Here is a 481661-nt window from a genome sequence, read left to right on the forward strand (position 1 = left end):
CAACCTCTTTTTGTGCAGTGGTTCTTCAAGCTGCTGTTCCTGGAGTCATGAGACTGTGCTTTTGGGATTTTTTATATGGACACATCCTCATGACAGCAGATAAAAGATGGAGGAATTGAACCCTTAAAAATTTCAGAAATCAGAAAATGAACAGCACTGTTAGTATTTGAAAATGTCTTGTTATTTTAGTCCTTGACTTTTGGTGTATGAATGCTTAGCACAGGCTAGTGGCTATGGTTAGTCCCCCCATGCCTCCATTTCCTAACTTTAAAATGCAGAGAGTAAAATCTGCCTCCTTCATGGGGTATTGTCATTATAAATATTTTAAAGATTATGAGATGCTCAGATACTGAGAAATAGGCTCTATCCAACAATCTGACCTGGAGATATGCAAGATAAAGAGATTTCCAAGGGCTGGAATCTCTTCTTAAAGGGAAGGAAAACAAATCACCATCTGAGGAGTCTGTTAGAGCACTGGGAAAATGAGCAAAATGTGAGCGTGACCATTACAAAATAAGAATGTGGAGACATCAGAAGGAAGATTAAAAGGAGGCTTTAAACAGGACGTTTTCACAGATGTGGTTATGAGGGAACTCACATGGGAGTGGGAGAATTCTGCCCAGAGCTGGAAGACCCAGTCAAGTCTTTTCTGCTTTCAAATTCCAATGTCACCATTGACTGGCTGTGTGGCTCTGTGTAAGTCATACCATGCATACATTAGGCACCATCCTCTGGGTTGGTGACACAGGGGTAACCCGGGCCCTGACAGGGCAATGCGAGATTAGAGACACGGGGAGATTACATTAATTGTCGTCTGAAACACTGTAGGCTCTTTGTGGGGATATATTAGAGGAAGATCAAAAATACTACCATTTGTTAGTCGTAATGTTGACCAGAAAAAATTTGGAAAAGCATGGACTCTGTTGTTATTTTAAAAGTAGAATGGATGTTGTGATTGATGGAAGACAGAGAAGTGACACAGGGACAATAGTTCTGGTGCAGGGGTGTATCACCCATCTGATCCTTTCAGTGTTCCGTATCAGTGAGAGGTACCCCGTGTCCTTCTCCATAAAGCAGGGACAGAAACAATTGTCATCTCCAGTTGTGCCTCAGCCCAGCCCTGGAGCCACCTGAGGAGGAACAGTTTATTCAGCCTCAGACTGCTCCTTTGAGAGGAAGAAGTGCCAGGTGTGATGTGGCTTTCAGAAGGTGGGAAATGTGGGAACTACACTGAGAACAGATAGTGCATTTCTGCTGGTCAGCAGAGAGACATTGCCTGTGGTCTCTGCCCTCCTGGGCAGTGTTAGGACAGGCAATTCATGCTGGAAAGCACCGCGAGGAGATTGCAGAGCACCTGTACTGTCCAGAGTTACACCAGACTTTTTCCAGGTGGAGATGCGTTCTCCCCTCCTTACTTTGATTAACTTAAATATGCCTTCAGCTGATGTGTTTCATGAGTCAAATCATGGATATCTGGCCCCTGTATGAACCATCTGACTGAATTAGAAGAACCAGAGTGCATCGTAAAGACCTTTAAGCAAACCTGCTTGTTGTCAGATAGCTCAGAGGCTGCCCTGGTGGTAGCCAGCAGTTGTTGGTCTGCATTCCTAGCAACTTTCCCCTGTCTCTGACACCAGCGCTTCTTTTCCCCCTCTATTCCCATTGTAGCTGGGAAACTCTTCGTTTCTTGGGCAGGGCCCATTCTTTTCTTCAGTGTTTGCACACTGGCTAACACAGTGGGCTACTGGTCCATGACCAGGACTACTGGGTACTATGCTAATGATTATAATGGCAGTAATTAATAATGCTTTGTTCTTTGATCTCTGGGCTTGCCGAGGCAGTCAGCTGCTGCAATTGTTCTCTGCCCTAGGGCTCAGTGTGCAGTCAGGTTGCTTTTTTGGCTATCTGGCGGTTTGATCTTGGTGCCCTCTCCTGTGTGCTGACCCTACCTTCAGACCGGCAGACTGGAGTCGCCTAAAATGGTTTTGAGGGCGGTGAGCCAGGATCTGCTCCTTCCATTGGGAATAGCTTGTATTCCCTTGTATGTTCTGCTGCTAGTGATACCTTTCTCAGTGCTCACACCAGCTCCTAAATAAGGTGTTCAAATTTCTCTGCTGTGCTGCTGCCTTGTCATGATACAGCAGTGGTTTTTACACTGGTAAATATATGGATTATTCATACATATTACTTCCAAGTCCTTATATCCATACACAACTTCTGTTGGTTGACTGGGGATTTCAATGTTAGAAATCATAAGCAATAAATATCTCTGAATTACTACTCTGAACATCTCAGGTGATCTGAGGAGGAAATCTGAGAGAATAAAATGGTATGGATTTCTGTTTCATGTCACAAATCATACATGCTTGTGCATTTTTTTTGGGGGGGGGGGGATGCACTACCAGCAAAAGTTGTATGTGCAGTCCTGGAAATCTCAGTGGAGATTGCATGAGTCCCCTGTGCAGCCTTGAGGGACAGAGGGAGACTCCTTAGACCCTGAGCGAATGGCTTCTTCAAAGCAAATTGCTTTTTCACTTAGTGCTTAAATTCCCCTCATAACAGAAATGATGAAAATACTAACCACAGTGGGAATGGGCGGTTCATTTGCCTTTCCCTCCCCCTTTTTTCACCTTTTTAAAAATCATTCTAAGGCCATTACTGGCCCCTTAGCAATGGAAAAGGCTCCCACCTAACTATCCCGCTAGGTAGCTGAACTGTATCCTGCTGATGCCAGCCATGCTGCCAGGGTCCGAGCGGAGTCACTGGGACAAGCCAGCTAAAAATAATGTGGATATCTGAGGTCCTAAAGAGAGGCTAGAGATAGGTGTGGCCTCTTCTCTCCAGCAAGACCTCTCAACACTTTCTCCAGAAGTGGAGTGGTGCCATCAGCTTGGAAGGCTTCTGCAGCTGTGATACCATTTAAATCCCTGTGTACAGCATGCCACCGGGAGGCAGAGTGTGAGGAGGTAAGAGTCTGGAAAAATGGGAGCTGAAACCCTCTTGCCCTTATTCCAGCCTCTGTCAAAATAATTTCCAAGCCACGCAGAACAGCCTGAATACTGCACAGGTCTAACATCTAAAGAGGAAACTAAACTAGTGAGTCACTCCAGGAGTGTTGGATTAAGGCAGCAAAGCTGGAAACTTCATCCCTTCATCAAAGCCACAGGAGACCAGGGTATGGCTTTGACTAGCAGGATTAGAAATACAAGGGTGTTAGAGAACATGGCAAAAGACCTAATCCAACTTTTGGTGACCTGCCTGAACAAACAGCTATGACAGAGAGCTGAGAAATACAATACTTATGCTTGTGTGAGAACCAGCCCGGTGGAATGGTTATTATCGTCTGCTGAATTGGACAGAGCATGGTGGAAAGTTAGGATGAATCTCTTCTAGCTGGAGAATGTGACCTATCAAAAAGTGATTGATTGTTTCTCAGGACTTGCAAAGTTTTCCAAGTTATTTAACATCACTTCAGCGGCAGTAGTGGAGAGGACAAAAAGACTCTTGCAGTGAACCCATTTGTTGACTTTGGAGTTCTAGAGCAGGTCATATCTGACACAAAGCTTCAGTTTTCTTGTGAGGTCTTCTGAGGCATTTGCAAGCACCTTGTTACATCCAGGTCCCATTTTGCTTGGGGAAAATGTTTTCTGCAGTGAACACAATCAAAGATTTCCTTTCTGAATTCTCATACTCCCATCACCTCCTCTTGGCAAAGCAATCTATACCTCTAGCAATGGATTCAGCCTTGCAGATGAACTGTGGGAAGAGAGCTGAGGCCCAAACATCTCACCCTGCCAGATCCTTGCTGGCTGGACTCCTTAAGTCTACAAAAGAAGGAAGATCAACATAAAACAGCTGAAAAGCAGAACCTGGAACAGTCAGCTTTTTCTGAATACTAAACTCCCAAGAGTTTCTTTTCCGAACAAGATGGGGCAGTGCAGGGAAGAGCCAGAAACCTTCAGTTCCATTTTATTAGTGCGTTAGCAAGAATCACCCATTAGCTCATTCTCATATTGCTGCTTCACTTAATGGATTTCAGATACACTCTGATGTCTACCCTGAGACTAACGCTGACCCCTTCTGATCCCTAGCCTGTCTTCCAGATCCATTCCTTGCAGCTAGGAAAAGAGAGACATCTTCCTGCAATCTTGGAAGAATTGAAAGATCCAAGTGCATTTAAATGCTGGTAGGCAGATATTGTTAAAGGGCAGAATAAACCCTGATGCAGGGTTACACCATTGTGCATAGGGCTATTCATTCTTCTGCTGTACCGATGTTTCATTCCCATTATTTTTTTTTTTTTTTTGTTTAATGAAAGGTTCACAGTCCTTCCCTTTTCATAAAGGGACTGTGGTATTTATTATGAGCATTTAGACTCCCTGCTCAGGGGACAGTTAATGAGCAAGTAGTAAACAAGTAGGAGCCTGTGTAAACAAAAAAATAAAGATAATTCTTTATTCACCTCAACCACAGAGTCCTGAGCCTCTGAAATCTTGGCAACCCCCAAACTCAGAGTTCCTCCCTCCACCAGGATGAGACATTAGCTAGTGTATCAAGCAATTACTTGGGGTATTTTTTTCTGCAGAGCTGTGACATCATGCCTGGCAGCTCCCCAAGGCACCAGATCCAATTACCTGAGTCACCAGCAAAGGGAAATTGCCAAGGGGCTGTCACTGAATTCAGCTCTGGTGAATGCAAGAGCAGAAAAAGCCAAGTGAAATGGCTGACAGCAGACAGGGGGAGGGAGAGGGGAGGAAAGGAGCAGCAGCAGCAGTTCCTCATCAGAGAGATGGAAGGGGAAATGCATAAGGAAAGGATGAAAGAAATCCAGGGAGAAGCAGCTAAGAAAGAGCCACAGGGGAAACTCTGTAAGGGGAATTTCCAAGTATTCCCTCTGTCCCACATAAGAGATGAACAGAACCATGAGATTGGCACAGCCAAATGCTTTTGGAGGGAGTTTTTTTGGTATGTAATTTAAAAATTAATCTTCACTGTCAAAGGAACCGATGCCCTTTTTTTTTTGCGATCCCATCTGGAACCTCCTTTTCTAATTTACTGTGTTTTCCAGCTTTCTGTTAAAGCTGTTTCCAAGGACTGAGAAACGAACCTCCTCGTTGCTCACCATTCTCAGCCCTGGGTTATGTTCCCTTTGCAGCTGCAATATCTTCCTTGCCTGGAGGAGTTTGCAAGGCGTACAAGGTTCCTCTGAAGCTGGCACGTGGAGCCTTGTTTTTGTAACCAGGCCTCTGGAGGCTTCTGTTAATTACTTCACCAGAATTCTTATATATAGCAGCAAAATGAAATTCCCTCAACACTGGGAAGAAATATAGGCCTCCATTGCCTAAGGAGCCGGCACTGAAGTGGTGACTTTAACACGTACAAAAGTATACCGGCTGGTATCAAAACCCCAGCATAAATAGGTTCCATATACAGATCACGTTTGCAAAGCGGGAGGTACTCACAGGGTGAATTTCACCTGTGTGCAGCATAACCAGCTGCAGTCACAGAAGGGAGTTTTGTGTGCTGGGCACAGGCAGCACACACACTCAGAATTAGACAGAAATGCAAGCACATGCATATATACCAGGTAAGATGAAGAAAGAGAGTCCATAAACCACAGAAATACACACTGCTCACAAGCGCAGATTGAAGCACTGTGCATACACAAAAGCTATTAAGATGTAGATGCAGCCTCATTAATCTGGGCTGTTTTACAAACCTTATTCCCTAGCTTTCATAGGGGATTTAGGTGATAAATGAGGCCATTTTGAAATCTGGCAAAATGCCTCCTTCCTCAGAGCATACTACAGAATAAAATTCTTATATAATGTGTAAAGCATAAGGGGGAGGGGGCATCTCCAGGAAGGAACACATGTCGGGGCGTGTGTTTGCATGTAAACTATTAGCTTTATCTCCACTGCAGTGCGTTTGTGGAAGTATTCTGTGTGCCTGTGCTCTGTGTGGGGCCATGGATGTACTGCTGAGGCTTTATGAACTGATTTGTGCATCAGATAGGAAGAGAAGGGACCTTTGAACGTGGATGTCATACCTGCCCCCATCCCCAGGTCAGAAGACTTGGTCTGGCTGACCTTCAGGGTCTACTACAAAGGTTATGGGTTAAGCAGGAATAAGGGCCTTAATTTATCATGGGTGGGTTGGGGAGCTGTCTAGCAATAAAGATATCTTGTCAGCATCATGACCTTTACTTTGTGTTTGTGAACTTCCACTACTGGTACCCTAGGGGTTTAGGAGAAATGAAGGATATGAGCAGACATATGGGTATGGGTATGATATGACTATCTTGTTCATTAATTGTGGAATCATGTGCTAAAAATATTTGCATACATTTTTTCCCTTTCACCTCCTGCATTAATTTCAGGGTTATGGACACTCAGGAACTTAGAGATCAGTCTTTATCGAGATTGCCTCTGGTAGTGCAGACCCTCAAGCAGCTTTGAAGAGGTGCCACTGACAGAATCTTCTGTAAGCAAGTGATGCTCTGTCTCCTGTAGTCTTACATCCTTCTCCCTAAATTGTACAGTAGCCCATGCCATCTCTACATCTTTATGGCACCCCATTTGGGTAGGAAACTGCACATACACAAGGTCCTTATGTGCTGACTGGGCATCAGTACAGGCGGGCTGACTGGTCAGCTGGCTGCTACCAGACTGCACCACAGTTAGATTCTGCCCCGCTTCCGCTCTGTGGAAACACTAGTCTGGGTTGCTGTACTTTATCCAACCATTTATTTTCATGAAACTTATTGTATGAGATTTTTCCTGGGATTTAGTTGCCTGAGAATTCTGCAAATTGGACTGCAACTGATCACAGTGTTAAAAAGGTAACAAAGGAGAGAGGTGTGTAGGCAGCACACTCACGTAAGCTTGCTTTCCTTGGGAATGTAGTCTAAAGAAGATTTACTTCTATCACCAAGCAGAATTTACCTGGCCTAAGACTGAAGTTAGGCAAGATTCAGATCTGTAACACCAGCAGTCTTCAAGTCTGAAATCTCCCTGCAGGGTAAAAAAAAAATAAAAATAAAGACAGCTTTATCCTATTGGAAAGTTATCGCCAAGGAATTATGGTGCAGGAAAGAGTTGATTATTTTTTTTAGATTATCTCCCCCCACCTCACTTTCAGATAATAATTTCCATGTCTGAAATAACTGACCTATCTAATATCGTAGCCTGTCTTTCACCGGTCTTCTCTGGGCATACTCTTCTAACTGGATTTGTGGAGTGTATTTGCAGAACGCAGAGGCACACCTAAGCTAGCTTTCCTTGGGTTAATTCTGATTAACCCACTGCTGCTGAAGAAATGTGATCCATAGGTAGCTGCCTCAATAATTACCCCACTCCCAGGAATTCCTGCTGCCTCTGTAGCCATCCATCCTGCTGCGCTTCCCTTCTCTTCCTCTCCATGTGCACGAGGTTTAAATTATGCCCCTTTCATTTCTCTCTGGCAGAAACGTGTTTGCCTGCAAGTGCAGTTCCAGTTCTGCAGCTGCCAGGGCAGAAGGCAGAGCACTGCAGCAGGGCGAGCATGGCGGGCGTGCGGCGCACACTGGGGCCTGTGGTCCAGCCAGGCACACACCATCCTCCACGTGCACAGGGATGGCGCGGGGCAGTGGCGATGCTCAGGGCACACGCTCTCCATCTGTGTGTGCCTGGAGCGCCTTCCACCTGCCTATGGGTAAAGTGGCCGCTTGCTCAGGACTGCCTGGCATCAGGCACATTGTCAGAGCTGTGGTGGGAACAGGGGGCTGCCCCCAGACAAATAGCCTTGTTCCTCTCTTCTTACTTGTGCAAAATTTCTGGGTGAAAATATGTTGAGGAACCAAAGACAGTTCAAGTGCACACTGCGATGTGTTTATACGTGCTGTTTACAGGATGGATTTAGTCCCTGAGTATATCGACAGCCCGGTCCCAGGAGGGAACCTTCAGCAGAGATCCTACAGCCCCTCAAACAGCCCGGCTCGGGTGCTTGAGCAGTCTGGCTGCAGCAGCACCCAGCTCGACTCACAAGGATTCGCTGTGCTTGCTTTGTCATGTACAGGTTTGGTTTTGTTTTGAATCAGACTGTTCATCACATGTCTCTTCATTTGAATTCAGTGTCCCCAGTGTAATGGCATCTGGATCCTGAATAGGTCCTTGAGGTGTCGCTACTGCGACAATAATGCCAATAATGATAATAACAGCAAGGGAGGATCACAAGTGCAGCACAAAGTACTTGCTTCTAGCCTTCAGAAAGATCAATACTCTGACCTTCAAAGTCAAGGCATATTTATCTACTGAAGACCTTTTTAATACTTATTTGGAATTTTAATGTGTTTTTATACTGCCCCTCTGCAACTTCATCAATTCAGTTTGTTGGTACCAGGGTATCTTTGTGGCTTGGCAAGTAGAGGCATTCAAAGTACCCTTGGTAAAAGGTTTCAGAAAGCTTCACACTCATTCTAAAATGGCTGCTCTGTAGCACACGTATCTTAGAAGGAATAAATGGTGATAGGTGGTTAGAGATTTGTCTGCAGTGACCTGCATGATTCATTGACAACGGGAGTGTGTGAGCGGTGCAGAGAAAGCCGTGCAGCTCAGCCTGCCTGTGAGCCTGCCGCTGACCAGGGAGTTCTGCGCTGTCCCCCTGTACTCAAACCCCGTCGCCAAAAGCCCCAGAGCCTGGCTGTTCAAGCCTGCTTTATCCTCCCTGGCCCAGGTGTCAGCCAGCCTGGTGGGTGTCACATAGGCAGGACCTTATCTGGGATGCATCTTGTGCAGCTGGGCTGAGCTTCAGCTGGCTGTGACTGCATGTCGCGGTCTGTGTCCCCGGGGTGCCTGATCTGCAGAGGATGCTGGCCTCGCTCCTCTGTCTGCGACTTCAGCTCAGGCAGCTTTAGAGACTTGCACTTTACATTTTGGAGACAGGCACTGTAGTCCCAAGGGGGAGACAAAACGGCTGTCGTGGGTATTTGCATATATCCCTATTTATATGTGGCGTTTTAGGCACAGACAATGTACAGTGCAATGCAACCTGTACGTGCATAAATGGAGCCTGCTTTCAGCTTCAGCGCGCACAGCAGCATGCACTCAGCCTTTTCTTTACGGTGGTGCTGGTCCCCAGCTCTGGCCTGCGTGCAGCGCATTCCAGCGAGGAGTGAGATTTCACAGCTGAACCCCCCGAGGTGGCCCTATTCTCCTGCCTCCTGTTGCACAATAAGGGATGGGGTGTCTAACCGAGACTTCAGTTCTCATGTTGCTGGCAGGGGAGTGGAAACAGCAGCAGTGTGATTTCTAATGAAATGTACCCCATGACCTGTTCTGTCTAAAGCAGGAAGCCGTTCCTTAGGGCCCCCCTCCCGTCCCTGTGTCCCTGGGCTAGCAGGGGGGCTCTTTGTGGTAGGCTTGGGACCCCCAAAGCGGATGAATTCTCTGTGTTATGTACACAGCCTGCTTCCTCCTTTTAAAGGATGCAAAACATGTGCCAGGGGCTGGGTCTGCAGTGTTCCCAGGAAGACGGCATACATGGCTGCATGTGTGGTGGTGGGGTGGGGGGCGAGTTGATGGGGAGGGAGCAGAGGGTAGAGAAGATTCCCCTTTTGCCAAGTGAAATCTGTCCTACTTCCTCCTCTCTCCCTGTCCTCCCCCCTTCCTTCATATTTTGGTATCTCCACATCTGTGCAGAATTTCAGGCACTTGGGGCTCCCAGGAGATAGCGTCATTTTTGTGTTAAAGATGCTTATTGAATTTGACAAACGATGATTTATGACAGGGCAACCCGCATGGGGCGCGGTGAGGAGTCTCAGCGCCTCGTCACGGACCGGGAATCTGTTTCATTCCCATCTCAGCTCCTCGCCTGCCTCTCATTGGAGCTCGGAGCAGATCAGACCCGACAGATGCTGGGAATGTATTGCTTAGCAGAGACCATGACAGAAACAAAGAAAGCAGAGTGAGGAGCTGATCTCCCAGTGTCTCTCCCTTTAACCCATGACCACACCTCCAAGACCTTGTAGGACACTCAATAAATAAATTAGCTTTAACTGCCCTGGTAGCCCAGGTTTAAATCCAACTTCACTGAATGTTCTGTATGTCATGACAGTCTAAACTCAGTTTTCAGGCCCCGTTTCCTGTCCTCTGGGCCAGCTCAGGGCTGGATCTTCTGGATGCAGTTTACCCAGATCTGCAGCAGTCCCTCCTTGCTCTTGTCTGCTTTGGCCATTCCGCTTCCACTGCGCTCCTTTGTCCTCCAGCACCCTTGCTGTTCTGGTCCCAGAGCCCACACACAGCTCTGCCTCTGCACTTCAGTCCCCGCTGCAGATGCAGAGAAAGTTGAGGCAGGCCAGGTCCAGCAGGACTTGAAAACCCAGGCTTTGTGCTGCGCTGTGAGGCTATGGCTGTGCTGCTTCCAGAACTGATTCACATCTCTGAGTGGCTTTGCCGCTTCTGCAAAATGCAGAGCCCCACCTGATAAACCCGCCCCAGGCAGAACCAGCGGGGTTGTTTCAGGAGCATGCTGCTGGAACTGTGAGGGCTGGGAACTACGGTGCAGAGACACCTGAGAGTTTTCACACAAATCCTGCTGGATCCAGCAGGGCCTGTTAAGTCTGGCTTAGCACCAGCCTGGCCAGACCCCGGGCTCCCTTGGAGCCAAGCAAGTGTCTTTCCACTGTGCTCTGAGCATGGTGAAGCTCCCTTAGTTCAAGCACGATATAGATGCAGAAAGGCAGCTCATGTCTGGCATCATGCCCAAGCTAATAAACCCTCCCAAACCCAGAGTGCTGGGAAGCACAATGTGGAGACACTTGAGTGGTCCTGTTGGGAAGCAGCCCAGGTCCAGCAGGGTTGATGCTGAGCCAGAGCTAATAATCCCCGCTGGACTCAGACTGAGCTTGTGCAGAATGACTGGGTGTCCCTGCATCACATTTCCAGCACATCCTGTGGGCCCCACATTAATGGGGCTTTCCACTGTCTGAGGTATATCCCAGCCCCCTTATCTTGGGTCATGGAAACTTGACAGTAATGTCTTGGGGAGAGACGGCGCATGCACCAGTCCTCTCGGTGACAGCAGCAGCGTGTGAGAGGCAGGAGGGTGGGAAGGTCTGGAGGGAGACACTCCTCTGCTGGCAGCATGGTGAGGGGGAGGCTGGGCAGCACATGGCTGCTCCAGATGGAAACCATTAACCGGGAATGTCTGTGATGTGGTCTGGAGCAGTGTAAACAAGAGCCATGAATTATCCAGCACCTTGTAAGCAGGGCTGGAAAGGATCTGCTGCCATCCTCTCCTCCCCTCCCTCTTTTCCTATCTCCCTCCTTCCTTTCACCTCTTCTGCCTTGAATTCCCCATATTGCTGTAGACGTTTCTGTGTTTCCATGTGTGGTTAAGTAAAGGCTGTGCTTTCTTCAGTCCTCCTGCTTTTAACCCATGCCGCTGTTCTGGAGAGAAGGGGGAAAGCTAAAGGTGGAGAGGGGCCAAGGTCTCACATACTCCCTCTGAGCTAAATCAGCCCTCGGGTGGCTTGCTGTGTACACCCACCTCCCCAGACAGTCCTGCTAGCAGCGATGCCCTCCCAGTAGCCCTGCCAGTGGCTGGTGTCTGACTGGTTCCTTTGCTCTGTTATTGCCCGCTGGGCTGACTCCTGAGGAAGGAGAACATCATCAGCCTGCTGAAGGTGTAAACCAACTCAATGTTCTGTCACAGAGTCTAAAACACAGCTTACGACAGCACTAGTGAAGTATCCTGTCTTCTTCAGGCTACAGAATAGTGTCTGTCAGGCCACCTGAACAGAAAGATCAGTGGAAAGGGTTGAGGAGAGAGTGGCTGGGCAGAAATATCCTCTACCTGGCAGGTTCCAGTGGAGCGGCTAAGCTGACCATACTAGATGATCCTCCCTATTAACTGCTTTTTCTCCAGACAGCAAAACCAAAACATAGATGTTTATGCATCTCGGTGATCCCAGCTAGAAGCTCTAGAAACTATAAATACTAGGATCTTTTCGCTCACTATTAAAATGTAGCTATTTCTGGCAAGGAAGAAGGAGTTATTTAACAGAGCATAGCAACACTATGCAACATTTGAAGTAGCAGGATGCTGCATCCAGCCATCTATGATATGGAAAATTTAGGAAGCATAATGAAATCGGTCAAATTGGAATACCAATTAACACCACAGTTCTCCAGCAGAGCCATGCGTTATTTCAGGGACAGGAAAGAAATTACCGTTTTGAAAACAAGATGAGTCCTAGCTATACCATGTGCCCAACACAGCGCTGGTTTGTGGCATCACTCCTCACCACCTGCTGAATTCTCAGTGCCCCATCCTGTAGCACCTATTTACCTTGGACTCCTCTGAGAAAGTGTCATCCAGTTAGACACCTCTGTGTCTGAGCCCTGATGGGAACACTCTCCTGCATTAGGTAGCTTCAGAGGAAATGTCACGAGTGTCTGCGTTTCTAATTCTGCATCAGCAAATTACGACTTTGTTCCGTTTTAGCCAGCCAAATGCAGAGTATCTCCATGGGGGGGCAAGATCTACAATGTTTCTGAATAGAGGTGTTGTAACCCCCCCCCAGTCTTTGCTGTTGGGGTGGATGTCATCTCTCCAGGACAATGGATGGGGCATGGTGGGCCCCCTGCAGCCACCCATATCCCAGGAAGCTACTCAGCTTGGTGGCAAAATGGCTTTTGACGGAATCTAATATAGATGGCAGTACCTCAGAAAGCAGATGTCAGGAGGAATAAGCTCCGGCCAGCTGGACTGCTGCATGATTTAGACAGCAGCCTAATGTCTGTTCCTTACCACCTCCAGGAGGGTGTCTCTGCTAATAGGGCTTCGTCCTGTCAACAGCCATTCTCAGTTTCTTGAACAGTAATGAAGCAAAACTGCTTTGGGGAGAAAAATGTAGACAAGAGTGGGCAACACTCCAAACCTTTCCCAGAGTTCTTGTGAGCACATCCAGAAGGTCACATCTCATCACACAATTCCTCTAGCAATCCTATGGCTGGATCTTCATTAGTGGGGTTACCCTGTACACTTTCTGGATCCCTGTCCTACTGTCTACTGCAGAGCCTAAGAGTCAGAGTAATGTGACAGTTCGGCTGATTTCTGTGGGTTTGATTAGGATGCATCATTTTACACTGGGGATGAGAGTGGCCCACTTATTAGATCTGGGCTGTAAAATGGTCTGGATAATTTCAATCACTAGTAGTAGCTGCCTGGGAAAGGAGTGATACTCAAATACAGTAAATACAGTATACACTTAAAACGAATAGAAGTTTCAGGTTTTAGGGATCACTGCCCTGGTTCAAGGAAATGTCTTTTGCTGTATACAGCAATATACTCTCGGCCAGATGGATTACCTGCTATTCTCACTGTCCTCTGAGGCTTCATCAAGTGGACACTGTTAAGACTGGCCTTCATAAACAGATATTCCCAGTCGATCTGGTAACTCTGTGCTCATGTTTTCAGATACTTTAAGGACAGAACAGATGATCTACTCTGCCTTTTTACATAATGCAAGCCCTGATTTTAATTCAGCTGGGGCGCACCCTATTCATTTTCACTTTCAAAGATAATAAGGATAAAGTATGTCTTTGCACAGTCCTCGTATTTAGAGCTGGAGAAGCCCTAATTGGTCTCATTTCATGTGTCTCCTGGGAACCGACAGAAGATCATTTCCTTTACCAAGTGCAGATATAAGTTCTAAATGATTCAGAAGATGGAGTTTCCACTGCTTTCCTGGAAAAAACACCCTCCTTCTGCAAAAAGATCTTGCTTAGTTTCTCTACTGTTCCTAGTGCCATCCCTATAAATACAATAATTCAAACCTCTGAAAATGTTTTCATCTCAAAAGAGGCTACTGGCTTTCTTTGTGCACTGCCTCTCAGGGGTCTGCACAGCTTTTGCCTGCCTCCAAATTCACTTTAGTCTCATCTTGACATTTCTTTTCCGGCATAAAATCTCCAGATCTTTGGATCCACCACTTTCTAATTTTCTTGGCCACCTCGAGAAAGCCCTGCCTGTCATCCAAGCTGAACCCTCTGCTTTGGAGCATGCCCAGCAGTGAGTAGCTTGCAAAAGCACCAGGCCTTGGGCAGACGTCTCGGCAGCCAGGAAGCTGCTGCCGCCCACTAGGTACATCAGTGCCAGAGATACTGTCTCCATAGCAACGCAGGGCTTTTTGTTTTTCTGACGAACAGTTTCAAAGAATAGAAAAAGCACATCTGGAGCTGCCATATCAGCTGTCGTCTCCCCTTCCCCAGCCTGCCAGAGTCAACAAGAGACAATACCTTGGTCTTAGCAGGCTGAGGGCTGAACATCCCAGGAGACAGAATGAGAGTGAGGTGTACAAGAGAGAGGAGAGGTGTAGTAGGGTATATTATTGATTTAAGGGTGGGTTTGGGTTAATTACCTTACTACTTTCATATGAGGGGCTTTACGTGGGAATAGCTCAACCACACCAGCCGGCTGTGTATTCTCTACCTGCTACATGTGTTGCTGAACATTTGAGTAGCACTAATTTTTGTATCCCTCATTTGTAGAGCCAGAGTTTCTAAGTGCCCCTAGTTCAACTGCACATGTTTTAGAGGGCAGAAAATGATCATCTAATGTTTTTCAGTCACGGCCTAAAAAAGATTCTTTAGCTATGTCATTATTTTCGTTTTCTATGTCTAGTGCTAGCAGCAAGTACGTTGCTGCTGTTGACTGCTGTGTGGGAAAGCCTCTTTTTGCAGCACTTAACGTCTTATGGGGTATGAGACAGGAAAGCTGTTACTGCCATGGGACCGTACACAGCCCATTCTGGACTGTACGTGGTTTCTTTAACTTCTTTGACTCCTTACAGATCATCCTTCAGGTCTTTTTCTGCTCCGTTCTTAGAAGGGAGAGCAGATGATCCTGTTCCTTCCCAGCCTCACTCCAGTTTGTTGCATACAGCGGTTTTAGCAGACAATTCAAAAAAAGAGGTGATGCTGGCTGGCTGCGTCCGGCACAGGAAAAGGCAGAGGAGTCAGGCTCCCTGCCATCAACCTCTAACTTCAGCAGGCGGGATGTGGGAAAAAGCAAAGCCCAACCCCAGCCAAATAAAGCTGGCCTGCAAAAGACCTTCATTCCTGAGGAATTTTTGAATTAAATACTGGCTACAACCAGCCAGATTCCACTGCAAATGACTATGTCAACTGGTTTTAAATAACAGTCTTTCATGTATATGTTTTTTATGTTGCTTCCCATTGTCTGTTGATTTCCCTGTAGACACTGGGAAATAAAATCTTTTGCTCAACACACTTTTGTTCCTTCTTACTGGGCAAACATGGATTTTTGAGTCTGACTGGAAACAAGATGGCTCGCTATGCATCACTCGCCATCCGCTCCCCGAATGGCCGGTGGGAGGAGGTGGCGGCTGCCTTTGTGCAGCCGACAAAACCAGCACCTCCTTTGGGTTTTCTAGATGCCTCTTCCCTGTAGCAGTCCCTGTTAGCCTTCCTGGTATTTCAGTAGTGCTGCGAGAGTCCCACTGTATTGCGTATGGAACAAGCCAGTCCTGACTACACTAGGTTTCCTTTGTAAATAAGCAATTAATTTCTAAACCTCCTCCTAAGAGTGCCAGCTCCAGTGTGCAACAGTAGACAAAGACTGCAGGATTATTTTTGTAACTTACCTGCCTCCAGTGTTGGGCCAGGAAATGAGAATTAGTCCCTCCTGGGGACACAGTGCCCTTATTACGCTGTATTAGAAGAAATATAATTTCTTTGGAAAAAAAATGGAACAACTAAAGCCACCTGAATCCCTCTGTCTGGAAGAAAGTCTGACAGAGACTTGGAAAAGGCAGCTACAGTATTCCTTGAAATTACTGAAAGCAAATGCTAATGAGGAGCAGCTGGAAAGAATGAAACCTTCCGCATGGCTATATGTGCCATCCATATTGGCCCAGATTCTATGGCTATAGCCTGAAAATAAAGACAGATCCCTTACAAGCACCCTTGCATTCCATACCATTGCTATGGATTTATTTTTAATGGCACCCAGAGTGCCATGAGAAAGCTCGCAAGGCTGCCTCCCCACAGGACGAGTCTGTTGCTGTCGATGTTACTGCAGCACCTAAGAGTTGGTGGTTCTCCTGCTGCCAGAGTAGATGTCTTCTTCTCAGGGTCAGGAGCACGTGGCGCTGTTATTCAAATATTTCTGTAATACTGTAGGTCTTGAACATGGTTGGGTGTCTTCCATCTGTGTCACTGCTTTGATATATAACGATAGGTGAGCATAGTGTGCCTCTGGCTTTAGACTGGCAAAGATAAAACAAGATTCTACAGCCCAGCACTGTATGGAAAGACCTTCAGGGCAAACTGAAGCCTCCCCTTAGACCTCACCAGTATATCTTCTGGCTTGGCCTGGGCCTCCTTTGCCTGGAAAAAGTGCCTCAGTCATGATCTTGGATTTAAGTGAGCAGGTAAGGAGGAAGACAGGAGGTTGACTGCATGACCTCTAGCACCAAAATCTGGCAGAGGTGGGCTTTTCTAAAGGTTTCTAATCTCTGAACTTGGAAGGTTTTTCTCCAGAATGCTTGATTCCTAAAGTGTTCCCTAGGGTGTGGAGTAAAGTCATCCATAACTACCACATCACACTTGGAGAGAGACACAAACCTAGGAATGTAATTTATTTGAGGTTGTCTCACTTACTATGCCAACTATTTATAAATACATAGGAAGTAAAACAAAACTTAGTGGGTTCACTATCTTTAAATTATTAGAGTTGGTACCTTATTCACAGAGACACCACAGCAGAAGGTGAGCTGAGAAACAGTTTGAAGGAAGACAGGATCACAGTATCCTCTTCGTAGCAAGAAAGAACCATATTGATACTTGCCAGAAGGACACAAAGTGGGAAGCGAGAGGTATTCAGAAGAGTGAATAGACAACACAATAAAACCAGACCTTCCTCATGGGGTGAGGGGGTAGCTGGTCTTTTAAATTCAAAAGCAGTTTCTGTTTCTGCCAGGAATTAAGGGTATGCCTTATATTCAGTTATGCCTTTGAGAACATAGTCTGGGCTTAGAGGAGGAGGACGATGACCATAGTTATGATTGGTTTTGCTTTACAGTGTAGTAGGGGTGGCATTAGCTGGTCATTTTCAGAGTTTGTCCTTTCTTCTTAACATCTTGACCTGTAGGGAAGAGCCTGTAGGAAAGGCAGCAGCTACTGAGCATAGAGGAGCATGCTCAGAGAGCCCATATCCAGCCCCAGCCACTGGGCAACCCCAAACCAGTCTAAGTCTTTTATGCACCAGTTTTGTGTGACTTCATTGTCAATCCAGAAGGCTTCTTCTAAGTAAATTCCATCTGTAAATAAAATGTGGTCCTGGCACACTTCTGGTAGAGAGAGCCTGTGTAGCACCAAACGGTAGCATACAGAAGTGCTCAAAATTAGATAGGAGAGCTAATTTGGGTCCGGAGACAAATGTAGCTGTGTTAGGTGCATGCATTCCAAAGGGAGGGTAAGGGGCCCAGTGAGAGAAGAGTGTTAATGTGACTACATTGCTTTGGGTAGTAGCGTTGACTTGGACACCTCTTAACTGCGCTTTATGGTGGACACCCCTTAGAGGCTTCAGTTTTACATTTCTAGCTGTGTACAACCCTCGGGTGCTTTAAACCGCTTCTGATGCAGAAGAAATATTCCCTACTGAGTCACCCTTTTCACTTCCACAGTGCCACAGCTCTGGGCCTGTGTGGGATCAGCAGGGACTGACACAGACTCTTTAGCAGCAGCACCCCAATGAATCACTCCCATGGAAACAGTCAGAAATTCTGCGTGTGACATTTGCAGAATTTCCAAAGATGTAGCTCTAACTACATTCAGCCCAGGCCACGCACATATCCGTGAGGTTTCCACTGTCTTCTGCCTAGGGTGCCATGTGTGTGAAATTGTTCAGGCTCCTGTTTTGACTAGAGGAGTCCTAGCCAGTTGCAAACTAAGAATAGCTAAAATACAACTGTCAGCATTAAAAAAAATATATACGCACACATAAAAAAATTAACTGCTAGTAAAAGAATGTAAAAAATGGAGCGTGTCAGGAAAATATTTTGGCCTTTCATTGGTATAAATACCCAGACTCCCTAAGCACTTTCAATGCATAATCTAGATTTACTGCCTTTTCGAGATGGCTGAAGTGGTAGATTCTTTAAAGCTTGACATGACTGACCATAAGCATGAATTGTACAAATCCAGAGTTACAATTTTATGGCCTGTGTGAACACTTTTAACTGTGTGCTTTAGAGATTTATTGAGGTTCTCTATGTTTGAAGTGTTTTTGTGAAGAAAATTAGAATGTCAGTTAAAAATGTGAAAATGACCAATAAATTCTCTTCGGTTTTGGGAGGTCGAAGGAAAAAATCTGTTGGTTTGTATCTCAAATAAAAGCCCACCTGAAAGGAAAATAAATTTTTCCCCCTCATCTTCTCTCTTATTTTTTGAAGCTGATTCAACTTGATGAAGGTTACCAGGCCAAGAACTTTAGACCTGGAGGATGAAAAATGTCTAAGCTTCACACAGCCAGGAAAATACGAGTAGCGACAGGACAAGCTTCCTCTGTGTGCTGTTCTCCAGCCAGCGTGTTGGTGCTTTCATTCATGCTGTTCTCGGCTTCCTAGACTACTGCCTTCATGAGGTTAGCTAGTTATTGGATGGGAACCCTGTAACTCATTTCAAGAGAGCGTACAACAGCCATCACCTTTCAGCATCAAGAAGACCTGAACTGGTGACTTAAACAGAAGCCACATCTACATACATGCTTCTAGTGCAAGGAACTGTATTTCAGACTTGACTCAGCTCATCACCTCCCACCCTTATTGCCTCAGATTCCTGCTAAGACTGACTGCAGAATGATGAAAATAGCAAGACAAGGCATTTTGTGTTATATTTCTGATCTGTAAGGAAAAGCAAAGGATGGGAAATGTCAGGAGTAAAGCCAGCCTTAGGAGATATCCCCTTCCCAGACAAAAGAGGTTTGGAAACACAACCATCCTTATTTTAATGCCTTTCTGAATAAAACATCTGAATCTCTTGATGCATGGGCCACCACTAATGTGATCAAATTATACTCAGACTGTCTGTGGATTTCTAAAGCACCTATCACTGCCGCAGCTAGGTGACAGATTACAAAAATTAGAAGAGACATCACTGCAGTTCCATTTATACCATATTCTCTGTCCCCCCTAAGGCACTTTAAGATGGATTCTCTGGTCTCTGCTAAATTTGCTTTGCACTGGTTATGGAGCATAGAGAGAACTCAAACAGGCAGGAGATTCCCACAGGAAAATTCCCTTAATATAAGGGAGTATTGTGCCAGTTGTATAGCTGTCTCTTCTCTGCTGGCTGTCCCTCTGCTCTCAGCAGGAAAAGGATGAAACAAAGTGCTATATTATAACAGATCTTTCTCTGGTATAAGGTCCATTATCTTGTTTGTGATGGTGGCGTAAACTGGAGTGTGTGATTTATTGTTATAGCTTCCAGTTGGATAAGGCAGCTAAGATTTGGACATCTGCCTCTCCAGCATGCCTTAGTCAAGAGGGGTCAAGGTCTCTCTTATTCTGTTTTGCAGGATAGCCACAGGGAAAGACACTGACTGTCTGGTTGGCAGATGACTTCATAGAGAAGGATTACTGCATGCAGGAGCACCATGTATTGGTCTCAGCCTGAGGTCAGGCTGAGCTGTTACTCCACTGGAGAACATGACAAGATGTTCTCATAGCTGAAGGTTTTCTGGCTCGAGATCTTTGTGCCTCTGAGGATGGCAAAAAGACCCTGTGGGCTTCCCAATCTCAACCTGCTCACAGGAAAACCAATCATTATTTCCTTCCTCCTTTTCTCTTGCCTATGTTTTCACACAAATTATTCACAGACTCTTTTTACTAGCTGTTGTTGACAATCTCCTCCTGCCCCCCCAAACACCTCTAAACCAAGTCAGCCAGCCTAGTCATTGGAAGAGGGTTAGTTTCAGGTTCCAGTTTTACCTGCATTGGTAATCTGCTTGCTATGCAATTAAGGTGCAGTTGAAACTTCTCAGGTTTTATTAGTCTTCCAGATCTTTCCCACCTTGCTCCTACTGTAGCCAAAACTCATCCTGTACTTACTGCAGCCCAGAGAACCTCAGGACGTTCCTTCTGGCTTCTCAAGTCCAGCTCCTTCCTTTCACAGCCAGCCATTTCATACAATCAATCAGTTGAGTAAATGTGTCTAACTGCCTCTTAAAACCAGCCTTACTAAACCCATTGGGAGGCCTTCACAGGGCGTAGATGCCTTCAGCATTAGAAACCTGACAATCCCTAGCCTAAATGTATACATGGCTAGTTTATACCCATTTGTTCTTGTGCCAGCATTGTCCTTTATCTTTAAATAGCTCTTTCCTCCTCCCCATGTGTTCACCCCCTGAAGTATTTATTTATAGACTGCAATTATATCCCCCTTTGCTAGGCTAAACAAGCCAGGCTCCTTAGTTAATTAAGCTCTGGTGAATGATGCAAGGCCAAGCATCGTGGATTCCCAAAATCTGCCTCAGTCAGGGCTACATTAACAGATCATCAGGAGCCAAAAAGGACACACCTAATTTTTACCGGAGCTGATTCTAACTGCCCTCCTACTTAATGGGAAGCTTCTTAGTTTTCGATCAGGTCTTCAGTAGCCAGTCCTCTGTTTTGTCTTTAAGGTAACGCAGATGTGGGCTGCCTTTGAGGCACCCTGTTCCATCCCGCTTGACATACCCAGGCAGCTGGGTAATCCATACTACATTAGTCACGTTGGGGTTTATTTTTAAAGTAGACTTAAGGAGTGAAAAATACACGAACCTCAGTTGCTTGCTTGTTCAAAACATGTCCAGACAGAAACAGGAAACATGTGAGAGGCACCAGTCCTGCATCAGCTCTGGGAGATGGGCTGGAGGAGTTAACGGGGCTTTTCCATCTCTGGACAGCAGGACTGTTGTAATTCATCATTTCTATAGCACCATAAATTAGACGGCACTTCGCAAGCACAGAGGCAGTTCATGCTTTCCTGAAAGTCTATAGCAGGACTCTCAGGATGGGGTGCCTGGCTGAGGCACACTCTTCCCCAGAAAGGCTTCCACTGTGAGTACCGTGCCTACAGGACTATGTGACAATACTGCCCCATTGTCCCCTTTCGAGTGGGAGTAAAGAAGCTGGGGAAGGCAGAGGGCTTTTTTCCCAACTCCCCCGTATCACAGCTGGACTTCTCGTCTCTCCACGGCCTGTTTTAGCATTGCCCGGATGGAGAATAGGCTTCTTGGGGCTTTGCTTCAGCCTGGCTGTCCTCCAGCAATATCCACAGTACTCCCTCCCCTCCCATATGCTCTCCATTAACATCCTCCTGTCTGCTGAATAAGGAAAGAATAACTCTCCCAGCCCCAGCCAGAGCCCCTGAGCCAGGGGAGTTCATCAGTCAGACTGGTTTCTCCTGAACCCAGAATAGGCCTCGTTAATGGGCCAGGAGGGGATTTTATTTTGCCTTTCAGCTAGTGGCTGCCCTGAGCCAGGAGTAGAGTCAAGTTACTGTGTCCGGGAATCTCAGCTATTCCAAGAGTAGGAGCAAGTGAGCTGCTGACTCAGGAGGTTTCCTAGTATTTTCAAGCAGGGCTCGGTCCTGTCAGAGCAAACTGAACTGTTGGTCTTGCTTTCTTCTAGCCCCAGGACAGGGATTAACAAAAGTCACAGCCGACTGGAACAGGCTGGGGAATGGAACTGGAACAGGACTGTGGATCACACCCTTTCCTGGCATGGACACAGGTCCTTGCAAAGACTTATATTAGTCCTTTACCCTTTTTTACTCCTCTCCTTGGAGGGCTGTTTAGTATAGAACAGACATCCACGGGCTATGAGGCAGCTGAGCTTTATTTGCACCATTTTCTAAAAGGCAATACAAAACCAGAGGGAAAAACAGACTTATGAGGCAAAATGTTTCATTGCAAATCAGTGTCAAAGAGGAGATTGATGTTCAGGAATGCCTGCCTCCCTGCACCCTGCTGTCACCCAGAGACCACCTTGCTTCTGTTTTGTACAGGTATGCGGGAGGATCCCTCCTGTGTAGCTAAATCTTCCTTCGGGCTTCCCAGAGCCTGGAACGGAGTCCCAGCCTGTGTCTGGGACAAGCAGTTAGAAGTCATGCTGAGTTCAGGATTCTTGTTCTCATTTCAAGTCTGCCTACATGCTCTCATCTCTCCAAATGGAACCAGTTTCTAGGGGTTAGCGGAGAAGATGAGGCTACCAAAGCAGCCCCCCACATTCAACTGCCGTGAAGCAGCGCATAATCCTTTGCGCTGAGAGTGAAGCCATTGGAGAGCATATGTCTGCACACTTGCACCCCTCCATCTCCCAGCACCACCGTGACTCCAGCCAGCCTGTTAAAACACATCTCCTTTCAGCCCCTGCAAAAGTTCTGTCAGCAGAGAGAGCCTCAGCTCTCTTCTTCCATGTCAGTCCTTTCTTCTTTGCTGCCTCTCTCTGTGGGCCGTTTTCTCTTGCTGTCCTATTCCCTTCCTCAAACTCACTTCAGCAATGAATAACCAGCCCAGTATGTAAAGGGCAGTGGGGTACAAGCTGACATTTATAAAGCAGAAGGTTTCTATCTGCCTGCAGCTATTGGCATGCCTATCCCAGCCACATACCCTAGGACTAGGATCTGATATAGGGACAAAGTCAGGTAAGAACTTCTCTTACTTTCTTTCAGTCTAGAAGATTTGAAGGTCTCCAGTTTGAACAGCTAAGGAGCTCTTGGCTTCTGGCCCAAATGCCACCTGCGTCTGCAGTACAGGCCAGATGGGTAGGATGCCTCTCAGCTAGCATCTCACACGGATTTCCCTATGTAAGGAGAATTTTCAGCTACCTTTTATAAGGGCTTAATATCCCTTTAGAGGTGCCTAACATTACAACAGTGACAAGCTGCAGACTAAGGTTCTAGCCCACTTACCTTTGCCATGCTGCTTTTTTGAGATCATGAGCTCTGTAGATGTCTACAGATGGTGCCCGGGAGTTGTGATGGGTACAGAGAAGCAGCCAGGGAGGAAGACTGGGGTCCAGGACATTTTCTTTTCTGGAAAACTGACAAGTGTTGGTTTTTCTCCCTCATTTCTTAACACACCATTTGGATTAGGATGGAAGTCTCATCTACAGGGTTTGTTCATTGAACAATGACCTCAAGAAATCTAGGTGTCTTCCTCCAAACATCTTTGAGTCAGAGGGGACTGAACTGTTTCATTTCAGCTAACCAGAGCATAAATTAAGTATGTGAGACTGGAATAGAGTAAAAAAAAAAACCTGCAGAAAGCAAAGCCTGTAGGAATAGATTGCATTTGGCCTGCTTGCTACCTGTGAAATGGATTCCTGTAAAAAAGGCAGGACAAACCTGCTCTGATAAATATGACCAGGTGAAATAACTTATTACTCTGTCATCTAGTTCTGTGAGTCACATGTGGTATCTCTAGAGAGTTGGCAACTCCCCAGAAGTCACTAACTTAATACATGTTTAACTGAGGTCTTGCCTCATATTTAATAGCAACTCCAACTGAGCTTGCATGACAATCTAGAGAAGGGTGAGGAATACCAACATGACCTGAATTAGTGCTCTTACTAATAACCCTTTAGTATCCAAGATGCCTAAGAAAAAGTCAGCAGAGCATTTGTATTTGCAGCCAAGGCTTATTTGCAAAAAGCGATAGAAATGTGATAAATAAAACACTATGCTACATTTGTATCGGCTATAACGCAGGAATCCAGGCTGAAGGCAAAGGATGGACACAGAGAGATGGTGTGGATGCCCTGAACAGGATGGCTGCCATCTGAGGGAAACATTCAGAAGATGCTGTGAGCTCCAAAGGTCCAGCTTCAGAGACAAAGGCTCTCTTGAGGGTGCCTGGATAAACACAGCAAAGCTATCATCAGGATGCTTTATTTCCTCAGAGGGAGGGAGCCCAAATGCTGCAGCGTTGCAGGCAGCCAGAATTGCATGTGCTGTGTGACATGAAATGTTTAAGCACACATGGGCTCTGTGCCTTTTTCTGCCAATATGCAAGTATCAGTGTGGTGACTTGTAGTGCCAGGAGCTGGGTTAAAGAGAGGAGTTCCCCGGTGAGCATAACCTAGGTGCCATCCTACACAGGGCATGTGGCTGAAAGGCATGACTCGGCTGTAGGGAAACCCTACACACTGTCCCTTCCAAAAATATAAATAAATGTACCTGCCCCACCTCTGTATTTCAGAGAGTCCTGCGTCTCCTGCTTGTCTAGCAGCTATACACCTGAGGAAACAAATACTCTCCAAATTCCCCAACTTTCCCCAGCTGTGCAGAGCAGGGGCTGTGACAGGGGAGTACAGCATGTAAGGCCTATATCCTGTGCCCACAGACTGCCCTTCCCTCTGGATGACTTCTCCCCTATATGCAGAGGTGACTCCTGGTGAGGCAGTCATCCCCCTGCTTCAGGTGATGCACATGTGCCCACTTGACTCTCTCCTGGAAAACCTCATGCCTTCGTTAAGGGTTGCTCACACCCATCCCTATACATACACATGTAAACAGCATGGTACCACATTAACGCCGTTGAGACCTATGATAATGGCAATGAAACTTGAAAGCTTCTCGCCTCATCCTTGTTTTTCTGGTTTGAAAGAGCAGGGTGTGAGCCCCCGAGTGGATGGGAGAGGGGAAGGTGCTCCTGACAACTTAGCAGCCCTGCTCCAGCGCTGCCTGGCAAGGCAGCTGCACTGCAACTGCTTGTATGCAACTCAAGAGCTTCAGGTCACTTCTGACCCGAGGTGGCACTTAGTGTCGCTGCTAATTGTTACTTCCTTGCACAAAGCAAACAAAAATTCCTGCTGCACCAGCGCAGTCACCTGCTGTGGTTTGCCTGGGGGGAAAGCAGTGGGCAGTCGTGGCCTGGCTGATGCAAGAGAGGCTGCTCCGTGCTGCTGGTGCCTTTTGGGGAGATTAGGGGCATCCAAAATGTTTCAGAGTGCACATTCTCTCCTGTATGTGGCCACCCCACACTAAACACGGGAACTGTCTAGCTGACAGTCTTGTGGAAGGAGGTAAATTGGAGTGCTTATAGGTGTGTGTGACTGGAGTGGGACACGCAGACATCCCTTCCCTCCCAGGCCAACAGGGAGGGTGGGTGGAAGGGGCTGCCAGTGGGGAGGGGGAATTACCCACTGAAGATAATCGGGATCTGTAAGGGTGCAAACCAGCTTTTTGCAAATGGCTTCCTCCACTCCGAACACCAAGCGCCTGAGAAGTGAGAGGAGGTAAATGCCATTTGCAGAAGAGACAGGATTTTTTCGCCTTGTTGCAGGCAGGACCAGCTGCGTTCCAAACCGGTGACTGCAGCCGCCATGACCCCTCTGCAGGGAAATCTGAGCCCGCAAGCAGTTGTGCTGGGGAGGGTTGGCTCTCACGTTTCTCTGTTTTGTTTTGAAGTCTCTGATAAGTAGTGGGCTTGCTTTTTTCCTTCCTTTCCTTTCTTTCTCTCTGTCTCTCTTTTTTTCTGACCGTATTTCCACAGCCTCAAGGAAGGAATTAAAAAAAAAAAACGGGGGGGGGGGGGAAAGGGTTCTGGAATGGGAACAAGTATGTTTCAAATTACAGAAAGGATGTGAAAGGTTCAAGAATTTGAGCCCTGACTCCGCCTGTGTCTGTCTCCACCCCCCCAGAGAGCAGCTCGCATTGTGGCTTTTCCACGGCGCTGCACAATAACGTGGCAGCGGGGTCCGGGGGGCGGTGGGTGCCCTTCACCCGGCCGGGCGCCCCCGCCGCCCCCCAGCCGCCCCCTTGCCCGGCTGGGCTTGCGGGGCTTTCCACAAGCCTCAGCGCGCAGTTTGGTTTGAGCTTGGGGGGTTTCTTTCTTTTTTTTTTCTTTTTTTTTGTTTTCCTTTTTTTTTTGTGTCTTCTAGGGTGTGTATGTGTGCCTGTAAGTGTGTGTGTGCAAGACTTTTGCCTTCCAGTGGTTAAGCTCCATCCCAGGAATGTGCTGAGGACCCACTTCTGGGAGCGGAGCGCCCTCTGCTCGGTGGAGAGGGAGGAGAAGCAGGCGCAGGTGCTGCTGCGCTGGGGAAGCCAGTTCAGAGCCTTGCACACTGGGAGAAGCCCGTGCGTGGTGCGTGGCCACCCCAGTGCCCGCACGGCGGCTCGAGGGGAGGGCTGGTGGCTGTGCTGTGAGTTGTACAGCACGCCCTAAACCCAGTCTGGTTCTAAGTGTCCTGCTTGGACTTCCCAGCACACGTCCCCGCTGTAACTGGCTCCTGTACCAGCTCCACAGAGACTGGGTGGGGAGAAACCACTGAAAGAGGACTATTGAAACGGCTTGATCTTCCCTGACCAGGGAAGACCGTGATTGGGTCTAGTCTCAGCCCCTTATCCCGGAGACCACCTCCATCATATGACCACTTTATCTTATGACCCCAAATGCAAACAGAGACCATCAGGGAATGCACATACTCAGTTTCCTGGAAGGCGGATCCAGTGAACAACATTATATGCCAGGACACTATTTCCTTGTCCTCCTGTGACATGATCAGATACCCCCTCCCCTTGAGGCTGTGAAAACTGGTGTATTTGTCCCTTGACACAGCCGGCTTACTTGTCCCTTGAGAGAGGTACAACAAATAGCATGTCAATGGAGGAACTAAGGTCCTCATGAAGCGTCTGGAACAGAGAAGACACCAGAGCAATCTCCAGCCTGTGGCTTGTGTCTGGCTGCCATCTCAGCAGCCTGCAAGAAAGAGGGTGGCAAGGAATGAAGTATGGGTTGATTGCATTCTTCTGGTGGGCCAAATTCAGAACACAATCCTTTGGCTGGGCTCTCTGGATTAAGAAACTATGAAATAGTTTCAGTATTGTTAAGAGATAAGGAGTCAGCCATGTAAGAAGAAAAGAACTATAACATAAATTTTCAAGAACTGAGATGTCCATTATGATCTTGAGCAGTGTCTTGTAAAAACCATTAGCATCAGTTCATTGACCCAAATCTGCTGCCTCATGCTGAAAAAAAATTTTTATCTTTGCAAACTTTCACTCCGTCATCTCTTCAGATTCTATAACGTTGCTGTGACAGATCCAAGCGAGGTTTTACTCAGTGAATGAATGGACAGGGAACTTAAGCTTCTCAGTTGCACTGACCAGTATATCATGCATGGCATGCTCCCAGTCTCATGAAGCTTGATTTTCTGCATGGCTGCAGGATCCCCTTTGCATAAGGTGTATGCCCACTGATATACACTGAACACCTTTTGATATACTCATTGTATGGATGGGAGGCCACTGGAACAAAGAACTATTGATGCAAGTTTAAAAGATGAAGACTAGTATCAGTGTACCCACTTCAGCAGCCCATGAGATTTCTCCTTTGAAAGTAAAGCCAAAAACCTTTAGGCCAGTTTAGCTAGACAGATCAAAGATCTTCAACGTGAACAAGCTGAGATAGTTTGGCATATAATGTTAGTCTTTATACTTTGAGATTCTGACTAGTGATGTTTTTTTTAATGCAATGATATATTGTCCTAAGTGTTGCAGTGGCGCCTAGAAAATCGGTCTGAATCGGGTCTCATTCTGCTGGATGAGATCCACAACAAAAAGATGATTTTGCTTGCAAGAGATCCAAAGATTCATCTAAACTAGCTAACACATTAAATACTCTGCTATGCATGCTGTGTTTTCAAAACATGTTACTTAGTGTTATTTTCTTTCTAATATTGAAGAGATCTGACAATGTCACTTGGCTGTGTCACTCTCACAAGCCGTGGAAGATACAGAGATTATGTTTAGCGAGCTTTCTGCGCTGTCTAATTTTGTGCTGGCAGACTGAATTCCTGAGGTATGTTAGATGAGTCTCAGAGCTGCCTTAATTTATGCTGGCCAAACCATTTCCTTCTGCGCCATTTCACAGGTGCAGGATCAGCAGAGCAATTCATGTTCCACTCCCTGACTGCCCGGGCTCAGTATCTACCACAGTTTATCCCTGAATTCCCATCAAGGGGACAAATGCTGCCACCAAGCTTAAAAAAGCTTTAATGATCTGAGAGTGCTCAGAGACTCTGCAACAATACGCACAGCAACTACATCCCTCCACGCCGCTTGCATGTGAATTTTCACTAGCACACCCATTTTTTTGCTAGTATTTTAATTACATCAGGCCACATAGTAGGACTGAAGGTTGCATCTAGTTCATTCCCACAGATCCAATCTCTTTTGATTTTTTGCTTGGCAAAATAGGTAATTTGTATTTATCAAGCCCTTCTGGAATGAAAATTTGGGCTCAAAATTTTCAGCTGAAAGAAACCATCCAATCTCCCTGCAGGCTTTTCCTGGTGTAAAGGTACAATCTAGTTGCCACATCATTGTTGAGTCTCGAGTTTAAGGGAACACTCAAATAAATAAAAGCCACACCTGCCACGGACCAGTACCCATCTCTATTTGATTATGTTGTTTTCTTACAGAAGATTTTTGATGGCTGTAGCTAATCTAGAATCTTAAGGGTGATAATTGGACAAATCAGTTTAGTTGGGCAGCTGATTCTGTGCAAATCTAAGCGGAATAGGAATGCGTGACTAATACACAACAGCACTCTGCATGAGATAAAGATGCGTGTGTAACATATGCAACACAAACCCAAGACATTGTGGGAAGACAAGGATATCTGCCAGTGTACACATGCTACTCCTCCATTCCAAAATGTGCCCTTTTCTGCAGAACACAGTGCTTCAGGGACAGGGAAACATGACCTTTGCTCTCTGCCATGAGGTACCCCAAGATCCCATTGTTCTCTCTTCCATGTTTTCCAGTCTGGAAACTTCTCACCTCTGATCCAGCTTAACTGACCACAGAGCATCTGCCTGCTGATAAGCCAAGAGGCTCATTTTTGAGGAAAATCTGGAATGCTATAAATCTTGTTGTCTGTTAGTTAACAATAGTTGCTAGTCATGCCAAAAAAAAACCCACTCTTTTTTTTGTGTGCAAATATAAAAAGATTAGGTGTTCCCAGCCCCCTGGCCTTAATTCTTAGCCTGCTCGTGTTGGTATTTACATTGTATGCCTCTTAAGATGAAAAAAAAAAAACCTCAAAAAATGATTTCTTGGGGCTGTGGGGGAGAGAGAGACATAGATGCTTTACACTGGCATAGTCAGTGAATGATGAACACTTGGTTGACAGACTGGTTGGTGGCCACTGAAGAACATCCTAGAAGATGACCTGTTTTAAATAACAGTGCCTTCCAGAAATGATGAGTAACTACACTTGGGCCAGTGGGTCATGTGTAATTTCAGTGGATCCAAGAGGTACTAGAACTGTCCTGCAGCAGTGATACCTCTCTGTACACATCACAAATGTGGGGCAAACAAGCGATGTCAAGAGCTGCCACATGGATAGGGACCACTGTCTGGTATCTCCAGTCCCTGAACCTCTGATGCAGTGAGTTCAGCACAAAACGTGCCACATCCGCTGCTCACCAACCCACTGGTCCTGGAGCAGGATCGTGGAGGAATGTCTTAAGCAGTTAAAATGATGCTTCTGTTGGTAGCACTTTTCAGAAAGAAGGAACAAAGCAGTTTGTCAGAAGAAGAGCTTAAAGCAGGCTCCGGGCAAAGCCAGTGAGTCCCAGGGGGTTTAGGCCCTGTGGGGTGGGTGCTGGTGTGTCCCCCTGCCTCTCACTGCTACTCAGCAGCGCCCATGGGTGCTTGCCCAGCCTGGTACAGCAGTGCTCTTCCCTCTCACAGGAGTGCTGTGTTGGTAGATCTTTCTGAGGTGTAAGTGGGCTTGAATTGTAAAATGACAGGCACGGACTGCTCCCTCACCTTCCCTGAGGCTTAGTGTTCAGGAGTAAGATCTTGCAGGTTTGGTGTACACTTCTAGGAAGACATACCTCAGTGCTTAGGAACAGTCAGGAAAAGGTAAATTACATTTTAGGAATGATTAGGAAAAGAACAGAAAATCCCACAGTGTTATACTCTCACATGTGCAAACTACCAAACATCTCAAATACTTTCTGCTGCTCTGATTCTTCATCTCAAAACCCACATATTCCACAGGTGAAGGGGGCACTGACTGCAATCACAAGTAAATTCTGGAAGAGTCACAGGCATCACAGAACATGGACCTGCTGGGGTAATGAGTTAAAGCCTACTGAAGATGGCTACTGAACAGCCATACCAATGCCATCATGTCAACAGTCATCATGTTGACTTCTGGTGAGGCACTGGAGGCACCTGACCTCGAATTCAAAGTTTTTTTCCCCATGTGGGAATTCTGCTGGGAGAGACTTACTAGATGGTAACTAGCTGCTTCTTTTCCTTTCCACTGAAGGCTGGTCTTCCCAAAGTGGCCAACTTTTCCCAGTTCTCCAAGGTTCTTGGTGTATAGTCTATATTGACAGCTGCTCACGTGGCAAAATATACTTCCTGTGGATCTGCTCATCTGTACATGCTTACATTTTCTAAATTCTGTTTATTTGTAAATATTAATATATGCAAGGCTTTCATTCCTTCTTAAGAGTTGTTGAAATATTATTTTCTTTTAATGTTGGTTTTAAAAAAGAAGTTCAGTATCTAAGCTGTTTGAATTCTGTTATGGCTTCTATCCTTCTAGCATATTTTTTCCCATGGAGATATTATATAAAATTCCTTTTACCTATAACTTTTTAAGCAACATGAGCTGTAGTTTCTCATGAATTTAATTCTTCTCCTCCTGCAAAGATCTTTGTGTCAGAAATACTAAGTCTGATAGGGGGTGTCTGCAGGGCACTTGCTTCAGTCTTTGTCCATGTGCTCTCCCTCAAAAGGGAATAATAACAATATATGAGTGTCTTAGTTTACGAGTTCCCACTTTTTGTCTCCATCTTTGCAAAGAAGTTCAGTATTGTCGGCATACAGAGCAAGACAGATTTGGTAACCGGGTCTAAAGGAGCAATCTTTCCTTAACCAAAAGGGCCAGACTGTGTAGGACATGCTGTGTAGTGGCAAACCAACTTTATTTCTACATTCAATAACTTAGACTATCAGAGCTTCCCAGCGTTGGGCCTTCCCAAGCCCAGGGCCACTCTGAGCTGTCTGACCTGCCTCCTTGCTTCATTCTTACAGTTCTTCCTTCTCTTCCTCCTCAATTTCCCCTTCCACAGGCTTCTGTACTGGCTTCTGCTTTTTTAAGTGACTTAATGAAAAGAAGGAGGTGAACCAATATTAATCTAGTAAAGTGAAACTTCCCTGTCAGGTATCTTAAAGCTGCTGAGTGGGCCTTGAGGAAACAGCCCGAGATAGGAACAGTAAAGACAGCAAAAGTCATGACCCTTCTGACCCTTGTCTACAAGGTGAATATTACCACCACCACATATGCTACAGTGCTAAAATGCATTAAGAAGCTAGATAAGGAGTAGACATCTTTATTTTTCCCCACATTATCAACTCAGCCACATGAATGTCACCAAATGGAGTCTTTGCCAGCCACTGGGTTTCAACAGTTCCTAATCTGCTTACTACTTACCCACAGCTCCGCTTAAAGTACCTGGGGACCCCATGTAACCTCTGATTCAAGATTAACCAGGCTAAGGCCCACCTAGTGTCTGAGCGTGGATGCTTTTAGTGTGGCACCGATGTATGTGAAGGAATAACGACCTGACCTAACGAAGTAACTCGCTTCTCTTTGAAAACATTAGGAGACTAAGAGGGGAAGAGATTTGCAAAACTGACCCATTGCTTCTAGCCTTAAAACTAGACTACAGCATATATTTAAACCCATCAGTATGTGCTGAGGGATGGGAATATTTGGGCATGATTAATAGGTCTTTCAGCTGATGAGTCACATGTCAGAACTGACTGAAAATCTAGAGGGAATTTTGGGTCCAATGACAAGCGGTTTAGCCTGCAGCGACTGACAACCTCCAAGGAGTTTGCTGCTGACTGCTCAGGCTCTCAGAACTTGGACGTGATTGCTACAGGCACTACGGAAGAGGCACTTTCAAGAGAATGAAAAGTTCTGTAGTTTGAAGGCGGGTTTCCAGGGAAAACTAGGTCTCCTAAGAAGAAGGATCAGAGAGAAGGAAAAAAAACAAGAGTCCCTGAGGATGGAGGAAAAGGTCTGAAGGCACAGATACGCTATCTTTGCAAATCTTACCCTGGCTTCAGAGGGAGGACAGTGTTGAGCTGATGCTTTTCAGACAGGCTTATGAGAATGAATGAAAATGCCATTCAGCTTTGAGATCCCTGCACTCTCACAGCAAGTTTATCAAATAGAAAGATAAGTCTGATTTCTAGTTTGACCCAACAGAGCTTGTAAGCATAAAGGTGTTTTTTTCATCTACCTTTTACTCGGGTAGTTGACTGGCCGAAAACATATGTCCCTTCACCTCCTAAGGTGAAAAAGGTTATGTTTATTTGGTGTTGAGCCAAATCAAAAAGAGAAGGACAAGCCAGGAGTAAGCCCAGTGTGGAGTTGCTTGCCTATAGTCCGCAATCTCTCTCTGATTCCAGTCTAGCTTGTGCACTAGCTCCCCAATTTGGACTCAGTTCAGTGGGGTGCTTGGTTGCTAAAAGGAGAAGAGAAATGCTAGTAAACCCGGGTACCTTTAAGCAGAAAAATCCTCCATATCAAACTGAGGCCTGGCCACCTTTTAATAGGTGAGCAGTTGGCTTGGTGCATTGAGGAAGGGATGGAAAATATCCAGAGTGATGGTGGTGAGGTAATTCCACTCTTTCAGGATTAAAGGTATTTTTTTTTTCGCATTTTTGGTAAGAGAGCATCATGGCTGGCTGACCATTGCTACTGATCCCAAGCACCATGGTGGTTTTGGCAGGAAAAGAACTGGCAACTCAGTGTGTAAAGGCAAGGGTTTAAATGCCTTTTTTTTCCACTTTCCTGTAGCAATAAGATATAAGTATTGATAAAGATCCTGAATAACCTATACAAACAGCAGACCTCTGATATTCTAAATTTGATCCATTGTCACTGACAGCATCTGCAGTATTTATTGGATGCCATAGCATTTCTGTTGGTCTTATTCAGGGCTCAACTTTTGCAATGGGTGAATTTAGCCTTTTAGCCTGAACAATGTCACCTGCAAGGCTCACTGATGGCTGTGCTGCCCCAGAGAAGTTTCCCTAGAGCAGCACCCTGCCAGAAGAGTATCCTGGCCATGCTTTCAGAGGACCACCTGCATCACGGCTTTTCAGAAGGCTGCCACAGGGATCTTCATGTTCCCATCCTTGTCAATTATTCCTAAAAAAGTCCCAGAGTCATAGGTTGTGCTCTTTCAAATAGTTCTCAGAGAAGCAGAAATAAAACATGGGCATAACCATGAAACAGCCACTGAAACCTGTGTCCAGATCTCCCTTTATTCTTCCATCTGTCACCTTGCCTTTACTCAACCCATCACTGATATATGTGAGTCTTTTACTCCTTGTGCAGCCACCCTATTGTCAGAACAAAATCCTTTTGTTCAGGTCATTCCCATTCTTCTCAGTTATATCTCCTTCTCCCCCTACCTTGAAATGAGACTCAGTAGTAAAACTGTTTCTTCTGATAATTGCATATGGTTATTTGGCCCCCATCCCAGCAGCCACTGCTTGGCTAGGCTGTCTAATCCAGAGGCAGTCCTCTCCCCCAGATCTCTCACCACCTTAGTTGCTCTTCTCTGAATTCCTGTCTGTTTAAATGAGGACACATCTGAGTATCATAATGGCTGGTACAAACTGCAGAGCATGCCAGCGTGAGCATTGCTAGCTGTGAAGCACAGCAGCACTATTTGATGTGAACTAACAGGCCAAGCTTTTGCTTAAGTTCACCTGAATCCCTATCTACAGTAAAGTCTCACTCAATTAGCTGAAAATGTGCACAGCAGCTAAGAAACACAGTGAAGCTGTTAGTGCAGAAGGGTTATTTAACTCAGCAATGCTCAAGTGCTCGCTTTGCCTTCCAGCAAGGAGGACAGCACCATCTGCTGCTCTCCAGAAACATTGCAGACCTTGAAAAGCTAAATAGTTTCTTTGTGGAACAGTAGTTGCTCGTACTACCATATCCTACTTTTACGAAGCACATTAATTTCGATGCTAAAGCATAACCGGCAGTGAAGGGGTCTATGAAAGCTAGATATAGTTGTGGGCTTGGGATGAGGATGGACACTTGTTTGGATCACACCTGAAATCAATGTTTGTTTTACACAGTGAGCAAACATCTATTCAGATTCTATTCCCTCCCACCCCGTGCTCTCAGATCCCAAGGCATTAGCTTCTTCTGAAAATCAAAGGATTTGCTTAGTCAGTCTGCACGGACTGAGGTATGCAAACATTGTGACAGTCTTTGTGGATATACTTTCCTGAAGGAACTTGGCCGAATTTCCCTCTTGGAAGAAAGCTTACCCCTTTCCAACCTCCATCCTTCCAAGTGCTTGGACCAGATGTACTGTGTACAGGGCAGCTATGGACCCAAATTCAGTAGCTCACCTGAATTACTTTCACGGGATTTGGATGCTTCTTGGGGATCTTGGTGATATAGCTTTCAACCTTACTATAGATGACACCTAGTTCAGGACTCATTTAAAGCACCAAATCCAGCAACTTGATGAAAGTTTCATTCACCAACACATTCTGGTACATAGGAGGAAGGAAAGTGCAGTCAGCGTGGACACCCAAATAACAACAAAGACTTGTCTGTATTCACAAATCCACCTAAAGTCATTAATCATTCCCCCTGAAGGGTGATGCCTTCTATCTCGGCTCTTCACTTTCAGGAATCCTATGGAGGCCTGACCCTAAATAAGCTTCTTTCTCTTTTCCCATGTCTGAGACAGAAAAGGCTCTGTGAATTTATATAGAAATTAGCTTAATTCAAAGGAGGTGTTCATCAGGTAAATGTCTGCACCAAAGACCTCTTATATTAGGTGATTCAAGCGATCCATGCTCATCGCTGAGACAGTTCTAGATGGGTCTCCTCTCCATTTGGTTAAGATGCACACTGCAAGTTGAACAGTTAATGGCCAAAATGTGCCACAGAGTTCTGAAAAAAATGAAAAAAAAATAATACAAAAATCATCCAAGGCCTAAAAGGATTAGTATCTCCAGTAGTGTAGCTTTATAGCCCAGCAAAGAAAGATGCACCAATCTGGGATGGGTCTGGGTGTCTCCAGATAAAAAGAACTTTTGGAAAAGTTCTGTTCCATTGTGTAACCCTAATAGGAAGCTCCAGTCAGTGGTACAGGACTTGGCATTTGTTTTTTAAGAATTTCAAACCAGGTAGTGACAGAGCAGCATTTCAGAGCTCACACTCTGAATTTTCTGTGTTAGCATTTACAGAATGGGCACAAGCAGTGTCCTGATTTAGGGTTTGGGAACATTAGACAGCAAGCTATCAAGGCAAATAGTATTGATGTCATTGTAATTTGTTCTTCTAAATTATATTCCAAATATAAGTTCTAATAAAAGTATTCTAAAAAACTTCTAAATAAGTTATGACAAATTATGCCTGTGCCTTGACTGATCTCTTGAAAATATGATTATGATTTCATTCATAACCATGACAGGGGTATTGTTCATGTTTTATGTCAGTTATGTACTTAATTGTTGGAAGTTTCAAGACAGTTCCAGAAATTAATGAAAGCTGCTGTTTTCTGTCATTGTGGGAGGGTCCTGCGGCATCAAGCACCATATTTTTCCCCAAAGTTTGTTTACAAAGTCTCCCAATGCATTCTTAGAGCTTTTTTTTAGAAGCTAAAGATCCACTGCTCTTAAGATCCATCTAGAAGCTTATAGCCTACTGTGAAGTGAGCTCTTGACTGTTACTACTTGAAGACAGTCTTGAATGAGTCTGGATCTGGCTGAGTTTACCAGCTTTCATTCAGCACCAAGTTTTATGGCTGCAGAGTAAGTCTCTGAAGAAGTTATTCAGACATCCTTGCACTATGCACACTAGCAGAGTGTCCTAGCCCTGGGAACACGGCACAGGAGAGCTCTCCCCAAGGCTTGCCAGCCTGGGTTTGACCCCATGAGAAAGTCAGTGGACCACCAGTTGTGGCCTCAGAAGCAGCGTGGCCAAAGCCCTGTGTCTGGCCTAGGAAACCATGCTGGGGTCAGGCGGCACCTGGGGGGAGCCAGTTTGTGCCTTTCTGCGTGTTTGACACAGGCAGTCCACAGTCCAGAAAAACAACACACGGACAGCTGAAAAGCAACAGCGTTTTCTTTTGTGCTGTGATGGTGAAGATGGGCATGTGCCGGCTATTTTGGTTTATGCCTTCTATAAAGTGTTTTATAGTACCTGCAAGTTGAAACCCTATAAAGAGTAGATTATGAAAAGAATGTAGGGAAAGTCATGCTTAGAAATAGTTGTCAGAGGCAATAAATTGTTGTTAAAAGTGTGCCTTTCTATTGTTTTGCCTTTGCTAGTTCTGTCAAATCCATGCAAAGGTTTCTAGATATGATCCTTATTCCAAATTCCTCTTACAGACACACTAATTACTCATTCTTTCAAAGTCAAGATAAGCATTTGTCATTGGGAAAAGGGGAAGAAGAGGCTTTTGGTTTTGTCTTCCCTTAAGTTTCCTATAAAAGATTAAAACGTTCTCTGATTTCTTAAAGGTTTAAGAACAGCATAAGATCTTCGGAGCTGTGTATTTGCAAATACTCTTGATTTGAAATGCAAGACTCCCTACATCACAGGTGGAATGACGTCTGTCAGACAGATTAGATGTTTGCCTACAAGCATTTGATTGGGATACTGAAATGTCATTGTGAATTTATGCCATTGACCATTTATCTTGTGAAATGCCAGGTAATTTAGACTTTTTGAAGGCTGAGGTGAAGAAAGCATCTGTTAACGCTAAAAAGCAGAAATTCGTAGCAAGATTTGGGTTGAATTGAAGATTCTTAATATTAATTAACTCCTTGCCTCAAAATTTCTTGAGTGAGTGCTTCCTTTTAAATGAATGTGTTTCAATAATTTCTTTAATTGCTCCAAATTTAGCTAAAATACATTACTCTTTCCAAGTTTATGATTTGTTTAGGTTATTACTAATAAAACTAGCAGAACCATGTAATGAGGTCCTTTACCCCCACACAGCACATTTTAGTTTTCCTTTACAGAATGAGGCCTGACTCCTGGCAGACTTGGCAAATAATTCTCTTTGATCTTAATTTATGCAGGAAAAAATTGTCTGCCCTAGAGGAACGCCTGTTCTTCAGATGATCTCTGTTGAAAGCCCTAGGTTCTCTCAGGAAAGACCATAGATTCATATTATTTATTCTGCTTTGTTTTAGTTTCTTTAATATGATAACCAGAGGAAAAGAAACACATGCAGACATAACTTAGACACAACACACTACACAAGTCTCCAAAACTGCCCACAAACCTGTTTTTTAGCTTGTTTCAAATGTGAACATATCATTTATGTTCCAAGTCCCAAACCTAATCCTTGTACAAATGCTCTTTCCTTTAATCGTGGTACTCCCAAAGGTGGACGGAAGGCCCTGAGGCCCTTGACACGTTCTGGAACTGCTCCCATGAAGGACCAGTGCATGGATGGGAGGGCCAGGAGAGGACTTATGTGTGCCCACGTCTCTCCCTGGTATTGGTCTGCAATGCCACCCCTGCCCTCACTCAGGAGTTCAGAGGTATTTCTGGGTCTCCCATTTTAGAAGCAGCATATGAGGTTACAACAATACGTGTCGTGCTTCTGACTTGCTGCGGAGTAGCACACTAAGATTTGGCCTCTTTGATGTTATTTTTTTTTTTCCTTTCACAACCAGCCCTTTAATGTTTGGTTGTTGTTGGTTTTGGTTTTCATTTTTGTTTTTTAAATAAAATTGCTTTGCTTTCAATGCCTTGAAGCATCCATCTTCTTCTGTTCCTCATACATACTGACAGGGTATCAAAGCACTTCACAGTATCTAGCATCTTAGGCTACCCTGGAGGGACACAGCTCAAGGGATGAAAAGAATTCATCCTCCAGTGGGAATTCACTCCTTATTCTTGTTCTGCTATTGCGAAATGGAAAGGAGTGGAACATGGTGATACTACAAGCACCTCTTCCAGAGCCAGACCAAAGCCCTGTAATTTCCACATGGCTCCTAGAAGGGCTGTCAAATAGTAGCCTCTATTTATTAATAGCTGTGCATAAATGAAACAAACAGCAAGTCTCAAAACAGCTTTGGAAGGGGGCAGCTCTGTGATACAGCCGGCTCCTAAAAGTGTGAAGTGTATGGTCCTTTCTAGCACATGAGCTCTTACTGAGATGTTGATTTCCAGCATGGATTTGGGGTTCTTTCTGACAGGTGTGACTAGCGCAGTGGCACCTTCCATGGTCAGGGGATTACTGGCCATCTGTGGAAGAAGAGACATAGATCCAGAGATGGTGAGAGTGAGGATTTCATGCGTGACAGAAGGTATGCTGTAACCTCAGGGATGACCCTTTCTTCCTTCTTCAGCAGGGCTGTAAAATAACTGTGGTCCCTTTCGATCAGTTTGTCTGTTATCTCACCACGTCTCGTCTCTGTCCCACAAAACTCTGCAATGCAACTTCCCAGTGGAGTTGCCTTCTCAGCTTCTCTCTGTGTCCTTGTGTGAAATTCCATGTGTCAGGTCACGCAGGAGTATGTGATGTGGATTATGTTCAGCCATGTGATGGGGAGAGGCTGAGGCAATGGGCTGCATTTGAATGTGTTGAACGTGTGCTTGCTAGTAGGGTCCCTCTGGATGGTGGTACGCCCCTCCAGACTTTTCCCATACTCTTGGCTCCTCTTGGCAGCACAGCAGATCAGAGCTTAGGCTGACTGGCTGCCTCTGGCATACAAGGTCTAGCTACCTGCAGGGTTGGCGTTGCCATGTGCATCTTTTAGTGTGTGAACAATGCCTCTCCCCCACCTTGGACTTCATGTGCAGTTCCCACTCCCATTATCTGAAAGAAAACTTCCTTGGTTAACATTGGCCAGCAGAAGACATGTCATCCTTTAAGTCCTTTGTGTTATCAGCTCCTGAGACAATCTGTGCAGCTACACAGAAAGAGGAAAGCTTTGGTGTGAGCTAGTGACCATACCTCAAGCCAGGTTAAGAGCAAGGCAAACAGACACATTTATTTACACCACCTGAAACAGCAGTCCCAAAGACTGGTGTGGTTGCGGTGATTTCCAAGGACAGGCCTACATGGACATAAAGATGCCCCTCATCCACTATACTGCCATATGCAGGTTTTCAGGGTGGTGATGTCAGATCTAACTGAGAATGCAGCTCATAAGCAAGCTGACTTTCCTGAGCTGAATTCCTAGACAACGATCCTGGATTGAGAAGCCATGCTAGCTCTCAACCCTAACCTCTGAAGCCAGCTTGGCTGCTTGTTCAGTTTTGCCCTTTCCAGGATCCCTAGCTTACTAGAAGGCAGTTTTGGCTTTCTTTTTCCAGGACTTGATAATACTCCTCTTCTGTAGGTAGTGCTGTGGCATTGCCCTGACATGGCAATGAGTGTATTCTGAGTTTGAATAAATTTTTTAGCAAATCATTAACACGCTGAGAAAGGCACACTTGCCTACCTGCAAACTTCAGTGTGAACCTTTGCCTTAAGTTGAAATGTATGTTATGTGTACATATGTACCTTCACAACTACATTGTATGTGTATATGCAGACCTGTTGAATGCCTAGGTTCTCTGCTGGACGTGTTGAATGCCTAGGTTCTCACTTGACTGTGACTAGACATGACAGGAATCAATCCCTCTCGGGTGATAATGGGTGTGGGGTTACGTCAAGCCAGTTCCTGGGTGATTTTCTGAGGGAACACAGTGCAATTTAGTTGCCCTGAAGAAACCCACAGGATAGAATTTCCTTCTGCTCAGCTCACCATCAACCCAGAGCGATACTCATTCCCTTCAGTTCTAGCTGAGGCAGCTCACCTCTTGCCTTCTGTTCCTCCTGACACAGATCTTTCTGCTTGCTCTGTTTTATTCCTCCAGCCCTGCCTGTTTTGTTTTACCTTCAGGATTTTGAGTTTTCCATTGACTTCAAGGCCCCTGCAGAGCTTCTTGGCTCCCTTGTTGTTGATCTGGTTGTTGCTGATGTCCAGGTGAACCAGCACGTTATTGAGTTTGAGAGCTTCTCCTACAGCCAGTGCTCTCTTGTTGCCAATCCCATTCCAAGAAAGGTTGAGTATTTTCAGTGCACCATTGCCTGTCAGAGAGAAAAGAGGGATCTTAGCTACCGCATGCCCATCTTCTGTACCACTCTACCCTTTCTTGCCTGGCTGAGCCTGGAGCATCCCCCAAGTCACACCCAGGCAGCCCCAATGGATCCAACATCTCTGCAATGTCACCAGGGTCTCTCCATCCACGTAAGTCACCAGACCTGCTCACTGATTTAGTCTTTCTCCTGGCACTGACTGCCACTGTCAGTGGGATGAGCCTTGCTAGAGATACAGAATCCTGCTCAGACCTCAGGGATGTGAGTTCCCAACCAGTGTTTCAACCAACTCGTGGTAATAATCACTGTGAAGAGTATCACGAAACAGGCATGTTCCTACCCTGGGGCCTGTGCCCAGTGCCCTTCCTCCTCAGGTGGTTCCAGCTCAGGTCCAGAATCTCCAGTGTTGCTGGCTAGGACAGAGAAACTGGGATTTAGCTCCTGAAGAGTGGTCTGGACACAGCTGCTGACCCACTTAGGGACTAAGAGAAAGTTTGGTGGGGTTTTAGCTACAGCCTTCATTGATTGCAGTATGAGGAACGTGTACCTACAGTCTTTGCGGTCCACAGCACCCAAAGAACAGAGAATGAGCTGTTGATTGCAAGCAGAAAGGGAACACAGGTTTTTTTTTTCTGGCTTAATCAAAGAATACGTTGTGAAGGAGGAAAGTAGAGAGAGAGAGGATTTCTTATATTAATAGACACTGTTTTGCTCACTGTGAAAAATGGCTGGATTCTCCTTGCCACATCTAAAATATCGACTCACTCTGCGTATGTTTGATCAACAGAGGAGAGCAGAAGATTCAGCCTCATACAGTAGCTGTGCCCAGCTGTATATGTGCCAGTGCCAATTCACATGCATAGCACACCTCACAGTGTAAGTTCTACTTGGATCAGGGTATGTGTGAATTCATTTGTGTCTACTGCAACACTGGAAGGGGTGGGACTTGCTGCCAACACTTGCTTCTCATTCTCAGAGAGAATTTCTCATCCAGATTTTCCATGGATGGAAGGTTGGGTGGAGGCAGATGGCGAGTTTAGCTGACTTAAAAATATTCCTTTCAGAAACAAAACAGGAAAGTAACAGATTCTGCAGAAATCTCTACTGCTCCTGCCTCAAGTGAGCTGGAAGGAGAGAAGAGCTGTAAGACCTTTAATTTTGGAGAGGCATTTTTCTGGGCTAGGAGGGTCACAAGTTTTAGTACTGAACTCTGCATTGCCTGCAGGCTTGTCCAAGGAGGGGGCACAGTGTCTTGTCCTCAGTACACTTTTAATTGATCCATCTTTTAAAGACACAGACTGTGATTAGGGATACATATCAGTAGCAATACTGAACCAGGAGAAGGAAAGTCGTAATTAAACTTAAAGCATTGTGTTAACGAAGTGCTCAAGGAGCCCTGGATGCTCACAGCACACACTTGTGGCCGTTTTGGTAGCAGGTGTGTTGGACATACTGAGGGAAGAAGAGCCATCAGATATTCATGCACATCTTTCCCAGTGCACTAATAGTACCTGAGATTACTGAAAGACTAACTGTTTTGTTTGCTTTACCTCTCCAGGGCTACTAGCACACTGTGGATCTCACTTTGCCTGAAGAGATGAACTGGGCAGCCTAATTCTATTTCTTCCTAATCTGTTTGTCTTGCTGCTTGCCGTGCAATGACTCAAACCATTAGGGTTTGGGCTACTTAAGAAAAATTGATGTCACTCCTGAACTTCGTAATCAAAAGCTTAAAACAAACACCCGTTCTGATCCTATTAGATTTTAGTAAAGTGCAGTTTTCTGCTTTATACTCCCTGAGGGGCCTCTGTCAGCTCCCTTCTCTCTGACATAGACTGCTCTGTTAGTGTGGTTTCTCGTCCTCCGTTTGTTTCGGTACATTGGTCGCAGTTGCTAGAGTCACCTGTGAGGATGATGCTGAGCTTGTGGACCAGGCAGAAAGGTCTAAATCTGGGCACCATGTCTTTTGTATTACACACCTGGTCATGGGGTTTTTTTGCTGGAGAAGGAAATACGTGTTCACTGTGCTGACACCATCAAGTCCCCCGCTGCCTGTACGTCTGGCTTTGCAGGAAGTAATGTTACCGAGCCTCTGTCCCAGGAGCTGCCCTCCCTTCTCAGAGAACTCGTTGTGGCTGAGGTCCAGCTCCTTCACTTGGTAATTGCCCTGCAGAAGACAAATGTGCAGAGACAATGAGATCTTCCAGCCAGCTGCAACCAGATGCCACGCCAACGCCCCCACATGAGGATGAAACAGAGGGGTATCAGACCGAAATCTTCCGTATGTGGGAGGTCATCAGCATGGAAATCGCAGCACTGCATGTTCCAAAACAAAGCTTTGTCAGGCATGTAACATCACAGTGATAATCTTCCCAAAACAGCGAAAGCAATGAGACTTTGTGTTGTGCAAACTTCCCTCACGCAGCTCACGTCTGGCCTACAACACACCCTGCAATTCTGTTCCTGCCCCTGTTTCACTCCCACCATTGTACCCTGGCCAAGAGCACTTTCTGATATTAGGTCAAGGCCTTGCTTCAGGGCAGCTTCTGGTGGTGCCAACTGATGCAGAGGCTTTGAGACAGGAACTAACCAGAGAAGTCAAGTGTCTTTATTTTTACTGGACAGTGGCAAAATAATATGAAGTTGGATTACTTACACTTCTTAAAAATTGTTTGTCACCCAGATGTTGTTCTGTTACACAGTTCTGAAAGTTGCTTCTCAGCCAAACTCACAGAGCTGTCCTGAGAAAATGTTAATGTAGTTCATCCTGCTGTGTGTCCTCCCAGCCTTTCTCATTTCTGAAGTAAGCGAGAGGCACTTAGCAGAATTATGCCAGGAAATGTATGGGCATTGCCAAGTGAGATCATACCGAGTGAGTAGCAGCTTCAAGATGAGGAGAGTCTGTTACACAGCCAGGGCTGCAAATGACCTTGGATTTCAGGTAAAAGTCACCATTAATGCCTCAGCAAAATATGGTGTGATTTCTTCTCCAAATTTGTTTCCTGGGGAAGAAAAGTACGTTAACAGTGCTTTGATGTCTCCCTTGGTGCTGTGCTGGAGTCTGCAGGAAGCTGTGCTTTCAGGCAAACCCTCCAGTTAATCATGGCCCATATCTGGCAGTAAGTTGTGGTGGGTTGAACTCGGTTGGATGCCAGGTGCCCACCAAGCCAGTCTATCACTCCGCTCCTCAGCAGAATGCAGGGGGAGAACATAAGATAGAAAAAACACTTGTGGGTCAAGAAAAAAGCAGTTTAATAAAGCAAAAGCAAAGGCCACCCACAGAAGCAACGGAAAGCAAAGATTTATTCTCTGCTTCCCATCAGCAGGTGATGTCCAGCCACTTTCGGGAAGTGGGTTTTCAGGACCTGTAGTGCTTGCTCTGGAAGGCAAATGTCATAATAACAAATGCACCCCACCTCCTCCTTTCTTTTAGCTTTTATTGCTGAGCAGACGTCACATGGTATGGAATATCCCTTGGGTCACTTTGGGCCAGCTGTCCTGGCTGTGTCCCCTCCCAAGAGCTTGCCCACCCCCAGCCTGCTGGTGATGGGCAATGTCAGAGGGGCAGCCGCGGTGCTGCGCCAGCGCTGCTCAGCAGTAGCTGAAGCACTTTCTAGCTAGTGATACAAAGCACAGCGCTATGAGGGCTGCTGTGGGGAAAATTAACTCCCCCTCAGACCCAATACAGAAATAAGTCACTACTCCACTTTACCCCAGGATGTGGGACACACTCCAGCAATTATCTACATTTCTCATGAGGGACTTGTTTTCAGAGGTGCTGAAGGTTGAGCTGGCCAAATATTTAATCACATCACTATAAATCTAGATTTCCACTGTTACTCTGGGTTCCTGACAGAGACATAGCTGGGAGACTGATTTTGCCCATAGTCTGACTAATATTCTCAGGATGAGAGACTGGAATGAAGCACATGTTATTTCGCTTCCATTGCCATCACTGTTCGGGTGCACACAGCCCCCCTGAGAGCTGAAGAGTGTGAGATAGGACACGTTATCCAAAAGCAGCCTGGCAATGGCTTCAGCTCCTGCTGTGTCTAGCTGGTTACTGGAAATGTTCTGGAAGGAAAGAAGGGAAGATAAGAAGGACGTGTCCAAAAAATGAATCTGCTTTATTTTCTTCTTAATGCCCAAGATATCAAGGGAATGATGCAAGACAAGCAACATGAGAAATGTCAGCCAGACAGTAATTAACATATGAGTTATAGGTGTGTTTAATCCTGTATCCTTCCTAACAGGAACAAAGCCCTAGAGCCATCAGTTTCACATGGGTCTTTGTCTTCAGTGAACCAAGAGGCATTTGGCCAAGAGTCTTCTCTTTCAATATAACACAAATCCCATGGACTATCAAAATGCATTTTCTATACCCCAGTTTCAGATTGAAGGAACATTCCTACCAGTTCATATCTGAAAGTTTTGCATTATTCCCTTAAACTATTTAGAAAAGTTTCCCCATGACATATTGGAGAATGAAAGTTCATGAACAAAACATTTTTCTGTTGGCTAAGCATGAACTAGAAAGACTTAGTTATGGTAATTATTGTCACATCTGCTAATGAAAGGAACAGTTCCAGACTCACCAGACTTCCATCACATGCACACTTCTGCTTTTCAGAAGCTTGTACTTTTAAAAAGAAGAGCAGCATAAAGTATCATGACTTTCAGAATGTGAATGTTTTTACATGGGAACAAAGGTTATTTGGTTAAAAATGTAATGGAATGAATTGGTTTTCCTTCAGATGATTGAACTCAGTGAGCAATAATTTTGGCTACAAACTACGTCAGGTTGGGTACCAGTTCTTGAAGGGAGGAATTCTCTCATAGCATCTCTGCTATGCATTATGGCTCCTTCTGCCAGAATGCACTTGTCTTCCAACTCTAGATGGGTGACAGCTACATTGGACTGGGAAGACACAAAGGTAAACAAAGGCACACAAAATATTGCTGAAAAGTTAATGAAAGGGATAGTTTCCTCAGTTCACCAGACACTGGATAGTTCCTCCAAACCTCAGAACACATTGCAGCTTCTGAGCAGGGCAGTGATCAGGGGATGTGACAGAGCCATGGCAGTGGGAATTGGCATGCAAAAGAGATTTTTTGGGGGGAGGTTTTGAGTGGGTAGGACCTTCCATTGCTTTCTGCTAGCCTGGAGACCCAGGCTTGGATTCAAGCTCCAATTCAGGCATCTTGGGCCTGTCCATTTATGAGTGTAGCACATCTCTATGCAGAACCCAGAGAGGGGGATACCAATCCCTCCAGCCCTACCTCTGGCCCTGTAGGGGTCAGGAGCACTTTTGTCCCATTGAAGAGCAGTTTTCTCTTGAGAGTAACTCCAGCAAAGGCCACCAGTTGCCACACAAGACTTTCCTGTGCAGGGCATTAGAAACATGAGGGATGCTCAGAGCTCCCGTGGGGAAGATGCATGGCTTTTTCTCCCATACTGTGTACTCAGTGACAGCATCCAGGCCTGAGAGAGACCTAAAATGCCTTTTGTTCTTGAGAAGAGTGGCCCTGCTCTTACTGGCTACTCACCACCAGAGCAATAGCAATGGCTTTGACATGGTCCTAGACCGTGGTGGTTCAGGTTTAGATAAGGGTTGGCCAAGTTCTGAATAAAGTGTGTGACAGGCACCACCTCCACCGGCCTGCATGCTTCCAAGTACAGCTCTGTGCCCATCATGCCTGCAAAGGCCACCTCAGCATCTACAGAGAAAAAGTATATCAAGGAGTGCTGCATTCAGTGTCCTTCCTCTTCTTCCAAATAAATTCAGTAACTTAATAAAGCTAAATAACACTATGCAACAACAGCAGGGTTTTCCTCTTGAAGGATTATCATCCCCTTGTTCTCCCCTACCCTTTATCCTAGACCTCCAAGAGCTAATGTATCTCCTTGCTTTTCCATTTGGCATCCAGTGACTTGCTGCAGCTTCTCACCAGTCTGCAATGTGACTAAACCTTTCTTGGTGTAACTGAGAATTCTTGACATCAGGCGAAAACATTTTAATTTTTTTTTTAATCTTAATTGAAGCATGCAGGTGATACTGCCAGCAGAGCTAGGGCAGCTCAGAACATTTTGGCTTATAACCAGCAGAAAGAATCCCAGCATTCTCATCTTGGCCATTGGGTGTGTTGACACAGCTGCAGTGATACAAATCAGTGCAGCTGGTGGCTGTATGTCCACAAAAACCTGTCATTTGGAATTCCTTCATCAAACCCCATATTTAGAGCTCATATTTCTCCATGTTGTTATATGCATTCAATGGTCTGACCTCAAGAGAAATTCCCCTCTCATCAAAGCCATTTTCCAGTTCAATCTGAGGCCTCTAACAAAACAGTCTTTTGTTCTTGCATTTTTATGGTTTTTGATTTTCCTTCCATTTATAACTAGTCAAAAAGTTCTCATCCTAAATTATGGACAAGTCCTACTGTTACAAAAATGAGTGCAAGGCTTGTTTAGCCAGAGGAATGTTCATGAGGCAGAAGATAAGAGGAGAGCCACTAGAAAAGTCTAGGACAGCTGTGGCAAGCCTATGGTACACAGACCGCAACTGCTGTGCGGCGTTTCATCAGGAGCACACGAAGAGGCTTCAGTCCCATCCCTGGTTCCAGCTCGCTGCTGCTGCTGCCGGGGCAGTGTTCTGGGCTGGTGGTGTTCCGTTATTAAGGACTAAGGGAGAGAAGAAGGAACAAAGGAATAGCCATGGGGTATAGAAAGCAGTTGAAGGAAGGTGCTTGACATCAAAGCGAGAGTTCTTTGAGGGAAATTCATCTTTTCCCACCTTCATCAATTGCCAGAGTACATGTGGTTGTCAGCACCATGGCAGGGTTGTGTCTTTGGTCTCCATTCCGGATACATACCAGTCAGTAGGTACAGCTTTGACTGTAAGGGAAAGGCTGGTGAGGGCAGATGGTCGGAAAACATCCACTTTCAACCTCTAGGTCAGCGTCAGAGCCTTGCGTGGCCTTCTCTGCGGAGGTGCCAGCCACCGACAGATTCCTGAGACTCACTGATTTCACACATCTCTTCATTCTGGTCTGCCACGAAGCCAAACAAATTAATTTTGTCAATGCCAGCCCAGCAGAGATGTGACAGACTTCCCACTGTTCTCACTGAAGCCTGTGCCCCTCTTCACCATGCTGTGGCTGCGCTCCTTGCCCAGCCTCGCTCCGTGCCCACTGCTCCCTGTGCACTGCACCCATGCGGTGCTGGGCCTGGTGTGGGGGTGGGCTCATCCTGGGGCTGCAGGTCTGCAGACTGGCTGTAGCCCGGCAGCTTTTGGAAAGAGCAGCCCCCCCCAAATCCTGCAGCCCATGTGCGGGGACTCACAGTTCTCCTGCATTAGGTCTTTGTTCCCTCATGAGCTGCCTTTCTCCGCTTTTGCCATTTCTGAGGCCACCAGGCAAAGCAAATTTCCCCTCTTCACCCCATTTCCTCACATACCTACAAGCCAAACCCACCCATGCCAGTTCCTCCTAGCTCTCCTGAAGTGAGTCACACTTCCCCAGGCACAGGCAGGACACCGTTGGGTGACTCTGCCATCAAACCGGGAATGCTTTGTAATACTCTTTATGCGTGGCAGAAGAGAAAGCATTTGAATGCTATTGTATATTCAGACTGAGTGTAACTAGACCCACTGGAATTGATACAACTTCTCTTGCCTACGATTCATAATTTATTTTATAGTTAGAGGGAGAATTCGGAAAATTCCTTTTTAAGAGGAATAAATGCATAAAAAATAATGAAGAGTAATTTTGCCAAAATAATTCCTGGCTAATAACATAATATATAATTTTTCCCCAGTCTGAATCTTCCTTTTCATTCCCTGTCACTGCTTTTACTACCTTCTTCCCTTACTCCTTATTTCCTTTTAGAGCTCCAGGCTATCGACCTGTAATTTTGTACTCTTCTTGGGTGTCACTCCATTGATGCATGTCGTGGAGCTTGCAGTTTGGCTGTTCAATCAGATCTCTGTGAGGTAAAGACTGGCCAGCTGGCAGCCTCGTCACCACATTTCAACCAGCCCTGCAGCTGCAGTGCCTTCATTAAACCTTTTCCTTCTGCCAGACTTCTGTTCAAATGATGGGTTTACGTGCTTTAATTTAGTGCGAGAAAGACAAAAGAAAGGGTAAAAATAGGTCTAAATCCTGTGTAAAGAACTCACGAGACAAGTAGAACCAAAGATTTGGGACATTATGACAGTACCCACGGATGCTCTTTGCTTAATGGCCCTACAGTGCTGGACATCCTGATAAAAATAAACTTCCCACGCTGTGGAACAGGCTGTGCTATACAAAACCCATCCAGACTGTATTATCCCCTGATAACATGGCTGTCATGTGCCCAGTATGTCAGCCAGTCCTCCAGTGTGTGCACCCAGCCTTCTGAGGTGGATCCAGAAGTGGTCCCTGCATCCCTGCAGAGCTCTAGAGGTTGGCACTGATACAGATGATAATGCTGTCATTCAAGCAGAAATCTGAAAAGCAATGAATCATGATTTTTGGTGTTAAAACTGATGCAGTGGAAAGAAATGGATCTGGAGACTCCTTATCACCCTCTCCTTCCCCCAGGTGCTGGGGTTGCAGACCCAGTTTTCTGGGCAGCCTGCCTTACACACAGCTTGTACCAGTCACGCACCAGGAGCTAAGAGGGAGGTTCACTCCATGGTTTGACGTTCAACCTGTAAGGGACACATCCAGATAACTGCAAATCCCTTCTCTCATGCCAGGTTAACAATGCCTGTTTCCTGGTTACGTTGCTTTATGTGGTCCCCTCATTTGTGTTATACTGGTATTCAATAAATCAGACCAGCAATTTATGCGTTAATAGCTCTGTGGGGTAGAGAAAATGCTTATCTTTTGCCTAGCATTGCAACAAGGTCCTAGGTCATGCTGCTAAACTAATGAACTGGTGCCTCTTAGAATCACTAGTGATGGACATAAAGGTCAGATGAAGATTTTAATAAATTGTTCTCCTCCTCTGCCAGGATAAAATCTAATTGATATATACTCAGGAACTTCAGCTGTGAAAGGAAGCGACCAAGGTCGTCCTCTCTTCTTTCATTCTGAATGTCTGGCATAAGAAATACATCAGAATAACAGCTCAACTGGGGCAACTCATAAAATGGAACATAGCATTTTGCAGTATGCAGACAAAATGATACTAAAGCAAACGCTCAAATATAAGCATTTTTTTACGTTCCGTAAGGAATCAGTTAATCTAGTGATGTGTCAAACTATATGATTACACTAAGTTTTATGTATTAAGAGTTGAAGGAATCTAAGGAAATGGCTGTGAGACGTGACTTTGTGTCTAAGCAAAGTATTTAGGAACTAATATCCTAAATGCTTTCACCTACTGAAAAACTGAGAAATCAGGTTTATTGTGGTTTGGAAAAAACTGTGTGTGCCTTAGCTTGCTCATCTAGTCAAGGGTATCAGATCTTTATCTCCTATTTTAAGACATGCCACTGTGGATATCAAAAGACTTCTAGAGAAATTATAGAAACAATGTTAGATATTTGTGGAAAAAATAAATAAAATATTGATTTCCCCCCCCTCCATCCTAATATGAATAATTTAGATGGAGAAAAAAGCAAAACAACCAGTTGTTGGAGGCTGGTACTAGCAAGCCCTCTTCTGATGCATTTTGTTTTTTCCAAGCCGCTCCCGGATGGCAGCTCCCACCTCTGGGCACTGGCACCCTGGGTCCCCGCTTGCCACCTTTCTCCTTGCTGCCGCCTGGCCTGGGGAAGGGAAGCCTTCCCACCTGGCGATCAGCCTGCTGCTGCAGCTGTTCCTCTTGGGTGCTGGTGATTTTCCATTGGCCGTTTCTGACTAGTTTTGAAGTGAGTTCGCTAGGAACTAAACGCCGCACCTGTGTCCTTCTCAGACTCATTCTTTGTGTCACCACCAGTGAGCGGTGGGTTCATTTACTTTTTCTCTTCCGTAAATGAGGAGTTCACAGCCACCTCCTAAGCCCTGTAAGTTCCTCACACCTACACACAAAAAGCGCAGCCGCTTGGCTACGATTAAAACATTTCCAGTAGGAATGGTGCCACTTGTAAGATCTGTGTTCTTGGTTTACGCTGCCTACAAACAGGAGAATCCCATTTCCTGCTTGCAGGGACTGGCCAGGTGTCACGAGGAAAGCCCTGTGGAGCCTGCAGCTACCCCATCTGGCCACCCCCCTTCTGTGCCCTCACCTGCACCTTCCAACTCCAAGGGGGGGACATTCAGTGCTGGAAACCCTGTCACTCTGGGATCCCATCAACTTGCTCGTAACTGAGAAAAGAACAGCTGCGGGTTTGGCCATGAACCCCCCCAGATATATCAGAGTTGTGCCAGGCTGCTGTGAAGAGTTCTCCTCTCCTTTGAGTTTGTATTCCAGTTTGTACAATTTCATGAGAAAGCCACGCTGTGGCTGTTACGGTCTTAAAGGAGATGAGGCTAGAAGGAATGTATTTGCCTTATTAGCCCTGAACAGCTTCAGACTTCCCTACTGCCAAATTCCCGGCACGTTCGGTAATAAACTGTGGCTTGTAAACATGTCAGCACTTAATGGGGCCTCGAATCAAGTACTCATTCATCCCACCAGCTACTGTTGGTGCCAAAACTGGTTCAGTGCTTATTATTTTACATCATTTATACTGAGGACTTTGTGACCTTTCCTAAGGGGCTAAAACCAAAACTGTAACACAAGAGGCTTTCTGATAAAGGTTGACTAACACATACAATTAGAAATCTCTCCGTTATGGGTGATGCTCAGTGAACCTAATCTTTTGTACACACCTGGAAGTTTATGTAGCCTACATGGTGTAATATGGGCTGTATGGAGAGGAAGACAAAATCCATTTCCCCAAGGATAGGGTATTTTTGGTGGTTTGATTCCCCAAGTTTCTACATAGTTCTCATAGTTCTCAAGTAGTCCAGTCACTAGAGACCATGGTAGGGTTATATTCAGATACAGAACAAAATGCCACAGAAGCCAGTGGAAGGTTTGACCCTGAAGCAGAGTATCGTTGTCAGCTTTGATTTTATTGCCAAAGTTTGTAAATATTTTTTCTAGTGTAGGCCAAACAACTGTGGCTATCTGCATACTTGCTTGTTTGTGGCACCGGCTAACATTCTTCTCTGATTTCAGTCTGGTTATCTTAATGTGGGTTGGGTATGAAGACACTTTCTTAGACCTTTCCTTTTAAAGAATAGCCTTGTTTTAACTGCCTGAGTCATGGGCCCTTAACGTTGCAGATCCTTCCTCTGGAGAACACCCTCCATTTTCTGACTAGTAACCAACGACGGTTTCTAGAGATTTGCTTACTGCAGCAGGAGATGGGAGACCACAGCCCAGTTCTGTGCTTTGCCAGAGGCATCTGTGGGACATCCATGAGACTTGAGACAAGTCACTGTGTCTATGCTCTGCCGTGTTTTATAACTGGGGATTTGAAAACGAGACTGGTGGGGCTATTTATATACATTATAATATCAGCTCACATCCTACCTGTGGATGGCCATTTTGCTAATCACCGTACACAAATAGGGTAAGAAAGAGGCAGGTTGTCCCTCAAAAACTATTTGGTCTCAGTATAACCCGTGAGACAGCAGCTGGTCACCATCAAGGGAGCAGTTTGGCTGCACTCGTCAGCGCAAAAGGCAGGGTTGGCATGGGTGTTGACTTCGTTGCAAGTGCCCATCTTAGAGTTTGGAAGGTGGCCACCGAGATCCCACATTAGAAGAGCATGTTCGGTGTAAAAAGCTGTAGCCGCGTTCAGTGTGATCTGTTTGCCTTTGGGTGTTGTACACATTTGAACATGGGATGAAGCAAAACATTAACAACATGGACTTCAACCAGGACTTCTCGTTTCACATGAAACCATCCGCTTTCAGCACGCAACAGGTCTCGGCTTGCACAGGCCACAGCATGCTGACAGCGGGGTGTGAGGGGCTGGTTTTGCAGGGCTGCTACGACTGAGGGAGCCTGGCCCGCATCTCACCGTCACACCAGCACCCGGCTGCAGCACCTTGGCTGTTGTCACCCGTGTTTGCAAAACCTGTGTAATTATTAACTCATCCGGAGCAAATGGGCCTTTATTTGCTCCGTGGCTTTCCAGGGGGGAAAAAACTCCTGGAAATTTTCCTTTCTGTTTAGATTTCTGCAGGATGGCAGGTGCGCGTCTGAAAACGCATTTTTCAGGGTGGCAGGGCCAGACAGCTGCCGGCATCCCGCCCGGGGTCACGTCATCCCGCCCGGGGTCACAGCTCCCGAGCCCCGGCCGCGCCCCTGCCCCACAGCGGCCCAGGCCGCCCCACCCCGGCCGGGCCCGCAGCGAGGGGGCGGCCCCACAGCAGCGTCAGGCCGGGCCGTAGCCGCCCTCCAGGCCGCAGCCGCCCGCTAGGCCCCGGCCGTCCCCAGCGCGGCCCCAGCGCGGAGCCGGCCCGCCGCGGTGAGTGCGTGCGCAATGGCGGGGCCCGCACCGCGGCCGCGCCGTCAGGTCGTTGCTGAGGCGGGGCCGGCGCGTCGCGTCGCCTCGCTGGGGCCGGGCCGGGGGCGGCGGAGGCCGGGCAGCGCCGGGCGGTATGATCGGCACCGTGCTCTGCTACGTGCTGCTGCCGGCGGCGCGGCTCCTTCGGGCCCTCCGAGGTAACCCGGCCCCGGGCGGGTGGCGGCGGCGGCGGCGGGGGCCGGCAGGAGCGGGGGGCGGGTGCCCCTCAGCTCCCCGCGGCCCGGCCTGAGGCGTTACGGCCCGGCCTGGGCAGAGGCGCGGCGGGCGGGCCCGGGGCCGCTGCCCGCGGGCGGCGGTGCCGGGCCGGGGCCGCTGGGGCCGGGGCTGCTGGGGCCGGGCTGCGGGCAGCTGCCGGCTGCTGCGGCGCAGTGCAGGTGGCGGGGTGCGTGGGGCTGCAGCCTCCCGCCCGCACTTGCGCTGCAGGCCAGGGGGGATCTGTGGAGCTGCGCTGCGCGGAGGCCTGTGCCTCCACAAGGACCTGCGGGTGGCTCATGGGTGGGCTTTGTGCGCATCAGCGTTGCTCAGAGCTCCGAGACCCTGCTGCTTCTTCACAGCCCCTGGTGACTGCGGTGGGGCAAAGCCGCCCTTCTGCCCGAACCTGCCCCCGGGCCTGTGGCAGCTGCTGCGAGCTGCTTGAGTCCTCTCACATTCAGCTCTTGTTCTGCAGTAACAGGCTCTTGGCACAGCCTGGCTGGCGTTGTGTGAAAATAATTACCTTGGTGCATTGGTGTTTTTGATGTTCATCAGCTTAGTTACAAAACTACAGAGGGGACTGTGGTTTGTAAAGCTCCGTTTCTGACACCTACAGAAAGCTTTGGCGCGCAGTGTACAGTAAAAGCGCACAGGGATGTTGCTGACTCCTGTATGTTACTGCTGTGGCTGACTGGCACAGTGACAGCAGAGAAAAAGTGATTTGTAGAAACAGAAATTGCTAGTCAATGGTAGGGACTAGTGTCTGCACAGAATTCATAGCAAAATGTAAATGCCATCAACTCTTGTATAGATGCAAATAAAGAGTCCCAGTCTTTTTCTGCTTTACCCCACCAGTATTCATATATTGAAGCATGACATTAACAGCAGGGATTTTTTAATGTCTTACTTTGTCTTAGCAAGTCATTAACTTAGTAAGTTTACAGATGTCAGTCATCAGGTGATCCATAGTTCTTCTGTGCGTATATTCTCTCAAATAAGGCTCTTGACTGCACACATTGGTCACTCTGTGTCTATTTTATACGTCTTAATAACAGAACAGATTTTCTTCTCTGACGCATTTTGTGGTATGTTTTATCCTTTTAGCTGAGCACTACTTTCTTACTCAGTCTCTGGGAAGAAACTTGCTCCAAGTGGTGTTCTACAAGAGCTTGGCTTCTTAGCCCATACACTCCATCAGCTAACTTCTACAGACTGTGCCTTTACCTCTGTTGCTGAGTGCTGATAGTTTCCACAAGGCCTTTTAGCTTGGCTGATGAGCCGTGGCGCTGCGTAAGTTAGAACTGCATTCCCTAGAGCTGGTAAAGCCATTGCCATCCTGTATAGTTTCAGTGACTTTGAATAGTGTTACTAGAGTTGGACTGTGGCCTCACATTCAGGAGGAGGCAGGGTAAGTTATTCAGACTGTAACTGGTTTTCTTCAGAGAAGTCATTTATTTGGGTTGCCGTAATGAATGGTTGTATTGCACAGTGTTACGGCAAATCTATAGGAAAATTAGTGATTTAGAAAGGATTTCCATCTGTCTTATGTTGGTTTTGTTTGTTTTAATGGCAGATGCTTTCTTTACCTGTCGAAAGAATGTGCTTCTGGCGAAGAGCACGTCCACCCAGATAGAAGGTGTCTTTGCTGCGACCAGAGGAGGTTCAGTCCCAGAAGAACAAGAAGCTCTTCTCCAGCAGTGGCTGGAGGAAGGAGCAGGGAACTTACCAGACAGTGAGAGTGTTCCGGCAGTGGGGAAAGTATCAGTTACGCTCACTAGTGACTGGTTAGAAGGTTCAGAGCTATTGATGACTAGCCTCAGTGACCTGAGTTCAGCTCCAGAAGTCACGCAGTGCCCTGGTCAGCAGCTCACAGAGCTACACGGCTTGGCTTCTTCAGAACCGCAAGATGATGCAGTGACTGAACTGGCAAAATCACCAGCAGAGGAAGCAGTGGCTCTAACAGGCAGCGCCTCTTGGGCGACTGTGGTGCCACAGACGGATCACCAGATAGCTGGCTGTGCTGCTATCGGTGTAGAAGTGCAGAATGAAGACCCAGCTGTGCTGGCCTGGAGTTTAGCATGTGATGCAAAGCCAGTGCCAGTGGAGCCCCCAGCCTGGCCCGTTCAGGATACAGTACAATTTTGTGCTCTCCCGACAGAGGTACCCTACCATGGTCAGTAGTTTAACAGCTCTGAATCTAATGTTCAGTTTGGGATTTGTATTTGTAGTGAATGTGGTCAGTTTATTGTGTCTGTGCTTGCTTTCAGTAAGACATTGATTATATCTGTCCATGCAGAATTGACAGGATCTGCTAGTGAAAACTATAAAGTGAGTTTTTGCTGAGGGAGGGCTGGTCACAGCTAGTAGTCTCTGTGCTATTAGATTGTCTGGTGTGAACATCAATATATGTTCATTTCCCAGGAAGTGTTCTCAAGTGCTGGCTTTATAATGTTAAAAGCACCCCAAAACTGGTCAAGTGTTTCAGTATGCTTGACTCTGGACTCTGTTATGCCGTCCCCATTGACAACTATCCAAAGGCAAAAAGAGCACCTGAAAACCAGAGCAGGTGGGGGTTTGCTCAGAGGGTAGAACGCCCTGGCTTAGAGAATGAAAATGGCTATTTCCTGCATCCCAAGGAGAACAAAATTATCAGCAGGGTACCCAGCAGAGCTGTAACTTGGCTTTTTGTCTCTTGCGTATAGAGATTTTATGGAGAGACTGGGAAGATCTTTCTGTCCAGCCCTGTATGCTAGAGCAGGTCTCGAAAAACACTCCTCTCTTCGAATTTCGAGTCATGTCTTACAACATCCTTGCTCAGGACCTGGTGGAGCAGGGCTTTGAACTCTACTTACACTGTCATCCAGACATCCTGAACTGGAACTACCGCCTTCCAAATCTTTTGCAGGAGATCCAGCACTGGGATCCTGATGTGAGTATGACAGAGCCCTTCCCACATCAGTGTCACCAGAATTTGAATTCCTTGTTTGATCTAACAGTATTTAGGGGGAGGGAAAGATGGGGGGGAAGTTACTGCCTGCTTGGTAACTGAACACTGATTCCTCTGAGAGTACTTGAGGCCTTGTGTGTATGTTTTTTTGGTGTGTCTCTTGCTTTTACTGTGTTACTGTAGAAAATGGTCATACTTTGATGGCAGGGCTTAACTTCTTTAAGCAGCAGAAGTAGAGGAAGAAGAGATAATGTGTGTTTGGGGAGAAAAGAACCAGGTTTATAAGGCAGCACAGGAGGGGAAGCCTACATGGAAGAGGACTTCATGACTTTATTCTTTGAGTCCTCTTTGATGAAGGATCTCCTGCCTCATCACTGGAAAACTGAGTGGTAAATTAATGTGACCCAGAAAGTTACTGCTCTCAATCTGGGAATACAGGACAGAGTTGCAGCGATGACCTTCTTGGTTGCAGGGTTGACATGTGAGTGTCATGGTTACTAGCAAATAATGGTGGAGTGAGTGAGGTCTCTGCCTTCCTTCTAGGTTCTGTGTCTCCAGGAGGTGCAAGAGAACCATTACTGTGAGCAGCTGGAACCGACGTTCAAGGAGATGGGTATGTCCTGCTTTTGTGTGTCTGTACCTCCAGTTCGTGGAACTGGCCAAGCAGTGCTTCCTACTTAACGTCTTCAAAGCACTTGGTCTTGAGAGAGCTTACCGTCTTTGTCGGGTGACTGCTGGCCCTACTTTTGAACTGTCTGCCTAGACCATTACCCTTTGTTTTGTAACTGATCTTTCTCAGAATTGACAGATCAGAGTCCTGTAAGGACAAGAAGAGGGGAAAATGCCCTCAACGATAAATGGTAAACTGTGATTTGGGTATAATATAACTGAGAATTGGGTATAATGCTGTGCCCAAATGTAGTGAGAACCTCTTCTGCTACACAGACTTGCTGAACTCCCCAGCAGATGGGGGGAACCTGAAGTAATGACTGGATAATCCTTTTAATAGGTGATGGTTTCTTTTCAGGCTTTGCGTGCGTCTATAAACGGAGAACTGGGACGAAGACAGATGGCTGTGCAGTGTGCTATAAGCACAGCAGGTTCCAGCTGATCAGCCTCAGCCCCATAGAATACTTCCGCCCTGGCCTAGATGTCCTCAATCGGGATAACGTGGGCTTGGTGCTGCTGCTACAGCCTCTGCTTCCAGAGGGCCTAGATTTGAAGGCAGTCAGTCCTTTGTGTGTGGCCAACACTCACGTTTTGTTCAATCCCCGGCGGGGAGATATCAAACTGGCCCAGATGGCCTTGCTTCTAGCAGAGATTGACAAGGTTGCAAGAACTGCTGAAGGCAGCCACTATCCTGTCATCTTATGTGGAGACCTGAACTCTGTACCTGATTCTCCACTCTACAAATTCATCCGGAACGGTGAACTTTCCTACCATGGGATGCCAGCCTGGAAGGTAGGTACCAGCCAGAACTGAGATTGGGTAGTTCTTTATTGCGTGCTGCTAGAGAAATGCATGGCTGCGTTCTTTCTCTTGTAAGGAGGTAGTCCAGATACTGAATTCAGTTATTCAGCAGCCTTCCCCAATGCCTCGAGTGCTGCTGGGAAAGAAACGGACAAATGTGTGTGTGTTGTTTCCGCCACTGCTTTTTTGGTTTCTCTTGAGGCAGACTGGTTAAAAAGAGACCACTTAATTTCAGGTCCTTGTTTTCCCTTTCTGTGGGATTTTTGCTCTTGCGTGACTGGAAGTGTAGGGAAGCACAACTCCACCAAGACTTGGTGAAATTTTATGTGGATGTCTGATCTGAAAATGGTTTGAAATGAGCACCTATGTTAAGAGTTTCTTGTTGTTACCTGTTACTGTGTATCCATGATCAAATACAACATTAGCTTTCAAGCTAAATCATCAGTTCAGTAACAGATGCCTGCAAAGTATCTGGTCAGGTGACTTTTAGCTAATTGTATCTATCCCCCACAGCTGAAGGGTTATATCTGTGCCATACTCTGAATAGTTTAGGTCATGCCTTTCTACGAGGGCATTCTCCCGTCTTGCTCTTGGCAAGTGTATGTATGTATATTGTCTCTATCTTGCAAAAGTTCTGCTCGGTGTGCTGATATTTCCTCTCCCTGTTTCTGGCCTCCTTGCAGGTGTCTGGTCAGGAAGACTTTTCCCAACAGTGGCATTCACGGAAACTGCTGACTCCACTGTGGCCAAGCTCACTGGGTGTAACAGACAACTGCCAATATGTCACCCTGTGCCAGCCAAAGAAACCAGGTGAGCTCCAGGTGCGCTGAGAACATGAATTTGATGAAGATGGACAGTTTGTGGCCCTTGCTGTCTCTCTGGCTTGGGCGTGTGTTGCATGAGACAGCAAATATTCTCTTCTCCTATCCATTTCCTTGATTATAATTTTTTTGGAGTCTATTGCTGTAGCCCAGTTTCTGCCATTTTCTTTCTCTGGTCAGGAGCTGAATGTTTCCCTGTCTCTTTCATATTCCCAGACTTAGGCTTTTGTCCAATTGTAAACCATGTTCAGCAGCCACAGCTTTCAGCTGGACGTGTTTGTGGGAGCAGTTTTGGGCAGTATTTGCACACCGCTATTAGCAAATCATTCTTAAGGGCCTAGTTACTATCATGACTGTTCTCTGCTGTCCTTAGGATTAAATAAAAAAAAAAGCAGCCCACACTAAATAGCTTTTGTTGGAATCTTGATTGTAGAAGTTGTATTCAACATGATCTCTAGAGGTGTTTTTTCTTTTCTGGCAGACATTTCCTTGAGTTGCATACTAACTGGTCTGCTTCGAAGTCCCTTGTCTCAGAGGGGACATGATTTGTTTCATCAAGGTGCTGACCATGACTGTTGCGTTAGCTAAGGGGCTAACAATAACTGTGCTTTGTTCTACATTTACTCATCTCTTCTGTTCTACATTTAGGTTATTAAGTGATTCCCATTCTCATGGGGTCAGGGTGCTTGGGCACAAAAACCTCTCTTAAACTTAAGAGGTCTAAAGGACTAAAGAGTGTGCAGATGTTCCCTGTAGATGTGACTTTGCTGCAGTTATTTTCTTCTTTTAACATGTATTTTTCTCTGCAGGCAGACGTAAGTACAGCCGAGACTTCTTGCTCCAGTTTCGTTTCTGTGATGTTGCTTGTGAACGACCACCACAGCTGGACCTCTTGGAAGGTGTGACAGATGCTAAACCAGGTATTAATGGAATATTTTTCAGCTTGTGACTCTCCTAGCTTGGTTTTGATGAAAATGTGAGGTGGAGGCAATGCCTGGTGAGAAAAGGGGAAGGCAGAAGCGTGCCTTCTGTGAGTGTGTGGTTACTAATGGGTTCCATGAGAGCTCAGAGGAGTACAATCTTACCACCCTCTTACATGCTGTGTTCCTTGAGATGCACTGAGATTGAGCCTCTTTTGGAGGCTGTTTCTTATAAAGTGAAATATGTGTGTGTATATATATATATATATAAATATTTTGGTTTTTTTCTGCCTCAATATTTTTGGTGGGGTAGAATAAACCTGGAGACTGTAATGTCACAGTGGCCCCAACATAGATGTCTCTGGAGGCTGGTACTCAGTAGACACTGCCTTACCTCTGGGCCTTGTGGCATGGCGGGTTCTGCTCTTTCCATGCCTGTTCTGCCTTTCTAGACACCCTTAGAGTAAGCTGTAGGCTAAGGCAAATGAACTTCCTTTGAGAGCAAAGGTTGAAGTACCCTGAGCGCTGATAATATTAAATGCTTTAAGGACATGTCCTTAGCAGGATAGAATATGACTTCTCAGTTGTTTGCACTGATCTGCTCACAGGATGTTCCTGTTAGTCTTAGAGTTGGGGTTTCCTGTGAATATTTTTCTTTAAGGTGCCTGTGACTGGAAGCTATCTGCTCTTCTTGGGCAAAAAGATTCGTTGGTCTCAGGAGAAGCTTCTCAGACTTGGGATGAGCAGCCTGTTCCAGGATCTGTGTAGGTCTGGCTGGAATCTCTTTGCTCCTTTGCAGACCGCCCTGCAAACTGGCCCAAGCCTGCTGCCATGGTGAAAGACCCTGATCCCCAGCCGTTTGTCCCAAGGTAATTTGGTGCACCTTCAACGGCCCCACTCTTCAAACCCGTTCTTGCTTTCCTGAGCACTGAAAATCTGGCTGAAGTAAAGGCTGAAAGGAATGTGGGGGTGGAAGAGAGTAAGGAGAGCTGTCTGGAAGGGTCAGGTCCACCTAGGGTTGTCCCAGCAGCTGGGCACTGTTCTGTCAGCATTGTGCTGGTGAAGTCAAGAATGAAGGCCATAGACAGAACCGGGTATTGGAGACAAAGAAAGTTCATAGTCTGCTTTGGTTTTGGTGTAAGTGGAGTGAATGATTCTGAAGGACTGTTCATAAAGTAGAAACAGTTTGGTCAGTTGCATCAGCAAGGGAACATCCAAATTCAGCTGTGACTGCAGTACTGAACACTGCATCGTTCTCTTTCCTTCCTTGGTAAACAGTGGCTCTTCATGTGCAGGTCTTCAGGTGTTATCCAGCACGGCCTCAAGCTGACTTCTGTCTACAGCCACTTCCTGCCACAGAAGGGACGCCCAGAGGTCACCACGATGCCCATGGGGCTTGGAGCCACTGTTGATTATATCTTCTACTCAGCAGAGCCTGTGGAGAATGGGAACAGGGGAGGTGAGTGTGGCAGTGTGGGGCTTATCCCTGTGATGTTGGGAGAGGGCTGTGAGCCATGCCAGAATGCAGCTTGGTGGGGTGGATCTACACGGTGTGACATTGGCTGAAGTGATGCACTAAGTGGCAGCAGCATTTGCTCAAGTATCATGAGAAGACGCTGTTTATTTTTGCTGTGGAAAAACTGAAGCTGCTTAGCTTAGGTTCACGTAGACTTTTGAGGAAGCTAGAACAGGGTGAATTCTGTTCTTTTATATAAGTATCTTGTGCTCCTGGTAACAGGCGTTGCTGGCTTCTTAAGTTCAAGGCTTGGACTTCTGTCTGACTGAGACCACACACTGGCCTTAGAAGGTGGTGTCTCTGGGTTACCTTACCATGGCACCACCCCTCTGCTACCTGAAACAGGAGTTACGTTGGTGAAAGACTGCATGTAATTGCATCCAGGAACTGTCTCTTGGCTGATTTGGGTCATGTTGGAATCAGTTTTGGGGAGGAGGTTAGGAATGAAGAGATGGATTCCTCCTGAGGGGAGAATGTGAAGCTATCACTGGGACTTAGTACCATGAAAAGAACTTCCCATGTAAGCAACTGCCTGGTGAATTTAGTACATACTTGATTCCTGTGCCTGCAAGTATATGAAACCATGGAACAGCAGTGTTACAGGATGCTCACTGTTTTCACATCTAGACTCAAAGGTGCATGCAGCGTTTGTGCAGGCTGTCTTCGTTCATCAGGGAACAAATAGGAAAGTGTCGACGAGCATCCGTCTGTGAGTGTATAGAGTCAACCTACAGCACCATCTCTGGCTGATGCTTCTTTCTGTTGTTTTCTGTTTTCTTTGTCAGGTCGAAGGCTGTACAAGGATGGAGCCCTGAAGCTGCTTGGCCGCCTTTCCCTTCTCTCTGAAGATGTCCTGTTGCTGGCAAATGGCTTACCAAATCCTTTTTGCTCATCTGATCATCTCTGCCTGTTGGCTAGCTTTGGCTTGGAGATCTCCAGCCTCAGAGAGGGTTAGTTTTGGTTCCCTTTCCCTAAAGAAAAGCTGTTCTGAGTACAGCAGTTGAAGCTCTGGATTGCACAACCTGCTTGCAAGAAAACTTTTTTCCCTGTCATGCCGTAAAATTCCCTTTCTCCCCTCACACCTTCACAAAAATCAGGCATGGGGAAGTTGGAGTGCTTTTTGTGTTGGTGTTTTGTGGGTCTCTGCAAACCTGAGCTGTGTTCCCCGTGGGCTTCCAGTGTATTCAGGCTTTACCATCCCTTAAAGGGATCCTTGTTCCACTGCTTTGTTTAGCAGATGTTTTAGTGCTGCGGGAACCAACATAACTCCCATGTTTATTTGTCCCTGTGTGAGATCTTCAAGCAGCTGGGAAAGAGAGGGGCAGTGCTGCCTACTTCTGGTTAGGTAATTGCTACCAGGGAGTAGGGGATGTATATACACCTTCAGTCTTTCACACCAAAAAAATGGTTCTTTTAATTTCTCAGTGATGGTTTATGAAGTATGTTCCTTCCAGGACTAGTTGTTATGTTGCCTTTGAAAGTGTTGGCTCTGCTATCTGCTTGGAAACAGCTTTTACTTAATAATGTGTAAGGGCTGTCTTCCTGGAAGAAGGGTTTGTGTAGTTGAATGGTTTCTACAAGAAGCTGCCTGCTGTGACTGATGGACCAGGGAATGGGATTGCCAGGAATGAAGCCAGGGGTTCTACAGAGCTACCCGCAGGAGCTCTAGAACTGCAGCAAAAGTCTTGAGGAAGGCTCCCTTCCTTTCGAGCAGTCTTAGAACGGTGCCTAGTCTGGCACTTACAGGAAAAATATTTACAATCCTTCCAGTGAATATTGGTAGAAAAAATGATCCTGTAAGGCATGACAACCCAGGAGGCTATAGCTCTGGGAGGTTCCAAGAGAGAGATGAAAGTGGAAGGCATGTGAAAGGCAGCAGAGCAGTCAGATGGAAGAGCTGATACTTGTCCCTTGCCCTACTCTTTCTCTGTGCCCTCCCTATTCCCATTCAGCCTGCCAGGGGTCAGATAGCCAACCTGTGGCATCCTCCTGCACCAGACTGAAGTTCATGCTACTGCCTTCTTCTGGAGCCAGCCATGTTTAGGTAGGTAGAACCTGTACAACTGACTTTTGTCTTTTGACAGGTGTTGGGAGGGAGGGGAGGACTAACTTGGAGTCAGATTGTCAGTCGCTTGGATCCCAGTGTACCTTTTGCATTCTGTCAGTGTACTTTTGTCAGCAGAGGCTTGGCCAGTACAAAACCAATAGAACTGTACCTGTTCCTAGGGCAGGTTCCCCAGTTCAGCCTGACATTTGGTGCTCAGTTTTTTCTGTGAGAGATGGGAGCAATATTGACAGAAACATTATCAATCTTCTGTTCAAAAATGACGTAGGGAAGTCTGGTCCCACCTCTGGTTTTTGTAGGAAGGTATGAGGAGACTTGAAGTACTGTTCTCTCTTCCTGGGTTATACTGGGGGACTTTTATGTTTTAAGTGTACTTTCTTTATTGAAAAATATTTTTTTTCTGATCCAAGAGAAAACCACAAAGTAATCGCAGCACCTTGTGCTTCTGGCAGCTGAACCCTCTGAGGACTTGCCCAACATGGCTTTGCTGGTTGGTATGTGAAAGAGGAGAGGACAAATCAGCTACACAAGGTAGTAGTAAATGAGGGTTGAAGAGAGGGAAGAAGTGGGCCTAGCTGTTGTCTCCCAGCACATCCCAGAATCCCAGAGGAGTTTGCAAAGTGGTTTGCATTCAGGAACCCTTCCCCTTCTCCCAAAGAAAGCAAGTACTGCTGATCTTTGACATCTCACTTCTGTAAACTGTACAGAAACAAGGGGTGATGGGCAGGGGGATTATGTTCTGTGCCCATGTGATTATGCAAGGACTGCAGATTCCGTTCTTGCCCCTGCCAGGTGCTGTGGTATTTTCCTGTTGGTGTGTGGATGGCTTTTGCTACCCCAGTTGGGATAAAATGCAGGAGTCTGTATAAGTGAACAGCAGTCTGGGGGTGAGTAAGTTTGCAGCGTTGTTTGCCCTTAGTTTCACAGGTAACGGTTCTGGCGTGGCACTGGTGTGTGTACATGGGGAGGAATGCAGAGCTGTGTATTTCTATGGCTGTGTTTATCTGAAAGTTGCATTAATTTCTGCAAGTACCCTTATTCCGATTTTGTAAGTGGTTGTATTTGTAAAGGGAGTGAAGGAAAGGGAAATCAGTGAACTGAGAGTTTTATTTTCTGCCAGCATAACTCCCATGTTTATTTCTGCCTCTTTAAAAGAGGTTGACAGAAAGCAGCCTGATTGCAGATAACTGCCACCAGCTGCTAACATTGTAACAGGAGACTTGGAAGACACCACAGGTTTAAAAACAACCAACCAAAAGCAAAATAAAAACCACTGTGAGCCATAGCGTTGGCACTTACGGCTATCTGCTTCAGTTGTAATTGCTGGCTGTGTCTGACGGTCAGTTGATGAGGGGTGTGTGTGAAAGCAGCCCTCCTGCCTACCTGTTGAGACCCCTAGGGTGTGCACAGTATACCGTCAGGTGAACTGGTTGCCCCTGCGCTGGCCGAAGCACCCTGCCAATCTTGGGATGTAACTGAGGCAGAGGAGCTGTGCTTCAACATCACAAGTGCTTCTTCCATTTTGTTTAAACCAAAGACTTGACTTTTCTTTTGGCTAACTTGTGTTAAGGCATCTCTCAGGGAGGTTTTAAGGTTCCAGCTATATTTTGTTGAAAAAGCTACTGTTCCACAGGTCAAGTTAATGCTTTCTCTTTCAATACATGAAATGGTATGTATGAACTTGAAATGGTTCAGTAGCTGAACACTGGATATAGAGTCATGTGCTGAGAAACCTCAAGACAGTGCCTGCAAGTCCTCTTGATTCTTCTTTTTGAAGGTTAGAAAATGCCCAGGGGGACCTGTAGCTCCCAAAGCTGTGGCTCATATGCTTCCTTGGGCATTCATAGATGAAACTATTGCAGAAATGCAGGACCACTGCTAGTGACACACAAAGCCAGAGCTGTAGAGTTGATTGCTGTGGTGGTTTTGATCAGTGCCCTGAAGCTGCGGTATAGACCCTTACAGAGTTGGCCTGTTTCAGGAAAGAAAAAACAACTGTGTTCTAGAGCAGTTTGGAGTTGAACGTCAAATGGATCTGGAGACCTGTGAGTGCTTCTGGCTGTGGGGTACTATAGAAGTTTGGAGGCGGGCTGGGTGGAAAAGAGTCCCTACCTCTAAAATAGCAACTATTATATATTTATAGGGAGAAAATAATGTGTTCTGTGATGCTTTAAGAATAGCACAGAGTGATATAATAAGAGGCTGTGGTAATGAGTAACTCGTGGAAAGACACAGAACTGAGATTCCAGATGTCGCTCTTAACACTGTTTCCTGAGCTAAATGCATGACTAGCTGTCATTAGCACAGCTTTCTGATGAATTACAGAGGTCTGTAAACAGTTACGAAAGTGGAACAACAGGAATATCTGCTATACTCAGAAAGGAAAGGTATCCTAGAGGTAGGATCATCTACACCATCTTGATAGTGCTGTAGAGCTCAAGGAGACTGATACTTAGGGGAAGGGATGCCAGAGACTGCTGGCGGTGTGTACACATACCCTGTTACCAGTCTTATAAACTGCAGGAGTGTGCAAAGTATCTTTGACAAAGTATTTGACAAAGTATCTTTGCTGGACAACAGCTTAGACTGCACCACAGCTGCTAGGATGTTTTTAGTTATGCTATTTAGGTAGAAGTTGGACTTCCTTCGCTTTCTCAGAGTTTTAAGTTCATCACTTCAGGAGGGTGCCCTTTATAATCAGTTTTCCCAATTACATGGGAGATGGGAGGAGTGGTAAACAATATAATTGCTCCACTTTTTTTCTTTTTCTTAATAAACGAAACTTGGCTGCTGCTTGAGGTCATCTTTCTCCATGCCTTTTCCTTATGAGGTCTCTCTCCAGCAGCTGTTTTCCCATGACTGCCATCTCCAGTTATCTTTCTGAGTTAACTGATGTTTATTTCTTTCTGCAGCTGTATTTCTTTAGTTAAAAGCTGGGTTTCTTTAGGGCTAAGTCTTCTAAACTCAGCATTGAAATAGCATCAAGCCATAAAATAGTGGGTTCCCTCACACCTGAGGAGTTACGTGGGAGGGGTGAGAGGTCTGAAACCAACACTTACACAGGAACAACTCTTGTTTTATATAACAAAAAGTTTTAAGATTTATCGTTAGCGCTTTGTATGCCACCTGCTGTGAAGCACAGGATAACCCTGAAATATACTGGGCCTTAGTTCCTTTTCTCTGAGGCATCTCTTAGAGGCTCTCAGAACAGTTCAGCATCTCGGAGAGAATCTTTTTTTAAGAGTAGATAAAGGTACGTGTCCTGCTTCTAATAGTATTTGAGAGGTGTTGGCAAACAGTCTGCAAAGCAGGGTGTTGCTACAGAGCAATTTCTTTTCCCATTGCCACCACCTCAGTAATAAAAGCTTATTGGATGTACTGTTAAGAATTTGCAGGCATATCCGTGGTTCATCCAAATGCAGATGCAGCCTTTTGTGGGTCATTTAAAGGAGGAGAACACAAGCCTTAGTAGGATACCATCTGCTTTCAGTAGGCTTCCTGTTGTGCAAGTTAATTGAATTGCTGGCTGTGACCTGCTCCTTACCAGGCTGTAGCTGCTTGGCCTGTAGTGCTTTCCCTAGTACCATCACACTGAAATAGGCAAGCTGCATGATCACTGCCGTTGAACGTACTGCGTGTTTCAAAGTATGATGCTGAGTTTCTACAGAAAACTCACCTGCTATAATGATAACCAAGATGACTGATTTAACAGCTGGCATGCCTCAAGCTCCTTCCTCTTGGCAGCCATACAAATTTGGCTTCTGACGAGGCAAGTTGTCCATCAGCTTCCACTGAAAATGCCATTCTAGTCCTGAAGCTCTTTTAAATTTATTTTTGTATTTATTTATTTTATTTCGGATCTAGATTGCACATTCTTGTGCTCTAAGGGAATAGGAATGCTGTATAGTAGAGCTGGAAAATTTTTCCTAACTTTGGTTAGACAAACACAGCATTTTTCAAGGTGCTGAGGTGACAAATGGGAGGACTAGACTAGATGCTGGCATGTGCTACAACAAAAGATGCATTTGTTCCATCCAGTCTTTCCTTTTAAATACAAAAAAAGACTTGACTTCAAGCCTTAGCAATGTTATTTAGTTTTTTAGCCTTTTCTTTCTGGATGAGAAGCCTTCTACACCAGTCTTAAGTTTATTCAGTTATTGGCTGCTTCTGGGAGCTGGTCCTGAACAGGGGGGTAGATGCACACAGTAGTTATTCTAAAGATATTCTTCTCCCTTCCTCTCGCAGAATGAGGTGGGAGATGGGATGGTAGTCACTCTTTGCCAAAATAAAAATACAGACTGGGAAAGCCAACTCAGCTGAGTTAATTGATGTCTGTAATGGCCTGCTATCCACAGTGTGTCATACGCCTTTGCCTTCCATAATCCTGCAGTCTCTGCATGAATGGTGCTCTTAAGGCTCAGTCTCACTCTGAAATGAATGGATTTCTATGTGCTTTTAGGCACTTCTGCAGTCTTGGACTTCCCAGCATAGCAGCTGACTCGGTTTCTTTTTTTTTTTTTAATACTGCTTCACTGAGTTGTGTATCCTTTCTACAATAAAGGTTTTTCAATAAGGTACAAGTAGTGTAATCTCTGACTTCAAAGCCTAGAACTGCAGGAACTACCAGGAGCAGGGGGAAAGCCTGATCCAAGAGGGAGCAGAAAGTTATTTTTAATCTCAGCTGTGGCCAAGTGACTGTTTTGCTGTTCTCTGTTGTCTAGCAAACACCCTGACTTACGCATCTATAGGGGATTTAGGAGTTATCTGATTTTTAGCAAAATCTGTAAGACATGGGGCAGAAGGTATTTTCAAACAAGCACCTGAAGTAGAGGTTTACAGAAATTACAACATTCTAGTCTTTTTTTTTTTTGGCTAATATTATTAATTTTTAAGTATTTAATAGGGGAGCAAGAAGCCTTCAACTACTGCTGAAGTTTTATTTTCAACTCTTGGGCTTAAGCACAGGCCATGCAGGTTTATGAAGTGACTACTTTCTTCTTTTGTGTCTTCATACCATCTACTAGGTGCTGTGCAATTACTTCCCCTCAGGCATAAGTTGTTCATATAATTAACTTAGCTAAGAGGGACGATTGCATATGCCATTTGCTTTGGAGTAACAGGTTAGGGGATGTTTATTCCATTCCTCTACACACTGTACGCTTGCCTACATCCTGGCCCTGGTCCCAGCTATTACTCATTTCCCTAGAGAGAAGGGGTATGTTATGCCTGAAAGATGATAGCCTGAATAAAGTTGGATCCCCCTTGCTGGGGAAATGCACTGAATCTTGCAGCTGACTGTCCTTTATTAACCCAGCCTTTGTCTTGAGAAGTCCTGGTGAGGTCATTCGTCTGGAAGGCCACTGAACTACAGACCTTAAGCAGAATTGCTTTTCAGGCCAGGAAGGGATACTGGATTAAATGTTGAAGAGTAGAACAGTGCAAGCAGAGGCTTGTGTTAACCCTTACAGTATTAAGACTGAAATTTCTGTTGCTGCATCCGCTGATTTTTTTTTTTTCCATCCAGCCTGACTGATGGCAGTTCAAGAGGAAAATATGAGTTTTAGCCTTTGCTACACAGCCGTGTACATACTTCGTACTCTCTGGCAGCTGCCTCTGTGTGTGCAGACATACTCACCTGTTCAGATGATTGAAAGAGAATGAGGGTTCTTCCATGTCCATAGTGTGGCAGGTACAGGGCATCTGTATCTGTCTGATACCATCACTCAGGGCTGTGCCTTTGACTTCTCAGCTAACTGACAACGCGAAAGTTTAAATTGGAAAGAAAGACAGTACAGACATCTTGTTTTCTCTGCACAAGCTGAGAGCAGTACAGAGGGAATTTTATTGTCTAAGTGTCAAAGGAAGCAGGAAGAAGTATCACAATGAAAGCTATGGGAAGTGCAGTAAGAACTAAATCTAAATACAAGTTCTGTGTTGGCTACATAAGAACACAGAACCACACTGATTAATTACAAAAAGACAGACATGATATTGTTCTTAAAGAAAGAAACCTTCCATTTCTTAGTTCTGAGCTGTACGGGTGATAAAGATGTAAATGGCTTTGGAGCACCCTATCAGTGCTAGAGTAGAATACTGATGTGCATGGAAGGGGACCACTCTGGTCCCACTAGCACCATCTCAACCCTGACCTGGAGGGAAACTCTGCTCTGCAGAGATTATGGGGGATTCAGTAGCCTTCTGGGTCTAAGTTGAGTTGCTTTTGAGCAGATGGGGCCAGGGCACCACTGAAGTGGTTGTGATACAAGTAAACACCTGCTCAGGAAACAAACAAAAATATTCCCTAAGGAGTTCAGCTTGGCTGTAGAGGGATGATCTCCACCTTGCTCTGGCAGAGCAAACACCAAGCCAGAATAGCACTTGCTTTCTTAGATTAAGTTATAAATCCATAATGCAGGTCTTAATGTTGACAGGACAAGAGTGCAAGACCACTGGAATATGGGGGGTTATTTCAGCCAGACTTGCACACACAGTACGCATGGGACACAGGGCACCTCCTGCCTAGATGAAGTGCCTGATCATCAGGACCACTTGAAATGCTTCACTTAGCAGGAGCAAGTGGCTAAAGCAACCACCTGAAGTGACCAGCCAGAGCCACTGGAGCAAGATCGAACCCATCTAATCCGGACTCTTGCCCTTTGGCAACAGGAGCATTTTTCTGTTCATTATGGTTTCTTAAACTCTGCAGTTTTAAGGACAGTCATGTTTCAGTCTATACACCACCATGTGAGCCTACCTTAAGGGGCAGGCACCTGATTAAGGCTTTCACCTGAAATAGTTTTTTTAAAAAAAAATATTCTTCATGTTAAGCAGATCTGATAACAGCAATACAGCTACTGCGTGAACAGAAACTAAGTTTCAACCACAGTTCTGGAGTAATTTGTTTGGGTAGATCTAAGCATACTACTGACCCATACAGTGGCACACAGGTAAAATAGTCAACTGAAAAAAAGCACTCCACTCCCACCTAAAACACTTGCTTAACATACCTTAAGTTCCTAGAGACTCATTTTGCTTATCATATCAGAGTTAAAAAAAGGCTAGTGTGTCACAGACTGATGGACACCCAGCCCCGCTCTTTAGTATATGAAGTTTATATCAAGAGTGACACTAGCAGAAAGTTTTGCTTACTAATCCATTCATCCATTAAAAAAATTGCAGTTGGCCAGGTATCAAGGGACTTGGCTACACAAAAGTATAAAGAAGACCTCTTATTTCACGGTTTGCATTGCATTTAAAATAGTTTTGCTAGTAGTAGGCCAACGTTTGTTCAAGTCTTTCAAAGCTCACCTAGAATTGACATACAACATAGGCAGTGTCTATCCATTCCACTGGATATTCGATATGCACTGTGTGTGGACACAGTTCACTTTCACCGAGTTCAGAAGGACTTGTACTGCAGAACAGACATCAGATGAGACCTACTGAACAGTGGAATTTACACTCCAGAGCTACATGAGCAATCAAATTAATATTTAACATTAAGCGATTAATAGGACTCCTTAAGATCTTTTTTGTTCTGCAGGCACTAAGAAGTATGAGTTACAGTTCTAGTTCCTTCTTTTAATTCCTTCTCTTTAGCTTTAATGACCGCACAAGTAAAAAAAGACTCACCTCCAGACTTTTTCCTTATGGTTAAAGGCAGACAGACCAGAAGCCAGAACAGGTGGATGAGGGAAGAAAGAAGTAGAAGTGCAAAAGTTCATCTTTCATTGTACCCTCAGGTTTCTTATGGCATAAAACTGGATTGCGGGAATCCTCTGTCACAGGGGGATGTGGTCTTGTTAGCAAGGAAGCTAAGCTTTGTATTGAAGTGATTCATCTTGTTACAAAGATGGGGGGAGCAAAAGCAAGAAGGGGAGAATGTTTGGTTATTTTCCAGTTTCTTGCACCACCTGCGCCGTGGAGATGCAGAAACAGCATAAAGGGTGGGAATTCTACCACATGGAGAAACATAGTAGGCAGCTTGAAATAGTAACCTTAGTAGAAGGCTCATGTCTGCTCCTGTGTCCATCTTGAGGAGTGACTAACATTAGATACATAAGAAGAATTAAATGCCTCCTAATGTACATAATTGTGCAACTAAATCTTGAAAGAGGATATTCTTGTCTGGCTACAGCTGAGAATTAAGAGACCTCGAACTCTACCTGTCATTCATTCCCAAAACATCCACTTCCTTTGGTTTTCTAAGCTATTGGCCTCGGTTACATCCTGCAGGAAAATGCTTAATTACCAGGTCAAACAAAGCATTTTGTTTTAAGCCATTCTGCCCTGGTGATCTAACACTGCTGAGCATCCTTTTTGCCCTGCTCTCAAGAAAGCATCATTAGCTTGCAGGTGACCCCTCACTTGTCCCATCTGTTTTGAAGTCTTCCTCCCCCCAACACACTTCCCCTCCTTTCCATCTAAAAAGGCTCAAGTCTGTCCAGCTATTGAATGTGCTCTGTATGAAGCCACTAATTATACTCAAGAGCTTTCCAGTTACTCTGAATTAACTAATTAACCACCCAAAGTCACAGTGCAGATGCATCCTAGTTTTATCTAAGTAGCTTTTATAATTTCCCCCCCCCCCGGATTTCATCTACTTTTATAAAACCTGGCACTCAGTCTCCCTTGCTGACTGCTGCTTGTGTTTATCATATGATTCACAGTGGCACCTGAACGTTCAGCCCGCTGCATAGCAAACGTTATACAAAGGCAGTTTGTGGCTTCCAAGTGACCCATATTATTTACAGGTAACTGTGGTACCTTTACAGCTAACATCATTGTTAGCCTATTTAACATATTTAGACACTAAATACGTTAATTTACAGTCACACAAAATTGACCAGAAAACACATTGAAATGGGTGCTTGGCTTGCTACTGTGTCTAATTTCAAATTGTTGCATGTAGCTGGAGTCCTCCTGGTTGTACAGCACAGCAGAAAAATATAGACTACAGAGAGCTTGGAAAGACAGGCTGCAGTGGTGTGGATATAGTGCCTTGCAAGTTACATCACAGTTAAGGATGTACAATTAGGAACCTGTAAGGCCTGAGTTAAATCGCTTGTGGGTGGTGCTTCTAGGATTAACGCTACTTTAACTCTACAGAAGAGCTGATTTGTTTGGGGATAAGAACCCATTCTCTGCCACCAGAATAGCGCTGCTTATACGAGGGTGTGGCACAGCAATACTGCAACAAAACACCTGCTAGAGCTAAGCTCCATCGTGTTTCTAAAAGGTTGGCAGGAAAGAATAAGCCCAGTTCTAACAGAATTAAAGTCTAGCTGCTTGTCAGTGCCGTGATAAAACAAGACTCAGTTTCTCTCAAGATACCGCCACTCCTAAGCTCAGTGTTTGCATCCCGGTGATCACCTCAAGGCCATGCTGTTCTGACTTCTGGCAACCCCACTGTTTCTAGGCCCTAGGCCTCAAAGAGATGTCTGACAATACTCCAGATTTCTGACAAGCATTACGCTGTTTAATCAGTAGTACAACACTCCCCTGAAAAGAAGCGTAGGAAGAGTAAAGGCTGTAAGCGGGCAAAAAGGCCCGGCCCAGCCCTGTGGCGATGGCTAGCCTCAGTGGTGCTGTTAAATCCTGTAGCTATCCAAAGAGCTAGAAGACAAGCACAGCTGTGGGACTGGGGTGAGGAACTACTTTCAGGAGGCTCCAGGCTGAGCTGTCAGGAAAGCAGCTGCAACCTCCTCGAGCAGGACTTCCCACCAGCAGGTGTCTGTAACTCTAGCACTAATGCTACAGTGAGGAAGGGACAAAGGAAAAGAAAAATGCTTGTAAAACCCATTCACATCGTTAAATCCTTCTTTAACTGTTCACTCTTAAAACTCATACCTCAGTGACTGAAGTGCCCTCCACAAGCTTTCACAGTAGCAGTCACTAGAAGTTAATAGAGAGAAGGCTGATGAAGAGATTACACAGAGTTCAGGCTTCCCACTAGCCCCTGCCTGCCCCTGCCTCCACTGCTGGGACAATTGAGGTCTCTGTGCATGTTTTCATATGGCAATGGCATAGGCATATCCTGTCCCACTCAGCCACAAAAGGACTTACAGCAGTTCACCAGCATCACAGTGGGTAAAGAGAATCATCATCCCACTGTTTACCTCCTCAGAGACAATGAAATGCTTTGAAATAGGCAGGACTAAACACAGAAGATGTGGTTTCCCCAGATGAGAGGCCCTTGTACGATCAATAAATCAGGCTGAGCAAATTCAGCCCTGTCTCTCATAAAAGCAGTGATAAACAAAAGTGTTCATAATGACAGACCCAGGAGTTTTTGCACAAGATGCAGGGGCCATCCCATTCCAGCATCACTTCTTCCTCAGCCCTGCAGGCCTTGCATGGATTGAAGACTTCTGTGCAGACAGGGAAGAAATACTGTTGACAAGATTCTTCACCTACTTGCTGTCAACACAAAAAAATCGATAGCAAGTCTGCTGACCCCACTCACTTCATATCTTCCTGCAGCAAACTCCCACTAATATACAGATTTTTTTTTTTTAAATACTTGTTTCAGTGAATTAAGATAGACACCTCTCCCAGAAACAGGCAGGTGAATCCTCTGGGACCCATGGGATCCAGCTCTGGGACTGGCCCACTAGGAAGTACCTGGGAAGGTCAGCACTGTTCCATTCCAGCTCCCCTGTCCCCTTTGTCAGAATCACTGCAGGTGGATCCAGGTCCCAGTTGTGGCCAGCAAGAAGTCTGCGGAGCCAGGCACCCAAGGCACAGCTCTCTTCACACCCGGATCTGGTACCCATTGAGGTCTGGCATGGCTTTGGAATCGGCAGGCTTCTTCTCACCAGATGGCCTGTGAGCAAAGATGGTAAAGAACTATATAAAAACTGTTATTTCAGTCAGGAGGTGCTGACAGCACAGAAAAAGGTACAGGAAAGCTTCAGACTTATCCTACGCTATTGAGAGCAGGATTATTCTGCAACCTCCAGTGACTCTCCTAACAATCTCCACAGAAGAGAATGCAGGTTAGGAAGAGTAGAAAGTCCACTCTGGTGCCCCAGATCAGTTTCAGGAAAACAGTCTCACTGACAGCAGTGTAATTTTTGGAATCTCTTTGGGACACAATGTCTGTGAGACATCAGAGCTCAAACCCCTGCATAAGGTTAAATATCACCTAGCAAGGGCACTGTCTATTTGAGCTGCCTTCCTCCTCCCTGCCAAAACAAAAAAACCAAACAGCCACCCCCCACTCCCCAAGCAATGATAAATTCATAAAGGCACAGACTAGGGAAGAGTGCTACTGCATGTCAGAAAAGTATCCCCTGTTATAAAGAACCCCAGTAAAGACATCAGAAGGAGCTGAAACCAGACAACAAGGTGGAGTCTGTGAGTAAAACAGAGATGCTTTAGATAGGTCTCCTGCCCTCAGCCCCACTCACCGTCGGTCTCCGCGGCTGTTGCGCCGATGGGGGCTGGCCTGACCTCTCTGTGGGGAGGAGACATCTTTCTTTCTGTCCTTGGTGGGAGATGGTGGCCCAGTTCCTTTGCCAATCTGCCAGAAAAATTAAGAGCAATGAGCAGAAAACCAATACGAGTAGTAACCTGAAAACAGAAAGCCTAACAACAATTAATTATATGGGAATACAAGACAAAAAGGCAAGGCAAGTGCATCAAAAATGCAAAAGCCAGAAAAAACAAGCTACAGAGACAGCCACAATGGCTCCAAGGACTGTATACAGTCCAAGCTAATCGCAACTGCAGTACTGCACAAGCATCCATTAGGGGACTGGCCTGTACACAAAGGAAAAGAGCCCCCAGCCTCCAATTCACCTTCTACTCTACCACCATCTAGGCGAGCCTCCTGCCACTTCATTACCCCAGCATACCATCAGCCAGGCAAGACTGGGTGCAGCAGTGAACTACTTCTCCATCCCTGCTGCTTACCTTCAGCCGCATATCACGGGCATGTCTCTCAAGCTCTTTGCGGAAGTCCTCCCGGGTTAGCTTGTCTAGATCCAGGATGGAGTGCTTCCACTCGATCTGCTCCACACTGTGTGGGTCATGGGACACACAGTGGCCCAGCTTCACCTTTTTGAGAGTGTGCCAGCAGCGGCGATATGCCTCCTCAAAGTCAAAGATGAGTTCACTCAGTGTGCGGAAGACGGGTGCTTTGTACATGAGCTCCTCACGTCGGCTGATGCCCAGTGCCCCATAGCGGCCTCCAAAGTTCACCCCCAGCACAATGTGTCGGAAGTAGTTCCCTGAGAAGTGGGTTTTGAAGCTGATGGGGAAACGGTCCAGCGTGGTCATGTTGTTGGTGAGGTAACTGACAGCAGCCACTGTTCAGGAAACAACCAGTGATACCACTTTCTTGACAAGATCCTTCCTGCTCCAAACCCTCCTAGCCTGCTCAGCAGACTCGCCACCGATTCAGGCATCACATCGGCAGAATTTGTTCTCCAGATCAAGAGTCCAGCTAATTGCAAGCTGCCCTACTTTCAGCTGGGTCATGGGGAAACCAGACTTGGCCTCTTCATCAAGTCACTCAAAGGGAAGTTAATTTCAAGGCAGTTTTGTGATGCAGACGTTGCAATGCTAATACCTGAAACATGCTGCATTCCACAGTCCCCAAACTGCTAACGCTGCAGCATTATTCCTCAGTTTGTTTTAATCTCTTTTACTAGCTACTGTTCCACACACAAACTGAGGAACCTTCAGGACAAAATACTCCTCAGACTACCCTTTCGAACCATTCACTTGCCATCTCTGCTCCTCCAGGTAGCTTTGCCAGTATGCATCAAGAACCTAGAGCCTGAGCGACATAGACTAAACCTGGAAGATAGCTAGGAAAGATGTGTACTTAAAAGATCACACATGTCTAGAATGAATAAAGGTATTGCCTAAGCTGGCAGGCAGTGTTAGACATAATAGTAAAGTGACATACACCATAATTAGAAGTCAGGGAGGATCCCTAACTTACTTTAATGTAGAACACATACAGGCAACATTGCAGTAAGGGAACAATAGTGTCCACAAAGGTCTTCCTGGACTAACTAGCTAATGTTTTTGCCCCTCTTTAGATGTTCCTTAGATCCTTCCTTTATCTTTTACTCACATGTGGAGCTGTCCAGAGCAGCACCACCCTCCTTGGGGAAGGAGGAGCAACTCTGAAGAACAAGTTCTGACATTTCAGAGAATTGCTTGGATTTGGATTTTATTGGTGGGATTTTTTGGGAGATCTGGGGAGGGAAACCAGAGGGGTGTGGCTTGGTGACAATATTAGCAGTCTAAAAGCATTCTAAGAGAGCAAAGGAGAAAACACAAGGATGGGTAGACATGCACAATTCCAAGAGGAAAGGATACATTCCCAGGATCACAGCTTCCAGGCATTTAATTGGCAGGGCCTCTTTGGTCATTTCTTTGGCCAGATCCATCAGCCTGCAGAGTGGGATAAGGGAAAGACGATGAGACTTAAGAGGCTTTATGCTATGCAAGTATGGCCAGTTCAGCCCTTTTGCACTGTGTATGTAAATAGGTTTCCAGGAGAGAAGGTGGCCCACTGAGGACAGGGAACAGAAGAAAATATCTTCTTTATGAAGATATTAAATCCAAACCAGGTCTCTACCACATGCTGTCGCTGCTTACAAGGAACTCCCTTCAGTGAGTTACATCAAAGCTGCCTACTAGGGCAACCTCTGTTCTCGGGGAGACCACAGCACTTGGCTCATTGAGTTCTGGATGGACACCAATGTGACCACAAGCAGAAGCTTCAAAGGACCAAAAGCCAGCAATGTTTGCCTCACAAGGTTCAAGGACAGTGAAGCCCTCTTCTCTGGCATCAATCCTACTCTCTATTCAACAAATACTGTGGAGGAGACATTGCACTGATTACAGCACAAGACATTTGGGGTCACATAAGTCTATGGACTAGATCAATAGTAAGAAGCCAGTCTTGGAAGACTCCCAGTATGCTGGCCAAGAGAGGCAATGAACATCAGGTGCTTGTTGCCAGGAACTTACGGGGCACAGCGCCTCCCAAAATTTGCAGTCAGGAGAATCCCCCTTGTCCTTCAAAGTACGAGGCACCAAAAGCTTAGTGAGCCTAGATTCTGCAAAGGCACTCACAGGAACTATGAAGTTAGACCTGTAAAGATACCTGGCTTTTATGAAGCTTGTTCAGGGCAGGACCTAATTTCAGAATCCATCAGAAGTTCATACAGTTACATTCCAATTAGAAGCAGGCAGAATCTGCACATCTTTGAAAAGCATTTATGTTATTTTACTGGATTTACCAATTCACGACAACAAAACCTGCTTTTGTCCTTGAGAAAGGCCAGACGCAGCTCTGCCCAGCCATGCCCCAGGCAACAGACAATATGAAGTCACCTAAAGTAGGACGGAGCTGCAGTACTGAAAGCCCCAAGTGCCACCTAGACCTTGGTCAGGGGATGGAAGAAAAAGCAGTGAGTACAAGCAAGGCCCCTGCATCTTAAAGCAAAGATTAAATGCAGTAGGGGCTGCCAGCACTTACCCAGTCAGAGGTCTGCTCTTCTTAATCTCAAAGAATTGTGTCCCAGTGTGATTGTACCTGGAGGCAAGAAGTTAAGGGCTGGACAGCTTGGAAAGCAGAGTATGAAGATAAACCTGTCTGAAGAACTTTCATGTTACTTATTCTTACAGCAAAGTCATGATCCCACAAATATAACAGCAATGCAAGAAAGTCCCCACCTCCCTCCTGCATTTCTCCCATTTATAGTTACTTTTTACTTCCACTGTATTTCCTTCCTGTCAATTCTTCTCTTTCTCTTCCCCACACACAGGTTTCCACTCGATTTCCCAAAGGTCCATGCTGACAGTACATGCTGTGCTCAGCTTTGCAGTTACAAGGGCAGAACAAAGTTTGCTAGATCTCTGCCTGCTCCTGTCTCTACAAAATGCACGGAGCATTGAAATGTTCACGGTATCTTATTCTAAGACTGACTGGGACCCAGTCTAGAGCACCTTGGATGGTGAGAGATGCCAAAAGGTCTGCCTCCTTACCTTGTTTTAAGGCTGAAGCCAGAGCTGGCTGTGTATCTCACCAGTGAGATTAGACTGTGCTTGCATGGCACATACCTGCTGTCCAGCACAACAGGGATGGAGAGATCTCATTCCCAGGACAGAGTCACAGGGACAGCTCTGCATGTAAAGGGGCAGGATACTACAGATGTTCAAAAGCAGGGCAGCTGACCGTCCTTCAGACAGCTACAGAGAAGAGTATTCGAATGGGATGACCTGAGAGGCAGTTTTCTCAAAACCATAGCTCACCTGTGCCTCAACAGTGAGGTGACACAGTTTGTAGTCCATCTGAGGCCTGGCTGTCAGGGTCTCAGATACGCGTGTTTTTAACGAAATGGCACTGTAAAGCCACTGACCTAGAAGGGTGGGTAGTGGGGAAAGGCCCTTGACAACATGCCTATTTGTTACACGGAGTGAACAGGATCAGAAGGTAACTTGGGCAGAAAAGAAAAGAAACAGAGCAAGAAAACAAACCATCATCCCAAGTCCAGCTTCCTGTTTCCAGGGAGCAAATTTCAGTTCCTCTCCAGCTATGACCGAGCTTTTCTGTTTGCAGGGAAAGAAAGTCCCCTCACTCCCTCTTTCTGGGTTACCACACCAGTGACTAAGGTAACAGTAAAGGATACTGAAGCTCCCTGATGTAGCGCTGTACAGCTTCCAGGCGCTCAGGGATGGGGGTGGACGGCTGGAACGCAGGCACACTTGGTATGGCAATCTGAAATGGGGAGCAGAACATACATCATTGCTTCCAAACCTCTCCAACTTCTTGCTGAACTCAGTGGCACATAGCTACAGGGAGTGTGTTTCTCTGAAACCAGCCCCTTTTTGCTGTCTGAAGTGACTACACCAGGAACATTCCTCTGCTCCCACACGGATAACTGGGAAGGAATTCAGAATGAAGCACCACCACAGAGCTGCAAGAGAAACTGAGAGAAAGGCTCCTGCATTTAGGCAACATTACATTGGAACAATTGGATAAAATTAACTGACAAGGCAAGATGCGAGACAAGAAGGCTATCACCTGAAGGAGCTTGGTTGGACTCATTTGAATATGCAAACTGGAAGAATCACAGAATGGTCAGGGTTGGAAGGGACCTCTGGAGATCATCTAGTCCAACCCCCTGGTAAAGCAGGTTCACCTAGAGTAGGTTGCACAGCATCATGTCCAGGCAGGCTGGGTGGGTTTTGAGTGTTTCCAGAGAAGGAGACTCCACAAGCTCTCCGGACAGCCTGTCCCAGTGCCCTGTCACCCTCAAAAGCAAAGAAGTTTTTCCCTATATTCAGACGGAACCTCCTGTGCTGCACTTTGTGCCCATTGCCCCTTGTCGCTGGGCACTGCTGAAAAGAGCCTGGCCCCATCCTCTTGGCGCTCACCCTTAAAGATACTTGCCTTCAATGATAAGATCCCCTCTCAGTCTTCTCTTCTCCAGGCTAAACAGACCCAGCTCTCTCAGTCTTTCCTCAAAAGGGAGATATTTCAGTCCCCTCATCATCTTTGTAGCCCTCCACTGGACCCCCTCCCAGCAGTTCCCTGTGTCTCTTGAACTGGGGAGCCCAGCACTGGACACAGCACTCCAGATGCACCTCCCCAGGGCAGAGCAGAGGGGCAGGATCACCTCCCTTGACCCTGGTAGCCACACTCTCCTAGAGAAGGAGAGAGAGGCAAAAATGGAAAACGAGTTTCCCCAAAGCAACCAGAGCATGGAACGGTCCTGTAAGCAAGGGTATAAAGGTCCTTCAGTGCCTCCTGGTATCTCAGGTGAGTTGGCACTGACTAGGACACAGGCTTGTCAGCATCACAACTTCTGCCCTGAAGTGTCTGTTGTTTTGAATTACGTGGTCAGAGAATGACTTCTGAAAGTTCACCACTCGGACTGCTGTCCCATTCTGATGCCTCATGAGTCCGGTCAGATTTTCCTCACCATTTGCCCCACAGGGGATAACTGCAGCCTTGTTAACAGCTGAGAAAATGTGTCCACAGGACAAATAAAATGGAGAAGACACAAGTTTGGTGTGACTGACAGGCTTGGAGAAACAGCCCAGCATTTTCCCTCTGAAGGATAGCTCATGCCTTGCAGACAGCCCTCTGATACCAGACTGCAGCTTTTCACAGCACTTAGGTTTTTAGCATTTCAGTTCCTCCTCAGACTTCCCCCAGAGCTGGGCTATCCCCAGCTAAGAAAGAGTGAGTCAGAACTAGATCTTCCCTTGGGCCTTCCACTCTGCTGTGCACAACTGCCTCTGCAGGCCATGGTTTTGTAGCCAGCAGTGCTGCTTAGCCACTCCTCACCCTCCTTGTGTATTTCTGCGGCCACTCATTTCCATACCTCCAGCTGCTGCCCTGGGCTGGCATAAGCAACTGGTGAGCTGGGCCAGGCACCTGAACCAGCTGAAAGCCAAGCCAGCAAGCATGGGTAGTTTTCAGTCAGATCAGTTCCCTGTCCTGGTTTGCCACATGGCCGCACTTTGCTTATGCCTGCACGGCAGAGGGGCAGAGACTTAAGGTTAAGAGATGGGCGGTTGCTGCCTCTGGAAACTAATCTGTAACTGTTTTTCAGTCTAGCTCCAAACACCATCAGCAAGTAAACACTGAGCCAAACCCAGTCTCTTATCTATTTTCTCTCCCGTGTTTTGATTTATTTTTTTTTTTAAACTTAAGTAGCATCTTTTGGACACTCGTACCCATTTTTCTAGCATCTTTTGGAGCCAGTGCCTCATTTCTGTACCCTGTGTGGAGCAAGCAGAGGCACCAGCCGGCTCACTTGCAGGAGACAGCACAGGAACAGCAGGAGCAGATGTGAAACTGGGTTTGTTCAGCCACAGCAGGAGCAGGGAAGGCTCCAGAGAGCAGCACAGGGATGGAGCCACCTCTGGAACTACACGAGCTGAGTCAGTTTGGATGCTGTGAGCTGACACACTGACTCACAGGAAATCATTTCCAGGCAGAAACAATGAAAGAGGTACCAACCAGGACAGGCTGACTATTTAACTTTGTTTCATTTCTTCAGCATGGAGACTTTCATGCTTTTTGAGTGGAGACAGACACGTTAAGTGCATGTTGACAGCACAGACTAATGATTCTGGGTAGTTACTCTTCCCTTTACTAGTACAGACCCCCAGATCCCTTTTCCTCAAAGGACTGTGCAACAGGCAGCGTAATGGCAACCAGTTCAGCAGGGGACTAGTTAATGCAGAAAATCCTCCTGCACCTCAAGTAATTAAACTGATGAAAGTACAGCATGCTCGCTCTTTCTCTCTCAGATCTGGGCCTGCAGCCCAGACTGGGCTGCAGTTTCTTTTGCTTCAGGTCTATAGCATTTTAATGGGGCAGCAGAAGCAGGAGGAGAGGAATAAGGTCTCCATCCCTCAATCCCACACTGACAGGATGGGACATTCTAATGCTTTGTTCTGGCCCAGCATCATCCACTGCACATCTCAGAAGGGTTATAAATATTAGGCAGTCTTCACAGTCCTCCAGAAAGCACAGAAGAATTTATTTATAAAAGAAAAGACAGGAAATCAGATCTATTTGGCTTTCCTTTTAGTTATTCTGAAAGCTGGAGAGAGAGCTAGGAAGAGAGCCCAGATTTCCCAGAGTATGTATCTCTGCCAGGCTTAGCAGACTGACTGAACACATCCTTGGTCCTTCATCACTTGTGTGGAGGGGTGGCATCACCCCACTCCTAGATCCATGCACCCCAGCAGGCTGGCATGGGACTAGGGCTCTGCTTTTAGAAGGGAGATCCCAACAACAACAGATTTTTGTGTACTGGGAGGGCCACGCCGCACATGAGACAAGGCAGATGGCAGTGAGGCAGGGACAAAGCTCCACTCTCAGCCATACCACAGAGGTGCTTTTTTGGCCAGCCTAGTTCAGCAACAGTTTCTTTTACGGTGCTTATACATATCCAGGTGCCTCCCTAATACTTTTGCAAGCGACTTGGGAGCAGTATCAATCCCAGCTGTTAGCCTAACTGAAGAAACTGGATTTTTTCCCCTCTCTCTCTGTGAACCCATTAGATGCAACTCTTCCCGTCTTTGCCCTCATAACCACCGCATCTGAAAGCCATCATTTCTTAATGAGGCAAGCATGCATCGCTTTGTATTTCTAGCGTGTGCCCATTTAATGGTCCCAGCAGCTCCAAGCAAAGCAGTACTCCACCCTGTCGCTACAAAGGAAATGACCTGCAGGAGGCTGGCGCTCTCAAGCCCAGCATGCATGGCCGATAAACTTCAGTCCTGCCAGTGTGGCATGGCTCACTCGATACCCACTCACTCCAAATCTCCCTGAAGGAAATGGAGACCAGCAGAGATCTCTGAGCTCTCACACCCCAGTGAAAGACACAGCCCCTGCAGCTGACCTGTGGACATAAAAAGCCTGATCACAGCCTCCTGCAGTCATCATTTTACAGTATTAAGTTTATTTTATTGACAACTCTATTTTATGGACACCCAATGCTGGCTACAATTCAAAGCCAACAATTTCAGAGCAGGCAAACCACTGTCCAATTCCCAACACCTAAAAAGGCTTATTCGCCCTCCAGCACATGGAGAGTACTTGGCTTTTCAAAGGAGCTAGCCCTGCAGAGTACACTCATTTGCCCTAATCCTCATCTGTTGCATCAGCCACTCAAAGAAACTTGATGGCACAGAGACAGGTGGGGATACAAGCAGCCCTCAAATATAAAACACATCCCTAGAGGGCAAAAGGAGCTAGGAAAACAGAGCCCATCCATCCTTGCTACTTCCTGGATCCCAGCATCCTCTCAGCTGTATGCCTGGTGAGCTTGGGAATGGGATCCCAGATTGCAGAACACTGAGTAGTTTATAGGCCTGGTTCCCAGGGGTGCTAGCAGATGCCAAAAAAAAAAATGGATAGCCCAATTTCACCTGTCTTTGCAAGAGCTCATACCACTTGCATCCCCTAACTGTAACCCTTTGACACCAAGACTATCAAGTGAGAACAGTGGAAGTACTTCCCATTAAGACCAAAGCCAGAGACTGAACACTGCATTGCCCTCTGCTCATGCGCTGGACTCGTTTGTGAACTTCCTTCTTCCATTTCCCTCAGCTCTCCCAGCCAAATCGGCCCTTTTGGTCAGTAAGTAGTGGGTGTTCTGACTGATCTGAAATACTTGCAGCCTGCACCCAAGCTCAGGATGGAGTCTGAGGGAAGAAATCTGAAAAGGAAGGAAAAGTCTAGTGGGGTTAGAATGGGGGCTGTAATCAGGATTCAAGATTTGTTCTGGTTGCTGCCACAGATGCCTATAACTTCACAGCACAAAGGAGGTTACATCACATGCTTCTCCAGAGTTCCTCGCGGAAAGCAGTATGGATAGGCTGGGCTCTATGTAATAGTGTGTTCTTGCATACCTAAATTTACCTTCCCAAGGAGGTAAGTCCTTGCTAAAAAAAAAACTTTATCTCTTTGGATTTGAATTTCCGCTGTTAGTGTGATGGGAATACTCCCAACACCCACCAGCTGGGTGACACACCAAATGTTTGCAGTGTCTTTTGTTCACAGGATGCCAATGAAAGGGGGAGATTTTTCTGCGGTTGAGGTGCAACACCGATAGCAACAATCACAAGAACTCGCATGCAAATGTTTCAGCATGGCACAAGGTTAAGTGAAACCATCGCCAGTTCCTCTGGCTGCTCTTTGGGTAGAGTTTTCTGTAGCGAGGGCAAGAACATGCCTGGAAATACAACATCTGCTCCTACACCAGCAACAAGCTCTGCAAGCGCTCACCAACTCCTCTTAAAACTCTGGCATCAAGAGTCTCTGTTCCGACAGACACTGCTCCGTGCAGGAGTGCTTCTCGGTGTGGGACACTGTGCCCAAACCCAATTTCTTCAGATTCAGAGATTCCCCTCTGCCTGCCTCACTCACCCTCCCGCCTCAAGCATTCAGACTCCTCTGAACTGAACCCTCCTTGTCTTTTCATCATTTATCCAGTGTTCCCCTTCGGGGCAATCTGACCCCCCTCCCAGAGGCTTGCACATCAGCCATCTGAAGTCTCTTTTCCAGCAAGGCCTGGGAAGAAGACCCCTCTTCTTCACCCAGGCAGGAGCGCCCCGCAGCCGCCCCGCGCACTCCGAGCGTGGCTTTGCTTCCTGCAGAGCACCCCCGGGGGACCCTTCCCGAGGGATCGCTCCCGAGCCGGGGAGCCCGGCCTTCAAGGGGGGGGGGGGGGGGGGGATCCCAGCGGGATGTCGCCGTGTCCCCTCATCCCCCCGTGCGCCCCGCAGGGGACGGCCCGGCCCGGGCGCTGCCGCCGACACCTGGCTCGGCTCCGCACCGGCCGCGGGTCTCACCTTGGGCAGGTCGGCGGCGCCCCGGATCCTCTGCGCCACCCGGTCCCCCTCGGGGTGGATCCTGCCCACATGCCGCCACATCCGCTCCCAGGTGGGCTCGTCCACCGGCAGCCCGCCGCGGTTGACGAAGAAGGGGACGCCGCCGTCGCGGAGATCCTCCTCGCCCTCTTCCTCCTGCTGCTCCTCGTCCCGCGGTGCCGCCGCCTCGCCGGCCGGGGGGTGCCTGGCGGCGGCCGCGGCCCCGCCGCCCCCCGGCATCGGCATCGCCGCCGCCCGCGCTCAGCGCCCGTCGCCCGCCGCCGGGCCGCCGGGGGCCGCGTCCCGCATGGCCGGCGCGCCGGGCACGGGGCGTCACCGCCCCCGCCTCGCCCCCGGCGGCGTCGAGGCGGAGGGTTTTCGGGGAAAAGGGGGAGAAAACGCCGGGCGGGGCGGCGCCGGCCGCCGCATCAGGCCGCCGCGGCGGGGGAGGCGCCGGCGGCCCAACCGCCCGCGGCAGTGACGGCGGGCACCGCGCGGGGCGGGCCTGCGGCCGGGGCGCCCCTGCCGCGCCGCCTCCCGAGCGCTGCGCGGGGCGGGGGGCCGGGCGGGGACAGCCGCCGCCCCGGCGGGTGCTGCATGCGGGGTAACAAAGCCCCGCGCGGGGCGGCGCCGGGCCGGGCCGGGCTGGGGCTGGGCCGGGCACCGCTCCGCTCTGCTCCGCCCCGGGCCGGGCGGTGCGGGGTGCCGCAGGCCCCGGATCAGCGGCGGGCGCCCACCACCCTAGGCAGAGGCGCTGTCCGCGGGCGATAAGGCCGGGAGCCGGCTGCGGGCGGGCGATAAGGGGGGGGAGGGGCGGCGGGCGGGGAGGGAGGGCGCGAGCGGCGGAGGGCGGGGCCACGGAGCGGCCGTTTAACGGTCGGCGCGAGGGGCAGGTGGCGGTCTTCGCTGGGGCTGTAGGGCGGCTGAGGGAGCAGGGCTGGCGGGTCCCCACGCCGTGCCGCCCCACGCCGTGCCGCCCCACGCCGTGCCGCCCCACGCCGTGCCGCCCCACGCCGTGCCACGGTGGCTGTGAGGAGCTGAGGTAGAGCTACCAGGTGGAAGGAGGGGGGCGGCAGGGAAGGTAGCTGGGGTCCTCCTGTGCTGCCTGAGCCAGAGGCACAGAGTGACCGCGAAGGGTGGGCTGTCCCCAGGTGGCCGATGTGTGCCTGATCTCGGGGTGTGCCTCTCATGGGAGTGTCCAGCAGGGCTCTTCTGCCTGGAAAGAGACAAAAAGTACACTTTTGTCAACCACAAGTGAAAGACTGAGCGTTGTGCTCTGGCTGCTGGGCCTGGTTCTCTGTCTCAGCCCCCCCCCATAGCACTGAGTGTGCCACTGTGGTTGGAGGTTCTCCAGTGTGTTCCTGACCTAAGGCTTGTGTCCTCATCCATGAAGATGAGGCTATGTCTTGCCGTGGACAGGGCTGCTGTCTGTGTTTTTTCACCACTCTGATATTAATCCATTTCAAAAGCTCTAGTAGAAGAGAAGCGCTGCAAACAAATGGCTGTTGTTCAGCATCAGTGTGGGGAATGGAGGAAATGGATCCTGTGTCAGGTTACCATGGGATTTGATGAGTCCAGAGGACCGGGTGTAACCTTTATGGAGTCTGGCAGAGGGTTTCAGAGAGAAATGCCACTTTGGTAATGCTCTGTGGGCAGGTGTTCACATGAGATTGTTTCTGAGGGCAGAATTAAAGCCGCATCTCTGTTAAACTCAACTGAAGGTTCATTTTATTTTTTTCTTTCAAGAAAATTAAGCTAAACGCATATCCCTGCTTCTTCCTTCTGCCTTCCAAACAAATCACTGGCATTGCCTCATGCAACCTGCATTGATTTCTGGAATACTTAAGCATATGTTTCTTCACTGAACAAGGATTTTCTCTTGAATGGGGACCTTGAACAGTGTTGATTTATCACTTCAGTAAGGTTTTTAGTGGTTTTATGGTTGTCTTTGCCTTTGACCTGTGAGCAAGTGGTGGTTGGTAGAAGTTGACTCCTTATATCTAAAGAGGCAGTAAAGCCTGTGGCAGGAATCGCTCTGCAGCCCCTGAGTGGATGCATTTTTGTAAGAATAGTTCATACCCTCCCACGTCCTTGGCCCCTTCTTCTCCAGCGGTCCCCAATTCCTCTACAGACACAGGACTGGGAGCGTGCCAGTCATGCAATGCCAGTGCACAGGCATACTGGGGGGACATCATCTGCATTTTGGTTGAGTGCCAAGTATATTTCCAGTAACCGTGCTGGGAAAAGGACAGGGTGCAAAGGCTTTAAATGCTTCTTTTAGAGTTGTATTTCCTTCCCTGGCTGAAACCAAGCACAGCTGTCCGTAAAATCAAGGATGCTAGTTCGGAGTTTGAGCACCAGCACTAATTCATGGCTGGTAGTTCACATTGCCTTCTATACCTCAGCTTTTCTATCTGTAAGAGGGAAATGCTAATAACGCTGGCTTGTGGCCACAGATTTTTGTAAAGATTAGTTAACCTTTTTGACATGTTAAGAATTATTCTTTCCTAAAAATGAAAAATACTGTTTTATAGTAGAAGTGAAATGCAGTCCTTTTCTCTTTAGTGCCTTACAATACAGTCTCAAATCTCTGTTGGAGGAAATGTAGCTGTTAATCATCATCAGGCCTCAAAATAAGGCTTGTCAGGGGATTTTTGCATGAGTTTATATTAGTTAATTATTAGGCAGTGTCCCTCCCTTCTGGCTATCACTTCAAATAATTTGGCAGCAGTGGAGGATCAGTATTTTTAGGTAATAACATGGCAATACACTTTGTTTAGCTGGGAAAGAATAGAGCACAGCCATGCAGAGTGAGCCAGTCCCTGCAGTGGGGACTGAACGTAACTGAGGTGACAGTGGGGGACAAGGACTTTGCTACCTCTTCTGCACAGCTGGTGTTGCCTTGTCTGTGAATGTTGTTACCTGTGGTGCAGGCTGTGTAATAGACATTAAACACTGCCTCTGATTTCTAGCAGCAGATTATTGTGGCTAGGATGATGAGGGACCAGAATACCATTCAATTTTTGTTTAATAACAATATAAATCTTCCATTTACTTGTGCTCTGTAGAGGATGACTGTGCAGACACTCTGTGAATCACAACTGAGAATGTTTTGTTAAGACAGTTAAGATTTGCTGTTAGTGAAATAACAAATAATATTGATAAAAGTTTGAAATGAAGTCAGAGATTCTGTGAACAAAGAAGTTATTTCATAAGATATAAAATATTTGGTAAAAGTATTCAAGTGGTGTAGAAAGTATTTGAAAAATAAATTCTCTCCCCAGCTCTTATGGGTGAATTGGGAGTTTCCCCTCTGCTGGAGAAGATCCAAAATTTGTTTCTGTAAATGTAGATAGTGAGTGGTAGTGTTGACTTTGTGTCATAATGTCTTTTACATTTTGATTAATAGTTCATTTTTTTTTTTATTTCTGCCCATCATTTGTTAGTATGCTGTCTTTTTTTTTTAAAAAAAACAACTTCAAAAGCACCAGACTATTCTTTAAGCAGTGTCTTTGTGAACTTGCATAGGAGCAATTAAAACACCAGTAATTTCTCATTCCTGATGGCAATTTCAGGCCACTATTTCCATAGTTTGGTTAACATACATTTTCTTGGTGTGAACTGGAACCCATCATTTAAGATCTTGATGATCTTAAAGGTCTTTTCAAACCTTAATGCTCCTTAGATCATGAGCAGGGGTTGTGCTATCTTTTTATCCATCTTGGCCTAACTCTTTGTGATCTAAGCTTCTCTGTGCTGCTAACTTCCTTTTCTGTAACTGTTTCAGAGTGCGTTCCCCTTTCTGTATTCCTCAAAGAGCTCAGTGAAAAGCCTCATGTGACAAATCAGTGTCTTTGTGAACCTGTTTCTCAGTTTATTTAGCTCCAAAGCTATTATCGAAACCCACTGAATTTCCTTCAGTGTTTTTTACATATTATTCCTGTTTAATTCTGTGTGTGTTTGGAATGCTTCTTTCAAAAGCACCTGTAGTTTGTCTAAACTGATTTTCCGAACTGTGCAATTGTGCCTCTTTCACACTTGATAGCATGCAACATAGTTTGTAAGGGTTCTTCTCCCGAGAGCTGTGTTCTTATGGATCGCAGATTTCTGCACCTGCAGGCAATCTGTAGGAAACTTCCAGCAGATTCACCTATTTCCATCCAGGCTTGGCTCTGCTGGTGGCAGTAACGAGCGGAGGTGAGGAGCTGAAGCAGGAACTGAAGTTTGAAGCTGCCTGACTGTGTTTGGGCCCTGCAGTGTTCAGTTGAGCCCCGTTGCAGAAAGGAACGGGCTGGGAGGGATGTCATGGTGGAGTCCAGGATGGCTTTGGCTGTCAGGTTAGCAGAGCTGCTGTGCTCAGTTGTGGTGGTTTGACCCTGGTTTGGATGCCAGGTGCCCACCAAAGCTGCTTTATCGTTCCCGTCCTCAACTGGACAGGGGAGAGAAAATATAATGAAAAGCTCATGGACCGAGATAAGGACAGTGAGATCACTCAGCAATTACCGTCACAGGCAAAATTGACTCAGCTTGGGGAAATTACCTTAATATATTGCCATACAAATCAGAGTAGGATAATGAGAAATAAAATCAAAACTTAAAAACACTTTCCCCCCACCCTTCCCTTCTTCCTGGGCTTAACTTCACGTCCAATTTTCTTGGCCTTCTCCACCCTAGTAGCACAGAGGGATTGGGAACAGGGGTTGCAGTCAGTTCATCACGTTGCCTCTGCTGCTTCTTCCTCCTCGGGGAGGGCTCCTCACACTGTTCCCCTGCTCCAGCAGGGCATCCCTCTCATGGGAGACAGTCCTCCGTGAACTTCTCCAACATGAATCCTTCACATGAGGTGCAGTTCTTCACAAACTGCTCCAGTGTAAGTCCCTCCCATGGGGAGCTCTTCAGGAACAGCCTGCTCCAGCATGGGTCCCCTGTGGGGCCACAAGCCCTGCCAGCAACCCTGCTGCAGCTGGGGCTTCTGTCCCCATGGGGCCACAGGTCCTGCCAGGAGCAGGCTCCAGTGCAGGGTGCCCACAGGGTCACAGCCTCCTTCGGGCATCCCCCTGCTCCAGCGTGCCACACCATGGGCTTTACTCCAGGCTGCAGGGGAATCTGCTCCAGCACCTGGAGCACCTCCTGCCTCTCCTTCTGCACTGACCTGGGTGTTTGTGGAGTTGTTTCCCCTCACATATTCTCACTCCTCTTTCCATCTGCAAATTATTGTGCAGGGTTTTTTTCCCCCTTTTAGAATATGTTATCACAGAGGTGCTGCCACTGTTGCTGATGGGCTTGGTTGCAGATCTGTCTTGGAGCTGGCTGGCTTTGGCTCCATTGGACACAGGGCAAGCTTCTAGCAGATTCTTGCAGAAGCCACTCCTGTAGCCACGCAGCTACCAAACCCTTGACACGCAAGCCCAATACATCAGTGAAGGGATGGGGAGGAAACCTGTATAGCTTTTTAGTCACAAATTCTCTATACAAAACCATTACATGAGATATAGTGTTAATTTGGATTCACAGTACTTATGCTCTATGAACATATTTACATGAATCTTGCTTTATCTGTGGAATAAGTGGGGGAGCTGAATCTAGGGGAAGAGAAGCCTGAGAGGGTACAGTCTTTAGATATATAAAAGGTCCCTGAAAAAAGGTAGGTCTTACACTTCTGGGGCACATAGGACAGGAAGTATTAAGTGTTTAAAATGTAATGAGAAAGATTCAGGTTATATGTTAGAAAAAACTTCCCGTAAGGATAGTGAAACACTGGAAGAAATGGTCTCAGCAAAATACGGAGTGCACATCATTGAAAAGTTTCAAGCATTGTTCATCTGCCATCAGTCAGGAATTGTTACAGTTGGTCTTGATAATCTTAAGGGTCTATTCCAACCTAAATGATTCTATGACTTAATTAGAGTTGATCCTGATCTTGGGAGGAAGGGGAAGAACCTATATGACCTTAAGGTCCTTTCTTCTGTGCATGAAAATCAATAGCCTAAATGAGCACTGAAGGTGGGGAGAGTTTCTGCTGGTTTGAAGGGCTCTCTTGGTGGTGAAGTAAGCTCAACTCGTTTCCGTGAATGACTGTTGCTCATACAAACAGCCTCTTGGATTCCAGTTACTGTTCTTAAATGAGAGAAATATTGTGTATTTGTATGGAATCAGAGCAGTGTGGTTTACAAAGTGAACTTTAGAAAGTGGCTTTCTTATTACAAAGAAAGGTTTCTTTGTAATATCTTTATTACGCATTATGTGAACTACTTTTCAGTTAGAGATGGAGGGTTAAAACTCATGTGTTAAGTGGTGGTTTTTGTTTGTATGGTGTTTCATAGGATCACAGAATTGTTTGGGTTGGAGGGGACCTCAAAGGTCATCTAGCTCCAACCTCCCTGCCATGGGCAGGCACAGTTTCCACTAGTTCCAACCCCTTTGCTGTGGGCTTGGCAGTTTCCTTTATTTGTGTTTAGTTTTCTCCAGCTTGCAACTGCCTTTAGCCTGTTCATACAAATGTCTTTATGTGCGATGAAATTCTCTGCTGTGCAGAAAACCCTGATGAGATCAATATACTGCTGAGCAGCATGCATATGCTGCAGGAGATCTTTGCCCAGAGCAGGAATTCTACCTTTGCCCCTAATTCTGTTCTTGTTTTGCTTCTAATCAGGACTATCTCTGAAGATAACAGCAAAGCTTCTGTTATTTGATTGATAAGCTGATGTAACCTTTAGTCTGTCTGCGAGATTGATTGGCTTAGCAGTGCCAGAATAGCCCTGTTCTGTGGGCAGCAAAGAATGACGTCCTCAGAGACTGATAGAGTGACTCCGCACATTTTCCCATTTGGGTGCAGTCATACAGATTACTTTTCCTGCATAGGTCAGATCTAAGAGAGAGGAGACTTAGATCCAATCAAGTTATCAAATGTCAGCAAATATTTATGAAACTTCTGCATTTATCTTCCTTTATCGTTGACCTGTTGAGTTGTCACATAATCCAGCGCACTTTGGCATGGCATTCTCTGTCCTGTCACATGGTCGCTAGACCAGCCATGCATCATCCAACACGTGGAGATGCACACAAGGGGACTCAAGAAGGCTGAAAGTTTCAGACTTGCTGGAATGAGGAGAACAACTATAGATGGTGATCAGAACTTTGCAATTGGACTGTTTTATTTGGAGTTTCTAATCTGTTCTTACAAATAACTTTGCTTGATGAAAGAGACTTGGAAAGGGCTTGGGTGTGGAGTTTCAGGGCTGTGAAAGGAAGTAAACATCTTGCATGCTCTGTGCCACCCCAGCTTAGAGGCAGGGTGTGAGACCAAAAGCTAAGAGTTTTGGGTTGTGTGCAGAACTGGCATCTGAAGATTTATTCATCCAAATAGGGAACAGAAAAAGCATCGTGACACCTGGGCGACAAGTGAAAGAACTGTAAGTAGAAATGCTTTCTAAAGTTCAGCTGTCTCCTTCAGAGAAAGACCATAGACTGATACCGTTTCACATCAAACTTTAGTGAAATGAAGTTGAACAGCTAACAGGTATAAAGTATTCTGCATATAAAGTATTCTGCTTAGCTGGGGAAAAAAAGGGGGTTTTGTTTTCTGAAGAGTGGAAAACTCCAGTTTTAGAAGTCACAGAAGAGTTAACAGAGCTTTCTTCTATATGAGAGCTAAACAGACATGAAGTAACCTGAAGTTACACTAGAAAAAAATTGTAGAACATAAATTGAAGACGTGTACATGATTTTAAAGTTCATTATCTTCTTCAGTGAGCTTTAGCATAAAGCTAGACAGTTCTTCTATCATAAAATTCTTAATTTCCTTTCTATCTGATATTTTTTCTAGAGGTGGAGAGGAAACAGGCTCCTATCCCATAAAACCTTTTTCCTGTTTTACACTGGTACAGAACAGACACTTCTGAAACATTTAACTGGAACCAGAATAACGAATATACCAATCACCGGGTATTTATTTAGGTTTTTGGAAGAACTGCTTTCCAATCTCAGCAATGCTTTGTGTGAAATAGAAATTTAAACATGCATTTCTTGCATCCAAACAGGTGTGCTGACCTTGGGCTATAATGTGAGTCTCTCTTACATGGGTCAGAATGAGCATTCAATTATACATGCAAAAAACACTACTCTCACACTAGCCAGGTCAGGAACTTATGTGGAGCCTTAGGTTCAATTCCCTGTGCCAAGCCTCATGCATGTGATTTGAACTTAAGTCTTATCATTGACTCTGCAGATCATCAGTACATTCTGGAATTGGCATCTCTCCCTTTTGCTTTGATCAGAAAATTCTCCTTGAACCTGAGTAACCTTTCTTAGCAGAAATTTATATTTTTCAAGAAATTTCAATACACTGGCATTTCCCAAAAGCAAAGGTATTTCCTCAAGAAATTTTTGATTATTTTCTCAGTCACATTGGTCCTGAGCAGTTTTCTGTTGATGGTTTGGTCTTTTGTGTTTCCAGTTTTAACTTTGTCATTCAGCGGTAATAGATTTTTTTATCCCCTCCCCACCTGAAGCCTGGGGTCAAGCTATTCAGCAAAGAAACTTTCAAGTGCTGAATGGGTTTTGGAGATCTGTGTTGCATTCCCTCCTCTTTGGTACTCTGTTCTGTCCATGCTTCCCCAGTTTTCTTGTTTGTATGCCTGCAGCATCCTTGCAAAACACGAAAGTGCTACTCTTCCCATTCTGCAAATGAAGAAATGAGATAGAAAACCTAAGTACGTGCTCTTACTGTGGGTGAAAAGACACTTGAGCAGGCTGTGTGATCACTGACCTTGAGCAATACGCTCAGGGGAGTGAGCCAGGTAACTGGTTTAGAACCACGTCCATACAATGGTACCTGAATGTACCAGCGCTGACTTTGGTTCATGCTGCTACAGCAGTGCTGTGCCATCTGTGGTTCCTGGCTTGGGAAACCACAGCTTAGTGCTCTGCATCATGCTCTGCTCTGAGGTGTAAACTTGTCCTGAGTGACTTGTCCAAGATCACACAGGAAGACACTGGCAGAGCAGGGACTCAGTGTGAGTTTTCTCCTAAGCAACAACCCAACCTTCTTTAATTTTGTTGCTAGGCTACGTAAATTGTAAGTGAATAAAATTTCCGTGCATCTGGAAAGACTTCTTAAATATTTTTTGGAAAGTGGGTTAATTCCTATAACAAGATGGGTTTTGGGGACTGGAGAGCGTTGGCTGGAATGGGATTAGTTATGCTAAGGAAACAATTTGTTTTTCACTGTTGGAAATGCAAATATAATGTTGATGGACTGGACTTCCATCTTGCTTTTCTTCATTGAGGTTAGAGGAGGAATGCACTGATCTGCCCTATTATGTCATAGACTGAAAGGAGTTGTTATGCATTGAGGAATGTATTAGAAGAATATGAATGAAATGTTTCATTTAAAAAATGGGTTTATCTCTATTAAGAAATGGTACATCCTTTTTGTCAGTGTTAATCTCCTGGTTCTGATTCTGTCCTGTCCTGTCCACCCCCCACCTCATTAGTAATTCATAGTCCTGTTGTGCCCAACTTAATAACTAACAACGTGAAGATGATGTTATTTAGAAGGTGGTGTTATTTTTTTGGTGCTCTCTTCAATGTGGAAGCATTGTCTTGTTTGCACAATGCATTAGTCAGTAGTGTTCTATCCCATCTCTGAAAGCACGGGAAGTGTGAGGAAACGGGGGTGTTCATGGGTGCAGCTGCAGTGTGTTCCTGATGCCAAAGTCCCACCTTTTGCCTTAGGAGTTAACATCAACACTAAATGTAGAGAATGGCTGAAAACCTCTAAATGCAATCTTTTTAAATTGAGTTCCATTAAAATTTCTCATGAGAGGGGAGCAATTCTCTGACTGAAAAATGGAAAAGCTTATGGAACAAAACCTTTTGAAAAGTGTTGTAGGAGTCGGCAGCATTTCCTTCTCCAATCTGACCCTCTGCAAGCTCGAGTTACATGTTGCATAAGAAAAAGACCAGAGAGGCTGCTGCGTTCTCCAGCCTGTTTCCCAGAAATTAAAGTGTATAGGCCCTTAAGAAAAGAAAATGCACTCTCCAATATGAAAGTGGTCTTGAATACAGCTCTGCTTTTCTTTTACCAACGTCTCAGTCTTTCGTCTTTGCTCCCTTCCCATATATGTCTCCTTGCTTAGAGGAAAATTGGCACATTAGGATGCCAAGTAAGGACCAGAAAACAATGCACAGGAAGTATTCTGAAGAGAATCCCAGCCAAATTACAACAAATCCAGCCTTATCCTTAAAGAATTTTACAGTCAGTTCTTCACTTTTACCCTGGTTTGCTGAAACCTGCTCATCTCCTAGTAATGATACTTTTGCATTCACTAATGCATTACATTTTTTGTAGGTATCGTATTGAATGTGCTTGATGCCGCACAGTGCCATCTATTCGCGAAGAGGAGAGAACCTGTTACTGCAGATTTTGGAGGTAAGGTTGGGTTTACATAGAAGTTAGGGTGTAGTACAAAGAGCTGATTTTTTTTTTTTTAATTGGCTGTGGACTAAAAAGATAACTTTTCCCAAGGGAGTATCATACAAGGAATATATACTGCTGGGCTCGAGGCTCACACTCCATCAGTATAATGGACTCTGCAGAGGCTCGAGAGGTGTTGCTTTCCATCTGTGTTCATATTGTTAGTGTTTGAATCGGAAATTAATTGGACAGTTAATAAGTCTGTACCTATAACTATGAAGATTGTATTTTGCACCCTCTTCAACTGGAAATGCTGCTGAACCTAAGCCTCATCTCCAAAACACCTTGTCCTGTGAGTATTTGCAAGCTAGTTTTTTTTTGGTTTTTTGGTTTTTTTTTTTTTTTTTACTTAATCCTTAAGGAAAGGCTGTGTTTGTGAAAGCTTTGAGCCATATTTGATAATTCGTCTATTTCTCCATGGAGTGATTAGCTTTTTTCCCGGGTAAAAACGTTGCCGAGGTCGTAAACGTGAGAACAAAATGGGAGGAGCGACATCTAGTGGTTAGTAATGAAAATGTACATAGTTACTTTTTTTTTTTTCCTTCGGGACAATGAAAAGTAAAGCAATTCCTAATAAATGGCCTGAGATTCACTCAGAATTTATAAAACTTGAAATTTAGAGATCATTTCTGATCAGTGAAACTCCTTATGTGTTCTGACAGCCTTTGGTAAGCAGTAACTTTGTTGCTTGATGACTGATACCAAGGAGTGAGTTCAATGTCTGATGCTGAGGCCTGGTTACTCTCAACATGTTCTAATGTCATCCTGTTTCTGCTTTCCGTCTCATTGTTTGTTTGTTTTTAGGAATATTTTTATATAGCTATTCCTTTCCCACAACCAGAATGACTTTAGGATCATATGGGTTTATTATTTTTTTTATTATTTTTTTTTTTTAGGGGTTGGAGGGAGGTCATCTCATGAATAGCTCATTTGTGAGGAAAAAGTATTTGGAAAAAACTGATCTTGGAAAACATCAACTGCTTTCTTATGCTGAGAACCTAACTTTCTCATTTGTTGCTCTCAATGTTAGAAGAGTTGACAGTGTTCACTGTTGACTTCCACTGGCAAGGATCCTAGTCCTGGGCTGGACTTCCATCGTCCAGCTCAGGTCTCTGCTAGCTCAGGCAATCTTGTTGAATGGATTCACTCTAAGGGTACAGAATGGCTTAACTCTAAGGGTACAGAATGGCTTACACCTGTGTGATGCCTGGTAGAAGAAAATGGGTGGTTTTACTAGGTTCTTTCCTGTTGTAATTTCCAAGGACTCATTTTCTAGGCTACTGGGCCAGTGTAACAGTCTTGCTATCAAACACTTATGGACAAATTTTAGCTGTCTAGTTCCCATCAAAGCAGGAGCTAGATAAAATCTTTATTGCTCCAGGGTAGTGCTTGGCTTCTGGTGTTATACAACACTGTGATTTTAGGTTAAATTTGGAATGCTAAGAAATGACCTACTGTATGGTCATATTTTTTTAGATCTCAGTAATAAAAAATGTTTGCCTTCCCACTAGCCTGGCAGGCTGCAGAGAGAATGGGAATAGACATCTCCTCAGGCTTGAGGAAAGGTTTCTGGGATGTATTTTTTATTCCAGGAGGCTTTTGGGATGTGTAGTATATAAATACATATGTAGCTATGGAAAATTCTGGGAAAAGAGGTGGCGTTTAATACCTAGGAGTAGCAGTAGCTGTGTCCATTTGTGAGGTCTCATGAGTCTTTGCTTGTGCCTTGGATCCATCCAGATGACTCTGGCCAGCTTTGTTTCCTCTCGGTTCTTCAGGGGTGCAGAAATGGAGAGAGGAAGATAAAGGGATGTGTGGCACATGTGGTATGCATGTTAGTAACATATCCGTCACAGCTGCAGGGTCTAAAAGAAGGAAGGAAACAGGTGAAATCTGTTGTGCTCAGAGGAAGCCAGCATGTGTTTGAATGCTAGCAAATGAAAGATCTTTCCTTTAAAACTCTGTGCTTTCACACTATGAGAAAGGGACAGGCTTGTCATTGTTGAATACCTCCTTTATGAAGCTGTGAGGTGAGTTGCCTGGATGCAGAAGATCAAATAGAAGGTGCTCGAAAATATAGTTATGCTGTAATCGCTCTGACTGCTTTAATTGGGCAGCCAACTCTGCCTTGTGACAGACAGGTGGGAAATGCAACTTCAAAATGTATGTCTGTGGCATTATAACTTCTGTACATATTTCTCAAGTATGGTATGACAGCCATTCCAGGGGAAGCCACGCCAGTTCCTTTTCCTGCAGTGAGTCAGGGCTCTTAGGCCTCTGTTGCCAACAGCCTTTCTCCAGCCATGGCTTCATACACAAAAGTGTAAGAAATGCCTTATTGTGTCAGACCTGTGGCTCACCTGGACTAGTATTTCTGTCTTGGATAGTAACAGTAGACAATACTACATAGGGCTAGAACGCGATCCTGACCATTTCATGTTGTGCATTCCACTCGTTCTTTCCCAGCATCCAGTCATTGGATTAGGACCGTTAGGAGGTATACTTGTACCCATTCCCTTACCTGTTTTGGAAGTGCTGGCCATAAATCAATGCTTTTTGCATAGCCTGCTCTTTTTGTCTAGCCTGCTGATATTATTAGCCTCGTCAGTCCCACGTGAACAGAAATTCACTACTTGCTGTGTTTGTAGAAGAAAGTTATTGCTTTTGTCTGTTTTAAACCAATTTTGCACATAGTTTGAGTGAGTGCCCAATACTTCTAGTATTGCAAGGTTTGGTAAGTAACACTCCTGCTCTTACTTTTCTCTCACCTTCATGATTTTGCAATTTTCCGTTGTATCCCCTTCAGCCTGCATGTCTCCAAATTAAGGAGAGAAATCTCTCCTCATAATGCAGCTGCTCCATCCCCTAAATTCCTGTTGCACAATTTATGTGCTTGTGTGAAACACAAGTGCTTAACCGTGGATACAGATCAGTCCCTTGCTAGCTGCATTTCCCAGCTGTCTGTCACAAGGCAGAGCTGGCTGCCCCGTTAAAGCAGCCAGAGCTATCACAGCATAACTATTTTTTTGAGCACCTTCTATTTGACCTTTTTTAAAGCTGTAGCAAGCAGATTCCAAGAACACTTGTGGGCTGAACTGCAGCAGCTTTCTGTGTTTGTGGATGGAGAGTGGCCAATTCACAGCCATCCCTATGGATGTCTGTTTTTTTTTTTTCCTTGGCCTGAAACCAGCTGTTACAAAGGGCCAGATCCTTACTAGTTTGTGTGGAGTTTCTGGTCATTTGGGCTATGGTGCTGGCCAGTCACCCATTTGTAGTTTTTGTGGTGATTCTTGCCTGTCTCAGTGCTGAATCTGTAGAGTTGTTTTTTACTTGTTGCTAGTTAGAACCCTTGCTGTGTGTGACAGGATAGCCAAGTGAGAATGCGGCCACCTGCATGGTAGGTACAAGTAGTAGCCATACTTGGAGGCACATGCACTGCTTTTGGCCAGGACACTGATGCCATCCACCTTGAGAAGTGGATCTTTAGAGGAAGTTGATGCTGCAGGCAGCGTCTGTCAGCTCACTGGTCTCTAAAATGAGTGGAGGTTACCTTCAGGTGGTGTAGTTATGATAAAACTGGTTCTTATATGTTACTATTATTGACTTCTGGAAGCTTATTATAGATTAAATTTTCTTGTTTTTTTGAAAATAATTTGGATATGTTTTTTAATCATAAACTGAGTTATTTCACAGACGACTGAGTAGCTCTTCTTGGGACCCGTGCTGAGCAAAGATCCTTTTCTCAGGTTTAAGTGCTGTAACTGATCTGACTAGATAGTGAAGGAAAGGCTGAAATGTTTAATTTTATTATGTTGAAAGAATTAAAGGGTGTAGGAGAAAAGATAACCAAGAGTAACACTTGGTCTAACTAAATGTATATGACTATATAGTCTGATAAGCAGAAGACTGCAAACAGAAAACTTGCTGTATTTTATCTCTTTTAGAAAGGTAAAGATTTTAAAAATGTAATGAGAGTAAGTGTTGCTTTCAGATATTAATAAAAATAACGGAGTGTGTCCACCTACTCTCATCTTATTGCTGATTTCACCATACTCATGTGGGAATAGTGTGAGCTACAAGAGATTTGCGTTGCAGTGACCTCATTGTGTAAGGCATGGGGCACATTTTTCTCTTGCAGGTTTTGTACACACAGTGCTGTGAAACGTGCTGCACTTTTTCTGGGTATGTTCTGTATTGGAGTGTCTTCCTGTCTCTTAGTAAGAGTAATATTCCCCTGAGTTGATCTTCCACGTCTCTAGCTGCTGCATTCTCACTGCCAAGAATGTAACCTTGCTCATCCTTTGCACCAAATGGTGTTCTGGAAAATTCATATGTCAAACTAAGCAATGACCACGTACCAGAATAAACTCTCACAGACAACTAGTGAAGAACACACACATACACGGTTGGTTCACCCCTGATTTCTTATCCCTTGTTCTCAAAATACTTTCTATGGACAATCTTAGGAACTAGAATTGTTACCGTAAACCATAGGCTCAGTGGAGATACTGTTTTTATAGGGAATGATAATCTTCCCTCCCACAAACTCCCACTGTTTCACGCCAGCAATTATCTGTTTTTCTTTCACAGAAGCACACAAGGTTCCTCCTTCACAGGTACCAGGCTGCTTTTTCTCTTGGATGCTTTACCAATGCCTATCTTAAGTAAACACAGAGTTCTTGTTCGCAGTATGTACTCAGCTATACTCAGAAAGGATTGCTGTACTTGAAGGCTTTTTTTTCAGCTATCATGTTTGGTCTAATAGAAACTACTGTGCTGATCTACAAACTCATCTTAGAATAATTTGCAGCTACAGCAGTGCTAATGCTGGAAGGAAAAAAAGTGACTCAGGGCAACTGCTCCCTCTGCTGTGTAATCCTCCTGCCAGAAGCTCTGCACTTGCAATATTCATTCAGCTTTGGTTTTCCTGTGACACAGTTATATTCTTGGGTGTTGATTCCTTGTGTGTAGTAGAAATTCTGAGAAACCTTCAGTCCCTGGGCTTTTGACAATGAAACACTAATTTCTTAGTCGTACTGGTAAAAAAGAATCACATTTTTGTATTTATAAATATTAACATAAAGATCAAAATTTTGTAACAATAAACCAACTATAAAATATTTCAGTTTCCATGAGGTGCCACATTTATGCATCTTTTAAATATGGTCTCTCTAGAACTTTGGTTTTGTGAAGTGACACTACACATGGAGACTTTTGATTTAAATGAAAATGGAAACATCCATTGCTTTCAGCAGTTTTTCATGACAGTAAATACACTGCTACTTGAGCACTTTACATGTAGCATAAATAGCGTTAATAAAATTTCTCACTGGTATGTATCTATGTAGCATAGACAGAGCTAATAGACTAATAATTCCTTGGTGGTGTTGGTTTTGTTTTGTTTTGTTTTTTAAGCTTTTACTGGTTTTATTTTATTATCTTCCTTCTGGGAAAACTCGTTTTTTAAAGGATAGATAAGAGTGTCAGTATTGTTAATGTGATTCCTGTGGTAGACAAGGCATTTCAAAAGGGAAGCAACATTTCCTGGAAAGTCATGCAGCAGTCTCCTGATCTCTTGAAGCCTGTTTTCCAGGCAGATGCCCTAGGAAGAACACTGTGAACTCCTATTACAAGTTCCTTGTCCTGCTATCTGTAAACCAGATTGTCCTAGGGGAGTACAGCTTCAGAATGCATCGAAGATTTGCCTTCACTTTGATCACAAAGATTTGTCTTCATCTTCTGTCAAGATTCAGTCTTCACTGTAGTTGAGAATTGATCCACAAACCATTGTAGAGATACAATGGCCTTAAACAAACATTGAGCGCATCTACTGTATCGCTTTGTTTCTGAGCAGTAGTGTGCTTTTAAAGCAGATCTGGTTGCCCTTATTTACTGCATGCTGGTTCATCTTAAAGGGTAATTCTGGTGTGTGTGATCCACATTTGAAATCCTTTGGAAGAAACAGAACCAAAAGCTGTGGTTCCAGGTATGCACCAGATGCATCCAACCCACAAGGAACCACAAAAGTCTAAAGCAAAGATTGCTTCTCGCTACTGCAAAGACCCTCCAGTGTGTCCTGAACAATCCTGTACCATTAGAAGACTCTCAAACTGTGGAGAACATTTGCTACATAGAAACATTTGGTTTGGAAGGGACCTTTAAAGGTCATCTAGTCCAACCCTCCCTGCAGTGAGCCCCTGTGTCTTCAATGAGATAGGTTTCTCAGAGCCCCATTGAGCCTGACATTGACTGTTTCCAGGGGTGGGGCATCTACCACCTCTCTGGGCAACCTGTTCCAGTGTTTCAGCACCCTCATTGTAAAAAATTTCTAGTCTGAGTCTAACCTCTTTTAGTTTAAAACCATTACCCATTGTCCTTTGTAACAGTCCCTACTAAAAAGCCTGTCCTCATCTTTCCTACAAGTCCCCTTTAAGTATTGGAAGGCCGCAATAAGGTCTCCCTGGAGCCTTCTCTTCTCCAGGCTGAACAACCCCAGCTCTCTCAGCCTTTCCTCATAAGACAGGTGTTCCATCTCTCTCATAATTTTTGTGGCTCTCCTCTGGACCTGCTTCAACAGGTCTGTCTTTTCTGTACTGAGGACTCCAGAGCTGGGTGCAGTACTACAGGTGGGGTCTCACCAGAGCAAAGCAGAGGGGCAGAGTCACTTCCCCTGATGTGCTGCCCATGCTTTTTTGATGCAGCCCAGGATACAGTTGGTTTTCTGGGCTGTGAGCACACATTGTCAGCTCGTGTCCAGCTTTTCACCCACCAGTACCCCCAAGTCCTTCTCCACAGGGCTGCTCTCAATCCCTTCACCCCCCAGCCTGTATTGGTACTGGGGGTTGCCCAGACCCAGATGCAGGACCTTGCACTTGGCCCAGTTGAACCTCACCAGGTTCACATGGTCCCACTTCTTGAGCCTCTTCCAGGTCCCTCTGGATGGCATCCTGTCCATCAGGCATGTCAACGGCACCCCTTAGCTTGGTGTCACCTGCAAAGTTGCTGAAGGTGCATTTGATTCCAGTGTTTATGTCATTGATAAGACATAGAACAGTACTGGTCCCAGTACAGACCTGTGAGGGCCACTGCTTGTCACTGATCTCCATCTGGATATTCAGCTGTTGACCGCTACCCTCTGGATACGATCATCAATTCCTCATCTACCAAACAGCACATCCATCAAATCCATATTTCTCCAATTTAGAGAGAAGGATGTTGGGGGGGGACCACGTTAAAGGCTTTACAGAAGCCCGGAGAGATGACATCCATAGCTCTTCCCTTGTCCACTGGTATAGTCACTCCATCACAGAAGGCCACTAGGTTGGTCAGACAAGACTTGCCCTTGGTGAAGCCATGCTGGCTGTCTGAAATCACCTCCCGTCTTATGTGCCTTAGCACAGCTTCTAGGAAGATCTTCCCAAGGCACAGAGGTGAAGTGATTCTTCATACGCACTTTCGTATTTGCTCTTAGCTGTCATCCCTCATCTCTGTGTCTTTGCTGCTCCTTTGTCCATCCTTCTTCTGGCTTGAAATGTGTTAATTTCTTTAGCTGTCCTATTTCTGTTGCAATCTACCCTTGCTGAACACCTCCTGTCTTCTAGCAGCCTCTCTTAATTAAGCATTTGTCCTTTCTGCTGCAGTCTTTTGCAGTTGTGATAAACTCCTTCAGGCTCCCTGAAGATCCAGTCAGACATAACCTGGGACTCCGAAGAAACAGTGCTTGCCATTGACCTGTGTAGTGAGAAGTCTGAAGTTTTCTCTGGTGAAAAGATAACACCACAGCAAAATCAGGATTTCTATGCTTCATGGAAGCAGACCAACAAGTAGTGTTACATTATATTCAAGAAGATGAAGGCTCAATTCTTGAAAAACTGTGAGAATATTTTTTCATGGGGAGTTTCAGGGATATGAAGAGATCTTTATGTCAGAACACACCGCTGACTCTACCACTGACTTTGGGTCATGGGGTCACCTGGAGAAAAGTGTGGAGAAGAGCATGTTCTCCAGTGGGCTCTTGAGTGTTTGCCCCAGGAAGTTTCCAAGGTCTCTCTGATGGCAAGTTCAGCTTTACCTCTTGGGCTTGCTACACACCATGGCCTGGTGGGCCGCGTAGTTCAGAGCTTGTTTTTCACAAAAAGTAGGATAGATGGGTATCTGTCAGTTCTCCAGTTACCCTAGAGGGAGCTCGGAGAATTGTATCTACAGACATATGAGGCTGGCCAGCTTACAATTCCCTTCCCTGCAGAGTCCTGTGTTGGAGAGAGGAGGAGTGTTATGGCCATCGACCTCTCCCTGTCGAATAGAGGGGCTCTGTGGACCACCTTTTGTGGGAAGGAGATCCCACTTCAGGTGTGGTTCAACATTCTTTCTTCTCCTCATCTGGCTCCCCAGTCACTGCTCAAAAGTGCTCAAAAAAGGGGGCAGTGAGTGTTCTGCATAGCCATTCTGCAGGGATGATGTGGCCCTCCCAAAGTCAAGGTGCCATCCATCAGGGGAGAAGACCGTGCAACCAGTCTCTGACAACTTTATCCCATACCAACTATAGCTGCACAAATTTCCCAGGTTCATGCTTCTTACTGAGGCTCTGGGATATATTTGGGCTCACTGTGTTCATGTTGACAGCTTTATAGCGTCCACTGCAGGCTGTGAACTCCTCACAGGTGTATGAGCACCACACACTTATCATTGTGCTCTACTTGCCTTGTAATCATGGAGGCATCTAGAATGGAAGAGGATATTGCAGCTGTTGTTTGATCTACGTGAAATACATAAATTCCTGTCTTTCTTTGCACTGAATGCCTTTAAAGTCATGGTGTGGTCAGCCAGATCACAGGTAAGTGATTAACAGGAGGCCAGTCTGTTATTTAACTTGAGATTTAGACAAGAGAGCATTGGAAAAACAGAGGATGTTACAAACAGTTAACAAACATGGCCTTGGGAGAAGGGATAGACACCATAAATATGTCAAGCTAAGAAGTAACAAGATAAGCTCAAGGAGAAAAAAGTGGTTAATGAGACTAAACAGAAAATTACTTGAACTATGTGTGAACTACCCTAAATAGCATACTAAAAGATCCATGTCAAGCAAAGAAAGCTCCCTCCTAACAAAGCCCCTTCACCACAGAACATGTGCAGTGAAAAAAAAGAATGCTGTACCTTCAAATGGAGACAACTGATGAGAATTAAGTGTGACTAAACATTATTGTAAACAATTGTTCAAAGCGTATAAAACGTTTTACTATATGTTAAGAGATGAGCTGGTTTTTATGGATTACCACCTAGTTCCCTACTTTGCACAAACTAGAATAAAAAGAAATACCTAGCCTTGGTGTGTGAATTGGTGCTGTGCACTGGCTAACAGACCCGCTTATGGGACACTATTAGTATGTGTAACAGCCTTGCTGAAATATCTTCTTCCACAAACTACAGCTGGTTACTTTGAAAGTTGGACTAGGCTCCTCTCACATGCATGGGATGTAGCACTACCTTATTCTAATGCTTTTCGCTAGGTATCTCGCATTGGTCTCTGTAGCAGCGCAGGCTTCAAGATGAATTGTTTGCATGTCTCTGTTCAGGCTAACTGTTCAGACTTTAGTCTCTTCTGGGACTGCACATTTGGTGACTATTAGGCGGTTGTCAGGTTAGATTGACCTTTGGTCTGACCCAGTACGTTCTTGTATCTTCCATCTCTGCTCTCTTTGTTGGGTGAATTTTGCAGAATACCTTGTAGGTCAGCATATTTCTTCTGGTTTAGCCAAAGGAGGGAAATGTTTCAGTTGAAGACCCCTCTCAAAGAACCTTTTTCTTTGTAGTCACCAGACATTTGGCTTTTTTACTTCCACCAACATGGAGGTAGCCTTTCCATCTGGCTTTTCAAGCATGAAAGGTCTACGCACAGGGTAGATCATACCTGTGACGAGTAAAGATCCACTGTCTGTTTTTATTCACCTCCCCCATTGCATTGCTGGAGCTTTTAGATTCTATGGACTGGAAGAGGAACAAACACTGAATTGAGTCCACTGATAATAAAAAATGATCTCACAAAGGCAGGCACTGAGGAAATGTGTACTTGAATGTGTGGTTAGCAAAAAGACCAGTGATAGCAGCCCAAGGAGACACTTAACTTGTAAATGGTTTGAGTTTTCTGCATTTTGGCTTAGAATAGTGCTGTGTTTGCTGGAAATGGGAAAAGTGAAAATGAAGAAAAAGGAAGAGATCAGTTAGTGAAAATACTAAGCCGTGTCCCTGGAGAATGTTGTTTTCTTTTAGATTTACAGGGGTAAAATAACATGTCAAAGTAGCTAAAGGGTTATTACTACCCAATTTACAAAGTGCAGTCTGATTTAAAGGTTCCTTTATTGTTGTGTCTGCCTCTTTCTGTTTCTGAATAACCTCTGAGAGTGCAGTGAGTTCAGAACTGACATAAACAGCTAGATGTCCACATTATATGGATATTTTATGTTCTGCTACTCAGGGAGTACAAGGTTGTGATGGCTAAAAATGTTGAATCTGGGACACTGCTGAATACTTAAATGCATATAAAAATACATAGGGAGATATCAGCCAGAAGACACAAACATGCAAAAATATATAGCTATTGATTATACTTATGATGAAATAGTGTGTTCTAAGTAGTACCTCTTGTGTCTCCTCTTCTTAGCTCACATGGAGCTTACTACTTACAAAAAGCAATAGATCTTGAGGTAGGAGTCTAAAGCCAGTAATGATTCACAAGGTTGGAAGTGACCTCTGGAGATCATGTAGTCCAACCTCCTTACTTGGACCAGGGTCAACCTGAGCAGGTTGTTCAGGACCATGTCCAGTCATGTTTGTGAATTATATCCAAGGGTGGACACTCAATAACCACTCTAAACAACATGTTCCAGTGTTTGGCCACTGTCACACTGAACTTTTTTTCCTTATGTTTAAATGGAGTTTCCTGTATTTTGGTGTGTACCCATTGCCTCCTGTCCTGTCACTGGATACCACTGAGAAGAATCTGGTCTGTCTTTACTTCCTCCCATCAGGTATTTATACACATTAGCAAGATCCCCCCTGAGCCTTCCTTTTCTCTAGGGTAAACAATTCTACCTCCCTCAGCCTCTCCTCATATGATAGGTGCTTCAATCCCTTTATCATCTTTGTGGCCCTTTACTGAGCTTGCTCCACGATGTTCATGTCTCTTGTGCTGGGGAGTCCAGTGCTGAATGCAGCACTGCAGGTAGGATCTCACCAGTGCTGAGCAGAATGGAAGCATCACCTTCCTCAACCTGCTGGCAATGCTCTCCCTCATCCAGTCCTGGAGACTATTTCCTTTCTTTGCCATAGGGGCACATCTATAGCTCACATTCAGCCAAGATCCCTAGATCCCTTACTTCAGAGTGGCTTTCCTGTTAGTCGGCTCCCAGCCTGTACTGGTGTATGGGGTTATTCCACCCTAGGTGCAGGGTTTGGAATTTCACTTTGAAGAATTTAATGAAGTACTTACTGGTCCAGTTCTTCAGACTGTCAGGGTCCCTCTGACAGCAACACAACCATCTGGTGTGTCAATGACTCCTCCCAATTTTGTATCATCTGCAAAATTATTGAGGGTGCACTCTGTCCCATTGTCCAGCCCATTCATGAAGATGTTAAATAGTGTTGGCCCCAATATCAGCCACTGGCATACACCATTAGTGACAGGCCTCCAGCTGGACTTTGTGCCAGCTGAACTTAGTGCCATCGGTCACAACTCTTATAAGCCTGACAGTTCAGCACATTTTCAGTCCACCTCACAATCCATTTATCCAGCCCATGCTTCGTCAGATTCTGAGGAATTTCAAAGACTTAGTAAACAAATGCAAGTGTGAATAGGAAAGTGAATCCTCACTGTTGTAAGATCTATAATATGTTTATTGGATAGACTGTAACAAAGTGTTTCTGCTGAATTAGTTTTATTCTTAGCTTACAAAGAAGTTCACAACTCCTGCTTTGCAATTTCTGCGTGGATGAGGATAGTGTCAGGTTTATTTTGTTATGAAGAAAGAATTGGTCAATATTCCCTGCATAGCTGATTCAGTGAAAGTGTGAGTTCTACTGTCATATAAATTATTTGGGTTTTTTGTATTTCATGTAGCTAGGCCATCTCTAGAAAGCTGTGTAAAAAATATTAATAAAATCAATTACGTGAGGATTTTTTCCCCACTTTTAAAATACTTTGGTTTTGAACAATTTAATTGTCCTTTTTGCCAGGTCAGATGGTTCATGTGAGTGAACTCATAGTACTGTATCATCCTGAGGGCAGAGAGTTTTGCATGAGATCTCTGTGCAGAATGAACAGCAGAAACTGAATTAGTGCAAGAGCCTCAATCTTTCTGAAAGTGCTTGCTTGGTGTCCTAATCTTCTGTCTGGGGGGAATTAAGAGCTGTTTCTATGACCCCTCTAATTAAGCAACAGCTAGATCTCAAAGAGCCAGCTGCTCCAAAATATGTGGGGACTGTCCACATACTGATGCTTTCCAAGTGAATTTTTCACTGTCTCCCCTGGCCCAGCTGATGGGATTGTGCAGGTTGTTGCCAGAAGCACATCACTACTGCTAAGAGATTCTGAGGGTTAGATACACTGAACTGGGGCTTTCCATCACTTTCCCAGGACTAGGCAGGCGAAGTGTCTGCACTTGAGGAATCAGCACCTCAGACCCACTAAATCCTTCTGTGCACTCAGCAAAGTATTGGCCTTCCTTCTGTGAGTGGTGCCCAACAAAACAAATACCAGAACCAGGAAGAGTATCTTTCTGCCTGTCTTAATGTGCATTTCTTTGCCTCCAGGCCCTCCTGGCTCCTTTTTATGTAACTACCTTAGTTCTGAGCATCTGACAGCTCTCCAAGAGTTCCTGAGATGCCAAATTCCTCTCAGCACTAGAAAACTTCAGCACATTTCTCTTTGTTTTAATTAACCCATCTTTATCCTTCTGAAGGATCTCCTCAAGTAGGCTTTCTGTCATTCATTTCTCTTTGGGTTTTGTAGCCCTAGGACAGCAGGGAGGTTCATCAGAGGGAAACTGTGATTCTTCTCCTTCATCCAGAATTTATGTTTTTGTTGGAAGATAAAATAAGATAAAATACATGAGTGAAATTGTCTCAATATCAAAAGCAGAGGTAGAAAAGTAATTTCTCAGAGGAGATCTCTTACATAATCTAGGACCACTGTCCTGGTTTCAGCTGGGATAGAGTTAATTTTCTTCCTAGTAGCTGGTGCAGTGCTGTGTTTTGGATTTAGTAGGAGAATAATGTTGATAACACACTGATGTTTTAGTTGTTGCTAAACAGTGCTTACTTTGAATCAAGGGCTTTTCAGTTCCCCGTCATGCTCTGCCCGTGAGCAGGGGCACAAGAAGCAGGGAGGGAGCACGGCCAGGGCAGGTGACCCCAACTGGCCAAAGGGATGTTCCATACCATAGAGCGTCATGCTCGGTATAGAAACTGGGAGGAGCTGGCTGCTCAGGGACTGGCTGGGCACTGGCAAATGGGTGGTGAGCAACTGTATTGTGCACCACTTCCCCTCCCACCCCCCTCCCACCCCTTGGGTTTTATTCCTTTCTGTCTCTCCCCTTTTCATTACAATTGTTGTTGCTGTTGTTATTATTATTATTATTACTACTACTACTATTATTATTATTATATTTTAATTTATTTCTGTTATTAAGTTGTTCTTATCTAAGCCCACAGATTTTACCTTTTTTCAATTCTCCTCCCCATCCCACTGGGGTGGGGCAGGGGAGTCAGTGACCAGCTGTGTGGTACTTAGTTGCTGGCTGGGGTTAAACAGTGACAACCACTTTCTTGCAGATGCTGTTTTTATGGGGCTGGCATCTGCAAATTCCTTTGTGTGCCCATTTTAAACATACCCATTCAAACTTATATAAGGTGTTTTTAACCTTGACAGAGCTTTGTACAAATAAATTTGATCCATCATAACATTAATAATCATTGTGAGGGTATTTGTAACCAGCCTACAACAGGTCAACAGCAGAGACTTTCAGCACGAATACGACAAACTAGAGCACTTGAGCTCAGGTTAGCTGTTAAGTCCAGGCTTTTACATTTCCAGCTGTAGAACAGCAGTGGGAGTTAGAAGCATATAGAGAGTCTCTCAGAGCAACAGCAAGGCAAGAACTTATCTTGTATTTTACAATTTAAAGCTTTATGGACAAGTGAGTATTGTCTGTTGGTGATGTGGCTGGTTGTTGCCAACCCATGTCATTTTGCCTTGTCACAAAGACTGCTGCTTGCTATTTTAAAATGATACTTCTGGCTCTCAAACTTGGGGAGTGGGAAGCTGTTCATGTTTAGGTGTTGAATTATACAATTGAAACATTTTTGTCCCCAAATGGAAAAGAAAGGTAAAAAATCTTTCAGAATAATTCTTCCAGGAAGCCAATACAATGCAGCTGACTCTGAAACAAGCCTCCTGTTAAGACATCCTGCTTTTGGAAAAAGACTGTGTGCTTGAGTATTGCAACTCTGTCCCATCTTTGTTTTCAAGACCAACGTGGCTTCAGGCATTAGTCCATGTTAGACACGGTAAGAGAACATAATGGGTCTGATTTGTGAAATCCAGCAGTGAGCAGCTGTATCATGAGCTTCTGCAGCCAGGCTGAGGCAGTACTCAAAGCAGGAGGCATGCAGAAGCAGTGCTGCCATTCCAGCTGCCAGAAGGTGCTGCTCTGCAGGTAGCCTCTCTTGCTCTCCTCTTCCTGTCACCCAGGCTGGGGTAGAGGGACCAGCAATTAATGGGTAGTGCTTGCAGTATTCAAGGCTAGGCTTAGGCTTAGGCCAGGCTCCATGTGTCTTCTGAGTCAGCAGAAGAACTGTTCTCAGGGACATATCACGTATTGCCCACCAAGCAGAACTCAGACAGCTTTGTAACCCCATGTGCTTTCCCTTTATCAACGCACCAAGCACAATGTGTATGAATGCAATTACATCTCTCTAGCTGTAACCCTCGTACCAAACAGCTATTTACTGCTGACTTGAACAGCTCTGATCACCCTCCTGTAAGCACTGACCTGAGCACCTCTAGTATCCACTGGTTTAAGCACCTCTAACCAGCTTTCCTTCTACTATGTGTCTCAGCTTTCTCTGTAGATAAGCAGGGGCTGCCTATATACACAACCCTTGGTGCTAGTGGTGAAGACAATGAAAAAGTTATTTGAAGTGCTTGAATGGATGCTGACCTATTCCTGTGACTGTCTCACCCTGTAGCAGAAGCCTAAAGGAGAGTATATTGGCCACACATTGAAGTTTATAGGTTATTTGTAAGATCAGAACTTTTTTCTTTAGCATTCTCAACATATCAGATGGAGCTTGTCGTAACTTAACTATGAATAATGGCTGTTGACAAGCCAGGAGCTTACCTTCTGTGCGATGGGGAAGCCAGTCCCAAACAACAGTTCTGATGTGATATTAGTACACAGTTTTTAGGGCACACAGCCGTTTCCATTTCTCTTTGTTAACACCATTGTCAACTTTTCTGCTGCAGTTCAGGAAGCAAGAAATTCTCTGCTTATTGGAGAGCAGTGAGATGGAGCAGTGGGAATAGGCCTGTTGAGTCTCTAAAGTGGGGATACAGGCAAGGAGCCGGTGGAAGCTTTGCAGAGCTGGTTCAGGTAGAAAAACAAGGATGAAAATTTTGCTTGACAGACTTTTGCTGCTGAATCGGTTAATCTACTTCCCCATCCCAGAACAGAGCAGGACAGAAAACATTTTGAATTTAAGGGTAAGGTGTTCTTCCTGGCCACAAGTGCAGTTCAGTTGTGAGGGCAGAACATACTGTACAAAAAGCTAGGGAGAGCAGTGATTAACAGAACATTATAATATAAAAAGATCTGGGTGGCTAGTCTTGGCTTACTTAAAGGTTGTAAAGTTGTTTCATGTCTTTCTGATTCCATTAGAGTGAAATAAATGGTGGCCAGCTGGCAGAATATCAAGCTCATGCATTTAAGTGCACAGAATGTTAAAAAACATAGGATAGAGTCTGGAGTGCAGGAGTTATGAGATCTTTGGGTATTTGTAGACACTTTGTGTCTATATGCTGAATGTTTCATGGAAATAATTTTAAACACAAAATTTCTTCCTTAGCCTGCATCATATGTTGAATTAGTGTGTCCAGGCCAGCATAGGTGGACAGAAGGAAAGAACGGAGCTTTAGCACAGGAGGTTGTACCCCTGACCAAAGAACTGATTCAATGACAGGCCATGGGAGCCCCCCCAGCCTGTGAAATATAGCAGAAAGTGTGTTTTCTCCTTCCTGGGAGGCTGGGCTCCTGGCAAAGAAAGCATGAAGCACCTTTCTGTTGGCACTAGTCTCACTGTACGGCTAGTGAAGCAGATGACTGCACTCACTTTGTTACAGTCCTATTTTGGCATCACAGAGTATTTTTCAGATTAGATCCAGCTGATGGTGTTCCATAAATGTAGGCAAACGCTGAGAGTAGTTCAGGATTGTTCAGATAAAATCTGAAATGCACTTATCTCTTCAGTGTCCTTTTGTTGCTTTTGAAACTATGTTGCGAACAAGTGTATTGAAAGATCTTGTTGCAGATAGCGAGTTTAATGTGAAATGGTCCCCAAAAGTGAACCTGGAGCTTTTTGGCAAGAAATCTATTGCAAAATTACATTATTTTTGGCTGGAGAATGGAAGTAAGATTATATGCTGTCACGTCCTGCCAAGAAGGAGGGAGGAGTGACTCAGATTCACTGATTCCCTTGGTTGGAGTAGGGTATGCACAACAACTGAGATTTGTAGGTAAACAAGGACTTCTGTTCCATAGCTAGGCTTATCGGTAAATAAGTAGGTAGCAGAAATGCTTATCACTTGGCACGTGTATAAAATTTTATGCCTTGTGTTACTCATTAGAAAAAGGTAAAAGAAAAAAAGAAGAGAGGTCACAGGTCTGAGTTCCAGCATTGGTCCAGCCAATAGGAGTGCTCATCCAGAATTTTTTTCTTCTTTTATTATTCCCCTCAATGGTACATGCCTTTTTTATCCTTTAGTGTGGACCAGCTTGTATTTAAATGAGCTGTGCTTGCTATGTAAATTAGCATGCATTCTCCTTATAGGCGCGGGGGCAAGTCTTTTTGGTCTTGAATTGAGTTGCTGTCTGCTGACTCCGCTGCTTCTTGGGCCACCAGCCAGCCTTTGGCTGGATGGTCCCTCTGATGAGTCTTTTGAGTGCTTGAGACATCTCTCAGACAGGCTCAGGGGGTCTCCACTCCCTGTTCTCTCTTCAGGTTTCATCTCCTGCTTTGTCCAGCCCTCTCTGGGCAAACAGTCCTTTGTCCTAGGGGGTTTCCAGGCCTCAGGTTCCAGCTGGTCTCCTACAATATGTGTTGCAAAACACATGTAAGGAACTCATTGTACATAGGCTCCAGATGAAGACTATTCACATGAATTACTCAGTGGATTATTTTACTTAAATAATAAAGTTGATAACAATGGACGGGGTGGGAGAGTGAGCTATCAGACATTTGGAGACATTTCACTAAGATGAAATTTATCTTCATGTTTGCTTGACTTTGCTTAGTTTCTCCTCTGTGAGAAAATTTTAGTATAGTACTGTGAATAGGGGCCATGGGACTCTTATTAATTGACTTTTGTAAGTTTTTATTCCTTTATGAACTTCATTATAAAACCACTTTATTTTCAAAATTATTTTTATTACAGTTGTGACAGTTTTCATTATAGAAAGCAGGGGACTAAGTGAAAATTGTGAGATTATAAGTGACAGGTCTGAAGCCAGAAAGGAAACTTTTCATTGGAAAGATTAGTAACTGAAGGTTTTTATCACTTGTGACCAAGAATTGGTATGGGAAAAAGTGGTGGTGGTGGTGGGATAATGAAGCGAATAAGGGAATTTGAGAAGGATTAGTGGTTTTCTCGTCAAAGGAGAGCTGAAGCAATATGTGGCCCCAACTTTATAGTCCTCCATATTAAAAAAATAAATAAATAAAAGTTTTAAAATAGTTAGTATTTTTCCAGGAAGAATATAAGCAGATGTATCCTGATTCTGCCACCAAGATCATAAAATTTTGTGTTTCAATTTCTTCTCTGCAAAATAAGGATAAGGATATTGGGCAGTTTTTTAAGGTAGTTTGAGAGCTATAACTAAATGCAAGCTAGTATAGCAGTACTCTCATTTGATGCTGAATGCTCAGCGTGATGCAGGACTAAGAAGTTGCCGGCTAACCGATGGTGGGATTTAAAAGCATATGACATTCATAAATAATGACATTTCTGATTTCACACAGATTCATGTGATTTATTCTGTTTCCTTCCATGTTTTTTTCCCATGGGGGAAAATTAAGCAATTGCTTTTTCCAGTGTTGAGATATAAGCTACAAAGCTGATACTGTTCTGATGAAATTTAGCCGATGTTCTCTTGATGAATGAACAAAACAGATACCAAAATTCAGGTTATTTTCAAAGCTGTTTCTGTGTAATGATTATTAAATGCCTGACTTTGAGCTTGTTTATGAACAATTACTTAATATTTTAAATCCCCCACTTGATTGACTTTACCTTATAGTTCTTAATTGTTTTCCTAACAAAAGTTTCATATTCACTATAAGCAATTCAGTTTGTAGCTTTTACTCTGATTTTCACAGGTCTGTTGGCACGCCTGGTCCCCTTGAGCTACTGCACATAACAGTACAGTTCACATGGTACCACCTAATAGCTCTGCTTTTTCCCAGAACCATCAGATCTCCACTGTGTGTGTTGGAAAGGCCCCTTCTGTGTGAGCGTGAATGGATTCTGTAGGTGTTTATGGATGTGGAGCTAGAAATAGACACCAGCAGACAGAAAGTCACAGAGGGGAAAGCGCTGAGACAGCGCTGAGAGGTCATGTCTGAAAGGCTCCCCAAATCTGATAAAGTCCAGGGGTTAGTAAAGCTGTTGAATCCACAGACATGGATATATTAACATGAGAGTCAGCCAAATCTGTTGAAGGCCACCAGCAAACACCAGGGTCAACAATGGGATGCATGACTCACACCACATCTGAGACAGTGGCAGCTGCTATCTGCAGACAGGAACTACAGGTGTATCTATACACCAGCTGAAACAGGACCGCTTGAAGCACTTTCTGAACACCTGCCTGGAAGCCCTTGTTGTTTCGGTACAATCTTCTGCTTCTGATGAAATGGCTGGGGTTGGTCTCCCAGCTGTAGCTCCAATCTGGTAACTACAAGTTAGTGTCTTGGTGTGCATATGAGTGAGCTGTGTGAAGTGGATGTATTGTGTGTAGTCATCTGCTATTAAAATTAACAGCTTGATTTTATTATTAATAACAGCTTTGCTAAGAAAAAAGTGTTCTTGTAAATATGGGTTCTGATCTCATCTTCCTCCAACTTGATACTCTGTCAGGGAAAGGAAAATATTCACCATATGTACTGAGTAGTCCAGGCACACAGAGTTCCTCAATGGTTCCTGGCAGGTAATGAGGCCAGAACCAGCCTGGAGAACAAGTCAGCGAACTTCTGCTGCCACATACAGCGTCTATATGTCATAGATGGGGCCTGCCTCTAGTTCTGTTCATACACATTGATAAAATTAATTGTATAGGCTTATTTAGACTAGTCAGGTTATTTTAACGGGTGCCATATTTCTTAGGTGCTAAGATGTGGGGTTTTTTTGGATTTGGCAAGTTGGATTTCGGATAAAAATTATAATTTGTTTAAAATCTACAGTAAGTTATTTGAATTTTATTAGAGTACCTGAAATATGTTGGGCATAGGATTTACATTTTCCAACTTTAAAGAATTTTATTCAAATACAGGCATTTTATTAGTATTTGGAAATGTGATTATTGGATACCTAAATTGTGAAGAGCAGAAGGAAGAATGATGAAGTGGAGGACAGGAAGTTTTCTTTGAAAGGAGGAAAGATATCAACAGGTGACAATAGTGTTGAAATATATATGGGAATAGGCTGGAAGACCTAGGCCTAAGTTTGCTATGTTTTGGCAGTCGTAGATAGCATTCTCTTCTCTCCAGCTCTTACATGTGACTGGAAGGAGGAATAGTAGTTTCCTCCTTTCTTAGTTCCCAGGTGAGTTTCAACTGTCATTGAGTTGATGCATATGAAGAAAATAATCTCTGTTCACCTTCTAGCTAGCAATAGCAAAACTAATTAAGGCATTATTTTTTGCGCTACAAAAGCTGAAAATCCTGGCACAATGAAAACACAAGTTTTTGTTCTGTTGTGAAAACCGGAAATATGCTTGTCATGAATAATGATGTTTTATAGAAATGAAAGACTATTATGTAAATTTGTGTTTGTCAGAGCTGCAAAATGGAGACTACCAACTATGCTGGCAGTATTATGCAGACCTTTGATTATAAAAGGCTGAGTTTTGTAGAGCACGCCAGTGCACAAGAGACAGGCTGGTTGGAGAAAAAACTCAAGACTTTTATTAGCTGCAAAGGCAGTAAGGCAGTTCATTCAAAGATGTGTTCAGCCTGCTGGGAATATCTATTTTACCCTAGGCATGCTTTTACTGTGTGCTTCACATAGGGCATAGTTTTAGCAGTCCCCTGAAAATTTTAAATCTGCATGAAACATGGCACAAGCTTGCAATGACAGTAGGATGGCTTTCAGGAGATCATAGAGCAGCTTTTAATATTCAAGTGCTGTGACTGTGTATCTGTCAAAAAAAAAATCTGTGGTGAAATCATTAGCCCTAAATTTTAATGGAAAAAGTAAAACCTGTTAGTTCTCCAGACCTTTACAGCAAGATTTCCATTGACTTTGAGGCAAGGATTTTGCTCAGTAATAAAACTAGTAACTGAATCAGTCTTTACAGTTATTACTTGTTTGTGTTTTGCTGAAAGGTGATCTAGCAACATGGAACATGTCCCTCTACAGTTCTCAGTATGATGCTTATAAAAAGCCATTTATGAGTTACCCTCAAATTTCAGAAAAAAAAAAAAGCTACTTTGTTAGCTGAAGATTTGATTTTCTTTTTACTATTATGAGTGTAAATGCAAAACCTTACAATTAATTGAATTATTAATGATTTGTAAACCTGTGTAAGAGAGGAAAAGCTAATTTTCTTATTAGCTGTTTCTTGCTTATTCACTTCACCCTTGTGCGAATTAATCTAACACTAGACATGAAAGCATCAAATGTCATATTAACTGGTGGAGGATGTTATTTTCCTTATATTGTTCACCTATTGTAAACTTCAATGAAAAAAAACTAATAGAATTTAACTCTCGAGATAAAGCCTTTCACTGACAAAAAGTCAACATTTTTTCAGCATCTTCCCTGTGACTGACCCAAGCCACTGTAGGAAACTGAGCAGGGATAAAACTTGCTGCAGAGCTTACAGTGAGAAAACACGTCCCTGGGTGAAGTATTCCAGGGTTTATCAGCTCCAAGACATTTAATGTGTGGCAGAACTGTGAGGAAAGAGACAGTTACGTCTAAGAAAATCAGTTTAACCCTCTTCAAGGAGACAATGATGTGTTGCATTACCTTCTGTGACAGCTACAGCTGATCCTTCTCCTGGCCCTTACCTTATACACCTGCTCCTTGAATAAAAATCATCAAGTGCATATATTCATACATACATACATACATAAATGTTTGTGCTAAGTTGCTTTTATTACCTAATACAAAATCTTCATAACCTCTTTGAGACATAAAGGACTAAAATATTGTACTCATTAGAAGCAGAGAAGCCATGTTTTTCCAACATTTGTAACTGAATCCAAGTTCCTCATCTTCTACACTTGCAGTTTGAGTGTGCTCTTCCAAGAAATAAAAAATGAGCACAAGAGAGGAAGGAGCGAACTGTTGACATCAAAATCACGATTTGCTCACTCCCCTTTGTTCCGGGCCAGGCATCATGCTTAGAGAAATAATTTCTCCTTCAACTTCCTTTAGAAATCAAATTCATACACGAAGCATTCTTTGCTAATGCTCCCATCCTATCAGCTTCTCATCAGTAAGTTTGTGGTCCCCGAGACTGATTAAAATATCTGTGCTGTACATGTCCTTGTGAATCAAAAGACCTTCAGCTTTGTGGGGTTTAACCTGATTTTACTTAAGGGAGGCATTGCTGCAACCGTATCTCAGGTTTCTCCCGTGTTTTCCCCACATGATTGTGCTTTGAGACTGGAGACAAGTCCATGACAAACTATGGAGGGTGGGAATTTCATGACTGATGACTTTGAATTTCTTCTGGTGTTGTGGGGTCTGTAAAACGAGAAAATCTCAGCAGAGCATGCTGGTCAGTAGCAAGGTGAAGTTTGGATAGGGTGATAGGGCCCTTCCAAGTCTTGTGGTACCTGTCTGTCTGAGTTAAATGACACCTAACCTTGGTCAGGCCTGGAAGGACACTTTTTGTTCAAAAAAAGAAAAAAATGTACACGATGATAAGACCATTTCCTTTCTCACAGCGTCTCCTTTAATGTCAGGCCTGAAATATGAAGTCATTAGGGGATATTAAAACAGTGCTGACAAACTAATTAACAAAAGACATTACGCCGGATGGGCTCAATTTATCCTTTTTAATGGTTCTTATAAATGGGTGCCGCCAATTAAAATTAATAAAGATTTACCAGCGATTGCCCAGCATACACTGTTAAGGAGCTCCACTGAAGGTCGCCTTAAAGTCAGCCTTGTCAAAGCTGCAAGTTCAGCTCCCAATACCAAGCCATGCTGAGTTACTCTCAGTTGTGTTTTCCCAGGCAGTTTCTCTTTCTTCGTGTTTGGCTGAAGTTTACACACTTCTGTCTCCATCTCTCTAAAGCCTCATCTGTTTATCCCTTGACTCTGAAAAAATCTCCCCCCTCCCCCCCCCACCCCCCGCACTATCAGATTTGTCACAGTTTCACAAAGGAGAATATTGACGGTCAATATAGTGAGAACTTCATTCTTTCCAAATCTGTTAGGAAGAAAATCTTGACATACAGCTTTCTTTTTAAACGGCTCCTTATTCTCTTTGCTGTCAAATTAAGGTACAACAGTGTCCCTGCTTAGGGGCAGAGTATGGACAGCGAAGACCGCCCTGTGTGGCTGTAGCTTTGCTCAGCCCAGAAGAGACTGAATTCTGCCAGGCCATGCTCTTACGGTTACTGGTGTCCCACCATGTTTGTTGCTCATGTTATGTGAACAAGGAAGTTTAGGAATTCATCTTCATACTTGGACAACAATGAGAGCTCTAATATTGAAAGAGTTTCACCCAGCTACGTGGGAAATTAAAACACTAGCTTGTGCAGGTGATTAGGCATTAAAAATATGAATTAGGAATGCATCAAGGGAAAAGTCTGCTAATACCCTAGTGCCTAAAAATTGATGACAAACAGGAACTTCTTTGCAACCAGTTCACAAACAGGAAAATAGCTAGATAGACTAGCCATGCAGCCACTGGCCTGACCAGCTCACCTCCGAGGTTCTGCCCTCCGTTTCCATTTTATAAGGCAGGTAAACTGGCTGAATGCCATTCTTTTCTCCCTTACTTTTCTGGAAACAGAGCTGTCAGAAAGGCTGCTGTAAGTGGCTAGATGGAGATACAGCTGCAGCTTGTGCTCGGTTGTGTGGGCAGGTCTGTGCTGACCTCTGTGTCACGGCCATGTGTTGACTGGTGGGCAGGAGACAGGCTGTGGAAGAAGGTGGAAATGTCTGCTTAAGAATTGAACGATTTGGTGTGAACTTTTGGTGTTGCTGCTGTTAAGGATTCCACAGAAGGTAGGCAGCAAGGGACACCTGCTGTTGTCTTCTCGTGCATTTACAGCTGGATTGCCGATGTGAGAAGGCAGGAATGTGCTAACACTTTTGGACATTAGCAAACAGTTCTGGATTCATTACAGTGCCTGGTAAATGACTGCTCTATGCTGCAAAGAGGAGACCAGAAATGGTATCCTGTGTTCTGTTCTATCACTTTTTTGTAAAAATACTGAAGAAGCACAGTAAACTAACGGTTCAAAAAAGGCAAGAGACCCATGGCAACAATGGTAAAGGCAATGTTGCATGAGCTAGAGAAACGGCTCAACTGTTTTGGTGGGAAACCACCTCAGATAGCCACAACCAGGGCAAAGTGACCCTGCTGGGCCAGCTGATGAAACTCCAGGGAAATGAGAAAGATTAAACCTGTGAGAATTTCAAGAGCACTGAAGCTTCATGCTGTATAGCTGTAACTACTTCACTGGAGCTAGTTCTTTCTTTACTTTTGCTACCTCATCCCCCCACCCCCCCCACCCCCCTTTTGAGTATGCTAAGCACACAGAGGAGATCTATAAAGCATATTCCAGGAGTGAATGTATCCTCCTTATGAACCTTAAAGGACAGGATAACAGAGAAAAGATTTTCAGACTTTCTGGAGAGGAAGAGGGAGGGAGTAGGAAAGAAAGGAAGGAGAAAGAGAAGGAATAAAATCTAAGGAGGAATTGGAGAGAGAATGAAACTGGAACATTGTTATTGAGTCTTTCAAATTGCTGTTAACACTTATGCAAAATTTTACTAATTCTTCTAGATGAGCATTGATTATTTTTTTTCCTCGCTTACAAGCAGTATTCTTTGGCAAAATGGTACATTATTTTTTCCAATTACAAGTGTGATACATTGGGACTAAGGGGCAGACTCTGGATTTTGGAAGCAAGTTCTCCACTATTGAAACAAATCAACTGCAAGACTACAGGTTTAGAAATGTGATTCTATCCAGGGTATTCCTATCAGGAATGACTTGTGGGTTCACCTTGTCTGAATTTCCATATTTATTTCTATTCTGTTAGCTGTGTGAAAAGACATCAGACGTGGATCTGGAGCACAGGCAAAATACAGTCTGTGATGCCAGGTATTCTGAGAGGAGGAAGGCTAAATCTGTTACCAGGCTTTCTGTAGAGTAAAGCTCTCAGCTATGGCGACATCTGATCATTTCAAAATACATCTCTTTACAGAGCCCTCAGAATTCCTCTTGAGCTGTCTGAATGCCTAAAACCCTCAGTAACAGCAATGCCTACCAGAGCAGCTGTCCAAAGCAAATTTTCTGTTGGCTTGACTAGTGAGTTGATATTTAAGTTGATGACAAGAAGGTATTTGTATACCACTTCAGCATTGATTTTAGTAGTATGCAGAGTCTGTACTCTTCCTATTCTATTTGGTTAAAGTCTTGTTTTCTGTAGTGTTGCAAATATCCTTGAAATAAGTCTTTTGTTGAATCCAGTTGCTACCCTATTACACTTAATGTCACAGGACTATAAATTGTTTACTGCCCCATAGTAAAATTTTGGCACAGAGATTTATGGCAGGGGTCTTAAGCTTTGTAAATCTCCATAAATGTCTTCTCCAGCCTGTTAGGTGATAGAAAACATTTATGTTTATCATAATGTGAATGGCTTTGCACTGTTTAAGGGTATTGCTCTTTTGTGCACTTGTTAGTCTTGTTAAAATAATCACAGACATTTAGGCTTGTGTTGCCTAATAATGGTGCTTAGAACAAAGATTGTTTATCTTCAGATACTTAATTTTTCTTCTTCATTTTCTCTCCTCTCTGTATTTCTGATGCAAATGCAAGTAAGAACTTTGTGGTGTCCTTGTAGGGTGTTCCATGTTTGGTATTCAGTGTTCATGTGATTCTAGAGAAAGGAAACTGAAGAAAGGAAAATGCGTCTTCTAATTTACGAAATATTCAGCTAATGGCAAGGTATATGCATTTTGAATGTTAGACCTCTCTTACCTGATCCTCTTAACTGTACTGTGGCAAAACATCTGCTTAGCTGTGGCTTTGGATTTTTTTCTACCTTTGTACTACTCAGTCTCCTTAAATTCCCAGTTGCTTTGCAGGTTTGTTTGAGCTACATTCCCCACTAAAATAACCAGGTAGAATTGGCAGGAAAAACAACAGATGAGAACCAAAATTGAAAAGCAGCATAGTATCGTGGTTTCAAATGGTCTAAATAGCAGGAAAGAAAATACTCAGAATGTGAGACATTTCACTTTCTCATCAAGTTTCATTCATAAAACAGTATCTTTTGGAGAGGCTATTCTGGAGCTTTCTTGGCTTCAGCTCTTACAGCGTGCAGAGCTGGGGGGACATAGTGATTAACAGTGTCAGTTCTCTCTGTACTTCTCTGGATCTTTCCATCCTGATGGGCCGTATCACCTAAACTCCTTGGCATCCTGGAATCCCCTCATGCAATGAACTTATGAAAACCTTACTATTCAGGAACAGCCATATAAAACCTGCAGTTAGCTCTGGCTAGAAAGTGGCAGCTGTTCTGTAGCCCAAAGCAAGACCATGCAACATTTAGAAAATAAGATCTGCAAATTATTTCATGGTGTCCTGCAAAGCAGCAGGATGGTTTTTAAGAGAGAGTGTAGGTATGCACATAAAAGCAAGAGGTGTTTGGTGTTACTCTGTCTGTTGTCTTTTAAAAAGGGACACATGTCCCAGATTTTGGCTCATATCTTCCCAGGTGAACAGTACCATGCCTGATGGAGTGGGTGGGTCCTGCTTGTGAGCTGGGACATACCTTCAATGTCTCTACTGTTTTACTGCCTCCTTTTTTGCATGCCCCCAGATTTTTTTTTAAATACTGCTGCCAACTGCCCCTCTTAACGGAAGATGTTGGTAAGCTATTTGGTGCACCACTGAAGTTTATTTGTGTAAGTTTGGGTATGAGCTCTGATCCTCCCATATGTGGTGACTGCCAATCAGACTTATTCAGGATACATTAAAGGGGAATACTGGGGTGTATGTGTTGCAAGCTGGTTCCAGGCTAGTAAGCTTTGCAGTTTCCTCAAACAACCCTGCACTGAAAGATCACCAGCTTTTGCCTGCATTCTTGATGTACAGTGCATTAATCGTGCCCTCCCTAATTCCTGCTTCAAGATAAATCTCTTGCGCTCCCATTATTTGGCTAATTGCTGTGGATTATATGGCAGTCAGGTGCTCTTTGGCAGGGAAAGATTAATGGAGGACTTTTCCTTTGTTTTGATTTCATTTGCTAATTGCTGTGTGGAGAGGTGGTTATGTTAATTCATCCTCTCCCCCTGTTAGATAGCAGGGTTTTGTTTAGCATGTGCTAGGAAAGTAGGTTGCCAGGAATCCTAAATGTTTCTTTGTCTTGCTCTGTAGATTTGGGAGGGGGAAGGTCCTCATGCAGTAGGTCAGTTTTATCACTGGGTGGATGGAGTGCTCCTATGTCGTACATGTATGTGCTTTTGTATGTTTCCATGCACAGGAAGTACTAATTATAGGTGCACAAAATGAGAAAAAAAAAAATTCTGCATTTTTGCTGGAAGCTGAATCATCTGATTGTTGGTCAGTTTGTATCTCTGTCAGACCTGGGGTAGAAAGTCAGAACCCCGCTGAAAAAACCTGGGCCTTTTAACTGAGTGTGTACATCACTTTCTGGCCACTGGACAAGGTGCAAGAGCAAAGCCTGTGAGCAGCTAAGCACACTTGCTCTCCCACTGAACTTGATAGGAATTGAGTGCTGTTACTAGCTCTGTTTTTACTGGATAATTTTAAAAGCAACTGTCACCAAATGTGCAGTTCTCTCAACTTTAGATAGACACAGAAGTCTGAGGGGACTGGCCAGATAATTGAACCATTCACAGTTGTTAGCCAGAAAGCAGTCCAAGCCAGTCCAGTCACTGGTGACTGAAAATTGCTGCCATCTGTTGCCTGTTCTCTGGCTTTTGCAAAGTGCCTTGGATGTCAGTCTTTCCTGCTGAGACAGATGTTCCCATTGCACATCTGCAATCAGGGATTTGTACTAATTGCCCCTTTCCATTGACAGGTTCATCCACAGTCATGAAAAAATCCACCTTCACTGCAGCAGAGATGACTCAAAACAGAGATTTTATTGGAGTAACATCTGAAAAGCATAGTTGGGAGGAATCTGCCCAGTGCCTTCTATAATTTAATTGTTCTGTGAATAAATGAGACACCTCAGTCTCCAGAGTTATCAGCTTGACAGTTTCTACTAGAACAAAATTCTTTTGGTTCAGTGGCTGCAGCTATTAATTTAGGGATCCAGACATAAAGTCTTTATTATGGAAGACTGCCAGTCTTCCTACCAAGAAGGCCGTCAGCCAGTCCTCTTAGTTTGGGGAAAATGAACGATCTGTCCACCTTTAGGTCTGGTTGTTTCAAAGAACTTTAGATTAAGAACAATAAAATCAACTCTGGATAGTGATAGAAATAATTGTGCAAAGCTGTTTATGTTTCTGATATTTTGTACCATAATGGAGGGGCAGGGATTAGTTGTCTTTGGATTTATGAACCCTAAATTCCTGTGGAAGCCTTCCTGTTTTCACTTTATGAGAATATAGACAGGAACACACTTAACTGTTCTAGACTGTTCATTATTTTTATATTGCCATGAGAGCACCTTCTTGTCTCTTTGGTAAACTGCTCAGAAGGAAACATTTTTTGGCCTTTCACCATTTTGTTGCTCTGCTGATATTGCTATTGTTTCAAGGTAGGCTCCCTGACTAGGGCACCATCTGTTTCTTCTGTGCCTGCATATTTCCATTATTCTTTTTTCATCCTTTAAATTTTCTTCCCACTCCTGTGAGCTTAGCTATCAGATGAGCTTAGCCTACAGCAGATCTTCCTGGCTGACCAGTAAAATTCCACCTCCTATAATGTCCATTCTTTAAATTAAATAACCATGCAATGTCAAATCTGATCTTGGACATCACTGGATTATAAGGTAAGACTCTTCAGGCATTTCCTTAATCTTCTTTTAGAAAACCTGAGTTTAGTGTTCAGGGTGCACACTATATGTAAGCTGTCAAAGTTGCTTTATGTAGATCTTCAAACTGTATTTCACATCTCCCAGACAAGTGCAGATTTCGAGAGGCTGCCAGGAGGTTTTAGGATGCTGCCCTATTTCAGGTGTCCCAGAAGATGGCTGGGCAGGCTCAGCTCTGGTTTATTCTAAGTGGTTCCATTTGGAGCTTGTGGAACTCCTCTCATGTCAGGTTGGCAAACTTCAGCCTCAAGCAGGACTCCTGGTGTAAGGTAGTCACTGCCTGGAATGTGGAAAGTGGTTTTCAGAAATCTCTTCATAGCTACTCAGAGCTTTAGGAGCTACTTATGGTCTAGCAACAAAAACTGGTTTATTCTGCTGTATGTGTCACTGCTAGAATGTTTCTGTAGTTGTGGGTGAGGGTGGTGGAAACACACAACATTACAGGATGTTTCATGTTGGAAATTGTTTTGAGATAGCTTGTGACTAAGCGTGTTTTACAGTAGGTGTCTGAGAGAAAGCCTACTGTGAACTAAGTCATGTGGAAATGATTCCAAAACACTTAATGTATTTTGCAATTCATAGTACTTATTATCCAATGGCTTTCAAAGCACTTTCAAGAAAGGTTAATGTTGTGAGAAGTCTTTAATACAGGGGCTATTGTTTTGCATGGAATAAGCTCACAAAATCACCAAGTAGGATGTTGGTTTGGGCAAGGTGACTGGGAAATCCTAAGAGGAAAGTTGATTAGGAAAAGGATGAGTCTCAGATCCTCAGATGATTAAACAGCCTATAAATGCATGGCATACTTACTCCTCCAAGTAGGCTGTCTGAACTTTGCCTCAGGATTGCTAACTCTTAATTCATGTCTAAACCCTGGCTATTGCTCCCTGCTGTGATGCCATCAGCGAAACGATTGCAAGGCTAGGTAGAGGAGGCAGTGTTCAGTATGAGGGAGCAATAGCATCAGCAAACCAGGACCCCTGTGTTATAACAATCAGAGGCCCATGAAATCTCTTTTATGGCACTAAGAACTGACAACATTGCCATCCTGATACTGAAGCCATCGAATCTAAACATACAGTAGCTAATGCTACCTTGAAAAAGCAAAGAAAAAATGTGTCATGGGGTATCGTTACTGCCAAGCAGTGACCCAACACTTAGACAGAAGTGGTCTTTACTCTGTGTGTGTATGTATGTCTGAAGATTGAACTCAGATTATAAATTCTTTAGTGGCATGAAGGTTGTTACTGGAAACATGGGCTTGCATACACCAGTCATTTGGAAAGCAGTTCTTGATGAAACATTGTTAGCAGCTAATTCACTGGAAGAGTGGAAATGAATTTCATAGGCCATAGAACTAAAAACGATCATGCTAAATTATTGCGTAGTTTCTGATAAACTTGAAAGCTGTGTAAAGGGAAGGGGGCTAGGACATTTAGTCACATGTCTCTACTACTTTTCCAGCTGTTGTTAGTGCTAGTAATAACTGATTCCTCAGGGTGACTTTCCTGATCTCCTAATCTTTTAATTAGCAGGAACAGATAACAAGGAGGTGACCTCTGTAGACAGGGCAATGGAAATTATATTGAATCCCAAACAGAGAGGAGACTCTTACACTATTTTAAAGTTGGATACTATTATTTAACATTTTTTCTATACTGTAACATTGTTCAGAATGTGGCATAACCCATCTTAAAATAAATTAAACACAGGTGGAGGACACTAGAGTGTGCAGCCTTGAAACTCACCTAATGTATTATTAATGCACTTGCTACAGGAATAGAGAATGATAACCCCTGCATACCCACTCTACACAGCCACTTTATTTCTGCCTGAGCAGGAGAAATACTATCTGTAGTAATGGAGGGATGGAGTTGGCATGATCCATCAGGCTCTTGGCAATCTGCTAAATGCATTGGATGTTTGGACTTCCTCTGCCTTCCTGATTCTGTGCTAAAATCTGCCTATCCATTTCATGTAGAGATGACTATCAGTAGCTGTTGAGAAGCCACTTCACTGGCATTTAAGCTTATGCCTTTAACGAGGTTGATGCTGATTACCTAGAACTAAAAATCTGTCTCATCCATAATTCTCTAGACTGTCTTACTTTCTGAATCTGCTTGGAAATGACTTGTCTGATAGAAATGGAAGACTCATTCTCCTGTTGCTTGGCCCTTCTGATTTTCAGATAGTCAGAAGACGTCTACAGAATTTGCATGGTCTTGTTTTAATTTTGATATCTCTTGAGTGTTTGTCTTCTTTCCAAGTGTGCATTCACTGTGATAAACCTATATTAAATGGTCTGCTGTGCTGTTCCCCAGAGGTGTTAGTCTTCCCTGGACTGGGGGCTCCCTTCGTTCTGTGTGTGGCATGTAAGTCTGTACAGTTTCTTGTTGCATCCTCATCCTACTGACAGCACGGAGGCACTAAGCTTTCACAGCAACTGAACTGGACATCCCCCTTCCTAAGTGAGAGAGGCCAGAGGGATTAGTACCTGCTGTGTCTGATGTGCAGGTTGCATCCTTGCCGATCCTTGTAAACTAGCAACCTTGTAAAGCAGGCACCAGCTGACATTGCCTCAGTAAGGAAGGTAGTCCATAGCTTTCCAGCCAGCAGGAAATACTGCCATTTATCTATTTTGTCTGTAAGAGAAGATAACAGAGATCTATTTTTCATACTTCTCACTCATCAAAAATAAAAATAGAAATCTGGGCATGAAATTACAGACATATCAGGAAGTATTTCTAACTCTCAAGAACGTGATGGGTGTTTCAGGCAAAGTTCTCCTCACTAATGAGAAACCTAAGGGCAGATATGGGTCATGTGAAGTCATTCTACTTCCCTAGCAGTGCTGCTGTATCTTCAGCTTTGCCTTAACATGGCTGTATATGGCTGTTTTACAGCTGTTTAGTACACACCACATCTCACCAGCTGCTGTCATGGGGTGAGCTGATTCCTCAGGCTTAGTAATATCTGTATTACTGTATAATAAGGCCAGAAGCGGAGAATGTATGGAAATCTCCTCTATGTTGTGGTGCTATATGTTCCAAGGAGAGCTGGCGTTGAGCAGGCAGAAGGCAGGCAGGGAGCTTGGTGGTGGGTCTTTCATGGCAGCATGTGAAGGATGCTGGTTTGTCTTGGACTCCTGAACAGATCTGTGGAGCCTTTGCTTTGCTGCCATTCCTATCAACCTGTATTTTAAACAGTTTTTACAGCTGTGTTTCCTGCTTGTTTTTCGAAAAGGAAGCTAATTCCTCATCCTTCCTCCAGTTGGGTTATACACATCTAGTAAGGTGGAAACATACGTGTGTGTTAGTTATTCATTTGATATACTTCCTCATGCAGAGCAGGTGAAACCACGGGGATAAGCCATGACCACATGGGTCCAGTCACTGCAGAACCACAGAAGAAGCTGACCCTTACTCTGAAAGCTGTTATATCTATATGTATCTGAGTTGATTTCTATGAGAAAAGGATGATTTGTCACATAGTGTTCAAAGCACTTGAAGATCATTCCAGTTCTGTAAAAATATATGGAATTATCAATATGATGCCCAGCTGTGCAAAACCCTGGGTGATTAATAGGGACTGATTGTGAGAAATGATTTAGAACATGGTAGCTCAGTCTGAGATTCCCAAGGGAGAATAAGCCAAGCAGTCCCATAATTCCCCATAGTCTTAGAAGGAATGCCATTAAAAAATTAACTTTGTTGCAAAATTAAATTTAAAATGCAGAATGCAACCAAGCAGTGCCCTTATTAGAGGCCAGAAAGGTCATAACCATTGATTTGTATTTTTCTCCATGGGATATTGCCATCTGAGAATACTGTCATGTCCCAAGTTGAATTCTGAAATAGGGAGTTTGCAAGTGCATTTAATCAATCTGTAATTATTGATTTGGTTTCAGAGAGGAGAGTATGGTCAATGAAATGACAGGCTGGCTATACTTTCTGTTCTCCTCCCAGGACCTAAGGAAAGGCCTTGCTAGCCCAAGATCATTGCCTGAATCTGTCCCAGGAAGGCTTTTTGCAATGACTTCCCTATCTTTGATGATTCCTGCATTGTAATAAGGGACAAAAATGATTTCTTGTTGTCATACGCATTGTGTTCACTTGCTTGAACCCTCAGAGAGAAAATTCCTCCAATATAGCAGCTGGCAGGTGTCCAAAATGGATTATAGCCAAAACCACCACCCCAAGAGAGTGTCTTTTCTTTCTGGGAAACAGTGAATGTGCATCAATCAGAAGAGCGCACACAAAAGGCAGCCCATAAAACGTTAGTAGACCTGACCATAGCTGAAGCTTTCTGGCCTTTCAAAAAATCTAACTATATCATGCAAAATCAGTTCTTTCTTTACAGAAATCAAGATATGTGGACTGAAAAAAATTTCATGATGACACAGTGGGAGGAAGCACTAAGTTATCTGTGCATGAGTCAAAAGAATCCCACAGACCTGTCAAATTAAGACTGGATGGATCAGTCACCCCCTGAGAGAAGAGTGCACAAAGGAGCATGAAATGGCCAACAGAAATTTGCTCACAGGCTTTAAGCCTAAAATTAAGAAAGAGTTGTTGAAACTTAGTGAAAAGATGAGGCTTGTAAACATATGGAATTGGGGTAAAGAGCGGGAGGAAAATAAACGTTCTTATACTGTAAGAGGGTATAAAGGAAAGAAACAGTAGATTATTCAATAGATTAGAAGGATGATATTAGCTGAGGATATCACTACATCTAGTCAGTTTTGCAACTCACTTGGACAAAATATCAAAGAAAAATGTCGTAAAGACTTAACAACATGAGAGCAGTCTTCAGAAAAGACAGGGAAGACTTCCAGCAATCACGTTCTCAATACAATTGCTAATAAAATAGCACAAACAATTACATTTAGGCTTTTGTTAAGCATCAGCTTGTGTTTGCACATAGATAATATGGACAAAGGGGTCCCTAGGTGAAGAATCTGGGGTCTGCAGTAAAGGTAAATGGCTCCAATGAGAGATACTGAGTGTCTGGTTTTATAGAGCCGTCATCTCCAAACTGTTTTGATTGGGCATCCCTAGCAGTAAAAAATTTTGGAGCAAGCTCCTCCAAACCAGGGCCCTTGGAGTCAGTTCTTGAATCTGCTAGGCTCTGAAGAAGTTGCTTGATTTTCTGAGCTGATGTTCACCTCTTGTTTCAGCTGGGATGAAATCCAGGGGGGGCCAGTCTCCGCTGGAGACACCTTAAGCCCTGGCATGAACCAATGCAACTAGACACATCATTGTCATGAAGACATAGAACGACATAAAATCCAATAGGCCTGAAGTGTAGCTACTGTATGGAATTGATTCTCTAGTACATTGATGCTCTTGTCTTAGCACTACCTCAAGGAGAGCTTTCTGTTGTTTCTGCGGTTATGGCCTCGTGCTGACAGGCTGCTGGGCACTGCACAAGGCAGTGTTGTGTGCTCTGTCTTCAAGTGCATAGGCTGCAGGTCCTGAAGAAGGTAACGGGACTTCTGCTTGCTGATTTCAGCAGGTTCAAAACACTGCTTTTTCTCTAGAGCAGATACAGCACGCTAGGGAACGAGATGAGTAAACTAGTAAGGTGGATGCCTTCAGACAAAATCGAACTTTCTGTACTTAGATGCCCACTACTTGAATTGATTCTCCAAGTCCCCTGCCTTCATTAGGGCAGATGTTTACTGGGAAATGTTGTCACTGTTGTTGGAGTCTATGGAGAAATGAAAATGATTTCTGCTAACAGATAACAGTTTAGAGACAAAAACAACAATTCTTTGAAAGTATTATTTCCATCTGGTTGTAAATGAGGTATTGAACCTTTCATTAGAACACTATCTACGGATCTAAAAAACGAAATCCTGAGCTGCGCACAAACAGCAGCACTCAGCCTGTTGACTAGTACAGCCTCGAAAGTTTAGGGTTCAGAATCAAGAAGCTTTTGGAAGCTGAAGTTCTCTCAATCCTGTTCTAGTTTTAGAAGTGCATAATTTATACATTTTCAGTATGATTTGAAAAATGCAGTACCTCATGGATTCTTTGTTTGTTTAATCAAAATCATGTCTTTTTGAGTTGTATGATGGTATTCTTAATGTTAACAGTAACTTGATTTCTTTTTAAATGCCAGCTATCTTAAAAATAGATTTAACTGATTTCAAGGAATCCTTTTTAGCTGTAGCAGTCTGGGAGGATCAGCCTGTCAGGTAGCAGAAGCTTAATTTCCAATGTGTTTATGTGCATAGAGCTAAGGCCAAAAAGTATTTCCTTGTCTTTCCTATGTGCCAGGGGTCAGGAAGAATGTTGGTACATGGTAAGATTTCTCAGTTGTCTGGAGTAAAGAAAGGAAATGCCTCTGTATTTGCTTTTTCTGACTAAACTTCTGTTTTCCTGAGCAGAAGTTTGAAAATCCATGGCAAATCAAGAATTTTCTCACTGTTGAGCACCATGTAACTCCAGGAAGATTAATGTAATCCATCGGGTTCATTCTCTTGTTCTTTGGATTAACAAATTTAGCTAAAATCCAATTTCTTTGTCCAATTTTATTTCCACTTCAGATGTTCGCAAGGCTGTATGGATTCAGATCAAAGGCTTATACTAAGAAACAGGAAATGTGATCTTTAATCTAATTAATCTAATTTTATTTTGTCATACAATTTTACATTTTAGATTGTTAAGGAAATACTAATTGTATTTTGGTGTTCACCATTGCCCTCTTTTTTGGCAAATACATATGGACTGGTATGCTAAATGTGATATCATTCCTGACTGGGAAACTCTACTGGTACCAGTTTGAATCAAGCAATGGTGTAGTTTAATGTGCACACATTTAGGATCCTAATTTTTACATTTTATTATACTAGAAAATCATGGGTTCATTTTTATCAGAAGATTAATTTGTGTCAAGATCTAATTGGATTGAAATTGGAATTCAATTATAATGCACAAATAGCTTTAAATTTTTTTATTAGTTATCTATACAGACTGTTGAAGGTAGTTTTACTTAAAGCTTATGAAAATATTTTTTACTGAAATCTGAGTCTTAAAAATCCATCTGTGCTTAGGGAATTGAACAGATTGTTTCTGTTTGTTCATGTCTTTCAGTATTTTAAACTAGTTTAATTTATACTCTCACACTTTATTTTTTTAATGTTTCATAAAAGAAAAATGATCTTTCCTGGTTTTTCAGCTCCCAGTTGGTTTCTCAGCTTTCAGTGAACAAGTCTTTGAACTGAACTAGTTGAATAAACTAGAACATATTCCCGTACTAAGAAAAAAGGCTCCTGTTGCCAGAATAATGTTCTTATTTTAATAAGCCATGAATCTAGAAGTTTGGGCGATGGGTTATATGGATTTCATTGTTCGACTTAAGGTGCCAACCAAGAACCTGCACTCTTTTCAAGCTGAATTTTAAACAAGTTATTTAAAAAAACTCAAAAGGCAATATGCTTCTGCACTTCAGCTGGTCTAGTTTACAGTCCAACAAGTTCAAAGTGCTGACACTGGTAGCTTATTCTATACGTCCTGTGACAGCAGTAGTGACTGTTGGCTGATGAAAGGAGCAGGTACCGAGGGTACCAAGTAGGTTACATGTATACATATTACTCTGAAAACAGTAAAAATGTAATCTGCATCCTACTATTGCTAGGAAGGTAGGTGTTTGTAATTTCATTATATTCTTTCTGCCTGGAGCCAAGTGTGGTTTATTCTAAGCTAATTCTGCTTTTTTTTTTTTTTTTTTTTCCTCCCCTGCAGAGCATGATAATAGACTTAGGAAGCCCATTGTACATTAAAAGTCTTGGTTTGCCCAAAAATTAGATTAGAATTAGGACACGGGGATTCAGGTAATAAATAGTACAAATGCTGCAAACCCCTGGCTTATAAAACCAGCCCAGGACTGTTTTCTGCAATGTCTCTTCATCTTCAGCTGTTCATAAAGAGGATTAAACTGATTCATACCAAGGAAGAGAGCTTGCTCAGGTTTTCTTAATATGCAACCTTAATTCTCCTGTGCTTGGTGTCACCTGCCGGGTCATCCTCTTGCACTGTCATAATACAACCAGCTGAATTTAGCTTTTTTTTCTCTCTCTTCTTAAATCTGTGCTGCTAAACGGTTGATAGCAGGTCCCAGCAGTGAATATGCATGGGGTAATCCCAGCAGATGGATGGTTGTCCCTCTGCTTCCCACTAAAATATCTGTACCCCTGTGCAGGGGGTGCCTGCCCCCTCTTCCATCCCTCTGTGCCCTACTCTTTCTGCTTCCAGGCTGTGTACCCCCAGTGAGTACCTTTCACTGGTGTCTTTCCCCCCCCGCCCCCAGCTCCCTCTGAATTGTCTCATTTAATGCCTGGAGCTCCTTTCAGTCAGCTATTCAGTCAGCAAAATTGACGAATCCATACTGCTTTCCCTTAAAGTTTTTCCCCTAAGTGTGTTTAAAGAGGGGTTTGAAGGAAACCAGGCTGGTGGCTTTTGCTCGATTTATGATGAATAAATGCCCCCCCATCCACAAAAATACCTTCTTCCCTCCCTGCCCGCTGCCAGGGAACAAGCGCGCTGCCTTTGCTGTGTCTCCTACGGTAGGGCGCTTCGGAGGCACTGAGCGACAGGGAGCCTTCGCCGCCCTTCGTAAAAGCGGGAGCCGCTGAAGCGGTTCCTCCTGTATAACAAACACTCATCATTGCCGTTTGTACGCTCGCCTGTGCTTGGAGCAAGCTCAGAGCTCTGCGCTGCTCAGGAGAAACGGGAGGTCTCCCTTTCGGGAAAGCTCCTCCGACGGGGGGCAAAGCGCTGGGCCGAGCCCCGGCCGGGGAGGCCGCGTCCTGCTGTTCGGGCCTGCGGCCACGGGGCGGCACCAAAACCTCACGGTTGGGGCGGCGGCGGGGCCCGGAACGGCCCGGTGGGGCCCGGCTGCGCCGCTCGCCCCGCACGGCCGGCGGGCGCGGTCCCCCGTGGGCCCGGTCCCCGGCGGCCCGGCTGCTGCGCCTTCCCGGGGGAGCCGCGGGACTGGGGGGGTCCCCTCAGTGCCTGTGCCCGGGTGGAGCTGCCGGCAGCGGGCTGAGGGGCGGGTCAGAGGCAGGGCTGGTGGGAGGGAGCAGCCGGAGCGCTTGATGGCCCAGGCCCGGGGCCGGCGCCCGCTCATGGGACCCTGCCCTTGCGGCACCGCGGCGCGGCCGTCCAGCCCGGGGTGCGGGAGTGATGCAGGCTGCCTTACAGCTGTATTGGGTGACCTGGTGGCCGGGCGGAGAGAACCTGAACGAGGTAGCGTGTCTTCCTTGGGAACTTTCTCATGCCACCCCACGCAGTGCCCGGGTGCTGCCCTCTGTCGCCAGCATCCCTCAGGGTGCCACAGCCTTCTGCCAATTCCTTTGGCGCACACCTGTTTTGATGCTGCATTTACAAACTCCTCAGAAATCTGGAGGAGCCTTTCGAAGCCACATCTTCAAACAATCTGCCTTTTCTTTTGAGAATGGAAGACATTTAGTGAGAGCAGTCCAGGCTCTCAAAGGGGTGAAACGACGACACAGCTACTTCATGTCAATCACGGCATGGACTTACAGACATGTATGTGCCAGTTGCTGGTATGAGTCTGGCTCATGCTGCACCTGTAGCTCTATAGGAGGACAGCTGGGACAGCCTGATTCTGCACCATTTCTGATTTTAACAGAACATATGAATGTCGGCTCCTCTGGGGACCACTGTACACTGAAAGGTGCTGTGGAGACCTTTGATAATCAGTCTTGTGGTTTGCCTCCTTTAAAGGCCACCATTTGACTAATGGAGGGAAACCCTAGGCTGCCTACAGCAGCTAGCTCCACGGCAAGGCAGGATGAGCTACTGCTGGATGGTTATGTCAGGCAAGGTGGGAAGGGAATCCTTGAATACAGTTTGATCCTTTGTGTAGCTGAGGTAAGGAACTGGTTAGGCATTTGCTTTACACCAGAGGGAAGTTATATAGAACACAAGTTAGCATAAAATGTATCGAGAAAAGGTCTTTCTATTGCATAAAAAAATGATCACAACTGATGCTCTGTCTTCAGTGATGTTGATCATTGGGTGCAGCTCAGAACATGGACGTTCCCACTTGTGCTGGGCAAAGGACTAACCTCAGAGCTGACTTTAGCCCTGTGTACTCTTTGGCTTCTCAGATCTGAGTTGCTCTGTGGTTCATGAGGGAGTCTGGAGGCATCTGGGAAAAAAACACATCCCTGGATACTAGTGGAGAGTGTAAAAAATAGCTGGCATGTTAGTGATAAAGAGGCTTGGCAGTTGTTAATTTGTGCATTGAAGAGCATGTACTCATAGGTGCTTACAGAGAAGTTGCTGACTCAAGCAAGGTTGTGAATGACTTCCCGTAACTTGTTAAAGTAGCCCTGCTGGCTATATGTCTTGCCTTCTGCCTCAGCGGAAGGTTTTGTTGCTGCACCCTTGCTGTATAGCCATAGAGTAACATGGACATGAAAGTGCCGAGTATTTGGCTGCAGCGGAGTAGTCCTTTTTTGATAGACATCCTGAATTCCTTCATTTCTTGAGGAAACTGTCAAAAGCTGCAGAGACTACAGAACTGAGAAGTGGGAAGGGAAGGCTGTGGCTTCAGACTTCCTACAGCAGCCACCTGATGACACCAGTTTTCGTAGTTTTGAGGACCCCTGTAAACGAGGAAGTTGAGAAACATGGTGAGAGGTTGGAGTCCAGAGTATAGCTCTGTGTTCAGAGAATGAATCTGACAGCAAACTCATTGGCTCTCTGGTACCTGAACCCTGACATCCTGAAGTCCTGTGGTACCTTTCTCAGAGCACCCCAAAGTACTTGGCTGTTTTTAAAAGTCCCATTGTCCTATAAGCTGGTTTGGAGTCTTAAGTCCTGAATTGACTGATGGGGGCCCCAAGGCACAAAATTGGGTTACATGATTGTTGCAAGGTCATACTAGTTTATCAGCTCCCACTTGCTGGCTTAAAACTTTAAAGGTTTTACAAAGCTTCAGAACTGAAATCCCTTTTCAGTTCACTGGCTCTGTGATTTTTGCCTTTACTTTTTTTGATGTAAACCAATTAAATCTCTTATGGGCAGACTTCTCTGTTTGTAGAAGATCATATAATGTAACCTATGGTGGGAAGAGACTTCCAAAGCTGTACATGCTAGACAAAAATCCTGCCGAGTCTTGTGTAGTTTATTTAACCTCTGCAGAACCTGACACATGCAAAAATTATTTTTGCCCTATATCTGAAAAGGACAATGTGCTTGTGTATCACATGAGGATCCAGAGGCCTTTGCAGCCCATTAGTTACCACAAGGAAGTGTTAAGCAACATCCAAATGAGAAAACCCTTTTAAATGGGCAAGTCAAGGGTCTTAGGAAATCTCTGAATTAGTGATACTAGCTTTTGTTCCATTGGGAGGTTTCTTTGCTATTTCAAGGACTGTGAGATCACCTGGAGAAGATTCACCCTCGATTTGGAATGGAAACCAGCTAGGAGGGCTGTAATTTCCTATTAGTACTGTTTGGTGGTACCTTTGGGAGTGACTACATCACTGCACACCTCCTCTCCTGTGGTTCTTGCATTCCACATGCTGTGACTGCACCCTGCCCTGCCTTTGTATGCCAGAAGTCAAAAAAGAACAAGGGAGTAATGGAAAATCTGATATGGAAGTCAGTTGCTAAAGAATAGAGATATAATTAATGCCAGTTGACATAGCTTTATGGAAACCAGGTCTTGTCGAATGAACTTGATCTCAAGAATGTAATCTCAAAAAATGGATTGTTAAAGGCAATTGTGTAGATGTGATGTACTTTCATAAAGCATTTGACTTAGTACTACATGATAGTCTGGCTAAAATTTTAGTATTACATGATATCAGTAAAGTGCCTGTTAAATGGATTAAGAACTGGTTAGCTAAGAGGGCTCAAAGGCATCATTTGTGGGAAGTATCACTGAATGAGAGAGTGTCCAGGGAATTTTGCAAGAACTGTTATCAAGTTCAATTCTATTCAACAGGTTTGTCTATGATTTGAAGTAAGTATGAACCGTAGCTGAGTTTTAAGTTTTGCAATGTCACAAGATAGGGTAATAAATAATGAGGAAACTTCATATAAAGTGATTAGCATCATGAGGGAAGCTAATTCTAACAAAACATGTATTAGCAGTCATATACAAAGTAATACACTTGAGAGCAAGTACAGTATCTTGTAGTCCTCTATTCTGTAGCTGTATATTGGAAAAAGGGTTTCTATTGCATTCCTTAGAGTTGACCACAGGAGCAGGGAGTGATTTTTAACCTACACGTATGGCATTGACAGGCTGCTAGTAGAATATGGTATATAGCTCTAGTTTAGAGTTTTTGAAGTGTCATGGTTTAACTCCAGCTGGCAACTAAGTACCATGAAGGCACTCACTCACTCCCCCCTGCCTGCTCCTCGCAGTGGGATGAGGAGGAGAACTGGAAAAAAGTAAAACCTGTGGGTTGAGAAAAGAACAGTTTACTATTGAAATAAATTAAAATATATTAATTAATAATAACAATAATGATGATGATGATGAAAAAGGAGGTAACAGAAAAGAATAAAACCCAAGAGAAACAAGTGATGCTCAATACAGTTGCTCACCACCCATTTCCCAATGCTCAGCCAGTCCCTGAGCAGCATTCGGTGGCTCCTGGCCGTCTTCCCCCAGGTCATATACTGAGCATGATGCTCTATGGTATGGAACATCCCTTTGGCCAGTTGGGGTCACCTGTCCTGGCCGTGCTCCCTCCCTGCTTCTTCTGCACCTGCTCACTGGCAGACCATGGGCAACTGAAAAGTCCCCCTTTTTTTAAAAAAAAAAAAAAAACTTTTTAAAAGAGATTTAAAGTAAACACTACTTAGCAATAACTAAACCATCAGTGTGTTACCAACATTATTCTTCTACTAAATCCAAAACACAGCACTGCACCAGCTACTAGGAAGAAAATTAACTCTATCCCAGCTGAAACCAGGACATAAAGGAAGGTAGAAAAAACTAAGAGCTTAGCAGAGGAACCAAGATGACTTGGAATGAGCTCAGTTTAGTTTCAAAAACACTGAGAAGTGACCTACTGTAGAAGTACCTTCATGGAGGAAAAAATGCCAGGTGCACTTTTTTCCCTTTCATGATCAGAGGACCCTTTCACAACAAGAACAAGCATCTGGAAGCTAGAGAAGTTTATATTAAAACTACTAGTTAAGTTTATATTAAAAATAAGGTATATTTCTTTCAATAGAAGAATGATTGAATATTGGAAAGACTAGTAAGGATTTTTTTTTTGTTTTGCTTATCCTTCACATCTATTCAGTGCCTTAATGCAAGAGTCATTTTACTTACTACCATTGTGCTTGAAGTGTAATTGTGTGGCCTGAAATGTAAAGGAGGGCATCCACATGGTCTTTCTGCCCTTAAATATGGCTCTGTGAAGTGAATAACATGCTGAAGAGATTCCTGTTGAGTAAGCATGATCTTTGTCCTCGCATCATATTGAGGTCATATGCAACCCTGCTGTGTGTCTCCATGCCAGTATTCAAAAAGAACAGGATGACCAGATGATGTATTGTGTATAGTATACTCTCTCTTTATATATGTATATAACTTGCAAGGACCCATCGTTCTTCCATCTTGTGCTCCCAAGCCATGAGAAGAAGCCTTCAGTTAACAGCTTAGGCTGTATTTCCAACCTGCCACCTTCCGTCAGCTTATCGAGTCAGGCCAGCCTGCGGTATTTCACTCTCATTTTCTGGCCCCTCAGCCTACACCTAGAGCTCTTGACCGTTTTGAAGACTTACTTTGGTCTATACTGCTCTAGATCCCTCTTCCTCAATCTAGAATGCAGGTAGGCTATTTCTGGCCTTCTGTACTGGTAGGAGTCAGTATGGGAAGCTGTGGGAAATCAAAAAGGTGCTCAGGAAGTGTCAGTAGGTCCAAGCAGGAAAACACTCTGCTGTGTGCCTTTTCTTTGCACCCATGGGTTTGCAGATCCAAGGGAGGGGAAATATTGGAAATACTCAGAGGTATTTTATGAGATAAAGGGAGCAGAAAGAGTAGTATGAGGAGGTTGAGGGGAGGTCTTTATAGTAAGGTTTGCTAGTAGAAGATTCCAGGAGACTAAGCAAAACCGTTTGCAGCCAAAGCTGCTGTTTTGAAAACCCAGAGGCTTATGTGTTTTCTCCCTCAGGAAAGGACTGCAGCACCATCTTGTTTCTTTCTCATAATGGACATGGGCTTATGTCCTCTCCTTTTCTGTGCTTCCAATGGAGTTGGATTTGCTGAGCTGAGGCAACAGCCGATCCTATTGTAAATACTAGTGCTGCTTTCCTGGCGTTACCCCTGCATTCCCACAGCCGCTGTGGCCAGCGTCAGCAACCCTTGCAACCGCTTTGCGCCCTTTACCCTTGCCTTCTTTCTCTGTAATGGCACTGCTACTGATTTAATAGCATTAATGTTTAAGCCTTTCTCAGATCATTCTACTTCCACTGGCCCTCCTCTTTCATCTTAATTTGGCTAGAAGAAATGGCAGCTTTCTTGCTGTTTGCTAATGAACCTGCCTAGAGCAACTTTACAGTTGGCAAAGAAAGTGATGTGTCTGTGGCAGAAAGCAAAGCCTACCAGGCTCTCTGTGGACCAAGACTTTTTCTCAGTTATGTTTCATTTTCTCAAATCCAATGAATTATTTTGCAATTCTTTTTTTTTTTTTTTTTTTTCCTGTTCCATGTGTGATTAAGTCAGCACTCTGTGAAACTTTGTCAGAGGAAAAGAAAAAACTCTGGCTTGTAGGACACACAGTATCTAGGTGGCCAGGATTCTTATGCGGGATACTGCAAATATTTACTGGAGTGAATCTGAGCGTTTCCTCCACAGGCTAGTGCTGTAGCAGCTGTAGGACTGGGCCCCTGCCAAAGAAGCACTTATTAATTCACACAGAGTGAAAAAGTTCCAACAAGAGAGACTGTTCCCAGAAGAAGAAATTATACCAATCAAGGCATTTAGCTATGCTGGGGAAGGGCCAAGTTCAAGTCTCAGGTCCAAAAAAGTAGACCAGGAACTTGAGCCGAAATCTCTCCTATCTCACGTAGGTCTCCTCCTACATGCAGTCTTCTGTGTTGCCTAATGCAAGTGAGGGAGCCTTCTCTAGCAAGGTTTCCTCAGGACAGTGAGTTCCTGCAAAACACATAGATTTCAACAAATTGAGTGTTTCCCAACAAAGCTGGTCGTGCCAAAGGCAGACGGACCTCCCCCATGAGCAGTTCTATGGATTAGGTGCTGACGAGTAGGTAGAGAGGGAGATGTTAGAGAGATAATTAGATAGTTGCCCAAGCATGTACAGACTTGTGGCAGCTGCGTAAGCCATGCCTCTCTTGAGTTCTTGCAAGTGTCTTCCCTGCATGGGCTGCAGCATATGGCAGGTGAAGGAATTTTACTTGGAATCACAGGGAGGATTGGCAGGTTTGCATCATTCTCTACCGAATGCAGCACATACCTGCAAAATGCCACACACTCTTTCTTTTGCCCATTTCCTTTTTGTGTGGAGGAGGAATGGAGCTGTTGTTTAATATGCGGTGCTTCCGTGTACAGGTGCAAACTTTGGGATTTTGGCCTGTATGGAAGCAATTTGTGCCATCACATTTGCTGTACTTTTCCTGTTTTCAGTGTCACTGTTTTGAAGCAGCTCCTAGGGCTGTTTGTTTCGGTTACATGGCCACTTCCCCTCTCTGCTTGCTTGGACCAGGGCTGTTAATTGGTGCTATCAAAAGAGATCTGAGTAGATCCTTGATTCACCACCTTCTACTTCCTAGAATTATTGTTGTGCTTGCTTGTAACTGGAAGGCTTTGTTCCTTCCAGATGCTTGGTATTGCTTCATGTAAGAGCAAGGTCACTCCTACAGCACTGGTTTTCATCCAGCTCCACTGCTGCTTGGAAAGCATTCTTGAATAGCTGTTTGGCCTTTGGAATGAGTTTGTCCCAGTCTATTGCCAGTGGACATCGGGATCAGAATCACAGCTGGCATTGGCTGGCCCCCTTGACAGTAGTCTTGGCAAAGAAGCCAGGGCTTGAACCAACCATTAGATAATTATAAGCTACTGCAGTGACTTGCAATCAAAGAGCCTGCTGAAATGGATACAGAGGGTCCTCTTGCACTCCTAGAAGTAATAACTCCAGAGGAGTAAAACTGGCTCTGAAAATGTTTCCTTTTCTCTGAGAGACGCCCCTGGGTGTACTACAAGATTTTGCTGAGTTTTCTGACCAACTGCTTTGTACTCCTGGTGTGGCTTGCAAAGCCAGGAGGCCTACAGGAGTCAGATCTGGATCCTTCTGTGGCTTGTTTGCCATCCATATAATGGTTAAATCTTTCGACTGCACAGTCTTCTATTGCTAGTTGAGGAAAGAGAGGGAATGTAGCTGGACTCTCAGAGTCTAGACACTATGGCAGGACTGGCAGCTAGGGAAAGCTTATTTTTTCCAGATTGCTCTTCATTGCTTTTGGATAACAGGTCAGTCAATGCCAGCTGCATGGTGCAGTTTTTGCAAAGAAATGGCAGATTTTTTTGAAAATTTTTGAGCGTATCAGGAAGGGAAGTGTAATCCTACCTCCTGACTTCAGCTTCAGATCCTATAACTCTAAAGTTTAAGGTGAAATTTAAGATACCTCTGTTCTCCAGGTTGAGCACAAAAAGAGTGGAGGGTTTTGTGAGTCTGAAAATCTGACACTGAAATTGTTTTTCTAAGGAAGCAAAGGGAGTGGGAATTGATAACAGCATCTGTGATCAACCTTTTCAATTTTGCCAATTTTTTTTAGTGAGCAACAGCAACCTTTTCCATTTCCCCTCTTCTATATTGCTCTCCTGTGAAAGTGAACAAGATTCACAGCTGTGCCTATACACTTCCAGCATTTTGAAACTAACACTGTAAAGTGAAGCTGGATTTTCTTTAGTGAAGACATTCCTAAGCCAGAGGTGTTTGTGTCCTTTGCTTGCTGCTCATCTGATAACTCGGGATGAAAAATAGTCATTAGTCAGCAACAGCCTTTGTCTGAATGCCCCTGAATGAGGCTTTGGGGTGGAAAGTTTTGAGCCTTACTCTTCAGAATCAGAACACTGCTGCCTGTGCTGTGTTAGCACCATTTCACAGTCCAGAATCAGTTTGAACAAACTAAGCAGCTTATTACTGTTCGGTAACATGCAGAAATCCTAATCCAGAGGGAGACTTGACTAACAGTCCCAACATTTATTTGAAATCAAAGATCAGGACACTTGTGTGAATTATGAACTGATAAATGAATGATGAATGTTAAGAACAAGAGTCTTCCTGCTTCAGGGTGAGCAACAGGCACTTGCTAGGGGTGGTTCAGATGAGGCTGCCTGGTGACTGCTATCTGAGGAGATTCTTCTTCAAGCAGCAGGCTCTGACAGTGCAGGAAAGGACGGGGGACTGGGGGGAACACGGCTGTTCCCTCAGCCTGATAGTACACAGGCTGCCTGAGGACGAGTTGCTTGTCCCAAGTGCTTCCTCTGAGTGAGGAGGAAGGACTGGCTGTAGGATTCAATTCCTTGCTGGCTTGTGTACACAGAGGTAGAATTAAATCCCTCTTGCATCTGTATTTTAAAATGGTACTTTAAGAACTTGGTTGAACCCTACACCAAAGAGGCACAATAGCTCACTAGTACATTTTCAGCCCAGAGACAATAAAATTCATTTTATGCTTTTGTTTTAAAGAGAATTTTCATTCTTTTCCTCATGCTGTATCTGTCACCCAAAAGTAGGCATCAATAAATAAGCCTGGCCATCAGATGCCATCTACATTGTTTAGATCCTTCTGCCTAGAAGGTTGTCCTTGCCAGAAGACTATATTGTAACCTGCTTGTTTTTGACGAAAGAGAAATTTACTTAAAAATGTGAGAAGTAGTAATGCCCAAGTATGGCTCTAGGACACTGTTCAGAAAAGCAGGATGTGGCAACGAAAACCTTATTCTTCTGCTACGAATTAATGTGTCTGCAGTCTTTAGCTATGTGTCTGTTAAGCTAGGCATTGGCTATAGAAATGGAATAGCACTTTGTCACTATGGTTGTGCTACCTTTCAAGGGGATTGAGAAGAAGGTGGTAATTATCTGCTCATATAAGAGCATCAGATCAGTTCTGCGGAAATGGGTGTTTCAAAACTACTTATTTGTTCACTTCAACTATTGAAAAACACTTTGTGTTTGGCTGACACCAGTTGTACTATACACTCTGGTAGCTCCTGATCATTCCTCCATGAATTTCTGTGATAATATTTTTATTTCATCGTATTGCTTTTTAGCCCCTCAGCCTCCAAATACTTGTGCTTTTCCACATGGTGTGCTAGAACTGCTCTTTCCAAATTTCTTTACTAAGCTCCTTTGAATGTTTGTGATCACTCTCAACACTCATGTCTTCTTATGAAGCCATTAATGCAGGTTGTTGAAGTTCTAGAAGAAAATGGCAATAATGACTCAACTGCAGTTTATTAGTACTCTCTGAATCTTCTCTCTTTCCCCTTTTTTTTTCCATCGCATCATTTTGTAAGTGTTCATGACCTTATTATTTGCATATGGCTGACTTGAAAAATTGTGCTTCCTCCTGGAGAAAGGTTGAACCTCTGCCTGTTTCAGTGACAAAAGCAGAAAGCTAGGCAAAGCAAATAAAGAATAATGCCTAATATGACATTATAATTAATAATGAAGTTCCTTCTTAGCTGCTTCAGCACTCTTTTCCTTGGGTTTCCACAGCATCTTCTGACATGCCAAAGATTAGGCACCAGTGCTCACAAAACAATGCTGCCAGCTGTAATAACCACCTTCTTTTAAAATTCAGTCTAAAGCCAGCTAAGAAAGGGTGTTTTGGGGCTACAAATACAAAGTTCTTGTGCCACCTTCTGCTACTCTCATCCCCCCTGGCTAACCAGCTTTAAACAACTATCTCTGAGCTTATTCCTCCCTTGCTGAGCTCCTGCTGGATCTTCCTTTTTCTCCTGTTCTTATCCCGCTGTCATCGTGCTTCCACTTCAGTGCAGCGCCATGAAGAGAGAGGTTTCTTTTGCTATTTGGAGCACTTTGGGCCAGTTGCAGCCCTTTTAGGGCAGTTAAAGTGGCCTATAGATCACATATTGCGAGCCGCCTTCGTCAATTATATGTTTTGCCCCAGAGCCTCTAGCATTCTCTCAACTTTATTTAGTCACAAATGATAAATTGAAGATACAAAGGATATGGTTGGTCTTGAAATGTTCTGTCTACGTGGTTGTTTTCTCCCCATTTCTTTTTGGTTTTAGGGGTTCCTTGTGGCTGAAAAATATTTAACACCGTCACCTCCTCCTGTTTGAAGTCTAACTGTTTTGGCAGCAGTTTGCAGTGCAGTTTTCTGTCTGCATCAGTCCTGTGCTACATTTATTTCTTTTGCTGATAGTTTTGACTGAAATAGAAACTGCTAATGGATTTCTCCAAGGGGAATACTTCACACTCCACATAATCACCTCCCAAAATGAATATCACTTTTGTTGTTACAGTGACCTATGATAGGGACATTATTTTTACTTTAATTGGTGGTCTATAACAGATTTCAGGACTGTAGTTCAAGGAGGTATTTGAGTGGTGGAAATCCAATGAGAAACCCTGACTGCTGGTGAATTCTTGGGGAAAGGTCACTGTTGGCATAACTTCCCTTCAGCTCTCAAAGGACTGCAGTGACAATGCTCGCCAGATTTCAAGATTCTAGTTTAGAGAAAATATGGAATTACATTTAGGAATGGTGTATCTAAATCAGCCAAGCAAGACAGAGGACTTCATGGAGCTTGCCTGGGGTCACAAGGGAAGTCAGTATTGGAGATGGAGTATTGCCGCTGCCGACTTTTGTTCAGGCTGTGTGCTTCCAGTGTAGAAATGTATAACCTGTCCAATCTTGACTCCACGGGGCAGTGTTAATATGACTAGCAAATGCTTCAGAGTTCCCAGAAAACTGCTAGTGGGGACCTCTAACTGGGCAACATCTGTACCATCCAACCCTATGGAAGCTAACTGCAAGCTGAAAGATTTGATGATTGTATTATTATCTGTATTATATTCCACCATGAAAGAGATTAAAATATTATCTTAACACGCCTGATCCTCTGAAATGCTACCAGGCATTTGAACAGCATCGTTCTTCGTGCATGTAAAATATTTTCCTCACATGGATCTTGCTGATTTCCCCTCATTCTTGATTCTCTCTGCTGATTGTCACATATCATTTAAAGAGCTAAACCCGTCTCTGACTGCAGCTATTCGTTATCAGCCCCTTTGCCTTTACCACTTCCATTTGTAATTTAAACACCCTAATTTAATAGGTTTGTCTCATTATTTTGATTAATCATATTAACTCATATTAATTAAGAGATGGATTTAGGTAATGACAGAGGTTAATGGAGTCAGTTTTCACTTTCCCCAGGTTTTTCAGGGAAGAGGGGACACAGGGATAGGAGGGGAAAATAAAAAGAGAGACTAGAAAGAGTGAAAAAGAGAAACTGTTGGGGGGGAAATCTCAGCTAGCAATCAGAAATTCCCTGCTAATTGAATGTCTGATTTTATTAATGATGAAATTTATAAAGGTCCTTAAGAAAAGAAAAGAATTTAGCCAGTTCAGCAGTTAAGTGTGAATATTAACTAATTCCAAGATAAAAGTTAAAATATCCATTTTCTTTTCTTTTCTCTAGTTCTTTATACAAAAAGCTCTCTTTGACACTTCATTCCATTAGAGCTTTAGCTTCCTTTGCCATCCATTGCTAAATGGCTGGAGACTGTGCAAAGAATGTAATGTCCTGGATGGTTTAAGAAATGCTGACCTTTGAGGGCAGGCAGTGAATGCATGGATCATCATAGCGCTTATTTTTCTTGGTGCTTGCTCTCTGATGATGCTTTGGTAAGTGGAAGAAGGGTTCCGACTCTGCCCTACACTCTTTCTCTATCGCGCTTGTTTCCCTGAGGCTCAAGAAAAAACGAACCGCAAGCGGAGTGCCAGATTCAGGCTGAACTTTGTGTTGGTGCTGTGGGCTGCATTTCCATCGCAGCAAAGGCGTGGTGAATCCTTTGCTTATCGAGGTCCCTCCGTGACAGGGTCTCATGGTTGTTACTCCTGGGCATGTCCAGCAGCAGACTGATCCTTTTTTTTCTCTTTTTCTCAGTTTGTCTCTTTCTTTTTCCTTATTCATACCAATGCTGCATAGGCATAAAATCCCATTTGACGAGGGGAAATCTTTATAGCCCTACTGCCCTCATGCAAATGACAGCATGGGGGCAAATCAGTGGAAAGCTCTTTTGTCCTCTGCTCCGTGACACTTCAACTGACCTGCTTCAACAAACATTTGAAGAGAGCCATTTTGGAGCTGAAGCTTGTTGGTAGTGAATTGGGGGGTAACTGTGCAACACCCCAGGGTAAGCAGTTAACTTTTCCCCTTACCAGAAAAGATTTTTGTGACAACGGTGACATTCCAATAGTGACATTTTTGTGACAATGGTAACATGGTATACAAATTAAAGGGAAGAAACTGTACAGGAAGAACTGTCATTCAACCCCTAAATTAAAAAATATGAACAAATGCTTTGTGTAAATTGTCATAAATCAAATAAAAATGGATTAGAAAAAGAAAGTTGTTTTGCAAACAAACTGTTATAAAAATAACTTTTAATTGTGAGGAAACTTGATGTCTTTGTATACGCTCTTCTAGTAAATGTTGCTGTTGAAAAGTAGTACTCCCAGGGGACTCCTGAGAGGTACCCAGTCAGGTTTGTAAGACCATGTTCTAGTATGAAGTGCAGTGCACTATTGGTGCAAAGATTATTTGGCAATAAATTACAAAGAAAAGCACCAAGAATGTGGTGAGCCTTTCCTGTGAGGTATCTGGGGAAATGTTCTTCTAGTGTGTTCAACTGCCTTTATTGTTATTTATGTTAACTCACCAGAATATGTTGTCTGTGGGAAGACACACAGCACCTCTTGACTATCCAGATTTCGTGACTGCAGTACAGCCCCTTGCTCTCAGCTACTAAAGTCTGCAACACTGACAATCTCATGTGAGTTTCTAATTTCATTCAACTGGAGTCCTTATACCTAACTTGACTGCCACTCAGAAGAAAATTTAATATAAATTCAAGAAGTTGATTACTTTTCCAGTGATCTGTGATTAAAATAGCAGAAGTCTAAAGTGGAATTTTTCAATAATCAGTATTTCAGAGTGGATGAATGAAACAACTTTCAGTTCAAAAGGCACTAGAGCAGTTGAAATCTGATAAGACTGACTGACCTTTTTGTGACTTTGATGAGAACATCAAAAAACAATTTTGATTTTGCAATGATGCTTCATAACAGGTAAAAATACACCAATTTCAAGACTGTTGGCAACTTGAGAATGTTGACAGGCTCTTTCTATGATGCTAGAAACCACTATAAAATTAACATCTTTTTTTGTTGTTTTGTTTTATCTTTGCTTAATACAAGCATAAGTCAACTAGGGAATGATTTCTATGCAAAATGGCAGTAGAGCTGAACGATGGAGAACCAGTTGGTGTTCCCAGCCTACTATCTTTTGGCTTACATAGGGAAGTATAAGCATGTAGGACTTGCATTTGAAAAGTACAAGGCTCAGAAGAGAGAGAATTCTAGGCATGCAACATTAAGGGACTTCAGAAATAGATGACTGGAAGCGTCTAAATGCTTCCTGACATTATGAAATGACCCAACAAAATTTCATTAATTTGGGAATTAGAACAATATGACTGGTAGCGTGTTTTTGTTCAGAGAGCTAAGGTCTTGTTCAAGCAGGGAAAGCCTCTCAGGCAGACTTTGTCTCTGTGGAGTGTCCCTGTACGGTTACCAACCCATCACAGCTGCCTGTCTACCTGGGAGTATTCCTGAAACTCCAGCCTCTGAAATCCTGCTTTCCCTTGAAGAACTCTCGTTTTATTAAAAGCATGCAAAGCTTTTATCTCTACAGAAAAGCTTGAAACAGAATGTTAAAAGCCCACAAAATGTAAAAGCCTGATAGGAAAATCCAGTACATGTATATGCATATATATATATATATGTTTTTATATATACATACAAATGTATATATATAAAAGACAACATTATCTCATGATCTTTTAAGACAGTTTTGGGATTATTTTGGAACCTGACTAATTTTGCAAAACTGTCAATGATTTCAGTGAGGATTCAGGAGGACAGAGGGCACCAGATACAGCATTTTCATTGTGGGACCGGGAGGACTGCATTGCTCTTTTTTGAAGATTTTTAGTGGATACTGTTTGAATTAATAAGTGTCTAAAGGGCAAGTTTGAATAAAAGAGCTTGACTTTAATGTTTATGATTTTTTTTCATACTACTTCACTTAAGTTTGAGGTACAGATTTTTTTAATTAAGAGTAGACATACGACCAGAGATTTGCATACTGTGAGGAAGGACTAAACAGGCAAAAGCAGTTTGTAATACTAGTCTCCAACTAAAAGTAAATATTTAAAAAAATAACAGCACAGAAAAATGGAGTAGACACGATATTTTTCTCAGAAAAAGCCACAGCAGTTGAATTCTAATTTTGCTTCTGCTGAAATTACACCAGGCAAAAGTCAACGGAGCTGCTTCACAGTGTACAGTAGCATGAGGTTAGAACCGAGTCCTGTATCTTAAAATATTACATGTAAGTGTATAAACATTTTTGTGGGTGCACTGTATCTCTTCGTCTATGCATATTCAAGTGTATATATTTCACAGCTGCTGTCTGCATCATTCACTTCCAAACCCAGCATGCGTTCATTTTCATAACTTTTTGTTCTATTACAATATTAATGGAACTATCAATGGGAAAGGACAAGAGAAGCATTTTTAATGTTTATCTGACAGTTGCAAATTTCACTTGAGGTTGTTTACTGGGATCTCATTGTTGGCAAAGAGAAGCAGGAAAGGCAGAAGATGAATGGGATCACAGGAAGAAGAGAGTATTTATGGGTCTTCTTAGGACCATCTAAGAGTAATAAAGTCTTGTCTTACCCCTCCTTTACCAAGTCTTGAGTTTTAATTAGCAAAAAAAGAGGGACTGTTCTAATTAACTTCTACTTAATCTAGGTGGCCTGTTCAAAGTGAAACACATTGCACTGAGATACGTGAAAAACAGATTAAGATCTCCGTGTATATGTTTATTGTCATCCAACGTATTTTCCCTAGTGGGGAAAACACTTGGAAAAAAAAAGAGAGTTTGTGGACTTGTGGATGAACCTGCAATGTGAAGTGAAACTGCACCAAATTGCTGTTGGAGCTTGCCTTTTTTGACCTTCAGATCTAGGACTATCCTAAGCGAGATATATTTGCTATGGGGAAAGCCGAACCTTTTCCCAATTTTGCTCTGCAATTTTACAGACCCTAAGTTTTACAGATCTGAGCATTGCACCTCTATACATTTTCTGTGCTATAAACATCACCTCAGACAAAAAATAAAATCCAAACAAACCCAACAGTATTAGAATTTTGCTTGTCTTTTTAGCTCATGCTTTATCACCAGTATCAATTTTTCAACTAGAAATGCAGAGAGCCTAACCTTTCACCAGCCAATGTTTAAGAACAGAATAAAAAATGTGTAGACTATAGATAATACCAAATTGGTAGAACAATAGCCTTATAGTATTGTGTTCAGCTCTGGTTGCCTCTGTCACAGATTACTGCAAAAATAGAATTTCAAAGTTATTTAAGAGGCTGAGTTGTTTAGAAAAACAGACTTTCATCTAAAGGAAAAACTTTGGAGAAGAGCATGGAAATGTGAGGAGGTGGTTTAATTTTCCATGTAAAATGAAATCCGACATAACTGACTATGTAGATTTGAACTGCTAAATGCTTCTTTCTGGGATTTACAGCTCATGGGCTTCTTCTGTCTTTCTCACTAGACTGTTTTGGTGTATTATGCCTCCTTTACTGCACCTTGGCTGCCCCGCTAAGAAGCCTTAGTGAGGACATTGACCACCACTACAGAGCACTGTGGCAGATCATCTTTTTTATTTGAATGAAAAATACAAAGTTTCCACAGGAAGCAGAAACATTCCCCAAAATTGTAATTATGTCAAAGGTAATTAATTTGGGGGAAGGCTTGCAAGAACTTTCAGTTGTAAAATAATAATTTTCATAGTCCGTTAATTCTTATTGTGCTTTGAAATACCGGAGTGAGGAAACAATAGATTTGGAAAGGGGCAGATACCAAACCCTTGGAAAGGAAATCAAACAGCTATATCAAATGGGGTTCTCGGCTCTAACGGGTGGCTTCTACCATTTGCTGTCTATTGGCAAAGCAGTTCTCAGCCAGAGCTACATCGCTTTGTCTTGTGCTGATTAAATAGTGTGTTAGAAATGCATGTTTCACAGGTGGTGCACAGGAAAGACAGCTTGGGTGGGTGAAGAGGAAATCTGACAGTGAACCAGTCAACCAAACCAGTGACCTGTCCAAGATGCTTTTGTGAGCCTGCCTGGTCTGTGAGCATTTGGGCTGGATGGTTTTGGTAGAGGCTTTCTCTTCTGGCGTATGGTCCTGCCGTTTCTGGATCCATCTCTTCCTCTTTCTGTGGGCTGGGGAAAGCTGTGCAGGCAGACAGCATATAGTCATGCACGCAGTCCAGCGCTTTGGAAACTGTCTTGTGGAGCAAGGGAGGAGGTGAGAAAATGCTTCATTGCTGCTTGTGCTGGGGATCCCAGAGAGACACAGAGACATCGGTGGAGTCCACACATCACTGCCTGGTAACTCCATCACTGTTTATCAATTACCAGGACTAATTTTTATTCAGTGTTAGGTTTGGGTTAATTACAGTTAGGTTCCTTTCAGTAGTTAGGTTAATTACAGTTGGGTATTCCCTGTTCTCACTGCCTCCAAAAGAGGGATCTGATCCTGGCCCTGTTTCCTGCCTGCAAAATTCAAATTTGAACTGGGACTAAGGCAGTCTGGACTACCACTTTATTAAAAAGCCAACAGAGCAGCAACCATATTGCACGTGCCTTCATTGCAGAAGGCTTCCCCAGCACTTTCAAAGCAACATCAATTTGGTCTGTCCCTGCTCAGAGACACTCCTATGCGCTTGACACAACAGGCAGTACAGGCTTAGCTACTCCTCTCTGGGCTCCACATGCAGCTCTCACCTACAGTGCCACGGCTGGCTGGCTGCCTCAGGAGCTGGAGCCTCCTCATTTGGAAGGTCTCTGCAGGAAAAGAAGAGTCCCACCCTTTAATATAGTAGTGAAGCTGTTGGTGCAGTAGCCACACATCTATTAGCTGACTGCTGGGGCCAAAACCACTGTAATTTCCCCCATTGCTGCAAACTGGCCTTTGGATTCCAGTTCTTTGTAGCGCAGCAGCCTCAGCAAGCTACTGCTATAAAAACAGCATCAGCAGAGCCTGTATTTCTGGTATGCAACCATCTATATCCTCAGCCCTAATCCCTACATTTTTCTAAGCTAATTCCTCTGGAAAGGAGCTAGTGTGTCCTTTGGTCACGAACACAGCCACGTGCACAGAGGACAGCCTCATCTATTGGGCTATGCGTTAAACTGAAAGCCCAGGACCCGTATCTGCAGATACCCCTTTTAGTGCAGTCAACCTAACTTCACTATTCTAGCTTCTTCCTCTGGGGAAGGGAGTTCAGCCCTTTTGCAGGCAAGGGCTGATGAGTGCAGCTGGGAGACTGGCGGAGTGCAGAAGTGGAGGCAGCTTGTTTCTTCCTCCTGACTGCACCTGATTCTATTTAGGGCCCCTGTAGTAAAAAGTGCTGTTGGGGGAAGGGATCCCTCACAGCAAAGGTAGCAAATTTTTGGTAGGCTCTGGGAAAAAGCTCTGTGGAAGTGCTTTCAAAAATTGCCTTTGCAGGAGAAAATAATAGATAAGGCAAATGGAAAAGTGTTACTTGCTGAAGTGTGCTATACTAGAACAAGGCAGTGCTCCGCAGAGCTGACAAGAGGTTGGGCTAAAGCAAGTAAAGACCTTCTGTGCCTGGCTGCTGGAGGCTGTGGGACCTGAGAGCGCTAACATGTTCAAAGAGGGACTAAGCAAATTTGTGGAGAACAGGTTTATTCAATTGGTGCTAACAAGAATGTGAGGAGGTACTGCTGCATGCCATGGTTTGGAAGGAAGAGAGGTGCTGCTGGAGGAGGATTTTGGAGAGATGGTATGTTACTTTGCTTACCTTGCTTTGTTTTGGAGTGTTGTGTGTGACAGAAAACTGGTGGTGGTAGGACTAAATGTGAGGTGACCTGAGGAATTATCAGAAGTGCTTGCGATCCCAGTGGCCTGCACAGGTTTTAAGTGAAAGCAAATACTTCTGCTGGCTGTGAGGGGTAGGTAGCACCCAGTGAGTTGTTTCTCAAGGGTGATACTGTCTGACTTACTATTATTTATGTGCTGAAATTCTCCTTAGCATATCCCAGGTTGGCTGGTGGAGGAAGATGGACAGGCACCAATAGCATATGTTTATGGAAAAGTATCTTCAGTGACGCTATGCGTGCACCAAGCCTGGAGCTTGTTCTCTCAGGAGATGTGGGGCAGACTGTGCCTCTCCTGCTTTTTAAAAAGTCCCTTTAGCAGTGAGCACTGGTGTGCAATAGGCTCGGCTGAGCGTGCTGGCAGCAATGATTCCCAGCTGAGTGACGTGATCACAGATGGCACTTACTCATGCTTATCCTGGAAGTTTGTTTCACAGGATCATCCCAAGATGCTGAGAACAACTATGTTGTTACGTGCAGGAATATTATTATAGTGCCTTCAAAGATGTCTGATGCTGAAAGTCACATGCTGTCTGCTTGTGTGAAGCTGTGCTCTGAGTCTACTTGATTCCATCTCCAGGTCATTTGCTGAAGTGGTAAAGGTGTTTGCTGTATTTCTTCTCTCTGTCTAAGCTAATGTCTTTCAGTTGTACCCATCTCTTCTCAGAATGACCTTTGGTAGGACACAGTGTGGAAATTTGGGGAGTTATGTTTAATGTATTTATGGCTACTTTTATTCATGTTCATAAAATACTTTGCAGGCATTTATAGTGTAACTTTGGCTCATGTTCCAAAAGTAAGAAAATGCTGTATCTAGCTTGAAGGTAGAGGAGTAAAGGTAAAAGGAGGTTAAGGGATTTGCTCATGTCTGCAGATAGAGAGTCTCTGGGCACTGACACCTCAACTCTGGTGCCTGCCTTTGTGCCCTAAAATGTGACTACGTTGCTGATAGATTGGGAAATCACTGAATAATAACTTTGCTGTGCTGGGCAGTAATAGAAGAACTCTCGTCTGTACCTCTTGGGAGGACAGCGTTGGAGAGAGGTGTGTGTGTGATGGGAAATGGATGGTCAGCTGTGATTGAGACCTACAGAGTTGTACAAACTAGTGAATAAGTCTCTAGGTTTCATTGCGTGGGCGCTACATGAAGAGCAGAAGGTGGCAATACTCTCGGGTATCAAGCTGAATTTAGCAGTAGAATTTATTCTCAAGGGATAGGATGAGATTAGGCATTCAAGTCCATCGATGGCTAAAAATGGAATGGCTTGAATACAGCCTTTGGCTTTATGAACTCCCTAAAGGACCGGGTGCTAGAAGAGTATACTTGGAGAAAGTAGAATCTTCCCCAAGCATCTGGTGCTAGCTGTTGGTGGGACAGTATACTTGACGTAATGGACCTCTGGTCTGTCTGTTTTTTGTGAACTTGATAATGAACATTGTGGCAAGACAATCAATGTAAGCTCTAATCTTGGGAACAATGAATAGTAATGTTAAAAGCTATGCCATGATCCTACAGCAACTTTTCTGCTCCGGCCTTCCTTGCTCTGTCCTTGCAGCGCTCCAGGCAAAACTGTGGTTTCCTGGTTCTGACAAGTTCCCAAGTACCAGGGCCTACATGAGGAGCCCAGGTCCTGCTCTCAGGGCTGCTGGTAAGGGCTTGCTCATCCTGTGATTATGCGTCTGTTCTGAACTAATACCCTGCACTGATGTCTGACTATGCTGTCCTTGTGAGATTGTGGTGTTTCAGAGGCAGTTTTAGGCTGAGGTCCTTTCATGTTGATGCAAGAGCTGATGTTAACATCGTTGTTCTAGAATTTGACAAATGTGTTAATTATATTCTGTGTTCTGTAAGTGCTGTTACTGCAATACTGTTCACTTTCTGTCCTGACTGCTGCTGCTGGAGTTGTGAAGTAACCTGACATCTATCTGTTTTAGAGGTGACAGTGTTTTAAAGGGAGGTGAAATGATTCCTATATATGAATTCCAAGGTCTTTTTGAAATGAAACACTACATGTGCCTAGCAGTAGTGGATAATAAGTCTTCTTTCAAACTCCATTTGAGCAACAAAGCTGCTGCCATCTCCACATTTTGTATATATTTGTGAAGTAAACCAGCTGGTATTTAGAAAACACACATATCCTGTGTCAAAACTGTAAGATGGAAAATGAAGTAAATGGGGGCAGATCTTCCCCAGACCCCCTCCCTATTTTCAAAATCCTAAATAACTTTAAATTTGAAATTGGCGTTCCTTGGTGGGCTAGGCTGGTAGTATTCAGACTTGCTCCTGTGACTTACATGGCTAGGAAAGGAAGAAATTTTGGAGCAGAGTGAAGTTTTCCCAGAAATCGCGCACCTCCTTGCCTGTCTGCTTGGGAAGAATGTAAATGTGAGTGTGTTTCCCGGCGATTGTCCAGGTGATAGCCTCTTCGGCATTCCACTGAACGGCCACCTGTCTGCCTGTAATAAATGATGGCTATAAAGGGAAGTGATCGCAGCCACGATACAGCCAGAGGCATTTGTTTATATTCTTATAATATGTATCAGATTGAATAGAAATTATCACTTACAATTGACAAATGGAGAGTGGAGATGGTTGGTGGGTATGAGGAAGCTCAGCCAGAGCTGGGCCAGCTGCAAACTTTCTTCAGTGAAGGCTGTCTGCAGAATGCAGGTGTTGAGCCAGCCAGTGATTAATGGTGAAGCTGCAGGCTTGCTTGTGTTAATGATCCACATATCTTTGTAGAGCAGCATGCAGTCTGCTGTAAAGCCTCTTGTTGCCTCTCAGAAAGGCTCCTGATGGGTAGAGGCTGCCATTTTGGGGGTGGAGTGTGTAATTAAGTAGATGGGGGCCAAAGCAGAGGTGTATTCTTGGGGTATTTCTCCAGCAGAATAGTACTGACGCATAGTGTTGCCCTCCACAGTTTACATGGTGTGTAAGACCAGGATTGCTGAACCAAAGCAGAGCACACCTGGCTGGATGCAGAAGTGCTATTATGTGTTACTGCAACAATAATACTGTCGTGTGAACAAGGAAAAGGGGTATTCCTTGGATCTCTTTCAGGTATGACTGCTTTCCTGAATGGCTGCTGCCATTTCTCCCTCTTGCCTCTGTGTAGACACAGCCCTTCAGGATCATAAAGCTGAGTGTGTCCACATTAGAAGCCTAGGAGCTGATCAGGGGGCTGGAGAGAAAGCAAAGTGCATTCAATCTGCAAACAAGCTGAATGTTTTAAGCTCCCACTAGCATTTGATCCTTTTTGGCAAGCCTTGGGAGGGATACTGGAACGAAAGAAAAATCTTGGACCAAAGATAGAAAAACAGTTTCTCAAGACAAGTGATACCATCTCTGCTGCTTGGCATAAGTTTAAAACTAGACTGGACAAATCTCTAGAAAATACGCAGCTGGTGGAAGCGGTGAACTATGTGTCCTCTATGAACTGTTTGTCACGAGATCTTTTTGGATTCTACACGTGAAGGCCTGTTCCTGCAGATGTCTGTAGCTATCTGCCATGCTCTTGTTTGCTGGCTGAAGCTACACTTTGGAGGTGGGGATGTTGAAAGAAATGAAGCAGGAGGGGTTAAGGAAGAGTGCTGCAGTGCAGGTCAGTTCCATCCATTGTGCTTGCCTCCCGTTTTAGTATGAAGGAATGAAGATAGCATCATTATCTATAGATATGTTGTAAAAGAAAAAAATTACAGAATGTGTAACAAGCTCTGGTATAGAATTTAATGTCCTCTGACCCATCTGTTCCCTTCTGAATATGTTCCATAATGGCCCAGCCACCAAGGGTGTCTATCTGTGAGTCTGTGGGATACGGAGCTGACTTGAGTGAAAGCTCCCATATGAGAGAGGCCCCCATCACATAGCTACCGGCTGGAGTGGGAATGGACTTGCTTATAAGCTGCCTTTTGTGCTCTGTTTTCTGTTTACTGAAGTGCTGCCTTGTGCTTGGTAAGGGAGGCTACCCTCTAATTCTTGGAGTCTTGCCCTAAATCTGTCTTTTCAGTTTGGTAGAAAACATATGTCCCAAATGTCTGAGAACTCATTACTCCTGCTGGATGATAAGTTCAGGGAGTGCTGCCAGTCAACCCTGTACAAGGTCTTTCAACTTGGAATGCACGCGCTCTCTTAATTTTCTGTCCAGATACTGAATGCTACTAGGGAAAGAGTTATGCATGAGATGGGTAATTCAAAACAAAGTTACAAAAAAGTGAAATATCAGTTTCTTCCTGATATGTTAGCTCTACTCAGGGCTGTTACTTCTAGGTTTCCCCACTGGCAGAGGAAGCTATTGGATACAAACGAACTCTAATTTTTCCTACCCTGCTAAGAACTAAAAGACAAATGGTGCTTTGTCTGGCTTGCATGGGACAGCAAACTGGTCTGACTGCAGACCCACGGGCTTTGGCTCACTTCCCTGTCTTACATTTCATTTCACACCTCATGTTTGTGCAGTGCGAAGGCTTCTCTCCAGAGATCTAGCTTAGATAGAGTGTACTACTCACTGCTGCCCCATCTTGCTAGGACAGACAGTTCCTTGCCTAAGTTCATAAAGCACATAATGCATGGTGTGATCAATACCTCCCGTCCATATTGAAATTCCAATAATCAGCTTGCCCAAGCAAGTTTGAGACTAAACCTGGTAAATATACACCTCAAATTTTGTTATGTCTATCAACGTGTTGCTGTTAGGGATTTATGTCACATATGCTGGCACTGTAAATTCTCTGGAGCAGTAATTGTGATGTGTTTCTACTTGTGAAGCATCATTCAACAGTAGGACATTATTTTTATTCCTGTGCTCAGAATTACGTGCTTGTTTTAGCTTTAACGTCACAGCTGTGGTCTTGTATTCCTAGTTCTGTCACTGACTCCAGTGCCTTGGAGAACTCGCTATTGGTCTCTGTGCTGTACTTTTTGATGGGACAGCAATACTTTCTTCTGAAACCATTCCAAAGTCTTCAGGCAAGAAGAACCACCTAAGCAATGCTTTGTGAGTAAGAGTAAAACTGCTAGGCTGAATGATAACGGAGAAACTCAAAAATCCCTTTGCTGGTTTCTTAATATCTTTTTTGTTTGGAAAAATTAAACTGTCTTTCTTGTAAAGCTTACAACAGCAGAACTTTGACACTTGTTTTAAACCTGAAAGTCTTTACAGTAAGAAAAAAAAAAATGTTTATTGCCTTAGCTTTACTGCAATTTCTTTGTGTGTTACATTGACCAGTTCTTGTCCTCTTTTAATCCAGAGAAGCACAGAAGGATGTTTTGAGGGGGAATCTAAGGCAGTCTGAATTTATCCACTTGAGTCTGGTACTGAGGAGGGCATGAATAAAGTACTTATGAATTTGCTTAGATAAATGCCACTTTGTCATGGTATCATAAATAAAGTCTGTGCAGTTGTAACAATTAAATTAGGTACTGACAGCAATTAGGTATTATCTCCTAAATGTATTTGTTAGCAGGTGCTGACACATGCCTATATAATTGCGATGTGTGATGGGGTGGAAGAGATGTCTTAACCCCCCCCCCCCAACGAAAACATGTAACAAAACAACCGACCCCTCCTCCTCCTCGGTGATTCACTTTCTGATGTCTGATGGAACATTATTGATCTGCAGGGCAGTGCTGTTGCGTTCATCTGACTGGTATTTAAGTAGTAACTTAATTTGCTGCAGCTTCAGTATAGGCATGCTTACCTGCTTTGAAGTTTAACTGCATTATCTTGCATGTTCTTACTTTGTACTCTTCTTGTAACTGAAGTTGAAAGTGTCTAATGCCATGTTCATTTGGGAGCACTGACTTTCATTCAGAGATACATGTGAGCTATGGAAACGTTTAAAAGGAAATAGAAAGAAGTAGCAGACAGTGGGAGTGTATCTCAACAGTATATAGTGCTAAATTCGTTAGACACTATGAACTCATGTTAGTAAAGTTATGGGAGATAAAGGCGACCATGATATATATTGATTATGTAGCTGCAACCTGGATATTTTCATTGCTGCAAAGGCTTTCCCCCTAGCACAAACTGCTCTGTGTTGGGTGTGGGTTTTCCTTTTCCAACCAGGACTTCTGTGTATAGAATCCTGGCCTTTACTCAGGTCCGAAAATCCTCCCCTATTTCATCAGCAGATGTATGAAAAAAGCTGTGGAGAATGAGAATTGAAAAGGATCAGATTAGTGAGCAGAGGATACAGTCAGTGAAGATAAAAGTGTGAACTGATGAAAGCTGTTGCTGTGCTAGTAAGAAGCAAGGGGCTGAGCACAGTTCCTCAGCATGCTTCCTAGAGGAGAGCACCTTAACTTTGCTTTTGGTAGGGAACCTTTCTATCTCTGTCCTCTCTATCCTCACGGATGAAAATCTGGAGGAACTATGGCAGTATGAAGTGGCTGTAAAAGTTTGAACAAGAATTTATGTAGCCTGGTGCCCTGTTTGATAATGGCACCGTTGCATACTTCTGGGAAGAACAGCAGTGTTTGGTAATCCAGCAGTTTAGGGGCAAAAGTTTCATATTAATTACTGTGATGACGGGTCCTTACAAAGACCTTTGTAAGCCTAGGCTGAGCTACATTTAGCAAAGCAAGAGGGAGAGCAGTGTGAATGAGATCTTCTCGTGATCCCTGAGATGTGCACAGAAGTGTAACCAAAATACCTTCAGCCAGCTCCAGAGTAGCTTCTAGGACAGCAGTACCCCAGCTGTTTTGATCAACTCGGATTAAAAATGCAAAGCTCATCTTTACAATAGGTGGGACAGAGTTTAGTGAAATGCAGAGACCTGGAAGAAGGGAGGAACAGAAAATACTATATGGGGCATTGTTTCAGACAAGAAGAGTTATTTGTTTGGTATAGGATTTGAATCACAGGAGGAACTTGTTCTCGCTGCATACGTGAGTGGTTACTTGTCTTGTTATAGAGAGCAAATGTAGCCTTGTTAACATTGTTGCCAAGAGCCCTGCCATAATATTAATCTAAACTTTAGATTTAATTATACAATGGATCTTCCAAATTCTACAGCTTTCTCAGAGCCTGTGGCACTCCTAGTGCCTGTATGAAACAGACCTGATTGTAGCTACCTGCCTTCCTTGCTCAGCTCGGGGCTGTGAGGCTTGGAGTGCAAAGGGACACGTAGGTGTGAGTGACTGAGCTGAAGATGTACAGCAAAGGGGCAATGCCTTGGGTGCAGTACAGGAGCCTGCAGACTGTTCTTGGTTGTGCATCTTATAAACCCAAAGAGGAACAGGCTGTGCACAATCTAACCAACTCTCAACAGGCTCAGCCACAGATTCCTGGCAAGCTGATGCTGTTTATGAAGAAGACTGGCATTAGTTTGAAGAAAAAAAAAAATCAGAAAGCCAGTACTTGTTAGACAAAGTGATAAAAGCCCTAACGTAGCGCATGGGATTTCCTCTTTCTTACAGGTTTACTGCTTGCTCTCTCCCCCTACCTTTTAAGGAGAATCGGGGATTTGAGTTGGTTGGGGTTTGCCTGTGTGCTGTTGTCCTCTTCTTGCTTTTTTTCCCACCTGCTGGTTTCTTTTCCCCGTATCTAGGCCTTCAAGGCTGATGTGTGCCTGCAGCATGAATGTGAAGGTGTGTGGCTCTGGCTCAAGGCCACCCCCTTTCCCCTCTTTACCTCCACAGCATGTGCCAGATAAGAATCAATCAAGAGGACTGCTACAAAAATAATAGCGCTGGAATTCTCTGCTCCTCCTACTCCCCTAGGGCTCCCTGTGCAGCATTTAAGCATCGCTGTTAACAGAATGGTGATCCTATCTCCCCCTACGCTGCTTGCAGAAATGGTCCCACTAAGTGATGTTAGACTTTTATCTCCTTCTTGGGGTTCACACACACACACACGTACACCCACCCCCCACACCCCGTCTCAGCAGTGTACTTATTCTCAAGTTTCAGTCTAGAAGGTGACCTCTGCGTTTTGCTCTGTTGTGGTGGGTAGGGTGCAAGGGGACCCTGAAGGGCTGATGTTCTCTTTCCTTTCTTTCCCCAAAGATCTTGGATGCATGTGACTCTTCCCATACAGGACTGATGACAGTCCCTTCTAAAGCACGTCAGTGCTGCCCATACTCTGCTGGATAGGAGTGAGAGGTATAACATCTCTGGTCCTCCTTCTGTAACAGTTTTGCCCCATGTGAGGGCTGTGTCCCATGGCAGTAGATCTCAGCATACCCGTAGTGCTTAATTATGCTCTGGAGCTGACTTTTAACAGTGACAATTACCCTCCCTGGAGTTTTTCACTGAGGAACCGCCATGTGTTTTACATGGGTTAATGAATTAAGTACCCCATGTGACATCAGTCTCTCATTATGCTTGTTCCAGGGGGATAAAGGAAACTTAAGCATTATGATGGGAATTGACAACTTGTTGGAGCTACGTGCAGACCAGCCAGCTCTGTCCATTAAGCAAAAGTGTGCATTCGCTCTGAGCTGGAGAGCTTTTGGGTCCCGACTTGCAGCCAGTAGCTCATGACACTAGACAATGTCTCCTGTTCTCCTTGCCTCTTTCCTTTCCCTTCGGCTCTTCCTTCTGCCCACCTGAGCCAATGCCAAGAGGAGAGCACTAGTAACACAATAACTCAGGGTGGGAATCTTTCCACTGCACCCTCTCCCCACCCCCACTCCTGTCCATACAAGATTGATAATGAAACCGATACCTTTCACCGGCGTAATTTTCATATTTAATGAGCGTGACTCAGAAACTATTACATTAATTAGTCAAATCCCACAAACCGTTAATGGTGCACGCAGTAATTAATATTGTATTCAATTAAAAGCTGACCTGTTTCAGGTGCCTTCCCCTGGTTTGGGGGGCTCTTTGCAGACAGCGTATGTTCCAGTGCCTGAGGCCAAGCTTTTTATTTTGTTCCAGTGGTGGGCAAAGGAGCTTTTCTTTTTTTTCCTGTTTTGCTTTTATGGGTTTTTGTCCATGAACATATGCTGGTTTCTCACCCCCCCATCTCCAAACATGGCTGCTCTCACTCTACAGACAACCTGCTTGCTGTGATTTATGGGTTAGCACAGCGCGGGGCTCACAGACTGGAAAATTTCCAGTTTACACAAGAATTCCCTGAAAAATGAGCTTGGTTAATTTATTTCTTTCATTAACGAGTTTGAACTGTGAGATAATCTTTCTGAAACCCACTACCCTTGCCTTTGCAAAGCCTGAGAAGCAAAAAGGGCTCCTGTTCTACCTCCACAGGGCACAAATTCACATCCAAGCTAGCTGTGGACAAAAAACGTCTGGTCAAAATGTACTTCTGAGACTTCTTTGAAGAGGTGGGTTTTTTTTCTCACCTGAAGGTGAGAGGTGGAGATCCTAGATCCTAATGTTAATGTTTCAGACGTGCTGGTCTGAGTTAGCTGACTGCTGGATCCTGCTGAGGCCTGTGGCATTGCTGCTGGTTGGTTCTGTGGGAGCAGGGTGTAGCCTTGAAGCTAAGCCTCTGCCCAGCAGCCCCCTCCTATTCAGCTGTACTTCGCTGGTTGCCTAAGATCCACAGACCATATCCAGTAGTTTTCTGTGATGTTTCCTCCTGCTCAGTAGGAGGTGAGGAATTGCACGTAAGTCCAGCTGTGATGCTCCTGTCTGTTGATGTGATCTGAGGACCACTGGAGACAGTGACATCACAGTTGGGAGTTGTTGTTTCAGATCAGTTTAGGTCATTCCACCAGAATTATTAACAACAACTTTTTGTGGGGAGTTCCCCCACACACACATCTTTTTTTCCCCTGCTGCCCTAGTCACAGTTATGGTATGTTTCAAAATGCTCCACAATGCCTCTATTCCAGGCTGAAGGGCTTGGAATATGCTAGCTAATCCCTTCAACAGATTCAGAGACATTGTTTGGACTCTTTCTGATTTTTTCCGATGTTCTGACATGCAAGGGGGAACTGCTGAATACAGCCCTAAACCTTCTCGCTAAAGTTCAATAAAGAGGAGTTATTGTCACCCATCTGCTTCGCAGAATTTGTGCCTGTAGATAAATATTAAAACCGTATTTGTAGTAAAATCACCCTGCCTGCTTCTGAACAATTTGGTATCTGCTCAGACCAAAGGCTTTTCCACTGAATCGCTGCTCTCTAACCAAATCTCTTGGTTTCTGATGCCATACTACATTATTTTCCCCTGCAGATAAATATGTTGCTATTCATACTAAGTTTCTGCAGAACACAAGGGAAAAAAATATGCTAATCTTACAAATACACTACTGTTGCAAAGACTTTAAATAAGAAACACATGAAATATCACTGTGATTTCAGCCTAAATAAGTTTAGTCATCTTTTAAGAAAATAAGAAATGCTTTGAAACGAAATAATACAGATGATTTATAAACATTTATTATCCTTTAAATCAATAGAATTTACTGAGAAGGAGTTTCACTTATCATTGAAGACTTTCATGGCAAATCTAGTGATGGTGTCTGCATACTGATGCCTGTTCATTAATACATCTAAAATGTTTGGTTTTGTAGTATTTACCACACTTACAATGTCTTTCAGCTTTTTTTTTTTTTTTTTTTTTTAAGTTTGTGGATCTGTAAAACACTTTTCCATGGATGTGTGGGCTCCTGTATAGTGACACCGAGCCTCCTGACAATGGGATTGCCTCTTGTAGGTGCCTTTTGCAGTTGTTCTGCAAGTATTTTGAGGGATTCCAGTGGTCTGCAGACTGTAAACTCAAAACCGGTAGTGTGGATGGTGCAGGCATGCAGTATTTGACTTCAGTGTTGTATAGGGCAGGGAGAATGTTGCTTTTTATTCCTTGTCAGGAGTTATTATATACTGTATTAACTACTGCAAAAGTACCCTTTGAGTAAAGTATCGCTAATCCTTTTAACCTGCATGTGCTGCCTTTGGGAGGGTGGTTATCAAGTGGGGATGACCGTGAAAATGAATGGCTGACTGAAAGTGCTGACAGGAGTACTTGTGTACTCTGAGCCACCACCACGCAATTTTCGCTGTGGGTCTGGGAATTTTAATGAGGCCCACTCACCAAGAGGCAGTGGGCTGTCCACTCTTCTGCCCTGCTGGTGACACGCTGCATGTCACTGCTGTGGCTGGCACTTTAACAGCACAACACGGTGAGCGCCTTGGGGCTGGGTAAGTGCTGGAAATACGGGATGTCCCACAGGACCACAGTAAGCATCCTGTGATTTTGAAGTTGCATGAGTCAGTCTGCAAGTAAATGTTGCCTACTTCCCCCCCTGCCTTGTCATTCCTCTGAGTTATGCAAATAGAAGATGGACTGTTCAGAATGACTGAAGAGAAGCTGGTTTGGGAATTGTTGTCTAAGTTCCATAGGCCTCTGCACATTTCGGTCTAATGTTTGTGGAAAGCTGATGGGACTTGCCGGACTATTTAAAAAAAATATAGGCTATATTCTTGTACCATTGTTGACATGTACCTTGACAAGCGTATTGCCAGGTACAAATGCAAGCTGCCGGTTTAGGTGCTGCATGCAATCGTACAGCAGGCAAAGGAATAGCGTGCTTGTTAATTCCTGTATATTCCTTTGTTGTGGTTTAACCCCAGCCAGCAACTAAGCCCCACACAGCTGCTCCCTCCCTCCCTCCCAGTGGGGTGGGGGAGAGAATCGGAAGAGTAAAAGTGAGAAAACTTGTGGGTTGATGTAAAGACAGCTTAATAGGTAAAACAAAAAGCCATACATGCAAGCAAAGCAAAACAAGGAATTCCTTCACCACTTCCCATGAGCACACAGGTGTTCAGCCATCTCCAGGAAAGCAGGGCTCCATCATGTGTAACAGGTACTTGGGAAGACAAACGCCTTCACGTGGAATGTGCCCCCCTTCCTCCTTTTTCCCCCAGCTTTATATGCTGAGCATGTCATGTGGTGTGGGATATCCCTTTGGTCTGTTGGGGTCAGCTGTCCTGGCTGTGTCCCCTCCCAACTCCTTGTGTACCCCCAGCCTACCTGCTGGTGGGGTGGGGTGACAAGCAGAAAAGGCTTTGATGCTGTGTAAGCACTGCTCAGCAGTCACTACAACATCCCTAAATTATCAGCAGTGTTTTCAGCACAAATCCAAAACGGCCCCATACTAGCTACTGTGAAGAAAATTAAGTCTATACCAGCAAAACCCAGCACACGCTTAAATGTGATAAGGTATTTCTTGGACAGCTGACTAGGTTGCTAGCTGACAAGTTGAGCCCTCTGTATTCTTTTCCTTCCAGAACAGTTTGTTGGCAAAAGAAGTGAGACCTTCCTACATGTTTATATTCTGTAATATAGTGACTACCTTGTTCATACAATCTGCAATGCTTTGTCTTGAACAGAGAGCCAGATCTCTGACTTGGGAGGTTAGCTTACCTTGCTTCCTTACATTACTATGCTGGACCACGTGGTTAGAGGAACCCAAGTGAATTTTCTGTTATTTTTAGGAGCTGGAGTTTTGAGGAACTGGTGATGCTTGCTAAGAAAAGTCAGGGAGAGCAAAGTTGAGTGCACATTGAAGCTGAGCTCCTGTCTTTCCTCTAGAGACTGAAGTTAATGGGGTGGCATGTGGAATCCTCCTGGTGCACAGCGACACAGTCACTGAATATCTGGCAGTTGTTTTTCTCCCATCATTAGGAAGTTTATTGTGCCTAAATGAAGAAAAGTCTGATTTTTTGGGGGGAGGAACATGAAAGTGTACATTTTTCTTAACAGGAAAAAAAAGAGAATTCTCTAAGTGTTGGTCACTGTCCTTACTGTCCTTAAGTAGTCTCTAAGTGTAAGCTCTAAGACTGGTGGGCAAAAAAGCCTTTGATCACATTGTGCTGAATTGTAGACGGTAGGGCAGGTAAACTGAGAGGAGAAACCATGACGTGAGTATTGCTTGATAAACTTGGCATGAAAGAAGAGAAAGAGTCCTTTGCATATGGGCTTCTTATCCTTCTCATTTAGAAGGAAACAAAAATTTAAGTAGTAACGTGTTTCTTGCCTCTGATTCCTAGGACAGTCCCGCTCCTATAATGTAATTTGCAAATTCAAATAAAACTCATTGACAATCTCTAGGGAGAGTTGGAGAAATAAAATATGATTCAGCTCTTCTCCTGCATAAGAAAGACACTTCTAGATCAAATGACGTTAGGACAGTAGATGTCTGCTTTTTTTTTTTTCTTTGTAGAAACACCTTCATTTAGTTTGCAAAAATATTGCAGTGAAGAGCTGAGAATATTACTCTGAGTGACTGATTTGGAGGCTGGATTAAAACAAATAGTCTGGACAAATCTACATTTTATTTTTTAGAACTTGTATCAGTTAGTCAATCACAAGTGATAAGGGTGGATATAGTTATAAAAATGGGAAGGAGCAGAGAATGTCACTTTAAGGATATGGTACCACACTGAAGCAATTACCTGCTATATCTGTGCAAAAATGATGCTATTTTTTAGCAGCTCTATCGAAGATTCTTCTCAGAGGATCCTACTGGATAAGGCCCACGTACAGTTCCTAGCCTTCAGCACTCATCCTTTGGAAAGACAACAGGGTTTTAAAAATGATTCAGATCTGAGTTTTACCCTTCTCCTTAAATCTATTTGCCATGACATTTCTTTTCTCTTCATACCAATTGTCTCTTTTAAGTGGATGTTCTTGCTTCCACATCCATTAAGTTCTAGCTGGCCTGGGGCTGCTAATTTGTGCCCTTTTTCAGTCAACAAGTTCTTAGGAGACCTGTGTTACCTCACTGGTTCTGCCTGTAGGGAAAGGGGCATTTTTCTCTATCTATATCATATCTATGATATGCTGAGCCCATTGTAGCTGAGCTTCTGGACAGGTTTCATTGCCATAATCGGTTTTGTAAACCTGCCTATAGTGCATCTATACTGACAGGCACGTAAACATAGACATGATGGCTAAAATCTGGACATGCACAGCCAGAAGGACACTGTCTAAGATCATAATGTTTCAGTAGCGCAAATCTACGGTTAGAGAACATAATGCTAACAGTCCTTTGCCTTATCTTTTCTGTTCCAGCTCCATCCATTTGTTTCCTGGGTTCTTATAAAGCATAGTTCATTTCATCAGCGGCTTCTTCATTGCTTCTGTGGCTCACAGCCCTCTGCCTGGTGTCTGCTAAATCTTCTAGCCCTCAGCCCAGAGACTTCTTATTCACGCTCTTAATTGTTATTTTCCAGGGACTGAATGAGTAACTCCTTGGCTGATGCCTAATTTGTAGGCACCTGGAAGCCTCCTGGCTTGAGAGCACTTGCTTTATTACGTGTCTTTATTTATGTGTCTTTATTTCATATCTAATGTGGACAGGGGCATTGCCTTGGCTTTTACTAAGACTCCTGCAGGCCAGGTTCTGGCCTGATGGAAGATCCTTGAATGTGCCCTGCCTGTGAACATTCATGTACACCATCGTAATATGCTTCACTTATTAGGAAGGTCGCCCTTCCCTTCTGTTCCAGTTGAGGGTCCTCCCTCCTCATCATCTCTGTTGCTACATTTCCATCATGCCTTCTTGTTTCATTATGCACTCCTCTGGGACGTTGCCTATCCATCCTGCTTGGAATGGAAGTCACCAGACTATTCTCCCTGTTTGGAACTGAGCCACGCCTGTCAAAAAGAGAGTACTAGCTGTGGTCCAAAGCATGTGTGGTTCTCTTAGGTCAAAAAGAAAATGTCTGGGGAAGTACTATATTTTGATTTTATTTTTTCTTCCTTGCATACAAAGAAGGTACATAAAGTCTTGTTTCTTGAATGTAGTAAGGGCAAACAGAAAGCAGTGGGTTTTTTTGTCCTGATAGGACTGGCTAAATCCCAGCCGAGGTCAAAGCTGTCACCTTTCTCCTCGGGCCCTCTTCCTTTGCTTCCATGATTATCTTCAGCCGCTGCTAGATACATCTCCACCAATACAGGTTGTAACTACTACATTTCATTTCTCTTGGAGACCTAAGCAAGAAGTAACTCAGATTCAAAAGATTTTTCCCTTGTAGCCCACCATCTTGGATGGAACATGTAAAGGTGACAAATGTAGCATCATCCAGGGTTAGGCTTGGAAACTGATGGTTGCCAGCAGCCTCAAGTACAACATGGTGTATCATGATCTTAAACCTTCCCAAGAACTGTTTTGATACCCTAAAGATGAGAATCTTCACATTGCCCCTATTTAGTCAATGGTGGTTGGATTAAAGAGCACAAGATGTGGCTTGTTGGACATGGATACCTTTCAGAAAGCAGGAGACCTCTGCACTTTTCTGTTCACAATACCAGAACTGCTTGTGAGGATGGTAGTACCCATGCATAAGGAAAGCAGTTGTGAACTCTGCGCATCTGTGTCTCTGTGTATATATGTGTGTGTGTCTCCATTTCCAGCACAGGAGAGAATTCAACAATATTTCACCCAAATGAGAAATGTTATTCTGCAGATTAAAGCCACGCAGTGCCTGGTTTTGTCTTTATTTATGCTTTTCTATTTCCTTCTCTGCTGACATGGGTGCACATGCCGGGAAGCACTGAAGGACATAATTGGCGTTGTGAAAAATTATTGGGAAGCCAGGACGTTCCCTTGCAGTGATCCCCCCCTTCTCTTTCCCATCTGTCACCATCTAATGTGACAAAGTTTTTATCGGGCATTGAGGCAGAGGAGATTAAAAGTAAATACTGCAATCAGGAAGCAGCTGGGGGGAAAATGTAACACATTTCACACTAAGCTGAACAGCTCATCAACTTAGCCTTGTATATCTACAGCGGATGAGAGGGAGGGAGGGCTGAAGGGGGATGGTGTGGCTCAACATGCTCCTCCACACTGGGAGGCTGAAGAGGATCGTGTGTTTTCCTATACAAATAGGACTCGTGCTTTCTGGCGCTTGCTTTGGGAAAGAAAAACCCCCAGGAGTGCTGCAGTTTTGCACTTGTGTTTGTAACAAGCTTCTGTAAAATGCTGTTTTCATATATTTTTGGTCTCCCTTCCCAGTTTAGTGATGATCTAGGGTAGTGTCATGTCCTATTCAGCTAGGAGGGCTTTACCAGATGTGTAGCTCTGACTGCTGTGGGCTCCTGTCACACCTTCCCTGGGGAGCCGCAGGATGTAAAGTTTGTTGGCTAGATGGAAGGCACAGTCTACAGGCAGATACAGTCCTGTTTTAGGCTCAGGAAGCTTGACGCTGAGATTTTTGGTACGCACTGTGCTGTGCGCTCTTATATTCTGTCTAAATTGATTTGCCTGCAAAGGGCAGGAAACTTGAAAATTTTGTGCCGTGTTGCTTTATTCTTATTTGTGTGTAAAAACTAAGGTATTTGAGCACTACCAGTCATGTTCTCTTCTTGCAAAGCTTTTAAAAGTCTTTCTTTTCATTTCCAAAACTGCTGCTTGTGACATCTTTTTTTCCACAGTGCTGACACAGTGTAAGCTCAGTGCTGGTGAGCAAGAGTAGACTGATGCATGTGGAGGGCTGTCAGAATCTTCTCTTTATCCTTGGGAGAGATAAAGCTGTGGAAAGTGATGCAAGTTTCCCTGTCATGCCTGCCCCTGTGAATGTGTCTGCTTCTATGGAGGGACAGGATTCTCCTAGATCAGGAGAATCTGTCTTCAGCATTTGTTTGGTCCTTGGCTTTGCAGCTGAGTGCCAGTAAAAGTCCAATCAGTGTCATTTCTGCTGGCATTTTTTCTGAGGAAAGCTATTTTGCCAGGAAGTGGACTCTGACTCTGTTACTTTAATTAACTTGGTATGATTTCCTTAATTTACAATTACTTTCTGGCTTTCTTGTCACCTGTTCTTCAATTTGGATGACAAGTCCTGTATTGTTAGCAAGTTTGCTAAGGATAAAAAAATCATAAAGTCTTTCCAAGTATTTGCTGAACAGTTAGATCGAGCAGTGTGTCCTCACATGGGATGAACTCTTTTTCGTGTGCTTGGTAATCTTTCAGGGTTTCTGAAAGTACAGAGTTTGTTTCCATTCTAGTCTGACAGCCATGGTTCTGAGGTAAATTGTATTTTTTTTTTTTTTTTTGGTGGCCTTCAGTTTCCTAGCTGTTCTGGCACAGCTGTGGCAGGGAGCCGCTGGGGCTGGTGGTGTGTTGCTACGTGGTGCTCTGCGCTGGTGGTGCCAGCCTGAGGCCATCCAGTTAGAAGAACTTGGTCAGGCTGTGGAACACATTGCTAGGAGAAACTGCATCCCAATGTCAGACTGTCACTATGGGATGATTCTGTTGTTCCTCTAAAGAGTCCAACTGACAAATTGTAAGAATGTCTTAATGTCTTGCTATTCTACCAGCATGCCTGTTCCTCCTTACAAGTATTCATGTTGGCTTTGATCTCATGAGTTAGTCATTCTTAGTCAGTTATAAAATCCACCGAATAGGACAGTTATGGAAGTGCATACTTTGTAAACACTTGTTTGGTAACAAAAGTGGAAGCTGTAACATCCTAATTTATAAAAAAAATCCTGCCACTAGACTGCCAGGGATGTGTATTTTGTCTGCTTAACAGCATTTACATTATTGGCTAGAGACCTCTGATATATCTATAGCTAGCATGAAGGGAATGAGGTAAGGATTTAAAATAAGGCAAAGGATCATTATTATACTTTTTCCAGTATCCCTGCATTATGAAAAATTGCCGAGTTATTGGGATTTTTTTTTCTTTTTAGTAGCTCATACGAGTTCAGTAACTGCTTACTAGTGTTTGGCAGCTAAATTCTGATAACACTATCAGCAACAAGCAAGTACCTGCCCTCATTATGGAGCTACTCATTTGCTCTGCTCTTGATGCACTCACATGCTTTATCTTAGGTCTGTGGGCCTTGATCTGGTCTCCTGTATCATTGTTTCTCCAAACATCTGAAGGCCGCTGTCATCTTACAGACCAGGACTGGGCGTCTTGCTCTTATTCTCACTCCCCTGCTGTTGATGTAAAAGCCAGAAGGAGAGAAAGGAGCCATGCTGGCATGCAGACCGTAAGACACAAAAGGAATGAAAAAAATGAGGGAGGGGCTTGGGAAAAGTGCTAGATGGGCAGAGGAGTGTGTGTGCAGGAACGATCAGGCTGGACCTTGAAAACCTCTAAGGACAGAGATTCCACAGTGTCTCTGGGTCACATGTTCCTCTGCTTATTTATGGTGAAACATTTTTCCTTACATTCAGCCAGAACCTCCCTTCTTGCAATCAATCCCAGAGTGTCTCATTCTCCTGCCATGTGCCTTCATGAAGATCCCGGCTGTATCTTAATAACCTCCTTTTAGGTGTTGGAAGGTTGCTTAGGGTTCCTCTCTTGCTAAGCAGGCCATTTGTGTCAAAATGTTCTTAATTTTCTCATAAATACAAAGCACTTAACGTAAAGTTGAAGATTAAATTGAAGAATTTGAATTGAAGTAAAAATGAGTTGAAATTTAGCCATACAAAAGTTGTGAAAGCTAGGCTGATAAAAACCCCCACAACTTCATCACACTGTGGTGATCCCCTAAAATTAAAGAATATGTGATGTAAGCTTTAGGCTATATCCCTCATCTTGCAGTTCTTCAACACCACGACCTCCAATGAAGATATTTTGAAGATAAACTTCTGACATATCTAGGTATTAGAGGGAAGATGTCTAAGAAAAACTGATGCTCCATTTAAAACCCATGCTAAATGCAGCTATGCATTAGATATGACTGAAGTCCTCACTTAAAATATAGATGACATGGAAATACAGAAATGCTATCGTGTTCACTGAAGTGGGAGAGCAGTCTTCAGAGGAAGCAGTGTCTGGTTAGTGTGGTCTCATGCCCTGGGTGAGCAGCAGGGGCAGGTGTCCTGCATCTGACTGGCCTCAGTGTTTGCTGTTGGGCAATGCTTTTGTTGCGTTCTTCCTGCTGATACCACAGAAAATGTCTAAGGCTTCCTTGTGCTTCAGCATCCCATCTGTCATCACATTCACCATAACCACCTTCCACTGAGACCAAATGGGCAGGACGTTCACAGCAGGGAGAGAGAGTGGGACAGTCCTACCTACAGACTCCTTAAAACCTCACTCACTTGTCCAAAAGATTTTACTTGTATTGGACAAGCTGCTAGAGCTGACCAAAACAGAGGTGGGACATGCATGACTGAGGGATGACTGCGGCTATATCGGCCTGAACATATTATGAAAGTGCTGGATAAATTCTCCCATGTTTTCTGTGTGAATCCCCCTCCCCTTGGCCCAGGAACGCATGGTACATGGGGCCTTTCAGGCTGGTGCTGTCAATCCTGTTGCTATATTTATTTTTCAAAATATTCATGTCTTGAAGAAGAGATTTTTTTTTTCCTGTCTTAACATTTGTCATCTTCCTTTTTTGATCTGATGTTAATAAAGATTATGGCAAACAGTCCATAATGTACTAAAAGAGGAAAAGTTTTCTTCCCTTTTTATTTTTTTTTACTGTACTTACTGCTGTAATATGTCAGTATAGTAATTCTGATAGGCCAAGAAAGAAAAGACAGGGATCAAACCTGAAAGTTATATGTAGTTCTAGCACTACATTGATGCTTTTACCTTCAAATATCTATGAGCTATTTCTTTTTGGATTCCCAGAGAACGCATTTGGATTAAAATCACTTAGGAACTGGGTCTTTCACACAAGCATTGGATTACTTGACATGATTTTGTCTTTGATCAGATTAGAACCAGCACTGGTACTAGAGCCATTTCAGAAGTGATACAGTGGAGAAAAGGTACTTGGGAGCTTGTTCAGCTTACACCCATGGCGTGATAGGAGCCGATGTTGGCATCTCATTTTCAGAGGAAACGTCTTTATTTGAGAATTTCTGCATTTGTTTTTATGCACCTCACTTAACTCTTTGCTGAAGTCATGGAGGTAGAGATGCTTTTAGACTGAGTGGAGAACGTGGAAAAATACTTGAGTTGATTACCTTTTCTCTCAGTTCCCCACTTTACCCTGTAACCCTCATGCCTGGAAGATGTGAAGGCTAGATTCCAGATTTGGGACTCCCTTTTGCTAGTCACTGAGGTGGAGAACAACAGCAGTTGCTGAAGCCAGGCACACACTTGGTATATTTCCTTCCCCACTGAAGTTAAACAGAGGAGAAGGCAACTGAGTAGTTTGCTTCAAAACGTTAGTGCAGAGCATCATGCTGTGGCTAAATATTTGCTCAAAATTGCCAGGAGGGTTGCCAGAGCTTTCCTTCTGTTTCATTCTTCTGCAACCCAGAAGAAACCTGCGCAACCTATATTGATGCCTCTTGATGTTCAACTGCTAGTAGCTTTCTGTTTAATAATATTTTAAAAAAACAGAAGGACCTGATTGGTTTTAGCAGCTACTGCCTCGGGGTACGGTCATGTGAGCAGGCAGGCTCTGCTCCTGGTGGTGTCGTCTCCAAGGAATGCTTTGCTGCAGGAAGGCCTGTCAGTAGTGCCGAAAGTGGCACTTTCCTAGAGTTAGGTGGATGCTTTGCTGCTAAAGATTCTGCCTTTTGGATAAGACATAAAACTGAGGTTCAGAACACTTGCATATTTTTATAAGTGTTCCTTGACTCTCTCCTAGGTGTATTATAAGGAGTGCTTGTGCTTTGTTTGGGCAATACCAAGTACTGTGATGAAGTGCAAGTAACTCGATGGGATTTATACAAGCTTATGAAGCGGAGAATAAACCCCATAGTTTGCACAGTAAATCAATTTGTAAAGCGCTTTGGGATCTTTCTGGATGAAAGGCGCTATATAAATGTAAGCCATGACCATTCATCATTATTGAATATGAAATAGAGATATACACTCTATCAAGCTAGCAGCAATAGGCTTGGGCTCATGATTGCTCACAGGACCCAATCAATCATCAGATCACGACATAATGCAGCTAGAATAAAAAAAGAAAACCCACAGCAAATCATTCCAAGCAATGCAATTAATGGACATCCAGTATAAATAGTGATCTCAGTCAGGGAGACTGGGCTTTTCCTGAACAGAAGAGTTGATGCCAGAGCTATACAGTGTGAAAGAGAGAATTACTAATCTACTGTTAGTGGGGAAAGGAAAGATTCCTCACCAGCAGTACGCCATATAGACATCCACTACAGCCAGACTAAAAAGCCATTGCATCTATGCTTTTCAGAATTGGCTTTTCTTTCCCTGTTTGGGAAATGGAACAGAAAAATGTTAGCCTTTGTTCTACACTGAGTTACAGAGATGCTGTTAGTTTTCTGCACCAAGTTGTAGCCCAGGCACCTAACCCTGTCATCTAACCTTGGTTGTCGTCTGTAGCATATATGGCTCTTGCAATGCAATACGCACAAAAACATGGTCTTCATAGGATGCAGGGACTGGGACCAGATTGTGCCTTGCAGGCTAAGGTGTATGACCTGTTTCTGCTGCTCATCCTTGGAGACACTAACTGGCATAAGCATGCTCCATTTTATGCCTATTAAGTTGAAACGTAGGCTGCTGCAGTACTCTGCTTCAAGAGCCAAGCAAACTGAGGGCTTTCTTCACTTGTGCGAGAGCTCTTTCTGTCTATGTATTTGCCTTATGAGGGAAGGCAGTACCTAGTCTGGTACGAGTTTCCCCTCCTCCCCACTTCAGTTGTGCTGATACCTGTCTTCTTAAGCTGCTGTGATGCTATGGGATATAATATCCTGCTCTCATTTTCTGTTTGTTCACTATTACCTAAGAGAGATTGAAATTTAATAAAATATAAGGGAGGGGGGGTGAAAGTTGGAATAAGAAAGTGGCGGGAGGGGATCAGCTGTCCCGTTACATAAAACCTGTTTAGGAGGAATGAGAAACTCCCCTCAGCTCTTCTACTGCCATGATCACCAAGCAGTAGCCTGTAGATTATATATAGTCTGTAGTGCCCTATATTGTCCCTGCAGCTATCTTCATCTCCAGTACAGAGGTGTAGCCTGACATGTTCTGGAATGATTAGGTGGAGCAGATCTGGTGTCATAGACACCCCTTCTGTGCCAGAGGTGCTGCTGTTGTGATTCAATATCCCATCAGGAGTATCACTGTAGGATTGGGAGATGGAAGATCCTGAACTATCAGCCAGTAGTTCTGGTAAACCTTGTGCACAAGACCTTCTGACAGTCATTAGTGTGGCTGCTTTCACTCGTGCTTTCCTGTAGCTTTAGAATCATGTGTGTGCTAATAGCAGATGAAACTCAGCTACTGCTTGACCTTGTCAAACTGGGGCAAAAAAATCAGTAAATGGAAGGATCAGGTTGGGGAAGTTACAGAGCAGGACTGCAGCTAATTTCAGTAAGGTTTATAGCTTGGTAAGATGCTCAGGCAGTAAAACAGATAGTCTGGTTATAAGCAAGAGGTCAAGAGTAAGTGAATCTCTACCCGACCTGCCCTCAGTGGGAACTGCGTTCCTGCCCCTGGGCTCAGCCCTTCCACACCATGCTCCTCGGTGGAGATGGGCAGGGTGTCTGTGCATCTTCTCTTTTATCTGTATCTGGGTGCAGCTCTTGGTCTCCCCTGCCTCCAAAGGTTGTGTTACAAGCTAACAGGAAAGTTCTTGCAAAGATTTCTGAGACTGGATTGAGTCATGATCATAGAGGGAGCAGCGTGTATTGAGCAATCCATTAGCCTCTTCTCATCAGAGATTAATTGGTAAATGCCCATTTTAATTCTTATCTCAGTAGGTCTCTGAGAACCCATAAAGACAGCAGTTGATACCAAGGCTGATAAATAAAGTAGAAGTATGTTTTCTCTTAACATTTCCTAGCTTTTCTTCAGGAATGAGATTACTTGTGAGGCAGGATCTTGGCCATAGCTTGTTCTTTTGTGTTTGAAAGTGGTGCCATTTCAAACAACCCCTCACACTTACATCAACAATACATATTCCAGCTCTTTCCTGGTTTCCCATGCCACACACCTTTCAGGTACATCTTGGATCCATGCACATGAATCCTTGTAGTTGTTGTTTCCCAACTCTGAAATCCTTATCTTTGCAATGCTACATTGCAATTGCATTGTTATTTCTAGCAGCAATCAATATCCTTTCACTCAGGCTTTTAATAGCTTCTTGATTAATTAATTAGTTAATCTAGCTAATTTTATAGCTTCTTGATTAATCAAGTAGTGTTTTTTGCAGTACTTCTAAATGTAAAGTTGGTATAAGTAATAACCAATAGGATATTATTAATCACTGTTTTTGTTGTAATACTGTTCTAATTGGCCAAATCCTACCAAATAGTTTATTCAGACTGAATATTTTAATACTAGATCTGCCATGGAGTTCTTTCAGTTTGTGTGAGTGGATGTTAGTTATATAAGGTCAGAATAATGAAAACAGATACCATGAATTTATTTTGTTATTACTCGGAAATAATATGTACAAGACAGAGTAACCTGAAAAAAGAAACTGTTAAAATGATCAACTGTCCATTAAAACTCTGCCATGTTATAGGAACCTGCTGGAAGCATATGCTTCTATAGTTATTGTATTCACCTGTTGTTTAGACTGTGAATTCGCCTGGGCAAGGATATATCCTTCCAGAATGCTGGTCCCCTTACAAGATAGATTCTGGTGTATAAGACTGATATATTTAAATAAGTCACCTAGTGAATTTCTGTATTTGGTGGCACTTTCTTTCTTTGGTTAAGATTATACCTGGAAAGCTTTACTATATGCTGCGCCAGTGCTTAGCATGAATGCAACTAATACGGCAGCAGATGTGGACCTTTGTTGGCAGGGCTTGTACCAGCCTGGTCTTTTCCCACTCAGCACAGTTCCAAAGATATTACTGTTTGCGTAGCTACGTTTTGTAAATGTGTCTGCATTCATCACAAATTCCTATCTTACTTAAACTGTGTGGAAGGAAGGTGGAAAGGTACTACCTAACTCCAAAAACAAGGAAGAGAAGTTTTCTAGGCCAGTCAGATCACTAGAAGCCACAATGGACAATCGTGGTGTTATCTGAGTAAATAAAAATGGAAGAATCGCCGTGACAGGATTTCACAGTATTGAAAAAATGTGAAATCCTGCCCAGGGCAAAGGCAGGGCATGAGAGGAAATGACCCAAACTATGCTGTGGTTTTTATATTGCATCTGGAATGGGTTTTGGCTCACTGTGGCTAGCTCTCCAGAGCATCAGCTCAGTGCCCCAAGGACACAGTCATTCTGTTCCTACCCTGTCTTTAATTTAAGTAGCTGCTCTAGGCCATTGCCACAGGTAATGCCCCAACATTGATTGCACCCTTGACCGACATACCTACAGTGCTGGACAAAACGGATCTTGTCTTAGGAGATTATAGAGCTTGGGCACTGTGGAAAATAGAGCAGATAAAGGGGAGAAAGCAGCATACCTGCAGGGTGTTAATCATTTAAAATACAACTCAGTAGAACAGATACTTTATTTAAAGCCTAACAGCTGTGAAATCTGCTCTAAACCACCCACAGGAAAGAGAAATAACTGTGAGTTAAAACATAAATAGTGCCAGAAATCGAATGAGTCAGAGTATAAAATCTGATGATATATACATTGAGGAGGTAGGTATAAATGGGTATGGAACTAGGTTCAGGAGCAATGTTGTAGATCTGTTCCTGGGGAAGTGGTAACATGTTTAGGGCATTCTGGTGGAAAAGTGCAGTATGGTGAAAGTGTTATGGGCTCCTGAGCCACCTTTCTCTGCACTGCTCCCTTCTGTAGTCTCCTCTCCAGAGACCTGCACTATTTTCTGCTACTCTATTGACCAGGCATGTCCTCTTTCTCCTCCTCCTCACTCTGTTCATTCAAACTCAGAGTGACAAGATGAAGGGGGAGTGCTCAGCTCCTGGCCTTTTCTCCACTCCTCACTCCCTGGCCTCTGCTCTGAACCAGGATAGCCTGAACCAGAGAACTTTCTTTTGCCTACAGCTGAAGAGATTGTGGTGCAAGGATGTGTCCCATCTGCTTCCTTTGATTTTGGTAGCACGTATTTGCTCCTTGTTTGCTGTCCTCAGTGGACCACAGATGATCAGGCTGTCCTGCTACCTCTGGTGCATGAGGTCTCAGAGAAGGCAAAAGTTGTGGCATCTTACACAAACATGTAAGGCACGGATACTGCACTGGGACAAAAGGTAAAGTAGGAGGTGAGGGAATACAATTTGCAAATCATGCCTAAATACTCCCTAAATTTTCAGTTGCAAGCAAATCCAGCCACTCCCACAAACCATCTATTTTCTGTTCTGCTCATGAGGTGTATTTACGGCCTTTGAATTACAAATTGTATACTGATTTTGTGATGTTGCTAAGGTATGTTGGGAAGTGAATGTTGTTTTTGAAAGAAGTGTGGGCTAGAATCCGCGTGGCTAGAGCGCAGCTCTGCAGACAAGGACCTGGAGGTCCTGATACACAAGCTGAAGATCAATCAGCGGCATGACTTTGGGTTAGTGGAGGTTGAACACATACTACCTTGCATTAATAGGATTGCATACAGCAAGTCAAGGAGTGATTATTCCCCTCTATTCAGCGATTGCAGGGCTGTACATGGAGTCCTGTGTCCACTTTTGGGCTGCCCCATGTAGGGAAGATGGTGACAAACAAGATGTTGGCAAGTCCAGCCAATGCTGACAAAGATGGTTAGAGGACTGGAGCATGTGAGATAAAAGGAGAGGCTGAAAGACCAAAGTTTATTCAGCTGGGGAAGAAGATGCTAAGGGAGATCTAATTCTAGCTTTCAACTGCCTAATGAGTAGTTGGAGATGACAGAGACCGTTTCTGTTTGGAGGAGCACAGTAAAAGGATGAGGGGCAATGAATACAACCTGAAACAGGAGAGTTAAAACAGCTACAAGGAAAAAGTTCTCCATAATGGAAGTAGTTGCAGAGGGGCTGTTGTCTTCAGGGAGTCACAATTTGTCCTGAGCAGCCTGATCTAAGTTCAAAGCTGGACCTGCTTTGAACAGGGGTTTGGACCAGATGACCTCCAAGGGTCCTTTTCCATCCTAATCACCCTAATTCCGTGCTTCTAGGTGTGATTTGTAAGACAGCTACACTAAATTATGCAGTGAGTTAACTTGGACTGTGGCAGACCAGAATAAAACTAGTTCCTTGCTTTAGCAAGAGAAGTGGGCAGAGAGCCACGTGAAGTTCATGAGTTTTGGTGCTTCAGCTTTCTATCGACCTGAATCAGAAGCACCTCCTGAAGAAACGGCTCCTTCGCACAACAGACCCTTTGGTATTATACCATAGGTGTCTCCAGATAGATGGTTACACGTGTATGAGCTGCCCTCATACACCTAGCTAATGATGAGTCTCGGCGGCCTTCATTAGAACTAGAGGAGGAATGTGTCCCTCTGAGTTTATTTGCACTTGATAACTGCCTGGGAGAACCGAGCAGCATAAACAGAGACTGAAGCCCCTGCTCTGTGACCTGCCCTGCTGAACAGGGAATGCTGTGGGAGCTGGGCTGGCAGTCAGACGTTGTTTGATGCTGTCTTGGTTGTTTTCATGCAGCTTTATTCTGTTGGAGGGAGTATCAGAGTGCCATAATCTGTCTTGAGTTCTGCTGACTGAGAAGAGCTGTTGAAAACAGAAATCCTGAAGGAGTTCCTGTAGTTAGTGCCGAGTTTCAGGTAGCATGAGAAATGCATTTGTGTGCTGTTTTTGTGAGCCCGTTTCCAAATGTTTGCTTGTTTCTGCTCATTTTATGTTTACCATTCTTAGAGTAATCTAGGTAGGACTTGGTCTTCTGCCAGCTATGGCTGGCAGTGCATACTGTGTCTTGGGATATTCAAACTGGGAATAGGTAAAACTTCCCTTGGGGGCCTGTGCTGCAATGAAACACGTCGCCCATAGATACGGTGAGACTTCCATCCTTAGAAGTTTCCAAGACTCAGCTAGACTAAAGTTTCCAAGACCTAGCTAGACTAAGGTAGAGCTGACAAGTTCTCATGGCGGTAGTAGTCCCATTTCATGACTGCACTAGATATCCCCCAAAGGTTCCCTCCAAATGATTTCATGAGCTTGCTGCATCAGGACAGCTCCTCCTTTCTAAAGACCCCTGTTCTCACAGGAACAGCAGATCTACTCACAGGGTAGATGGGTGTCTTCCATCAAACACAAGCTGCAAGGACCTCTTGAGCTGAGACAGGTGCATTGTACTACATCTTGGGGCTGGCCTGGGTTTCCTGGAGAAGGTGTGATGTGAAGGGGCTTTAGATGCTGAATATGCGTTCTGCTGTGCAGCTGCTGCCTTGTGCGTCTCCATGTTAGCTTTGCCTCCAGCTTCTCAGCTGTGTGTCAGCTGTATGGAGCCAGCAGCAGGCTTGGGCATGGCTAGATAAGTCAGTGTGTATATCTTGTGAACTTGCACAGCTCAGCCCTTTCTTCCACCTCACACTGGAGAGTTTTGCCTCCAGCTTAGAACCATCCTCTGAAGATCGAACTGTAGTGGGGAGCAACAATCTATTCCCTGCTGGCAAACAAGAATAATATGAAGAAACTATGGTTCATCCAACCTAACAAAGAATTAATGACACTTGCAGAACTCTAGGTCTAGCCCTGCTGCACTGAAGATACAATATCTGATGGGAATACCCCTAGGGCCTGTCTGCTGGGGACAACTGAACTGAAGTTGATAGGTGATCTCTACACCTGCTTAGTCAAATTGGTGTGGATTCCACTACAACATCCTTCTTTCAGTGGGAGAGCAGCTCCTTATATTTTGTCTGGTGAAGGTAGAGAACAGGTTTAAAATGAGATTTCAGTTGAACTGGTAAAGCTTTATCATGTATACAGGTGATTGTATATTACTTTCAGGGCTTTACTGCTAGGTTTGTATGGATCAAAAAGTTTCACCAGCCACTGCCTGGCTTATAAAAAATTAATTGGTAGGATAAGCTTCACTGCAGTGGTGTGTTGTCAAAGCTGCAAATAGACTTGTGTTCCGCTTCTCTTCTTGGGTTTGCTAGATAAAAGCAAGGAGACTGGCTGACTTCATGCTGCTGTACCCAGACCAGTACAGCCCAGTGAATGTGAGAACACTTACTGTATCACAGACCTGCTTCGTTGTTTTGCTTTTGGACTTTTCTGCATTTTTACCTTATGCAGCTGACCCTTGGGTATTCTGTTAGTATAGGATGTGCCAAACCTTTCCAGGAGAAGCATGTGGTTCTGCAGAGCCACACACTCATTACTCACATACAGTGGCTGTGCACGCACTGGCCAAGTGCTTGCCCAAGTCTCACGCTAGGATCTCTGGAGGTACAGCCCAGTTGTCCATGTTGCACTAACCTGAAAAAATCTTGTTAGGAATTGTTTTCGCTGATCTTGCAAGAACTTACCTGACTTCCCTGAGCCTATGTGCATAAGTACTCTTTCTTTGCCTGTGGACCAAGTGAGTCCGAGTGTGCTTTCCCTCTGCACTGAGCTGTGGAACAGCACATGTGCAACAGCTCTTCTGCTTGTGGCTGCATTGTTTATTGCAAGAACATTCAAATAAAGGCCATGGAAATGTGATTGAATGATTGAACTGAACAGTGCCGTGAGCACTGTAAGTTTGACAGGCTTGAGGTCTTCCTCTACCAAAAAAAAAATAAATAAATAAATCGAGCGTCGGTGAGCCATGGGAAAAAAATTTGTGCAAATATTGACAGGATTATGTTCTGGGAAATGCAGACACTGAGACTTGCTGGCAACAAAACAGTCAGACCCCAAAACTGTGCTGTGCATGGAAACCATGAGGATGTCAAATGCTGACATGGACAAGGGCTTCTTTCACATATTATGTCCACAGGAGTTGGTGCAGGTTGTTTGGGGTGATCCTGTCATGTTAACTATGTGTGTGCTGGCATGGCAGGGCTATGAAGAGATCAGTTTGTGTAGCAATACATGCCGTGCTCACTAAATCAGTAACCACGTTTTGAAAGCTCCCTCCAAGTAATCAGTTCAAAATAGTCTGGACTAAATCACTGCTTGTATGTCCACACTCCGCCCCCACCCCTCAGCTGGAAACCATCTTCTCTCACATTTGAAGGAAAAAGATGTGACTTAGACTTTGCACAGAAGCCAAAGCTGTTCTGAGGCATATAGTGTTTCTGTAACAATGAAGTTATTGGTGAGAACTTGGGACTTCTTCCATTTATACCACAGCTTTCCCAATGTTGATAACGGATAAGCTTTATGCCCTATTTGCATATTCCTTGGGCATACCCTGAATGATTCTTGAAATGAAGTCCCAGGACACGCCATACCCTAATGAGCTCTGTGGCCTGTTCCAGCATCTCCTCTGCCCCTGGGCTTTTGGAACTTTCTTCACCGACAGCCTTTCATCTTTTTTTCAGGAGCTTGCTATGAGTGATGGTAGGGTCTGTTCTTGGTGCGGTGTGGGCTTTCAGTTTGATTATCTGTGGAAGAGGCAGATGTACCCGATCTGTTGCCTTCTGCTGTGTCCCTCTGAGATTATTTTATATCTATTGCAGCTATGTCCAATTGAAAATTGTAATTGCAGTTATATACAGGAAAGCCAAACACATTACAGTATGGGTCTACATAGATATCTTAGAACATCCTACATGAACTCACTTTCCGGGGCACTTCAGTGTTGTGAAAGTTTTCGAAATTTTACTGTTTCTTTTATCAAATTCATCTGACTTCTTTTAAAAGAAGAACCTCATTGTCCTGTGATATTGTCACAAGAGGGCAGAATCGGGGTTTGTACGTGCAGTAACATTTAGCACAACTGAACAAAGAGCTGTGTATCAGCTGAGCTGTGGTAACAGCTGTGTGCACAACTAGCCTGCAGTAATTCCACTTAACGCTGTCTTCTTCTAGGTTAAGTCAAAGGACCTGGCATTTGACACATGCCAGGAACATGCATGTGCTCAATTATCAAGCTAAGATTACATGCCATGACTTCTTAAGGCTCAGTAACTTAATTGTCTATCTGAGCCCTAAAGGCTGTTTGTGTACCTTGAATAGGTATCTTCCCTAGGTATTTTTATAAAATCAGATGGCACTGGTGGCATGTTGGGCTCTCTGGAATGCTCTGAGGAACCTGCAGCTCATTCCCTTGCTAAAAAGCTGCCTTTGGAAACTTGGGACTAAGTGAGAGCAGTCCAGGCCCAAGTGAGGATATCTTCACCCTCTGGGAACTCCATCCTTACACATAGCTGAGTTGCTTTTGCCGTTGCAGCGGTCTCAAGTTAAGGGTGACTGGAGCTTTGACTTAAATCTGGCTGGCTGCTACAATAATCGCACAGATCACTTTGAAATAATTCACTTGCAAATGCATCCTGGTTTGCTTGGATACTTAAAATATCACAGAATTTTAATTACTAGGGAAACTTAAAATAGTCTTTCTTTTTTTTTCCTTTAAGGTTAAAAATACCAAGACCAGCACTACATTTTTAAAGGATTTGTTCGTCGTTGTTCAAAATAATGGTTGTGATTTGGTTTCCTATTGATAGCAGACTTTGAAACTGTCTTTAATTTATAAAGAAACTGGTCACAGCTTTGGCATTAATAAAGCAGTCAGAAGTGCCTACCTGAACTAGTCTGTATCAGTTTGACCAGCTTCTAAGATGATTAAGTTAAATGGGTACCCGTTTGTCTGTACGTAGACAAGACCTCAGATATTGTAGGGTTAATTCTATAGTTAGTTCAAAAAAGTGAACAAACACCCAGGTTTCTCACCTTCTAACTGACTCTGCTGAATAATCATCAGTGACAGCACAGAATTGCGTGTCCTCTGCTTTCTGGGTGAGAATCGGGAGGATGTAGTTGTTAAGACATAAAACATGTCCTTTAAGATGGCTAAGTGTTTACCAGCAGGTGGCACAGCTACAGGAGGTACTGTATTTAATGTTTTCCTGTTAATCCTCTGGAAACTAGGCATGAAAGGAAAAACAAATAAAGAGACTAAGTTTGTAAACAGACTTTATGCCTGAGCTATGCAGGTTCCTGAATGAATCGCATCATAACTGATCAAATACATTCTTCCCAAATTAACACCTCTTTTAGTTTGTGAAGAAGAACTCGTAAGACTCTAATATTAGTAGGTTCTACAGAGCTACACACAACTATAATTGTAATCATCCTTGTTCAAGAAGCATCTCTATGGAGAGAGACTACAGGTCCCACCATGCAATGGGGAAGGCCATTCAAATAGAGGTGACTTGTTGGGTGGGATTGGTAGCCTCTGGAAACAGTGCCACTGTACAGAAGAGGGGTGAAGGATTTTACTCTGCTAATGTGAATTAGGAGCTTGTCTTGAACTCCCAGCAAGTTGCTCTCATTCAGGCTAAGTTTGGGTGACCTCAGTCTGAATCGTGGAAATTGTTCCTCCTGTTTTTCCTTTCTCCCAGCTGATGCTTGACACTTGAGATGGCTCTGGCTTGTTATCTGCTTCCCTTTGTGGGGACAGAGGAACCTGTGCTGTGTGTGTGTGAGCATGCATGTGTGTGTGTCTGGCTGCCTGTCATTACAGCACTAATGGAAATACTGCACGGATCACAACTCTCAATTAGCTCCTCGGGAGATTGCTGTGACAGCCAGTTACTGAACAGCAAGGCCTGAAGGAATGAATTAATTTGTAGTACACGGCAGTTAGAGTCACAGTGTTAGCAATGGAATGAGACAGCAATAGACCCTTATTAGGCTCAGGCTGTGTGATGCAAAAGACTGTTACCTGGGGGACCTCTCTCTCTTTTTTTTTTTTTTTTTTTTCTCTATCACCCCTCCCCCCCCTAGGGTTAGGAAGGATCTTGGCCCATGAGTGAATGAGTTTAGAGCTCTTAGGTCGGTCTACGGAGTGGCTGTCTGCCTGAGGCTATTTGGCAGCAGGCAGTGGGCTTTCATTCAGCACAGACAAGGGCATGCTGCTCTCCTCCTGGCTTGCAGCCAGGCGGAAGCCACTAAGTGAGTGGTATTCAGGGGAGGTAAGGCTATCTTCCCGTCCTCTTCAAACAACATCTCTCTTCCTTATTAGTTCAGATAACTGTATATCATAGAGGGTATCCTAAGGCTGCTGCACCAGGGGATGCTAGTGTCTTGCCTTTGCAGTGCTACACTTAAACACAGAGGAGCAAACTGTACTCCGTAAAACATGAGCATGCAGCCAGTCTTTGTGAAGTGCTCCTAGAAAAACTGGGGATCTTCATAGACAGCCTGAGAGGTTTCCAGAGCTGCTGCCCACGAACAGCCACGTATGCCTTGCACCAGCCTTTCTCTTCTCTTGATCAACCACCAAGTGAGAAGCAATACAAACCCAGTGAAATTTTGGGCATGCTACTTGTTTTAGCTGAGACCTCCAGAACTATGTGACATGCAGTAAGGTGAAAATAGAGGAATGTTCTTGGAGCAATCCTTGCAGAAGGTAAAAAGCAAGAAAGGAAACTTGCCTACAGACTGTAGTGAATTTGGTGCTTGAGAATAGAACAACCCAGCAGAGTTCTGGTAGGCTGAGGGATATGCTCGTACCACGTGGGAATAAATGGCCTGTGCCGTAAGTTCTCTATGTTCTGGAGAGAAAGAGGTCTGAGTGGTGAGGACGAGTAGTAGTTCATTGACAATGCAACCACTAAAGGTTATCAGAGCAGTACCAGCAGAGTGGTTTTATGCCATCCTGAGCACAGGAGGAGTCTTTTCATTTGGGGGAATTCCTAAGAGTCATTCAGTCTGTGGTCCCTGCACTGTCAACCAACAAATGGAGTAGTTAATGTTACCTTTGTTGACAGAAAGCAAGAAATCAAGTCCAAGCTCCTCTCGGCACTGGTGTCCTCCTAATTTTCAAGTCAGCAAAGTGGTTGTAAGAGCGTTTGCAGTTCTGGCAGTGCTCCTCCTCTGGGCAGCATGCCTGGGTGTGCTTTTATTTTCCTTCACATCGTAGTGCAAACAAAAGCTTTGTCCGATCAGTCTTTTCCTTTCTGCAGCCTGTGGCTCTTCCTTGATCTTTGTGTCTGCTGCTTGTATTAACTGTCGTCTTGTCCCTCGTTGCACGTTCTGGCCAGTAAGTGGTGCTCCCCTCTTCCTTCCTACAGCTCCATTCTCTCCGCAGAGCTGAGAAGTGCTGTCATACTTTGCTGTTGCTTTCAGGTATGTCTCACCCAGACGGTACGTCATTCTCTGATGTAGTGTATCAATACAATAATGGTATTTCTAATGTGAGCCCTAATGGTGTGTTTTTAATGACTGAACTTCCTGGCTCTGTCCTGTTGTCCATACTGGAGATTTCACGTATTGCTACAAAGATCCTTTAATAGGTTCCTCTGATGCAGGCCACTGGATGAGATGGGTCCCAGCTGGGTTTTCATGCATGATGTTGAAAGTGAAGAGAACTTTTATGTGGCTGACATGGCTATAAGGACACTAGAAATCTTAGGAAAAAGAGATCTTGGGATACAGCATTTTTTTGCATCCACACATAACGGTGCTGTATTCTTCCCAATTAAAGGAACATATTTCTTTGCAGGGATATGTGATTTGGCTGGGATATGGGATGAGCCTTCTCCACTGGCCCCTAACAACCAGGATCTTTCCAGTAATGCAATTCCACTATGATTTTTGATGGCCACAGTCCAGATTTTTTCACTCTTGAGCCCTACTGTGCTGGGGGTTTTTTGACTGGATATAAAATGCTAATATTCTGGCCTGGTATCTGCATTGAGTTTGTTCTTCTAGATGAAAATAATGATACCAGGATCAAGGCAAAAGTAGATCCAGCCTTCTTTTTTTTCCTTAAGTGATGGTACAGTTTTTGGGAGTAGCAAACAGCTACCCAAATAGTTTTGTTACAGAGACAAGGAGTAAAATGTATATGAAGAATGGGGGGGAAGAAATGGACCAAAAGAGGGAGGCAAAGAGGATGGGAGTACAGAAAGAGAAGAAAACTGATAAATAAAAAAAAAAAAAAAAGTGACTAAAGCAAGAGAAGAGAGAGGGAGATTCTCTCCTGATTAGAATTCATGAACTCCATTCTTACATTAAGTCTATATATGACACCTGGCCTTTAATGTGAAGCTGCCTACGAGCATTAAAAATTAAAAGCAGAAGGTAGGATCCATCCATCTCGGGCAGCGCTGCTCCCCTCCTATCTGAGCTCTGCACAAAGCTATTACACATTGATAAATTATTTTGGGTAATAGCTGAGATATTACATTGTTTCTGAGTGAAGGTAAAATCTCTCCATGACACGGGCATTTATCAGGAGCGCATTTCATCCTATTTATTATGGCTGAGACGAGATCGCAGGCTGCGGGCAGAGCTGGCACGTCGTGCTGATCACCTCCCCCATCGCCTCCCTTCCCTCTGTCACTTAGATGATGGGATATTGATGGAGCTCATGACAAGTTAATTATTAACTAAAGATATGCAGTTCACCTTTGCCAGAGGAGGGGGCATAGAAAAGAGCAACGACAGTTCTTAAAAAAATAAATATATCCATTGTATCTTAGGATTCTTCTCTCCACCTTCCTCTCCCTGTACCTGTGGTATCTTACAACCCTCCCAGTAAATCAGATAGGTTATTTGGATTCCAGTATGGTCTAGAAGGCCAACACAAATGGAAGAACCTCCAAGAACTTTAGGTCTTGTTCAAAAAAAGTTTCCACAAAAGTTTTTCTCCATTGGTTGGATTGGAAACTAGTGGGGAGAAATTTTCACTGTCCGCTAAGTAACAATGACTTCTAACTCCTGAGAGGGCCAGAAAGCAGAGCCACAGAGTTTTGATTCTGTCCCATAAATGAATGCTTGCTTTCTTTGTAAGAAAAGGATGTCCCGGCATCCTCTCAGTATTTCAGCTACTCCTTTACACCGAGTGCAGGATGTTTCCCTGAGGGCTAGCTGGCTTTGCAGGACAGAGGCAGGCAGATGATGGCTGCAAGGACAACGCTTGCTTGCTCGCTCATCTGAGCTCTTAGGCTGAACAGGATGAATTTGCTAGCACATGAAGGACTGTGCTGTATTTGCATTCTGGTTGTCTTGGCCACTGAGAGAGGCAGCTATTACATGTGAACCTTTGGGTTACAGTATCAGAGACACTGGGGAATGATAAATAAGAGTTGCCCAGTTGATTGGCTGCAGATTGAGTAGTGCTTCAGTCTGCAGCGTTCACCTTGCAGCAACACAGCCAGTCAGTACTACCTCACAGCTGTGTAGTATGAGTTAGAGTCCCAGCTGAACTAGTATCTTACTCATTTTGCAGAGAAAATGGCCGGGAGTTGCGCTGGGAAGTTTTCCTGTTGGCAGTCTCATCAGGAAGGCTGAGATGCAGATGACCCTTTGACTAATTCTGCAGTTTGTTGTCTAGCTTTGAGCCAAGGCAATGACAAGGCAGAGGGAACTAGCACACCCTTTCGTGCTAACTGCTCCTGGCTTGTCCATCAGCTGTCTTAGCATTGCGCTGGTCAGGTAGTCCTAGAAGAAAGGAGCTGCAGCTGTAAGCCACCATGGCAGTGGTCTCTTAGAAAACAATCACAAGGGAAAACATCACAGGCAGATAAAGGAACCGTTCCCTCCATGCAGTCTATTGCAAAACCTGCCTAGTAAGTTTTCACCACTTGAGATTCATTCCGGAAAAAAGAAGTGTGTGTTTGGTTTTCAAAACCCAAGCTGCTCTAGATGCCAGTTTAAAACTACAGGTACGCCAAATTTCACGCAGGTTGGATTTGAACTGCGTAGCTTATTTAGCCCCCATCTACTTCACTTCCTTGGAGAAAGCATAAGATTGTGGCCTGTTACCTTTGAAATTTTCCCTAAAATGAAGCTTCTGCTTTTGTCCTGCTTATGTTTTCAAGTGCCTTATCTCAAATACAAAGTCTTTCAGCTGGGATCCAAGAGTAATAACATAATCTCCTCTAGAATTAAAAAAAAAAAAAATAAAAAAAAATCCTAGTTGTCATCTTATGGGCTGTGGTAAGGGATGCAAGGTTACTACCTGGTGTTTCTGCAACAATGTGGTCTCCCCAGAGAAAAAATTGGCATATGTTCTTCATGCTTTTTGACTTAAAGTATTCAAAAACTTGTGAAAGCTGCTGTGTGCTCTCTGTTCTTTTGGTGTAAAACATGCTCCTGTGCAGCAGCACTGATCATGGTAAGTGAAAACAGAGTACTGTTCTTTGAAACCCACCAGTTATTTTCCCTTGGATTAGTGCCTTACGTTGCAGCTTCAGGAGCAGATGTTTTGTTTCACTGATTTTTTGTCTTTTCCTTTGAAACCTGACAGTTCAAGTTCTGGGCTAATTTGAAAAGATAATTTTTTAAAAAACTGATATTATTTATTTATTTAAATCAGCTGTATTTCCTATTCCACAGCTTTGAGGAATCTTTCTTTGAAAATACAGATTTCCATTTCTGTGCCTCAAACTGGGGAAGTTTAAGTACGTATGGATCTGGATCCTCAGGTGTAACGTTTCCTCTCTGAGACTGTGCTAGATGCTCCTGCATTGAAATTGCTGCATATAAAAGAAAAACTTTCAGAGTCTTCATTTGCTTCATACACTTTGGCTTTCTGAAATCTCTGAGAATCTAGGTGCTTGCTATCAAAGGTATGAGAAGGAGAGATGGGATTGGGCTCCCAAGTACAGATAAAGCGAGCGCTGTGTGAAACATGGTGGGTAGATTAGCTGTCTGGACTCCAAGTAAGAAACTGCCCATCACTGCAGTAAGGCTAATCTCCCTGTCCTTGTCTGGTCATAGTGATCAGTTTGCCCTCTACTTAATATAATAAAATATATAATAAAAATGTATTAACAACTGCGAACCACCCTCATCCCCTTTCCAAAACCCCCTGGGATCCTCCAAGGTTAGAGGATGTGCAGTATACTCACCTCAAAGAAAATGCACGTTCATTATCTTCACCCTTTTATTGCACACCTTGTCCTTGCCTGTTGCCTCTCACAGCTGCGTTTTACTCTGGGCCTTGTTCTGCAGTCCCTGCCTGCACGATGTAGCTGTGTTGACAACCCTGGTGAGATACTAATGGTGTAATACCTGGTGGTCCCATTTATCTTGCAAAGATACCTTTCTGGTGGGTTTTGTGAGAACCATGTCAGGCTGCGAGCTTGTAAGTGTTCAGGAGGTCTGGGCTCTTAAGCTGTCTGTGGCTCCTTCGGGGCAGAGGCTCCATCATTTCCAAACAACCTGCCCAACCTGCTGGTTTTGGTAATGACAACGCTTATAGCTTTTTGTCTGATTTTTGTACTTTACCTAGACTTTCCTCCTGAACACCTGATAACTCAAGCTGTATTTACTTATTCAAAGAATGTCTCTCACACTAACATAGGTAACAGCAGGAGTTCGGCGCTACCATGTTGTTCATGTAACACATAGTTCTACAGTAGTACAGATAAGGACGCGATGGAGATGGGATTGCTCTGCTTGAACTTGGAGATCATTATGCTTATAGGATAAGCATTGAAAGCCCATGAGAAAAAGGCCTGTATTGAAAGACAGTGGTGTGAATATGTTTTGTTGAGGTGCGTCTTCTCACTTGGAAAGGTACCTATCCATAATATTAATCTTTTCTGGCGCAAGATGATGTGTGGTTATATTACCTCCTGGCTATAGAAATATAAGAGAAACCTGAGTAAGGTTTATGCTAGCTTTACTAGAATTGGCTCGGTTTTGAATGTGGCTTGGTGTGATTTAACTGAACTGTATCTAGGAGAGTATATTCAGGCTGGCAGTGCAGGAGGTGTCACAGGGCAGGCAGCAGCAGCAGCAAATCAGACAGATGACACTCCTCAGAATACGGCTTCTTCACAACAGCTAGAACTGAATGCACAGTCTAACCACTGTGGCGTCCTGTGGTATGTGATAAGAGTTTTCACTGGGTGTAAGCAGCATCAGGCAGGCAGCCTGTTTGTTCAGTAAGGCTTTATGGCTGTGCTGCCCTGCATGGGAAGTCATGCACTGCTGTGATGTGTCAGAGCTGGTGTAATTTGCTAACCTGATACCTTGTCTTTTGTTGTGGCTGACACACGATGAGTTGAGAAGGTGCAAGGACTTCAGGCAGGGGGCAGTTGAGGAACAGCTGGACTGTGGGGTCACATCTGCTGAGACTGTATATGTAGGAATTAGCTTCTAGTGTAGGGGCTCAGCTGCTGATGTCCACACCAACCAGAGTAAGTCTGGGTATGTCCTTACACCTGCCTTACCCTTTTCAATTGTGCCAAGCTCCTGGCATCAATAGCAGCTGAGGTGAAGATTGCACCAGCTACTTATTTGTGTGTGGAAAAATTACGTTGTCATCTTTTAAGTTCAGCGAATAACCCTTTCTTCTTTCTTTAGCCTTGTTCTAGACTAATGGCAGTAACGAGTCAACTCCTGGCTTGTCTGTTCTCATACTTTATTCCTCAGTATTCTCAGAAATTTGCTCTTCGTGTCTTTCTCACTCATAAGGGAAGGTAGCAGAAACCTAGCTGGTCTGTCTCCCGTGGGATCCTTTATACTTTGTCGTTTGTATTCCCTGAACCGACAGGCAAACCCACTTTGTCCTTCAAGTCTTTCCTTGTGATCCACTGGAGTATTTTGATGCTTTCAGGAAAATAACTAGTTCTGATGTCAGTAACAAACTTGATAGTTATTAGTATTTTTTATCTTACATTTTTTTATTAAAAGCATATTTTTATATGAGTTTCTTAAAACCATCTTTCTTGCTTGTGGCCAGTCTGTCACTGTATGTCACCTCCTTCTTTCTGCCACGTTTCAGTCATGCCTGTTGTGTCTTCATGTGGATTTAGGCGGTAAACTGAAAGTGAGACCTTGAGCCTCAGGGAGGTGAGGTGGCTTTGGATGGTGCCATAAAATAAATCATTCCTGGTAATAACCTGATGTGCTCTAGGACAGACATGTTGCAGCTTTCCAAACGTGGTGAGCACACACAAATGCTGGAAGCCATGGCATACCGCTGTGCTTGCTCCGTATGCAGGCTAACATCACCACCCCACCCCCCGCCCCCATCCACACATGCCTTCCCCCCACCATCGCATAAATGGAGGATTGTGTTTCATATGCTCCCAGGTCAATCCTGAGAAACTGCTTAAGTGGTTCAGAGAAACACACAGCAACTTACAGAGTTAACCCTACAGTAATTGGAAGGTGCGTGGTGGTGGGAAACAGTGTAATGGAGGGGTGAAGAGTTTCCGTAAACCCATTGCCTCAGCTCAGAGAACCTGCTAAGGGGCAGTGGTCAGAGAGAAACAGAAGGAGAGAGAGAGATATCAAGTGTAGTAATCAGAATGAAAAATGGAGCTCCGGTTACTTTAAACAAGAGCTAATTTATCACGAGAACGAGTGGATAAGTAGCTGAGTTTCAGGCGTTCAGTAAGTTCCCCGTTCTGCTCCAAAAATTATTCCACCCCTGTCTCCATGCTCTCATAAATCATCCCCTTCTTCACTTCTGCTCCGATTACCAATTACTCCTGCCTACAACACGCTTTCCCCTGCCCGACACAATCTGATGGGGCCCTGCCTTTTAATTTTACAAATGCTTTTTTCTTCTTGCCTCTCAGCTCCCCATCCCTACTCCTCCCCTCCCCAGTTTCTTTCTGTATCTTTGTTTCCCCTTTCCCTCCTCATCTACTTTTTTTTCTTTTTTTTTTTTTTTTAATTTGAAGAAAGGGAGGGCAGTAATGTTTTCTGGCACCTCCCCCCATGAGGTTGACTGAGCTGAAGGAGAGGAATAGAAATTAATTATTTTCCCCAACCTGAACTCTCTTTGGCTTTGCGAGTCCTCTCCCTAAGCACATGGCAAATTCTAGATCCAGTACAGCTGTATCAAAGGTGAAAGTCTTGTTCTTGAAAGGATGTGTTGCTTTTTGTTGAGTCTTTGAAGGAAAACATAATTTTTTCCTTTTTTCCCTTTTTCTTTATTGTACATGGAGCTTCTTGCAGAATAGAGAGATTTTCTGAGCTGCACTGCTACAGGCAGGAGAATTTTAATATCTATTGCAGCGTGTTATTTTTCTGCCTGTGCTTCACCACTGCTAATATTTGCACTACAGCAGCTCTAGCTAGCTAGGGCACAAATACAGAGGCACTGATCAGGGCCCAAACCCTGATAATTTAGACTAGATCCACAGAAACTTTTGTTGGCTTCATTGATTCCATACATGAAATCATCTTAAACCAAGCTTGTACTAATAAGCCAAATGTCTGCTTTAGGAGAACGTGTTGAATTTATTGATATATCTATACCTTTCTAATATAAACCCCTTTGATACTGCTTATGAATGGTATTCTAGTGTACCATAAGTCTGGTGCACTATTTAGATGCTGGGTGGATATGCATGTGGATTGCATACGTAAAAATCCTAGAAACAGATTTCAAATAGCAAAGAATTGGCATGCAATAGTGCATTGTTTTGCTTCTATATATTGTTTCACAACATAAATTGTTACTGAATGTTTGGACGTGTTACAGTCGGAGCATTTGAAATCACTGTACATTTATCAGTTCAGCACAGAGGCAACATTTCTATTTGATTTCAGTAAAATATTTTTTGGAGGCTTCACTAATTGATGCTTAAATAGCCTGTGGAAAATAAAAAAAGTTCAGGACGGCTAACTTGCATGAATCTTAGATGCTGGCAAGCCCTAAGTTCAAAGAGACATCCCAACTGAAGAGAAATGTCGATGCAGGTCATCAGTCTAGCCTAATGTGCACAGAGCTGTTATTTCCACCTGTAAGACATTCAACCAAATTACCACGAGACTTACTGAATCCAAAAAGACAATATTCCCTTGCCCTGCTGAGAACAGGGTAAGCAAAGTGACAGCTCCGCCTGCTACGCTGCAGAGAAAGTGGCTGTCCAGAGCTGGTTTTTGTGCGGGATAATAGATGGAGGAGATGGATTGCCAGGTGATAAATTACACAAAGGAATTGGCTGGTGCCAGAACCCATGAGCAAGGAGATAGCTGTCATGCCCTGCAGTGGGTATTGCCATCTCTGTCTGAGGAGCGGTAGTCTTTATGCATCGAGCGTAAAACAAAACAGGAGTTAATTATAGTGCAGCTTCTTGACATAAGGCCTTTACAGCAAAACAAGGGTGGCAAAGGGAACACGTCAGTTCATGTTTATCTGGCAGTTTATCTTTTTTTTTCTTTTCAGGAAAACTATAGAGGAAATCCTCTGTGTTCTCATTTTGTATTTATTGTCATTCTTTAAAGCTCTTAGTGTTATTTTCTGACCAAGGAGTATTGCAGGCATCTTTCAATAAGGAAACAGAGGAGCTAACTGAGCATGACTCAAGTCATTCCTATCTTACATGATTCATATACAGTCCCTCCATCCTGTCAGGCAAAGAATGGTTGCTGGCACTCACTATGTAACTCGGTAATCAATAATACTGCTCCGCATCACCCTAAAGACCAATGATACTCTGAGCTCAGTGTACCCTGGGCTGGGCAATCCATACACAAGAGAGAGTTACTTGGAAATGGTAGAAATTTGGCTTCATCCTACAGCACCTTCCTGAGGGCCAAAAGACAATATTGTGTTGGGCATTAAATGCATCGGAAAAGTGTGCGGTGGTGCGCTCCACTCGACATTTGACATCTTTTCCCGTGAAGAGCAGTACGAGGCAATTCTTAATTCTGCTATTGATTGTTTGACTGTGTACATGAAAACAGAGCCTAAAAAGAGCGCCATGCTTCTGACATGCAGGAAAAGCCGATGGCTCAAGGTCAGGACTTGTTAGGATGAGGTGTGTTCTGTTTATTTCTCTTTAATAATAATAATAATAATACTTTATTATCATGCAAAGCATGATGGAGAAAGGAGCTGTTGATACCATTATTTAAAAATCAGTCTTTGCTGAAGAAGAATCTTTGCCACAAGGAAGGATACCATATTTTCAGGTGTCAGCAATGGGCTGACGACATGGTAGAAACTGTACTAAACTAAGCTGAATTATTCATGATTTGGGAGTATCCCACTCCCCGCTGCCTGTGTAGGCCTGAAGATGACAGTGGTGATCCTCTTTTGATAGACCTGTGGAGGAAAGCTGCCAGCAAAGAGTCAGAAGGGGAAGCTACTCCAATGGTGCTTGTGCAAGGTGTTCCCAACATGTCATATTTCCTGAAATATGCAGCGAAAGTAGAGCTTGTGCAGCTCTCTAGGAGGCTGGGGGAGGGGCTGGGAGCCCTCAAAGAGTTAGTGAGAGCAAATCTTTGAAATCATTTTTTCAGGAAGACAGTAGTCCCGTGGACATGTACACTTTCTCCCATCAAAGTTTTGGGTATAATCTCTAAAGCTTTGTGTGACTTCAGACTTCTTTAGTAATTGTAACTTGACACTGTCGTTTTGCCAAGTTCAGCCAAATCCTTTAATAAAAACTCAGCTGTTAAGGTGGAGTTAGCCCACAACTTGTTTCATGACCTGTAGGGCAACCGAGATTCAGTCGGTACCCAGGCATACGGGCGCTGGGTTAGCATCTGACACACCGGCCGTCTGGTGACCTGACTGTCTCTTTTAGCTAAAGATCCTTGAAGCTTGACTTACATTTTTTGAACATAATTTTAAAAAGGTAGTTAGAGAGTAGATAAATCATCCAGCTGGCTCCTCCCAGGGACCTGGCACGTACCAAACGCTGACATGACAGATCCACTACCTTACTCTGCTGTCTCATTGTTGAAAAACTCTGCAAGTGATTTAATGCTCAGTTTTCCCTAGAAATCCCTACTATTTCACGGCAGTCTTTTTCTAGAGAAAGAGGCAGTGACCTTAGTTTGCCTTGAATCAAGCTTTTTTAAACTTAGATTTTTAGATGCTCTGACAGCTCTGCTGTTTCATGGCAGTACGAAATGCGGTAGTGAAAGAACTTCTGAAAGTTTTTTTTTTTTTTCTTGTTGTCAGGATTTGGCTGCTAGAAGTCACTGCTTCCTTCCTGCAGCTTGTGTTTCTCTGGAAAAACACAAATATGGTGTCAAGGCAGTAAGTAAACGTGCAGGCTCTGTGTCCAAGCAAAGCAGACAATTATGTTGAGTAGTCTGAAACCTGGCAGAGTTGTGTAAGACTGTGAGCAGAGACTTTCTGGGCTTGCCCGGACTGCCTCCCACCCCACCCCACCTTCCTGTGAATCTGTAGGTAGCTTCCCCAGGGCCCCCATGTACAACAAGCAAAGACCCTGCATGCTCTTCACTACCTCCCAACCCTCGATGTGACACCAGCCATCCAGTCCCTGCTTCAAACAGTACTGACTGCCAGCTGGGAGCTAGAGCAAATCTGAGAGCTTCAGTGGTAGATTAACATTGAATGTGATGTAGAATAATTTATTTTTTTTTTTTTAAACCCCTTTTGATGTGACAGGATGGGTGTTCCTGAGGGTGTCTTTCTCTGCAGAGCAACTATGGCAGGAGCAATGGCCATCAACACTTCTCCCTGCTGCCTGTTCTCAGTACCGTTTGACACTGCTTTGCTCGGGAGTCTGGACAGAAGGTTCCTCCCACCCCAGCTGGCACGTGTTTGCACACCAGGAACAGGGCGGAGAATTTCCAATTTGTTCCATAGAAGGATGGTGGGCCTTGCTTAGGTGATTGGATGTTTATGATACTATCACTGTGAGAAAGGACCCTTCCCATATCAAGAGATCTTCAGGCTGTACTAATGCTACCTGCCACATCCACTGTGTCTTGAAAACAAATCTCAGTGAGGGAGGTTATCATAGAGCTCTTTAACTGATCCCCTCATACGTCTGTCACATCAAAGAAACCAATTAGGCTGTGCTGCCTGCTTGCCTACTCCTCACTTGGGGATGCCCTGGGAGAGAGGGAAATGGCTGGATTTCAGAACCCCTCTCTAGAAGTCACTTTTTAGTTCTGTTGTTTTTCAGTGACCGTAACATTAGTGTAAAGGGAACAGGACTTAACACTTGAGCTGCCTGAAGCGTTCAGGGTGAATGACTCATCTGATGCGTTCAGTCTCTTCCCACCCCAGCGCTTACTAGCTGATTACTAATTAGCTGACATTGAATTTTCCAAATGATACCGTATACTCCTTAATTTCCTGTGATGAATTTATTGAAAGATGCACGTTTTACTCTCCCGGAGGAGGAAGTGGATTTTATGTGTGTTCTGAGGAGAGATACACAGTTTCTTGAAGCATACAGCACAACAACTGCTTGCAAAAGCTTTAGCCAGAAGTTTGGTGAGGCACAGAGCCACAAGTGGATTTCAGGAGCAATACTCTATTTTAAGTTAAAAAATTTCGCTTAACATTTTCTGGAAGCTGACTTTGGGATTTCTCTACTTTTGTGATGTGACAAGTACAAGTGTAGCACTGACCTTTCTGGAGTCTTAGAGTAGCAGAGTTTAGCTCCGCTCTGAAAAGTGATCACAGTCAACTTTTCATTAATAGAGTACTGGGATGCCCAAGATAACGGGACAAATGGAAAATACATTTCTGAAAACTGTCTTTGCATACGTTACCTTCTTGTTAGCAGTTGTGTAGAGTTAACCTTACTGACTCTGGAATAAAAAAGAAGCATTTTTGATCTTTTACTTTGTAGTTTGATTGAGGTAGCAGTGCCATAGGGAAGGATGCAGGATTCTGTTCCTCCCTTACCAACTGAATGGGTCCAATTTGTGACTTCCCAGAAGATGTGTGGAGGGAGGCAGGAAAACTGTTGCATTATGCCTTTAGCCAGAGCCAGACAGTATTTAAGCAGTAGAGCATTTCTTACTGACAAGGCACAAGGAATCAGAATACAGTATTATTTTGTGAGACCTGGGCGAGTTCACTCCTGACAAGTAACGATAGCCTTATAAAAACTAGCACATTATGTTTTGAGTCATTAGGCTTCAAATATTTGCACCTTCCCCTATGGTTTTAGCCACCATTTCATTTATGGAAGTACAGGAGAGACCATAGGTATGTGTTTACACTGCAGTATGCACACATAGACGTGCATTGATGGCTGAAAGTTTTTGACAGAAACCATCTGTGTGGTGTGTCACAGCCCAGCTACAGTGACCTTAGGGGCGCTGCAGGGCTCATCTATTTCTTCTGCAGGAAAAGCCTCCAGGGTTTACGGCAATAGGCTTTCAACTTCTGATTAGGAAAGATTTTGAGCCTGCGTAGCTTCCAGGGAAGTGGCTGGTGTTTCCAGGTGCTCAGTACTATTCTGAATTGGAGCTTGGCTAGATTTTGGAGTAGCCTGGCTTTTTTTTATTTATGTGCTTATTAATGAGGATGTTCCAGGCAGGGTTTTTTTATTCCTTTTTATGGATGTGCCTAGATTTTTATAATAAAATGCATTCTATAAATTAGCAGGTAAATGTTTATTGCAGTCACTTCAAATACTCCCTGTGATTCACAGTACGAAAATGCAATGCTTTGGTTTACCAACAGTCTGCCTAATTCAGCTTGCTTTCTTGAGTCTCTCCTGCTGTGTTAGGGCATTTCTCAGACCACCTACCAAGCTGTGTTTTTATTGTTATTAAATGTCTCCATCCCTAAGTGCTAGAAATCTATCTTCTTTAATTCCAGACACTAATATCTCTGGAGAAATGCTTTTTTTATATTAGTTCAAAACAAGAAGAGGCTGGATAAAAAAAAAAAAGATGGAGGAGTACTGGAGCAGAGAGTCTGGTTATGCTGCTGAGACCCTGAAGCATGTGTAAGAAAATAGAAGATTGTAGTAAAGAGATCACTGCATATCACTATTGCCCCTACTAAGAAGGGGACAGAATTACCTACCTTTGTGCTGTAAACCATATGCCATTAGTAGGCAACAGGGATTTTTCTGTAGCTTGTACAGTAGTTTTGTACTCTTAAAGGAAAAGGACCTGCACAAGAGCAAAATAGAAGATGGGATAAAAAGCAACGAGATAGCTGGCTTTGATAAGATAACTGGCTAGAGCTTGTTTATCACAAGTTCAGAAAATCATTAGATAAGGTGCTGCATGGTGATTAGCAGAGGAATCCTAGGGGTGACTGAAGCGGGGGCAGCAACAAGTAGTGCTGGAAGTTGAAGAAGTATGCTGAAAGGAGGCTTTTCTCAGGACTGATCTTGTCTTGACCATCAACAGCTTTGGCCAAATGATCAGCATGGTGCTGATGAAAGGTCCAAAGCTAGGAGGCATTTTCAGCATAGAGGTGCTTCCAGCAGAGAAATGCAACTACTGCGCAATTGTCCAAGAGCCTGTTATGACCACTCCTGACATAGCACATACAATTCCAGTCACCATTGTCTCAGAAGGATGGGTATGATATGGAACAGAGCACAGAAAGGTACTAGGATGACCAGTGATACGGGGAATCTGTTTTACAGGATATGAAAAGCTTTGCTAGTTCAGTCAGGCGAAATGAGGAAAGAGGGGATATGGTTTCTGTCTATAAATACATCAAACCACAAAACCCTAGAGAGAGAGAGAGAACAGCTATTTAAGCTTAAGGACAATGTTGGCACAAGAACAAATGGGTATAAACTGGCTGAGAATAAATTAGTCTGGAAATTAAACGAAGGTTTTTAACCATCAGAAAGAGAAGTGAGATTCTGTAACATCCTTCCAAGGGAAAAAAGACAGAATGAATTTTAAGATGGAGCCTCATCTTTCATGAAAGGGTTTCAGTGATGGTGCTGGTAGCAGGAAAAGAGTGAACTACATGACCAAGGAGTCTCCTCCGGTCTGTGCTCCCACTTCTGCCTCCTTCCCTCACCCTATACCATGCCCTTTCTCTCTCTTGGTACTCTGAGCTCCACCTGCTCCCACTCTGAAGGCACCATGGACTCCTTATCAGAATTCTGCATTGCAATAGGTTGTTTTTAATCCTCCCCATATCTGCCCTATTTTTTTCCTCGCTGAGCTTGCTGGGCTGTAATGTTTCCCTTCGTGTAATCCATCACAGACACAATGTCGCTTGTGCAAATTAAAATGCACCTTGGAATAATAAAAAAGGGGCTTTTTTTTTTTTTTTTTTTTCTTCCTTCCCAGCAGCAGTTCCTCAACACAAACCATTTGTCTCTGGGAAGAAATTCAAGAATGTTAACCCTGTGTGTGCTCCTGTGGGGTACACAGCACCTCCTGTGGGAACAACACTTAGTGGAGACTTGTTCAGTGGAGCAAGCTGCCTCGTGTTGCGGACCTTGCAGATAGCTGGAACTGTAATCCTCTTCTTCCCTCGTGAACACATTGATGATAGGGTCCAGTGCAACAAATTAAAGGTCTTCCATGTCTGGACAAAGAGGGTACAACCCAGGAACACTACATAGCAAACCACGTGGTGCTCCATAGAACTCAGACAAACGATCTGGGGTGAGCATTGTACATTGGGACCTTTAGAAAGAACCACTGGAAACTATTTGAGCAATAAAAGAGTCTGCATGCTGTCCCATACTGCTGTACACTTCTGGAGGCTATAATTGGCCTGTAGGTCAGGCACTGGTCACTTGCGATTTAGAAATAAAGCTACAATGAACCGTTGCTGAATGAATTCCATCCTTGCTGAGACAGTGTATGTAAAAGGTTAAGTCAAGGACAGGTTTTTATTTCTTCCTTCTTTCATTTGGGGGGAGGGTGTGAATTTCTCCTCAGTGGCATATAAATTCTATGAAGTTAAATATGCATTTTAAAAATCCATTTTATCTGACAAGAAAGGTCCAGAATGGGACTGAGAGGTAGGCATGTACTAGAGGATCTGAGCGCTTGGCCATAGGAAGAATGGGGCGTTCCACAGCCATCTAGGCTGGAATGATGTGGGAACAGCAGTGTGGATGGTAGACCAAGCCTGACTATATTCCCTGTGCAGTAGTACTGGTGCTTGGATAGAAGATGCTTCCATAAGGTCATTAGTGAGAGATAAGACATCTTTATGGTTTACGGCCTAGGCTTTTGACTTATGGCTTAGGCTTTTATACAGCCTAGATTTTGCTTGAACACAGTTGGATGATTTTTCTTACTCCCCCAAACAACTGTTTCACTCCAGGTTTTGACTGCTATCACAGATTATGTGTTCTTTACAATCACAGTAAGAATCCCAGTGGGTCACCTTATTCTCTAGCAGGACAAGTATTCTTTGCTCTCCAGCTCTTCTCTTGCTCCCTTTTTTCCAGTTCAGGAGCTTGCTAAGCTCTTCAGAGCATGACCTTATCGGGAGCTAATGTCAGCATTAGTGCTAGAACAACTTACATGGCTTTCCTCATCAGGCACAGGGCTTGAATCATCTGCTTTGACCTGGTCCCAGACCAGGAGCTGGACTAAGCCGTGCAGGATGCAGAAAAGACAACTGGTGTGTGAGGGAAAAAAAGGGCCAAGCCCAGCATGAGCAAAGCAATTCAAAGATTCAGGTCTCTGGCGGTGGAGATATCTTCATTGTTCTTCATCCTTATTTGAAATTACAAGGCCAGGAGTGGTTAGAGAAATGGGCACGTATCCAACAGTGAGGAAGTGCACAAGCACGCTGAACATCACCAGCTAGGTTGCCAGAGGAAGCTTTTCTCTCTTTGGGTGGGCCTGAATTTGCTCTCACTAATTCCAGCTTTGCTGTGCTGTGGAGGCTGGGTAGGTGGCTGGAATTCACTCTGTAGAGGAGCAAATTCTATTTCTGTAGCACACTTTGTCTCAGCAACAAGGTTGCTCTATTCTTTGTTTTCTTCAGGGGTCCCCAAACACATGACACAAAAGGGAACAATCTCCCAGGATTTTAATTTATTATTTTTTTCCAGTTCTTCCTACCGTGAGTCTTGCTGTCTCCAAGCTTCATCCTTACTATGTGAAAACAATAATTCCAAGTTCAATCTCTGCTCAAAATTTTTGGTGCCAAAGAAATAGCACCATTTTCTTACGATGTCAGTGTCTTCCTTAATCTTCCTCCTTTAATGCAAATACACTCATAATTCAAAGACCCACCATTTTTCTGGTAAACTTTCTATTTCCAGTAGATACAGAGAAGATTTTAACACCTTCAATCCTCATTTCCAAATTAAACGAGGCTTAATTGATCATGCTGTCTGTCTGTGGCTGTCCTTATCTCTCTATTTTTTTTTTTCACTTATTCCTCACAATACCTTTAAATTGAACCTCACACCACCAAATGAATTTACCTGAAAGAGATGCAGAGATGTTAAATGTGATGTGTCCCAACAATTTCCCTGGACAGAGAAGCCTATTTTTTAGCATCTGCCCTAAATGAAAGTTTCCTAACCTTACCCCTGCTTAGACAGATGGAAGACAGTCCTTCAAAAGGAGTGCTAGTTGTGTGGAAAACTCTTAGTTGGAGTTCACCTCTTTTTCTATGCAGCATGGCAAATTCAGCACGACACAAATCCATGGAAGCTGGGATTCATTCATCCCACTGCTCACAACGCTACTTTTAGTGGGTTCAGCAGATGGTTTCAGGATTCCCCACACATGCTCAGTCCTACCTGGTGTATGAATTTGTATGTTCCTTTCCTATTGCCTTCTTCCAGGCTGTATTTGCATTTTCTGTTGTATTTTGTCATATGACACATCTGGTTCTTGCCTGACTCCAAAGGCCTTTGCTACTGAATGTCCACGCTTTTCCCATTGAGCTTGTGTTCTTGAGCGTAGGGTGTCTTTAGCAAAGTTCATTCTGTTTAAGTTTCTGTGTATACGGCCACCCCTCACAGCAGGAGGGAAAGTAGCCAGTGGTCCTCAGAGCCAAAAGAAGACAAGCCCAAGCTGATATTGCAGAGCCTTCATGCTTGATGGGGCCACACAGAGTTTTTATTTGTGATGGGATGGGCAAGATGCCTACCTAGCTCACGGCCAGTCCAGTGGTTAAGTGTGTGGGTTGCTAGAGGTTTTCAATCATGTTGAGAGAAAGCATTTGCAAAACAAAAAGATTGTTTACAATGTGGAGAGTAGAGAGCTGTGAAAGCCTGTTTGAGTCCTTGCTGTGTTTGACCTTGGGAGCTCAGTTCCCTTATAGTGTCTCAGTTTCCCCAGATGCAAGCCAAGAACAGCAGCAGCCATCTGTGTCTCTTGCTATTAGTGGAGGAAGATGAGATGTGGTTGTTAGGGGAAGAATCACCAACCATCATTACTGTTCTGTTAAAAAGAGCTGGAATTTAGCAGAAGAGACTTTCCAGCACAACCTGACATTGAGCGGAATGGTCTGTCAGGCCAGCAGTGCTTGAAAGTCCTCCCTGGTTACATGCACATATGTCCACTGAGTGTCATGTTTTCTGTTTGATTCAGCGTGGGAACAGGGCCGGCTCTGGGCGTAGAAGGAGATGATAGGGAGCTGGTAAAAGCAAAACCGGGCATGACACCTCACCCCATTCTTAATTCTGTGCTGGCCGTTAATCTTTTCCTCACTGCCAAGCCTCGGGCTACAACAAAGGCAGGAGGGCACCTGCACCGAGCAGAACACTAATTCATTGAACATGTTCCTCACGAAGCCTGACAGAGGTGATTGCTTTTGCAGCCCTGCCTTCACCAGCTACTGCCATTGCCCTGGTGACCTCCTCTTGTGAAGATGAGGTAAGCCCCAGGAAGGGACTTTTATTCTCACTTGCAGGAAGGCAAAGCTTCTCTGGAGTCTAAACCTGGGGGAACACTGTGAAGGGTATTGGGGGCTGTGGTCCCCAACCTCTTGACTGCTCTTTCCTTTCCACGTGTGCCGCAGTACCCTCTGGTAACTACTGGGACAGTTTAGGAAGAAGTCCATGATCATCTAGAGCTTTCCAAACCACATCCTCTTACAGCCCTTCTGCACTGGCATCCAACACTGACCTGACCCTGTCTATTGAATTCAATGCACTGTGGAGCAGCTGAAGCTCTTTGCTAACTGGAGAGAAATGACTACCCCTTTGTCCCCTGCCCTCTTCTGCAGGAACCCAGGGAAGATGAATTGGTCTGTTGACTCAGAGCAGAAGAAACTTCATAGATGTGTGCCTCTCTGGAAAGGAACTGCACTGGCCTGTGCCCACATCTTGTTATGTGCTGGCTTCATTGCTCTGACAGCATGAAAGATGTTTGGTTTTGTTCCTAATGCTGTTATCATTTATCATCCTCTTGTAAAGCCAGAACTGGCTGCTCACCCGCCTTCCCTCTATGCTAGGTTTTCTGCTTCCCCTCCACTCCTGCCCTGGCATAGAAACAGCTTGTATGCCAGAAACAAACTATCTTTCCACTGAGTACTAGAAATGACACAGCATCCTTTCTGGTCCCTGAAGCCACTGCTGTGACCAATGGTGATAGTTTGACTGGGTTTCAGCTCTTGGGCTTTGGAGGAACAACTCCAGTCACGGAGTGGAAAGCTCATGGTAAGCTTATTTGATAGCTGGTCTTTATCCCATAGAGGTGGCCCTGAATCTGGGAACTCTTACACATCTGATGCCTGTGGGAGGACGTAAGTGTTCAAATACTAAAGATGGAAAAAGGGATGCAGTTTGCAAAATCCCTACCCTTCAGCTCAGTATAAGTCCCTCAAAGCTGCTTGGGTTATATCATACCTGTGTCAGAGCTGTGGAATATGTGGGGCTAGAATATGACTGAAAGAGCATCCTGCCATCTTCAGTCTTGCATCCGTCTCCCAAAATAATCAACAAGCAGCCCTCTAACCGCAGAACAGTGGCCCATCAGTTTTTGTGGACAAGCTGAAATAACTCAGAGGCAAGCAGAAATATCTGTTGGGACTTGGAGATGACAGGATGAAGAAAGGAGACTTAGCATTCACCCCTTTCTTTCCACTCTGGCAATGATTTCAGATAACAGCAACCTGAAGCCTGAAAAAATGCGTTTGGAGCTGGAGGTATGCAGCACGCTGCTGCCATTTGTGGTATAAGCGTGAACTGTGCCAAAGGATTTGTTTCTCCTCACTTCCCTGTCTCACTCTTGGTTCAGCCGCAAAGATGAGTCTCATCTCTAGAAGCCTACAAGCATTGTGCTGTGTTTCTAGAAATGCTGTGTACACCCTGTATGGCACTCTTCAGCCCATCTGGGAGAGCCAGGCTGTAATGGTAAGACTGCTTGCAGAAGGACCGGCTTTGTGAGGCTTTTAATGATGAGAGCTCCTTTTTGGGGAGGACTGGCCCTGGTGTCCTCTTAGTGGCTTAGCAGTGTCTGCATTACAAATCTGCAGCTGGGCTGGTAGCACCGTCTCTGATTTCAAGCTTCTCACGGTCCGGGCTGGCCCTACACTATTAGGTGTTCTCTAGGAGAGTGAAAGTTGACTCTTCCAGTACTGACTGGCATATCTGGACAGTATTTCTCATACAAACTCTTTGCAAATGTATTGCTTGCCAGTTGGAATTGCAATGCTGAGAATTGTGGCATTAAATCAGCTCCCTAGCACAGAGCTAGCGTTGCTCTTGCTAGGCTCAGAAGGATTTTGATAGGTATTGGACTCCAGGCAGAAGCCTGTTTTGGTATGAAATCTTCCAGTAAGCAGAATGATGTCACTCCATGGGCAGGCCGTCATCCTTTTCCTATGCATCTGCCGGAGCTGCCAGCATTAGGCTCTTACTATCCTTATTTATAGAGCAATATAATTGTTCTGAGCACTTTAGAGATACATAAAAGAGAAGATTCCCACTCTGCAAGGAGCTGACAGTAACTCAGATGTAGAGGAGTCGCGGGACAATAACTCAAGTTCTGAGGCAGACATGGGGGAAGAGGAGCTCAGGGCAGAACTCTGCAACAGGAGGCTGGGAGAAGAGGGAAACTATTGGCAGCAATTCGGTGCAGGAAGCAGGTGTGGTGATACGGCCAAGGTGATGGTGAGAGAAGCTGAAAGTGGCAAGGCAGAAGGCTTAGGAGTTGACTAGGCAGAGGAAGGGGAAGTGTAGGCAGTAAAACTGCTGTCAATGGATGGCTGAAAGGCAACCTAGCTAGCAATGTTCCATTCCTTTTCTGCTCCCAGCACTGAGAAAATTGAGAACATCTGCACCTTCCTCACCCTCCTGCTGCTGCTCTGGCTACTGAGAAAGAGAGGGAATAATGTTAATGGTTATCGTTAGCAGTACTTGCGGTTCATCTGCCGGGAAGGGACAGGAGCTGTGTTTGCCAGAGAAGTTCACTTGTAGTTGGTACTCCTTGCTCCAGCCAGGGCTTTGCCTTCATGGCTTAAAGGTCACCAGCACCTGAAAACCATTCCTGCGCAGTGCCAGGCAGCCCAGTGCTGGGACTCGTGCTGTCGCCTTACCGGGCACTGCCGACGGACATGGCAGGGCTGCCACCACCTGCCTTGCAGAACTGGCACAAGAATTGCGAGGGTTTTTCCTCGGTGACCAGGGGTGGAGAGCTGTGTATAACGTGTCTCCTCCTCCATAACATGCTAAGCAAATCCTTGCATCGTTTCGCTCTGCAGCTGTAGTTTCCAGTGTCAGTTTGTGGGTCCCTTGAGTGGAGGCAGACCCCTGTCTTAGGTACGTCTAAGCTTAACAGCGGTGGAGTTGCTCTTTTTTCACCTCCCTTTTATGGATCTGTGTTCCCCAGTGAAGGCAGTTACAGACTGCAAGTCAGCAGTGTCCCCTGTCCAAGTCAGTGCATGTCATCCGTGCTGACCTTCCTCCGCAAGCGTGTGGGTGACTGGGGAAGAGGGCTGCGAGGTTTTGCTTTTTTGTGTGCCTGTGGTAACGGGCAACAACTGCTAGGCAGAGAGACACCCTTGTCCCCCCGCCTCACCCTCCCCTCTGACTTTGTGCCCTGCTTGGGTCTAAGCACTTGTGCTGCCTTTTATTAATCTTCTCCTGGGACAGCGCTATCAACGGCCCATCAGCGTTCAACATGCCCTCAGTCACTAGCTTTAACTCGATTAGGGCAGTGAGGAGTGACTTACAGGGGAAGCTCTTCTCCACAGGCAGTATTTGCATACAGTGATTGATGCTGATACGTCCTCCAAACACATCCACGTTTTGCATTTTAAACAAAGCAATTGCTGTAGAACCGCTCCCTGTCACTCAGTGGGATTCCCGGTGCCAGCATAGGATGTGCCTTTCTTAAAATGCCCTCTCTCTTTGCCGAAGAGGACTCTCAAGTGGGATGAAGAGAAGGTCACTGACTCCGCTTTATGTTTGAAGGGGAAGAGAAAAAAGCCTGCTGTGTGTCTTGGCTTGTGAGCTGCTGGTGGGCAGCCTGGGCTGTGTGGGCAGTGTCACACAGTCAGCGGGCTTTTTGCAAAGGGGGTCAGGCTGGAAAGGGATCCCTAGTCTGAAGCCTCCTGTGTTTCCTTCAAGCAGTCTTTCCTGGTCAGATTTCATGCTCAGGGGAGGTTCCACCCATATTCACCAGCGTCTCTGTCTTGGAAAACATAAGCAGGCTGGCACCCATGCAGCGCTGGATATACGTGTGTGTTATCCACCTATATTATGCAATATGTACAATACATATTATATGCATGCAATATATGTATGTATTACATGTATATATTATGTGTGTGTATACACACACATATATATTTATGTAAAATATTCACTTTGCCAAATTGTCCAAAGCCACAAAAGATGCCATGCTTTCTTCCAGTTTCTGCTGGGGATTTTATTGGCAAGGACGTGTCCAAGTGAAGTTCTGATTTGGAGGTGGTGGCCTGAGCCGCGTCTTTCTCTGCAGAGGAGAGTGTGCAGGGGAGGAACTGGGCGAGTTTAATTTCTGTTTGAAGCAGAGGCAAAAGCAATAAAATAAAATCTGGAGTGATACTGCGGGTATTGCAGCTTGCTTTGCAAAAGGCGGCAGTTTTATCTTCTTTATTATATCCTAAGTATTTAATTTCTTTCAAAACAAAAGAAAATTTGCCCAGAAAGTAACCTCTTTGAACAGCAGCAGGGACTTATCTGTAATTCAGGCTGCAGGGCTCTTTGGAGCAGGCACTCAGTCCTCCCCTTTGTCCGTGAAGTGCAATGATCACTGAGGCGGCTAAACAAATAATAATCATTTACACAACGCTCTCCACAGGTCCCAGAAAGAAGGTCTCCTAGAGGTTGCCAGTGCTCTTTGCCTTCCAGGTGCTCGTGGCTTGCTGCACTAGGAGGGCTTAACGCTTACAACAAAATTCAGAGGCTCCAGTGAGACCCAGAAAAGTTTTGCTTAGGCTTAGTAGGAAATACCTGTTTTCACCCATTCCTGTCATTACTTTCTCATCTTTGTGCTGATCTCAGAGGATTTGCAATGTACTGCTTGTTGCCCATTTCATGTCTGAAGACTTCATGGTTTTGCAAAGCTAGGCACTTCATTATTGGGCTCACGCTGCCTGGCTCCATAGATGTGGGAGCTCCATGGAGAAGGTGGCCCTTTCATCTCCTGCCACACCATATTAATTTTGCAAATGTGACAAGCTCAGCTTTGCAAAAATAACATATTGCCCATGTCTTGTTCTATTTAATATTGTATTCAAATGGTCTAAGTGCTCAGCGATGTGGGCTGGGGGAAATGGCTCTGCAGACTTCTTTGTCACTTGACTGGCAGCTGGCTTCCAGAAGTAATTATAGCTGTTCAGTGCCGTGGTACACCTAACCTCTGGGGGATTAGTGAGGCATCAGGTGCATGGTGACGAAGAGGCAAGAACAGAGATGCTCCACTTCCCAGGCCTTAAAGGCCATAAGCTTTATAAATCCTATATCCACTTGGACTTGGGACTAAACTGAAAAGGAGGTATTGCAGTGATCTTGCGAAGGTTGTTCTAAGTTTCCAGAAATCCAAACAGGGAAATTTAGACCTTAAGAGTTTGAAAGTGAATTGCATTGCCATCGTGTGGATGCATGGAAGCTGATGTCCGCTCAGAAAAATTCTGGGACCCTAGTTTCTTGCTTAGAAAGGGAAACAAAGTCATGATAGTTATGAAGGTTGTTAAGTCAGGATGCTTAACAAAATGTGGAGTGAAATTACAATAACAATTTAACTATGGTAGTGTCCGAATAAACACTGAAGTTAGTTTGATTAAAGTGATATAGGTAAATAGTATGAATTATAGTCTAATGTGTTCATTAATGTCACTACTTAGTGACACTGGGTGCTTACAGAATTAGGTGTTAGAAACATTAAGTACTTCAAAAATGAATATGCAAAATAGATAAAGTTGTGCAGGATCAGCATGACTGTGGTGCCTTCTTCAGGGTGGTGTTTCCAGACACCAGACTGCATGAAGAAATATCAGGTAAAATCCGGTCTGTTCTGCTTGAACAATAAAAACTGTTGAAACTGATAACTTGTTAAGTTTCTACTTAAATAAATGTGATTTTCTGTAGTAATTACAGTACCAGAAGTAGACCTGCCAAAGTAACGAGTGTTAATTAGGCTGTATGTAATCTTAAAACTAATCTAAGTCAATAATTGCCAGGCAAGAAAGGGTAGGTTTGCAAATACTCATGGTGCAATGATCTAAACCGAGGAAGTAAAACTGTAGTAGTGTCTGTCTGTGCACCTGTAGGGCATGTCACCTGGAGGCTGGGTGCTTCTGCAAAAACCTACGCTGGAGGCATAGGACACATACCAGAGCTTCTGGGTTTTGCGATTGGGACCCCTCTGCCTTTGGCCTCTGGTGTTTCCTCACAGGTAGGAATCTGGACGTAGCTGTCACAGAAGGAACCCCTGATGGTTTCTGCCTTCTGCTTCAAGGTCCCCTGCTCCCAGTTCCTTGAGTGGAACTTACTCTGTATTTATCACCTGTTCTGCTCCTGGCTTGTCCCTTCCTGGCTGTGTCTTCAATAGCCTGGCCATACCTTAGCCAGCATCTTTCATAGGTGTCTGCTTGCTCCCTAATACTTGTTCAGAAGCAAGAATTGTGCTGCAATATAAAAGAAAATCCTGAATCAGTGGGGAAGGGGGCAAACAGTTTCCAGGCACAGCACCAAGACACGTGCTGGATCATGCTTTTCAGTGTATCTTGCCGAGGAAACTGAAGAGATCATCTGGCCTTTCATTCCACCCTAAGGCTCCGTCTGGATCAGGCATCATATAAGGGTTCAGGCAGAACACTCTTTGCTAAAATGTTCTTACAGGCTGTTGCATGGTCTTCATATGGTAAAGCCCAGTTTGCGGTAGTTTAAATAAAGAGCATTCTAGAATATATAGTTCTCGTCTGTTAAGACTGGGACAAGTGAGGGACCAATACTGGATCACTGGGACATAAGGTATGATTTCTGCTGTTGCCAGTTCCTCTATCATACCCACAACCTCAATACAGTTATTACATGAACAAATACAAATATTTTGCTTACACAGTTTTTCCCAGCACAGAATTAGGTGGAATGGGGGAAGATGAAAACCCATTTTTCTGTAGGACATAGCCAAATGAGCAAAAAGTAATGAGGAATCATCTAAGCAGGTGACTTCAGAAGAATCAACAGGACTTTTAAGGTACTGAGGACCAGTGGAAAGAGGGCAAGGACACTGGAGCAAAACTAAGTGAATTCTTTGTGCCAGTCCTTCCCTGTGATTCTAATTTTACTTGGTAATTCAACCAATTTACCTGATTCAAAGTAAAGCTCAGTGGTCTGTGACTTTCCAGCTCACCCCATATGCCTTTTTTAGAACAACTTACAGCATTTGCTACCCTTCATTACTCCAGCAGAAAGCTGATTTTAATGAGGCAATTCATGTTTTTAGCAGCTCAGCCACTTCCATCCCAAACTCCAACAGATCTCTTGGTTGTATATGGTACATGGTCCTGATAGCTTGTTATTTAGCAGTTTGTTCCAGCACTTGCTCTCCTGACACTTCAGTCTCAGAAGGTGTCTCACCTTCATTACTTGGAAAGGGTAATTCTGGGAGAGAGGTCTCTCCAGCATGTCTTTCTCTGGTACAGCCTGGCACAGAGAAGGACTCTCTTTTGATGCCTGGGTAAGTACTTGCCCTTAAGGCCTGCTTCTCCAAAAGATACTTTGTGTGCTGCAGCCACCTCTTCTCCATAAAGAGAAGTACTAGGAACACATGGACGCGGAACAGGAGGGACCCTGTGGCTCACACAAGTGTGTGCAGGTTGAGCTGCTTTTCACAGGTAACCGTAGCTTTTGCTGCCGTACATCTTGCTGGGAAGCAGTCCCAGAACTTCCTTACTCTGAATCTAATGCCCCTCATTCCCTCTGCTTTGGGTTCCTTGCTCCTGGCTACCAAAACCCAGATTTGGGATAGGTTGAATTCTGCTTCTCAGCCAAAGAGATGATGATTCCCAGAGAACAGAGCATGAGGTGAACGTATGGGGAAATCTCTTGCTGGTGGGGAAAATATCTTTCAGCTTTTCTGTTGGCGTTGAAGAGTGCTAGTCTCTGCCTGCCTCGTTCAGGTGGACTTTTCTTATCCTGCCCAATATTACTGTCCCATCGAGAAGTACAGAATATGTAGTAAAAAGACATAATAGCTGCCTGTCACTCCTGCTGTATGCAGGAGTCTGATTGAACTTCATTGATGTCTTCAGGAAATCTTCAGCTTCATTGGCGCCGAAGCTCTGAATTGATACATTCTCCCTTGCGCTACGTATTTTTCCTTCCCTTTCCTTTCCTGTCTCTACTTGCAAACCAGGAGAAATCATCCAAGATTCATTCTAGGAAGAGAAGGAACAGAGCAGTCATATTGAGGGCTAGGGTGAGGAACAAGGTGACACTGGTGTTTTCCATTGTTAATGGTTGCTTCTCTCTTCCTCTGTCAGGAGCATGTTGGCCTCCCACCTACGTGCTGCACTCTCACTGATGCGTGGGCTCATAGTGAAGGTAGGGCAAAAATCTTCATGCCTGTGTCATTGTTTCCTTCTAGGCTGGTGAATGGAAAACAGGCAGTAAAGCTAGTTATGTCAACTAGTTAGGGAACAAACTGTATCACATTTTCTTATCTTTGTCATCCTCCTCTCACTCTTTCTCCTGGAAAGCTCAAAATACATCTGAGCACAAAGTCAGGAACCTTCCTAGTCATGAGAAACGATCCAGCAGAAACAGGTGGTACCTATGGTGTGGACTGGCAGGGCAATAATATTATGCCCATGTCTCTTCCCTCCCATGAAGAAGTGGAGGTTAGGGACTGTGAATGGAAAGGAGTAACAGAAGAGAGATTATTTTTTCAACCTGCTTAGCAGCAACTGTGAAGCATAAAGTGAACTGCAAAAGGTGGTTGACGACTCAGCCAAGTCTGAAGCACAGACATGCTGAGATGCTGCTTAACGTTCTTTTTTGTGTTATCATTATATAGGTTTTTTTTCCTCTCCTTTTTGTTTCAAAGCTACTACAAGTTCCCAGCTTGCTGGGTAGCTAGTTACCTGAAAAGTGCTCACGGAGGGGATGATGATGTCATTTCTGAATCGTGACTGGGAAGTCACCAGGACACTTTCATGAAGGACATCTAGCCAGCTGCGCTCACCTTGTGAAGCACTGTCCCAGTGCAGGTTAGCCCTTGGCGTATCACAGCTGAGTCACAACTGCTCATAGACGTAGCCCGGGCAGTTTCTGTTGCTGTTTCTGCTCTTTGACTCTGTTGATCTTTGTAAAGAGTGATGCTTGTCTGCCGGGTGAGCAATTCATGCTGTGGAGGGTTCAGGGCCAGACTCAGTGTGCTGTGGTGACCTGTGTGAGAATAAATGTAACCAGCAGAGTGCGAAACCTGGTACCAAGGAGGTGGCAGCATTCGTACTTAGTATGGCATCTCACTGACAGCTTGGGGGCGATTTATTTATTCCTTGTATCGGGATAAATAATGTGCACAGCAGTCAGGCAGCTGTAGGCAGCCTAGTGCTATCTTTGTGAGAGTCCAGAGGACTGACAGGAGCAACTTAGCAACATGCTCTGGGACACAGGACAATCACAAGCTTTGGAATGAGTCATTGATGCCCCATTTTGTGGACACGTTCCATGTGAAAAGCAAAAAACAAAGGCAGATCTCGAGTCTTGGTCCAAGCTGATTCAGCCAACGCAGTAATGAGTTGTTCTGCCCAGAATCTGCGAGGGCCCAGGCATCACTTATCTGAGGTTTCAGCCACTTTTTAGGACCTATTTATTTGCAAGCAACATGCCCTGGGGAAGAAGAGGCGAGCCAGGAGCCTGCTTTGCGTACGGCTCCACGTGCTGGGCAGCGGGGCCGCCCAGCGCAGCAGGTCTCACCGAGCTCAGGGCGCGCTCTGGGTGTGAAGCTTTTCCTCCTCTCACACGGTTCTACTCTGCCTCAGCGCAGGCTGGCAGGCTCAGGGGGGATCTGCAAAATGAGGTCATGTTTGCTTTTTATAATTTAAAATTTTACGTAAGGTTCTCATAGTTACAATAATGACCTTATCATTTTTTAAACCCCCCAAATCTCATTTGCCTGTTTACTGAGGTTTTGTTTATCCTTTGCCCGTTTACAGCTGATAGCGTACACGGAGTCCAGGCATTTTCTTTTTCTTTTGAAAAGGGAAGGTGGTCTATTGATTCAAGGAAGCTGAATGTATGTCCAGGCTTTGCTCTCTCTTTTTGACTGCTTGTTTCACTCACGGTTGTACTTCTGGGCACACTTTGAAGGTGCTGAAGATTTATTTGCGAAATGTTTTTATTGTCTGTGATCATTGAGTGTGAAAGTGGTGGTGTTTCTGTAATTGCTGTAACTCAGTTTGGGTTAATAACTGTTTTGCCGAGAGAACACAGCATCATGGGGAACGCAGCTTTTCTAGTTGAGCGCTGGCAACCCCACACATCGCTGTGCACTGCCCTGCTGCACGGCCGGGCTGGCTCACCCAGGCAGGATTTTGGGGTTCTCTTGAGTTGTGCGGTGGAGCCTGAGGTGAGCATCCTATGTCACTGATTTGGCATAGCTTGTCTAATTAATTAGAGGTGCTGCAGAAGCTGCCGTGGTCTAGTCTGACTGACTGTGGACTGTGTCCCAGCCTTGTACTTCATTCCTGTCTGCAAATATAAGCTTGAGAATGAAGGGGAGGGATAACGTGGCCGAAATGGCAAGTAACAGTGCCGTTTTGCACGTGCCCTCCCCTCGCTCTGGTGAGGGTCACTTCGGTGGCATCGCATTCCTGGCGGGAAAGGGCTGGAGAGCCAGGACATCTTGCAGAGCCTCAGCAATGGGAAACAATAAACATTGTTAACTGGGGTGACCCTCCTTCCAAGTGGGAAGGTATCTGGAACAGTGAGCTGGCTGCTAGCCGCAGGGGCCTTGTTTTTAAAAAAGGGATGCGGAGCATCTCGATGTGGTCAGCTGCCACAGGGGACTGCATATTCATGGGTGGCATCCCCACCCACGTGGGCTGTGTGCCAGAAACAGGGCAGAAAGAGAGACTACCACAGCAGTGTAGAAACAAAAATGCATCAAGGATTAGCCCGGGAAACAGGCTGGATCATAGCAGGTGCCCCATCACGAGAAATGGTAGGTTGTGCTGGAAAGAAGAAACGTGCGGAAACAGCAGCAGCGATAGGATTTTCTGCAGCTAGAAAAAGTGAATCTGAGCTAGAAGTGCTCAAGGCAGTGGAAGAGGTGGGGTTAGCACCCCGAAAAGCTGATGCCTGTACTAATGCTGTTCCCATAAGCATCACTCCCGTAGGACACTGCTGAATTTTTATGATGCGATGACAAAAACAATGGGGGAAATAAGTGCTTACCCCAGGCTTGGTTACAAGGGTTCATTAGGCTGAAAAATATCTGATGAAATTGTACTTCCTAACACTGACCCAAAGGATCATTGATTTGTAGTAGCATTAACCACTGACAAAAAATATAAACAAGAGTTTGGTTAATGTGTTTGAGTTTAATAATGTAAATGGTAATAGAAAATTACTTGCAGCATTGACTTCTTTCAGTATTGCGATGGAAAAGAATTTACAATGCTGGAAACATAATTATTGAAGGTGATTATAATTTTGGCTTCAGTTAAATCGTTTTCCTTCCAAATGTAACACTCTCCACTCCAATGAGATTATTCATAACTTATGTATTGCACTTGACTTAATTGGCATATGGTGTAAATTAACCCCTCTCAAAAACATGATTTATGTGCTTTGTTCTAACCGATCTATTAAATGCAGCCTTGTTTTGTGTTGATTCTTGCCAATTTAGGTAAAGTGATTTCATTTTGCTCTGTCCTGGCTTCTTCTTATCTGATTGCTGCCCTGCCTTTTATTATTCAACAATTGCAGTTATGTTGGGGATGTGTGATAAAGATTATTGAGATGTAATGCCAGTTTCTTGAAATCAGAGAACAAAATGTATAATAATTGCATTCATCAAAATAATGGATTGGATTCTGAGACTTTTTATAGAATGGTCAATGTGCTGATTTTAAGCATTTAGAAAAGCAAGAGTTTGGTATTTCTGAATTAAGCAAGCTGGGATTTCTGAACAGAAATCAGCTGCTGCTTGTGCAATAGGAAAGAATACATTTTAAAAATTATTTTATTCAATACATCAAGGAATGCATTAAACTCTTCTGTTTTTAAAACACTCATTTGTGTTATAATAAAAGAATTATATCAGAGAATGGCCAAGGTGCCTTTTTAGGTTCCTCTGTTTGTTTCAGATGGATGAAAAGGAGAAAAAAGGTCTATTGGGGAAAAGGCCGTATCCATGTAAAGGAGGAAGGATTCCAATCTGTTATTGTTATTAATGTTAGGAAAATATGGATTAAATAGGCTAATCTTGTTTCTAAGCTATTTTGAAGGTAAATGTGAACTCCAGTAGTGCCGTGAATGAAAGCGTAACAAAGAGATGCAATGAGCGTGTGTGTGTGTGTGTAGATAGCTACAGAAAGAGAGGTCTGTATCTGTCTTTGTATCTCAGATAGGGACCAGGTTTTTGTACTTGTCTTTAAAGCATCAAGATCAAGTGGTGGAAGGCAGCCATTTGCCTTTCTCATTATCACATTTTCCGAACTTAAGTGGTGCAATGCATAGCCAGTGAAGGAGTAAGGCTGGCAGCTCTGCTTCCTGAAAATAAATGGCTGTGGGTGAAATCAAGAGACCTAGAAGATGGTGAGTGGCAGGGAAAAGTGAGCAGGGGGCTGTTTGTTTTGTTTTCTAATACAAGCTGTAGGAGCATGACATAGGATGAGCTGATGGCATGTTCAGAACAGGCAAAGGAGATACTTCTTTGAGTCATGAGCCATGGAACTCACTGCTGCAGGATGCTGTGAGAACGGTTGTTGTGGTTGAAAGCGGGACTGAGGAAATTCATGTAAGAAAAAATCATTGGGGTGTTCAATGCAAAGGCCTCATCTGTAGCTCAGGCAGTCTTTGATCCTTAAATCGCTTGGAGACTTCATTATACCTCCTTGCCCTGTTTTTATGTTCTTCTCTGGTCATCTGCTTCTGGGCACTTTAGCAGAGGGGGGGGAACTGGCCTAAACAGGTCTCTGGTCTGAACCAATACAGCTGTCTCCACATGTGCTATGTGTGCTGCCAGGAGATGGTTGCAGTCAGCGTGACTGGTTAGATTTACGAAGGGCTTGTTGAAGCATTGAAGTCTGTAGCCAGTCTGTGATGTGTCAGTGGTAGCCATTGTCCGCCCTCTCAGTTTTTCAAGCTTTGAGCCTTTGGCCAGTTCTGATCTTTCCTCTGACTTCATTCCTACTTATAATTATTTGGATGCGGCTACTCCCAGAGCTGAAGACTTTTCTAGCCTCACCCAAGCCCCATGGAAGGAAGCACACAAAGACCAGACGCATGATGGGCCTCTCAAAGCTGATTAGCACTAATGTAAGGAGACTTGCTGGCTGCAGTTCTTTTGGAGCAAGGACGCTGGTTTTGGCTGGCTGGCCGCAGTGGTTTGGGTTAGGGCTGTTGTGTTTTGTTGAACCATCCTGTGCTTTCCAAACCCAACTTGCATTAGTTGCTTCTTAGCCTCTGTCTCTTCCAGCCGCCCCAGCGCACTGCCACGTTAGTCCTCCTGCTCCCCAGAGGCAGGTGTTCAGGCTTTGCTCGTGGTGTCATCTCAAACTGGTTGCAACGGGAGAGAATGTTTTTGTAAAAACAGCCAGGCACACAGCACCACCTCTCCAGCTTTCTGTGACTGGAAAGTTGAAGGCTGAAGTTTTCTGTACATCAGCTAACGTTTGCTTTGATACCCTGTATGATACCTTAGCCTGAAAGCAAAAAATCTTCTTGGTTTTCATTTTGCTTTGTGTGCGGGTAGCCACAAACAACTACTGCAATCATGTTTTAACAGGTGCAGCTTAAGAACATATCCCAGCAGTTAAACATGCCTTTAACTTGGGGGAGAGAAACTTATTTAGAGAACACAACAGTAAAGAAACCTCCTTCCCTCTCCAGCTAATCAGAGAAAAATAGAGTATTTTTCTATTATCTCCTGTGAAGCTCTTCTGTAGGAGGCAATGTCAGGCTGTCCTCAGTTTCTCCCAATCCTTGGTGTGCTTACTATAAAGACAGCCCCCTCCCCCCCTTTTTTTTCTTAATTCCAGTGTGAGCGAGCAATAGTATCAGAAGTAAGGAAAGCCTTGGAAAACCTAGGCAAAGGAGAAGGGTGCCCAGGAAATCTAAGGAAGGCAGTGCCACTGCAGGGGCAAGGGACCAAGGAAAGGTCACCTCCCTTGAACGGTGTCTGAAGAGACCTTTGGGGCCCGGGCGCTCCGGAGTCCCCTGGCTACCCTTGCCAATCCCTTGGCAGCAGCAGCTCCCATGCCACGTAAAATTTTCAGAACCCCCAAACCTGCTCTGCCTTCCGCAAAGCCACAGTCAGACCGCCCCTGCGCTATATTTAATCCAAAGCAAAGTCTGATTTGAAGTCCTGCTGTGGTGGCCAAAGCCAAACCTTCCGTGAATGGATAGAACGTCCAGAGGACCAAGCACCCCGTGCCGATGGGCTCGGGGCGGGGGGGACGGACACAGAGTGTGAACTTGGGAAGGGCTTGTGGCGGGTCAGAGGCTGCGCCAGAGGGGTGGTGGCTGCGGGGTTGTGAGTAGCTGTTGTATGTGTAGAAGCCCCCCGTGGTGCTTCACCTCCCTCTCCAGCTCTGCGCTCATCTTGTTTTTTCATTCAAGCTCATTTCTAGCCCATGGCCTTTCCTACTGGCCACCACTCATCCAGCCACCTCCTCCTCCTGAGGGCAGGCTGGGAGGCCTCTTGGTTGCCGCATCATCCCTGTGAGCACCGTTGCCTGGGAGAAGGACTGTAGCAGCGTTGGCCGAGTCGAGGCATGGGGAGATGGTGGTGCTTACGCAGGGTGTGGTGCTGTCTATGCTCAATAGATTCGGAGGCAGAATAAAAACCTGGGGTCCTTGTTTCTCACGTCTCTGCCCCGATTACCCCAGTGTGTTTCCTTCTGCTTTCTCAAGCAGACTTGAGCTTGCCCTCTGGCACCGCCTGAACAGCAGCTCAATGCAAATGCCATGACTTCAGCACTTGCACCCACTATAAAGCGCTGGACAGCTGCTGTAATACTTGCAACATTCATGATGTCACTGTTGGGTTTAAGCCAGTGGTCTATTTTATGATTAGAAATTTTGTTTTTTCACTGGAACAATGTCAAAGCTTTTTCATTGCTAGCTCGTGTTTATTCCCTGCACCAGTGAAGTGCTGAATGCGGGGAGAAAACAAGTGAGTGGCAGAAACGGACCAGTCCGTGACAACAGTGCCTAACAAGTCCTTAGCAAAGCTAATCTCACAGAAACTCAGAAATCTGCTGAGATTTTTTTCCTGGATATGCGAAAACACCAAATTAGCGTTTCTAAAGTGAGCAGGCTGGGGCTCTCCTCCCCTTTCGCGCAAGCACAACTCATCCCTTCCCCCAGCCCAGCCTGTCTGTGGGGCTACATGCATCCCGAGGGACAAAACAAGCAGCCCCTAAACACAATAAACATTACTCTGTCTGGGTTAGTTTTTACATTTCTGTGTTTTATTTCTTGTTTTGTTTGAAATGACCTGTACCACAAGAATACAATTTATTTAACAGGTTTTATCTTTTTTTTTTTTTTTTTTTTTTTTTTTTTTTAAGGAGCAGATAATAGTTAAGTAGATACTGTTTATTTCACTGACTGCCTATAACTCCCTGCATCATTCTCACAGCCTCTGTCTCTCTGGCTTCTCTGCATAACCCAGCCACAAGAACAACAGAGTGGCCTTTGGCCATATGATTGATTATAGCTTGTGGATACAAAGTGGAAGCTCTTTTTCTCAGCTCCAATTGGTAATAAAAGCTCAACAAGTTACATTCTAGGGTCTTAATGACTTTCCCCTCTAATAGCTGCTTACATGTTTCTGGTGCAGCATGTTGTATTTTATATATTTGTAATACTTTAAAAAAAAAAAAAAAAAAAAGGATGACATAGCTTACAGAGAGAAAAATAATGCCCCCTTAGCATGAGCAATACTGCAAGGTTCTGATTGTTGTGGGGGTGTTTCTTGTAGCTTCACAGTTTTGCTGCAAGGTGTAATGCCCAAGTTTCCCCGGAAACCTAATTCTGTGTGGTATTTTACCTTGTCTTTTAATTGATCCCCATGAAATTTGTTTTGCGTTACAGGCCTGATACTGCTGTTCCCAGAGAAAAATGTGCCCAAAACAGAAGAGCTGGTCATTTGGGAAGAAGTGCCTTTTGTAGTAGCTGACAGGTATGTGGTTTCTGTTACCCACACATGCAAATCAGGGGCTGGAGCTACTTTTACCATAGTTGCTGGACATGGGCTTCGTGCTTATTCACTGTCACTGATACACTTACCTCTATTGCTTTTCTTTAAGTCATAGAGCCCAGTTGTGTCCCAAGGCTCAAGCTCCATCACCTTTTGCCCCATGCAGAAGGACAGCTGTATGGCACTGATGCTGTGACTCCTGTATTACAAATGAATGACACGCAGAGCACTGACCCAGCACCCCTTTCCTAGTTCACGTCTCAGCTTCCCCATCCCCAGATTTTTTTGTAAGAGACTGTGAACATTCAAAGACCTAGGCAGTTGCTGAAGCCCCACTTCCTACTTAAAAGCGCACTGAGAGGACTACACTAAGATGTTACCTTTCTCTGCAAGCCCAGCTCGCTGCGTAGCTGGACGTGCTCCTTGCTTGTGGCAGCATGATAGCACTAGTGACGCACAGCAGATTAGAGTAACTGGGAAGGGATGTATGTGTTTCCTGCACTGGTCTGAAGGGCCCAAGAGACCTGACCTGGTTCCCAATTTCAGACGGTACAAGCCTTTTAGGGGTTAAATCTAGACAGGTGTTTCTGTCCCAGTTCCTGGGGAAGAGTTTGTATTCCTTGCTTAAAGAGATTAATATATGCTAATTACTGCCTGGTTCAGTTCCCATCCTATTTCAGAAGCAATGCAAACATTTCCAGGCATATTATCTTCAAGCAACGGGGGGATATCCAGATGGGCTCCAAGGTTATACAGCTATAATGCAGAAAGAAGGTCCCGGAAAAAAATGCATTTGGTATCTTTATGTTGTTCTGCCAAGGCAGGAATTGCCTCCCTACCATAGCCCTCTAAATAGCCAGCTTCTAGCCCACAGACACTGCTAACTCGGCAGCTCTCCATAATCAAACTAGTTTTGTAGCTAGTTCTCCCTCCCTGTTCTGGAAAGCAGGTCTGAGTTCAAATACAACAAAGCTGACAGATCCTTTCTTTTTCTCTTCCCCCTCCCGCCCTCCCCCCATACGTGACCTTTCCAGCCAGGGCCCAACAAAGTAAGAATTGCTTCTTGGGATCTTTTCAGCCCGCTTTGAGACAGCTGCCTTCGCACAGCAGGTCGGACACGATGTGCTGTGGCTGAGCTGGGTGGGACTTGGCAGGGAAGCAACAGTGGTCAAGTGAGTCAAACTTAGAGGTGATAGTGCAGCTCAGCACGTTTGTGAGAGCATTTATGCCGCAGCCAGAAAGAGTTGCCAGAGCGCAGCACATGGCAAGCTAGCTCTGTAGTGGTGGTGTGCATTTCACTTTGGTCCCCTGCAGTCACAGATGGGTACAGGGATCATGAGCACAACCAAAAGCCTCTCATTTTCTCCCCAGCTGCCTCTGGGAGGGAGCTGGGGAGAGAAGCATAAATATCTGTTCAAAGCACAAGGCCACTGTGTAATTGCTACCGCTGTGAACATGGAAGCAGTCCCAGCTCCCATGCGCCTTCTGCCCCTCAGGTCTCTGTTGGTTTACTAATGTGCCTGAAGCAAGACTAAATTCCCTTATCTAGTGAGTACAACGTAAGTGAGAGTAGCGATGATGCCTGTGTACCGGAGGGAAAACTCAGAGGAGACGGAACTGAACTAACCCAAGTACCAGGAGCGGGCTGGCTACAGGAGCCGAGAGGTCAGCACCAGTTAGCAGCCCCAGGCTCCGAGCTAGCCTGGGCACGGTTCTGCAGCCCTGACAGCCCTGCTGTGACATACTCTGCTGCAGCAGAAAACAAGCACCCAGCGTCTCCCTGATCACACGCCTCGGCCCTGTGGAAGGCTTCCTGCCAGGGGCATGTTACTCCTCTGCCACACCACCTTTCTCCTGGGTTAGGCAGGAAGGGATGGAAGCTTGAGGGGACCAGGCAGTAGAGCTACTGGTCTCTCAGCATAGATCGGAGGCTTTTTCTCACATCTACTGCCATGCCACTGACCACAAAACAGAAAATACATTCAGGTTTCATCAGCTCAGGCTGGCTCAAAACTAAGTGACCTAGAAAACAAAAATCTCAGAGAATGCCACCAGCCAGTTTTGTCAGTCACCCACATTCCCCTCTGGCTACTGGGAATGCAGCAGTTGCAGCTTAGGCAGCAGATCTAAACCAGGGTTTAGAGACAGCAGGAACCTGGTTACGTGAAACTAGTAAATGAACATTCCCCCACTTCTTCTCCCACCACCTCAGGGTCAGGTATTTGCTTTCCCATCTTACCAGGCCCAAGTATAATCTACGCTAGCTCTTCTGCTGCTGTTGAGGATAATGGGATGAGGCAGGGGAAGACAGTAGCTGGGACATCAGGGGTTTCATGCCACTCTCTAATTTATTTCCCTAGGCTGCCACAAAAAGCAATCTCTCAGGCTCAAGAGCTGCCTCCTCCAAAAAGCAGTGCCCTTGATTCCTAACTAACATTTGGCAATAAGCCTAAGTCGCTGTAGGGGCGAAGAGCTATCACTTTATTGAAGTCTATGAAAGCCCTGGTTCAGGTTGTATTTATACTTGGGCAGTAACCCTGCAGACAAAGCCCTGTGTTCTCTGCCACAAGGAGTAAGTGGGGAATGGCACTCAGCTGAGCTGAAGAGGCAGGTTTGATACACTATGGGGTGAAAAGTGTGGAAGAATTGTATGTAGTTAGCACCACATAGGAGAGGATGCAGAGATTATCAAGTCAACCCAGCACTGAAGCACAACATAGGGCTCTTTTCTCTTTTTCTTGCCGTCTGGGAAAGGAGACTTGCATTCTCCCGGGACATACATCCTACCTCTCCAGGGGCCTGCAGGGACTGTACATGGAAGGGACTAGCCAGGCGTAATGACACACTGTACAAGGGCGCAGAATATCTTACACAGTTAGGAGCATCTTTCCTGTAAGAAGTGGGGCCTGTATGTACAAGTGTTAGCTGTCACTAGAGGAGCTCGGAGGCAGCCACTTTGATCAGGAGAGGTCCGGCAGCGCTCTTCTCCAAAGGAGCATCTGCTCTATGGTTAGAGCCAGAAAGGTGACAAAAAGAAGGACCCTGGCTGCTTCCCTTTCTATCTGACCCCTCACAACACCAGCAGATAAAAGTTTATATTGACTCTATTCTTCCTCTTTTCCTGCTTCTGTCCCCCTCCCCCTCCAGCACTGGCGGAGGGAGCTGGGGAGCAGGCGGCCTGGACAGTGCTGAGAGCATCACTGCTCAGAGAGGCTGAGCCCCGATGACCGCCTCAACAAGTGCAAGAGCATATTCAGGTATTTCCCACAGAGAAAACAAACGAAAAAAACTGAAACAGGTGACTGATTAAAAGTTTCCCCCCTCCTGTACACGAAATTCTGCAGTCACGCCGGCAGATAGACATTAAATAATTCTTCCATAATAAATGATTGGAGATAAAAGCCGGCGGTGGCTGCTGCTGCTGTTTGGATTGCTCCATTGTCTGCATCTTTGTTTCTAGTTTGTTCCCCGGCCACTGTCGGCTGGCGCTGGGGCTGTCAGACCTTTGCCTCTAGCATTTCTAGGAAGAGTTTATGCATGGGAACCTTGCCCTGCAGTTTGATGCTGTAGAAGTGCTGCACAGCTTTGGCGGCTGTCTGCCGCAGGAGGGGCAAGGTCAGGAGCAGCTTGCCTGCTCGCCGGGGCTCCTCGTTGCGCTGACTCAGCTCGTAGTCCTGCAGGGCTTCGTGGAGAAGGTCCTGGAGTTTCTGCACTGCATCCATGTCTTCTATGTGCATGGAGTCTGAGGGGAGGGAGGAAAGATAGCAAACAGAGAAGTCAGACATGAGGAAGGAAATCCTTTATGGTCCTGAAACTAAAAATGCTTTCTTTCCTTCTCTTTCTTGTGTGGGGTTTTTGTTGTTGTTGTTTTGTTTTGTTTCTTAAGGGGATAAAAGCACCTTGCTGGCAGGTGTTGGTGCTGCTGTGATGTCTGGCATCAGCCCGAGGAGCTGGCCCTAGCAGTGCAGGGACGGTAAGGTTGCCCCAGGTAAGTGATACGTCGTGCCCTGTGTGCTGCCCATTTTTGCCAGCCCACCCCAAGGCTGTGCAGGGCCTTTGTGACTTGCACATTCACTTGCCCTCCGTGCTCCTTATGGGGAGAGTCACCCTGCAAGGGGCAGCAGCTGCTGTGCTGCCACTTGGGAGCAATCTCATTAAGAATAATTAACACTGCTATAGTGTTTCATCTGTCTAAACTGCCTAATTGCCGTGCAGCTGCTCAGGGTGTCAGCAAGACAGAAAAGCCCCAGGAGGTCACAACCACTGTGCCCAGGGGTGTTGCCAGCCCCACCTTTGTGCATATGCCCCTGTTTTCAGAGACTGCCAGCAGCTGCTCAGGGGCCTCCTGCTTCAGCAAAGGAAACCCGCCTTGCTCTGTTTCTGAGGCAAAGGTAGCTGGTAGTGACCCAGCCCGGGGCCGAGCTGGGGAACCCCAGTTGAACACAGGCTACCAAACTTGTGGGTAAGTCATGGTGATAGAGGGCAGCACCAAAGAGCAGAGATGTTAGATTAGAGAAGATCACCAGGCACAGCATCACTGACGATTTCCCCCCTTTTCATCTTGCTGGCACTGGCTTCTTTCTTACAACCCTGACAGAGCTGGAGACACCGTTACTTTGCCTTCATTGTTCAGACGCTTTTAACCGATACTGAACCCATTGATAAAGATTCCTCCCGCAGGGCAGTGAATTGGGAAGCAGCAGCAAGGGGACACAACGGCAAGCACGCATTCACCAATGCCGTTACGCTGCCTGCCCCTGGAGCCGGGCTTTGCAGTGTGGCAGTGCTCTGGCTCAGCCCACACACATGCAACACCAACATGAGGACATGGGTTCCTCGGTGTGGCAGCCGTGAAGGGGAGGAAAGCGGGCTGAAGTGCCAAGGTCGCTCTAGAAATATGTCATCTCTATGAAGAGCACAACACAAATTAAAGACTGTATCATAAGATACAGATACAGTAAATGCTATTTATGATGCATGATTTATAAATATTTTCCCAACGGTTGTAATACTTATGTCTAGCAAGAAAGCTGTTTAAGAAGCTATTTAGAAGGACTGCACTAATTAGAGGATATTAAAGGATTGCGTTTCCAAGAAGCCTAGTGAGAAAGGATTGTTCTTGCTGCATTTGCTTTTTTGTATCCAAAAGACCAAGCAAAGAAGCTCAGAGAAGGGTTAGGTGGTAATCGCAGTGACCTGAGCTAGCCACAGAGGCTGATTCTGAAAGGTAGGCAAGGAGAAGCATATTGCCACGTCAGTCTGGCAACTTCTTCCGGCCAGGTATCACCTCTGGAAAATAACCGTGCCCCATCCAGGAGTGGGACCTGTTTCCTGGCAAGTTGCAGAGGTCATTTTGGAGACTGGAAGTATGAAGAACTGGAGCTTGGAGAGAAATGTACTCCAGCCCTTCTGTTTAACGTTCTTCTGGCTGGGGACACAAGGGGAGAAGAAAGTGCAGCCCATCAGAGCTTGCAGATCCCAGTGGGTGCCAGAAGCACCAGGCAATCAGCCATGCTTTGGGCCAAAGTGGGTGCTCTGCTTTTGGGTACTGATGCTGCTGTACGATAGAGAGAATCCCCAAACCCTGCCCTTCTGCTACCTAACTTCTGTAAGGTGATGAGACGTAACAGCACTAAATAACTAGACGTATACAGGGAAAAGAATTGGGGAAATAAAGATCAAAGCCCACCTCCCAACTCTGTGCTGGAAGAAGCTGAAAATTGGCAGCTGACTGCAAAAAATAAAATAACATTGCAGGATTCATTTCCTTGCAATCCATCAGTGAGCTGGTGTCGATGGCATTGATAAACTGTTAATTACGAAATCAATAGCTATGAATTTTTACAGCTGTCAGAGCACTGAGGTGAAGGGAGGCTGCCTGACCATGTCCCTGAGGGTCAGCTGGCCTAGAAGTCAGGCTTTGTGTCAACAGCCCTTCTCCAGTACTGCAGGCATGGGGTACAGGGCAGGTGTGAGAATGGACAAGGCCCACCACCTCCTCACCTAACTCTTTTCTTGCAACTTCTGGCAGGAGCAGGAGGAGCAGGACCCATTAGTACAGAATTTGCTTCACATCCCCTTGCTAGATCCTGACTTCTGTTCACTTCATGTCAGCACTAAAAGGCACTGGGGCAGGGGTGTGTGGCGGGAAATAAGGTTTAAGCAGTCTGGGACGTCCTTAAATGAACATGTGCTGTATGCTAACCTGGAGGGCTTTCCAATACACAGGTTAATCAATTTGTATTCCTGAGGAAAGAGGACCTAGGCGTGCCTAAGGAGGGACTGCTGGCTCCGAAGGGTAACAAATTCAGTCTACAGCACCCTTACCATGTCAGAAAAATGGGTGATCATATTGTTGGAACTTGCCTGCTGCTTTGGGCATTAAGGATTAATTACTCAGGTCTCTAAAATGCACTTAATAAAGACAGAGTTCGCTTGAATTATCTTTACCAGTCCCAGCAGGTGTGTCCTTGGTGCGTTACACTGAGGACTCAGATCAGCCACAGCTCTGGCAAGGTCAACCTATTGTCAGCTTCTCTAGTGAAGAGTGAGCGAGCTCCCACTTCTATTTTCATTTGTTTTAATTCTTGAATCAAAGGGTCAATATACACAGGACTGCATAGAATAGAGGAAAGTCCCTAGAAGCTGGCTTGCATAAGCAGTTACACCCAGCAAGAATAAGGGAAATTCAGGAATTTATCTATGTGGGAGGCAAGGCAGAAAGCAGGTCTAGGCAGCACAGGTGCTAATCTAAGTGCTCAGCTTTAAAACCTTGTCCCTGACACAAAGGAGCTGAAGCCTGGCCCAGAGGTAGTCTGCACTCCTCCCGTTTTGGAAATCAGCTGTTTGCATGCAAGCACATACATGCAGGCTTTGCAAGCTTACTCCATGTCAAAAATACACTAAAAAAAAATAAAATAACTTACATTAAAAGAATGTGAAGGTTACATTAGGAAAATACTTGCCCTATTTTAGCTTCCTTATGTGTGTGTTGTGAGAGGTTTTAATTACATAAAAAATAAGATCTTGTGCTTTCGTATGTTTCACTATGAATAACAAAGCAGGATGTTTGTGGATTATGCTCATACATAGCTGCACCTCCAGCTGCACTAGGAGAAACCAGTGGAGTCAGAATGGATTTTCCCATCCAGCTGAGAACATGCTTTGGCCTGTGCCTCCTGACCCTTACCTTGCTTTCTTTCCTCCACAGTGCTGGAAGCAGAACCCCAAAGCAGCTGATGAGTGCTGGCTGTTCTGCTCTGTCTTTGCTCAGTGTTTCTCCACTCCTGACCCAGGCTGTCCCATAAGGCTTACCCTGGGCTTGGTCCTGAAAGCACAGAGCAGCATCAGCAGAGGGTGCTTCTGTTGCACTGTGAAGAACTTGACAGCGCCACGGCCCAGGTCCTGCCATGTCTCCGCTCACAGCATGGGCCAGATAAATGTCCCAGTGTGACACTTACCCTGTCACCCTGTCACAACCACTACCTTAGCACTCAGGCCTCTCTGAGGAGCCCTTCTCCCTGTTTAATCCTGTGACCTTCCTGGTAGACAGGAGGCTGGTTCTTTAACAAGAGTTGATTACATCGCCAAAAGCTGCAGTCCCACAGTCAAGGGAGGCCAGCCTTGGCCATCTGCCCATCCTGGTTCAGTGGCAAAGTGAAGGCAGCAATTAGAGCTAAAAAAGCAATATATGAGAAATTGAAAAAGGGAACTAGATAGCAATTTATATGAATCAGAAGTTATGAAGTGTAGAAAATCGATAAGGGAAGTGAAGGACATCGGAGGAAAATCCACGGCTGGAAGGGCTAAGGACAATAAAGAAGTTTTATAAATATTTAAGAAACAGAAGAAAAATGACCACTTGTAAGGGGGGCTCTTTTAACCTGCAGATAATTATACTATTAATAGCAGTGCGGAGGAGACAGAAGTCCTCAGTGAATATTTTTGGCCTGTTTAGAAAAAAAAAAAAAGCGCATTATGTACCTGTGTTATATGAAGACTTCTTAGTCTCTGGTTTATGCAAGATGTCAGACATCTGTTAGGGACAAACTTCACAGAAATCAGCAGAGCTGGATAACCTGGCTTTAAGAGTTCTAAAATTGCTGGATGAGGCCCATCTAGGGCAGATTAATGATTAACAAATCTTGGTATTTTTGAGAAATTCAGGATGACTGGAAAAGTTCTAATGATGCACATATTTTCCTAGGTCTTATCTGATAATTTCCATGTTAGCCTGATGTGAACCAGGGCAAAATAAAGAAAAAAAAAAAAATACTTGTATGACGGTATTTAAGAGACATGTAGATGTGGCACTTAGGGACATGGTTTAGTGGTGCACTTGGCAGTGTTAGGTTAGTAGGGGAGTCTGTGATCTTAAAGGTCTTTTCCAACCTAAACAATTCTGTGATTCTACTGCCAGTCAACACGACACTTTGGAGAGAGGTCTTGTCAAACAAACCTGATTTCATTCTCTGATGAGATTACAAGTTTGGTTGATAAAGTTAACTGCATAGATATATTAGACCGCCTTTTATAAGGCACTTGGCTTAGCACCACAGGACATTCTCATTAAAAAATTAGCACTATGCAATATCAATAAAGCACACTTTCAATTGATTAGTAACTGGCTAGATGACAGACCTCACAGTAGCTAACAGTGGTGAATCATTCCTGAAGGAGGAGTTTTCTAGTGGAAATCCACAGGGATCAGTAAAAACCCAGATGCTACTCAACATTTTTATCAATGAGCTGTAAGTAATTTCTTTCTTTTAAGTTGCTGCTGCTAAGTATGGATGGCAAAGAGGTACAGAGTGGTGTAAAATGGTGAGGGCAAGGCAGCCTCACAGCATTCTGGACCACCTGCTTGTGTGTTGAAGTAGGTATACTGAAGAAATATATCTATAGCCAAGGAATGCAACTATGGAACAGGAACTTTATCATGTCAAGCTGTCAGGTGTAAAAGGACCTGGGGTCGTAGGACACAGCTCAGCAAAGACCAGTATCTGGAGGCTGAACTCAGGCAAACTGTTGTTAAGATATGGTGCCTTTCTTTTTTTTAAACTAAAAGAACAATTAATTGTTAGAGTCAGCTGCCACGGAAGATGTAGATTCTGCCTCTTTTAATTCCTTCAACTTCACACGGGGTGTCTTTCTGGAGGGCGGCTTTAGCTAAACACAGATATTGGACTCGCTGCTGGGCTGTAAGGGTGAATTCTGTGGCCTGCACGATGCAGTTTGGCAAGGAGACCTTATGTGAGACAGTGAGACTCAAGGGATGTAGAGGGAGCCCTCGTCACACAGTAGCGTTAGCAGCTTCCCTTTTGGAAGGGACTCCTGAGCAAATACGTGTCTGGCTTTTGTGCATGATCAGCGCAGCACACAGCACCTCTCCTGTCTCCCACAGCTTGCTGGATTGAGGGCTGCAGCCCTCCCCAGACTGAGATGGAAAGAACTGGGCTGAGGGCCCTGGCCTTTCTAATCCTCTTCACAAGAAGAAACAGAACAGACAACACAGGCTGCTGCTGGCACATCTTACCCTCCACCATCCAGAGCCACAGTCTCCCAGTTAAAAGGGGATTCAGTGTCTTCAGTGTCTGTGGTCACTGAACATCTCCAGGACAGGGCCAGGCAGCCCCAACCTGCTGTGGGGGACTGTGGGATTTGAAACTGGGACGAGGGTTTCCCTGTTTGCTGTAACTGACCAACACTACAAAGGTGGATGCAGGCATGGCCCACATCCCCTTTTCTGAACTACAGCACTGGAGTCAGCTTGCTAGTGCAGAAGGGCTCCACAGCCTTTCTTTTACTGCCAGCAACCAGCAGCCAGCCCATCCCTGCCTAGTTCCACTCCCTAACACAGGGCCAGAGCACAACTGGGGCTTTAGCAGCAGCAGCAAACCTCCTTCCTCCCTGCTCCCCAGCTTAGGTCCTGCTCTGTGGACAGAGAAGAGCTATGAGGATGTCAACACTGGCAGAGCACAGTCTTGTGCTCCTCCCAGGGCAGATAACAGCATGGGCCTTGACTCCGTGACTTGCAAGGCTGGCTGGGCCAGGGCTGTACCTGAATTGGCGAGGGCCAGAGCTTTGAGTGTCACAAACTCCTCCTTTTCCACCTTAAGCTTCTTGTAGCGGCGCACCAGTTGTAGGATGGCCAGGTAGAGCTCCAGCAGCCCCGTCAGACGAGAGTGCTCTTCATCCATGATGTAGTCCTCAGCATAGACGAGCTTGTCCTCGTACGGCAGGGAGCGGTACACAATGCCCAGGATGAGGATTTCCATCCAAGCACTCTGCAGGAGGCTCATCTGGTCCCCAAGGGAGAGGTTGGAGAACCCTGACAGGGCAAAAGACAAGCAGGGTAAAAAGGGTGTGCAGCAAAGCCTCTAGGAGCCTGGGGTCCTTTAGCTGCCCTGGGATTCAGCCCAAGCACTCTTCCCCCATTAGACCACTGCTTTCAGAAAAAACCCCAAAACCACCACCAAACTTCGTAAAGTGCCCCGTCTCTGCGGCAATCAGCACACGTGGTCCTTACCCTTCTCTCCGCTCCCACATACAGCCTCACACAGGAGTTCCGATGCTCTGACCATGTTTATGTCAACCCAAGGTTAATGAGAACCTCTTTTTGATGACCTCTGCTGCTTCTATAGCAGCAACTGTTTTGTATCACATTGTCCTGCTCGCTGTTCCTCTGTAGTTTTGTACTGCAGCCTCTTTAGTGTGCCCCAGCTGACTGAAAAGCAGAGAAGAGCTCCAGATGGCAGAAAAGAGGGCTTCTGATGGGACAGGAGGGAATGAGACAGGCCTGAATTACAGACCTCATTTTGGCCAACATGAGAAGGTCCTGCCACAACAGATCACCGAAATACATTCAAAAGTTGAATACATTTGTGAATAGAATCCTCGTCTACTCCTCATCACTCCCTGAGCGCCACACCATCAGCTTTCTGTACCTCACAGCCAACAACCCTACCCAGTGTCAAAAATACCTTTATGGTGCCATACAAATACCTAAATTGCTGCCAACCCCAGTAGCAATGAAGCCAGCATGCAGCAGTGAACCAAGTCATTCTCCTCAAACACAGAAACAGCAATCACCAGCTGGAGATAGACCCTGACAGCCCCAGAGCCCACTAGAGAAAAAGGAGAGGACAAAACACAGAAGCTTTAAGAGGGGGGAGAGAAAAAAAAAAAGTGCATGGGAAGGAAAGCTGTGTCTGTTATGTCCTCTGTACCAGGTACCTCTGTACCCTGAAGGCCAGACCATGACAGACCCTGAGAGATGGGTACTGTGCAACAGCCGTTACAGACAGGGATGCCAAGCAGACTGTGTTGGTCCCATCTAGGCAGCTTCTGCCCACCACTGACCAACAGGAACTGTGCTTTTTTGGCAGCCTCTTCCATCTAAAGGTTCCCAGGGCTGTGAGATGGGCCCTCCGGTGGTGGTGACGATTGTGCTGGGGCAATGCTCCACCAGCCTCCCCTGGCAGTTTTCTCCCCAGAAGCTTAATAAGCATCCGGGCACACCAAGAGGCTCGTGAGCTCATTAGCCTCTTGAGAGCTCATTAGCCTCTGTGCAGGAGCCTCCCAGCCCCGCTGGCTGTGTGCTAGGCTCAGCAGGACTCCTTTATCCAACAGCCCTCCCTGCTCACAGTTCTTGGCCCCACATCAGGGCCTAGGTAACCAGCCACCATGATGATCATTTGATTTCTCTTGTTATCAAGTTGGCAATTAACAAAAGAGGTGATGATTGCTATATTGACTGAGTGTGGGTTCTCTTTTTTCTATCTGCACTATCTCGGCTGGGGAAGGGAAGGCAGAAGAGTGGGTTAGTGGTATTTATTTATCACTACGCCATGTTTTGTGTTCGTGTTGCCAGGGGAAGCAAAGGGTGATAATGGCCTGGCAGCCCTTGGACATCCAATTTCCCTTATCAGGCCACTGAATAGAAAAGAGGCCCCAGGCCACATTAATTAACAGATACCAATCAGCTGTCACGTGTTGTGTGTGCAAAGTCTGAGGGGAGCAGTGGGTGGGAGGGAAGAATCAATAAACCATTGGGGAGGAGTGCCAGAGGGAACAGCTAAAGACGAGTGTTGGCTACTAGGGAGAAGAGCTGCACATCCAGCTGCATGACTGTGAGATTGATTCCTGCACAGCACAGCCTGTGCTCCATACAGCCCTGCACCTGGTGAATCCCATCCCTTGCTCAGGCCGCGAGTACTTCAGGGTGTTCCATCCTTTGCCTCACCCTTCTGCCCCTTACCTCCTGCAGCTGGTACTGTGCTGCTCCTGAATGCAGCCCTTCTGACCGAGTCCAAGCGCAGGCTGATGCAGCTTGGGATCCTGTCTCCCTGAGTCTGCTTGCTTCCCAGGGAACTGAAGAGGTGAGCCCTGAGACAGGGGTAACAGTGCTGTGCACAGCCACGGTCACAGTCTCTAGCACCTGGAATCTCTCCTTTGGTTCCCCCCTCTCCCAGAACTGACCACAGAGAACAGCCCAGCATTTAGGCTGCTGCCTTAAGTCCAGTTTCTGGGTCAGTCATGGGGCCTTTCTGCATCTTCATTCCCCATCTGGATTACAAAAGGGGTTATGCCATCACCTCACTGCAGTCTGCCAATGAAATCTGTTACAGATTGAGAAACAGTCATGTAGTAGAGTGAGAGGATCCAGGACAGACATAGCTCACCCTTTTCTGCTAGATAACAAAGTAGAAGAATTGACTTAACCCTAGCAGCAGCCTGTACGTCCCACATCTCTTGTTAATCACCCTTTCCCAGAGGCAGTTATGGCAGGTGGGAGCACGAGAGAGACCACGCTTTACCTTGTGCCAAGAACAGAAGAGCCGGCTGCAATTGCCCTACCCACCTGGGAAAGCCCCTTGCCAGAAGCACTCCCAGGTAGCCAACTCCAGCTCTGACAGGTGGGCATGAGGGAGGGAGTGCTGCAGTGCCAAGCCTGGACTTGGAACGTCTGACAGAATCAGGACCCCTTTCCTCCAGTGTTTACACATGTAGAATGCGAGGGCTGGAGGACTGTGCCTGTGTCACCACAGTCTGCACAGATGTCATGTTTAACCCCAGCTGGCAACTAAGTACCACGCAGCTGCTTGCTGACTCCCCGACCTGGCCCCTGCAGTGGGATGGGGAGGACAGTTGGGGAAAAAGGTAAATCCTGTGAGTTAAGAACAATTTAATAATTGAAATAATATATAATAATAATAACAATTGTAATGAAGAGGAGAAAGGAATAAAACCCAAGGGGAAAAAAACCCAAGTGATGCACAATACAACTGCAGACAATGTCCCGCCAGTCCCCGAGGAGCAATCAGCAGCCCCCAGCCAACTGCCCCCAGTTAATATACCGAGCACAATGCTCTATGGTATGGAATATCCCTCTGGCTACTTTGGGTCAGCTGTCCTCTCTGTGTTCTTGTGCTCTCCAACCTCCTAGTGGCAAGGCCTGGAAAGCTTAAGTCCTGGACTTAGTACAAACATTACTTAACAACAACTAAAAACATCAGTGTGTCACCAACATTATTCTCATACTAAATCCAAAACACAGCACCGTACTAGTTACTGAGAAGAAAACTAACTCTATCCCAGCCAAATCCAGGACAACAGGAAAGGGAAAATCATATAACCCAGGGTTTCCCATGCAGGTAGCATTTGCTCCCATGAGATCAGAAAAGGTAAATGCTAATTTCACCTGGCCAAAATCACAGGCTTGCTATTATAGGTTTGTAACACCGGAGAACCTCTAGTTGTGAAATTCAACTGCCTTGTCATCTTACAGTTCCTGGGAATTGCTAGAGCCCCGCTCTTTTGCATTCCTGAGCTGTCTGATGGCACAGCATCCATAAAGTGCCCTTAGTGATCTGTTTCTTGCTGCTTTTCTCAGGTCTGATCCTGAAAGGTGCTGAATGCTCCGCTGCCATCCCTAGGGTACCAAAAGAGGAGCCTCTGTCTCCAGCACAGAGCTGCATGCGTGTTTCCCTCCTTTCCAAATGCAGGTTGAGAAAAGCTGCTTTATTTTCAACAGCTGATGTGACATTCAGGTTTCTTTTTTTGTGATTTTTTTTAAAAAATATTTATTTCATTGGTTTGGCAGTGGGAGCTCCCAGAATTTTTTTTTTAAAAAAGTCACATAATTTGTGGCAAGTGGAGTTCATAATCTGTTAATTTATTATCATTTCTGTCATCCTGGAGGGCCATTAACAGAGGTAATAAAGGGAGATGTAATTATAGGATCTGAGGCCACTCCAGACACAGCTGCTGTCACTCCACTTGCCATATTTCATTCTGTGCTAGTACTATCGTCTTCCTAGTGAAAGCAGCACAACAGCTACCCTGGGAGAGCCTTCATCGTCACCCCTCGAGAGAAGTCTTGACTCCCTGCATCACACACGAAGAAAAGGCTGATGCTGTTCAAAGACAATTAGCACCGGGGAGAGGAAGAGTAGGGGGCGGGGGGGCACTCATACTGAAGGAGACAACTTCACATTGGTTAAGACCAGCTTTTGAGCTAATGGCTAATAAGGCTATTGAGCTAATAAAATTTGCTAAACACCATTAAATCACGCTTTCCTGTTATCATAGGAAAGTGTCTTTAAGCTTACCTGATTTTATTTGCTAACACTGTGGGGCAGAAGTTTGTACCAACACCTGGGGCATGGATAATCTAGACACCTGGCAGCCTCCTGGCCCTGCCCTGCTCTGCCCCCTTGCTGCCTAACTCAGTATGTTTCATACTTGTTTCGGAACTACAGGGTATTTTGTTCCATTTTTATGAACTGTCTCTTATTATGTTGGTTTCTTGGTACTGCTCCCTTGTGTAATGATCCCTGAGCTCTCTCCTGTGCACACAGTCCTGTTATAATACTGCTGCTGGTCTGCACCGTGCCAGGCTGATGGCTGTTACCATGTTGCAGGGCCTTTGACGGGAAAGGAAAACACACAGAGAAAACTTAGATGATGGCAGGTACGTCTTCCCTTTCAGAAAGGAGAGGAAGAGCCCCTTCCGCAGTGCGGGGATCACCTCTACTACACTCCTGTTCTGGGATAATATCGCCATGGCAGGCTGGAAAACTAGGAACTTGGAGCTGAGCATCCCACACTCATCCCACAGCCACGAGCTAGGGAACTACGGCAGGGCGCCCCGTGCAAAGGGAAATAGCCAAGGTTAGAACATACAGTGGCACCACACTGGACAGCCGTAGCAGCTAATTGCATTGCATTAAAATCATTCCCATTAACACCCCAAGTACTGGGTTAGTAGAGCAATCCAGGCTGAGTTCCCTAATCACCACTGTAACTCCATTTATGATGAATCAGCCCCAGATGGATAATCCCTCCAGATATGCAGATCTCGTGTAAGAAGGGCATCACTGGGATTAACCTCTACTCAGAAATACTGTCCTGAAAAAGTTTCTCCAGGCTTCCATAGTCCCACCACGTAACAGTCCATATTCCATATAACCCAGGAAACCACTAACCCTTGAGTTCCAGGAGAAATACTCCCTCTGAAAAACGAGGAACAGCCACCACAAAGCCACAAGAGGAGCTACAAAGAGAAACAAAATACATGGGAGAACTAAGCTGCCTGATCACTTGTGCTTAGATACCTCACCAAACAAGGAAGAACTTAAAGCCAAGAAGCAAAGCAAAAGAATACAGAGCCATGCCGTGGATGATACAATGTGCAAATATCTTATGGCTGAGCATCAGATATTCTCCTGACACAAGGCAGGCAGAAGGAGACAGCTGTAGTGAGCTGTTCATAGTGAGCATCTGAAACAGTCTTTGGAAAGCATCTGTGCAAACCCCAAGGACATACCGTAAGTTCCCTCTAACCATCTCTACACCCAAATCTAACCTACCTTTTTTGGCAGGGGCTAGGGAAAACTAGAGAGTCGGTGCATTTTCCCTTCCCAGTCCAAATCTTTGTCCTCAGAACCCCCTTGAGGGCCATGTCTGCTCCTTCAGCCTGGCTCTATCCTACCTGCAGGTGAGAGACACTTGCTATGTCCCTCAATCACACAGGCACTCACCAGATATAGTCAGTGAGCCTTCTGAGGCCAGTCAGATCGCTAATAAGTTGTCCTCATTATTTGTCAGCACAGAAGCCTCGAGATTCACTGACAGTAGTGAGTATGCCCTCTATCGCAATGGAATATGTTCTGTGGTGAATCCAGTATGACAAAAGCTCTCCCGAGGCCGGGTGAGAATGCCTGTTACAGACAGGGTGGGTACCTGCCTTCCTTTCATTACCAGTAAACTCCAGTCACTGCCATAAGATTTACTCATCTATAAACACAACAGACCTAGGCCATGCTGATGTAGTGCAACATCACTGAAGTCTGCTGTACCACCCCAAGGGCTGTTTCCCAAGTGCTTTTGCTGTGCCACTTGATGCCAGGCACAACCGAGAACTTTATCACAGTTCAAAGTCTTCTGCATAATCCCAGGGCACATGCATATATAGGCATCAATGTATGCACCTACACCACAGGCTATATTGGAGTTTGTTACCAATGAGAGCTCATCACAAGCAGTCTTCTGTGACAGCAATTTCTACCCATCACTATACGTAAAAATCCTGGTTGAAGGCAGAACTGATAAGCACAGCGATAAATAATAGCTCCCTTTGCTGTTCATGCGTACGCCCTTGTAACTCCCCGTTTACCTGGGATGTGCTTTGCCCAGCCAATGATCACGACCAGTTCCCTGTCTGCCAGGTCACAGAGGGTTGTCAGGGCTTTGATGTCACTCTCCGGCATGGTTGGATCAGGCATGGCATAAATCTTCTCTGGCTCAGCCACCAGCAAGTGGGAGACGATCTTAGTCACTGCACATTTCAAAGGAGAAGTTGTTGTGGGATCTCTCATAACGTAAGGTGTCATAACAGCCCTTTCTAGAAGGACCTTTGGGGGATCAGACACGACTGACTTTAATGCCTAGAGGACCTCAGGAATGGGTTTGGTCACAACAGGAGACTACGCTGCAGCTACACAAGCTGTAGTGATCTGCCTGCGCAGAACCAGCTCTGTACAGGGATGACAAAAGTAGGAAGCGACTGTAAGGTTGTCAGCCATTGTCTCAGGTATGTCCAGTAAGGGCAGGAGGAGGCAGGAATAATCAGTTGGTGGAATGTGGAAAAGTTTAGAGAACTATGGGGAGTATGGAAGACAGAAATCAGCGTGGGACCAGTTTTGTTCACATAGCTTGGATACAGGAAAAGATCAGAATATCACTAAATGGATTTCCATAATCTTCTAGAAAAGGTCTGGTATTTAAACCCTAGGTACAATGAATACAGCACTAGGCTGTGCCTTGCTGTACCTGATCTACCTCTGCACTATGATCATAAGGAAAAAATCCTAGTGCTGGCAACTGATACGGGAATCAAGTGACAGCTGCTCTACTGTACATTTTGGGAGACTAATAAAAAGAAACTTAGTGGTTGCTCAACAGGCCACAATTCAAGACCAATACGTACGTGGCTTTTTAGCTGGGGGAGGGATCTGTAAGCTCAGATAAGTGCTACTCTCAGAATCAAGTCTCCTCTTGTATTTCTGACGGCCTCCACGGACTCGATCCAGACGAACACCTGCAGGTAAACCAAGATAAATCCTCATGATTCTGTAGTGCCACAGGGAACCTTGACATGCAGATGCTAAGATTTGCTAAGTAAGACATTCCCCACACTCCAGGGAGCTTCCCTCTCCCAAACACTTGAGCTCTCAGCTGAACCCAGCAGTCCCAATAATACCAGCTAGACTGCCTCCAGCTCTAACCATGCCGCTGTGAGCTTTTCTTTTATTCAAAACATTAATGAAGACAGAAATTAACCCGTTCCAACTCTTGAATCATCATCAATCTGATGGCAAATGAAAAGCTTCAGACCTCAATGCCCTCTAGATGATCTTGCTTTTAAAAAGAAAGACTTTAAATGTCAATCAAACCTGCAGTTATAAAAATAAGCTTTTAGATTGTTCCTAAAAATGAGAAGTTAAATGTTCTGTGACCTCTCGCTGTTTGTATTTGAAAAAAGTGACCTATAGCAAATAGATTATGAACTGTGAATTCAACAAAGATGTTTCAGCCTTGATCAAGTAAAGCAACTGTAATAAAAGTAGAACACAAATAAATGGAAACAACCTCTACTACAATAAAGCAATGATAAAGCTGAAGTAGGGAGACACTGAAGAATTTGCTGCAGCTCTGTCAAAACACAGTCAATCAAACTGCAAATAGTGCATTGAAAACAGCTCCCAGTGACTGGGAAGCACCAGTGACTGTCACCATGCAAAAAACCATAGCAGCATCAACAGACCAGGAACAGCAGCTGAATTGCTGTATTAGTAAAAAATACAATGTTAAAACCAAATTGTGATAAAAGCCATAGATTTTTGTCCAATTGTCAGTTATTTCTGGCCAGCCACATTGTCTCTAGTAATCAGTTCCTGTGAAACTGAAGTAACTCAGTCTTTCTGGGAGAAACAGCTATCGCAAAAAAAAAAAAAAAATTCAATGTAAATGTAGGAGCATTCAAACAGAATACAAATTTGAATTTACACTATACAAGCACTTCCTTAGAAACACATGAGCTTATTTAGTCTGATCACAGGAACCAATTATGTGATACACTTACTAATCACATTGAGCCATTAATATTTTGCAATCAATCCACTACATAAACATAAACAACTAAAAGCAAACACTCCAGGTCAGTTTTGAAGTGATGCTTTTTGAACAACTTGTACACCTGAAAAACCCGTCAGTCTGCTGACAAATATTCTACCCTAGGAAGAAGCACATGTCTGTCACACTGTGCATTTCAATGCCACGTTTGCTTACTGTGTCATGTAACAGAGTGTAATGCCCACACCAGCTCCACATGAAACCCTTACTTGCCCCAACACCTAGATCCTGACACTCCTCGTGGCTGGAGCACCCAAACCAGCTTGACAGACAGACAATACCAACAGCCCCCCAGCAGCAAGAATAAGCAACACCAACCAGGCCCACAGCACTCGGTTACAGTTACACGTCTGACAGCAAAATCTCTGTGACAGTAGCAACACCCACCTGGAGGTCCAGGGGGCATTACCTGTAAGCCATGGTGTGTGGCGACAGAGTCTCATAGGCATGATATTACTAATGCTATATAGCTACTTCCTTTTAAAAGTCCTGCTGCTCCTGTTGAGCAGAAGCAGGAATGAGCAGGCCTGGAGGTCTCCAGAGCAAAGGAATTGCTGTTTCAAGTGGCTGCTGTGGGAGGACGGCAGATACTGAAGATGTAAAGACATGAAGCTGAATAGGTGAACTCAGATCACAGAGTAATTTCCTGCCCCATTTTCTTTTCTGACTCTATGTGGAGAATTCACTGACATCCCTAAGCATAAGTACCACCTTTCTCCTCCATTACACGGTAGTGTTTCTAAAAATGCTGCCCATTGCTTCTTTTACCTCCATTCTCAGCAGCAGGTAGCCTGTGGGCAAGACTCCTTCCTGGGAGCCCCAACATGTTCCAGAGAGTGATTCCAGAAAGGGCAGCCAGGGAATTGCAAACCTGAGATTATCTGGAGAGATCCCTGAGGAACAGCACTAATAAAGTCCTGGATGAAGCAGGAAACTTTGATTTTCACCTACTATTTCTTTCCCTTTATCAATGTGCCCTGGTTTCTGAAGAAAGATGATGTCTATTCCATGATCTGCTGAATGAACAGCACCTACCTATAAGCCAGGAGAGGAGGGAGAGACACAAATTTCAGGAACTGCCAGTAAACAAAGGAACTAGATGTGAAAATTCAAAGGGTCGGGAATACACTATTTAAAGGTCATGAAGGAATCCAGAACAGGCTGCAGGACTTCAGGCCTGAATCTCAGCTCCACAGGACCCTTGCATAAGCAGAGTCACAGAGGGGTCCATTCCCTCACGCCAGCGGGCAGGAGGATGCAGTGCTGCAGAGAGATGCCATTCTCAGCCCAGGAGAAGACAACACACAGCCCTCCAGGACGCTTTCACCATGCAGTTTGATAAGCATCAGGGAGGGTGGTCTGGGAGGGGTAAGGAAGAAATGGGGGAAGGAGCTCATTCCCTTCTCCCAAGGAGAAGCTCCAGTGCTTGGCAGAGGGATGGCTGCACAGGTTGCAGCAGTATTAGGGACCCTCAATCAGATTATAAGGACACAAAAGACTTAAGTGCATTAAAAAAAGATGAGAGACACACTGAGAGATTTACCCTCCATCCCTCCTTCTGTCGCTGAGTAGATAGAGGTCTGTTTGCCCAAGGACTTTGGCTTGTTAATTTTGAACAAGTGTTTGTCCTCTTGTTCCCCATCCTGTGTGACACTCCTTGAGGCAAATGTTTTCAATCAGCATTTGCAGAGCCACTACTGTACCCTGTTGTCACCGCTCCAGCCACAGAGCCAGTGAATAGGCTGACCCTTGCATAGCACATCCCAGAGCCAGTTGCTGAGTGCAGCGAGCTGCAGGTGCTACAGCAAACAAAAGCGTTTCAACCCCCTAAGTCCCTGCCGTTGACACTCCAGACATCAGCATCATGGCAAAATCCCTTCCCCAAAGATCTGACAGCCTAATAGGTCACGCCTAGATGGAGGGAAAGGGCATAGCCAAAAATCAGGACGCGGTACTGAGCTGTGATATTCAGGTGCCTTGTTAATGCCTGCTGTTCTGCTTTGGTTTCCTCGGTGGCTGGTTTTAAGATAGGCAGGCTGGTTACAGTGCAGCTCTGAAAGGGACACTAAAGGACATTAAAATGGAATGGGGAGGTGCAGTGGGTGAGCTCAGAGAAGCAGCATGAAGGAAAGCACTGAGCAGAGAAGAAATGAAGGGGAATGTAAACTGAGATATGAATGGAAGTGAGAGAGTGTGAGGAGAAGGGAGATCAAAGAAAGAGGGCTGGAGCAAGCCTGAGTGGCACACCCACTGTAATCCCAAGGGCAGATTTCACACCAAATATGCAGCCACCTGAACTTCTAACTGCAAGGTGCAGTGGCCACTTACGAGATGCAGCTGGTCTGTACTGACAACTCTTACATAGGATTTGGTGCCAACAGCCTGACAACAAGACAGCAGCAAGAGAAAGCGGTTGCCTTCCAGCTTCTGCACAAATCCATTTCTCGCATGGGCCACAACTGGCCAGTTCCCAGGAGAGAAGGCACTTGTCCTACAAAACCGGCACCACCGTAGGCACTCTTGGACCCCCCGCCTCGATAGTATCAGCAAGGAAGGGCTGCTAGAGCAGTAAAGAAGGGAGGGCTTACATACATAATGTGAGATGCAACGGTACAGGGCAAAGTTTGGGAAGTATCACCCCTTCATAACTTACCTTTCTGACAGCTGCTTCTTCGCAAATGAAGCCTATCTGTGCCGGGACATCCTCTCTCCTCCCACTCCTGCGTTGCAAGGAAGTGCTGCTGTTCACTGAATCTTGAATCTCGTTACCTTTTGAGGGACCCTGCATAAGGTTCCTGGCACCATCTGACCTGCATAGAGCTGACCCTGGTGTCCGCCACAGGGACTGAGTCCCAGCCCCCCGGCAGGATGCTCTCAGCTCCCCAGCCTGAGCCCCCTCTGACCTGACAGGGAGGACCGCAGGGCCAGGCCTTGTGCAGGAATTTTCGGCTCAGCCTCCTGCTTGGGGTAGGGCTGTCAGTTTTCTAAGCGTCCTGTGGGTGCCACTCGTGTTCCAAGCGCTCTTGCAGAGAGGTCTGTGCCAGCACCAAGCCTCTGCAGTGGGAGAGCTGATCTGCTGATCTGTTCAAGCTCCCTGCATTTCTCTGACATGCCCCTTGGAGAGACGTCTGCCCGACAACTTTGGGATCAGATGTCCCCTTGCTGACTTGATAACATCAGGCTTTGGGTTTTTTTTCTTAATGGAAGTAAAATAATTCCAGCTTTTTTTAAAAGCTGGACCCAAGCCGAGTCTGTCGGAAGTAAAAATAGCCGAGTATGCAGAGGCGACAGCACACGGAGTCAGGTTTAGTTTCTCTTTTATTTTCTGGGGACTAAAAATACTCTTAAAAGCTCTGTGAAGCTAAGCCCTGGCCAGTGGGAAATGCAGTCTAGGCCCAATATCAGCTGTCGAGTCAAATTACTAGCCTCACCTCACCTGCCACTGAGTCTTATCACATGCCCATGAACTGATAGGAACAGAAATCTCTATCTTGCCAGCAAAGCTAACGGAGGAGCCAAGCTACAGGGTTTGCACAGTACAGTATGTGTCTAGACCAAGAAGGACACAACCAAAGGGAACACAGGGCAAGTGCTGGCCAGGGAGCAATGCCCACAGGGCTGCTTCTGCTGAGCTTCCCTGATACACCAGTCAAGTCCTGTGCCTGCTGTCCACCTAATCCTTGAGCTGCAGTTTGTGCATCAATGCAGCCTGCTTGTCCTCCCTGGGTCGGAGCTGTGGTGGTGCTCTGTAGCTAACAGAGATGCCCCTGTCCCCAGGAGCTGCGGTCTAAAGTACATGAATTGGCATGGCCCAAGGAAGCTGGAAGGTGTAGGTGAAGAGCAGAGAAGAAAGAGAGAAGGGTAGTGCCCAAGGTGTCTCCTACAGAATTTCCTTCTCCATTTTTGCTCTGAACTTCAGGAGAGGCAACAGGATGTGGCGATGGGATGAGTGGGCCAGGAGGAAGCCTATCAAGGAAACAGCAGCGGTGACAAATGGAAGTTAGGCTTGCCAAGACGGGGAAGGAAACAGACCATAGGGAAAGGCATCTCTGTTCAATGAGAGTGGAGAGACTGCAACCTGACTAGGCTCTCTTTTGTTATAACGCAGAGATTCCAGCATGGGAAGGGGAAAAGACCCCTTTGCACCATTAGGATCTTATACTGCTGCGAAAAGAGGCCAGCCCCTGGAAAATCTGCTGGTAGATGACTGGTGCAATTACCCAACTCATTTGAAACACAGGAAAGCAACTTGAGGGGTGCAGCTCAGCAAGCCTGGGAAAGACACTTGCAATGGAGGGTGGAAAACTAACCTGGGGAGGGGGACAGTGGAGCTGAAAAATCCATCTCCTGCGTTACCAGGGCCTACAGAAAGATTAGATCTGTTCAAGCACAGTGTTGCAGCCTGTTCCACCTTTGATGTTTTCAGGGACATGTTAGTCAGGTAGGAAAGCTCCTGTCTGGCTAAAGAGTCCCTGGACTCGGAGGGACAGGTTAGCCCTGTGATGCCTGCTGATATCTAGTACGAGGTTATCACATGCCTTGAAGCAGTAACACAAGGTCTCCTTGCTCCTCACACACAGAAACACAAGCAGCACATCCCAAGTGGTTGGTTCAAAGCATACAGGCTCTGGTGTAACTTACACAGCTTGCAGACCAGCCCTTCCCCTCTGCCAACGCCAGCTGCATGGCTGCCAGCTCTGGCAAAGGTGTCTCTGCAGCATTAGCCATTGCTGTTTCTCAAATGTACAGCTTCCTTCCTGTGCGGAGCCCTTCTCACCTTTCCTATCAGTCACCCTGGAAAGTCAGGAATTAACCAGAGCTTCAAAGGCACATGGGAATAAAGTACCGTGTTCAGCTCTGTAATAACTCCACCACTCAAACACTCAACGCTGTGTTCATGGTCCATGCAAATGTCCTCCTTTGATTGCTTCCCTACTGAACCCTCTAGAACAGTCTGAAGCTGGACAGCAGCTCTATTGGCTATGTCACCCATGGTGGCAACGCCTGCATAGCAGCAGGCTGAGGGACACTGCATGAAAGGAACAGATGCAGGCACAGGCCTGTCAGGAAAAGACCAAGGATGCCTTTCACAAGAGGACCTATAAGATGACAAAGCCCCAGCCCCACTGTCTTTCCAAGAGGTAGTGCTCACAGCTAAACCCCCAAAGGGGTATTTTGCTGCCTAGAGAAACACGCAACCCTAGGTGTGATTTAACCCTCCTTCCTTTAGAATTTGATAGCTCCCTTCTGTGCATCTGGGCTCCCTTGACAGGCAACAGAAAGAAGCAGGGACCTCCACATTCATCTTACTGGCCAAGCACTTACCTGAGGAGGAGTTAGGACAAATACTTCTCTCCATTGACTACCAAGAGAAACCTGCAAGGTCAGACCAATGCCTTCTCTAGCCCAGTTTTCTGTCTCAATCTATTTAGGCAGAGCATATGAGCCTTTTGGAACAGGTAGAGGAGCATAAGGATGGATCAAGAATCAAATTATTAGATATGTGACACAATGGAGAGACCACTACCACTTCAGGGAGAAAGGCCTATTTGTGATGGAGATGCACAGAGGCGAGGGAGTTAGACCCACCACCACAGCATGCTGCCGCTTTGGCTAGCCTCTTAGAGCAAGTCTGCTTGGGCCTTGCAGCCTTCAAGCGTCTCCTGAAGTCCTCATCTCAGCAGTGGCTTTTCCAATGCTAAGAAGTAGTGTCCGCTTATTATTTATTATTTAAGTCTTAAATTAGAACTGCTGTGCCAAGCAATTCTGAGTGAAGACCCTCTCAGGATACACTGCAGCTCAAGGGCTGGCACAGTCTTCAAAAGGAAGGGATTGAGAATCTTGGCACAGCTGAGTCACTGGTGAACGTAGGTCACCAAAGGCTGTGAAAATGTTGATGCACATGCCTTAAGTTACTGTAGAGCAGTGGGACACACATTCAGTCCCTACTCTTGCTCACCTTGGAGGATCTTACATATTGTGTTGTCGGAACTTCCTAAAAGCTTGTAGCACAATGGTTGCGGTTGCAACCATACTGGGATGGTTGTAGCTTTTATCAGCTTCCTCTTTTCTGTGTGTGTTACAAGAGCCCTAAGCACAATTTCTGTTGACAGAATGCACAAAGTGCTTATCATAAACCTGTGCAGATCTGATGACTCTCTGAACCCACACAGATGTGTATCAATGGAGCCTGGACTTCGTGTTTGATAGAACAGAGATTTAGTTAGGTATACCAAGAACCTAGGCAGATTAGTAATTCACAATGAATGGGAGCAACGAAACTAAACAGACTCATGATCCATTGGATATGGCAGAAAGGTGTGGGGAGGGTCCTGGGTGCACCAGTTCTGCGGCCAGAAAACAGATACCAAGTGCCATCAGCCCACTGCGCGCTTTGCGGACAGCCCATCCACTGAAATCTCCTCTTGGGAGAATTGCCATTGCTCTGCCAAGGGCAGCACATGCTCTGTGTCATGCCACCATCCAGCCCAGCTCCAGCTACATTGCAAACGCTCAAATCATGTCTTGGAAAATAGTTGGGCGTGGACGATATAGACATCAAGATACCACTCGCTGCACCTGGAGATCCTGTTTCAAAGGACAGGGGATTGCCTGTCTGTTTTTAAACACGGGTATTTTAGAGAAAGAAAAATAATTTTTCATTCTCTTTTTTTCATTTGGATGCCTCCAATAGTGATATTTCTGGCACCGGCTGGAGGCGGAATACTCTATAAATACAAAGCCATTAAATCGTATGCAGCAGCAACCTGATCGGGGCTGCCTTTTAATTTCCTGACATGAGCTGGCCACTAACCCAATTACCCAGGATCCCCGGAGGAGCCCTCATCCTTCCCAGGAAGCACAAAGCAAGAACCCGAGCATATTGCAGGGATGTCAGCTGAGCTTTCACTGAAATCAAATATCTTTTTGAGAACACATGGTCTGGAAGCACGGATGGGGGCAGGAGGGAGTGGGGAAGAGGTCGCTGGAAACACTTTACTCCATTGAGAGATTCTTTCACTTGAAAACAGAAATTAAACACCCTCCATTTGGTTACTTTGCTGAAAAAAAGCTCTGTTGTTAATTCGGTTATCTGGATTTTAGAGAAGGACAAAGGCAAAGTTACTGAGTGGAAGTAGTTTAAGATTGCCAGTGCTTAGAATCCCTTGTTTAGATACTAGGTGACTGCACTCAAGTTATAACATCCCAGAGCCAGGCCTGCCCAGAGCAACAGATTTGCTTCCTTGGGAAACGTTTACATCAGCCACTGGCTGCAGCTGGTAAGGGAAACAGCAGTTAGGGGTAAACACTAGGAAAGTTCCACTGCCTACAGGGTTTCCCTATCAGCCACTGTCTTGAACAGGAGGAGCGTGGATTTAAGAGACAGCCCCTTCTGAAATCTGGAGATTACAGGCTCGCCATCTCTGAAGTGGAGATGACCTCCAACATTCACAGAGATGCAGGCACTTAAGGCACTACTAGGGTTATCAAGTTGTTGCAAGTTCCTGGGAGGCAGGGTATTCCCAAAGGCACCGAGGACAGGAGGGAAGGGGAATAATTAAGAGGAAGATGAGCTGAATGAACTTTGCGGCTCTCCTCTGTTCACTTCTCATTCATATTTCACTACCTGGCCCTGCAGTGTCAGTATCCACATATTCCAGCAATTACTACATCAGAAATCAGATTAGACAGATAGGAATCCAAGAGCTTGGAGAATTTGTAACAAAGAATTTGGGTGCCCTGTCAAATTTTAACATGTTCTTTAGCATTTCTTATGGAAATGCATTAGGAGCAAAGGAGGAAAGCCTGGGAAAGGCATGGGTGTACCTGGGATTACTACACCGCAGCACATACAGTCCTGGTATCAGGACTTACCTGGATCAGTATTGATACAGATAAATCATACGCCTTTCCTGGATAACTGCCTATCATCTCACTTGTTGTTAAAGAGCCTCACTTTTCTGCATCCAGATCAAGGCTATCTTCCACTGCCTGCCTTCCTTGCATTTGTTGACCTCACCACACAAGAAACAGCCGCTGGGTGACTCCTGACAGCCAAGAGGCTAGGCCAGAGGACAACCTGCCTTCAAAGACAAGAGTGGGGCGAAGCACCACATACAGGGCAGATTTCCTATCCCGGGACTTTGCCTTACTGCTTTTATCACAAGAAATGCATGTAGATCTGTGGGACTCCAGAAATAGCTTCTGCTCTCTGAAATAAGGTATACCTGGTCTACCAAAGGACACCTCCCCAGGGCCCTTTCAGTCTTTGCCCTCTTTCTTGGAAGCCAACCAGTGATGTCTGCAAGAAGCTGGGCAGAAGGCACTCACACGCCTCAGAAAGTTACTCTCAGGCCTCAGTCATGAGTAAGACTCTGAGGAGACAAGTCTCAGCCCTGGCAGGGAGCAGAAGACAACTGATGTTCAGCAACATAATACATATTATTCCTATTAAGGAGGAAAACAAGATTCAAAGGCTGGTGGAATAATGGATGACATCTCAATGCCTGGATGAGATTATTTTTAGGCAGTTATTTTCTTTGCTGTTTGGTTTATCACTGTCTGATGCGACACATGATTGCACACACATGTGTTTCATGAAAGCGTTAGTGACCCAGCTTTGTTTCCTTTTCAGACCTGTTTATGCTCCATCTGGGTCTCTGCAGATGTGCCAGCACACAACAGTGAACACCACAGCTTTAGAAACAATACAAGCAGGAATCCATTGAAGAAAAATTCTGCAGGGCTTCCGCAATAGTCAAAGACCAAATACCCAGACAACAGCCAGTCTGCTCCATTTGTATCGTGTGGTTTGGTATGTCCAGTGTTGCCTCTCCTCCACTTGCCTGTCTTGTCATTTTCACTCAAAGACGAGGACAGGAGAGACCTTGATGTCCCATCACACCTCACCTGTTATCCCCATCCCTCTTCCCATGATCTCAGGGCATTTCCCTTTGATGAACTGACTGCACTGACTTTACGTGGCAAGGTTTTGGTAGCAGGGGACTGCAGGGGTGACTGTGAGAAGACACCAGAAGCTACTCCTAGGTCAGGCAGAGCCAGCTTTACATGGCTGCAAAATGGACCCACCACTGGCCAAAGTGACGCTGATGGTGCCTCTGTGGTAACATATTCAAGGAAGGGTAAAAAACGCCATGCAGCAGCATGAGACAGGAGTGAGAAAATGCAATAGAAACAGCCCTGCAGATACCAAGGTCAGAGAAGAAGGAGGGGAAGAAGTGCTCCAGGTGCCATAGCAGAGACTCCCCTGCAGCCTGTGCAGAAGACTGTGGTGAAGCAAGTTGTCCCCCTGCAGCCCACGGAGGTGCAGATATTCACCCTGCAAGCCCATGGAGGACCCCACACTGGAGCAGGTGGACATACTACAGGAATTGTAGCTTGTGGACAGCCTGTGCTAGAACAGGTTCCTGGTAAGGAGCTGTTGCCTGTGGAGAGCAGCCCATTCAGAAGTAGGTTTTTTGGCAGCAACTGTGGCCTGTGGGGGACACACATGTGAGCAGTTTGTTCCTGAAGGATTGTACCCCATGGAAAGGACCCATGCTGGAGCAGTTCTTGAAGAACTGCAGTCTATGGGGAAGGCCTCACGTTGGAGAAGTTCATGAAGGACTGTATCCTGTGAGAGGGACCCCATGCCAGAGCAGAGAACAGCATGAGAAGGAAACTGCAGCAGAGACGAAGTCTTATGAACTGACCACTAAACCCCAGTCCCTATCCACTTGCAGCTGCTCAGGCAGGGAGGAGGTCGATGTCATGAGCGAGTTGAGCCTGGGAAGAAGCAGAAGTAGGCGGAAGGTGGTTTTACTTTTGTTTTCTTAAAATCCCAGTCTCTTATGAACTGGCAAGAAACTAATTTTCCCCAAGTCGAGTTTTGCCCATGACAGTAGTTGCTGAGTGATCTCCCTGTTGTTATCTCAACCCATGAGCTTATTTACCATATTTCCTCCCCCTGTCCTGCTGAGGAGGGGGAGTGAGAGCACAACTTGGTGGGCACCTGGTGGCCAGTAAAGGTCAATCTACCATACTGGACACACAGAAAAGGACTGACATCACTGTCCTCATCACAGTGCCATTCTACAAGGTGACACACAGGATTGTGACTTCAGAGATGCAGCAGAGATGTGGAGGGCAAGGCTGTGAGGTCATGTTTAACCAGCCAATGTCCAAAATCAAACCTCTGAGCCTACTTACACAAGCCATGTGTCACCTGAAATTACATCTACCTCTAAAAGACAAACAAATTGCTGTAGAACAGAAAGGCCATGGGTGGCTAGAGCGTGAATGGCAAGGGTATATTCCCCCCAAAACCAACAAGGTATATTAAGGTTTTAAAAGAGACCTGCCAAACGGCTGAAATTTCTCTATCCATCATTCTAGAGAGCCAGAGAGATCTAGAAATACTTTGTAGAGTCCAGAATTCAAAAAGCTGCACTTTGGTCATTGTGGGCACAAGACAGAGTGCTGGAAGCAAAGACATGGCCAAAGACAGGGATGCCCAGCTCTGAACAGTGCCTCTCCTCCGCAGGTTGCAGGGCACACCTTCCTTCCCTGGCCATCCCTAGCCAGGCATGTATGTAGGTATCGTCTTTTCCATTTGGGGTCAGTAGTATCAGAGGTTGCTCAGGTTTTCCTGATTTTTGCAGGGCAGGAGGACATGCACTTCTACTGGATGAAGCTGTGAAGATGCCCCATCTCCCTCTGCCTGCAGGCTGGTGCTGCAGCAAGGCCAAGAGCAGCAGAGTGCAGGTTTTCTAGGGATGGTGCCTTTCTATGGGGGCACAGACTGGAGTCTGCTGGCATCCCAGACTCCAGATTCAGCAGCTTCCTATCTGACCCTGCTAGTGAGGGGCTAATTAATGCTCTCTGGGGGCACACACCCGATGAAAGGGGAAAGTGAGAGACAGGCAGCCAGACAGGCCAACACTTCAGACATCTCAGCCAGTTGGGCTCCTTGGGCAGAGCTTTCCGCCTACTGCTTTCCCCAGTGAGTCTCGCCTGCCCTGCAGCGTCACGCCAGGAGAACCTGAGACAGCAAAGCTCTGGTGTCCATGCAGTTCCCTAGTTGCAATGCATTGATCAGAGCTCTCTTAAAGAAAGTGGCCTGGATATCTGAGACACCTATTGATTGCTTCACTGGCTCTCTTCCTGCCCTGATCCTCATTCACTCAGCACTGCCTGAATAACCTGCACTTCTGTGTTAGGAGCAGTCTCCCCAGATCTTAAAGGGCTACATTCACAGCTGTTCACCTAGCTGCAGCCCATGTCGGGAGGAGAGAAGATGCCTGGTGACCCTCATCTGCACTCCCCAAGGGGAGAACTTAAGTCCCTCCTGCAGTACGAAGCTGAGCATTTCAAGTACAAGGCAGAAGCTTGAAGTCATGGTTCCCTGCTTTTGCCGTCTTTGAATACTGGTGCCTTCTGCTTGAAGAACATGCTCATGCCACATGCCCAGCAGGCAGGAGGTGGTATGTACATCATGTATGACAACAATAACCAAGAAAATCTTTCCTCCCCTAATGACAAGGTATCATAAAACCCTTAATAAAAAAAAAAATCCTAATGGAATATCATACTCTTCTTCTTCTGAGGAAGGACAGTTTCTTTATCAAGAAATGTCCCCACTAAGTTACCAGCCCAGTGCCAAGCGCATCAGGGAGGAACCTGTCAAGAGAAGAACTGGTTTCTAGATCTCACCTTTAACCACAAGACCATTTTTCTCCAAACTCCCAGTATTCAAGCAGGAGAAAGAACCTGGCTTAGCAACCTTCTGCCGTGGATGAACCCAAGGAAGAAGAGAAAGGTACACCAAGGCAAAGTAGGAAGGGGAACTGGTGAAAGAAAAAACCAAAAGATCATATCTCAAGTATCAAGACACATCTTATCCTAACGAGTGCTTGGAGACTGCAGGGTCTCTGGGGAAACCAAGACATCAGGGATTTTTAAAAACAGTTAAAACTACTGGAAATGTACAGCTGGGAACACTCATGCCCTGGCAGAGAAAAGGGGTGGATGAGCTAATAGGATGACAGACCAGAGATGGAAAAGACCAATGAACCTTTTCTAATCCAAAATCCCTTGTCAATTCTGTATTTTTGAGCAAGTCAAACAATTATGGATTTGTTCTTTCCAGAAACTCCTGGCTCTGTGGAGACCAAAGACTGTAAACCCATTTTTCTCCCTTTTTGGATTTTGCTTTTAAAGATGTGTATTGATTGAATTCTGTATACTAATACTTTGTGCTTCCACCAGGCTTCACATAAAGTTAACTAATCAGTCCATCACAATCCGTTTGCAAAGCAAAGCAGTATGACCCTTTTTTCTCAGCTTGGGAAACGGAGCAAAAGAACGGGAAAAAAAGATGCCTGTCCAAATCACTTGACCACTCTGTGTTAGGACACAGTAGTCCTATTTGCAGATCGCTAGCGTAGCCTCCTCTGCTCTTGATATTGTCATGTGTTCTTGCATCTTGTTACTATCAATAAATCTTTATACTGTATATTCCACAGCTCTAAATATTATGGGCATGATCACAGATACACTAACATCAATAGCAAACCACCTCCTCCCCAGTGGCTTTAATGACGCCAAATCAATCCCTATATGAATAACTAAATACACTTCAGCACAAAAGCAGCCTTAGAGTCAAATTTCAGTTTGCCACGAGTAGTATCCCACAGGGTTCAGGAGTTCAGGCATGGCATGGTGTGAATGAACTTACATTGCTTTCCAGCCTAACTGATCCGGGAGGAGTTAATTGTTTTCACACAACTTGGAGATTATGCCACAAAACCCTTCTGGGACCCTGCTTGGGACTTTTGTCGAACTCCCAGAACTGGAAGCAGATGATGCCTTGGCCATACAGTCAGACACACCAGCGTGGCTCCTGTGACTCTGCTCGCCCAGCTGCCAGCTCCGAGAGGCTCAACGGCTTGGATGCAGGGCAGCACAGCCACAGGCAGCCATAAAGCCTGGACCCATGCTGCTGCTCTGCAGAGTGACTGGAGTCACATCAGGCTTTTAAGGTTATTTTATGGGATTCATATGAGCAGGCTAGAGCACATTACCAATCTGCACTCCCACTAAAGCCAGTGTCACTAGTGTGGACTGGTGTGTGGGCAAGGGGATATATCCCCTCTCTGAACTACCACATGCAGAGAAGCAGGTTTCCAGTGCTCCCTCTCTAACTCCAAAAGTAGGTGCTTCCCTCCCAGCAGTGGATCAAGCCTCCTCCAAGCCTACCACCTCTACACCTAGATCAGGGAGGGCCAGACTACACAAGTTTGCATCTCCTCCCCTTGGTAACTGGTGTGCTCTAGCAGAAAGATACTTAACCACAGAAACTACACATCCATCAAAGAACAGAACAGGGTTTAACATCTAATATACATTTTTAACAACATTGGCTGCCATCAATTTGCCTCTCAAGAAATGAGAGAGCCCTAGCGCAAAGCAATACACACTCAAGTGACATTGTACAATTCATCACCAGCTGCTATGACGATATGACCTGGAAGCAAGCTGAGTGCTGGCATGTTGGCTCCAGCACACAGGACTTGCACAGGCCACAGTCAACTGCTGTTCCCTGTGGTTAAACTGAGGGGACCATGCTCTGCCAGGTACAGCAATGCAGAGGGTTACATGCAATGCTTCTCCTTCCTTCCCCCTCCTCCCCTTGCTGTCTCTCCCAGAGGGACCCAAGGGAAACAAAGCTTTAAAGTCAATCCATAAGAATGTGTTTAATTGCCACTGAATTCCCTGTGGTTCACCTTCAATGGACAAGGATTGGGGAAGGGGGTGGGGGAGGAAAAGCAGCACGAGAGAAGCTGAACACTGCTCAGAGAGCACTGAACAGATCAATAGCCTGAGCACAACACAGACTGAGCAAGCAGGGCAGGGTACCCACAGCTTCCAGACAAACCTGTGCTACCCACCATCTTCAGAAAGTCTCCTGAGTGGGACTGTGGGCAGACCTTCATTGCACACTGTGCCATAGCTCTGCATTAACTCCATCCTTCCCTTACGAAGCCCAGCCAACCCAGTCACGATCACACAAGAGCCTCTCCTCAACACTGCAAAATTACCTGGGGGGCAAGAAGAGCAACACCCTCCAGTCTGGGGTTTCTTTGGGAAAGGAAACAGTCTAGCACAGTCAGTTTCCAATTATTTGTCAAATTTCTAAGTGCTAGAAGTAATATCCTACCATGAGGTGCTGACTAGAACCATACTCCTCTCTGGACTACCCTCTTGGTCACTGCCCATCCTGACTCTTACAAAGCCTGTAAGATACCATTGGAAAGCCACAGAGGGAAAGCATGTAGGTAGCCTAGAATATCCTGTAAAGCCCAGAGTCCCAGGTGTTGTTGGGACAGAGAACAATTCTCAGTCTGACTCTGTCTTACCTTCTTTTAGCATCCCCACTTTGAGGCATTTCATGAAGCGACAGGCCTGACAGGACTTGCGCCTCCGTTTCGTGATCTCACATTCATTGGTGGCCGGGCAGCTGTATTCAATATTCCCTGCAATCAAACACAGAGATGGTCACCCAGGAACCACGTTCTCCCCACTAATCCAGGGACAGGCTGTAGTGCCCAGATATCCCACCACCATCAGTCTGTATATGCTGTATGTTTGGTCACTCATTTGCACACACACATCCTCTGAGATCACAGTCAGCAGGTGATGGCTCTTAGAGAGCCCAGCACTACTTACTGGAACACATTTCAGAAAAAGCAATACTGCTCTAAGTGTTGGGAGAAACCTGCCATCCAAGGGGCTGACTGCAATGCTGGGCTTTCAGGCACAGTGTCCTCCAGGCATGCTATCATCCCATGTGCTGCATCCCTCATAACCTGGCCCGTTCCCTCAAGTCTGGGGCTGAGAGTGGGAGCGGTTCAGACATTAGCAGCATTCCCTTTGCTGTCTTGCTCTGTGTCTGTGGGATGGATGTCACCTGTCCTTTCCTGCCTTGCTTGGGGGACGAGGGAGTTCAGAAATGGCATTTCCTCCTTTGCTTCCTCCTGCCAGCTGGTATAGTGCAGGTAGCAGGGAAGCAGTAGGCTTGGATTGAGAAAGATGGATAAGATGTCCTGTAAAATGAATTCTATGCAAATCTTTCTGGTTTTAATATATTAGTCCTTGTGCACCTGCCTCTCATCCCTCTGCACAGAGCATCAGCATTTCTTTCCTCACTTCCTTTCATTCATGATCACCTCACAACACTGCCTCTGAGACAAAACAGGGAAAGAAGCATCCCAGATTTATATCTGGTCACATCATGTTTTATCGTAAGTCACGAATGTAACTGAACCATGGATGTGAGGGTCTGATATGAGGATGTAAGTGGAATTATGCTGGATCACAGTGTAATGCAACAGTTATTTAGTCCTAGAAGACAACAAACAGAAACAGCTGTCTGCATCCTGCCATTCACTTTGGAGGCAATGTTTCTGAAGAGTTCGATGTATTCAATGTTTGCTGTGGAGCAGGACTGGAAGCCTAAGCTTGACAGTTGATGCATTGACAATGACAATACGTTTAAGGCAGCCTAGCTACTGGGTAAATCAGGCTGCTTCAAAAAGGATTTCTAAGCTCTACAGTCAGTTCAGAAGAACGGAAAAGTTGGTTTGGTGGTTTAGAGCAGGAAATTAAGATTCAAGAGTTCAATCAGAGTTATAGGGAGCAGTGTAGGTAAGAGCTGAGAAAACACACAGTATGGACTTAGTATACCGTCAAATAAGAGGTAGAGCTTACAATTTAGTAGCACTGGGACAGTACTTGATTCTGAACTGAACAGAACATGTTCCTACTTCTGTAATGGATTTCCATGTTCTTGTGCAAAACCCTTCCTTCCTCTAAATAAAGACCAACAGTCTGATACATACCAATCTCAGGGGGGACCTTGGGGCTAACTAAGCAGTTGGAAACCCTATTGGGAATCTGAGTGGAAAGACACAGCACAGTTTCAAAAGGAAGAAAGCACCATTTGATTTATCTCACTATGTTTAGCCCATGCTGGGTGAAACCATGGGAGCACAGAACCCCCAAAGCCTAAATGTGATTTGCCTGCTAGTTATAAACCTTCTACCTCTTGCCTCTCGTTTTGTCACAAGACTTGCAACTTGCCCCTAAAGCTCCAGCCCAGCCACCCACCCTCCACCTTTGCTCATCTGCCCCCAAAATACAGTTTGTCTACAGGAGCAGAGTGTGCTGCACAAGTTGCTTCTATTCAGACTGTATTTCGTCATTGTGCAGCGCCTGAATTTCAATAGCCAGCAATGCATCAATGTTCTCAGAGAGCTGGAAATTGAGATTCAGGCTTGATCTCAAGGTAATAAACAAACTCCTGCTCTAGACACAGAGCTCCAGCACATTACAGACCCATGAGTATGGAGGCCCTGACCTCATCATTAGATACTTGCTGTGCCCCACACAGGAAGGAACAGATCAAGAACAAACCTGGGATAAAACTCAAACACAGTCTCACTTTGGAAGGTTTTGCCTTAGTTTCAATGCCCACCTTTCTCAGTAAAGGCAGGACCAGAGTTCAGGAGAGATGCAAGGTTTCATGTTTTGTGGTCTCAAGGCCAAAAATTTTCCCCCTAACACAGACACTACATCAAGGGCACTGAGCCATTATAGCAGTAGGAGACAGTGACAGCCCTCATCTGGCAGCTCAAGGTCCCTCTACACTGTGTCAAGCAGATCCCCAAACTTCCCCATGCCTCCAGCCCTTGATAAGCAAAGTCCTTGATAAGCAAAATACTGGAAATGGTCTGCAAAGCTTACATCACAACTGAATATAATAGTGTCAGAGCAGGTGTAGGTACTTTACCATGTACACACTGTGTGTACAGCTTGAATGAGTAGTTCTCAAAGGCACTTCTGTACTGGGATCATGACTGTTAAAGGAGCAGAGCCAGAGCAGGATGGGCACTGGGCAAGCTCCCGTTCCTGGACAGCAAAGCAGGGGCTACCATGTAGTGCTACAGCCATGTGGTTTGCTGGTAAGCACAGGTGAAAAAAAATCACTCAGCACTGGTGGGACATCCCACTCAGCATGCTTGTTACCTTCATATTGAACAGAGACTTATGTGCCCCTTCCACACACTGCGCCCAGTCTAAAGGAAGAAAGCGCCAACAGCTGTGTCTTACAGCCCTCTCTACAGGTGCAAATGCTAGAGTGAGGCCCACTGTACCCTCTTCACACAAGACAACACTGCCAAAGTCAATGGACTTTTACATCAGACCACAAGGCATGCTCTGTGCTGCATGGACTGAGAGCTACAGCTGGGGGCAATACCTACCATTACTGCAGCAAACAGGAACATCACCAGGAAAGGCACAATCAGCATTACCCAAGCAGAACTCATCCAAGAAAAACTATCGTCTCCAAAACTTTAACAAAGTTCTCTGACTTTTTTTTTTTTCGTGTGTGTCTCAATTTCTTTTATGGGTCCTGGGGCTGGCTGCCAGCACAGTGAGCTGCTCACAGCTCCCTGTAATTTCTGTAAGTGCCCTGTGATAAAGTGATGAGATTAACTCATCGAAATTCCAGCAGCCTCCCAGCGGCTGGCGGTCACACCACCAGCCCTGCTGCTGGTGCAGGGGGCTCAGAGCGAGCCTCTCCTTCACTGCAGCAGCTGGGGGTGCTGCAAGGCCCTGCAGAAGAGCATCAGTGCACAAGGCTGCACATGGACAAGTCTGCATGCAAGTATAAAATCTGAGTCAAGTCTCTGTGTGTTGTGAACTGTAGATGATGTGACCCAGAAGGAAAGGGCAGAAAATGGGATAATCTAATACACAAGACCGTGCTTTGAACTGTTGCTTATTAGAAAAGACTTCCTTGCCTTAGACAGCATTTACATTAGATCTGAAAAAATTGCTAGGACCTCATCAATGTCACAGCACAAGATTTACCTAAAAAATAGCTTCAGAAAATCAAGTGGAGGGTGACCAGATCAGAGTTTGGATTTGTTCTAAGCCTTCATATGTCACCTTGGAGGGCAAATCACTTCCTCTCTGTGTCCTAGTTTGCTTGTCTGCAAAATGAAACGAGCACCAAACCTACCTTCTGGGGAGATCATGAGTCTTGATTCATTAAGGTTTAACTGTACTTTAAAGCCTTTAGATGAGAGATACTAAGAAACAGCCAAGGACTATTGAAGTGATAGATCATGTTTTTTATGCTGGAGAACTGCAAAATTACCGTATTTTCTGTAAAATTAGACTTTTGATTGTTAAACAGTTTGGAACATAATTTCCATTGCACACATAATAGGAACATCTGAAAATTGCACACCAGAGCTTGGTCATTCAAGACACCCTATAGCCACCACACCTCTCTGGAAGGGGAGGGCCTGGGAAGAGAAGAATGCCTCCCTGAGCTTGGGGAGCACAGTAAAGTCCCATCAAGCTCCTGCTTAAGTTATGGACAGGGCTCCTCAGGGAAGCTGAACTCAGCATTAGTACAGCACTGAGAGCGCAAGCGGCTCCCTACTTACTGATCCTGCCTTTCTATAAAGCCTTTCTACAAGGAAACTCAAGAAAGATTACCTAGAAGAAGCCAAGAAAGCCTTTAAAGCTAAAGCATTCTCAACTTCTGTTTTCCGACCCCCCACACCCCTCTCTTCTTTTTCTCATTTCTTCTTCATTGCTTTTCACCATTCTTTACCTCTCCTCTCCCTTCCTTGCATACTCTGTCCTGCTCTGCACTGCTGCACACAGACCTCCCATCTCTTCCTTTGGGTGACTCAGAGGGCCAGATGGTTACAGCTCTTCCTGAATTGCAGGGGTAAACCCAGATTCAGACATATCTGCTATTAAGTTCCAAATTCCATACGTTCAAGTCATGTCTTTCACCCTTGTGATTTGTCGCAGCATGCCACGGCTGTGACCAACCATGTGGTGCCCTCCCTGCCAGCCCTGCAGGGTGAGGGCTGAGAGCAGGAATTCCCAGGGAAATCCATCTCATAGGCACCTCAGCTTGTGCAACTGTGTCCTTTTATCCCAATTTTTGTAAAAGTTGCTACACTGCCCTCACAGCTGGGTTTTTTTTTTGGTTGGTTGGTTGGGGGTTTTGGAGTTTTGTTTTTCTTTGTTTGTTTTACAAGAACTACTTGCAAAATACTGTAGCCTTAGGAAGGTGCCATCAGGCAGGCAGTATAGTGCCTCCACGGTACAGCTGTTCTGCATGACTGGGACAGCCTGCAGGAGAAAGTAACCCGACTTTTCAATAAGCCACTAACCCTGATGACACTTTCAGTTCAGTACCCACACCCTTTTGTCGTGAAACCTTTTTATCTCTGATTCTGAAGGTAAAAAGATTTGGGTGTCTCAGTGAAAAGGGATCTGAAAACTGTAGAAAAGCCCTCAGTGAATGCAGTGCCAGACCAGCAGCTCCTCTGCCCTCAGCTGGCACCAGTCTGACCTCCTGCAATGGGACGGGGACCACTGATAATACGCATGGAGTGGATCCTCTATTACCTTCCACTTAAATTAGCCCTTCTAATTGAGGCATCATAGCCTGAGTCCTGGTGTGAGGAGAGGTATTTTGTGAAAATCAAAGCAACATTTCTCCAATGATCTCCATGAGGCAAGTAGGTTTTTTTTAAGCCACAGTTTTCAAAGAAAGGGATTCAGATATTATTGAACCTATATGGGACTTCAGTAAGCGACCTGATTTTCAGCAGGGCTGTCCTATGCTTCCAGGGACATGTCCGTGATCTAGGTGCCTGATTATATACAAGTATCAGTAGAGGCTCCTATTTTTGGAAACAATAATTTTTTAAAAAAAAACAAATCCACAACCAACCAACCCCCTAAAAACCAAACAAACATAAAACCCCAACAAAACCAAAACACTCCCCACTGTACATGTGTTTATCACTTGCAGGAAAAAGAGACTTTGGAAAAGAAGGTGAGATAAGCCCTATTGCTTGGATTAACCAAAATTTTACTTCATGTGGCTTATACAGTACGAAAAACAGAAATGTGAGGCTCCTGGATTCTTGATGCTATAAGAGGAAAAGGGGGTAGCTATAGGTGTAACACCAGCCCTGTTTGCCTCCTCAGGGACACACACCTGGCTCCTGCTCCATGAAAGAGGACTTGGATGTTTCGTACAGCCTCACTCAAATCAGCCTCCTACTTGCACGAGGACGCAGGAGATGGGCCCTGGGGCTCCCTGCAAGTTTGTCTGTAGGGTGTCTGAATCAGAAATACTTCACTGAAGTTCCATAGAAGAGATCCTTCTACACAAAGTTCTCTGTACAGTTGCACTGAGGCAAAAACAAAATACAAAACTAATAAAGCTGAGTTCAACTGGAGATAGTTTTCTGAATCCAAGTGCTAGAGCTGTGAACAGTAAGCAGCACTCAGGTACTAGATCCAGGGAATACTGCACTTTCCCTGGTTAAGTTTCAAAAGTTTTTGGAAAGCTCAGAACATCTTCTGGGTTTAGCTGTGAACTCCCACCTGAAAAGTAGCATGCACATTTCTGAGGACAGAAGGACAGGACAGAAGGATAGGCTGCTGTGGCCACTACTGCAAGGACACAAACCCTCCCTTCTTCATCTCACAGGCCTGTCGCTGATCTTGTGGATAGCAATGTTCTTCTGCTCACAAAAATGAGCAGACTCTCTGAACTGCTCCTCCCTTCCCAAAAGCTACTCTATCCACTGTAACAACAACCAGGAAGCCCTAGAAGACCATGGATTTTGTTACAAGCCTGTTATAAATCCCTACAAGTCTTCTGAGACGCATTATCCACATTTTAAGCCCCTTATTGTTGTAAGGACATCCCAGCACAGCAGTTGTGTTGCTACACTCCGTGAGTTTGAAGCTTGCAAGACTCAAGTAGGGAAGCCACAGATGTAGGCACTTTGCCTGATACACAACCTGCCTATTCAAAAGGTGACAGTAAATGTGTCTCTTCTCTCCAACTCTCCAATAACCAGTTCTCCCAATATCACTCCTTGCAAGTCCTGTTGTATCACCTTATGGGTACGAGTTCCAAGCATACAATGAGATGATTCACAAAGATCAGAGAGAGAAATCTTAATTCAGATTTATTTTGCTGAGCTTTAGGCTTTTATTTTATATTAATGGGTCATTTTAGAAATAGCCTTAATTTTCACCATTTGAAGATGAAAAATAGATGAAGGGTAGTCACAGCCATGAATACGTTGAATAATAAAAGACTCATATGGTTACATAGCACTGTTATTAGTTAATATTCAGAATAGGCAAAGCTACCTACCAGTTGTAACGACTGATGAACAAAAGATAATGACAATATATTTGATTGATATATAATGCTCCATCTACGGAGCAAACTATTACAAGAAGGAATAGATAGAATTAGATTAAGAATTTATATCCCGTAAGAAATCCAGCATTTGCCTTTGTCCTAAATTTGGGTAAAAAGATTAGTTAGGATTTCCATGGAATAGAAATTCAAAAAGTTTTAATTCAGAAACATCCAAAACACATTATCTTTCATGTAACAGACCCATCCCATTACATTCAGCTAACATGAAATTCTCAGTTTCAAATCAGACCTCTCTTAAGCACCAACGGCAGCACACTTCAACATGCCTGAAACTCAGATTCTCTCCTATCTTTGCTAGATTGCACCTTCCACAATATTCACAAAGTCAGGTGATGCCCACAGCACATGTTTTTATGGAGGACACTTGCATCACGGAGGTAAATGCAGACTGCCACTAGAAGATAATTGGGACCCCAAGGACAGTTCCCACAAAGCAATACAATGATAGAGAAATACAATTTAATTTTGCCAAACAGGCTAGCTGACCAAAAATACTTCAAGTCAGTTCAGAATTTCTGACTCTGCCTCAAAGCATGGGAAGTCCAGCCCTGGGGTTCAAAATAGCATGTTCAGAGAGAAAGACCTGCAGTCCAGTGGCATATGCTGTCATCTCATCTCAGGTTTTCACCCTTCCATCTCAAGCATTGCCAGTGCTGCAAAGCTGAAATGACACACAGGCTTTGATCGTCCTTCTTGGGCCATGTAACACAACATGAAAGAGGTCACAGGTGTGACACACACACACACCCCATGACCTGTGGGACAGGTTAGGATGTGTTGTGTGATCCTGGCTCAGTTCAGCAAAAGCAAACACTCCAATTCAGTTTCAGGTGAATCAACAGTTTGGATTTTCCTGACATCATTTTTCTCCTATCATCAAAATTTTCCTGGGGAAATGTGACTTGGTGAAAATTCTGCTTTTCTATGGAAATATCATACTGATCGAAAACTCCCAGTAGGAGTGATAGTGGTGACCTCAGAGATAACCAGCGATGTCCATAGAATCATGGAATCACTTAGGTTGGAAAAGACCTTTAAGATCATCAATTCCAACTGTTAACCCAGAACTGCCAAGTGCTTCAGCCTGTCTTCTCCCCATCACTTGAAAAGCAACAGCCCTCAGGCTGTCCAGGACAGTCTGGCCTCATCTGGCTAAGTGGGAAAGTGAGTTGCAGAGCTGTCAGGCTCAAAAAAGGTCTGCAGCTTGGATCTCTGTTCTTCCCACTGCTGTAACAGTAGCAGGGGGAGCAGAAAGGCAAGATCCTCCTGCCTCAAGACATGCAGGTTTCATGTGAGTTAATACAGCCAAAAAAAAAAAAAGACAGGCAGACTGCAGTCATTTGTAGCAGGGGAGGTGGGTAGTTGGAGTGGGGACTTAGTGTGAAGCTCTGCTTCATTATCAGGGGTATCTAGATAGGGCTGTGGTAGTCTAATCATCCAGGACAGATTTAGACCCATTTTATAGCAGCATGCAAACCTATTGTTTAATATAGTTACGAAACGTAGAGCCGGCAGATTAAGTACTCTCATAATAGTCGTTAGTTTTTCATCTTTCAATACTCAAGCACAGAGAAGTGAAGTGGCTGATCTGAGACCACAAAAGCCTGATGATGAATTTACCTACTGCATCTTAAGCATCTGGGAAATCCTGGGGTCATAGCTCCATCTCTGTGCTCAGACCATTGAATCAATGTCATTCCCAGATACCAGAATCATGGCAAGTCTTTTGATAGTAGCACAGAATGCAACTGTATAATATACACACCTGCATGCTTTCTGCATACCCTACATCAATGTTAGGCAACCTGGACGAAGATTTCCCTGCTTCTTCAGTTAGATGCTCAACACATCTACCGAATAGAGCTGCAGGATGAACACCTTTTGGAAATGCTTTTGTCATTTGCTGCCTCTTTTACATGATCCTTAAATCCTTTTCCCCTGCTTACCCAGGGCTGTGCTTGAATATCACAAGCACCTCAACAGAGCACAGGAATGGTGCATTTTCTTGACTCGACCAAACTCTGAAACCCTGTTTGCTGTGCTCCCCCCTGGGCCCAGCCCTCAGCTCCACAGCCGAAATTGCTCACCCTTGGGCACAGCACACTCGACCCACCCAGTCTTGGGAATAAAAGCATTTTGGTACCTTGGTTGCTAGCCCAAGCTGATGACAAGGTAAGAAAAATCTCCACTTACTCCTTTCCCCTATCTGTTACACATTAACAGGCAATCAATTAGGGAACCACAGGGAGAATATGGCTGTGCTGGGGAGAGGGGGTTGGAGAGAAGCACTCTCCCTTCTCAGGATTAAGTCAGCTGACATGTCACTCAGGCTAATACAGGCTGTAGGTTCCTGCCACCTTACATAATTTGCTTTTGATTTTCTCTGAAAACTCTTCAAAAGCTTCTAGGTCTTTTCCTCTCTTTCCAGGTTAGACCTCTCTTCTGCTCTGCCACAGAGATGCCCCAGTATTGTTCCCATGAGGGCTTAGTTTTTCAGTCTTTTCCTATATAAGGAGCCCCTAGGGCTTTGCTTCAGAGTACTACTCTGTCCCTCCTTTAGCACCTGAGTATGCCAAAAAGGATCACTGGGAATGGGTCCAAGTGCTGGAGGAGGGACAGAGTCTGTGCCGACAGTCAGAAGAGCAAGTAGAAATTCACATTCAGTCACAGGAGATTCAGCAATTACAAATCACAGAAACCCTGCCAGGGAAGAGGCCAGTGCCCTAGAGATGGCCATACTTTCCACATGGCATAATAAAAGAGGAAGAGTCTGTGGGGCAATACAGAGTGATTATTCCCACAACTGGATAACAGTAAGGAGAGAGATACAGAATCTAAGAAATTAAGCTAGAAATAATGAACACTGCAGAGACCTGGGCTGAACTGCACCCTATACTGCTCTGTCCGCTCCAGAGTTGAACACCCCCAGTGACAAAGTATAATCAGGCCCATTCAATGAATAAATATAAAATGAGTGCTCTACCCATGTGTGCATTTCTTTCATTTCACAGGAGACAAGGAAGTGCTGGTGTTGCGGATTGACCCCAGCCAACAACAAAGTACACGTACAGCTGCTTGCTCACTGGACATCTGTCTCCAGACAACCCACCATAGCTGGGTAAACTCAATACACTTTCCACTGGAAGGCGAATGATCCTGCCCTTTTGCTAGTTAGTGCAGAAAATAAAGGGACTATCTGTACATCCAGGCACGTTTGCGCACACAAGCTCTGGTTATGGAAGCACACCCAAGCACCCACGGGTACTGGAGCTTGCCTGGATGCACTCGCACTTCTGGTTATACTGCTGTACCTGCGTGTGTGCACATCTGCGGCATACCTCTGGTAGTCAGGACGCAGCCATACACCTCATATGTGAGTTGTACATGCAGGAGCAATGCACTGCAATTCATCTACACATACATGTACTGAGGTTTTCAAAATCACCTGAGGAATGTCTCATCCTTAGTAAGACTGACAAAACCTGGGTATCTATCTATGTATCTCCTTCAGTGCCTGCATTTTTTACCTTCTTTCAAAGAAGTTGCATCTTAATTAAAAGGGTTCGTGGAACTGGGAAAAAGAGGAACACTGGATTGACTCTCATCCAAGTGCCCTGTCCAGCTTTTTGGTAAGGTCTGTATGGAGTCCATGGCCACAAATTAGTACTGGCCAAGCAGAATGAGAACCTCTCTACTCCTGTAATGCTGGAACTTTCACCTCAAGGTGCAGACATCTCTAAAGGGATGCCATCTCTAGGCAGCATCATCTACTCTTCAAATGGGCCTTAAAAACACCTGCAGAGCGCAAAGCATTTCTGTTCCAGGCCTCACTCCACTAGCAGCCACATTATTAGGGTATCAGTGCCACTAGCAGGGGCTGGAAGATCCACTAGGCCAGACACCCAGATCTAGTAGCCAGCCAGGTTAGGAACTTGGCAAAGGTTCCTACCACCACAAAGCCTAACTTCATGTCTAGGTTGATTTGGAAGTACCAGAGTGGAGCAGGAGGGGAGAGGAAGCACACAAAAGGATGGAGGATTAGGTGCATTACATTCACCCTTCCTTTCCCACTTTTCTATGATATGGAAACACTGCAATCTCAGCAACGTCTGGAACATCTCAGTTTCCCTCCCTTCCCACCATACCTTGAATAGTCCTCTTGAAGAAGGCTTTGCACGCCTCACAGGAAGCCACGCCGTAGTGGTACCCAGAAGCAATGTCCCCGCACACCAGGCACAGCCGCTTGGGGATTGCATTGAGCATGTACTCGCACTTGGTGGGCGAGTCCTCCATGATGGCGCTGGCGCAGTCATCATAACGCTTACGGCAGGAGCCACCACCAATCCCCGTGCCATTGAACATGGGTGGTGAGTCTAGGCCATTGGGGTGGCCGCCCATGGCGATGCCGTAGCCACCGCTAGCGTCGGAGGAGCCACTTGGGCTGTGGTGGCTGATGGCGTCGATGCCAGAAGATGGGCTGGAGGGCTCGGTCTTGATGAAGGACCCACAGCTGGAGGAGAGGTGCCGCTCCTCCGTGGCCATTCTGCCGAGCAGCCTGCGGGGAGAGAGCAAAGGCACTCAGTGGCTTCCTGGCCAAACCCAGCTTCAGGTTGGTCAAGAGAGCCCTCCTTTTGCCACCTCAGTCCAACTCCAGTTGGCTCAGGCAGTTCAACCCCACCCAGGTCCTTCTCCTTCAGGAGTATCAGTACAACTCACTAAGAACAGTCTGCCTACTCCTCACAAACTCACACTGGAATAAAGACAAGGCTACTCATGTAAATCATAATTTCAGGTTGTTCACAGGCTGCAGTGCTGGGAGGGGGCATCAGTGCTGATGAGGCACAATCTACTCCTGGGACAGCAGGAAGAAATGAACCTGTCTGTGGCATGCCAGGTGAAGAAGATGTTTGGTTAGTTCAGGATGTGCTGCCTTGGCTCCAAGGAAAAAGTTCACTAGCAGACGCTGCAGAAAGGACCTGCTCAAAACAGATTATCGTTTGTAATCAGAAGTCTTTGATTAATTTTCATGTTGGATTCCTTTTCTCCCCCCACTTCACTATCATCAGTAAAAGGAGGGCTTAGAAACTGAAGGAAAATAATCTGATAAAAGTTTTCATCCAGCTGAATCTTAAACCTTAATCTTCCTTCTATTTACCAGTAAAGGGCTTTTGCACGGAGATTCTTCTCTCAAGTTCCCATTTCTTAGAGAGAAGGTTATGTTCTTAAATATATGGTAAAGGACTGCATCTTTACCACATTTTCAAGCTTTTCTTACTTCTTCTACTCACAGATTGTTTTAATATATAATTTAGTATTGAATATAATAACACTACTGATTTTTATGATATCATGGCAATGAGTTCCAGCGATTACTTGTGCAGTGTATGAAAAAACAAAAAATCCCACTTTTATTGCCTGTGTTTGCAGCCTTTCAGGCTCCCTGAACATCTCTTGACTCTCCTTCTCAGGAAATGTACTTTTGCCATGTTCTTCTCTTTCAGCTCTTCATTATCTATATAATTGTTCTTCACGCAGAAGTTTCTGCAGACCTCTTATCTGCTTCATCACCCATCTCTGAACTTCCTCTAGTCTGGCTATTTCTGTTCAGTCCAGAACAGAGTTCAATGAGCCAGCTACTCAGCAGCATGAAACTGGCACTGCTCCATCACTTCTCCAGCTGAAGGTCTGGACAGTAGTCAAGACAAAGGCACGCCATCAATTACCTACTGACGTTACCATATTTTCAATGTTATTTTCAGCCTATCTATTATATAACTGCTTACAATGTTTGCTTTTTTCTCTTTAAATTAAAATACATATTGTTACCATTTCTTCAGCTGAGAATATCAGCAAGTTACTTATTACAATCCTCAGATCTTTCCCTGAGTTGCACAGTTAATTTAGAATCCATTAAGATTTATGAAAAATCAAATTAATGCCTTCTGGTGGGCAACGTTTTGCAATAGTCAACAGTGTATTTCATCTATCCATGGGCTGTCCATGCACCCAGCTTTATTAGGATCCTCTGGAGTTCTTCAGTCTTCCTTGATAATTTGATGTCATCTGCAGAGTCTCATTGTTTACTTGCTTCCCAGATCATTAACACATGGATCAAACACCACAACACTGATCTTTGTGGGTGATTCATGTTAACCTTCATCATGCTGAAAATTGACTTCTCTTTCTTTTCTGGTTAGGGTATGTTTACCCCTTCGTTTGTGTCTCAGACACTTTTTAATTGATAATAGTATTAACCTGAGAGGTTAAATTTTCCCTATGGCACAGTAATTTGTCAAAGGCTTTTAAGAAAACCTAAATACATGCATTTTCCTGATGACACATCCAAAGAATTCTGACTGGGGATGCTTTTCTTCTTGGAAGCTCTGCTGGTTTAAAGTTACCATACCATGGTCATGTGGGCAATTTCTATTTCTATTTCAGTTTCAGCCTATTTACCTGGTATTTGTGGCAACTCCTTCTGCCAAGAGGTCAAACCCATCAGGGGACAGGACAAAACATTCTGTGATATAGCAAGGCTGGATTGCACACGTATATATACCACATCTGTGTATCTGTTGATCTGAATGTAGATGTTTGATATGCAGCAACTTCACAGTTCTGCATCCTTATGATCTCATTTGACCCAAGTAATTCTTAATTTTCCCTTCTCTGTTTCATCCTCAATGTTTGACCTCATCTCCTATGTCTGGGATCGATCAGCCAAGTCTGTTATTTGGCAAGACTGTTGACCTTGAGAGTATGGGCAGGCGTCTCACGTTCCTCAGATGCTTTGCCTGGTGTTACCTGAGAGGAATCCAGAGTTTGGTCCTTCTCAGAGACAGCGTGATGAGTTGATGAATGCCCATGCTTTGCCCAGAGGATCACAAGGGACCACAGGCCATGGAGCAGTTACAGGAATAATTGCTGCAGGTGCATTCATCTTTAATCCCACAGGGCACCTAGACAGATTGCAGATCTCCTGGTATAATGCCAGCTGACTGGGTGGAGGAGGATGAAGCTTTGCTAGCTGAGACCAGATCTTACCATCTCACAGCAACGCTGAAAGCTGAAAGCTGCTGTGCTGGCCAGATTCTGGAACCTTTTCCTACCTGAGAAGTGCAATTGTAGTAAAAATCTGAAAATCATTGGGCATGGTAACATGAGGTTAATGTCAAAACGGAAGGCAAAACCACCATAAAGCACTGTTCTGCATTGAGGAGCTCCACAGTAAAAGGAGTTGGAATTGTAATGTTAAAGGCAGACAGAAGACAACACTATGAAAAAGGCATGACAAGGAGGTGAGCTGTACTGTCAGATAATAGTCAGCAGCGTTCAAATACCAGCTTCTGTCTCTTAAAAAACCCCAAAATTCACAGAGGACCACAAAGAGGACTGACCCAATGAGGTATTTCCCTCCACTGCAAAAACAAAATAAGAAAGAAAAAAAGAGGAGAGCAGTCTCCTAGGACCAATTCACTTCTCAACTCAACCTCCATTAAGGAGCCTTCCTTCCCAAGGCAAGCAAACAGTGACTGATGGTAAATCATGGAGAGCCACAAAGCGCCTACACTCTTACAGCTGAGGATGCTCCTGTTCTTTTCCCGGAGACAATAATACATGGCAAGTTCTGGCTAGATGTGAATGCATGCTTTGGAAGCAGAAGTCCTTAACACCAAGACAGATCAAAGACCACAGCTAAGGTGACTAGCCATTCCAGAGCTTGTGGTTTTCTTTTCTGGCCTCTGCTACAACTTGCACAGTTGATTATTGCTGGGCAGCCCACACTGAGCTAAGTCTCACCAGCTCTGACTTTCTGCAAGTGTCATAGAGATTCCACAGTGATTTTTAAACAGACTCAGGGCGTCCCCTGGCACTGAAAAACATCATCTTGAACTTCAAGAACACTAAATGTTTTTTGCAAAGAGTTCAAAGTGATGAACAGCCATTTTGCTCAGCTCTAGTTACCTTAATAGGAATGTAAAAGGAGAGAGACTTGATCTAACTATCCTCCTTGCTGGCACAGGAAACTCCGTTACTATTTCTGTGCCCATGTAACAGGCTTAGAGATTCTAAACATTTCGTTCTTTTCACCTTTCCTCATCATAGGTCGTTCCCTCTAATCCCTTTAGCATCTTTGTGGCCCTTTCTTGGATTTATTCCAACTTGCCTGGGTCTCTCTTGCAGCAAGGTGCCCCGAATTGTGAAGTGTGCAACGCCACAGCACTACAGGGGAGAGCCACCCTGGAAAGCACGCAGCCGGGCAACCATATGGACCAACTGAGCACTAGCTTTGCCAGACATCAGGTTGCACATCAGCTCACATCATTTGATAGCCACTGTCTCACTGGGACCTCTCTGAACATAAGCTGCTTTTGCCACCGTGCTCTGCACAACACGAAATTTGGAGATTCTCCTTGTTCCAAAGTAGATCCAGTATCATCTTTAAACCACACACTGCTAATTGCCAGTTGTTTTACCGAAGCCTGTTAATAATGCTCATTTTTTCAGTCTAGCTCTTCTTTTTTCTACTTTGATTTTTTTCTAGTATCTTTCTTACAGTTCTGTCAACTGTAAATCTGAGAACTATGCCTTTTACATTTACCTCCAGGTCACTAATGAATATTTAAAACCAAAACACTGCCGTTTTGGACACCACCTTTGCAGGAGGATAAAGAATGTCTCTAACCCTTCTGTTTACACTCTGTCAGCTAATCCATGATTCATTTCACAGGATTTGTATCAAAACCAATTTGATCTAATTTCCCTAATAAGATCTTGCACAGCTTTGTGTCAAAAGCCTATGCATGGTCCAGAGACAGTCTATCCACCGCATTCCTTTTACCCACTAATTATCTAATTGTATCAAGAAAGGTTATTGTCTGCTGTACTCCTGTTTCATAAACCTGCTGCTGTTTATCACTAACAACGTTGTTAGCCTTTACGTGCCTGTAACAGCCCTCAGACAAGCATGCTCCGATCTCTGTGATTCTGGATGTAAATATGCAGGTTTAGACCAAGTCGAGATTGCACATTAGGTTTGTATCCATTAGTGTTATCTCCCTCGGGCAGTGCTGTTGGGTTAATGTTACAAGTTTCTCCAATCCTTCTCCAGCCTTTTGTCTTTTGCTATTTATCTGTAATGGCTGGGCTGCTTGTGAGTTTAATTCTCTCTTGAGAACAACAGCAATAACACAAGAGGGAAAGACTGCTAGATGGACAGGACAGAAAGGGACAAAAGATTAGTGTTACAAAATCAAGGCAGAAAATATTGCCCATTTGTTTTCTTTTAAACTTCAAGGCCTACAAGTTTGAGACTGATGCAGATAAGACAATTTTATTGCACATCCTTTGGTGTTGGTTTTGCCAGAAATAGTCATTTGTAGCTACATCCACCTCTTTACCCCACTTCTGGATATGAAAATGACAAGAATTTATTACTCTTTATCTACAAATCTTCATCTGACTCAACAGAAAAAACGAGGCCCACCATTCACACCTGCTTAGCAAGACAGCCGGAACAATATGCAGTTATGTAACAGAAGGTAACTTTTCCCCACCAGAACAGTTCTGTGTCAGCTTGAAGACATCCACAATTCAGTAACTTAATACCATCTGAACACCTAAGTGCTGATGCAAACCCAAGTAGTTGACCCTGTACCTTCTCCATGCAGCACTCCCTATTCCAAATTGGATCAAGGAAAGTTTAGAGGCAACACTGCTGATCTTCACTAGTGGCTGATCCTCATTACGTGATCTTCAATAGGAAAGGCAAGGATAGTTCAGTGCTATATTCCAGTTTCCTGGAGGAAGGTGAGGAATAGGCATCAGAAGATCTGCCATGTAGACCAGTCCCTTCACCAGTATTTTTTGATAAAATCGCAAACTCACCAGTCCAACATGTTGGAGATTTCCAACAGTAAGACTGAAATAGTAATTAAAACGAATGCTGAAATATAGCGTAGGACTAGTATCAGCTGAGAGACAGAGAACACTCAGGCCCTCCTCAGGCAAAACCTTCTCTATCGTGGGCACAAGGAGAAATGTAAAAGATCAGAAATGGGCTTTTTTGGGTGTTTCTCAGAGCTGGATGTGGATTCCAGACAGAACAAAATCTTGATTCTTTAAAGTCCTTTTTAAGGTCTACCATAAAATTGAAAACTTCTGCAGGCGAGATGCCTGTATAGCTTGTAACTTCCAGGTGCCCCATGGCTGTGCTTGTTGAGCTGCACCTTAGTCCTGAAGTTCATAATAGGGAGGTCTCACAGTAGGTTCAAGTTTTACTCACAAAACCTGAGAAGACTGTCAGTATAAACCTGCTCACTTCAGGTCCCAGCTTGTGACAAAAGCACACTTTGGATTGCACAGACATTTTTAAGCCAACCGTGAAAAAGCAAAGAAGCTTTGATCTGCAAAACCACAATGATTTAAACAGAGATAAAACATCCAACCTCTTCTCCAGTACAGGCCTATTTTTGCTATCAGTATTTGTTAGCCCAGATTACATAAACCTGCACTGCATGTGTAAATGAGATGTGTATAACATGCTATGGTGCCATTTGGGCAACACAGACTTTGTGTCCTTTGTGGGCCCCATGAGAGAGCTTTGCAACCCACAGCTGGCTGACAAAGCACATAGATCAGCTTCTCAAATGCTGGCTGCAGCTCCAGTAACAAGCCAGATTTTGTCAGGTGGCTTTTTTTTAGATACAGGAGACAGAAATAAATAATGTTTCTCAAGTGGCAGGCTACACGTGATAGCTGCTATAACAGCCAGTGTAATTTTAGGTCACATATCCAAAGAGTTAATGTCACAGAGCTGAGATGTCCACACCTGTTGGTTGACCCGCTTTTACCATGGACAGCTCACACATGTGCTCCCATCCCTGCCTCTCTGCTTCCAGGACCACCACCATGGTGCTAGGGAGACAAGGGATGACCACACTCATTGGTTTCTCCTGCTCTTCTACTCAATATGGACTCAAAATTAGAGACATCATCCAGAGATTCCTCATCTTTACTGACAGCTCTTCTCCACACAACAGTCCAAGAGTAACAGGACATTTTTCTCTGGTGTGCAGATAGGATTTCTAAGAGTTTTGTCATGTTTGCCAGTGGCGGCTCCCTTTGGCTTGTGTGGGTTATACTTCTATTCTGCAGAGTATGGCAGAGCCCAGACGGCCTGTTTGCAAGCCATTCGGCCTCATACACCCACACAAATACAACATACTTGTCTTTGGAACAAACAAACCATAGCTTAGTAAAAGGCCAATGAGCTTGCTCTTTAATTTGGAGTGGAAAGCGTTGTGTGACTTCTACTCCACAGCATGAATACCAACCTGTAGTTCACAAACCTGGACTGCCAGGTTGTAACAAGGTCTAACCATCAGCATTTTATTCTAAAAGAGTTACACCATCCTAATTCCAGTTACAAATATTTTCTGTTGCTTTTGGCTTTGCTGGGCATGTGGACCTGGCTTATTTTGCAAAAATGCATTGCACTTGCCCTGCCTTTAACCCTTGCTCTGAAGGGAGATGTAGGGGTTTTTTTATTTGCTTTATAACTTTACGGTGGGTCAGGGGAAGAACTTCTGAGTTAGGAGGTTAAAGAAGCTAAAATGAAAATATGTAAGGAAGTCAGCAAAGTCCCACAGCTCCCCAGCTGCAAAAGTCTATCTAAAGGCCTGTCTCCAGGGATCAGTTCCCCTGGTATTCCTGAAGAGAACTGCGTTGTATGAGATCTACTGGAGTGTGCCACTGGATGAGACCAGTTCTGCCATGTAGACTGGAAAAACATATTCCTTGCACAGCAGGAAAGACAGAGGCCCAAGCGGGCCTCTTCTGCAAGCTAAGGAGATGAAGACAGCAAGTGCTCATATTCTGGCTCTTACACAAAGTATTTGCTTGTCTAATGCCCAAGAGATATTTTATCCCTTTGACCCATTGCATAACCAGAGCACAGTTACATATCGGCAGATCTTCTCTAGCCCAAGTCAGCTCATGCTGATGAAAGCTGCTGCAGCAAACTCTCTGGAGGCTGCTTAATAAATAAAAAAGGCTTCTCATGGGCAAAGACATTATGGATTTCCTACTAGTCTTCATCCTTCTCCTCATTCTTGTAATTTCTCTTCACCCTTAGGATGACACTGTTGTTAGTAAATGGTAAGAAGTATTACACAGATGAAATGACAATTAATGTGGAGGTGTGATATATATTATCAGTTCACTTTCTTATTAAGGCATCACCTTTTGAAGGTACCTTGCCCTCTGGTGTACTACTAGCATTCCCTCCAGAGTGAATTGCTTTAGCACTTGAGCTAATGCTTCTTGCTTATACTTACGGTTGGTATCAGAGCAAAACAAGGACCAGGATTGAATTGCTGCTCACTATTTCTCCAAATTCTACCACCACCCTTTCCCCCACTATGTTATCTTTCTGTGTTTCACTTCTTCTCCCACTGTTTCTACGTCTGGAAGACTGCTCACAGCAGTTCAACAATTTTGCCTGCATACAGCAAAGCTGCAACTCAATCCCTGTTGAAATGCTCAGGCTAGACCTTCTTGAATGTCTTTCTTTATACCCTGCCTATCTAGGACACTTATAATCTATATCTCTCTTAGTTCCTTCAGTGTCCTTCAGACACTTGTGAATGAGACCCATACAAGAACATGTTCAGTAAAGCACACTTCAAACACTTGTACACCAGAACTTTGCTTCCACCATTTCATCTGGGCAAGGAAAGCAAAACCTCCAGCACTGTCATTCATATCACATTTATTTTCACATCCCAGCCTGATACCTCATCTCATCTCACATAGACCTTTCTTTCACTCAGTACCCTCTTAGCATTTCTGAAAGAAAACTGTCACCAGTACAAATTCTTCAGCCTGCACTTCCTTGCATTTCAAGATGCCCATTGAAGGCACCCCTCCCTTCAACCTTGCCTACAATTCATGATAAACAATGGCAGGAAAAAAAGAGAGACCCAGAGGTATTGCTTAATTCCTCTAAGTGTTTGAGAAAGGAGTTGGGATGGGAGATACTTACAAATTAAGGACATAATCTTAGAAACAAATGTGAAGAGAGACTTAAGCATTAACATTTCTTTATGAATACTGGTTTACTGAAAGGACACTGTAGGTTTATCCAGACAAAATCTGAACTTGTGTGTTCTCCAATTTGGATGCATTTAGGAATTCTCCGAGTTTGATCTGTTAATTTTTTTTTTTTTTTGGAGGGTTTCTGTTTCTTACACTTCAAAATTTACAGTTGTAGTGGGACTCTGCTTCTTTCTGCCACCCTTGCCAAGACAATCCAGACAGAATAGATGGGCTTTGCCTAGATTCCACCTGTAGCTCTCTGAGAAATCTATAATTAAGTGCCACATCATTAGAAACATTACTCAAAATGAGACAGATCCTGAAAAACTAACTGAAATTAGTTCCACATAAATTACAGCACAGAAAATAACAATGGGCAATTAGTGCTTTTCAGTTTGAAATCTTTTTTTCTCCCTGACTCGCTGGAAAGCATTTCTAAGATGATACGGTAGCAAAGCAAGGTAACAGTGTGAGAGAAAACACTGGATCTGGCATAGGGGAGATGTCCCAGAATCACTGAAAAAGTGCAGAAGCAGGAGTGAGTTAGGCTGTCAATGAGAATGGAGGCACAAGAGCATAGGGTCAAGGACAGACAAGAAACCTGTGCTACACAGTGAGGCTGAGATACAGCACTTGAACAAGCAGAGAAAGGCAGTACGTGACAGAGGTAACTGAAGACCAGGCTCCTCTCAAGCTAATGAACACAGGTTTGAGGAAAATAGGTGATACGTGGGAACACCCAGCTTCCTTCTGCGCACCTTAGATTTCTGTAACATACAGGATTATCTTTAGCAACCTATTTAAGATAACCTCTAGGTTCAGTTTTGCTGAATCTTTAAAATCCCATCTTTGGTAGGTATTTAGCAGATCTCTTACCACACACCCTGTTTACATTAAGTAGCCAGATGGAGCTGACCCAAATTCCAGCTTCAAACCCTAATGATTCGTTCTAAATCCACTTCATTCATACATCTTCCCAACCGTTTGTCCCCATTTCCTTTGACCGACAAAGTAGCTTCCAGTCCACTAAAGCCCTGCCCTACCTGATGCCCCAGTGTCCTGCTTTCTTACTTGCCTGAACGATGAGATGAGAAGGAGCCCATGGCCAACAAACCACTCTTCAGATTGAAAACAGTATAACAGAACAAGCACGTAATTTTTCCCAACACTCTGTGTAACTTGCACATGCATTTCTCTAGATAAAAAAAACACCAAGCCGCTCCAAACAAATTCTAAAGCAAAATACTTCTAAATCACCTTCACCTTCCTCCCAAATGGGAATCACTGTTTGAAAAATTACCTAAACATGCTTACCAAAAATAATCCACAAAAAGATTCCTTTCTGTCATGGTGACTAGATCATCTCCTCACCCCAGAAACTTTTCACTTCCCCTCATTATTATTTTGGGACATGAAAGCAAAAAATGCAAGCTTCCAAGATCTTTAACCTCAGTTTCCCTTCCTGTTTCCTATTTTCAGCATCCCTACTAATGGACAAGCAGAAGCGAACAGACACAACAAAGCAGACGGGCAGTAAGGCACCCACAAAGAAGCTATACAGCTGCTTGTACACTCTCATATAGAACCTTTCTGAGATAAATGTATATGTTACACAGCTTTATTTCACAGCATACCTGTATATAGCAGGTACGCATACATATATTTATTGTGCAAATACACAAACCCCCTTTCCTGAACACACCCTCCCACATCTCCCCTTTCCTCATTATGTGGATGCACCTAAAAATCGTTCCAGCAGCTTCACTACGAAGCCAAACTATGACTTCATATTTCCAGATAATCACTGTGAGTGTTCAGACCTTTATAGCAAACATAATGCACTAAAGCAAAAACAAACAACCAAAAAAACCCACTGCCTAACTGTGCTACATCATCTGCAGTCTGCATCTTGAGTCACAGCTCGCCATCTAGCAGAGCATGAGAGGGAGAAGACCTCACATGATTTTACATATGTCTGCACTCTGTCTGACCTTGTATTTTAGAACTGTTTGCTTTCCATCCAGAGGTCTGGAACCCTTCGCAGATACTACTAGGACGGGGTTTGGTTGCCCTCTTCAAAGAAGGGACCCAAAAAGAAGCAAGTTTCAGCAACCGATGGCCCGGTGTGACCCAACCCAAACCAGCTCACCCTGCCGGCATGTCCTCCCCGCTGCGCTTGTTCCCTTTGCCCTTGGAATGCTATCACTTATTATCACGCTGACTTCTCCAGATGGGGCATTTTGGCTATTGATCTGATAAATAAACAGCCTGCTCGCTCGATCAAAATGTTATTTTGCATTTCAATTACTGTTCACTAATGCAACCTTCATCCCGCCAAGAGTGCTGCTGGCAATGACACTCGACCTGGCACAGGCGTTTGCAAGCAAATTCGGCAGCGCCTGCTGCAAGCACCTAACGGGATTACCAACCTCCATTAGATGCACAGAAAGAGGAGATGGATGGACAGGCACTACTGGGTACAGACGTGTGCAGAACAGAATGTGTGAGCAACCTGGACAAGGGGTAGGGATAGGCAGAAGCACAAATCCATTTATAACACAGCTTTGCCAAATATTTTGACGGTGGGACGTCCTGAAAACTAAAGATATTCCCTCCAGTGGACATCCCAACAGCTCATAGCTGACAGACTGAGCTCACTGTGAGACATGCAGGAGTTCAGAGCGATGGGAAATGGAAATCAATGTCTAGTGACAAGCCAGCAGTGAGCACTGCAAACCCATCAGGGCAAACAGGGTCATTTCTAAAGCAAGTTCTGGAACCTAGCTCCACTGGGGTTCAGTAGGCCCTTTGCTGTGTGTAAACCTGCAGGAAGGAAACACTTTTAGTCCTTGCTGGATTCTTCAGTATAATGGGAAATGTGGCTGCCTTTAGGGAACCTGGTGGTGATACAGCAATCCAGAGGTGTTGGCAAGAGATGGATCTTTGGCAGGTGTTGATCTCTATTAATTCAGCACCCTGTTTACATCAGGGAATCCTCTGCCAAATCTGGTTTCACTCAAACCACGTACACGATCGGAAACACGGCACAAATAGCAAGTCAGTGAGTGGCCATCAGCAGTGAGGCCAGGCATGACTATACAGTTGTGAGACAGCTTCTATTCCCAAGCTCTTCTGGTCATGTGATATTCTTCACCAGGTGGCTGTCGTTGCACCAGGCTCCTACTGCACGATACAGAATACACCTTGGCCCCTTTTCTTTTCCCACCTAAAATCCTCAATGAAATATAACATCTCACAAAATGACACAACCATTTACCAATGCATGCAAATGGTGGTCAGTGCTTTCACTATCTCCTGCATAGTGTATTTGTGTTGGACTTAGCCCCCAGGTGACAAGGTAATGTAAATCAAGAAAATGCATTTCTCCCAATTTCCAGAGATCCTTTGACAAAAGATCTTTTGCCAGACCTAGACAAATTTCTCCCATTTCACTACCAGACAGCATCAGACTGAAACTGCCCGTCATACATGAGTTAAAAATAAACAAACCCATGTAACACCCTGACATTATATAAACAAAATGCTAAGTATAACACACTGAATGAGATCAATGTGATGCATAAAGACAGGATCTATAACTCCACACACTCACACTTCATCTGCTCTGTGTGCCCAGCCTCCCAGTTCCCTCTGCCCTTGGCAAACTAAGCCTGTGTCCCACACCCATCTCCATCTGGCCAGGTCTGTGCTGTAGATGTTGCCCTCCCACATCTGTGTCTGTGCCCATCCTTTCTCTGAGACCACTCTTGGGAGCAGAGTTTCAGGGAACCATTCTACACCGACATCACCTCTCTCCCCAACCACTACGGATCCATGCCCCAAACACAGCCTAAGGACCCATATACATGTTATGGCTCCTAGTCACTGGCTCTATACTTAGGACATTAGGCAGTGGAGTACACTGGACTGAGCCCTTAAAATGCAGTCAAAATGTCTCAAAGCCTAATTTCAGCCTCAACACTAATCTTCTTGTAGACTTCAGTAAGTCACGGCAGCTCTCCAGAACACTGCTTCCCCAACTGAAAAGCAGGAATATGGTCCTGAATGAATGACTATGACTGAAAGAATAAAGTGTGCAGATGAGTGTGCCGAACAGAACGATGGACAGATGAACCCTGTGCTCACATGATGGCCTCCACTCCAGATTATCAGCAGAATTTGAACCTCTTTCTTCAGCACTGCAGCTCACAGACTTGCCGAAGTAGTGTGAGTAGCGTTTCTCTGCATGCAAGCTAGCCAGAGGAATAAAACATTGGCTTCACAAATCTGTCTGAATTATACAGAGCAATTCTGACCTCCTCCTACATCTAACTGTACTTTAAGCCCACTCCCCTGTGACCCAGTCTACACAATAACCTTATCTCTAATAGTGCCTAATCCTACCTCCATCTCCCTAGGTGCTATTTCACACACCAACTGCCTCCTGACCACACCTCTATCCAAGCCATTTTTCCATTCTCCTTTGCAGTTACACTGCACAAGTTTTCCGTCAAAAATCCATTTTGTTAAAAAATGTTGCTCTGTTTCATTACAGAACTAAGTCAATTTTGGTAATGTTTTGTACTGTAAGATTTCTAAAACAACTCTACAGAAAACGAGTTGCTTAATTTTACTTTGTTCCTAGCACTTTAAGCCTGTCACGTGCTGCCTCGTGTACTCTTTGACTGACTAACTGTGCATTGTTTCAAGAACATCATGAAACAAAATATTGCAAGTTACCTCAAAATAAACTTTATTGCAATTTCCACTCTGCTTAAAATTTCAGGTTGCAGCCAGATTTGGGATGAAATAACATTTTGAAACAATTAATATTCTGTGAAACAAGATTCTATTTTCAGGCAGCTCCACTCCCTGTATCTCCCATACAGCCCTGCTTGTGCTTTACTCAGCAGGACTCTTTTCTCTGTTTATATACATTCAGAAACATGTGTGATCCAACGTACACAGAAACTATTAATACTTCATGCCATCCTCTTCAGCCAGGCAGCGTACGAGACAGACACTGGCAAACAAAATACATCTGAATCATCTGGAAAGGTGGAACTCTACATAAAAGTTCTGGAAATTCAGGAGTCCCATGAAAACTGTGCCAGCAACTCATACAAAATGGTCATCCTGTATTACTCAGGTATTAACCACGTGTCAAGGAGCATCCCGTAGCCAAAAATCAGCCCTTCTGTCTTGAAAGCTGCGTGCTGCTGGAAAGACGCAGCTCTGCTTTTCCATCTGGTGCCATTTAAGCTTTATCCCATTCCTTCTACATCACAATAAAATCACTGCTGGCATGTGATCAGAAGCTCTGAAACCCTGGCTCCCTATCAACTTACAAAAATTGACCTGGACATTTTATGCACTTTGATGAGAGCCTGAATGAAACTTCTTTCTCATTCACTCATGGCAAGGAGTGCTACTTCTTAGCACCTCGTGAGCCACAAAACAATACTTCATTTTACAATCCACTGAGGAAAAATTGTTGGAATTCAGTACAAATATCTTCTCTGCCACCTGAACCCTACCCAGCATTTTGTAGCTACAGTGGAAATCAATCACAAGTATTGGGGACAGTATCCTACCCTTTCATTTAAGCCTTGATCCAACGACTATTGAAATTAAATCATGATTTTTATTGATCTGAGCAGGAACTGGACCTCAAGATCTGACAAGTTATCTGAATGAACAGTGCAGCTATCCCATGCCCTTCGCTAGATTTCTGGAGACTTGCCTTCTAGTGTTGAACTACTCCTTCTTCAAACACATTTTAATTTCAAATATTCCTGAGAAGGAAAGCAAGATGAACAAATCTTTCCCAACAGAGGGCTTTCTCAGAAATCCCCACTTACACTAATAAGCTCTTCTCCTGCCACACTGCACAGATTGATGGCCGTACCCAACTACTACAAATCATGAGGTACAGTGAACACATTCACACATCTCTGTCTCTGGGTGACATTCAAAGGCTCGCTAAAAAGATCCCCCTAATAGGAATTCATCTATTTCCTTGGACTCATTCTAAGCAGGTAAACAGCCCAAGCTCTAGGTGCCTCTGACAACTGTCCCGCTTGCAAAGAGGAGGTAAGTTCTGTCCATGTTCAAGCAATTTTCTCATTTTCAATCTTCCCACCCTGGAGACAGCACTGTTCTCAAACAGGATGAATTCAAGAAATCCAAGCTGCAAACCAAAATGTCTACAAGGAGCCAAAACCCCTCCCATGTTGCACCAGCAACCTCCCCAGAGAGAGTTTCAGCCCACAGGGTTAACAGCAGCTACTTTGTAGGAAAATCACTGTGCATCCCAGCTACACCTGAACTGCCTGTTCTGATGTCCTGAGGTACTGGCTGTGGTGCTGCTCACCACTTCGCATTCACAGCAAATCTGGTACAAAATAGGCTGGATCAGCAAGGGAGCCACTGAGACTGGATTGCAGTGCTGGGAGAGGTTGTTCCTGACTGTGCACAAAGCTGGTGCAAACATGAACATCAATGTTTGTTTTCCTATTTTTTTGTGTGGATAATTTAGCTGAGGTGTTTAAGTTCCTGAAAAATCTGCAAACGCTTTAAAGTTCCTCTGTCCCTGCAGAACTGTTGGATAGAGTTTCAGGCCATGAGTTGTTGACAGAGTGCCTTTTGATATGCTCCTTCCAAATATTAAAAGGGAACTGTCAAATTCGGTACAGCAAAAACACAACATGAGATCCCTCCAAAGTGACTCATGGCCTGAAACCCTGCTGGAGGGATAGACAACCGTCAAACAAGGGCTTTTTTACAAACAAGTTTGTAAATATGAAGCAAATTTCCTGCAAACCTATAGTCTTTGATCAGTTTGAAAGACCAAAACAAAAAGTGAAGTCGTTGTCCAGCTTCAACCTGAACAGCAGAAAACATACCTGTTTAGCAAGAACACTGGCTTGCAAACTAGACACATTATTCAGGGCTTGTGGACTTTCACCAATCCAGATAAATGAGTTTTGGTTACAGCTAGTTAAAAGCCAGCATGAAGACACATTTAGAAAAGCCACTCTGCATTACAACCCCCTCGCTTCACATTATGCTTGGAGAAGCAGGAGCTGAAGTAGCAGTAGAGAAGGGAGTTATGGATTCTGGTGTATCCCGTCAGAGCAGTGTTTATTCTAATCAATCAACTGAAAAAATAGCAGCTGAGAGTAATTATTAATAATCAAGTAAAATTGAATTATTTCTCTGCAGTGCAGCGTTGTCTGGATAGGGAGGCTGGTGTAGAAATAAAGTTCATCAGAGCAAGCTACTGAAATAAAATTGCTGACCTCGGCACTTCAACAGAGAAGGTGGAAAAAGGAACCTCAACTAAGCATATGGTGTACTATCTGCAGAGCATGAAGGCTAACAAAAATAATTATTGGAAGGCGGCTGAGCTTAGGCACTTGAATCAAGTCATATATTCAGTTGTATACCCAATGACAGTAGTAAGACCCACTGCCAAAGCCTTCCAGTTCTGAGGTATCTGCTTTTGTGATGCCTCATTCCTGAAAGCATAGACAGCTCCCTCTTCCAAAATGCAATGTTTGAGTGGAAGGGACTCAAACCTTCTCTGAATACATTGTGCCGTCTGTGCAGCTGTGGTCTTGGCTGATTTTTTACTCAAGAAATGGAATGGAAACATGTATCATAAAAGATCACTATACCAAACATTTTGCAATATACTCAAGTCCGGAAATTTGATTTAACTCCACCTAAAATGTAGCACTGCACAGAGATAGTCATACACTCAAACACAGATACTGACTGGCAACTACAAAATGCACTTTTACTGCAAAAACAATGGCTCAGTCAACTTCATTCATAAACATGTAGGTGCAACTATATTAGTCATCTGTGTCCATGAGTGCCTTTGCAATCACATGTGCATCTTCTAAGTACCTTGCAAACACAGTTTAGGAGCCTCCGTTTGAAAATCTTAAGTCAGACATTGTATTAATGGCCAAACTGGGTATAAACCAGTAAAGCTTCCCTGCAATAAATGGAATTGTACCGATTTACAAAATTTAGGCAGCAAGTCCTGAACACTGTACTCGGGGCAAGTGGAAATACTACCCAGTTGCAAGGGGAATACAATATTGCAACTGAAGGAGGCAGAACTTGGAGTTTTCTGACATCTGTGTGTGTAACACCTCAGCCATAAAACTGAATTAACACAGCAAACATTTTGTATTTAACAGCTTACTAATTACACTTTCAAATTAAATATTTACTTCTATCTTGAGTATTTCTATAGCACCCAACAGAATCTAAGATGACTTACTCCCCCATTTAACAATTTCTTAAATTAAGTAATCCTTTAGTTACAAGGGGCTGGGGGGAAATCTGGAGAGTTTCTTTTCTCCTCCATAACTGTTAGATCATACAGAATACACAACCCCAAATACATATCATACAGGAATAAGGCATCTGAAGAGTGAAGGTTAGCTATAAAGCAGGCAGTAGATGTACATGTCTACTCTGCTAAGCCTAGTGATCCCCAGCGTAGGCTTTTACACATCACCTGCAGCAAAACACTGCTTTCACTGTCCCACTGCAAACACCAGCTGTGCTGGTCTGTTTCTTTCTTTTTAACAGTTTTTTTTCTATTTCAGGAAGTTAACAAGGAAAGGAGAGACATGTGGTTTAACACTTTACTTTGAGCTGGATCAGTCCTGAAAAGTTTTGATAGTGTGGATCACCTACCAGGGCAAAAACGTACTATTACTTCTGCAATGTTAGCGTCTGCTTCAGGCATCAGCCCATGGAGCAGGATGAAGGAATGAAAAAAGAAGGAACAGTTCTGAATAAACAGCACTGTTTGTGTGGGAAGAAAGGGTTAAATCTCATTTGAGGTTCACTTTGTTCTCCATAGCTTCTGCAAGGCCATCAATCAATCAATCCTCTCTCTTCCCTTTTTTTCTTGGGAACCACTGCAGGAATATCATGTCCAGGATCTTGTTTAACTCCACGACTCTTCTCTGTCAAGCCATTTCTTCCCATCCTCCCCCAAGGCCTCCTCCAAGACACCCCCTCCCCCTCTCCCCAAAAAGGGGCCTTCTGAGCTCGTTTTGCTAATGTATTCTCAAACCAAATTAGAGGCTCTGACTCTCGGTGAAGTTCGTGAGTTAGTCGCGCGATGCACTGAATTAAAGATACCATCTTGGACTCAAATCAGATTAGAGCCCACACACACACATGCAAAAGCCCGCTTTCTAATCAATTTTATAAAGGGCCTTCAGCAGAGATACACTAATGGTATTGAGCTAAGATCTTTAAACTAAGTCTGCAAGAAGTCTGCGAAGATAAAATGCACACTGTATTAAAGAGAAAGCTCTTCACTCTGCCCTTCCCACCAAGAACCGTGTACATTGGAAGAGCACCTCAGAACACAAAACAGCTCTCCTGAACCTGAGATGTTCCCTCCAGTCCTCCTCTCTTGGCTTCGTCCTTCAGACCTTTAAGTCCTTCCATTTGCTTCCTGTCGAGATGCAGCAGAAGGTCCGAGCACAGGGGAGACAGGGGAGCTACAGAGCCCTGGCATGTGTTAGGAATTAGACATAATGAGAACATGTGAACCCTTTTAGGCCTGTCCCATGAATCTGTAAGAGGTGGGCAAGGTGGACAATCAGCAACCAGGTTCAAGGAGAGTTCCTACTTCAACAGAGATGCCCTGCAGTCACACACAAGACATTAAGGACTGCCCTGGTGCTCTGGCACATGTAACTGGGATGCCACAACAGCCACATCCTGACAAAGATGTGACTGAGTATATGATAAAGAAAAATTCTCCCTTTAGAAATCAGAAGCTGTGCATACCCAGCATCTATCTTCACATCCTTCTGTCAGGTGTCTCTGTTTAGCCATGGTAGTTCTAATCTATGGCAGCATGTTTCCCTGTCTGAGCCCAACGTTCTGGAAATGTGACACCCAGGAGAAGAAGAGCAAGAAGACGTAAGAAAAAAACGTTAGGTAAGATTGCCCACAGAAGATGACTATGAAAGGGAGGCAGAAAAGAGAAAAGAGTTTATAAAAGAAGCTGCAATTGATGGTTTAATAGCCCGGCTGTTGCTCAGTCACCAACAACAGAGAATAAAGCAATCTGTGAAGACTGGTTTTGCAAGGTTTTCTGTGTCAGACCAGGACTCCCCAATCTTCTGCTCTGTTTCAACATTTTCTGCAAAAGCACATCAAAACATTTCACACACATTAGAAAGCCGAATCTCAGAACCCAACATCAGTCTCTGTAACTATTTTCTTTCTAAGATGCTGTTTCTAGTAAATGGATGAGAGGGCACTTGTTAAGGTAACAGAAAACCTGCATATTAGCAAAAATCAGTTCAAAAATTGAAATTCCTCTTTAGCTATGAGGAAATGCACTGCTCAGCCTCAAAAGTTCTCAGATGATCAGATTGTTCTTCATTTCTGAAACTCTGGCTGGCAAATTGAATTGTGACGTTCTGCATACACAGCAGACTCCTCTGCAAATCCTGACAAAAATACGCAAATCACGAAATAAAATTATCTGACCAACAACTAGCTAAGATACACACAAGCCTAACAACACACTAGAACAGACCACTTGAACCCTTACATAGCCTGCCTTCAGCAGAGGGAGCCTTCCCCTTGGTTTTTGGACAGGTGAAAGTTCCTGGAGTTTGGAAGGAAATAAAGTGGCCTCCTGCAACAGAGAAAACCCCAACTATACCGTTTAAGGGGCTGCAGCAACATTTTTCCAGGAACTTGAGCTCTGTTCACTGTTAGCACAAAACAGAGAGGATCATAGGTGCCTTTTCAGTGCAGAGCTGCAGTGTGCAGAGACCACGACTCCCACCCTGGAGAAAGACTCTCTTTCTTCATCTGTGTGGCTCAGATGAGAGCCTGTAGTTTGTATGAGCAACTCTGCCGTATTTACTGCATGCAGGATGTGATCCAAAGGCTGTACAACACCAGCAAGTGCCCTCCTGGCCACAACCACCACACCCATCAGGCACCCCCCCTCACCAGCTTTCTCTAAACAAAGTAAGGGGACCTCAGCAAGAGAACCGTGGCAGATATGGGGTCTGACTGCCCTACAGAGAAAGCTTGCTGAGTAAAATTTCTCAGAGTTCAGATGGGCTCCGCTTTCCCCGAGACAGCTTCAGGCTTCACACCACTGTGGAGTTTTACAATGGTCATGTGCTGAGGATGATGCCAGTTTTCAATGCAATTAACCTTTCCAGCCTAATGAAATGGCTGTATTGGCTGTGGTGGCAGCAAGAAGCCCCTTGACTCTGGCAGACTCCTGAGGATGGGTTATCGAGGTTGCAGAGCATTACCACTCCACTTCTATTTGCAGGCTGCAGCTAATCAATGCCAGACCTGAAAGAAGTATGCAATGCCAGCCCCAGCATCATACTCCAACATCATATTGATCCCTGGGAGAGGGGACTTGGGTCTGCGCCCATTGATCTGCTGTGTCATTGGCAGCATTCTTTCAGGAACGTACCCCAAGCAGCAGAAGCATACAGCCAGGAGAAAGGGGAAAATTCCTCAGATGGGAAAGCATAAGGGCTACCCCAGAAGCAATAGAAAGACAACATACTGCCCTGTGGTTTAGGAAGAACCAGACCTGAGATGGAGCCTCAGGCTTTTGTGTTGTTTTATTCTCCTTCGCTGGAATAAGACAGGCACAACAGCCCTCACAGGGGTGGCTGACAACTGCTGTACTCTGGGGGCTGGCACTTTTGAGTCACTTTCCTCCCTTCTAGCTCTTGAGCTTTGGGAAGGGGCAGTGGAGGGGAAGGGGGAAGGGGGTGTGTGCAAATCTGATATTACGCAGTAAGGCCCCAACCATGCACTGTGTGTGGAAGGAGGGAGAAATGGACAGGTATGTTTGTCTCCTACATCAAGCCATCCTGCTAACGCAGCCCATGGGGATTTCAGTCTTAAAGAGTTCTGGAGGAGTACAAACCTGACCCACATTTCCCTATGACTTCAACAGTCTCTGTTGAGATTTGCCCTGCAGCGCTCAGTCCACCCCAATTCCGTAACTCCAAACCTGACACAGAGGTGTCCGGTGTCACCAAACTCAAGCACTCAAAATTCTAGGATCTGAATTACACTCTTGAAAACTTATTAAAATAGCTTTAAAATCAGGAAATACTGAAAATAAAAAAAAAATGCTGTTTGTTTTCTGTGTCCGTTTCAGTTTTCTGGGTTGCTTTGCATGCTCTCAAGCCATGACATCAGACTTCCTTCTGCAATGCTGAGCGCAAGAAACTTGCATTAAAAAACAAAACCATAACTGGCACATCACTTCAAAAAAAAGAGGCCTCTTACCAAATATTGCAAGACTACAGTCTCCTTTTTTCTCCATCTTTGTTACTTTTCTTATTTCAAGAAAGCTTGCTTTTGCTTGCACTCTTTAGCAGCATTATTTTCACACACCTTCCTCATTCTCTTTTACAAGTTGTTTCTGTATTTTTCCAATAACCAGTGTATCTTTCAGACACAGGTCTGGCTCAAACTTCAAAAACCACATAACCCCAAAAGTGTTTTCAATGTTCCAGTGAGATAAAGATATAGCCAAGACACATTCAGGAGTCAGCTCCATGTCCTACATGAAATACTAGTTCCTTTTCATATACTCAGTCACTGAAATAAAAACAAAGGGAAGAGGAGCTACCAACCAGCTGGCTTCAGAAGCTTTGAGACATGTTGTCCACATGCATCTTCCACTGGGAGATTGTCTTGCTTTGTGTGCACACCTTATGGAGCAGCATACACTTCCCACAGAACCTTGTATTCAAAGGCAGAGGGGCAGGAGACAGAACATGCATATAGAAAATGCGTTGTGAAGAAATTTAATTCTTGTTAACATCTTTAACAATGCTGGCCTATGCACATTCTGCATGTCATCCAGTAATATCTACTTCATCTGGAGGTCAGGCTGGGGCCTACCATTATACAAGATCACAATCTTTAGATGGGAATCACTGAGTTGTTTTGAACTTTTGGCTATAGGAAAGAGGATTTGAAGAAACCTAGACCTCTGCACGTGAAAGGACAAAAAATCTTCTCATATCTGGCACATTCAGTGATGTCTCTACTCTCAAAGAGGAATTTTCCCCATCATTACAGAAGACGACTGTCACACTTTAATGGGTGTTTCAGGACAGCTAGAGCTGAATTTAACACAGGGAAAAGGATCTCCCACAACCCCAGCCAAAACACTTCATACACGTAGTGCTACACTTCAGGGTCAGTGATGTGTGGTCCTATTTTTCAGTGATATATGGTCCCATTTTGCTGGGAAATTGAGGGAAGGCTGCTGAACGATACCCTGTCACAATAAAGGTAGATGCTGCTGGTGGTGGCAATTTCCAGACAGGTGCAGATACAATGTTAGTGTTGAAACCAAAGCCATTAGGTGGAGAAGGAAGAAACAAAGAAGTAAAATTTCCATTGAAGATACTACCAAGTTTTGCTTGGGTCTGAACAGAGTCATGCGGTTGCAGAGCACATCAGACGAATAGATGGTGAACAGATACTACTTGAGTACAGAGATTTGCAGTGTCAGGCATCCACAGGCCGCCTTCTGTGGTACTGGTGCCAAGAAAATTTTCCTTATTGGACCCTTCATTTTAAAAAGCCTTTGGCCACTCAGGTCCTGAATTTGAGAAGTAAAGGATGATACTGCAGAACTGCCCAGGAGATAAGCCTGAATAGTAGCTTTGCCCTACTTACTGACCTGGGAAGCAATTAAACCACTAATACTGCCCTTCTTCAAGTTACAAAGCTCCCCAGAATAGCAGAGGCACATAGCATTCACATTGGTAGAATTCAAAAGCTTTAACTTGACCAATCTGGGGCAAAGCAACAGTGCAGATCAGGGGAAGGCCTAGCTGAGGTGCAAGGAGAAATGAACATTCAGTGATGCAGTCCTGGGAAACCCTGGATTTCACTAAGGAGACAGAGCCAATGCAGAAGAAGATGGGACCAATGGCAGATGAGGGGGTAGAAGGAAAAGAAAACCAGAAAAATAAGTTCTGATAAACTGTAAATTAAAGGCAATCTGGATCAGACTGCAGCAGATGTGCCTCAAAAGGAGACAGTCAACAGGTAAGCAGGAAAAACACTTTGTTGTTTATGACTTTGGCACAAAGTATGAATAGAGGCAGGACACAGTGTGATATAGTTACTGCCAGGGTAAAAAGGTCTCTGAAACTTGTGCTTACATATGCAATGCAATACACAGAGGCCTCCAAAATGTGCACATCTCCAATATCTGAGTACACAAAGCGGGACTGCCATGTGCCATGTAAGTTTACATATACACATATAGGATCATGTGTGGAGAAGAGGCAAAGGAGTCTTTGCCATTTGGTCAAAAAGTCTGTGTCTAGGTGGCACTGGTGCATTTGCACACCACATAAGCTTTCATCTTGATTACAGAAATTCAAGCTGAAGGGCTCAACACATGGCACCCATCTTCAGGAACTTCCTTCCCACCAAAGCAAAAATGAAGAACAAACTATGTGGGATAGTGGCTGGGACAGGGCAGGTTATGTTATTAAAGGCATTATTGTCATTACAAAAGCACTTCACAGACCTAAGTGTTAGGTAGTGTACTATGCATTAAAGATCTGTCTTTGTCCATAAGAACTTGCATTCCAGAGACAGACTAAGAGGAAGAAAATGTTTTGATGCACAATTTACAGGCGGGAGGAGAATCAGACTTGAAGTGATTGCTCAGTTCACCTAGGGAGGTTACAGAAGAGCTGGGAAGTGAGCTTCATCCTGATCCCAGCTTTAGATCATGCAGCCTCTTCAAGAAACAGAAAGTGAAAGAGCGGCTTAATCACAAGAATTACTTTGCATGCTTCCAAGAGCTATGGATGTACTTCATTTACAGGTAGGGACATAAACCACAGAAAAAACAATCTTAACAAAAAACAACAAGAACAAAAGACAACAAGAACAAAAAAACACCACTAACATCTGCAAAATCTTTTTGATTTGCTCCAAAACTCACGCTATAAGTACAGTTGAAAAGTTCTCAGGATTTTTCTTCCTTCATGATACATGTTTGCTTTAATTTTATCTCATTTATTTTAAGAGGAAGATAATTTTCTCTTAGAGATGACAACTATGCAATGACAATTCCATTTCATTTCAGCATAGCTAGGAAAAAAATAATTCTCAAGTTAAAAGTTTTCCCACAGTCTTGAGGGAAAAAAAAAAGGTCCTAGTGATAATCCTTATTCACTGGGAACATGAACCAGACAAGATAAGGAAGCCCTGGACAGGAGAAGCATCTGCTTGAGTGTCTCAGAAGGAAAGAAACTGGGAAAGGTTTCTTCTGCCAGGCCAGAAAGCATTAACTCCAGTGAGCACTGCAGCTAGGGTTTGGGGAGTCTGTGCTGCCATCTTCAGGGATGCTCTCATCTTTCTGTGACCCGAAATCGCAAATGAAGGAAAACAAAAAGGGGAGAAGTTCCACAAAAAGTAAGAAAGAGAAAAAGGAGATATCAGCTCTGATCTTTTCCCCCCAAGATTGCTGGTTGCCTTGTCTTGACTAGCTCGTGGAGAATCACAGAAATCAAAACTGGGAAAACCAAATAAATCCTGCCTAGTCCATATGCATCCCCAGGCTGCAGTAAAGCTAACTAATCACTGGTGTTTAGCCCTGTCTGATTTCTCTCTCCTCTTCTAATTCAGGGCGGGATTGGGTGATTATTCACTGAGCCTCAACGGCAGATGCTCAGTCAATGCTAACTAACCATCTCCTTTACAAAGCAATTTCAAAGAGACAGAGTGAGAGACCCTGACCCCTTCCCACAGGGCTGAATTAAAATGAAACAGTTAATTGTATGCCCACAGGGTTCTCAAAGCCCTGTTTTGCAAGAACAAATCACAGGTATTCCAAAAACTCAAGTGTATGTTATTCTTCCTCAGACAAAACAGGGAGATTAGAGATGCTGCGAGGATACGTGCTGCGTAACAACAAAAGTAAATTGAAGAGGACAAACCAGATTCTCCTTGCTTCTGACCTAGCAGACGTGTGCGTATCTTGAATCATTTTAAAGCGCCTTTTGATGTGTGCAACTCTCCCCTTTTTTCACTACAATCCATTCCACATTGCTGTAAATTCTAGTCTCTTCTCTGAGTTCTTGCCTTGTTACACATACCTTACATTTTTCAAATTGCTTTACAGGCTCCTGGCCACAGGGCCCTCATGGATCAAATATTGCACAACAAAATACAACCCATTAATACTGTGTTTTCAGGTTGAAAACCATGTTTGTTCCCCAGCTGCTATGCTGAGACAGGACTTTCTTTGCTGGTCATAACACCAACTGAATGGGAACTGTATTCTTCAGATCTCTATTGCCCTCTGGCCTTACTATCACCACGCCCTCAGTAAACGTGACTCATTCATCTTCTCTATTCATCTAAATGACAAAATAAGAAATAATGTTTTTATTCAAATTAAGCACCGAGTATTTGCTGCTATACAGGCCAGTATAATTGCTGAAGGTTACAGATATAAAACAGTACTATTGTGTTTTAGTAATAACAACAATCCATTTTTTTTAAAGCTTTTAGCTTTGTATTTTATTTTGCCTAGGATACAGTTACTACTTCACAAAATGGAAGAGTTCCTTTTTTATCCACTCAAGTCACTGTAAAAAATATATTAAAAAATGATGATTTACGATGAATAAGAAGCAATGTGTAGCATCTTTCACCCATAAGGAATTCAAACTGCTACTCAAAACTGTACGCACATTAAGGGATTGTTTCACTCATCCCACCTCTGAAGCCTAATGCAGCAGCTCTTCTGCAGTGTACAGCCAGAGTTCAAGAAGTGAAAAAAGAATTGTCTGTCCTATTGAAACTATAATAGAAAATAAGGAACAATGTAAACGTCTGAGCTGAAACTTAATCAGAGCATTGGTATCCACCAAATAACCAATACCGCAATGCCACAATGGGTGCCAGGGGCACAGAGACAACCCTAGTGCCAGGTTGATGTGCCAGTCCTCAGAGCAAAGAATTTTTCATCAGCAACACCAGCTCTCCCCTGCCTTCCATTCAGCTTTGCTAACCTGCAAGGAGTCAGGACCACAATTCAGCGTAAGCGTGAATGAAAGAGGAAGGAGAAAGGAAATGGTTTGCTCCTAACTGTAGAGACTCTTACTAAAAAAGTTGATTGAACAGAGTAGAAAGCTGTCACTTTGCTGATGGATTATTTTAAAGCCATTCCACAAAATTTAATAGACAGTCTCTTCTCACATTGTCCTGGCCCCTTCTGTGATCCATCACATGCACTCAGCTTGGTCCATCTGTTTTGCTCGTCTTTCAAACACGCACCTGCTTTCCCCCATACCATCCCTCTCCTCAGTCAACCAACTGTCTGACATCGTCTCACAGCCAGTACCTGTGACACATCCCTCTGCAAGACCTACATCAGCTAAAAACACTGGCAGAAAGCAACTCACTAACGATGGGTGAGATGTGCAATGAAGGACTCATGCCGCATCTTTTCAAAATCTTTAGAAAACATACACGCACTCACAGCCTATAAAACTGGACAGATAGTTTTTCTTTTCCCCAGTGCTGGCCTGCTTCTGGTCTGGGGGAAAGAACACAGCAAGTAAATCCTTCATCTTCCAAGCTTTCTGATTGCTGCCTTGGTGCCTTCTCTGATCCCTTTCTTTTCCTGTTCACACCACACTTTCCAGGCAGTACCGTGTTTCACTGCACCTCTAACAGCAGGTAGCACACTGCAGCCTGGGCCCTAGGAAGAGGTATTCCTCATATTGTCCTGGGGTGGACCTGCAAATCTGTTGCTTTGCGCCTCCGAACCTCTCTGGCTTCTCCAAAAAGGAGATGTGAAGGCACTGGGAGGTGTGTGTCACACCGGGTGTGTGGATGCTGCTGCAGAGGAAGGTATGAAAGGCAAGCTCCAGAGGTAATAGCAGTGGCTACTGCAAGCCACCGCAGAGGAGCATGAACAGAGCCAGCAGGAGAGAGCTTATCCGTGCTGTGCTTTGGTCTATGCAGTATCTCAGCCTCTCACTTTCATGAGTGCTAAATTCACACAAAAATGTTTTTTTTTAAACCCACCACAGGCGATTAAGCTGTGATCTAGATTAATTAGCTGCCATATTTCATTTTTAAAATCAGAACTGGCCTGTGCTGACACCAGGGAAACTTACAGTATTTTCACTCGTACCTAACTGCCTCTGATTTTTCACACTCCCTAGAACTGAATGGCTGCTCCCAGCCTCATTTACCCATGCCAGGCAGCTGCCTGCACCCACCACTGGAAGTAATTCTGCTGAATCCCTGGGGATGGGTGGTGGGCTGAGGGTGGGGGACCAGGGATCTCCTAATGAAAGTGCTGACCCTGGTGTAATCCATGTGCCCCAAGTAGCATTGCTTCACTGTTGAAAACAAAAGATTGATGAATTGTATAATGTACTTTTACTGCTGCTAATTTTTCTGAGTGCTGCTGTTTGGTGTCTCCTGGAGGCTAACAGGCCCCTTTGGCCACAGAGCAATATTTACTCCATCCTGGCAGCTGGGCTGCTGGAGGCAAAAGATGTGCCCTTGCTCCCCAAGTGATAAGCAAAATACACATCAGGGAAAGGACACATCTGATGGAGGTTCAGCATCACTGCACGGAAACACGGTTCACCTTCTACCTCCTATGCCTGTGAAGATCTTTCACTTTGCACCTTTAAATCCCTGCAGAAAGCAGGGGATAGGCAACAACCTCATTTAAGCAATGTCATGGACTGCTTTTCCAAAACTAATTTCCAAGGTGCTACTCTCCTGGCCAGCACTACGTTGATCCCTGTCTGTTAAAACTGTAGCTCCTCAGAGCTGTTCAATCCACCTCAACAAAATACCTTTTAGTCCTGATGACACTTTAAATAAATGTTGGCTCAATAACCTCCATCCCAAATCTACATCTCGTCCTGAAATCAGGAATTCTCTCAGGGATTCAGTATGTTCACTCAACAAGTTTACACTCTTGTTAGGTTGTTTTATGTGCTACCTTTACAGCAGGAGTCCTAACAGCACCTTCCTCAAGGCAAGGAGGGCTCTGAGACTCAGTTCAGCGAGAAGCACCTCATACAACCTTGATGGGGCTTCACGGGAGATATCCGTGCTTGCTTTAGTACAGATGGACATACAACATAGTGAAACCATAGTAATAACCAGCAGCGGCCCGTATGAATAGGCCAGAAAACATTTTAAAATTGGCTGGTGGTCCCCAGTTCCTCCCTTTTCCAGCTCACCGACTGTGAGCTTTTCCTCCTGGGGTTATTAATATCTCTATCACCATGACAAAGGTCAGCTGAATTTTTCCTTTTTCCACGCCAAGCCAGTGTTGCTGTAACTTGCCCCAACCGACTCACAGGACTCCGTTCCCATCCCATCTCACAGCAATGCATCATTCCTGCCATTCTGCCTTGGCGCAGACGTGCAGCACAAGCCTCCTACCTGTGCATCTTCCTTCTCTAGTTGCAGGGATGCTAAACACACTGTAATAAATCTCCTCATCCCAAGGGAACAGCTCTCTTTCTTCAGGCTCCATGACATTACACACAGCAGCTCTTTCCAATGTCAAAAGCTCCATTTCAAAGCTCCTCTGCCCTCTGAAATACCCTGCTGCCCTATGTCTCATCACCTCTCCCCAGTGCAATTTGCTCCCAGCACCACCTGGCTTTCAGGTTCCCCACAACGGGTGCAGGAGGCAGGCTCCCCCCATGATAGGGCTGTCAGGTGGAAGGGACCTGTGTGTTTCTGTGGGCAGGCTTGACATATGTGCCTCTTCCTCACCTTGCAAATATGTTGCTGACAGCTTTCACTTTTTTGCAGACAGACAAAACAAGACGGTCTGCAAATCTGAAGGAAAGCCCATTTCCAGATCAGTGGCCATGCAGTGCATACTGCATTAAAAAGCTGGGAGAGAAACAGAGCAGTAGTTTTGCAAGGTTTGACCCCAATTTTTAAGCAAATCCTCATTCAATTTTAGTGACAGAAACCCGTGCATGTGCTAGCAAAACCTTTCTTCCTCCTCTGTGGTCTCTCTCCTAAAGCTGTTGTATTCAAATTCCAGCTTTCCGCAGAAAGAAATGGCTGTTTCCAGTGTCTGTTCAGTAAGTTAAATGAGGAAAGTGGCGAAACAGATGTGTCCTAATATGTTTCAGACAGAAACCTGAGTCACACAGCAAGATGCAGCTACAGTGACTGAATTGCTGTCCTCAGCTTTTCAAGTCACCGTTGTCACAGCCTGATCTCAAGCTCCATGAGACAGACCCTTGCTTGTCCTTCCTCCAGCTCACCATCTCCAATCAAACACACCTCCAACAGTGTCCAGTGGAAGTACACTGCTTACAGCCCAAAATGCTCAACATCATTCTGAACCATCAGCTCTCCTTTGGATGTCTTGTCTAGAGCAGTAGAGTATCGCTGGCATTGCTTGTACATTTCCTTGCAGTATCAGAGTTCTCAGGATACTACAGAATCAGATGGTGCTAACTTAGATTTCCTACCTACAGAGGAACTTCAGGGAGGTTTTTCTTGAGGCACAATTTGTTAAATTTGCCTTCCACTTTTTCTTGATTTTATCTATTGCTATAAAGATGCAATTGCTGCTCAGCTTGATGGCATTACATAGATACCTTAAAAGGAGCCTGCAACCAGAGTCAGGTCTCTTCTTCTCAGCTACCTTCTTCTAGTCTTCTTTCTCCTTTGCAAGGGCATTCTTCCATGGGTTTCATTCCCCTAAATTTGGCGAAGAACAATCTCATCTGGAACTCTCTGGAATTCTCTGCATGCCGGAATGCTTCTTTGAAGTCCTGCTTTACTTACCTCTACTGTGTTTTTATCCCGATAATATTCTTTGCAACTTCAGCGAGTTCACACTTCACCTCCTCTCATACCTCATTCGGCATTTTGTCCTCTGTGCATTTTAGCAATGCATCAAACTGCTCCCCAATTACCACTATGTAGCCTTCTCCAACATACTCCAAATTATTCCCAAAGGGCCGAAAGAATCATTTCATGCATTAGAAGCATGAAACCTGAACTCTGAAAGAAGCAGCCGGTGATCTGATGCACTAACAGCACCTGGCAGCTTTATGGAAAGAAAATCACTAGCTTCTACCCTTCCTAAAGCTTTAGTCCTCCCCCCACCTCCCACTTCAATATGATTTCTTATATTGGTTCCAGGACTATCTTCCTCTACTATGATGTTGAGCTGAATGGCCTAATATTAATCTTGTGCCAGTTGTACACTGGTGTATCCCATCTGATTCTCAGTTACTTGTCATTTACACAAGTAAAAATGACAGCAGATTTGGATCCAAAGTACCTTAAGAAGACAGTTTTAAAAAGCAAGTTCCCAAACACACTCAAAGCTTGTAGATGGCTTCTTCATCTTGTGGCTTCTGCATGTCTAGTTTCCCATATAAATTCTTAACACCAGCCTCTTCCTTCAACAACAGTGACAGCATTTCATGGTTGTTAGTTGCTCTCAGAAGATGAAGTAACCTGATATAAATTGCCTATTGCTGCGAGTGAAACAGAACCTGTTAGCACAGTACTCACTCCTAGAAGGCAGCAAGTACTGACTACATTATTACAGGTAGAAGGTATTCTATCATGGTAGAAGTCATTTTAATATGGCATCCTCCTCAAAATTTTTCCTCTACGGCTGTTAAAAGCTTTTTCACTGGTTCAGTAGTCCACATCGTGGACAGTGTCAAATCCTTATCCTAACTCTCACACTAGTGATGCACCAACGATACAGTGCGACCACTCAGATTTCATTCTCCCAGAAGAAACCAATGACGACTAAGAACAGAGATCAAAATAATGGCAACCCCCAAATGAATGAATTGTTCCCTGTTAAACCTGCATTTAATTGTCGCTCACTGCTATTCATTTACTCTGTTAAGAAAAGAACCCTGATAAACTAGCTACTGACTAAGAAAAAGATAAAGAGGATATTTGAAACAAATACCTCTACGTATTTGTCATATTGTGATGTGGACAAGCTGCACTCTAGACTAGATGATAAATTCCTGTATCTCCTGATGAGACACAATAGATGCTCTTGACGAACCAATTGTAAATCTAAGACAACATACCTGCCAGTCTTGACTCAGGCTGCAAGAGCCCAGAGATTCAGATCCCAATGACACAGTTATATTCCCAGCTGTCAATCACCTATGTAGGTGACATCAAGATACACTGCCAGGGAACCAGGTAGGGGATACTTCTCTTCCATGTAGGTTTAACCTAAGTGTACCCAAAATTTCTGTGTGTCATTTTATTATGAAGAAACCGACGAACCAGAGTTTAAAATGATTGGGTAAACTCAAGTATGAGGAAAAAATGTCAAGAGGCACAACAAGAGAGCATGAAGCAAAACATAGTAGGGTCTGAACATAAGGAAAAACTTTTTCACTGTGAGGGTGACTGAGCACTGGCACAGGTTGCCCAGAGAGGTTGTGGAGTCTTTTGTGTTGGAGATACTCGAAAGCCATCTGGACATGGTCCTGAACAACCAGCTCTAGGTGGCCCTGCCTGAGCAGAGGGGTTGGACCAGATGACCTCCAGAGGTCCATTCCAACCTCAACCATTCTGTGATTCTGTGAGAAAGCAAAAGATTGCTTCATGTAGGAAACACTGCAAATACACAAAAGATGTACTTATATAGTCATGTATTTCTCAAAGACTGCAGGAAACTCATATGGGAAACACTAAGGTTTCTCCTCTTTCCTCATCAAGCTTCTTTACCATGAGATCTCTACAGACAGTGGAATCACATCAAGCAATGTGATGACAGCATCGAAACACATACTAGTAAGATGCAGAAGGGAGTGCGCAGAGTAGGACCCATCAGGGATGACAAGAGTGTCTCCCTGGAGGCTCCACGAGGTCCACAAACATGGAAACTCTTTCTTAATGCAGTAACGAGAGCACTGCCAAGATGCCCAGGAGAAACCCGCATGTACTTTTTAGAGGACAAAGTAATTTGAACGTTTTCAAAAAGCTGGCCTGTGAATGGAAAGGTGTGATGGCTGCTCTCCAGGCAGGGCCTGCAGTCCCTTTCTCAGCAGCGAGGTGCCCGGCGCACTGTCGGCAGAGCCCTGCAGATGGCTGCAGAGCTCTTCCAGCTCCTACCTGCGCCGGAGCAGTGGGGCAGGTGGAGGCAAAGCCACCGGCCAGTCCTTCACTAAAGGAAGCAAAATTATTCACCTTTCAGAAGAAGGACACTGCTGTCTCTGCTGCCTTTATTTCTACCCAAATCTAACAGCCAGTTGCCTGCAAGCTGGATATTGCTGTCTTCAACCTCCCAAAGATCCTGCATTTGCAAGTTTTGCCACGACGACAGCTGAAAGACACAGATGCTGCGGCTCTTAAGCGTGACAGAGAACTCCTCTTACAGGATGAGGATTTGTTGCTCAAGACACTTTTGTCACCAAGGTTCTGTAGTCCTAGGAAGCTCTTATGGAGCAGATATTTGAAAAGATTTCTCCATTACTCCTCTTGCTGACAGCAGCCATATCCTCTTCCTCCCTTCCCCAGACCTCCACCTCACTGTGCTGAACGGCTGGCTCACACAGAAGGGCAGCCTTCTTCCCATACCCACGTCAGGCTCAAGCACTGTCCCTGAAACAAGCTGCCTTTGTACACCAGCTTCCCTTAAACTCTACCTTTAGCTCTGAGACCTTTCAGAAAAATTGAGATCTCCATCGCCCTGGATGCCCTCATTCCCCCGAAGCCATGTGTCTCACTTTCTTCTGCCCCTCTCAAGTGTTACACAGCAGATCTATGTAGAGACAGGGTCAGGTTTTGCATCACAAAATTCTGGGTTCAAATCCTCCCTCTGTCTCAAGAGGATCTTAAGTTTTTCTGTCCCCATCTTCTATCATTTAACTCCGAGCACAGGATAGCCTGGTGTCTGTACAGGCCTCTGGCCACGCTATGGACAGCTCCCCAGCACAGGAATGCTGACACACTCACTGGAATTCGGTGCCCAAGTCACATCGCCTTCCCTGAAAATCCCAGCTGCAGTGAGGCAGCAAGGATCGTTTCTTTATGGTATGTATTTATCTGGTCCCTTTTCAATCTACACGTCTGAATCAAATAAATTATCTCCTAAGAGGGACTCGAGAACTTATAATAGACACCAGCTGCCCAACCTCTTTTAATCCATCCAATATTAGACTCGTTAGTCATCAGGATAACAATCCTATTTGCAAATCAGCTACCTTTATCAGATAACCAACGGGACCTAGTACAATATCTATTAGTCCAACAGCATCACCACCAAGATATATAACTGCTTCTGTACAAAAACCTTTCTTCTAATCCTTCTTAAACTCAACAAGACTGATTGGTTTTTATTATTCATGAATTAATTTTTAACTCTTGGTCCAACAGGGGAATTGAATCTATAACATTTTGCTGAGATTGAAGCAAAGTAATAGCATGTTGAAAAAGCAGACCAACCAAAAGCAGGTATTTTTTTCTTCTTTCAACCAACAATTAAAGGCGAAGGGGGACTGCATCTGTTTTTCTCTAAACACCTGAGGGGAAAATTCTAAGGAAAATTAGCGTATTAAAACATGTAGAAATACCGCATCACTATACTATGAGAGCTTTTGGTTTTTTGTTTCATAATTAAGTTATTTTAAAAACGCTGTGGAATTAAATTTGTTCATTTTTTAAAAATAATTCCATGTTAGAACAGAAACTCAAGAAGGGAAATTTCAACATAGATGGTCCATATTATTAGAGAAGTAATGATCGGGGCAGTGATTAGGGCTTATAGTTCCTTCTGCAACGACAGTCCCCTAGTTGTGATTGCTAGAAGAAAAGCAAATGCTCTATTTTAAAATACAAAACACATTTAAATGAATAAAAAGAGAATGGTCAGAATGTAGGTGCTGAAATAAAAAAAAACCAAAGTATCTCATCATCAAATAACCTTTTAAGCAAGGGATTCCTTAAGGGAAAGCACACTATATTTTGTGCCTTCCCAAACCAAAATCACATTAAAAAGAAGAAAAAAAAAAAAAAAAAAAAGAAGAAGAAGAAGAAGAAGAAATAAAGGTTTCTAAAATAACCAAGAATTAAAAGAAAAATGAATTCTAAACCGCTGATTTTTTTTGCTATGGCACATGAGCCCAGCTTCATCTGGATAATGTTATAACTGGATCTATGTTCTGCACACCATTTTTCAAATTCCTCTCTGATACTTTATTTAAAGAAAATTTCTGTTCCTCTTTAAAAATCACAAATTCCAATGTGCAATGATTTACAAACAAGAAGATCTAACTTGAATTGTTCAGTAGCACGTAACCCTATATAAGCCATAATTATATATGTTCCAAGAGAAACATCAAAATATTTTTTTAAGCACAAGTGTTACATATGGTATATTTGTACAACATTCTACATTAACAGAACACCTTCTATGCAAGGCTATGAACAGATTTTAATATTTAGATTAATAAAGACTCAGAACAACCTTGTGGTGAAAAAAAACATACCTATCCTTATTTTTTTTATACATTTATACATGAATACACACACAGAAATATGCAACCATATGCAGAAAGGCTTGCATATGCATACAGAGACAGAGAGACATGGTATAGGTTACTGTTTAAGTGAAACAGGACACTGTGCAATATTGAATGAACATGTGGTTATACATAAAATTATGTACTTCATATACACGTGTCTTCTGTTAATTTGTAGTATGTGCACATATATGTAAAACTAAGTGTACACACACACCCTGACATCCATCCATCCATGCGCTTACTGATCTCTGTACAGAAGAAAACTCTTTCTCTTGTACTTTGACTCATTCTAGTCCTCTAGAGCATGCTTGATGCCACTATGCAACTTGTATCAAATATTCTGAAGGAGACCCATCTGGCATCAGCTATGTAAAATAATACATCCAGACACATCGATATACTTCAACATCATTTGCAAAAGGTCGTATTTGCTACAATCTATTAAGGCAAAAAGAACCCACAAGAAGTAAAACCAACACCCTTCACGAAGCCTAAGCACCGAAATGCAAGTTCATGTGTCGGGATTTCCTTGGCTTTGAATGGGAGTCTCAGTTGTACCAGCCAGCTGTGCCCCCCCCCCGCCCCTGTCCCTGGTTAGGCTGCATTGCAGGCTGCACATCACAGCTTGGAAGTCACTGCTCGACACGTTTATGTGTACAGAGAGCCCTGATCCAGCCAGATACCTTTGCACTACCGATGAATCTGATAACAAAAATTGCTTACTAAAGGGTGTCAGACAACAGGCACCAACATTTTTAGTTTCATAGGAGAATATTTTTAGTACCTCAGTCTACCAAAATGACCACCACCACCCCCATCAACAGAAATATGAAAACTACGAAGAAACTGAATTCAACTCTTAGAGATAAAAGCAGAAGCAACATCATGTACATCTGAAAAGCAGCTGAAGGACTGAATTTGTGTGTTCTAAAGAATTAAAATGTTCTTCTTCCTGTACAGCACTTTCTGAACTGTTAAAACTAGATAGCAATCACATACCATACACAGTCCAGAAATAAAGAGAAATAAAATGACAGCAACTCCTGAAAATTACTGTATAAATCAAAGATTGATTTTTATTTTTTAAAACTAAGTTCGAAGAAAATGTACACATTGCAAATGTTTATCAAATAATTCTAGCTACGTGCACCCAAAAAAAAAAATCTAAACCAAATCCCTGAAATCAGTAACATGCTAAGTTCTCCACTGCTGTGTCACACATCAGTGAAAAACACATCTAAATAAGTAGAATTTCTTAAATCAGGAAACAAACAATATGTTTGAGAATGAAATACTTGTCAGGCTGACAATAAAACCAGAAACAACACAAAAGACTTTAGAAAAATAAAATATGTTGAAGAAGAATTCTTTAGTGTCCTAGTGTCCTTATTTTCAGCTGTTTAATTTTTTAATATATAAAATGGTGTAAATCTCTGTGAGAAATTTAGTTTGTAATCTCAGCACATCTAAAAAAATGTACTTGCGGCAATGGATGGAAAATAATATTTCTGTCTGATTTTCACCCAAGTGCTTATACATTCCTAAAATTATCATCTCCATATGCAAAATCATAACAGGAGAATTGAAGATTTTTTTAAAGCTGTTCCTTTGACCTTTCTCTTGAGTAAAAGGACAGCGAGACAATACACTCACCAGCATTGTTCACAGTGACGGCTCCATCACCGGAGATTGAGGGCCATTATTACTAAAGGGAACTTTAACGTGCCAGGAGAAAAAGGGGGAAAAACTAGAAAATAACACTTCTAAATATGCCATATGTACAAAAAGCCTTTCAGAACAGTAGACACAGAGCAACATGAAATCTTCATCTAAAAACAGCTGCAGTAAAACACAGATAACAAATTCAAAACAAAAGGTACTATGAGAAATTGTCTCCTGTTACGCAGGATACTCTAAGCTGGAGGTTCCACTTCCATCACCCACATTATAAACTATTCTAATTTAAGAAAAATATATGACCCTTATAATACATGGTAAATTCAACATAATTTCTGGGAATGGAAAAGGAAAATCTGGACTGCAGGAATGGGTTCTCATCAAAGGCTCTTACCCTACCAAGGAGAAACTAGAATAGGCTTACCTTTCCTTCCAAGCCTTCAACAGGGTGCAATATTTGTGAGATGTCCTTACAGTCATGATAAAAATTGTATGAATATGGCCACCTCGCTCTACATTTAAGCTACTTTCTTTCATATACACAAAAACGCAAGAATAAACAAAACTCTGTCCAAAACAAGAACAGTCCTGTCACAAATTTTATTGCAATTTAAGTCCTATCTTGAAAGCAAAAAAGAAACTAAGTAAGAGACAACATTCACACGAAAAAGCAAAGTAGCTGTCTTTGCTTTCTATGCACACGTAAGTTTGTGACTTTACGAACGGATTCTGTCTCGTTCACTAAGCCCTTACGGATCAGAAATATTTTTCGTAGGACGACAAAGTCATCCTAAGGGTGACCAGAGTGAGATTTGCCAGGATCCCACAAAATGAACATGATTTCTTCCATTATTTATTCCTCCCCCATTCAGAAAGGGAGTGCAAGAAAATTCCAGCTCAGCAGGGACACAGAGCCATCGCAGGTTGTGTGATAACAGCTTGCCACCTGCTTTTCGCAAGTTGTCTTTGCGAAGTGCAAGGGGCACTGAATAGTAACGTTGCCTGTGGTGATAGGAATGCACTGAACAGCTCAGTATGCAAAAGCACTTACTGGTACACAGTGCTCTTCACAAAGGGCATTGCAGAATGCTTTCCAGAGTGTGTCAGAAGTGCTAGGAGAGGAAATATTAGTGTGTGTGTCGCAGGAGGAACGTAAGCACTTGCCATCAAAATAAAAGAAGGTATAAGCAAATACAGGTACAATGCTGCTCATAGCAAAAAAAAATGGGGGGGGGGGGGGCGGTGGGGGGAGACAGACATGCAGACACATGGGACACAAGGGGAAAAAAAGACAGGAAACTTAGCAGCAGTCAGACTAGAAGGAGCATTTCTTTTCAAGAACAGCAAGGGTTAAAAGTAGCGTACAAGCTCCGGTCCAGTCAAGATAGGGTCAAATGATGTGCAGTGAAAGTTTCAAGTCCTCAATCCCCCAGAGCTTGTTTGCTAATTACATTTGCAATTACAAACATGACAAATATATTATTATACAGTGTGTTCCACCTTGAGCAGGCATGTTTCTCCTCACGGACAGTCACTGCCAGCAGCCAGACTCTCAAGCACTGGAAGAATCAAAGTGCACTGTGCTCCAGCTGCAAGGATCATTTTGTGGGCATCTTTATTGCTCTGAAGAGACAGGGCAAAGCTTTAAAGAGAGGCGGCATAGCAAGGATGGAAACAAACACAAAGAATAAGTTACTACAATTTAATTCCTAAGTAGTAAAACTCACCAGGTCAGTAAGTACTACTAATAAATACTACTAAATTACATTGTTCCAAATGACAGGTACAAAGCACATCACACATGCAAGCTACATAGAGATGACTACATTCACAACTCAAATGCAGCTGATATCAGGAAGACAGAAAGAAATCAAGATTTTCCTTTTTTTTTGGCAAGGTCACCGTAGCTGAGTACTGCTAATATCTTCTTTGTTAAGTCCCTTTGCTAAACAACCATCTGATTCATAGTTTGCCGTGGAAGCTTTGATCTTTCCCTTTTTTTTCCCCCCAGTTTCTATAGCAGCATTACCTAGGAACCTCGCCGCTGGGTACCAGACAGATGCTAAATTTACTTGCCCACACTGCATAAACTAAAAATTCTGTTGTGCTCCCTGGCTGTAAAGTTACCATCAGTAGCTCCATGGAATAAAGGACAGGTCTGACTGGGAAGAATTTCCTAGTCTCTGCAAGCTACAGTGGAATTGCTGATATGTAACACTAGCTGCCGCTGTGACCCCCAACTCCTAAACTGAGGGGTGCAACTTAGCAGAAGTTGGGCAAAGGATTTTGGCTTTTAAATCCAAGCTTTGTCACTATCTTTTTTTACTTATACTATTTCTTTCCTTAATTAAATCCTTCTTAGGCATTTTAAACTCTTTGGAGAAATTCTGCTTTGCTCCCGACAGAACCTGTAAAGTCTATCTAGTCTCAGGTTTAAACCTTTTACCATCCCCTAAGAGAGTTTGTATCCTTTGAGCCCTGGAAAAACTGGTAAAGAGACCCACTGATAAAATGCACACAATTTCTTACTGAATTGAAATTATTTGAAGAACACAGGAAATTCAGAGCAGTAGTAACAGCAGAGAAACGGGGCTGTGGAGTAACAGCGGAAAGGGCACAGAGAGTAGAACAACATTCTCTTGGAGAGGAAGAAAACGGGATATGAAACGTCTGTGACAGCAACTTTCTCTGATCCAAAGTCTTTCCCCTCTCAGGCTAAATGCAATATTTATTGATTACTTCAAATCAATACAATGAAAAAAAGCCTATTTTTAAAATAGATTGATCTTTCAATATTTCTCAATAACTGATAATGATTAGATCATCTTTACTTTTACAAGTGGAATTGGAAGAGGAGGGAAAAGTTAATACAAATACTTTAAAGGTCCCAATTTCCTCATCGTTCTCGTGCTTGATAATCTTAGTATACCAAGACCCCGATCTATGATTGGGAACCTTGTCAGGAACCCAGTAACTAAGCCATTTCCCTTACAGAGGTTTTTCCAATTTATTCTGTCAATAAAATAAACAACTCCCTCCCCATTCTCCCCACTTAACAACCCCTCCCTATCCCAGACTTTCAGAGATACTCAGAGCTGACAGTTGCATTCAGCCTCTCTGACTCAGATTTCCTCCCATTCACAGAATATGGAGATTTCCAGTAACCTCTGAAATCAAGTCACATTTCCTCAGCCTGTGCATTAGAGTCAGTGACAACAACTTTGTTAATTCTCTGCCACAGGGTCCGGAATTCGCTCCTTTATTGATTTAAAATTCCAGTGTTATACCTTTCCATCTCTCTATCAAATATATCACTTATTCCTTTCAACTTTTTTCTTCTGTTCATAAAATAATTTTCATTTTTATCAGATCAGTGACTCACGTGTCTGTCTTGTACATCAGAGGAAACAGTGTAAGAGACATAGCATCTGGCAGGATGCCCTCATTTGCCAATGATTTTTATTTTCCCTTCATGATGGTTCCTTGGTCAGTTTCTGTCTGTCACGTAGAATATTAATTAGAAACAGAGATGGCAATTCTGTAGTCCTATCAACATTTCTAGTGGCAACTATAACTAGGCAGAAAAAAAATATCTCTGGGATGTGGAAGTTAATTTGGAAAAGTAAAAATGTCGTGTTTCACTCTCCTTTGAAACAGCCTTAGATTTGTTTATGTGAGAGACGCAACACCAGTACGCAGTATGACCATACATATGTATGTGCATATACCTACACATAAATATTTATAGATTCACACATGTGTTTGTGTGTGAACATAATCACATCTTTTATATGTCAGAGTATACATTTGTGATGTCTGCACACGCATTCCGTTCCCGCTGTACTGCAGACAGACATGGTCAGTACAGTGTAACTAATGTATTCTCACCATATGCCCTCACCTGAGAGACAAACTGCAGGTACAAATCATCGTCTTTGTTAGTTTCCCAGTTCGAACTCATACAAAAGCTTCTTCCTTGGAGCTGCATCACCTACCCCAGGAACAATTCTCCCAAAGGTCAGTACCAAAAGGTAGTAAGCAGTTGCTAAAGAGTGGATTCCTATGCAAGAAATGAAATACATATGCTGCCTTAGGACAAATGCACAGAGCATCAAAATTAGGAAGAAACATTTTCCTACTTTCCCTGCAAGATTCTGCACTGACGGAAACCACACAACCCGCTGACCAGAACTTCCGCAGGTTCCTGGTGTAATCGCTCAGATCAACACATGCACGCAAAGGAAAGGGAACTTCCACTGCTTAAGGAAGACAAATCCAAAACCTGAAGAGTGGGATTAGGGACAATGAATTCCTTTGCTTAGTTTTTGTTCAGCCTCTTCTTGGGTCTGACTGTTACAAAAATTAAGTTCTCCTTAAACTCCAAGGTGAAGGGAGTCACCTCTTCTCTCCTTTGCCTTGTTCATTCTCTCTCTCTCTCAGTAACTGAGAGGTGAAATACAGTTTCCAGGTAACTGTATGGATCACTTATTGAGTGATCACATCCACTTCTCTTCCTACGTTCTACTCTTCCTCCTATTTTTTCCTATAGTTTAGCAAGCAACTAAACAAGAGGCAGTTTGCAATATTTTTAAATTGACTCCTAATTTAAGGTTTAATTTGACAAAAATTGCTGCTCAAAAATTAAAAGCAGTACTACAAAAAAAAAAAAGAAAATAACTATTAAAATCTTTTCAGTGGCTAACAGTCAGAAGAGTAGGTCAGTACAATAGGATATTATGTTCACATAGCTAGGTAGCGATACAGGCACAAATGCAATACCCGTATTTACATTATACGTTCACAATATAATTGTGTTACAATGGGAGAAAAAAATAGCTAAAGGGATATACAGGGCCAACTTTTATCCTCAGCTACAGGAATGTAATCTGAAATCTAACCTTAACAAAACCAGAATGTAAACCAAATCAGTACCTGACACACTGTACATACACCTTTAAATACACTGCATTTTTAAGGCTTCTTACATCTTTTTCTTCCCTCAGTAACTTTTTCCAGACTTAACCCTACTTCCCTGCATTATTGTACTCCTTCAATTAAAAAATATTTTAAAAAGAGATTGAAAACTAGAGGTTGAGGTATTTTAAATGGTATTTCTCTGTCTGTCTTCCCCAACCTCAACGATGTTAAAGAGAAGGTTAGCTGGCACGCAGAACTAAGCCAAGCACTTTTCTAAACAAAGAGCTCTCCAACAGTTTCTCATCTCAAAAAGAAGCACTGTGTGTCTACTGTAAAGCCGTAGGCGCTCAGTGGCACTTCCCCCAGAGCCACCTTCATCTGTCTACTCAGCGGCCAAAGAGTTGTGAGTATGGGTAAGGTGCACCTGACATTCTTGAGAGCTGACTGAGAACCAGTGGAAAAGTGAAAGGGGTAAACAGTAATACAACATGCTGATTACTTCTTACTATTTTCATGTTGTTTGAGTTCCTTTTTTCAATTCCAAAAGTAGAAAAAATAAAAGGAAAAAGTTAAGAGACAATAATAGTAAGTGATGAAGATCTAGCTTTTGATTATGGCATTTTGTTCCTTTCTTTTTAATGAAGGTAAATGCACTTTCTATTTTTGCCTTAATATTAAAAGACTCCCAGCAGCATACATAATACATTTCCCTTAAGAAACTGTTTGTTTATTTTTAATTCAAAATGGAGCAGCCACAAGTGAAGCACCAGTGGGGAAAAGAAAATCACATGGGTTAGGTTATTAATTTCTATTAACAATACTAAGTCTCATTTTAATGAAACTGCTGGAAGCAGGGGAATGAAGGAAGAAGAAGTGAACATAAGGACAGATGGAATATCAGGAAACAAGAGACAGAAAGACAAATAAAAGACAACTGTAATGAGGAAAGAGGAGTAAGTATCATTGTGGGGGGTTTGTTTGGGTTTAATTGTTTTAATTTTACTAAATACAATCGTTCTTAAAAGCAATGAAATAGGCAAAATTACTTCACTCCCTCCTCTGATGACACCACAGGCAGAACCTGTGTAGGTGACACAGAGATTAACATGCAAACACACAAAAGGGGAGACTGCGCAGGGTGAGATTTATCAGAGAGGAGAAATGCATTTAAAATTAATTGCACCAGTCAGCTGGATGCAAACGCTGAGAAGATTTTGCCTTGTTTCCTAACTTCCCCAAAAGGATCAAACCAAACTTAACATGCTAAAGTGATTTTAAACACAGCATTACCAGGCACAGCCCACTTCGGAATACAAAGAGCAGTAGCAGGTGCTAAGGTATCAGCCACCGGTCCCAGCTCGGGATGTCTGCTTGCCAGCCCTCCGACTCACTCCACTCTTTCCCCGGGCAGGCTATCCAAACAGAAAACTGTGGGAAACTAGATTTCCACAGGGTATTTCAGGTGAAAAACGGTCCTTTTTTATAAAAGACAGTGCTTTAACGGATCTACTTTGTGGAATTTTAGATGACTATCTCTTTACAGATTATCTAGTAATTCATCTAATAAAAACCCTAGCACAGACGGAAAGTAAAACTGCGCAGAAAGGACTGCCAGTGCTCACTGTTAGCTGCCTGTTCCTAGGAGATGAAGCGGTAGAGGGAGAAGTTACAAGGCAAGAAAGAAACACACCAACGCACCGACCCCCCGGCGCGCTCCTCCGCGGGCTCTGCCGCACCTGCCGGCGCGGAGGTGCGCATGGCCCTGCCCGCGGCCGCCCGGGGCCAGCCGGCCCCCGCGGTGCCCTCCGGGGCGGCAGGCGGGCGGCTCTGCGGCAGGGAGGCAGCGGGACTACGGGGTCGCTGCCCCGTCCCGCCCGCAGCGGGACGCAGCGCCGGTCCCAGCCCGCCCCCGGCCCGCCCGGTCCCGGCACGGCACGGCACACTCACTGGTTGTGGTAGCCGAGCGGGTCGGAGATGCACAGCTCGGAAATGTCCATCAGTCCAGTTTGAGCATTCCCGGTTGGAAGAGGGAAAAAAAAAAAGAAAAAAAAAAAGGGAGGAAGAAAGGAAAGAAAGAAAAAACACGAGAGAACAACTAAACTGCAGCGGGGAACCGCGGAGAGCCCCGGGCAGAGGAGCCAGCCCGAGCCCGGCGGCGGGGCAGAGGCGGCGGGGAGGCAGCGCCGCTCCGCTCCGCTCCCGCACCCGCGTGCGGACACACTGACGGCGGCAGGAGGCGGCGGCGCGCAGGACACGGCCACGGGGGATTTCGCCGCCCCGAGCCCCGCTGTAGCTTTAACGCCGGGAGACGAATGGAGACGGCAGGGCGGCTATTGGCTCCCGCGCAGGGGCCGGGCTTGGAGCGCGGCTGGGGGAGGCACGGCCGGGGGGGGCCGCCGGACCCGGCACCGGCACCGCAGCGCGCCCGGCGGCACCGCGCAGCCCCGGCCGCGGCAGGCGCCGCGCTTCCCCGGGCCGGGCGGCGAGGCGTCCCGGGCCGGGGCCGGAGGAGTTGGGGCAGCGTGGCCCCGGCCCCGCGGGGTGCAGTGCGGCGGGCGAGCCGGACTGACCCCGGCACTGCAGCTGGGGCGACGGGGCCGCCGGCAGCGCAGGTGACACGGCATCGCAGCTCCCGCCCGGCGCCGCCGCGGGAACGACGGCAGCGCGCGCTCCCGTTGCCTCTTGCCCGCTAACCAGGCTGGCGTGGGCACCGGCTGTGGAGTTCCGGGTTAAGCAAAACCTTGGGGTGAGGGGTGCTCCATGGACTATTTACAACTATTCGCAGTCCCGCACAGGCAGGCCGGCGTGTCAGCCCACCCAGACAGCGGTCCGCACGCACAGCACAACGCACCAGCGTGCCACTTTGTCCATGCGTGTCACAGGCACCCTTAACGCAAACACATGGCTCCACATACACACACTTCGTGCACAATCACAGAGCCACGTCTCACTGACACGGCCTCGCCACTGTACTCTGACATTGGCTTTCCCATACACAAAGTAATACGTGCAAGCAGAAGAGCACCTGACCCCTGTTCCAAAGCAGTGTAATTCAGATGTCACTTCAGTGCAGCTTATGAAACCACTGGAAGAAATCCTGGCACACGAGATCAGAATCAGACGCTCAGGATAACAGTGCGTATTCCCAGGCTCAAAAAACCCATAGATACAGACCCTCACATTTTCGCAAACATCAGAACTGGCACACACAACTAGCCTCATGAAAGACACATTTTCAAAGCTCTGCATATGGATCGGCTGCTGTTAAGAGTCAGCGTGCTTTCACAATTCCCACACACATTTTCACACTCATACAATTCCACTGCGTATTTAGAGCGACATACAAATACCTCGCTGAAGATCCCTCTCCATATACATACACGAGCCCCTCAGGCACGTGCCTGGCTCACACAGAGGTGCCCTACAGGGTCTATTCGTCCTTTGCTACCTACTCTCCACCTTCCAAACTGCACTCATACAAACCTCATTTGTCTCTCTCCTGTGCTATTCCTTCATGTTTAAATATCTACTGCTCAAATAAATAGAAATATCCTTAGCAGATAAACAAGAACTAGAGGCCTTTTAAAAAGGAAAATACAAACACACCTGGATAAAAGCTTCATTCTCTTATGCCAGGCAAACAAAAAGAAAAAAGTAGGAGCTAAGAGGATACTTCTTAGTATAAAACCAGAACCTGAGGCAACGCCAGGAGAAACAAAGGGCAGACCAGGGCTTTTCAGATGCCAGGGGGTGGTGGTGGTGTGATACAGCACAGAAGAAAATGCAGTGTGGTTCAGCTATAAACATGACAGTAAACATTGACTAAATTAGGCTAAAACTTCTCATACCACCCGAGTTTGTAGAAACTTGAGAATACTCAAAAAAAAAAAAAAGAGGTATGTCCAAATTCACAGGCAGTGTAAACCGTTCATGCTTTATTGAAGTCTATCAGCGCAACTTCCTCACTACCTTCTCTACCACGGATCTTAAATGCCACACAAAGTAATGGTATGCCCTAGTGTGCCCCAAAGCTGAGTGAGGACAAGCTGTGTGATTCTGATCAACTATCTTCAAGACAGGACAGCCTAGGGATGCAAAAACTGAGGTCTTTCATGGTGAAAGGGTCACAAGAAGATGGCACAGAAAGCAGGTTGATTTAGAAAATGGGAGAGAGAGAGAAGACTCATCCACAGTTTTAAGAGTAGAGCAGAATCTGATTACTTGCATGTTGCAGGTGACACCGTTCAGGTCATACATCTTTCCAGGAAGCAAAAATAATACAAGAAGAACATACACACATAGACCTTTGCCCACCTAAGTGATATATCAGCCCAGAGAAACTCTAAGATGCTTTAAATGTTGAACAGACAGGAGACAAGAACTATAGTAGGGCATTAGCATTAGTAAGGCCCAAGGCTGTAAGCAAGGAACCTTACCAACCACATCGGAGAACACCTGACCCAAGCAGAGGCATGGAGGAGGAAACCAGCACCAGTGTGTTTCCAATAGAAATCTGAAGTCAGAAAGAGACTCACTGATGACCTAGTTGCCCCATTCAGAAGGTTCCTGATACGCAGTAGCAAGAGAGACTAGAGGAGCCACACAGGGTCATGGTCTGGGCAGACTACACATTGAGAGCAGTTGGGGTGTTGGCAGTGAGCTGATTTTGATGGAAAACAATATTCTCCAGAAAGATGCACCCTGGCTGGATCCTGACTGTGCAGAGATTAGCTCTGGTGTGAGCTGTCAGTGAATGGGAGACCAGGGTGGAAATGGCCTGGCAGGCCGGTTGGGCTCTCCCAGTAGCTGATGTTTTAATTTTGCACTTTAACTTTTATCCAGGCCGAGGTGAGGCAAGCAGGGAGCCATGTGATTGCCTGGCACAAGGTCCACAGGGCTGAATTAACTGATATAAACAGTACAATGGTGGGTTTGTACTCTGGAAATGGGCTGCTGCTGACAGAGGGCTGCCTGGGTAAGGTGGGTATTTACAGTGTGGTGCAGAAATGTAACATTAATCTCTTCTGACCCAGCACAAACGGAGCTTCCCCTCCTTGAAGCTGTGCAGAGAGGTCTGGCTTTTCCTTTCTGAGAAGGATGGAAAGGAATAGTCTCTGCTGACTGGGCCTGATCTGCTAGCCTGAATTCCCCAAGAAAGAGGACAAGCATCCTGCAGGCTGATTTTGGAACTTAAGGAGGCTTCATCTTTTGCAGACCCCTCTGCGCACAGCACTTGCTAAGCTTTTCTCACAGCTTTAGCCAATTTCTCTTTCTGGCAAAGAATAAGGAAGGAAACACTGATCTCAACATGACCACCCTTCTGATACATGTGTTTTTTAAAAAAGTACCAGGATGAGGCTAGAAAGGACTGTAAGATTAAGCTGGCAGATCTGAAAGCCAAAACCCTCTGTTTGGGTAAATACAACGCAGAACTGCACATGCAACAATAGCACTAGCTTAACCTGTGAGCACAGCCTTTGTTTGCCATCCTTACCAAATCATGCCCTGGAACTGGTGCTCTCTCACTGTGGGAGGAACAGGAACAGTCCTGGCCACTCAGTCTGTGGCCCCTGAGCAGATCATACCCAGAAGTGCTCTAGTAAGTGCTACCCATTGGGATGACTTTCATAAGGCAGCCTCTTGCTTTTGTAGTCAGCAGTTCTCCTCACACCTGGACCAAATGCAGAGCAATGACTTTCCATCAATGTTAGCCTTGGACAGAGCACAACCAGAACACTATAGGCTGATGGAGCAATAGGCAGTATCAGTTCCCTGAAACATGCAATCCCTAACCCCAGAAAGAAAGCAAGAATTGCTAAGACATGTCCCTACTTTTGCCTGGTCTTCCAAGAGATGACAGCTGGAGACTTTCCCCCTATCCTTTCATGACTAATCTGTTCTTGATAGATTTTTTTTTTCACTTTTTTAAAACTTTTATGATGGAATAATGATCAACTCTCCAGCAAGCTGACTGATTGACTGACAGAAATTTCATTTGGTCTAATATAGGAGTAATCTGCAAATCATGCCAAACAAACTTGATTTCACTTGTTGATAAGGCTAGTTTTTTGTGAATAAGGGAAATGCAGCCTAAGGAGAGATCTAGTTACTTTGAGATTTTTTTTCCTTTTATGAAGGCCCCTATTATTGTATTCTCACAAGGAAGTCAGTGAAGTGGTATCTGCACAGGGCAAAACCCATACATAATAATGAGACCTAAGCTGGGCAAAACAGACTTGTGTACATACATTCTTATCTTCTCTGCTGGAGAAAGAGGAGTTCAACGACAAGAGACCTTTCCCAGCCCCTGTCTCATTTAAGGAAACAACAGTTACAGAGGAGTCATTGTGATGAATTTAGAAGACAACCCTTTCACACTTTTGAGGCCAATAGTACTGCTTGGACTTCACACAAGTGACTGTGTTGCATGTCCTGATCCCTCTGCTTTGCCAGGCTAGTAACCCTGGAGAGAAGCTCAGGTCCCCTGAGCACAGTCCCTGATTGCCGGTAGGCTTTTACCACTCCCACATATATCCCCTTCCACAGCAAAGAGCTATCCTAGATACAGACTCTATCCGTAAGGACAAAACAGCCTTCTTTATTTTGCGCCCTATTTTCTATTTTCCCTCACTACACACAGACAAAGCAGTTTGCTCTCCCCAATAAAGGCAATATCTTGTTTTATACCAAACTCCAATAGATTTTTTTCCCTAAAAAACCTAATTGGCGTTATGAACAATATGCTTCTGTCTGAAAGGTATCACCATCATCACTGCTAAAGCTCAACATCTATGTAAGCAGGAAATAGTTTTCACATTATAATTTTTAATAACTGCCTATCTGAACATCCTTAGACATGCTTCAAGAATTACCTAGACTTTAAAACATCTGTGTTATAATTCTCAACCTATAGACTGCCAAACCATATCATAAAGAGGTTATGTGGCTTGCCCCAGATCAATATGAGCAAATCTGTAGCAGAGCAAGAGTCTGAATACAAGTGTCTTAACCCTTACTCTCCTGCTTTGAATGAGAACCCTCTGTTCCAAAAATGTGACCTTTCATTAAGTTCTGTGCTAGGATATAAGAATGTTAGGACCCCTGAGATAAGACATAGTCCCTACATTGCTAATGAAAAGTCAAGACACTCTTTTAATAGCCCCTATTTTTGTAGGGCCAATGCTGTTTTGTGTCCTTCTACACCTGCTTTTGTCTCTGCAGTGTTAATAGCAGGACTCTATTTCCAGAGCGGAACATGTGCCTGGTGACATCTTAGATGAAAGTGCACATGCAGACACACAACACACACAAAGACAAACCAGGCAAAGCCATACTAACTTCTGTAGAGTCCAAAACAAGGCATCAGAGCAAGAGGCAGACACAGAGTATTTTACCAAATAGGAAAGAATAAAGATGATGGGAAGAGAGATACTGTTTTCCAGATTTTGAGAGAACTTACAGTAAGAAATGTACAGAGAGGCAGGAGAGGAAGTTATATACTTGGGATTATACCTTTTGCTCTCTCTTGCATCATCAGTTAGCTGGAGTAATGCATAGGAGTTTCTCCGCTCCTTGCACAGAAACACTGCAGTTTTGTCAATCTACTTAGTCAGTCTTTGCCTAACTTTTGTTTAGCTATGCAGACAAAAACCTTCCTCAAAAAAGATAGGTAATTACAGAGATAGATGGATCTCAGACTTGGAAGGCTTCAAGGGAGAGCTATGATCCAGCTTCAAATTTTGACCTGTTGCTGATTTGTTTCCCATGACAGTAACCCTCACTTGGGCCACTGTGGTCAGGCAGAACATGACAAAGATGTTGACTGGAAAGTGATTTTATTCACTCTGACACCTCTTTCCAAATTGCAGCAAAGCAGAAATGAATCCTTCCCCCTCTATGATCCCAGGTGTCCACAGAACAGTAGCTGGGCTATTTGTTCAGCTACCAGGAGGAAGGAGGGAGGCACAAGGCATCAAGGAATCTTGGAAATACCTCTGTTTAGCTGTTGTCAATCCTCCAGCACAGAGGCATCACAAGCATGACTTTCCTGGTATGGTGGTTCATCCTCTCAGATGGGACAAAGTCAAACAGCATCTTTTCACCTTTAGCTTTCTCATCACCTCAGTACATTAGCTTCAAGTCTTGTATTGCAAAAGGCCAAGGAAAAAAGTCAGGAGAACAGGGGATGCTTCTTCATTCCTCTAATCTGGGCATATTTGCTACTTCTCTCTCCAAGTCCGTACATTTTACTCACTTCAGGAGCCTAATATTCACAGTATCAGCTTACTCACTGAACTGATCAAAAGAAGTATATGTATTTTCAGGAGGAAATAACAGTTACTGTTATGATGGAAGCAAAGAATTAAAACTTTTTTGGCATGTGCATTGATAATGCCAAGTGTCTCAATCCAGAAAAGGAGTGGGACTTAAAGAACCAAAATGGTACAGTCACAACTGTTAAGCGAGCATGCCCACTGAGGGCTAGGCAGTGAAGACGAAGGGTGATTTTTCCAAGTCTGCGATGGAAACAGGAACTTAAACACATACAAGATAACTTATTTCCCAGCAACAGCAATGAGGTGGCTGCAGTGGCCCAGACTTTACAGTTTGAATACTGTGACGTGACAAAAAACCAGTGTGCAATTTCCTCTTAGCTGGGTTCTCTGAGCAGGTAACGGAGTCCTTTTGGAAAGTGTTTTGGACAGTTATAAGGAAGCAAAGCAGTGAAAGGACTTTCCCATCCAGGGGATAAGGGATGAAGAAAACAAGGATTAAAGGCCTTCCTTTCCCTGCAGGAACCTCCATCTGGCCTTATCTGGGCACAGTCAATAGAAGACTATTGACTTCACCAGGTCATCCAGGCCAAACACAGAGGAGCTCACCGACAGTGGATCTATGCAAAAGTATTTAACAGTGAGATGAACCTGCAGGTCCCAAGTGACATTAGGAAAACTGATGCACAACGGTCTGGAAAAAGCAGAGGTCACCAGATGATCATGACTGCTCTCCTGGTCACCTTCTCCAGCCTCAGGATATTCCAGTTTCTAATAGCAAGGGTTTTGGCTAGAGCCAGACGTGACAGAGGCTGGCTTCCTTCTGACATACAACTGGGAGTCTCCTCTGCTCTGGACCTCCAAACAACTCAGTTAAGACCATTCTGAAGATTTTTTTGCTGTACTAACTCTAGTGTTTGAACAGCACTACAGATATATTTTTTTTTTTTCACAACTCCCTCTTGACTTTGTTTATAACTTGAGCTACGTTTATTTCAGTTTCTGGACAAAAGTAAATTGGTGCGATAGATTATTTGATTAGGCAGCTTTGCCAACAAACCCTATTCCAAGCTCCTTAACATACTTTTAACTTCTGAGTTTCATCAACTCTACCTCATCCAGACACCTGCAGTAAAACATGTTAGGAAATCACTGCTCTGTCTACGTGTCATTAACATTCAAACACTATGCCTACAGACCATGAATGATCATGGTTTTTTGGTACCTTTTCAAACAAGAAAGACACAGGACAACTCAGGACCATATAAATGCTTTGGCTACACAATATATGCATATACAGTATCAAAAGGGTAGCCATCCACAAGCAGACAGATGCTGGTTAGCAGAAAAAAAGCTTTTCTATGCAAAAGAAATGAGAAGCTTCACTAGCTCGGTCCTACTTCTGTTACATAGCCCTGCGTACTCCAAAAGATGGCAATCTCGTGTGGAAGTACAAGCCCCTGAGAGTCTTTGTAAAGGCCTTATTGACATGACTTCCAACTCTTTAAGTTTCTCAGAGATCCAAGGCACAGAGGCAGTTGTGGGCAGTGGTAAAGCCTTCTCCTGATGGACCTAAACATGCGTCACTGGATTTCAGCAAAAATGCCTTCATCCTTCAAAGTCGCATATTGCCAGCTTCACTGTTCCTGTGGCAGCATTAGAAAAGATTACTTTTCAGTATCATTGTTAAGACAGACTTAAATCTCAGTCCCATGTGGTCTGAGGGTGACTTTGGTGCTGCAGCTTCCTAGCAACAGGTCCCCTTGGTCTCCACAGTGTTTACAAAGGAAAATCCAGTTTTGGTCTTTTGCTGATCTCTTGAAAACCTTTATTTTAGAGATGATCAAAGACTACCAATGCCTCCCCTCTCTGCTCCTCTGTCGAACATACCAATCTTCCATTAAATATTTATAGTCAGCTGAACTCAGTAGTACTCAACTCATCTTTTAGACCTTGCTCCTCAATATTTGGCAGTATTTCATAACTTACGTGGTCAGCAACTCAGCAAAGGACAGGCTTTTATGACATAACTTCCAGAAGTTGCTACCCGGGTTGTCCTGCAAACCATACAGCCTGGGGGACAGCAGATCTCCTTGTTAAGCCCACTGCTTTTTCAGAGTACCAAGAAGTTAGAAGCAGGACAGAAGGAAGATGGTAGGAGAGAAAGACTATCACTGATTCAGATACAGTTATCTGCCAAACAGCTGATGACAGGGCACCCAGGAGGGTCTTGTCTTGCTTCTGAGGGAGAAGGTACCAGGCAAGAGTATCTTGAGAGACCACTTTGTTTCCAGAGGCTTGTCTCATGAGAGGAATCATTAAACTGATTGGTCAAGCAGGGTGGTTAAAACATAGGTCATTAGCCTTGATTAGCCAGCAATCCTTTGGGGTTGAATCAGCCCATTTGGCATTACAACTACAGGTATGGGCAGCTGCATTCCACCCAGCTAGACTAGTGCCTCTTCTGAAGGCAATATGAGGGACCATCGTTTGCCTGCAACACAACACAAGGCTGTGCTAGTACACATCACATAGGCTACCTGCCCAGCACTATAAAGATACCGAGAACATGCCTTGCACATCCTAGTGCGCAGCAGGTATGTTCTGCCTGCAGAGGCAGTACTAATACTTCCAGAAATGTAGAATACTTCTGCACAGATAAAACTAGATGACACCCATCAGATGAGCAATAAATATCTCCAGGGGTTATACTAGGATACAAATGAAGAGCCTTTAAATTTGACTATATACTTGCTATGTAAGGACCACTTTTTTTTTTTTTTTTTAACTACTACAGTTCATACACACGAGGTACAAGAGCACTAAATATTTGGCCAGGTGGCAAATGCCCATTAATGAGATTCTGTAGGTCAGTTGAACAGACAAGTGAGAGCCTGTGCTCTTAAGTTATGTTCCCAAACTTTTACCTGCATGCTGTGGGGCAAAGGATAAGCACTCAGATGTCTCAGGGTTTAGCTCTTCCAACAGTAAACCAGTAAACAAAATAACCAAAAAACTACAGTGTCTTAGAGTGGTGTAAGAGTTGTGAAATGTTTGTAGGATGCCCATGAGCATCACACGTCCAGTGCTCCCAAGCAAGAGTCAATGCTAGGTGCAATATCCAGGGAGATGCCCTGTAGTGGTTTCTCAGAATAAGGCATGGGGCAGCATGGTAGAACCAGCTTTGCCTGCACTGCTGTACTATTTCACCTCAGCCAAAACTCTTGACATAACAAACACCCCCTAAACCCCTCTCTCGAAAAGAAGAAAATGTTCCTCCAAAAATAGGAGAAGCTGGGTCATCAGATGAGGGTGAAATTGGTTTAAAAGCCATTAAGAAGAAAGCAACCCAGGCATTCAGGAGCAATCACAGCTGCTTGGGCTGATCAGGAGAGACAGAGGGAATTATTTATTTATGGACTTCCTGCTCTCCCTGAGCGGGTGTCTCCACTGGGGAAGCTTTAAGAGGAGCGGGGAGCTGGAGACAGGTGCTGCTTGGAATCCTCCAGAGGTTTTCCTGGCCTGAGCCTCAGGAGAGTTAAACACAGTTCATACCCAAAGCATCCAGGAGCCATCAGCTTGTCTTTCCTGGAGCAGGAAAGGCCAGAAAAGAGCATCACACAGGTCTCTGCTGGGATGGAGCACATAGAGAGCCCCAGGCACCCAGATTGCCATGCAAGCTTTGCACAGCTTACAGTAAGATCCCTTCAGAGCAATAGTGCTTGAGTACACAGCCGTTTCTCTCTACTCGTGGTTCAGCTGCTTCCCTTTAAACACAGATCAAGTGTCTCTAGGGACTCAGCAAGCATTTAACAGACCTGCCTGATGGAAGGACCTCCAATGAGAAAACCAAGACCTGAAACTCCCAATAGACATCCTCAATTCAATCCACAGCTGAGATAAAGCAACCCTGAAGTTACATGCAACCGGATCCTAACTGCACAAAAAGCATACGAGCCTAGTCTGTATCCAAAGCTCATCTAAACATTCTAAACTTAAGGGGGAGGGAAGGACTACCAGATTAAACAGGAGGAAATTCGTGAACTGAAAAATCAGCATAGAAATACTAAATTCTTGATATTGTATCAAGAATTCCTTTTCAAGATACAGTACTGCCTTTCCTGATGCAATTTCTTATTGTTTACCCAAACTGGAGGATGAAGAGGAGTTATTCCCTAAAATCACGGAGTTCCCATCAATATTTGGAGTTCACCCTTCACCACCAACTAAAAAAGAGCTGTAGAGACAGAGACAGACAAATCTGCCCAGTCAGGCATCTGGCAACTATCTTCTTGTTCTGGCTTTGGTCAGAGGGCCACAAAGAGGAACCAGGGCTTGAAACCATCAAACACCACCAGAATTTTTCACTGGAAGATGCTGCAGAAAAGTAGTGTTGCAAAAGGGTCACTGATGGGGACTGAACAGATTATACGAGTGACACAGCCTGCACTGTGTCAGTTTGTGTCTCCATGCAATTCATTACTGATGAGATGCCAGAGATTGAGATGAAAAGGGCAGGAGCAGACAGCGAACTACTGCTTTAGACACATCTCATTCAACATTCCTAGTTTATTCCTGCTCTGCCTCTGCTAGTACATTTTGCATTAGCCCCCAGCCATGATATGCTTCCTCAATTCTGGTTTCAAATAAGTACATTGTTTTGTGCCATTAAAGATACAGTAAAACCAGTTGTGACAGCAAAATAACTCATTAATACATAAAATGCTTTGGGAAACCTTTGAAAAGGAAAGGACTGAAGAACAAGAGAGTATCATCTTCATCAAGATCAGTGACCCAAGATAGGCACAAAGCCTAACCGTATTTCAGATGAGTCCTAACTCAGACTGCCTCCTCCCCACACAAAACAAAGTGATTTCTGCATCTAATAAATGTATAAAACCAGGTTTGTTCTCCCAGTCTATGTTCCTCCAAAAAAAGGGCAGTATAGAAAGGATCCATTCTCCATTCAGTGAAACAGGTCTTTGTCTCTCAAAGGAAACATCCTTTGCTTCCCATTCAGAGACAGGTTAAATTTTTAAGGTTTGTGTAACCTTTGTTTCCCACCCTGGGAAGAACATCATTAAGCAGTGATAGCTACTTAGCCCTGACAGGGAACTGCTCCACAGAGGGTTGCATCCCCTAGGGAGCTACAGCACAGACAACTCAGGCCTCTCTGGGGAGCTGTTCTGCTTTGACCATTGACTTGTGGCTTGAAAATCTTTATGGGGCCAAACCAAATGCACTGCTAGTTCATAAGTGCTGGGGTTATTCATTTGCGTGCTTTAACACACATTGTTTGGGAAATTCAATTCATCCCTTGATTTGCTAAATACAGCTTTAGGTTCTAAAATCCTCCAGAGTCTGGAGTGTCCTTTGCCCCTTCATGCTCATTTGCCTTTTTTATTTCCCTTCCAACTTGCCAAAAGAAGAAAAAGTCCATTTCAATTCTGTTCCTAGCCAGTCGACCTTGCTTTCAGAGCCTGGCACACCAACTTCCCCTGCTGCAATGGTCAGGTTACAAAAACAAAAGAAGAACATTTGCTTCCTTGTGAAACACTTCCCATTGAGATTTTTCAGTCACAATAATTTCTCTAGTATGCTCTGTGCTTTCAGAGAGTCTCAGTTTTGCAGAAATACAAGGCTTAATATTGCCTTGTATAATAAAAAATACACATTTACATACATTTGACAGCCAGGAGGAGGCCTCTTCTTCCTGCTAAGGTATGCTCAGGTCTCTCCACAGATGCCTCCGTACTCCTGGGCATAGGCGTCCCCCAATGGCATTTGGTATCAGTGATACCCAGTAGTGCTCACCTCCTCTCCTCGCAGGCTTTCTTTGCATGAGAATGTTACTGCAGTATAGTTCAAGGTACAATTTTAAATAGATTAACTTAAGCTGGTGCAAAAGGCACTCATTACTATTGGAACTAAACCTGTTTAGGCATCTAATGAGCAAAAATGAAGCATCCTCAAACTGGCAGGAGAGCATCCACAGTTTAGATTTTCACTAGTTTAAATGGATTATTTTAAAATCAATGCAATTTAAAGTGTACAGCTTCCTTGTGTAGAAAAGATCTTCCCTGGACTGAGGAAACAGCAGCACTTCTAAAATAAATGACTGCCTGTGCAAGGGGCAACACCCGTTAACAACTACCACAAAGGAGCAGAGAGTAGAAGGGGCTGAGGAGATGGGGTCAGTTGCTTGCACACAGCCTGTTAGGAAATACTGCGTTCAAATTGACTACCTATAAGCACCCAAGAAATGGCATCCAGAAGTGACAGCCAACTAGCGAAAGTTTCAGGGACATCCCAATATTCTCAGGATCCTCCCTTGGCTGAAAAACATGAGGGGAAAAAACCCACCAAACACATGTGGGTGCACCTTTAGAGACACAGAATGTTTTCTGACACTCGTGCAGCATGTGCATTACATAAGAGTGCAGGTCTCTCAGTCAGCAGAGGATGCAGATTAGTTATTGTAAAGTGAACGCTGCATAAAGCAAGGATGCACATCTTGCAGTACTCCTGCCCTACACCCAGGGCAGTCCCTGGAGCCTTGCTATTAAGAAAAGCCTCTCAGAAGACACAACAGCCTTTGTGGGAGGCTGGGGCCAGAATCCACTCCTGTCAAACAGCTCTCCGGACCAGGATGTGACTGCGGCTGGCGAAACATGTTAGCTAATGAAGATTGAGTCAGGCAGGCAGAGATGATCCCCTCAGCCTGTTAATCCACTTAGAGAAGGAGAAGGGAAACCTGAGCTCAATTCCTGTGCTCCCTTTGAGGAGCTGTGTTGGCTTTAGCACCTAGGCAGAGCAAACGCAGCCAGAGCTGGACTGGGGAGAGCTCTGGGTGCAAGACTAGTGGTTTGGGGAGACAGGAGCAAGAGCAGAGGCAGGGAACAGCAGTCCCTAGGGAGAGAGGCAAGGCTGGATTTTGTGTCCACTGGGAACTAATGAAGCAAACGGAGCTTTACTTGCCCTCTTACCATGAGAAAGCAAGAAGGAGCTGAATGTGAGCTTTTGTCCAACAGCAGGGCAGGGAAAACACACACATCTTGCACCCATTCGACAGGGCAAAAAGGATTCCCAAGGAGTCAACTCACATTCCTGGTTTAGAAAAGTCAGATAAAAGGAGTTTGTGCCCCCAACACCCATCCCAGCAGAGACAGAAAGCCAGCATTGCCTCCCACCCAGTTTAACTGGCGGCTTGCGGGGATGATGGGTGCCAATCCCAGGAAATGTCAGATCATCCTTAACCACCAGAGGGTGCTCCCCATCTCAAAGACAGAATCGATGTCACAGATGCACCCAGACAGCTAAAGGAGCCTTTATTTCCAGCAATCGTGGAATCCGAGCAAGGGAAAAAATAGCAAATTAATAATAAATAATAATTAATGAATCTGATCCTGTGGCTTACCTCTGTTTCCCCATCCCTTCTGGCCGGGCAAGGTAAGGCTCTCTGTCCCATTTGTCCTCTGTGTCCTGCTCAGTCAGGTGATTTTCCTCACACTGGAGGTTAAATCACTTCTATTCTTTTCTCCTAGATCGTGGATCCAGAGCAGCAAATAAACATTTTCCGCTTGGCAGGTCCATAAAGAGTAAGATTCTGACTTGCCTGCCCCTGAGCACAGTTAGGATCACACCCTCAGGTCACACACATTTTTTGCAATGCCAAGGCCTGACCTTACCCCTGCACTGCCACAAGTGGTGTGGGGGCCACCAGCCTGTATGTTCAGGTTCATTTTCCCCACTCTGTCCTAAGCTGGTTTTCCAGAGAGCAAAGTGCCTATTGCGCAGAGATGCCTCAGGACGGCTTTTTCAAAATATCGGTTTTGGGGCACTAACACTACCTAACTCTGTCAGTAAGACACCCGCAGGGAAAGACTGTTCACTTTGGCAATGCAGTGCCCACAGCCTCTCTTCCTTCTCTCACTGAAGGGAAGCAGAGGCATGTGACTGAGGTTGCACACTCAGAGGCTGTGCACCTGGCAACATGCCACCTTGTGCCTCGGCTTCCTGTTTGTGTAGGTTAGAAGTAGTACCCCAGAGTTGCATCATATGCAGAGAACAGAGCAGTTAGGATTAAATCATAATGGTTATATTGCACCCTGAGATTCAGAAAAGGAAAGAGTTTAAAGCATGCCAAGTAAGATCAGGTGCCTATGCAAAACAGACTAGATCTGCTGATGTGTCTGGCATAACATCTGTTTGTCCCAGCCTCAGCTTACTTTGATAGTCCAGGTCTGTATCTCCCATAGGGAAACCAGCTCTCATTGATGGCTCCCACCCAGCACATGTGCTGCATCTTGCTGTCTGACCACTAAAAGAACAGATTGCTGTATTTTTTTAATTGCCCTTTCCTCTTTCCTTTGGCCAGTAGTGGCAGGCCCAGCCTGAGGGTTTTTTTCTCAGAGTTCCTGCTTTTGGGTACCCTAGCATCACTTTTTCTTCTGTCCACTTCAAACCATACGATACATTTGTCTGATGAAACTGTTAAAACTGAGAAGTTAAACCACTGCACAAAGAATGTTCATTCAGTCTCCTACAGAGGTTAATATGTTTGGTAGGTTTGGCTTACTTCATTTCCAGAATGAACCATTATCTGCAGCATATGTGGGAACCAGTGCTTTTCAAGTCATCAACTGGCCAATAGTGATACTAGTCATCCTTGAGAGAGGCATCACATTCTACAGCCTAAATAGGCTAATGAATTCCAGTATTTGAGATTGTGAATGGGGAACAGAAGGGGAAAGATATAAGTGGAAAATATTTTATGGTACATTTCTTAGACATTTGCCATAGAAAATTCTACTTCCTACCAAAAAAACCCACAAAAAACCAAAACAAAACTCAGGGGTATGTGTCACAGCTCCATTTTCATACTGTTCATAATATTCTCCCTTGGAAATATAGCAAATACCAGTCATGCCATGGAGAGGTTAACCAGCATTAGGTTTGGACACTGATGTCCCAGCACCATTAACACCCAGCTTCTCAACTTGATAGCTTTTAAAACTACGCCGTTACCACTGCAGTCAAAATATATTTGTTCCTAAACACACACATAATCAGTCATCAAAAGTGTGGTTATTTAAAATTAGGTATTTTGAGCATTACCTTTCTGCATACTTTCGCTAGGAGCTTAAGCTTTGCCATTCTTCCTGCACCCATTACAGCAAAGATTTTTAAAGCCATTTCACAGCCCTAGTGACATTCTCCTCCCTTGCATATTGCTGCATGGGAAAATTACTGGGGGTTTTATTGTTTTAATTACTGCTAGCAGGTTGTAAGAGCTCAAATATCCCCAGTTCCTTCACTGTTAAGAACAGCAGCATCTGGGTGTCACTTTTGCTCATGACAGCAAATTACAGGGTCAGATTTGCCTTTCTCACTCACACAAGTCCACACCTCAGTGGAGATTACAACTTGTGGAATACATAATACATAAGATGATCAGGTTTTGACTACCTGCAATTAGCTGATCTGTAAACACATGAAATGGCAACACTTAATCCAAACGGAGAGGCCAGGACAACACCACCTTACAGCACATAAATCTGCAAAGCATGACCAGACCCATGAAATAAAGACAAACCAAAAAACTGTATGTTAAATAGGGCAGACTACAAATAAAATCAAGAATTAGGAAATGCCAGAATTGTGCTTACTTGTGAGAAATACTTTTAGCCCTCATGTGCATATGCATTATTTCATAGCCCTTAATTACATGATCATATTTTTTCCACAGTACCCCATCTCAGACTGCGCTCAGAAGGGATTGCTCCCATGTAATGAGAAGCTATTTGAGATGCTGGTTTCTGCTCATTGTTCAGTGTGTGGCCCCAGGCCTTATTTACTGCACATTATTCAAACCTGACTCTAGAGATTCATTCATTTCCTTATGTGTTTTTCTATGGGCTTATCATTACACTGTCCAAGAGCTTTGCCAGCTCAAGATCATTTATTTTCACACACCTCTATGAAAGAAGGGGGTATTTTTATTCCCATTTTATGGGTGAATGACTGAAGACCATATTAAAATATACTTGCTAATTCTGGGTGCCCAGTCTGAGACACCAACAGCCTGACTGATCTGTGCTTGTATAGCAATTTGGGTTCAGTGGATTCCCATTCAATTCATTTGCAACTGTAAGCACTCTGTTTCTGTAAAGCAAGTCCTTTGGGATCAAAAAGGTCCCCCAGAAAATCAGGAACGCACAATTAAACAACCACTGGCACAACAGCTGCTTCAAAAAGTCTGAAAACTATCATACAGAGATGGTCACAGAGAAAAAGTCAACTGGCAGGTCAGAATTTCACTGCCTCAGCTATAAAAGCTTCGCTTTCTCTCCTGCAGTCCCTTGTCTCACTCAGTACACACCTGACAAATGAGGCAGAGGTCCTACAGATGGTCTCTTTCACTGTGCAACTCTGATTTATCTCAGAGCAGGCCCATCGCATGCAGTGAATGAGGCAGGGGTCCTGTGAAAGAAATGGCACACAGTGACGTAGCTAAAACATGAGTTGTGTAAGACACACAGCCAGGTAGATAGAAATGCATGCAGAGGATAACTGGTCTTTCCCCAGCTTCCAGTTCTTGCATTAGCACCCTTTTCACAGAGTTTGTTTCTTTTAGAGTGAAAAAATTCACTCCTGAAGCATCACAATGACACTTGTGTGGATTGTCAGAAGAGACATATCCATCACGTGGACCGTACAACCAAGGCAATGGAGTAAATGGGCTGCAAGGGTAACTCGTCCTTTGTGAAGACTAACATGAGGAGCATCAAACAGTGGGTGAATTTCAGATGCTGATGACAGTTGAAGAAGAGGCTTTTCCAAACATTCAATCCAAGTCATGCTCTCTCCTCTCCAGAGCATCCCAGCACACTTTTTTCTCTTCACTGCCTTTGTCTTCTCACCCCAGCTCTTTCCTTTGCTCTCATCTCACCCCACCAAACACTATTCCCTCAAGCTCCACAGCCCAAGCCTCCTTGTTCAACAGTTGCTTTTAACTATTTGTTTCCCTTCCTCACCTTTTTACCAGCTCCCCTTGCCTGTCTTTCCATCACTGTTTGGTGGCCCCACTTTCTGACACTGCCTCTGCTCTGACACAGACCCAGCTGTCCCTGCAGCCTAGCTCCAAAACAGACGCTGATTTAGAGATTTACAAACAGGAATCTTGACTCATTTTTAAATGGAAGGAAGGCATAATTCAAGAATATGGCATACTCCCTACTTTTTCTTTAAAAAAGAAAATAAATTGCTGGTTTTGATAAAAATTTCCACAAGTCTGTCAGAGGCACAGAAAGTATTTACAGCAATGATTAAAGCTTGGCAGTGGTATGAACAACAAAACCTAAATTTTACAGGAAGCACTAGTAAAAAAAGATGGTGCTACTAGCCTGTTTGTTGTATGTGGCAGTGAAAATGAAGATATAAATTAAGAAAGTAGGTTAAGCAAGAAAGAGTGCTGCTGCCATCTCTTTTTAAGACTTACCATGGTTTGGTAGACTAGCATTTGAATAGCAGGCCTCTGAAGGGGAGCATTTGTACTTCTCCATACAATATCCTGGTAGCTTATAGATGCTAGTGCTTATTTGATATATACACCTGTACCCATCTCAAGCTTGCATCAGCTGTACACAAGATTATACATGTCTTAACATTTCACAAAGTCACAGAAAATAGGGCTAGGAGCAGGTCAGGTGTCCCAATATATATATAGCTGATCTGTCCCAATGTAAGATCAGCTATAACAGCATTATTTTTGACAGATGTTTTTCCAGCCTGTTCTGAAAAAATTTCATCCCTTCTCAGACAGTCTGTTCTAATGCTCCTGCATCATTGCTAATACAAGTTTGGAACATCAAACGGAAATCTCCCACACTGCACTCAAAGCCCATTTATTTCCAACTCTATCAACAACGGACATAGCAAATGGCTTAATCACTTCCTTTTGGACAAAGCCTCTTACTATTTGAAGACACATTCCCCAGACCTTGCCTAATATCTAAATTTCCATGACAGAAATATTAACCTGCCTACCAGAAATAAATTAGCACCTCAGTCCCTCTAACTTAATTCCTGCATCTCCAGGCTTATTATCTGGAGGGCCACAGATTTTTTACGAACACCTTCAACAAGGAACAAGGGTTGCAACTAGCAGGCTGGATTGCTGTAGAACAAGCCAAGCCTCCCTTCACTTCTAGGGGACTCCAACTGATTCAGTAGTAACACCTCACTGCAGTTGGGGGGCGGGGGGGGGGGGGGGGGGGGGGCGGGGCGGGGAGGGGAGAAACAGTGTTAGCCCTTCACTGAGGCAAATCTCCCAGCTGGATTCAATTTCTCATGCTCTTTCAGAACCTTGAGCTGAAAATTTGGGAAACTTGAGAAAATATCTTCTGATAAATCAAGGCTATAATCTATTGCATTCACTACGCTACTAGTTAGAGCAGCAAAATTTCTTAGCTGTCCGAGACCTGTGCCCATGGTCCTGACTTCCAGTGCTGTCCCTTGAGCACAAACCAAGCTTTTCTCACTGACAAGCAAGAAAGACCTGCCAGATTTTGTATGAAACAGCTCCCAGGAAACTGGAAGTCCACATCCTTGGCGCATGTGGGTGTAAGAGTGTGCTGAATGGCCAGAGTTGTAACCAGAAATGTCATAACATTAAAAATGCAGGTCAATATTGTTTAACACAGATTTGTCTCCAGTGTTACAAACGGAGCTCCGAGGGAAGGCAGGAGCCCTTCTGTGCAGATAGGAAACAGAGGGCCCTTTTCTACCATAGGTAGTGTAACGGGCGAAGGCAAACTAACAGCTCAGAGGTGCGTGCAAGTGCTCTGTACTGTGTGTTTGCACAACTGCGTGAGAGTGTATCCCTTGGTGATGTTATTCACAGGCCTTGGCCGACAGTAAATAAGACGGTGGAGCTTGATTCATGAGGGATGACAGGAAATCTATAATGTGTGGGCTCTATAATCTGCTCGCTACTGCGTAGCAAAATGAAAGAACAACAGTCCAATTACAGAGTCCTTGCTGATCCCAAGCACATCCTCCAGATCTTGTTCTGCTCAGAGCAGCGGGAGTCTGTTGGCACCAAGGGAAATCAGACTCTGGAACAAGCCATCTTCCATTGCTGGGGTGGCAACAGTATTTTGGAAGCACCAGACTAATTTTCAGTGGGTATGAACATAGCCAAGACCATGGCATGAACTTCAGAGCAAATTTCAGGAGAGCAACAGGCTGCTGAGCTCAGTTCACCAAAGGACTACTTATGTAGGCACCAATTGCTGCACTCCGTTGCAGGCATCCCATGACCCAAAGGCCAGGGAGCAGTGATCCACAATGGCAGCTTGGCCCAACCACTTGGTTTGGTGGGGACGGTGAACACCGTTCCCCCTGTGATAACACAACCCCAGGGTGCAGCTCCACGATACTAAAGGCAGGGCTATGATCCAGCAGGACACAGCAGCTGGGTTACAAATGGTGTCCAAAAAGCACCTTAAGGGGAAGGATGCAAAAGCTCGAGGGAGATGTGGATTCTGGGGCCAGACAGAAGAGGGATGGCTGGAGGTATGATTCACATCAGGTGCAGAGCTGGTCCATGAGAGAGCAGGGAGGCAGTCTGTGACAGCAGCAGCCGCAGACCAGACTGCTCTCATACAACCAATGCTGAGGACACATGGAAAGACAGAAGGTGGTTTCTTTTGGACAAAACAGCAATGGTGGCGGTGGGAGGTAGAAGGGCTGCCAATTGCAGACAGAAGGAGAAGGAAATAATTTTGCTTCTTACTGTGCAGTGGTTAGAAACCCCACAGGGCTGCTCAAGGCTGGGAAGGCACAGGACAGCTCAGCAGAGGATCCTGGCAGCTTGGGAAAGACCGTTCTCTCATTTTTCTCTAACCAAACTTACACTTTTCATTTCTTGTGTCTCTGGTCCTTAGCACTTAACACCTTTCAGAACTATTTTCTGCTCTCTAGGAAAGGGGCAAGGAGAACCTTTCTCACTCTGGCAACAGGTAAACAGGATGGCAGGATGGGGAGTGGGGAACAATTTCCACTCCAGCCCTAGCACAGGCCGCCTTTGCTGAGCGCACACTCTGGGGACCGCCGTCCTTTCCCTGCTTCCCCCTACAACCATCTCTGCTGCCACCTCCCCTCCCTTGTTATCTGTCAGTAAACAGTAATTAAAGAAGTGGCCTGCTTGATAAAGCTCCCGCCTGCCCTCACATGGTGCTGCCCTCTCGGACGTGTCTAATTAAAATCCTGATGAGAAGATGAAGAAATCCCAGCAGCTGGGAGTCTGCTGACTCTCCCTGTGCTCAGCCTCTTCATTACTGACTACGAGGCAGAGAGATATAAAGGACCCCAGGAAACGCTCCGACAGGCCAATCGATACAGCCTTTTGTGGGACGTGACGGACTGCTCAGGACTGCCTTTTGAACTGTGTAGATAATGAGGATGCTGGAGCATGGCTCACTGCATGGGGCTGATGGAGCTAGACTCCCCCACTAGTCCCTGCAACACCACTGCTCCCAGGAACAGCACCCAGGGCCCCTGTAGCTTGGCAGTCACTCACACCATATAGCAAATTCATGCAGTTACAATAGCTGGGGCACTTGCCTGTCCCCCACCAACCCAAGCTCCAGAAATCATTGCTTGTAGTGCCAGAATACTGACAAACCTCTAACCATTCCCATCATTTCCATGCAAACACGGAGGGTGCATGTGTGTACATATACTCCAAAACGCTGAGAACCAGCGCACACATTCCCTAAATGAAACCAACACCACACACAATGTGCACGCCATTGTGTTTACATGGACACTTGTTCATGGGAACAGTGTGTTTTCACTGCTCTCCCAGGATTTTATGCTAAGGTGAAATTCTTGGTATGCATAAAATGAAATAACAAAGGTTTACATGAAGTGCACAGCAATATTATCATCATCATGAATCACCTTAACTACATTTAGACACACTTCAGATGCAAATACATCCACTAAATGGTTTTATTTTTGTGTTTTCTTTCTAATACGAGATCAGCTTTACATGGAAACAACCCCATTTTCACTGGCAAACTCATGTTTATCCAGAACACCTGAGAGTTCATTGTTATTATTTCTTTCATCTTGAAACTAAGAAAGAGATGGAAGTAGATCTATAGTTTCTAAAGTCTGAAAGTGCATCTCAGGCACCTACCTCCACGTCCCTTTTGAGCAAGTCCACAGGAGGTACAGTCACCCTGGGAATTTGGATCATGTGGAAGAATGGGAGTGCATACATGATCACAAGTACAGGTGCACTGTGTATGTGCATGAACGAAATGCATGTTCCACGTGTGGAATCAATAAAAGCACAAGCTTTTATCTGTCTGAGTTCACACTTCCTGCTTCACAAACGACTACTTCTCCTGCAATCAGCATCAGTCCAGCAAGAGTTGGTGCTCTTTTCAGAGCCTCAGCTAGGTCCTTGGGACCTAGTTTATTCAATAAAGACTCAGTTGTTGTTTTTTTTCCCACTCCTTCAATTTTAATTACTTTCCCAGACCATACAGACTGAAAAAAAAAATGCTTGAAAAAATATGTTTCCTAAAAGTCTTATAAAGTAAAAAACCCCTATATTATTTCCCAGATTGCCATAATCCTGCCCCACTGTCCCTTTGTCAACCCAGGCCCAAAGAGAAACTAAGTAACAAATCATTCCTGGACTGGTTTAATACTGAGTTAAACTTGCCAAAAAACCCAAGCCACCTCAAAAGAAATAGTCCATAGCAAAATATAGTCAGTAACAGCAAGAAGTTAACCACATGCAGAGGTAATGGACCCCATGGTAAAAGCTCAGGAGCGCTACTGGGAAGGGACTTTGGAGAATCCCCTGGAAAAGACAAGTGAAAAAGGGCAGCAGAGGGGAGGTCCTGCTGGGAATGGTGGCAGAAGCACTGCTGCTGGGAAGTTCACAGCCTCCCTTGGCAAGAGATGCTGTTGTGCAGAACAAGGCAGCAGTGCTGGATGCACAGAGCTCTCCATGCAATCCCTGCCTGTCCCAGTACCTGTACTTGATGGAATGACACATTGCTGCGGCAGCTAATAAATAGAAGTAATTTGATTAGCTTTCCCTAACTAGCGATAAGATCCTGACAAACCCTTTTTAATGCGTTTCTGGAGCAGGATGAAATTGTTTCATTTGGCGAGCAGGGCCCCACGGGAGTTGCCTCCAAGCTCCTTTAGTGAGAGGTAAAAATATGCCAATCATTAATGAGGGGAGAATTACGGAGACTTTAATGCAATCAGAAAAGAGGAGCCCTGAGGCAGCTGGGGAATAAAACCTGCCCTTAAATCAGAGGCAGGCAGCCGGAGCATGGAAATAAAGGCATACACAAGCATGTACATGCACACACACATACCTACCGCACACACAGAGACCATGTGGAGCTGCTGTAAATGTACTGGGAGTTTTGCCTGGGCAACAAACACCTATCTCAGCAAATGGTATCCATCTTCCCCAAAAAGCATCTGTAAAATCACAGCAAGCTATATCCATTTGGCAGCCCACTACCCCTACCAGGAAGGGACCACTGCCCTGCAATCTCCTCCCCTTCACACACATATTTGCACACACAGTTTTCAACTGCAGTTTTCAACTTTTGTGGAAGAGCAGCAAGGCAGCTTTGCCAAGTAGAAAGGTGCCTCTCAGGGCCAGACTTGCTGCATGAACACAACATGTATAAACCCCTCACTCTGTCCTCCAACCATGGCACTTGTGCCAGAGGCAGCATCTACTGTGGATGTTGAAAGGCAACTCCTCCCATCCCCTCCCCACTCCCTCCTCAGCCACTTCAGTGAATTCCCTTCCTCAGGTGAAACAGCTCTTGCACAAATCACGTAACTTCTTATTCCTAAGCAAAACAGAAGTCTTTAAGTTGCTGTCATTTCTCCTCGCTGGCAGCCAGGAGCTGGTGCAGACATTAGTGCCCTGACTAGCTCCGATATTGCAGGTGGCTGTGTTCTTTCAGAAACTCCTTCTCTGACAGAAAGCATCCCACCTTTCTGTAGCGATGCTTTAACCCCAGCCAGCACAATACAGGTGGCTGCGTCAGCACAGACTGTCCCAGAGAATGCTAGTATCCAGTTTAACGGGATAAAAACCAGGCCAGGAGTTTTCTCATGGCTCTTCCAGATTCCCCACCTTGTTTACTTGAAAATAGTGAGTACTCGGATATCAAACACCAGCCACCTTTCCTCTGCCAGATACACAAAACATGATACCACAAAGGCCAGGCATGCAGTGCTTCAGCCCTTTTCCCTAGTTTGGCTTAGCACTAACATGGTAGGGAGCAACTGAATGGCTGCTGAGAACTCCAAGAGGAAAGTCAGTACTTACTCTTGGCCTTAATATACACTTGAGGGGATGCAAGACAAGTATTTCTTCCTCCTGTAACTCCTGCACTATAGTGAGAGAGTATCTGTGGCACCCTTGCCCTCTGCTAGATGGAATGACTATCCTGCTTAGCGTGCACTGTAAATCCTGTACTGAGAAAGCTATACGGCTGTTTCTTCTGCCACAGAGATGCATCAGGCATCTCTGCCACAAAAAAGCTGTGTTGCTCCATCATATTCTTACATACAGTAGACAACTGTGGGACTAAAACGCTGGTGTGACTATTACCCATTTAACTCTACAGACAAAGCAGTTCTGCAGTTACCAAGACAGAATAAAAGATGAAGGATAAGTAAAGAGGGACCTGTCCTGAGACACAGAGCCTGAAGCTTAGCAGGCACATTCCCAAATGGGTATCAAGCATAGAGCTGCACGTCCCACTGCTAAACGATCACAGAATACTTAGCCCCAGGCAAGGGGGGCTTCATGTCCCTCAACAGCAACTCCAACTGACTGCTTGAACCATTCCCAAAGAAGTATGGCAAAACTCCCTGTGGCTGAAAGTTCAGAATGAAAAGCTCCTCAGAGGGTAAAGAAAACCTCCATGGTTCTCCCAAACTCTCAAATTCAGTGTCTCTAAGACCGAAAGGATCGAAGAAGTCTTGCTGTTGGGCCACATCACTTGGAAGTCAGAGAAATCACTTTCCACAAACACAAACAAGCAGAAGACCCTACCATGGAAACTATCAAGGCTGCAAAAACTAGCTACCAGGAAATTCAGCATGGCTACAGCACAATGCTGTCTAGCATCTGGAAATTGTATTTCTGTCCTTTTCTGATCAGGGCCCGTTTTGATCCAAAAGTCCAGTCAAATTCTGTGATTTCTTCTGGTCAAGAGCTTTAGGCTATTCAAGATACTGACTAGATTCCCTCCCTGGATCCATTTCTAGCAGTGATCCAGGTTTTACTGTGGTCACAGTCCAACCTAGTTTGTGGTGGCACTCAAGCACAGCAGCCTTGTGTGACTGCTGCCTCTGAGCAGCAGGCAGAGGTCTGAAATGGTGTCACACTCTGTGGTTCCACATGCAGGCCTGCCCTGCTGCAAACAACTCCTTCTCATTCTGGTTTGTTATGATTAAAAATGCACATCACCCAGCGACGCCTTGGAGTGGAACCCAGCTGGAAATTGGATCATTAATATTCCTTCTCATGCCCATTGCCACAATTTCTTACCTCTCCACAAGCAATTGCTAACAATGCAACAATTTAGGGTCTCAGACTAAAAGTGAAGTCAAGACTAAATTTCCCATTGTTACTCCAGTTCACCTACCCTTACCCATATCCTGGCATCCCATCAACCTTATGCCATTATGCCACACATACAGCGTGCTGTATATCAGATGTCTTTCATCCCTTTGAACTGTTCCCAGTTTATCTAACAAAAGGTCTTTAAGATCCATAGTCTCCTATGGAGAATCAGGAAAGGGATTCAAGATTATCCTCATTCCTGAGCAGCTGGAAACACAAGAAAGAAAATTCATTTGAAGAGTCTAGCCACTGCGTGGCTTTCACTCTTGGTCACCACACTTTCCACACAATTAAAGTACTCTCAAAGGGCTGGAGGGATAAATGCAAATCAAGGGTAGGACTTACCACATGATGTAGAATCCCACAAACGTACAAATGGGGATATTTCCATTTCTAGCAGACAGAGTTACCTACGTGAGCTCATCTCAACCTTATGTGCTGTTACTGCTGCAACTCATTAACTAAGCAAGCTGTGAGAGATGTGGAATTCTTCCATCGCTGCTACAGTGATCCTTCAACAAAAAGGATCCAGAAGCACAGAAATGGCACAGGACACACAGCAAGTCATTCAAAGCCTCCACAATAGTAATTATGAGCACTCACTGGCCTGTTTGAACCTTCCACCCTGTATGGCATTTACATTAGACATCAAGCAGCACAACGAAACCAGAACTACAGCATTGATTGTGGAAAAATAAAAATCAGAAGACATTTTCTCTTTGGACTTTAGCATCACCACTGTGGCTTGCTCATGCACACTGGCACCAGGCAGAGGAAGTTTGTTCTTGCTTGTCAGCTCACTGAGCTGACATTCCTTTGGCTGCAGGCAGCACAGCTTCCAAGAGGTTGAATGTCTGGTGGAGAGCTGGAGAAGATAGAGGCGGAGAAACCTGCTAGACAGCAACTAGCACAAGGCAGCTGGGAAAACAGCACTGGTCACAAGAATCAGGACAACACCAACTAGAAATTCTACTTCAAACACCTATTAATTGCTATTAAACTACCCCCAAAACTTCTGCTCCTGGTAAGCATTTTGCATCTTAGGTGAATAAACTCTTCAGGAATCAAAGGGTCTGTAACATATTATTGAAATGACCATCAGGCTGAGGACTTGCTCTATGTGCCTCTCTGTAACACAAATCGCTCCAGAATGAAGTGTTCACTAATACAGTGGTATAATTTAATGTTAAACTGCTTCTGCCACACGCAAATTTGTATGTTTAGCACTTGCACTTTGATATCACGATTTCTTTAGTTTTATGTCAGAGATAGTAATTTTCAGTGAAAAAACTTTTGACAGTAAAATGCATAGCTACATTACCAGCCATCTCAGTGCAGAAACGTGAATGGTGACAGTCTCAGAGTGGTAGGCTCAATGAATGTACACAGCACTAACAGTGCAAAGGAATTTTGAAAAGGAGCTGTCTTATCAGTCAGCTAGAGTAGCCAAGACCCTGCCACACCAATCTGAGATAAGCACAAAGAAACAACAAAGAAGAACCAGGGGGTCTGGAAATGTATGACTGGTCTTACTTAAAATATGTACCCATTTCAAAACCAAAAACCTAATAAACTTACTGCACCACACCACAGACATTTCACTTCAAGGAAGAGAAAGTAACCACCACCATTGCCTGTTCCCTTTAGCAGCCCCAGCAGTTGCTGATATCTCAGCCTAGTGATCTGTTCATGAGGCCAGAGCCTTGATTATTACTGAAAACCAACAGAGCTCCAGCAAAGTCAAAGCTGCAGTCCACATGAAGACAAGTAAGTGATTAAAGGTATTTTAAAGAGACAATAGATAAGAAAAAAGCTCTGCCACAAGATTTGCCAGCTCATGGCTCTGTCAAAGAAATACAACATGCCATCTCCACACAAGGACTGGTAACTTCTTGTGCATCACTGAAAGCCACAAAGTGCTGGGTGTGAGCAGTTCAGTCATTCAACCTTATCACAATGCTTGACTGTCAACTTTTCCTACCTGGACTGAGAAGCAATGCCCGAATCCTCCTCATCCACCAAGCCCCAGCCTCCCCAGCAGTCCTGGGACCAAATTGCATGCTTTTTCAGATGGCCCCTTCAGTGAACATGACAAGGGCAGAGCAGAAGAATGCTCTTAGCAGTCTTGTTCAGGGAGCACTGGCTGCCATGCCACAAATTAACATCATCCTCAAATTATTTAGGGGGGACAGTCAGAAAAATTTTGACTAGTTTCTCCTTTCCTGCCAATTGTTCCCATCTTCTACCTCAATTCTGGCTGGATTCCCCCTTCCCCCTGTCCTCAGCTAGCACCGCCAGGCTCAGTCCTCCTCACCCTAGCCCCCCCTCCCCAAGGACAAGCAAAGTTATTACAATAATGAATTAGCCAGGCTGCTTACTGCTGCCAGTGGCGAAGGCAATTATCCCACTCCATGTCCCCAGCCACCGCTCAGCTCCCTCATAAAGAAAGGCTTTTGGGGCCGCTTTGTGCTTTGATTGGAAATGAAGAGATTGCTAATTAGGGAACCCCTGCTGGGATCGGGCTGGCAGGAACAATGGTGAAACGGACGGAGCACGCGTCCATTTAGAGAGGGGGGGAGAAGAGAGAAATGTGAGCTCCTCTGTAATGTAGTGCATCCTTCACTCACACCATAAACAACAGGGCAGACAATTTTATAGAGCTTTTCACCTTTTAAAGCATGCTAATTTGTTTATAGGAAGCGATAATTTGGTGTGTGTTTGCATAGGTCAATGCCTGTAGTTTCTGTGTACAGTATGAATTGACGCATGCATGCATACATACACTCTTTAAGAAAATGCCTCTGGAAACAACTGTGTATCTACACAGCTGACTGTATATTTCTTGTTATTCGCTGAGCAGCACACATCAATCCTACACTAACAGGGAAAGAGGCTTAGAAAAGCCTGTTGATGAGTATTAACACAGAATTTTAATGCCTGAATTCACAAATCACCAAAGTTGAAAATGACTTACCAAATTAGTCAGTTCACCTGAGGCTTGCCCAGCAACTGCTTCCACTGCTTTGCCCAAGTGCTTTAAATGACAAGTGGACCTCCAGGAGGAGAAAATTTCACTATTAACACAACATTTTCTTAAAGTCATTCTGAAATTTCTTCTTAATTCAATTGCTCTAACTGTCCATGGGGGGGTCACAGGAGCTAAATTCACCTTTCTTAGCTGATAAATTGTGCACCAAAAAATTAGAAAAGATCTCCCTCACAGTACCCCAGTATATCTGGACAACTTCATAAAACTGTACCAACAGCTCTTATATACATAGCCTGCTCTTCTTTTGGGCTCTAGACACTTTTAACTCTTGTCAAAGAAAAAAAATACCTCCCCAACAGATCAACATGCAAATCATACCATTTATAAAGTACAGCCTGTCAACAAAAGCAAATGCCTCACCTTTCTGTGCAAAGCTGATAGAAAGCAGTTGGAATCTATCCTGCATTGCTCAGTTAACTAAGTAATTCCATCAGGGAAGCACACAAGTACCATGTTAAAACTGAAAGTACAGCTTTCAACCACATATTTGACTTGCCATGCAGAAAACTTGCATATTGTTGATTAGCACAATGTACTGTGCACTAGGTGACTTATGTAAGCTAAAGCAAATTTCAAATTTTAAGCTTGAATTTACATTTCAGAATTCCCTTACAGATACTGAAGCATTTGAATACACAAGTGTGCTTTCCCCTGAAAACGTTTTCAGTAAAGCACAAGTCTTAACAGAAAGTGAGCACTAAAGGGTGGAAACACAGTTGAACTGAAAATGACTTTCAAATTCACAGACTATTTCTCCCTGCTGTTTGCTCACCTCTAGTGTTTATATCCTTCAAACAGTTGTAGGTAGTTTTCATGTTCCCTTCTTAGTCATCACTTAGCCAAGCTCCACATATTTAGTTCTTTTGATCTTCCCTCATAAAAACAATCCCTCCAGCTCTGTTATCATTTTTGTTGTTCTTCTCTTACCACCTTCCAAGTTTCCTCTGTGTTTTTTGCTGCTAGTGCCCAGAGCTGAAAGTCTCATCAGAATGGTACCAAGCAAGAACACTACCTGCAGCACAATCAAGTCTCATATGAAGACCAACATTTGCAACCCACCCATTTTGCCCCCTTGGTCTGCCATGCTACAATGCCAACTCAGATTGGACTTGGCCATCACTATCATTCCCCCACACTCCCTCACTCAGTTCTCCACTGTGTTGCACTTACCTGGTGGGAGTATTTCCCCTCATGTAGGTATAATCTGAAAGTAAAACCCTCTGCTAGAACCACACTAAAGAGTTGTTTTAGGTTGCTGACAAGCCTGTAGTTACCTATTGCACATACAAAACCTGACCACTTAAAAGCAAGGAAACATCTACCTAACAACACCAAGAGCCAAATTGTAATGTGGTGTACAGTGGCAGAACTCATTTGGTTTCACTGCAGCTGTACCGGTTTACACTAGCTGAGAAGCTATTTCCATAAATCTTATACTGTCCATATCACAAACAATCACATTATTCAGAGAAAGTACAAGGAAGGGTATATTTCACTCCAGTAGCTGCAATTCTGATGCATGAAGCCCCGTTACCGTGATTTCATAATCCAAATATTTTCTTTTTAGGGATACAGCTACAGTGAATGTACAAGCAATTCAATATATCTACCAACTGGTTCTGGAATTCTTTAGTAAAGCACTTACAATTGCTCTCTTGATAATCAAATTCTAATTTAATAGAAGAGGAATAAAACTCATGCTAAAATTATGGATGTACAAGCCACCTGCATTTGAGGCTGATGAATGGGCTTCATTACTGCATCCATTCACAGGGTCTGATTTGACTAGCCTTAATATCCTAGCAAAGGGGGATGAAAGGAGGTGGCCTTCTCATGGCATTATAGCAGGCAGGTCGGGGGAGACATTGGAAGAAATAATCAAATGTTCTAAAATCCTGCAAGAGAGAAGAAAGCCCATTCTCAGATTGACCCTCTCTCGACCCTAACAACAGGCTACTAGTTCTGGCCTTGTGTGAAACTCTTTTTCTTTTAGAATTTCCTTGAAGTAACTCTGTTCTTTACATCCATTCCTGTGCAAGGCGGGAAAGTGTAAATTTAAAAGCACCCAGGCCAGGATTTCTTCCCCTCATTCTTCCTGGAGCAACACAACTACATTCTACTACATACAGCATGGGTAAAGCCCAAATGCTTTCAGAGCACATTGAGTTTCTTTCCCTGGGAGATTTTAGTGTAAGATTTTTATTTTAAAATCACCAATGAAAGAACTGCATCTCTTCCTCCCCTCTGCAGAATTGTAGATTTTCCTTTCATTTGATACAAATAACACATACGTGTTACATTCAAAGAGCATAAAACTACATTGTTCTTGCCTATTTATTTCTTTTAGGAGTTCAGCTTTTACACATCAAGTTGTAGAAAAATGAAGTGCCTCTATGCAGGCTGCAGAATCTTTTTAATCCACCTCTGTTGCTGAAAGAGGAGATCCCACCATCCTTCCCACCCCAGCAACATTTGTCCTGTCTTCTCCCTTGTGTTAACACATGTGTTTGTACAGCTCAGATTGAGGAGCTGATCTGGGTTAAAAATGCCAGAAGGTTAGTTTAATTCAAAATGACCACAAACAGGATTACTATAAGTCCAGGTGTACACAAATATCTGTATGTGACATATGACCCCCACATTACAGCAGCTGTGAAAGTTGTGAAACCATTAGCAATGTCAAATGGTTTCTTAAAAACACTCACATCCGGGGTATTTTTCTTTGAAAACTTCCCCATTCAGGTAGGTAAATAATGACATGGTTGAGACAGAATAAGATTGAAATACATAAATTACTGAACTGAAAAGCGTGGTGCTGTCAAACTAATACCTGCTTGAAACAAAGTCTATTCAGTGAGAGATCTGAGAAGCATAATAAATTTAATTCCAAGAATAGGCTAAGGGGTGACCTGATCTAATTGTAAGTGGGGGAAAAATTAAAAGTGGAAAGTTCTTTAATCTAGCCTTAAAAGGATGTAAAGCAAGACTATTCCTGGTATCCAAACCTAGACAAATTTCACTTAGCAATAAAGACATTTTTAAACAGCAGGAACTGGCCATTGGGACAACTTGCCATGAGGCATGCTGGATAATCTATCACAATGTCTTTAAATCAAGGTTGTACGTCTCTCCAGAAGACAGTGATGAGAAGCTGCCTGGATAAGCACAGGAGTTACTAGGTGGAATTTAATGGCCTGTGCTATGCAGTTAGGCCTAGAGCATCAGTGTGGTATGGGTCTGCCTTAAAATCTGTTTAGATTTCTTATGGTTCTATAAGAGTTGTAAAAAGCAAGACAAATGTATGCAAAGACAGTATCTGCTTTGGTCTGCTGAAACCATTCACTAAGAAGTGTCTGTGCTGTATCCACTATCCAATACTTGTTTGTTCCTTGTAAGCTTCAATTAAAAGGAGTCATACGTGGTTTTTTTAAGGCAATTTCTTACACATTGCAGTAACCTTTCTATGAAAAACTAGCCATTTTTACCAGAGGACATACGCTTCATCTACCAGAATGTATAAAGCATACATAAAGAATGTGTAAGCAAGGGCTGTGTATTGCATGAATCATAAACAAGAGGAAAAGCGGTCAGCTAAGTCTGTCCATGTCTTGAATTCAGTAATCTTGTGGGTGGAAGGGAGGGAGGGGGGGGGGGGGGTGAGGTGAGGAAAAGGAGATTTATTTTTTTTAAGACCTTCTTTATTCTTTTGAAAGTTCATTCAAACTCCATAGAGTAAGTTGCCAATAAGAACAAATACTACAAATCCAGTACATCACTGTTACAAAATGAGTGAAGAGAGCTGTTTGTTGATCAGTCAGTCTCAATACATTTGCCTCGCTATCCAGGTTTGCCTTCACTATTCAGTATGCATTTTTGGTATGGGTGCACTGGAAGCCTGTACTCAAGCCATGAACTCTGCTGTAACACATGCTCATAAACAGGAGAGGAAAATCCTTGTTCTTCCAGTTTCTCACATACTCCAGCTAACCAAACACTATTCTAGTTTTAACAGATAAAACAAATCTGTCATTTAATTCCAAGTGAATATAGCCATGTTCTATCAGAAGAGAGTCTGTCATAATACCGGGGAAAATATTTTTCTATTCTTCTCCATTACATGTCAATTTACTACTTTATTGCTTATTGAAGGCTTCTTAAAGGCACACACTGCTGTTCTCCAGCCCCCTCTCTGAATTGTTTCATAGAAGGCTGTTGTTTAAGAACTGATCACCTGTCCTTTCTGCAACATCTCTCAAACCTCAGCTTCTAAAACAATGTTAGGAAGACACACTTTCTTACTACAACTTACTGCCCCTTGGCTCTCACTAAGGAAAATCTATATTGCTTTTCCTCTACAGGGTTCATACCAGCCTTTTCATCCTGCCAGATTCTACCTTTCCATAAGGGTGATCCAGGATTAATTATGTTCAGCCCATCGTTCATCTAGAAAGGCAAAGAACTTAAAAAAAGAAAATAAAGTGTGTATCCACTGAATATTTTCTAGTTTTCTTCACTCTGAAATTAAACTCTCAACTCTTAAATATTCTAGCTGAATTCAGTGAGGTGTCTTTTTTTAAAATCACTTCCTGAAACAACTGATTGTAGGGTTAAAAATCCTTGGCAACATGATGCCCCAGCCATACTTACTCATCTGAAATGCTACACTAGCACAGCCTGGGGAGAGAGGAAACAGAAGTGACCAGAGTAATTTGTGTTCTCAGTTTCAAGTACCTAACCAAAGAAGAAGTCCCTGAATCTTGGCAGATGCTGACTACCATTGCAGAGCTCCAGTGATGCATCCATGAGGGCTGCAGCAAGGCTGGCCCAGATCACAGATGCAGGACTCACCAGGTGGTAGCCTCTCTAGGTAGGATAGCCCTGTATCTTAGGGAGTGTTTTTATTGTCTAGACCTTGATGGTGACATTAGGGTTGAATGTTTATGGGTGAGAATCAGGAGGAAGGCCAACCAGGCAGATATCATGGTGGCAGTCTGCTGTAGACTACCCAACCGGAAGAAGAGACAGATGAAATACTCAATAAGCAGCTGGGAGAAGTCTCACAGTCACCAGCCCTTGTTCTCACGGGGGACTTCAACTTAACAGATGTCTGCTGGAAATACCGTACAGAGAGAAGAAACAGTCTAGGAGGTTCCTGGAGTGTGTGGAAGATAAATTCTTGGCACAGCTGGTGAGGGAGCCAACTAGGAAAGGTGCCCGGCTGGACCTGCTTTTTGTGAACAGAGGAGGACCTGTGGATGATGTGGTGGTTGGAGGCTGTCTTGGGCCCAGCGATCACAAAATGATAAGAGTTTTTGATTCCTGGAGGAGGGGGTCAGCAGAAATGCTGCCTTGGACTTCCAGAGGGCAGGCTTTGGCCTGTTTAGGAGATTGGCTGGCAGAGTCCCTGGGGAGGCAGTCCTGAAGGGTCCAGGAAGGCTTCAAGAAGGAAATCTGAAAGGCGCAGGAGCAGGACATCCTCATGATGGATGGAAGAGGAGCTGGCGGGGAAGAAAGCCAGCCTGGCTGAACAGAGAGCATTGGCTGGAAGTCAGGGTAAAAAGGAGAATTTATGACCTTTGGAAGAAGGGGCAGGCAACTCAGGAGGACTACAACAATGTTGTGAAATTTGAAGGGCCAAAGCCCAACTAGAACTTAATCTGGCTACTGCTGTAAAAGACAATAGAAATGTTTCTATAAATACATTAGCACAAAAGGGGGGGGTAAGGGAAATCTCCATCCTTTATTGGACATGGGAGGAAACAGTGGCAAAGGATGAGGAAAAGGCTAAGGTAAAGACTCAGGCGAAGAAGGCATTAACAGTAAGACCAGTTGTTTGCTGGATACCCAGCCCCCTGAGCTGGAAGACAGGGACAGGGAGCAGAATGAAGCTCCCATAATCCAAGGGGAAACTGTTAGCAACCTGCTGCACCACTTAGACACACACAAGGCCAAGGGGCTGGATGGGATCCACCCAAGGGCACTGAGGGAGCTGGCAGAAGAGCTCACCAAGCCACTTGCAATCAAATTTATTACCAGTCCTGGCTAACTGGGGAGGCCCCAGTTGACTGGAAGTCAGCAAATGTGCAAGAAGGGCTGGAAGGAGGATCCAGGAAGCTACAGGCCTGTCAGCCCGACTTTGGTGCTGGGAAGGTTATGGAGCAGATCATCTTGAATGCCATCACACAGCTTGTCCAGGACAACCAGCCAGGGTTTATGAAAGGCAGGTCCTGCTTGGCAAACCCAGTCTCTTTCTGTGACAAGGTGATCTGCTTAACGGATAAGGGAAAGGCTGTGGATGTTGTCTACCTAGACTTTTGTAACGCCTTTGACACAGTTTCCCATGGCATTCTTCTGGAGAAACTGGCTGCTCGTGGCTTGGACAGGCATACCATTCACTGGGTAAAAAAGTGGCTGTGTGGCCAAGCCCAAAGGTTTGTGGGACAGCCAGTCACAAGTGGTGTTTCCCAGGGCTCAGTGTTGGGGCCAGTTCTGTTCAATATCTTTACCAATGATCTGGATGAGGGGATCCAGTGCACCCTCAGCAAGTTTGTAGATGACACCGAGTTGCCTGCTGGAGGGCAGGAAGGCTCTGCAGGGGGCTCTGGGTGGGCTGGACCGATGGGCTGATGCCAACTGTGTGAGGTGTAACAAGGCTCAGTGCCGGGTCCTGCGCTGGGGTCACAGCAACCCCACACAGTGCCACAGGCTGGGGCAGCGCGGCTGGAAAGCTGCCTGGGGGAAAGGGCCTGGGGGTGCTGGTCAACAGCCACTGAACAGGAGACAGCAGTGTGCCCAGGTGGCCAAGGCGGCCAACAGCCTCCTGGCTTGTGCTTGAAACAGTGTGGCCAGCAGGACCAGGGCAGTGCTCGGCCCCCTGTGCTCGGCACTGGTGAGGCTGCACCTCGAATCCTGTGTTTGGTTTTGGGCCCCTCACTGCAAGAAATACAGAGGTGCTGGAGCGGGTCCAGAGAAGAGCAAGGAAGCTGGTGAAGGGTCTAGAAAAGAAGTCTTATGAAGAGCAGCTGAGGGAACTGGGGTTGTGTAGCCTGGAGAACAGGAGGCTGAGGGGGGATCTTGTTGCCCTCTACAACTACCTGAAAGGAGGTTGCAAGCAGGTGGGGGGCGGTCTCTTCTCCCAAGTGACAGGACAAGATGAAACAGCTTCAAGTTGCACCAGGGGAGGTTGGTTCAGATTGGATATTAGGAAAAATTTCTTCACTGAAAGGGTGGTCAGGCATTGGAACAGGCTGCCCAGGGAGGTGGTTGCGTCACCATCCCTGGAGATATTTAAAAGATTTATAGGTGTGGTGCTTGGGGACAGTTTAGTGGTGCACTTGGCAGTGCTAGGTTAATGGTTGGACTTGGTGATGTTAAAGGTCTTTTCCAACCTAAACAATTATATGGTTCTCCAAAGGCCTTGTCCAGGCTGGAGAGATAATATCCTCCTACCCACAAAGAACTGCTACCTCTGACCGCCCTTGTACCCTAGCCTAGAAGACAAGTTTAAGACAAAGAAAAGAATCAGTAAACTGAAAGTGTAAAACCTTTTCAATAGAACTACAATAAAGATTATATCGCAGTTCAAGAGACTGATGCAGTGTTGTAGCAGAGGGAAAAAATAAACAGAGACCCTACTGGAGGCAAGGAGGATTCAGAGACAGGACTTACTGTCCAAAAAAGTATTGAAGAGTGGAAACAGCGAGGAAGGAACCGGCAACATGAGAGAGAACTAGGGAGAAAAAAGAAATTAAGAAATAATTTAAACTGATTAACCAGGAAAATTATCTTTTAGCAGAAGGAATTGAGCTGTGAAACTGTCACCCCAGAAGTGAACAGGGATGGAAGAAAGCTGTGCAAGCAAAGCAAATCAAAGAGAAGAAAAATAATTAAAAAAAAACAAGAAGCTTTTCCCACCTCTGACTGCTGTGATTCCCCAATCTTGAATAGCTGGTAAACTTAGAAGAGGTGTAGCTACTATCGCAAAATATCTGTAGAAAATGGCAGATCAGCACTTCCCTTCAAACGAGTAGCATGTACTGATAGGAAAAGTTTTCCATGCTCAGGAAAGATTATAGCCTTCCTCTTTAAGGGACATTTAAGCATGGGAGTATTTTTTCTTCCCTAATGACAGGAGAAGGAAATGAAGGAGGTCAGAGTCCTGTAGACCTCTCTGCACTCCCTGTGGTCTAGTTTAGGAGATTTAAAAGGATTCAGATTAACTGGGGTGGCTTTGTCGATTACACACAGAGAGGAAAATGACCCCATGTGGTAAGTGTTTCCAGGACAGCTGCTCCGTTGGTGAAACACTGCTGCATTCCAGAAATAAACTCCTACAGTCAAATTAGCAGCTCAAGTCCTCTCTCTGCAGAAATGTGCCTTTACTAAAGTTGCAGCAGTTCCCAAATGAATGGGAAACCAGCAGCATAAATTCCAGCTTGGCTCCAATTTTAAATAGAAAATGGTACAAAAAAAATGTTTGTACAATATCAAATCAGTCTTCATAGTCACATAATTGCCCCACATTACTGATGGGCTCAAAACAAAAAAGGAAAATTGGGAATATTTCTGGCTGGGTTGGAGAACTAAAACTAGCATGGTTCCCCAACACTCCAGATCTGTCACGAGTTTTTCAGGCCCGAGTGCGTATCAGTGCTTCAGTGTAAGAGATTTTGGTTTTGATTCCCATGTGGGTCAGTATCTACCAATGCAAAGTACTGAAGAAACATGCAAAAGATTACAATCTACATTTGAAGCAAGATAGGAGGCACTGTTGCCCCTTGCCCAGCCTCTTCTAGCTCCCAGAAGGTAAGGCAGAGCTGTCCTCTCACTACAGAAGTGAAATCTGGGCCATGAAAGTAAATTTGCTCAGAAGCCCCAAGGCACTCATGTTTTACTGAAGACATACATTAAGCAGCAAAACTACATGAGACAGCTTCCAAGTTTACACAGGTGTACAACTACAAGTTTACAGATGGCTGTATTGGGGAAGGCCCCTAAATCGGGAGGGGAGGGGGGGCGATGAGGCAAGGGTGGGTAAAACACCAAGCTATACTTTTCAACAGATAACAGGGCACTTTTTCTAGGCTCACAGGGTAGGTATTGTACAAGAAGTAGGCTGCTCCACATAAGAACTGAGTGCACAAATGTTTGTGATCCTTCCTCTCACGCTGGACTCTCATCTTAAAAGCAAAATACCTTGTTCTTGTCCAAATGCTTCCTCTGTCAGGTGAGACCTGGGAAGGTGTTCCCAGATGCTCCACTGCAGAAGTAAGGTCCTGCAGGCACATCACTCCCCTTCACCCACAGATGGGAAAGATGAAGCCAGAAGTTAAAGGAACAAGTATCAGCATGGCAAAGTCCCTGCTGGATGTTTAGTGTAGAGCCCATTTATTTCGAGAAACTTTCACCAACTGGTGATACAGCAATGCAGCTCCTCTGACTGAACACACTGCCAAACGCAAACCCGTCAAGTGACTAAACCTTCTGCAGACTATGCATTGCAGATTAGAGGTTGTTACACATTGAAAGAAACTCACAGCTGCTGCATAATGTGGTCTTAAACATAAATATCTGAAAGCATCCTCTAACCCATTGACTCTTTCTCTTTGGGCCTGCTACTGCCTTGCAAATTCCACTGCAAGAGCCACCCAGTCAGTGGGAAGGAACACACTACCAATCAGAAAGGATAAATTCAGGAAGCACCATTTCTGCTTAGCTCAGCCTTGCTCCCTGGTTGCTTTCTTGTCATCACTGCTACTTTCACAGTGGCATAGCTTATCTATCCTAGGGATTTTCACAGCTTTAAAACACTGCCTTTAACAGTAGGAAAACATTCTGGGTAAGCACAATCAGGTACCTCAAAATACAGATATTGCATGTCTGTAACAGAGTATCGTGTAAACAAGTAATTCAGCTATCTGCAAAGAATGACAACACCGATTCCAGTTGCAAGAAAAGCTGTGAGGACAGCTATGCCAGGTCAAGGTAAGAAGTCACCTAGTCCTATATTCTGTCTCTGATACCAACCACTAACACCTGCTCAGGGAAAGACTGTAAGAAGGAAGAATGTTTTCCCTGCTCTTCACCTTGCTGCACCTTTGTAGACCTCAAAATGTGAGGCTGTGGCTTAGGCTTTCCCCTCTAGACCATAATATATACTGGCCACTGATGAATTCACATGTTCCATATATTCCTTCGTATCTTTTTGAATCCACCCATAACATCACCGCTGAATGATGGAGAGGCCAACAAATCCCACAGTTTAATTTTGTGTTATGTGAAAAAATACTTCCTTTGGTTTATTTAAAGCATTTTTTTTAAAAGAGAAAAGGATGACTACAGCATTGAAAAAAGGGGGGAAACAAACATGCAAGTGTAAAGATACTGAGAACATGCAGCAGAGCTCTCTTCTTAACTAAGAAAATGGAGGTGCTAATTTTTTTAAGAATTAGGCAGTTATTAAACAGGAAAATAAAGGCCTATGCTCTTTTTTCCTTATCTTTTAGTTGAGTGCAAAGCAAGTAAAGCCACCTGTACTTTAAACATGCCACACCTGTAGCAATACATTACCACAAATTCCTATCTCTGTTACCCTCATCTTTCTTCTAACCACAGACTTCATGACTGACTCTACCCCCTTGAGATTCAAGTCTCTTGCCTTGAATCAGATTGGAAGCTCTTTCAGACAGAAGCTGTCTCATGGCTAAATGCAGCAGCCCCAGCAGTAGGGAACATGTCAAGATACAAACAATGAGGGTAAAATGGAAGCAACAGCCAAAGCTGCCAGTATAACTTGTAGCCATAGTCTGACAGCTGGTTAAAAAGAAGTGGAACAGTCATAGCATGAGATTTATTTAGTAGTACTAAGTAGTAGATAATAATTTCACGTTACATAATACACAATATTGCATACTATATTAAACTCAGTATTGTGAGCCTCTAATGTTCAATTACTGGTGAAGCCCCAAAATAAACATAATTATATTCTATATGATACATCAGTGGTTATTCTTATCACCCTCTTTAAAAAAAGATAGTTGGCATTGCTTTTTAGTTGTTCCCTGAAACCTGTGGTCTAGACACTTTTCTTCTTTTAAAACAAAACTGCCTTTTTTCTCATCCTTTGCTTTCACATGGTGGAGATGTAAATTCAAACACCAAGTACAACGATAAAGTTGTTGGCAACTTCAAAGAGGATGAAGTACAGAAATGATATATAGGGTAATTAAATGGTTCTGTAAGTTATTTGCGTATCTCTCTATATAAAGCTGGCCTGACTTAATAAAGAAGCATTTCACAATAGCTTTTTGGCCCTCCTGGCTTTCTACAAGTTTTTGCAATACCCTCCAAATGGTCTTGAACTTTCCTGGCCTTCTGACCTGGCTATGTGAAGCTGCAGAGACCTGCCTGAGATTCCTCAGGACACAACACCACATCCAGAAAGTGCAAAGCACGTACAAGTACAAAGAGATAGAGAGCCTGAAGAGCAAGCTGCGCTTACTTCTATGTGTGAGAGTCCAAATCTTGTAGTTATCAGCAATGGTCCAGTTAACAGTGCAAGCCAAACCCAGTTAATCAGCTGACTGTAGCTGATGCCTCAGGGGGAACAGTGTGAGGGCTTTCCCAGCTCACTGTGCTACAAGGACAGCTCAGAGCCCAGAAACAGGCAGGAACGTACGCCCCACCAGCCCATGGTTGCCAAAGCACCCAACAGATCCTGTTGACCAGGCTGACATTCTGCATGCTGTGCTCTTTGGACATGTTTCATGCACCTGTAGGGGTGGTGTACCTGAGCAGATAAAAAGCATTGTTCCTCCAGTGGCCCTGGCAGCAGGTAGGTGTTCCTCCCTTTGCCGCCCCGAGGCCAGAAAGAAATGACTGACCTCTTAGGGCAGGTGGGATGTTTCATCATCGACCCCCCCTCAGGCCACACAGGTGGCTAGAAGTTAGCATTAGGCTCACAATGATCAAAAGCATTCAACCACTCTGTTTCAACTTAGAAGACCAGCTGGGGGGGGGGGGGGGGGGGGGGGGTTGGGGGGGGGGGGTGACTGCCAATTGGCCAGAAAAGGGAAGGGAGGGAAAAGGGTGGGAGAGATGGTTACCCTGTGACATGATAGCCTGATACTTCATGGAATTCTACAGACCAAGACACTGCCAGCAAACACTCAGTATAGCAACTCACAAACTACCATTTGCAGCCAATCTCCATTAAAGACTATAAAATAACACTTGCTGAGCTACCTCTCTGCACACACACCTCTCCGTACAAGCAGACAGACAAGTGGTAAACTAGATACGTGTCTAGCACAGGCTTTTCTGGAATGGGTTAGCAACAGAGCAGCTCTTCCTTTGCACTATCCAAGGTAAACAGAGGATGTTGCTGGTACAAAGTGCCTCAAAGTGGCAGGAACAGCATTATCACTTCAGTGCTGTTTCCTGAAGGATCAATAAGCCAAGACAATCAATTCTTCTGGCTAGTCCTTATTCCCCAGGAGAAGCTGTGGCTCTCATCCCCCATCATTTAACCCTTCACAAACACAGCAGCAGCCCCATTAATTCTGCCCTCCTTAAACACACATTCCATGAGCCCATATGCCAGAAGAGACTACAGAGCTGGAAGTAATGTAGCCAGGTGAACATGATGCGGCAGAGAGGTATGGCCCATTACTTCAGCACAGCAATAACATGTCTAGATACTGCCCTCTGAGCACACGGCATTGCCCTGAGCAAGGCATCCTTGCATCTGATTTCTTTGCACAGGATAGAGGGTCCCGAAGAAACCATAGCTCTGTATGCCCCACTACTTCTCTGTGCAGGGATCCCAGAGCACCAGCCGATACTCACAGAAGGGGGCTGCATAGGCAGTAGATGGCATGGACAGGCATCAGAGGTCACAAGAGCAGAGCCTATTTAGGGACACAGAAAACTGAAGTTTAATCCTATATAGCAAAATGAGAGTAAGAGGGATGGGGAGAAAACTCAGGAAGAATGGCAGACTCATATGGTTATTTGCAATGTAAATAAGGGAATGGGGGCTAGTGGAGGCAAAACACAGGACTGTACTCAGAGCTTGTATTAACACAAAGCATTTTGCTGTGCAGTTCTCCACAGATCCTGGAGAACAGACAAGGAGGAACCCCATTTAAGATGGGCAAAACATATCACATCAGTGAAGAGACTCACCTTAAACAGAACAGGGAGTCTGTCAGAGCTAGAATTAAAGAACAGTAAACCAAACAGCTTGCTATAGAGACTGGCCATGAATACATTAAAGCTGTACACAGAAGTTTCCACCTAAAAAGCAGTGGGGCTTGGGATAGACTCCTAGAATGACTTTTGGCCCAAGTGTTAGAAAGGATGCCGAGGCAAGGAATCCCTTCTTAGCCCACGTTTGACTCACAGAATCCTTGCTGTTTGCCCCCATGCAAAGAGAGCATTAGCCAATAGTTATAACTTGAGTGCTCCCATACTCTCAGTGCTACAGACTGTAGATCTAAACAGTATGACCAAGAGAATCATGTTCACATGATCTCTTCACCAATCTACATGAATTCACATCACCACAGAGAAAGGTTGAAATCCCCTGTACTTGGACATGGGGACACGATGCAACAGGGAAGAACTTCTAATTTAGAGGGAAGCAGTAGAAAGAGCTGTCAATGAGAGTAACTGCAATTTAAAAAAGCCCAGGAGACCTGTAGGAAATGAAAGGCCTGAGGATGGAGAACAAAGCAAACAAAAAGAAAGCTGTCTGGCAAGCCTGGTGGCAGACGTACCCTCTCTTGTCACCCAGAAAGTCATTCTCTAGGTCCTGTGAGCTTTAGAAGGATGTCAATGAAATGCCTATGTTTTAATATATGGCTACCAGTCATTTGCTCAGGTCTACTGCAAAGAGTTGATCATGGGAGGCTGGGGAAACAAGAACTTCTGGAGTGCATTTCCTGCTGATCCAGCAAACACAATTATGAAGAGAAAGAGAACCCATTCTGAGAGCAGCATGAAACTCTTGTGAGCAGGATCATTCACATCTCACATGGTTGAAGGAAAGGAAAGGAACAGCAGTGACTCCTTAATGAATAAAAATAACCACTTACGCTTCCCTCTCATACATGCTGGACATATGCTTTCCAGTATCCAAATAACAAGATTTAGTTGCATTTTTTACCCCATTAGAAAAGGTAATTTCCCCTAAAGACACAGCCCTTTTTCTGAAGACTTTCAAGAGTCCTGAGACTTTAAAACTGTCATTAGTTTCAAGTCATCATGTCAGCTAAACTGTGTGCTTTAAAAGTTTAAAGAGTTGCAGTATTTCCTTCCCCAAAATTCCTACACTACTATAAAATAATTTTTGAAGTACTTGTGGCATGCATGGAGGACAAGAACACAGTAGCTTTCTGTGTAGCTTGTAAAGAAGTTGAAAATCGTTTTTCAGTTCCCCTGCTCTTCATAAACTGTATATACACCAGGCAAAGCTGCACTGAAATGCAGCCACCTTGGGGGTAACCGGCAGCAGGTCATTCATAGGATTTAGCATAGCACCGAAAAGGACAAAAAGGAGAAGAGTATTCTGCCTGAAAGGTCAGCAGGGGAAATTTAAGTATAAACTGCTAGGCCATGGTCACAGCAGAATAGTGCAAGAGAGGAAAAGGCGGAGGCAAACAGAAGGGGAATGGGCATGGGAAGGGGAGGAAGGCAGGAAGAAAAAAGTGTTATACAGTGTTCAGCTCAGCTACAGAAAGCTCATGTCTCAGTGATCTGCTGTGGGTGCCAGTTAGTAGAAGGAAAGAACACAATTATTATGTATTTCAAATGCATTTAATAACGTACACTCTAGCTGATGGTGTTCTCCTCAGCAGGTCCAGGCACAGAGCACAAAGAGAAAGGGGCCTCAGGCATTCACATCAGGTCCCAGTTTTAAATAATTTTTAAACTAGGGCAAGGTGCCAATTCTTACTTCAAGGTGCTGCACCCAGATAGACATGTCAGCAAAACCAAGGTCGGTGTATACAGGATGACCATCGATACACATGGCTCCGGACTGAACAGGAACTTACTTTTTTTAGCCAAAGTTTACCACTTTTGAGTAATAAATCCGGAGCTTCATCTCAACAAGAGTCACCAAGACCAAAATCAGTTCTAGTGCATAGGACAATGCCATTGAATATTATACTAGCCTTCTACCTGCTTGTCTTACCAAAATCAGAAAACCTTTTTGGTGACTTGTACCAAATGTATTTAAAAAAACAACAAACAAACAAAAAAACCCACCAAAAAAACAAACAAAAAACCCCCCACCAAACCAAAAAACCAAAGTTGTGTAACTCTTATTGCCAGCACAAAACCTGCTTGTTTTCATGCTGTGCACCTGTGTCAGTGATTTGCAGTTTTTGCCATGGGGATTTATATAATAAGATTGTTCTCTTGTAGATCTTGGAGTAATTTTTGATGGTATCATTTTACAGGCAGGGAAACTGAGGAACGTGGAGATACAACTTGGCCGTGTGTCATAAGACAGCAGGTTTCTACCCCAGTTCCTTTTCAGGACCTTTTTACAGAAAAGACACAGGATCATGGCACAGTCTTGATTTTCTGCGGTTCACCTGCCACAAATTTTCCAAGTCCAAGCTCAGGACAAAAAAGCCTACTGCTGGCTAGTTCACAACACGCCAGGCCTTAGCAGCACAGAGGTCCTCTGCTTGCTGCAGGCAGGCTGGCCTGCTCTTTCAGCAGCAGCAGGGTCTACCCAAGCATGTATTATGAACTCATCACAAAAGCAATCAGACATTAATTTGGTCAATCATTCCTGTGACAGCAAATCCAGTTCTCCAGCTAGACTATTTGACACAAGACTCCAGCTAAACTGAAGGACAGAAAAAATGCTTCAAGGTATACCAGTCTACAGAACAGAAACAGAACAATTTAGATATTGACCTACCCACACTTATTTATCTTTCCTTTTTTTTTTTTTTTCTTTTTTTAAAAGAAAAGGTTACCCAAGAGTTAAATAGAACCAAAAATATAAAGCATTTAAAAATTTAAATCGGGACTTCCAGGCATTAATAACAAAAAGGCAGCCCACCCTCCTCATTCAGAAGAGTATTTATTTGAAGTTTCTATTAGGCTGCTGCATGCAACTGCGTGTATCCTGCTTCACTAAAGAAGAGGCTTTTTGAAGCATCACTTGACTTTGTTTTAAATATCTCGCTACAGTTTCCATTTTAGCTCTGCGAGATGATTATTTTCTCTCACCAAACTGAAGTTATACAGCAGTTGAAAATGCTGATGGCTTAACTGGTTTCCTTCCCCCCCACCCCCCTCCACAGCAGCCCTGCGGGGTTTTAACTCTTTCTGCAGCACTGAAATGCTGCTTTTGGAGTTCAATGTTTAACTCTCGCTGGGAGACTCATAAATATTCGGAGTCACTCTCTCCCTCTCTGTTTGATTAGGAAATGAGCCTTTAACTCAATGTAATCCCCAAGCCATTAACAAAAAAGCCCTCAACAGCTCCACTATTAGAATTTCACTCCTAACCCACAGAGGATTGAATTAGATTAACATAACTACCCGCAATCCGAGTTTATTTTCTGTGCCAGATAGAAATGTGTCTTCAGGAAAGGAAAAGAAGAGAATGGGAGAGCAAGCATAGCATTATGAAATGTAAAAATAGAGAGATGAGAAATAGATGGACAGATGTACAGGTGAAGCGATAAAAGAGGTAAGAGAGAGCGAGAGAGAGATAGCTACACAATCTTTAATAACTGGCTGCTGGCTTTGGGAGGTTTATTCAGAAGGCCCCTAAAACCACAGAATTGTTTCAAGAAGAGTATTTTTTTCCTGCTGGTGTTTACTCCATATTCTCAGGGATTTACAGCAAGACACCTGAGCATGCTGTACTCCAGACACCTGTGCAGCAGATTTGGCACAGGTTTTATTTATAATTCCCAAGAGATGTCATACTCAGCAATGAAAGGAGGGGCATGAAGGAGAGAATCTGCATGTCAATCATTACTTCGCAGTCAAAGAAACAAATAAACTAGGATGAAACAAAATATGTTGTTTGGTTTTTTAAGGAATGAAAAAAAATCATGCAATAACCCTGTGAAAAACTACACTGTGTAGAATAAGTCAGTTTGAAGGTTGATAGGTGCTTAGTCCACAAAACATGACACATTAGTGAAGCAGAAACTAAATAACAAAGACTTCCTTCCACATAATGCATCAAAGTCTTCCCTCTAACCACAGATAACTCCCTCTCTCCCTCCCTCCAAATAAAAGTAGTCCCATAAACCATTGATTGGTATGCTACAGGACAGTAGTAGTTTGCTTATTTTTTTCCAAATGCAGTAATAAAAAGATATGGCAGGTTTAACAGGGGAAAAGACCCACATGCGGTTGAAAGAGGAAGTCCAGCAATGTGGACACAACTATTGCATAGTCCAAGAAAATTCTTAAGGGTAAATATTTTCTATCTTTATACTTGAAGGACTTTTGAAATTCTTGGATTCTGCAAAAAATGTATAGTAAAAAGCTTTTGCAGTAATTCTAGAGCATAGTCATGCTGATATTTCTGTTTGTGTAGGGAAGAAAAAGATTTTTATTTTTATTTTTCAGGTGATAAGATGTCTCTCAGTTTTCAATTTTTAGGGGGACCTCAGACCAGCTATATTCTTTGTTAGTTACAGAGTCAGCAATTTTATTTCTTTAATGCCTTTCAGAAAAATCTGCTCTCCCTTTATTACACAATAACGCTGCATTGTCACAGAGAGGCAATAAATGTAATATCATGGCAAAACAAACAGAAAAGGGACTTTAAATAATTCAAATACATTCATTTTTTAGTAAAGCAAGAAGTCTTAATAATCAAGACGAAGCCTCCTGTGATGAGAATGGTCAGGCTGACAGTTTTGTTTTATATGGGGGGAGGGGAGCTTTATGGCAAGAGGTGTATTGCAATGATCATTTTGGGCAGTATTTCTGTATGTAAATTCACCAGGTTTATCCATATTGTCCTAAAAGCCTTCCTTATATCTAGAATTCTAGGTGAAAGATCAAGTATTTATATCAATGGTTAAAAACTTAGAATTAATTTGTAGTCAGTATTTATTGTTGCTAGAACTTAAGTTAAAAACTTTGAGTATTGTAAAATGTACATAAAAGAAATGAAAAATAAATAAATAACAAGCCTATTTGCCACTTTTCTACAGTCAGTTCAAGCAATTCAGCTATCATGTATTTCTTAGGACTTGATATTTTAACTGTGAGACTGCTCTAGTTTTATTATACTATTTTTATTACACGCTTGTTCCCCCAAATTATTTTATGTTTAGCTTCATTTTATTTGTTGTTGCTTTCAAAAGTAGTAAATTGTAGGGGAAAAAAGTTTTTAGAACATATATTTCATGAGACAATTAAACTTAAAAACTTAACATACTAAAATAAAAAACTGTAATGTTGGCATTTTTGGGATAGACATTATACATACAAGAAATAAAGGAATTTTTTCTATACTGAAAAATAAATATTAAAACAAAATTATGTAAAAGAGAGAACTCAAACCTCTGAGGCAAAAATATGGAACAAGAAAAACCTCTTTTTATTTTGACAGAAAATGTTATGCTAAAATCTATTAATAAAACCAATTTCTGACTAATTATTATCTTCCCTCTCTTCATATTCCTGTTAACAAAAATACTCCAAAAAATATAACATTCTTCAAACATTTTGCATTTTGGCTGCTTTAAAGCAAACAGCTCATTGGTGATGAGAGAGTAAGTTCCTCCTTTGATTGCCACTGCACCGACTTTGCAAAGACTTGCACCCCTCTTTTGCCACTGAAGAGTCTTCAGTTACTTTGGGACATTTAAGATTAAAGAAACATCAACTGCTTAACAGTAAATGCATTCAGTAAAAGAAAAAATTCATTTCACCTTCCTGCTAAGAGAAGGTTTGATATGAAGCTAGGAAGGGGGTGCTGGGTTTTTTTGATAGAGGAAAGGGTGTCGTTTGGTTCTTTTAAGACAGGACTGCTGAAGTTTCCAGGTTTGCTTTTACCAGCATGGGATAAATAGCACCTGTCCTTGGTAAGCCCTTAAGCAGAGTTACGTTATACATTGACCTTTTTGGAATGCCAGCAAACCTGACCGTTTCTATTCCCAAAACAAAACTGTTCCACTCAAACTTTCATTTGATTATTTCCATAGGAAAAAGCCACTCTCAAATAGCAAAACTGCCTGATTTCTACAAAGTTCTGAACCAACTCCTTTCCTTGTGGGTCACACTGACCTTCCTTTGACAGTGTGAAAATAAAAAAAAATAAATTATTACCTTTAACCATATCGAGATGCTGCCATAATTTTTAGCCCATATAAAAGGATTGGTGCAGAACAACATTTGCATAAAAAAAAACAAAAACCCAATGACAAAAACCAACCCTATAAATGCAATAAAACATAGAAGTTTGCTACTTACATGCTGCAGGCTGGGAGATGAAGCTTGAGGCTGGAGTAGAATTTCCCTTGCCCTCAGGTGTTTCTAATTGCTGATTAAATATCTTTTGGTTCCGCCTGCACCAGCCGACAGTCCCCTCTGCGTCTCTGCCTCTCTTTGTGACTAGGACACAGTACTCCGAGTCCCAACCTATAAATAGATCCCAGCTCTGTGATTGATATAACAGGCAGCTGACAAAAAAAAAAAAAAAAAAAAAAAAAAAAAAAAAAAAAAGCGAGAGAGAGAAAAGAAAAAAAAAAAAGGAAAGGAAAAAAAAAAGAGAGAGAGAAAAGAAATAACCAGGTCTTAAGCAAAGCAGCAAAAGCTGGGCTTTTAACTCTGCACTGAGCCCAGGGAGGAGTCCCCCACAGTCACCCGTGGGCATCAGAAAAAGAAAGTGCAAGGCAATTACTTTCCCAGCAGCATTACAGCAACTTGAGGCACGTAAAGCGAATGAACAAAATTCAATGCACAAAGAAGGAGAGAGAAAGCATAACTGGCAGACTGCTTCCAACTCTTCTGCAATTTAACAAAAATAAATGCCATTTTAAAAACAAGTTGGGGATTCTGACAGAATGAGAGAGGAGTTCAGAGCTGAATTCTAGGGCTTGGTCCAGGCGTGCTTGTATTTCTGCTGCAGAATAAACTAGGGCTAGTGGGTAGGTCAGCAATTTAACAGCTTGGCAGTCAACTTAGGGTCTCTGCCCACAAACCCTATTTGATGAGGCTGTTCCTGACAACAAAACTGAGGGCACTGATGGCACCTCCCCTATTGACTCAGCAAGTTCCTTAGGTCTCAGGGATCTGAACCATCACTCCTGCTCAGGTCCTTGACCTCCAGGAGAAAACCGATGTTATAGGTATCGGCACAGCTCTTTTGCAGAGGCTGAGCTGGGAGCCCACTATCTGGGCAATGACTTGAGAGAACACATCAGAAATGCTTCTGTCCTAGTCCCCATTAAGAGATACAGGGGTAATGGTCCTGGATGTTCCCATATCTAACCTCTGCAGATACTCCTGTCAGAGCCACAGTCAAGCAAAGCCAAAAGCTTTTCCAAGAGGCAACTGGTTCTCCAAGCCTTTGACAATTCCTAGATATTCATGATCTCCAATAGAACCTTAATGGTTATGCAGTTTCATAGCAAACAGACTCAAAGGCAAGGCAACTCCTAACAAATACCAGGAGAAGGGTGGGGGAAAAGAGGGAGAACAGTAGGCAGAGAGAGGCAAAACAGCTTTCACTACACTGCTACCTTTGGCAGTATCCCCTACAATCATCCCTAGTACCATGCTCAGCTCTGCAGGCAAAAGTACTAGTGCAGACAGAGTACCAGATCCACCAGCCTTCTTTTCATATTGCTAGGGTTGCTTAAGCTGAGATGGTAGAGAAATGCTGAACACATAAAGAGCAGGATCAAATTCTCAGGCACCAAGCCCATGCTGAACTCCATGGTTCTTTGGCTCAGTGGCTAACAGTACCTGAACTATTTAAGCTAGTTTAGGCATGTCTACACTGCACTGCAGCTGCTGCTCTTGCTGAAGTAAAGACAGTTAGTTCAACAGGAGCAGCTATCCTAAAGCAAGGCAAGGACCCACCACATCATAGCCAAGGTCTCAGTTCAACTGCAGCTATTGATTATGTGGGAAGATAAAGTCATTTTCTCTTTTTGGGCCAAATTTGGCTGTATGCGTAATTCACCTCCTGTCAGTATGCTTCATGTCTAAGCTGGTAAGATTTAGTCAATGAGGTTTATTTTTTTTTTAAATGCCCTTTTCATAGTACAGGGGCCTGATGATGCAATGGGCAAAGACTCATGACATTTAGACATTTTCCTGAGTTGAGCTACTGCCCTGTGTGAAGTCTGGCTTGTCACTTTACCACTGCTGCATATCCCCCAGCTTTAAAAAACCCCAGAGATAATATTACTTAACACTGCACTTTAAAGCAGTTTGATACGTATAGATGAAGACCTACAAATGAAGAGGGGGAAAATAGAAAAGTATCTGAGAGGCTGAGGTCCAGTGTGGAAACACATCCTCAATTCCCTGCCAGATTCTGGTCCTTCACCTTCACTTAGTTGGGTCAGATCTCAGATAAAAACTTGCTTGACCAAACAAAGAAAACTCTGAATTTCTGCCCTCTCATTTGGGCTGACTAGTACAAGATGGTTTGGGCTTTAATATTGAGAACTGGAAGACATTTTACCCTTCCCCTTGCCATCGGAAGGAATTTTAGAAGCTCAGTACACAGAATAATCAGACTGAGGCATGGCAGATCAAGGTCCCAAAACAGGGGCACCTAAATCCAACAGTCACTTTTGAAAAATTCAGCTTTAACAAAGGCATAGTCACATAGATCCTGAACATGTTACCACTGTAGGACGGTTCTTTGCCATTCTATATTGCTGACATCTAAAGTTCTTCAAATACTATTCTGTCAAGCCTTGCATTGTAAAGAACAGGGTCATCCCTACCCCATGACATTGCCATGGGCCAAACTGAAGCCCAAGGAAACCCCATGATGTAGTCTAAATCACAAGGACACTTTGGGCACATCGCCATCAGGTAGCTGGGAAGCTCTATTCAGTTCTCAGGCCCAGGTCCAGTGCTTATCATTGGCATCCCATATCCACAGCAGAGCAAGACCTGAGCATACATTAGTCCTCCATCCGTCCACTTTCTGCCTGGAGGATGAAGGGACGAGGACTTGCCAGTATTACACAGTTAGCAAGTACGGATGAACTTGAATGGAGTCAGCATTACTCCATCCTTTCACTGCCAAATTTATAAGGATGTATGACCTTAGTTGCTCCCCACTGAAGCACCCAGCAATCCAGAGAAGATCTGCTTTAGGTAAAACTTCAAACACAAGCCCTCTACCCCCACTGCCAGCACTGCTGTGCACAAACACCACCTAATTCCAGCCTCCAGCCTCAGGATGAGGCAGGGAAAGAATCCAACAGTAGAGGCCTTGAGACCAAATGCCCACTTCAAAACACTGCAAAAAGAAAGCCAGAAGATTTCAAAAGCACCCTCAGATACATTAAAAAAAAAAAAAAAGGCAACAAACAAAATAGATCAATGTCAGTGACTTGTAGACTCTATAAACTCTTTCCTGGAAGCACCCAAGTAGAAGACAGTGTAAAGTGCAAATGCAGCTTTGCATTTTTTTCTACTTGTTGTTTGGGAAGGTATTTTTTTAAATGCTTCTTGCATCATAAGTATGTATTTCAGTCTCAGATTCTGAAGTCTATGATACAGAACTAAGATTTCAGTGCTTGATTTTCTTCAAACACAGAGTTTGAGCTTTGCATTTATAAATCTGGGCAGAATTTGCTCAGCTGCATACAAGCTATTACAGAAGAATGCAAAATGTACTTTCCTTCTATTGACAAAAACAAACAAAAATTCACAGCTACCCTTTTTAGATAGGGACATGGCAAAACCAGAGAGAGCTTGAAAATACTGGTCTAATCAATGTAATCTTCCAATTCCCCCCACCCGCACATTAAACCACACAGATAATCTTTGTCCTTTCTCCTGTGAGCCTCAAATGCTTCTGTGCACATCTGATCTATGTGCCATAAGTTTAGCACTCAGAACCACTGCTGCTTTTATATTGGGAAATGCAGGTATGAATAAAAGTTTTACAAGATAAACTGAGAGTCAGCTCTGCAGCTTCCAAAGCCAGCCACAAACTAAGAATAATAATAGTAACACACAACAAAAAGTTTCTTCGGCAGAGTCACACTACTTCTAAAAAGTTTCACAAACCCAAAATGCCAGGACAGCTGTATTATTGCCCTGCTGGATTTAGTGAGGTGTGAATTGCACAGATTTCAAACAGGGACACCAAAAAAGATACTATAAAATGATAACTCTTTTCACATAAAGGAAATGAACACCAAAAAAACCCTTTTCCAAGACTGTGAAAATAACAAGATAAGGAATAAAATGTAAACAAAAGGAAAATTTTGAGTAGCAACTATCTTCTGGATGCTTGGCACACGTAGTATGACTTGGATTTGATTTAACAGATAGTTAAACATACTATGCCTTTTGATACAAAACATGCGCTCTGAAAACCAGCAAATATTCAAGAGGGAAATGCTGATATTATTGCTAGGAGTTTAGCTGGTTTATTTCCTCATTTGATTTTGATGCTGCAAACTTAATATTACTTAAGTTATTTTTCTGTGCAACCAATATCCATAGCAGGGTATTTTTTGGCACACACTGAGCCCAACTTCCATGCATGTGCATCCAGTTCTTTCATGTATCCTCCAGGAAGGTGCATACCATGCTGTCACGTCACGTCTCTGTCATCACCAGGGAAAGCCATGCTGCTTGGTTAATACACTTGTTATTTTTCTCCTTCTTTCGCTTCTATACATTTTACTGTTTTTCAGGAATGTGGAAATGACTACAATTTTAACAAAGCCCCCTACCAGATTTAGCCATTCCAGCTAAAGATGTTACCACCTTCCAGCACCTGCCAGCTGGAAAATTAGGACTCCAAAAACCCTTTGGCAGAAGGGAACCTGCAAAAACTTTCTAAAAAGCTTCAAGCAAAGCACATCAGATTAGGACTAAGGAACTTCCCTGGATTAGGCAGCACTCAAATCTATTCTTCCATTTTCAGAGCTGCAGGCAGAGAAAACTCTTCACCTGGCATAACTATTTGCAGAGTTAAGCTGTGGAGAGGCACCATCTGTGGCTGCTCAGCAGAGATTATGCCATTGGCTTTAACAAGAACGAGAGCAAGCACAGAAGAATGCTACTCTCCCTTGTTTTTCAAGTCCACCACTAATAACAATGCAGTAATGAAAAATAGCTTGGCCTGAGCAACAAAACATACCAGAGTGAGTTCAGAGACTATCCAGAGGGAGCATTCAGCTCTACATATACACACAGAAATAAAATCTGTAAGGATTTAACTAAAGCCTGAGAGCACTAGGACAATCAGATGCTGCATTACATTTAAACACACAACCTTTACCAGTCTATCATGTACACTATGACAACAGTCCTTTCCACCTTTACCTCATTTTAGAACCCTCCTAAACTTCCACTGTACTATGGAGCCTTTGCTTAAAAAAGGCTTCTGTAAACACACCCAGCACAAAACAATGAAACAAAGTAAGACTTCCTAGATGTATTCCTGCCTAAATTGTGTAACTATGATATTCTCTTGCTGGAAACCACCACCATCTTCTTCCAGTCTTACACTGCAATGTGTTTTACCAGTGCTGGGCTATCAATTTCCATCATTTAGGGTAGGCACCTTCCATGCTTTCAACTTGTTGTGGATGCCTTGCAGAAACTCATTGTTGTTGTTGTACCACTTGTTTAGGACCTTGTTTAGCACCAGCAAGTCCACACCTGTGCTGGCAGGGCATTAGCTGTGCACTCAGACAAATCTCAAAGCAGCCCTGCAGCCTACTGAGGTCAGCTTCAGGCAAGAGATACTGTTTCATGTTCACAGTGACCTTGGCCATGGTGGGGAGGGAGAGGAAGCATGGTTACTGTCATAATAAAGCTTGTAGCAATTCTGATCGCAAGAGAAGGAGGACAAAGTGAGATTTAAACCAGTTTTGGTGCCAGATCAAATAGGGACCAGGATTGCCAGAAACAGGTCCCCCTTGGGTTTTTGTTTCTGTTTTGTTTTTAATTCAGATTCCTTCAGACAACTTCTACAAAACCCAAATAACTGTTATAACCGCAGATGGGCCCAACCATAATGTCTGGCTCAAGATCTAAACTTGCAGCCAGACTCTGAGCTCAGCTCCTCAGAAAAATCATCACCATTTTCCAAATGCATGTGTCAGGGGGGTTACTGCTGCTCCCTCTTCTCTCCAAGGAGAGGCTGCATACTCTTTGATTGCGTGTCTTGCTCAACTAAAAGACATTTAAAAAAAAAAAAAAAATGAAGGCAAATAACTGGTGAAGCTCCTCAAAGGAGGAGATGTTCCTGGCTGCAGACACCCAGACGAGGAATAAGCTTTTCCAGAAGCCATTCCCGTGCAAGCTGAGGGCTTTCAGGGCCGCTCACCTGCCTCCGTCCCCGCTGAGGACATGCCTGCCCGCTGGCATGGCCCAGCAGAGCTCTCAGGGGAAGGCCAGAAGCCACACAAGTTCCTCAGCCTCTAAAGCAAGGAAATAAAGAGAAATTCTGCAGTGGGTCCCTCATGAGCCCCCTCCAAAGCAACACCACTGGCCTCCTGTCCTGCCTTATCCCCTAGCCCAGTTTATCACGCCTGAGGAGCCCTTACCGCTGCCCTGAGGCTGGGGCTCTCGCTGGTGTGAAGAAGGCGGCGTAGCTCTCATCCCTGTCAAAATGCCACCAGCCAAGTGTCACTCAGCATGTCCCCACCGGGGCTGCGGTGAGGCGCTGGCAGAGGGCTGCAGGGCGGCGCCTGTGAGGAGTGGCCGGGACCGCCCCGTGCCAGTCACAGCCGGTTCCAGCTGGTTCCAGTCAGCTCCAACCGACCCACCACAGGGCACAGCTGGGCCCCCGCAGTTCAAGGTGGTGGTGCCCGGGGGAAAACATGTTTAAGAAAGGACAGAAAGTGCTGCACAGGCTGTGGGAGTGAGAAACAGCCCCGCAGACACCAGGTCACAGCGGAAGGAGGGGAGGAGGCGCCCCAGGTGCCGGAGCAGACAGTCCCCTGCAGACACCATGGTGGAGCAGGTGGATGTTTCTTGAAGGAACTGCATCTCGTGGCTGGCCAAGGTCAGCCCACCGCAGTACCTCACAACAGACGGAAAAATCTGCTTCATTCAGTAGCTCTCCCTCTGCACCCAAGACCCAGCCAAGCCAGCGCCCCCAGACAGGTGATCTCTGGCTGACAAGGCCAGGCCTCCTGTGCCAGGCAGGACACACCACAGGGATATGTAGGAGACAGGCCACCAAAAATAACCCTGAACCGTTCTGGAAACTGTCTTGTTACAGTGGGAGAGACTATTCTCCCACACGGATCACATCAAAACCCTACCTACAACTCCCAACCAACGAGGGAATTAAACCATCGAATCTGGGGGGCACTTGAGGGCACACAGGACTTCCACAGACAGAGGGATGTGTACGCAGATGCCTGCCTCAATCCCCTTGTTGGCAGCGAAGTTCTGCCACCATAATATCACTCCCTCACTGTGGGTAAACCAAACGCGAAATGGCAGGCTAAACACTACCCTCACAGAAGCTTCTCCAGCACACAAAGCTATGGCAAGGTTCACTTGCACCCTGAGGGGAACAAGGAGCTAATGCCTCTCAGCTCTGTGCCATCTAAAATCACTTCTGAGCCTACTCTGTGGCTGCCAGGCCCTTGGCAGAGAGCTGTAAACCCTTGTAATGTGTTGAACAGGCACAGACCCAGGTAAAATCCCCCCCTCCCTTGTCTCTTTTTCTTTGGGCTAACTATAGCAAGTTCTCCTGAACTTTGGCTCAGCTTCATCTTAGCAATAAGGGAGGTGTTTTCTCCCCCTTCACTGCAACCCTGCTGCAGTCTCCTTGGCCTCCTCACCCCATCACCTCAAGTCCTTCATCTCAGTGCTGTCAGCCACCTCTGAAAGCTCTCCTGACCCAGCCCCTTCATGCTCTGCAGTCTGGAGCTCCTCAAAACTCAGAGTATTTCCTCTCCAAGAGAGTCGAGAGCGGGAAGGAAAAGAGGGAAGGAGCCTTTTCTTTAAATATAGTTATCCATATTTGCAAGAAAGAAGAGTTTTGCAAAGGGATTTACCGTTCCTTTCCTCTGCTCTCCAGGCAGTCAGAAACAGCTCCCCAGCACTGAGTTCATCCCAGATGAAGGAGCAAGGCTATAGCACACACAGAGAGGGAACAAGCTGCAGGGGCTGTCTGTGCTGCTGCCAAGCTTTACTGCTTATTTCAGGCACTCAGGATTTGGTCTGAAGATGCTTTACACTGCCAGGATGTGAACAAAGTGCCACACACATGGTCCCCAGCAGAGACGACAGTGCCAGGGAGTGCCAGAGCAATGTCCCTGGCGCTCAGGGAAGTGCACCACAACTGCCCCACAGCCAGCCAGAGCTACGTGTTGCTGCCAACCAACAGCCCGCCAAGCTTAGAAGGAGCCAAAAGCTCAACAGTTTCTCTACCAACAGTCTTGTCATGTGCCACAGAGAACCATCTTCCCCCCTGCAATACCTTTGAGGCCCTGGTGGGGACCATGCAGTGCCTGCTCACCCACCCCGCACTCCTGGAAAAGCTAGGGGCAGCTTCTGGGCACAAAGGTGCCCTGCAGTTCACCACAGATGTTCAAAGCTGCTGGAAACTGAGCTGGAGCTCAGGTATAGCACAGTCTATAGCAAGCTACATTGTTTTCCATCCTTCCCTCCTCCTCCCCACCCCCCCACCCTACCCCCTGTAAGAAGATGTCACATTCACTGAGACTTAACAGTGAGGAGGCAAAGAAAAATTTGTCAAATTCTTAACCTCAAGTGGATTTACCCAAAGCCCCTTGGAAACAGCTGCTTGAGGAAGGTTTCTGTTGAGCCCGTGTTTCAGATGCAGACATTTGGTTGCTCAGTCTCTTGCTGCCTCTTTATTCTGTGCCCTTGACGCACCTGGACCTGTCTTTGCCTGGAATAACCAGTCCCTTCCATCGCTTCTGCCTAGAGCCTTGCTGTTTCCAGGAGGTGAGGCCCAGCTCCTCACCAGTCCCCTCCCTCGAGGAATGTGTCACAGGCATGGCTTCACATACACTTGCTCACACATGGCCTGGCTGTGACTCCCTGCTGAGCACAGAGAGGAAGATCTAAAGCAATCACAGCAGCTTCTTCCCTGACATGCCATGTACTACCATGCAGCTCTCCTGTGCTCACAAGCTTGGAAAAGAAACCAGCCCCACCATGAAATCACAACCTTTCTTTAGCACCTCTATGCAGAATTAAGCTCTGTGCAAGTGGTGGATTCAGCCTTGTGTGTCTTTGCAAGGCAGGGCAGTGGCACTGATGCAATTTGCACCTTTGCACATACAAAAAAATTGCACTTTGCAATCCGGTAACAGAAAGTCCAGGAGAAGCAGCCCCATTTTTATGTCATTCAGCAAATAAGGGTATGTTAGGAAAACAGAGCTATACAGGGCTACTTCAGCATGCTCTGAATGAGCTGGTTTGGGTTTTGACAGTAAGATAGCATCGTTCATATGGACTTCATATCCAGATGAGAACCAGGCTGTATTAATTCAAATGGAGAGCACCATGAGATTGTATCTAAGCTGAGTTATCACTGCATGGTGCTCTCCTGTGCCCTGTAAATACACTTCATGTAGCATAGACAAGAACAGAATCTCTCTCTCTTGAATACTCATCATATGCCTTGCCATGAGATCCTGGGATTCACTCACCTGGTGAAACCCCATGGAAACTTCTGCTTTTTGGGAGCCTGTTGCTCCAGAGTTGTTGTGCTATGTCTGTGTCATTCTTCCAGAGGAGTTTCTTTTTGCCACATTATCAGATGACACAATTCACGTTTTTAAATTGGTAGAAATGGGAAGCGGAAAATTTTTCATGTCTCCTTCTCAAGTTTCCAAAGAAAACAGCTCATTTAAAAATAGTTATTTGAGTCTTTACTTTCTCACAGGTCACTAGTTCATATCCAGGCAGAAAGCAAGGCTCTAATTTGGAGGCAGGTGGACTGCTGGTCATAACCATAGGGCATTTCATATTTCTCAGCTGTATCAGCAAATTCCCCAAGAAAACACTTTCCTAAAACATGGTCATTCTTTTATGAAATATAACAAAAAGCTGAGTTTTGGAGGAATTATTTAAGTCTTCTGTCTTAACTACTGTTGTTCTGCGTAGCTGGCAGTAATTTGGAGAAGTTGTTACTCACCCTGGAAAACTAATTAAAGAGTAAACAAGCAAACAAGACTTGACACGAAAAGCCACAATATCAGGAAGCAGCCCCCTGTCCAGAACTGCTCCTTGATTCCCTCCTTCAAAGGTGATTTCTTTAGCCAGGTTCTCCATAAATGAGAACTCTTGTTTCACCTCCTTCTTCAGAATGTGTCTGTGCAGAGAAACTGCTCCTGCATTGCTACATTATGCTTGCGCAATGTTACCTGTTCCCCTTGCAAACATTGTTAAGTGAATCATGAAGATGGACAGCCTCAATGGTCCACATAATGGCAAGACTGCAAACAAAATCCATTCAGCCATTACCTTCATTTTGTGCTATCGAGCAAGCCAAAAGCAAGGAAGTTCCCTGACAAAAATGTCATTAAGGCTGTACCATGACAGAGATGACTACATAGTTACTGTTCATCTCTGAGAGTTAGTTTGTGTTTCCAGATGCCTCATAAATGATAATTTTTACTACAACTAATTACAGACACACTGTGGTGACTCCCCAGCCAGACTTGTAACCCTTTTATGTTATTGTTATTATTATTATTATTATAAGCAGCATTCGGAACCTGGGCACTCTGACACTAAACACCACGCATATGCAAATATGGTCTCTACTGCAAATACTTTGTAATTTGAGGCCTAGTCCACATTATTTTTGTGTAAATGTAACTATCCCACTTCACAGGATGATTTTTCAAGAATATTACACTAAATAAAGTTATATAACTATAACCACATTCATGTTAGCCTAGCTTACATTTCCGAAGAAGTTATGCTGAACTAAGTATGTCACACCAAAGTAATATTCATGCCAGAACTGTACCAGTTTAACTATACTGGGATCCAAAAAATCACAGTGAAACCAGTACTCAAACAGTCTAATATGATGAAAACTGGGACACACATAAGCTAGAGGGCAGAAGATACAGTCAGTACAGACATCAGCAATTTCACATCTGCACCTCAACTTACCTCCTGAAAGAATCTTCTACTGAAAATTTTGTGTGTGCATTGCCTTCTCAGGTACCTGAAAAAAATATGCCTTGTTTCCAATAGCTTTCTCTGTTGTGTTTGACTGGTTTTTAAACTGTATTATACTGAGGCTGCAATGTTACTCACCTTTTATTAAATTCCAGGGAATCGACACGCATTAGCAGCATTATGAATGTCCAGAAAGAAGGAAGCTTGTGCCTTACTAGTCGCTAGAGAATCTACAAGAGACACTGACCAGCCAGTGGATCCTCTGTTACACACACAGTAAGATGTGAGCCTCAACTGAACTCTTCTGTAATTGGGGCATTTGGACAGTCCCTGTCCCATGTGGTTTTCCTGGACTCTAATAAGAGTGAGCTCATTCTGCAGGCTTTCCCTAAGGGGTAATAATAAGGTCTTCCTCCTCTACCTGTCACCTATTTCACGAAACTTGCGTGAACTTAATACCTTTCAGACTTCTGACTGGGTGCAAAATGCATTTTAAATTAGATAACAGGTTCAAAAGTTACACAAACTCAACCAGTGCAATCACATATGCAGTATTCTCTCAGAAAAGCAGCCTAACAATAAATTCAAGTTAAACCAACAAGGCATTTTTCTAAGGAACACAATGTTGCAATACAATCTGTTTTTCATTTTCTTTAAAGCCAAAACAAAATCAACCAAAAAAACCAAACAGACAAACAAAAAAGCCAAAAAACACCCCACTTTTCAACCGCAAGGAGCTGGATATGGAATCAGGAGCCCTCACCTGTGCAGTGCTCAGCTTCATCCCACTTCACTCGTCTTGTGCTGCCATACCCCTCCCTGCTGATGAGCATATCCCACCCGACCCTGCTCTGCCTTACATGCAGCATAGGAAGAGGGCAGGCAAGGGTTGCATGAGTGCTTCTGGATTCTATGATCGGTGCCAGATTTAGGGACAACAGTTTCCCTGGCCCCCAGCAGATGTGCCTGGGCTAACAGCTATCTTTCACATGCTGATAAATTGTCACTGTAATTCACAAACCCCTGGAACTGAAAGCCAAGATATCCTTCGATGTTTAACCCCTCTTTTTACCAGTTTCTCTGTTTCAAACCACTCCTGTTTACTCTAGATCTCTTGGGGAACTCGAGGATTTGAAGTGATGATGGTAGGCTGCAACCTGGATAGCTTTTTCCTTCTGTGTTGTATTAATCCAAGGAGGCTGGGTAGGTCCTCTGCATGTTCAGAATCCAACTTCCTACTAGACAGGTTTCTTGGAAGAAAATGCAGCAAACAGCTATGTTCTCTAGAGTCAGATCTCAGGATAAACAGGTCCGGATTGTGTTGGTCCTGTATGAGGTGTCAATGCTATGTCTTTGTCTTACCACTCCACTCCTCCCTCTTTGAAAACCCAAAACATTTTCTCTGAATAATGACAACTGCACTGATTTCTTCCCTCTGTAAGGGAGCCTGGAGCCTGCACTGATATTTTTAGGTAACCCACTTGCTTAGTTTTCTTCCCCTTTGTGAATAGATCCTTTGCTTAGTCTAACTCATACTGCCACACACATTCCTTGTCTCTTTCTTGTTCTGGCACTCGCTCAGAGCTGTAAATGCAGCACCTACCGCTTAGATACAGGGCTACACTATCATTTTATGCTGGGGTTTGTGTCTGGGCTCTCCCAGGGCTGTACCCACTATGACCAGAAGTACAGAGATAGAGACCACAAGGAGACCTTGATAAAAGTAGCAAGCAGTTGAAGTATTACGTAGGAAGCCAAGAAAAAATTCCAATTAGTACTTTTACAATTATTCATCAAAGCTGATAAAGATCCCATTCCAAAGGAAGGGGGTAAGAGACCCAGCCAGCAAAAGAAAGTAGCCTACAGCTGAAGTTTCTCATCCAAATTCTCTCCAGTTTCATAGTGACACCTGGCATAAAATATCACTACTTTGACGTTGGTGTCAAGTTTGTGGAAGTACAAATAACAAAACCAGTGACAAGGATGGAGAGGATCAGTTAGTCCTTGTGTGTCTGTGTCCAACACACGCTACTGTTGTCTCAAAGGAGCTTCCCCTTGGGTTCTAACCATATCCTGGTTCCTCGACTGTCTTCTGCTTCGGGAATCTTAGGAATGTCTTTTATACATACTTTTTTCAGCCTGTGTGCTTTGTCCTATCCAACTGCTTTTTTTCCTCATGCTTTCCATTCTTGTTCCCAGTCTTTCCCTTTCCTTTTTATTTTGGCCCACAAACAACCCCCTTCCCCAGCATGTCAACAGCAGTGGGAAGTAACCTAATTAGTAGTTCCTTGATAGCCTACCCCACACATGCACATACCCATCCCCCCAGTATCCCACTGGCAATTCAACAGCCCTCTCTCAAGAAAGGAAAATATTTCCATACTAATTAATAACAACATCGGGTATTTCTGAGCGGAAGGATCTGGGATTCCCATCTGGGCCTAGATCTCTCGAGCTGACAGAGCAACTGTACCTTAAAGCACATTTCCTTTTCCAAATCCTTGTGTCGTTAACTGTTTACACTGCTCTCTGTACGGAACATCTTTGTCAGCCTGGCTTGTGTATTAGCTGGTACCTTTGCAATTGAATTCAGGCTGAATTCCTTCAGCACTGAGTCTCTCTCTCAGCATATGGCACTTGCTCATAAACCTACATTACTTTCCTTCTCTGTTCTCCAGCAGGATTCACATGAGCCAAGGACCTTTCCACGCTGTGGTTCTCAAAAGACACAGATGTTACTAGATCCATTTAAAATGTCTCTGCTGCTTGACATCCCCTGACATCCCCTTCACTGTCTGTTTCTGCCACAACCACTAGCCAAAAAATCAAGTGCTGTTTTTGAAGCATGTCTACAGAAGAGGAGTATTTCCCAGTGCTGACTGACATACAGCACAGATTTTCTCTATATGTAGTAGGATAGTCCCATTCTTGTCTTCATACAGGAGAAGGGAAAAGTAGGAAATGCTTCCCCCTAAGGACTGTGTTCAGACATGGGCTTCCAGAAAAGAGAAGAGAAGGAGCATACGCGAATTTTGCTATCCTATCTTGGAATCACCAAAAAAGGGAGGGTTGTGTCTCCTGCCTCTAGAGGTGACCTGAGACAACATGACTAGTGGGTTCTTCTGCACCACAGGCCAGCAAGAGAATGAAAAGCAAATAAAGAAAAGTGTGGGAAACCCTGGTGGTTTTGAAAAAATGCAAAAGACAGCTCTTCCCAGTGAGAAAAACCAATACAGGTCCTATACTACCTATCAGCTCCTTAAAGCTATGACAAATAAGCAAGACTATTTCCTAGAAGCCCTATACGGACAGCATTGTGTTTGGGGACGCCAGTGTTGAAGCGGGACTGCCAGATCCCATCCCACACACTGGAGGACAGCAGGCTGTCTCTGGGGTCTGTTGAAGTAGCAAAAACACCAGCAGCAGCTACAGAAAGGTTTACAGCAGCAAAAAGCAGCCCACAAGCATGGGTCCTTCTACACCGAGTGAGCTGGAAAAATACTTTCAGATAAGCATTTAGGTAAAACAAATGCACAAGGAGCACATTTACTAAGCAGCGGGCCAGTGAAAGGCATCTTCAAAACAGAGTAATAAGGAGGGAACTGTAAAATAGAATAAAGAAGGGAGATAAGTGAGGTGCCTCCACTTATTCTGTCACTGCAGTATCGCCTGCACAGCCTCCACTGCGTCACATACTCTGCATGTCCATTTCCCACGCCAGCCTCCTTCTGAAGAGCCTTTTATGCCCTGGCTGCTGCCCAAGCCTCACTGCATCTGCACTGTCCCCAGTGCCTGCCTGGCCACAGTCTTGCCCAGTCTGCCCCACCTCTGCAAACAACCATCACATTTCCATCCACAAGGCTGAAGTAAGGAAGGATGGAAGGAATGAAGGAAGAAAGGATCCCTCTTCAAGGAGTGGGAAGAAGGATGGAGACAGAGGCAAATAGGAGGGAGAGTGAGAGGGGCCATAAATTCCCTTCTAATTCCAAATAATTCCGATTACATGGATGAGTAGTTTTCAATCAGAAAGATAATCTCAAAGATAGATGGCAGGATAATTGCTCGTCGGCGCGACGTAAATATTGTGTCGTTTCTATTAATCTCAGCGAATCGGGTGTCAGGGTTGTCACTCATTCATCAAAACAAATTAAAAAAAAACATATTAAAAAAAGAGAGAGATGCTGGAGGGAGGGGGATGTGTATCCAATAAGCAGCTGAAGGCGTGCAAGGTAATGAATGCTGCTTACATGCTGTTTGTATTTTTTGGTTTATAAAAGCTAAAGGTAACTCAAGCAGTAGGTCTTTATTAACCTCTCAGTAGGGACTGCAAGGGGCACTGCTGCATGCAGAACAGAGCAATAGGGCTGCAGAATGGGACTGTGGTTGCACAACATGGGGAAAGTAGTGGACAATACACCCTAGGTATTGGGACTGAATAGTCTGGGCATCAACAACAGGCAGAAGGTACTGCAGAATCACAGTACCTGGGAAAAAGGACATGGATCACAGCATAAAACAAAGGCAGTGCCTCCATCTGCCATGTATAGGAGTGGGCAGGGAACAGAGAGTGATGTGGGGAGGTTGGCAAGCATGGGACACAGTAGTCCTTGGTGCAATTTCCCCACTGGCTGCAGGATGACAGCATGTCTCTGCCCCACTGCTATATCCCCTGTCTCCTTAGCATTGCATCCCCAGGCATTATTCACCCCCCTTTCCCTGCCCTTGCAACCTGCCTGGCCCCAGACACCCTCCTCTTTGGTCCCCTGGCCAGTCACTGATTAGTGTATTGGCTTAATTCATTTCAGCTGACCCAGCAGGACCGATCCCTGCCTTCCTGCACCCCCTAGCACTGTCTCTCTCTCTCTCTCTCCTGGGAGCCCTCACTTGCTGGGGAGAGTGCCCTGACTTGGGACCTACAGATAATAGCTTGGGTCACACACTGGTCAGTCATCAGTGTTTCTCCACTGACTGCACAGAGAAGTTCCTTGGGAAGACCCCCATCCCACTCTGATACCCATTTCCTGAGGGTTGACACCTGTTTCCCCAGGTTAGGAGCCCTAGCCTTAGCTTCTGCATGTGGGGCTTTCTCCAGCGGATGCTGGGCTGAAACTACCACTCACATCACACAGCTTTACTGGTGGAGATCAGGTTGGCCTAAGCAAGCTTGAAGAAAAAGCTCTCCATGTGACTTTCTCCTTACCCATGGACATAGTCACATCTTTCCAAGAGTGAAAAACTTCTTCTAGACAGTAGCCCCCAGCCATGCCATTTTGTGTTGCAACCTACAAGAGCTGGTGAACCAGTCAAGGCTAGATAAGCATCGGGACAAATGACTTCCCCAGCAAACTCAGTCACGGGCAGGAAGCAGTTCCTAACTGTGCAGGGAGGTTCTCCAAGCCAGGACTGTTTGAGCCCGATGCTTGCTGCTGCGATGTGACAGGGAGCCCCTTCAGTGCATCACGATCATCTGTAGTCACTGAAGTGGTGCTCTTTAAATAAGTCACTTTGGTTTGCTGTCACCTCTGTAGCATTTTTGTGGGGCTTGAAGAAAACTGTTCCTTTCCCTGCCTGCAGTCTGGAGCAGCCAAAACACTGCCTGAAGCTTATGCTCTGACTGACGTGTCATAAATACTTTGAGATGAAAGAAATGCAAAGATATTATGTTTTTAGACCAGACTTAGTTTGTCAACTAAGACAAGTTTTGCCCTCCTGAGCTCCAGGAAGAAGCTGACAGGTTTTGGCTGTAAGTTAGCTTAGTGCTTTGCAAACAGCCCACTAACACAAGGACCTGAACCAGTGCCCAGGGACTGTCTTCACCAAACGGATTTGAAAAATGCTAATATTTCATCCTTGGCCATGTCAGTGTTTCTGTTCATTTACTGCTGCTGTTTGCTAAGTGAACTTATTTATTTAAAAAGCCATTCTATGGGTTTCAACTCCTGTTGAAAGTTGGAAACAAATTCCCCATGGATGTCCTCGTGCCAGGCTATGGCAGAACTGGTCCCAGTGTAGGCCAAGATTCATTAGGATTGAGTGCTGATCTCACTGCACAGTCCTCTGGGACAGAGGGAGCAGGGAGACTTGTCCCAGCAATACTTTTAACCTGTCAATCCAGCCAGCAACGCAATATCCGCTGGGGATTTCAGCTGCTTCTGTGATCCTGCCTTATCTCCCTACATCCCCCGGTGTGCCCGCCACTCGGTGAAATGTCACTTCTCTCTCCCTTTCTTCCAAGCTGGAAGTGAACTTGTGTGCCTGGCAGGGGGGCTGACAGACATGAGCTGAAAGGCTGTCAAGGACCCACTGAAAAGCGGGCAAGCCACTCTGTGTCAGATTTCGGGGTCTAACACTGCAGCTTTCTGTCTGCACTCAGGCTAGCTCTAAATGGAGCCTTTGATAGGCAGCCAGGCAGCTGTCATCACAGGGTCAGCCTCAGAAGCAGGAGGGTATGAGCACCTGGGAAGCACATGCCAGTGAGCAGAGAATAGCAGAAGTATTGTAAGGCTGGGTACTGCAGGGAACCACGAATGCCAGAATGAAGGGAGAGTCAAGCACTGGACAATGGGATACACCAAGTGCATCCACCCACAAGTTCTGGACAAACCTCTGTTCCACAATGACTTCTCAGGGGTGAAGTGTCTCACAAAACCAGCCTCTGACTAACTCCTCGGTGTTTGTTTCCTTCTCTAAGAGATTAGCCCAAAGGAGAGTCCTCGAGGTGGAAGAGTGCAAAAGCACTTACCTTCCATAACCACCCAACATCATTTTCTGCTTCCCATGAGTGGGTACTGTACTAGCCTTTGACTTCCCCATGGCTGGAGTCAGGGTACGTAAACATGACTTGATGCTCAAGAAGAGTACGCCTCCTCCCAGTACGTCACGGCTTTCCCAGTGAACACCTGGACAGCTACCCACTACAAAAGATTGAGGTCATCCATAGCGGAGGTGAGGGAAGAATAAAATCAGGAGATCTCCCTGATTCCCACACTCAACAGCCTGATCCCTATACTCATGCAAGCTGTAGTTACAATTATGACCTTAATTAATTACAACATATAAACTATACACAACTATACATAAATAATTAATTTACAGCTACCAATTGAGCCAGTGCTTTCACTCTGGAAGAAAGAGTTGGCCATTTGCTTAGTGAACTCCTTTCAAAGTACCAGCTGACAATCTGGACCTTCATGTACTGCTTTTTTTCAGAGACATTCTCGGAAAACAACCATCTGTGGAGTGAAAGTTTGTCACAAATGAGAAACTGGATGAAACTGAAAATGTTAGTGAAGAACAAAGAGCTAGTCTTCAGCACGAGACCAGATCAGAAGCTCAGTTGCACCAGGGTCTATGCTAGGACTGCTGAGGTATATTATAAGTGACCTGGAAACTGAGAAGAACAGGTGGTAGAAAACTGCAGGTGACAGCCTCGTTTAAATTAATCAACATAAAAGTAGACTGAGAAGAACCTGAGAGTGACAAAGCTGGATAGAAAGGCAGACAATTGTGGGTGAAATCCAGTGTCAGCCAGGCAATGCAGGCTGCCCTCAGACAGCACTTCCATGGGGCTGGAATTTCCAAATGAATACAGGAAACATAGACAGTTCAATGGAAATGACCTTTCACTCTACAGTGGTGGTGAGGGGGGAAAAAAAAGCAGGGGACAAAAAAAAAAGCACTCATTCAGATACACCAGGAAGGAAATAGTAAGTGATAACGGATAGGAATTTTTGTCCCTATGTTCTGCACTCTATAGTAGCACTATCTCTGTATGCTGGAGGAATCTTTTAGGGGAAACATCTCTGCCTTCCTTTTTCCTTCCTTAGATACTACCATAAAAAGCACAAGGGAACCATGCCCTCAGAGAGAGCTACCATAGTCAGTTAGTACTGAGTATCTTCTGGAAGAGAGCAGAAACGGGAGTGCAAAGCCGGGAGAGAAAAGTGCCTGGAGAATATAGAATATATGAAGCCACATTAACTCATGGGACTTAACCCCACCAGGTAGCACTGAAGATACAGATTAAACAGGATTAAAAATAGGATCAGATAAGAATTTTGATCTGATCTACACAGGCTCTCCAGTCCTCTATTCTCTCACTGACAGCGGTCAAAACTTGCAAGAACCTCATAGTAGTTTGGGACAATCTACCTCCTTTTGTAAAATTATCATCCTGAAAGTCAGAGATCTGGTTAAAACTCCCAAATTGGTAAAACTCTGAACATCAGAGAATAATGGTGCACCCAGCCCCACATCAGTGACTGGATGCCAGCTGAAGGAGCCTTCCACGAGCTTTATGAATAAACTGGGTGGCAACCCCTCAGCCTAAGTGCCTGACTTGTTTTTAGGCTTTGCATACTGACACAATAACTGCTTCTATATCCAAATATAGATATATTACAGATCTCATCCAGAGATGAGAACTGTACAGAGCTGCCCCCTCAGCTCACCAATGCACCACCAGCTAGACCCACCTTCCTGGAGAAAAGGCAAAGAACATCCAGAATTGGAGGCTGAAGCCAACCTCAAAGCATCAGAAAGAGAAAAAAAAAAACAAACCCTTACCCCCCCAACTCAGTTCTCCTGGAGTGTCAATGACTCTGGGAAACAGGACTCAGGAGAGGGGGATATTTGGTGCAAAGTGGTGTGGTAACTTCTACTTTTCTACATGTCACCCTGCTTAGCTCCATTTCAAGTGCTGAATGGTTCCTTTCAGTGTAACTCCCCTGCACCTTCTTCTCTCCAGACCTCCCTCCTGTGCTTCTCTAGATGGGGAGATAGGTGTGGACACCAGAAGCTGCAGCAAGATAAGTCTGCTTTGTTACCCAGAGGCAGAACAACTGTGCTGGCCACGTGAACCCAGCTTGCAGAGGTCAGGCTGGAAAGCACTGCAGGGTACAAAAAGCCATCAAAGGGAAAAATGATAAGCTTCCTTCCCTTGTTATATTTCCCAGCTCTGCCTCACCCTTCCATGACCTTTACAGACCAGCAACCCACTACTACTGAAATCTCTCCCCTTGCACACAGCTTCTCCCACATGCTGTAACAGCCCGGGACCAGCCAGCTCCGGTATTTGGTGGCTGGTCTAAACAGGGACTGAACTGAGCAGCAATACTGCATTCAGAGCTTGCTGTAAAAAGTGGTTCTTGGGCCTGTCAGAATCAATGCTACCCTACAAAACAGTTTTAATGTATATTCCCTTTAACCTTCTCACTTCTCCCTGCTCCACCGGGGCTAGGATAGGCACAGCAGAACCTCTCCAGACTTGGTGAGATGCATAGTAAAACTTGCCCTGAGGAAAGTTCATTCACTTCCCTTCAGCCCCTGCCAGCCCCACCTGAGCACTGCAAAGGCCGTGCAGAGACTTCGTCACTGCGGTGAGCACCCCTGGGACATCCATGACCCTGCTGGCTGGAAAGCCCACACACAAAGCAGCCGGGCACTCCAGGCACCCAGCCATGAGACAGACATGCAGAACTGCTCTTCAAGGGATGGATTTTCAGAATTCTCTCACATGACCTCACTGTCCAGAGCTGCCACCTACAGCTGGTGGGGGGATGAAAGGGCATGTTTAGCACATGGTCCACTGAACAGGAATGTCAGGGGCATAAGGAAGAACAACCTGCAGCAATGGCCCAACACAGTCTAGGTGGACAATGAGGCAGATTCCTCAACACCACAAAGGGTGAATGTTGACCTCCAGGAGCCCTACCGCTCCCTTTTGTCCCTCAAATGCTAAATGGACAAACCACAGAAAATGAGACTCCAATGTCACAACAAAAGCCTGGGACTCCCAGGACAGAACGTGGTTCACTCACATTAACACCTCCCTGGCGTCAATCTCATTACTTCCCTGCTCCTCCATTTCTCCACCAGAAGTTTCCCTAGGGATGGTGTTGGTCAGGAGGCCATACTTGAGCAGCTCTCTGGAGATGCTGGCAGGGGAGCATTGGAGAAGGCCAGAGTATGTTAGTTATAATGCATTTGGTTATTGACGTCACTCATTTTTTTCCTTGTCATTCTCCCACTCCTGCACTGCAGCAAAATCCTTCTGCTCTCACCCCGACCCCCATTCAGATCCTTTCTGACACTGTGATTAGCTATGTTGTCCTGTGGACACCCTGAAGTTGGAGCTCCTTACAGAGGACATGGGTTCCCTGATCCAAAGCATGCCCACTGATGACTCTGCTGGGTGCACATAGTGCTTCTGACCGCTCTCCCACTGGTTCGTCCATCAGCATTCAGACAGTCCACAGGCCATAGACAAACCTCACTGAAGCCTCTGGGAGGCTTTCCATTGACTTCCACAAACAGCGAGTCAGCCTTACTTCTCTCTCCAAGCAGCACAGTCTCAGGATTCCTCCAATGCACAGCAAGTTGCCAACCATCAGACACCAAACGAACACACTCACGTGGCTGCATCTCCTGGCACTATGGCCTTTTAGGTTTCTCCTCTCTACACATCAAGTTCAATGTGGTTTTCTTTTACTTGCATGTGTCCTGGCAGCAGAGACCTTTATTTGTTACCCTTGTTTCTAATTTCAAATCCCACACTGCAGTCACCGGTTACAGTGCTCCCAATTTGGTATCCTTTACAGATTTAATTAATAGTCTGTTTACCTCCTCTTCCATATATCTAATGAAAAGGATTAATCATATCAGCTTGAATGCTGGTCCCTGTCCCACCTCAGTGGCCATTTCAGGCTATTAAATGGCAAAGACCAGATCCTTCTGCCTCAAGCTCGTATGTGTGATCCTTTTACAATCATCACTGTACTTTGACCAGTTTTAAGTTCCCAGTCTCCCTCCTACCTGGAGAACAAATACACACTGCTAATGGGATTTCATATAGCAGAATCAAATCCTTCACCAGCGCTCAGATGCATGCAAAATTCAGACAAAGAAAACATAAGGGAACAAGCAACAGCAATGGAAAGCCAAGAGCACTTGTGCAACCCGGTTTGTTCTCCATACTGTCTTTACAGATGTCATTACCTGCTCTCAAGAACTCCACATAATTCCTTTCTCTTTTCCATCTCAGTTTCCAAGGAGTTACCAGCACTGCAAGAACTCCAGTGCTTCCGCCATCCCTATCTGCCATCCCTGTCCCTTACTTCTAGCCTTCCTTGAGCACAATTCCCCTGCAGATGCTCTCTTACACAAAAGCTAGGGGCAGGGACAACAAAGGTGTATGCTGAAGAGCTCAAGAATTTGTACAAAAATAACTGCAGTAGCTGAAGGTACTTGCATTTCCACATGCAGGTATGCCAGTGGATTAAGGGTCACATTCTGCCCTGGAAAACCTCTCACTCTATTTATCCCCATTTAGAAGACGGAGCACATGGAAATCTCCCTTTCCCTCTGGGAAACGAGTAGGAACAGGACAGCTTCTCAGCAGAGCTGCTTCTCTCACCTGAGGCCACTGCAAGTGACCTGACAAAAACATGCTAACATCTGATACTGGGTTGAAACCTGCCCTCTTGCCCCGAGGCCAGCAGCAGATCAGAAGAGGTGCTTGAAATGGCTACCTCTTCCCCTCTCTCAGCCTTATCGCCTTTCCTCCTGGCCTGCCAACAGGAAAATTATTTCTCTAGGCTTCTTGCAAGAAGGAATTGGGCACAGAAAGCTCTCAACATACAGAGCAACTTTGCAGCTTTGATTACAACAGCTGTGTTTAAGCTGCCTGTGGATCACTAACTACAATGCCGACAGGTACACCTTGAGAAAAATGAGACCGATGCTCCAGCTCCCTCACTCTGAAGCTTGCAATAGAGGGATGCACTTATTTTTAACCGAACTTGTCTCAAGGAAGAGGGCAGGGCAAATGTGTCCTTCCAACGTCCATGACATTTGTCAGGGTTGGAGTAGAAGTCCGAGAGATGCATGGCAGACAGCATGAGGACAGATGCCCAAGCATGAAAGCAGATCTCCCTCAGTGAGAGGCACAGTGACACTGCATGGAGGAGCAAGGAAAAGGGTTTTAAGGCCTCTGAATCGAATCCCTCAGAGATCTTCTTTTCTGTGGAATAAATGTACTCACCCAGAGTCTGTGACTGGGGAGCAAGTAGCAAACCCTCAGTTAAATCAGTCATTGCTTAAAGGCCAGCTCATGACAAAACCCACCATGTGCTCTGCCCACCATGCTCCCCTATGACCTGCCTGCCTGTGATGGGCTCTCTCCACTTCGGCATTGCAGCTGAGTACTCTGCCCCTTGTTCCACTCCACCTCTCCACTAGCACCTCCACGTGGATTGAACCCCACCTTCGAGATCCCACCTTCACTCTAACCTACATCTTAGCCCTTCCTGGCTTCTCATGTCCCTTGGTAGCACATCTAAGGCAGCCAGAAAGCTCTCGCACCCCATCCGGGCATGTTACCAGCTACTCTCTGCTGGCTGTGAGCTGACTAAGGAAAAAGCAGCCTAAAGCAGCTGACTTTACAGACTACGGGTTTCTCTTTGGCCTATAACTTCCTTCTGATCCATTTTCCAAAGAGGTCCAAAATCCAATAAATTAGGGCCAGTCAGCATCACCTGTGTCCTCGGGAGAATGATGTAGTGAGCCCCCTTAGAGCATATTTTGGGCACACAAAGGAGAAGAAGGTGGTTAGGAACAGTCAGCGTGGATATTCCAAGGATAAATCATACCTGACCAATGCGATTCTCTTCTATGATAAAATGGGACTTGTGGACAAGGGGAGAGGCATGGAAGCCATTTACCTTGACTTCAGCAAAGCATTCAGCACTGTTTCCCAGAATGTCTCAAGTTTGATATAAAACTATTATGAGTGGACTATCAGATGGGCTAAAAAATGATGGGATCATCAGGCTCCGAGGGCAATGTTTATACGCTACCTGGAGGCCAGTAACAAGATGTATGCAGGAGTGTATCCTGGGACCTGTCCTGTTTAACATCTGTATCAATGACCTAGAGGCTGCAGCAAAGCACACTCTTACCAAGCTTGTATGTGACACCAAACTGGGGGGACCAGTTGATATGCTCAAGGCAGAGCTGCCATCCAGAATGGCATAGACAGGCTGCAGGAACTGGGCTAACATGAACCTTACGAATGTCAGCAAGGACAAATGCAAAGTCCTACACCTTGGAAGAAATAATCCCCTGTGACAGTACATACTAGGGACTGCCTGCCTGGGTAGCAGCTCTGCTGGAGAGGACCTCAGGGCCTGATAGGGAGTAAGCTGAATATGAGCCAGCACTATGCCTTGGCAACAAAAATGTCCAGCAGTGCCCTGAGCTGTATTCACGGGACCAGAGCCAGTAGATCAAGGGATGTAGTTATTGTACTTCACTTGGCACTTGTCAAACTCTGTCTGGAATATGTTGTCCAGATTTGGGGCCCCAGTATAAAAGAGAAATTGATAAACTGGTGCAAGTTAAATGGAGAGTGAGCAATGTGGTCAGCAGGCTGGACCATTTGCCCTGTGAAGAGACACCGAGGGAACTGGGCTTGTTTAGCCTGAAGAAGGTTTAGAGGGACCTAATAGCAGACTTTCAATAAGGACCTTATCAAGAAGACAGAGACATTGTGGGTTGGCAATACACAATAGATACAAATGGGAAAAAAGAGAGGTTCAGACCGGATAGAAGGAAAAGCTTTTCCAGCGTGAGGACAGCCAAGCATTGGAACAAGCTGCACAGAGCAGCCTTCATTTTTGGAGACTTTCAAGATGTAACTGAGTAAAACCCTGAGCAACCAAGACTGAATTCAGTCTTGATCCTGCTTTAAGCAAGGGACTGTACCAAAGACCTCCTGACATCCCTTCCAACCTGAATTATTCTGTAATTCAATGATTCCACAGACGGCAGAAGACTTTCATTTCTTGCAGAGGTATATCTGGAGTAGGAACAGGTACAAAAATGACAGGACCTGGCTACCACTTCCCACCAGCTCTGCAATTACTGCCTCTTCACAACAGCTCTTCTCATAGCACCCATGGAATAGGTGGGCGAGGGCCCCTGTGAGAGAAAACCAGCTACTCGCATGCACTGTAAGGTGAAGGCCTGGCCCTGGCCACTGCCAGACCCAAAGCAGAGATATTTTTTCTAGTACAAGTGAAGGAATGGCTCATGGCTTCTCGGAGGTACCAGCAATCACAGAGCACTCTGCAGGCAGTGTGCTGTAGAAGTATCAGCTTCTCCAGTATGTCTCTCCATAAGAACACAAATCCTTCAGAAGAAAACCCATAAAAGATGGTTTGTACCAACAAATATGCAAAGCTATTTCTATGGGAAAAAATCAAAGTGGGCTTTGAGCAGAACTGCATCACAAAGAAGTTGGGGCAGTTGATTGCCCCTCAGTCTTCACATCTGTAAAAAAAATGTTATTTCCCAGCAGCACACACATAGAGCTGTCTCCTCATAAAACCAAATTATGGTAGGAAAAATGTCCTTGTCTAGGCCTAAATAGTTGGAGAGATGGCAGAAATTTTTAGCTAGTAATTCTTTCTAGAACAGGAAGGACACAGGATGGCTCATCCCATATATCTTACGATGGAAGAGATCCTTTGTTCTTTACAGTCAAGGGAAACATGAGGAAATATCTGTTGAAAGGAAACACTTCCCACTGGAACAACCTGAGGGGCCTCCAAAGAGCTCACCAGTGATGTCACCTAACACCTTTTTTAAAAAAAACCAAACAACACTGAAGCAATGATAGTAAGATTCCTGTATTTTGAAAAGAACAAAATGGATGTTGGCAGGGAATTCTAGATCAGTTAAACTTGATCTCAGGCTGGACAAAACAATGAAACAGTTAATCCAGAATTATACTGGCAAAATAAAATCAGAGGCTAAAAATATAGTGGAAAGTAGGTCTTGTTAGGCTGCTACCTTCTCTTTCCAGCTCTTGCTTTTTTTTTTTTTTTTTTTTTTTTTTTTTTTTAAACAGGATGACACATCTAGTAGGTAACGAAAGCAGTGCTAGTGCAGCATACCTGGACATCCATAGCAAGGCTGTGGCTGCAGTCAGTTTAGGTGTCGTTTCACACCCAGTGTGCAGGTTCTAACACATTCCTGGCCCTCAAACCACCCTGCTGTCCCTGTTCAGTACATGCAACAAGCTTCAGCCCCAAATGTGCTCTGTGTATAGCAAAAAAGCAGGGGCAACCAAGGTGGCAGTAGCGGCAGCCTGATGACAGTGGCATACTGCCTGCAGTATGGGGAGCTGGACATGCTGCTTTCACTCAGTCTGCCCAGCGCCCTCTGCTCTGCACATCCTGGAGCCAGGGCAAGCTCTGGGCTGGGCTGCAGGGGACAGGGACACAGACTGACAGGCACGAATGGCAGGGAGATCCATATCCCCATGGAAGGAGAAGGATAGAGCTGAGGATCACAAGCCCTGTTCCTGGTCACAAGCAGGCTGCAGCCCCTGTCTCTGGAGAAACAAGTGCCATGAGGAGCCTGGGGCAGCGCAAGCCAGAACAGGCATCTGGGCAGGGTACAGAGACGTGCCATGGTCTGGGCCAATGAAAACACTGAGCAAAGTTTTCAGGAACCAGTCTTTCCCACAATCACCTTCTCATGAGGAGAGGAACATGAAGGACAACATTCTTTGCCTCAAACTTCCTTCTGTGACATCTCAAGTAACAAACGTATGCTGTGAGCAACCCATAGGGTATGCAATCTATGGATTAAAAACTGGCTCCCCATTTGAGATTCAAGAGCGATTGCCAATGGAAAAATAGCACTAAACAGAGACGTTAGCAGGTGCATGCATTGGCCCATTGCAATTACAACTCATTGTTGGTATAGGTACAACACACAGGTGGGTGAGATGAGAAAAAACAAGGAAAGAAGCTACACACCATGACATGACTCACATCATTCTCTATAACCCAGCAATGCACAACCAACACAAGGTACAAAGTGGCTCTGATGCTGCAGGGGATTATCACAGAGGTAGTCTTGGGGGTCCCAGGCACAATATGAGCTCTCATGTAACCATTGGATCTACAACATGGGAAAGATTAAGAGCAATATGTAAGCATCTTGCATGCATCAATAAGGCAGTTACTAGATCCCTTGCCCCCAGCAGCTGCAAGCTTTTTGTGCCCTTGATTATTCAAGACTGAGAGGATGTACTTACCATGGTAAAGCACCTGCGAGCAGGGTGCCAGTCTTGCAGGCAGAACTGTAACGACATCCAGAGCCAAAAAGTTGAAGTTGATGGGTTCAGCTTCAGAATACTGCCATACCGCCTCCTCATGGCAAGGGGAATTATACACCAGCCATCACTGTGGATTGCGCCTGCTTACACGAGGTGAGTTACAACATGGAATTGTCTTCAAACACTGCTTTACCAACCCTTGCAGACATTCTGGAAGAAATTCTGTTGCAGGAATTTATTTTCACCCTGAGGAGAACACACCACCATGGACTACTGAAGCAAGACAAACTGTGCACACCTGAGAATGTATTAAAAGCCAGCTACGTACGGAGGACCTGCAACAGGACTCTGTGGAGATATGGAACAGATCACACAAGGTCAGCAGAGACATGACTGGCTCAAAGCTATCCCGGTTGCATCTGCTGTTTCCAATAGCTCAGCTCCCCAAAAACCTGCATCACTATCCTTCAGTAATCTGCCAAGGGTCAAAAGACATGCAGAAACTGTCCCAGAAAATGAAAGGGCATAAACTGCTTTCATAAAACCGATTTCTCTTTTACTGAGAGCCACCACAAATCATTCCCGGTGCAAGTCCTCTTCGGTAGGCAGGCTGAGAGACTGTCTAGCTCTGAGCGCTCCAGTGTCACTCCATAAAAGCATCGCAAGTCTTAAACTGCAGTAACTGATCACTAGCTCTCTGTCACTACAGTTACTGCTCTGTTTCTCATACTCTTCTTTTGCCAGGAGGTATTGTCTATTCAGTCCTTGTTGGATTGTTTTGTGGAGCACTGTGATTAGCACTGAACCAAAATCACCCAACCCTTATGGACCCTTTTTCCCTTCCTACTATCAGAATGAGATTTCATCTTGATGTTCAGAGCCTGGAGACCCAGAGGTCGGAGGCCACCACACGATCCACTGAGCCACCCAGTCCCTAGATCACAATGTTAACAAATCACCATTTATCTTTGTTACTGCAGCAAGTGTCCAAGGCAAAATGGTGCCAAAGATCATATCTGTTGGGATAACCTATTGATTTGTGTCATATTCTGCCCAATCCCTATTTTATTCTTGCTCAGGCAGAGGTCAAGGCAGGTTAAAAATAACTCCTTCAGTCTGAGGTGCAGGACTGAGGAATTTAAAGCCAGCTTGTTCTTCCCAAGGGTGGGGGTTCAAAAGCCTCCAACGCAAGCAACAGGAGCAGTAAGCTACAGCAGCTACAAGCAAGAACTTGCAGTCAGGGAACTCAAGCCATGGCAGAAGGTCTTGCAGCTTTAACTAAAATACCTTTTTATTTTTTAATTTTTTTTTTTTTTGAGAGAGAGAGGGAGAATAAATCAGTCATCCTAGTTCATTCAAGCAACTAAGCATTACAAAAGTTTACGTGATGTACATACACAGCAAATGCTTTGAAGTACGAGTGCAGACTGGTGCAGATTCTGTTACAGCGTTCATACATCCTAGCCAAAGTACACAGCCAAACATCAGCATAATCTATTGTCCTTATTCCACAGTAAGTTAAAATTTTGAACTTCATTATAGGGGTAAAAAAAAATACATCAAAAATACTAGAGTTGAAGTTGTCACTGCTGTTCCTAGCACTAATGTTCACGTGTCATTTCTGTCAGAGAATTCTCTAGGTAGATGCAAATGTTTATTTATATTATTTTATCCCATTTCAAAACCTTTTCTACAGGAGTTAAATTGCCAACACTTTAGAGATATTTTGCCTTCCATTAACATTATGCCCTTCAGGAAATTAAATTTTAAACTAATACCATTTCCCTGGCTTTTTCATTAAAGAAACATAATGTACATGCAAGCAGAAAACACTTAGAGCATCTACATGATCTCCTGAAAATTTTGCCGAATGATGCAAAAGAGGGTCTTACCTTTACACTGGCTTCATTCTCCCACTCTTATATACAGATTAGATGATTAAGAAAGGAACTCAGTTTGTTATTTCTTCTTCTGACAACAGTTTCTGACACTTGTACTAAAGCCAAGCAGGTTTTAAGGGGGCTCTAACAGGTGGACAAGTCCTCTTTTGCTCACCTCACCTTAAATTAGACCTGAACATCATTCACCCAATGCCCACACTACTGCAGGCCTCTGAAGTGTTCTGTAGAAGGAAGGAGATTACACCAACCTATGCTACCAGGAGGCAGAAATGAGCACTCTGAGTGACAGAGAGAATAAAACCTCCCACTCATTACCAGCTCCTTGCCTGCAGAAGAGGGGGTATCATGAACTGTGCAACATATCTTAGAAAAGCCACTCGCTTATTCAATCAAACACCAATAAAATTGCTTCCCCCTTGGAACCGAAGGGCCAGTGTCTTTTAGGAGCATGCTTTAGTCATAGCACTCTGGATGAGAAACAACAAAAGAACTAACCGCCCTTGTGCCAAAGTAGGGTGGCAAGGATGGTGCAGCACCTCCTTGGGAAGTGGACCAAGCAGAAACCCCACCTCTGACAGGACATGGGTATAAATTCCCCAGGTGGCATGTGAAAAATCTCTCTATAGGGAGGTTTACTGAATTAGAGCAGTAAAACCACCCAGGCTGAAGTTTTCCTGGGCTCACAGACGGGCACGGGGGCGGGGGTGGGGGCGGGGGGGGCAGGCTGGCTCGCTGCACATAGCCATTTAACCCTTCCTCAGCATCCTGTGACTTTGGCATAGAGGGGGAAGGCATGTGAGAGCAGGCAGGGGATAGTGGGGCAAAACCTCATCGGCACTACTGAGAAACAGGGACATGTTCACTTCTGCCCTGTCCCAAAACTGACCCGCCTCTATGGTTAAGCAGGCTCAGAGATGCCTAACCTTGCTGACCATCACAGGTTTCTGTCTGTAGCAACCAATAGGTGGAAGAGCCAAAGGGCAGTTTAAGTCTCAGCAGTACTATGCTCGCTTATATGATATACGCTCCCAAGTCATCTCCTCCCCTACCATATTCCTTCACTGGTCATTTCTGGAGGGGCAAGGCAGAGCTCAGCGCTGGGCTGAGTTACAAGAGTTAAGCAGCTGTGGCTGCCCACTTACAGGTTAAAGAGGAGACCACCAGCACAGGCAGGAGGAAGAGCAGCCAGGGGCAGGAGGCAGCAGAGACCTGGCAAAGCACTCTGTTCTGTTCTCTCTCTCCTGCGGTTCTGCGGGCGATTACTCCGGAGCACCCAGCCATACCAAAATCAATAAACAATTTCTACGCAGCCCAGGGAACTTTGCCACACTTAATAAAAGTCTCCAGTCACAGTTATGGCTTCATTTCAGCTTAACGTCTTCTTTAACTGTCCCTTCTTTTCAAGATCAATTAGAGGCACATGCAAAGAGAATAAAAAACCAAACCAAAACAAAACGACAAAGGAAAAACCTAAAAAGCAAGGTCATATGAAGCAGTCCAGCTCTCTCCCCCTCCTCACCTCCCTCCTGAGGGGAACATGGAAATACAGGGACCAACAGGTAACGCATTCGGACACCTTGTTTACACGTGCTTATTGCAGCCTTTGGTTCTGGGCACATATCAGCAAGAGACCAGCCTTATTTAGGAGAGCTGGACTATTCCATAAGACTCAATTGAGCCTGTAGAAGACACCTTTGCTCCCTGCAATTTCAGTGCAAATTCAGCACCCCTGAAAAATAACTAATAAGAAGGATGAAAGTCTACTGGTCCTCAAAAAGGATACAGCACATACACCCTTACGTAGATCTTCATCTGGTGCGGGGATGATCCAGTCTCACTGTTCCAAGCATGCCTTGGCTTCTGACAAGACACCCAGAACCCTGCCACTGAATCATCCTCTATATTCCAGTGACTTACAAGAGGAAAGGGGTAATGAAGTAGGGTAACTTCCAATTAATAGCAAATGGAGGCAAACAGCTTTTGGTCTCTCCTCCCACTCTGCACACTGCGGAGCTAATATTGCTTTGATGTTCTGTATTAAGGTTGAAAGTATTAGAAAGGTTGACTGTGTTTTTTTGGTAACTCGTCTGAAATAGCTGGTTCTGCACCTGGGACATCTGCTCTTGTACAAAGTCTATGACAGTCACTTTGCTCAGAGCCTGGCCCATATGCCAGACCTTTAGTCCTTATGAGGCCTCTGGAGTTCAAACACTTCCTCAGATAGAACCCAAAGCCTGCCCTAGCTGAGCTGAACCCACAGGCCACCATGGTTATAACAGACAATAACAGCTGAGCCAACTCCTTCATTGGTTTGCAATGTTTTAGACCGATGGAAATTAAGATTTGTCAGCTCCACGCCCTTGATGCCACCACTGCCATTGTATATTGCCAACTGTATAATGGAAACAGACTGAAATCATTACAACTCCTCAGTTCTTCTCGCCGCTGCAGGAATCGGAAGGGAAGATCTGGTTTGTGTTCATGCCATCAGACAGCACGAAGTCACCAGAGAGCAGCCCTGGGTAAACAGCAATTGTCGGGACTGACCTGTGCAGGGAAGACACTGCTAAACTGCTGCCACTTGGCAGCATTGGCCCAGGAAATCCTATTCCCACAGGTAACAGTTTGGCCTCTTAGATTGCTCTTGGAGAAATGGATCCTCCCACTAGAAGTATAGCTTTGGAGAGTAAAGCATGGGCACCGCAGAAAGTGGGACAACACCTCCACCATGCCTCTGTCACCAGCGAAACGTCTCCCCGACCTAGACCTCAAATCAGTAGTGCATCTATACTGAGCCTGGGTCTCCTCTTATGCCTCCTTCACCAGAAAAAAGAGCAGACGGGAGGAAGTTTGGGGACAGGCAGACACCACTCTCTAGCTGGCTCTCACTGCTTTGGTAGGGCACACAGAGAACTAAACGCATGCACAGAGTCAGCAGGGCGGTCTAGCCTTTGAAATTTAAAGATCCAAAGAAGGTGGACAATAGGGCGATTATAGGAAACAAAAACTCACTCAGCCTTCAATCTAAATCATATTTCTCTGACAACATCTCCGAAGTGTGGGCTCTGCTCCCCAGCTAGATACCTATTCAAAACAAATCTACCTCTTATCTTGGTTCCTCTTCTTTCTGCCTATATGTGCCTTCATACGTGTATCTTCCCTGATGACTTTCAATGTGCCTTAGCTGGTATCCCAAGATGCCCTGGCTCTGGTCCTGAAAATGAAGGACAATTAATTCAGCATCCAACAGTTCAGCAGTCTCTTTTTTGCCATTTTATTTCACACTGATGTCATCGCAGATCATGTATCATCCTGCCCTTCCTCTCCTTTACTACTTGTGGCCTACACCCACATCTTTCTCTGTTTGAACAGCACGTTCTCTGGACAGTAAGTTCTCTTATTAGTAGTCTGTGAAGCCTCAGGGTCTGCTCAACTTCGGTATTGACCAGAACCTTCTAGGGACTACAGTAGTACAGAAAGTGATGAAAGACTGAGTTTACAATGGTCCCACAGGCTAGAGCAGTTGCTCAGGGCATCGCCTTGGTCCATGGATTGCTTTACTGAAAGTAATTCTTACGTCTCCCAGATAGAAGTACTACTTTTCCAGGAGGCCACCCCGTGCCTTTTCTTCACTTGACCTTTGCTGGAGGAGTTTAAAGCTCTTCAGACACCACTCACTGGACACTGCAGATTTTTCAGCACGCTCACACCATGGCAACTCTAAAATAACCCAAGTATGCATCAGATGGAGCGAAGCATTTCGAAGCAGGTTATGCAAACCTGCGCCTGGTTATACCCTCATAATTTGAGGCCTCTCAGGGAACATTGAGATCACCAATATATTAAAGAACACATCCGAAACTAATAGGGTGTTAAATATTTCCAATTCAGAAGAGCCTACATGGCTGGGAGGAGACAGTTCCAGTAAAAGACTGTACACTGCTGCATCACAAGCCTTCAGCAAGAGCAATGATTTTCTTGCTTGCAATATTTTACAGACTGTTTGAGGCTAAAGAAAATCTGCCTTTGTTGTTTAAATGTGAGATATCTCAGTGATACCCTGTGACAGAGAGTTGGTCATCATCTTTAATATTTAATCTTGCACCGTGGTTCTGCCGCCTGTATGAGTGGGTACACAGCAAGGCCTAGAAACTGCAACCTACAACAGAACACAGTGACAACCACCACATCTGTAAAATAACAGAAAAGTACTGTCTGAGTAGCTTCTGGTTTGGTTGGGAGCATTTGGAGGAAGAGAAGGGGGCTAGACAGAATAGACACGGAGGCTAAATAATGAAGGCTCTAAATTAGTCATTGCATGGAGCCAATAAAAATATCACTTGAAACAAAAGAATTCAGTGAAAGTATCACTGGGACAAAGGTGACTGGAGGGATGACATCTTGTAAACCATCTGCTGGCTGGAGTCAGAAGAGAGCTTTCTCCTCTGCTAACATGTTACTACAGGTTTATTACACATCCCATTTGTATCTACCCGGAAAGCACCAGTGAGAAGCAAAGCAATCTCCTAGGCTGCGACAAAGCTTTCCATTAATAATCCATAATTTTCATCCACCAAGAGAAATCAGGAGGTACACAGCATTTTCAGAACTGCTCAAGATTCTCACCTGCCCACTCAACCCAGTTTTGTAAGCATACACTATAGGTGCAAGTAAGATGATATTGTTGCTGTTGTTGTTTTTCCTTAATATCCAAGCACTTGGATGTAGCCAAGCAAGGTCAGGAGGTGACCATTAGCATTAACAGTGTCTTGTCTCCATGGAAGCAAAACTACCTTCAGGGACCTGATTCTATGGGGATATAAAAAAAAGATCCTCCAGGAGAAAGGTAAGGCAGCATTAACCACAGGCTGTATAAGAATGTTGTTCAACTGTGCAACCTATGATGGCTGAAGCACTTTTTGTTGTTTGGAATAAGCAAGCACCTTACACAGAAGCTTCCTCTTATGATACTTCCTGAACACTTGATGGTTTCCATCTTCAATACAAAACCTGTCTCCATGCTGAGCAACCAAGGGTCCTTATCTAGGGATGGGAATGGAGACCTAGTAGGATGCGTAAATGAAACTGGATCATGTAGTCAAACTGAATAACATTCAGTTCATAATGACCTGTCATAATCATCTGCCAGGATATGGGGAAATGGACCAGATGGTTTCCCAAAGGGAGACACATGTTGGAGGGGGAATGGTTAAAAACACAGACTAAGGCTAAGGTTCTGAGCACTGCATTGCATGCCCTGGGTACAAGAGGGAAGTGGAGGGGCAGCTTGAGAAACAGGTCCCTTTTCCCTGATCCCTCTACTGCTGGCAAGGCTATCATTTTATTCAGGAAAAACAGAGCACTAGAAGGGTCTGGAAGAGAAAAGACCACAGCTCTTCTTCTTCCTGCCAAGGTGACAGCCCTAAGGGCCCAACAAAGCGACATATCTGCTTGTCTTACTCTTCAAGGATCACTTCAGCTGTGGCATTGTACTGCACCCTCCCACCCAACTGGGATCATCTCCAGTGGCACTTATGCTTCAGTTGAGAGGAGGAAGGATTTAATACAGGAATGCCCTGATGCTAATGCCTTGCCAGAGGTCCATGAAGCACTCCACGTTGCCAAGAGGCCTGAAAAATATACAGTTCTTTGGGACAAGGTCTTTTGTCCTCCTTATCGGCTGATGCACTCTCACAACTGGAAGTGGGACTGATAACCAGCAATACAGGTCACTACAGCACCTGAAAATAAGACCATCCTTCCCTTTAAACCAACCTGCTTTAGTGCTTTCCCAGATGAAAAACTATAGTCAAATGTCATACTCCTTCCTCAAAGCCAGACCCTACAAACCCCAGGAGCAGACAGTGACTGCACTTCTGCATCTGAGGATTATTCAGCACAGCCCACCTCTGCCTTGGGGGGTAACAGCGCTGCTTGGATCGTCTCCCCACAAGCACAAGAGGGCTGGAGGGTCTGACCCTCTTTTCAGCTGTGGAGGAACACAACCCCTGCACTTAGAGCCCTGTCCAACATCAACCTGATGTTGAATGTTTCCAGTGGTGGGACGTCTACCACCTCTCTGGGCAACCTGTGCCACTCTGGTCTGGTTATAGCACGCACGCAGGCTGGAGGGTCAGACAGCGCTGAAGCACCAGCGCTGCCCTCACAGGGTGTGCGTGGCCTGGCTCCTCAGAACAGAGACCTTTCCAGATCTGAGTGCGCCCCTCAATCCATCAGGCCTATTTCAGGCTTCTTCTCCCCTCCCCTCCCCGCCCCCCCCCCCCCCCCTTCCCCTTTTAAAATGGCAGTTCTCTCTCTTCTGGCTTCTACAGAATCCTTCAGAACTCCAGCATCCTTTGGCATTCCCTATCTGGCAAATTTTCATCCATCTTACCTATAAAAGCGGACAAGAAGAACAAAACATCTGTGCTGTACAGGGCAGATGGATTTGTAAAGCTAGATGGTGCCGGGCAAGTGGAGAGTTGCTTGTTGATATGACAGTGAACTTGAGGGTGGGCTCAAGAGACAAAAAGGTGAGAATAAGTGACCCCTGCATTGCCTGGTGTCCCTCATTCCTCCTGGGACAAATCTGTCACTCTGGTGAAATTCCCACTTGGCCATCTCGTCCTTCTTTAGTGATTCAACTGCTTAGCAAGCGTCCCCCTCAGCAAACCCTACGCCTCTCTTTTGCAAGTAGCAGCCTGCTGTAGAAGGGAGCCACTTTACCAGGCAATAACACCTGGTGGAGAGAAAATTCCTGTAAGCAGATTCCTTGTGACTGAAGCAGCAACCTTGACCAGTCACTTCAGAGCCCCATTACATCCATAATGATACTGTCTCCACCTTTCCCTTCCCCCCAGCATGAAAGATGAGTGGTTGTGTGGAACGAGTCCCCGAGCTGTGATGGGAATCCGTCTCGCTTGGCTGCAAAAAATATATATATCCTGGTATGGCTGTGATGAATCCTTTCATTATTCATCTGCAATTGCCCTGCTACTGCTGCTGTTCCATTCTCACTCTCTCTCTTTCTTTTATAAATAAAAATGGAAACAGATTAATGACAAATGTTGACAGAGATTGCTTTTAAACAGCCACACCTGAACGTGGGCTATGGGGGAGGAGCAGTGGCAGAGCAGCAACAGAGAGATGGGAAGACCAGGAAAGACTAAGTAAGAGGTGGGAAAAGATGAAGATGCTCACTCCAACTGTGCTAGACGAGCAGTGACTGGAGCAAGGTATCTTTCTGGTGGTCAATTTGCTCCAACAAACGAGCTCTGGATTAACAGAATTATGCATCCAAAATATTTGAAATAACTACCAGTAGTCAGTTGTGCTGTCAAAGATACTCTGGAGCAAAGTTTGTTGAGACTCCAGCAGAATATTCACGGACGAAATGGCAACACACAGAGGGGCAGTTACACATCCCCAGTGATGAACACATAGTACCTGATAATGCTGTTCATCCCGCTTTACTCCTGGTGACCAGCGAATATCAAGGCTCTAGTCCGTGCAACTGTCAAAGCGATTTGTAGTTTGGGAATGTGGCTCAGATGGGCAAAGACAGTCTGTGACCAGTCACGCCACAGGTTGACACGATGAGTGCATCCAACAGCGGCAAACCTGGCCTCACGACACCCTTCCCTATCCCTTCCCACTGCATGAAGAAATACAACAAGCCTTTTACTCAAGCAGCACTCCAGGAAGCTGCATTGTTTACTCCTCCTTAATGTTTTATCCCCTTATTGAAGAAAGGACGGGAGCAGGAGAGGAGAGGCAGAAGTGATATCCAAGTCTAAGGGAAAGAAAAACGGACTCACTTCGGATTCACTTCTGATCTTAAAATAACCCGTTGCAGCCATTCAGAGCTGGGCTGCAGGAGACTGAGAGCTGTTAAGGTGCTGCCCTCTCATAACCAAACTATACCTGTCTCTTGTAGCTCATGACACAGTGTTCTCCTGAGCCAAACTTCAAGTTCTCATTGCACAAACAGGTGAAAGACCTGACCTCCAAAATGGCCAGCTCGGACTGCTCGGTGTGCCATGTGCTGCTGCAGCATCACAGAGAGGGGCAGCGAGCTGCAGCTATTGCACCTCCCTGAGTATTTAGCCCAGATCTTGCATCTTAGACCTTTGACGTGCTCTGTAAACCCTGCACATTGGAATAAGTCTCTTCTCCCCCACGGGAGGACTGAAGCCACTCTCTTGTCCTTCATACCTACTGATGCCCTTTAAACCATCTAGGGGTCTAGAGATGACATTAATTTTTTTTCCTCCATTCTTCTCTCTGCTTTTAATGCCTTCCTCCTCCTCCACAGACAACTTGAGTTCTGTAATTGCTTCTCTATGTACCTCTACCCCTGTGGTGATCTCCAGTGGTTGCAGCCTCCTCCTCCTCTAGGTCCCATACTTCCTACCTCAAGCACCACCTGAAGATACCGTGCCTGCTAAAACCACCCTCTACCAAACCATTTCCAAGGCTATCTTGCCTTCCTGCCACCACTAACACCTCCTAGCTTAACTCCTCACTCCCATCAAAGTGTTTGGCACCACCTTTGAGGGCAGAGATGTGCATGGACTCATTGCTGCTTGCTCGTTGCCAGCCTCCCACTTAACTAAACCCATTTTCATCCTTCCCTCAGAATTGCTCCTGCTCTGCTGGTGCCAAGCCACCCTCCTGTCCTCCTGAAAGCAAACTGCTCCTTGGACTCCTTTCAACAGCAGCTAATGCAAGACATTACAGCACAGAAGCCTGCGCCAACATCCAGTGCGTAAACAAAGGCCGGATACATGAGAAGAGAGAAGGCACTGTCAGCATTTAATGACAAACACTAATTGCAAACAGGGGGATGGAGTTCTCCATCCCTGTTCTCTCAGCAGCCAAAAGCCATCTGAGCCAGGAGATGCGGCCATTCACAAACCAGGATCCATTAATGGCTGAATGGCCCCCTGCTCAGTGTCTGACTGGCTGCCACCAGCCTGCTTGGTGTCCGACTGATCCACTGAATGGACAGACAGCCTCTCGGAGCTTTAGTTTGTACCTCAGCAGTGCAGGGACACAGAAATGTAGGGCCTTTAGCGAGGCAATTTCAAAAACCTTTCAGGCCTGCCACAGAGTCGCCCTGTAACCCTTGCAAAGTTTTAACTTCTCTCTGTGTCTCTTGTTTTCCTGAGAAAATTGCCTTATAGCCCATCCCAGAGGGCTGCGGAGCATGCTGTTTGTGGGCCTCAACTTCAGTACTTCTACAGAAAGCTGTTGCAAAGGACTGATGGCTTTTTTAGTAACATTCTCATTCACCAGAAAGGCTGGTTCTCATCGCGTGCAACATGGTGCAGAGATACTCCGTATTGTCCATCAGTTTGCCCCATCATTCGTTACACCATATAAACAAACAAATCAGCCCCCTAAAGAGAAGAGATCCACACGAGGCACTTTGGGTTCTCTCGAGCAGGGAAGATCCGCTTTTTAGGAAGCGTATATGGTTATGTCACAGGAAATGTCCCTTCTCACCTCAGCTAAAGATGGTATCGAAATCCCTAAGGAGCACCCGGGAGAAGAGGAGCACACAGTTCTTGGAGGCAGCTCCACATGGCTTTAAAACCCTCCCAAGGACCTCTTTCAGCCTTGGACTTCATAGAATTCCTACGAGCTGCTGAATCCCTGGAGAGCATGGGGTGACGGGCACAGGCCTGTAAGTGATTGAGCTGAAGTTAAAACCTTGGTGCTGCCACCTGGGCAAGTGTCCCCGTTCAACCATTACTCCCCAGAACTTTCTCCCAGCCCACCCATCACCCCAGTTCTACCTTCAAGCCTTGGGCTGCCTCTGGCACTCCTCACACACGTTGAGCCATGTCAACTGATTAAACCAGCAGAAATCAAGTCATTTTTTGCAGTTAAGGGGGTTGATGTGACTCAAAGGGGCCCAAGGAGTGAAAGGTAAGCAGCAGGAGCTTACAGCCAGGTAGGGGAAGGCAATGGGGTGGAGATGGAAGGAGAAGGCTTCCTCTTTCAGCAGAGATGCAGCTTACCTCACCTCATGGCCTTGCACCCCATATTTCCAACAAAGAAAATAACATCCCTAAAATTTCAGTCAATTGCAAAGACTTTGTACAGTGCTTTAGGATGGATGTATTTGGGTAAAAAAAAAAAATAATAGTAGCAAAATGGAAGGCCAACACCCTTCCGGATTCCTACATGCTATAGGGTTTCAGCTCCCACAGACACTCAGGGTGATACTAGAAAATCTTTGAGTGCATTGCAGCTGACCTTACTGTCCCGATCTATCCAGCTACATTTGCAATCCATCCTGCTCCAGTCCTCACCGTACTTCTCCGTTGATTTTAACCTACACAACTCTTGAGGGTTCAGAGTCTCAGTCCCCCCAGTACCCACCCCTCTCCTTAGGCTCTGGGGCCAGTAGTTGCGTAGTTACTTGTATAGTTACTTAAGACAGCCACATGAGAGATGGTCAGCCATTGTTTTGCCTTGGAAACTTTATTAGCTTTGATGCTAATTGTTGTTTTCCAAACCAACACCCTGCATTAACACACGTGAAGTTTTAGCCCTCCCAACATTGAGCAGATTTGAACTCTGTGGAAAGGCAGAAGATCTGGAGTCTATTGACCTTCATTCCCCATCACAAAGTCCAGCTTTCACTCAAATTTACGTTTAATGAGATGACATGAAGTGCCTAAGCAAGAGGGTATAGTATTCACGTGGGTATCAACCTCCCAAGCAAAGGCCCAGCCCAGCCTGTCCCTTTTTCCTCCTTTATCCTGCCCCTTGTGTCTCAGAGCTTTGCCCCTTTGCCCTTGCTCTGACTCTCTCCTGATCCTCCCATCAGGTGACAATTTGAATTTTAAAGCCATTTACACTCCAAAAGGTGCATAATCAGATTTTTATCCTGTACTTTTCTGATGTGACTTTTTTATTATGACATCAAGTACTGACCCATAATAAGGATGTAAATGCCCACTTTAATGTCTATTACCAGTATCTGCAGATGCATATAAAATTATAGTATCATCACATAACTACATATTAACCTCTTGAGCTCCATGACAGACAAACTCTCCAGGGAACACTGTATTCCAATTTTCAATTACCAGCAGTAGTTCAGTGACAAGCAGTAGAAGTTGTACTCATCCATATCCTAAACACTCAAGGTACTTGCAGAATGATAGAGAGGAGAGTAGTCACATTCTGAATACACCAGTTCTGGTGCTTCCAGTTGCCGGCTTCTTATGACAAGCGTTTGGGTCCTTCCCAGGAATAAATACACAATTACATTTAAGTATATGTACAGGTGGGATGTAGCTTACCCGAAAGAAATTTGTGGTTTTCAGCAAAGTTGTTTCTGAGTCAGGTGGTAGTGCATGATCATCACTTTACCCACAGCCCTTAGCAGAGAGAAGATAAGGTGTACGGCAACACACCACGTCGCATCTTTTACACTTCTGTTGAGCAAACAATGCATTTTTCTCAGAAAATGCCCAATTAGCACAGGTGTAAAGATGCAACGTGTGAGCAGGGAATTATGTGGTCCACAGTACTTTATTGCATGGATAAAGGTACCACAACTGCAGCTACCTGCCCAATCTCAAGATGGTATTTGTAGAAACTGAAACACTCTGATTTTCATCTTTCAGGTTAATGGCATTGTTTACACCAGAAATTGGGTATTCAGCTGCAAACAGAGCCTGCCAACGCACGTCCGACACAAGAATCCTACGAAAACCTGGAAAAGGAGATTGTTTGTGAGGTTTTGGGTTGGGTTTCTTTTGGAGAGGGGTGGTTTTGTTGGTTGTTTGGGGTTTCTTTTTTTGTTTTGTGTGTGGTGTTTTTTTTAAGATGCACTGATATTCCTAGAAGATCTAAACCTGAGAATCAATGGAGACAACAGAACAAAATACAGGATAAAAAAGAAGACAAAAGTTAATACCATTTTTTCTTTGTACCCTTCCCCTCTTTCTCATACAGCTCAGTCAGATGATTGATTCTCGTTCCAAAGAGGGTCTCTGAACCAAGGGCATTCTTCCCAAAATATACACTAAGATTTCTGGTATTTTAAAATTCTGCTGAGATGGGCATTAACAGGCAGCCGATTTGTTAAACAACAGTCAGCTTTTCTGCACTGGATAGTCATTGCTTTGGAGTTTAAGGAAAACAATCAGAGGACAACACTTGAAATATCAGTGCAAGATGTGAGTCAATAGTCCTACTATCCCATGGTGTTCAGGTAAAAATATGTAAAGTGTAACTGCTCAAGAGCAAGTTTTCACCTACCTATTGCTCCTTCTGGAGTTGTAGGAGAGAAGCTACTTCACAGCAGATCCCCTGTGGAACTATGCATTTGGGCTGCTCTTTGAATTCCTTTGGTGTCCAGGAATAACAGACGTTTCCAGAGACAAAGCATTTTTTAGGCAGCTAAAATATGAAATGAATACATACCAAAAATTCCTAGCTCAAAAATAAACAATATCTATACATATACACACACCTTGTTGCAGATAAAAATACTCAAAAGTGAAAAAATGAACTGCCATCCTAATTAATCCCTCTGTGCATGTGCATTACAATAATCCCAAATCAAATGATCCCATCGTTTATTTTCTGGGAGAGACTAGCTTCAGACTGAGCACAGAACACACACCTCTGGAAAGGTGGGGCCAGGAACCGACGGAGGTTGGGTCCGATGCATTTGCTGCTGAAGACAGAAAGGACAAAGTGGGAAACTGCCAAGGCAATTGCCCACCCACGCTGGAGCGACACCTGCCTGTTGCCATCTCTCTAATATCCAAGAGGCCAGAGAGTGACTTCAGCAACGGGGACCGTGCTCCCCACCTCATCAGTTACTGTGGCTGGATTTGCAGAAGCTCTGAGCCTTCATACTTGCCATGGAGCTTCATGGGAAATACAATTTGAACCTACAAAAAAGTACAAAGCAAGCCACTCCAAATTTCCAGCGCCCAGGTGTCTCACCTTGGGCCCCCCCAATTCAGAGACAACTCCTGAGTTCTGCTTCAGTCACTCTGACTTAAAACTCCCCATCTATAAAATAAGGGTGACAGTAACATCCAAATTCTCAGCACATAAATAAATTCATTAACATTCTATGCTGCCATAGCAGGAGGTACCCTGAAAACACTAACAAGGAAATTACTTCTTCCCTCTTCAGAGCAGAGCCCGGACGCTGTGCAGTCAATAAAGCTTGAAGTCAGCTGAAATGAGGCAAATAAACCCAAACTCCTACACTGACTGAGGCAGGAACCTCATGTGAAAGGGGGAGGAAACAGGATGGAACACCCAACCCTCAAGCCCACCAACAAACCACGCAGCTGCCTGACTGCATCGTACCGTGCATGCAGAAGGGCATCAATTCCAGCAACACAGGCCATTTGAACTGTGGCCTTTGTCATGGGAACACAAATTTTCCAGTTTTCCTTTTTTATTGGTGGGTTAAAGAAGGTTATTTGTTTAAATGTCTAAATAAATACGTAGACACAGAAGCTTGTTTTCTTCTGTGAAACGCCACCTGCCCTGTGGTAGCCCCTGCACTGCTTGAGTGCAGGGCAATGGCTGCACCTCATGGTACCTCTCCTGGGAATCAGACCCTGCACTCCCCATTCCCACTCCTTACTGTCTCCACAGTACCTGAAAGGACCAGCAAGGGATAAAAGGCACATGAAAGCTCCCCTCACTGCTCTTGTTTCATATAGGCTCCTCTTCGTGGTGACACTGGACAGTCAGGAAAGAAAAGATTGGACTCCTTTCACTCACCATACAACGCTCAGCATTAAGAGCATCTTCACCTCTGGCTTTCTCAACTTGGGAATGCTCGTTTCCCCATGGTGGGGGCTGAGTGAGGCCAAACACTTGCCAATTACGCGTGGTGAAGCAGGATGAAGAAAAGCCCTAAGGCAATGGTGGTGAACCTCTCAGAAAGCTGGTGTCAAAATTACTAAAAAACCATCAGTGTCAGTGCTGGCGTTAGTTTAGCAGAACCACTGGCTTGGCATCATTGCCCCTGCAGGCAGTCTGTGTGGAGGAAGCTATGACACCTCTCAAAGTAAGATTTCTCCAACTACATGTGATTTTAAAAGTGTGTTTTGCAAAATCAGTGTGTTTCATCTGCCTAATGGCAGAAAATCCTGACTAAGAACTGCTTCTTCTCATCTTTAGACACCTCCCTGTTGCTCCCCCACTAGAAATGAATGAATGAAATTAATGTCCTTTAGCATTTTGAAACTCTAACCTATGTTTCATTGGAAAACTACTATCAAGTATCAAGTATTGCTTTACTTCAGTAGAGAACAAAACTTGTACCCCCAGATTTGAAATACCCTTTATTTAGATGTGAGAAATCCTCCCTCAGTCTGTAGGAAGTCTACTTGTATTCATTTGTAGGTTCAGTTGATTCTCTGAGCAAGAAAAGTATGAAGCAAACATGTTCTGAAAAATATCAAAATAGCTAACAGCCACCACAGTCAGCCCTGTTACCGAATTTACCACCAGCTATTCAAACTGAACTGAGAAAATTCGCAGCCCTTGGGTGTAAAATTAAGGACCTGTGAACAAGAGTCATTCAGCTTTTTCTTTCTTTTTTTTTTTTTAAATAGAAATTCCTCCAATTATCAAATTAAATGCTTCATTACTCAGAAAAAAATGCAAGTGTGGGGAAGACTGAACCAGTTCATAATAATTTTTAGGTATCTGACATTTTTGACTGCGACCCATAGTTCATCACGTTTGCCAAATCTGGGCACTTCCTATAGGAGAATCTAATGTTAAGAGCTCTTTTCCCCTTGCTCCCAACAATCATCAGCACATTTCACCAGGAACACTTCCCAATTCTCACAGGTGCAGCTTGCAGATGACAGAAGAAAATCATAACTTTTAGAAAATCGGACATCCCCCCTCCCCTTAATATAGTGTTGAGAACTTGAAGCAATTTCCCCGAGGATCTTCACCTTTTTGCTTAAAAGCATTTGATCAACTTTTGATCTATTGTGTTATAATTTATTCCTTGGAACAGTTAAGGCAGAGGGAGTCCCGTTTTGTTCCTTCCACAAGTGTGCATAGCTATGAATACTGGGACACAAATATATGCAAAAGAAAATTCAAAGTCCACTGCTCATTTGATCTTTGAAGCCACTGCTTCATGGTAAAAAAGAACGATGCCAACCTATCTTCAAAGGATGTCAGCATTGGCAAAATGAATAGATATCCATTAAAATATCAATGGAGACTGACCTGCTCATTTAAACAAAACCCCTTTTGGGACTGAGCAGATCTGGAGGAGTGATTTGGAAGTGAAAGACTACTTAAGAAACTCTGGAATTGTTTCAAATTCCAAACAGGGAGCATCTCGCTTGTCTAGAAACTACATCATGACAAACTGGGAAACAAAACCATTGCAAAAACCAAAGAATGGACATGATAGATTACCTCAAATCCTTCACTCAAGTTTGCAATTCAAAGGAAAAAAAGCATAGTAACTCCCTACAGACCTTCAGGTTACAGTTTATCCTGAAGGAAACGGTCAAGGAAGCATGCAGATTAATGGACATTCCAACACTGTAAATCTCATTAGATGTCAGCGAAACCTCTCTTCTCCCACTCTCAACTCAGTTCACTTTATATCAGATAAAACACTTCTTTCATATATTGATTTATTTCCAGTTTCTATAATCAGAACAGATTCTGCAAGAACCTCGCTCAGAGAATACAGATCATGTTTAAGACAGAAGAATACAAGCAACAATCTTCCTTATTTACATGTCACCCCCAAAAACAAGAGTCCATTCCCTTTCAGTTAAGTCTTATGACCACACCAAATATTTGGGACATGCACAGCGCAGCTCATAAAGATTTTGAGTAGTGAACTATCTCTAGGTAAGCCCTCTGGGACAGCAGGAAGCTAGAATACAGCTAATGGCAGCTCTGGCTACCTGCCTGGTGTTGCCAAACGTGAGAGAAAATCCAATGGCTTCGGCAGTGCCCAGGGACTCTGCTCAGGCCAGACCAGGCTCAGCTCGTGGCACTCTTACAACAGCTCCCAGCAGTGAGGTCTCATACACACCAATCCGGGCAACAAAACCAAACGCTACATTAAGACTATGTCCAGGACTTGAGATCTGAAGCAACAATTCAAACGCGGCACTATTCCATCGATGGAATTTTACATTCATTTTGAAACAAAGCTACGGCGTAATGCATTTTTAAAACTGAACAAGCTGAACAAGTCATTGCTCTGTTACTGTTACGGAATACACTACCAGAAAATTGCTTCCTCCAGTCACATCACCTCCTCTCAGATGACTGCAGAAGAACTCTTCCACTTGGAGAAATGTACCATCTGCTCCTTCAGTGTGATAGCAAAGGCCTACATGCTACCAAAAGGGCACTCCTACAAGGAGTTGTCCTCCTTATACGCCATCAGGCAGAAAAGCAGAAGCAACTGCGATAGTGACTAAGAAAGATATTGCATATCTTTTATTGCATACTTTTTTTTGGCAAGTATTCTATCAAAGTAATAAGCCCACCCATACTCTCCTCCTTTTGTTCCCGATTTCAGTGCAATGTGCAGGCAGTTCACACAGCTGAGCAAACGAACTGAGACAGAGCTGCCGAAGCAGAGTGTGTACGCAGGGAACCCCACCCTAGGACAGCAGAGCTCCAGCTGCCAGCACAGCACAGCAAGGAAGGAGGAATCCTCACCAAGGACACTCTTCACCTGCGTGATTGTGTAGGTTCTGGGGATTGCACATTCTTATGTCATTATAATACAAATAAACTGGCATGCAGAAATGATGCTTCATTTCAGTTGGCACAGTAAAATTTCTTCTCACCTCACCTTCCCATGCAAATTTCGTGACAATCTTTTGGTAACACCATAACATTTCCATCACCATGACTTTTCCCTGTTTGCCAAAACACTTCCCATTTTTCAACAGATCTCTATACTGCAGAAAGTATTGTGTCCTTTCTGAGGTTCTAAACCAGAAGCAACTAGCATTTCATGTAGACTGACCGTCACTATACTGTAAAATCGACTATTCAATGTCTTTTAGATGCCTCTGTATTTATTTCAATGGCTTATATTTGGATACAGCATTCCTTCCATAAAGCTGCTGCCTGCACGTTGGGAAGCAGTAGCTTCTGTGTATCTTCAGGCTTCACAGTACTTTATCCCAATAGGTAATCCGTCCTCACTGTTAAAAGCTCACACCCTATTTCTATCTTTAATTCATTTGGCTTTAGCTTCAAGTTTGTTTTTATGGCCATCTGCACAAGACAAGAGATGCTTTATTACCTCGTATCTCCATAAAGGACTTCCTACCACACAGGCAAGACACCTCCAATCCTCTTCTGATGAAACTAAACAGACTGAGCTCTTAACTATTCCAAATTATAAAAACCATCAGTCCAAAATTGCACTGCAATACTCCTAAAGAAAATGCATTTTCGAATAAAAAAAAATAAAATTAAGATCCTAGAAAGTAAGAATAATCTTATGCATCGCAAAGCAGTGGTAAGAACTTTTGATTCAGAGTCAACTACCTGAATATCACTTTTATGGTAGGGTTACAGCAGTGTTTGGGCAGCAAGGACTAGCATGGTGTTGGGATATATGAGCGTATGAAGCGTGAACAGCAATAGGGAAGCAAGTGTTCCTGCTTCTGCAAAAAATACTCCAAGTGCAGACACTAAAATCGAATGCAGATGGATGTGGAATACTGGGTATTTTCATGCAGCAGCATAATTAAAGGTTCAATGAAAAGTTTTACAGCGTGAAGCTTATGAAAAATGACTTATATGGGTTAGTGGATTACATAGGACTTGTTGATCAGTTATAGGTAGTTATACATGACAAAGAAGCCTAATTGTCAAGGAAGAATAGGACTTTTCAACGTTGCTGAAAAAAAACATAGCAAGAAACAACATCAGGATGTTGATATTAGGAAAAACTATTCCAAAACATGCAAATTGCTCATAAAGAGGTCATCAGTTTTCTTATTAATTACCTAAGAAAGATGAACTATTCCTTACCTGATGTTTTTAAAGTCAGGTTACATGTCCTTCTGAAAATATAAGTCAATGCAGCGGCAGGATAAATACTATAGGCAAAAAGGTTCACAAAAAAGTTTTCTCCAGCTTTGAAGAAAAAGTCTGTAAACCTTTTTGAGACAGGACACTGGGCTGGAAGAACGTAAAAGGGAAGTATCACTGTGTAACTACTTCATCCTAACAGCACCCCCCAAGCCTCCAAACCCAGACACTGTGAGAGACAGATGACCAAGCCAGGCAGAACTTTGGGCTGACCCAGCGCAGCCTTTCTTATACTGTTCATCCCATTTCCTTCAGAGGTTACAAGGAAAAGAGGGCAGCTTTGCCAAACCCCAATCATCCTCATAATATTGGCAGCTCTGCTTGAAGACAATGAATACTCTAGATCATACATGCAGGGCTCAGCAATACCTCTCCCTATTATCGTCTGCAGGTATATATGTATTTTGCATCTCTCTGATACAACAGGCTGTGCCAGTCCATTTTCTACTTTACCAATTCTTTGAGTGGGTACAAGAATACTTTTTTCCTGGTATGCCAGTTAACACATGTTTGTCAACTCACTGGAGTCACAGAAACGGTCAGGTTTGCCGTTAGGAAATGGGTAAAAGTTAATGACCTAAGATAATCTTGGCTTCTGTAGAGCAAGCGGCCCCTTATGCATTATGCCTTAAGAAGCATTGCCGTAAAGTACTTCTCCCATATTTGATGGTACAAAAGCCAGGATGTCTCCAGCACAAAACACGAACTGAAACAGAACACAGGGGACAAAGACACAGTAATGCGGTATCACAATGACAACAGAAGTTTGTCATCCTTTGATAGTCTCCTAACAGACTATGAAAATACATTTTCTGAACAAAGGACTGGTAGCGTCCTCCACTTTTGCTTCACTGAAGTGTTCTCTGGTTACAAACCTGTTCCTCAAGACAACAAAGCAAAGTTCTCATCCGCTTGACATAATTCCTTTTCAATATCCAGATACACACATTGCTTTTTGTAGCATCTTCTTTATTCAGTGCAGAAAGGGTTACAGCAAGAGGCACTCAATCACCCTTGCTGTTGCCCTTCCTCCAATTTCCCTTCTCATCCTCTGCCCACTCAGCAGGTCTCTGCAACATCCACAAAGTAACAGTATGAGCTTCCACAGCTGGAAGGACAGCACTAACAGACCCCATGTCATTATTCAGAAATGCTGGCAAGACACACCTCTGCATACCACAATCATGAAGCTAATCTATCATTCAGCAACTCTAGTCCCAGCCTCTTACGAGTTTCTCTCCACCTACTGTTTTGTTGCCTTCTTCACTCTTTACTGTACCTTACCTTAAAATCATAAATCTATCAGGCCAGAAACTACATCATTTTAATTCACACTTCTCCAGTACCTACCAAACTGGGCATTAAGCCTCACTAGAGCTCACTGGAACTACTGGAAACGTGCAATATGGGAAATGTGCTCCTCCCAGCTCTCAATTTCTCCTTCACTGAATGTCAATCTTCTCCCTGCACATAAACAAAGCCCTGATTGCAAAAAAATCGTTAGAAGACTGGTCTCGATCATCTATGAAAAACTGTGGCAATTGCATGAGGTCCCCAGTCATAGGAAGGGGTATGTATCATGTCACCTCTCTAAAAAGGCAGGAGGGAGGATCCAGGGAATGGCAGGCTAGTCAGCACTACCTCAGTCCTTTGCAGCTTTATGGAGCAAGTTCTGGAGACCACCTCCAAGCACCCAAATGACAAGAAGGGGACTAGAAAGACAGCCAGATTAAATGAGGGAAAATCATGCCTATGAACCTGACTGCCTTCTGTGATGAAATAACAGGCTCTGTGAGTGTGTAGAGAGCAGTAGATGCTGTTTATATCAACTTCAGTAAACCCCTTGATGCAGCCTCTCATAGCATCCCTATAGTCAAATGGGGGAGCTATGGACTGGATGCCATCCAGCAAGTAAAGTCAGCGAGAAACTGACTGAACTGTCAGGCTCAAAGAATAATGATCAAATGCTTGAAATCTGCATGATGGCCAGTTATGAAAAGCATGCCTCAGAAGAATGCTGGAGTCAATACTGTTCAGTGATCATTAGCAATCTGGTGGAAAGAGACAGAACGTAATATCAAGATCAGAAATAATGGCATGTTGGGAAGGGGAGCCGCTGATACGCTAGAGGGTGGGGATATCACTCACAGGGACCTTGACAGATTGGAGGAATAAAAAGACAGAAACCTCATGAAGTTCATTAATAGAGCAGACTATTTCAGTGGGGAGGAACCTACAATAATCATCTAGTCCAACTGCGTGACCACTTCAGGGCTGACCAAAGTATATTATTAAGGGCATTGTCCAAATGCCTCAGACACTGACAGGCTTGGGCCATCAAGCACCTCTCTAGCAAGCCTGCCTCGGTGTCTACCAACCATCTCTGTATGGAAGTGTTGCCTGCTGTCAAGTCTGAACCTCCCCTGGCACAGCTTTGAACCATTCCCATGCAACCTGTCACTGGATATCAGGGAGGAACAACCAGTACCAACCTCTGCACCTCCCCGCCGCAGGAAGCTGTAGAGAGCCATCAGGTTGCCCCTCAGTATCCTTTTCTCCAAACCCTACAAACCCACAGTCTTTAACTGCCCCTCACAGGACATGCCTTCCAGCCCTTTCATCAGCTTTGTTTCCCTCCTCTGGATGCCCTCCCATACCTTAACATCCTTTTTAAATTCTGGGGCCCAGAATACTGCACACAGTACTCAAGGTGAGGCCACACCAGCAGGATAATCACCTCTTTTGAGGGGCTGGTTATGCTGTGTTTGATGCACCCCAGGATGCGGTTGGCTCTCCGGGCTGCCAGGGCACACTGCTGCCTCATACTCAGCTTGCTGTCGACCAGCACTGCCAGATCCCTTTCTGCAGGGCTGATCTCCTGCCACTCCTCTTCCCAGTTTATGCTTGTGTCCAGCCTTACTCCACCCCAGGTACAAAATCCAGCATTTAAATTTCATCCCATTAATTATAACCCAACGCTCCAATCTATCTGGATCCCTCTGCAAGGCCTCTAGTCCCTTGAGAGGGTCAACACACCCCCCTGTTTAGTATCATCAGCAGACTGCATTCAACTGTATCATCAGATGCATTCAACTCCTCATCTTGATCATCGATAAAAATACTTAACTGTCGCTAGAGGAACACTGCTGGTGACTGGTTGCCAGCCAGATGCAGCTCCACTCACCACAACCCTTTGAGCCCTGCCGTTCAGCCAGTTCTTCGCCCAGCACACCTTGCTCATCTCAGCTGGAAACTCATCCAGAAGGATGCTGTGAGGGACAGCATCAAAAGCCTTACTAAAATCCAGAAAAATGGCATTCACCACCTTCCCTTCATCCCCTAGGCAGGTGACCTTATCATAGAAGGATATCAGATTAGGATTTTCCCTTCGTGAACCCATGCCGACTGTGCCCGACAATTGCACTGTCCCTTAAATGCCTTTCAACAGCATCTAGTATGACATTCCCCATAATTTTTCCAGGTACTGAGGTTAAACTAACAGGCCTGTAGTTTCCTGGGTCTTCCCTCACGCCCTTCTTGTAACACTGGCTAACTTCCAGTCAGCAAGGACCTTCCCAGACTTCCAAGACTTGGCAGACAGTTAAGAGGGGTCCTGCTGTAATATCCACTAGCTCCTTCAGTACTCTGGGATGAATCCCATCCAGTTTCATGGACTTATGAACATTCAGCTGATAACAACTGGTCCTTTACAATTTTAGTGTCCACAAATGGAAACTCATTGTTCCCGCAGTCACGGTCCTCCAACTCTGAGGACCGGACAGCCCCAGGTCTATCGGTATCATCAGACTGAAGCAAAAAAGGCATTGAATGCCTCTACTTTTTCTTCATCCCAATTTGTCAGGTGACCATCTACAACAATTATCGGTCCAATGTTTTCCTTAGACCTTCTCTTGCTATTACTGTACTTCTACAAGCCTTTCTTGTTCTCTGACACAACACTGGCCGCTTTCAACTCTAATTAAAGTTTTGGCTTAATTTTTAATTCTTCTTCCTCCAGGTATGAACCACAGCTCTGTAATCTCCCTGCAAAGCCTGACCTTGCTTCCAGAGATCATACAATTTCTTTTTCTTCCTGAGTTCCAAAAGAAATTCACTGTTCAGCCAAACTGGTCTTCTGTGCTGCTTGCTTGACTTTCAACACAAAGGGATTGCCTGCTCTTATGCTTTGGAAAAGTGGTTCTTAAAAACTGACCACCACTCACAGACCCCTAAGCCCTCAAAAGCAGATTTCCACGGAACACTGCTAACCAGCTTGCTAACTAACTTAAAGTTAGCTCTCTTGAAATCCAAGGTATCAACCCTGCTGACCATTTTTCTCATTACACCAAAAATTGTAAACTCAACAATTTTGTGATCCCTGCGGCCAAGACAGCCATCTCCCATCACATCTCCCACAAGTCCTTCTCTACTCACAAATAACAAGTCTAGGAGAGCATCTTTCCTAGCTGGTTCACTGGGTACTTGTGATAAGAAATTATCTTCAACATACTTCAGGAATTTCCCAGACTTGCTCGTCACAGAAGTATGGTATTCCCAGGTGATGTCTGGGGAGTTGAAGTCTCCTATAAGGGCAAGGAGAGAAGACAACTTGAGGGAAGACAAACCTGGAAAAAGACTGGGGAGTCCTGGTGGACAAGAAGTGGAACACAAGTGAGCTGGGTATCTTTGAAGCAATAATCACAGACCTGACTGCCTTAGTAGAAGCACAGCTACCAAATCAAGGCATGTTATTATTCCTTTCTACTCAAGCAATCCACATCCAAAGCACTGCCCTTCACTGCGAGTACAGTGTGAGTACAGAATGAGTTCTAAGGAATCTGCCTTAGAGGAAAAGAGACAAAACAATGCATCTAGTTCATTCATCTAAGAATGCTGCTGATATTCAAATACGTATCAAGCTACTGAAGTCTAAAGATAAATTTTGATAAATACCCTGGAGTAACAAGATATGCGATTCATTTTGCTTGCCTACCACTCAGAGGAATCAAATTTGGTTGAAAGCCTGACTGACCTGTAAATGGATTATAACCTAGGAATAGAAAAGAGAGGGCAGCTGCAAGAACTTGAGTCTCCTGGTGCTTCCAGAAAGTTGCCATGGCAGGAAATATGGCTTACCAAGACAGGCCTGCCACAGCTACTCTTCAGCACTGCCACAGGTACATTCAACATTTAAAAGGCAACAAAGACCTCCTATGAGTTTACAACCTAAGTAAGGGCTTAACCAGATGAACAGTGCTACTGACCTCAATAGGAAAACCTGATAAATTATCCTTCTCTGCCCCCAAAGAAAAAGTGTGGCACCCCCACTCCCCACCCCCCAGTGAGTGAGATGATGACTGTTGATTCCCTAAACACCTCAAACATCTCTCATAAAAGTTTTAAACCAATCCGGACTGCACAGAAGGAACAGAACTACTCTGAACAATACTCAGAATGTAGAAAGATATATCAGAATTGGTTTTAAAAATGGGAACACGGGCCAAAATTCAAAATTTTAGCTGAATGATCAGCAATCTAAGTCTGTTGAATAAACTCAAACCAAGAGAGGCTGTGGCACATCCTTCACTAAAAACATGCAATTGCACAAATGCTCTTTTAGGGAACCACTCCCAGTCACTGAAACAGCCTGCAAGTTAGGTTACAAAGCTTCCGATCCTAAAATTTATCTGCAGGTTGTCAGGAGAACATGACCACCTTTCCCCTTTCCCTGTAGTCATGAGTACTAGATAGTCAAGCTACTAGTTTTCAGGTTTACCCTCTATAGGTGTGTTCTAGATTACAGTGCCGAGACTTCCTGTGCTACTTCTTAGGTACCACTGCTCAAAATAACTATAAAATAAAACAATCCAATGACTACTTTAAAACAGGAATGCTCCTCTCCTTACAGCTTGTCCCGTAATCCAAACTGACCTCTGTACTCCTTCAGCAAGGTAAAAAAGCTTTCCCCGTTCTAATTAGTTCTAAAATATACCACCACTGAAAAAAAAATGTTTTGGGAGGAATTTACAATGACAGGTCTGGCAGTTTTCTTGCTTGTGAAATATAAATCCAACGTGGATGTCTCCCCAAGAATAAGTAGGTATTTAGGGGATCAGCCATGGACAGCATTTCTGTTGTATAACTGTATTTGCCAATCATGATTTAGTGAGTCATTCAATTTTTGTTTTGTGTATGTTATGGCCATTTAACATTTTAATACAGAGTTAAATATAAATCTGCTTTATATCCTCACAATCAAACCTGTCCCTCATCTATTTGATTTAAAAGGGAGAGCGGAACCCTGCAAAACCACTGAAAACATGCAAATTTTGTTATCTACATGACAGTGCTAACTGCACCTCCACATTCAAAATGAATTTTACAAGCTTAAATGGTCCTGTCTGAAAGCTCCAGCCAGTGAGGAAAGCAAAAGGAGTTCTATGCATACAAACATATCCTATTTTTAAAGGGCTTAAACTGTGAGGCCACCTGTTCCTTGACACATGCTATGCAGGTATATATTCTAAAAACATAGCCCAAAATAAGCTCCACACAGAATAACTCAGGAAAAGTAAGCAGAGCATGATCAAGGATTCAAGAAAAGAGAGGGAAGAAATCACTATCCATATACCACACAGAAGGTAACAGGGGACCAAGTGGAAGTGCTATGAAGGAAGAGCTATGTATGCTGCAGAGTGAAGTACAAAAGTACTTAAAAGTAAAGTACACCTCCAGTAGATAGAGCAGACAATAGTTTTTGAAGTGGACAGAAGTGGTCTGATCAATACACGGAATGCTCTGAACTCAGATGATACTTTAAATGGCATTTTTGTTCAATGGCATGTTGACTTCAATGGCAAGCATCCTTTTGAAACGCTAACAGTCATTTTTTAATTTATACACTGAAAAATGAAAGTTTTGTATATCCTCGACAAATATTCTCGGAGATTGAAGAGCCCAGGTTCCTTTCCAGGACACCAGCTTGCACATTTATGTCCAAGTAGTTCTTCCAAATCCTTATCCAGTAGGAGATTTAGGAAAGAACATGCAATATACAAGCAAGACTAAAGACATTCAGAACAAGGGAGAAGGAAAAGGTCTAATGGACCATGCTGCCAGTGAGCCAGCTGCAATTTCTGAATGGACAAGCATCACATTTGCTTCGCTAGAAGCAACATGATTTGAGTCCATTAGCACATGGCCTGAAAACATTCTGCTAATACAGAATTCAGATTCCATGTTTCAGCTTGTTTGCATTCCCTCCTCATTCCCCATCCAAAAAGTCCTCCTGGCCTGGAAGAAGGCAGGGGGAGACTTTTGCCTCCCTGAGTGGCAGTGGGACTTTCACCCATAAAATGCCAAATACACAAACAACCAACACGTCCAGGGGGTGAATAATGATCTGAAAATCCAAAAGAATCTGTACATGACCCAGCACACATGAGCTGGCATTAGGGAAAGAGATGAATGCATAATAAATACAGCAATAGCAAAAACATTTTTAAAAGCCACTGCGGTCCCAACACTGATTACTTTTTTTTAAACACAGATTCGCAAACATGATTTAGGTGTGTGGGGCACGCAGATCAGTCTGGATAATGGCACGCATCACACACCAATACTGAAGATACCACTACTGCCAAACAAGATGTCTGGTGAAGTCACACACCAGAGTCAAAGACTTCCAAAATCCAGCAAGCTTTTACAGTTGCAATGCTTCCTTTTAGCTGTATCCAGGGCTCTTCTCTGGTGGCATTTTAAAAAAGTTACTGGAGGGAGCAATAGTAGCTTTCTCGGCTGCTGGTGTTTTCCCTGTCCACTCAGAGTTCTGGGATCTCAGGGATGGTGTTGCTGGTAGCTCTGACTCTGCTGCATCCATGTGGACAGATAAAGTTGCTGGAATACAAAATTGCAGGAAAAGGGGAACAGAGGAAGACAGTAGGAAAGGGCAATAAAAAAAATGTTAGTATAAGTGACTTCATGGCAAACACTTCGTACATATGTAATTTCTTCTATGAAGTTGTTATTCACTAGTTCCTACAAGTTCCCCTGCCAAATTCCTTTGAAATACAGATTCTTGATAGCGTTAACACCTTTGCCCTAACGATTCACACCTTCAGAACTCTTCAAGTTCCCAGTCCACTAACTGGTTCCCTTAAGTCAAAGTTCCTGTTGAAAATCAAGAGCTTTAGCTGTCCCACACTTAAACTGAATCAATTCATGATCACTCAACTGAAGATACCTTGATCTCTTCACAAAGACTCAATTAACCCTGTATCTGAGAATTTCAAAGTCTCTGAAGGCTTGGCGAATTTCAGATTGCAAAGTTCTGTCAAAGAAGAAAATACACCTCTCCTCCTTCCCCAGTAAAGGCAATACCACAAGCCTCCACATATATCCAATACGGCAAATCAGCATATTATAACAAGAAGCTGCTTGCTAAGCTAGGTTGGAACCCATTTTCGTTTTCTTAATACAACCACTGCTTCAAAATGGGACAGGCTATAATTAGCTGGACAGATTTGCACAGCCATAGCTCAACCCAACAGTCATCCAAATTTCCAGATGGATTGTCAGAAACTAGAGATGTGAGAGTTTACTCCCATTCTCAGTATCCTGAATCACTCAATCCTCACAAGCAGGGTGGATTTTTTTTAATCCTAACAGGGCAGGATTAAAAAAACAAACAAACAAAAAAACCACCAAACAGTAATTGCCACAGGACTCTTCAGGGCAACTGGATTTTTTTTGAATAAGTAACTACTTCAGTACGAAACACATGTCTTTTTCATTGTATTCTCACAATAGATAATAGTTGTTTGTGTGTTTTTATTACAAGTTGTGTCTGCTGCTCTGTAGTGGGTGAAGGATAAAGAGGCTGTAACAAGCCTCAACTAGAGGACTGATTGCTTTGAAGTTTAAATAAAAAGCTGGTTCAATGCTTGAGGTTCCACACTCAGTAGATCTGGAACCCCAACAATCCTGCCTCTGTACATCCAAAACAGCGAGTCATTCCCATACAACCACAATGGCACAGCTGACACCAGAACACCACATATTTTACCTCTAGCCCATCAACTTCCTCCATCTGAAGGTCATATATGAAAAAAAAAAAAAAAAAAAAGTCAAAGCCCTTTAAAGTAATAAACACCACCAGTACTACACTATGGGCCCCTTGCTAGCAGCCTCCCCACATCTTTGCTCATAAAAAGAAAAAAAAACAAAGGACTGAACGGGCTTCTTGCTGCTGGGTACCACCATGCTATGACAAAGAGTGAATGCATCAGCAAAATATAGGAGAGGGAAAATTCACCAAATTATTACTACCCATCAGACTGTTCTCTGATATGCTGTTTCAGAGGCTGCTAAACTAGCACCTTTTAGAAATTATTATTTTTCACAAGCTAAGTGCAAATACATGCCAAGGCAGACAAAATCGATTTATGAAGATTTTTACCCAAGGCTCATTGTAGTACCCAAATAGGATGCCAGTTACCATGTGCACTGCTACACATAGGGGACCAGACCACATAAACATTAAAAGCATCAATGCAAAGCTGGACAATTGTTCACCATTTATTTCACAACCATCTATACTTGTGGCCTGTTCTGACAAACAAAAGACACTACAGTCTTCACAAAATCCCTTTCAAACCAGAGAATAACTACCAAAAGAATAACATATTTCTCAGACAATCTCTGTTGTGCCACTGGGGACATTATTCCACATCTATTGCACTGCAGTGGGGAGTAACCAAACACAAGGACACTGTCCATGCCTTTTGAAGCCCCTAAGTCTTAGATCACTTAGATCAAGTTGGAAGGACCTTTATCACTACAGACTTTCTTCCTCCATAGGTACCGGCTGTTGGTCACTGAATTGAATGAAATTCTGGTCTAATTAAGTACAGCTAGCCTTACTTCCTTCAGATTTTCTTATTCTACTGCCAAACTACACCAGACAGACTTTTGCTCTTACTTGGTGAAAGCCTCATGCTTTAGGGCTCATACACTGCTCAACTGTGTAGCATGGAAAGCACTAACTTTCATTTTCAATCTCTCTCAACATTTATGTGAGTTTGCTCAACTTAATTTTGATTACAGTCGCTTCCTGAAGTGCAAACGAATTCTGAATTTTCTACCCACTTCTTGTTGCTCTTGACAGCCAGGCCTTTTTCCAAAACGCCATTCTTTAACAGCTATCTGTTATGATATTTAGGCCAGAGAGCCTCAAAGGGCAGGACTAATACCAGAAGTTTAATTCTACAATAATACAGTAGAGACCTAGGCACTTCTGCTACAGTAATGCAAGCTTTTTAATGTTCATACAAGGGCTTCTGACAAAAGGTGCCTTCCCAGAACCCAAAAATACTCACATTCATGAAAGTACATGAGAAGATGTGGAATAAACTTAGTTTGCTTGGCTCCCAAAAATAAACATCTCTCTAGCTCCCTTCTGTCATTCCTGCAGCTAGAAGGGAGATAGCATCCACATCTCATATGCCTTTTATTAGCATCTTCTGATTTCAGCCAAATTCAACTCAAAACTTTCGGGGGGGGGGGGGGGGGGGGGAAGATGAGGCGACAGAGGAAGATTTGTAGCTGCATGTTTAAGAAAGAAGCTAAATTCATCACAATGACAGGGGAGAGTGTTGGCAGAGATTTGAGCTATTTATTCTTTTAGGAAAATCCTATAAAGAATGACACGAGGAAGCCTCTATCTGCAGTCTTGTTCATCACACTGGTGAGGAGTCCGATAACAGATGTATGCAGTAGCATGATTTAGTGCCGGGAGCTGGCCCCTGATGTGTATTAATACAGCGGCAAAGCGGAACGAGCCCCTCTTCATCACTCATCTCTATAAAAGAGGTGGAATCCGAGATGGCCCGATGTTCGGCAGAGCAAGCCCATTTGTTCTGCTGACTGATGGAGCCAGCTCAGGCTGTGTCCTTCACCTCCATGGGGCACTCAGGTTGCAAAAAGAAGATCACTGAAGCAGGACCTGGTCAACAAGTGAGACGAGAGTGGTTGGACTCAGCTAAGGAGCTATTTAAAGGTGAAGAAATCCAGCACACTGTGTACCTGCAGTCACAGGGACAGGCCTGCATTCCGATTCACCCATGTTTCATCTTTTGCAGAAGTAAAACACCACAAACATAAAACACCTCTGTAGTGAGAAAATGAGGCTGCCACAATTTCTCAGGTACGGGAGGACCTCAGTATGAGACATTTATGTAGGGGCGTGTAAAAGCATGGCAAGGGAGAAAAAGCTATATCTCATCAATGTCTAACAAGCATAAGAGTTTTCAGTTAATTCTACATTATTGCAGAGTAATCCTATGTATTTGTTTAGGCATTATTAATTCCACAGTCAGATCACCTTTGACAGAAATAATATCAGTTTTCTGAAGTTTCCAAATTACACGCCCAGGTTGTGCTCCAGCTGCAACCAGGAGACTGCTGTAGAAAGTCAGCTAGGACACAGCTTGAGTTACCTAATCATAAATGTTTTTTTCTGCAAGTCAGTATCGTAATGAACCCTGCCCTACAGCTGTTACCTGTGCTGGGGATATTTCTCAAGAGGGTCTAAAGAAGAGATCTTTACCGTTTCTGACCATTAAAGACCTTGCAGCGCTTTTCTCTTGATGATCAGCACAAGCATCCTGTCCGGATTCCAGTAACTACACTCTCCTTCCTTATCTTGTAATACATATTCTAATTCTCTCTCCCCCATCCCTAAAACCCCAAACAAACAAAAAGAAAAAACAACAAATCAAAACAAGCCCTTTCAAACCTCTGTACTACTTTACAGTGCTGAGTTCCACTCCAGATGCAGATTCAACTCTTCCAAGAAGTGTTCGCTACGCAATTTGCCTAGTCAGGTAAGCACAATTTACACAGTATTCTAAAACATGTAGGCATAGAAATAGAAGCACTCCCTATAGAAAGCGACCAGCAATGCAGTATAGAATACACTCTGAGCCATAAATAAATGGCCAGGTAACAGTGAGACACTAGCATTCATACCAAGAAAACATAGTATCCCAAAACTAAAATTCTGTGGCTACAGATACATGATTTTACTAACCCTCTCGCTACAGACATGTTTAACTATCTTAGCATGGAATACTCAAAAGCCAGGAAACAATCCTAAATAACCAGTCAATAACAGATGGCAATTTTGCTGAGCAACAGATTACTGATTTTCTTTTTTTTTTTTTTTTTTAATACAGAACAGTCTATAATCCAGATCTGTGGTCTGGAAAGCTAGCACAACTTTCTTCCCTATTTCATTACTCTACTGTCTATCTACCAGCCCAAGGAAGAAACCCAAACTTCATTCCTCCTACTCATCATCAGTTCCTTTGGCCTTCCCCCCTGTTTTCACAGCACCATTTTTCTCCATCAGCTTACCCACCACCTTGTTACTGGATTACAACAGGAGTTTTTTAATAAACTAGTTGGAAGAACACGGGGCGCCTGATAGTAGGCAAAGTATTTCAAAAGAGCGTAGGGTGAGAGGCCAGAAAGAAGTCTCCTAAACCCCTCTGCGTTCTGCACACTAAAACTTTTTCAGATTCTGATGTGTAATCAATCACTTTTCAAAAATATGCCACATGAAAATAAGAGCATTTTAATCACTACATCCCCAGAGCAAGAAAAAGAAAACGGTGACTATTTTCATCCACAGAAGTAAGACAACTCCCAGGGAACAGGTGGTCTCACCCAGCGATGATACAAAAATTGTCAGGTTTCTGCTCCTGTGGAAGTGTCTAGGAACACCCTGAAAAGCGGCACCAGAGGCACCAGCTAATGTCAGCCCAACACTGAAGGAACACACTGTGTATACTGATCACCTCCTTATCACCAGGTACTGCATAACGTACGAATGGTAGACATAACACCTTATGAAGAAACAAGGCTATTACCCACTGTACAGTGAAGCACTGTAAATTATATTAACTTACCATAGCTGCATCATCAAAGATGTTTTTAGTAGGCAGCTTTTGATGCTATGCAAAACCACATTCTCCCTCACACATTGCCTTCCTCACACATTTTATTAGATTTCAAATCTAGGTAATGCTATTTTTAACTATTGTGACTCTGGCACTTTGCTCAAGAGGGACACGACTTCAGAAATGCTGGCACACAAATAAATCCAGGTTACCTGATGTTGGGCTGGACATGGAGGCTGCAGCTGGCTTTCGCTTCCTCTTGATGTCCCTTGAACATGGTGGTCCCAGGTGTACATTTGCTTGCCTATACAGAAATTAAAAGAAATTACACTCTGTTCCATATCACCTTCCTGTAAGACTCTGGCCAATCACCCTCCAACTCTCACCTTCCCAAGAGCTTCTAAACTAGCAGACAGCACAAATCAAAAGCTTCTCAGGGAATTTTGCTCACATTGTTTGTTAATATACCATTATGCTCACATTTCTTTTAAGAGCTTACGCACATAAACTGCTCAAATAATAAATATTTCTTTGCCTTTAAAGAATCTGGGTTTGTATCAACTTTACAATAACTCTTTGCATAAGTAAAGATGTGATCAAGCCATGATATGACACATGTCCTACCCTTACTTCTATACAAGCATTACCAAATGTCTGCAAGACTGCTCTTTAAAGAAATTCCGTATTTGCTCCCTTATTCAGAAATCAGTTTGCAACCTATTTAGTAGTGTAAGTCATCTTAGAACGTACTTATATTCCAAATGTCCGTGCATACTGTTGCCACTACAGCAGTAAGTTCACGAAGTGAGGAATGCAAAACTGTCTCATGTATTTTCAAAATTATGATTATCTTATCAAGGTGCTGTGAAAACAGCTGAGTCTGGCTTATGGTAAATACAGCCTTGCTGCACCTGTAAACTGGCTGAAAGGCATATCTGTCCTGGTCATATCAACTATGAAGTCTGAAGCCTACTGATGACCACTTCAGTTCAACCATTGGCCAGTTAAGAAGAAACCTGCATTATTGGGACTGACTTGAACTGAGCACTCCCCCAAGTCCTAGACATAGGAAGAAGTTTAATTCAGAACAGACAGTCTTGGCAGCAGACCAGAGAACTTTCTCAAATACAATCCACATTGAATACAAATGGCTAATTTAGCAATGACGTTGGGTTCAAATCCCTGCTTTGTCTGAGGTAACAGAGTTTGTTTAGCAAGTTCCTTGGTCACTCTCTGCATCAGAACAGATGGGCAAAATGCAGAACTACAGTGCAAATAAAATCCATTAAAGACTGTGAGGTGCTTCCACGGTGTAAAGATTGGAACCATATACATTTTGAAGATCAAGTGATGAAAAGCTTCTGTGTTTTTAAAGCTTGTTATTTTGACTTTTTAAAAAATCCTGAAAGTTTTACAAACATCAAGTAGTGAAATCTTTGAGAAAACAAAAGGAAAAGTTCATAGCTTCATGTTTGCATGCCAAAAATCTACTAAAAAACCCCAGCATATTTATAATATAGACAATTTTAGACACTGAATTGATGCAAACCCAAAGTGTGCTGTTGCAGCTATACACAACAGTGTAGGGAACACAGTAAATTTCCTATGCCAACCAAGACTATAAATTCTTTGAATGCTACTGGGTCTACCTACTTACCTGTAACAAATGCACAACCACAAAATAAGAAAGAAATATCTACATTTCCTGTCTTCTCAACTAAAATTTAAAAGTTCTACAAGAAGTCTACAAGATCTGTCATCTAAATCTGACGTTAAGGAATAGTTCCAAAAATTTTTAAATTGTGCTGTTTCACTGACAGCCAATTTCTCAAATCTGGGTATGCATATTAATATTAACACAGACACAGAAGCCTCCTGAAAATATAACTAAAGGCTTTCAAACATACCAGCACACCTACAGACTGCATATTCAAGTCTTGTGTTTGCACACAGAAGCGACTAACCTCTAAGTGACTTCGCATATCCTCAAAACTGCTTTTATACATGGTTATGATAGCGGCTATACAGTATTTTAGCATGGTTCTACCATGTATTCTGAAACATTTAGGCACACATAGCCCAAGGAAAAGATAGTCTCAATCAAGTAGAACTTCAGGTTTTTTATTCTGCATCAGTGACACAGTATTAGATTACTAACTAGATGACTACATAATTATATATAATAATCCAACTCATTTTATCATATAATAACAAGGTACCCTTTTTAATTTTATGAACTTATACCAACATTAGGCAGCTGATCCTTGGTGGAGAATCACTACAGACTAGGAAAGAAGTATGCACTATTATTTCCAACAGATAGTCATGCAAATTTTTCCCAGTTCACAAATGTTACAGCTAGATTTTGAGTAAGAGCTCCTGGCTCTCAGCTCCATTCTCAAACCACATCTACCTTTACCTCACAGTTACACAGAGTATATAAAAAAGAAAACTTAGGAGAATCTCAAAATCCCTTCTTGTAGTGAAAGTACAGGCAAATCATACTCCAGCTGAGACTCATAGCAAGGATGTTGCACCTAGCAGCCCTGCCTCCAACACACAAAGGCTCAGAGGTTATAAATTGTCTCTGTAACATGTATTTCATTCAGGTTTATCCCTTATTGATCACCCACACTTCAGTTAGTAAATCAGGAACCTATTGATTACTCACTGGCTCTGACCGACCTGGTGGTAAAAGTGTCAGTTTCAAGTGGCTGGAGCACTTTACTGGCACCATAAATCTGCATACAGGGAACCTCCAGGTGGTAGGTACCTTGGGGGAGAGAGGAGCAGAATGCATGCAGGGATGATAGTCCTCATTAAGACACGGACAGAAAGGGTATCTGAGGTATAATTTATTCAACATGCATTTTTTGGTAGGTGCCACACTTCAATCTAAATTTCTAATCACTAGCTCTCATACAGATGCTATACTGGTAGAACGGAATTGGTGAATCCCAGTTTAACAGCAGACTCCTAGACGCATCACCACCAGGGAAGTCAGGTCACGGGTATTCGCAGCACATGACATTGCAGTGGACAGGCTAAACTATAAATTGTGAAAATCTCACTGACAGGCTGCAACCATGAATTAGTTTTTTCTGCCAAAGTTGAATCTTAACAACTCTTCTGAACTGTTTAAAAATGAGTCTGAAGTAGAAGAAAACAGGGCTGAGAGGAAAGGCTGACAGCAAACGCACGTTTGTGCGCTGTCACAAGCCCCTCTGAAGAAGTCTGAGGCAGAGCTTTGTGGGATGAAAGGTATGGGCTTAAACTGAGAAACTAGAATGGTACTTACTCTGTCCTTACCGGCTTTCAATCTCTTCCGCCAGACTTCTATACTTTCTCCAGCATTGCACAAACAGTAATGAGAAAATAATTGCCTGGTTAACTTTTGAACTATGGCTGGTTGATCATAAGAAAAAAACAAAGTCACAATATTCAGTCACAGTTGGATCTGCTAGGTGACCAGAGAATAATGTGGAAACCTAGTTTACAGTCTAGAGAGGACTGAAATTCTAACCTGGGAAGAGAAAAAGCAGAACACACCTGGAGAGACAAAGCAGGATCCAAAGCGCATCTGCGCTGATTGCTGCAATATATCCAACTCACACTGCAGCCCCTCGCTGCTGGGAGTCAGTGAATGAAAAATTACATACATGTAGAAAAAAATGGGTTTATATGAAGAAAAGTCTATAGTGTCTTTCTGACAGTGATTTTTTTTTTTTTTTTAAATTACAAGCTAAAGGAATTATCCAGGAAATATGGATTTGTCTCTTGTTCTTAACATAGTACTTAAGGTACCTGATTCTGCATGCAGGTCATGCTGGAGGAAAAGTGGGCTTTGCTATGCAGAAAGCTGAGATTCATTACTGGTTTTAGTGTGTCAGAAGTAATGCTTCCTTTCTTTTCTTTTCCACATATTTGTTCTATGACTTCATTTATCTATTATTTTTTTTAAAGGAACTGTAATTGCATACACCAGACTCCCATCTCTGTCCTACAGTTCAAGGTGACCACATGCTGGACTATAGGGTCACAGGAGCTTGCCACTATTTTACAGTTACCACAGGGCTTCAACAGAAAATTAGGACTGGCAGTACAATCTGGGGGAGACAATACAGAGCACAAGCAGACATCTACCCACCAGGAACCTTACTGAACAGCATCAAGCCTAGATTGTGAAGTGATGCCTGCTCTCTCAATATTTGGGGTAAAAAACAACTCTATCTCACAACGGAGGTCTCCAAGAAGACCCTACAGAAGTAACTGTGACAGCCTGTGGCCTTCTTGAAGGCAGGAGGCGCATCGCTTGGGGGTGTATGCCTGTTGCTGTAATCTCCCATCATCCAGCTTTTCTGCTGACAATCTTTATTCTAGCCCTATCCTTATAGGAAGTAAAGCACTTGGATTATGTAGTGAAAGTGAGAGGCAGCCATTAATCTACTGTCATATAAACAAGGGATGCCATTATCCTCATGTTAAATTAAATGTTCAACAGAGATAGCCTTCTAACAAGGATACTGCTACTAAAACGCCACACAATCCAGCTGTTGCTGTTGTGACACTATCCCCAGCAAACACAGGCCAAATAAAAGGCCCTTTCTCTAAGCCCCGAGGTGTTACCTGAGGCTGTTGATGGTGGCTTCACAAAATTAACAGTAAAAGCAGAGTTCTTCCTTCTCTTTGGCTACAGAACCAGCTGGGCACCGAACTCTCATCTGCACATAACACATGTACATCAATACAAGTTGCTCTTCCAATCTGCGCCCAAAGCTCCATCCATCCAAGTGGTTCTTGCTATCATATCACACTGTAGATATTTCCTGTGCATAGCGGTCTCCTCTGCCCTGCTGAGCCTCATGGGAAAGCTTCTAGAGCGCATTTTCAGATTCCAAAATCACTAACAGGTCAGCTCACATCTTAAATCATCCAAATCTCATAGGTCTTCATGCAGAAGCAGTCTGTTCCCCAAGTAAGCATTCTAACGATGTAGCAATTCCATTCCTAAAAGTCTGTGTGTGGCAAATGGAAGTGAACACTTTTTCTTCTAGTTTTCCATGTAACTATTCTAAGCAGAGATGATGTGATCCCATATACTGCATTCTCTGTTTTCATACTGAATCACATGATATGTGTGCCAGAAAGAGTCCTAATATTTGCCAGACTTGCCGAGTACACAGATTTGATAATGGCAACATGCTTTATAGGCGAGGAAAGCAATAGCAAGTAAACAAAATTCTGAAGGGGAATTTATTTGTCACTCCAGAGAATTAGGATTCACCAAAATGGGAGCATTAGGCCTCAGACAACTGCGTGTGACACTGGTTGATAGCTGCTGTTCATTGCATGCCTGTCAGAAGAATTCAGTTATATCCCCAACTGGAATATTAGCCAGGCTTTAGCAAAGGAAGACATGAAAGTGCTCCAGCTAAATGGAAAAAAAGTGTTTAAAAAAAAAAAAAAACTAGGGAGAAAGATGCCTAAAGCAGTCGGCAGCAGACATTTTTACATAAAGACAATTCCAGGAAGCTGAAGACGTGGACAGGTTATGTGGAATGAACTGGATACAGTCCTGGTCAAGTGGGAAAGTATGAAATTGCGAACATCCGTTCACTCCTTCAGCTGCCTCAGGAAAGGCTTGACATTGCAGGCAATCCCTGTACTTCCATGTGCTCGGTTGAGAGGCAAAAATGTCAGGATCTCGGCACAGATACAGAAGAGAAAGAAAAAGATTTATTTTGACAAGCATATTTCTAGAGCTGGAACTAGAATTAGAGACATTCAGACCTTTTTACTCTAACAGCACCACCAAATCCAGGGCATGAAACAACTGGAAGTTTACTAGGAGATGATCACTCACCCCTTTAGATCTTTAAAACATGTTCCAGGCAAGACGCAGGACTTGCTTCTAAACCCAACTGAACTCTAGGTTTACAGTTAATATTAACTGAGAGGACATGCAGAGCGATTTTCTTCAATTCATCTGTACTGTTCAGAGGTGTCTCCAACACAATTCTTCAAAGCTCCACCTTCAACATCTACTTGCCATCCGAGGTCCACTTTTCCTACAAACTCCAGTGGGAACATTTAAATTGAGTTTTTCACCCACAGCCATATTTTCAAGGCTAGGCAAACAATCAATGGCATTAGGGACAATTTATCTTCTACTTTCCTCTCTTATTCTACCTGCTATTCAAACTCAAACTTAAGGGAAACATTGGCTCTAGGCTCTTCTGAAACTCTTAACCTGCCTCAAGGGAATAACATTCCACCAACCAACAATCCGTAACATCTTCCTACTGATAGAGCCATTGAATAACCAAAATCTAGTAAGATATTCTGCTTGAACCTGTACAAAATCATCTTAAGCAGAAGGAGGTCAAGAAGAAAATTCTGTTCAGACTACTCCTTTCTCTCACAGAAGCAAATGGGCAGAGGGGGAAAAAGGGGAAAGATCACCTGGGCTGTCCATGCGAGTCTTTACTTGCTTGCTTTTAAGAGCCTGCATCGTGAAGCCGAAACCTTAACAGACAAGACATGATTAGCAAACGCTTTGTGCTCTTAAAGGAGAGTAATTATAGGCATGTGAAAAAAGGAAGAGATCCCTGAGGTACTCTTCCTTGCATGCCTCCCGAGAGGCAGCAGGGCCATTAAAAATTCCATGATGAAGAGGAAAAACAGCCTGGGAACAGCCAGGAGGCAATACAGCAAATTAATACACCAGCCGTCCCTTGGGAGGACTGCAAGAAAGCAGGAAACTCTCCTCGCTTCACAAAATAAAATTATACCACTAATGATAACAGTCACCACACACACAAAACGGCTTCTAATGATGGGTGTGAAATTCCCAGTGCTGTGCATACACTTTGAATGAAATCTCTTCTCATCACAGACATAAAGCAAGAAAGGTAATCTTGGTAGTGTACAATTTATACAGCCTTTCAAATAAGGCTTCCCAAGGAACCCTCCACATAGAACCTCCTCCTTGACACTGAAAAGCCTTTTTTGAATACCCCCAACTGCGCTCAGTATTCCAGCCTTCAGCTCTGCTTAAATGAAGCACTGGGTTACCAGTCTTCCAGATGAACTGCACCAAATCCACCACTGAGACAAAGAAAAAAATCCCATGGGAGAGAAAAAGACTCCACCTGGTAACTATACTCCATTGGACACATTCATGACAGCAGAAACTAAGCAGAGAGACAATTCTGCGTGGCGTGGTGGGCATCAGGTTGAAGAAACTGGATGTCCACAACATCAAGACAGTTTCTTCTCTAATACACTTCATATTGTTCTCAAGGGATTACGTCCCCACCACCACCACTCTTCCAACAAATTTCTGAGAAGAGTTTCTCCAGGATGAGGTGCAAGCTGCTAGGAGCTTACCAAAGCACGAACTACTGGAATTGACTCCATCCACGACAAAAGAGGAAGATGTTAACTAGGGCAATGACTGAACAGCGATTACAGAGATCACCTGAACCTCCTGTAAGAAAATGGACTACTAATAGGCTTGGCTCTTGGAGCACCTAAAGACCAGATATTGCCAAAAAAACCATTTCTGTGAATGAACAATTTCCTTCTGTGCCCTTGGCAGCATCTTTACATAAAACGAACACCTTAAACTTGAAGAGTCCTTGCCACATACATGGGGCCACATAACACATTCATTGTTTCCTTATTTCTTTCTCCTATAAAGACTCTTAGCACGTTTCAGACTAAAATAGCAACTACCTTCTCAAACTACAGGCACTTAAAACACAGCCACCTCCGGGATAGGTGGCTTCTGCCAACATTCTGTAACAATTCACCAAGAATTGTATTTTCCAGGACACCAGTCACCTGTTCACTTGAGGAAGGAACCAAGCATATATTCACTGATTAACTAGACTACGTATTTGGCAAAACCAAGCAAACACGATCCCTCCAGATTTAGAAATTCCTTGCCATACCCAGTAGCTTTGGAAAGGATCTTCAGTGATCATGATAAAGGTAGAGACTTTGCCTTGTTTGAATTTGTGAGCAGGATTTGTCTAGCTCTGCTTTCCAGAAGGCAAACTTTACTTAGAGCACTAAGTAAAACACTTGAGGCACAAGAAAGTTTATCCTAGATGTAAATGGAGAGACCAATCAATCTTCTCGCTTCACGGGCACAAAACATCCCCAGGGTGGGGCAAAAGCACAGAAAGGAACCAATTTGCTGATGCCCAATCTTCTGAATTCTTTTTATTCTCACCCAGTTGAATGTTTAAGAGCTGATTTCTTCCTCCCTCCCCCTTTCCAGCTTTAACATGCTGGCTACAGCAGCATGAGGTCATGGTGCGACATCACAAAAATTCCCTGCAGAAGCCAGTGGGAGGAGAGGCTTTGTTGGGTGGGTGCCAAGCTTTCGTTCAGACACATACAACCTCAGTACATTTTTCATGCTCTATTTGCTAATTAACAAGGGAAAGAAAGCCATGAAGCTGAAAGTCCAGACGTTTCTTTCAGATTTGGTCCTCTGTACAAGCACATAAGCGAAATTGTGTCCCACGCAAGGCTTTGTCTCCTTGCACAGGGAAAGAGCTCAAGGGCACCTTACCTTTAGATAGTCACCTGCGGCAAAGAACAGGAGTCACCTCCAAGGCCAACACTTGAATTTAATTTAGGATTAGTCAGCAGAAGGTGCCTGAATAGCATATTAACCCCAACTACGCAGACTCAAAATATACCTCAACATTTGGCCAGACCAGATCTACATTTCAGCTCTAGCAACAGAGAAAGATATCAAGCCATTAAAGGTCACCTCAGGTGAGTTCTCAGTCTGCACAGAGGGTTTATTTTAGGCACCCAGGATAACAAAATGTCTCAGCATGTCACCCACACAAGCTTGTCAGCTCTTTCCCTCTCATCTTGTTCAGATTTTAATAGCGGGCAACAATACTATGCCCATTTGTACCTATACAACAGACCCGCAGCGACTTACTGCACAATCCAGAACAGATCACGTTTACTTCTAAAAGCACAGTATGTTCTGCCTGTCTGTCATATCTCTTTCATATACTCAGTGTATTGAGAGTCTCAAATAATCTGCATTTTTTTATCTGTATGCTTTGTGCTAAGTTTGTACACAGGCCTCCTAAGGAAACTTCCAGGTCCCTGGGTATTGTTCAGACCACACAGTACTACTGAAGATAACCATGGGAGGGAAGACAGACACCCCAACAGAGCAGAGCAAGGGAGTTACCTGGCAGTGCAGTGTGCTGGTGAGCATCTTCGGTGGGAAGCATCAGCAAGCACATCCAGAGAGTACAGAGGAGATAATGGATTGAACTGGAAAGTCAAGAGATTTTATTTAAGCAAAGCCTTAAAAGAAATAGTCTCCAGATACAGCTGCTTGGATCTATTCCCTAGTTATTCACACAGTATAAGACGACCTTTCTGACACATCAAGGGGTAAAACTACAGGAGAACTGACTTCCACTTCAGACAAAAGGCTACCATGAGGTGCAAAAGCAAATCTCATGACCATCTTCTCACAACAGACAGCCTTATAAACACACTCCTCTTTCCCTCAATATTATTAAAAATGCTCGTTGACTAAGAGCACACTCAAAGTGCTCTACTGCTGTATACCATGAGCAAAAAGTCTGCCTCCCTTTCAGGAAGCCTCTTGTCTACCTTCACATTGTAGAGAGAAAAGTCACTGTTATGAATGGTGCAAGCATGGAACTTCCCACAGAGCAGTTCAAATATTCCCTGTGGTCATATGTATCACTGAAACAGACCCCTGGAAGACTCAGGCCCACCAGGTTCAGTTCACAACAAGCTGCCAATTCATTCCACAGCGAGCGAGATGCTCCTCCTGCTCCCAACCCACCTCACAAGCTTTCTTTGCAAACAGCTTAAAACAAATTTCTGAAACACTGTATAGTCAAGCTAATCTTGGATCCTCTGTTAGACATACACTAGACAAATCCTGAAGGCATCAAACCTGTGCAAGACAGCTTGCTGTAGAAGACACAACTCTTAAGATATTTTTTTAAAGGTCAGAACAAAAATGGAATAATGCAGTCAAACAGTACATGGAGTAAACTTTGCTCGATATGCAAATTGAAGGTTTAGACTGGTAGTTTCTCTGGGGTACCTGCATTACACTTCCATTCAGCATCTCCTCTTTATTTATAATTCACACCTCAAGCAGGAAATTCATTTCCATCTGCTTTGCAAAGCGCTACGCCAATCTCCAGAACGCTTTTCTTGTATTACTAGGATTGCTGATGCATTTTTAAATAAGGACAAATGAATAATCCACCGCTGTAGCAGGACTTGTCACAAAAGCTATCTGCAACTCTAGAACTCAGTACTAGGCTTTTGCCTTCAACCTTTCTGAGAAAGAAGGGGCGCTATGCACTACAAAGCTGCTGCTATCAGGGAGCTTCTCCTTAAGCTGGACTGTTAGTTTACTGTCAGTAAACTAACATCGCAGCTGCACAGTAGGGGAGAATCACCAGTAACCCTCTGTAGATGATTCAAGTTCATTTAAGAAAAACAAAAGTAATTCATTTTGGTCATTTTAAAGCTTATGTAGTTATCATTCTTACCTTTATCAATATAAAAGTGGTATGTGAAATGTTCTTATTAACGGAAAATACGCAACTGTATAAAGGCCTGAAGATTATTTCTTGCCATATATTTATTTTTAGCTACATGGAGGGTAGAACAGATTTCGATCGTACTGCTCACCAACTGAAAACCAACTCGCAAAGGAATAGAAGGGAGTGTGTGTAGCTAGGAACACTTATAACACAGCTGCTCAAACGGAAGATCCTTTCTGCTTTCTGCTATAAAGAACCCCAGCTCTTATATCTTAAGTAAAAAAGCCTCCTAGCACTGAAGCTATGAAGACTTACTGGAGAATATAGAAGCGCACACCCAAGTTTCAGTTAAAAGAATGCCTATTTCTCTTGCTTATCACCTCTTACATTTTCTTGTTACAGCTGCTATTTAACTACAATCAGCTCACCAACTTTTTCCCTTTCTCTGTTGATGACTCTGAGCTAAACAAGGCAAAACAAACCATTTAAAGAGAAAAATGTTCCAATTCTTAGGGAATTTCGAGAGGCCAAAGCTCCCTCCTCCTACCAAGAGGCATTTCCCCTCCCACTTACTGTCAGAGAGGAAAGCCTATACTAACCTGAAACAGCGACATAAACACAAGGAGTTCCGGAGCTATTCATTTAAATAGACAATATAATGTCTGAGACATGGATTGTGTTCAAAGCCCAGAAGACATCAGTTAACCAAATGAGAAGGGACAGGGCTGCCTTACCTCATGTGCACAGGCCACAGTGTGTGGGAAATCAGAAGCCAGCACTTTGTTCTTTCTAGAGAGAAGGAAACCAAGAAAATAAAAAAGGTAGAGCAGAGTCAGCTTACCTGGTTGCGATCTCTCTTCCCCATGGATGGTAACCAAAAACTGGAAGGAGGCAGAGTTGGAAGGACAGGTGGGAGCAATGCCAAGGAAGGAACAAACACAGAGTGGGGGAAGGAGGGTCGGGGGTAAGGAGAGAAGGGGAAGGGAAGAACAAAGATGGAGGGAGAAGGAGAAAGATTAAAAATCAGCAGGAGTCATATTAAAAACAATGAATTTCAGATCCAAGGAAGAAAAGCGGATATCAACAGCTGGTGAAGGCTGGACCCACTGCACTACAGTCAAGAGGTTACTTATCCATTGCCCAACAAGAACAGCATTACAGGGATGCCAAAGGATAGGCACCATGGTTATTTCCGGTGCTGATTACAATGTAAAAACACTAATTGGGGAAGAAGACAGAACACCAAAGAAAGAGAAAGCAGTTTTGTGGCTGCCTTATCAGCATCATTTCTGCAGTCTGGGTATGTGCCCATAGCATGGCTCCACACAGAAGCTTTTTAAAAAATTAACATATAGGGCTCAGTCTTCTCATACTGTGTAAAAGATCTGCAGTTATTGCAATGGCATATTATAATGGAGGGGGAAAGAAAAAGCTGAGTGTAACCAAAAGGGCATTTGAGCAATGTCCACACACTGGGGCAGCCTTATAAATAAAAAGGAAGTCAGCAATTGCAAATAAGAAAACAGAGGAGCCATCAGTAGAAGCCTGTCTCTCATTCCACAGGTCACTGCATGCTTAAGTTACCACCCAGCTCTTCATTCCCTTCTGCCCCAGGAGGGAAGAGGACCCTACAGTTCCTCCTCCCCTCCCAAAGTTCTACACAACAACTGTTAAGGGCCTTACTCTTTCTGGCGTGGATCACTAACAATATGACCTAGCCTCTCGGTGCCCAGAGTGCTCATGGAGGTCTCCTGAAACACAAAGACAGGTAAAAGGTTGCACACTCTCACACAGTGAGCAGACATAATAGTTTGCTGCTGCCAATCAGAACAGATCTTACCCCCCTGGGCCACATCCTTTCCTTCCCAGGCCACTCTCAGCTAAACATATTCACCCTCCCCTTTTAGAACCTCAGCTGAGCTGATTTAACTGATTAGAATGGCAGAGAGTCATCCAGTTTTCTTTGTGGGGCTTAGTTTTTATTATCTGAGTGATGATACTTGCTTGCACGGAGGCACAGCAAGGACTGGACCAGTAAAAAGTATGCAGCACAAGGATGCAGTTCAGAACAGGGGAAATGGCTAAGAAGTGCTTATTTCCAGGTTTCTGGGGTCAGCTGGGCCAGAAAAACTTTAGGAGGCAGGACATCACACTGTCCCTCTAACAACGGGGACTCACCAAGCACAAGTGAATGAAACAAGGAGTATGCATGAAGCTTTTGCCCTTCCTGAAAGCAGCAATTCAGCAGCAGGACCTCCAGCAACTAAAGAAATCCTGGTAGAAAGGACCTGTTCTTTTAGAAAGCCCTTTTCTCCCTGAGAGACACTGCCCTGTAATATATGCTTGATGCTGGCATACACGTACACACACAGACTGAAGCACCAGCTGGTCATATCAGCATAGCAACTACCTCCAAGAAATAAATATACTTTGCAGTAAGGGTCTGAAGATGAGGGTGAAAGATTTGTTTGTGCCATGTGCGTAGGCAAAACACACTCAAAGTTTGGGGGGAGCTGTAGCAGCAGGGGTAAAAGATGGGCTATTTGTTACAGCAGGAAAATTATTAACTTAAAGTGCCGTAATGTTTAAATTTACGGTTTATTACTGTGTAAATTACAAGCCGTACTTTTGGTAATTAGCAGCTCGCTGGCGGGGAGCTCTGAATGAAACTCATTATTTATGATTACAATTTAGAGAGAGATGGGGAAGGGGGAGCAGTGACCTCTGCTGCAAATGACAAAGATCCCTTTAAGGTGATGAAGATGAATTAAACAAGTAAATATTATCCTTCTCATTTGGATCATTAGAGGTGCTGCCCACAGGCCCAGCCACTTGCAGGTGGCCTGAGGAACCCTACCCAAAGCCAGTCTCTTGCCAGCTGAGGATTCATATTTTAAACACTGGTTACAACTCAGCAAGGTGAGTGGAAGAAAGAAGGGGCAAACAAGGATCTTTCAAGTGTGACTGAACAGAAGGAAAGTCGCACTCCTCTAGACTCCAGGCCCCTCTAACACGCCTTGCTAACTGACTCTTTCTAAAGCCAGTCAGCTCAGAACCATATTTTCAAAAGCACAGAGCACATTCCAATAAAAGAAAAGCCAAACACAGCCAACATCTTCCTTCTCAGAAACATTTTTTCACAACAGGCAGCAGCACTCAATACTCCAAGGTCCAGACGTGACCAGGTGTATCTCTCGCTCTTTTAAACAGGCATCTGCAAAGTATTGCTTATTCCTTTAGAAACTGGATTAATATTTTATTTGTTGTTTGCCCTACATATAATAAACCTAGGCTGTGGGTAACTTTGCCTGCGTTATTGCATATACCCCTTTATTTTTCTGTTGCCCCACTAAAAATGCAACTGCTAAAACCGCCTTCCTTTGCTGCCGTTCATATTAGTCTGCTTCCCTACCTAAAATCTGGTGTTCCTTCACCTTTGAGTCACCTCTCTACCCTTGTAGTTTCAGATTATGAGCCTGCACAAGTCTCATGCCATCATTTTCTGCTACATTCTGTCTAAACCTTCTTGATACTTATGCCTCCTGTCGTTCATCTTCAAACCTCCTTTCATACTGCTTTTAGCACTGATCAACTGTCTTTGCCACTTCAAACCTACCTTAAAATCCACTTAGTCATTCAATCAACTTCTGACAGTCAAAACAGTTAAACAAATCAAACAATACATGAAACAAAAAAATGTACAGGGCCCCTTTCTGCAAAAACAATTCACATGCTACCTTAGACTAGTACTTCAGGACTGATCAGCATTGGAAATACAAAATTGTCATCTTGCAAAAGGGAATACCTTGCCAACAAGCCTTCTCCGACCTTTTCGGAGACAACGGGCAGCAGCTCCTGGAAGGCGATTCAGGCGAGCATGAAACCCTGAAAACAAAACCCAGAAAATTTGAGCAATGAATACAGAAGATTCTTCCTAACAAAGCCACCAGGAAAAGCAGTTCAGTGGTCAAATCAATCCTCTGTCTCTTGTTTCTCAATCTGCAAGAGGCAGATACACCAATTTATTCACAATGAAATAAAATCCCTATTTAAATAAATAAGACTCAAAAATGTGGGCAGCTAGTATGAGTATTTTATCATCCTCTCCAGCAGTGCAGCTATTTTTAATTGGATCATGAAAAAAACAACCAGAGATCGCTATCAGTTTAAACTGCAACACCTATGAACAGAATCTACTCCTATCACGTCAAAAGTTCTCAAACACATGGCATTCCTTATGGGCCTCACCTCTCTGAGCTGGCCGTGAGGGCAAAAGGAACGTGGAATCTGAGAGCTTGTCCAGGCCTGAGTCAATCCGCTCTACTTCAGATCGGTGGTCAGCTCCCCACTTGGGAAGAAGGTTGGGGACGGTGAATCCTGGAACACATTCTCCTTCATAAAACCAATCACTTTGCTCATCGTCTCCTAAAGAAATAAAATGGAATTAGCTACAAATAACATCAACGTGCTCTGGGACTGTCCCACAAAATACTACAGGTAGACATTTCTGCATGTGAAACAGCTGAAGTCTCATTAGGAATTCCTTCCTGAAGAGCCTTATATTTGTATTCTGTTTCAATGATCTGCAGTAACTATGGGGCCTCACTAAATGCTTTAAACTATCCAACTCATCAGTCTAGAGAATTTCCCTATAGAACAAAGCCCTCTTTACAGTCCTGCCTAGGGCAGCTTTAGCACTCTGTTGCGACTGCATCTCATCAAGCTTAGTTCAATGTTGTGTGATGTCTTATGCAGAACTCTTTCTCTGAAGTAATTACTGCAACAGAGGTAGAGGCCAATCATTTGGCACACGTTACAGGCTGTCACAGGAGAGACTTCACAACAGGAGAAGACTAGGCTCACAGAGTAAGCAAAAGGAGCACACTCACTGACCAGAAAGATCCCTAGTCTCCTAAGACAGCAGCTGAGAGGAAAACACACAGCTATTGGAAATGGTGACTATGTAAGTACTAACCATGCTGTGAGTCTCTCAACCAGAATTTCTTAGAATCTCTCAAAACTACAAACCCTCTGCCAAACTAGAGCAGCAGCAACACAAGTCATCACCAAAGTCTCCATAAAGCAGGGTCACTGGAATTAATGCAGTTGCTGTCTAAAACTGAACTGCATCAGGCACCATTCATGGTAAACCTGCCTAGCCAAACCCCCCTGAGAACAGTAGCAACATGAGCAACATAAGAAAAGCAAGAAGAGGGCAAAGAACCTGACACATTTAGCTTTTCAGCAGCCTAACAAACAAACAGTCTCATGTAATTGCAAGGTACTTCTCCTTGCCTTGAAAAACTGACATACTTGACTTAGTGAAAACTCTCATTTGCCTACCATTAAGTCTCAACTCAAGCATCCCCACTTACTCTCCTTTCCTCACCAATTACATTATTCCTGACTGAAGTTCATTATGCCAGACAAGAGAAAAAGGAATACAAGAACTCACCATAGTAAAACTTCTGCAATCTTGTACATAACAGAACAAGCTACACCCAAAACCAACTCCAATCAGCAACAGGTAGGACAGCCAGAATATTTCACCCCAAAGCTCTGACATTGCTTTTTATTTCTGTGCTACATCAGCTGACATAGCATGCTTGTGACAAATATATTTTAAAATATAAATATCCTTACCCACCTTATAGCAAATTAAAGCTAAGTAATGTTGGATAGTTCTTCTAAGCGATCACAACTTGTGCAAAAATATCCCTATGGTTTCGGATCTATGAGCACAGTGCCCTGTCATATCTCAAATAACTATTTCCACAAGACAAACTTTAGCAGTCAGGATCATATGTTAATACCACTGCATTTAACAAAAACAAACAAACAAATAAAAAAACAACCTTACAATCAAATTATAAGCTAGGACCATTCTCTGTTCACAGAAGTGCACTGGTAGCTGGAATTGCAAAGGCAATCCATTTAATTAGCAACAGCACAAATATTACATGATATAACTTCACAAGCAGCGGCGGGGGGGGAAACCTACATGCAATTTAAGTACACTGCTGTCTTAAATCTCCCATTATTCAGTTTGGAATTGTACTACAAAACTACTTCTAAGATGATGATCTGTGACATTAAAAAAAAAAAAAAAAGTTTTGTGCTCTCCCTCTTACTGGAGAGCTGTTGCTTATCATTTATTTTATGACTAGAAAATGTCTAAAAAAAGGAAAGGAAGATGTTTCTTATTTAACCTGAAAGTGCAACACTGTTTTAACCCTTTTCAACATAACTGCAAGCTAAAACATCTTGACCAGAAAGCTATTCTAGCATAAACTGTTTGAACAGACAAAGCCCTGTTGACTAGGATGTCAAACCTCTTCTGGTACCTAGACAGGGAAGGCTGTAATTGGATTTTATTTATTTATTTTATTTATTTAAGCAGTATATTTTACATGCTTTTATATATCTGGTATCCTACTTCTAGCAGCAGCCAAAAGTTAATGTCTAAAACAGGGCATAAAACCAGGGCAAGTATATAGGGCAAGCATATAGACAAGTGTGTATATATATATATATATATATATATATATACACACACACACTATCCAGTCTACATCAATCTTGCCTCGGGTGATGAAGTAAAAATTCAACATTTCAGTCACCACTCAGCTTCATCATCTGATATGCAAAAGTCCACTAATTTCAACTCCCCCAGAAGAGTCATCAGTAAAAAAGAGAGAACAAAAGATTTGACTTCACTTTTGAAGGATGGGAGGCTGGAAACAGTTATTTTTCAGCAAAGGTCAAAGCTGAAACTTGAAATCCCTACTCTTAGGGAAAGTATTAAAGCCACCTAAGATCACAACAGATCGGCCCTACAGCCTAACGTACCATCAGAAAACAGATAAGCCTATGTGCTACCATTGTGTGGCCTCACACGCAGATACCTGGGTCACTAACAAGCTAGTGGAAGCAGCAATTCCTACCAAAGTTACTGATACTACCTCCTTTAGCACTCATATATTCCCAGAAGAGAACTCATCCAAATCTTAGCTTGTGAAATGTGACAGAATCAGAGTGCACACCAGCAGAAGCCGCGCGGAATTACAGGTCTCTAGGGTCACATTCCACCTGCTCCAAATATAATAGCCCTGAGTGCCTATGTGCCTACTACAATCTCTTTCACACTTACTTCTGCCATATCCCCCATAAACTGGACATTGTGCTGTCACTGGTAAATAAAACCAGATTACACTCCACAGTCAAACCTCCTAAGAAACCATTTCTACAACAGACATTGAAAATACCCTAGTATTTTGATATAGGCTCAACCAATGCACACAAACAAGTAACAGATTCGGGTACTAATGGTATGTAGACAACAATTAACACACAGAAACAAATCATAAGTAAGTTCTGCCCTTTTATTTTATAAAACTGCTCTCGTATTTCTGTGCCTTTCCATAATAATAGCTTCTTATATTTCAAATACTATGGATCTGATATACAAAGTATTTCAGCAGGAAGAATATACTGTTATCAAAATCACACCTTTGTAGCTCTCAGCTCATTTCTGAACTTCTTGCTCCTCCCAGTCACTGTCCTTTCTCCCATACTTCCCTCTCTGTCCCTCCAAACACAGGTCTTTCTTTGTAAAGAAAGTAAGAGAAATTCCCCAGCAACACATGAAGAAAAATCACAGGACAGTTGTTACCTTGGCGGCCCTCATCATTGGTAAACAGGCCAGTATCGCTGCTGCTGCACACACTGCTGGTTTCACTGGAACAAAAACAAACAGAAAAACCCACCATTAAAATTGTGGCAGATACAAAACAAAAAATGCTTTATTACATTTTACTGCTTCTCTGAGCCCAAAATACTTTACATATCTCACAAAAATTGCATTTCAGATACATGGCTGGCTCTAGCACGGGACATAATTGCTTTCTGTTAAAACCTACCAATACTGCAGCACTTGAAAGTAGAATCCTGTATCTAGTCTAGGTCTAAGTTATCAAAAAGTAATTAATACAGTGGCATTTGCCTCGGGTACTAGAGTTAATAACCTAAGTATGACATTGTCTGGAATACTCACTAGGAAATTAAGTGCAGTTAAAAACTCTGTCCTTGGGTCACTTAAGAGTTACTGAAAACCCTCTGAAGTTTTCTACTTCACATTCCTTTTCTCAAAAATGTTATACATACACATAACCCCCCCTTCAATCTACAGCAACTTTTATTTTATTTGGAGGGAAGAGCAGCTGGTACCTTCACAACTCTTCAGCTAAATACCTTAGCACAGCATGACTTGCTGCTGCTGAATGCAAACTCATTACAGCACGCTTTGCATTTGCTGAAGCAGTTACAGGAGACTTAATTCTTGAACCAAAGAATTAAACTAGATATTAATGCGTAGAAAGCCGTTAATTGACTGTGAAGCTGGATGAACATTTGTAGCAGAAGTACATGCTCACGTTAGTCCCAAGCATCTGATGGCTTTAATGCTGATACTAAACGAATCCTTGGACGCTTCCAGCAATAATTCCTCTGATTTAGCTGAGAGGTATCAGAACAAGCAGAAGCTACTTACTGCCCACCCTCTTCACACTAAGGCCTTATAACTCAGCACTACAATCAATCTCCAGTCAGGGTGTGCTGTCAGAAAACATCTCTGGGTCCCTCTTTTCCAGGGAAATTGGATCATACTATACACCAGTATCAACTGGAGACCCCTTGACTCAAAAGGCTGAAGGATGAGGGACCACAAGTTGTGTCACCCCAAAGAATTGCAGGCACATAGTAAAACCCCATTTTGTGAGCTTGTTACTGCTCTTAGAAAATCCACTCTAAAGTGTAGCCAAATCAACTCATCATGCTGGGTACCTACAAATTCTGTACCTTCATTACTGCATAAAGGCCATTTAAACTTAAAGGATGAACAGTCTGTACATTATTCCCACATTTCAGTATGTAAGTTAATATCAGCTTTCAAATCAATCCTTTACAAAGTTTGGCCATCCATGCACCCTCCCACATATACACCACAGCAATTAAGGCCAAGGGCTGAGAACCATGAGTCATTAGTTTCGTTCCTAGCTCTCCTACCAACTCACTGTACGACCCTGGGCAAATCTCTTAGCGTGTCTGCTTTCCCTTTTGAAAGCCTTGGATTAACAGTCCTCACAAGCAGCAGATGCGAGGATTGAGTGACTGCTTCATAAGGGTTTTAGCATCCTCAGAGGAAAGGTGCCTGAGAAAGGAAAAAGCATTGTCAAGATTCCAGATCATATTAACAGTACTTTAAGCATTCTGTTGTACTGAGAGCTCTTTAGTTCCTTATAGATAGGTACACATTACTGGCAGTGCTTCACTGGAACAACCTTTCACTGATCTCACCTTCCTCACCACCCCTTTTATACTTCAGGGCTGAACACAAACTAGACTCCTACACAAGCCTTTCTGCAGGTCCAGTAAGCACTGATTAATGACCTCCACTTGCAAAGGAGGCTACTTACCTTAACCATGAAATAATGAATGCTATTGATCCGACAAGCTACTGCTATAGAGTGTTATTGATCACCCAATCTTTGGTTAAAATGGTCCTCATTTAGCAATTTCACTGTCGCAAACACCTGGAGCAAAGCATGCTTATAATTAAATAGTTTGGGGGAGTTAAAGTGAGAGGTGATGGACAGAGATCTCAGGTTTCCCCCATTTATTCTTTGGCCTGAGCTATTGTTTGTGTCAGGAGGGATATTGATTTTCTATAAAAATAAGAAAACAAGAGGCACTGAGGGGCTGCAGAAGGTCAGGCTGGGCTGGAGAAGGAGGGGAAGCTGAACGCTCTGTCTTTGTCACTTGCCTTCCAAGAGAGAGGAATTTTTTCTTTACAGAGACTGGCCTCCAATTCATCAGCTTAGGCTCGTGACTGCCACTGCAGGCTGTCACCAAAACAGCTCCCCCGCAAAGGGTACAGCGACTGTACCGCATGCTCAGGATAAGCACTGGTGACACACCCAGGCCAGAATACTGTACTGGTTTTGGCTGGGATAGAGTTAAATTTTCCTCATAGCAGCTCTGTGTTTTGGATTTGTGACCAAACCTGTGTTGGTAACACAGTGATGCTTTAGTTATTGCTGAACAGTGCTTAAACAGCACCAAGGCTGGCCCTGTTTCGCACACTGCCCTGCCAGCGAGTAGGCTGGGGGTGCACACAAAGCTGGGAGGGGATTCAGCCAGGACAGCTGACCTTAACTGACCTCAGGGATATCCCACACCATAGGACATCATACTCAGTCACAAAAGCTGAGGGAAAGGTGGAGGAAAAGGGGGAAATTTGGAGTTACGGTGTTTGTCTTCCCAAGCAGTACACGACTGAGCCCTGCTGTCCTGGAAATGGCTAAACATCTGCCTACAGATGGGAAGCAGCGAACAAATTCCTTACTTGTGCTTTGCTTGCATGCATAGCTATTGCTTTACCTATGAAACCGACTTAAGGCACAAGTTTTCTCACTTTTACTCTTCCGATTCTCTCCCTCATCCCACTGCAGGGGAGTGAGAGAGGCGGCTGTGTGGGGCTGAGCTGCTATCCAGGTTAAACCACAACAAACACATCAGCATCAAGCCAGTGAAGTCACATGGCATTGATGGGTCAGTACAATTGCCAGTTTGAAAAGTCACGTTAAGAGTTATGGCACTTCAGCAGATTAGGAAAACCTCACATCTCTCACTAGTAAGCACATCATTCAAAGTGATTTTTCAGACAGCTCTTGTACTACGGTTTGTTCTGCCCTCAAGCCAAACCCAGACCATTCTGGGAGTACTCGGCTTAAACCAACAAGAGAAAAAAAACTTCAGCACCCTCTTTTGCCTTTGCTTTATTATGGCTGCAGGCTACCTCAAAGAATTAAGGGACAGAAGGGCACGTTACTTCCAACAGTCTTAGCAGTTAATTGTCACCTTTGTACAAATATACAAATGGCTACTTAAACTAAGACCACTTGCTTCCTCTGTTGTTTCTACAATCACTTATAGATTAGGCTCTGAGTCATGTCATTACCCAATTTAGCACAACCGTCGGAACTTTTCATGTTCCTGCACATGCTTCCTTCTCTGAAGCTCATCTCTTGCTATGTTTGGCAAACAATTTCAAAGATTTCATTTCACACGCACTTTGAATCGTAATACCGCAGCACATCTTCACCCAGGAAACGACTGGGCACAGTCCCACAAGCAGACTATGAAAACTACCTCCTCATTAAGGATCCATATACAAAGCGTTCTCAGGGAATGGAGTTTATCTACTGAATACAATAGGTTTTTGATCTGACTTCGGATAAGGCACCTTCTAGAAAGTAGAGAAAATGCTGGATGTTTTAGCATTTACAGAGATTCATTCCTACATAAAAAAATAAAAGCAAATGTCAATGGAGGGGAGGAAAAAGAAGGTGAAAAAAAGAAAAGAAAAAGTTCTGAATATACAACTTAGTTTGCCTAAAAACACATTAGTTTCATGACACTCCCACTGCCAGAGGAATGAACAGTAGTGGAACCAATTCAGTATCAAAGCATTTCTTAAGCCACCAGATCACCACAGACTGCTTCCAAGTGCCACAAGCCTTATCAGTCATTTACCCTCTCATCAGCTTGTGATGACAACCATACCACTTGCTCTCCTAGGCATCCGATTTTCTTCTTCCTTCCTCAGGATATGACCTTGTCATACATCTGTGCAAAGTACTTCTCTTACAGTACCAGAAAAAACAGCTACAGCACAGCGAGAGTGAGGTAAGCACAGCCAGTTTCACTCTGCTGCTTGCAGTGAAGGGCTATATTTAGAGCAGCGGAGACTAAAGCATGATCCTTCACTGCCATGAGGGATATTCTGCAGTGAAGAGGGGTTTATGTATTTGTCTCTCCAACTTTGACCCTCCCTAGTGAGTCACAGCACAGATCACACATGTGGTGTCAGAGAGGTCAAATATTCCAACCCCTGGCTTTCCAAAGAGAATCCCAAGGATTTGGCAGCAGATGGTAAATGACATTTGATGCAGACACTCGCACAATAATTAGCTTGAGAGCAAGGGACAACTGAGAACAAAGCAATCTCCCAGCATGGTCCTCAAGTAACAGTCCAGACAAAGCTGTTTATTTACTCTTTCAAAGGCTAGCACAAATAAAGGCTGGATGAAAGCCTGTTGGTTTAAGTTCAAGTCTGACATGATGGAACGCACTTTGACTGGGCGAAAAAACCCTCAAGGAACACTGTCTATCACTGCCACATCAGGTAAGGGTATCTCTCAGTCCATCATCACTAACATGCAACATTCAGGGGCTACTCAGCACATTCCTTCTCCTGGACTACCAGCACATAGCTCTGAAAAGATAAAAGCACTTTTCACAACTAGTAGCAAAAAAGCATTCATTAGTCTTTTGAAAAGGCCCACTTCACACACACTTTTTAAGCAAACAATAGCCACTTTTTAAGAGGGGTAGGGGGAAATGACCACTTTTTTGCTACTTCCAACCTGTATCTTACCGATTTTACTGTATCAGTATGATACAAATCATACCAATTCAGTAAAAACACAATAGCGGTCCCCTGGATCAGGACAGTGAGGATGTATTACAACATATGCTTTACACAGTCTCCCAGAAAATACCCTTGAGAAGTTTGCACTTCCACCTACTATCCACAAAGCTCTCAATAACCAAGTGCCACCTGCCCACTCTGACAAACTGCAGGAGCTAGACATCCAGAACACTTAAATGAACTCAACATATGAACAATTATACTGGATCAAACACTTACACTTTCCAAATCCACTGTCCACTGTTTGATAGCACCTATTACAGTGGATACTTGAGGAAAGAGCAGGAGAGCATGACAAATACAGACCAACTGTTTCCTCTGTATATTCCTCCAGCTTCTAGCAGTCAGCAGTTAAAGGACTTCCTGAGCCGATCATCCATCTGGGCTGTAATGCTTAACAGCCCCTGATAAATCTCCAGATTCTGCCTTCCAGAATGTCCCAAAGTAGAAATCCAAACCTCACGTTTCATGAAAAAAGAATACTCTTTTTCGTTTTAAATGTTTCCTCAGTGTCTCCTGATTCTTACACAATGATAACTAGCAAATAAATAACCCTATTCACTATGCCATTCATTAACAAATCTCCTCCATTTGATTCTCAGCAGTTCTTTTCTAACCTGAAAAATCTCTCTGTACAGAAGCGGTTTTATTACCCCAAACTTTCTACAGTTTGGGTATACAAGGAATAAAATTCACAGTCAAGGGGAAAACTTCCCAAGAGTGACACAAAAGTTCAGACCGTGACATTTACATATCTCATTTTCATCCCCTGTATGAGATTCTGCCACAAATTCAAAGTTCTCCAAAACTGGACACGAAGACATGCCAGACTCCATTGTTTGCACAGGCTCATCCTGTAATTAATGTAAGTTTCCCCAAACTTCTTTATCGTTTCGCCACATTTTCCTCATAGCTAGCCTTTAAGGACCTTATTCCAGATCCAGAGCAGAGATGCAGAACTGCAAACAAGATGTTCTGATTGAGGTTCACACAGCACATGCACAGAGGGCTAGCGGTCAGGATGGGCAATCTGATCTGTTCTCTGTTACTACTTACGGTAAATTCTAAAAACAAGAAACTGAGATAAGTTCCTATCAATCACACAACACAAGTGCCAACGGTGGATTTACTCTCCAAACCTCAGGACACCAGTATGTCACTTTAGCTGCCCAGCCACAGACATTTCAGAGGGCTCCTTGTGTAACAGAAGCCAGAAACGTTATCAGCTTGCCAACTTTTCAAGGAAGCTGTTTGGGTCATCAGTACAGCATAGACAAGAAAGACTTGGAAAAAGTCTACAGTTTAGAAGTAGCTGAGATATTTCTCCTCTTCAAAAAGAGAACAGCGCTGAATAATTTTGATAAGAACTTCTAAAAGCAAGGCACAGGATTTACAAGCAGCTGTAGCACAAGGAAGCCATCTGACTAGCACAAGGAAGAAACCCAAATCTCACCATTCCGACATGTTTTCATCAGAGCCCTGCTTCTGTTCATCAGCTTCACACTCCATCCGCTCCTTCCTTCCCCCTTTGCTAAGGAAGGGCCTGTTCTCTCCTGATTCACAAAGGCCATGACTGGAGGATGTCCAAGGGGCATTTTCTTTCCAGCGTGAAAGACGCTGTTTCTTGGCTGACTTGAACCTGCAGCCCCTCTCATAGTTCCACTCTGACACCCTGAGCTTTTGCTGGAGACTGGCAGCTACCTCTGATGTCACACGTTTGACTTTCCGTCGGCGCCTGAGAGGTCGGCAGGGTGCATTCTCTGTAAAGGAGTCTGACTCATGCCATGAGTGTTGCTTGCTCCTCAGGGTGGCACTAAGAGCTGGGTGTCGTTTCACCACTGCCATGTCATCAGAATCACTGAAATTGGCTGTCAGCACTTCACGGCAATCCTTGACAGCTTCGTCCAAGCTTGACTCTGAGGCCTCACTGTAGCAGCAGGCATGCTCTGCCTGATGTGTGAAGTCTGAGCGTCGTTTACGACCCCGTCTCTTGCGAAGCTGACGTCGCTGCTGCCGTGGGCTTAGGGCCATCTCTTCCCATAGTTCATCCAGCTTGTTTTGTTCTGAAGTCTGCTCTAAGGCTGAGGCCAAGTCATGCACCAGTTCATCCATTGGCAATGACTACTAAAAATAACAACAAACAATTACCACCAGACGTAAGTGCCAACACATCACTAGACTACGGTATGCTATAGCCTTTGTCACGTTAACTAAGTCACACACTTACTTTGGAGTTGCTTAGGTGAACCCAATGCGGGAAAACTGCTGCTTCTTGGGCTAACACTCACTCCTTCCTTTTGCAAGGGTTAAATCCCTCTTCTAACCATGGTAGCAAAGATCTCACTCCTGCAGCAGTTGGGTCAAGTGCTCTGTGTCTGAAAAGGCCTTAAGGTTGCATCTTTTGCAATAAAGCAACACGCGCTGTTACACATCTTAAGGGTATGACAGCCTGCAACTAGTTCACTACCTGCTGTCGGTAAGCCACAGAGAAGGGTTAGCCTGCCCGGCAAACAGATCGAGTCTTCCAAAAAGTAGAAAAGCAGCAAAGCTGAGAGTAAAACAGACGGTAAAGCAGACAGTTTGCAAGCCAGCGCCACTTCCAAGAGCAAAACAAGTCGCGCAGGACCCTGTGCGTATGAGACCGAGTCCCAGCTCCTACTGCCAAAAAATCCCACCCCTCCCACCTCAGGGCTGTCAGCGTGCCAGTCCCGGAGCGCTGGCCAGATCCCTCACCCGCGCCTTGCGGCGGCGGCGGCGGCGGCGGCGGGACCCCTCCCCCCACCCCCCACCGCGCTCAGGGACACCGCGCCCCCACCCCGGTGAAGCACCTGCAGCCGGCAGGCCGCCCCCCTACTCCGAGCGCCCTCAGGGACCCGGCACAGCGTCTCCCTCCCCCGAGGAGAAGCCGGTGCTTCTGCCGGACACCCCCCGCCCCCCGCCGCCGCCCCCACGGCCCCGCCGCCCCGCGCCGGGCCTCCCCCCGGCCCCGCTCACCGGCCAGCGCCCCGCTCCGCCAGCCCCGCGTCAGCGGCGCTTCCGGCCTCCCCGGGCCACTTCCTCCCCGCCCGCCCCGCCTGAGGGGCGGGTCCGGAGCGGCGCAGCGGCCCCACGGCCGGGCCAGCCCCCGCCGCCGCACCCGCCCCTCGGGCCCGGCCCTCCTGCCGCGCCCCGCCGTGGGCGCCGGGACAGGCGGTCACCGGCCGGCGGGGCCGCCCTGGCGGGCCCTCGCCCTTCAGCTGCCCGGGGGTCGGGCCGGGGCTGTTCAATAGGCAGCCGGTGAACTCGGAGCACAAACTCCGCCGTCTGGCTGCGGCACCCTAATTGCGTACATCAGGGTGGAAATTACGCATCTCCTAAAGTAAACCTCACGGCGGTGTTCCCCCCTCCTCAAGCCTCGCACCTCTCCTGTCATCCTGCCCATTTCACACGCCACCCGCAGCCATCAGAGTAACGCCAGCTGTGACCCTGCCACCGTCCACTTTTGCTTAGCGTTCCCTTTTATTTCTCATCGTAATGTGGTTTGTTGTTGGGGGGGGGGTTTGTTATTTGGGGGGGGTGGCTTTTTTTTCGTTTGTTTGGGGTTTTGTGTTAGTTTGGGTTCTTTTAACCCAGGTGGCTGTATTCACATTCAAGCCTATACTGCTTCACTTTTCAAGTGACATTTTACCAGGCAACGAACCAAATGCTTTGCCAAAGCCCAGATACATTATGTTCATGGCATCCTCTTCACTAATTTTGTAAATTCAATCAAAGGAAATAATCAGGTTTGTCTGACATAATTTGTTCTCTATAAATCTATACTGCTGCTTATTGCTCATAGACCTTTTATCCTTTGATTTTTACATAGTTGGTTTTTCTTTTTTTTTTGCGCCTCTATTCCATCGTGTCACCAGGATCAGAAGTTACTCTGAAAGGGTGATAATTGCCAGGATCACTGCTTCCCCCCTGCTCCCCCACCACCACCCCCCACCCCCCCCCCAAAAAAAAAAAAAAAAAAAAAAAAAAAAAAAGAAAGACCAGTACAGCTCTTGCTTTTCCTCAGTCCTCTGGCACCCTCCCTAGTTTGTCAAGATACTTCAAAAACCACCAAATCCTTGAGTTTGCTGTTGATTCCTACACCCCAATACGATAGCTGTAGTTTTGCTTCACTGAGCTTTCTACATGTCGTTTCTCTAACTAGTCCTTTATGTTGGTCTGAGCTGTCACGTTAACATTTTCATTACCTTTTAGTTCTCTGAGACATTTCCTTGGAAAAGAAATATTAAAAGAAGAAAAACGGTCATTAGGTAGATCATTTTTATCCCACTTCCAATAGCTGACTTCATTTAAGTTACTTTCTGCTCACCAATTTGTCTGTAAAATTCTGTCCTTTTGTCTTTTTAACTCTTTCCGTGACAGTAACTACCCTACTTGCCTGCAGTATTTTTTCTTTCCTGCCAGTTTCCTATTTGCAATACAGGAGTTTTCTTTTTACTCTCAGATCTGAGAGCCAATCCCTCCTAAAATCTAATCCTGTTTCACTGCTGCAATCCTTTTTCATGCTTCAGGATATAAAACAGCTACAAAATGTCTGGGTTAGAAAGAAACTCCCCTGATGGGAAGGTTATTCTGTAAACATCCACTTCAGAGCTTCTTACCCCTTCATTTCAAGCCCTGGGTACCGGCTACTGTTCCAGGCAGGATAACAAATCAGACAAACAATTGTGTACAAGAAATCCTGCGTTCGGATGTCCTGGGGAGATGGCAGCAGATGCCCACTCTAATTTGTCTTTTTTTCCCTTCATTTTCCCGACTAGTTCTCTGCTGTTTCTGTTGGTCAACACACTGTTTTGCAACTGGTATGATGTGCACTTTACCTATCCAATTTTTTTGCCATTTTCAACACTTCTAAAGAAATTTCAGCAGATGTTGGCAGTGTTTGGCTTGAGTAAAGGCAACAGCCTGGTGTATGGGGTTGGTTTTCTGGGACAGGGATAGGGCAAAAGGGAAAGACAGGGTGAAGCTGCTTTTGCAGCTGCTAGAGTCCCAAGAACTAAAAGGGTGCGGCAAAGGAGCATTGATGTGTACAGGGAAAAATCAGAAAACTGGGAATAGGAGTTGGAAAAATGTAACAAAGCAGTTGTGCCAAACTGGTTTTGAGCAGTTTGTGGTATTTATGTCCTGTCTTACAAGGTTCACTCTGACACGGGCCAGTGACCATAAATTTTGAATCCTTGCCTGCACTCAACTCCATCCCACGTCCCTGGCAAATTATTTACTCTCTGCACAGTTTGCAGGTTCCCAGCATGGACAAGGTGAACTGGCCTGTCTCCTCAGCACGAGTTTTGCTTTTGAAATGCTCAAGGGATTCAAAATGTTCAGCACTCTTACCCAACTGGAGTGTTATCAGTCACTGGGCATTGTACGTGCAGGTTTCTCTTTGCTGCCCAGAGGCTGTGGTCTCCAGTGCTGGCTGGACCTGGAGATGGGAGAGGAGATGTTAGCAGTGAGGGATGTTTTGGAGGTGACCAGGAGGGGAAGCTGGGCTGGTTGCTGGCAGCGCGGCGTGGCAGTGCCATGGCCCAGCTCCCTCTCCAGCGGGCAGCCACAGAGGGACAGCCCGGCAGGACGGGGAGAGCAGAGGGGTCACTGCTGTACCCCAGCAAATGCTCTGCCTGGTCCCATGGTGCTTCTCAGCGAAACCTTCCAGGGGTTAAAAGGAAAAAGAGAGACAGAAAGGGGACAAGAGACAAAGGGAGGAATAAAGTCAAAAAATGTGCCGTGAAGCTTCTTGCAGCAAAACGCGGAGAAAGTCATTTCCAACTTCTTTCATCTCGGAGATGAAGCCACTAAATAAAAGGGCAGCGCAGAACACAAGGGCTTTTAATCTGTCTCATCTCCTTCATAATAACTGCAAATTTTCCCTGGGCTCCTGGGAGTGAGCCTCTTTCCTCTGTCTTTGCCTTATCTCCCCCCTCCATATTTCACAGCCGGCTCGGCTCCCCTCACTCGGCTGCCCCCGGCCTAGTCTCTGCGAGGCCTGTGGGAGCCGCCAGCTCCCAGGGCCTCATTGTTCCCGGCTTGGGAGGAAGCTCAGGGAGGGAATTGAAGGCAAGTCAAAGGGAAACGGCATCATCGCTGCTTCATTAATGGGAACCTTTCAGCAGAAAACATATCAGAGCGAGGTCTTTTCAGAGGCAGTAATTAGCAATTTGGAGCCTTCCCCCCTCAGGAGATGCAGCTGCGATCTAACAAGTGGGAGCAGTGCTCGCCTCCTTTTACGCTTCATATTTATTGTTTTTCATTTTCTCCATCTTCCTCCCATTGTCCAGCCTCCTCCTCGCTGCCAGATAAGGGCCCTTTATTAATCGCTCCCTTTTAATTCTTCATTAATGATAATAACTTTCTCTGGTGCGCGGAGAGGAGTTAATCTTTCCTGGGTATTGAGAAAGGACAGGGCTGAAAGGGAGGGAGTGAAGAAGTGCATGGTGGACAAGGCTGTACCGCCACGCTTCCCTCCCACCCCAACACCCGGAAGGAGTTGCTGAAGGCTTTGGCTGCCGAGCTGTGCCTTGGAGAGGCTCAGGCTGTCGGTTTGGTCAAGCTGGGTGGGTTTGGTGGGATGTACCCTGGCTCCGAGATCCAGCCCTTACCAGAAACAGGTATACGTGGGCCGGAGGGAGAGACCTCTGTGTGTCTTTGCTAAAAACCCCCACCGCGTCTTGGTGTGACCAACAGGCTGTGTCTACTTCTCTTCTAAGAATGCTCCCTCACACACCTTCAAAGCCCAGCTTCCCAACTGCCAACACCGTCCAAGCTTAAACAGCACCTGAAGCACCAACGTGGACATCTCTGTGAGGTGACTGCCACCGAGCTGGCTCAGCGTGGACAGCCCAGCCCAGACAAAAGATAGATGCAGATGGCAGGGCGGGGAGGAGGCCATCACACAAGCTGCAGCCATGTGTGTGGGGTACAATCAGGGAATATCAGCCCCAAGAACATGGCTAGGGAGGACAGTGCCACCATAGCCAACACGCTCACAAATCTTAGCTTCTCTTCCTAACGTTTTGTGTCTCTGGCTTCACGGGAACTGCTGCTAGTAAAGGCCATGCAACTGATCTTGCCTTCTAGTAGTAGCCTCAGTCCTTTCTGGGTAGGGTAGCTGGGCATACCACTACCAATTAAGAATATTTTATTACTACCAAATATGAGGAAAAAGGGGACAAGTACTACTATCACCAGCATAGGTGGCTCTATAACCTCACTGAGGATTATTAGATTGGCAACAGTGAGAGATGCTGAGGGAAGGGAATGAACGGCATGAAGAGAACCCTGAAACTACAATACAGGAGCTCAAGCTCACCAGACAACTGCAGAGACAGCTCTGTGACCTTCCTTCACACAATGGTCCCACCCCAGCTTCACACCTTAGTGTTATTCCACAGGTGTTGCCGAAGGAGCCAGCCACAGTTCAAATTAGTGACTCCCATGGCCCTGGAAGCAGGAGTCCCCACAGGCTCACCACAACACCATCAGTACTGCTGCAGGTTGATCTGAGACAGCTGTCTGGCAGCGTTGGGAACCAGAGGAGAAACCAAACTGCTGAGGGAGCCAGCGCAGGAGGGGGGAAAGAGAGAAAACCACTGAAATATGGTGGGTTTATTTGCTGGTGCTTTGCTGTCATTTGCAGGGCAGATATCCTGTCTGCATTCTTTTACGGGACATGGTAGTAGCTATGTGTTTTCTCTACAGTCAATGCTCTTTCTCAGCCCAACATCGGGATTCTTGCCAATGGCTGCGGGACAGAGAGGGTCAGTTTATTTCTGGTTACTGTTTTACCAGCATCAGCCGGTGTTTGCCTAATACACTCTGGTTCTCAGCTGTTTTTGAGGGTGAAGCGAAACTCAGGTCTACTTTTATGTTCCTCTGAGTAATCTGCCACCAGCATCTTTGGTGTAGATTTAATGTGGACTTTGAAAGATTTCTGATAATCCCAAGAATTAGAGATGACCTGTATTTCAGTGTCCTGTGACAGACCTGTGCTTAATTTCCAGTGACCCCAGTACACTCTGGGGAGATGTCTAATAGAACTTTCTAGCTATGAACTTGAAATAATATAGAAAGTGGGGCTGGCCCATCTGTAAATGTTGCATTTTAATCACCCAGTGGGTCAAGCTAGTCCTTTTAAATGTGGGCTGGCTTTTAGGACTTACTGTTTTCCCACAGCATCTCTGCATGAGGCCAAAAAACTTCACTTGCACACAGCAAATGGAAGAGATTTTCACACTTAACAGTAATAAATTATTTTTTTATTTTAAAACATGCATCTTTTCTTTAGACTCACTGAATCAGATCTTCTCTGGTCTAACACCGCTGCCCTGCGCTGGCAGGCCAGCGGGGGCTATCAAATCACCTCCTCCATCCTTGCTGCCATGCCTTTCACAGAGATGCTCCATACCTTCTGGGACTGCTTGCCTGCCATCACACATCTGGAAGAGAACGGGCAAAGTCTGCATGGTGGAGACAGAATGAAGGGAGGGGAGCCAGGAGATTTGTGAAACATGGTGCACCAGGGCCACATTCTTTCCAGTATTGTGTACTGAGCACTGAACAGAGGTGCAGAGCCTACCTCAGTCAGGATTCATGGGGACTTTGTGGCTGCTAGCAGCTGGCTGAGCAATGACCATGTGTGAGGTACATGGTCACAACTTGTGACAAGGTGCCACTCCTGCTGACATGGCCAAGTCAAATTCCTGACTGCTATGGAGAGTACATTGTAAATATAGGTGTGAGGCAATATAAACCTAATATGATTATTACTGTGACAGGCAAAAAACAAGGCATTACAGAAGCAAAGTTCTTCAGGAAAGAAATTTTAAAAAATAAGATAAATCGGTTTTACTTGGATTCTTCCACAGAAAAGATATTTAAATATGGCAAGCAAGACATTAATAATGCTGTAACTTGGAAACAAGAACTAAATAAAAAGAGAAACTGAGCACAAGCCAGGCAGGAACTGAAGAATCACTAAACAAATTACAAGAACCTCCTTGGTCTTGCAACTGAGAGTCTGGTCATGAAACTACTCATCTCTTATCTATCGCATTTTATTTGACAATTTTGCTTAATTTATCAATAGATCAAGGACTTCTATAGGAGCGGAATGGTCTGCATTCTTACTACAGCGCCTGTCTACCTGCCATTGCTGGTGTAACAACAGTGGCCTCTGAGCCACCCAGAGGGGCAACTCAGCTGTCTCCCAGCCAGCCTCAGGGACCCAACTAAATCCCCTGAGGATGCTTTGATGTTCAGGAAAGAAACACATTCTCCATGGACAGCAGAGAACTGGCAGTGGCAGCAGTGATGCTGATGAGGGCTGGAACATCGTGGATGTTAATTTCAGGTGGCAGACACTGAGTGCTAGCTCACCCTCAGCAAGAACAAGCAGTGTTTCAAAAGCCATAGGCCTCAAAGCAAGCCAGCACAGTCAAGTGGGGATCACCCAGAAGGACTGGTGAAGCCTCAAGGAGGATGGAATGATGCCTTTTGCAGTTATGATTGCAGGGTTTGCTTCCTTAAGGTTTTCTGTAGAGTCTCTTGCTTCTCTCCTGCTGTCCCTGCATGTTGTGATTATCTGCCTGTTGCAGTGAGATCAACTGGTACAAAGAGCAGCAGGTCTATATAATATAGGGCTGCAGGGCATGTCACAAGTCTGTATAAATTAAGCAAGCAGGGGTTGCCAGAAGGCCTCATTGGATGCATTGTTGTTCCTCATTCAAGGGGAAGACGAAGGTGCTCTACTCACTGGATGTGTGAACCAGGCTGGGTGTTTCAGCCAGGGGCATGCTCGTTGGAGTAGCCCTGAAGGTTGGCTGGCACCCATAGGTTGGGCTGGGCAGCTTATTTTTAAACATGGAGCTATTATGCATACGTGTTCCATCAATGTGTAGAAAGCAACAAAGAGGACAGCATTTTTTGTCACAAGTGTGACTGGAACACAGCTGCACGCAACAGCAGATAGATCCCTGCCTTATGCTGCACTTAACCTCCCCCTGCCCTCCAGACCAGCCTACAGCTAGGGCTCTCCTCCCTTATCTCCACGCACTTGCTCATTGTTCCTACCACCACTTTCTTTCTGCAGAGCGTATTTACCTGGCCCTTGCCTCTTGTTGCTGGAGACCCAAGCAGACCTGCTGCAAGCCCCTGCCCCTTGAGCGGATCCTGCTTGCTGCCTTCCCTGGCTTTTCTGTGCTGGGTGCTGTGGCCTTCCTTAGCTGTTCCCAGCACTGCACCCAGGTACCCCCTCCTCCTACCCTGTGCTGTGGCCAGGGGAGCCTGCGGTGCTGACATTGCCAAGCCTTTCGGAGGGTTGAGAGCACTTCATGGTAAAGAAGACGGCAGCAAGCGTGGATCTGCAGGGAGGGGGAGGGGAGCAGCCTGACAATCCCCTTCGAATTATAAACATATCCTCTTTAAATACATTTCTAAGGATAACATTTGTATTACTGCGTCCTGTGGCTGCTGATAGGGCCCTGCTTATCGCCTCGGTCTCTCCTCCTTTCTCTGGGCCCTGCTGGGAAAGGTCCCTATCTGGAGCGAGCTGGCAATCCTCCGCCAAGCAATTGTTTCAGTCCAGGGGAAAAATTAATTTCTGCCTATCGTTAATTGAGAGAATTGTGTGGAGAGCTGGGAGGGGAGCTGGCGGGGGGGGAGTGGGGGATGGAGTGGGGAAGAGAGAGATCGTGTTATTAACAGTGTCCCTTTCATAACCAAATACCCTGATTTCCATCAGTGAGATGAGAGGCTCATTACAGCAAGAAGGTGATTAGAGAACTTGGAGGAGCTATCAGGCTAAGCAGGAGAGTGGCATGGAATTCGGGAGGGACTCCCAGTAGAAGGGCAGCCGCATCAACCAACCATCCCATCTCACCCTCACTGCCATCTCCTCCACCCCTCTCCCTGTCGGCCCCAGTGACCCCCCTACCCACATCTGAGGAAAAAGCAATGAAGAAATTACAAAGATCAGCAGTTTTAATGACTGGAGAGATGCTTTATGTGGTGCCAGAGCCTGCATACTCATAACCAAAAGCCCACCAGAGTTGTTCAGCTCCTAAAGGTCCAGCTGACAGCTCATCTTAAACACCTTTCCCCAACTGCCAAAGAAGAAGATGCACAAAAGTGTTGGCCTCCCTCCCAGCTGTGTGGGGAGGTCAGGCATAGCTATTCAGTCTCTCTATCTGATTCCTCAACAGGTGGCTAAAAACTAGGACCCCTGACTGTCTCTCTCACAGAAGTGATGTACAAATGGAAGAAAACTACCCCAGACTGTACTATGATCCAGCTTTTGCACCACTTTTCCCATGGATGTCTCCATATGAGATATTTCCCCTATTTCAGAGGTATCACTGCTGCGATACAGCCCACCAGCCCCCAAGCCATCTCATGCACCTTGTTTATGTCTTCATGAATTTGTTGTCCTTCAGCTCACAATCACTCCCCTGACAAATAGCTACAGAATCCCCTTGATTCCTGACATTGCTAGAAATAACTTTCTCCCTCTTTGGGAAGGTAAGCAGCCTTGAGAATTCATCCAGCCTGCATAAACATTAAGGAATGGGACTAGGATAAGAAGTTGAATTTCTCCTACCTTGCATGTGAATGATGTAATGAACTCCATCACTTTAATTTTTCTTCTCTTTTCAATATAAACTTTTGACATCCCAGAAAAATTTGCAGTGGGCAGGAAGATAATAAAGATTCTACTAAATTAGAGTACTCTATCTAACCCATTAATCCCGTGGTTAATATCAGTTAATGCTTTAGTTATTAAGATTTTTTTGTTGTTAGTCTGTTGCCAATGCTGTACTTAAGACTGTCAAAAATCCTATTCTGAGATGACAAAGGGGTCTTTGGCAAGGTCCATACTGGAGAGCAAAGCTGCAACAGAGAGCTGAGCAGCCACAGATTGAAAAAAATGTGGACTCAACTCTCCTCTTCCTTTGACTAAAGTCATTCCTCTAGATCTGGGATGAGGGGCAGATTGTCTCACTCTATAGACTGCAGGAAACTCAATCCAGCACAGTACTTGCAATAAATTGATGTGAAAACAGAAATACTTCTCATCTAGATCATGCAGGAAAAAATGAAGGCAGACAGAAGTGCTCACTGTCGTCACAGTGTATGGAGTTCTGCATAAAGTAGTACAAACAACCTCTCCTAACTCCCACCCCAGGCAGATCTCCTGCCTCTTCTTAGCCTAATCCCATCTACCCATGACCATGAGTTGAGCTCCAGTAATCTCCAGCTCCTCCGGGAGATCCAGACAGAAGCAGACCCTCCGCACAAGGCAAGGCCTCCCATTTAGCACCAAGTTTCATTGCTGACAAGTAGAGGACACGTCCAGGCATACGTGGCCCTTTGGAAAGCTGGCTGGAGGGCAGAGTGGTCACCAAGATCCATTCAAGCCTTAGCAATTTCTCTTCATTCACTTGTCCCCATGGGACAATTACTGGCAAAGAGCAAACTGTTAACAGACGGTTAAGAGCAGGCCCAAAGCCAGACTTGGAAATCTTTGAAGCCAGAATGGTTTGTGAGAGTCTCTATATTTAGCCTTTCCTCTGAAACAAAGTGTCCATTTCTTGCAAATCACCGGTAAAATGGAAACTGAGAAGGACACTTGTCATAAATACTTTGTGTGTTGGGGTTACTCATGTCATCTTCCTCTAAAGATGCTGAGGGCTCAGCCTTGATTTTCTAGTATCACCAGTCAGCTAACGAGTAGAGGAAGATCCCATATTAATAGATAGCTCTGGTCTAATAAAATTGGTAATAAGACCAACATATGCTTCATGCCAGCCCCTCAGCTAATCTGACCTCTGGTCGGAGGGGTTCTGGAGGCAAAATACATGATAGGCAACCTGACCCAGGGACTAAACACTCAGTCCTGGGCTGTTGGACACAAATGCCCTCTCACCGAGCCTTAAACAACCGAGAGCTCCACAGAGGCTACTGCAGGCTGGTAGCCTCCAGCTTTGGGTACCCGGTCTGAGCTATTGTCTGCACTCACACAGCACAGGTTGCCTTCGAGGGGAGAAGTCCAGACCTTGCATGTCAAACCAAAAATGATCAGGCATTTGCAAAAGCCTCTACAACTAGCTGTTTTCTGTCTCAGACAGTATTCTGCCACCAGCTTTGCAAAGCTGCAGCAGTGAGGTCTGAGGAAGAGCTTGTATGGCTGCTTCTCATTCTCATTCTCTCTTTTTGTTGCAGCCCATCATGAAGCAGAAAAGGGGAGAGACTGCATGGCCAGCCTCCCACTAAATCCACCCCAGAGTATAGCTCTGAAGCATCAATTATAACAACTAGAATGAAACTGGGAAAGGGGACAACAGTAATATGTAAAAGGAACAGAAAGGGGAGGTGTTTGGGGGAGAAAGAGCCAGGTAGTGACAGTGAACCAAGGACAGTGAATGAGGTAACACAAGAACATGGATGGGAAGAAGAAGAGAGGATTACAGCTTCTCAAACAGGAGAAAATGCTGAAAAAAAGGGAAGAAGGAAAGACAGAACTTAAATATTACAGTGATATAAGAGCTACACAATCACTTCATTAAATGGGTCAGTGAGAAGAAAACATGGAAGTTGATAGATGGCATACAAAGAGAGAGGGGGAAAATAAGCAGGTTAACAGAGAGAAGGTGGGGAACCAAACAAGACAGTCTGTGCAGCTTCAATGATACTGAGCTAAAGTGACCAGTGTTCCTATGTATTATTAGTTTCTTGGCCATCACTCTGTACCTTACCTCTTTGCCACTATGTGTTTGGCCCATCAGCATGGGATTCAAAAAGGACAGCATGACTATTTTGACCACGTGTTTCTATAGTATCACGCATTACTCAAGATCTTATAACGAGAGCGCTATAAAACAGAGAGCATAAATGAACCCCCACCAAAGCACGTGGAGGTGTTTCAGCAAGTAAGAAGGAAGCTCCCTCACACACACAGAGCCAGTCCTGCTGAAACCCTTCCTGGTGCTCACACTGCCTGGGCACTGCTGGGTGATGCAGAGCACCAAACAGTGGTTAGGTGAAGCCCTTGGAGAGAACGGGATGAGGGTGAAAGTGCTGAAAATCAGTTCATAGGGCAACTCCAAGATGCTCTGATGATCTCTGGAGTCCCAGGGCAGGGCAAGGTGGGGCAGACCCTATGCTGTCATAGGGATCATGCACTTCCCAACATCTTTGCTCCAGTTCAGCACAGAGAAAGAAGGAAGATTAGCCAAATTCATGGAGTGAAAGTGAGCATGACACCTGTACAAAAAGGGACAGGCAAACAAATGGAGCTGTAAGCAGAGAATATGAGAGAATTTCCGTAGGAAGTTTGAAAAACAGAAATGTGACTACAAAGAGGAGAGAGTAAGGGTGAATTAGAGAGAGATGGAGACATGGGATGCGTTTGGAGGAAGGAGCATAAGGGGAGAAAGGAGGGGACAAAGTCCGAGGTACTCAGCGAGTTCAGAACAATCTCCATTCTCTACAGCGCTTTCTGTTTAAAAAAATAAAAAAGGAATGATGGAGAAGGGGAGAGAGTCAGACAAGTTTAATGATGTGTGTTCAAAGCTCAGATTGGAAAAATGACAGAGAAAAGCAGCCTGTTTCGGCTCTAATAAATTGTTCTTTGCTGTAAGAGACGCCTGTCGCAGCATTAATACAGGGCCCTAATACACGGGTCAGGGTTAAGTAATTTTCTCCGGCAACTTAAGCGAATAATGAAGCTGGCAGCGGCTAGTGGCGCAGTGGGAGAGATGGCCCGGGCCGCCAGCACTTTGTCTTCATTTATTATGCCAGCTCTCATGATTTGGGTACTGGCTGCAGCGACGGGAAGCCTCCGCCGAGGAGATATCGCTTCATTTCGGCAAGGTAATGAAAGCTGGGATGGGGGGAGGATAAACCAATTTGCTGGCTGACATGGGAAGGAGTGATTTGCAGACCTGGGTAAGGGAGGGGGGCGACCAAGCGAGAGGAAGCACAAGGCTAAACCAAGGGGGGTGCTCAAGGCCCTTCCCCGAGATAATGGCACCGTGTGTTTGTAGCAAGGGTAACAGAGCAGGACCAGGGAGGAGGGGATGGTGGGGCTGGAGTGCAGCACATATGAGGACCTGAGGGTATGGGGAGCAGGGAAGAGCCACCAGAAAGAACAGTGCGGCCAGAAGAGGCTGGTGGAGTAGGAAGCAGCAGGAGCAGGTCCAAGGGCTGGTGGAAGTGGTTGATGGGGTAAAGTTGAAGAACATGTAACGATATGACGGTGAAAGATAAGCAGAGAGCAGCCACGTGGGGGAAGGCAGGCACAAGAAGCAGGGTGAAAAGGACAGCAAAGGATGTTGTCCTTGCACTGTGGGGAAGGGAGACTCTCATGAGCAATTTGAGTAAGGCACAGACACCCAGGATCTGCAGTGCTAGAGCTCACTGAAGTTCATCCCCACTGAGCCCATCGCCCTTCTCATGAGACAAAAACTCCAGATAAAACACAGTGCAACCCTGCAGCCACATCCTTCCCAGGAGAAGAGGGAATTTCGGTCTCCTGCACTCCATCTCCGCCATACAAGCATAAGCAATCTGTCTCCAAGCCTACTTCCTCAAAGCAGCTTAGTAATGACCAGTTTTGTGGCTTAACTCCCAAAATGTGGGTGTCACTGACCAGCCTGGACATACTGTTCGCATGCTCAGAGTCTCTTCTGATTACCCCTGCACTGTCATCCTCTCCTCTCAACCTGAAAGGATATACGCCTAGCGGCTAGGATGCCATCTATGTCCCTGCTTTAAAATACCTGCATCACTCTGAGTACATCCCTACCTCCTTCAGCATCCATGCTCCCCAGTACCAAAACAGTGAAGGGAATGGGGGCAACAGAGCTCTGGCAGAGTCAGGTCTGGGACTCTTACATTTTCCTTCTCTCCCCCTCCTCTCGATGTGGGTTAAGGATTTCCAATAAGGACCAAGTGTTGGAGGCTTAACACTGCAGTCTCTGGAGAAGCAGGCCAATTTCACACTAATCTTCCCCATGAAGGGAGAGAGCATCGGAAGCAAGAATTACATCAAAGAGAAGTTAATGCTGAGAAGCAGACGACAAAAAGGACCTGCTTTCAGTTTCAAATGAATACACACAGCTGGATTAAGAGATCAGGCAGCTCAAAGCCTGTATCACAAGCTTTGGTACCCAGGATTTAGCCAGCAGGGAAGAGTTCTGATCTGGGGGCTCTTTTGAAAGGAGAGGAGAGTCTTTATGGAGCACTGCAGGTATTTGAGAAGAGCTGGGTAGAAGACAGGGAGGCTGATCTCTTGGTCTGGCCTCTGCTGACCTTTTCTAATAAATATCATGACAGACTCAGATAATGGGATGGGTTTGCACAGCCTACACAGCTCCTGAAGCCTTTTGGTTTGCGAGCAGTTACCCCGTTATTTCGCCCTGCCCTGCACAGCCCTCCCAGCCGCTTTGGTCTGGGGCATTGCAGCAGTGTGGGGAACAGCCCTCCAGGTCCTGAAACGCAGGCAGTCTTTTCCCTCATGGCAGGAATTGTGTTCAGCTTCAAATGCAACCAGCAAAAGCAGCTGAGCTCCCTGTAATATAAAACACACCCTGCAGAGGAAAGAAGAGCAGAGGGTGATTGCAGTAATGTGTCTGTTGTCCCATTTTAAGTGGTGCTGAAGTGAGTCCCAGTGTGCTCCCCCCGCTCGGAAGCTGACAGGTGTAAATCCTGCGATGAATGAAGGCACCGAGCCCTATAAAGCTGGTGTCTCTCCACGCATCTCCGCTCTGATTGACTTGTCGGCTCTCTAAGGCTGGCTATCAGCTCCTCACTGCCTCCAATTCCAGGTGTGATTTAGTTTGGAGATGAGAGGTGACAGTTAACATTGGTACTCGTCAGTGTAGATCAGACACAGTCACGCTGTCTTCTCCTGGCTCACTCCACCGCCTCCCCCATGCTCCCACCCCTACGGTGTCTCCCACCCCTATCTGTTGCTCTCATTCTCCCTGCCTGTCCCCATCCAGTCCCTCTGTTTACCACCATATCCTTTTGCCTCCAATCACCATTGCCAGTAAATTCTTCCCTTTCTCTTGTCTTCTGTGGCCCAGAATAACAGAATCCTAATGCCTTCTTCAAGCAAACCTCTCTCATGCAAAGACTAGGAACAGCTGTTTTGGCTTGTCTTTTCCAGTCCCCTGTAAAGCTACACAAGCAATATCTAGTAAAGATTTTATTTGCCATATTTAACCTATTTCTCCGTTGATAGGTTGTTCATTCTAATTGAATTGTCTCAACTGTATTTGCCGTTTGGAATTCACCAAACCATTTTGAAGAACAAACCTGGGCTTGAAGACAGAAGGGGGATTTTGCACTTGGTATGCAAGATTACAACTGAATTGTTTGGCATGGAAAAGTTCTTTGTAGTCCATATGCTGTAATATCCTAGAACAGCCCTACAGCCAAGGTTTCTGACACAAATGCTCAGATTTCACATCTGGAACTCCTCCTTGATTTAAAATTGCCATTTCACCAAATATTTCCTGCCATTGCCCACTACCTGTAGCCCTAATGGGAAAGGAATCCAACTTTTTATTAGAGTTAATAGTTGCAAAAAGTCTTGGACGGATTCACATAGCTGTTTTTAACCCAAGTAACTCTCTACTTTGTCTTTCTTGGTCTCCCATTCCCCAGTCACATTCAGTTTCAGTCCTTAGTGCTTCAAGTGACAGGATTTCTGTAAGCCACGCTAAAAAAGGCAGCTGTTCCAGTATCACCAAATCGGAGTTCACTCAGTGGACAGCACACTGGTTAGGGGTTTATCCTTTTCAGCTCCCGCCCTTCTAATTTCAGTAACTTTTGTAGCTGATTCCCGATGAGGTATAATCTTTTCCTCTTTTTCCAGGGGGTTGGTTACCCATCATTATAGGCTACACTGTACCAGGGAGTTTGCTCATAAATTTACGGATTATTTAAGTAACATTGTAGGACGGGCTGAGAATCCAAACTGACCTTGACAAACTGCAGAAAAGGTCTGGAAGATGCAGATCAGCCACAGCATCACACCCAGACATCAGGTAGGAATAACACAAGCAGATGCAACTATACAACTAAACAAAACGTGAGAGACTTGCAGAGCCACATTACCTCAACACAGGACATATCATATGCATATTGTACTTGGAAGTGATAAAGGAGAAGGGCTAAAGTTCCCTTAGCATACTCCTCCAGTACATCTGAGCCTGAACAAGCAAGCACAATCGTGAGTCTGGAGAAGAATCAGGCAGGTAGCAGCAGTACAGAAATGGATGTAGGAAGAAATAGTGGGTCACAAGCTGAAGACAAATCCCCATGCCAAGCTGTTGTGACAAAGCAAACGAGGCAGTGGGCTGTAGTACAGGAACTAATCCTTGTGCTCTCCTTAATGTTAATAAGGTCTGAGCTGGTCTTCTTGGCCCTTCCTTGTTTCATTCTGAACAAGGAAGAAAATGGATGAACCAGAAGGTCCCAGGGAAGTTAAGTAAGAATGATCAGAGATCTAGAAAACCTGGCCTGCAGGGAAAAGGTTATAACTGAGTTTATTTAGCCTAGAGAAAAAGAAGACTGAAAGAGACACGATGGCAATCTTCAAATATACATCAGGCTGCTTCGAAGAGGCAGGGTCTTTGGAGCGTGGGAGAAATCATAGCCCTAAACTACATCAAGAGAGATTTAGAAAGCTTACAGAACTTTTTAGCTATGTGTGTAGTGAAGTCTTGAAATAATTTGATTAGAGAGGCTGTGGTAGCACCATAGTTTTTCTTAAAGACCAAGTTAGGTAAGCATTTGGAAGGAATCACATAGAATCTTTGGGCTGGTGTCATGGTTTAACCCCAGCCTGTAACTAAGTACCACTAAACAGCTCACTCGCTCCCCCACACCAGAGGGATTGGGAGGAGAATCAGGAAGGAATGTAAAACTTGAGGGCTGAGATAAGAATGATTTAATAATCAAAATACTATAAATAAATATTATTATGAAAAATATAACGAAAAAGAGGGAGAAGGGGAGGGAACCAAAATCCAAAGGGAAAGGAGGAAAGAAACCAAGTGATGCACAATACAACTGCTCACCACGCATTGACCAATGCCCAACCAGCCCCCAGGCAGCGATCCCAAGGCCCCAGCCAACTCCCCCCAGTTTATATACTCAGCTTGACATCCCATGGTATGGAATATCCCTTTGGCTAGTTTGGGTCAGCTGTCCCAGCTGTGTCCCCTCCCAGTTTCTCACGCCCCTCTTAGCCTTCTTGGTGGCAAGACCTGAGAAACTGAAAAGTCCTTGACTTAGTATAAACATTACCTAGCAACAACTAAAACCATCTGTTATCAACACTACTCTCACAACAAATCAAAACACAACACTGTACCCAGCTACTAAGAAGAAAATTAACTCTATCCCAGCTGAAACCAGGACAGCTGGATTAGATGAATTTTCAGCATTCCTTCCTGCTGTATTTTCCCTGAATCTTCAAATATAATGATGACACTTTGCTACCATGACAGGAACTGCCCGCAACACTTAGTCCCTTCTGAAAATAAGCACCTAGCCGAAAATCTGCAGTGGAGCCACACCAGCATATGAATGACAATAATATGAGGCACTAGCCAAGTCCTGTCTGTGCTTCCCAGCATGGCTATGATAAAATGAAGCCGAGAAGAGCCACTATACATGTACCATGACACTACCGAGAATCTGAAGGATTGTGTCCTTTTCTCTGCATGAAAGGCCAAGATGCATAACTCCGAGAATGAAGATTGCCTGCTGCAGATATTGCTGAGTTTTGTGATTCTTTCTAAGTTTAGGTAATTTAATGATAAATTAAGTCCTGAGCCCTTGAGCTTCAATGAGGTGTGACAGTAGTTCTGTCCAGTGCTGGTGAGAAAGACAATGTTTAGAATACACTTATCCTTTAATTCAGACTGCATGAATAATATTTACTCTAGTTTATTCAGTGATTTTTTTTTTTTTTCCTCTAACCATAAATTATTCCTTTGGCTGCCCTTAGAGCAATACCCATGTGGAAATAGTAATGCTATGAGAAGGTACTGAGGTTGGTTGGTTCCTTCTTGTTTGGTCTGGCTTGGATTGGTTTCGTTTTGTTTATCACAGGTAGCTTTTTCTCTGACATTATCTGTAACCACTCATTTTTAGTAACCAGGAAGCATCATGAACAAACTACATCCATCCCTGGCCTATGGATCACCAAGAAGTTCCATCTCTTCCTCTGAGCGAAGAACAGAGCAACTCTGACTTATATATTCACCCCTCAAGTCTGAAGGGCTGCCATTCCTTGTACGGTCAAAAACACTCATCAAAAGCTGTAAGCGGCACTAGCTACAGCTGTCCCCATCACCATCCTCCAGCTACAAAAGTTTAGGCAAGACCGTAGCGGTGGGGCACATCTGCCTGTTTCATGAACCTCCCCATGACACACTGATGACAGCCACTGTTAGAGGCTGGATATTGAACTAGGTGGACCACTTGCCTACTCTACAGGAGCATTCCTGCATCCCTTGATTCTGAGGGCACAACAGCACAGTACTACGTTCTTCACCACCTTCCCACACATAGTCCAAGGTCCTAATACTAAACTTCAGGCTTGCCTGTACTGAGAGATACCCATGTTATTTGTGACTTACCAAGACAGTTTAGGTCTTTGAAAACATAGGAACTGGAAATGCTCCCGTGCATACTCTTGGAAACGTGAAGTTGTGAGCTCTTAGTCCTAGCCTAGGGAACACCTCGATTAAGTGTTTCCCAGGTAGAGGAACAGCAAACAAGAAACTCAGGTTTAAGTGACAGAGCCTTAGGAAGGCACAAACCGAATCCACGGGAAAACGTTGATAACCTGGAATTACCAGAGTCACATCAGACATAAACAGTGAACTCTGAAATGTTCCCACAGATCTTCTCAGTTCTTGCCCCAAAGCTCAGATGTGCTGGAGCCTGACCACACTCATGACTACACTCACTGCTAAGACATTTCTCAACATCTTCTTAGCCTCTTCAGCCCCTATCTGCTAGCCGGCATTCTTAAACTTCCCATTGTCAGAACCTAAATTATTTCTCACATTTATATGACTATGACAGCTGTCCTCCCATTCCATCCAGAATCCTCTTCTCCAGGATAGAGATACGTATCTCTCAGTCTCCCTTCATCTACTTTTTTCCTTATTCTTTGCTCTGCTGAAGACCATCTCTGCCTTCAGCCAGAAAGCGGACATTCAAAGATGCAGCCTGCTCGGTGTATCTGGGACACTATTCATCCAGCAGCCTCCTCTTGTCCACAAAAGGCTCCAGGCAGGGGAATCGCCGAGAGAAATGGGCAGTGTCAGCCCAGAGCACTGGGTGGACTGAGCCTGCCAACTTCTCTGTCAAATTGCCCCAGCAGAGCACACATACATCACATTTTTGAATGTCTGAAGGCACTCTTGCCTGTGTTTTGTTGCCAGTGTTGGGGTGCAGCAGCAGAGGGAACTTAAAACATTTTAAGGCAGCCAAAAGCCCCTCCAAACTGAGGGCTGCTTCCTGATCCCAGCAGAGATCCCTGCAGCTCTCCAGATGCCCTTTTTCTCTTTCCAGAGGTGAGAAGTTCAGTTTGGGGCACATACTGGGCTTTACACTTGCCAGTTTCTCCCCAAACCAGAATGCCCCTGCCTCCCATAACCCCAGTGCCCGCTCTTGCCTTGTGTCCATCCACTCCCCCTCCCTGCTCCAGCACCTCCCTCCCCACCTCCAGCCCGGGTGACGATCCATGAAAGCCCCCAGCAGTATGTCACAGGAGTGATAATTACATCCCCCCGCTCGCATCATGCTGCCTGCTGCTGACCTCTCACCCCTCCTCTCTTTTAATCACCCCCTGGCATCAGTCACTGTGACAGGGCAGCAGCATGAGCCACGTGACCTGTCAGCCCAGGGACATGACTTATAGGGCCCGGCTGGTGGACAAAGGGAAGGGAGATAGGCAGCATAAATCTCCAGGGCAAATAAAAGAGAGTGATGGGGCGCTCTGCCGGGGCCTGCGTTAGCAGATTCTCGGCCTCTTGTTATTCAGTCCAGAGTTATGGTGATGAGGAAGTGGCCGAGAGTGACACGCGCTGGTCCCAATCAACCTTGCGAAACCTGCAGAGACCTAGAGGAGCCTTAATGTCACACTTGGCTGGAGAGCCTCAACGAGGTGGGCTAGGGCCAGGGGAGCAGCCAGAGCAGTCCCCAGCTGCCAGAGGCATCTGACCAGTTAAAGCTTCAGCTGTCAGAGCAAGGCACTAAGTCACACAGAACAAGGATGGGGAGCCCCAAAGTTGTGCCTCTTTATCCCTGCTGCATGGCTGCAGCAGGATTTGCACATCAGAGCACCCATCACTGGCTCAGGACACAGGTTTCTCCCCAGCCAGCACATTCCTCCAAGCTCCCCATCCGTCCTCTGCTCATCTGCAGGCTCCCTGCCATATATCTCCTCACCACCTGCTCCCTTGCACTCACCTGTTGCTTGGTAGGATGAAATCACTAGTGCATCAGTCAGCTGCTGCAATTATATAGATACAGGACATCATAAAGGTACAGAACAACAGTTCCCCATTGCTCCTCTTGGGACTGCAGAAACCTTTTACTTCTGTAGAGGGCACAGGAGGGAGCGTGGTCCAGTAACATCTGCTATGATGGGTGCTGCAGTAGACAAAGTGCACCAGAAAGACCAATCTGGATCACCAACTCCATCCTGTGACAGTCACTATGCAGGGTCTCTACAGGTCATCTTGTTCCCCTCATCCATATGTTTCTCAGGAGGCAAAGTGGCAAGGGAAAGCTGATGTCCCCAGTAGTGCTGTAACTCCCCTAGTACCACACCTTCAGAGAAGTCCAGGAGCTTTAACCCAGAAGACATAGAAAGGAGAAGAAAGCCCAGAGATACAAACTGGGGGTGGTTTTGAATATACAGGTGGAGTTAGGAAGAAGGAAACACCTGGGAGGAAGACAGGAAAAATTTAAGTACATTTTCTTTCATCAGTTTGAAAATGAACAGTGGTATCTGAAATTGTAGCTCTTCAGCTGAAAGACAGAAACATCAACATCAATGTCTTTCCCTTGTGCTTTGAGGAGCAAACTAGTTAAGCCCATTTCCAGTTTTGGGTGCAGTTGTTTCTGACTGAGCACAAGGTGAAGGTCAGTAACCAGGAAGATTTTGGCTCCATAAACATCTTTATCCGGGAAGGACCATGTCTCAGGTGCTGAGGGCAGAGTGGGAAGGCACTGTGCAGACCTCTTGCACTGGTGCCCTGTACCCACCCTGTCGTGCACTGGCAGGGACTCCTCTGGACTTCAGATCTCATCTGCAGTGTGAAAACACCAGCAAAACCAGCTACCAACTCTGGCTCTGCACACTGTGCATAAGCACCACCTTCTACCATCTCGTCTTGTGCTTCCCTGAGACCTACAAATTCACAGCCCTGGCAGCACCGCAGCGGATACCTCATGTTTTAGCAACTGGCATTTCTTAAAAATGAGAGGGTAAGTCCAGGCAGCGACGGGTGAAGGTCTGCCTGTACCATTCCCTGGGCCAGGTCCTGCTCTTGTGCGCCAAGATATCCCCAATCACGTCCCAGGTGAGGAGACCCTGACAGGGTCATACAAACTATACATCCTAGTGCTGCTACCACAACTAAGTGAGGGGGAGAAGAGAGGTGCTGAGACCTGCTTTTGGGCCAAGCAGAGGGTTCAGCACAGCCACATGCAGCAACATCCTACACACATCCTATACCCTCCTCCCCCAGGAGTGCCCACTGCTGCTGCCCTCATCGGCACAGCACAAGGCAGGGAGTGCTGCCTTTACACGGAAGAGACTTCTTCAAGACTGGGACCTGGTGGCAAAACTGCTCAGTCCTGGAGATGAGACTGAACAGTGCCCCACACTTTCCTCTCCACCCTTCCTGAAGGCCTCCTCTCCACTGGCGACTTCCCTCTGGGCCCAGGGGGAAGCCCTGCAGCCCCCAGCCTCCTCGCCAGCTGGGTCCTAGCCTCCGAGACAGGAGCACACAGCTCCCTACCCTCCTCCCCCGCATCTGCCTTTTAACGATGATGGAAGCTGCTGTCAGCGTGCAGCGACAGTAATAAACACTCTTCTTAATAACACAGGGTGTCCCTCTTATTAAAATGAATAGACTTCGGTGGTGAAGCCAGGCTGCCTGCCTCGCAGCCTGGTGTGGACAGCAACCCTCAAGCAGAGCAGTTTATCTGCTGTAATTACTACAGCAGCTTCAGCTCCAGGACATTCCTGGTCACAGCTCTGTACTGTACCCCCCGGCAGACACAGGTACGTGGAGAGACCAAGGCACCTACCAACACGTGAGTACACAGAGAAATGCAGGTAGATAACGTCCTGTGTGCCTGCAAACATGTACGGTAATCTCTGAGATGCACAGACACAGCAGAGTAGGGGTAAATGTATCCACAGCCAGGCTTTAGGCATCCTAAATCCCACTGAAACCACCACCAGCAGCTGGTGTCACTCTTTTTGCTTCTCTCGTGCATAACGGGTATATTAACACACATGTGCATAAACCACGCTGCACCGAAAGCAGGTAGAGGAAGGCAAAAGCTTGGTCTGCGGGGGAGAATCCCCTCCTCCACCAGCTCCCGATGTATCTGCTTGATTTTTCCTGTTCCCTGGTCGATGAGAGGTCACAGGATAAATGTATTTCGGGTTTTACATACTAGTGCAACATGTTGGAAAGTGCTGATGTGGCATCCTTCACGCCCACCCTTTCTGGGTTTTGGATCTCATTTAATGTATTGTTTTCTCCCCCGTGGGGAAGCTGTCCATTTCCCAAGCAGCAAATTCAGAGGATCTCTGTATCCCAGGCACTGACTGTCTTTCACCCTGCATGCTGTAGCCAAACACCAAGTTTGGGATTCACAGGACAGGGAAGGAAACCGTCTGACACGATGTGTGCCAGTGTTCCTTTGGAGATGTGTTTGGACAGGCTATTACACAGCAGCCTCTATGCACTCTTCCTGGCCTGGGAAACCAGAGCACTCCCCTCCTCTGCCAGTCTAGTTTATTTTCTCAGCCTTTACTAAGCTGGTTGTCTCTGCAAATGTGCCCAGTGCTGACCTAAGACCACACATATGTGGGGAAAAAAGCCGCACTGGGAAACAATTTCCTCCTTTGGAGCTCCCTCAATCAGAGATTATCCAAGGGAAAAATCTATCAAAAAGACAAATGACAGTAGCACATCCCAACATCCACTCTGCTGCCACCTCAGAGCAGCTCTGTGGGCTGCAGAAACCCAGCAAGTCCAAATCTGGACCACTGCATCCCACCCTTCCAGGAGCAAGCACAGAGGAGCAGTCCTCAGCTATTGCATCATTTCTCTGCACCTGCCGTGCATGAAGGCAGGTTTCTGCATCGCTGTAATCAGGCCCCAAACAGCTCATGACCCCACAGGTCTCCAGCATTCAGGAACATCTAACTCCATCACAACTTGCAGTGCTCCTCACAGAAAAGCCCACAGCAGGCATCAAAGCTAGAGGCAGGCAATTCAACAAATTTAGCAATGGGTTAAAAATAATAATAAAAAAAATTATTCATGTGCAGCCAGGAGAAGCAGTTGGCATGACCTCACCATGAAGAGCCGGACTGAGGTATGTCTGCCTTTATTATCTGTGAGAGACTGGCACCTGTAAGCTCTTCTTAGAAAACATTCCCAGCACAGGATATTACAACCTCACTGGTTTTGCTGGTGTTTAGTACAGCAAGAGAGACTAGAGCAGTGGAGCAGATAGGAAAAAACGAAACAACAGATGAATGAACCAGTCTTTTTCAGCCAGTGACTTCTTGGGCTCAGAAGTCAAATGCATCACAAGCAATCTGCAGACATGCTGTTTATTCACATTTTCCAAGTCACTCGTATGCCACGTCCTGAATTGTCTTTCTGCTCAGTGGAAGGTTAGCGAGGATATATCAGGGGAACAGCTGATGAATGCAAAATGAGGCAAGGATCTAATCTAAAAGGCTTCCAAAAGGTCACTAGTATCCCAGAATCAGTATCTAGCTACATGCAAACTGACGACACCACCTCTGTCCACAGTACTTGCACCTTCCCAAGCCCTGGCAGGGATGCTCCAAAGACACTTCCCCCATCACTAGAACTAAATCCCCAGATCCACATGGCTTGCCTTGCTGAACCACTATGACCAAGGTTTGCAGGTCAAGTTGGGGGCTGCCAGCGAGGCTGCTAGCCTGGGCTTTCAGAGCTGCAAGCCTGTGTTGGTGGAGAGAGCTAAACCAGCATAAAACAGCTCAGAGGAGACTGAGGGAGCACTAGAGAGCCCTGAGGGACAGCCTGGCTTTGCAGTCTACCTCACCCTATCAGTGCCTTACTTAATAAACACAAGTGTTTCACCCACTTCTCACCTCAAAAAACCCCCACAAAACCAGCAGAGAAGAAAATAAAGGAGAACCTTGTACAAGAAGCTGAGCACAGGAGCTGGGCAGAGCTAGGAGAAGTTGCAGCACAGCCTTCACCCCTACTACTAGTGATTTTCTGCAGGGGAGTGCAAGCTCAACAGGGCAGCAGGCTGAGATGGAAGCCACATGGCATCCACTAGCCCACTCCCAAGGCTGCTTCTGCCACATTCAGTGCCTGCAAGGCCAGGCCAGCTACAGCAGCTGGGGGACTCCTGGCCCAGACAAAACCACCCTGCAGGACCATTCCTCAGGCCAGAGGCTGCTGGAGGGGTCCTGCACAGCAGTGATGGCTGCTGCATACCACCACATACGAAAAAGAAAATACAGTATAGGAACGAAACTTTCTTTCCCCTGTTGAGAAAGCAGTTAAGCTTCATTCACCACAGTGCTGAGCCCAGGCTGTCACATCCAAGGGAAGTGCTGGTGTCTGGAGTCACCCGGCTGAGGCTCATTGCCTGTCACCAAAACAGCACATGGGAAACACAAGAGGGAAAGAAGCCACAGTGTCCTCAATGAAGTGTTTCTCATAACCGTGGATACCCAAACTCCTGAGCAGGTCTCGTGCTCCATGTAGCTTGCAGAGAAAGATTTTGCTTGATGATGTTGTTCACCACTTCTACAGTGAGGTGAGATGTGGGAGAGCAGATGACCAATCCTCCACAAACCTTAGCACCAGTAACTCAATTCCCCTCCTTTCACTGGGGTCAGCTCCAAAGCAACATCAATATTTTGCTGCAGGATGTCTTTGCTGGGATGCTGGAGGACTTTTCAGCACCCATCAAGCACAGAGGATTGGTAGAGGTATGGGCACAGAGGGGTAAGCTGAGACCCATGGCCGACAGCCTGGTCAGAGGTTGACCAGGAGAAGACCAGCTCTTAACCAGCTCCTAGAAAGCTCAAACCATGATTTCGGCAAATCGCTTGCTGAGCGGGTGCCTGGGTGGGCTGACCAAGGGCAAAGGGCTATTGATGCCACCCAGCTCCAGAGCCCTGCAGTGCTGAGCAGGGTGCCAGGAGGAGGTGGGACCTTGGAAGGGCCAAGCAGCAGAAGGCAGATCCCAGACAGACACTCTCCCAAGCAGTTGACATCCAGAGCAACTGAGCCAGGAGAACTCAGCCCTGCGACTTCGCTGGGCTTGCATGCTCTACGAGGCTGTGACATGTCAAGAAGCAGATGAAGAAATTATTCTGAGCAAGTGTATTTTTCTCCTGCTGCCCTGCAGACAAGCACATGCAGACAAAGAGAGACCTCTAGCGATGCCGGAGGGGCTCTGCCTGTCCTGCCCCTCCAAGCATCCCTCGCAGCCAGAAACCAGGCTCGATTGCTTTCTGGCTAGTGCAGTCATCAGCTTCCTCCTGAGCTGGAGAAAAACAAGGGCTGATCACAAAAATATCTACTGATCTGTGGAGGTGGTGGAGGGGTGGTACTCAGAACAGGGGAATGATGATGGCAGACTTGGGGGGGGGGGGCTGGGGCTCAGAAAAAAAAAAGTGACTTGAAATGGCTTCAGGTCTTGCCCACACACTGCCTCCCCAGTTGCAGCTGCCCAAGCTCCAGCATGGTCCCAGGATCAGGCATATGATTCAGCAGGCATGCGGAGGGTGGGTAACTTGCCAGTTCTGGGAAATCAGATGCAGTCTGGCTGCAATCTGGAACACGTGCCTGAAGTTTGCATTCAGGCAGAGGGGGAGGCCAGCGGCTGCCAGCTCAGTGTGGCGGGGGGCAGGAACAGGGAACAGCAGCTCCCTGGCTGATTCCAGCCATGCCAGAAGATACCATATCCCCCTTGCAGAACCCTGACAATTGCAGCATCTTTCACTCAGCTGTGGGACAGAGGAGCATTTTTGGCTTTTGCTGAATTCGGCCTCAAAGTCCCTGTGTCCGGGTGCGGGCAGAAAGGATGGTTGGAATTACATAAGGGCATGTTCATACCAAGCATCCCATGCTCAGCACAGAGAAAAGCACGCAAACACCACCAATCCCTTTCCCAACTCTGCACAGAGAAGGGCGAAAAGAGTTTAAGCCTACTCAGCCACACAACTACTACATTAAACTTCCCAGGCATGAAAAGGGTTTGAAGGGAAACCTGAGGAGAAGAGGCAAGCGCTAGAGGCAGAGATGGCTATGGCAGGGGCACAGCGATTGTACTGTGCAATGTCAAAAAGCAGGCAAGTATACCTGTCTTGTTGCTCTCAAACCCAGGGCAAGAAAAGAAAGGTAAGGGCTGCTGCCAGCCAGAAGAGAAGGCATCTCTTGCCTGCTCCTGCCACCTTCTCCGCAGCTCTGAGCTGCGATTACTCAATTAGCAGCTCCCGTAGTACCTTCCTTCCACTCAGCGGTCTCTCCTGTTGCCCAGCCAGCACATAAATCAAAAAAGAGCAGCTCTTTCCCTGGGCTTTCTTTTTCTTGTGCTAGTCCAAGCTTCAGTGACCTCCTGTTGGGAGAGGGGGCAGTCATATTTTGCTGGAATGTTTTATTTTCTGTGCTGCATGAAGAGTAATTGTGGAGGGGAGGGAGAGCGCAAGCACGAGAAAGCATGTATGCTGCCAGCCAGGCCGATGTCCTTGTCCCACAAGGTTATGGATCCATTTTAGCTCAAATAATAATAATAATAAAAAAGCCTCATAGAAGCAAGGGATTCATAAAACAAAACAGGAGCTGGGCATTTGGCAGCAGCTGCCCACGGAGTGGGAAGCACACGTTCGGTCAGGAGGTAGACATGCTCTCTGTATCCTGCCAGCAGCTGGGAGGTTGCTGGGAGCCGGCAGGGTTTGCGATAGCGTGTGCACGCGCGTGTGCGGACATCTACGCAGAGGTAGCTGGCACAAGCCCGTTTGCTTTTTCCCTTTATACTTTATTGATGTTAATTCAGATACTCAGAGTGGCAGAACTCAGAGGCATTCCGACCGAGGAGCCCACCCACCCCAAAAGGGAGTAAGCGGCAGGTGAGAACAGCCTGTGCAGCCATCTCCCCCTCTGCCCTGCGGTGCCCAGCACTGGGCACGCTTCCCAGTGCGGCAGAAATGCAGCTCCAACAGCTGCATGGGACACTGGCACTTAATGTTTCTCTTCCCTGTTTAGAGGACAAACATTATGAAGCACAGAACAACAAAACAACTTACGCCTGAGACAGCAGAGCCTCCCCTGTGAGAATTCAGGGAACTTTGGGAATTTGCAAGTGCTCTGATGAAATCCCGACAGACATGTGAATATTTCCTAGTGATAAACAAGGCCCTGAGGGCCAAATTCAAGACTTTCTGGGGAGGAGGGAACAATGGTACACTTCATTTTGCTTCATATATAGTGAGCTCTAATAACAATTACTATTTCTCTCCTGTAACAGGCACACATGACACTTTCCTGACTGCAGAGGACATCTCGCTTGCTCATTTCTAGTGCATCAGGACAGAAACATTTAGATCAAACGCAAAGGGAGCTGGGGTGAGTTAAGACTATCTGATACCTTGGAGTCAATTGTTTAATAAATCAGGGGTTAGCCCAAAAAGTACTGAATAGGTTAGAAATTCAGCCCGTGTTGCTGAAAGGTAAGATCTATTTCTTCCTGATAGCTGTCCTTATGTTAAAAAGCCCTGCAGTTAACTAGGGAAGCTGAAGGCAGGATCCAAGCAGTTGGGGGATTTCTGGGTTTAATGCTCAGAGTGCAAAGGATTAGACCAATGTCCACATCAGCCCAGACTGCAAGTGGCTTTTGCCCATCAACTCCCCAAGCTCAGCATCTCCAGGCTAGAAGTAACAAACTGGAAAAGCATAAAGGAATGGAAGCCAAGGACAAACCAGGAATGCTTTTCTAAAAGAAAACCAGCCATCTTTTGTCTACTAGAAGCCTCTGAACAAAACTCTGAGAAAAAAGCAACATCATTACCTGGACTTCCAAAAAAGATTGATGATCTTGAAGAGGCTTCTGCTGAAGCTAAGCTGTGATGAGGTAGAGGTCACAATGATGCTCCAGTACGGGATGAGAAGAACAAGGAGCAGATTGCCCATCTCTGCATAGCTGAGGAACACCTTTGGGACACCTGGATGTGACATCTTAGAAATGCTGTTCGATTCATTTGTCAGTGATTAGGGACGAGCAAAGCAGTGGCAGCATTTGTGGGTAAACCTTAGCTCTACTAGCAAATCCAGGCCAGAGAAGCAGGGAGCTTCGGAGAGATGGCTGCCAGCCGGCACCCACAAGGCTGGTGGATGCCAGGGAGCACACATTTGGTTGCTTGTCTTCATCAGGCCAAGTGCAGCTGGCAATTTGTGTCTTGGAGCAGCGAGGACAGGCTGCTCCTAACAGAGGGTGAGCTGGGAGCCTAGGGTGACCCCAGCCCAGGCACTGCCCTCCCTGACCAGGGCATGATCCTGCAGCACCTGAGCGTGGCAGGCAGAGCTGGGTGCTGGGAACAGGGTCCATCCACAGCCCTGAGCGCGGCAAAGTGGTGAACCAGACCCAGGATTCATCCAGGGAGTCCCATCAGGAGCAGCAAGAGATGGGGCCGGAGACACTACTGCAGCACAGGTCTGAGGTCCACCCAGGAGATGAGGCCAGAGACAAGGCTAGAGACAAGCAGACATACAACACAGCTCAGGGAGGGAACCAGTGGCCCAGGCCGAGCTTAAATGAAGCCCCTGGGGAGAGGGTGTGGTGGGGATCCCAGGTGAGACCGTTCAAGGCAATTAAGGTCTGTTGGTGCCGTCAGGACCCTGACAGTTTTGCTTAAAGCACAGATCCCCTTCACGTGGGGTAGGAGCATCCATACAGGGAGTTTATGTGCAATTGCCTTTCTGTACTAGCTGGCCCTCAGTGACAGCCTTCCTTATATGCTCATCTAACATCTGTCCGCTTGCACTCACGATGGGGAACATGTGTTCACATCCCTCAGGAAAGCATTTAGCACCATCCAGGCAACAGCATTAGGCAAAAACAAACAAACAAAATCCCCCAAAAAACCCACCACACACACAAAAATAAGGTTAAAACCACCAATTCCCTCATAATGCATTAAAAATAACACAAATGCATTTCCACTTCTCCTTTAAGAATAAAAAAAAAGGGGCATGCAATGGGAATACCTCTTACTGTAGTATGTGGAGGATGTAAGCCCAGAAGAGGCTCAGACATTTGTGTAGTTTATGGGAACACACAGTTACAGCAGGTAGGATTTTTAAAGACCATGTGTAATTTGTGAATCTTCCTGGTCGAGGGCACGTGGCAACTGCTAAACAGCTTGGAAGGAGGGAAACAGTACTCTTTAGATGGCTTAGCCCCTAATTGTCCATTGCAGCGTTCCTTGGCCTTTTTTTCCTTGAGTCTTCAGCTGTGGGCACCCTGAGCACTGGGGAGGCAGTTCTCTGTTGGGTAGTTCACGTGCTAAGGGAGTGCCTCCTTCCCAGCACTCCAAAAAGGTGCTGTGGGATCAAACAATAACGTGTATTTTCTGTCCTGAGCTAGCTGTGCAGACGGGAGAGAGCACGAAAGCAGGCAGGCAGCCGGGAACAGCGATCAGCAGAGAGGGCAAAGGCAGCACAGGGGCTCGTAAATATAATGTTTTGCTGTTACTTTGGAATGGCAAAGACACGTCCTTGTAGGAGCAAAACTGTACAGAATGCTTCGTTATTTTCAGTCCAATGAAATTAGCTGGAGTGGAGGGAGAAGCAGGGGAAACAGAGGGGACAGAGGTTCAGTACCGCCAGGGTGCCCTGTGCTGGGGGCTAGTCCCAAGTCCCTAGTCCCAAGCCTGCTGAGCTGGGTGATGCCGGGAAGTGCCGTGTGGCCAGGCAAACTGGGGGGTCAGTCCTCACAGCTGCAGGAGGCCCCACTGGTGCCTGGATGAGGTCTGGCAGCAGGATCCCACCGGCTCACTGCAGGAGGCTGCGGGAAGCCTCCAGCTCCTGCTGCTGCTTCACAGCTTTGGGATCCCACGGAGCCCTGTGCCTCTCCGGGCCCCTTCCCTGGTCCATGGCCCACGCTGCTCCCCTCCCTGGCACGAGAGCGATGACAGCCTCTGCTCACCCCATCCATCCACCCCACGGGCTCTGAAGGAAGCAGCACAGTGACTGCCATGCCCATAGGCACGTTGGTCACTTATTCCCCTACTGCATTTACTGATTTATTTATTTGATGTAGAAGCCTTTGCATGCTCCCCCCACCTCTCGTTTCCTTTCACCATCTGTCCGTTCGTTGGGAAATCTGTTCCAGCTGACCTCGAGCTGACCAGAGCTTCCCTCTTCCCTCCATCCTGCCATGGGCTCCTCCAGACGTCCCCAGCTCAGCTCAGGGGCTTTTAGCTGACTATGCAAATGTCGCCCAGCCAGCTGGTGTCTGCCTCCCAGAAACACATGTTCAAAAGCCCCCTGGACAGCCAGGGGGGAGGAGGGGGCAAGTCCCTGTGCCCCGGCCTGGGGGCTGCACAGAGAAAGTTACTTAGGCAGGAATTATTCAACAAACAGATGGGAGGAGGGCAAGAAAGACGGGGAATGGGTGAGCATGAGTGCAGTGCATCTGTGTCTGCCTGTGTAGGTGTGGGTGTATGGGGGTCCCAGGCGAGTGTGTGGGAAGTGCAAACGAAATCGCTGTGTGAGAATGGATGGTGGCAGAAGGAGTGTCTGAGAGAGATGTACAGATCAGGGGAGGATGTTACTGATAGTTTTATGGCATTCTCCTCCTAATGACATCACCTGCAGCATGCGAAAGGGGGTCTAATAGCACAGCATAAAGGAGACACAGCTGTCAGAGGGCCAAACAGCAGGCCCACAGAAACAGCCCCCCAGGAGAGTTACTAAAGCAAGACAAGGCCAGGAGGGCTCATTTAAATTCTTCTAAAAGAGCTTTCTCTTCTCTCCATCACCTAACACATGACTGTCCACCTAAGATCTCTAGGTCTCCATGGAAGAAGAGGGTGGAGATGCTGAAGCTGGGGAGGGATCTGGGACTGAACCAAGAAGAGAGCAGAGGAGCGCTGCCACAGCACCCCACCAGGACTGACAACTGCTGTAGGACATCCATGCCCAGCCAGAAAGCCTGGCTTATGCAGCAGCCCAGCTCACCTGAGTACCTGTGCAGGGCACAGCTTCTGACAGTCATTTCCTGAAGTTCTGGCAAGGAACAGGATTAACCTGATGATGCCTGCTAGGTCCTTGCCATGTGTAAAGTGAGAGGAAGGCTCAGAAGGACAACACATCCATAGTGCCTCTGACGGACCTCCTCAGCAGCTCTGCTGCTGCACCCAAAGGCTAATGCATCCTCAGTTTCTCAGGCAGAAAGGAAAAGTTGGCTGTCTGCATGTAATTATACAGGGCTTGGACACTCTCTCCACAAAGTTGAGAAACTCCTTTTATTTACCTCTTTCAGGTGCTCTCCCTCATCTGACTTCAGGTGTCTGGGTATTTACTGGTAACATCTGAGCAGGAGGGCGCCAAGCCACATATCACTGCCTTCTCCAGGCTGAAGACAAAGCAGTATATCAGCTCTTAAAATTTAACAAGGTTCTCCCTTGTAACAGCAATTAAAACTAGAAGAAGCAAAGGTACCTCTCCCCAACCTAAATCTCTCCTGTCACAACTGCAGCTCTGGCCCTCTGCTAAGGACCCCTTGGGCTCCCTGGGAGAAGGCAGGATGGCAGCTCCAGATGTAGCTGACAGATGATGTTCTTCCTGGCCATAGGCAAGAACTGTGAAATGGGGAGCTGCCAGGAGCAGCTTAAGGAAGAAACGCAGAGTGTGTGTGCAAGGGAAACCGGGAGGTTACAACATCAATACACAGCATGGGGAGCTGCTGGACACTGGAGGTGTCTCCTTTGTGTCCTGGCCGCAGATGACAATGAAGCCTGTCCCTGAGCCAAGCCTAATGTAAAGTAAATGTACACAGTGTGAAAGAAACCCAGGTAGCACCATGTGCTCCTTCCCACTGAGGTTAAAAGACACCGATGAAGGCAACCAGGGCTGAGCTTGTTCCCCAAAATGTACTTGAAGTCTGGGGTAAAGACACCTACTGTTCAAGGATGGAATGGACTGGTCCTGCTCACATCCCTGTCCATCTCATCTGGATTTAGAGTGGCTCCTGGGCTCTCACTAGGTTTTAGAAAGACCAAAGTGCAATATGTGAATAGATACTGCCATTGCTTAGGTGTGCGCTTGATGTGCTTGGGTTCAGCATGAGAAATAAAAGTGGTGTTGGCATTTGGGTTTTTTACTGAAGAAGAAATTTGGGTTATTTCTGCACTATGGTAAGGCTCAACAGAAGCAAAGCTAAGGGAAATCACAGGGCAGGTCCGCAGACTATATGATCACTGAACCAGATCTTCTTGTTTCATGTACGCTAGATGTTATGCCATAGGTCTTGGTCATCTTTGAGATTATGAGGGAGGTACCTGACAGGCCTAGCTCCTTCAGGATCAGGGGCTTGGGCCAAGGGGAGCGAGGCAGTCCTGCACTGGCTGGTGCACTCCTCAGAGCAGAGACTTGGCAGTGCATGCTTTGGGAACTAGAAGACCAGCTGAACGTTCCTGGACAGTTTGAGAGATATCTTCATCACCAACCTGCTGTAGCCTCTACGGGACCTTTGACCCAACCTCCATGGCAAGCACAGCAGAAGCACGCCACGACAGGCTGACAGGAGCACAAGATAAACAGGCTGCACTGGGTTAGTCCCAAGGGCCATCCAACCCACTGCCCTGCTTCCGACAGGCAGACTGGGAGCAGTATGGGAACAGGGCGAGCATCACTGAGGCTTTAATGTGAAAGAGAGACCGTAACCCACTTCTTCTAGGGCCAAACAAGCATTAACTAAGCACAGTATGAAGCCAAAAAGAGCAGAAGTTACTTACACTGTGTGCACCCATTTTCCTCAGTCTTTGGCAGGATCGTTTTGCCTTGTACTGCAGCCCTCTCCTGAGCATCTCCCAACACCGTATTTGTTACTACATGGCTTTTCCCTGGTAACTCTGATATCCTGAGATCAGAAGTCACCCACGGAATGGGGCAAGAAGGAAATCACACAGCTGCGTCTACACTAGTGAATTTACCAGGACACAGGCTCTAGCACTGGCACTCTTTGAACGAGGGCAGGCTTCTGGTGGGGCGTGGGTCCCCACAGCTGGTGCCCTCACAGGCAACACACTGCTCCCCGTAAGCGGGACAGAGACCTGGTTGTGCTGCAGTGGGAAAGGCTGGGACATTTCAGCATAAGCCATGCCCCGCATCTTGAGTTTGCTTGAGTGTGCTTGTACAGGCATAACTGCAGAAGCACATCGAAGGATACCAAAGGGAGCCCGTTTCAAAGAGAAACTCAGAAACTGCAAATCAGTGGAGTGCCCTCCGATGCTCAGGGCTAAGCCAGACCCACCGAGCAAGAGCCAGCACCTGGGCCCGTAAATCCTCAGCCTAACCATAAACCCACAACTCGAGCATTCAGTTTAACACGGACCCAGGGAGCCGTTCTCTCCTCCTGGCTGCCGGCGAGCAGCACTGGCTCGGCCCCACAAGCATCCCAGAGCGGCTGTGCCAGGGAGCCAGCAGCGCTCCCACCACCCCAGCCCAGCCGAGCAGGGTGCGGGGGGCTCCCACCAGGCTCCCCCAGCTCCGCAGGGAGCCTGTGAGGCAGAGCGCACGAGGAGGGGGAGCAGGCTGCCTCTCGTGTCTCCTCTCCCTTTGTATGTACCGCCTGGTACGATTATTAAACGCAAATTACAAAAGATGTGACCCAAACGATCTTTATTTCTTCTTCCACCGAGCGGTGCCTGCAGGGTCTTGATTCTGAATTCCGTTTCAATTACCGATGCCATTTTAACACAAAGCGGCTTCTGTCTGCAATTACCGGCACTGACGGCAGCGCAGAGGCAGCTCTGGTGGCAGAACACAAAAGCCTGGCATCTTCTGCCTGTTTAGAAACTTTCATTTGCCGTGATTAAAGGCAGAAGATGCGCGAGTTGTCTGTCTGCCCAAGTGCACCATACGCCGCACGCGCTCCTTCCCCGTACAGTCCCTGAGAAACCAGCCCTCAGCACTCACCTCCCAGAATCACTCAGGATGATGCTCCAGCCGATATTATGCAGACAGACTGACAGCGTTAACCCCACCGTGCCTTAGCTTAGCGAGGAAACTCTGCTTCTACAAAGCCGAGCAAGCCTGAACCGCAGAGCAGAGACACTGGTACGGGCCGGGGCACAGGGCGGCACAAAGATGAGTGTTTTGCTTTTACACCGGCAAGCTAAAGCGTTAGTTAACAATTTACAAAACACGCAGTCTTCACTTGCAGCTGAAACACAGCCTCGTGTAAGTAGGAGGGTAGGAAATGCTATATATATTACCAGCCCAAATTAACACAAGGAGGGGTGATGAGAAATCCCAGAACCAAATGAAACCAGCAACAGGAGACACACACGTCTGCTGGAGTTGACAATTACCTAAGACAAGAGGGGTTGACACCTGAAATCCATGGGGCACAGACCCATCTTTGCATCTTGTTGCAAAACCAGCAGCTCTACCCGCACAGCATCTTCTGGTTCTCAAGCAGAATTCACAGCAACTGCCGTTTTGACAGCTAAAGTCAAACACAATGGAATTCAAAGAGTACATTTCCATGCAGCGGCTGCACATCACTCCCTGCGGCTGTATCCGAGAGCCCTGCTCTGCCTCGAGCTGGGGCACCGCCTGCATGCTGACCCACCGACAGCCACACACACATCCCCAGGGGCACCCAGGCGCACGGCCGGGGAGACAGACACCACCTCTCTCTCACCCCATCATCCAGGTTAGCATTTGCTGCTGTTTCTTCAGTATACGTGGCTGTGCCTCTTTGTCCTTCAGCCTCCTCCACAAGCTCATCTTGCTTGCGCATGAGCCTCGAGCTTATTCTCATCTTCTAGACCCTCTCCTTTCTTTCTGTCCAGCCTCCACCAATGACACCTGCTTTGTCCCCCGTCGCTGCTTTTCCCCACACCATCCATAAGATACCAACCATTTTCCATGTGCTCTTTAATGCCGCTGCTCTCAAAGGAGTTTCCACTGACCCAGGCAGAAGTTGATGGCAGGTGCTGCTGGCTGGGGAGGGGTCTGGTTCCCATTTATTTTGTTACCCAGTTTGTTCTTTTTCCTCTTGCCTGTTCCTCAATGTGTGGTTTATTTTTCTCAGGCGGTGGTTTATTCCTTTCTCCCGTACGTTTGTTCGAGCACAAGTGCACAGCACCAAGCCCACGTGAGCATTGCAGCGCACGTGCAGTGCGAGCGCCCAGCTGCAGCAGCCCTGGCCACGCCAAGCCCGCTCGGCTGGCAGAGATGCTGCATGCCAGGGAAGGCCGTGCTGGGTCTCGGCAGCAGGGGTAGGGGGCTCATGTGCCTCAGCCGGGTTGGTGCGGGCACGGGGAACACCAGCCATGGAGGCTTTGGCTCTCAGAGGTGACACAGTGCCCGGCCAGAGCTCCAGCCCAGATCTGTAGAGGAACCTTTGGGAAGACACGGTCATCCTTCCCCTTTAAAACCCTCCCAGAGCTTGAATGGACAGAATGAGTCTTGAGACTGCCAGCCACAAAATACGACTTAAATAGGTGGTTTGTTGGTCAGCAAAGTGTTCCGCACCCCTTTGCTGCACAACCCCCATTTTCCAACAAGTCCCGGGGACCCCTGGGGCTGTGTGGCCCCACTGGAGAGTGACACAGGGACACTACACTTCACAACCCCAAGTGACAGCACTGGAAAGGTCCCTGCCCCAGCGGTGGCTGATGTCCCAACTCCCGCTGGTCTTCCCCATCCCACCCGCTGGCGGGGCGGCATGGCTCGCGTGGTCCGGCAGAGCCACCAGCCCCGGCAGCCGGCGGAGGGTGAGGAGGGGGCGATTTACAGCCGTGGTTATTGAGTGGTGTGTGAGCCGTTTGTCACGCTGAGCCCTGGCACCTTGTTCTACCTGTGTTGTGCGTGTTTTATTGGTGTTGAGCAGAGGGAGGCCGGAGCGGAGGGGAGTCTGGGAGGAAAGGCACTCAAGTGAAAAATGAACTGAGCCAAACAGGATTGAGAAAGAGAGAGAGAGAGACATGCAGGGGAAGGGGGTGAAGGGGCCAGATTATAAAACACAAGACAAATGTCCCCACTGGCATCAGGGTTAGGGAAAGAGGGAGAGGGAAGAAATGAGGCGGGGGGGGTGGGGGGTGGGGTGGGGGAGTGGGTGGGGAGCAGGGGAGGAAAAAGAAAAAGAGAATAAAGACACTGCCTTGTGGCCAGCACTATCCTAGTGGGATCGGGGATGCACATGTAGTCAGAAAAATAATTCTCGGTTTAACAAAGCAAGAAGAGGGGGGTGGGAGTGGAGGAAAGCTACAGATCCAAATGGAAAGTGCCCCAGGGTGTCCAATCTGCTGGGTTTAAAAAAAAAAAATATATCATTTTGACTCATCCCCCTCCTTCCCCCACCGGGGAGCTGGCTCCTTCCCTGTCCCCCCAGCCACCACCACCAAAAGGAGTGGGACCAGGGAGAGAGCAGAAGGTCTGTTTAGAATTTCACATCCTTTCCATCCTGCTCCCTCAGTGCTAAACTTTCAAGACAAAAATCATAAAACGAGGTGCTTTGTTGGTGAGGCGGATTCAGAGATCTTCCTGTTAGGAACAAGAAAGGGAAGAGAAAGACAGAGAGTGAGACAGAGAGATAGCTAGATGGAGGGTTGGCTTTGTGCTTGCAACAAGCCACTAAAGGTGCATTTTTAATTAAATTTATACAAAATGTGTCAGTTTTATCTCTATGTTTCAAACCTGACTCTTTTCTATCAAAGTAAAGTATTGATCTTCACTGCCCCGAAGCTACCTGACTGAATTAAACAGAATAAATAGAAGAAGGACTGAAAGGGCTTAGAAACAACTGCAGAGAGGCGAATGTTTAATGGCTCCACAGTCATTTGCTGCAATTAAAAAACAAAACCGTTTAGAGGGGCTGTTAACACCTTGAAGTCTGAAAATCCTCACTTCAAAAAAGCCCCAAAACAGCTTCCAGGCAAAACATTTTAATTGCCATAAATACTTCCAACCTCAGCCATCACTGGTGCGTGTGCACGTTGTACAGACAGACAAACAGATCCCTGGGCCCAACAGGGCAGACCCCACTCAGCTGGTGAGATACAGGTACGTGCTATATGGCACAGAGACACCTCCAGCCAAGGGAAGGTGTGTATCCAGTATGACCCAGGTATATAACTGCTTTTTGTAAGCAAAAAAAAACTGTATCTGAGAAGTTAAGGATGGATGTTTTAGCCCCTCACACGTATTCCAGGTCTGTTTGCCTAATGTGACATCGCCTCTACTGAACATTATTCTCCAAACTGGTCATACTCAATTGCATGCCATGCAAGTCATGGGCCTTACAGAGCTCTCTCGGTGCCTGACTTATGTCACAAGAAGCTGTCACAGACTGTACCACAACCAGTCCCACTCAATTAAGAACTGTGTTGGGGCTGGGGTACCCTAGGTGACAAAAACCTACAGGCCCTGGGACGGACAGGGACAGACAGACAACTTCATTAAAGGCTCTTGGCCATCATGCAACTTAAAAAAAGAGAAAAAAACCCAACCCACATTTGCTTGGTTAATCTTAAGGCGATGTGGTACTGTGTGACTTACCAAAGCAAGCCTTTCTGAATGGGCTGTGCATCTCCCAGCATGGAGAAGACTTCCCATCCCTACTTTATAGGCCTCTTCTACTGAGCTCAGCAGAACACCTTGGTTTTGGGGACTCTGCAGAGAGAAATATCAGCAGGCTGAAGAGCCCTATTGGCTTCAGAATTCCAGAGTTTGCACTGGAAAATAGTTAGGCATATTCACAATTCATCCCTCTCCTTTCATCCTATTTCTGGGATGAGGGGAGCAGCCTTGTGGTAGGAAGCTGTTTTTGCAGATGATTACAGTTTCCTATCTCAGCAGGGGCACTACCAGGTGGGCAGTGTGCTGTGCTGTTCCTGGGGAAGGTGTTTTGTACAGTGACTATGAAGTTTTAACTTTGTGTTTTTGAAAATCCAGAAGGAGCTCTATAGCCCGAAACCAGGTTCTCGTTGAAAAATCAAAATAAGCACCTACACTGACCTTGTGCAATATTTCAGTTAGTTAGTGAAGTCATGTGGCTGTGGCACTGCACGGATGCTTGGAGGGGTTGGATTTGGTTCCTAGCTGTGTCACAGTCTCACCATAGGACCCTGGAGAACTTGCGTTATTGGCCCATGACTCTGGTCACTGTGTACGAAATGAAGAGGATCCAGCCCCCTTCACACAGGCACAGACAGGGTCTGAAGTCCTCAGCAGCATGGGTTTGAAAGCCATGGAAGTGAGTAAGAGTATCTCTACAGGGCATAGAGCAAAACAGAGGGGCAATAGCAGAGATGGTTTTAAAAGAACCTTTTAGAAGATCCCTGAAGAAGAGGAGTCACAGCACTCAGCTGGGCCAATCCAGGCTGCTTCTCATCCCTCTGGGTTGGATGGAGTTTGCAATCTGGACCAGCTTTGAGTGAGCTCGGGTACAGCCACAACCGCCTGAACTATTATCACCCATTTATTTATCAGGTTGATTCACCAAGCCGCACAGCCATCTGTACTGGCTTAACCCTGCAGACCATGGGGAGCCACAACTTAACTCCAGTTTGGCTGTGGAGCTTGAAGCACTGAGAAGGTTGCTCCACTTGGACCAAATTCTTTGACGGTTTCCCAAGCCACTGTTCTGGCATTGCGGGTGGTTCTGCTGATCAAGGTAACGATCGAAGCAAGGCTTCAGCCAATCACACAGGCTGCAAGCCCATCTTTTTTAGCTGATGCAAAACATCGCTCTATACCAAAACCGGTGTCCCTCATCATTTCAGGGCCAAAAACCATTCTGAGAATTTTCCTTACTTGGACACGAAGGGGGGAGCGATTTCTGCTGAAGGAGCACGGTCAGATAAGAAAAGCTCAGACCAGCTATTAGTGTGTCAGTTCAGGCAAGTGAACCCATCTTTCCCATCTTTCAAACATTTTGTTCAACATTAAGTAATGATGAAAAGACCTCCCGTGAGCAGCAGGACATTTCACATGGAAGCAACAGCATGAATGTCGCCACGCACAATTCTTGCCTGTTGTTGTTACAGAATCACATGTTCTTAAAAGATCCGCTAAACCACGCACATGGGTTTGTATTGCTGCAGCTCCCTCACCAACATCTGAACTGCAGGTTAACGTTCATCCCAGTCAGCTGAAATGCTCAAAAGCAACAGAAGCACAGGGACAGAAGCCAGCACAGCTCTGCTTGACAGGATTTCAGAGCTACGCTCCCGCTTGAGCATCAGGAAGTTGTGCCCTATACCCTTCCTGGGCCCGCAGCCTCTCAGGGGTGAAACAGCCCTACAAATCTGAGCCAGTTGCCATATTCTGTAGCAGAGGGTACATACGCATTCAGTCAACACTGCAACTTGTGCATCTGAAATGAACCGTTTGGGAACCGAAGATTATGCATTTTCAGTGCTAAGGTTGAATACTCCTGCTGCTTACAGCCAAGCTCCTGCTGCTGCACTTCAGAGCGTTTTGCTTTGTTACGGACCCCTGATTAACACTTTCTAAGCATTTCAGCCCACACTCCAGTCACTTCACAGATTGCAATGAATGCAGATTTGAGTTTATGGGTTCATAAAAGTGTGAATTAGCACAACAATTTTCCCCCAGCCTATTTGCACAGCCCTTCCTCGAGTGACCTGTCCCTTCAGACAACACAAATATTTCAGCTCAACCGAACTGCCCAGCGAGGCATTTTTAAGAGACTAGAATGAGATCTGTGGCCCCAGGAAGCAATGCCTGTGGGAGCACAAAGCAGGAGCATCACTGTGAAGCCCAGCGCTTGCATCTCCTGGCAATGTTATAAAGTGCTGAGAAGCAAACTCCTTTAGCCCCTGTAGGAGCTACAGTGATCCCAGCAGCGCTGGCAGTGCCACTGGCACAGGCTCCGAGCCTGGCACTGCTGTTGCCACCCATGCTAAGCAGAGAGGGGTGAGCAGACCTCCCCTGCCTGTCTTGTGCTGGTGCCTTGTGCACAGCCCTGTAATACACGGGGTCAGACACAGAGACCCCAAGATGAGCACCTCACAGCACCCCAGTGCTGTGCTTCTCCACATACACGCGCCTTAATCTCATCCAGCCTCTACTCTGACATCCCATATCTTCGGGCTGTGGAAAACACTGTCACCCAGTAATCTGCCCCTTTTCCTGCTCTCTGCATATCACTGGTGTGATCAGTCCTATCTCCGCATGGAGGAGGGGCTGGCTTACCAAATTCTTTAATTAAAAGAAAAAGGATCAGGTTTATTCCAGATAAGCAGGCAGGATTAAAATAGACAGAAAGAATAGACAAGGGGCAGCTGTCAACACTCCAGCCGATCCAGCGTGATTATTAATAACGATAAGCAGGAGAAGAGGGCTAATAAAAGGATAATGAAGTGGTCCTGAAAGTGACAGGAGATGGAGCCCGATAAGAGGGCCCATGGCCTGGAGCTGCTCTGGCCCCAGCAAGGTCTGCGCAGAGCAGCCTGCTGGGGCAGACTCAGGCGGAGGGGCACTAGGAGGAAATGTTTCATCTCCCTAGGGACCACAGCAGAGAGACTAATGGGCTCAAGAGCTCTGGACATCCACACCGTGCAGCACTCGTGACTGAATCAATTGGGATGCTTCCCAGGCTGTAGCCGCAAGGAGTGCGCGCCATTCCCCTAGATAAAGCATGGCTCTGGGAGGAATGGTCTCACCAGGGCAGCTGATCGTGGATCCTTTGTGGTGCCCCACAGCTGGGACCCTGACTCGGCCCTCACTCAGCACTGCACAGTGCCAGCACAGCCCAGGACTGGGATGAAAGGCAGCGCAAGCAGGAGAAACTGCTGAGGTGGTGTAGCAGTGGCTGGGAGAGCACAGAAACGGTGGCAGGGATCCCTGCCCTGCCTGGGGATCACCCACTGCTCTGGTTTCTCCTGGCTCTGTCAACTGTCCAGGCCAGGAAAGTGTCCCATATCCCCAGCAGGTGTCCAAAAAGGTGGAAGAATGTGGCTGAAGAAAGAGCAATCAGCAGAGAGTTGCCTCTGGGTGCCCTTTCCCAAGGGAAAGCTCACATGCAGAGCATGAAGCACAGGCAAAGATCGCTGCAGCCTAGAAACAACATGGTGCACCCACCTGCACTAGCTGGATACAACTCCTGGCCGTGGCACGGGTCGGTTGAGGGGAAATAAGGTGTGGAACGTTACTTCCTGAGAGCCATTAAACAGAGAGTGAAATCCCACCGAACAGCAAATACATCCTCTGTCCTCTCTGTAAAGGAAAGGACCAAATCATCTGCAGAGATGCAGTGGGAAGGAAGGCAGAGGGAGACTGAGGAGCCAGAGCCTCCCAGCAAGCCCCAGAAGCAGTCAGATGGCTGGAGCAGGGAGTACTTGGTCAGGGAAACCTGTGGGAGGAATTAAGGCTGACTGGGACCACCTGGATTAGCTTCCATTTGCGCTGGCCTCCTCTGTCCAAACATCCCCTTCTCCCTCCCGAGTCTAAAGCACGTCTCCTCCATCAGAGGGAGGAAGATTCTGGCCACGGGCTGTGACATGCCACCCAGGCCACCGGCGCGGCCGCGATGCCCCAGCGCTCAGCCACGGGCAGGCGGTGAGCAGGGCCCGAGGGGGGAGCGGGGAATACGGGCTCTGGCTCGCGCTGCCTGGTGCTGCGCTCCCGCCACTCCGGGTCACCGCGGCAGATGCTGGGAGCATATGCCATGAATTAATTCCACTTTCCCTGAGATGCTTCAGCGAGAGGCACAGTGGTGCCTTTCCAACTTATTAACATAGGAGCTCCCCGCCACCTCCCATCACTTTGTCACACTTAATAAAACAGCCAGCCAGAGTCCCTTTAAGAGGCTTTTTAATGGAAAGTTGCTGGGTCTGGCTTTTCTTCAGCTTTTATTTTCTACATTTTTTCCCAGTGCTGCATATCCTGCCTCAGCCCCAACATCCCACCACCACTGACAAACTGCACTCTAGTAAGGCACCTCCACCAAGAAAGTCTATATTGTATCTATTATCCTAAGCAAACCCAGAGATTCCTAAAACCGATAGGACCTAGAATTATTTTTTCCTTCGTGCACTTCTTCTACTTCATCTGTGATGAGGCTTGCCATTTGCCCGGGTAGTCTATTGAGCTCTGAGCCTGCAAGAGGCTATCTGCGGGTAGATATTGACACCCGTTCCAGAATCCCAGCGAGTCCATGGGCAGACGCCCCCCAATCAGCTCACTGAGCTAAACACGCTGCTGACAGCACACACGTCGATGGGTTTGCAGCTCTCCCTCAGCAATGCATGAACAGAGCAGAACAAAGAGTAAGCAGGACGCAAGACTCCCTGCGCAGAATTGCTGTCTTTGAATCGAAGATGGGAAACACTATGTGTATGAAAACCATGTTTGAATTGGGAACTTGAGGTTCTTTGTTTCTCAGCCCGATTCTGCCACAGATTCGCTGTGTGGCCCCGGGCACACCACTGCACCTTGCTGTACCCCTCTGTGACACAGGTCTGTGGAGGTGGACAAGGGATTACTGCTCTATTCCTTGGCTAGGCGCAGCCTGCAGGGCTGACCCGAGTTCCTAGGAACCGGGTGCACTGTTCTGAAAACTGCTCTCACTTCTCACCTCACCTGAGGATCAAGCAGAGCTACACCTTCGCAGGCTACAAGAAAAAAAGCGTACACCTGCCATTTCTTCCTTTGCATGCCCTTTCCATGAGACTTCTCAGAAATGCGGGTTCCTGAGGCAGTTCTGTCACAGCCAATACACACTGGTGCATCACCACGAGCTGGCCTGGGCATGCAAAAGCACCTCATCATTTCTGTTAGCAAGGAGAGTAACAGGAGCAGGTTCTCCTCTGAAAGCATCAGGACTTGAGAGAGTTGAAGGAACAGGTCTCAGTCACCTTCCCAGCGCTGCAACCAAAAGACAACTGTGGAAGGAAGGTGGGTGGGAACAGCTTGCTGGAGGAAGGCCAGCAGCCAGGCACTCACCTCCCCTCCTCCAGCTGGGGAAGGAATTGGAAAGACATGGAAACAAGTCTCAGTCTATTAAGTTTATTGAAGGAAATTAAAGAGACAACTTGATCACAGTGCACATAAATACTGAAGCAAGGAGAAAATATCTGACAGCGTGGCTTAACTGGGAAGGTGAAAGCATAAGGAGGCTCAGGGAACTGAAGATGAAATTCCAAAACTGATTCTAGAAATAAAGCTGATTTCGAACCATAAGGTCAATTACCTATTAAGAAAAACTAACCAGGGAAGACTTCAAACATACTGTCTGCCTTTCTAAAAGACAGGCAAAGCACAGCCACATCTCACTGTGCTCTGCCATGGCCTGTATTACAGCAGGTCAGACTAAAGGATCAAAGCCACCTCTTCCTACCTTAAAATAGATGAGGTTGTGATTTTTTTCAAGCCCTACTCTCAAACTCTGCCTGGGTGTTTGCTGGGCTCAGGCCTGGCACACACCCCTCCCGCTCCAGAGCATCCCTGCCCAGGGCCCCAAGCCAGAAGGGGTAGCAAAAGGCACCTGGTTTTTCCCCTCTCAGACTGGCATGTTGGGTTTGTTCGACTTACTAAATTATTTTAGTTTGCTGAATTTAATTTTTTTCCCTGGAATGCAGGAAACTTTCTAAATTCTCTTTGGCCAAGAACCATGGGTATCACAGAAAAATAGATGCTAGCTCATCTGGGAAGTTTCTGTTCATACCAAAACAAGTTTCTCTGCTTGGAGAAAGACTTCAGGATTATCCCACACACGTTGCCTCCCAAGCTTGTCTCGCCTAGTTTTCTAGTTATAGGGGAGATTTCTTGGTCATAAAAAACATAGCGTCTCCTTGAGACAGATGAGCCTCCCCTTATTTTGATGCCCCCAGACAGGAACCCAATTGCTTATCTCTCGTTGGCAGAATTTTTTGGCATATCGATTCTAATCTGATATTTTGCAAAGTACCGAATTCACACAGAGTTATTTGACCTGTCCTGCTGGCAGTACAAGAGTGGGAATGCAGGGCTCTATTAGACCGCCCAAACAAGTTAAGAAAAGCAGCACAGCAAGCTTTCCTTGCAGCACCTGCACTGCCCCCCAGAAGTATACAGCAAGATTCTCCACGGGGACAAGGCTTTGAAGGACATTGGTTTAGAAGTAATGCTACTGTTTCCTGCCAATAATGACCACGGTTCTATGGGGATAAGGCATTAACAGCTAAATGGGTTTTTCTTTAGATGACAATAACAGTGGGTTACTTGGTTCCAAGGAGACACCCACCAGGGAGTTACCTTGTTGCAGAGCAGCAGGCTCCAGTCTTTCACACACGTGGAATAAACAGTATTTTCTTTGCAACCTACCTATTGCCTGAAGCTATCTCCATTCAGGCTGTGATCTCATCTGATTGCAAAAGCTAAGCGAGGTTAGGCCTGGTCAAAACTT

General features: G+C 44.8%; 5 protein-coding genes across 36 annotated transcripts; 1 reads left to right on the forward strand and 4 right to left on the reverse strand.

The window, feature by feature from the left end:
* Positions 1 to 17255: 17255 nt before the first annotated feature.
* On the reverse strand, positions 17256 to 45927 carry LRRC74A (leucine rich repeat containing 74A). The gene is given in 18 exon segments (XM_080396342.1): positions 17256 to 32523; positions 32874 to 32877; positions 33197 to 33232; positions 33234 to 33254; positions 33258 to 33281; positions 34461 to 34553; positions 34557 to 34604; positions 38236 to 38328; positions 39969 to 40162; positions 40512 to 40580; positions 42257 to 42456; positions 44128 to 44170; positions 44173 to 44245; positions 44981 to 45004; positions 45008 to 45025; positions 45027 to 45089; positions 45719 to 45746; positions 45748 to 45927. Coding segments are annotated over 18 exon segments (1338 nt in total). The 5' UTR covers positions 45924 to 45927; the 3' UTR covers positions 17256 to 32392.
* Positions 45928 to 52485: 6558 nt separating this feature from the next.
* On the forward strand, positions 52486 to 226719 carry ANGEL1 (angel homolog 1; the record flags this gene model as incomplete). 16 transcript variants are annotated; one of them, XR_013929528.1, is made up of 14 exons in its annotated part: positions 52665 to 52823; positions 54452 to 55051; positions 55581 to 55807; positions 56369 to 56438; positions 56853 to 57286; positions 57979 to 58105; positions 58926 to 59036; positions 59836 to 59905; positions 60332 to 60495; positions 61338 to 61502; positions 94332 to 94412; positions 216659 to 216746; positions 220651 to 220752; positions 221445 to 226719. XR_013929528.1 is itself a non-coding variant. In XM_080395980.1 (14 exons), the coding sequence occupies exons 1-13, from the start codon at positions 52760 to 52762 to the stop codon at positions 219979 to 219981; spliced, it is 2271 nt and encodes a 756-aa protein (XP_080252106.1). In that variant the 5' UTR covers positions 52665 to 52759. The 16 variants fall into 16 exon arrangements, 13 of the variants coding, with proteins under 13 accessions (XP_080252104.1, XP_080252105.1, XP_080252106.1 ...); XR_013929529.1 differs by having other exon boundaries at positions 222993 to 226719; XR_013929530.1 differs by having other exon boundaries at positions 223975 to 226719.
* VASH1 (vasohibin 1) lies at positions 71202 to 84736 on the reverse strand. 2 transcript variants are annotated; one of them, XR_013929533.1, is made up of 8 exons: positions 83963 to 84736; positions 78274 to 78362; positions 77121 to 77177; positions 75953 to 76027; positions 74534 to 74915; positions 74029 to 74141; positions 73241 to 73442; positions 71202 to 72987 (listed from the first exon to the last, which is right to left on the reverse strand). XR_013929533.1 is itself a non-coding variant. In XM_080396002.1 (7 exons), exons 1-7 carry the CDS (start codon positions 84224 to 84226, stop codon positions 73370 to 73372), a joined length of 1053 nt encoding a protein of 350 aa, XP_080252128.1. In that variant the 5' UTR covers positions 84227 to 84736; the 3' UTR covers positions 71202 to 73369. The 2 variants fall into 2 exon arrangements, 1 of the variants encoding a protein (XP_080252128.1); XM_080396002.1 differs by having other exon boundaries at positions 71202 to 73442.
* Positions 220021 to 351735, reverse strand: ESRRB (estrogen related receptor beta). 7 transcript variants are annotated; one of them, XM_080395997.1, is made up of 8 exons: positions 351601 to 351692; positions 344977 to 345038; positions 260952 to 261361; positions 249878 to 249994; positions 234256 to 234366; positions 233443 to 233604; positions 226825 to 227094; positions 220021 to 220506 (listed from the first exon to the last, which is right to left on the reverse strand). In XM_080395997.1, the coding sequence occupies exons 2-8, from the start codon at positions 345015 to 345017 to the stop codon at positions 220262 to 220264; spliced, it is 1356 nt and encodes a 451-aa protein (XP_080252123.1). In that variant the 5' UTR covers positions 345018 to 345038; positions 351601 to 351692; the 3' UTR covers positions 220021 to 220261. The 7 variants fall into 7 exon arrangements, with proteins under 7 accessions (XP_080252123.1, XP_080252124.1, XP_080252127.1 ...); XM_080395998.1 differs by lacking the exons at positions 344977 to 345038; positions 351601 to 351692 and adding exons at positions 301099 to 301257; positions 304062 to 320849; XM_080396001.1 differs by lacking the exon at positions 344977 to 345038 and having other exon boundaries at positions 351601 to 351735.
* Positions 351736 to 351766: 31 nt separating this feature from the next.
* GPATCH2L (G-patch domain containing 2 like) lies at positions 351767 to 437763 on the reverse strand. Of its 10 annotated transcripts, none has more exons than XM_080395985.1 (12): positions 437688 to 437763; positions 436921 to 437068; positions 436147 to 436817; positions 429816 to 429880; positions 426392 to 426568; positions 425949 to 426028; positions 423827 to 423894; positions 422878 to 422932; positions 420793 to 420878; positions 411776 to 411867; positions 378575 to 378735; positions 351767 to 378438 (listed from the first exon to the last, which is right to left on the reverse strand). In XM_080395985.1, the coding sequence occupies exons 3-12, from the start codon at positions 436803 to 436805 to the stop codon at positions 378310 to 378312; spliced, it is 1572 nt and encodes a 523-aa protein (XP_080252111.1). In that variant the 5' UTR covers positions 436806 to 436817; positions 436921 to 437068; positions 437688 to 437763; the 3' UTR covers positions 351767 to 378309. The 10 variants fall into 10 exon arrangements, 9 of the variants coding, with proteins under 9 accessions (XP_080252111.1, XP_080252112.1, XP_080252114.1 ...); XM_080395986.1 differs by having other exon boundaries at positions 436921 to 437091; positions 437688 to 437722; XM_080395988.1 differs by lacking the exon at positions 436921 to 437068 and having other exon boundaries at positions 436147 to 436814; positions 437688 to 437756.
* Between the last annotated feature and the right edge of the window lie 43898 nt (positions 437764 to 481661).

This window comes from Falco punctatus (genome assembly GCF_963210335.1).
Source record: "Falco punctatus genome assembly, chromosome: 7".
NCBI classification, from domain to species: domain Eukaryota; kingdom Metazoa; phylum Chordata; class Aves; order Falconiformes; family Falconidae; genus Falco; species Falco punctatus.

Bases quoted from the DNA above. Each gene is read 5' to 3' on its own strand.
- VASH1 (XM_080396002.1), bottom strand. From the start codon at position 84,226: ATGCCGATGCCGGGGGGCGGCGGGGCCGCGGCCGCCGCCAGGCACCCC. The intron at 77,178-78,273 runs GTATCCTTTACT...TCTTGCCTCCAG, and splicing joins CGCTACATCAGGGAGCTTCA to GTACAATCACACTGGGACAC. The intron at 76,028-77,120 runs GTAAGTGCTGGC...CCCACTCTGCAG, and splicing joins AAGAGCAGACCTCTGACTGG to GCTGATGGATCTGGCCAAAG.
- ESRRB (XM_080395995.1), bottom strand. From the start codon at position 320,848: ATGCGATGGGCCTGCTCTGAGATAAATCAGAGTTGCACAGTGAAAGAG. The intron at 249,995-260,951 runs GTATGGTGGGAA...GTTTGATTGCAG, and splicing joins CTTCAAGAGGACTATTCAAG to GGAATATTGAATACAGCTGC. The intron at 220,507-226,824 runs GTACAGCCCTGG...CCCTCCCCTCAG, and splicing joins TCTGGCCCTCGCCAATTCAG to ACTCCATGCACATAGAAGAC.
- GPATCH2L (XM_080395985.1), bottom strand. From the start codon at position 436,805: ATGGATGAACTGGTGCATGACTTGGCCTCAGCCTTAGAGCAGACTTCA. The intron at 423,895-425,948 runs GTATTCCCTTTT...TTTGTGTTTCAG, and splicing joins GGAGAAGGCTTGTTGGCAAG to GAGACCTCCATGAGCACTCT. The intron at 378,736-411,775 runs GTAACCTGGATT...TCGTGTAAGCAG, and splicing joins CATGTCCAGCCCAACATCAG to GCGCAATCCACAGTGATGGC.